We start from the raw sequence: 451,171 nt of genomic DNA, 5'->3' as shown, positions 1-451,171 counted from the left end.
CAGATGGACGTAATTGTACCAGATCCTGTTCCTCAACCCATGAAAGGGGCATCTGCTTCACAACAACACAAAAGGAGCCACCCATGAAGTGCAGTGTGGAGTGTTATGGTAGCTTCAGATTCTTTCAGCAATTGCTTCCTTCACATTCAAACCAGAGGAAAGAGCCAACTGCATAGTCTACTTCAACGTGTGGTTTACTCTTTCTACCATGCCATTTCCTTAGGGACTATGAAATGTCTACTCCCCAATTTCATGAGAAAAGGAGTTCATCTGTAAAGATTTGAACTCTCCTCCATTGTCAGTGACCAGAGAAGATTGGATCCCTTCACAATGGAAGGAATCCCATAGAAAATGTATAATATTACCTGTGTTTGGTTCCCTCATGAACTTATACAAGACCCATTTTGAGTGATAGCCCACCACGAACAGTGCAAACCTCATACCTTCACATAAGGAAAGCATAGGCCTGATAAAATCCATCCCCAATTTCTTTCAAGGAGAGTTTGGAAACTCCACAGGACACATTGACTGATTGTGTGTGTGCAGGGACCGCTCACTGAGACCTCCACATCTGTATCCATGCAAGGTCACCAGTAGTACAACCTCATCTTTGTTCCCGTCAACTCGCACGACCCTGATAAGGTAATGTGATAAGCTTAGTTCTCAAAGTCCCTACGGGAATGTGCAAGTTTCCTTTCAAAATTAACCCCTCTTTCCTTCCACTCTCAGCTCCTCTCTGATGGTGTACCCTCTTATTTCACTTGGAACCAAATCTTCTCTAGTTCATCCACGGATAATGATCTCCATAAGTTTCTCTGACATATTTCTTTGTCCGTGCGCTCCCCCCACTCCTGTTGTGTGAGGATGTTCTCTGCAGCCACCACGCAATCAACATACCAAATCACCAATTTATGCTCCACAGCCCAGCCATCAAACTGGGACAGCTTGACAGGAAATCTGTCCCTCCAGGGATGTATTTTAACTTGAAATTATATTCATATTTTATTCTTATTGTAGTGAAAGTATATTCATACAGCTTGTAAAGTAACCTTAGTAACCTAGGACTCGCATTCTCCAAACCTTTATCAGTCAACAATACTAGGGGCTTGTGATCCATAATCAATGTAATCTCCGTTACCCACAGATGGGTGGAAAAATTGCAAGCACTCCATACACAGGCCAAAGCCTCCCTTTTTATAGAGCTGTAATTCTTTTCTACCAATGGTAGACGGCAGGAGGCAAAGACAATAGTGTTCTTCTTTTCTTCCACAATTTGACTCAGCACATCCTCAAACCCCTAGCATCCATTGTGACTATGAATTGTACCTCATCTCTAAATGGTTGAAGGGCAGGAGCAGAAATTATTAATGATTTCAGTTGAGTAAATGTTGATGCTGTTTCTGACCCCAAATACATTTCTCATCTGACCTCTGTAATTTCCTCAAAGGCTCAGTTTGGACAGCAAGTTTCTGCATAACTCTTGAGTAGTATTTACACAGTTCCAGGAATGATTTTAGCTCTTTGTTAGCCATAGGTGATGGACTACTGTTCGATGGCATGTATAGCTGGAGATACACATGCGTTGCATAAGTTCGCCATCTAGTGTTGGGCTCGGAGTGTTACAAGTTGTTTTTCTTCTAAGAAGCTTTTTCAAGTCACGAGATCGAGTGACTCCTCCTCTCGGTGATAGTGTGCATTGGCATCGAGTCCTTTGTTAGATTGTTTTCTTTCTGCCATCTGGCTTGGATGTGTTCCCTCTCGCTCTGGTAGATCTCGGTTCGGTACTATCTGAACTTCTCTATCTTTACTTTAAACGTCGGTATCTTTTTCAAATGCGTTTTCCATACTACACTCGATCCGATTGTAGCATTGGGATCAGTTAAATGCCCTTATGGTGCCCACACCCTTCTCTGGCCTACTGCGTCACAGGCTCATGGATCGGACCCGTTTCGATTCTGCCCTCGGTGATACACCAAGTTCCCCTACACCAACCAACACTCTTTGTGCAACCGCTGCCCCTCTCTCGATCACAAGGAAAAAACCTGCGAGGGCTGCCAATCCTTCCGCTCCATTAAGACTCTGCGGGATCGAAGTGCTTGTCAGTTGGAGATGACATCAGAGTCGACCGAACAAACACCCTACATTTTTGGAGAGGAACAGGCGCAGACGTCAGTTTCCATCGCAGCCTCCGATTCCAACACTGACTCAGATGGGGAAAGCCAAGTTATTCCTGGGGCGTAGTACGTCAGTATGCCGGCCCCTTCCCATCACCAAAAACATTTTAAAGTCAGCACAAATGGTCTTGAGTCCACCACTGCTTGCCGGCCAGGGTCGGACCCGAAAGTTACATCTCGACAACCGGCCCTTGGGTTCGGTGTTGCAAAGTCGAGAATGCATTCGACTCAACAGACTGCCACACCTGTTTCGGGATCAAGTTGCAAAGTGGAGGCTTCCACTTCGGAACCGAAACGTATGCATACCGCCTCGGAGCCGAAGCATCCAAACTCCTCTTCGGAGCCTAAAAAACTCCCATCTGTTTCTGAGTCCCCTTTTTCGGCCCAATTAAAGCAGAAAGTCACCACGCTTTCGGAGCGCACAACTATGGGAAGTAAACAGGTTCTATCTGAGGAGGAGTCAACAGACATTAGGCCCATTCTTGAGGTCATGGACCATAAACAGTGGAAAATACAGATCCAAAAAGACACTGGAAAAAGTATTGCCTCTTCTCCTTCAATAACCAAAAGGAAACTGTCTTTCCAAGAAAGTTTGGAAGCTGGGCCTTCACCTGCAAAAATATTTAAACACAAGGAGAAACCAAAGGTAGTACAACAGCCTTCTCCACCACATTCTCCATTGCTTTCTGCTTCTCCACCACCTGATACTCCACCACCTTCACCTATACATTTTCTTCTCATGGTGATTATACGGATGATAATACTTATAATGTAGACCCATGGGATGTATATGATTCCGACCCTATCCCATCTATTGACCCTCATCTATATCCCACAAGGCCATCTCCACCAGAAGACACCACAGCCTATAATCAGGTGTTTGCTAGAGTAGCCACCTACCACAATGTGCAGCTGCACTCTGAACCCACAGAGGATGACTTTCTATTTAACACCCTATCCTCTACACTTGAGCAGCACCAATGTTTGCCAATGCTGCCAGCATGCTAAAACATGCTGATGACATTTTTAAGGAACCAGCAAAGGCTAGGGTACTCACACCGAGGGTGGACATAAAATATAAAGCTGCACCATCAGATCCACTCTTCATAACACAACAATTGCCACCTGATTCCATTCTTGTCAGTGCAGCTAGAAAGAGGCAAAACAGACCGTTCACAGGGGATGCTCCTCCCCCTGATAAAGAGAGCCGCAAATTCGATGCAGCAGGCAAAAGAGTGGCAACTCAGGCTGCAAATCAATGGAGAATTGCCAACTCACAAGCTCTCTTAGCCAGGTACAAAAGGGCCCATTGGGACGAAATGCATGAGTTCCTCCAATATCTCCCACCAGAACACCAAAAAAGGGCACTGCAGGTAGCAACAGAAGGACAGCTAAAGCCAACAATCAAATTAGATCTGCCCTAGATGCAGCTGACACCGCAGCTAGGGGTATAAATACTGGTGTCATGATAAGGAGGCATGCTTGGTTACGGTCCTCAGGATTCAAACCTGAGATACAGCAAGCGGTCCTTTAAATGCCTGTAAAGAAATGGCTCCCTGTTGCAGTTACCCCCCACTTTTTGCCTGATACTGATGCTGACTTGACTGAGAAGTGTGCTGGGACCCTGCTAACCAGGCCCCAGCACCAGTGTTCCTTCACCTAAAATGTACCATTGTATCCACAATTGGCACACCCTGGCATTCAGATAAGTCCCTTGTAACTGGTACTTCTAGTACCAAGGGCCCTGATGCCAAGAAAGGTCTCTAAGGGCTGCAGCATGTCTTATGCCACCCTAGAGACCCCTCACTCAGCACAGACACACTGCTTACAAGCCTGTGTGTGCTAGTGAGAACAAAATGAGTAAGTCGACATGGCACTCCCCTCAGGGTGCCATGCCAGCCTCTCACTGCCTATGCAGTATAGGTAAGACACCCCTCTAGCAGGCCTTACAGCCCTAAGGCAGGGTGCACTATACCATAGGTGAGGGTACCAGTGCATGAGCACTGTGCCCCTACAGTGTCTACACAAAACCTTAGACATTGTAAGTGCAGGGTAGCCATAAGAGTATATGGTCTGGGAGTCTGTTTTACACGAACTCCACAGCACCATAATGGCTACACTGAAAACTGGGAAGTTTGGTATCAAACTTCTCAGCACAATAAATGCACACTGATGCCAGTGTACATTTTATTGTAAAATACACCACAGAGGGCACCTTAGAGGTGCCCCCTGAAACTTAACCAACTATCTGTGTAGGCTGACTGGTTCCAGCAGCCTGCCACACTAGAGACATGTTGCTGGCCCCATGGGGAGAGTGCCTTTGTCACTCTGAGGCCAGTAACAAAGCCTGCACTGGGTGGAGATGCTAACACCTCCCCCAGGCAGGAGCTGTGACACCTGGCGGTGAGCCTCAAAGGCTCACCCCTTTGTCACAGCCCAGCAGGGCACTCCAGCTTAGTGGAGTTGCCCGCCCCCTCCGGCCACGGCCCCCACTTTTGGCAGCAAGGCTGGAGGGAACAAAGAAAGCAACAAGGAGGAGTCACTGGCCAGTCAGGACAGCCCCTAGGGTGTCCTGAGCTGAAGTGACTCCAACTTTTAGAAATCCTCCATCTTGCAGATGGAGGATTCCCCCAATAGGGTTAGGATTGTGACCCCCTCCCCTTGGGAGGAGGCACAAAGAGGGTGTACCCACCCTCAGGGCTAGTAGCCATTGGCTACTAACCCCCCAGACCTAAACACGCCCTTAAATTTAGTATTTAAGGGCTACCCTGAACCCTAGAAAATTAGATTCCTGCAACTACAAGAAGAAGGACTGCCTAGCTGAAACCCCTGCAGCGGAAGACCAGAAGACGACAACTGCCTTGGCTCCAGAAACTCACCGGCCTGTCTCCTGCCTTCCAAAGATCCTGCTCCAGCGACGCCTTCCAAAGGGACCAGCGACCTCGACATCCTCTGAGGACTGCCCCTGCTTCGAAAAGACAAGAAACTCCCGAGGACAGCGGACCTGCTCCAAGAAAAGCTGCAACTTTGTTTCCAGCAGCTTTAAAGAACCCTGCAAGCTCCCCGCAAGAAGCGTGAGACTTGCAACACTGCACCCGGCGACCCCGACTCGGCTGGTGGCGATCCAACACCTCAGGAGGGACCCCAGGACTACTCTGATACTGTGAGTACCAAAACCTGTCCCCCCTGAGCCCCCACAGCGCCGCCTGCAGAGGGAATCCCGAGGCTTCCCCTGACCGCGACTCTTTGAATCTAAAGTCCCGACGCCTGGGAGAGACCCTGCACCCGCAGCCCCCAGGACCTGAAGGACCGGACTTTCACTGGAGAAGCGACCCCCAGGAGTCCCTCTCCCTTGCCCAAGTGGAGGTTTCCCCGAGGAACCCCCCCCTTGCCTGCCTGCAGCGCTGAAGAGATCCCGAGATCTCTCATAGACTAACATTGCGAACCCGACGCTTGTTTCTACACTGCACCCGGCCGCCCCCGCGCCGCTGAGGGTGAAATTTCTGTGTGGACTTGTGTCCCCCCCGGTGCCCTACAAAACCCCCCTGGTCTGCCCTCCGAAGACGCGGGTACTTACCTGCAAGCAGACCGGAACCGGGGCACCCCCTTCTCTCCATTCTAGCCTATGTGTTTTGGGCACCACTTTGAACTCTGCACCTGACCGGCCCTGAGCTGCTGGTGTGGTGACTTTGGGGTTGCTCTGAACCCCCAACGGTGGGCTACCTTGGACCAAGAACTGAACCCTGTAAGTGTCTTACTTACCTGGTAAAACTAACAAATACTTACCTCCCCTAGGAACTGTGAAAATTGCACTAAGTGTCCACTTTTAAAACAGCTATTTGTGAATAACTTGAAAAGTATACATGCAATTTTGATGATTTGAAGTTCCTAAAGTACTTACCTGCAATACCTTTCGAATGAGCTATTACATGTAGAATTTGAACCTGTGGTTCTTAAAATAAACTAAGAAAAGATATTTTTCTATATAAAAACCTATTGGCTGGATTTGTCTCTGAGTGTGTGTACCTCATTTATTGTCTATGTGTATGTACAACAAATGCTTAACACTACTCCTTGGATAAGCCTACTGCTCGACCACACTACCACAAAATAGAGCATTAGTATTATCTATTTTTACCACTATTTTACCTCTAAGGGGAACCCTTGGACTCTGTGCATGCTATTCCTTACTTTGAAATAGCACATACAGAGCCAACTTCCTACATTGGTGGATCAGCGGTGGGGTACAAGACTTTGCATTTGCTGGACTACTCAGCCAATACCTGATCACACGACAAATTCCAAAATTGTCATTAGAAATTGATTTTTGCAATTTGAAAAGTTTTCTAAATTCTTAAAAGACCTGCTAGGGCCTTGTGTTAGATCCTGTTTAGCATTTCTTTTAGAGTTTAAAAGTTTGTAAAAGTTTGAATTAGATTCTAGAACCAGTTGTAGATTCTTAAAAAGTATTCCAACTTTTAGAAGCAAAATGTCTAGCACAGATGTGAATGTGGTGGAACTCGACACCACACCTTACCTCCATCTACAGATGAGAGAGCTAAGGTCACTCTGTAAACTAAAGAAAATAGCAATGGGCTCCAAACCTACCAAAGTACAGCTCCAGGAGCTTTTGGCAGAGTTTGAAAAAGCCAACCCCTCTGAGGATGGCAACACAGAGGATGAAGATAGTGACTTGGAGGAAAATTCCCCCCTACCAGTCCTATTTAGGGAGAACAGGGTCTCTCAAACCCTGACTCCAAAAATAGTAGTCAGAAATGCTGGCTCCCTCACAGGAGGGTCCAGCCTCTCTGAAATCACTGAAGGTAACTCCAGTGAAGAGGACATCCAGTTAGCCAGGATGGCCAAAAGATTGGCTTTGGAAAAACAGATCCTAGCCATAGAAAGGGAAAGACAAGAGATGGGCCTAGGACCCATCAATGGTGGCAGCAACATAAATAGGGTCAGAGATTCTCCTGACATGTTGAAAATCCCCAAAGGGATTGTAACAAAATATGAAGATGGTGATGACATCACCAAATGGTTCACAGCTTTTGAGAGGGCTTGTGTAACCAGAAAAGTGAACAAATCTCACTGGGGTGCTCTCCTTTGGGAAATGTTCACAGGAAAGTGTAGGGATAGACTCCTCACACTCTCTAAAAAAGATGCAGAATCTTATGACCTCATGAAGGGTACCCTGATTGAGGGCTTTGGATTCTCCACTGAGGAGTATAGAATTAGATTCAGGGGGGCTCAAAAATCCTCGAGCCAGACCTGGGTTGATTATGTTGACTACTCAGTGAAAACACTGGATGGTTGGGTAACTGGAAATGAAGTGTATGACTATGTTGGGCTTTATAATTTGTTTATGAAAGAACACATTTTAAGTAACTGCTTCAATGAAAAGTTGCATCAGTATCTGGTAGACCTAGGTCCAATTTCTCCCCAAGAATTGGGAAAGAAGGCAGACCACTGGGTCAAGACTAGGGTAACCAAAACTTCCACTGGGGGTGACCAAAAGAAAGGGGTTACAAAAACTCCCCAGGAGAAAGTGGGTGACACTAGAAACAAAGAAAAAGAGTCCTCTGTAGGCCCCCAAAAACCAGAACAGGTGGGTGGGCCCCAAGACACAACCCAAAACAAAGGTGGGTACCAGGGTAAGAACTGGGATGCCACTAAGGCATGGTGCCACAACTGTAAACAGTCTGGGCACCACACCAAGGACACTTCTTGTCCCAAAAACAAACCCCAGAACAAAATTCCAGGGGTAACCAGTGTAGCCATGGGAGATGACTCCTCAGATGAGGAGGTCTTCCTAGCCTTCAACTGGAAACAGGGCCCAACAGGTGAGTTGGAGATTCCAGAGGGAAGTAGACACTTCCACCACCTACTGGTGAATGGAATCCCAACCACTGCCCTGAGAGACACTTGTGCCAGTCACACTATTGTGCATGACAGGCTGGTGCTCTCAAACCAGTACATCCCAGGTGAGACTGCCAGGGTAAGAGTTAGCCTAGACAGGGTCACTAAGAGGCCTGTGGCTTTAGTGCCCATAGAAGTGGGTGGCACTCTTAGCTGGAGAAGGGTAGTAGTCAGTACAGACCTCCCCCTTGATTGTCTCCTTGGAAATGACTACCCAGAGGTTAGTCAGAGCCCAAGAGAGAACCTGGTCCAGTGCCAGTCCTCTCCCAAGGATTCTGGAAGTCCTGCCTCTGCAGTAAATGCAAGCAGGCCCCAGAAGAAGAAGAAAAGAAAACAGAGTAGGAAGGGTGGACAACCTTTAGCCAAGGTTACAGCAAGCCAAGGAGATTCTGCTCCAGTAGGGGAGAACTCCAAAAATGGCCCTGATAAAGTCCAACCTGACCCACAAGAAGTCCTGGCTAGTCAGGCAACTGTTAAACCTGAGTGGGTGGCTCCTCAGCTAACAGAAGAAAGAGTGGAAGGAGGGTGTTTACTACAAGATGTGGTAACCCCCCACTCCAATACAGCAGACAGGCAACCTGAACCCAAAGAAGCCTGTAACTTAGCCCCTTCCCTTTTAGGTGAAGAGCTAAAGGTGTGGTTCTGGGCACTGACAGCTGTCAGTGGCCTCTGCTGGGTGTTAGCCTTTATGGCTGCACTATCCTTAGCATGGTGGTCTGACCCCATGCCAAATGGCAAGTTAGGCCCCCTGACCCTATTGGTCATGGTGGGGTTACTCCAGCTCTGGGTAACCTCTCTGGGTAAGCTAGGGGTGACCCTGGCCAAGATAAGGTTAGCAGAGGTGGACACCTCTAAGACCAAAATAGAAAGAATGGGTGGAGACATTGAAGAGGCAGACAAGAGGCAATTCAGACTAGGTCCTATCACTGTGGAAGTGGGTCAGTTCCCCAAAGGGAATGACCTGAACAGAAGGATGTAAGGCAGAGTAGGCCCTGCAACTAACCAGCCTATTTCTCCTACTCTTCCTCGCCTGACAGACTAGGAAGACTCTCCCAGCTTGGGCTGAGTCTCCTGGCCTGTAGGCTGGGGGGGGCTTGTGTAAAGAAATGGCTCCCTGTTGCAGTTACCCCCCACTTTTTGCCTGATACTGATGCTGACTTGACTGAGAAGTGTGCTGGGACCCTGCTAACCAGGCCCCAGCACCAGTGTTCCTTCACCTAAAATGTACCATTGTATCCACAATTGGCACACCCTGGCATTCAGATAAGTCCCTTGTAACTGGTACTTCTAGTACCAAGGGCCCTGATGCCAAGAAAGGTCTCTAAGGGCTGCAGCATGTCTTATGCCACCCTAGAGACCCCTCACTCAGCACAGACACACTGCTTACAAGCCTGTGTGTGCTAGTGAGAACAAAATGAGTAAGTCGACATGGCACTCCCCTCAGGGTGCCATGCCAGCCTCTCACTGCCTATGCAGTATAGGTAAGACACCCCTCTAGCAGGCCTTACAGCCCTAAGGCAGGGTGCACTATACCATAGGTGAGGGTACCAGTGCATGAGCACTGTGCCCCTACAGTGTCTACACAAAACCTTAGACATTGTAAGTGCAGGGTAGCCATAAGAGTATATGGTCTGGGAGTCTGTTTTACACGAACTCCACAGCACCATAATGGCTACACTGAAAACTGGGAAGTTTGGTATCAAACTTCTCAGCACAATAAATGCACACTGATGCCAGTGTACATTTTATTGTAAAATACACCACAGAGGGCACCTTAGAGGTGCCCCCTGAAACTTAACCAACTATCTGTGTAGGCTGACTGGTTCCAGCAGCCTGCCACACTAGAGACATGTTGCTGGCCCCATGGGGAGAGTGCCTTTGTCACTCTGAGGCCAGTAACAAAGCCTGCACTGGGTGGAGATGCTAACACCTCCCCCAGGCAGGAGCTGTGACACCTGGCGGTGAGCCTCAAAGGCTCACCCCTTTGTCACAGCCCAGCAGGGCACTCCAGCTTAGTGGAGTTGCCCGCCCCCTCCGGCCACGGCCCCCACTTTTGGCAGCAAGGCTGGAGGGAACAAAGAAAGCAACAAGGAGGAGTCACTGGCCAGTCAGGACAGCCCCTAGGGTGTCCTGAGCTGAAGTGACTCCAACTTTTAGAAATCCTCCATCTTGCAGATGGAGGATTCCCCCAATAGGGTTAGGATTGTGACCCCCTCCCCTTGGGAGGAGGCACAAAGAGGGTGTACCCACCCTCAGGGCTAGTAGCCATTGGCTACTAACCCCCCAGACCTAAACACGCCCTTAAATTTAGTATTTAAGGGCTACCCTGAACCCTAGAAAATTAGATTCCTGCAACTACAAGAAGAAGGACTGCCTAGCTGAAACCCCTGCAGCGGAAGACCAGAAGACGACAACTGCCTTGGCTCCAGAAACTCACCGGCCTGTCTCCTGCCTTCCAAAGATCCTGCTCCAGCGACGCCTTCCAAAGGGACCAGCGACCTCGACATCCTCTGAGGACTGCCCCTGCTTCGAAAAGACAAGAAACTCCCGAGGACAGCGGACCTGCTCCAAGAAAAGCTGCAACTTTGTTTCCAGCAGCTTTAAAGAACCCTGCAAGCTCCCCGCAAGAAGCGTGAGACTTGCAACACTGCACCCGGCGACCCCGACTCGGCTGGTGGCGATCCAACACCTCAGGAGGGACCCCAGGACTACTCTGATACTGTGAGTACCAAAACCTGTCCCCCCTGAGCCCCCACAGCGCCGCCTGCAGAGGGAATCCCGAGGCTTCCCCTGACCGCGACTCTTTGAATCTAAAGTCCCGACGCCTGGGAGAGACCCTGCACCCGCAGCCCCCAGGACCTGAAGGACCGGACTTTCACTGGAGAAGCGACCCCCAGGAGTCCCTCTCCCTTGCCCAAGTGGAGGTTTCCCCGAGGAACCCCCCCCTTGCCTGCCTGCAGCGCTGAAGAGATCCCGAGATCTCTCATAGACTAACATTGCGAACCCGACGCTTGTTTCTACACTGCACCCGGCCGCCCCCGCGCCGCTGAGGGTGAAATTTCTGTGTGGACTTGTGTCCCCCCCGGTGCCCTACAAAACCCCCCTGGTCTGCCCTCCGAAGACGCGGGTACTTACCTGCAAGCAGACCGGAACCGGGGCACCCCCTTCTCTCCATTCTAGCCTATGTGTTTTGGGCACCACTTTGAACTCTGCACCTGACCGGCCCTGAGCTGCTGGTGTGGTGACTTTGGGGTTGCTCTGAACCCCCAACGGTGGGCTACCTTGGACCAAGAACTGAACCCTGTAAGTGTCTTACTTACCTGGTAAAACTAACAAATACTTACCTCCCCTAGGAACTGTGAAAATTGCACTAAGTGTCCACTTTTAAAACAGCTATTTGTGAATAACTTGAAAAGTATACATGCAATTTTGATGATTTGAAGTTCCTAAAGTACTTACCTGCAATACCTTTCGAATGAGCTATTACATGTAGAATTTGAACCTGTGGTTCTTAAAATAAACTAAGAAAAGATATTTTTCTATATAAAAACCTATTGGCTGGATTTGTCTCTGAGTGTGTGTACCTCATTTATTGTCTATGTGTATGTACAACAAATGCTTAACACTACTCCTTGGATAAGCCTACTGCTCGACCACACTACCACAAAATAGAGCATTAGTATTATCTATTTTTACCACTATTTTACCTCTAAGGGGAACCCTTGGACTCTGTGCATGCTATTCCTTACTTTGAAATAGCACATACAGAGCCAACTTCCTACAATGCCGTTTAACAAACAGCAGCTATTTGGACCAGAGGTGGATGCAAACATCGAAAAATTAAAAAAGGACTCATACATAGCAAAGGCCATGGGTGCCCCTTACACAACACCTGTTCGGGGCACTTTTCGCAAGCCATAACTCCGAGGTGGTTTTAAACCCCAAACATCAGAGGCCTCCACGTCCCAACAAAAGCAGAGACAACAATATTACCCTAGAGGGTCTTCCAGAGGACCTTATAGAGGGCACAACTTTAGAAGTAGGGGCAAGTCCACTGCCACAAGAGGTGCCTCCACCTCATCAAAGCAGTGACTTTTTCCTGCATCCCCACACAGCTCACATCTCCTGTGGGAGGAAGACTGCAACATTTCCACCATCAGTGGCACAACCTTACATCAGATCAGAGGGTGCTGTCAATTATCCACAATGATTATTGTCCTGGAACTCATCCCCACTCCACCAAATATTCCCCCTCGCTCACACAGGCTTAGTGTAGAACACCTCGTTCTGCTACAACATGAGGTGCAATCACTTCTACTCAGAGGTGCAATAGAGTTAGTACCTATAACTCAGCAACGGACAGAAATATATTCTCTATACTTCCTCATACCAAAGAAGGATGGCACTCTCAGACCAATCCTCGATCTCAGACCCCTCAATCAGTACATTCTCTCAGAGCATTTCCACACGCTCACTCTTCAGGTTGTCATACCTTTGCTAGAAAAACAAGACTACAAAACAGATCTAAAAGATGCCTACTTCCATATTCCCATACATCTAGCACACCGCAAATACTTAAGGTTTGTGATAGCGGGCAAGCACTACCAATTCAAAGTGCTACCCTTTGGAGTAACAACAGCATCAAGGGTATTTACCAAATGCCTAGCAGTGGTTGCAGCATACCTTAGGAGCCAACATATGCATGTCTTTCTCTGTCTGGACGACTGGCTCGTAAATGCCAGCACCGTTCAAAACTGTCAACAACACATTCAATACACAATCGATACCCTACACAAGCTAAGGTTCACAATCAGTTACCAGAAATCTCACCTACAACTAGTGCAAATACAACCATATCTGGGAACAATTCTGAACACTCAGTCAGCATTAGCTTACCCAAACCCACAAAGAATTCACGCGTTCCACAGTCTCATATCTCAGCTAGAATTCCAATCAAACTTACACAGTAAGGATTATTATGAAGCTATCGGGAATGATGGCATCATGCATAGCAATAGTACCCAATGCACGTCTAAACATGAGACCCCTACAACAGTGTCTTTAACAACAGTGGTCCCAGGCACAGGGCCAATTTCACAATATAGTGTTGTTGGACAGCCAGACTTACAACTCTCTGCAATGGTGGAATCACACCAACTTATCAAAAGGGCGGCCATTTCAGGACCCTGTGCCACAGGCCATAATCACCACCGATGCATCAATGACAGGTTGGGGAGCCCATCTCAACAATATTACTATACAGGGGGAATGGGACTCATCCTACTACATAAACCACTTGGAAACGCTAGCAGTGTTCTTAGCACTCAAGGCATTCCCGCCACAGATCACACACAAAACAGTGTTAATAAGGACAGACAACATGACAACAATATATTATTTGCAAAAACAGGGGGGGCACACTCATCCCAGTTGTCCCTTCTAGCACAGGCAATTTGGAAGTTGGCAATTCACAATCGCATTCACCTACTAGCCGAGTATATTCTAGGGATACACAACCAACTAGCGGACCTCTTAAGCAGGACGCAGCTACAAATACATGTATGGGAAATTCACCCACAAGTAATTCAACAGTACTTTCACATGTGGGGAACATCACACATAGACCTCTTCGCAACAATCGAAAATGCAAAATGCCCAAACTTCGTATCCAGGTACCTACCCCCTCGATCCAAGGGCAATGCTCTATGGATCAATTGTTCAGGGATATTTGCTTACGCTTTTCCCCCTCTCCCACTAATTCCGTTTCTGGTCAACAAGATCCATCACACTTACCTCACTATAATACTCATAGCTCCCACGTGGGCACGACAACCCTATTGGATCTATCTGTAGAACTATATCACAAGCTCCCAAACAGACCAGACCTATTGATTTAAAACAAAGGTCAGATCAGGCATCCCAGTCCCAGCATGTTCAACCTGGCGATTTGGCTCCTGAGGTCATAGAGGTTAGACTGCTACATCTTTCATCAGATTGTATGGACATTCTAAAGGAAGCACGTAAACCTACAACCAGGCAATGCTATGCAGCTAAATGGAAACGTTTTGTATATTACTGTCAACCCAAAAACATTGATCCACTTAAAGCATCAGTACAGGCTATTGTATGTTATGTTGAAAGTTTCACCTTGTGATAAGCTACTATCAAATCAAGTGTGGTAAAAATCTTGGCTTCTGGATTTTGAGAAGAGGATAGCAGTTCACCAAAATGTTCTTATTCAGGGACCTGAGATCAACACAGAGCCTGAGTTCTCCAGATTTATTTAGGGCTACTACTATCAGTTCAATGACTTTGTCCTTGTATAACTTGTCTAGGTGTCCTTGAATCTTCCTATCTTCCTGCAGTAATGAATCTTGAATCACTGTCGGATCCACCAAAGAGATGGGACAGTCCATATCAAGTCTCAACTCCACACCCAAATGTTCCTTGCTCCCTCCAGCCCAGAATGTTGTATCCTCTTTTTGCCACATACACCTTAGTATGAATCAATCTGTCTTTATATCTGAGATCTTCCTTAAAACAGCCCATCATGTTGATCTCCTGTCCTCCAACTCAACAGTGGGAATATCTGTTGTTGTCAGATCAATGTGACCCCATTATTTTGCAAATCATTCATCTGATATCATTGTGTTGGGGGAACCAGAATCCAATATGACAACAGTACTTGTCACTCACTATCACGCATACTGGATCACCCTTCTTCTTTTGACTAATCACAGACAAAACATTATATCAAAAGAACCGCTTTGCTTTCTGGATTCACGTTGTCCTGTTTGCAAGATTGGGATCTGGGTGTTCTACTACCTACACAATTGTTTGTGCGTTCCTTCAAATTCTAGCAAAATGACCAGCTATTTTGCACTTCATGCAGGTTTTCCCTCTGGCAGGGCACATCTTGGAAATAGCCATGTGATTCTTTTCTTGGATCTACCGCAGAAACATGCACCCATATTGGTGTTGGCATTTCTATCTGGTGTCCTTTTATCTCTACTGGCAATATGTTTGGGCATTGAAGATATCGCACCCACCCCTATTGAAGCATTTTTCTTTACTCTTCCCAATTCTTTAAACACCACGGCTGACCACTCAATCCCCCTTGCAATCTCTAGTGTTTCCTCCAGTGATGGGTTTCTGCAGCAGAGAATCCTTTCCTGTATAGTATATCATAGTAATTCACTATTAATTGGTCTCACAAGTTGAGGCTAATATTCTCCACTCTGCCAGGAATGGTTCAATAGCTTCATGGTGTAATGGCTTATCAGTGAAAAATCTGTGTCGCTTAACAGTTATGCTAAGGTCATCTTAGAAATGATTTTCCAATCGTTTTACTGCTTCTGTGAATGCATCCCATTTAGTAGCGGGAGGAGGGTCCAGTAACCATTCAACCTTCCAATTCCAGCCACAACAAGTGTGTTGTGTCAAGGGCCTTTAGTATAGAAGTCATTGCCCTATTGTGTTGTGCCATGGCCCTGTTGTGCGAGGGGAGGATCGCTGTCATATAGATTTATGCCACTGCTCTGACGTATGAGGGCCTTTGTCATATTGTGTTGTGTCATGGCCATGGTGTATGGGGGGTCATTGAGTTGAGCCACTGCTTTGGTGTATAGGGGGCCACTGCCATATTGTGTGGTGTTTTTGAGGGCCATTGTGTTGTGCCACTGCTCTGGTGTAAGGGAGCCGTTATGATATTGTGTAGTGCCATGTATTGTGTTGTGCCAGGACCCTGGTGATTTGGGATTTCAAAGGCCAGGTTTGAAATTTCAGGTCACACCATAATTGTCAGTTCCAAGCTGACACAAAGGTCACTGCAGGCAAACCTTTTTGATAAAAACAGATGCAATACTTTAGACAAGTCTTGGCACAAATACTGACAAAAGAAAATCAAGCAACAGAGGGGAAGTGGGTATCAGTGGGCTAAGAGCTAAGCTGGCATCAAGATTCCAGCACTGGAGGTTAAGCAGACATTAATGGGATAATGACTCATAGGGCATTGAGAGTCCAGGAGCAGAGTCTACGGATAATGCCTCATTGGGCATTGAGGGTCCAGCAGCAGAGTCTACACCAGCATTGAAGGGATAAAGGTTAATAGGGTTTTAGGGGCCCAGCACTAGATTAAGTGGACATGGAGGGGCTAAGGGGATCATAAAGTCTATGGCTAAGCTATGGGAATGGGTCAAACAGCTTACGGCTAAGCGGGAATGTAGGGTCTGCACCCAAGGCTAAGCGGGCATCAAGGGCTCTGTACTATAGGTTATGTGACCACCTAGAGGCCAGCACAAGAGGCACAGTGGGCATCAATGGGCTAAATACTGAGCAGCCATCGAGGGTCCAGCACCGGAGGTTACATGGACATTGAGGGTCCAGCACCAGTGGTTACATGGGCATTGAGGGTCCAGCACCAGTGGTTACATGGGCATTGAGGGTCCAATACAAGAGGTTACTTGGGATATGAGGGCCCAGCACCTGATGTTACATGGACATTGAGAGCCAGCACAAGAGGTTACATTGAAATTGAGGGTCCAGCGCCAGAGGTTACATGAACATTGAGGGTCCAGCGCCAGAGGTTACATGGACATTGAGGGTCCAGCGCCAGAGGTTACATGGACATTGAGGGTCCAGCGCCAGAGGTTACATGGACATTGAGGGGTCAGCACCAGAGGTTACATGGACATTGAGGGGCCAGTACCGGAGGTTACATGAGCATTGAGGGTCCAGCACCAGTGGTTACATGGGCATTGAGGGTCCAACACAAGAGGTTACTTGGGATATGAGGGCCCAGCACCTGATGTTACATGGACATTGAGGGTCCAGCACCAGCGGTTACATGAACATTGAGGGTCCAGTGCCAGAGGTTACATGAACATTGAGGGTCCAGCGCCAGAGGTTACATGAACATTGAGGGTCCAGCGCCAGAGGTTACATGAACATTGAGGGTCCAGCATCAGAGGTTACATTGAAATTGAGGGTCCAGCACCGGAGGTTACATGGGCATTGAGCATCCAGCGGTTACCTGGACGTTGAGGGTCCAGCACCAGCGGTTACATGAACATTGAGGGGCCAGAACTAGAGGTTACATTGAAATTGAGGGTCCAGCACCAGAGGTTACATGGACATTGAGGGGCCAGCACCAGCGGTTACATGGACATTGAGGGTCCAGCAGAAGCGGTTACATGAACATTGAGGGGCCAGCACCAGAGGTTACATTGAAATTGAGGGTCCAGCACCAGAGGTTACATGGACATTGAGGGGCCAGCACCAGCGGTTACATGGACATTGAGGGTCCAGCACCAGCGGTTACAGGAACATTGAGGGGCCAGCACTAGAGGTTACATGAACATTGAGGGTCCAGCACCAGCGGTTACATGGACATTGAGGGTCCAGCGCCAGAGGTTACATGGACATTGAGGGGCCAGCACCAGCGGTTACATGAACACTGAGGGGTCAGTACCAGAGGTTACATGGGCATTGAGGGTCCAGTACCAGCGGTTACATGGGCATTGAGAGCCAGCACGAGAAGTTACATGGACATTGAGAGCCAGCACAAGAGGTTATATGGACATTGAGGGGCCAGTACCAGAGGTTAAATGGACATTGAGGGGCCAGTACCAGAGTTTACATGCACATTGAGGGGCCAGCATGAAAGGTTACATGGACATTGAGTGTCCAGCACTAGAGGTGACATAGACATTGAGGGCCCTGTATCTGAGGTGGCATGGACATGGAGGATCCAGCACTAGAGGTGACATGGACATTGAGGGGCCAGCACGAGAGATTAAATGGGAATGAGGGTCCAGCACCAGCGGTTTTTTGGGCATTTGGGGTCCAGACAATGTTACATTGACATTGAGGGGCAGCACTAGAGGTTACATGGACATTGAGGGGCCACCACCAGAGGTTACATAACCATTGAGGGGACAGCACCAGAGGTTACATAACCATTGAGGGTCCAGCACGAGAGGTTACATGGATATTGAGGGGCCAGCCACACAGGTGACATTGAAATTGAGGATCAAGCACAGAGTTTACATGGACACTGAGGGCCCTGCACGAGAGGTTACATAGGTATTGAGGGTCCGGCACAAAAGATTACATGGACATTGAGGGGCGAGCTCCAGAGGTTACATAGGCAATGAGGGGCCAGTACCAGATGTTACATGGACATTGAGGGTCCAGCACCAGAGGTTACATGGACATTGCGGGTACATTACCAGAGGTTACATGGTCATTGAGGGTTCAGCACAAGAGGTTACCTGGGCATTGAGGGGTCAGCATCAGAGGTTACATGGGCATTGAGCGTCCAGAGCCAGCGGTTACCTGGATGTTGAGGGTCCAGCACCAGAGGTTACATGAACATTGAGGGGCCAGAACTAGAGGTTACATTGAAATTGAGGGTCCAGCACCAGAGGTTACATGGACATTGAGGGGCCAGCACCAGCGGTTACATGGACATTGAGGGTCCAGCAGAAGCGGTTACATGAACATTGAGGGGCCAGCACCAGAGGTTACATTGAAATTGAGGGTCCAGCACCAGAGGTTACATGGACATTGAGGGGCCAGCACCAGCGGTTACATGGACATTGAGGGTCCAGCACCAGCGGTTACAGGAACATTGAGGGGCCAGCACTAGAGGTTACATGAACATTGAGGGTCCAGCACCAGCGGTTACATGGACATTGAGGGTCCAGCGCCAGAGGTTACATGGACATTGAGGGGCCAGCACCAGCGGTTACATGAACACTGAGGGGTCAGTACCAGAGGTTACATGGGCATTGAGGGTCCAGTACCAGCGGTTACATGGGCATTGAGAGCCAGCACGAGAAGTTACATGGACATTGAGAGCCAGCACAAGAGGTTATATGGACATTGAGGGGCCAGTACCAGAGGTTAAATGGACATTGAGGGGCCAGTACCAGAGTTTACATGCACATTGAGGGGCCAGCATGAAAGGTTACATGGACATTGAGTGTCCAGCACTAGAGGTGACATAGACATTGAGGGCCCTGTATCTGAGGTGGCATGGACATGGAGGATCCAGCACTAGAGGTGACATGGACATTGAGGGGCCAGCACGAGAGATTAAATGGGAATGAGGGTCCAGCACCAGCGGTTTTTTGGGCATTTGGGGTCCAGACAATGTTACATTGACATTGAGGGGCAGCACTAGAGGTTACATGGACATTGAGGGGCCACCACCAGAGGTTACATAACCATTGAGGGGACAGCACCAGAGGTTACATAACCATTGAGGGTCCAGCACGAGAGGTTACATGGATATTGAGGGGCCAGCCACACAGGTGACATTGAAATTGAGGATCAAGCACAGAGTTTACATGGACACTGAGGGCCCTGCACGAGAGGTTACATAGGTATTGAGGGTCCGGCACAAAAGATTACATGGACATTGAGGGGCGAGCTCCAGAGGTTACATAGGCAATGAGGGGCCAGTACCAGATGTTACATGGACATTGAGGGTCCAGCACCAGAGGTTACATGGACATTGCGGGTACATTACCAGAGGTTACATGGTCATTGAGGGTTCAGCACAAGAGGTTACCTGGGCATTGAGGGGTCAGCATCAGAGGTTACATGGGCATTGAGCGTCCAGAGCCAGCGGTTACCTGGATGTTGAGGGTCCAGCACCAGAGGTTACATGAACATTGAGGGGCCAGCACCAGAGGTTACATGGACATTGAGGGTCCAGCACCAGAGGTTACATGGACATTGAGGGTCCAGCACCAGCGGTTACATGAAAATTGAGGGGCCAGCACTAGAGGTTACATGGACATTGAGGGTCCAGCACCAGAGGTTACATGGAAATTGAGGGTCCAGCACCAGAGGTTACACAGACATTGTGGGGCCAGCACTAGGGGTTACATGGACATTGAGGGGCCAGCACCAAGGGTTACATGGGCATTGAGGGTCCAGTACCAGCGGTTACATGGACATTGAGGGTCCAGCACCAGCGGATACATGGGCATTGAGGGTCCAGTACCAGCGCTTACATGGGCATTTAGTGTCCAGCGTCAGCGGTTACATGGGCATTGAGGGTCCAGCACCAGCGGTTACATGGACATTGAGGGTCCAGCGTCAGCGGTTACATGGGCATTGAAGGGACAGCACCAGAGGTTACATGGACATTGAGGGGCCAGCACCAGTGGTTACATGGGCATTGAGGGGCCAGCACCAGCGGTTACATGGGCATTGAGGGTCCAGCACCAGCGGTTACATGGGCATTGAGGGGCCAGTGCCAGCGGTTACATGGACATTGAGGGGCCAGCACCAGTGGTTACATGGGCATTGAGGGGCCAGCACGAGAGGTTACATGGACATTGAGAGCCAGCACAAGAGGTTACATGGACATTGAGGGGCCAGTACCTGAGCTAACATGGACATTGAGGGGCCAGTACTAGAGGTTACATGGACATTGAGGGGCCAGTACTAGAGGTTACATGGACTTTTAGGGGCCAGTACCAGAGGTTAAATGGACATTGAGGGGCCAGTACTAGAGGTTAAATGGACATTGAGGGGCCAGTACCAGAGTTTACATTCACATTGAGGGGCCAGCATGAAAGGTTACATGGACATTGAGTGTCCAGCTCTAGAAGTGACATAGACATTGAGGGCCCTGTATCTGAGGTGGCATGGACATGGAGGATCCAGCAATAGAGGTGACATGGACATTGAGGGGCCAGCACGAGAGATTAAATGGGAATGAGGGTCCAGCACCAGCGGTTTTTTGGGCCTTTGGGGTCCAGACAATGTTACATTGACATTGAGGGGCAGCACTAGAGGTTACATGGACATTGAGGGGCCACCACCAGAGGTTACATAACCATTGAGGGGACAGCACCAGAAGTTACATAACCATTGAGGGTCCAGCACGAGAGGTTACATGGATATTGAGGGGCCAGCACCAGAGGTTACATGGACATTGAGGGGCCAGAGGTTACATGGGCAAGGAGGTTCCAGCAAGAGAGTTTATATGGGCATTGAGGGTCCAGCCCCAGAGGTAACATGGACATTGAGGGGCGAGCACCAGAGGATACATAGCCATTGAGGCGACAGCACCAGAGGTTACATAACCATTGAGGGGACAGCATCGGAGGTTACATAACCATTGAGGGTCCAGCACGAGAGGTTACATGGATATTGAGGGGCCAGCAGCAGAGGTTACTTGGGCATTGAGGGTCCAGCCACACAGGTGACATTGAAATTGAGGATCAAGCACAGAGTTTACATGGACACTGAGGGCCCTGCACGAGAGGTTACATGGGCATTGAGGGTTCAGCACCAGAGGTTACCTGGATGTTGAGGGTCCAGCACCAGAGGTTACATGAACATTGAGGGGCCAGCACCAGAGGTTACATGGACATTGAGGGTCCAGCACCAGAGGTTACATGGACATTGAGGGGCCAGCACCAGCGGTTACATGGGCATTGAGGGTCCAGCACCAGCGATTACATGAGCATTGAGGGTCCAGTACCAGCGCTTACATTGGCATTGAGGGTCCAGCGTCAGCGGTTACATGGGCATTGAGGGTCCAGCGTCAGCGGTTACATGGGCATTGAGGGTCCAGCGTCAGCGGTTACAGGGGCATTGAGGGTCTAGTACCAGCGCTTACATGGGCATTGAAGGTCCAGCATCAGCGGTTACATGGGCATTTAGGGTCCAGCGTCAGCGGTTACATGGGCATTGAGGGTCCAGCACCAGAGGTTACATGGACATTGAGGGGCCAGCACTAGCGGTTACATGGACATTGAGAGCCAGCACAAGAGGTTACATGGACATTGAGGGTCCAGCACAAAAGGTTACATGGACATTGAGGGGCCAGTATCTGAGCTAACATGGACATTGCGGGGCCAGTACTAGAGGTTATATAGACATTGAGGGACCAGTACTAGAGGTTACATGGACATTGAGGGGCCAGTACTAGAGGTTACATGGACATTGAGGGGCCAGTACCAGAGTTTACATGCACATTGAGGGGCCAGCATGAAAGGTTACATGGACATTGAGGGGCCAGCACCAGTGGTTACATGGACATTGAGGGGCCAGCACCAGTGGTTACATGCACATTGAGGGGCCAGCACGAGAGGTTACATGGACATTGAGGGGCCAGTACTAGAGGTTACATGGACTTTGAGGGGCCAGTACCAGAGGTTAAATGGACATTGAGGGGCCAGTACCAGAGTTTACATGCACATTGAGGGGCCAGCACGAAAGGTTACATGGACATTGAGGGTCCAGCACTAGAGGTGACATAGACATTGAGGGCCCTGTATCTGAGGTGGCATGGACATCGAGGATTCAGCAATAGAGGTGACATGGACATTGAAGGTCTAGCATGAGAGATTATATGGGAATGAGGGTCCAGCACCAGCTGTTACATGGGTATTGAGGGGCGAGCACCAGAGGTTACAAAGACATTGAGGATCCAGCACACGTGCTTACATGGACATTGAGGGGCCAGCACCAGAGGTTACTTGGGCATTGAGGGTCCAGCCACACAGGTGACATTGAAATTGAGGGTCCAGCTCAGAGTTTACATGGACATTGAGGGGCAAGTACCAGAGGTTACATGGGCATCGAGGGTCAAGTACCAGAGGTTACATGGACATTGAGGGTCCAGAGGTTACATGGGAAATGAGGGGTCAGCACCAGAGGTTACATGGACATTGAGGGTCCAGCACCAGAGGTTACATGGACATTCAGGGTACATTACCAGAGGTTACATGGTCATTGAGGGTTCAGCACTAGAGGTTACCTGGGCATTGAGGGGTCAGCATCAGAGGTTACATGGGCATTGAGCGTCCAGCGCCAGCGGTTACCTGGATGTTGAGGGTCCAACACCAGAGGTTACATGAACATTGAGGGTCCGGCACAAAAGATTACATGGACATTGAGGGGCGAGCTCCAGAGGTTACATAGGCAATGAGGGGCCAGTACCAGATGTTACATGGACATTGAGGGTCCAGCACCAGAGGTTACATGGACATTGAGGGTACATTACCAGAGGTTACATGGTCATTAAGGGTTCAGCACTAGAGGTTACCTGGGCATTGAGGGGTTAGCATCAGAGGTTACATGGGCATTGAGCGTCCAGCGCCAGCGGTTACCTGGATGTTGAGGGTCCAGCACCAGAGGTTACATGAACATTGAGGGGGCAGCACCAGAGGTTACATGGACATTGAGGGTCCAGCACCAGAGGTTACATGAACATTGAGGGGCCAGCACTAGAGGTTACATGGACATTGAGGGTCCAGCACCAGAGGTTACATGGACATTGAGGGTCCAGCACCAGCGGTTACATGAAAATTGAGGGGCCAGCACTAGAGGTTACATGAACATTGAGGGGCCAGCACCAGGGGTTACATGGACATTGAGGGTCCAGCACCAGCGGTTACATGGGCATTGAGGGTCCAGCACCAGAGGTTACATGGACATGGAAATTGAGGGAGCAGCACCAGAGGTTACATGGACATTGAGGGTCCAGCACCAGAGGTTACATGAACATTGAGGGGCCAGCACTAGAGGTTACATGGACATTGAGGGTCCAGCACCAGAGGTTACATGGACATTGAGGGTCCAGCACCAGCGGTTACATGAAAATTGAGGGGCCAGCACTAGAGGTTACATGAACATTGAGGGGCCAGCACCAGGGGTTACATGGACATTGAGGGTCCAGCACCAGCGGTTACATGGGCATTGAGGGTCCAGCACCAGAGGATACATGGACATTGAGGGTCCAGCACCAGAGGTTACATGGAAATTGAGGGTCCAGCACCAGAGGTTACATAGACATTGAGGGTCCAGCACCAGAGCTTACATGGCAGTTGAGGGTCCAGCGCCAGAGGTTACATGGGCATTGAGGGTCCAGTACCAGCGGTTACATGGACATTGAGGGTCCAGCACCAGCGGATACATGGGCATTGAGGGTCCAGTACCAGCGCTTACATGGGCATTGAGGGTCCAGCGTCAGCGGTTACATGGGCATTGAGGGTCCAGCACCAGCGGTTACATGGACATTGAGGGTCCAGCGTCAGCGGTTACATGGGCATTGAGGGGACAGCACCAGAGGTTACATGGACATTGAGGGGCCAGCACCAGCGGTTACATGGGCATTGAGGGGCCAGCGCCAGCGGTTACATGGACATTGAGGGTCCAGCACCAGCGGTTACATGGACATTGAGGGGCCAGCACCAGTGGTTACATGGGCATTGAGGGGCCAGTGTCAGCAGTTACATGGGCATTGAGGGGCCAGCACGAGAGGTTACATGGACATTGAGGGGCCAGCACCAGTGGTTACATGGGCATTGAGGGGCCAGCACGAGAGGTTACATGGACATTGAGAGCCAGCACAAGAGGTTACATGGACATTGAGGGGCCAGTACCTGAGCTAACATGGACATTGAGGGGCCAGCACCAGTGGTTACATGGGCATTGAGGGGCCAGTGCCAGCGGTTACATGGGCATTGAGGGGCCAGCACGAGATGTTACATGGACATTGAGGGGCCAGCACCAGTGGTTACATGGACATTGAGGGGCCAGTACTAGAGGTTACATGGACTTTGAGGGGCCAGTACTAGAGGTTAAATGGACATTGAGGGGCCAGTACCAGAGTTTACATGCACATTGAGGGGCCAGCATGAAAGGTTACATGGACATTGAGTGTCCAGCACTAGAGGTGACATAGACATTGAGGGCCCTGTATCTGAGGTGGCATGGACATGGAGGATCCAGCAATAGAGGTGACATGGACATTGAGGGGCCAGCACGAGAGATTAAATGGGAATGAGGGTCCAGCACCAGCGGTTTTTTGGGCATTTGGGGTCCAGACAATGTTACATTGACATTGAGGGGCAGCACTAGAGGTTACATGGACATTGAGGGGCCACCACCAGAGGTTACATAACCATTGAGGGGACAGCACCAGAGGTTACATAACCATTAAGGGTCCAGCACGAGAGGTTACATGGATATTGAGGGGCCAGCACCAGAGGTTACATGGACATTGAGGGGCCAGAGGTTAAATGGGCAAGGAGGTTCCAGCAAGAGAGTTTATATGGGCATTGAGGGTCCAGCCCCAGAGGTAACATGGACATTGAGGGGCGAGCACCAGAGGATACATAACCATTGAGGGGACAGCATCGGAGGTTACATAACCATTGAGGGTCCTGCACGAGAGGTTACATGGATATTGAGGGGCCAGCAGCAGAGGTTACTTGGGCATTGAGGGTCCAGCCACACAGGTGACATTGAAATTGAGGATCAAGCACAGAGTTTACATGGACACTGAGGGCCCTGCACGAGAGGTTACATGGGCATTGAGCGTCCAGCGGTTACCTGGATGTTGAGGGTCCAGCACCAGAGGTTACATGAACATTGAGGGGCCAGCACCAGAGGTTACATGGGCATTGAGCGTCCAGCGGTTACCTGGATGTTGAGGGTCCAGCACCAGAGGTTACATGAACATTGAGGGGCCAGCACCAGAGGTTACATGGACATTGAGGGTCCAGCACCAGAGGTTACATGAACATTGAGGGGCCAGCACTAGAGGTTACATGGACATTGAGGGTCCAGCGCCAGAGGTTACATGGACATTGAGGGTCCAGTACCAGTGGTTACATGGACATTGACGGGACAGTACCAGCTGTTACATGGGCATTGAGGGTCCAGCACCAGCGGTTACATGGGCATTGAGGGTCCAGTACCAGCGCTTACATTGGCATTGAGGGTCCAGCGTCAGCGGTTACATGGGCATTGAGGGTCCAGCGTCAGCGGTTACATGGGCATTGAGGGTCCAGCGTCAGCGGTTACATGGGCATTTAGGGTCCAGCGTCAGCGGTTACATGGACATTGAGGGGCCAGCACTAGCGGTTACATGGACATTGAGGGTCCAGCACAAAAGGTTACATGGACATTGAGGGGCCAGCACAAAAGGTTACATGGACATTGAGGGGCCAGTATCTGAGCTAACATGGACATTGAGGGGCCAGTACTAGAGGTTATATAGACATTGAGGGACCAGTACTAGAGGTTACATGGACATTGAGGGGCCAGTACTAGAGGTTACATGGACATTGAGGGGCCAGTACCAGAGTTTACATGCACATTGAGGGGCCAGCACGAAAGGTTACATGGACATTGAGGGGCCAGTACTAGAGGTTACATGGACTTTGAGGGGCCAGTACCAGAGGTTAAATGGACATTGAGGGGCCAGTACCAGAGTTTACATGCACATTGAGGGGCCAGCACGAAAGGTTACATGGACATTGAGGGTCTAGCACTAGAGGTGACATAGACATTGAGGGCCCTGTATCTGAGGTGGCATGGACATTGAGGATCCAGCAATAGAGGTGACATGGACATTGAAGGTCCAGCATGAGAGATTATATGGGAATGAGGGTCCAGCACCAGCGGTTACATGGGTATTGAGGGGCGACCACCAGAGGTTACAAAGACATTGAGGATCCAGCACACGTGCTTACATGGACATTGAGGGGCCAGCACCAGAGGTTACTTGGGCATTGAGGGTCCAGCCACACAGGTGACATTGAAATTGAGGGTCCAGCTCAGAGTTTACATGGACATTGAGGGGCCAGTACCAGAGGTTACATGGGCATTGAGGGTCCAGTACCAGAGGTTACATGGACATTGAGGGTCCAGAGGTTACATGGGAAATGAGGGGCCAGCACCAGAGGTTACATGGGCATTGAGGGTCCAGTACCAGAAGTTACATGGGCATTGAGGGGCCACCACCAGAGGTTACATGGACATTGAGGGGCCAGAGGTTACGTGGGCAAGGAGGTTCCAGCAAGAGAGTTTATATGGGCATCGAGGGTCCAGCACGAGAGGTTATATAAGCATTGAGGGTGCAGCACCAGAGGTTACATGGACTTTGAGGGTCCTGCACAAGAGGATACATGGAGACTGAGGGGCCAGCACCAGAGTTTAAACAGGAATTGAAAAACTAACAGCTAGGTATAGGTGCCGCAGATATCGACAGGCTAAAGGCTCAGTGGGCATGCGACATCCAGCACCAGCGGTCACGCTGGAATCAAAGCGCTAAAGGTTAGTACGGCATTGATGGCCCGGCACCCAAGCCTAGGGGCCTGATTTAGGTCTTGGAGGAGGGGAATGCTCCATCACAAACCTGACGGATATCCCGTCTGCCATATCAAGATCCCATGATTTCCTATGGAGATCATTAAAAGGCGGAAGGGATGTCCGGGATACCATTTGTGACAGAGTATTCCCTCCGCCAAGATCTAAATCAGGCCCTTGGTGGGTGTTGAAGAGCTAAGAGTGCATTAAGTGCCCTGAAACGGAGGATGAGGGCACATTGATGCTTCAGCAGCAGCCTTAGCGGGCACCAAAGGGATAAAGGGTAAGCGAAGTGGCGTCAGCTATAGCATAGGAGGACATTAACAAGCTAAAGACTAAGTGGGCATCGAGTGTAGTGAAACAGAAGTTAAGTGTACATCGACCTTTCAACAGCAGTCTTAGCGGGCATCAAAGGGATAAAGGGTAAGTGAAGTGGCGTCAAGAGCCTAGTACTGCAGTATAATGGATTTCAACAGGCTAAAGGCTAAGTGGGTATCGAGCGTCCAGGAGTAGAGGTACAGTGGGCATTGAAGGGCTAAAGGCTAAGTGGGCATCGAGCGTCCAGGAGTCCAGGCACAGTGGGCATTGAAGGGCTAAAGGCTAAGTGGGCATCGAACGTCCAGGAGTAGAGGTACAGTGGGCATTGAAGGGCTAAAGGCTAAGTGGGCATCGAGCGTCCAGGAGTCCAGGCACAGTGGGCATTGAAGGGCTAAAGGCTAAGTGGGCATCGAACGTCCAGGAGTAGAGGTACAGTGGGCATTGAAGGGCTAAAGGCTAAGTGGGCATCGAGCGTCCAGGAGTCCAGGCACAGTGGGCATTGAAGGGCTAAAGGCTAAGTGGGCATTGAGGGTCCAGCACCAGAGGTTATACAGGTATCAAAGGTCTAAAAGCTAAGTGGACATCAAGGGTCCAACGCTTCAGGTGAAACAATCACTGCTTCAGCATCAGAGTCTCAGTGGACTTTGAAGGTCCAGGACTAGATCAACGATGGGCATCCAAGGCTCAGCTGCGGACACTAGGCTGATGTCAGTGGGGAAGAGTCACCTTGGATGAAGATGGTTCACAGAATGCACCAGTGTCTCAGTACTTGCAGTATGGAGTCTCCCAGAGGCCACAATGATACACATAAAAGGCACCCTAGACACAGTGGCTTGTCTCTTAAAGAGTTTGTAAAAGTTCAAACACATCACCCTAAATCTGATGAAACTACACTGGTTCCACCACCCGGGCAGTGTCTTGTTCAGGGCACCTGCATCACCTTCAAGGGCCATCAGTAGCAAAGCCCCAGCATACTTGGTAAACCAACTCTGGGACCAAAACATTAAAAAACAAGAAAAACAAAAGACAGGCCTTCTCCATGTATGTTCTCAGGATCTGGCACAGCCTGTTCACTGACAGAGAACTGCTCAGATGCTGCTGAAGGGCAGGAAGAAGCCGGAGAGCCATGTCTTCTGCGAGCATTACCATTCCACTGTTTACATCTAACCAGTCACTGACCCCCTCAACTGAGTGCATCATTCCTGGGCTCTTGCCAGTGTTTAGTGCTCTGCTGCTCTACAGCTACATTCGCATATCTATATATCTGCTTTTCCTATACCTGTGGCTATCCCTTAGCAAGCCATAGTGCTGTTTCCCTTTCTCTCCAATCAGGAGAGTTGATTGTGTACCTACTAAAGGTTCTGTTTCAATCAAGGTCTATGTGCTGTGTCACCGCTCACAGACTTTTTGAAAGATTGGGCCCTGTGTTTCATGGTTCGTATAATTCATCTTTACAAGACAGAATGTTGTATCCTCATTTCTATGCCATGCATTTTCTCTCTGGTTATATGTCCCCTGCTGCTCAGCCAGTGTGACTGTGAGGTAATAGAATGCTGCTGTGTGCATGGGTTGAGTGAGTATCACTTGGAATGCGTGGGCTGAGCAGCAAGGATGCTGCTCCCGGTCGCGCCCTTCTTCTACCTTCATAACTTCTACCTGTAACCTGAGACTCCTTCCTTGTGAATAAATCTTATCCTGTTTCACCAATACTTCTATTTACCCTGCATCCTCATTTACCACACAGAGACGATCCTACCTCGCAGATAGGAACCCTACCTCTGATATCTAAGCCAAGAGAGAAGGACCGGTCTCCTGTGGAAAGGACACAATAAACAGTCATCGTAGGAGGAGAGCTGAGAAACAATGTGTAGGCATTTTGGCCCTAATTATGTCTTTAGCGGTAAAAACCACCTCTCGCCGCGGCGACGACCGCCAAAAGACCGTCGCCGCAGCTACCATCCATCCGCCATAATATGACCCCAGCCGTATTTCTACCGCAAGAAGGGCAGAAATCCGGCTGTGGCTATACTTGCAGACGGTGGTAAGGTGGCCCTGCTACCACCAGCAGCACCACCCAGTAGAATGCCACCAGCCGTATTATGACAAATAATACGGCCTAGCGGTGTTCTGCTGGCCGTAGCAGTGCCCCGTCCCGTCCCCTGCCAGAAGACCCCCTGGATTCAGGTAAGTCAGGTTTCTGAGAGGGGGGGGTGTTGTGTGTATTGGGGGGGGGCATGTATATGTGTGTGTGTGCATGAATGCAAGTGTGTGTGTAGTGTTGGTTGCGTGCATGTATGCATGTGTGCGAATGTGTGTATGCATTGAAATGTGAATGCGTGTCAGTGTGAATGTGTGTACGGATGTGTGCGTGAATGAATGATTGTATGTGTGCATGTATGTCTGTATGAATGAGTGTGTATCTGCGTGTGTGTATGGGGAGGAGGTTGGAAGGGAGGGGGAGCGTAGGGAGTGTTGGGGGGTAGGGGGCCTCCTATTAAGACAAGGGAGGAATTCCCTGTCACTGATAGGGCCTACTGTCATGGTCTTCGTAGCGTTCATAACGCCACGAAAACCATGGCGGTAGGCAGGGTCATGATACCGCCGGCGGTACAATAGCAGCCGCCGGGCTGAAGATTCATATCTCCAGCCCGGTGGCTGCTACCGCCATGGCAGTCGGAGTGGTATATTGACGGGTTGGCTTTAGCCAACCTGCCTATGTCATAATGTGGCAGTAAGTACCGCCAGCCTGTTGGCGGTACTACCGCCACATTATCTCTGATCACCGGGGTCATAATTGACACCCTTTGTCTCTCAAACCATAAACCACAATCTCCTACATTATGGTTCACTTGGAAAAATACCCCACCAATCAAATATTTATATAGTGAACTGCAGACTGTTGGTGGTGGAGTTACCTTATCTGAGGGCACTGCCTTTGGGTAAGGAATCAACAAAAAGTCCTTTCTCAGGAATACTTCTAACTGCGGATTCCTCACATTTAGAATATTCACACATACCAGACTGGATCTGGTGTTTTTTTTAGCAGTGCTCCAACATGCAGGTAGTTGGCATGGTGCAACTCGGCGGTGTCTCCATACAACTCTGGAAGTGACAGACCAGAGGTGCACATAAGTACCACCACTGGGCACTGACTTCGGTTCCTTTTGTTCCATGCCTTCTGAGGCCGATCTGGAGTTCTGCACCCAACTTCATCTGTCTTCCGTCGATTTCAGATTTTTTGAAACTGTACTAGATAATAATGGACCCTCTAAGTATTATGGGCTTCAAGCCATGAAGAGACTGCAAGAAGCAGATGTCAGTCTTGGACATCCATGAGGCATTACTTTGCTGCATGTTGCACAACGAGTGTGCCATCATGCACTTAAAGGCAATCTGGGACTGGGAGGCAAAACTCTACACCAAGAAGAGGTTAGAATCGAATCTCCAAGTCACAAGGCCGCTGCCTTGAAAAGTCTACCTCTGCTTTCAAGTAAGTTGAAATTAAAGTCCATGCACAAGAATTAAAAGGCAAAACAGGACTCAACCACATCCCACCACTCAAAATCCATCAGGAAGGCAGGAGAGCGGCAAGATGAGAATCATACCTACTTGAAGTCCCCAGAATCGTAACCAATTCCGCAGCTGGTCCTGGTGCGCCTCCAAGTTTCCTGGGCTGCTGTCAACACCATAGCATACTGTAGTAATCACGCAGAGAGACTGGAACGTAAGATGTTTATTCAATGACTCCTCACAATCAACTGCCTCTACACACACACTCAACATTCTAAACCAAACTCCAGGGTGATCCAAGACTCAACATTCTAAGGTGAGTGGAACGTACTATTTAAACTGTAAAGACATTAAATATGTACATTTAAGGGGTTCAATATATCTCACTAATATGTATAAATATTTATATTTACATATTTACAACATTAAAATATGTAGTACTTTTACATTTATGCTTACAACACATACAGCAGCCTAAAAAGTGCTATGCTGCTGATTTTTGGTGTGATACCAGACCTCACTAGTGCCCCGTTGGGCACCACAGAGCTGCAGGGTCTCCAGTCAGATCCTCCCCTAATAGCATCTGCCCACTCGGTACCCATTAGAAGGCCTGTACCGACTCTGTTACTTACTTCCATCGGACAGCTATGTCCACACCTAGCTCCTGACCCAATACAATAGACCCATATTGCCACTCAGGACAGTGATAATGATAAAGATCGGGAAAGGCTTTTCCCCCTTGTGAGAAAACAGGGCTGATTACAGAGGCCCCCTAACTTTTTGCCTTCATTTTCCACTTTTTGCTGGTGTTTTCCTGACTCTGATGGTGCTCTGGGTACTGCTAACCAATCTCAGGGCCTGTGCTCTGTGTAAAATCAATATGCAAATTAAGCTAATTATAATTGGCTAAGTTAACCTACCTATAAGTCCCTAGTATATGGTAGGGCATGTAGGTTTAGGGACCACAGCATAGGCAGTGCACCCATAGGTGCACTGCTGAGGTGCCCAATGTCATTTTAAAGGCAGGCCTGCCTTGCTGGCTGCTTTTATTTTAAAGTTATATGAAAATTCGACTTTGGAATTAAAAGTAGTTCCAAAGTCTTAAACTACCTTATTTTTACATATAGGTGGTCACCCCTAAGGTATGCCCTGTGTGCCCCTAGGGCTGGATGCCATGTAACTATAAGCAGGGACCTTATAAAAGTAGTTTTAAAAGCCCTCGTGAGGTCAAAACAGCCAAATTTGTTTTCCCTCATTGTAGTGAATGGCCTTCATAGGCTAGAATGGGTAGACTTTATTTTAATTGTTAAAGTCCCCTTAAGTAATGGATACCAAGAGTTTGGTATCAAATTAATTGTTATAATAAATCCCACAACTTCCAGTTGTTGGATTTAATATAACTTGTTCAGGTAAAGAGTTTTAAACTTTACCTGAAAAGTTGCCAATTTCAGCCCTGCATTGTTTTTGCTGCTGTGTCCTGATTGGCCAGCCTCTGGCAGCCTGGCCAGGTTGCCTCGATGAGGTGTGAAGTGGCCTGGCTTCATACAAAGAGATGTGCCTGTGGGAGGGAATTTCCCCTCAGCAGATGGTGAGGCAGGAAGGGGGAGGGCTGCCAAACTGGTCTTCAAAGGCAGAGAAGGACATTTGGAGCACCCCAGCAACACCCCCACATCCTGCAACCCCAGACAATTAGGTGCCCCCTTGATTACATTAGTAGATGGCAGGAGAGGGGTGTGTTTATGATTTTTAGCCACACCAGTGGGTGGGCTCAGCCAGATGTAACCTCCAAAAATCAGATTCAGCCATGATGGATTTTTGAAGAATGTTGCCTCCTGGGATTGATTTTTGCCACACTTCCCAGGAAGTGGTCATCACAGGGGGAAGGACCCTGCGCCTGATTGGAGAATCTGGACCCCCCTGTTTTTCACCCAGGAGCAAGGATACAACTGGCAGACCTGCACCTACACCTCAGTTCCCTACCAGATCCCTAGCAGGAAGAACTACAGAAGAAGGACTGCCCTGCTGGTCCCCTGGCCTGCACCTGGAACCTGCACTCAGAAGGACTGCACCAGCTGCACACTTGGGCTTCACCACACAAAGGACTTTGCCTGGCTTCAACTGGTTCAAGGAGGGACTCCCTGTTTACTACAGGTGAAAAATTGCTAACCAGAGTCCCCTGCACCAACTCCTGAAGAAATCAACCAGCTGACCACTGCCCAGTGGCCAAAAAGGAGTTTGCGCCAGGTGCATAGTCCGCACCTCCCAAGGATCATCTCAGAGCTTCTGGACCCTTGGGGTGAGCTGTGGACCCCAAAAGAACCTTAAAAGAACATCTGGGAGAAGCGGCATAAGTTTGGAGAAGTTTGGCGTACTTTTGAAAAAAAGCTCCATAGAGGGACCGACCCGCTGCAGCAACTCTAGCCGGCTTGCCTCAACCGCGACCCGGTCTGATTTGCAGGTTCGTCCCGCTGAAGAAAATCTCTGAAAAAGAGACTAAGTCCAAAGGTAAAAAGTTGACCGGGACCTCCCAGCCAGCGTATCCGAGGAGGGCTCCAAGGACGTCGGATCAAAATCCAGGTTTACCCCGGTCGAAGGATTTTCACCTCGAAAAAACAGCTCAGTCCGAAGGTAAAAATCTCCACTGAGGATTCCCACGACGCGTATCCGGAGAAGGGTTCCAGGAGGTCGGATTGGACTGGCAGATTCGTCCCGCTGAAGAAAATCTTCAGAAAAGAGACTAAGTCCGAAGGTAAACGTTTGACCGGGGCTCCATCGCGGTCGGCCTTAAACTTTGACTTTGCCCCAGTCGATGTGCAACCAGATGACCCAAATGGCGCTTTTTCTTTCTAGGCGCTAAAAAACAATAATTCTTTAAAAATTCATATCTCTGGTTCCCCTTATCCGATTTTATTCGTTTTTGTGTAATTGTAAAGATACAAATATAATCTATTTTATGAATTGGTTTTGGATTTTTAAACTGTTTCCTGTGTTTTATTTAATTACTGTTTTGTGATATTTGAATGCTTTACACTCTGTCTCCTAAGTTAAGCCTTGTCGCTCGTTGCCAAGCTACCAAGGGTTGAGCTGGGTTTAATTTACTGAGACCTAACTGGACCTAAGTGGAGGTTAGTGGCCTATTGCTATGTGTAGGTACTTACCTGCCCTTACCAATAACCCATTTTCCAACACCCCTCCTCTTTATACTGACTGTATCTAGACCTGTGGAATGCCAGCGGGCAGGGTACATCTCCTGAAAGGGGACTTGACTCCCCACATAGGCCGCAGACAGAAGAAAGTGTCTTGTTTGCTGTGGTGGTTTGGAGGGCAGTTCAGACGCTAGAGCTGCAGTTGCCCACCGTTGAGGCAAAAGTGAATGTTCTGACTGAGATCCTCTGCCAGGGCTCACTTCATCAGAGCCACTGCTGACATTTAATGAAGACCTCACTGATGCCCTTATGGCCACATGGTAGAAAACATGTTCATGTCTGCCAATCAGTTGGCATGTGGTTTGGTGACTTCAACCAGCTTCCGGTGACCAAGCTTTTCTAAGTGAACGCCAAACACTTGAGAACCTTTACGTGCGATTCAAGGTGAGCCAAAAACACTTCCAGTTTACATGCTTCCTTTCAGTCTTACCTTGGCTGATTGGGTGCTCACAAAGATTGATGGCAGTGGTTCTCACCCCTGTTCAGAAATCGGGAGTACGCAGATCCAGATTCCACGATAAAAGATGGGCTTTCTACAGTCAGTCGTCTGATGTTGTTGCTATTCATTCCAATGAGCTGAAATCTGATCTGGGTGTATCAATTATTGGGACAATTCTGGACACAGCAACATTCAAGTCCGTTGCAGCAAGTCCAGGACATTTAAGATAAGATGCCGAGATATTTCAGAATGGGTTTCAGTGTGGATGGCTCTGAGGCTTCTATGTCTCCTGGCCTTGTGTATCCTCCTCATCCCGGAAGCCAGGTGGCAGAGCGGAACCTCATAATCCAATCGGTTCGGCATCAGGGAATCTCAGATCCCAACAGGTTCCACATCAGGGAATCTCAGATCCCAACAGGTTCAGCATCAGGGAATCTCAGATCCCAACAGGTTCAACATCGAGGAATCTCAGATCCCAACAGGTTCAACCTCAGGGAATCTCAGACCCCAACGGGTTCAGCATCAGGGAATCTCAGTTCCCAACAGGTTCAACATCAGGGAATCTCAGATGTCAACAGGTTCCACATCAGGGAATCTCAGATCCCAACAGGTTCAGCATCAGGGAATCTCAGATCCCAACAGGTTCAACATCAGGGAATCTCAGATCCCAACAGGTTCAGCATCCGAGAATCTCAGATCCCAACAGGTTCAACATCAGGGAATCTCAGACCCCAACAGGTTCAGCATCAGGGAATCTCAGTTCCCAACAGGTTCAACATCAGGGAATCTCAGATGCCAACAGGTTCCACATCAGGGAATCTCAGATCCCAACAGGTTCAACATCAAGGAATCTCAGATCCCAACAGGTTCAGCATCAGGGAATCTCAGATCCCAACAGGTTCAACATCAGGGAATCTCAGATCCCAACAGGTTCAGCATCCGGGAATCTCAGATCCCAACAGGTTCAACATCAGGGCAGCTTCTCCACTTCCATTCAGATCTCAAATTAGATGGTTCAGGACCTGCATTGGTAGCGAACAGAGTTCACAGTTGTGATAGATGCATCACTGTTAGGATAGGGAGTATCACTAAGGAAAGGTGGAAATCAAGGGTCTATGACAGAGATTCATCTGTATATCAACCTGCTGGAGCTTTGGCCCTCAAAGCCGTGCTGACATCTATCAGGGGACGGTAGGTGCAGTTCACACAAACAACAATATTGCCTTGTGGTACAGCAACAAGTAGGGCAGAGTAGGGTCATGGATTGGGTGCCAGGAGGCCTTACTTTGCTGGCAGCTGGATCACCAGAACATCTTCCTGGTGTCGCCAACCGCCTAGCAGGGTCCCTGAATGCATGACCACCCAAGTGTGGTGCAGGGCATCTTTGGAAATGGCCTGGTTGGATCTGCTTGCCACTTTTAAGATCGGGCATTTTTGAATTGCTGGAGTTTTGTGGAAGGCATTTGTTATGCACATTCTGCCGGGAATGAACAAGGGGCTCCTATGCATTTTCCTACCAATGTGTCTTCTGCAGATCAGAACGGAGTGGGCCCAATTCATTCTGTTTTACCCAAACTGGGCCAGGAGTGTGTGATATCCAGAACTTCTGAGCATTTACATGCTACCACTTAGATGACCTGTCTTAGCAACATGGCAGCATCCTGCATCCGAGTCTCCAAAACAAACACCTCCATGTAAGGATATTGACTGGCAGCAACTAACTGCATTTGATTTGCCAACTCCTTGGTGGATGTCATCCTTGCGGCCAGATGCCCTTACACAAAGTCCATCTATGCAGGGCACTAGGAAAAAGTATTGCCTGGTGTGGCATTCGAAATGCCAACCCTTACAGGCCAAACTTTCTGATGTTCTTTTTCTTGTTCTTTGATTGGCCCAGCAAAGTCTTGCATTATGGATGGTGAATGGTTATTTTTTCTACCATTTCTGCCTTTCAGTGTTTAGAGGACCAATCTTCCTTCTTTAGTTCTGATGCGTTTTATTAAAGGTTTGACCTACATGTTTCTCACCCAAACCATTTGTGATGCTTCATTGGACCTTAACCTGGTCTTGACATTTTTTTATGTGCAGGCCATAGAAGGCCATGCATAGATTCTTCGTAAGGCTCTTGACAACGAAAAGAAGTTTACTTTTTGCCATCACTGCAGGTGTTGTTGATACACCTGTCCCACGCCACTTTATTTCTTGACAAGCTGGTGCTAATGACTTGGGTGGCCTTCCTTCCTAAAGTTGTGCCACCCTTCCACGTTGGACAGTCAATCACTCTGTTAGTAGACTACGATGTAAGCCTTGGTACATACGTTCATGAAGCACCACTGCCTTGACAGCCAAGAAGGTGAATTTATCTGCTTGGCAGGACTTTCAGTCTGAATCCGCTTCCCAGACCCTCCAACTGGAATGGTATGTATTCTAATAGTGATGCGTCTGCTATTAGAAGTATCCATCAGAAGAACAAGTTACTTACCTTTGGAAATGCTCTTTCCAGTAGATACTTTATCTAACCACAGATTCCTCACTGCCCTCCTGCCTCCACGTTCTGTGACTGGCCTCTTTAACATTTAAAGATGTCTCATCTCAAACTAGAGATCAGCACACTGTTGCCAACAAATTGTTCAACTCTCCTTCTCTGGAGGCACAGAGTGAGACAGACGAATGAAAAGGACATCAACGTGAGCAGGGGCGGTGCTTATATGCCGCTCCACGTCACCTCCGGTGTATTACGTACTCACAACTGAGACACAGACCCAGCCAGGCATCTGGGGGTGTTCAGAAGGTGAGGATTCTGTGCTTAGAGTGACCACCACGAAGAACGCTGTAGTCGGTTTTGCCATTGTATCTCCTTATCCAGCAACTGCAGAAATCAGATTTCTGTTCAGTGTCTATGTTCACAGCCAGAAATGCTGGCACATTAGAGATACATACAAGAAAGGGAGACTCTCAACACTGTTGGAGAAATGAATAATGAAAGGAGTAATGTTGATATGCAAACGTAAAGATTAAAGGTTCTCAGCTTTATCTGACCGGCAGATGACTGGGGGCTAAATCCTGCAGCCAGGATGTTCCCTAAAGTCATCGGTGTTGATGTTCTCAAGGTGGGTACCGAGGGCTGGTGAATGACAGAAGCTGACAGGAGAGAGAGGCATAGATAGGGGAGTAATCCATCCTAAATCCTACAGGAAGATGCTATTTCCATGGTTTAAATACTCATTCTGAGAAGAACCAAAAGATTCCTCTCCTGCATGTTAACACATGGGAATAGTATCTGGGCAAATATTTCATCTCAGTGGTACCAGTTTAACAACCAAATACAGAACTAAAGAAGTGAAGCATGATCAGTTAACCTTTGCGAAGGGCGTTTCATTGCGTGCGAACACACCGTCGGATTTTTAGTAACTTTTGATTAGTTTGAGCTACGGACAAAATTGTTTTTATTGAAAGCTGCAGACCGTGTAGCAGATGATGGATTATGTGGCAAATCTATAATTATGTATAAAAAGCAGCAGCTGCACAAACGCATAATTCTAGTGGCCCTACATTTAGTGCATTCCTTACCTTGCCATTCCAGAGGCAGTTTTATAAGATAATATATAATTGCATTACATACTGAACAGGGTGTAAACAGGGATTCTATTTTATTTTGTACATTTTTTTAATTGTTTTACAACAACAGCAACATCTACAAAAACATGCAAAGAAGAGGCAGAAGTGAAAGAGGAGGGCCCCCCCATTCAGGTGAAGTTAAGAGTCATATTACATGTCTCACTGAGGACTGCAGGCACTTTACAGAGGAGATAGCAAAATTAGTTCAGACCATCATGTGCATTTAGAATGTACAGTCTCACAACTTGGGAGTGGGTGGGGCTAAAAAGTTGGACACGTTTGGGGTCTGGAGTGAGTTACGTGCTTTGGCAGTAAGGGGAATGGTGGTCGCAGCGATGGGGGGTGAACCTGGCCAGGGTCCCAAGTACACCACGTGTGGCAGGACATTGCCAGAGTACAACCAGTATAGGGGTGAGGTTTTCACGGCGCTACCAGTATGTGGGTTAGTACATCCGTGGTAGTGAGTGACACCCTGGGGGTGGGTGTCGTTTTTGGCCTCAATGATCGCTACAAAAGCATCGCAGTTCCCGCTTCCTGACGGTGCTACTCCTTCGTGTCGTAGGGAGCGCAGTGCACTCTCCTCCGCCCGCGCCCACTGTAGTAATGCCCAGAGCCATTTAGCAGTGCCCGGTGTTGTAGGTGCTTTCCAAAGCATCATGATTTGCCTCTTTAATAGTACAAATGCCAGGTCAATAAACCTGTCAACCTTTGGCCTTATGCTGGATTCCAGGGAGTCATTATTCAGGAGCGGGGGTCCGCGAGATTCCCATCAGTTCAGCCGCAGTGGGAGTTATCTCCCGCCAAATGCGGTGCAGAGGCGGGCAATCCCACACCATATGGTAAAACCCCGCTTCGGATAACTTGCACCGCGGGCATTCCGGTATAGATGTGAGGAACATACGCGTAATGCGTTGCGGGGATAAGTATGCGTGGTGTAGGTAGTTGAATTGGGTAAAACGAACTTTAGGGTTGCGTGATATTCCTTTGACTTCTTGAAGTGCTCGCTTCCGTACCTTCGGAGTTAATGGCTGTGGGAGGACTGCGCACCAGTGGCTCAGTGCTCCTTCCACGTGTGTTTAAGGGTGGATATAGTTGTGGATATAGTTTTCGTATAGTAGCGAGATAGCTCGTTTCTGGCCAGCCGCCGATAGCAGAACATGGAGGATGGAAGGGGTGCAAGCGGGGATGTGTGACAAAAGACATACAGCTACTCCGTCAGTAACACATAAAGAGGTTGGACCCAAAGCTAAAATAGCCGATGTTCAACTCACCAGTGTCTACCATAAGTCTGCTGTGCCAGTCCAGGTCTTGGTGCAGCGCTAGGAGTAGAAGTCAATGTTGTGAGAGGTGGGACAACAACACAGGGACTTAAAAGGGCTAACGTGTGAATATATCATAGTGTAACACAACATAAGTCAAGGTCAGGTTGACTACAGTTAAAAGCCATCACAAAACACATTGTAAAATACATCAGGGTCTAACAAACCAAGTGATGTAGAACCCCTATAGTTTGTTACTGACATTGTTAGCATAAAGACACACCTGTGTGTGGAGGTGGGTGGCATGGCAAGACTTGCCCTGTGGGTTACCCTTCTACACTTCTGCCCCAGCTGAAGCAACCACTGCACCTGAAAGAGTGGCTGTGTACAAAGAGAGGAAATAAAAGACATATAATAAAAACATCTGTGAATTTCTAGGGTGTGCGTCACAGAGTGTATGTGATGTGTGCCTGACAATGCAGGTGCGCTGGGAGGGTGGATATGGGTGAGTGATTGTAGTTTGCTTTTAGTGAGAGAGGAGTTTAGAATCTAATCTGACCGCAGTGTAGTGTTGCCTGTAAGAGGCAGCCCATATAGCAGGTGGGGTGCACTTTGGAGAGGAGGGGAGGCGAGGTGGAGGCAAGATCCAGGTGCTTCTCCAGGAAGAGCTTATGTCAGTGGAATCCTAGACAACTTTTTACCCACCTCTTCTTATCCTGCTGTTTTTTAATATTACCCCTGCAGCCTGGCTCTCCCCCCCCATGCATCAACAGAGTCTGAGATCTTCTGCCTTAGGCTGCCTTCTGTGCACTGCTGAGGGTGAATGGAGGCAGTCCGAGTCATTTTTTGTAATGTTTTACCACATGTTTTTCTACAAGAACTGTCTCCTCAGTGAAATGTATTTTCCTCTTGAGAAGTGGGTCTTCGTCCTTCAGGCAGAATATGATGGGAGCAGAAGCTAAAAGATAAGAGGAACAAGCATTTGCAATGCAACGGGTCTCGTGTTTGCTCAAGTAAGAGCTATTGGGGTTGTAAATTCCTAACTGGACTTTTCTTGCAACATTATTTGAAAATAAAAAGTAAAAGAGTTGACATAAGCAAGCCGATTCAAAGCGCCAAAGCCTCCATGAGCGTGAACGTGAAGGAGAGACACAAAAGGAAAAAGAAGTTTGCTTGCAATCAAAGTTATTGGCAAAAGTGCAATTATCCATGTGTTCCAGGTTCAATGGCCAAGGAGATAACAAAACCGCCCCAATGGGGGACAAACGTAAAGCATTTACCAACAAAAACAAAGGATTTTTTGAAAGGCAAGCCCATGAACGAGTGGCAGTGATGCGCATGCATTGGGCGTGGTTAAAAGCCCAGGTACATACTAACACGTCGGAAAAACAGCACTTGCACGGTGCTTTGCTCAAGCTGCAAAAGCAGATCCTGTAACTTAGGCAGTATTTATGTCGTGGAAGGGAATGGGCGTCACGTGTGCATGATTTGGTAAAGGGGTTTATAATCTAAGGTCTCCCTCGTGCATGCAGCAGCCTTCACCCCAGTTGCAGAGGCGTCCGCAAAAAGTCCCGAATGTAAACTACGGTCATTAAGTTACTAGAAGGAAGATTAGGGTCATATTTTACATTTATGCAGAATCAAACCCCTAAACCGAGGGTTGGGGCGTGTAAGTCTTCAATGTGAAGGACCGTTACACTCTCAAAGGTGAGCAGCCAAAAGTAAGTGACTGCAAAGTGTAAGAGTGAATTTACTCATGCAACTTTATCTTTGAGAACAGGCCCTGTACTGAGCAGTGTGTAATCTGATTGGCCAGGTGGTCCGGTGCTGGTACCATAGATTGGGGGGTTGTTCCTGCTCCATAAGGGGGTGTATGTATCCTCAAGGTTACTTGTGTTTTATGCCACATGCTTAGTGTAACTCTGATTCCAATAAGCTGTAAGGCGCTTTACAGAGAACATTTTGTATGTCAGCAGGAGCATCTCAAAGCTGAGGTTCAGTAACTGGAAAAGTATTTTATGCCCTGGCCTGGTTCAAATCATGCTCCATAAACCAGAATAGGAGGTGGTGGGCATGGCTTTAACTGAGCCAGGGGCTGGCGTGGCCAGAATCAGGCAAAAGCAAGAAACAGACTTTGAAACAGGGTCTCTATTTTCTGTTCTTGAGCACTCCCCAGGCTGTGGAAAAAAACAACTCTGTGCAGCTCCACAAGTCATGTGTGTGTTGATACAGAAGCAGGGTTGTTTTAATTTTTGGCCAGTGTGCGTTGTGCAACAGCTGGCCAGGGGGGAAAGGGAAGATCACAGCAGTGGAGACACTGAATGGCCTGCAAAGCTGCAGGGACACCAGACCACAAGCCAATGGCAGGTCTGCTCTGTGACCTTCAGTCCTGTTGCTGTGCTCTTGGAGAAAGCAGCTGTTGTTGTGCTGATTGCAGTGGCCCATGGTGCTCCAGTCTATCCTGACCCCTTCTCCTCAGCCTCGCTCCTTTCTCAGTCACGGCTTGTGTACTGAGAGAGTGTGTAGTGGCCGCTATCCAGCTCTGCAATCAAAGCGGTAAACGGAGACTGCCAGACTAATGGCCTGATTTAGAGTTTGGCGTAGGGGTCACTCCGTCACAAACATGACACATATCCCGTTTGCCATATTACGATTTCCATAAGATATAATGGGATTTATGTTTCAGTGGATGGGATATCTGTCACCGTTGTACTTGTGGCAGAGAACATTCTGATGGATTTATCTTCTGCAGATTCCTTATGTTATCAATATTCTCCAGGCATCAGACTGGGTCTGGACACTTTTCCCCAGCAATAGTACACTAACGTGGCCAGATGGCGCCGTGAAGCATCACCAGCAACTCTGACCGCTGGATGTGACGACACCAGGGAACAGTAGGCATCCGTTGTATCGCTGGCAACACTTCCTGTTTCTCACTGTTCACCCAAAGCTCTTCTCTGTGCTTCATCAGTAAAGTTCCTCAGCTTTTTGACAGCGACTAAGGCAGATAACTTCTCATAATATTTCAGAATTTAAAACCGGTCATAGATGCCGCAAGGAAATGCCCTTATCTGACCCATGACACCTGCGTGTGGTGCCTTGGCTCCAACCATGAGTCCACAACCTGTAATTCCTGTTCACTGATGCACCTGTAGGCCAAGGCCCATGGCATTATGCTGAAACATTCCTTTTCAGCTTCAGGTAAGTCCACCAACAGAGAATAGCCCCCAAAGATCTTCAACCAAAAAACACCATAAGAAAGAGAAATCCTTGAGGAAATGGTCCTGCTCCTGGGACCATTCAAAGTCCTAATGTAATTCCTCAACAGTGGGCTATTCCTCGTAGATGGAGCCTGTTCTCACATTGAAAATATCAAGTTGGAATTCCCAACTCTATCAGCCGACCCCGTCTCAGTCAAAACTGTCACGCTGGCTATTAAACAATTTTTCAAAACAATCTTGGTGCCCACTGGGCCACCCCAAGTCCTTTTGGTGTGGCAATTCCATTAGTTTGACCCTGACGCCTCCTGACTCAGCAACTCACAGGCTTTGGCATTGGTGCTGTCCAAGAAGTCCCTAATCACTCAACCTTACACATGACACTAACACAGACGTCATCCTCAGATATGCTTTTGGTACCGAACCTCAAAGGCAGATGAAATCATCAGTGAAAGAAAAACAAAAGGTTAAAGGCTGTTTTGATGACAAACCCTTAGCACATCATCATTCTAGGACACAGATATTTGCCCAGGTGAAATAATTATTTGAGTCTGACTCCAGTGTCTTTTCCATGGATGATAAAGGCTATCGCTGCACGGAAGGCTGATAACGTCCATCCCTCCCACAGCACTGATGCTGGCTTATATCTTGACTCACAAAATGCAACTGCCTTAGATACCTCTACAGAAGAAGATATCCTATGACCCCCTGTTCCTTCTTTGGATAAGGGGCCTGATTTAGGTCTTAGCGATTGGAAATAATCTGCCACAAATGTGATTGATATCCCACCTGCCATATTACGATCCTATTATCTCCTGTGGGAATCGTAATATGGCAGACAGGTTAATGAAGGAGTATTCCATCCGCTGAGATCTAAATCAGGCCCAAAGTTCTTACCATCAGACCTCTTCCTGAAGAGTATGGTGGTACAAACCTCTGCAGAATTGAACCCAAATGCCTTTCCTACAGTCCTGCTAGACAGAGCAGCTAAAAGGCTGGAGTTTGTGTCTAATGGTAACCACCTCCTGCACACGTCATGTGCTTTCTAGGCTGCTGTGCCCATGCCCTCTGGGAGGTGGCACAACTGATTTATCAGCGTCCTGGACCACATGAAAAAGTGCTTCTCCAATGTGGACGACAGTGGTTTGTACACTTCCAAACAAATCCTTTTGGGTGGCCTAGATCTGCAGACACTGTGGCTCCACCCATGGGTGTAGGAAAGTACCATCTTGCCTGGCATGTTACCCCCATTTTTCACTGTATATATGTTGTTTTAGTTGTATGTGTCACTGGGACCCTGGTAACCCAGGGCCCCAGTGCTCATAAGTGTGCCTGAATGTGTTACCTGTGTAGTGACTAACTGTCTCACTGAGGCTCTGCTAATCAGAACCTCAGTGGTTATGCTCTCTCATTTCTTTCCAAATTGTCACTGACAGGCTAGTGACCATTTTTACCAATTTACATTGGCTTACTGGAACACCCTTATAATTCCCTAGTATATGGTACTGAGGTACCCTGGGTATTAGGGTTCCAAGAGATCCCTATGGGCTGCAGCATTTCTTTTGCCACCCATAGGGAGCTCTGACAATTCTTACACAGGCCTGCCACTGCAGCCTGAGTGAAATAACGTCCACGTTATTTCACAGCCATTTTACACTGCACTTAAGTAACTTATAAGTCACCTATATGTCTAACCTTTACCTGGTAAAGGTTAGGTGCAAAGTTACTTAGTGTGAGGGCACCCTGGCACTAGCCAAGGTGCCCCCACATTGTTCAGAGCCAATTCCCTGAACTTTGTGAGTGCGGGGACACCATTACACGCGTGCACTACATATAGGTCACTACCTATATGTAGCTTCACAATGGTAACTCCGAATATGGCCATGTAACATGTCTATGATCATGGAATTGCCCCCTCTATGCCATCCTGGCATAGTGGGCACAATCCCATGATCCCAGTGGTCTGTAGCACAGACCCTGGTACTGCCAAACTGCCCTTCCTGGGGTTTCACTGCAGCTGCTGCTGCTGCCAACCCCTCAGACAGGCAGCTGCCCTCCTGTGGTCCAGCCAGGCCTGGCCCAGGATGGCAGAACAAAGAACTTCCTCTGAGAGAGGGTGTGACACCCTCTCCCTTTGGAAAATGGTGTGAAGGCAGGGGAGGAGTAGCCTCCCCCAGCCTCTGGAAATGCTTTGTTGGGCACAGATGTGCCCAATTCTGCATAAGCCAGTCTACACTGGTTCAGGGACCCCTTAGCCCCTGCTCTGGCGCGAAACTGGACAAAGGAAAGGGGAGTGACCACTCCCCTGACCTGCACCTCCCCTGGGAGGTGTCCAGAGCTCCTCCAGTGTGCTCCAGACCTCTGCCATCTTGGAAACAGAGGTGCTGCTGGCACACTGGACTGCTCTGAGTGGCCAGTGCCACCAGGTGACGTCAGAGACTCCTTGTGATAGGCTCCTTCAGGTGTTGCTAGCCTATCCTCTCTCCTAGGTAGCCAAACCCTCTTTTCTGGCTATTTAGGGTCTCTGTCTCTGGGGAAACTTTAGATAACGAATGCAAGAGCTCATCCGAGTTCCTCTGCATCTCCCTCTTCACCTTCTGATAAGGAATCGACTGCTGACTGCTCTGGAAGCCTGCAAACCTGCAACATAGTAGCAAAGACGACTACTGCAACTCTGTAACGCTGATCCTGCCGCCTTCTCGACTGTTTTCCTGCTTGTGCATGCTGTGGGGGTAGCCTGCCTCCTCTCTGCACCAGAAGCTCCGAAGAAATCTCCCGTGGGTCGACGGAATCTTCCCCCTGCAACCGCAGGCACCAAAAAGCTGCATTACCGGTCCCTTGGGTCTCCTCTCAGCACAACGAGCGAGGTCCCTCGAATCCAGCGACTCTGTCCAAGTGACCCCCACAGTCCAGTGACTCTTCAGTCCAAGTTTGGTGGAGGTAAGTCCTTGCCTCACCTCGCTGGGCTGCATTGCTGGGAACCGCGACTTTGCAGCTACTCCGGCCCCTGTGCACTTCCGGCGGAAATCCTTTGTGCACAGCCAAGCCTGGGTCCACGGCACTCTAACCTGCATTGCACGACTTTCTAAGTTGGTCTCCGGCGACGTGGGACTCCTTTGTGCAACTTCAGCGAGCACCGTTTCACGCATCCTCGTAGTGCCTGTTTCTGGCACTTCTCCGGGTGCTACCTGCTTCAGTGAGGGCTCTTTGTCTTGCTCGACGTCCCCTCTCTCTTCAGGTCCAATTTCCGACCTCCTGGTCCCTCCTGGGCCCCAGCAGCGTCCAAAAACGCCAAACGCACGATTTGCGACTAGCAAGGCTTGTTGGCGGCCTTTTGGCGGGAAAACACTTCTGCACGACTCTCCAAGGCAAGAGGGATCCGTCCACCAAAGGGGAAGTCTCTAGCCCTTTTCGTTCCTGCAGAAACCTCAGCTTCTTCTGTCCAGTAGAAGCTTCTTTGCACCCGCAGCTGGCATTTCCTGGGCATCTGCCCATCTCCGACTTGCTTGTGACTTTTGGACTTGGTCCCCTTGTTCCACAGGTACCCTAGATTGGAAATCCACAGTTGTTGCATTGCTGGTTTATGTCTTTCCTGCATTATTCCTCTAACACGACTTCTTTGTCCTTAGGGGAACTTTAGTGCACTTTGCACTCACTTTTCAGGGTCTTGGGGAGGGTTATTTTTCTAACTCTCACTATTTTCTAATAGTCCCAGCGACCCTCTACAAGGTCACATAGGTTTGGGGTCCATTCGTGGTTCGCATTCCACTTTTGGAGTATATGGTTTGTGTTGCCCCTATCCCTATGTTTCCCCATTGCATCCTATTGTAACTATACATTGTTTGCACTGTTTTCTAAGACTATACTGCATATTTTTGCTATTGTGTATATATATCTTGTGTATATTTCCTATCCTCTCACTGAGGGTACACTCTAAGATACTTTGGCATATTGTCATAAAAATAAAGTACCTTTATTTTTAGTATAACTGTGTATTGTGTTTTCTTATGATATTGTGCATATGACACTAAGTGGTACTGTAGTAGCTTCACACGTCTCCTAGTTCAGCCTAAGCTGCTCTGCTAAGCTACCATTATCTATCAGCCTAAGCTGCTAGACACCCTATACACTAATAAGGGATAACTGGGCCTGGTGCAAGGTGCAAGTACCCCTTGGTACTCACTACAAGCCAGTCCAGCCTCCTACATTGGTTGTGCAGTGGTGGGATAAGTGCTTTGAGACTACTTACCACTCTTGTCATTGTACTTTTCATAAGAGCAAAATATACAAAACAAGGTCAGTGTATATACACATAGCCAAAAAGTTTTGCATTTCCTCTTTTCACTCTTTTCTAAGTGCTGAAAAGTACTTCTAAACTTTCAAAAAGTTCTTAAAAGTTTAAAAAGTTTTTTTCTGTCTTTCCAAAAAGTTCTGAAAACTTTGTTCGCTTTTTCTATCACTTTAACTCTCTCTAAAAAATGTCTGGCACTGGCCAAAGTGTTGATCTGTCCAAACTTGCATATGACAACCTTAGCTGGAAAAGAGCAAGGAGTCTCTGTATAGAGAGAGGTTTGAGTGTAGGGAAGAATCCTTCCTTGGAACTGTTACTTAACATGCTTAGAGAACAGGATAAGGCCATAGGTGCCTCATCTGTTGAAAAAGTACCTAATAGTTCCCAATCTGATTCAGGGACTCCCCCAGGAAAAGATTCAGGAAAGAAACTTCCTAGCCTGCCCATTACTAGACAATCTAGCATAGATGGTAATGATGATGAGCCACACCATATAAATAGTGTTGTCTCACATCATAGCAAAAGCATTTATTCTCACCATACTGGTAGTAATGTTTCTGTTAACCAAGCTGTTAGGGTGGCTTCTGTAAGGGACAGGTCTCCTTCTGTTCATTCCCATCATAGCTCTGTTTCTAGGAATGTCCCTCCCACCAACCCTGATGACAGAATGTTAGAGAGGGAACTCAATAAGTTGAGGGTGGAACAAACCAGACTGAAGCTTAAAAAGCAACAGCTGGATTTGGATAGACAGTCTTTTGAATTAGAGAAGGAAAGACAGAAGTTGGGTTTAGATACCCATGGTGGCAGTAGCAGTATTCCCCATAGTCATCCTGCAAAAGAGCATGATTCCAGGAATCTGCACAAGATAGTTCCCCCTTATAAGGAGGGGGATGACATTAACAAGTGGTTTGCTGCACTTGAGAGGGCCTGTGTTGTACAGGATGTCCCTCAAAGGCAGTGGGCTGCTATCCTATGGCTATCATTTAGTGGAAAAGGTAGGGATAGGCTCCTTACTGTGAAAGAAAATGATGCTAATAATTTCCAAGTTCTTAAGAATGCACTCCTGGATGGTTATGGCTTAACCACTGAACAGTACAGGATAAAGTTCAGAGAGACCAAAAAGGAGTCTTCACAAGACTGGGTTGATTTCATTGACCATTCAGTGAAGGCCTTGGAGGGGTGGTTACATGGCAGTAAAGTTACTGATTATGACAGCCTGTATAACTTGATCCTGAGAGAGCATATTCTTAATAATTGTGTGTCTGATTTGTTGCACCAGTACTTGGTGGACTCTGATCTGACCTCTCCCCAAGAATTGGGAAAGAAGGCAGACAAATGGGTCAGAACAAGAGTGAACAGAAAAGTTCATACAGGGAGTGACAAAGATGGCAACAAAAAGAAGGATGGTAAGTCTTCTGACAAGGGTGGGGACAAATCTAAAAATGAGTCTTCATCAGGCCCACAAAAACACTCTGGTGGGGGTGGTGGGTCCAAATCCTCCTTTAATCAGAACAAGGAAAAGAAACCATGGTGCTATTTATGTAAAATAAAAGGCCATTGGACAACAGATCCCAGTTGTCCAAAGAAAGGCACCACAGCTCCTACCACTACAACCCCTACTGCTACACCTAGTGTCCCTACTAATAGCAGTGGTGGTGGGAACAAACCTACTAATAGCCAATCCAAGGGAGTAGCTGGGCTCACTTTTGGTAATTTAGTTGGGGTTGGTCTGATTAGGGAGACCACAGAGGCTACTTTAGTCTCTGAAGGGGCTATTGATTTAGCCACTTTGGTTGCTTGTCCCCATAACTTGGAGAAGTACAAGCAACTAACCCTAATAAATGGTGTTGAGGTCCAGGCCTACAGGGACACAGGTGCCAGTGTCACAATGGTGATTGAGAAACTGGTGCACCCTGAACAACACATACTTGGACACCAGTACCAAGTAACCGATGCTCACAACATAACACAAAGCCACCCCATGGCTGTTGTAAATCTCAACTGGGGGGGAGTAACTGGTCCAAAGAAAGTTGTGGTAGCTTCAGATTTACCTGTAGACTGTCTATTAGGGAATGATTTGGAGACATCAGCTTGGTCAGATGTGGAGTTGGAGGCCCATGCAGCAATGCTGGGCATCCCAGGGCATATTTTTGCTTTGACAAGGGCTCAGGCCAAAAAGCAAAAAGGACAGGGAAGATTGGATCCTGGAACAATGGGCCAAGTGCTCCCTAAAGCTAGGGCTAGTAGAAGCAAACCACTTCCTACTATCCCTCCCTCTACAGTGGATTCTAATTCTGAGGAAGAAGAATTCCCTCCCTGTGCAGAACCTACACCAGAGGAGCTGGAAGCAGACACTGCTGAGCTTTTGGGTGAAGGGGGGCCTGCCAGAGAGGAGCTGAGTGTGGCACAGCAAACCTGTCCCACATTAGAGGGTCTCAGACAGCAAGCTGTCAAACAGGCTAATGGGGATGTCAGTGACTCTCACAGAGTTTACTGGGAGGACAACCTCTTGTACACTGAGCATAGGGATCCTAAACCTGGAGCTGCCAGGAGATTAGTGATTCCTCAGGAGTACAGAAAGTTCCTCCTAACACTGGCACATGAAATTCCCCTAGCTGGGCACCTGGGTCAAATGAAAACTTGCGACAGATTGGTTCCATTGTTTCATTGGCCTAGGATGTCTGAGGACACAAAGGAATTTTGTAAGTCCTGTGAAACCTGTCAAGCCAGTGGCAAGACAGGTGGCACCCCAAAGGCACCCCTTATCCCACTGCCTGTGGTTGGGGTTCCCTTTGAAAGGGTAGGGGTTGACATAGTTGGCCCCCTTGACCCTCCTACTGCTTCAGGCAATAGGTTTATCTTGGTGGTAGTGGACCATGCCACAAGATACCCTGAAGCAATTCCTTTAAGGACCACTACAGCTCCTGCAGTGGCAAAGGCCCTCCTGGGAATATTTTCCAGGGTGGGCTTCCCAAAGGAAGTAGTATCAGACAGAGGAAGCAATTTCATGTCTGCATACTTAAAGGCCATGTGGAAGGAGTGTGGTGTAATGTACAAGTTCACAACACCCTATCATCCACAAACAAATGGACTGGTGGAGAGATTTAATAAAACTCTCAAAGGCATGATTATGGGTCTCCCTGAAAAACTCCGCAGGAGATGGGATATCCTTCTACCATGCCTCCTTTTTGCCTACAGGGAGGTACCCCAGAAAGGAGTGGGCTTCAGCCCCTTTGAACTTCTTTTTGGACACCCTGTTAGGGGTCCACTCACACTTGTAAAGGAGGGTTGGGAACAACCTTTAAAAGCTCCTAAGCAGGATATTGTGGATTATGTACTTGGCCTCAGATCAAGGATGGCTGAGTACATGAAAAAGGCCAGTAAAAACCTTCAGGCCAGCCAAGAGCTCCAGAAGCAATGGCATGATCAGAAGGCTGTTTTGGTTCAGTACCAACCAGGGCAGAAAGTGTGGGTCTTGGAGCCTGTGGCCCCAAGAGCACTCCAAGATAAATGGAGTGGACCCCACACAATTGTTGAAAAGAAGGGTGAAGTCACCTACTTGGTTGACTTAGGCACTGCCAGGAGTCCCCTTAGGGTGCTCCATGTCAACCGCCTGAAACCCTACTATGACAGGGCTGATCTCACCCTGCTCATGGCAACTGATGAGGGACAGGAAGAAGACAGTGATCCTCTACCTGATCTCTTCTCTTCCACAGAACAAGATGCTCTTGTGGAAGGTGTAGTTTTGGCAGATTGTCTTACTGCTGAGCAGAAAGACCATTGCATAAATCTCCTAGGACAATTTTCAGAACTCTTCTCTACTGTGCCAGGCACCACTTCTTGGTGTGAGCACACTATAGATACTGGAGACAGTTTACCTGTCAAAAGTAAGATCTATAGGCAGCCTGACCATGTCAGGGACTGCATAAAGCAAGAAGTTCAGAAAATGTTGGAACTAGGAGTGGTTGAGCACTCTGACAGTCCATGGGCTTCCCCTGTGGTACTGGTACCAAAACCCAATTCTAAAGATGGAAAGAAGGAAATGCGGTTTTGTGTAGACTATAGAGGTCTCAACTTGGTAACCAAAACTGATGCTCACCCTATACCCAGGGCAGATGAGCTTATAGATACACTGGCATCTGCCAAGTATCTAAGCACTTTTGATTTGACTGCAGGGTATTGGCAGATCAAATTATCAGAAGATGCTAAATCTAAGACTGCATTTTCTACCATTGGAGGACATTACCAGTTTACTGTAATGCCTTTTGGTTTGAAAAATGCACCTGCCACTTTTCAGAGGTTGGTGAACACAGTCCTGCAAGGGCTGGAAGCTTTCAGTGCAGCATATTTGGACGATATAGCTGTCTTTAGCTCCAGCTGGGATGATCACCTGGTCCACCTATGGAAAGTTTTGGAGGCCCTGCAAAAGGCAGGCCTCACTATCAAGGCTTCAAAGTGCCAGATAGGGCAGGGTAAGGTGGTCTATCTGGGACACCTTGTTGGTGGGGAACAGATTGCACCACTTCAGGGGAAAATCCAAACTATTATTGATTGGGTTCCCCCTACCACTCAGACTCAGGTGAGAGCCTTCCTAGGCCTCACTGGGTATTACAGGAGGTTCATTAAGAACTATGGCTCCATTGCAGCCCCTCTTAATGACCTCACATCCAAGAAAATGCCTAAAAAGGTATTATGGACAGCAAACTGTCAGAAAGCTTTTGAGGAGCTGAAGCAGGCCATGTGCTCTGCACCTGTCCTGAAAAGCCCTTGTTACTCTAAAAAATTCTATGTCCAAACTAATGCATCTGAATTAGGAGTAGGGGCAGTCCTATCACAACTTAATTCTGAGGGCCAGGATCAACCTGTTGCTTTTATTAGTAGAAGGTTGACCCCTAGAGAAAAGCGTTGGTCTGCCATTGAGAGGGAGGCCTTTGCTGTGGTCTGGGCTCTGAAGAAGTTGAGGCCATACCTGTTTGGCACTCACTTCATTGTTCAGACAGACCACAAACCTCTACTTTGGCTAAAACAAATGAAAGGTGAAAATCCTAAATTGTTGAGGTGGTCCATATCCCTACAGGGAATGGACTATACAGTGGAACATAGACCTGGGAGTAGCCACTCCAATGCAGATGGACTCTCCAGATATTTCCACTTAGACAATGAAGACTCATCAGGTCATGGCTAGTCTTATTGTCCTTCGTTTGGGGGGGGGTTGTGTAGGAAAGTACCATCTTGCCTGGCATGTTACCCCCATTTTTCACTGTATATATGTTGTTTTAGTTGTATGTGTCACTGGGACCCTGGTAACCCAGGGCCCCAGTGCTCATAAGTGTGCCTGAATGTGTTACCTGTGTAGTGACTAACTGTCTCACTGAGGCTCTGCTAATCAGAAACTCAGTGGTTATGCTCTCTCATTTCTTTCCAAATTGTCACTGACAGGCTAGTGACCATTTTTACCAATTTACATTGGCTTACTGGAACACCCTTATAATTCCCTAGTATATGGTACTGAGGTACCCAGGGTATTAGGGTTCCAAGAGATCCCTATGGGCTGCAGCATTTCTTTTGCCACCCATAGGGAGCTCTGACAATTCTTACACAGGCCTGCCACTGCAGCCTGAGTGAAATAACGTGCACGTTATTTCACAGCCATTTTACACTGCACTTAAGTAACTTATAAGTCACCTATATGTCTAACCTTTACCTGGTAAAGGTTAGGTGCAAAGTTACTTAGTGTGAGGGCACCCTGGCACTAGCCAAGGTGCCGCCACATTGTTCAGAGCCAATTCCCTGAACTTTGTGAGTGCGGGGACACCATTACACGCGTGCACTACATATAGGTCACTACCTATATGTAGCTTCACAATGGTAACTCCGAATATGGCCATGTAACATGTCTATGATCATGGAATTGCCCCCTCTATGCTATCCTGGCATAGTTGGCACAATCCCATGATCCCAGTGGTCTGTAGCACAGACCCTGGTACTGCCAAACTGCCCTTCCTGGGGTTTCACTGCAGCTGCTGCTGCTGCCAACCCCTCAGACAGGCAGCTGCCCTCCTGGGGTCCAGCCAGGCCTGGCCCAGGATGGCAGAACAAAGAACTTCCTCTGAGAGAGGGTGTGACACCCTCTCCCTTTGGAAAATGGTGTGAAGGCAGGGGAGGAGTAGCCTCCCCCAGCCTCTGGAAATGCTTTGTTGGGCACAGATGTGCCCAATTCTGCATAAGCCAGTCTACACCGGTTCAGGGACCCCTTAGCCCCTGCTCTGGCGCGAAACTGGACAAAGGAAAGGGGAGTGACCACTCCCCTGACCTGCACCTCCCCTGGGAGGTGTCCAGAGCTCCTCCAGTGTGCTCCAGACCTCTGCCATCTTGGAAACAGAGGTGCTGCTGGCACACTGGACTGCTCTGAGTGGCCAGTGCCACCAGGTGACGTCAGAGACTCCTTGTGATAGGCTCCTTCAGGTGTTGCTAGCCTATCCTCTCTCCTAGGTAGCCAAACCCTCTTTTCTGGCTATTTAGGGTCTCTGTCTCTGGGGAAACTTTAGATAACGTATGCAAGAGCTCATCCGAGTTCCTCTGCATCTCCCTCTTCACCTTCTGATAAGGAATCGACTGCTGACCGCGCTGGAAGCCTGCAAACCTGCAACATAGTAGCAAAGACGACTACTGCAACTCTGTAACGCTGATCCTGCCGCCTTCTCGACTGTTTTCCTGCTTGTGCATGCTGTGGGGGTAGTCTGCCTCCTCTCTGCACCAGAAGCTCCGAAGAAATCTCCCGTGGGTCGACGGAATCTTCCCCCTGCAACCGCAGGCACCAAAAAGCTGCATTACCGGTCCCTTGGGTCTCCTCTCAGCACGACGAGCGAGGTCCCTCGAATCCAGCGACTCTGTCCAAGTGACCCCCACAGTCCAGTGACTCTTCAGTCCAAGTTTGGTGGAGGTAAGTCCTTGCCTCACCTCGCTGGGCTGCATTGCTGGGAACCGCGACTTTGCAGCTACTCCGGCCCCTGTGCACTTCCGGCGGAAATCCTTTGTGCACAGCCAAGCCTGGGTCCACGGCACTCTAACCTGCATTGCACGACTTTCTAAGTTGGTCTCCGGCGACGTGGGACTCCTTTATGCAACTTCGGCGAGCACCGTTTCACGCATCCTCGTAGTGCCTGTTTCTGGCAGTTCTCCGGGTGCTACCTGCTTCAGTGAGGGCTCTTTGTCTTGCTCGACGTCCCCTCTCTCTTCAGGTCCAATTTGCGACCTCCTGGTCCCTCCTGGGCCCCAGCAGCGTCCAAAAACGCCAAACCGCTGCCCCAGGGAATCCTCCACGGCGGCGCTGCAAGCAGCGCCGCCATGGGGATTCCGACCCCCTTCCCGCCAGCCTGGTTCTGGCGGTGAGGCTGGCGGGAACGGGTGTCGTGGGGCCCCTGGGGCCCCCACATAGATTTTCAGTGTCTGCGTGGCAGACACTGAAAATCGCGACGGGTGCAACTGCACCCGTCGCACCCCTTCCACTCCGCCGGCTCCATTCGGAGCCGGCATCCTCATGGAAGGGGGTTTCCCGCTGGGCGGGCGGGCGGGCGGCCTTTTGGCGGTCGCCCGCCAGCCCAGCGGGAAACTCAGAATGACCGCCGCGGTCTTTTGGCCGCTGTACGGTCTTCTGGCGGTTTCCGCCAGGCCGGCGGCATCCACCGCCGGCGGGGGTCAGAATGACCCCCAAAGTGTTTACACAAACGTGCTGGCAGTTGTGACGGCTTCGCTACAGAGGTCAGGACTCCATCTAATCCAGTACTTGCATGGCTGGCTGCTGAAAATGGGATCTCTGCTGGTCAGAAAACATCTTAAGTGCACTATGACCCTTCTCCGTGACTTGGACTTAACGCTCCACACCCAGAAACTTCATCTCACACCCACGTAGAGGCTGACCTACATAGGGGCCTGTCTGAATATAAACTGCACGAAGGGTTTTCTCCTCCATAGAGGACTGTAAATATTCGGGTTATGATACAGATGATTCTGATTTAAAAAAAGAAAATCAGGATATAAACCAGTAATACATTATAGTCTTATATCTCGCTGCCGAGGGTTATACTGGTTTTTAGAGGTCCGGAACCTGAGGTCTGACATCAGAGTAACACCTCAAAATAAACGTGCTGGAGCTGTTGGCAGTACAGATTGCATCCAACATCATCGACTTTATTAACAGACTGGGTGGTGTGTGGTTATGGACCCGGCGCCGGGAGACGATTCATAAACCTCTTCTCCATTGCTTAGAACAGAAAGTGTTCTCAGTTTATAGGGCCATATGTACAAAACTTAGGGATTGCAATTTCCTAAATCGCAACTCCTAATGAACGAAAACGTATAAGCCTGAAATAGCGATTCCTAGTGAGTCACAAATCGAACTACCTCAAGAATATTAATGAGGTAGGTCGCAGTTTATGACCCATTAGGAATTGCAGCCATCACAGGGATGGTGGCCTGCTGGGCCCAGCAGACCACCATGTCTGTGATTGCTTTTAAATATAGATTATTTTTTTTAATGCATCCGGTTTTCCTTGCCAATTGCCGCCAACTTGTCATTTACCGCGTGTACGCTCTCTTTGATATCTTAAGATATCAAAGAGAGCGTACTCGCGGTAAACGACAAGATGCGTTAATCAGGAGCTAACATAAACCAGATGCTTAAGGGGTTAAGGAAAACCAGAAGGGAGAGTCTCTAATAGGAATCTACAGCCCTGACAAAGTCACGGGGTACACCCCCGCGAAACACGTGTTGGCGGCAATTGGCAAGTGACGATTGGAACTTATGGCTGAAACTCAAAATTCTAAGAATAAAAGACAAGAAAACTGACTTCAAATGGACTTTGTGTTTGATGTGTGCCTTATATATATTAATACAAATTGTGATTCAGTAGTGTGTTACCGACTCGCAATTTGTGCTTTGTACATGTGAAAAAGCATTTTTGCGGTAAGAAACCACCTGATCGGGCCAAATCTGACCACAAAAATGCTTTGTATATATGGGCCATATTTCATTCTTTTGCATTTATTGCGTTTGCTCTGCATTTGATCTCAGACCTTGGCCTATACTCTATTGTTCCAATGCATCTTGGTCACTGTAGTTGTTTATGTGTTATCATATTTTGCTTAATTTAGGTTGCAACTGATATTCCAGTTTAAAAAAAGTGACAACGTATTTGCAGAGGCATTCTTGTGGTAAAAAAACCTTTGACCTCATTCAACAAGAAATGCTGTTCTTGTGAGATACCACTTGTGGCTGGGGTGGAACAAATCTGGGAGTGTGGGCAGCAGATAGAAAACCATCAAGGAAATGAAGCAACACTCAGCGGCTCTAGAGTGCATGCGGCATGTTTAAACGTTATGCCTTTGTTCACTAAACATCCAGTAAGTAATCTTTAGCATGTCTTTCCTACAATGGGAAATGATGCTATTGCAAGACAACAAAGAACTGGTACGGTCAATAGCTCTGGCGTTGACGGCCACCCTTTTGCCACCTACTTTGTGTGCGGATGTGCTCCTTGTGAAAGAGCAGAAGGACGTCACTCACAGTGAATTTAGCCAATGACTAAAGTCAGCTGACCATGTGTCCCATGCTGTATGCTGATGAGGGCGGAACAATGTAAATGACACAACAACAGACCAATGGATGAAGAGGGCTGGCTGAAAGCTTCTGTAATTAAGAAAATTACATGTATCATTTTGGTAAAATCAAAAGGCCTTGGCTGATGCCACACCTAACAAGCACTGTCAATGCCTACAGACCTGGCTTTAAAGGAATGTTATACGGTAAGGTGAGGCATTAGAAGTAAATGCCATGGGAATAAATATGTATTTGTTTGGAAGCAATTAACTGTAGAATAATGTTGGTGTAAATTAAAAACTTGGGTGACCATTGCATTGTCAAGCAAGTTCTACAAATCCATGTAGGTTAATGCTTGCCCTCCTCCCATCTGTGCTACTGTCAGAGAAAAACAACATAACTTATCTAGTTTTCTAAGACACTTTAGTAGCATTTCAATGCCATGTGTCTTTCCCTGAGAGTTCAGGCAGCTGTATAAATAAACAAAATGATCTCAGCGGTGTTGAGGGAAAGCACTGTTTTGCGGAAGCATATCCTCTGCCCAATCAAAACATGTACTCCTGGCTTCCAGCCTATGGGTGGAGCCAAATCCCCTATCTAGTGATGATCACATAATTGTCTGACGAGAGCTGCGCTGTCAAGCCAGTCCATAAAAAGGCCGGCTCTAGTTACACATAGAAATTGCTTTATTGAGGTTTTTCAAGCCTTATATTGGTACTATTTTGCTGGCAACTGCCTAACCTCATAATTCAGTATTTTTGCATCATGGGGGCTTAAATTAACTGAAAATGGGTAATAGATGTAAAGTCGTTCCAAACAGGAGACCACAAAGCTTGTTTTCCCCAAAGCCCAAAAATACTTAAGGTGGCACTGAGAAGAAGGGAGAGATTGTACGCAAGGTGGGTGCGCGTCTGCCCGATGAGCTGGACAATACACTGAAGGAGGCGCTAGACCAGCTGTTCTTAACTCAGGGGGTCCACTACTGTCTTACAAAATAAAATTAATACATAAACATTAATAATGTATATACCAATAAAGAAGCAACATTGAATATGAGTACTTTCTCTATATTTGATTGTGAATTAAACTAAATAATTCAATATTTGAGCATTTGTGTGTTGTGTACTTGTTTTTGTATTTTTGTGTATTGTTTTACTATTCAAGTCCTAGAAACTGCTTAGGTCCTCAGCTTCCAATAATGACACAGCGGAGGGTCCCGGATTCCAGTAGTGATACAGTGGGAGTCCACAGAACTCAAACGATTAAGAAATGCTGCCCTAGATGATGATGAGAGAGAGGGAAGGTGGTCCTCACCCTACAAATGTAAACAATACAGAAGAAAAGAACTGAGAGACAAAATGACATGGGAGCCAGGAAAGAAAGAGCGGAAGCTTGGAAAGATGAATACCTGAGTTAGAGACGGATCCCACAAGAAAGAGATTCATTGAGCAATAGGAAGGGAGGAATATTATTTGAAAAGAACTTAACTGAAAGAAAACAACGTGGGAAGTATTGGGCTTTTTGTCCCTACGAAAGGTAGAAGTGGACATGTTATGTTGATGTCATCTAACCAGTGCCTTGAAGTGCATGTTACAGAGAACGTCAAGGGAAAGTCAAAACTTACCTCCAGATGGTAATATTGCAGGAAGGTAACAAGGTAGGATAACAACCAAGCGCCTGGATTAGCCGCGCCATACAAATCTAGACTGATCGATCGATTGAAAGACAATCACGCCATAGTGAATTTTGGTGAAGGAAATAGGATGGAGATGGGCATTGGCAAATGGCGTTTTGTATGGGAGTGTCATACATAAAAAGGAATGATATCTCGGAATTGGTAAAGAAAGTATGTATGTTGTATGTTTTAAGCAGGAACCTAGCCCAAAGGCAGTAGAGGTCTGAGTGTGGTCAAAGACAGCACAAAGTCACTGAGTGATGGCAGGGGGAGCCGGCTGTGGATGGTTAATGCACTGTGATGTAGTCTTCTTCAAAGAGGTGAGTTCAACTCTTCTCTAAGTTGGAGCAGTGTTGGGGAGGCCCTCTTGGATACAGGGGTTCTCTAGGTCCTGGGTGCATAGATAGAAAAGGCTTGGGGCAAATTTATCATAGTGTTGTGTTGCTTTTGTGTCATGCAAGGTAAAGCAGGGACAAAGTGACACTAAAGTCAGATTTACCACTCGAGGCCCCAGTGTGTGGCCTTGCAGTGCTCGGTAAATCTGGAGTAACGTAATGCAGCGTAAGGTGCTGCCTTGCATTGCTCTGCCCCAGGAAGGTGTTCCATGGGTGGAACATGACGTTCCCCCGCATCCACCCATGGATTTTGGCGCATTCCCAGTGTTACCATCAGTGGTAGACCTAGTAATGCGTCAAAATGCTACTCCTTCCCAGGAGAGGCGTAACGAGAAGAAGAAATATGTTTATTTCTCCTTGTTCTTTCCTTTTCTAAGTGTGCTGCATTCTGCAGCACACGTAGAAAGAGGAAAATGCCTCAGAGGATTGTTTTGTGCAGGAAGGTGTCCCTTCCAGCACAAAACAATCCTGCCTACAACGCAGGCGCCATCCCACCACGGTGCAAGGGTGCCTGCATTGGCGCAAGGCTGCTCATTGTGTGCCAGTGCACGGAGAGGACAGGAATGTGCTATATAAGGTTACATATGGTGCATTCCTGTCCTCTCCCCTTCACGCAGCCCAGCAAGGTGTCTGGCTATGTTGCATTGCATGAAAGTTTGATAAAACTGCGCCCTGCTGGACATTTGTTTTTATATTGTGCTTCAGACCACAATCCTGCCAATTCCATGTGCTGTAAATAAAAGGTCTAACTACAGACCAATTTAATGACATTCGATTTACTAACGTTGGAAGGATTCTAACCCATGACTAGCAGATCAGCAAAGACATGAATTTTGAGCACTGAAGTTGAAGCTCACCGAGACAGCTTGCTGGTTAGTGGCAAGAAAGATGAAAAGAAGAGATCTTGGAGTGCAAGGTGTGGTGCAAGTCAAGGAATGGGCCAACAACTGAATCATGAGGGACGCTGTAAAAGAAATGGGAGGATCCAAAAACATCCATATATACATACATACATGGGTGTTTGGTTGGTTCTCTACATATATTGGTGTTCTAGTGTTATTCACATTTTGGTTCCACGCACCACAGACAACAGCATGGAACTACGAGTCAGACCACTGCATTCTTTGGTTGTTTTTCCCGCGAGCGACCACATTTTTCCTCATCAGATGTGCAAAGCTGCCTGAAAAGAAGTGTGTTTCAGTGCCTGGACTGGTGTGTCTGGATTGCTGGTCCACTGTTTAATTTTTATATTTTTTTGCATATTACATATATATGAAAAACAACATATTAAAAAACATTGCATGCTTCCCTTGGCCAGACCTATTGGTTTTACCAGTGCTTGTTCTATTTAAATAATAGATGATATATATATATATATAAATCTGAGAAACTGTTCAGAGAGGTATATAGATGTATCTCTTCTGAGTATCCAGTATTGTGTAAAGCTGTAGCTGTCCTTCTAGCGGATGAGAGACCCAAAGTTAGGCTCAGTTTTATCTTTAAATAATCATTCTTCTATCACACCTCTGCTATGACAAATGATTTAGGTGCTATTCATGGTTTGTTTGTCAAAAGATTCAACAATGTCAATTGATTTGCCTTATGTGAACGGGTGAGGTTAGCACATATGTTACCCCTATATCAATGTTTGTAAGGTGGGGTTGAACGTTTGCTGTCAGGGACCTCTTCGGTGTAACAACTTGTCTATAGAAATAAGATATATGACCCTGATGTTAAGGGCTGTTTGATGCTGCTTCTCTAGCATTTGGCTTCATCTACCGTCATATGATTTATATTGTTTTACACAAGCGTATCTGGTCTGATTTGGTTTTATATGTTGTATCTCACCTGCTGCTACCACCAGAAATAATTGGAACCATAAAAATACACCCTTGAAAATCCTACATAGGCATCTACCTGAGTTCACCTAACTACTCAGTTGACTACCCCTCTATTAGAAGTCATACAGTTTGGAATCCACAAGGTCAAGAAGTACCAAAACCAATCTTCCAGTTGGTGGACTGCTGGAAGGTAGATCGCTCTCAAACCCTACCTGTGGCTATCACTACGCACCACCCTGTTAGGTTTATGACCTGCATGGATTTACTAACCCAAACTATTACCAAGATCATCAAGGTTTCTTTATGAGAAAGGCTGAAACTATGAGCAACACCAATCATCCGTGTATGCGTGGCACAACCGATCGACAAAATGTGATTGAATTTTGTAGGAAGTTGGCTCTGTATGTGCTATTTCAAAGTAAGGAATAGCATGCACAGAGTCCAAGGGTTCCCCTTAGAGGTAAAATAGTGGTAAAAAGAGATAATACTAATGCTCTATTTTGTGGTAGTGTGGTCGAGCAGTAGGCTTATCCAAGGAGTAGTGTTAAGCATTTGTTGTACATACACATAGACAATAAATGAGGTACACACACTCAGAGACAAATCCAGCCAATAGGTTTTTATATAGAAAAATATCTTTTCTTAGTTTATTTTAAGAACCACAGGTTCAAATTCTACATGTAATATCTCATTCGAAAGGTATTGCAGGTAAGTACTTTAGGAACTTCAAATCATCAAAATTGCATGTATACTTTTCAAGTTATTCACAAATAGCTGTTTTAAAAGTGGACACAGTGCAATTTTCACAGTTCCTAGGGGAGGTAAGTATTTGTTAGGTTAACCAGGTAAGTAAGACACTTACAGGGCTTAGTTCTTGGTCCAAGGTAGCCCACCGTTGGGGGTTCAGAGCAACCCCAAAGTCACCACACCAGCAGCTCAGGGCCGGTCAGGTGCAGAGTTCAAAGTGGTGCCCAAAACACATAGGCTAGAATGGAGAGAAGGGGGTGCCCCGGTTCCGGTCTGCTTGCAGGTAAGTACCCGCGTCTTCGGAGGGCAGACCAGGGGGGTTTTGTAGGGCACCGGGGGGGACACAAGCCCACACAGAAATTTCACCCTCAGCAGCGCGGGGGCGGCCGGGTGCAGTGTAGAAACAAGCGTCGGGTTCGCAGTGTTAGTCTATGAGAGATCTCGGGATCTCTTCAGCGCTGCAGGCAGGCAAGGGGGGGGTTCCTCGGGGAAACCTCCACTTGGGCAAGGGAGAGGGACTCCTGGGGGTCACTTCTCCAGTGAAAGTCCGGTCCTTCAGGTCCTGGGGGCTGCGGGTGCAGGGTCTCTCCCAGGCGTCGGGACTTTAGGTTCAAAGAGTCGCGGTCAGGGGAAGCCTCGGGATTCCCTCTGCAGGCGGCGCGGTGGGGGCTCAGGGGGGACAGGTTTTGGTACTCACAGTATCAGAGTAGTCCTGGGGTCCCGCCTGAGGTGTCGGATCTCCACCAGCCGAGTCGGGGTCGTCGGGTGCAGTGTTGCAAGTCTCACGCTTCTTGCGGGGAGCTTGCAGGGTTCTTTAAAGCTGCTGGAAACAAAGTTGCAGCTTTTCTTGGAGCAGGTCCGCTGTCCTCGGGAGTTTCTTGTCTTTTCGAAGCAGGGGCAGTCCTCAGAGGATGTCGAGGTCGCTGGTCCCTTTGGAAGGCGTCGCTGGAGCAGGATCTTTGGAAGGCAGGAGACAGGCCGGTGAGTTTCTGGAGCCAAGGCAGTTGTCGTCTTCTGGTCTTCCTCTGCAGGGGTTTTCAGCTAGGCAGTCCTTCTTCTTGTAGTTGCAGGAATCTAATTTTCTAGGGTTCAGGGTAGCCCTTAAATACTAAATTTAAGGGCGTGTTTAGGTCTGGGGGGTTAGTAGCCAATGGCTACTAGCCCTGAGGGTGGGTACACCCTCTTTGTGCCTCCTCCCAAGGGGAGGGGGTCACAATCCTAACCCTATTGGGGGAATCCTCCATCTGCAAGATGGAGGATTTCTAAAAGTTAGAGTCACTTCAGCTCAGGACACCTTAGGGGCTGTCCTGACTGGCCAGTGACTCCTCCTTGTTTTTCTCATTATCTTCTCCGGCCTTGCCGCCAAAAGTGGGGCCTGGCCGGAGGGGGCGGGCAACTCCACTAGCTGGAGTGTCCTGCTGGGTTGGCACAAAGGAGGTGAGCCTTTGAGGCTCACCGCCAGGTGTGACAATTCCTGCCTGGGGGAGGTGTTAGCATCTCCACCCAGTGCAGGCTTTGTTACTGGCCTCAGAGTGACAAAGGCACTCTCCCCATGGGGCCAGCAACATGTCTCGGTTTGTGGCAGGCTGCTAAAACTAGTCAGCCTACACAGATAGTCGGTTAAGTTTCAGGGGGCACCTCTAAGGTGCCCTCTGGGGTGTATTTTACAATAAAATGTACACTGGCATCAGTGTGCATTTATTGTGCTGAGAAGTTTGATACCAAACTTCCCAGTTTTCAGTGTAGCCATTATGGTGCTGTGGAGTTCGTGTTTGACAAACTCCCAGACCATATACTCTTATGGCTACCCTGCACTTACAATGTCTAAGGTTTTGTTTAGACACTGTAGGGGTACCATGCTCATGCACTGGTACCCTCACCTATGGTATAGTGCACCCTGCCTTAGGGCTGTAAGGCCTGCTAGAGGGGTGTCTTACCTATACTGCATAGGCAGTGAGAGGCTGGCTTGGCACCCTGAGGGGAGTGCCATGTCGACTTACTCGTTTTGTCCTCACTAGCACACACAAGCTGGCAAGCAGTGTGTCTGTGCTGAGTGAGAGGTCTCCAGGGTGGCATAAGACATGCTGCAGCCCTTAGAGACCTTCCTTGGCATCAGGGCCCTTGGTACTAGAAGTACCAGTTACAAGGGACTTATCTGGATGCCAGGGTCTGCCAATTGTGGATACAAAAGTACAGGTTAGGGAAAGAACACTGGTGCTGGGGCCTGGTTAGCAGGCCTCAGCACACTTTCAATTGTAAACATAGCATCAGCAAAGGCAAAAAGTCAGGGGGCAACCATGCCAAGGAGGCATTTCCTTACAAATTTGTTCTATGCCTATCATCTATTTGTCTGTTTAATATCAATCATGAATCACTGATGAAGTAATTCTTGATGACCTTGTGAATCTGCAAAAGTTCTGTCTTGCCAGCCCCTTCTAGCACTAGATCCTAAACAACACCTGAGATCATCATATGCGTGGCTCAGCACCATCTTCCAATTCCCAAATCTTATAGGATTGCTCGACATATTTAATTGGGAGCACTGCTCTCACACTCTCATTCCTTTACGAGACTTGTACAATCATCACACTAGACCTGAATGAACAGCTTTCTCTGCTGTGTGCTCTCTCAAATTGGTATTACAGGGGCCACTTTGCACCTGCAATCCCACGTGGGACTCGGCTCTCTTACTGTCTGGCTGCAAGTAAGAACTTCAAGTCTATCTAGTCTCCCTATTCAGTGTAGCTATGAACCTCCCTGCTCATTTTACTATGTATTAACTACTAGTTGATACGGTCTGTTCACTCAATATAGACTCCCAGAGCTGTCTAGTCTGCCCAATTCCCTGCTCATTTGAATCCAATCCCAAAAACGTACAATAGGTTACAAGCTGTTTGGCTAAACCCCTCACCCCCACCCACAAAAGCTTTAGAAAGTTGGTGGCTGATGGTTTAAATTAAGCACATTTACAAAGGTTTTGTGTCAGGTTTTAGTTATTTTTTAAAGACAGACTTGGCACAAAATCCTTTTTGGTATTTACAAAGCAACGCCAATGACTATTTGTGTTCCTTTGTTTAAACAAAAAGAGTAATGCAGCACTTGCTCTGTCTTGTGACTATTCTTTAGTGGTGCGTTCATTGGGTGGTGCATGGGCGTTCCCGTGCACCCACCCAGGAGTTTGATGCAGATGCACATCTACAAAGACTTGTAGACATGGATTTGCACCAAAATCCTGTGCATCCCTGAAGCTCGTGTAACAAGGGGAATATTTTTATTTCTCGGCGTTATTTCCACTGTGCATGTGTGCTGCATTCTACAGCACATGGACAAAGAGGAGTATCCTCAAAGGGCAGTTTCTGTGCGTGAAGGAAGAGCATCAGCACAAACACTTCCGACGAGAACGCAAACACCTTTGCACTGTGGTACAAGCATACCTGCGTTGGTGCTAGGCAGCTCAAAGTGGGCCAGCTCCTGGAGTAGATGTAGAAATGCTGCACAGCAACCCTGCGTGCTGAGCTGCAGTGTGCCACTTGTTAGTAAATCTGGCCCACTGTGTTTACCAGCAAACACTACCTTCACAATATTTGCAGGAAAGAATGTTAGTAAAGAAGGCAACTCTCTTTCTGCCATGGGCAGAATGCTTCAGACCCTGGGAATGTACACATAAGATGTTGATTTGATATGCTTAGACACTCACAGCTTGAAGTGCAACCCACTTTTCAAAAGATGTTGGCTGTAAACAACACAAAGTATAGAAAGTAAGAACACAATGTGCAGCAAAGACCAGATACACAAACTTAAAAAATACCCATGAAATACCCAGGTTAGCAGCAGAATCTATAATGGCAAAACAACTTGTGAAAATATCTACCAGCACTGCATGAAGAATATCTGAGCTACAACAAGTGGCATAACATTAGCCCCTGCGCCGCCGGGGTGCAGGGGACCCCCAAACTCCATGAGCCCCACTCACCACAGTACACTGACTGGGTCAGTGCATGCAGTCACTCACCGTGCACTGGCGGGGGGGCCCTGGCCTGGGAGCTCCTAACTTAGGGGTCCCTCAGTGTGCTTTGCAGGGGATCCCTTCAAGTTTCGTTATGCCACTGGCTACAACTCAAGTTTATGCAGTTTCACAGACGGTCTTGTATTGTAATCGTATTTATATAGCGCTTACTACCCCTGACGAGGCGTCAAAGCGCTTTTCGGTGAGTAGCACGCTACTCCGGAACCCAACAAGAATTAGTGATGGATTAGTATCGTTAAATAATGAGTACAGTTTTAGTATTATTCTGAGTTAATTTGAGCCGCGGATATGAGAGTTTGTTAGTTAGATTGACTGGAGTAATGGAGGGGTGGAGGAGGAAAGAAATCCAGAACTGTTAATTGGGAGTATATCCTTCATTTACTCAACCCAAAGGCTTGGGATGAGTAAAGGGGGGTGGAGGGGGAAGAGTATGTGGAAGGGTTAGGGAGAGCATAGTAGCAGGGTGAGATGAATGCAGGAGAATTTAGTAGGGTTGTGTGGGAGGTCACAGAGGTAGAGTGAGGTTTGGTGAGTTAGATGTGGAGGTGGAGGGAAGAGCTTAGGCAGAGATATTTAGGAGATGAAAGTGGTAGAAGGGATTTGGGATGAGTCAGAGTGAGAATGGAGGATAGTTTGATAGAGACATGACATAAGAGTGATGAGTAGATAAGTGTGATAAGATGAGAGCAGGAATTCATAGATATCTAGTATAACAACCCAACCAGGAGCCATGCAATGATCGACGAACATGCCAAGCACAGAAACAACATATACACACATATATATATATATATATATATACATATATATATATATATATATATATATATATATATACACACACACACACATGAATACACACACATATGCACATACAATACATAATTAGAATCATGGGTATAAAATACTTAGTCAGACAGATTTAAAGAGTGTGTGTGTGTATTTTATTGTTATGACATAGTAGCAATACATATTTTCCAAAGAAACTATAAATAAATAGGAATATACATATAATCTGAAAAAAATGTTTTTATCCACATAGGCATATGCAGTTCATAGTTGTTTGAAAAAGGTGGTTATGAAGGAAAGAGACAACTCTTGAGTAGTTTTCTGAAGACATGAAAGTTATCTGTGGCTCTTATAGTTGGGGGTAATGAATTCCATAGTTTGGCTGCTTGGACGAAGAAGGATGTACCACCTATAGTCTTTTTCTTGTATGGTGGTGTTCTAAGGCGGGGTGCCAATCTTGAGCAGAGGGTTCTTTGTTGGATGTATTTGGTAATTTTCTTTCTGATAAAAAGCGGTCCTGTTCCATGTATAGCTTTGTGGGTGATACAAAGCAGCTTGAAAGTGCATCTTCTGGCAATGGGTAACCAGTGTAGTGCTCTCAAGGCAGGGGAGATGTGGGCTTGCGGCTTTATATTTAGTAGTAGCCTGGCTGCGGAATTCTGGATACGTTGTAGTTTTTTCATAACAGATAGAGATGATCCATGGTAGAGGCTATTGGCATAATCCAGTTTGGATAGTACAAGCAAGATAGTAGCTTGCACCTTGTGTGGAAATCCGAGGTGGGGGAAGATGCGTCGTAAAGTCTTTAAGGTGATGAAGCTTGTGCGTGCTAATTTGTCTACTTGGGCATTCATAGTTAACTTGGAAGCCATGGTGATTCCTAGGTTTTTAACTTCCTTGGATAATTGAGGAGGTGGTCCGAGATCGTCAGGCCAGACGCACAGAGGGTCATCATTTTTCCAGTCACCACATATGAGTATTTCTGTTTTTGGAGGTATTTAGTTTGAGATGGCTCCAGGTCATCCACTGATCAACGGCTCTGAGGCAACTGAAGATTTGTGAGTTTTCAATGTTTTTGGGGCCTTCTAATTTAAGTAGTATTTGTGTGTCATCTGCATAGTTGTAGCATGTGAGATGGAAATCATTGATCAGTTCTGGTAAAGATATCATGTAGATGTTGAAAAGCAAAGGTGAGATGATTGACCCTTGGGGGACCCCTGCTTTTGTGAGGTAGGGTTCGGATGAGAAGGGGGGCGAGTGGATGATATTCGCTCTTTTTTGAAGATATGAAGTAATCCAGTCGAGAGCAATCCCTTGTATGCCGGCTTCGTGGAGTCTTTGAGTTAGGGTGTCATGGTCAACCGTATCAAAGGCAGCTGAGAAGTCCCAGAGAAGTAGTGCAGCAACTCCATTTCGGTCGACTGTGTTTTTAAGATCATCCCAGATTGCCATGAGTGCCGATTCAGTGCTTCTTCCTGGGCGGAATCCAGTTTGGAAGTCTGAAAGTATAGAATTGTCTTCAATGAATTGTGACATCTGGGCGAATGCTGCTCTTTCTATCAATTTGCCCAGGAAAGGTCCATTTATGATTGGTCTGTAGTTGTTGGGGTCTTGCGGGACTAGGTTTGTTTTCTTTAATAATGGTCGTATGTATGCCTTTTTCAGGTCTGCAGGAAAAGTTCCTGAAGTTAAAGAGTTGTTGATGATTCTTCTTACAGGTGTGGCAGCAGAAGTAGATAGCAGGATGTTCTTGAAGATTTTTGGTGGGCAAGGGTCAGAAGGGCAACCAGAAGGTCTGCTTGCTTTGACCAAATCCATAAATTCATCCTGGGATATTCGTTTGAAGGACTGTAGAGGTTGGGATGGTTTATTCTTAAAGGGTATTTTAGGAAAGGGGTTGGTGCTGATGGTTTTCTTCTGTTTTGAATAGTGATGCCATTGTGAGTGTGTTGATTCCTGAGCTAGGTGGCAGTATCATGCAATAGACCAGTGGTTCTTAATGTGTGGTCCAGGGACCCCTGGAGGTCATATCATAAATTAGGATAAGAAAAAAGTACATGTACATAAAAGCAACACTGACAATTTTGAAACGTGTAAATATGAAGAAATTTGATATTGGAAGCTAAAAATTAAGTTGAGGTCATGATGATGATTCATGCGAGCAGTGCAGGAGCACCAACAGAACCTAGGATGGGCGATTGGTGGTCTCAATTGCAGCGGTGGTTTGCGCCAAGAAGAAGAGATTGGATTAGGATCCCAAAAAGACAAAGGGGGTCATTCTGACCCTGGCGGTCTTGGACCGCCAGGGGGGTCATTCTGACCCTGGCGGTCTTGGACCGCCAGGGCCACGGATGACTGAAGCACCGGCAACAGGCTGGCGGTGCTTCATTGCCCATTCCGACCGCGGCTGTAAAGCCACGGTCGGAAAACCGGGTCCGGCGGTTTCCCGCCGGATTTCCACCGGTTGGGCGAATCCTCCATGGCGGCGCTGCAAGCAGCGCCGCCATGGAGATTCTGACCCCCTTCCCGCCAGCCTGTTTCTGGCGGTTTTTACCGCCAGGAACAGGCTGGCGGGAACGGGTGTCCTGGGGCCCCTGGGCATGCACTGGCACTGGCATGGGCAGTGCAGGGGCCCCCTAACAGGGCCCCAGCCTGCTTTTCACTGTCTGCATAGCAGACATTGAAAAGCGCGACGGGTGCAACTGCACCCGTCGCACACCTGCAACACCGCCGGCTCCATTCGGAGCCGGCTTCTGTGTTGCAGGCCCCTTTCCCGCTGGGCCGGCGGGCGCTACCTTAGGTAGCGCCCGCCGGCCCAGCGGGAAAGTTAGAATGGCCCCAGCAGTCTTTTGACCGCGGGTCGGCCGAATGGCGGTTCCCTCCAGGCGGGCGGCGACCGCCGCCCGCCGGGGTCAGAATGACCCCCAAAGTGACATGCCAGAGCTTAAAGATAAAACTACATTTTGAAAAGCTCCATCCTTCCAATTACAATTTTGGGTTTAACATATTTTCTGTTTGTGAATTAAATAAAACACTGCATAATATCTGTATTTGTTGCTGTGTTTTGTGAACTGTTTTGAGGTTCCAATTATGGACACTGCTTAGTCTGGGGTCCCCAGCGTCCAGTGGTGATTCAGTGGGGGTCTGCAGAAGAGAAAAGGTGAAGAATCCCCTGGCTCGGAGGAATGCTCAGTAGTGGCACAACAAACCTCTTGCAGAAAAACAAATACAAGCTGGTAATTTGCTTCTGAGCAGGAGAGGTCGAACTAAAGACGAAAATAATTTGAAAACACTTGTGGATAAACAGAAATAATCAGTGTGGGGAGATTAGAGTTGCTGACATAGTAGAGTCTTTGTTTTTCCGGATGTCAGGAAGTTGGCACAATGGATAAGGCCAAGTCCTAACAATTCTAATCAAACTAATTTGCATTTTAGGGGCAGAGCACTGAATCTTCTGAGCAGGAAGCTGGTACTCCAGGACAGTAAATATTTACACTTAGGGGCATCATTCTGAGCCCCGTGCACCGACGGATTATCACTTTTTGTGACGCTGTCTCGGCGCAGACTACATAATCATATCTACGAGGCCACACGAAGCCACTTTGCGCTGCTCTGAATGGCCTCATAGATATGAAGTACGGCGAGGCAGCGAAGTGTTGGCTTACTCTGCGCCAAGGTGGCTTTCCTTGGGCATTGAGGTGAGTTTTCCCACGGAACACCCATGGATTTTGACGCTGCCTCACAGTTACTTAATCACGTAGACTTAGGGATACGCCACAACATCACGACTGCGGAGGTGAGGCGTAATGAGGAGAAATATTTTTTATTCTCCTCGTTATTTTCCTCGTTCAATGCGTGCTGCATTCTGCAGCGCACATAGAAAGAGGAATATACCTCAGGGGGTGGTTTTGTGCAGGAAGGCGCCAAGAAAACGACCATGCATACAATGGAAGCAGCCTTGCACCGAAATGGCCACAGCGCAGGGGGAAAGAACAGGAATGCAACGTGTTGCATAGATATGGTGCATTCCTTCCCGTTCACTTTGGCGTAGGGCAGGGCAGCAAGGTGACCTGCTGTGCTGTCCTGCACCACAAATCCCATAAATATGCCCCCTAGTATGTTCTGTTCATGCCCCGTCCTCCTCCTAACCTTACTTCCTCCCTCCTTCCCTTTAAACCCTGGTTAAAGTCCTGATTCCCCTAGTGCTGGTGTCTCTGTCCTCGCAGCAGCCCAGCTCTCCTTCCCTCACTCCCTCGGCCTTACCTATGACTCCACACGTGTAAATCCTACGTGGGATTGTGAGTGGTCTCACTGATGAGACCGCAGCAGGCGGGTAGTCTCCCGTCTACATGGGCATTCCTGGCCACCTTTTGTGGATCTTGAGGTCTTTGCACAAAGACACATATGCAAACAGTAGATGGAACAGAGGTGGTTACCTTACATCTAGGATTCCCATAAAAAGAGGAGTTAGGCAAGGGTGCGTGCCCCCTTAACATTATTTAGTCAGTATATAAATGGCGCAGTGAAAAGGTTATCGCAGTTCAGGCATGATACGCCAAAAATCGCTGACGTTTCTGTTATACTTCTTATGTTCGTGGATGACACGCTTCTAAAATCCCTATGGGGTTACAATGCGAGCTGGATACTTTTGCAGCTTTTTGCCATGAAAGGGGATTAGAAATAAATCTGTCGAAGTCCAAGTTTATGGTAATTAACCCACATGGGTCTTTCAGAAGGAAGGTGACAATTTGCGATGTCCCACTTGAACAAGTCAAAAATGTGGACTATTTGGGGGTAAGGTTGGTGGATCATTTATATTGGGGACCGCAAATAGATAAAAGTAGGACAATTTTTTTCCAGAGGGCAAAGGCCTCAGGTTGGGAACCACAGTACGATGGTCCCTCTTCACCTACCTCAGGGTCTCTTGAACAGTGCTACAATATGAGTGTGAGTACGTTTTATAAAGCACGCAAATACCCAAGGGTGTCTTGGCGCTAGCGACTGAATTACAGGAAAATAAACTACTGGGCAATTCAACTACGAAAAAGGAGCGAAAAGCCATGTTTTCAGCTGTTTCCCAAATGTCATGAGATTAGATTGATTTCTGAGAAAAAAGGACAATGTGTCCCTCAGTTTGCAGGTGGTGCAGACAAAACTACGCCCACCCCCGAACCCTTTTTTTATTCTGGGGATTTGTACATAGTGCAATCCAGAAGATTTAAGTATTCTGGCTGGTTGATACCATTGAAATTTACCAGTTAGACCAGTAAATGTAGTTGTTGTAAAGCTGTGTAAATCTCTCTCCTTCCAAACCCCCCTCCCTGTCACCCCACACCTCTCCCGTTGCTGCCATCCTTTCCAGCGTCCCAGTCTCCTTTTCCTCCCCTCCCTTGCTGCTTGTTAGATACTTAAGGCTGGCGAGCAGAGACATCAGTGTTTCTTTGTTTCGGAATTAAATGAAAAAGAGACTTATAAAGCGTTCTAAACCCAGAGGTATCAAGGCGCTACATCTGAGAATTCTGGAACCTAACCAAGAAATACAAATAAACTGTGAGACTCGAAGTTCAAGCCAAGGGTGAAAAGAGACAGGTTTTTAAACGTTTTCGAAACGAGACGACCACTCCAACCTCAAGTCTCCTTCCTCACTCCCTGTTTAATCATTTCTTTCCCCTGCTCCCTCCTTTCTATCCCTTGCTCCTCTCTCCAGCCCCTTAGTGCTTTGAGTTCACCTTATGGGCATTTAAGAGCTGCAAAGGTGAGCACCACAACACCTGGGGACAGCCGCAGCCAGAACTAACCTCCCTTTGCACTGATGTATGTATGTAAGTATGTATGGAGGTATTTGTAGAGCGCATTCCGGCCCGGGGGCATCGAAGCGCTGATATACTAAGTTATTTACTTGAAACATAACTAGGTTTAGCTCACTCTTTGTATCTCACTCTTGGGCTTACAATGTCTCACTACAGCAGCAGAAAGGACAACAGCAGGTTTAGTCAGAAGGAAATTGTAATTTTCACCAAACACTCCTTTGTCTCCCCTTCTGGCACAGCAGTCCTCACTACTGCCTTCGTTTGTCCCACACAGAGCATCATCCCCTGGTCCTTTAAAACTCACCATTTCCTCCTCTGCCACTGATCCTTTCCCAGCCCTTCTTTGTCCCTCGTCCTACATCCACATTACAGTTCTTGGACTATCACTCACCTCCTTTGTCCCTCGTCCTACACCCGCATCCCAGTTCTTCAACGATCACTCACCTCCTTTGTCCCTCATCCTACGCCCACGTCCCAGTTCTTCAACGATCACTCACCCTCTTTGTCCCTTGTCCTACACCCACATTGCAGTTCTTCAACGATCACTCACCTCCCTTGTCCTACACCCACATTGAAGTCCTTCAACGATCACTCACCTCCTTTGTCCCTCATCCTACATCCACAACCCAGTTCTTCAACCATCACTCACCTTTGTCCCTAGTCCTACATCCACATTGCAGTTCTTCAACGATCACTCACCTCCCTTGTCCTACACCCACATCCCAGTTCTTCAACGATCACTCACCTCCTTTGTCGCTTGTACTACACCCACATTGCAGTTCTTCAACGATCACTCACCTCCCTTGTCCTACACCCACATCCCAGTTCTTCAACGATCACCCACCTCTTTGTCCCTCGCCCTACACCCACATTGCAGTTCTTGGACTATCACTCACCTCTTCTGTCTTCCTCCTACACCCACATTGTAGTTCTTCAACTATCACCCACCTCCTTTGTCCCTTGTTGTACACCCACATTGCAGTTCTTGGACTATCACTCACCTCCTTTGTCCCCGCCGTACACCCACACTGCAGTTTTTGGCCTATCACTCACCTCCTTTGTCCTCGTCGTACACCCACATTGCAGTTCTTTAACTATTGCTCACCTCCTTTTTCCCTTGTCCTACACCCACATTGCAGTTCTTCAACGATCACTCACCTCCTTTGTCCCTCATCCTACACCCACATTCCAGTTCTTCAACCATCACTCACGTCTTTTGTCCCTCGTCCTACACCCACATTGCAGTTCTTGGACTATCACTCACCTCCTTTGTCCTCGTCCTACACCCACATTGCAGTTCTTCAACAGTCACCCACCTCCTCCGTCCCTCACCCTACAGCCACATTGCAGTTCTTGGAATATCACTCACCTCCTTTGTTCTCGTCCTACACCCACATTGCAGTTCTTGGACTATCACTCGCCTCCTTTGTCCCTCGTCCTACACCCACATTGCAGTTCTTGGACTATCACTCACCTTCTTTGTCCCTAGTTCTACACCCACATTGCAGTTCTTCAATGGTCACTCACCTCCTTTTGTCCCTCGTCCTACACCCACATTGCAGTTCTTCAATGATCACTCACCTCCTTTGTCCCATGTCCTACACCCACATTGCAGTTCTTCAACGATCACTCACCTCCTTTGGTCCCTCGTCCTACACCCACATTGCAGTTCTTCGACAATCACCCACCTCCTTCATCCCTCGCCCTACACCCACATTGCAGTTCAACTATCACTCACCTCCTTTGTCCCTCGTCCTACACCCAAATTGCAGTTCTTGGACTATCACTCACCTCCTTTGTCCCTCGTCCTACACCCACATTGCAGTTCTTTAACTATCACTCACCTCCTTTGTCCCTCGTCCTACACCCACATTGCAGTTCTTGGACTATCACTCACCTCCTTTGTCCCTCGTCCTACACCCACATTGCAGTTCTATAACTATCACTCACCTCCTTTGTCCCTAGTTCTACACCCACATTGGAGCTATCACTCAGCTCCTTTGTCCCTCGTCCTACACCCACATTGCAGTTCTTTAACTATCAATCACCTCCTTTGTCCACGTCCTACACCCACATGGCAGTTCTTTAACTATCACTCACCTCCTTTGTCCCTCGTCCTACACCCACATTGCAGTTATTTAACTATCACTCACCTCCTTTGTCCCTCGTCCTACACCCACATTGCAGTTCTTGGACTATCACTCACCTCCTTTGTCCCTCGTCCCACACCCACATTGCAGTTCTTTAACTATCACTCACCTCCTTTGTCCCTCGTCCTACACCCACATTGCAGTTCTTGGACTATCACTCACGTCCTTTGTCCCTCGTCCTACACCCACATTGCAGTTCTTTAACTATCTGTAGGAAGTTGGCTCTGTATGTGCTATTTCAAAGTAAGGAATAGCATGCACAGAGTCCAAGGGTTCCCCTTAGAGGTAAAATAGTGGTAAAAAGAGATAATACTAATGCTCTATTTTGTGGTAGTGTGGTCGAGCAGTAGGCTTATCCAAGGAGTAGTGTTAAGCATTTGTTGTACATACACATAGACAATAAATGAGGTACACACACTCAGAGACAAATCCAGCCAATAGGTTTTTATATAGAAAAATATCTTTTCTTAGTTTATTTTAGGAACCACAGGTTCAAATTCTACATGTAATATCTCATTCGAAAGGTATTGCAGGTAAGTACTTTAGGAACTTCAAATCATCAAAATTGCATGTATACTTTTCAAGTTATTCGCAAATAGCTGTTTTAAAAGTGGATACTTAGTGCAATTTTCACAGTTCCTAGGGGAGGTAAGTATTTGTTAGGTTAACCAGGTAAGTAAGACACTTACAGGGCTTAGTTCTTGGTCCAAGGTAGCCCACCGTTGGGGGTTCAGAGCAACCCCAAAGTCACCACACCAGCAGCTCAGGGCCGGTCAGGTGCAGAGTTCAAAGTGGTGCCCAAAACACATAGGCTAGAACGGAGAGAAGGGGGGTGCCCCGGTTCCGGTCTGCTTGCAGGTAAGTACCCGCGTTTTCGGAGGGCAGACCAGGGGGGTTTTGTAGGGCACCGGGGGGGACACAAGTCCACACAGAAATTTCACCCTCAGCAGCGCGGGGGCGGCCGGGTGCAGTGTAGGAACAGGCGTCGGGTTCGCAATGTTAGTCTATGAGAGATCTCGGGATCTCTTCAGCGCTGCAGGCAGGCAAGGGGGGGATTCCTCGGGGAAACCTCCACTTGGGAAAGGGAGAGGGACTCCTGGGGGTCACTTCTCCAGTGAAAGTCCGGTCCTTCAGGTCCTGGGGGCTGCGGGTGCAGGGTCTCTCCCAGGCGTCGGGACTTTAGGTTCAAAGAGTCGCGGTCAGGGGAAGCCTCGGGATTCCCTCTGCAGGCGGCGCTGTGGGGGCTCAGGGGGGACAGGTTTTGGTACTCACAGTATCAGAGTAGTCCTGGGGTCCCTCCTGAGGTGTCGGTTCTCCACCAGCCGAGTCGGGGTCGCCGGGTGCAGTGTTGCAAGTCTCACGCTTCTTGCGGGGAGCTTGCAGGGTTCTTTAAAGCTGCTGGAAACAAAGTTGCAGCTTTTCTTGGAGCAGGTCCGCTGTCCTCGGGAGTTTCTTGTCTTTTCGAAGCAGGGGCAGTCCTCAGAGGATGTCGAGGTCGCTGGTCCCTTTGGAAGGCGTCGCTGGAGCAGGATCTTTGGAAGGCAGGAGACAGGCCGGTGAGTTTCTGGAGCCAAGGCAGTTGTCGTCTTCTGGTCTTCCGCTGCAGGGATTTTCAGCTAGGCAGTCCTTCTTCTTGTAGTTGCAGGAATCTAATTTTCTAGGGTTCAGGGCAGCCCTTAAATACTAAATTTAAGGGCGTGTTTAGGTCTGGGGGGTTAGTAGCCAATGGCTACTAGCCCTGAGGGTGGGTACACCCTTTTTGTGCCTCCTCCCAAGGGGAGGGGGTCACAATCCTAACCCTATTGGGGGAATCCTCCATCTGCAAGATGGAGGATTTCTAAAAGTTAGAGTCACCTCAGCTCAGGACACCTTAGGGGCTGTCCTGACTGGCCAGTGACTCCTCCTTGTTATTCTCATTATTTTCTCCGGCCTTGCCGCCAAAAGTGGGGCCTGGCCGGAGGGGGCGGGCAACTCCACTAGCTGGAGTGTCCTGCTGGGTTGGCACAAAGGAGGTGAGCCTTTGAGGCTCACCGCCAGGTGTGACAATTCCTGCCTGGGAGAGGTGTTAGCATCTCCACCCAGTGCAGGCTTTGTTACTGGCCTCAGAGTGACAAAGGCACTCTCCCCATGGGGCCAGCAACATGTCTCGGTTTGTGGCAGGCTGCTAAAACTAGTCAGCCTACACAGATAGTCGGTTAAGTTTCAGGGGGCACCTCTAAGGTGCCCTCTGTGGTGTATTTTACAATAAAATGTACACTGGCATCAGTGTGCATTTATTGTGCTGAGAAGTTTGATACCAAACTTCCCAGTTTTCAGTGTAGCCATTATGGGGCTGTGGAGTTCGTGTTTGACAAACTCCCAGACCATATACTCTTATGGCTACCCTGCACTTACAATGTCTAAGATTTTATTTAGACACTGTAGGGGTACCATGCTCATGCACTGGTACCCTCACCTATGGTATAGTGCACCCTGCCTTAGGGCTGTAAGGCCTGCTAGAGGGGTGTCTTACCTATACTGCATAGGCAGTGAGAGGCTGGCATGGCACCCTGAGGGGAGTGCCATGTCGACTTACTCGTTTTGTCCTCACTAGCACACACAAGCTGGCAAGCAGTGTGTCTGTGCTGAGTGAGAGGTCTCCAGGGTGGCATAAGACATGCTGCAGCCCTTAGAGACCTTCCTTGGCATCAGGGCCCTTGGTACTAGAAGTACCAGTTACAAGGGACTTATCTGGATGCCAGGGTCTGCCAATTGTGGATACAAAAGTACAGGTTAGGGAAAGAACACTGGTGCTGGGGCCTGGTTAGCAGGCCTCAGCACACTTTCAATTGTAAACATAGCATCAGCAAAGGCAAAAAGTCAGGGGGCAACCATGCCAAGGAGGCATTTCCTTACACTATCAATCACCTCCTTTGTCCCCGTCCTACACCCACATTGCAGTTCTTGGACTATCACTCACCTCCTTTGTCCCTCGTCCTACACCCACATTGCAGTTCTTGGACTATCACTCACCTCCTTTGTCCCTCGTCCTTCACCCATATTGCAGTTCTTGGACTATCACTCACCTCCTTTGTCCCTCGTCCTTCACCCATATTGCAGTTCTTGGACTATCACTTACCTCCTTTGTCCCTCGTCCTACACCCACATTGCAGTTCTTTAACTATCACTCACCTCCTTTGTCCCTCGTCCTCCACCCATATTGCAGTTCTTTAACTATCACTCACCTCCTTTGTCCCTCGTCCTCCACCCATATTGCAGTTCCTGGACTATCACTCACCTCCTTTGTCCCTCGTCCTACACCCACATTGCAGTTCTTGGACTATCACTCACCTCCTTTGTCCCTCGTCCTACACCCACATTGCAGTTCTTGGACTATCACTCACCTCCTTTGTCCCTAGTCCTACACCCACATTGCAGTTCTTTAACTATCACTCACCTCCTTTGTCCCTCGTCCTCCACCCATATTGCAGTTCTTGGACTATCACTCACCTCCTTTGTCCCTCGTCCTCCTACCATATTGCAGTTCTTAGACTATCACTCACCTCCTTTGTCCCTCGTCCTACACCCACATTGCAGTTCTTGGACTATCACTCACCTCCTTTGTCCCTCGTCCTACACCCACATTGCAGTTCTATAACTATCACTCACCTCCTTTGTCCCTAGTTCTACACCCACAATGGAGCTATCACTCAGCTCCTTTGTCCCTCGTCCTACACCCACATTGCAGTTCTTTAACTATCACTCACCTCCTTTGTCCCCGTCCTACACCCACATTGCAGTTCTTGGACTATTACTCACCTCCTTTGTCCTCGTCCTACACCCACATTGCAGTTCCTGGACTATCACTCACCTCCTTTGTCCTCGTCCTACACCCACATTGCAGTTCTTCAACTATCACTCACCTCCTTTGTCTCTAGTTCTACACCCACACTGGAGCTATCACTCACCTCCTTTGTCCCTCATCCTACGCCCACGTCCCAGTTCTTCAACGATCACTCATCCTCTTTGTTCCTTGTCCTACACCCACATTGCAGTTCTTAAATGATCACTCACCTCCTTTGTCCCTCGCGCTACACCCACATTGCAGTTCGACTATCACCCACCTTCTTTGTCCCTCGCGCTACACCCACATTGCCGTTCGACTATCACCCACCTTCTTTGTCCCTCGTCCTACACCCACATTGCAGTTCTTTAACTATCACTCACCTCCTTTGTCCCCGTCCTACACCCACATTGCAGTTCTTGGACTATTACTCACCTCCTTTGTCCTCGTCCTACACCCACATTGCAGTTCCTGGACTATCACTCACCTCCTTTGTCCCTCATCCTACACCCACATTGCAGTTCTTCAGCTATCACTCACCTCCTTTATCCCTAGTTCTACACCCACATTGGAGCTATCACTCACCTCCTTTGTCCCTCATCCTACGCCCACATCCCAGTTCTTCAACGATCACTCATCGTCTTTGTTCCTTGTCCTACACCCACATTGCAGTTCGACTATCACCCACCTCCTTTGTCCCTCGCGCTACACCCACATTGCAGTTCGACTATCACCCATCTCCTTTAGTAATTCACCTCTACTTGTTCTTCCTCCAGGACTTGCTCCTGCACACAGTAGTGTGCAGGAAGTTCTAGTGCAAGATGTCTTGGACATTTATGGGGCACGTGCGCCTCTTCGCCCCCATTATTTCCACTAGGTATGTTTGTGTTTTCACATTGGTGGCTCCCAAAGTGGGAATCTAGAGCAGCATTGGTTATTTTAGTTTCTGTAGTGTTAGCTAAAGTAGGGGTCTTCAAACTGGGCGAGGGGTGGGCTCCCTTAGGGGGCCTTAATTCACCCCAGAGGGGGGTGGGGCAGGCTCTGGCCGAGAGAAGCATTATGCTGATAACAGCGATTTTGTTTTAGGCTGAAAAAATGAGCAGCAGTAACCACTCTGTAATGGGCGATCACTAACATGTTTTATCATTTACATCCAAGATGGGAGTATGTGTCAAGAGGGAAGAGACTCTAACTACTCTTCAAATCCCCCTCCGCTTGTAATATTTACTCTGTGGATAGTTTTACACGTTAGTGAGTCCTGCCTGACCAGAATAGTATGTTTGGCATCATGTATTGCATTTTAAAAACAGTAACAGAACTTATCTGCAATGTTTAAATAAGCTAGACATATTTAAACAGTGCCAATTTAATGGAATAATTGTGAGAGATTCTTGGGGGTGGGGTGATACATTTTTTTCACTGGGGTGTGTGGGCACGGCAATAAAATGTTTGAAGACCACTGGCCTAAGGGCTGCAAAGAGCAGAACCAATCACAAAATTTCACTGGACAAGTGATGGTGGCAGATGGCCTCCAGGAACAGATTTACAGCATCGGACTGCTGACACCATACTCTGACTCCTAGAAGAAGGGCTAATACTTCAGGAGAACTTCATGTCACATAAGTAAACCGAACAATTGGCAGCGAATTGTTTTTTCCTGTTCTTTATGTCAATTGCATTAAGCATAATTCCCTTGCACAGTGCCAGCCAGTGCAGAGTGAGTGACTGCTGCTGCTGAGGGGCAGTGACGTAATGCAACTGGATGGAGCCTCCTCTGCAAAAATATGGAGGGGCCAGGGTGCTGTGCTGAGGGGGCCCCCTGGAACGCAGGGGTGCTGGGGCCTTTGTTACGCCACTGCTGAGGGGCCTCTTGGAGTTCGGGGTCCTCACCGCACCGTGGAGCACTGCAGGCGCTAATGTTATGCCAGTGAGAAGTAGAGAGAAGGAAAACACATGCAGTCTCATGAGCTTAACCAAAATGGAAAAAAAGTTCCCTAAAAATATGCAGCGGAAGGATAAAATCTAACAGTTCGGAGAAATGGTAAAGAGGCTGTGCTCCAGGAGAGACACTACACAGGAGGGACAAACTGAGACAAGGAAAGCCACACAAATAGAAGCAAGGAAATGGGAGTGACAATAAAACCAATAAATGCTGAACACTGTGCTGGCTGCAAGCCCCTGTAGGTTCTTGGTAAACCCACAATAGGTATTTTACAACCAGACAGCGTACTAGTCTCGACCTAAGAAGCGTCAATTCTGTGTTACATTATCTTACAATTGCACATGTATATGGAACGCAGCAAAATCCATCCCACAAACTAGCTTGGCTGAAAGGTGGAACGAGAGTGGGAGAGAGGCTCATATTTCACCACACTCACATATGTTACAAGTGGATATAGGTGGGTGCAGCGAGAGTGCCATGAGCCCTGAGCAATGCAAGGAAAATGGCGCCCGACCTCCAGCTTTGGTAGTACAGCACAGCCATAAATGGGGACCAGTGGGCCCCTCAGAGCCCTGGTGCCACTGCACCTGCTGTACTCTTGATAACTACATCCCCGGGCCTGCACACAGGCAGGCAGCCTTCCTGAAAACAAACTTTGTTTCTCTAAGGCACCCATGAGCACAGGCGGACGCTCATCTTCAAGTGCCATGTTGTTTCGAGAAGAGGCGATGTGAGTACAGAGGACCGCGCTGACCAGTAGAGAGAGATGCGGTGTCCACTGCGGCCGGGCTTTGGGAAGTGCCCTTCAGTAAGATCCTACATGCACGTGAGCATCACCCTGTGATCATCACGTGTGTGCATCACTGCCCATCTGTGTTTACTAAGGAAAGGATGCGCGTGGCAGTGATTGCCCCAACCAGGACTAGGGCCCTGATTTAGATTTCAGCAGACGGGTTACTCAGTCACAACGGTAACGAATATCTTGTCTGCCGAAATATGAATCCCATTATTTCCTATTGAACTTATATTTCGGCGGACGGAATAACCTTCACCGTTGTGACAGAGTAACCTGTCAGCCAAAATCTAACTCATGCCCCAGGTCTCCACTGTGGTAGGACACAGCCTAACAGTGCACTCTTGAACATAAGCTTCCATCGACCCCCTCCGTACCACAGCTGCTAGGTCCGTCTGCTAGGGTACAGCTTTGTACTCCTGCTAGTCAGTGCTTCTACCTGGGATCATTATTTCTGACAGTGACAGGAGGTGGTTTAAGTCTCATTCACTGGGTCTCTCTATGAAGCAATTCTTTAGTAGCTTTGTTTGAATAGCTCACAGTGCACACTGCGTCATCTTTAGGCACTCTTATCCAGATTTACTAAGGTTTTGCGTTGGGATTGCATCAGTTTTATGGCGCAGCCCCGATGCAAAATCTATTTTAGGATTACAAACCCACACAAAGCCAGATTTGTGTGGCTTTGTAAAAAACAATGTAACATGGCACATGTGTAACCTTGCGTCAACTACGCGGTATATCTGTGGTGTATGGGCACGCAACGACTTTTAAACATGGGTTTGTGCTAAAATAATGTGTCTGCCTGAGGCTGGCGTAACAAGGAAAATATCTATATTTTTCCTTTTTAGGTCAGGTGTGCAAGCTCTTTGACCTGTTGTAAGTATTGTGGGCTTTTAACTACGCCCAACTCGCCTCATAATGCTTTGCAGGGCCTTACTTTTACAAAACATTTTTGCTCATAACTCAGCCTAGGACAATGGGACCACCCTCAAAACATTCACCACAAATGTGCTCTTTCTGTCTACATCATCGCTGGGTCCCCACACAATGTTAATGGGGACTCCAAAATAATATCCCCTACTACCATTCATTGTTTAGGCTCTCTAATGGATGGAACTTTTGTTTTACAGCTGGGAAAAGTTATGTTTTATGGATCTTGTTTGTAATATTATTGCAATAGGCCTGCTAGCCTTGAAAATGTGTAAGGCACTACACCCTCTAGGGGCTACATATATGGTTACACTGCATTAGTTTTGACCATTCTTTTTTTCAAGTGGTTATGCTCTCTAAGGGTTGACTATATGGTTACATGACCATGTTTCTTACAAATGCAGTTTTTATTGTGGTGTCCTCTAGGGCCTGTTCCGAACATTGAAGTCAACGTACTATAATGTTCCTGGCACGGAAACACGTTCCATAAAGCTTTGCAGGGCATTACTTTTACACAACATTTTTGCTCATAACTCAGCCTGTGGTGGCCCAAGGACAATGGGAACACATCCAATCAATCAATCAATCATAGATTTGTATAGTGTGGCTAATCACCCGTAGGTAATCACCCACCCTCAGGGTAGGTCGCTCCCCTGCCCTCACAGCGCCACCAGACCCTCTGTGCCTGCCTTCTCACTGTGTCTGTGGTGTTGCCTGTACCCCGAGTGTCTGTGCTGTCGCCCGTTTGTGATCGCGCTCCCCTTCACTTTCTGTCCCCCTGAGTGTCTGTTTGGCCGTTTGTGACCACGCTCCCCTTCACTTTCTGTACCCCTGAGTGTCTGTTTGCCCGTTTGTGATCGCGCTCCCCTTTCTCTTCCGTGTATCCCGAGTGCCTGTTGTTCTAACTGCCCCCGCCGTCCCCCTCGTCCTCCGCCGCTTTTCCCTCCTTTTTCTCTCGTTTTTGTACCCTTTTTGGTACTTTTTGTTTTCCCAGGCCTCCTTGCCTTTCTCGAGGCCTACCGCCGCTTTTCCCGCTTTTTTCCCACCTACCCGCCCCCCTCCCGCCTCCCAGCTGACCCCGCCTCCCCGGCTACCCTTAAATGGCGGCCGCTGCGAGGCCGTGCAGCGGACGCGCGCAGCGGGCGTGCCAAAGGCAAGCCCGTCTGTGCCCGTCCGCACCTGGACCGCGCCCAGCGCCCGAACCCCTGGCCCCCGCAACCCCCACCTGATCTACGACTCCGCCACCCTTGCCATCCTCAACCCCGGCCGCACGCCGGACTGCTACCGCGCCACCCCGAAACGAACCCACGGACCCTTCACCTGCAGCAACTGCCGCTTCACCAGTCAACGGACTCACACCGCTCCCGTCAAAATCGACTCCCCCGGAAGCAATCTCCACTGCATCCTGGTCAACACCCGATCCGTCCACAGGCACGCCATCGAACTGTGGAACCTCATCAACTCAACGAACCCGGATATCACCTTCCTCACCGAGACCTGGATGAACCCCTCCTCGGCACCCGACATTGCCATAGCCATCCCTGATGGCTACAAAATCATCCGGAAAGACCGCACCAACCGCATCGGAGGAGGCATCGCCATCGCACACAAAAGCTCCATCCGTATCTCGACACACACCGACAACTCACTCCTCGACGCCGAACACCTCCACTTCGCGATCCACAGCGACCCCAAGACCACCCTCAGAGGCACCCTCATGTACAGACCACCAGGACCACGCACCAAGTTCAGCGAAGACATCGCAGACTTCGTCAACCCTCACGCACTCTCATCCACCGACTACATCCTCCTAGGAGACCTCAACTTTCACCTGGAGAACCACACCGACAACAACACCACTGCCTTACTGGACAACCTCACCAACCTGGGACTGAAACAGCTAGTCAACACCCCCACCCACTACGCCGGACATACGCTCGACCCCATCTTCTCCTCCAGCAAACACACCACCTTCAGCCACACCACCGAACTCACCTGGTCGGACCACAGCTGTGTCCACTTCAGCTTCAAGAAGACCACCGTGCATCACCACACCCAGCAACCACCAAGAAGACACTGGAACCGAATCACCACAGAACAGCTCGCATCAACCCTCTCCCAGAACCAACCCACTAGCACCACCGACCCCAACAAAGCCGCCTACAACCTCACGAGCTGGATCGCCGACTGCGCCAACCTCCTGGCCCCCCTTAAGACTCAAGCTAACACCAACAACCACAAGAAAAACTCCTGGTTCACCCCGACCTCAAGGACTCCAAGAAAGAATGCCGCACCCGCGAGAAGACGTGGCGCCTCAACCAGACCGAGGAGAACATGTCAGCTCTCAAGGACGCCACCCGCCAACACCACCAACACCTCCGCGCCGCACGAAAAACAGCCTACCAGAACAGACTCGACAACAACGCCCACAACAGCAAGGAACTATTTGGCATCGTCAAAGAGCTCTCCAACCCGGACGCAGAAAACAACTCCATCCCTCCCTCACAGGACCTCTGCGACTCCCTCGCTGCCTTCTTCCACCACAAGATCACCGACATATACGACAGCTTCACCACCACCAACACGAACCCCCCCTCGGAACCCGCCACCGACATCACCACCATCCTCACCTGGAGCCCAACCACCACCGAGGAAACCACCCGAGTCATGAACTCGATCCACTCTGGATCCCCTTCCGACCCCTGCCCGCACCACATCCACAACAAGGCCAACAACATCATCGCACCCCACCTCCGAGACGTCATCAACGCATCCATCACCTCCGCCACCTTCCCAGAGAGCTGGAAACACGCAGAGCTCAACGCCCTCTTAAAGAAACCCACAGCAGACCCCAACGAACTCAAAAACTACCGACCCATCTCTCTCCTACCGTTCCCCGCCAAAGTGATTGAGAAAATCATCAACGCTCAACTCACCACCGCCCTGGAATCCAACGACTCCCTCGACCCCACACAGTTCGGCTTCAGGGCTAACCACAGCACCGAAACCGCCCTCATCGCAGCCACGGACGACATCAGATCCCTGACCGACAAGGGAGAAACCGTGGCCCTCATACTCCTGGACCTCTCTGCAGCCTTCGACACGGTCTGCCACCGTACCCTGATACACCGCCTCAGCAACACCGGCATCAGAGGCAAGGCCCTGGAATGGATCGTCTCGTTCCTCTCCGGAAGAACTCAGAGAGTCCGCCTGCCCCCCTTCAGATCTACAGCCACGGAGATCATCTGCGGCGTACCCCAAGGATCCTCCCTCAGCCCCACTCTCTTCAACATCTACATGACCCCCCTGGCGAACATCGCATGCAAACACGGACTCGACCTCATATCCTACGCCGACGACACCCAGCTCATCTTATCCCTCACCAACAACCCCACCTCAGCAAGGACCAGACTACACGAAGGCATGAAGGAAGTAGCGAACTGGATGACAGACAGCCGGCTGAAACTGAACACAGATAAAACGGAGGTCCTCATCCTCGGCCCTACTCCCAACGCATGGGACGACTCCTGGTGGCCTCCCGCCCTAGGCAGCACTCCCCAACCCACCGACCACGCACGCAACCTCGGCTTCATCCTGGACTCATCCCTCTCCATGGCCAGACAGGTTAACTCGGTGACCTCAGCATGCTTCAACACCCTCCGCATGCTCCGCAAGATCTTCCGCTGGATCCCCACCGACACCAGGAAGACCGCCACTCACGCCCTCGTCACCAGTCGCTTGGACTACGGGAACACTCTGTACGCCGGCATCACCACCAAGCTGCAGAGGAAACTGCAACGGATCCAGAACGCTGCCGCACGACTCATCCTGGACATACCCCGCCACCACCACATCTCCGGACACCTGAGGAAACTTCATTGGCTCCCAGTCAACAAAAGAATCACCTTTAGACTCCTCTCCCACCCACACAAAGCCTTTCACAACCTCGGACCTAAACTCATCAACAACCGCGTCTCATTCTACACTCCTCCGTGCACTCTACGCTCAACCGGACAAGCCCTGGCAGCCGTACCCGCATCCGCAAAGCCACCGCCGGAGGGAGATCCTTCTCTTTCCTGGCAGCGAAGACCTGGAACTCTCTACCCAGCCACCTTCGCAGCATACCCGATCACCTCTCCTTCAGAAGGCAGCTCAAGACCTGGCTCTATGAGCACTGACCCCCCCCCCCCAGCGCCTTGAGACCCTTTAAGGGTGAGTAGCGCGCTTTATAAATGCGAATGATTGATTGATTGATTAGGTTCTCAAGGTGCTGTTTGCAGGCGTGCTGCTCAGTCAAAGAGCCAGGTCTTGAGGTCCTTCCTGAACTGCTTCAGTGATGCGGTCTACCTGAGCTTCAGAGGTAGCGTGTTCCATGTCGGGGCTGCTAGGTAGGAGAACGATCTTCCTCCTGCTGGGCTTTTCGTGATCTTGGGGATGACTACAAGGGCGAGCTGGGAGGAAAGCTCTTTCTGGAAATGGAAGTGTTTTAGTTATATGCAGGGCCACTGGAATTATATGGCAGGAAAAGATGAAATTATGAGGCAGCGTAGACCAGTTTATGTGGCAAGTAAAGTCCAGTTATGAATTTACAATGCCAATAGCTCTAACTCAAGCGAATGGAATAATTGTGAGAGATTCTTGGGGGTGGGGTGATAAAAAAAATTCACTGGGGTGTGTGGGCACGGCAATAAAATGTTTGAAGACCACTGGCCTAAGGCCTGCAAAGAGCAGAACCAATCACACAATTTCACTGGACGAGTGATGGTGGCAGATGGCCTCCAGGAACAGAGTTACAGCATGGGACTGCTGATACCATACTCTGACTCCTAGAAGAAGGGCTAATACTTCAGGAGAACTTCATGTCACATAAGTAAACCGAACAATTGGCAGCAAATTGTTTTTTCCTGTTCTTTATGTCAATTGCATTAAGCATAATTCCCTTGGACTATACTCTGAGAGTGCACTGGATTGTAAATCTGAACCCACTGCGTTGGGGGACCGTTGCCTCCTTGGTGACCAACCGCTCTAGGTTTCCCACTAGAAACAAACAGCTTTCAACCATTCGTTACAAATAACCATAGTCTCTAGGTCAGTACAGAATTATTTGTTGATGCAAAATAAACCTTAATACGAATACTGTAATATTGTTAAATCCTAGGAGAAGACCATTCATCTGAATTTTAGATCTGAAATATTCCCGCTCCCTGCGTGACCCCTACTTTCAGTTGCGTAAAAAAACTTGAAGGGGCCCCCTGCAAAGTACTTGGGGGGGGGGGGCAGTCAGGAGCTCTCAGGCCAGGGGTCCACCATCTGTGCACAGTGCCAGCCAGTGCAGAGTGAGTGACTGCTGCTGCTGAGGGGCAGTGACGTAATGCAACTGGATGGAGCCTCCTCTGCAAAAATATGGAGGGGCCCCGTCCGGACTCACTCAGGAGCTCCCTGGCCAGGGTGCTGTGCTGAGGGGGGCCCCTGGAACGCAGGGGTGCTGGGGCCTTTGTTACGCCACTGCTGAGGGGCCTCTTGGAGCTCGGGGTCCTCACCGCACTGTGGAGCACTGCAGGCGCTAATGTTATGCCAGTGACACCAGGGAGACTCATGGAGCGCATCAGGTGTAGGTGGGCATGTGGCGGAGCACAAGGGGAGAGAAGTAGAGAGCAGGAAAACACATGCAGTCTCATGAGCTTAACCAAAATGGAAAAAAGTTCCCTAAAAATATGCAGTGGAAGGATAAAATCTAACAGTTCGGAGAAATGGTAAAGAGGCTGTGCTCCAGGAGAGACACTACACAGGAGGGACAAACTGAGACAAGGAAAGCCACACAAATAGAAGCAAGGAAATGGGAGTGACAATAAAACCAATAAATGCTAAACACTGTGCTGGCTGCAAGCCCCTGTAGGTTCTTGGTAAACCCACAATAGGTATTTTACAACCAGACAGCGTACTAGTCTCGACCTAAGAAGCATAAATTCTGTGTTACATTATCTTACAATTGCACATGTATATGTAACGCAGCAAAATCCATCCCACAAACTAGCTTGGCTGAAAGGTGGAACGAGAGTGGGAGAGAGGCTCATATTTCACTACACTCACATATGTTACAAGTGCATATAGGCGGGTGCAGCGAGAGTGCCATGAGCCCTGAGCAAAGCAAGGACAATGGCGCCCGACCTCCAGCTTTGGTAGTACAGCACAGCCATAAATGGGGACCAGTGGGCCCCTCAGAGCCCTGGTGCCACTGCACCTGCTGTACTCTTGATAGCTACATCCCCGGGCCTGCACACAGGCAGGCAGCCTTCCTGAAAACAAACCTTTGTTTCTCTAAGGCACCCATGAGCACAGGCGGACGCTCATCTTCAAGTGGCATGTTGTTTCGAGAAGAGGCAAAGTGAGTACAGAGGACCGCGCTGACCAGTAGAGAGAGATGCGGTGTCCACTGCGGCCGGGCTTTGGGAAGTGCCCTTCAGTAAGGTCCTACATGCACGTGAGCATCACCCTGTGATCATCACGTGTGCATCACTGCCCATCTGTGTTTACTAAGGAAAGGATGCGCGTGGCAGTGATTGCCCCAACCAGGACTAGGGCCCTGATTTAGATTTCAGCAGACGGGTTACTCAGTCACAACGGTAACGAACATCTTGTCTGGCGAAATATGAATCCCATTATTCCCTATAGAACTTATATTTCGGCGGACGGAATAACCTTCACCGTTGTGACAGAGTAACCCGTCTGCTGAAATCTAACTCATGCCCCAGGTCTCCACTGTGGTAGGACACAGCCTAACAGTGCACTCTTGAACATAAGCTTCCATCGACCCCCTCCGTACCACAGCTGCTAGGTCCGTCTGCCAGGGTACAGCTTTGTACTCCTGCTAGTCAGTGCTTCTACCTGGGATCATTATTTCTGACAGTGACGGGAGGTGGTTTAAGTCTCATTCACTGGGTCTCTCTAGGAAGCAATTCTTTAGTAGCTTTGTTTGAACAGCACACAGTGCACACTGCGTCACCTTTAGGCACTCTTATCCAGATTTACTAAGGTTTTGCGTTGGGGTTGCATCAGTTTTATGGCGCAGCCCCGATGCTAAATCTATTTTAGGATTTACAAAGGCAGATTTGTGTGGCTTTGTAAAAAACAATGTAACATGGCACATATGTAACCTTGCGTCAACTAGGCGATATATCTGTGGTGTATGGGCACGCAATGACTTTTAAACATGGGTTTGTGCTAAAATAATGTGTCTGCCTGAGGCTGGCGTAACAAGGAAAATATCTATATTTTTCCTTTTTAGGTCAGGTGTGCAAGCTCTTTGACCTGTTGTAAGTATTGTGGGCTTTTAACTACGCCTGACTCGCCTCATAATGCTTTGCAGGGCCTTACTTTTACAAAACATTTTTGCTCATACCTCAGCCTAGGACAATGGGACCACCCTCAAAACATTCACCACAAATGTGCTCTTTCTGTCTACATCATCGCTGGGTCCCCACGCAATGTTAATGGGGACTCCAAAATAATAACCCCTACTACCATTCTTTGTTTAAGCTCTCTAATGGCTGGAAGTTTTGTTTTACAGCTGGGAAAAGTTATGTTTTATGGATCTTGTTTGTAATATTATTGCAATAGGCCTGCTAGCCTTGAAAATGTGTAAGGCACTACACCCTCTAGGGGCTACATATAGGGTTACACTGCATTAGTTTCAACCATTCCTTTTTTCATGTGGTTATGCTCTCTAAGGGTTGACTATATGGTTACATGACCATGTTTCTTACAAATGCAGTTTTTATTGTGGTGTCCTCTAGGGGCTGTTCTGAACATTGAAGTCAACGTACTATAATGTTCCTGGCACGGAAACACGTTCCATAAATCTTTGCAGGGCATTACTTTTACACAACATTTTTGCTCATAACTCAGCCTGTGGTGGCCCAAGGACAATGGTAACACCTCCAATCAATCAATCAATCATAGATTTGTATAGTGTGGCTAATCACCCGTAGGCTCTCAAGGTGCTGTTTGCAGGCGTGCTGCTCAGTCAAAGAGCCAGGTCTTGAGGTCCTTCCTGAACTGCTTCAGTGATGTGGTCTACCTGAGCTTCAGAGGTAGCGTGTTCCATGTCGGGGCCGCTAGGTAGGAGAAGGATCTTCCTCCATGCTGTGCTTTTCGTGATCTTGGGGATGACTACAAGGGCGAGCTGGGAGGAAAGCTCTTTCTGGAAATTGAAGTTTTTTAGTTATATGCAGGGCCACTGGAATTATATGGCAGGAAAAGATGAAATTATGAGGCAGCATAGACCAGTTTATGTGGCAAGTAAAGTCCAGTTATGAATTTACAATGCCAATAGCTCTAACTCAAGCAAATGAGAGACCTATTGCATGGCTAATGCTTGTCATCTCTTTAAATTTGTCCTGCATTATGCAGCACACTTGCAAAGAGGAACAAGCCACTAAGGGTTGTTTTGTGCAGCAAGGTATGCATTTGTGCACAAAAACTATCCTGACCACAACACAGACACCCTTGTGATATGACAAAGGGTGTCTGCATTGGCACTAGGCAGCACACTGTGGCCCAGCACTTGGAGAGAGCAGAATTGCACAGTATTTTTAAAAGTTTCGCACAATGCAGCTCAACAGATTCACTTGGTGTGCTGCTCTGCGTGAATTGTTTGTGAATATGCCGGTCTATGTGTTGTTGGCAACTGTAGAAAGTGGGCCACATGGAGATAAAGTGATTTACCCAAGGCCAGACATACTTTGGAAAACCAGTCATCCAACCCTCCCCATCTCATTGTTTTGATATGCTCAATTTGGGTCCCACATTTCTGAACACTCTGAGGTGGAACTTACCCCAAACACTCCTTTAGGAGGACTTCACTTATCACCCTCTGTTAAATGAGATTGTGGTGCATTTCCGATGGATAAATAACTTGTTGCCTGATTTACTTTATTTATTGCACACTTACAAAATACAGGTATGACAGTGGCCTCCTTTTAACAAACCCCATCCCATCTGATAGAGGAAAAAGTAAAGAGATCAGGGGCCATATTTATGGCCAAGTCATGCAGTGCAGCGCAGTAACTCACCTTGGTACGCTGTGTGAAGATACCAAGGAGTTTTGCCGCTCCTGTGTGACTTGTCAAGCCAGTGGCAAGATTGGTGGCACTCATAAGGCCCCCCTTAATCCCACTGCCAGTGATACCCTCTGAAAGGGTAGGGGTGGCTATTGTTGGCCCCCTGGACCCTCCAACAGCCTCTGGGAACAGGTGTATACTGGTGGTGGTTGACCATGCCACCAGGTACTCAGAAGCAATTCCTCTTAGGACCACTACAGCCCCTGCAGTGGCCAAGGCTCTCCTGGGAATCTTTTCCAGTTGGGGTTTTCTAAAGAGGTGGTATCAGACAGAGGTGCAAACTTCATGTCTGCATACCTGTAAGCCATGTAGAAGGAGTGTGAGGTGACATATAAGTTCCCCACTCCTTATCACCCACAAACAAATGGGTTAGTTGAGAAATTCAACAAAACCCTCAAAGGCATGATCATGGGACTCAGGAGGTGGGATGTCCTATTGCCTTGCATCCTCTTCACCTACAGAGAGGTTCCTCAAAAGGGTGTGGGCTACGGCCCCTTTGAGCCTTTGTTTTGACATCTTGTCAGGGGTCCACTTGCCCTTGTGAAGAAGGCTGAGAGCAACCTCTCAAGCTTCCCAAACAAGACACAGTGGATTATGTATTTGGCCTACGGTCCAGAATGGCTGAATACATCTTCAGGCTAGCCAAGAACTGCAGAAGCAGTGCCATGACCAGAAGGCTGTATTGACTGTTTACCAGCAAGGACAGAAAGTGTGGGCCCTGGAGCCTGTGGCTTCCAGGGCACACCACGATAAGTGGAGGGCCCCCACACTATTGTGGAGAGAAAAGGTGAGGTCACCTACCTGGTTGAACTAAGCACTCCCAAAAGCCCAGACGGGTGCTTCATGTGAATTGCCTAAAGCCTTACTATGACAGGGCTGACATGACGCTACTCATGGCCACTGGTGAAGGTCAGGAAGAAGAGAGTGACCCTCTCCCTGACCTCCTCTCCCGCAACACAGTAGATGGTTCAGTAGATGGACTTATTCTTGCTGACTGCCTCTCTGACCAACAGAAAGATGACTGCAAAAATCTTCTGGGTCAGTTCTCTGAAATGTTCTCCTTGACCTCTGGTCCAACCACATGGTGTGAACACACCATTGACACAGGTGACAGCCTGCCTATTAAAAGTAAAATATACAGGTAGCCTGATCATGTCAGGGAATGCATCAGAGCAGAATTGCAGAAGATGCTTGACCTAGGAATTATTGAGTCTTCAGACAGTCCTTGGGCTAGTCCTGTAGCCTTAATACCAAAACCCCACTCTTGGAATGACAAAAAAGAGATGAGGTTCTGTGTTGACTACAGATGCCTCAATACAGTTACAAAGACTGATGCTCATCCAATCCCCAGGGCAGATGAGCTGAAAGATACTCTGGCTGACAAGTATCTTAGCACTTGATTTAGCTGCTGGATACTGGTAGATCAAGTTATCAGAGGATGCCAAACCAAAACAGCATTCTCAACACCTAGTGGGCATTATCACTTCGCAGTGGTGGCCTTTGGGTTGAAAAATGCCCCTGCCACATTTCAAAGGTTGGTGAACTAAGTCCTCCAAGGCCTGAAAAGCTTTAGTGCAGATTATCTTGACGACACAGCTGTCTTTGGCTCCCCCTGGGAGGATCAACTGGTCCACCTTGGAAATGTATCAGAGGCTCTGCAAAAAGCTGGTCTCATTATCAAGGCATCAAAATGCCAGATAGGGCAAAGTGTTTTGTCTGGGCCACCGGGTAGGTGGAGGCCAGATACAGCCACTCCAGGGCAAAATCCAGATAATCTTGGATTGGGTTGCCCCTACTACTGATACCCAAATCAGAGCCTTCCTAAGCCTGACTGGGTACTATAGGAGGTTCATTAAGAACTATGGCTCCATTGTAGCACCCTTAAATGACCTCACATCCAAAAGGATGCCCAAAAAGGTTCTCTGGACAGCTAGCTGCCAGAAGGCCTTTAGTCATCTCAAACATGCCATGTGCTCTGCTCCCATAATAAGAAGCCCTGATTACTCCAAACGATTAATTGTACAAACAGATGCTTCTGAGGTAGGAAGAGGGGCAGTACCTTCTCAACTAAATGACGAGGGACAGGATCAACCAGTTGCTTTTATAAGGAGAAGGTTGACCCCCAAGGAAAAGTGTTGGCCAGCCATTGAGAGGGAGGCCTTTGCTGTGGTCTGGGCCCTGAAGAAGCTGAGGCCATATTTGTTTGGCACTCACTTCCTTGTTCAGACAGACCACAAGCCCCTCCAACGGCTTAAGCAAATGAAAGGTGAGAATCCCAAATTGCTGAAGTGATCCATTTCCCTACAGGGAATGCACTATACAGTAGAAGACATACCTAGAAGTAGTGGTAGTAATGGTAACGTAGAAGCACTTCCCACGTGTGTCCAGTAGTTGAAATAAAAAAGTACTTGTAGATTATGTGGTCAATTGCCTTACTACCTTGAGGCAAAAACAGTCTGTATCCCAAGAATATACAACATACAAATATCCAATAAAGACCACAGCACTCTGGTATGAGCACATAGAATGTAGATGATAGCTTCCAAGTTATAAAGATTTTGAACCAGTCCTTAAAGAAAACAATGATCTTCTTTGTTGCAAACTTGTGGTTTATTCATGTCAGCGATAGTCCTTTAAAGTTTATTCATTCATTAACAGCCGTCAGCAATAGTCCTTCATAGGTCATTCATTTATTAACAGTCAACACGTGTTTCGTCTAGAAGTGACCTTTTCAAGGTAGAAACGTAAAAAATGATGAGTCCATAGATAATGTAGGTCAGTCATATGTGAGAAAGCTGTGCAAGGCAAAAAATGAGCACTTCAGTCATTTCAAATAATCCCAAAAACTGTCTCCTCTACTGTGTCCCCAATGCGGATAAGTTCCAAAACGTCAACAGTATATAACAGAGATAGAAGTTCATGGGATCATGGTAAGTCCTATGTCTCAAGAAAATGACTGTTCTGTTGGCTCCCGGTGTCTTCCGGATGTGTATACCTAGGAGTAATCACTCCAATGTAGATGGACTCTCCAGATGTTTCCACTTAGACAATGAAGACTCAACTGGGCAAGGTTAGTCTTATTGTCCTTCATTCGGGGGTGGGTGTTGTGTAGGAAAGTACCCTGTTTTTGGCATGGTTACCACAACATTTTGCCTGCTATCAGTGTGCTTAGACTGTTTTCACAGGGCTCCTGTAAACCAGGACCCCAGTGATTGAGCTCTCTCCCTCCAAATTTGGTTACCCTGGACTTTGGTGCACTCCACAACTGGCATACTGCTGTCCCCTTATAAGTCCCTAGTATTTGGTACTTAGGTACCCAGGGCATTGGGACACCAGGGGTAGCCCATGTAAAATATGTCTGCAGGTTTGCCATTGCAGCCTGCGTGAAAAGTTGCATGCACCCTTTCACCACAGGTCACTATAACAGATCACTGTAGGCCGTTCTAGCCCAAAGGGTAGGGTGTGGGTCCCTATATGTGAGGGCACCCCTGCATGAGCAGAGGTGCCCCTATGAACTCCTGTTCCATTGCACTGGACGTTGTAAGTGCCGGGAAGCAATTTACCTGTGTACCGGACACAGGTCACTACCGGTGTCCACCTACATAATGGTAACTTCGAACCTGTGCTTGTTTGGTATCAAACATGTTGGAATCATACCCCAATACTGATGCCAGTATTGGTTGTATGATTCCATGCACTCTGGGGGCTCCTTAGAGCACCCCCCAGTATTGCTCCTACCAGTCTTCTGGGGTTTTGCAGACAGCCCACGCTGCTGCAGCCCCTCAGTTAGGTTTCTGCCATCCTGCTGCTTGACCAGCTCAGGCAGGTGAAGGCAGAACAAAGGATTTCCTGTGGGAGAGGGAGGCAACACCCTCTCCATTGGAAATAGGTGTTAAAAGGCTTGGGGAGGGGTAGCCTCTCCAAGCCACTGCTTTACTTTGAAGGGCACATTTGGTGCCCTCCTTGCATAAACTGGTTTGTCCCAGCACAGGGACCCCTGACCTGTGCTCTGGCGCAAAACTGGATAAAGGAAAGGGGAGTGACCACTCCCCTGTCCATCACCACTCCGGGGTGTTGCCCAGAGCGCCTCCAGGTGGCGACTCGATTCTGCCATCTCGAAAATAAGATGTGCAGATCCCCCTGGGGGCATCTGAGTGGCCAGGTCAGGCAGGTGATGTCAGTGACCCCCTCTGATAAGTGGTCACCGTGCACAGTGTCCAACCCCCGGTTTTAGGGCTATTTAGGGATTCCCTTGTGGGTGGGTCCCCAGATTCGGCGTGCAAGCCTCCACCAGGACTCCCCTGCATCGTCTACTTCTGCTCTTGGCCACTGGAATCGCAACTGGACGCTTCAGGAGCTGACAAGCCTGCAACTCTCCAGACGACCTCGCCTTTGCCATATTGTTTCCCAGGCTCCTTCCAGCAACTGCAACATTTCCCCAACTCTGCTTCCTCTTGGGCCGACAAGACTTCAGCTGCACTAGGAAGCAAGAAACAATCTCCCTTGGAGTGAAGGAGTCACTTCCCTGCATTTGCAGGCACCTACAGCAACAACGTCTGGCTGCATGGATCTGCCCTCCTCTGAAACTGCATGGATCCTGCATCACACGTGGTGGTCTGGATTGGTCCCCTTGATCCTCTCTGCCCGCTGTCCATCTTGGGAGATGGTGAGCCCTTGCCTCTCCTTGCAGGACAGTACCCCTGTGCACCACGACTCTTGCAGCAACCAAGGCTTGTTGTCTCCTGCTCCAAGGGATCTTCAGGCTCTGAGTAGCCCTGGTCTCCAGCACTTCATCCTTCCAAGGACCGTCTCCTCTATGCTGCTCCATCAACGTGGGACTCCTCTCCAATTGAGCTGATTGGGCATCACCGCAACATACTGTGCCTGCTGCCAGTGGGTTGCCTGTGGGGGCGGTGACTCCTTCTGCTGGCTCTCCCAACGGCTGAGGGTCAGGCTGGACTCCCCTCCAAGGGTCAAGTCCCCTGGACCTTGCTGCTCCTATTCAGCCTTGCAACTCTACTTTTGCCTCCTCTTGCATTTGCCAAGGCTTGTTGGTGGTTCTCCTAACCACTGACGGTCTGCAACCCGGTGACCGACATGGGATGTCATCTGCGTGGAACTTCTCTGTAGCTCCTGGACTCCACAGCTGATCTTCCTCTCTTTGTCGACCCGGATCTTCATCCACAGAAGGGAGGATAGTGGCTCCTGTCCCGACTGGACACTCCATTGTGGACTGGACTCTGTCCCCTTCATCTGCAGGTCCTCCTCTTCCAGAATCCACCTTTGGGTTCCACTGATTTGGTCCTGTTCTTGCACAATCCCTTTTTTAAGTCCTATTGTTAGTGCTTGGGACAACCAGGTAATTACATCTGCTCTCCTGGTCGCTGGGTACTCACCTCCTGGGGTCCTGTGTTCTCCCAGCTCCCATCTAATGACTACATATCCTTGGGTGGGGAGCTTCACTTCGCATTCCACTATTTTAGTATATGGTTTTCCCCGCCCCTAGGGCCCTCACTATTTGTCACTATTTCCTACCAATGCTTGTTGTTTCTTATGCCAATTCCTAATTATTACTGTGCCTCTATATATATATATATATATATATATATATATATATATATATATATATATATATATAGTGTGTACTTACCTCCAGTTGGGTGATAGCTTATAAGTAATCTAGTTCAGTGTTACTATGGTACCTTTATCTTTGCAACACTGTGTGGTTCTTTCAGGCGTGAGAAGCTGCTGTGTGACTGCTGTGTATTGCAAGTGCTTTACACTCCTCCTAGATAAGTCTTGACTGCTCATCCACAGCTGCCTCTGGAGAGCCCTGACTTCCTAGACACTGTCTTCATTCACTAATAGGTGTTGCCTGGACCTGGTATAAGGTGGCAACACTATAGGTGTCCACCACACCCCAGGCCAGTTTTCTACACTTATCATTCTTACTATAATATTCTTGCTTAATATTAATTAAATGTAATTGTGATTTGTTTGTTACACTGCATGCAACACGTATGCTGGAATCACCAATTCCGACCGTGGGGCAGAAGTGGAGCAGGAGCGAGGTCAGCGGAGCTCACTTCGCCTATGCTGTTGAGGACTGAGTCCTCTTTCTATTGCTCTTAGCGTGTGCGTGCGACAAGTCAGATCGGAATCTTACTTTTCCAATCGACGCGTCGCGCTCAAGTGTTATTGGCAAGGGTGTTGGCCTCATTTAATGCCCTACAGGGCTGCAATAATCGTTAGACGGCCAGGCCCGGGGAAATTTAAAGGTAAATTTAAATTAAATTGAAGCAAAGTGTTTCTGGCAGCAGGTGTCTCCCTCTGCACACATTGTTTCTGGCCAGGCAGTTGTATTACTGCCGTTTTACATCTGATTCGGCGTTTTCTCACCTCCTGCAGGGTTCCCCCCGACCGTGAACCTCCTCTTTAATCCTAGGTGAGCAATCATGGCATACTACGTCGATGAGGAGGACCAATTTCAGGATATTTCAGAAGTGCCTCTGGAGCACCAAATGGAGGAGAGATTAGTTTAGGCACTTGGTCACCATGTACAAGACTTTGTGAATTGGGCCCTGACAAAGGCCTTAAAACCATTCACTAAGTCCTTGACTAGCTTTGGTAAGAGACAGTCGCTGGGCGAAGCCAGTCCGTCAGTACATTCGCAGCAATACACTCCCATGAAGGCCCCCAACCTCCAATTGCAACGCTCAGGTTTTTCTTCATCAGCTGAGATTTTGGCTAAGATGGCAGCCTTTGTGGTGCGTGACCACAAATATGGGGGAATTAACTCTTGTGAGGCGGCCACTTTCCCATGCAACCACAGCCTCACGATGACTTCCATGAGCGTACTACTTCAACCTCTGAGTCAGAAGACTCGCAAAAAGACACTCCACCTCTAAAGAAGCAGCGCAAAGATCACCTGCCCCTAGTGGTCAAAATCTCCTCTTTACTCCATAAGACATCATTCATTCCCGATGCACAGAGTGGGTTCCCTGTGTGGAAGTGGCACATTATGTGTAGGACAGATTGCATAAGAGCATTGTAAAACATGTCCGCAACACACTGAGATCAGAGTGCCCACTCTTTTTACCTAGGCAGGGCGCTTCAGTGGCTGAGTGCTAGGCCATGGATACCAGGCTTCCAGAATTGCCAATCAAAGAGGCAGAGCTGGTTCGTATCCTTCGTCCACTTTCCTCCCAATCTGCTACAGAGGTGGTCGTGGACGCATCTACAGAAACTATTGCAGAAGTGGTACCGCTCCCAACGTCAATGTCGCAGGTAAGGCTTAATTCTTCTTCAGAAGTAGTGTTGGGGGGGCAGAATTCAATATTTCTTCAATGCATGGCGGAGTATTGCCCAAGATCTTTGGGTGATGCAGACATTTCAAGGGTTCCAACTGGAGTTTTATGCGTCCCCAATGAAAAGCTTTTCTCCCCACCCCCTTCTTTTTTCCCTCAAAGATCGATCCTTTGTAGAGGAGATCTTCATCATCGGGGTTTGTGAGCACAGTTTTCCTGGTTCAAAAGAAGGGGGAAGGTTAAACCTTAAGCACTTCAATTCCTGGATCGCGTGTCACCATTTCAAAATGGAAGGCATACACCTGCTCAGGGATCTCTTAAGAGACGGCGATTGGTTAGTTTGATGAGACCTCAAAGACGCCTACCTTTTAGTGCCCATTTTCACACCCCACAGGCAGTTTCTATAATTTCAGTGGGGTCATCGGTGGTTTGAGTGCAATGCCCTGCCCTTCCACCTGTCCTCAGTGCCATGGTGCTTCACCAAGCTATGGCGTCCGGTAGTTCAGCATCTAAGAGAAAGAGATGTGAGGCTTATTGTTTACCTAGAAGATAATCTGATAATGGGGCAGGAGAGGAAACAATCCTCTTTCACCTCAATTGGACATTCAATTGCTGCAAGACCTCGGATTTATCATCAACTCCGAAAAATCTGATATGACACCTTCTCACAATATTGAGTTCTTAGATTTTCAGATAGACTCAATCAAGGCCCAGTTGTTACTCCCTCTATCCAAACATCCTTTGATCAAGAAAGAGTTGAGGAAAGCCCTTAACTCTCCGACAATATCATTGAGGACATTAGCCAGGCTAGTGGGTCTGCTTGCATCCTCGATTCAGGCTATATTTCCAGGACCTCTGCATTACAGAGCCCTTCAGCATTTAAAAACCCTACACCTTCGGAAGGGCCTGCAATACTCGTAACAAGTATTGCTGTCGGAGGAATCCAAGACCAAGATTTCCTGGTGGCTCTCCCACATGGACGCATGGAACAGCAGAGCAATATTTAACTCAGTTCCACAAGTAACAGAGGGGCTGGGGAGCTCAATACAGCTCTGTGGAGACGGGGTGTCGTTGGTTCCTGAGCAAATTGTATTACAACATCAATTGCCTGGAACTTTTGGCTGGAGTGTATGCGATCAGATCTCTATTACCTCGCAAAGTTCAATGTTGTTATCTTCTCCAAATGGATAATGTGTCCGCAGTTAGGTATACAAATCGCCTGGGGAGGGGACCAGGCCTCGAGTGTTAGTGGAGTTTGCGAAGGATTTTTGGCATTATTGCCTGCAGCATCACATTTCGGTGATTGCGGAATATATTCCAGGCCACTCCAATGTGACAGCGGATTGGAATTTAAGCTTCTTACGGGATTCCAGCGATTGGGAGCTCAAGTGTTACACTAACGGTGGGGACGACGTGTTCTAGACTTATATACTTCCGGCTGACCATCCAACTTCTGACCTAGTTCAGTTGGAGCCGGACCCTCAGGCAGCGGGGACGGACGTGTCTCTGCACTCCTGGTCGGACGGTCTTCTGTATGTCGTTCCTCCATCTGTCATGCTTCCACAGGTTCTTTCCCAGTTACATCGACAAGTAGCGGACGTAATCTTGGTGACACCATATTGGAAGGTCCAGCCTGGATTCCTGTCAGTGATGGCACTATTGTGCGAACCTCCAGTGATCTTCTGATGGATCCTTTGTGACTTCTGCATCCTCTGATCCTGCAAGGCCAGCTTTCACTGATGGTGTGGAGGCTTTCAAGAGACACCTGCAAGTGCCAAGTTTTGGAATCAGCATTGTTTTTCTTAGCACCCCCTCTAATCATAAAGGACATGAGCAAGCCTGGCTAAAGAGGATATGTTGGTACAGTGAACAGAGTTTGGATCCCGTGGGATCGGAAATTCACATCATAACACATTTTCTTTCTGATTTAGCCTCTGAAGGCTTAGCCTACAGAACAATTAATAATGTTCTATTTTTACGGGTCACCCCCATATTCAGGGAATACCAGTGGGGGAACATCCATTAATTTGTAAGCTTCTTCGAGGCATTTGCTTGTTAAGCCCCCTCAACCAAAGTATTCCACCTTATGGGATGTCAATGTGGTCCGCCGATTTCTTAAGAGTTGGCCTTGTAAGGAAGACCTTTCAAGTACACAGCTTTCTGCAAAGCTAACAGTGTTGTTATGCCTACTCTCCTGTAGACAAGATTCGAACCTTGGATGTAGCAGGTAAAGTATTTACTCCCTCAGGAGTGCCATTCTCTATTTCAAGACACATTAAAACTGTTTCACATTGTATTGCTTACCTATCTTTTCCTCATTATACAAAGTTGTGTGTGGTTCAATGCATCAAAGTTTATGAAGATTGTACTGGTGAATTCAGGCAGAATGCTTCTGGTCAATTTCTTATTTCTTTAAAGAAGCCTTTCCACCTGGTTACTTTAGTGACTTTGGTTCGCTGGGTCTAATGGTTACTGGCTGAGGCAGGCATAGACTCCTTCCTATTTGGGGCTCATTCTACTAGAGCAGCTATGGCCTCTAAAGCTTTTTCCAGTGGCGCAAGATTGGAAGATATCATGGCAGAGGTGGACTGGTCTCCTGCTTTTACTTTTAAGGTGTTCTATCACAAGCCAATTGTGGACATGGTGTCTGAGGTGGTGAATCACCTTTAAACTAGCATAATCCGAAGCCTCTGGTCCTGCCATAGAATAAAAACATTTCTAGCTAACGCGCCAAGGATTTTAGATTCTATTAAGGACAGGGAGGCGAGGATTATCCCGCCCTATAAAATTGTGTGTTCTACATGTAATTTCATATGATTAATGCTCACCAGAGGTGTTCATTGATTGTGAAATTGCCCATCCCTATAGGAGTGTGGATATTAGCTCTTATTTTTGTTACCTCCGCCAGGGGCGTCCAATTCCTCTACTTGAACTTGAGGTTCAATGAGTGAATGAGTACTACAGGGAATCTACTTTGTCAGTTGCTGACACCTTCAAGGATCGAAGGGCTGTCGGTGTAATTGTTTTCAAGCTTTTCAAGTCGATATCTTCTTGTTATGAGTATATTGCAATGAAAGAGGATGGACTTTTGTGCAAGGAACTTATATAGCCTTGGGGAAAGGCTATGATTGGATGTGACTATACTTCATGGGATATGTAGTTTAAAGTTTTGCGTCATTTTATTGGCTGCTGTGTTGACAATAAAGAAAAGAGAAAGCATAATCCTCGTCTCCATGTCCCTAATAGAATCTAAAAATGTTGACGTGTTAGCTAGAAAACCTTTTATTCTGTTATAGTTATAATTTAAGTTAATTTGGACTGCGAGGGTGCTAAGAAAGAGGCAGTAAAGATGGTGCCTCCTGTATTTGAGGGGTCTACTGGGCCATGACTGGTGGGGTTGATCGGCAAAGCTGTCAAATGAGTATTAAAGAAGGAGTAGCATAATCAGAGCCCTCGTGTACTTAACAATATTGACATTTTTTGGCGAATGCTAGCAAATGTTTTATTCTCAGTTAAGTTTGATTCTCTGATTCAATTTTGATAACGTGCTCCAAATTTGCAATGCTGTTTGTCAACATAAGGATGAAGGGGCCGGCTTCATCCCAATAAGTTGACATACATATAGTAAGACCCGTATTTACTGTATTGTGAATTTTGATCTGTTAAACACCAAAGTTTGTAACATATTCTATGTCATGACCGGAGGCTTCGGATTATGCTTCTCCTTCTTTGCTGTGTATTAACACACAAACAAACAGCAGGGCAATGAAAAACAATTAAAGTAAAACTACATTTCCTAATGTTCATAATGACGACATATCTTCTGCATCCACGACATCCAACTGCTGCCTCTATATATATATACACCCCTCAGCGCTATGATCGCCCTCTTTCTTTACTGCTCGCGTTTTCAGATAAGTACATTTTATCATTATCCATTCTTTTATACAGGTTGTGCGTGCTATACGAAGTGCCACTTTAATTAACAGCACCCGACACGGGTGCAGAGAGACGACGCCCACTAGCTGGAGGACTATTCAGTCCTATTTTTAGCTCGTTGCCTGCACAGCAGGCTATTTTCCCTTGCCTGTAACAGGACACTGGTGAGTGCACGCCTATCTGCTTGGCAAGTCGAGCCTGCTGCCACGTCTGAGGCCATGAATGACACGGATTGCCTCATCAGCAGCTCTGAACATCTCCCCTATGCCTCTGCCAGGGCATGTTCAGGCCATACAGGTTTTCCCTGAGGTGCAGTCTATTATTACCATTCCACACTAACTTGCCAGTAATTCTACAGCTGGTAGCTGCAGTGGGTTAACTTTGCCTCCTCTCCTGTGGCCATTAGCTCTGGGGTTGCTCCCCCACTTACGACCAATTTTTGGAAGAAACCAAGACCGATCCTTTACCCATCCATCAGAATGGCAGAACAAAATATGCCCTTCAACCTGCTCCTTCACCAAGACGATGATCTTATACTGGCTGGTGACATTGTCCATGCCTTAGATGCATCTGTCACCCAGTCAGTAAACAGAGCGCTAGCTCTCGCTCTCCAGCCCATTGTCCGCCAGTTAAAGAGATACACCCTGTCAGTAACCCCTACGGCCCTGAACCCACCACCAACCCCCTCCCCACAAGATGATGATGCTCCACACACCTCTGACTGGCTGCATGCTGCAACTATGGCCCGCATCTCCTGTAGCTTGTCCTCAGAACACGCCTATTCAACGCCTACCCTTCCACCAGTTAATTTCCCCCCTCCTACTCCCTCCCTGACAAGGACACAGACGAATCTCTTTCCCACTTGTCCGATTCGGATGGCGACTTTCACCAGGCCCCCCAAAAACGCTGCAACAGCCTCCATGATTCTTCCGCCCTTTCTAGATCCTTACCCACTACAGGTCCATTCCGGGTCTATGAACCCTACAACATTATCCATCACCGTTCTTCTGACTAGTCACCCCTCCTGACAGTTGCAGAATACGCGTATGAAGATTACGCAAATCCTTTGACAGAGAGGTATGGAATCAACTACGATCAGAATGCCCACGCCCTGACATACCCCATAAAGTGGCAGATTCCCCAGAGCTGGATGCCAATCTTGCCACTTTTCTCAAGAGATCCTCCCAGGATTCCAAAAAGGGTATTGGCAGGTCCTGGAAGGTCTATCAAGACAAGCTCCTTGACCTCTCACGACCTTTGTGTAAGATTTTTGATATGGCTGTTGTGGCAAAACAGAACAACTCCCCATTCACCCTGACACGATGGCAGGCTGGGACCAATGTGCCCAATGCATTCTGGGGAATGCCAACTGCGTGCTATCGGTAGAGCGCAGACAGTCAGTACTTATGCGTATTGACCCAAAATTCACCGAACTGGCAAATGCAGAACCAGGCCCATTGGTGAATGGTATGTTATTTGGCGAGAAATTCATCAAGGACCTTGGGAAATTTGTCCACACATTTACAGCTTAGGACAAAGCCAAGAGCTCCATCCAAAAGGTCTTCAACCAACGCCTTTTTTCCAAGGCTGGCTGTTACAGAGGGGGAACTTCCAGCCGCGTTACCTCTTGCACCCCCCTCCCTTCTACCTCAACTGGAGGCCGTGGTTATACTGCCCCACCCTTGGACACCTTCTACCCCACCAGAGCGCGAGGTGTCTGACCTCGCTTCAACAGAAGCTCCTTCTGCATCCAATCCGGGTACAACCCCAGATTTAACGCTCAAGGTAAGTTTGATTTCTCCCACCTCAGTGTATTTGGGGGCAGGACACAAATGTTCTTGACCAACTAATCTTCTCTGACAATAGATACATGGGTGCTTGAGACCATTATGGGGTACAGGCTGGAGCTCTTTGGCGAGCTGCATCAGTCTTTAATCCCACCTCCTCTCCACTTTTCCCAACAAGATCCGATCTTCCTTTAGCAAGAAATAAAGCAACTGTTGCTGATGGGACCAATCTGTCCTTGCATTCCCGACCCCTATGGTTTCTGCAGCAATATCTAGTAGTAAACAAGAAGGGCGGCGGTTCCCGCTTGGTCATCAACTTGAAGGACTTCAACAGCTGGATCCTCTACCGTCGTTTCAAGATGGAGGGGATCCATCTCCTCAGAGATATTCTTCAGGAGGGCGACTGGATGGTCCACCTCGACCTAGAAGGCACATACCTTTAAATCCTGATTTGGTACCCGCATCAAAAAAGTCTCCAATTCAGATGGAAGGACCTATGGTTTCACTTCAAGGCTCTTCCCTTCGGGCTGTCCTCTGCTCCATGGTGCTTTACCAGGGTCATGCGCATGGTAGTGGAGAACCTACGGTCCAAAGGCATTTGCCTGATTGTATATCCTAATTATGGCCCAAGACTCACAGATTCTACTTTGTCACCTGAACTGGACCATCCAAGTCTGACAGAGGCTAGGCTTCATCATCGATACAGAGAAATTGTCTCTTTACCAATCCTGTTACATGGAATTTCTGAGATTCCAGATCATCTAACCCACCTCCCAGTTGTTACTTCCCTCTCAAAAATTGAAGGCAGTCCAGAAAGAGATCAGATCCATCCTTCACACGACCCAGTTCTTCCTCAGAGCTTTGGCCAGGATAGTGGAACTCCTGGTCTCTTTGATCCATGTAATCTTTCCGACCCCTATACACTACTGAGCACTACAACGCTTGAAGATACAATGGGGTCATTACAACCCTGGCGGACGGTGTTAAAGCGGCGGTAAGACCGCCAACAGGCTGGCGGTCTTTTTTTGAGTATTATGACCATGGCGGTTACCGCCATGGTCATCCGCCGCTTCACCGTTCCACCCGCCAGGGCGGAGACGACCGCTGGGCTGGAGACCTGGGTCTCCAGCCCGGCAGCCGTCACAATACCGCCGCCGGTATTTCGACCCGGCTCACCGCCACGGATTTCCAGCGGTAGGAACCGCCATGAAATCCATGGCGGTAAGCCCTATCAGTGCCAGGGAATTCCTTCCCTGGCACTGATAGAGGTCTCCCCTACAAACACACGCAACACACCCGCAAGCATACACGCACTCACACCCCCCTCTACATACACAGACGCACACCCCCATGCACCCACACAACACCCCTCCACCCCCCTCCCCTTACGGACGATCGACTTACCTTGTCCGTCGATCCTCCGGGAGGGGACGGGAGCCATGGGGGCTGCTCCGCCGACACCACACCGCCAACAGAACACCGTTGGGCCGAATCACAGGACGTGATTCGCTGGGCGGTGTTCTGTTGGCGTGGCGGTGGAAGTGGAGCAACCTCCACTTCCCCGCCGCCCGCCAGTATGGCTGTTGGCGGCTCTCCGTCGTAAAAAGGACGGAGAGCAGCCAACAGTCATAATACGCCAAGCGGCAAACCGCTACTACTGGCGGTCTTCCGCACGGCGGTCCCTCGGCGGTCTTGTTAAAAGACCGCTGAGGTTGTAATGACCACCAATATCTTCAAAGTGGCGTGAGTTACTCGGACCTCATTTCTCTGACTCCCGAGACCATGGTGGCTTGACCACATGTCCACCTGGAACGGCAGAGTCATTTTTTGCACACAGCCGGACATCGTGCTGGAATCAGATACCAGTCAATGGGGCTAGTGCGCTAGATGTTGCAATGTTCCCACTGGGAGAAGATGGTCGCAAGAGTCACGTTTGCACATAAACTGCTTGGAACTATTAGCTGTTTCCTTCACCGTTCAAGCTTTAGCCCCAGACTGTAAATGCTGCATCCTGCTGAGAATGGACAACATCTCAGCAGTCCGCTATATACAAACTATATAAACAAACTGTAGGGGGGAACTGTAGGGGGATGGCCTCTATGTAGTGTGCAAAGCTAGGCACACTGGGCAGGGGGTCCAGGCAACCACACGTTGGTTTACAGAGGTAAAACTAGATCACCTAATGCTCTAATTTTTAAGGTAGCTTGGTCGAGCGGTTAAGCAAATCTTGGAGAAGTACAACACATTTGTTGTACTCACAGTATCAATCATGCAACTCACACATTTTAAGGAATAACTCAAGACCAATTTATAAAAAATACTTCAGATTTTTATGTAATTTTTAAGACCAAGATTATCAAAATTGGTTAAGTACTTTTTGAGATATGGATTTTGTAAGTTTAATAAAAAAATAGGGCCTGATTACAACTTTGGAGGACGGTGTTAATCCGTCCCAAATGTGACGGATATACCACCTACCGTATTACAAGTTCCATAGGGTATAATGGACTCGTAATACGGTAGGTGGTATATCCGTCACATTTGGGACGGATTAACACCGTCCTCAAAAGTTGTAATCAGGCCCAGTCTTTTTGTGTGTAATTATGCATCATATGAATCAATGGAAAGGCACCTTTAAAAATACATATAAAATCGTACAGTTGGTTTACCAAGTTCTTCTTTTGCAGGTTAGTCGAGGTTGTTGGTGGGCACAAGGTGCCAGCTGGAGAAGGTTGGGCGGCTACCGGTTTCGGCGGGAGCAGCGGTGAAAGGTCTCTGGAGCTGGTGCAGGGCTACTGCAGGAGACCACTTGGAAAAGGACTGCAGAGGTAAGCTTAGAGGTGGTTCCTTGGGGTCCCCTTGGAGTGTCAAGGTCGCAAGAGGTGAAGGATCCTTAGGGCACAGCAGGTTCTTGATTGCAGCCGGGTGCAAGGCAAATCGGTGAGCCAGGAGCTGTGCACAAAAATGCCCTTTGGATCTGGAGGTAAGTCACTTTAAGGGTTGTTTGTAGGACAAAGTGGGCAGCCTGGCAGGAAGTTCGGGGTGTTCCTGAAGTCCCTTGACTGGGGCTTCCTCCTGGTCATTTTTCAGCCCCAGGCGGGCTGGTTTTCATTGTGTCAGATGCCAGCTGACCAGCACCCACGGTACTGGTACGGTTTGACCACTGGAGGGCGCAGTGCCACCAAACTTGGCACACTTGCAGGGTTTGCCCTCCTGGTTGTTGGTTGTGTTGTCAGGTCCAGCTGCGACTTCTGGTTCTGGAGTTAGCGGTCGGTCAGTGAAGTGACCCTGATTGGGTTGCTGGTTTCTTCTTTGTTGCAGACCAGTACCTCCACTCTGGAGGGACTTCTGAAGCGATTGTCAAAGCCTGGAGGTCCTTTGGGGTTCTTGAGGTCAGTCCAGTTGTTCAGCAGCAGCGATTGTTGGGTTCTGGGTGCTGCAGGCAGGATTTGGCACCTTTTCTTTGTGCAGCAGGTCCATAGTTCTTGTACCTTGGATCTTCATGGTGCTGGTCCTCTTTCTGTCCTTCAAATCTGATTACCTGGTCTAGGGATGCCCACTAAATCCTGAATTTAGTGGGCGTTTTAGGTGGAACCTGGTAGTGGCCAACAGGACACTTACGTTTGGGTGGCTACACCCACTATAGTGACCATGTCCTGTGGGAAGAGCCACTTCCCCATCCCCGATTGGCTATTTTGCTTCCATCTAAGATGGAGGAAAATGAAATTGAGTGCCCAACTCACAGGCAACACCTTAGGGGTGGTGCATGCCACTCCTCCTACCCTTTGTGTAGTTTCCTGCCAAAAGTGGGGATTTGCAAATGGGTTGACTATCTGCTGCTAGCTGCAGGCCTGGGGGTCGAGCTTCAAAGGCGGTAGGCCCTTTGAAGCTCACCGCCAGGGCAGTGCACATTTTTGAGAGAGGAGGTGTTAGCACAAACCAGAAAGACAGATCTATTCCCCAAGGTTTGTAGATTGGGTGTCTAGAGGTGGCAGGCTGGCTAGAACCAGCCATCAACCATGCCAGGGTAGTTAGCTTTGGCAGAGGGCACCTCTAAGGTGACCCCTGGGTATGTTTAGGGATAAATCCAATACTGGTACCAGTTTGGATTTACGATTTTGAGTTGTTTGATACCAAACATCCGAGGGATCAGAGTGGCCATCATGTATCTAGGAAACTTGTGTTAACCAATGTCCAGCACATGTATTAAAATGGCTGCTCTGTTCACTTACCATGTCCCAGGTTTGGACACAGTGGGGGCATATTGCTCGTGCAGATATGCCCTGACACATAAAATGGTACATCCTGCCTTAGGGCTGTAAGGCCTGCCAGAGGGGTGTCTTACCCATAGTATATGCAGTGTATGGTGGACAGGGCAAACAGGCAGTGTGCCATGTCGATTTGGTGTTTTAGGTTTGCACCAGTACTGGGGGCAGGTGGATACATGGCCCTACAGGGTGGCAATCAGTGCTGCTGCCCTCAGGGGCCTACCCACAGTACCCCATGCCCTGTGTACCTAAGTGCCTTTTACTGAGGACTTATAGTGGTAGATAAAGGTGTATCCAATTGCACCAATGCATCACAACAGTTTTAGGGAAAGAGCTCTGGCCCAGGTAACCTGGCTAGCAGGGGCCCTGGGCACTGCAATTTTTAGGCTACATCATACATCAGACAAAAAGTGGGGGCTAACTGTAGGAGGCTGGTCTGGCTTGTAGTGAGTACCAAGGGGTACTTACACCTTGCACCAAGCCCAGGTATCCCTTATTAGTGTATAGGGTGTCTAGCAGCTTAGGCTGAACTAGGAGACGAGTGAAGTTCCTACAGTACCACTAGTGTCATATGCACAATATCATAAGAAAACACAATACACAGATATACTAAAAATAAAGGTACTTTATTTTTATGACAATATGCCAAAGTATCTCAGTGAGTACCCTCAGTATGAGGATAGCAAATATACACAAGATATATGTACACAATACCAAAAATATGCAGTATAGTATTAGAAAACAGTGTAAACAATGTATAGTTACAATAGGATGCAATGGGGACACATAGGGATAGGGGCAACACAAACCATATACTCCAAAAGTGGAATGCGAACCACGAATGGACCCCAAACCTATGTGACCTTGTAGAGGGTCGCTGGGACTGTAAGAAAACTGTGAGGGTTAGAAAAATAGCCCACCCCAAGACCCTGAAAAGTGAGTGCAAAGTGCACTAAAGTTCCCCAAAGAGCACAGAAGTCGTGATAGGGGAATTCTGCAGGAAAGACCAAAACCAGCAATGGATTTCCAGACGAGGGTACCTGTGGAACAAGGGGACCAAGTCCAAAAGTCACGACCAAGTCGAGAGTGGGCAGATGCCCAGGAAATGCCAGCTGTGGGTGCAAAGAAGCTGCTACTAGGCAGTAGAAGCTGAGGATTCTGCAGGAACAACAAGGGCTAGAAACTTCCCCTTTGGAGGATGGATGTCCCACGCCGTGGAGAGTCGTGCAGAAGTGTTTTCCTGAAGAAAGACCGCAAACAAGCCTTGCTAGCCGCAAGTTGTGCGGTTAGGGTTTTTGGATGCTGCTGTGGCCCAGGAGGGACCAGGATGTCGCCAATTGCGTCAGGGGACAGAGGGGGCACCCAGCAAGACAAGGAGCTCTCTCAGAAGCAGGCAGTACCCGCAGAAGTGCCAGAACAGGCACTACAAAGAGGAGTGAAACGGTGTTCACCCGAAGTTGCACAAAGGAGTCCCACGCCGCCGGAGGACAACTCAGGAGGTCGTGCAGTGCAGGTTAGAGTGCCGTGGACCCAGGCTTGGCTGTGCACAAAGGATTCCCTCGGAAAGTGCACAGGAGCCGGAGTAGCTGCAAAAGACGTGGTTCCCAGCAATGTAGTCTGGCGTGGGGAGGCAAGGACTTACCTCCACCAAACTTGGACTGAAGAGTCACTGGACTGTGGGAGTCACTTGGACAGAATTGCTGGATTCAAGGGACCTCGCTCGTCGTGCTGAGAGGAGACCCAGGGGACCGGTGATGCAGTTCTTTGGTGCCTGCGGTTGCAGGGGGACGATTCCGTCGACCCACGGGAGATTTCTTCGGAGCTTCTAGTGCAGAGAGGAGGCAGACTACCCCCACAGCATGCACCACCAGGAAAGCAGTCGAGGAGGTGGCAGGATCAGCGTTACAGAGTTGCAGTAGTCGTCTTCGCTACTTTGTTGTAGTTTTGCAGGCTTCCAATGCGGTCAGCAGTCGATTCCTTGGCAGAAGGTGAAGAGAGAGATGCAGAGGAACTCTGATGAGCTCTTGCATTCGTTATCTAAGGAAATCCCCAAAGCAGAGACCCTAAATAGCCAGAAAAGAGGGTTTGGCTGAAGGAGCCTATCAGAAGGAGTCTCTGACGTCACCTGCTGGCCCTGGCCAATCAGAGCAGTCCAGTGTGCCAGCAGCACCTCTGTTTCCAAGATGGCAGAGGTCTGGAGCACACTGGAGGAGCTCTGGGCACCTCCCAGGGGAGGTGCAGGTCAGGGGAGTGGTCACTCCCCTTTCCTTTGTCCAGTTTCGTGCCAGAGCAGGGCTGAGGGGTGCCTGAACCGGTGTAGACTGGCTTATGCAGAAATGGGCACCATGTGTGCCCATGAAAGCATTTCCAGAGGCTGGGGGAGGCTACTCCTCCCCTGCCTTAACACCATTTTCCAAAGGGAGAGGGTGTAACACCCTCTCTCTGAGGAAGTCCTTTGTTCTGCCTTCCTGGGCCAAGCCTGGCTGGACCCCAGGAGGGCAGAAACCTGTCTGAGGGGTTGGCAGCAGCAGCTGCAGTGAAACCCCTGAAAAGGCAGTTTGGCAGTACCCTGGTCTGTGCTAGAGACCCGTGGGATCATGGGATTGTGCCAACAATGCCAGGATGGCATTGAGGGGGCAATTCCATGATCTTAGACATGTTACATGGCCATATTCGGAGTTACCATTGTGAAGCTACACATAGGTAGTGACCTATATGTAGTGCACACGTGTAATGGTGTCCCCGCACTCACAAAGTCCGGGGAATTGGCCCTGAACAATGTGGGGGCACCTTGGCTAGTGCCAGGGTGCCCACACACTAAGGGGGTCATGCCGCCCGCCGGGCGGAAACCGCCCAAACACCGCCCCGCAGTCAGATGACCGCGGGGGCATTCCGACTTTCCCGCTTGGCCGGCGGGCGATCTGCAAAAGATCGCCCGCCGGCCCAGCGGGAAAGCCCCAGCAAAGATGAAGCCGGCTCCGAACGGAGCCGGCGGATTTGCTGAGGTGCGACGGGTTCAGTGGCACCCGTCGCGATTTTCAGTGTCTGCCAAGCAGACACTGAAAATCTTGCTGGGGCCCTGTTAGGGGGCCCCTGCACTGCCCATGCCAGTGGCATGGGCAGTGCAGGGGCCCCCACGACACCCGTTCCCGCCAGCCTCTTGAACAGGCTGGCGGGAAGGGGGTCGGAATCCCCAGCGCCGCCATGGAGGATTCCTTTGGCCAGGGGAAAACCTGCGGGAATCCGCCGGTTTCCCTTTTCTGACCGCGGCTTTACCGCCGCAGTCAGAATTGGCCAGGAAGCACCGCCAGCCTGTTGGCGGTGCTTCCGTGGTCGTTGGCCCTGGCGGGGTCAATGACCGCCAGGGTCAGAATGACCCCCTAAGTAACTTAGCACCCAACCTTTACCAGGTAAACGTTAGACATATAGGTGACTTATAAGTTACTTAAGTGCAGTGTAAAATGGCTGTGAAATAACGTGGACGTTATTTCACTCAGGCTGTAGTGGCAGGCCTGTGTAAGAATTGTCAGAGCTCCCTATGGGTGCAAAAGAAATGCTGCAGCCCATAGGGATCTCCTGGAACCCCAATACCCTGGGTACCTCAGTACCATATACTAGGGAATTATAAGGGTGTTCCAGTATGCCAATGTAAATTGGTAAAATTGGTCACTAGCCTGTAAGTGACAATTTGAAAGAAATGAGAGAGCATAACCACTGAGGTTCTGATTAGCAGAGCCTCAGTGAGACAGTCATAACACAGGTAACACATACAGGGCACACTTATGAGCACTGGGGCCCTGGCTGGCAGGGTCACAGTGACATATACAACTAAAACAACATATATACAGTGAAATATGGGGGTAACATGCGAGGCAAGATGGTACTTTCCTACACTAACCATGTCAAAAAGAGGCCTTTTCTCACAGAAACAAAATCCCAAGTTGCAACGGAGATTGCAAAGACCTTTTGGCAATATTGCCTCCAACACCACATTTCGGTAACAACAGAGTATCTCCTGGGTCAGTGCAATGTGGTGGCAGACTGAAACTCAAGGTTCCTCAAAGATGTCAGCGAGTGGAAACTCAACCACTCAGTATTTCAAGCCCTACAGAATCAATGGGGTCATTTCCACATAGATCTAGTTGCCTCATGACAGACCCACCAATTACCCTGTTGGAGACCGAATCTGTGGGCCAGTGCCACAGAAGCATTCCTACAACATTAGAAGGCCCTTCGTTATGCATTTCCGCCATTCCTGATGATCCAGAGGGTCACAGCTCAAACCCTTCAACAAAGAGCGGAGCAGATTCTAGTCACTCCCCAGATGAGAGATCAACCTTGGTTCCTTGTCCTGTTGGAGATGTCTCTGGACTCTCCAGTCCATATTCCGTCATTTACGGATGTGCTGACAGACCCAAAGTGGAAGTCTGAGCCCCTTCTTCTTCAAGAAAACCTTCAGCTCATGGTTTGGTGCATTTTCAGACATGCTGGTTGATGCAAGACCTTTTGGACCAGGCCAAATTCATCTCCACATCCTGGTCAGAAAGCTACCCATAAATGATACGCCTCAGCCTGGCATAAGTTGTTGGGTTGGGGCGACCCACAGCGTTTGGATCCCCTGGGGGCACCTGTTACCTCTGTCATCAATTTCCTAGCTGAAATGGCGTCCAATTATATTAGGTAAAGCTTCATCAATAATTATCGGTCAGCCATCTCTGTAGGTCACTCCTTTGTGGAAGGTACGCCTATTGGGGAACATCCTCTGATCAGTAGGGTTATGAGAGTGATACGGTTATCCAATCCTCCTCTTCCAAAATATTCGGCCCTGTGGGGTATTAATATCATCCTCAAATTCCTCCAACGATGGCCGGATAATTCTGATTTGTCTCACTAACCGTTACCACCTAAACTGTCGATTTTATTATGCTTGGTCTCCTGCAGAATGGTGTCTGATGTCAAGGCTTTAGACCTTTCAGGTATAATCTATTCTCTACATGGAGTTACTTTTTCCTTGACTAGACGTACCAAGACCCTTTCTAAGCAAATTACCTATCCTACCTTCTCAGCGAATCCTAAATTGTGCATTGTTCAATGCATGAAAGAGTACGAGGATCGCACTAGAGAATTGCCCCAATCCATTTGAGGGTCAACTCCTAATTGCTCTCCAGCAGCCATTTCAGCCTGTATCTTTAGCCACTCTGGCTCATTGGGTGAAGGGGATTCTGTTGGAGGCAGACGTAGACACTTTTAGGTTTGGCGCACACTCCATAAGAGGAGCAATGGCATCTACGTCTTTCAACCTAGGATCTCACCTTCAAGATAGCATGAAGGCATCGGACTGTTCCGCTGATTCTACCTTTAAAATAGTCTACCACAAACTGATTATTGATGTGGCTTCCTTGGTTGTCCAACAGCGTTGAACAAGCATAATGCGAACCCTCAGGTCCTGATATATAATAATACTTTTTACAGCTAACGCGTCAAGAAGTTCCCATTCTATTAAGGACATGGAGGCGAGGATTATCCTCCCCTTACATCTCTCAGTACTAATAGAATGAATTACTGTGCAAAGTTGTTATATTCATTTGTAATGATTATTGTTGAATTGAAATGTTATGCCAGTGTTTTGGATGTTATGGTGCCTTTCTATCTTTTCCAGATACTGAACAAAATAACAGGTAGCGGAAGTTGGAAGCTCTGCTTTTGTCTCCAGATATTGGATCTTTGACAACATTGGATTGGTTTGTTCCACTGAAGTTTATGGTGGTTGTTGTACATTTGAAAAGACTTCCAGTGCCTGAAGATATTCACAAGCAGAATGAAGCCGTCAGGCAAAAAAAGTGAACCATCATAGCGCTGAGGGGTTTACATATAGAGGCAGAAGTTGGACGTGTCGTCATTACGAACGTTGGGAAATGTAGTTTTACTTTGTTTTTCATTGGCTGCTGTGTGTTAATAAACAACGAAGAAGGAGAAGCATGTCTCGCCTCAGTGTCTGTAACAGAATGAAAAATTTCCTAGCTATTGTGAAGATAACTTTCAATTCTATTAAGGACACGGAGGCGAGGATTATGCAGTCCTTTCTTCACTTTATTAATAACAGCAAGTTCAAAGTTCAAACACATCAAACTTCAACTCCCATGATGCCCACAAGAAAACCATGACAAGTAACCAATCCCCAGTCCATAACGATGCATATATAAATAACTGGCGGGCGCAGTCCTTCCTCTTCTTCACTGAAGAAAGTTAAGGAACTCGCGACTTCAATCTCCTTTAGAATCACCTCCTACAAGACAAGGAAGAGATCAGACGCAGCAACAGACCAATCTCAAAATAAAACTCCAAAGAGAGTGAACAATAGTAAGTAAAAATACATACATAAATATAACTGAGACACAGCCATAACAAAGCATAAGAAATACGTACGTATTCAAACAATACCAAGAAAATTACCATACACCTGCAAAGAGGGTTCCGATCACCAACTGGCAGCCCAATCCCGGGTGGGTAGTACTAACATAGTATATGGGTGGGATAATCCTTGCCTCCGTGCCCTTAATAGAATTGAAAGTTTCCTTCACGATAGCTAGGAAATGTTTCATTCTATAGCAGGACCGGAGGCGAGGATTATGCAGGTTCAAAGCTTACTTACCACCAACGAGGCGGCTTCATGGAGTGGATTAAAAGAAAACTTCTTAAAAACCGGGCAGTGAAGGGGCCAGAAGGCCAATCAGCCGAACTCATAATATCCTCCAAACGCCCAACGACCAGAATGGCCTTGGAAGCCATGGCCCCTCTAGTAGAATGAGCCCCAAAACTTCTAATGTCAATGCCAGATTCTGACATAACCCAAAGAACCCACCTAGCAATGGTAGGTGAAGACACTGCCTTAAACGGTTTCTTGACAGCGATCAAAAGCTGCCTCTCCCCAGGAGGTCTAACCTCCTCCGTGACCGCTTCATAGGTCCAAAGGCATCTCACCACGCATAACCTAGGATGAGAATCAAAACTGGGATAAGATACAAACCTGGTACCTGTCTTAGTCCGTCGGGAAACAGTGAATGTAACCCCGTCTGGGGGTGAAGACCCTGGCGGACACATCCAGAGACCGCACGTCGGAAACACGTTTGCAAGAGACCAGGCACAAAAGCATCGCCAATTTTGCGGAAAGTTGCTTCCTGGATAGGTAACAATTATCCGGCCAATCGGATAAAAAATTAAGAACCTGGTTCACGTCTCATAACCCCGAGTAACGAGGTTCGGGAGGACGGGACAAACGAACCCCTTTCAAGAGTTTACTCACCCAGGGGTGTTCCCCCACTGGAACATCACTGATGGTACTATGTCCCGCCGAAAACGCAGAACGAAAAGAATTAGTAGTACAATAAGACAGACCAGATGAAAAAAGTTCCGCCAAAAAATTGACTATAAATTCAATGGGGGCCCCCACGGGATCCACCTCTCTCTCCATACACCAACGGGCCCATCTGTTCCAAGCCGATCTATATTGCTTGATGGTACCTGGGGCCCATGCCTGTCTAATAAGGGCTGAAGCTTCCCGTGAAATGCAGACATTTTCCCAACGTCCCCTGAAATCCTCCATGCCATGAGATCGAGATGACCCTGAAGCACCAGAGGATGATGGCGACCCTGTGGGTCCTGGAGGACTCCCGGAACACAAGGGAGTCTGATAGGAGCCATCCAACACAACTCCAGAAGAGTGGGAAACCAAGGCTGAGCCTTCCAGATCGGAGAAATCAGTATCAGGGACGTCCGCTGGCGACGCACCTGAGCCACCACTCTGGGTATCAACAGGAACAGAGGGAACGCATAGCACTGATCGTTCGACCAATCCTGTAAGAAAGCATCCACTGCGCTCGCCCCCCCGATCGGGTTTCCAACTGAAATAAGTCGGAAGTTGAGCATTCCACCGGGATGCAAACAAATCCACAGAACAAGGACCCCAACGGTCCATCAGAGACCGAAATATCTCTGGATCCAGACGCCAATCGCTGGAATCCTTGAGGTACCAGGAATTCCAGTCCGCCAACTGATTTTGAGTTCCCGGGAGATATTCTGCTGTGACCGAAATCTGCCTCTGGAGGCAATAATTCCAGAAATCCTTCGCCAAGTCTGCTAAAACCTTTGATCGAGTGCCCCCCAGTCTGTTGATATACTGAACAGCTGATATATTGTCCATCCGAAGGAGGACACAACAGGAAATTCTGTCTTGTGTCAAAGAGCGGATCGCAAACGACCCTGCCAGAAGCTCCAGGCAGTTGATGTGGAGGTTCAACTCCTCCGAGGTCCACTGACCTCCCATGGAAATCTGACCACACCTGGCTCCCCAGCCCAACCTGCTGGCATCCGACTCGATCACCAAGTCGGGAAGAGAGACGAAAATGGCCTTGCCATTCCATGCCTCCATGTGGTCCAACCACCACTGCATCTCTAGACGAGCCTCTTAAGAGAGCTCTACCAGGGCTGAATAGGTATGCCCTTTCCAGAGATGAGAAGCCTTCAGGCGCTGCAGGGCCCTGTAATGAAGAGGACCCAGGAATATAGCCTGGATCGACGACAACAGGAGTCCCACAATCCTGGCAATCTGCCGGAGGGAGGGCCTGTCCCTGCGGAGCACCCTGGCAATCTCCTTCTTTATCTTGGAGATCTTGTGCCCCGGAAGACGCAGCGTTGCTGACATCGTGTCCACCACAAACCCCCAAAATGTTGTGGATTGAGACGGGCACAGAGAGGACTTCTCCGAATTGATCACGAAGCGCAGGTCCTGTAGTAATGCAATAGTCATGTTCGTGTAAGACAGTAATTGCGCTTTGGACTGGTCCATCAGAAGGATGTCGTCCAAGTAAATAATCAGTCTTGCGCCCTGAGTCCGTAAGAACTCGACTACCAGTCTCAGAAGTTTCGTGAAGCACCAAGGTGCTGACGAAAGGCCATGGGAAGGGACGTGAACTCGTAGACCTGACTCCGCCATTGAAACTGCAGAAACCCGCAGTGAGGGTGGTAAATGAGGACCGTAAGATACGCGTCCTTGAGATCCAAACGTATCAACCAATCCCCTTGACACAAAAGGTCCCTGAGAAGATGGATACCCTCCATCTTGAAATGACGATAAACCACCCATTCGTTGAACGCCCTGAGGTTTATCACTGGCCGAAACCCTTTGTATTTCTTCTTGATCAGGAAAATGTTGCTCAGAAACCCCCTCGGATGAAGGGAGGTCCGAACAATGGCTCCCTTGCCCAGAAGAAGTCGGACTTCCGAATCTATCAGCAGTGAATCCTGTACACTGAATCGAATGGGAGGACGACGAACCGGTTGAACAGGTGTCCCATAGAACTCTTTGCGAAAACCTGAGACCGTCTCTAGAACCCAAGGGTCGGACGTAAGCCGGGCCCAATTGTTTGCAAAGAGAGCAATCCTGCCTCCCAGCTCTAGAGGGGAAGAAAGAGGGGTGCTCACCTGTACTTCCCCCATGGGAATTGGAATTTCCCCCATTGGAAACGCGAGGAGCGTCCCCGGCCAGAACCCCTGTTGGGGAAGAAGGTCCCCTGACGGCCATCACTCCGGCCGTTGTTGCGCTTGCCTTGGGTCCTGGAGGGGCCTGACTGCTGAGAGCGGCGGAGGAGCAACCCCTTCCTCTTCCGGCCCCGCCAAAAATCTTGCGCATCGAGGATTGCGCCTTATCCAAAGCGGAGAAAGTAGATACGAATCGCTCAAGCTTCTTCACAAAGGGATCCCCGAAGAGATTGCCCTGGGCTATCGCACCAGCCTCAGATGTTGCCAGCTCCCCCAACTTAGGATCGATTTTTATCAGGAGAGAGCGCTGTCTCTCCGTGGAAATGGCACAATTGGCATTGCCTAATAGACAAACCGTCCTTTGTGCCCATCCAGCTTGTAGATCTGCCTGCAAGGGTTCCCCCGCAGCCTTGGCCGCATCCGCCAACTCAATAATCTTCGTTAATGGGCTCAACACATCCACCACTTTGTATTGGCACGACCGCCAAGAAGATCTATCCCCTTTTTGGGGTCATGCATGTACTTTGAAAAGAAAGTACATAATTTAGGGTCCAACGCAGGTGTTGCCGCCACCTTGTCCCCCAGCGTCGGCCGAGGACATTCCGCCCGCAAGCGGGCCAGGACCCCTTGCTCCAAGGGGTGTCGGATATTTTTAGCCACATAGGCTGCCACTTTAGGATTGGGGACACATTCAGAGGACCGAGGGTGATAAATGTCCTCAGGGTCAAACATGTCTGAATCCCAACCTTCTTCCTCCACACTAGAGGTGTTCGCAGATGGGCGCCAAGGCCTTCCCACGATGCGACCCTCATCCGATGAGCCCTCATCATCGGAGTCACCCCCCCGAATGGGGTGATCCCACGAAGGGATTTAGTGCCAGGGCAGCAGCACTGCCATGCTCTCCGGGTGAACCATCCTCCCGGCAGGGAACAGGGTCTAGCGTTCGCGCACTCTTGGCAAAGGCCTCCCGTAACCGGGCGAACCCCTCCAGGTGCCCCGCGTCACGCTTCCTAGAGGAAGAAGGGACTTTAGATGTACTGGCCCGAGGGTCCGAATTCCAGCTCGCTGAGTGGGACACCTTTTGCATGAGCTTGTCCACCCTATCCGGCAGGGGCGCTAAGGCTTTCGCCACAGCCTGCGAAACGAGTTTGTCCATCCCCTCAGGAAGGTTACGCTGAGGCGGCCAAACCTCCTCCGACCCCAAAGATGGGGCGTAAGCATGATCCAGAAAAGAATCCACTGAGGGGAAGAAGAATTAATCGTGCTCAAAGAACCCAACTCAGCACCAAAAAATACGGGAAGGACCCAGAGGAACCAGCAGTAAATCGCCACATACCCCACCCAGGGGCATCAATAAAGAGGGGTGAGAGCACCAATAGATAACACACAGCCTAAATTCAATGGGTAGCCCCCTTGCCGTGCTCCAAGAGTATTGTGACAGCACCAACTGTAAATGCGTGCTTAGAAACCACAGGAATGAGGTCCCAGAAGGGAAATCTGAATGCAGGAGGACCTGCACCTACCGCTATGCGGTGTCGGCAACGGCTGGGAGCCCAAGCGGCAAGCAACCCCGAGGGCGGGTGTTTGCCAGGCTCAGAAAACGATCGGGAACTCAGCGCGCGAAGCGCTGCCTTCCCAGATCAGGAGTGCGGTAAACGTCCCTAGCGGTGACAGGCCGTCACCGCACCACAGGCTCGGTCTAGAGCCTGCTGTGCGAGCTGTCAAAACCGTGAATGCGAGGAATGCAGCTGCGTTCCTCGTACCCGGTGCACACACCAAACAAAGCGCTGACAGAGAAAAGCGATCTACACACTAGCAAAATCTACAAGGAATAACGCTAAGCACAAAGGCAATCCTGATCCCCCGAAAGCGAGAAGGAGCGAGGACTTAACTGACAGCAGCAGTGAAGAAAGAGGAAGGACTGCGCCCGCCAGTTATGGACTGGGGATTGGTTACTTGTTGTCATGGTTTTCTTGTGGGCATCAATCATGGGAGTTGAAGCTTGATCTGTTTTTACTTTGAACTTGCTGTTATTAATAAAGTGAAGAAAGGACTGCATAATCTTCGCCTCTGGTCCTGCTAGAGAATTGAAAATTCTTGACGTGTGCGCTGAAAATTTTTTATTCCGCAGAAACTCGTAATAGCCGCGCATTATTGGACCTGATAAATGACATAACCTGTGATGTCACTAAATAGCAGCAGTAAACAGCAGCTAAGATCTTCTTAATCAAGTACCAGCCGTCCTCGTGCCTAAAAGAACAAAAAAAATGAATGCGAGGCTGTGTAAAATAACTGGTATTCATGAGAAGAGCAGAAATACTTTCGGGTCGAGTTCGCGGTGTAAAACTGCACAAAAAAAAAAGACAAAAACAAAAAAATCCACCCACGAGGGCTTCGTCTGAGCGGCCTCCGCAGCACAGAAGGTCTTTGTGCTGCTCCATCGCCGGTGATCTGCGACCGGAAGTGCGTGCTGACCGGAAGGGGTCTCTGAGGACCTCCTGACCGGAAGTGGTCTCCGAGGAGGGGGGAGGGGGGGGGGGGGCTCGCTTCCTTGATCAGAGGGCACGCGTCTGTGCCCTCCAGCTCCCTGGCTCCGTGACCCGGAAGTGCGCGGTCGCTGCCCCGGAAGTGGAGCCGCGGGAGCCGGCGCGGGCATAGACATAGAGAGAGGACTGGGCTGGCGCCGCTGCTGCAGCCGGCGGGGACGGGAGCGGAGACGGCGGCCGGAGACGCAGCGCAGACCCGGGCGGGGGCAGGAGAGACAGGCCTGAGAACGGGGGCGGACATATAGCGCAGGCCCGCGCGGCGGAGGAGCCCCCGGAGCAGCAGGACAGGCCCGGAGGGGGTGACTGTCAGAGGGGGACAGAGGCCGGGCCTGGGGGGCGTCCAGGGAGGCCCGGGGGACCGTCTGAGGGGGCAGAGCCTCGCCGAGCCGCCAGCGGGGAGTGACCGGGGCCTGTCTGGGCGGGCCTGGGAGGGGCAGCGGCCGGGGAGGAGTGAGGAAGGAAGGGGCGGCCCCCAGAGGAGGAGCAGAGCCGGCAGCGTGGGACACCAGAGGCGCTCGCGGAGCGGAGGCTGCAGCTACGGACCCGGGGCCGCTGCTGTGGGGCAGGTACGCTACCGGTCACAGGGATCACCCCGGCCCCCTCTCCCGCCGTCCCGGGGCTGCAGGTGTGGAGGAGCTACGTCCCCAGTCACAGGGATCCCCCCGGCCCTCTCTCCCGCCGTCCCGGGGCTGCTGCTGTGGGGCACATACATCTCCATACATACAGCTAGTCTCAGCTCCCGAGGCTGCAGGTGTGGGGCACATACATCTCCATACATACAGCTAGTCTCAGCTCCCGAGGCTGCAGGTGTGGGGCACATACATCTCCATACATACAGCTAGTCTCAGCTCCCGAGGCTGCAGGTGTGGGGCACATACATCTCCCTACATACAGCTAGTCTCCGCTCCCGGGGCTGCAGGTGTGGGGCACATACATCTCCCTACATACAGCTAGTCTCAGCTCCCGGGGCTGCAGGTGTGGGGCACATACATCTCCATACATACAGCTAGTCTCAGCTCCCGAGGCTGCAGGTGTGGGGCACATACATCTCCATACATACAGCTAGTCTCAGCTCCCGAGGCTGCAGGTGTGGGGCAGATGCACGACCAGTCACCGAGATCACCCACAGCCCCTGCGGCTGCAGGAGTGGGCAGCTCCGTTACCAGTCCCGGGACTGGGGTACCCAAGCCGTCCCGAGGCTGCAGCGTTCGGCACAGGCATTGCCTCCTTTGAGGGCCATCCCTTGGCACCAGTCCGCCTTCAAGGACTCTCCACTGGCAACCCCCAGGCATCCCAGTCATGCAATCCCCCCACTTAACGACTCTAACCTCTTACCAGCCCTAAACAAATAACCTACTCTAGTCCCCTCCTGTAACCCTTCTCTGGTGCCAGCCCCTTCCCTCAAAGACTCTACCATAACACCAGCCAAAAAAGGGGCCTCCCGGCACTAACTTCTTCAGGCGCCCCACGGCAGGAGCCCTCGCTCACTAAAGGATGCCTCTCGGCACACACGCCTGCGCCTCCCCCCAGCCAGTGCTGCGGGGCCTCATTGCATCTCTTCTTCCAGTACAGAATGTAATAATGCTTAAAATGATTGGACACTCGGTGATGGACGACCATCGTGTGTATTCATCTATACTAGGCATTCCTCCTTCAGCACAGGTGGACGTGTCCATGCACCCGTCTCTGGGGGTGCGCAGGTAGCCCCCCCCCCCCTTGCTTCTCTGGCACCACATTCATTTTAGAGCAGGGATTTAAGCTTCCCGTAGACTCCTCTCACCCGGTGGGGGGTAGACGGGTTCCCCTTCTTCTCTGCCCACGCTGCACATACCCACTTCTGGGTGCAGGGAGGCGGGCTTCACCCGTACCCCTTTTATATCTTAGCCCTCCTTGCAGCGGTTTCTTGGTCTTGTTTTACCTGCATCTAAGCACCTTGTATAAATCTTTCTTGGTCCATGGAAGTGCGCTGTGTCCTCTTTTCCTCTCCGTGAACGTAGCACAAAGGCTTCTGGTCCACGGGGTGGGCTCTGTTCTCCAGTTATTTGTGCTCCTTCACTTTATTTGCAAATCCTGTCTGTGATATCGCATGTAGTTTTTCAGTTGTGTAACACCTCCACTAAAGTGTGAATTCTGCGTTTGGGGAATGCTGTTGAAGTCTTGTAGATTTTTAGGTGGAATGACCTTGATCTCATTAGAGACAACTGGGACAACTCACCAAAATAAGGAGAAGTTGAGGTGTGGCATATACTCTTGAACCATCCGAGGTCGTTAGATTGTGAACGAATTCCCACCAGGGCTGTAATGTATACACTGGCTGATTGTGTGCAGGTAGGCAGTTTATACTGTTGGCTGCTTTTCCCTCCTGCAGAAGTTATCATTTCGGCTCCAGTCACCCATGCCATGGAGTAGCTGACTCCAGCTCTCTTCTGTGATCAATGGTGAGTTCTCGGTCCAGTGTGCTTACCTGCTTCCTCGTCTGTGACCTGCTCACTGCGCAGGCTGCACAGCTGTGAATTATTTACGCACACCCTTCCCTCGGTGCCTGTTGGCGAGGGGATGCTTGCTCCGGTGCGTGTTTTCTTTTTGGGGGGGCGGGGTGTTTATAGGAGTCAAGTATTTATTATAGACATAGAAAATCAGCTACAGTCCCTTTTTTCCCCAACCCCCTTGTGATTTCAAGTCCCTCTGTCTTGCATTTGCCCCTCCTTGGCTGGTGCATTTACCGGGGGCCTGAGTTGGTTTCGAGGTGAGGTTTGCCCTGTGCTTGTGTCTGGGCGTCTCAAACTTTCAGCTGTCCTGCAGATTTGTTTTCCGGCCGTGAATGCCTCACACCAAGGGCACTTGCAAACGTTTGCGATGGGTCCACAAAGTTACATCTGTGATGTAATGTAACCGAGGGCCGCAGTGAAGTCAGCAGGTTGAGGGTTGAGGGTAAGCTGGCTGTACGGAAAGCAAAGCATATACATCTAGTGTCTAATTGTGAAACCATAAACTTGGGGATAATTGCAGCTTCTCCACTTTACCAAATTGTGTGATCCTAGGCTAAAGTTTTATTTCACTTTCCTTGCTTTTTTTTCGTTATCACACATGGGGTCCTCGAAATACATGACTTCTGGATGTGCACAAAACCTTCTTGTGACTGTTTTAAAAGCTCTAATGTTCATGTATTATAGAAACTCAGGGTGAATGAGGTGAAACGGCTTTGCATGCTAATGAAATACTTCTTGAATTCTGAATAGGCTATCGCGCTTTTACACTTTTGCTGCAAATAGGTCTTTAAATTGATAGTGTTCCTAAAGTTTAGTTGTGCAGGGCAGCCTAGTTATTTCCTTTTCTTTAACTTCAATTCGCCTCAGATTAGTGCTTGCCTGTTTATTTAACATCTTTTTAGTGTCGAGTAAACAGCAGCCAAAAGTGCTGCTGTTAACCAAGTGGATGAATCTAAAGGTCAGGCTGGCCACGTGGCTGTGTTGTGTATCGCTGCCTTACACTGTCTCCTAGGACCGGGTATTCTGCACTGTTATCTCTGTAGTGGTTTTTTTGGTACTGTGTCACATTGCCAGTGTCCTGCAGCCTTGTTTCAAGTCCTTATGCTGTCACCTAGGGCCAGATATTATGCACCTTTTATCTCTCAGTTTGTAGTGTGTGTGTTTTTTTTGTTCTTTTTTTTACTGTGGCTCGTGGCCAGTGTCCTTCAACTTTGCCTCCAGGCCGTGGGTGTCTTGCACTGTCATCCAGGACTAGGTATTCTGCACCTTTACCTTTCGATTTGTAGTGGCTTTTTTTTGTACTGTGGCTCATTGCTAGTGTCCTGCAGCTCTATTTCGGAGTGAGTCCTACCATGGCATCTGCAGCTTTAGCTCCAGCTTTTGGTGTCTTGGATTGCAGCTTGCTGTCGGTTATGCTGCAGCCACATCCCAGGACTTTAGTTGTCTTGGACTCACCTGCTGCTTAAGACATGGTAACTTTACTTCGGTGCGTCTTGCACCTTCGGCTGTTGATGTGTGCTGCCGTGTTCGTGCGTCCTATTTCTTATTCACTATGATGTGAATCTTTTTTTGGACTACTAAGTGATCTTTTGAAATATTATTGTGAATAAACGATATGGCTCATCATTTCATCTTGGCCTGCCTTGTTCTGTCTTCGCATGGTCTTTTATCCTTTGCTGGTTAATTTTTGTACTGAAGTGCCCACATCTGCCAGTCTCCCCTGATCTCTTTGCGGTCTTTCACCTTGTGCTGGTTCATTTTTGTACTGAAGTGCCCACATCTGCCAGTCTCCCCTGATCTCTTTGCGGTCTTTCACCTTGTGCTGATTCATTGTCTGCCTGTGCTCCCTCCATCGGCCCTGCCAGTCACATCTCCAGGTACCTCACCTTCCGCTGGTTCATTCGTCCACAGCTTCCTTTCTTCACCTCTCTTGCTTCTTTCTTTGCCTCTCACCCCATCCTACTGTCTCCTGTGTTGAACTTTTCTCATCCATGTCCAGGAACTCGCGCTGTGCTTATTTCTGTCTCAAACACTGCACTCTTTCATTATTTGTCAGTGGTTGTAGTTTCTCACTGGGAATGTTCTGTGAGTCTGTGCACCAGCTGTCACCACTTCAATTCTGCCTTGGGTTCAGCTGCTCAGAGTGCCAGCAGGTCATTTGAACCAGTTCAGGGATTCATCTTTTGGTGTTTTCTTTTCCATTTTAGCTACTTGTACCTCTGCCTTATATGTAACTGCGACGCCTGCTGACCCCCTGTTTACATATCGATAACGTGGGCCACATCTACTCATGTGTGGTGATGCTTTATTGGCATTGTCAGTGCTCCGATTACTGTGTATATCTGCTAAGTACTGCAAAGGTAGGACCTGTTTCTTTTGTGTACTATCCCGGACCGTGGGTAGCCCCATGTCTTGTAGGACAGCAGTCCGTGGGTACCGCGTATTCTTCTTGTGTGCCAGGTACTTCTGTACCGTTATGACCTCATCATGTTTTAAAGAGTACCCGAGCAACTGTTGTACTTGGTTCTGTTGCTCAGTAACTGATCATATGGGACTCGGAGCACAAAAACACATGGTCTTATTGTCTGTGTTGCAAGAGCAAGTGAAGGACTTGGTCCTGTTTCAAATGATATCAGAGATTTATTGTATGGCGGACCAGAGCATGGGTTGCTTATGGTCGCATAAGATACTAGAGCACATTGGCTGCTGGTGCTATTCTGTAGGATACCCAAGGACGGATAGAACCTGGTCCTGTTGCACACAATAGTTTTGTTGTACATGCTTCTGTAGCATGCATTGCGCCTGGTTGCTTAAGGTACCTGAGCCTAGCAGATCTTGGTTCTATTGTGTAGGGTGCATGAAGATGTGCAGGGACAGGTTCTGATGTGAACACAGAACCAGAGTGTAGGAAGCACCAGGCTCCATGATACAGAGTAACAGCATAGCCTGCACCCTGTTCTGTTTGATTTGTTAAATGGAACCCCACTGTCTGGGTAGCACAGAGTCCTATTATGTCTGGTACCATGATAAGACATCCTTTCTATTATTATTCCTTGGCCAACTGCTTCAAAAGACGCAGAGAAACCATGTTATTCTGGGCTCGTGTTATTCCAAACAAAGCAACTCATTTTCATCCTTTTTTGGATGAGTTTCTCGCTCGTGGTGCTCGGTTCAAGAGCCCCTCTCTTCTCTCTTTGTGCTGCCGTTCGTGGCGACCCCCATCTCATCCTTTGGCTTCTCTACCCGTTGTTATGAAGCTGACAAACACATTTTCCTCTTTTCCCAACTTTTACTTCTGGCCTCCTATCCCTAAACAGTTGAATGCCTTGCTGTAACTTGACTCAGGATGGCTATGTCTCCCATGCGTAACTTCTCTCTGACTTAAATAATCTACTTTAATGCCCATTCTGTTCCTCTTTGCGCTAACCACTACACCTTCAGTTTGACACTTTACTTACTGGTCAGTCCATCACGATATGATCATGAAAGCCTTCATTACTCCTACAACAGAAAGGTGCCAAGTATTCAATACTAGCAAAACTTACCAACACACCCTCTCCCAGATGAGTTGCTCTGAAGTAGCTAGATCACAATAACCTTCCTTAATGTTTTTTGAATAAACGTTCTATACTTTCCTATAAGAACGTGATCTAGTCTTCACCAGCAGCATGAACACTTCCCACTACTGTCAGGAAACCGTCTGGCAGTCACTTCAAACAGTGTCTCGTACGAAGTTATTTTTTTTTTTTTTCAAGCCACACAAAATTTGTCTCTTTGGTACTAATTGGAAATGCGGAGAGTTAATTTCTCTTCCCAACCCCACACATCCTGTGCACATCCAGCCTAATTCTTACTTGTGTCACCTAAACCCCTATGTACTGTCTCAATAGCTCGTTTATTCCTGATACTTGGTCCCCACCTATCAAGACGACCTGTCAGATTACACTCTTGTCGCTTTAAAATGATCTTAAATTCCCACTTACTAAAATTAGAAAATGACGTCAAGTGGTTCTTTGCCATTCACCTGAACATTGTTACATCTTTCCAGTGTCCCCTAATGTTAAAATGTTGATATGCAAAATCAGTAATTTGATGTTTAACATTACAACTGTGTAAAGTCTGATTAGACAACTGCGCTGCCCACCACGCACCACCCAAAATAACGTTTGTGTACTTTCCCAGACTGGATATATTAAGTACTGTGGCTCTTAGACTGTACGTTTTGTTTTCAGTGTACGTTTTGTTTTCAGTTTATCACTTATTGATCACTAGAGCGAGGAAATCTGACTTCTTCTGGGGATATCTGAGGGAAAAAATTATAAAACGGTGTTAGGCTTCTCCTGTATTGCTCCTAAACTATGTAATTATTTAGGTTGAAAGTAATCGGGCCATCTGAAAGAGCCCTGTGATTGGCCATGGCATCTCTCTAGAGGCAGGGAATAGTAGGGACGGTCTGCACGTGTCACTGCCTTCTGAAGAGTTTGCAGTGTATGCCGCACGTCTTACGTTTAAGGTTGGCCGGCAGTCTTTCAGCGTCCATACAGAGACCATCATTTAGATTTGTTATAATACTTTTCCTTGGGCAGTAGGAGAATTGTGTGGAGTGAGCTTCCACCACTAATCAATAAGTCCTTTGTTATTATCTGTACAACAGGAAGCCATTGGATCACAATCCTGGTTGTCTTTAACACACGGTTGGAAGTATTCTGACCCCGCGCACTAACGCGTGCCCCTTCAATGTGCTTTCGCTTGTGTTACAGAGAAGTTCTTAATGGTTCTAAAGCTGAAAATGAAAGTGCTTGTTGTGGTGCCAATAAGCGGTCATTAAATATTGAAAATCCATCCCGAGTTGTGGTGACCTAACTGCCTGCTGCTACTGGGAGTATTTTTAAAGGCACGTAAAACGACGCGATAGCCCTGGGCGATAATGTATCTGTTTTATGTGTTTGCTCAATCTCTGTTAGCTTGGTGAGAATGTAAGTCAAACAATTAAATGTTTGATTTGCTTCGAACCCCTCCGAGGTGCACTCAGATGGAGGTGAACCACTGCGGTTGTAAGGCGGCATGTTTGAGTGACTGGGCACTCAGCCCCCCTAAGAATGCTTGTCTTAGGGGGGGCTTGGGAGCTACTGCAGCAGTGGACCCAGAAGGGAGTTCTCTGGAGAGATTCTCCGTCGCCTGCCTTTAGAGCTTTTACCAACTTCTGTCCCTCAGATATCTACCTGGGGCAGCATCGCCATTAAGTTCCTGGTCCAGCTGGGCAGCAGTGAGCAGGGCCGCTCGATAGCTCAAAACTGTGCAGTTCTTGTGAGTGGGTGGTGAGCTTTTTGGGGACTGGTGTCTCCCATTGGGCTCTGTGGACCTACATCTCTCTATAACCTCAGTTCATATTGCACACTTCTGTATGGCTTCTTTATTTTTACCATGGCTGTGTGTGCTTATTTTTTTAGCTCAGAGTTGGCATTGAGGAGAAGTCGAGTGCTTTACATAGAAACACTATCTACCACTGCATTCCTGTTTAGAGGGCATGGGTAGACGGGCAGTGTGTTACTATCAGGGTATCATTATTGTTAGATGCATGTAGTCATCACATTTATTAATGAAAATCACCAAATGTTTCTGGATTTAAAAAAAAAAAGTAATTGCCCATGGAGATAATCCTGAGGTCATCAGTTTTAAATCCTGGATCCAAGAAGGTGCCTTGTATATTGCTACTGAGACGAATCCTAACTTTTTCAAGAGCGTGTGATTCTCTGCATGTCCACTGTGCGTCGTGTACAGTTTATCATTACTTTTGTTCCTTATCTAGATCCAAACTGTGACAGAATGGTGTTGCCAGTCAGGGCTTGGATAGTGAACTCCTGCCATCTTGGCGTTGTCCACAAGTTTTAACCCCCAATCCCACTGGCTGTCAGATTTTGTTTTGTTAAAAACGAATCCGGGATTGAAAGGGACTTTGTAAAGGTCACTGTGGGCCGCCTTAACAGATGGTTGGGTGGTAACAACATGGAGAACTGTGTATATGGTAATGTCGAATGAGTGGTCTGGAGACCATGGCGCACATAGTGCCTGTTTCCACTTGATGCTTACAACTAAAGCAGAAATACTTGCGTTATGTACCACTAGAAGTTGGACTATAGGCTATTCAGGTCACATTTAAATTATTATTTGTGGACAATATTGGCATGTCCATCAGTGTGACTTGTAAATGTGCGCCTGTTGAAGGAAACGTGTAAATAGTGCTAATTTGAAAAAAATATGAAGACTACATAAACAGTACCTGGTTACCAGTTTAGAGAAAACGTGAGAAGTTCTTTAGCAGAAGATGACTATTTTAAACCCTTTTAGAGATTAATAAAATATTGTATTTTACTCACACTTGTATTTCTTGTTGGAATGGAACTTGATTTGGGAAAACATATTCATTTATGTTAAAATCGTAAATGCATAAATTGTCAAATCCCCCGATTTAATTTTGGATTGGAAGTATTTTAGTACTCGGCATATGGGATCAGGGTTTATCTCCTACGTTCCCTAATTTTATTATATCTCTTGCCTTTTATGAAACTCTAAATCAAGGACGTATCAGTAAATTGTACAGTAAGCGGGATTTGGTTCACCCCTCACTTATAACTGACAAGTGACAAAATGAGAAGATAAATTAAGGAAAAAGATGAGGGCAACAGTTCAAAACCATTCTCAAAGGAGTGAAGAATGAAGAGAACGATGGGTCAGCGTTGAGCACAACTGGCGAAGTTCTGATGGGGAGCATAAAAGGAGAAGAAGGCAGAGGCTAGGCTTGGGAAGTAACTATGGGATTACATTAAGGGGGAGGTCAGACGTATAATGCTATGCGTGTTATGCGAAAATGCAGTTGATGAAGAGGGTCAGAAGTGGCCCTTGGTAGTAGGAGTAAGCAGGACGTCAGAAAAGGGAAGCAACTCAGATTTTAGACCGATGCGTTTTAGTTCTTTGCATAATTGGAGTTGGTTTTTCGAGCATCTCAACATATCTGGTAATGAGTCTGAGATGATGGGAGCTGCACCAGAGCAGGATTGTGTGGCAGCTTTGCTAGAGTTGCACCTTTTTGGATCCAGGCTAAGATTATCTTTGCTTCTCAAGTTCTTAGTTCTGATCAAAAATTGAATACAGAGTCTTGGGTACGCTGGGTGTTGATAGTGAATGGCTTTTTATGTAATGCGCACACACTTACATTAAATTCTGTCTTCTCGCGGAATCTGGTGAAGTTCTTTCACACAGCCATAGAGGTCAAATCCTTTGGTCTCGGGTATCGTCCTAGCCACTGAGTGTGGCATGGTTGTCATAGCTGCCAGTGATGAGTTTGGATCACCTGCTAGAGTCGTCCCCATAGTCCAGACGCCATATTACAATAGCCTGAACTACAGTGTGGACGTGGAGGGCCCTTCTACTTTAAGTTCCATCCTGGTTCACTTGTGCAAAGGCCGGATAACCGCTGGCCCAGTCCTTGAAAAGCGATGGAAAGGGAGTGTGGTTCTCCCCTGCCCATTTGTAGTCCCAAAATGACGCCACATCGTAGAAGCCTCCAGACTCTGCCAACTTCACCAAAGGCTCTCTTTACATCTCAACCCAGACTGTAGAGCACAAGGAACGTGCTTTACGCCACCGATTAGGTCGAGCTTGAGACTGAAATTAATCGTCCGAGATATAACTTGAATAATCGTGATCAACAAACCCATTCCTTTAAAGACTTGGAAACCTTAACTTTACACACTTCTCTCGGCACTTGTGTTCCCCTCCTGTGACCTCCCTTTTCTTTTTCCCTTCCCAGTCCCTTTTAACCACACCCCCAATACACATTTTATTTTGTAACTTCTGTCACGAGCCACGCACCCTCCAACAATGCTCTCCGCCTGAAAACCACCTTAGGCACCTGGTATGTATATATAAAACATCTCTTAGGGACATTTTCTAAATAATGAACCTCGTGCCTAACCGGAATACATTTTGTTGCCTGTTTGCATTGCATTAATATTGTTACTCCAGCGCTGCTCGTTCCATACGTTTCAAAACAATCCCTTTACCAGGCTCTGATTATTTTTCACAGGCGAGCCTCCCTTTTCATTCTCGAATGAAGCATCTTTTCTGTAATGGTCGTCCCATTTATCTCTAGGAATTGCTTCTAGCACCTACTCCCTAACATTTGGAACTAAACCCTCTTCTGCACAGTCACTCATTCATTATCATTCTTGTAAAACAAAAACAAAAAATCCGCTTTTTCTCATCTCGCTCGGGTTATTCACGCTACATCCCTAGAGATAAACTCTTTTTTCCCCTCAAAGTGTCACCGCCTGCGAAATCACTGAATTTACCAAAGTGCTATACGGAATGTATTAAATCTAATTTGTGATCCACTCCAATCGCATCTTTGAGGGGACGTAAAAGCCGCCTCTACTCTTGAATGTGAGTCCTGGTGGTGCCGACCAAAACCACTGATCAGGTGCAGACGCCTCAGAAGAGGTAGCAACTGATTCTCAAAGGGAATGTAATCCTGTAGGAGATCTCATTGGTGAATCGTGTCAGACGCCCTCGATGTCTGGCGGGGCAGAGAACAACAAGCAGTAGACGAGGAGACCTCTGTCTGCGCCACCAAATGGTAAACATTAAAAATAAGGCCGCAGCACCTCTTCCTTTAAGGAACATGAACTACTTTAATTTAAAAAACATCACGTTTATGAATGCATGTGCAGGGAGTGGTGGTCTGCTGTTCCTTGTAGACCTCCTTTCCTGTGTTTGTGGCCAATCGTAGGGGAGAACATATAATATTAAACAGGTCATTCTGTGACTGAAGACTTTGTAATACGACCTAACAGACCATAGGCTGCATCCCAAAAATGGAGGCCGATCACAACATGTTGATGTACAATTTGGGATCACTTTTTGCAACTTGTTATACACCAGGCCCTTTAATACTGTACATCTTTTGAATAGCCCTGTACTTCTCTGCAGCGTCATGGGTATTCCCTCCGTGGTGCAAGGACTTGTCAGCGCTGAACCATTATTTCCAAATTTGAGCCTCTTTCCTCCTCATAAAAACGGTGTCAATTTTCCACAAACATAAATCTTTCTCTCAGAATGACTAGTCCGCATCAGTTAAGCATCCTTGACACACTCTTCTTTCCCAATTCACTCCTCACTTGAATCTTATCATCATGGTGCTAATGTACTTATCAAATCCCTCTAGCGCTAGTCCTTTGTTTTTATGAAATTTGATTTTTATAAAAGTGGCTAGACCTGTCAGAGTACATGGTTTCTGTGGCTCTCAAGGGCTGGCTCTTCGGCAGAGTTAGGGGCTACAATTAAAACATTACACTTTCTTACCCTGAATGCTGTCCCCATATATCTTGTGGTCCATGAAGTAGATTGCCACCATTTATTTTACTGAGGTCTGTTGTGAGTGTTTCATCTTCAGGAGATTATTCAAGCCCTGAAGGTGTAAGGGGTCTACTGCACAGCGCAATGCTAGTGCCTCTTCTGTGTCTGCTGGTGGAGGCCCTGCCAGGGTCTGATGTCTGCTGCATACATCCCTTTCACAGAGGTCTGTTAGTGCCTCTTCTGTGTCTGCTGGTGGAGGCCCTGCCAGGGTCTGATGTCTGCTGCATACATTCCTTTCACAGAGGTCTGTTAGTGCCTCTTCTGTGTCTGCTGGTGGAGGCCCTGCCAGGGTCTGATGTCTGCTGCATACATCCCTTTCACAGAGGTCTGTTAGTGCCTCTTCTGTGTCTGATGGTGGAAGCCCTGGCATGTTCCGGTTTCTGGCATCCCTTGAAAGGCCAGTGTGCAGCAGAGGTCTGTTAGTTCCTCTTCTGTGTCTTATGGTGGAAGCCCTGGCAGGTCCTGGTGTTTGCTGCACACAACAATCACTGCTATTTGGTCCTGTCTGGGAGCTGGCGGAAGCCATGACCAGTCCTGGTGTCTGTAAAAGTCCAGTGTGCAGCAGAGGTCTGTAGTGCCTCTTCCGTTTCAGCTGGTGGCAGCCATGCCAGGGTCTGGTGTCTGCTGCTAACTGCCCTTCCACGGAGGTCTGTTAGGGCCTCTACCGTGGCAGCCATGGCAGGATCTGCTCCTCACTGCCCTTCCACGGAGGTCTGTTAATGTGTCTTCTGTGGCAGCCGTGGCAGGGTCTGGTGCTCTCCCTCCTTCCACGGAGGCCTGTTAGGGCCTCTTCTCCTTGAGCTGATAGATGCCCTAAGATGTGCTTCATGAGTGGGTCATTAGCAGGTTATTCGAGGCGGATGCTGTCCTAATGGAAGGGAAGCCCTCCTCGAGCTCTGTAATGGATCTGGAAGCCTGTGTGTGTGCGCTCTGTAATGGGATCCCGGCACCCAGTAGCAGGCCTTACCCTTCCCTCTCCTAACACCAGGGTGTAAGGCTGCCTTTGGAGGTGACGTTTGGGCAGAGTTGCCATTGCTTGTGCCATGAGATTGGCAGCCGCAGCCTGGCCCCACCCTGCGGCTCTGAGATAACTTACAACGTGCATGTGAGGCGTGCCTACCGAAAGTAGGAGTCGCAGGTAACAGACATCATTAAACCCACTATACATTACCTTAGGGAACGGCCGGGGCCTTGTAAGTCTATCAGTAGTGAAACAGGTGGAGGACAGTAGTGGGGGGGGTGGTCGGGGAGACTGCAGTAGAGTACCCATGACACATGCTCACATGTTTATTTGACTTCTTTTGATTTAGGATTGGCTTTCAGCCCCTTCCTGCATTGTTTTGTCCCTCCTGGCAGGTGAGAGACTCGAACCTCTCTTCTGCCTTCCATTGACTGCTGCCTGACCCTTTCCCTGGCCTCGCACCATAAATTCTGAACTTCAGCCTTGGTGGTCCCAGCTGGGAGGGGGACCTCCATTCTAGCTGGTCTGTTGGTCCAGACCAGGTGACTCTACAGTTGGATCCATGATCCTCAGTGTACAATCCCCATCCCAGTAATTACTTAAATCACAGGCAGCTACAATGGCACTTAAACATTTAATGACACGACTGTCAACAGAACACAAATTGAAAATCTGGTGTTTAAAGTCAATATCTAATGGTGAAGTAAACACAACAAAACAACATACTGAGCCAGCTTTGAAACAGAAAAGAAAGGAATTGTTTTCACGAATGTAACGAAGGTGCAGAAACTTTGTAGAGTCTTAAACTCCAGGGAAACAATAGGTGAAGTAGGCTGCCCCCCACCCCCGTCCTATGCGGATGTGGGTTGAAGCAAACGGTTAGTGACAGTGTAACAGACCAATGGATGAAGCCCTCTTACGAAATGCCCCTCTTTGTATATTTATAGTTTTCAAAAAAACATATTCCGATGACTAGCTAAAGCTCTCTGAACCTCCAAACTTTAAACGGCTAATTAATGCTCAAGCCCTGCAGGCCATGAGATTTCCCCTACCCCACTCTGAATATTTTGTTCACTCCTATACAAATAAAAAGCATGACACAACTGAAAAGCTAGTTGTTTTTGTTTTAAAACTAGTAAGTTACATCAACGATATTTTTTAAAATGTGTTTTATTTTTTTTATTTAATTTTTTGTATTTTTGCAAGAATAAAGGGCCTACTTTAGGTGGCTACCTAATAAAAAATGAAAGAAAAATAAATATTGCCCCAGCCTGAACTATTGGCTTTTCCAGTACTTGTTTCACGTTCTAATCTCGGCCAGTAGTTCATCGGAATTCTGAGGTGAGCTATCCCCTTCACAGAAGAAATCCAACCTTCAACAACAGCTGTCTCACCATGTGGGTATCAGAAATGTAGCCCCAGCAGAGTCCATTTTTTGCCCTCACAGTGTCCCTGAGATATCGGAGGGATCTCCCAGCACATCAGAAAAATACTCCATTGAGTTTTGGCGTCAACTTCTCATAGTTTATTTAGAGAACTACCACCTCAAGTTATATCAAAAATATCCGTCAAAAGGGGTGGCAGACCTCCCAAAAATCAGGCTGTAGTGGACAGATTTGGAATGTTCCATTATAACACCTCTCTGCATCGGGGCTGGAGTCCGCTGCAATTCAGAGCCTGTTAAACCCCAGTCTCTGCACCTTAGAGCCGTCTCTATGCATCCAGCCCTGTATGCGTCCTCTACGCCTAGGACAGAAACTTCACCAGAAGCAGCAGTGAGGCTTCAAGGCCAGGAGAGACCACTAGGACTTAGTTTAAAAGTTATCAGAAGCAACCAACTGGAACCAAAACGTTCTGATCTAAAAGCATGTGGCTAGTGACAGCCATCTACACTTTCATGTCAGCCCAAGTCACTGCGGCTTGCAGGAAGATGTGTGCTCCACACAGGCGAATGCACACCGCTATGCTATGTGGAATTCTATGTAATAAGGATTTTCTGATACATGGCATGATTGCAATGTATGAATCGCTTACTATTTTATGTGGTGTACTTGTTACGCAGCACTCAAAATACTTACTACTTTTATCCTACTCACTGGAACTAATTAAGTAATGAAGGATGAAAAGGCTGTCTGGGTGGTGGGATTCGAACCTGTGACTTGCAGTAACTTCCACTTCTGCTGTCAGAATCCTGCCGCCTTGTCAGTCGCTCGTTGGCTGCATCCTTGTCTTTGAGTGTGTAAGGTCTGTTTGCGCTGTACAGAGAACACATACGCACATTCATACGTGCGCGTTGACTACAGATTGCTGCAAGCACAGTAGCCCCCTTAACTGCATTCGAGTGCTTTGCGCTACAAAGGTATCATTGGCCAAGCAGTAGGTTTCGCCTGTGCCAGAGCTGTCTGCTATGCTGCTGTATTTATGGCTGCTATATATCATTGCTAAAGGTCTGTGGTACAGGGGAGAGTGGAGTGGTGTAGCACAGAGGGGTAGGGAGTGTGTCATAAAGTGAACTAGCATAGAGAGTAGTGTGTCGTGGAGTGGCATAACATGGAGAAGTGTGTCGTGGAGTACTGTCTTAGACTGGACTGGAATGGTGTTGTGTTGTGTAGAGTGGAGTATGCTGGGCCTTTATGTTCCTAACATTTAAATGTCCGGGTCTGTAGTGGCTTTGCATATGGCGGCTCCTGGCGAGATGCACCGGGCTCTGCCTGGAGAGGGATGAATCGCAGGACTTCTCTGTGCCTTTGTAGTCTGCACTGCAGGACACTGAATCTGTATCTGAATAATTCAAGAGCCTGGTAAAAGGCTAAGTGGGCAGCTGTCTCTGGCGTTCCTAAGTAACATAGCAAGTTGTCAATTATATTACTAAGCGCTGTAAATGTCGTCCCACCGGGGGGAGTTGAAGCTGGTCTGCATGGTGCAAAGATCAGGCCTCTGCCACTGGGCTTCTCAACGCTTGGGATTCCCCATACCCTGCAATACTGGACTCAGAGCTGGAATCGCAGTTAAATTATTTGAGTTTATGGAAGAAAGGTGAGTTCAGAAGCACATGAATATAGTATTTATCACATGACTGCCATGCCTTCTCTGTGCTTGTGCTTTACCTGCTTAGTTTGTAGCTAAACACTCATTGATGAATTTACAGCAAATCTGGCATAAACGTGACCCTTCCCTCTGAGTCTCTTGTATATTTGTGCAGGTTGGTCCAGGGATTCATGTGTTACAGAGGGAGGGCCTCTCTTTAGCTGTGCTTACAGAATCCCTGGTACGGTTATAGAGGAAGGGCTCTGTCTAGCTGTGTGTGCAGAGTCCCCGTTACTGGTAGAGAGAGAGAGGGAGCCTCTTTCTAGCTGTGTGCGCAGAGTCCCCGTTACTGGTACATAGAGCTGTGCGTACCGAGTCCCTGTTACTAGTATAGAGAGAGAGCGAGAGTGCGCCTCTTTCTAGCTGTGTGCGCAGAGTCCCCGTTACTGGTACATCGAGCTGTGCGTACAGAGTACCCGTTACTAGTATAGAGAAAGAGAGCGAGAGTGCGCCTCTTTCTAGCTGTGTGCGCAGAGTCCCCGTTACTGGTACATAGAGCTGTGCGTACAGAGTACCCGTTACTAGTATAGAGAAAGAGCGAGAGTGCGCCTCTTTCCAGCTGTGTGCGCAGAGTCCCCGTTACTGGTACATAGAGCTGTGCGTACAGAGTACCCGTTACTAGTATAGAGAAAGAGCGAGAGGGAGCCTCTTTCTAGCTGTGTGCGCAGAGTCCCCGTTACTGGTACATAGAGCTGTGCATACAGAGTACCCGTTACTAGTATAGAGAAAGAGCGAGAGTGCGCCTCTTTCTAGCTGTGTGCGCAGAGTACCCGTTACTAGTATAGAGAAAGAGAGCGAGAGTGCGCCTCTTTCTAGCTGTGTGCGCAGAGTCCCTGTTACTGGTACATAGAGCTGTGCGTACCGAGTCCCCGTTACTAGTATAGAGAAAGAGCGAGAGTGCGCCTCTTTCTAGCTGTGTGCGCAGAGTCCCTGTTACTGGTATGTAGAGAGAGAGACTTTTTTAAGCTGTTCGTACAGAGTGCCTGTTATTGTTATCCGGGGCACTCTTTTTAGCTGTGCATACACAATCTCCGTTACTGTTATGGGGGAAGGGTTCAGTTTCTAGCTGTGCATACAGAACCCTCATTACATTTTATCTCTTTGCTACACCAAACACTCCTGGGTGTTTTTTAAACCAAACATGGCAACCGAGGGTTTTTCTGTATAGATCATCTTTTTTTAACTTTGGCGTAAATCTGTTATTGAGATACTACAAAGATATGGGGCCGAACCTACAGTTTTAATCTATCTGTACTTTTTATTTAAATGTTTGTGCCCTTGTATGTAGATGGGATTTATAGAGCGCATTCCAGCTCAGGATGAGCATTGAAGTGCTAGTCAAAGGGTGAGGGAAAAGGGAGCAGAGGCGCAATGCTAGAAGAGAAAAAATAGAAAAATAAGTCGGGGTGAAAAAGACATACATTAACGCGGGAAGAGATGAGTCTTGATCAATTTTTAAAAGCTCAAGTAATTAGATTCCTTTCTGATATGAATAGGGAGAGCATTCCAGTGTCTCGCAGCGGCCGCAGTGAAGGCTCCCTCCCCCCCCTTCCCCCATTTGCTTTCTGAGTACGTGGGGCCTGAATCCGAAAAGCTTCACAGGACCTTACATTTCTCCTGGGGCTGTACCAACAGAGATTAGTGACCAAATGTTGGGGCTCAGTACCATGTAGTGCTTTAGGAGTCAAGCACAATATTTTAAGTCACCCGTTGAGCTACTGGGAGCCAATGTAGATATTTAATGCTACCACTGGCCGGGGCAGAGCGTGGGAGCTTTAGGATGGATTTTGCGGCCATATTCTGGATCAGTTGGAGTTTTTTCATCGAGACACTGTCTAGATTAGATAAAAGGGCATTACAATAATCAAGCCTGGACGTGATCAAAGCCAGAGTGACTGTAACTTTCCACTCTTGTTTCAGATAGGGGAACATTTTCCTCAGCATTTTTAGTATCCGTAAGCATGTTGCAACAGTCTGGTTAACTTGAGCTTTAAAGGATAAATGATCATCGACGATGACCCCTAAGTTTCTGCTGGAGGTTGTGTGAGTAGAGAGAGAGCTCCACACTCAGCGGGCCACCAGCGAGCATTCCATCGCTCTATCCCAGATCCAAAACAGATAATTTCGGTTTTAGCCCCATTTAATTTCAACCAGTTGTTGCCCATCCAATTATTAATGGATAACATGCCGTTATTGCAGCGATCAGCCGTCTCCTCCCAATTCTTGTCCACAGGTACAATAAGCTGAGTGTCATCAGCGTAGGACGTTGGCAGAAATCCAAAAGATCGTATGAGGTTGGCCAGGGGAGACATATAAACATTAAATAGGGTAGGACTCGAAGAGCAGCCCTGAAGAGCCCTGCACGGAAGAAGATAGGCGGCTGATTTAAAATCACTACAACTGACTGTCGTCCATCTATCTATCAGAAATTATTCCAGCAGAGCTAATTCTTGGTCTCTAATGCCTGCCTGGAATAATCGAGTTAGTAAAATTTGGGGTGAGATGGTGTCAAAGGCTGGTGAGAGGTCAAGTAAGATCAAAATGACCCCTTTTCCACTGTCCACCATCTTACGTATGACGTCCGAGGATGTGATCAGAGCAGACTTGTAGGAAGTTGGCTCTGTATGTGCTATTTCAAAGTAAGGAATAGCATGCACAGAGTCCAAGGGTTCCCCTTAGAGGTAAAATAGTGGTAAAAATAGATAATACTAATGCTCTATTTTGTGGTAGTGTGGTCGAGCAGTAGGCTTATCCAAGGAGTAGTGTTAAGCATTTGTTGTACATACACATAGACAATAAATGAGGTACACACACTCAGAGACAAATCCAGCCAATAGGTTTTTGTATAGAAAAATATCTTTTCTTAGTTTATTTTAAGAACCACAGGTTCAAATTCTACATGTAATATCTCATTCGAAAGGTATTGCAGGTAAGTACTTTAAGAACTTCAAATCATCAAAATTGCATGTATACTTTTCAAGTTATTCACAAATAGCTGTTTTAAAAGTGGACACAGTGCAATTTTCACAGTTCCTAGGGGAGGTAAGTATTTGTTAGGTTAACCAGGTAAGTAAGACACTTACAGGGCTTAGTTCTTGGTCCAAGGTAGCCCACCGTTGGGGGTTCAAGGCAACCCCAAAGTCACCACACCAGCAGCTCAGGGCCAGTCAGGTGCAGAGTTCAAAGTGGTGCCCAAAACACATAGGCTAGAATGGAGAGAAGGGGGTGCCCCGGTTCCGGTCTGCTTGCAGGTAAGTACCCGCGTCTTCGGAGGGCAGACTAGGGGGGTTTTGTAGGGCACCGGGGGGGGACACAAGCCCACACAGAAATTTCACCCTCAGCGGCGCGGGGGCGGCCGGGTGCAGTGTAGAAACAAGCGTCGGGTTCGCAATGTTAGTCTATGAGAGATCTCGGGATCTCTTCAGCGCTGCAGGCAGGCAAGGGGGGGGTTCCTCGGGGAAACCTCCACTTGGTCAAGGGAGAGGGACTCCTGGGGGTCACTCCTCCAGTGAAAGTCCGGTCCTTCCGGTCCTGGGGGCTGCGGGTGCAGGGTCTCTCCCAGGTGTCGGGACTCGGGATTCAAAGAGTCGCGGTCAGGGGAAGCCTCGGGATTCCCTCTGCAGGCGGCGCTGTGGGGGCTCAGGGGGGACAGGTTTTGGTACTCACAGTATCAGAGTAGTCCTGGGGTCCCTCCTGAGGTGTTGGATCTCCACCAGCCGAGTCGGGGTCGCCGGGTGCAGTGTTGCAAGTCTCACGCTTCTTGCGGGGAGCTTGCAGGGTTCTTTAAAGCTGCTGGAAACAAAGTTGCAGCTTTTCTTGGAGCAGGTCCGCTGTCCTCGGGAGTTTCTTGTCTTTTCGAAGCAGGGGCAGTCCTCAGAGGATGTCGAGGTCGCTGGTCCCTTTGGAAGGCGTCGCTGGAGCAGGATCTTTGGAAGGCAGGAGACAGGCCGGTGAGTTTCTGGAGCCAAGGCAGTTGTCGTCTTCTGGTCTTCCTCTGCAGGGGTTTTTCAGCTAGGCAGTCCTTCTTCTTGTAGTTGCAGGAATCTAATTTTCTAGGGTTCAGGGTAGCCCTTAAATACTAAATTTAAGGGCGTGTTTAGGTCTGGGGGGTTAGTAGCCAATGGCTACTAGCCCTGAGGGTGGGTACACCCTCTTTGTGCCTCCTCCCAAGGGGAGGGGGTCACAATCCTAACCCTATTGGGGGAATCCTCCATCTGCAAGATGGAGGATTTCTAAAAGTTAGAGTCACTTCAGCTCAGGACACCTTAGGGGCTGTCCTGACTGGCCAGTGACTCCTCCTTGTTTTTCTCATTATTTTCTCCGGCCTTGCCGCCAAAAGTGGGGCCTGACCGGAGGGGGCGGGCAACTCCACTAGCTGGAGTGTCCTGCTGGGTTGGCACAAAGGAGGTGAGCCTTTGAGGCTCACCGCCAGGTGTGACAATTCCTGCCTGGGGGAGGTGTTAGCATCTCCACCCAGTGCAGGCTTTGTTACTGGCCTCAGAGTGACAAAGGCACTCTCCCCATGGGGCCAGCAACATGTCTCGGTTTGTGGCAGGCTGCTAAAACTAGTCAGCCTACACAGACAGTCGGTTAAGTTTCAGGGGGCACCTCTAAGGTGCCCTCTGGGGTGCATTTTATAATAAAATGTACACTGGCATCAGTGTGCATTTATTGTGCTGAGAAGTTTGATACCAAACTTCCCAGTTTTCAGTGTAGCCATTATGGTGCTGTGGAGTTCGTGTTTGACAAACTCCCAGACCATATACTCTTATGGCTACCCTGCACTTACAATGTCTAAGGTTTTGGTTAGACACTGTAGGGGTACCATGCTCATGCACTGGTACCCTCACCTATGGTATAGTGCACCCTGCCTTAGGGCTGTAAGGCCTGCTAGAGGGGTGTCTTACCTATACTGCATAGGTAGTGAGAGGCTGGCATGGCACCCTGAGGGGAGTGCCATGTCGACTTACTCGTTTGGTCCTCACTAGCACACACAAGCTGGCAGGCAGTGTGTCTGTGCTGAGTGAGAGGTCTCCAGGGTGGCATAAGACATGCTGCAGCCCTTAGAGACCTTCCTTGGCATCAGGGCCCTTGGTACTAGAAGTACCAGTTACAAGGGACTTATCTGGATGCCAGGGTCTGCCAATTGTGGATACAAAAGTACAGGTTAGGGAAAGAACACTGGTGCTGGGGCCTGGTTAGCAGGCCTCAGCACACTTTCAATTGTAAACATAGCATCAGCAAAGGCAAAAAGTCAGGGGGCAACCATGCCAAGGAGGCATTTCCTTACAAGACTCAATGCTGTGAGATTTTCGGAAGCCATGTTGTGAGGGATCTAATACTCCCTTCTGATCAGAAAATAGATTCATCTGTGATTGGCTGGGTGATGGTTCACAAACTAATACTGATAATTCCCAACCTGTTGATTTGGTGAAGATGACTAAATGTTTCACCTTTTTTGCTGCTATTATATTTGTGATCCTGCATGTCCAATTTGCGAAACGTTTGAGACCTCATGAGGGGGGGGGGGGGTTGGAAAGGTGATACTCGCTCACTCTCTGATTGGATGCTGTAGCTGGACTCGAGCTATTGTGGAGGCAGGTGGAAGTGTGGAAGCTGGGTAAGGGAGCAGGAGTAGAGATCGGTAAGTCAGTGGTGTAACAAAACTCGAGCCCCATCCCTCCCCACCCAGTATGCTGTGCTGAGGGGCCCCCAGAAGCTCAGGGTAGGGGGCGTCATGCCACTGGGATAAGTTCCACTTGCTGACTGGATTATACAGAAATGTGTTGTGTCCTCCTGGAAGCTGGCTTCTGGCACCTAGTCACCTCTGGCATCCCTGGACGCCTCCACATGGGTATCCTTGGCCTAATTCTGGGCAGGGATGTATAGCTCTTAGTGCAACCCTGTACTATTCTTCATTAATCAAATATTAGTATCTTGGGGATTTCTCAAAAGGAGGGGCGCACGCCTTGTATCTTAATTCCATCATTCTGGTTTTTTAGTAAGTTTGGGGGTGCGCTGCCTCACAAATGCTTAAAGCTGCCTTTTGCCTAAAGTGTTCCAATGACTGAAAAACGATGGTTTGGAATTTTACATCGAACGATTACCAGGGCTTTAGTCTATTTGCAAGCATTCCTCCCAGAATCCTTTGTGTGACTGTCGCACCACCCTAAGTGGTCAACGGTATGCCCAGACTTGGATGCTTTGCTCCCTGTGCCATAGGATCCAAGCGATACCTCCCGGAGTCCTAACTAGGCTGAAGCCGGTCTGTGGGTGAGTGTCCCTTCTGGAGGGGACCTCGCCTGGCAGTTCAGGGTGGGCTGGTCCGATAAGCAGACTGGTCACTACTGATGGGCCCCTGTCTAGAGTGGTCCGTGGTACCCCGATCAGCCCGTGGTTAGACTCTTTGCAAGCATTCCTCCCAGAATCCTTTGTGTGACTGTCGCACCACCCTAAGTGGTCCTCAGGAAGCCCAGACATGGATGTCTTGCTCACTGTGCCATAGGATCCAAGCGATACCTCCCTGAGTCCTAACTAGGCTGAAGCCGGTCTGTGGTTGAGTGTCCCTTCTGGGGGGGACCTCGCCTGGCAGTTCAGGGTGGGCTGGTCCCATAAGCAGACGGGTCAGTACTGATAGGTATGAGATGGGGGTCTGTCTAGTGGTACCCCGAGTGACCCGTGGTTAGACTCTTTGCAAGCATTCCTCCCAGAATCCTTTGTGTGACTGTCGCACCACCCTAAGTGGTCAACGGTATGCCCAGACATGGATGTCTTGCTCACTGTGCCATAGGATCCAAGCAATAACTCCCTGAGTCCTAACTAGGCTGAAGCCGGTCTGTGGTTGAGTGTCCCTTCTGGGGGGGACCTCGCCTGGCAGTTCAGGGTGGGCTGGTCCCATAAGCAGACGGGTCAGTACTGATAGGTATGAGATGGGGGTCTGTCTAGTGGTACCCCGAGTGACCCGTGGTTAGACTCTTTGCAAGCATTCCTCCCAGAATCCTTTGTGTGACTGTCGCACCACCCTAAGTGGTCAACGGTATGCCCAGACATGGATGTCTTGCTCACTGTGCCATAGGATCCAAGCGATACCCCCCTGAGTCCTAACTAGGCTGAAGCCGGTCTGTGGGTGAGTGTCCCTTCTGGAGGGGACCTCGCCTGGCAGTTCAGGGTGGGCTGGTCCGATAAGCAGATGGGTCCGTACTGATGAGCGTATGTCTAGTGGCACCCCGAGCGACCTGTGGTTAGACTCTTTGCAAGCATTCCTCCCAGAATCCTTTGTGTGATTGATGTACCACCCTAAGTTGTCAACGGTATGCCCAGGGATGCCTTGCTCACTGTGCCATAGGATCCAAGCGATACCTCCCCGAGTCCTACCTAGGCTGAAGGTGGTCTGTGGTGGATTGTCCCTTCTGGGGGGGGGGGGGGGGGCTCGCCTGGCAGTTCAGGGTGGGCTGTTCCCATCAGCAGACAGGTCACTACTGACCGGCATGAGATGGGCCCCTGTCTGGAGTGGCACAGTGGGTCTCGGTGGCACCCCGAGCGGCCCGTGGTTAGACTCTTTGCAAACATTCCTCCCAACACTTTTTCTGTGATTGACATTCCGTGCCCACGTCTCGTAGCGTTTGAACTCTTCTCTGGTAAATTTCTATCGTTTTTAGGTTTGGTCTCTTGGGAAACTCTTGTTCGACTTCTCCCCTCCGTGGCAGAACCTTCCCAAGTTTCTTCCCGCAGGTTTCTGGGTGTTGTGACGGGGCGCCGGGGGGCTCTTCCACCGCCGTGCCCTGGGGCCCGGTACCTCCGGACGAGGGCAGTGGGTGGGACTGCAAAGGGCCAGGTCTTCGTGTTGCGACCACTTCGGTGGTGACCCTCGTGTGAGGGAATAAAGTGCATTGATGAAGCGGCGCCATGGAAAGTCTCTGCTGCAGCATTTTATTACAAGAGAGCGATGTGTAGTAAAAAATAAAAACCCACAAGTGTGAAATATTGTGCATTTTAGTAGCACGAATCCCTCGCGTCATCCAAGAATGTTTCCCGACATTGAGATTGTGCGTAAGCACCCCCCCCCAAATGAATGAATTGCATTTGTTTTTCCTGCATCGCAGGCCCTCGTCTTCCTCCGTGGAAATCCATCATTAATGGAGGTGCCAAGAGGCCGGTCCTTAAAGCACTCCCACTCCTCCTGGTGCCCACCCCTGAAGCACAGGATGCCAGCCCCTGACCTCTGGCGCCCGACTCAAGGTCACGGGTCTCCTTGGTTACTCCAGCCCTTTGGGGGGCACCGTGAAAGCGCTGCTCTCTGAGCTGCCTGGCAGGACTCCCGGGGGGAGGGGCAGTCACCCCACTTTGTCATCTCAAAGAGGGGCTGCTGCTCGTGGGAGGAGAGGGCGTTGCTATAGGAACACAAAGCACATAATCCCAGCCGAGACCCCCGAGCTGCTGCCCTGCACCCCAATATATCGGGACTGGCTGCTGCTCTGTGGACTGCATGGCAGGGCACCGGGGGGCAGTCACCCCCACTCTGTCATCTCATAGACGGGCTGCTGCTTGTGGGAGGAGAGGGGGTGCCATAGGGACATGGGGCACATAGGGCGCACAGTGTCAGCCGAGATCCCCGATCTGCTGCCCTGCACCCCAATATACCAGGACTGGCTGCAGCTCGTGGGGGTGCTTTGGTCACACGTAGAAATACAGGACGCTTCCTGCCAGAAGAGAACCCCGAGCTGCTGCCCTGCACCCCAATATACAACTACTGGCTGCAGCCTGTGGGGAGGAGCGGTGGGGGGGGCATGGGCACACATGGAAACACAGGGCGCACAATGCCCGCCGAGAACCCCAGGCTGCTGTCATGCACCCCAATATACCAGAACAGGCTGCTGGTCGCGGGATGACAGGGGTACCACGTGGAAACACAGGGCACAGAGTGGCAGCTGAGATCCCCTAGCTGCTGCCCTGCACCCCCAAAATACCAGCACTGGAGCGAGGGTGTGTTTGGAATTTTTGTCACAAAAATGGTGTAATACAAAAGGATGCCTCTCGCTGAATGTGTTGAGGCCCCTCCGACTCCGTGTGTCACAGATACGGAAAGTCCTTGGGTGAATATGGTGGGTTCAATGAAGCCTGCCCCCCCCAAGGCCGGGGCGTGCGCTCCGACCCTGCTGTACCGGCTGAAATAGTCTGTAGGAATGTTTGCAATGGCGAGATCTGGCCATATCTTGTGGGGTTTTACACGTGGAGCCTGCAGCCCTTCCGTGGGTGCAGATAGACCGCCCCCGCACCTAAGGGGCGAGAGGGCACTGCGGATTACCATCCATGTTTTATGGCCGTAGATAACATGAGCTCGACCTTCAGGTAAGCCTGGGGTTGGGAAACGGTTGTAGATAACATTACTATCTGGGTGTTTTTTTTCTATTCTTCTTCCACCCCACCCAACACCTCCACACTACAGTTTAGAGTGCTTCCCACGTCCCCTGCCTTGTTTCTCGCTTTCAGGCCTCTGTGGAAGGGGCAAACATTTCACGTATGCCCACAGACTGCCTTCTTGGCACCAGCTCCACCTTGTAGTTTGGGGGGGGGGGTGGGGAGAGGACACTGTCTGCCTAAGAGGCCAACCACGTGGCCGCAAGCCTCTCACCCCGAGGTGTGCCAGGCAGGCCCACCATCAGTGGTGACCTGAACCTGGGCCCAGCGTGCCTTTCCAGCCTCCAAACTATAAATACAAATGGGCATGTTGACCAAGGGGGCAATACAGCCTGGCACCTCTGCACTGGACCAGGCAGGGTCTCTGGTACAGCATGGGGAGCACACAGACTCTGAGTGACGCCCTGTCTGTACCCCTACCCCTCTCGGATCACACCGCTAGGGTGTTCCTCAGTGATATTTTGGTGTGGTGTGGTGTGGTGTAGTGTTAGGCCCAAGGCATCTCCCAAAACAGTTTTTTTTTATGGCTGAGCAGTCAAAGCGCTCTGTCCCTGTTCTCTCTAGGGGCTTGTAACCACACCCATCAGTTTGGTTGGTTCGTGGGCTTGCCTCTTAAAATTCGCCTGATTTTACTAGTGAAAGGCATGCGTACGTCATGCCTTTTCCGGTGTTTAGTCCTCCTCCAGCGCCCCGGCCAACTACTGAAAACATGCAAGGCTCCATGGTTTCTGGGCTGCTTTTTTTCTGTTTTGTAGGTTGCGCGATCTCGCTGGGCAGTAGTCGCACGCTTTGCATGACATCGATCCTGTTATGTAGATGATTTTCTTTTGCAGATACTATTCACTGTGAGCTAACTTCTGTTTCCTTTTGTGTGTTTGCTTTGCGGCCGTCGGCTCGCTTATGTGAAACTGTTTCTTTTTATTTTCAGTTTGTTACAAGAAAAGTCCGGTTAGGAGTTTACAATGCTAATAGCTTTAACTCGAGCAAACGTGAGGCCCACTGCATTGTAAATGCATGTCTGATTTTTGCTGTGAGACCCCGTTCGAGGTGATTGGGGTGCCACAGGGAAAACAGTGTCTAAAGGTCTCATGAGTTTGCCCCTGAAATAACTGGGTTTTCAGTCTTGGCCAAGTACGACCCCTTCAGTATTTTACTCTTGGTGGTAGCAAAGTTGAGAATTCTCAGGGATTTGGAGGGTTGGGGACGGGGGGATGGAGAGTAAGAGTGTGGGAGTGTCAAGTTTCAAACTCACCAGTCCCTGCGCAGTGACCTAAGCGATTGTCCAACCCAGTGGCTTGTTTTGGTAAATTAATTACTTTCATGCACAAGTAATACTTCACAGGGCAGGCAACAGGTACAATTACATTGCTGGCACTTGACTCCACTTGGACTTGTTCCTCCTTCGGGGTTTCAAGTCTTTAGGGCAGGTATCAAGGCTCAGGTGCAGATTACCTCTTTGAACAGTTCCTGGGCTCAGTCATCTCGAACAGTGCCTGGGTTACAGTTCTCACCACAGTGGAGTTGTTTCAGTCCTTTCTAGGCAGCCAGCAGAGATCTTTAGCGCTTTTCCTTCTCGCTCCTTTAGGTAGTAGATGCTTTGCACGAACATTTTTCCCATTTCTCTGCAGTAGCATGGAAGGCGTGCAGGGCTGTGTTGTTGAGGGAGGACTCTGGCTGTCGACAAACCTGCTTCTGGGCCCAGATGAGATACAGGATTGGGCCATGGGACTCTGGTCACAGCAGCACATCTTGGGCACGATTCTTCGATCTGGAAGAATGTGGGTCAGCTGCATCCACTTTTACACATGCAGGCGGGGAGTGTGGATTTCTTGTCTGTCCTTGCAAAACAGGTTTGTGGTGGTTTTTCTTTCAAGTGTCTTCTCCATATACAGCCTTTGTGGAGTAATGTTTCTTACCACTGGGTAGTCTCCAGCTGGGCACACCCACAACAGTGGCACAAAGAGATGTGAGCTTTCTGCACCTGGCTTCAGACAACCACACTGGGCAGTGTTCAGGTAAAAGACAAAAGACTGGACTTGCCTAACAGGGTCCATTTCTCTTTAACGTCAGAGCCTGCAGTCTCACCCGTCCACCCCACCATCTACCGAATGGCAGTCCTACGGGAAGATTAATCCGCAGCTCCTATCACCTAAAAGGTATAGGTGTTTCCTCTGGCCCTACTTTAATGCCACATTCTCCTGCTGCTTGATCCATAGTCAGCAGTGCACTTCCACTGTCTGAGAAAGCAGCCTCGCCACCATCTTGTGCACAGGCTCGGGGCTATCAAAATGGAACCCACAGGCCTCCATTATTCTGGTTCACTCATACACATAGACCACATGCACACACACAACATGCACATAGGATGTTGGTGCTAGCGTCTAGGCTAACACTTAGAAGCGGAACTTCACACGTGTAGGTCGGTGGGACTCCAATGCAGTCAAAGTCTCCACGACATGAGACTTAACCTGAGATTTTCCAGGGGTAAAAGAAACCTGGTTCAGTGAGGCACATACATACCACATGGACAAACTGAGCCAGTGGGAGCTTGTGTACCGCCTATAAATAATGGACTAAAACAAACAAGCTAACCTCGAAAGGGAGGAGAAAAACAGCGTTGAGCTATGGGCAGCCGGATGCTTGTGAGATGCAAATACCTCTGATCACTTGCTTAACCTTTTTAACTCCAGGACTTGACAGTAAGTTTCTGGAAGTAATAGTACACTTCCTCGGGGAGACGAGGAAATAAATTGACTGAGGAAGGATTTGCAGTGCATAGGTAAGAATGGCTCTGAGTGGCAGCATTCTGGTCTTGCACAATGTCAACTGACCCAGGAAAGTAGTCCTTTGGTACAATTTTACAAACATTGGCAAAGGCAAACGTTGGCAGCAGATCCCGAATCTGTTGGCTTTGTCAGTGCAATGCCACAGGACTGTAAAGGACGGGCACATTTTATGGGCATGCAGGCCATGCTGAAACCTACTCTTACCAGGAGGTGGTCTACTCCCGCCTGTTTTATTCTTTTAGTCTCCTTGGAAATTAGGAACTGTGTTTTTGCTTTTGTATTGCGAGTTGTGCGTCAGCCATTTTTAAGTGTTTATAAAATAGGTTATGGTGGTTTTCCTGAAACAGGTAATTTAAAAAAATATATATATTATTGGCCTATCATCCCATACTGTGAAGAAGCAATTAGATATTTATTTCATCTGCACAATACACAATGTCATGTTATAAAGGTCATCATAGACCATGTTTGTGGACAGTACTGAGAAGTTTGAGATTGATTACAGCTGTTTCATGCTGTTTAGACAGTAGTTGTGTACCGCCTTGCGGAGGCAGCCTGTTTCTTTTTTCAGGGCAGGACACTGGTTGGAGTGGTTAAGGAATAAAATCTGGGGTACGAAACGTGTGCCCACACAAGGTTACTGTAGTCTGAGATAAGGGGGCTGCGTCGCACTGCACCATTAATTTCGCCCACATCATCAGTGAATGAAGAAAAGCAAAGTGACTTTGATTGACAAAAAAAAACCTTCTCGTTTTGCAGATTTGGGTAGCAGCGCTGTCACCCTTGTTGTATAGCAGTGTAGAAATGGACCTGCTTCTGTAGAGACCTGAAACACATGTTCGAAGGTAGGCGGCTCCCAGGTACCACCTTAGGAGCTCCCTCTAACTGCTCCCTTTGCAGGAGGTATGATGAGAATTGCAAAGAATGGCTTGGAGACACTAGCAGGCTTGTGGGTTTCTTGAGAGGAATTCATCAGGCTCCCAATAGTTTGGGTGGTGGATTTTTGCAATTTCTGTTGATTTAAGCATGAGTAACTCGTGTGCCCAAAGTTGTGTTGTGCAGATCAGTTCCTTGTTGTGACTGCAAGATTTTTTCCTCTGTAGTGTGTGGACGCTCGTTTCATAAAGAAAGAACTGTGAAGAGTGTGTGGTAACAAAGCTTGTAGCCCTGATGTCAGTAACAGCTGCTCCAAAGTGCTATTGCGTGACAACTTTTCAGGCTATAACCGAAGTAATGAGGCTTCAAAACTACATACAAGACTTTTGACATTATGACTCAAAAGTCAGTGTACCCCTCAACCAAACTATTTCATCCCAAAGCAACAATGTCCATAAGGAGCTTGAATATCAAATAGCAGGGGGTGGTGGGGGGAGTGGGGTGGTGGATCTGCTAGTATGGAAGCAGTTGGAGAAGGAAGGTAGCTATTGCAGTGCACTTACTGTTGCAAGAGGAGCCATTATGTTTTAAAGGCTGCTGTTAGAGCGGATATGCTTGTGGAGTAAGTAGGCGTAATGTAGACTGAGCTGCCTCCATCTTAGGAGCGGGCTAACCTATGCGCAACTTCCGAGCGTACAGCGAAGGGTGCAGTCACACAGCACGAATATGCAGCTTTGTACCTTGTAGACCCTTGACCTCCCCATGACGCACATGAGAAAAGGGCATGATGGTTGAGCTATTTTATGCACCATTGTTGCAGATGATCTCAAGACGGTTGTAAACTGAGGAGCCTTGGGGGCTTCTGGTTGGTGACAGCGAAGACCCAGTTGAAGAGATCTCTCTTTGGGTCAGTCTTAGGATGGTGGGGTACCTAGGAGTCTTGTGGGCTTCTGGTCTGTGACCCCAAAGACCCAATTGCAGTGATTCTTCTTTGCGCCAATCTCAAGATGATGGTGAAGAGAGGAAACTTGACTAGGTGTAGGAAGTTGGCTCTGTATGTGCTATTTCAAAGTAAGGAATAGCATGCACAGAGTCCAAGGGTTCCCCTTAGAGGTAAAATAGTGGTAAAAATAGATAATACTAATGCTCTATTTTGTGGTAGTGTGGTCGAGCAGTAGGCTTATCCAAGGAGTAGTGTTAAGCATTTGTTGTACATACACATAGACAATAAATGAGGTGTACACACTCAGAGACAAATCCAGCCAATAGGTTTTTGTATAGAAAAATATCTTTTCTTAGTTTATTTTAAGAACCACAGGTTCAAATTTAACATGTAATATCTTGTTTGAAAGGTATTGCAGGTAAGTACATTAGGAACTTTGAATCATTTCAATTCCATGTATACTTTTCAAGTTATTGACAAATAGCTACTTTAAAAGTGGACACTTAGTGCAATTTTCACAGTTCCTGGGGGAGGTAAGTTTTTGTTAGTTTTACCAGGTAAGTACGACACTTACAGGGTTCAGTTCTTGGTCCAAGGTAGCCCACCGTTGGGGGTTCAGAGCAACCCCAAAGTCACCACACCAGCAGCTCAGGGCCGGTCAGGTGCAGAGTTCAAAGTGGTGCCCAAAACACATAGGCTAGAATGGAGAGAAGGGGGTGCCCCGGTTCCGGTCTGCTTGCAGGTAAGTACCCGCGTCTTCGGAGGGCAGACCAGGGGGGTTTTGTAGGGCACCGGGGGGGACACAAGCCCACACAGAAATTTCACCCTCAGCAGCGCGGGGGCGGCCGGGTGCAGTGTAGAAACCAGCGTCGGGTTCGCAATGTTAGTCTATGAGAGATCTCGGGATCTCTTCAGCGCTGCAGGCAGGCAAGGGGGGGGTTCCTCGGGGAAACCTCCACTTGGGCAAGGGAGAGGGACTCCTGGGGGTCACTTCTCCAGTGAAAGTCCGGTCCTTCAGGTCCTGGGGGCTGCGGGTGCAGGGTCTCTCCCAGGCGTCGGGACTTTGGATTCAAAGAGTCGCGGTCAGGGGAAGCCTCGGGATTCCCTCTGCAGGCGGCGCTGTGGGTGCTCAGGGGGGACAGGTTTTGGTACTCACAGTATCAGTGTAGTCCTGGGGTCCCTCCTGAGGTGTTGGATCTCCACCAGCCGAGTCGGGGTCGCCGGGTGCAGTGTTGCAAGTCTCACGCTTCTTGCGGGGAGCTTGCAGGGTTCTTTCAAGGCTGCTGGAAACAAAGGTGCAGCCTTTCTTGGAGCAGGTCCGCTGTCCTCGGGAGTTTCTTGTCTTTTCGAAGCAGGGGCAGTCCTCAGAGGATGTCGAGGTCGCTGGTCCCTTTGGAAGGCGTCGCTGGAGCAGGATCTTTGGAAGGCAGGAGACAGGCCGGTGAGTTTCTGGAGCCAAGGCAGTTGTCGTCTTCTGATCTTCCTCTGCAGGGGTTTTCAGCTAGGCAGTCCTTCTTCTTGTAGTTGCAGGAATCTAATCTTCTAGGGTTCAGGGTAGCCCTTAAATACTAAATTTAAGGGCGTGTTTAGGTCTGGGGGGTTAGTAGCCAATGGCTACTAGCCCTGAGGGTGGGTACACCCTCTTTGTGCCTCCTCCCAAGGGGAGGGGGTCACAATCCTAACCCTATTGGGGGAATCCTCCATCTGCAAGATGGAGGATTTCTAAAAGTTAGAGTCACTTCAGCTCAGGACACCTTAGGGGCTGTCCTGACTGGCCAGTGACTCCTCCTTGTTGCTTTCTTTGTTCCCTCCAGCCTTGCCGCCAAAAGTGGGGGCCGTGGCCGGAGGGGGCGGGCAACTCCACTAAGCTGGAGTGCCCTGCTGGGCTGTGACAAAGGGGTGAGCCTTTGAGGCTCACCGCCAGGTGTTACAGCTCCTGCCTGGGGGAGGTGTTAGCATCTCCACCCAGTGCAGGCTTTGTTACTGGCCTCAGAGTGACAAAGGCACTCTCCCCATGGGGCCAGCAACATGTCTCTGGTGTGGCAGGCTGCTGGAACTAGTCAGCCTACACAGACAGTCGGTTAAGTTTCAGGGGGCACCTCTAAGGTGCCCTCTGTGGTGTATTTTACAATAAAATGTACACTGGCATCAGTGTGCATTTATTGTGCTGAGAAGTTTGATACCAAACTTCCCAGTTTTCAGTGTAGCCATTATGGTGCTGTGGAGTTCGTGTTTGACAGACTCCCAGACCATATACTCTTATGGCTACCCTGCACTTACAATGTCTAAGGTTTTGTTTAGACACTGTAGGGGTACCATGCTCATGCACTGGTACCCTCACCTATGGTATAGTGCACCCTGCCTTAGGGCTGTAAGGCCTGCTAGAGGGGTGTCTTACCTATACTGCATAGGCAGTGAGAGGCTGGCATGGCACCCTGAGGGGAGTGCCATGTCAACTTACTCGTTTTGTCCTTACTAGCACACACAAGCTGGCAAGCAGTGTGTCTGTGCTGAGTGAGAGGTCTCCAGGGTGGCATAAGACATGCTGCAGCCCTTAGAGACCTTCCTTGGCATCAGGGCCCTTGGTACTAGAAGTACCAGTTACAAGGGACTTATCTGGATGCCAGGGTCTGCCAATTGTGGATACAATGGTACATTTTAGGTGAAAGAACACTGGTGCTGGGGCCTGGTTAGCAGGGTCCCAGCACACTTCAGTCAAGTCAGCATCAGTATCAGGCAAAAAGTGGGGGGTAACTGCAACAGGGAGCCATTTCTTTACACTAGGTTACACTGGGAAGACCTAAAGCCCCTTTCTGCATGAAAACAGGCTACCTGGATCCTACCATGCTGGGGTAGAGGTGCGGGTGGAGGGTTAACTAGAGTTAACAAGCATTTGCAATCAATGGGTCTCACATTTGCTTTAGTTAGAGCTATTAGTGTTATAAATTCCTAACTAGACTTTTCTTGCCACTTAAATTGAAAATGAAAAGAAAACAGTTGACATAAGTGAGCCGATTCAAAGCGCCATGGCCGCTGTGAGCGCGGAGAGACACAAAAAGAAAAAAGTTCGCTCGCAGTCAAACATATTGGCAAATGTGCAATTATCCATGTAACAGGGGCAGTCTGAAGGCAGTAATTAAACCACCCCAAGGAGGGACAAACGTAAAGCATTTACCAATGATAGCGTAGGATTTTTGAAATGCAAACCCACGCACGAATGAAAGTGATGGGGAGAGTAGGGGGCTTGGTTAAAAGCCCACAATTCTTACAACAGGTCAAAGCGCTTGTGCGCTCGACCTAAATACCTTCCCAGCTCATATTCTTCGTATAGGAGACTGCTGTGTGGTCCAGGACTTTGGAGAGAGGCTTTGCTCACGGCTCTGTGCAGACCCTCGCTCACCATCTGTGCACAGGGCTGCTCCACTCCTGGTTCCTGGGCTGGGCTCTCTCCCTCTCAGGTTTCGTCCTTGTCTCACATAACCAGAGGGATCTCTGAGGATGTAATGTCACCCCATGCAGGAGCCAGGGGCCGAGGTAAATCCGTCCAGTGTGTGCTCTGCCGGCAGTGACCTCGCTCTAGGGTCTCTTCTGTCTCACCCCAGTACCTGCTCACCGAGATGCTGGGGTCCAGCGGCAGAAACTCAAAAGTGCAACTTCGGTATGTGGTGAAAGTGAACAAGCACTGAGATGGGACTGAGTGAACACTGAGGGCGCTCAGTGAAGACACCAAAGGGACCAAATACTCACTTAAGCATTTTTGAGAGTAAATTCACTGAGTAATGGAGGCTGCACGACTGACACCAAAGAGGCTGATGTCTTCATTGTGAGGCCTAAGTTCTCCTTGGTGTCTGTCCTGTGGCCTCCATTACTCTCTCTTCGGTGTTTTTGCGAGTAAATTCACTATTTGGTCACTTTGGTGTCTTCATTGTGTGCCCTTAGCAGTCAAATGTACTCTTGAGACCAAAGCAGCCGAGCACTGGAGGGCTTAGTGAAGACACCACAATGATCAAGGACCAAAATTGTTGCGACACTTGACTCGTCACTCGGGAGACAGTAGACTCCAAGGTGACTGAGGACAGATTTCCCAAACTGAGACTGAGTGTGGTGGTCACCCTGTCGCACCAAAGCGGCTGAATGTAGGTTGTCACATAACATCATAGCTGGGACCCAGTGCTGCTGAAGTGTTTTGTGAGATCTCTAAGATTCTGTGTGTTAACTTTTTCCGGCGTTTGGTACCCCAAGCTGGCGGTCGGACAGGCAGAGCTGTAATGTGCTCGCTACACTTATAAGTTAATAGATGGTTTCCTCTTGTTGCCTTTGTTTTCTTTTGGATGTATGACTTGTACATCTTGCTTGAAAGCTGTTGGTAAGTACAATCCTGATAAATCTTCAAGAGAACTGAGGGTGAATATCTTTCTCGTGAGATGGTTTTATGAAACACCAGATGTAGGGCTGGTTCGTTCCTGTTTGTGGCTGATGTCATCTTGTCCACTTTCCACCCCTTGTGCCCATTCAGGTGTTGGGTCCACACTGGCCACGTTAGGTGCCCTTGGGTCTTAACAATCCATATGGGGAGTCCTTTCCCCTTGGAGGTGGCTTGATTTTTCTTTTGGTAGAACATACAGGGAGGTCTTTCTTCTTGAAGGTGGGCTTTGTATAAGGTAGCACCAGATACTCTTTGGAGCAGCGTGCGCTGGGGGATCAGACGGGTTGCTGAAGAAAAAGCCGACGTTTTGTGTTTGGCTTTATGACTGTGACAGAATGTTTCTGCTAGCCTAAAATGTCAATAGTCCTTCAAGTTTTATATTTAATTTGCATCCCATTTGCGCATTCTTAGCGAATGTGTGCCTGAGAGATAAGAGAGTTTGGGGAAGGTGGCAGAAAAGCCATTCACTTATGCTCAGTCATAATATATCCACATTCCTGTGGTATTTAGGCTTAAATGCTTATTGTGTTCACAACAGAAGAGTGCAATGGTCAGGCTTAGTGGGGAAAGAATTGCTAAGCCAAAGGAGTTTTTTTTTTTTTTTTTTTTTACACACCATGCACAGCACACCTCCAGCTGCCCATTGATGCAGGGGTCAACTTACAAAAACCACTGAGGTGCACAGGCAATACAGATGTGTACAGACACCTGCAGCTTGTGTATGTGACCTGCTGCCAGCTGGCCTCGTGCCATGCACAGCACCTCCAGACACCTGCAGCTTGTGTATGTGACCTGCTGCCAGCTGGCCTCGTGCCATGCACAGCACACCTACAGACACCTGCAGCTTGTGTATGTGACCTGCTGCCAGCTGGCCTCGTGCCATGCACAGCACCTGCAGCTTGTGTATGTGACCTGCTGCCAGCTGGCCTCGTGCCATGCACAGCACCTACAGACACCTGCAGCTTGTGTATGTGACCTGCTGCCAGCTGGCCTCGTGCCATGCACAGCACCTACAGACACCTGCAGCTTGTGTATGTGACCTGCTGCCAGTTGGCCTCGTGCCATGCACAGCACACCTACAGACACCTGCAGCTTGTGTATGTGACATGCTGCCAGCTGGCCTCGTGCCATGCACAGCACCTACAGACACCTGCAGCTTGTGTATGTGACATGCTGCCAGCTGGCCTCGTGCCAGCCAGCTGGCCTCATGCCATGCACAGCACACCTACAGACACCTGCAGCTTGTGTATGTGACATGCTGCCAGCTGGCCTCGTGCCATGCACAGCACACCTACAGACACCTGCAGCTTGTGTATGTGACATGCCGCCAGCTGGCCTCGTGCCATGCACAGCACCTACAGACACCTGCAGCTTGTGTATGTGACCTGCCGCCAGCTGGCCTCGTGCCATGCACAGCACCTACAGACACCTGCAGCTTGTGTATGTGACCTGCCGCCAGCTGGCCTCGTGCCATGCACAGCACCTACAGACACCTGCAGCTTGTGTATGTGACCTGCCGCCAGCTGGCCTCGTGCCATGCACAGCACCTACAGACACCTGCAGCTTGTGTATGTGACCTGCCGCCAGCTGGCCTCGTGCCATGCACAGCACCTACAGACACCTGCAGCTTGTGTATGTGACCTGCCGCCAGCTGGCCTCGTGCCATGCACAGCACCTACAGACACCTGCAGCTTGTGTATGTGACCTGCCGCCAGCTGGCCTCGTGCCATGCACAGCACCTACAGACACCTGCAGCTTGTGTATGTGACCTGCCGCCAGCTGGCCTCGTGCCATGCATAGCACCTACAGACACCTGCAGCTTGTGTATGTGACATGCTGCCAGCTGGCCTCAAGCCATGCACAGCACCGCACCTACAGACACCTGCAGCTTGTGTATGTGACCTGCTGCCAGCTGGCCTCGTGCCATGCACAGCACCTACAGACACCTGCAGCTTGTGTATGTGACCTGCTGCCAGCTGGCCTCGTGCCATGCACAGCACCTACAGACACCTGCAGCTTGTGTATGTGACCTGCTGCCAGCTGGCCTCGTGCCATGCACAGCACACCTACAGACACCTGCAGCTTGTGTATGTGACATGCCGCCAGCTGGCCTCGTGCCATGCACAGCACCGCACCTACAGACCCCTGCAGCTTGTGTATGCGACCTGCTGCCAGCTGGCCTCGAGCCATGCACAGCACCGCACCTACAGACCCCTGCAGCTTGTGTATGCGACCTGCTGCCAGCTGGCCTCGTGCCATGCACAGCACCGCACCTACAGACCCCTGCAGCTTGTGTATGTGACATGCCGCCAGCTGGCCTCGTGCCATGCACAGCACCGCACCTACAGACCCCTGCAGCTTGTGTATGCGACCTGCCGCCAGCTGGCCTCGTGCCATGCACAGCACCGCACCTACAGACCCCTGCAGCTTGTGTATGCGACCTGCCGCCAGCTGGCCTCGAGCCATGCACAGCACCGCACCTACAGACCCCTGCAGCTTGTGTATGCGACCTGCTGCCAGCTGGCCTCGTGCCATGCACAGCACACCTACAGACACCTGCAGCTTGTGTATGTGACCTGCTGCCAGCTGGCCTCGTGCCATGCACAGCACACCTACAGACACCTGCAGCTTGTGTATGTGACATGCCGCCAGCTGGCCTCGTGCCTTGCACAGCACCTACAGACACCTGCAGCTTGTGTATGTGACCTGCTGCCAGCTGGCCTCGTGCCATGCACAGCACCTACAGACACCTGCAGCTTGTGTATGTGACCTGCTGCCAGCTGGCCTCGTGCCATGCACAGCACACCTACAGACACCTGCAGCTTGTGTATGTGACATGCCACCAGCTGGCCTCGTGCCTTGCACAGCACCTACAGACACCTGCAGCTTGTGTATGTGACCTGCTGCCAGCTGGCCTCGTGCCATGCACAGCACCTACAGACCCCTGCAGCTTGTGTATGCGACCTGCTGCCAGCTGGCCTCGTGCCATGCACAGCACACCTCCAGACACCTGCAGCTTGTGTATGTGACCTGCCAGCTGGCCTCGTGCCATGCACAGCACCTACAGACCCCTGCAGCTTGTGTATGCGACCTGCTGCCAGCTGGCCTCGTGCCATGCACAGCACACCTCCAGACACCTGCAGCTTGTGTATGTGACCTGCCAGCTGGCCTCGTGCCATGCGCAGCATCTACAGACACCTGCAGCTTGTGTATGTGACCTGCCGCCATCTGGCCTCGTGCCATGCACAGCACCTACAGACCCCTGCAGCTTGTGTATGTGACATGCTGCCAGCTGGCCTCGTGCCATGCACAGCACACGTCCAGCAGCCCATTGATGCAGGGGTCAACTTACAAATACCACTAAGGTGCACAGGCAATACACATGTGTACAGACACCTGCAGCTTGTGTATGTGACCTGCTGCCAGCTGGCCTCGTGCCATGCACAGCACCTACAGACCCCTTCAGCTTGTGTATGTGACCTGCTGCCAGCTGGCCTCGTGCCATGCACAGCACACCTACAGACACCTGCAGCTTGTGTATGTGACCTGCTGCCAGCTGGCCTCGTGCCTTGCACAGCACCTACAGACACCTGCAGCTTGTGTATGTGACCTGCTGCCAGCTGGCCTCATGCCATGCACAGCACCTACAGACCCCTGCAGCTTGTGTATGCGACCTGCTGCCAGCTGGCCTCGTGCCATGCACAGCACACCTACAGACACCTGCAGCTTGTGTATGTGACCTGCTGCCAGCTGGCCTCGTGCCATGCACAGCACACCTACAGACACCTGCAGCTTGTGTATGTGACATGCCGCCAGCTGGCCTCGTGCCTTGCACAGCACCTACAGACACCTGCAGCTTGTGTATGTGACCTGCTGCCAGCTGGCCTCGTGCCATGCACAGCACCTACAGACCCCTGCAGCTTGTGTATGCGACCTGCTGCCAGCTGGCCTCGTGCCATGCACAGCACACCTCCAGACACCTGCAGCTTGTGTATGTGACCTGCCAGCTGGCCTCGTGCCATGCACAGCACCTACAGACCCCTGCAGCTTGTGTATGCGACCTGCTGCCAGCTGGCCTCGTGCCATGCACAGCACACCTCCAGACACCTGCAGCTTGTGTATGGGACCTGCCAGCTGGCCTCGTGCCATGCACAGCACCGCACCTGCAGCTTGTGTATGTGGCATGCTGCCAGCTGGCCTCGTGCCATGCACAGCACACCTACAGACACCTGCAGCTTGTGTATGTAACATGCTGCCAGCTGGCCTCGTGCCATGCACAGCACACCTACAGACACCTGCTGCTTGTGTATGTGACATGCCGCCAGCTGGCCTTGTGCCATGCACAGCACCTACAGACACCTGCAGCTTGTGTATGTGACCTGCTGCCAGCTGGCCTTGTGCCATGCATAGCACCTCCAGACACCTGCAGCTTGTGTATGTGACATGCTGCCAGCTGGCCTCGTGCCATGCACAGCACCGCACCTACAGACACCTGCAGCTTGTGTATGTGACCTGCCGCCAGCTGGCCTCGTGCCATGCACAGCACCTACAGACACCTGCAGCTTGTGTATGTGACCTGCCGCCAGCTGGCCTCGTGCCATGCACAGCACCTACAGACACCTGCAGCTTGTGTATGTGACCTGCCAGCTGGCCTCGTGCCATGCGCAGCATCTACAGACACCTGCAGCTTGTGTATGCGACCTGCTGCCAGCTGGCCTCAAGCCATGCACAGCACCTACAGACCCCTGCAGCTTGTGTATGTGACCTGCTGCCAGCTGGCCTCGTGCCATGCACAGCACCTACAGACCCCTGCAGCTTGTGTATGCGACATGCTGCCAGCTGGCCTCGTGCCATGCACAGCACCGCACCTACAGACACCTGCAGCTTGTGTATGTGACCTGCTGCCAGCTGGCCTCGTGCCATGCACAGCACCTACAGACACCTGCAGCTTGTGTATGTGACCTGCTGCCAGCTGGCCTCGTGCCATGCACAGCACCTACAGACACCTGCAGCTTGTGTATGTGACATGCTGCCAGCTGGCCTCGTGCCATGCAGAGCACCTACAGACACCTGCAGCTTGTGTATGTGACCTGCTGCCAGCTGGCCTCGTGCCATGTACAGCACACCTACAGACACCTGCAGCTTGTGTATGTGACCTGCTGCCAGCTGGCCTCGTGCCATGCACAGCACCTACAGACACCTGCAGCTTGTGTATGTGACCTGCTGCCAGCTGGCCTCGTGCCATGCACAGCACCTACAGACACCTGCAGCTTGTGTATGTGACATGCTGCCAGCTGGCCTCGTGCCATGCACAGCACCTACAGACACCTGCAGCTTGTGTATGTGACCTGCTGCCAGCTGGCCTCGTGCCATGCACAGCACCTACAGACACCTGCAGCTTGTGTATGCGACCTGCTGCCAGCTGGCCTCGTGCCATGCACAGCACCGCACCTACAGACCCCTGCAGCTTGTGTATGTGACATGCCGCCAGCTGGCCTCGTGCCATGCACAGCACTTCAGCTGGAGTTCATATTTGAATAGTAAAAGCAAGACTGCTAGCCACACGGTGCAAGTTAGGTAGCCGAGAGAGCAGGCTGAGTATTTCAAAGTGGCCACATCTGGGGTGCAGGACTGAAAAATGAAGCCATTAGGTTTTTAATGAGAAGTATCAAGTTTCATTTTTGACAGAAGCACTTTGTGATCTTGGCACTTTCACTTCCTTTATTACCTAGTTTCAAAGGAACTAAGAATTTTGCAGTAAAGTAGATGGTAATACAAACATACAGCGGTTTTAAATGTTTTCGCTCCTGCATTGTTCCTCTTTTTCGAATGAGATCTCCCATGCACGTCCATAATTTAGGTTGATTAGGATATATAGAGTGCACCCAGTACAATTGATAGTGCCAGCCTATTGTAGGCTGTGAAACCACTAGAACAGTACTGGAGGGAGTCATCCGAGTAGCAACAAAGGACCTGCACGTTGTATGTACTGTTAAACCTCTAGGACAGTACTGGAGGGAGTCCACCCAGTAACAACAGAGCACGTTGGAGGTACTGTTAAACCTCTAGGATGGTACTGAAGGGAGCCCACTCAGGAGCAACTGAGAAACTGCGTGTTGGAGGTACTGTTAAACCAACAAACACACAAGTTGATGGATGAATGCTTGAAATTGGCTTGGTGAGTATCCCAACCCATCATTCTCTTGCTTGCGGTGCTAATTCAGTTTGCACCAAGCCATACGCAAATCAGTCTTGACCTTGCTCTCCATAGGAACAGTCCAACCTAAACTGCCAGTCCCTCTATAAATCGGAACACTAGCAACCCAGAACCGGTACAGCCCCTATGAGGGCTTATCAGCCAGGCATAGCCTGGTTCCATTGGCACAGTGAGCACTGGATTCACGTCTGCACATGCCCTTGCCACTTAGGGTGGTACATCAAACAACATACACGGTTGCGTCTGTTTTGAGATGGGACGGTGGGCAAAAGAAGGATCGGCTTGAATGCTACGATGAGCAATTGTCAGTCGTTGGACTTATTGCTAGCATCCTTCTGTCACCTTTTGTGTGTTTGATGTACCACCCGAAGTGGCCAAGGGTATATCTAGATGTGAGTCCCTCGCTCACTGTGCCAATAGAACCAAGCTACATCCAAGTGAAGAGCCCTGATCAAGGCAAAACTGTTCTTTGGTTTCTTGTATTCTGGTTTGGAAAGGACCTGGCTTGGCAGTTTGGGCTGGCTGCTGCTTTTGGAGCAGGGTCAGGTCTGGTCTGCATATGGATGAGTCATTTGATGAGGCATGGTGGACAAAACAACAATGGAACAGAATGCTACCTCAAGCGATTGCCAGTGGTTACCTATTGCAAGCACCCTCCCTTCCCCCTGTGTGTTTGAGGTACTGTTAACCACCAGGGCAGCAAGTGTGTAGAATTCAGGCACTCTGCGCTGCTCTTGCTGATTTTTAGCGCCAGGAGCTTGTTCCACGATGTAAAATCAGTGCAAATGACACCACACATCATGCCAGAGGGCGCTGCTTCTTTCTGCTGATTGAGTAGATTGTCTACTTGAGTGGCAGCTTTTTCAGCGTAGACTAATCTCACCAGGAAGTGTTCTACCACCCAAAAATCGAGCCAGGGGATGCAAATTCTCGCTTGCCAATTTAACGTTTGGGAAACATGCACAAAAAAAAACTGCGTCACGTTGTTTGTAATTTTGCCGGAACTCCGTGCTCCAAGTGTGCACCAGCTCTGTTGGCAGAGCAGGATTTTTCACCTACCCTTAATTAGCATGAGGGTCAGAAACTAATCTACCACAAAGAAACAGGAGTGACTGCATGGAGTGTTCCTGGAGAGCACCAGACTAATGCTAGTAGTGGACAGTCACTCATAAACCCAGACTAACTACTAACCATGTGGTCCAGAGCAGCATACTGCTCGGCATAAAGCGCTTCAATATCTTGTCGGGACTTGTGAGCACTACTTAAGTACAAATACAAGTAAAAGGCATAATTAGTGCCATATCCTCATCATACCGTTAACCTAAACGCAAGAGGGTCTGTTTTCCTGTCTGTGGTGTTCGTTATATTCACCTACCCTCTTATCACTCTTCCTTGCGAGACTGCTACGTCTTACTGCATCCGGTCCTTCTACTGACCGGGGTCTCCTCTAAGAGTGGCTGTGGTCTTGCTGTTTTCTGGCTCAGGGAGTCTGTGTGTCTTGTTGACTGGAGACCTCCAGGTCCTCCTCCTTCTATCCCTCAGCCACCAGAGGTCCACTTTGCTGCTAACACGCTTCAGGTCTTCCTCCTTGTTATTGAGTATCAACCTGCTTCCCCTATGTGACAGTCCTGTGATCTCATCAGTCGATTTGACCCTGTGGGACCTTAGTGGTTGAATATGTTTGGGAAGCCGCCCTGGTTTCGTCCTGGACTGTGGGGCAATGTCAACTTCAGCTCTTCCTTGTACTGTAAGGGCCATTTCTGTCAGAGCAACTGGGCATTGGAGCTCTGAATTCATAAGTGTTTCCTGTCTGCTATCTTGGGTATGCCCCCACACGCTTCTGTACACTTCATTGCCTGTACTTGCTGTCCCACAGTTTGGGTCTCCCACCCTTCTTTTATCCCAGCCACCTATTCTGCCTCCTCTCAGCAGAGCAGTTACTCTCCATACCTCACTATATGAACTATCTTCATAGGGCACTTTGTTGCCCTGATGTGAAGTTACATGGGTGCCCTGTGGGTGAAATGTTAGGTGCAGGCCACGCAAGCGCCATCTGTCTGACGGGTAGTGCAAGCAAGGCCAGAGTCCAATCATCAGAGGACTGTTCTGCTCCCTATGCTTCTAGGCGTTCACTAGCCTTCCACTACCATCCAGCTGAACACATCCTGTGACTGATATAATCCGATCTATCCCTCCGGATCCCTTGCCTCTTCGGAGTGCTCTTCAAGGGGACTGCATTAACGTGTTGTGGAGCTCAGGCCATCCTTGCTCTGTCTGAGCACATTTTATTTGAATACCAATAATTAATGTGCTGTTTGAGGTGGCTGACATTTAGATTACTTTCTGATCCCGTGAATCCAATGTAAACAAAATGTTGAGTCTTCGACCGCTGTGTGAAAGGCATGGTGTGCTTCTTCTAGGAAAGCCTGGCATGTGGTGGGCTTGGGACCACATGCTGAGGTATCTGGCTGCTTCGACCATTGGCCATGAACAGTAGTGTGGTGCTTATTGCCTCACTGAGGCAGCCACTAGTGTGATCCATTGTGACCATGTGCTGTGAACAGGTTCCCCGGGCAGTGAACGACACCCAAGGGCCAAGGGTGCCAGCTACAGGGGCAAATGGAGGATTCGAGTGAGGGCTGTCAGCACACAATGTATGGATTAAGCTTTTTTATAAAATGGGTTAGAGGCACAAATCTCAGTTCCCCTGCAAAGGCTTCCATACCTTCTCTTCAAGAAAGAGACCCAACTTGTCTCTCTTGGAGCTTAGATGATAGCCGAGAAAAGGCAAAAGGGACTTCTATGGAAAACTTGGTCCATACCTTGGAAGGATCTCTTGGAAAATTTATTCTCAAGAAGTTAACTCGTATGACTGACCTTTAGACATGAATTACTCTTTCTGTACATTTGAGTGACAATCTAGATTTCTAAATGTGAATTACAGATGAAGCAAAAAAATTATCTGTTATTCCAATATATAAACGCATATTTCAAACTTTACATAGGAGCACACATTCAGTGTGGGAGAGAAATTACAAAGTGCATGTAATTATACGCAAACAGTTCAAAATCACTTGAAAAAAGGCTGGTTATTTGGTATTTTTGTTCTCTTGTTAAAAATAGTGTAATACAATATCATTGTTTTTGCCACAGAATATTTCAAGTCCAGATTGTCAGTTTCTGTTATAAGTGTATTCAAATCCATGATCAGGACAGACAGACGTTGGCCTGACTGTAATTATATCTGTATTTTTAACACCTCTTGGGGAAAGTGCTTTCACATGCTTCGCAAACACTTGGTGCATTCGTTTATGAAGCTGCAGGGCTTCCACGTAGTCCATACCAAGCAGCCACCAGGGGTGTTGAATTTAATAAAACTATCTACTTGACCATGGGACAGGTTGCTTTTTAAATCTACTTGCCCTGTTTAAAAAAAAAAAAAAAATAATAATAATACTGTTTCCTTTTGTGCACATTTTTATTTTGTAAGAAAAGAATCGTCGCTCTTGCTTACAAGCTTTTGCAAACGTGCATCTCATCAGGTTCTTCTTGGAGCATTATACTTTGCCTCATATTGTTAAACTTTTCAAACGTGTGTACTTTTTTTTTATTTTATTTTTTTTTTTTTTAAAACTGGAACCACGGTCAGTATTGCAGTGTGACCCTACAACGTTTATTCACAGCACTCACCCCAATAATGAGTGTTTTTTTTTTTTTTTTTTTTTTTAATGAACCATAAATACAAGTTCGAACAGCATTAACATATGGACACACATTACCTCAACGGCAGACAGTTCCTTTCCCTATAAACTGGCAGCCAAAGGGTTTGCGCTGCAGGGGGTTGGGCCTATATGTCCCAAGGACAAAATAAACATGAAAACTTGTTGCCCTTGACCCCAAATAATATGTCCCGGGCGTTGGGTGATAGGAATTCCACATCTGAGCTACACACTTTCTATGAAGGCTTCTGATCTAATTGAGTTTTGTACAAAAAAAATGTGTGAAGGACCCTGCTGAATGTAAATATTATTTGATGCTAAGGCAGATGCTAAGATTCTTTTCCCTTTGTACAGCGGCCATGGCTCTTCATGTTGTTCCGATGATTGTTTAAGTGAATATGAGTAGCTCCCATCCTGGAAGTAGGAGAGGCCTCCAGGAGCACATTGTGATGCACCACTGATTGACATTACTTTTTAGAAACAGAACTTTGTGCCTGTAATATACTTAATTCAAGCAATATTGGAGCATAAAAGAAGTGATCTTACATAGAATGACCCTGTTATTGTATGCTCAGTTGTTGCTTGAATTGAATTCACTTTGGAGAGTGGAGAGAGGCTGAGGACCCTGTATCTGAAGACCCCGTTTCTAAAAAAGACCGTGGCAGCATGCCGCTTACCTATCAAAAGTGAACCTCCATAGTCACATTTTGGGGTGAAAGTCACGTTTTTAGAAGATGGCAAAGTCTGTATTAGTAACAAATGCATTTGTGTGATCGTTGCAGTGACACAAACAAATTAATAACAATTTGCATTATGCTTAATTACTGGTAGTGTTTCTGCTCTGAATACTCAATTTGAGGTCTTACCCGATAAGTGCTAAGGATTGAAGCATCATAGTCAAGACTTTAAAGTTGCTTCATTAGCACTGGTGAGTTGCTGGTACTGTTAAGGTTGAGTAATTATATATTTTTTGGGTGGAGGCTTTAATATGATTTCTAGACACAGCTCTACATGAGTCTAATAGAAGTAGGTCAGAGAACACTAATGGAGTTAAGATAGTTAATTATGTTGGGTGTTGTTGATATGTGGCGTTTAGCCCATTTGAAGCAAAGTAATCTCCTTATTTGGTAATAGCTGTGACTAGATGAATATTTTTCAAACCTAGTTATTGTGGGTCTGACGACATAGATGGGTCACATATTGGATCATGCAGTGCAGGGTGCACTATTAAAAGCAAAACCTGGAGGTTTCGCGCAGCACTGCTGAATGATCAGGTCTTCGTGAGACGAATGAGTGAAGATTTGCTAAATTAACGTTCAGTGGAGGACAGTTTTTCAAATTATGCAGCTCTTGCGTTCCATCGAAGGGGCAAACCGTTTACTAGAACTCCAAAGAAAGAAGCCCAAGATTGTACATTTACAGATTAAATTGACCGATTTTATTTAGGCAAAGTCCAGAAGAAGTGGATATAATTAAATGCACCAATTCTAGGGTGACTCAAAAACATGAATTGAGAAAGAGGCCCATTTTACTTTTCAGCTTTCAAGGAATAGGTAAACTGAGATTAATAAATCAGCTAGTTAGATGTTGGCTGTTCAGGATGAACATTGTAAATGAGTGGTTGCTTCAGATCAGAGAATCCATGTGGTGCTCAGTAATTACCATAGGCATCAGCTGAGTCTTTTATGGACGCAGGAAATCACATTACATATCTGTAGTATAAAAGTGGGAAATCTCTCTTTTGTGGGGGCGTTCAATTGGATTTTCAGACTTCCCAGGCTGACTGTTTCCCTCACCTCATAGTGAAGGTTTAAGTCCGTTCTATGCCCTTAAGTGGCGCATTGCCTATATACCTGTTTCCAAATGTGATAGCGATAGTGCCAAAATGTTTATTGTAGACCTAGTGTGCTCTAATAGCGCCATTAGTAGGCATGGTCAACAATTGACCATTCTCATTTAATGTTCAAATGATTGCTGCTGGCTACGGGAGCTGGTTGGCCATGTCGAGCATCGTATGGTTTTGTGAGAGCAATGCAGTTCTTGCCTGGAGCCTTTAAAAGAATTGACTTGGTCCTTGGGTGAAGCATTCCTAGAATGCGATAGATCTCCACCGCTAATGAACTTTGTAATGCTTTTAAGAAATCCTTCAATAAACCATTCAGTCATTCGTTCATTCACTAATGAACTTCAACCCAGCTGCCGCTGTTCCCTAGACCAGGGAGCTTGCTTATCCGCTGGCTTGATCTTGGCAAAGGAGGGCGAGTCCGTGGTGCAGACAATTAAGAAAAGGCACAGTATTTGTCCTTTTTAATGGAAAATTATTTGAATGAAGACTGGGTGTAGAGGCTTGTGGTACCAAAGAGCTAGCGTTTGGTGACCAATAGTGCCACCTTCCTTCTTTTCTCCTCTGTATTGTTTGGCTGGAGCTCCTTTACTGGTTTTTCTTTTTCAATTCAGCATATTTAAATTTTTATTTGTTAGTGTGTTTCCATTTGTTTTAGTCTGTTTTTCATTGTCTATAATGTTGAGATGAATAATCTTTGCCTAGTTGTGATAAACTTTTAGTTTCCCTAGGAGTTTGTGACTCTTAGTTTATGCATCTGTAATTCATTGAATAAAATTGATGTCTGTATTCTACAAAGTATCTGACATGGGAAGCTATACTGCTTTAGGAAAAGTTTTCCTTGGTGAAAAATGTGATTGCTTTCTGGAACAAGCATTTGCAAAGCGAATAATTCTTGCCTTTGTGACCTGTTGGCTTTGCCAATGGTTTTAGCCATGGTGGGCAGCAAAAGCTGTTTTTTTTTTTTTTTTTTTTGGACTGCTTGCAGGAGAGAGTGGATGCTACGGGAACTGAAACAAAAGGGAGGACTTGGGAGCAAAATGAGAAGGGTGGGACACAGAAGCAACATAGGGGAGGGGACACAAACCCTCTCAAGACTAGTCATCCCTGGTTCAGGGTTTTTTCGTCATTGGCATTGTGAATATGAAACCACATGGCAGGGTTCAGCGCTCATTTCTTAACTGCGCTTTTGCTGATTGTGCTGATATATTACCAACTACTACTCATCCTTGACTCTGCTGTTGTTGGGGTCAGGGTAGAGTGGCAGCTCTGAGAGTGCTTGTCCTGGGGTGGCTGGGTAAGCCAACTGGGTTGTGAACATAGTAGCCAGCAGGGATGTCCTATGGTCAAGGAAGAAGCTTTTGGTAAACTGGTCCTGAGAAGGTGTGCACCTTCTAAACCACTGAGTCACCCTGCTTCAGGTGACAGCACTTAAATAGGTTTACAGAGCTTTGGAGGGAATAGGAGACCTAGTGGTGGATATTTGACTGAAGATGCTCCCATTGGTGTCCTACGGTGGGCCCTGGCGCCACCATACCCTGGATGGGTTGATTTGGGCTGGTGGACCATTGAAGTAGATTCTCATGAGGGGACATAGTGAAAGTGGTGGGCACGGGGTGATGCAGTGAGACTGGATTACACAATGAGGTGGAGGCATATCAGTTATGCAGAGACCCAAATGGACACCATGAGACAGACACCCAGTGGGATGTAGTAAGACAGCATGTGATGTTGGAGTGCAGTAAGGGTGGGAGTGGGGCTAATGAAGTGATAGTGACATTCGTGGAGACTGCGAGGGGTGAAGACGGTAACATGAATGGGACACAGATATAAGGGCACCAATACACACAGGAGGTGCCTGAAGTGCAGATGGTAGGAAATAGAGAGCTTAGGGGACAGGCTTGATGAAAGGATGTTGGTAGAATTAATTTGTGTAGGAAGTTGGCTCTGTATGCACTATTTCAAAGTAAGGAATAGTATGCACAGAGTCCAAGGGTTCCCCTTAGAGGTAAGATAGTGGCAAAAAGAGATAATACTAATGCTCTATTTTGTGGTAGTGTGGTTGAGCAGTAGGCTTATCAAAGGAGTAGTGTTAAGCATTTTTTTGTACATACACACAGGCAATAAATGAGGAACACACACTCAGAGACAAATCCAGCCAATAGGTTTTGTTATAGAAAAATATCTTTTCTTAGTTTATTTTAAGAACCACAGGTTCAAATTCTACATGTAATATCTCATTTGAAAGGTATTGCAGGTAAGTACTTTAGGAACTTTGAATCATTACATTAGCATGTATACTTTTTACATAAAACACAATAAGCTGTTTTAAAAGTGGACACAGTGCAATTTTCACAGTTCCTGGGGAGGTAAGTTTTTGTTAGTTTTTGTCAGGTAAGTAAATCACTTACAAGTCTCAGGTTTGGGTCCAAGGTAGCCCACCGTTGGGGGTTCAGAGCAACCCCAAAGTTACCACACCAGCAGCTCAGGGCCGGTCAGGTGCAGAGGTCAAAGAGGTGCCCAAAACGCATAGGTTTCAATGGAGAGAAGGGGGGTGCCCCGGTTCCGGTCTGCCAGCAGGTAAGTACCCGCGTCTTCGGAGGGCAGACCAGGGGGGTTTTGTAGGGCACCGGGGGGGACACAAGTCCACACAAAAGGTACACCCTCAGCGGCACTGGGGTGGCCGGGTGCAGTGTAGAAACAAGCGTCGGGTTTTCAAGGGATCTCTTCAGCGTTGCAGGCAGGCAAGGGGGGGGCTCCTCGGGGTAGCCACCACCTGGGCAAGGGAGAGGGCCTCCTGGGGGTCACTCCTGCACAGGAGTTCCGTTTCTTTAGGTGCTGGGGGCTGCGGGTGCAGGGTCTTTTCCAGCCGTCGGGAAATGGAGTTCAGGCAGTCGCGGTCAGGGGGAGCCTCGGGATTCCCTCTGCAGGCGTCACTGTGGGGGCTCAGGGGGGACAACTTTGGTTACTCACGGACTCTGAGTCGCCGGAGGGTCCTCCCTGAGGTGTTGGTTCTCCACCAGTCGAGTCTGGGTCGCCGGGTGCAGTGTTGCAAGTCTCACGCTTCTTGCGGGGAGTTGCAGGGATCTTTAAATCTGCTCCTTGAAACAAAGTCGCAGTTCTTTTTGGAGCAGTGCCGCTGTCCTCGGGAGTTTCTTGGTCTCTTGGAAGCAGGACAGTCCTCTGAGGATTCAGAGGTCGCTGGTCCTGGAGAAAGCGTCGCTGGAGCAGGCTTCTTTAGAAGGCAGGAGACAGGCCGGTAGGACTGGGGCCAATGCAGTTGGTGTCTTCTTTCTTCTTCTGCAGGGGTTTTCAGCTCAGCAGTCTTCTTCTTCGGTAAGTTGCAGGAATCTAAATTCTTAGGTTCAGGGAAGCCCTTAAATACTAAATTTAAGGGCGTGTTTAGGTCTGGGGGGTTAGTAGCCAATGGCTACTAGCCCCGAGGGTGAGTACACCCTCTTTGTGCCTCCTCCCAAGGGGAGGGGGTCACATCCCTAATCTTATTGGGGGAATCCTCCATCTGCAAGATGGAGGATTTCTAAAAGTCAGAGTCACCTCAGCTCAGGACACCTTAGGGGCTGTCCTGACTGGCCAGTGACTCCTCCTTGTTTTTCTCATTATTTTCTCCGGCCTTGCCGCCAAAAGTGGGGGCCGGGGCCAGAGGGGGCGGGCAACTCCACTAGCTGGAGTGTCCTGCGGTGCTGGCACAAAGGGGTGAGCCTTTGAGGCTCACCGCCAGGTGTGACGGCTCCTGCCTGGGGGAGGTGTTAGCATCTCCACCCAGTGCAGGCTTTGTTACTGGCCTCAGAGTGACAAAGGCACTCTCCCCATGGGGCCAGCAACATGTCTCTAGTGTGGCAGGCTGCTGGAACCAGTCAGCCTACACAGATAGTTGGTTAAGGTTTCAGGGGGCACCTCTAAGGTGCCCTCTGGGGTGTATTTTACAATAAAATGTACACTGGTATCAGTGTGCATTTATTGTGCTGAGAAGTTTGATACCAAACTTCCCAGTTTTCAGTGTAGCCATTATGGTGCTGTGGAGTTCGTGTTTGACAGACTCCCAGACCATATACTCTTATGGCTACCCTGCACTTACAATGTCTAAGGTATTGCTTTAGACACTGTAGGGGCACAGTGCTCATGCACTGGTGCCCTCACCTATGGTATAGTGCACCCTGCCTTAGGGCTTGTAAGGCCTGCTAGAGGGGTGACTTATCTATACCTGCATAGGCAGTGAGAGGCTGGCATGGCACCCTGAGGGGAGTGCCATGTCGACTTACTCGTTTTGTTCTCACCAGCACACACAAGCTGGCAAGCAGGGTGTCTGTGCTGAGTGAGGGGTCTCCAGGGTGGCATAAGATATGCTGCAGCCCTTAGAGACCTTCCTTGGCATCAGGGGTACCATTTACAAGGGACTTATCTGGATGCCAGGGTGTGCCAATTGTGGATACAAAAGTACGAGTTTAGGGAAAGAACACTGGTGCTGGGGCCTGGTTAGCAGGCCTTAGCACACTTTCAATTCAAAACATAGCATCAGCAAAGGCAAAAAGTCAGGGGGTAACCATGCCAAGGAGGCATTTCCTTACAATTTGTATTTTACAATTTTTATTTTTTTATTTACAGGATTACAAACCTATAATCACAAATCTATAGACCTATGTAAAAACAAATGCATAAAAATTGATTTTCTGATACAGCTTGCTTCCATTGCCTGATGCTGATCTTCTTTTGCAGGGATGTGCGATGTCCTTCAGTGAGACACACTTGCAGCCCTAAACTCCTCCAGAAGGCTATCTCCCACCAAAGAGGTATGAGCATCTCTCCTTACTGCCATATTTTGGAAGTCTGTTTAGCTTTTGACCCTCTTTCCAAAAGGCTTAAATGTTGAGGATGAGTTGCAACTTGATTCCCTGTTCTCCACCCATCAGTCTCCTTGTGTTGCTTAGAGAAAGGTTGTTTTGTGGTGCTTTTGGTATGGGTGTGCAGTGGTGGAGTTGCATTTCTACGCAAGTTCTGATTTCTCAGTTTATTCTGGACCTCTCCAGAAGTTTACTCTTCCTTTGCTCTCCCTGCAAAAGAGTGTTATGTGCAGAGTGTTGTATGTGCAATTTCATCCGTCTGCTTGTGGTGCTTTAAAGTCCCCTTATTCCATTTTTAAAGTAAAGATACCCTCTGCAAAGTAAGAGGTGAAGGAGTGGTAGCTCTGAGTTAATATAACTAGCTATTTTCTTGCTGCCCATGCACGTTCATCTCTACTTATATTTTGCTCCATTTCTTATGCTTGCAATCTCAAGGTTTGCCTCTGCAGGAGTCCAGATAATCTTTAATACATGTAAGGCCTCGCACATGCGTATATGTATTTTACAGGAGCATTGAGTGCAGGGAATACTGACAACCCCTACACATCGCAAACCATACCATGTCTAGCGATATGCACCATCCATTAAATACTTTCTACTTGCCTTTTTTACCTAGCCCAAGCTGCTCAGTCCTTCAAGTTCATCCTTCCTTCAAACTGAACAAACCTTGGCAAACACTACTGGTAAATGTAGCAACAGCACTGCCTTCTTTACTGCAGTGCCTGGTCGCAGTGAAGGAGCCCGTGTTGCTAAATCTTCCATCTTCCAGACCTGCTTGTCTGCTAGCCCTACACCAAGCCCATGGCTTGGCTGAATCCGCTAAAGAGGAAAGCAGCAAGATTGTAAAATCATTACCACGGACCGTTTGTCCCGGGATTGTCTTCTTGCTCTACATTAGCTAAGCATTTCCCTCTACCCTTACTTACGAACACTGATTATACATGTGCCATGACATAGGCCTGTCCCATGACTGCCTGTCTTTTTAGAACGGGAGTGGCGCTCAAAATGCTAACCTGATAGCTGCCTTTACCAGGAGTTAAGCAGTGCGATCGTGGTGGTGGCAGCATAGTGTAGTGATCAGTCAGCGTTTACAGGTCCTTCTTGCCTGCCTCACTGGAGTGAGGCCTACAGATTAACTCATTCAAAAATTACTCTGCCATGTGCTTAACTCCCCCTTGGCTTTCATCAGTTTGGTGTATAGTGTTGAGCAGTGCATGTGTGATACACGTGTGCTGGGTGTATGTGTGCTTGTGAATGGTACAGTAAGTGGCAGACTCTTGGTTCCATTTTGGGAGCCCAGGGCTGACTGGAGGAACATGAATCAGCTGAGTCCCCCAGACAGATTTGTGTATTGCTGCTTTTTTGTAAGCTGGGTGGGACACACGAGGGAGAGCCAGTACGTTTCAAAGGGCGCTCTTCCTCTCGGACATAGAGCGGTCACTGGGAAGGTGTCAGGCACATTTCAGGAAGGAAATGGGCCTGATAATAGAATCAGAAAGAGCAAGCTGAAGCCCTGGAGTAAACATTTGATAAGTATAGCATTGTGGCTGACATCCACGTGTAATCCTATAAATACTCCCATGGCCGGTGTTGAGAAGCTATTGGATTTGGAGTTCTCCCTGCTGTGACTGATTGCTTTCTGGAAGAAAGAGGGCAGCGCAATGGGCACTTCAAAGAAGCAGACCCCCAGCATAAAGTTTAAAGATTCAGACTCCGAATCACATTTGGTTTCTGGAAATAGACTATAAGACCTTTAGACCCAAAAAACGATTAACTGTCAAGCAGCCAGTCGGGCTGTGTGATGAGGAGAAGCTCTGCAAGACTTGCACCTGTGACCAGGAATTGGGGCCAAGGCCTGATAGCCTCCCTGCTGAGTGAGGGGACACCACCCACGGAATTCAGTTTCACCTGCCCTGAGCCTGGAGCATTCGCACCTTCCTGCTTGCAAAGACCATTGTGCCCTGGGCGGAATAGGAGAGATTGGAGGGAGCAAGGTCTAGTGGGGAATCCTTTCAAGTGGATTCGCTTTGTGAGGAGATGGCTGCAGTACCGATCAGGTCATTCTGTGTGCACTGAAAGTCAATGACCCTCGTATGCCAGAGGAGGGCCACCTTGAAGAGTGCCATAAATGTCACTCTGCTGAGCAGGGCCATCGCCCGTGTGCAGCGAGGAACTGGTGACCTCGTATGCCAGGAGGTGCTGCCCTAAAGAGATTGCCACACTGAGGGGGCCGTAGCTTGTGTGCAGTGAAAACTTGATCACCCCGTATACCATGAGGGTCTGCTATTAAATTGCCATACAGAGTAGGCCCTTACCTGTGTGCCATAGTGAGTCAGCGACTGCCTATGGGACTCCTGAGATCAGATTAGTGGGTCTTCACCTGAATAGCACTTGCAGTGAATGGGGAATAACCACTACCATTAGAGCTAGGAGGGAGTGGGACTCAGGGAACCGTGTAATAAACACTAGAGCCCTGACTCCATGTGACTGCACGACTGGAAAGTTGTTTGTGAATCCTGTATTTCCCTTTGTGGGGTAGCTATAAAATAAAATACTACTACTTTTTATTATTATTATTGTTATTAAATGCGAGTTTTTGGTGGGATAATCATTTAGTGCTGCTTTTTGCATGTATTTTGAGTTGTGAGCCTGTGTTCATGCCCCTGTGTCTATCCCCTCGCCGCCCTCTGAAGCCTAGAAATGCTAAGCCCGCACCACTACTGAGACTCGGAAGGCCCAGTTGCTCAGGATACATAGTAGTCCGGGCCCTGGGACATTGTGAGTAAAAGGCCTCAAGCCCCCCCACGCCTGGGCCCATTATCTCCTGCTTGTCCCGTGGACCCCTGACCTGGAATATGATCCCATCTGAAGAAACCTGCAGCTGACAACTGGATACCCATCCCTGCCCTTTCCAGAATTGCTAAAGTAGATGAAGCTGGAGCCCCTGCAGAACCCTCCGTTTATTTGAAGCAAATAACTCCCATCAGTTACTTCCGGACCCGACTTAAAGCCCCAGAGAGATTTTGAAACTGCCCTATTGATTTATCAGGGATTCACTCTTCTCTGCCTGGGTAGAAAGTCCTGGATCCTCCTATATCTGCTTCTTATGCACTTGACCTCCGCAAACTCCTTTCTTGACGGAAGACCATGTTTTTGCTTAGCGGTGTTGTACTTCAGTTGTTCAATCATTCTCAGCTGACGGTGCCGTGTGAAACTCAGTCCTTGCGCATTCTGGTCCTTGCGCATTCTGGTCCTTGCGCATTCTGGTCCTTGCGCATTCTGGTCCTTGCGCATTCTGGTCCTTGCGCATTCTGGTCCAGGCTCTCATTTAACTCGTCATAAGATTCCTTCATCTCGCCAGCTCTCTTGGGCACATCTGACTCCTCACCTGTCCTCAGTAACTACAGCGGTGCGCCCCACGTGTGCTGACCAAACTCTAAAGCACCTTAGGGTCTTGATAGAACCAGAAAAAGACAGAGAAGGGCAGAGCTGCCTCGAACACGTGCTGAGATGGATGGCAAACAGTCTGGTATGACACTGACTCCAAACAAACCTAGGATCCTTCTCATTGGTTCCAGAGAACAACAATCTGCCCATAATCTAGCTTTACTGCTTAACCTTTAGTGCGTAATTTGGACCATGGAGACCCTTGTGGCAATAAACTGTGCTTTTTCCACTGAGGTAAACTGACCCTAATGTGTTCTTCCTCGGTCACCCCTGCTTGAATCTCCCCTTCTGGCACACTGCTGAACGACAGACGTAATAGCTGTGGCCTGTCGTGCAGTGGCTCAGAGGCTCTCAAACTGGGCTTCAGTAAACTACAAAGGGTGCAAAGTTTAGGCAGTCGAATCCTCTTCAGCTTTAAGGTTTCCAGTCATATCACCTCTGCGTTAAAATCACTGCACTTCCCGGCCATCTCCGTCTCTCAATTCAGGCCAAGATTAAATCTGCATTGGGGGCAGAACTCTGCACCAGCAAGGCTCCCCCACTCTGGAAGTCATCACAGCACATTTATCATGAAACCGGCATCCTTGTGCAAGCCGCTGAAGACCCACGTCTGTCACCAAGTATTTGTGTCCTAATGACTATTAATCTGAATATGTTCCACCCTGATTTCCCCCATCCTCTTCTCACCCACCTCAACTCACTTACTCGCCCCCCTCTCCCTTTACCCTGTCTCCTCCCACCTCACCCTGCCTTATCCGCCACCTACCCGCCTCACCCCCTGATCCTCCCCCGACCCACTTCACCTCCAACCCCCTGTCTTTAAAACAAAAAATAATAATAATAATATTTTACTTTTTTTTTAGTGCTCTGCCGCATGCTTTGGAGTGTAGAATAAAAGCAACTAAATATACACGAATCTCTCTGAAGTAATGGAAAGTGGACCTGCTCTTCTCTATTTTGAAGCATTATAATGAGCTCCCTCTTTTGTTAGCAGCTGCCTGTGTACTGCGCTTACTGCTGCATTGCCTTTTGCTTGAACTGGTGTCTTCTTCCATTGTGGACTGTACCCTAAAGAGCCAGAGATCTGTGCTCTCTACTGTAGTATTGTGCTCCCCACCTCTGTGGACTTCATTTCCTTCCCTCTGTTTGGGCTTTCCCACTACTCTGCTGTCTTTACCACCAGTGCTCTGTGCTCTGTGCACCCTGGTATAGCGCTCTGTATCCCGGTATAGCGCTCTGTATCCCGGTATAGCGCTCTGTATCCCGGTATAGCGCTCTGTATCCCGGTATAGCGCTCTGTATCCCGGTATAGCGCTCTGTCTGCTTGTGTTCTCTTCAGTCACCAGGATAACACACCTGTTGTCTAGTATTTCTAGTGCCTTGTGTTTGCTGTTCCCCAGCCTTCCTTGCTGTTACTTGTCTTCCATCTGTGCACTCTGTATCCTGGTATAGCGCTCTGTCGGCTTGTGTTCTCTTCAGTCACCAGGATCACACACCTGTTGTCTAGTATTTCTAGTTCCTTGTGATTGCTGTTCCCCAGCCTTCCTTGCTGTTACTTGTCTTCCATCTGTGCACTCTGTATCCTGGTATAGCGCTCTGTCGGCTTGTGTTCTCTTCAGTCACCAGGATCACACACCTGTTGTCTAGTATTTCTAGTTCCTTGTGATTGCTGTTCCCCAGCCTTCCTTGCTGTTACTTGTCTTCCATCTGTGCACTCTGTATCCTGGTATACCGCTCTGTCGGCTTGTGTTCTCTTCAGTCACCAGGATCACACACCTGTTGTCTAGTATTTCTAGTTCCTTGTGTTTGCTGTTCCCCAGCCTTCCTTGCTGTTACTTGTCTTCCATCTGTGCACTCTGTATCCTGGTATAGCGCTCTGTCGGCTTGTGTTCTCTTCAGTCACCAGGATCACACACCTGTTGTCTAGTATTTCTAGTGCCTTGTGTTTGCTGTTCCCTGGCACTCTGCTGTTCCTCAGCCTTCCTCGCTGTTACTTGTCTTCCATCTGTGCACTCTGTATCCTGGTATAGCGCTCTGTCGGCTTGTGTTCTCTTCAGTCACCAGGATCACACACCTGTTGTCTAGTATTTCTAGTTCCTTGTGATTGCTGTTCCCCAGCCTTCCTTGCTGTTACTTGTCTTCCATCTGTGCACTCTGTATCCTGGTATACCGCTCTGTCGGCTTGTGTTCTCTTCAGTCACCAGGATCACACACCTGTTGTCTAGTATTTCTAGTTCCTTGTGTTTGCTGTTCCCCAGCCTTCCTTGCTGTTACTTGTCTTCCATCTGTGCACTCTGTATCCTGGTATAGCGCTCTGTCGGCTTGTGTTCTCTTCAGTCACCAGGATCACACACCTGTTGTCTAGTATTTCTAGTGCCTTGTGTTTGCTGTTCCCTGGCACTCTGCTGTTCCTCAGCCTTCCTCGCTGTTACTTTCCATCTGTGCACTCTGTATCCTGGTATAGCGCTCTGTCTGCTTGTGTTCGCTTCAGTAACCAATGTCACACACCTGTTCTCCTGTATCTCTAGCACCCTGGGTTTGCTATTTTCTTCAGCCCCGGTTTTCCTCCCGTCTGTGCTCTCTGAATCTTGGGGCAGCGCTTTGGCACGGTACTTCCTCCCTCGGTGGGCTTCTGTCTCTCTTTACTGACCATATTGATAAGTGGGCCTTCCAAGGCTGTAACATGCTCAATCCCAGTAAGCTGATTATGGGATTAGAGCTGGTTACAGTGACGTGTGATGTTCGTGACCGGACTGCCTCGCTTCATTTTCCAAGCGGTATCATTTTCTGTCGTCTGATTAGCTGCTGTCCGTCCAGCTCATTCTTATTTTTTATTTTTTTTTGTTTATTGGGGTCCAGACCGTTTTGAGTCCCTTACTGTTTCCTGGCTTAATCCCGTGCAACAGGGCGAACTTCAGCCTCTGACAGTTCCTCCCCCTCTGCTGAGGTGGCACTTTTCCCAAAAGCCCTTCTGGGGCTTTTCTCATAATCCCGCTTTGCTTTGTGGAATGTGCAAGGCTTATTGGGACGGCAAGGAGCTAGGGTCCAGTTTCTGCCGTTGGACCATTTTGTTCCCATCTCATCATGTTGACGAACCAGTCAGCGGTGTGCTTGTTCTCTGGGGTCTGTGCCACTCTCTTTGGCCTGGCACTCGCTTACTACCTGTACTGGTGAGTAGAGCCTCAAACCTTCTTGGACCTTTGCTACACAGACTGCGTTACTCCCTGCTTTAATTTACCTGCTTGCTGATCGTCTGTATAACATATACCCTGTGTTGCTGATGAGTAGTGGCCACCTTCTCCTAAGGGGTGGGAGGTGGCATATCCTGATATTGCTGCTGCGTTACTTTCACTAATGTGTAGTGCGAAGTTAGTCTCTTACTACCTGTAGGGCGGAGTGTATCCTGAGGTGACCTTGCTTTTCTGGCGAGTAGAGACCACCACCTCTTGGAAGTGGGTGGTGAAGAGGGAACCTTGTATTCCTGGATTGCAGTTATGCTACCTTCACTGGTGAATAGAGCCTTGGATGCTTGTGTATTTCAAGATTGTCCCACTGCATGTGTACTGGTGGCTTGTGCTGCAGTGTGTGTGTGTGTGTGTGTGTGTGAACCCCAGAACTGCAAAGGGACTTGTTTAGGCAGATGATGTTTTACTACCTGTTTGGATGAATAGTTTCTGGCACACTTAGAATCTCATACAGAAGACCCATAGACTACTTTCAGCCTGTAGTAGTGAGTAGCGTTGGCCTGTATTAGTGAGTACCATCAGTTAATTCCTTGATGCCGGGAGTACTTGGAGGAGGGATGTTTGCAATGGGTAGTAGAGTTGGGAATCCTACTTGTAAGTGTGACGTCTGTGTATCCCAGTATGATCTTTAGGGGTGTGTAGAACTGCACCTCCTCCACACGCCTCTAAGGAGAGTTGTACAGGGAGACCTCCATTTATTGTCTGCTTTGTAGATTAGGCTGAGGGTGCACATGCATGTGAAGCCCTTGGTGCCTGTGGTGGAGCATGGCTTGCAGACACTGATGGTTTGGTGTTGTGTATGCAACAATTGATCTGTAACAACACCCCCATGCTCCATCCCACCCTCTAAAGGATGATAGTTACTTTTCTGTCTCGTATGTCTGTTTTATCTAATTTAGGAAAGACCAGAATTTTGCAGCAGAGGGATAACATCAGAAACTGACTCGGGGTGGAGATTGGAGATTGGGGATTGGGAATCAATCAACAGAAGGATATAAACTGGGTCTCTGTATAATTTATATTTATCTTCGTCTTTGAACATGAGGCTTCATTGATCATCCCAATTCCATAAGGTGTTGTGGCAAAACCAGGCCATCTTATCCGCAGAGTTCAGGGCAGGAGGTTTCAAGCGATGTGAAGTGAAAGCAATTTGGTTTCTGCTTTGACCTGCTGGAAAGCTGGCTGTGGTACTGATGTCCTCAGGTATTTCAAGTAGCCAAGCATGGGAATATGATTTCATGTAAATGTAGTTAAAATCCTGTAATATATATTCACTCTGCATCTCGTTACTCCTCCAAATCTAGCAGGAGTTAGTAACTATGGCTAATGTGTTTGGGCTGAACTTTGTATAGCTTGTGTCGCTCTAATCCAGTGATACGCACTTGAACAAGGCGTCCAAGACTTGCAGGAATGGCTTCCCTGATTCTTTAAGTTGTGTGTGCAGTCTAGTACAGCAGCATGCAGAAAGACTGGAAGGCCAAGATTGTACCTTTACCATTCACCTGCCTCACTTGCCTTCTGCGTGGCACAAAGTTTAATGTGTCCTACTGCACCACTGGTGGAGTTGGTCAATACACCCTAAATAGTTTGATTTGCTGAATAAGATGAGCATTTATTGTAATTACTGAACAGTAAATGTGCTAAGGATCCCAAAACAAAACCTCCTTCCTTATGCTTCTCTGATCAGAAAGAACCAAGCTGTGACTCCCTTTCCCCAGAGACTGATGATAATGTTATCAAACCTTTTCTGCGACAGTCAATAAGAGCCTGTTTAGACAAGAAGCCAGAAGTCCTTTTTCTCCAGCACTACACAGTCAGTCAAACTCCTGGTTTCAATGTCTGGGGACAGAATTAAGTTTCTCCTCTGCTGGTGGATAGGGCAGTTGCTTTCCTCAGCCTTAAGGAAGACTACTAATGGCTGCTCATAGGAACCGGGTGGAAGTTCATGACCTTTCTGATATTCCGTTCTGCCTTAGTATTTCAGGCAGCGGCTGGATGGAAAGGAGCATAGTATGCGCTCTGGATGCAACGGGCATTGTAGGAAGTTGGCTCTGTATGTGCTATTTCAAAGTAAGGAATAGCATGCACAGAGTCCAAGGGTTCCCCTTAGAGGTAAAATAGTGGTAAAAAGAGATAATACTAATGCTCTATTTTGTGGTAGTGTGGTCGAGCAGTAGGCTTATCCAAGGAGTAGTGTTAAGCATTTGTTGTACATACACATAGACAATAAATGAGGTACACACACTCGGAGAAAAATCCAGCCAATAGGTTTTGTATAGAAAAATATATTTTCTTAGTTTATTTTAAGAACCACAGGTTCAAATTTAACATGTAATATCTTGTTTGAAAGGTATTGCAGGTAAGTACATTAGGAACTTTGAATCATTTCAATTGCATGTATACTTTTCAAGTTATTCACAAATAGCTACTTTAAAAGTGGACACAGTGCAATTTTCACAGTTCCTGGGGGAGGTAAGTTTTTGTTAGTTTTACCAGGTAAGTAAGACACTTACAGGGTTCAGTTCTTGGTCCAAGGTAGCCCACCGTTGGGGGTTCAGAGCAACCCCAAAGTCACCACACCAGCAGCTCAGGGCCGGTCAGGTGCAGAGTTCCAAGTGGTGCCCAAAACGCATAGGCTGCAATGGAGAGAAGGGGGTGCCCCGGTTCCGGTCTGCCAGCAGGTAAGTACCCGCGTCTTCGGAGGGCAGACCAGGGGGGTTTTGTAGGGCACCGGGGGGGACACAAGCCCACACAGAAATTTCACCCTCAGCGGCGCGGGGGCGGCCGGGTGCAGTGTTAGAACAAGCGTCGGGTTCGCAATGGAAGTCAATGAGAGATCAAGGGATCTCTTCAGCGCTGCAGGCAGGCAAGGGGGGGCTTCCTCGGGGAAACCTCCACTTGGGCAAGGGAGAGGGACTCCTGGGGGTCACTTCTGCAGTGAAAGTCCGGTCCTGGGGGCTGCGGGTGCAGGGTCTTTTCCAGGCGTCGGGACTTAGGTTTCAGAGAGTCGCGGTCAGGGGAAGCCTCGGGATTCCCTCTGCAGGCGGCGCTGTGGGGGCTCAGGGGGGACAGGTTTTGGTACTCACAGTCGTAGAGTAGTCCGGGGGTCCTCCCTGAGGTGTTGGTTCTCCACCAGCCGAGTCGGGGTCGCCGGGTGCAGTGTTGCAAGTCTCACGCTTCTTGCGGGGAGTTGCAGGGTTCTTTAAAGCTGCTTCTTGAAACAAAGTTGCAGTCTTTTTGAAGCAGGTCCGCTGTCCTCAGGAGTTTCTTGTCGTCGTCGAAGCAGGGCAGTCCTCAGAGGATGCAGAGGTCGCTGGTCCCTTTGGAAGGCGTCGCTGGAGCAGAGTTCTTTGGAAAGCAGGAGACAGGCCGGTGAGTTTCTGGAGCCAAGGCAGTTGTTGTCTTCTGGTCTTCCTCTGCAGGGGTTTTCAGCTAGGCAGTCCTTCTTCTTGTTGTTGCAGGAATCTAATTTTCTAGGGTTCAGGGTAGCCCTTAAATACTAAATTTAAGGGCGTGTTTAGGTCTGGGGGGTTAGTAGCCAATGGCTACTAGCCCTGAGGGTGGGTACACCCTCTTTGTGCCTCCTCCCAAGGGGAGGGGGTCACAATCCTAACCCTATTGGGGGAATCCTCCATCTGCAAGATAGAGGATTTCTAAAAGTTAGTCACCTCAGCTCAGGACACCTTAGGGGCTGTCCTGACTGGCCAGTGACTCCTCCTTGTTGCTTTCTTTGTTCCCTCCAGCCTTGCCGCCAAAAGTCGGGGCCGTGGCCGGAGGGGGCGGGCAACTCCACTAAGCTGGAGTGCCCTGCTGGGCTGTGACAAAGGGGTGAGCCTTTGAGGCTCACTGCCAGGTGTTACAGCTCCTGCCTGGGGGAGGTGTTAGCATCTCCACCCAGTGCAGGCTTTGTTACTGGCCTCAGAGTGACAAAGGCACTCTCCCCATGGGGCCAGCAACATGTCTCTAGTGTGGCAGGCTGCTGGAACTAGTCAGCCTACACAGACAGTCGGTTAAGTTTCAGGGGGCACCTCTAAGGTGCCCTCTGGGGTGTATTTTGCAATAAAATGTACACTGGCATCAGTGTGCATTTATTGTGCTGAGAAGTTTGATACCAAACTTCCCAGTTTTCAGTGTAGCCATTATGGTGCTGTGGAGTTCGTGTTTGACAAACTCCCAGACCATATACTCTTATGGCTACCCTGCACTTACAATGTCTAAGGTTTTGCTTAGACACTGTAGGGGCACAGTGCTCATGCACTGGTACCCTCACCTATGGTATAGTGCACCCTGCCTTGGGGCTGTAAGGCCTGCTAGAGGGGTGTCTTACCTATACTGCATAGGCAGTGAGAGGCTGGCATGGCACCCTGAGGGGAGTGCCATGTCGACTTACTCATTTTGTTCTCACTAGCACACACAGGCTTGTAAGCAGTGTGTCTGTGCTGAGTGAGGGGTCTCTAGGGTGGCATAATACATGCTGCAGCCCTTAGAGACCTTCCCTGGCATCAGGGCCCTTGGTACCAGAGGTACCAGTTACAAGGGACTTATCTGGATGCCAGGGTGTGCCAATTGTGGAAACAATGGTACATTTTAGGTGAAAGAACACTGGTGCTGGGGCCTGGTTAGCAGGGTCCCAGCACACTTCTCAGTCAAGTCAGCATCAGTATCAGGCAAAAAGTGGGGGGTAACTGCAACAGGGAGCCATTTCTTTACAGGCATGATCACAGACAAATGGCAAACTCTGATTTAGTAACCTCCCCCTGCACACACTGAACCAACATCCAACCATTTATGTTGCAAAAGTGTATCTTAATGATGCCTAGAGTAATTGGGCCCTCCCCATCACAGGCCTTCAAGCATGGCAGAACTGCCATGAAACAATTACTGGTTACTTCTATCTAAGAATAGGCGTTTATCTTTTTCAGATTTAGGTTAAAGCACCCATTACTATTACGTTCAGCGACCTGAAGGGAGAAGCTGCTCCAGCAGGGCTCAAAAATCTGTCCTCTCGCTATGGCGAGTCATATTTGATCAGGTCCAGCTATTTTTAGGACTTACTGGCTCTGATGAGTTGACAAAGAACAAGTGTTTCTGTTCTGTCAAAGTGGAGGGGGCAATAAAAAAAAATGCCTTTAACTCTTGTCCTTATGTCACATTTGCTCTCTGTTCACAGACAGAGGTCAAAAGTCAGTTTGTCTTAAAATTAAGTTTCCTTCTGACTGCAGAGTTCAAGGACTTTGCAAGGTGAACTGTGTGACCTGCTCCTTAGAGTGTAAACTAAAATGGTATAGGGTGGCCGATATTTCCTTACACACAACATTTAAATGACTAAGTCAATTGTGCCAACATTTTAAAATATATTTCAATAGTTGTGAAAGCCCATTTTTTGTATTTCTCTGTGATAAAATATTTTTTTAATAGAATGAAAAATCAGAGTACTTTACATGTTAATTTGCAAAGGATGTTTTCTGAAACCCAGTTTTCACAGATTAATACACTATATAGTTTTGTCAGTAAAGCTGCAAGTTAGTGGAGAGGTTTTTGGACATTTCTTGTGAATGTACTGTCTGGGTTACAGTATGTTATCACATTATGGTTTAGTAATATTTTTAGTAATATATTTAGTAATGTTTATTATAAGTGAGTGTTTAAACAAACTGAGAAACTCTCCTGCCCTGATGGCAATGTTGTTAAACTAAACGCCAGTCATGGGTCATGTGTTCCCTAAATGTGGGGCTAGATTCTTGTGATACATGCATCAAACTTTAGTCTATTTAATCAAACAAGATTTTTTATTTGTACTGCAGAAATGCTGAGCACGCATATTTGAAGGTTCAATCATATGTGAGAATGAAGAAAAAGGCAACTCTGAAAGCTATTTACCTAGGATCACACAATTTGAGACCCGTTTACAGGTTAAGTACGTTACAGTTAACAATGGTCAGCGTGCACATCTAGTAACTTTTGTTTATGAATTTTCAAGGCCTGTCCAGCTAAGCGTCGGGGAGAAGGACCACCCTGAAGAACACTGACTAGCAAACAAAAGTCCTGCAAGAAGCTAATTAGCTTTTGAAGTCTACTTTTATAGTCGGCTGTGAGGTGGTGTTTGGTCTCAACTAGAACCAGGCCCGTGTGGGCCACCAGGTATGCACATCGGTGGATTGCTGAACTCTGTGCATATCCACCACGGTATGAAAGAATGTTGAAGGCCCTGAGAGGGCACTGGGTGTCACGTATGTTAAGCCCAACATTAAACATTCATCAATAGAAATGCAACACTCTGGCCTTGACTTCACCTTTACTTTTGTTATTGAAGAGTTGTTGTCTTATTTGCAGTGCCACGGGCCACAGAGCCTACTGATATTACTTCTTATTGTCCTTTCTTTTCTGCCCTATTTAGTGCAAAAGGTAAATGAGGGTGGTGGGATTTGTCAATGGCCCAGTCTTCCTGGTCGCAACTCTCTCTAAAGATGATGCACAACACCCCCTTCTTCCCCTCCCAGCTGTTGGGCCGTGATTTTCAGGGTTTAACAAGTGGGATCTGTTACCCAGTGGGTGTGCATATTGGGGATAGCTTTACATGAGCTGGTGCCCATATTCTGTCTTCAAAGCCATATAATAGATCTTTAAGAAGTTAACAGGCCAATTGTGTGATCCTAGATATTCTTGCTTATGTACAATGTTTGGCAGTACCTTCTTGTCATTTATAAAATGGCTTTAGGATTTTTTAATCTAAATCTCCTTTGATGCTTAATGACCTTCAGGTCAAATTAATTTAATTTCCGTTGAGTAATTCCATAACAATTGTTTTTAAAAATATATTTTTCTCAAAATGTCTAGGTTTAGGCACCTACAAATAAAATGTTTAACAGTTTTAAAAAGAACTATTCCACATTGTAGAAAGTGTTGTTGTAATAGTACAGTCCCTTCTTCCTTACTTTAATCATCATTCATAATGTTCTGGTAAGCCTGCAAACTCCTATCTTCATTAGCAATAAATGTTCCTGAAGGCCAACTGATCACTTCTTGTTCCTGAAGGCCAACTGATCACTTCTTGTTCCCAGGCCAAGGACTTACACTTGCTATCAAATAACTTCTTTCCTGTTCCCAGGCCAAGGACTGAGTAGGCTTTCAAATAAATTCAACACACTACTTTTCCCCTGATGTAAACGACTCGCATTGTTGATCCAGGCGATAGTCAACAATGCCATATCACATACATCTCCAACTGAATCATTAGTTTTAGTTGCAACTAGAGTTTAGAACAAAGAAGTAAGAACGGTCTTACCTTTCACCCCACGTGCATTATCAATCCCGCCTAACCTCCAGGAGCAAAGTAAGCAGGCATACGGGTCAGGTCTTTTCCAAGTTTCTGCTCCTAGAGGGAGCAGGTTTGCTGGGACCAGTCTGCTTTTGTTGGCAAATGCCTTTGCTTCAGACAAATTATGTTCCTTTTCTAATGGCTCTGTTTCTAGCAGACTAGGTCGGTGAAAGCTTAGTATTGATGTGTTCTAGTCATTCTTTGCACTTCTGTGACTTAGTGGCTCCCTGTATTAGTAATACTAAGGTGGTACCATTTCTTCATCTCGACCTACTAACCAGAACTGTACTGTTATTAAATGATTGTCTTAAGTCACTTTTTCCTATTCACCCTTTTGTGAGTGATCCTTACCCCTCTGCCCACCCTGGCTTTCTGAGATGGTGATGAAGTTTCTATCCAGTACATCTGAGGAATTGCAGGGCCTTGGACCTTAACATGTATGTGAGTGTAGGAAGTTGGCTCTGTATATACTATTTCAGAGTAAGAAATAGTGTGCACAGAGTCCAAGGGTTCGCCTTAGAGGTAAGATAGTGGCAAAAGTAGATAATTCTAATACTCTATTTTGTGGTAGTGTGGTCGAGCAGTAGGATTATCAGAGGGTAGTGTTAAGCATTTGTTGTACACACACACAGGCAATAAATGAGGAACACACACTCAAAGACTTACTCCAGGCCAAACGGTTTTTATATTGAAAAACATATTTTCTTAGTTTTTTTTTAAGAACCACAAGTTCAAGATTTGCAGTAAACACTTTAAATGCAAGGTACTTCACTTAGATACTTTAGGAGCGTTGAATAAAATCAATATCATATACAGTCTTTGTAAAAATGGCAATAAGCTATTTTCAAAGTGGACACAATGCAAAAATCAACAGTTCCTGGGGGAGGTAAGTAAAGGTTAGATTAGGAGGTAAGTAAAACACTTACAAGTCTCAGTTCTGGGGCATAAGCTGCTCACCATTGGGGGTTCAAGGCAACCCCAAAGTTACCACACCAGCAGCTCAGGGCCGGTCAGGTGCAGAGGTCAAAGTGGTGCCCAAAGCACATAGGCGCCTATGGAGAACAGGGGTGCTCCGGTTCCAGTCTGCCAGCAGGTAAGTACCTGCGTCCTCGGGGGGCAGACCAGGGGGTTTTTGTAGAGCACTGGAGGGGGACACAAGTAGGCACACAAAACACACCCTGTGTATCTGAACTTAAAAGGGAGATCTTTGTCAAACTCTAGGTCATGTGTCTTCTGGCAGGGTTGAGGGGGGGGGGGGTCCTAAAGTATTTAAAATTTTGATGGGGGATGCGTGTGGGATTGACAGGGCCCATTAATAGAGTTTCAGTGTTGGGTCCCACTATTTTGTCCCTTGACCATCCTGATATTTGACCTTTCTTGAGCTACCACTTTTTTCCTGCTCCCTCTGGCAGCCTGTAGTCTTTTACCTTACTCCTCAGCCCTCACTCTTTTCACCTCTCCCATTACCCTTACACCTCTTGTAGGAAGTTGGCTCTGTATGTGCTATTTCAAAGTAAGGAATAGCCTGCACAGAGTCCAAGGGTTCCCCTTAGAGGTAAAATAGTGGTAAAAAGAGATAATACTAATGCTCTATTTTGTGGTAGTGTGGTCGAGCAGTAGGCTTATCCAAGGAGTAGTGTTAAGCATTTGTTGTACATACACATAGACAATAAATGAGGTACACACACTCAGAGACAAATCCAGCCAATAGGTTTTGTATAGAAAAATATATTTTCTTAGTTTATTTTAAGAACCACAGGTTCAAATTTAACATGTAATATCTTGTTTGAAAGGTATTGCAGGTAAGTACATTAGGAACTTTGAATCATTTCAATTGCATGTATACTTTTCAAGTTATTCACAAATAGCTATTTAAAAAGTGGACACAGTGCAATTTTCACAGTTCCTGGGGGAGGTAAGTTTTTGTTAGTTTTACCAGGTAAGTAAGACACTTCCAGGGTTCAGTTCTTGGTCCAAGGTAGCCCACCGTTGGGGGTTCAGAGCAACCCCAAAGTCACCACACCAGCAGCTCAGGGCCGGTCAGGTGCAGAGTTCAAAGTGGTGCCCAAAACGCATAGGCTTCAATGGAGAGAAGGGGGTGCCCCGGTCTGCTTGCAGGTAAGTACCCGCGTCTTCGGAGGGCAGACCAGGGGGGTTTTGTAGGGCACCGGGGGGGGACACAAGCCCACACAGAAATTTCACCCTCAGCGGCGCGGGGGCGGCCGGGTGCAGTGTTAGAACAAGCGTCGGGTTCGCAATGGAAGTCAATGAGAGATCAAGGGATCTCTTCAGCGCTGCAGGCAGGCAAGGGGGGGCTTCCTCAGGGAAACCTCCACTTGGGCAAGGGAGAGGGACTCCTGGGGGTCACTTCTGCAGTGAAAGTCCAGTCCTTCAGGTCCTGGGGGCTGCGGGTGCAGGGTCTTTTCCAGGCGTCGGGACTTAGGTTTCAGAGAGTCGCGGTCAGGGGAAGCCTCGGGATTCCCTCTGCAGGCGGCGCTGTGGGGGCTCAGGGGGGACAGGTTTTGGTACTCACAGTTGTAGAGTAGTCCGGGGGTCCTCCCTGAGGTGTTGGTTCTCCACCAGCCGAGTCGGGGTCGCCGGGTGCAGTGTTGCAAGTCTCACGCTTCTTGCGGGGAGTTGCAGGGTTCTTTAAAGCTGCTTCTTTGGATAAAGTTGCAGTCTTTTTGGAGCAGGTCCGCTGTCCTCAGGAGTTTCTTGTCGAAGCAGGGCAGTCCTCAGAGGATTCAGAGGTCGCTGGTCCCTTTGGAAGGCGTCGCTGGAGCAGAGTTCTTTGGAAGGCAGGAGACAGGCCGGTGAGTTTCTGGAGCCAAGGCAGTTGTTGTCTTCTGGTCTTCCTCTGCAGGGGTTTTCAGCTAGGCAGTCCTTCTTGTTGTTGTTGCAGGAATCTAATTTTCTAGGGTTCAGGGTAGCCCTTAAATACTAAATTTAAGGGCGTGTTTAGGTCTGGGGGGGTTAGTAGCCAATGGCTACTAGCCCTGAGGGTGGGTACACCCTCTTTGTGCCTCCTCCCAAGGGGAGGGGGGTCACAATCCTAACCCTATTGGGGGAATCCTCCATCTGCAAGATGGAGGATTTCTAAAAGTTAGTCACCTCAGCTCAGGACACCTTAGGGGCTGTCCTGACTGGCCAGTGACTCCTCCTTGTTATTCTCATTATTTTCTCCGGCCTTGCCGCCAAAAGTGGGGGCCGGGGCCGGAGGGGGCGGGCAACTCCACTAGCTGGAGTGTCCTGCGGTGCTGTGACCAAGGGGTGAGCCTTTGAGGCTCACCGCCAGGTGTTACAGCTCCTGCCTGTGGGAGGTGTTAGCATCTCCACCCAGTGCAGGCTTTGTTACTGGCCTCAGAGTGACAAAGGCACTCTCCCCATGAGGCCAGCCACATGTCTCTAGTGTGGCAGGCTGCTGGAACCAGTCAGCCTACACAGATAGTCGGTTAAGTTTCAGGGGGCACCTCTAAGGTGCCCTCTGTAGTGTATTTTACAATAAAATGTACACTGGCATCAGTGTGCATTTATTGTGCTGAGAAGTTTGATACCAAACTTCCCAGTTTTCAGTGTAGCCATTATGGTGCTGTGGAGTTCGTGTTTGACAAACTCCCAGACCATATACTCTTATGGCTACCCTGCACTTACAATGTCTAAGGTTTTGCTTAGACCCTGTAGGGGTACAGTGCTCATGCACTGGTACCCTCACCTATGGTATAGTGCACCCTGCCTTGGGGCTGTAAGGCCTGCTAGAGGGGTGTCTTACCTATACTGCATAGGCAGTGAGAGGCTGGCATGGCACCCTGAGGGGAGTGCCATGTCGACTTACTCATTTTGTTCTCACTAGCACACACAGGCTTGTAAGCAGTGTGTCTGTGCTGAGTGAGGGGTCTCTAGGGTGGCACAATACATGCTGCAGCCCTTAGAGACCTTCCCTGGCATCAGGGCCCTTGGTACCAGAGGTACCAGTTACAAGGGACTTACATGGATGCCAGGGTGTGCCAATTGTGGAATCAAAAGTACAGGTTAGGGAAAGAACACTGGTGCTGGGGCCTGGTTAGCAGGCCTCAGCACACTTTCAATTCAAAACATAGCATCAGCAAAGGCAAAAAGTCAGGGGGTAACCATGCCAAGGAGGCATTTCCTTACACAACCAACCCCCCCCCCCCCCCCCCCCCCCCCCAAACGAAAGAGGATGAGACTAACCTTTCCCAAGAGAGTCTTCATTTTCTAAGTGGAAGAACCTGGAAAGGCCATCTGCATTGGCATGGGCAGTCCCAGGTCTGTGTTCCACTATAAAGTCCATTCCCTGTAGGGAGATGGACCACCTCAACAGTTTAGGATTTTCACCTTTCATTTGCATCAGCCACTTGAGAGGTCTGTGGTCAGTTTGAACTAGGAAGTGAGTCCCAAAGAGGTATGGTCTCAGCTTCTTCAGGGACCAAACCACAGCAAAGGCCTCCCTCTCAATGGCACTCCAACGCTGCTCCCTGGGGAGTAACCTCCTGCTAATGAAAGCAACAGGCTGGTCAAGGCCATCATCATTTGTTTGGGACAGAACTGCCCCTATCCCATGTTCAGAGGCATCAGTCTGCACAATGAACTGCTTAGAATAATCTGGAGCTTTTAGAACTGGTGCTGAGCACATTGCTTGTTTCAGGGTGTCAAAGGCCTGTTGGCATTCCACAGTCCAGTTCACTTTCTTGGGCATTTTCTTGGAGGTGAGTTCAGTGAGGGCTGTCACAATGGATCCATATCCCTTCACAAACCTCCTGTAATACCCAGTTAAGCCAAGGAATGCCCTGACTTGAGTCTGGGTTTTTGGAGCTACCCAGTCCAGAATAGTCTGGATCTTGGGTTGGAGTGGCTGAACTTGGCCTCCACCTACAAGGTGGCCCAAGTAAACCACAGTTCCCTGCCCTATCTGGCATTTGGATGCCTTGATAGAGAGGCCTGCAGATTGCAGAGCCTTCAAAACCTTCTTCAGGTGGACCAGGTGATCCTGCCAGGTGGAGCTAAAGACAGCAATATCATCAAGATAAGCTGTGCTAAAGGACTCCAAGCCAGCAAGGACTTGATTCACCAACCTTTGGAAGGTGGCAGGGGCATTCTTTAAACCAAAGGGCATAACAGTAAACTGATAATGCCCATCAGGTGTGGAGAATGCTGTTTTCTCTTTTGCTCCAGGTGCCATTTTTATTTGCCAGTACCCTGCTGTCAAGTCAAAGGTACTTAAGAATTTGGCAGCACCTAATTTGTCTATGAGCTCATCAGCTCTTGGAATTGGATGAGCATCTGTCTTGGTGACAGAATTGAGCCCTCTGTAGTCCACACAAAACCTCATCTCTTTCTTTCCATCTTTGGTGTGAGGTTTGGGGACTAAGACCACTGGGCTAGCCCAGGGGCTGTCAGAGCGCTCAATTACTCCCAATTCCAGCATCTTGTGGACTTCCACCTTGATGCTTTCCTTAACATGGTCAGATTGTCTAAAGATTTTGTTCTTGACAGGCATGCTGTCTCCTGTGTCCACATCATGGGTACACAGGTGTGTCTGACCAGGGGTTAAGGAGAAGAGTTCAGGAAACTGTTGTAGGACTCTCCTACAATCAGCTTGCTGTTGGCCAGAGAGGGTGTCTGAGTAGATCACTCCATCTACTGTACCATCTTTTGGGTCTGATGACAGAAGATCAGGGAGAGGTTCACTCTCTGCCTCCTGATCCTCATCTGTTACCATCAACAGATTGACATCAGCCCTGTCGTGGAAGAGCTTAAGGCGGTTTACATGGATCACCCTCTTGGGGCTCCTGCTTGTGCCCAGGTCCACCAAGTAGGTGACCTGACTCTTCCTCTCTAGTACTGGGTAAGGGCCACTCCATTTGTCCTGGAGTGCCCTGGGAGCCACAGGCTCCAGAACCCAGACTTTCTGCCCTGGTTGGAACTCAACCAGTGCAGCCTTTTGGTCATACCAAAACTTCTGGAGCTGTTGGCTGGCCTCAAGGTTTTTGGTTGCCTTTTCCATGTACTCTGCCATTCTAGAGCGAAGGCCAAGTACATAGTCCACTATGTCCTGTTTAGGCTCATGGAGAGGTCTCTCCCAGCCTTCTTTAACAAGGGCAAGTGGTCCCCTTACAGGATGACCAAACAGAAGTTCAAAGGGTGAGAATCCTACTCCCTTCTGTGGCACCTCTCTGTAAGCGAAAAGCAGGCATGGCAAGAGGACATCCCATCTCCTTTTGAGTTTTTCTGGGAGCCCCATGATCATGCCTTTTAATGTCTTGTTGAATCTCTCAACCAAGCCATTAGTTTGTGGATGGTATGGTGTAGTGAATTTATAAGTCACTCCACACTCATTCCACATGTGCTTTAGGTATGCTGACATGGAGTTGGTACCTCTGTCAGACACCACCTCCTTAGGGAAACCCACTCTGGTAAAGATACCAATGAGGGCCTTGGCTACTGCAGGGGCAGTAGTCGACCTAAGGGGAATAGCTTCAGGATACCTGGTAGCATGATCCACTACTACCAGGATATACATATTTCCTGAGGCTGTGGGAGGTTCTAGTGGACCAACTATGTCCACACCCACTCTTTCAAAGGGAACCCCCACCACTGGAAGTGGAATGAGGGGGGCCTTTGGATGCCCACCTGTCTTACCACTGGCTTGACAGGTGGGGCAGGAGAGGCAAAACTCCTTAACCATGTTGGACATATTGGGCCAGTAGAAGTGGTTGACTAACCTCTCCCACGTCTTGGTTTGTCCCAAATGTCCAGCAAGGGGAATGTCATGGGCCAATGTTAGGATGAACTCTCTGAACAGCTGAGGCACTACCACTCTCCTAGTGGCACCAGGTTTGGGGTCTCTGGCCTCAGTGTACAGGAGTCCATCTTCCCAATAGACCCTATGCGTTCCATTTTTCTTGCCTTTGGACTCTTCAGCAGCTTGCTGCCTAAGGCCTTCAAGAGAGGGACAGGTTTCTTGTCCCTTACACAGCTCCTCCCTTGAGGGTCCCCCTGGGCCTAAGAGCTCAACCTGATAAGGTTCAAGCTCCAAAGGCTCAGTTCCCTCAGAGGGCAGAACTTCTTCCTGAGAAGAGAGGTTCCCTTTCTTTTGCTGTGTTGCAGTTGGTCTCCCAACTGACTTTCCTGTTCTCTTGGTAGGCTGGGCCATTCTTCCAGACTCCAGCTCTACTTGTTCACCCTGTGCCTTGCACTGTGCTCTTGTTTTCACACACACCAGTTCAGGGATACCCAGCATTGCTGCATGGGTTTTTAGCTCTACCTCAGCCCATGCTGAGGACTCCAGGTCATTTCCAAGCAGACAGTCCACTGGGATATTTGAGGAGACCACCACCTGTTTCAGGCCATTGACCCCTCCCCATTCTAAAGTAACCATTGCCATGGGATGTACTTTTCTCTGATTGTCAGCGTTGGTGACTGTGTAAGTTTTTCCAGTCAGGTATTGGCCAGGGGAAACCAGTTTCTCTGTCACCATGGTGACACTGGCACCTGTATCCCTCAGGCCCTCTATTCTAGTCCCATTAATTAAGAGTTGCTGTCTGTATTTTTGCATGTTAGGCGGCCAGACAGCTAGTGTGGCTAAATCCACCCCACCCTCAGAAACTAGAGTAGCTTCAGTGTGGACCCTGATTTGCTCTGGGCACACTGTTGATCCCACTTGGAGACTAGCCATACCAGTGTTACCTGGATGGGAGTTTGGAGTGGAACCTTTCTTGGGACAGGCCTTGTCTCCAGTTTGGTGTCCATGCTGTTTACAGCTATGACACCAGGCCTTTTTGGGATCAAAGTTTTTACCCTTGTACCCATTGTTTTGTGAAGAGGCTCTGGGCCCACCCTCCTGTGCAGGTTTTTGGGGGCCTGTAGAAGACTCTTTACTATTTTTAGTTTTGGTTGTCTCATCACCCTTCCCCTGGGGAGTCTTTGTGACCCCTTTCTTTTGGTCACCCCCTGTTGAAGTCTTGGACACCCTTGTCTTGACCCAATGGTCCGCCTTCTTTCCCAATTCTTGGGGAGAAATTGGTCCTAGGTCTACCAGATGCTGATGCAGTTTATCATTGAAACAATTACTTAACAGGTGTTCTTTCACAAATAAATTGTACAGCCCATCATAATTACTTACACCACTGCCTTGAATCCAACCATCTAGTGTTTTCACTGAGTAGTCAACAAAGTCAACCCAGGTCTGGCTCGAGGATTTTTGAGCCCCCCTGAACCTAATCCTGTACTCCTCAGTGGAGAATCCAAAGCCCTCAATCAGGGTACCCTTCATGAGGTCATAAGATTCTGCATCTTGTCCAGAGAGTGTGAGGAGTCTATCCCTACACTTTCCTGTGAACATTTCCCAAAGGAGAGCACCCCAGTGAGATCTGTTCACTTTTCTGGTTACACAAGCCCTCTCAAAAGCTGTGAACCATTTGGTGATGTCATCACCATCTTCATATTTAGTTACAATCCCTTTAGGGATTTTCAACATGTCAGGAGAATCTCTGACCCTATTTATGTTGCTGCCACCATTGATGGGTCCTAGGCCCATCTCTTGTCTTTCCCTCTCTATGGCTAGGATCTGTCTTTCCAAAGCCAATCTTTTGGCCATCCTGGCTAACTGGATGTCCTCTTCACTGGGGTTATCCTCAGTGATTTCAGAGGTGTTGGTCTCTCCTGTGAGGGAACCCGCATCTCTGACTATTATTTTTGGAGTCAGGGTTTGAGGGACCCTGTTCTCCCTAGATAGGACTGGTAGGGGGGAATTGTCCTCCAAGTCACTATCCTCTTCCTCTGAGTTGCCACCCTCAGAGGGGTTGGCCTTTTCAAACTCTGCCAAAAGCTCCTGGAGCTGTATTTTGGTAGGTTTGGGGCCCATTGCTATTTTCTTTATTTTACAGAGTGACCTTAGCTCCCTCATCTTAAGATGGAGGTAAGGTGTGGTGTCGAGTTCCACCACAGTCACATCTGTGCTAGACATTTTGCTTCTAAAAGTTGGAATACTTTTTAAGAATCTACAACTGGTTCTAGAATCTAATTCAAACTTTTACAAACTTTTAAACTCTAAAAGAAATGCTAAACAGGATCTAACACAAGGCCCTAGCAGGTCTTTTAAGAATTTAGAAAAATTTCAAATTGCAAAAATGAATTTCTAATGACAATTTTGGAATTTGTCGTGTGATCAGGTATTGGCTGAGTAGTCCAGCAAATGCAAAGTCTTGTACCCCACCGCTGATCCACCAATGTAGGAAGTTGGCTCTGTATGCACTATTTCAAAGTAAGGAATAGTATGCACAGAGTCCAAGGGTTCCCCTTAGAGGTAAGATAGTGGCAAAAAGAGATAATACTAATGCTCTATTTTGTGGTAGTGTGGTCGAGCAGTAGGCTTATCCAAGGAGTAGTGTTAAGCATTTGTTGTACATACACAAGACAATAAATGAGGTACACACACTCAGAGACAAATCCAGCCAATAGGTTTTTATATAGAAAAATATCTTTTCTTAGTTTATTTTAAGAACCACAGGTTCAAATTCCACATGTAATATCTCATTCGAAAGGTATTGCAGGTAAGTACTTTAGGAACTTCAAATCATAAAAATTGCATGTATACTTTACAAGTTATTGACAAATAGCTGTTTTAAAAGTGGACACTTAGTGCAATTTTCACAGTTCCTGGGGGAGGTAAGTTTTTGTTAGTTTTACCAGGTAAGTAAGACACTTACAGGGTTCAGTTCTTGGTCCAAGGTAGCCCACCGTTGGGGGTTCAGAGCAACCCCAAAGTCACCACACCAGCAGCTCAGGGCCGGTCAGGTGCAGAGTTCAAAGTGGTGCCCAAAACACATAGGCTAGAATGGAGAGAAGGGGGTGCCCCGGTTCCGGTCTGCTTGCAGGTAAGTACCCGTGTCTTCGGAGGGCAGACCAGAGGGGTTTTGTAGGGCACCGGGGGGGACACAAGCCCACACAGAAATTTCACCCTCAGCAGCGCGGGGGCGGCCGGGTGCAGTGTAGAAACAAGCGTCGGGTTTGTAACGGAAGTCAATGGGAGATCTAGGGATCTCTTTAGCGCTGCAGGCAGGCAAGGGGGGGGTTCCTCGGGGAAACCTCCACTTGGTCAAGGGAGAGGGACTCCTGGGGGTCACTCCTCCAGTGAAAGTCCGGTCCTTCAGGTCCTGGGGGCTGCGGGTGCAGGGTCTCTCCCAGGCGTCGGGACTTTAGGTTCAAAGAGTCGCGGTCAGGGGAAGCCTCGGGATTCCCTCTGCAGGCGGCGCTGTGGGGGCTCAGGGGGGACAGGTTTTTGTACTCACAGTCTTAGAGTAGTCCTGGGGTCCTGCCTGAGGTGTTGGATCGCCACCAGCCGAGTCGGGGTCGCCGGGTGCAGTGTTGCAAGTCTCACGCTTCTTGCGGGGAGCTTGCAGGGTTCTTTGGAGCTGCTGGAAACAAAGTTGCAGCTTTTCTTGGAGCAGGTCCGCTGTCTTCGGGAGTTTCTTGTCTTTTCGAAGCAGGGGCAGTCCTCAGAGGATGTCGAGGTCGCTGGTCCCTTTTGGAAGGCGTCGCTGGAGCAGGATCTTTGGAAGGCAGGAGACAGGCCGGTGAGTTTCTGGAGCCAAGGCAGTTGTCGTCTTCTGGTCTTCCGCTGCAGGGGTTTTCAGCTAGGCAGTCCTTCTTCTTGTAGTTACAGGAATCTAATTTTCTAGGGTTCAGGGTAGCCCTTAAATACTAAATTTAAGGGCGTGTTTAGGTCTGGGGGGTTAGTAGCCAATGGCTACTAGTCCTGAGGGTGGGTACACCCTCTTTGTGCCTCCTCCCAAGGGGAGGGGGTCACAATCCTAACCCTATTGGGGGAATCCTCCATCTGCAAGATGGAGGATTTCTAAAAGTTAGAGTCACTTCAGCTCAGGACACCTTAGGGGCTGTCCTGACTGGCCAGTGACTCCTCCTTGTTTTTCTCATTATTTTCTCCGGCCTTGCCGCCAAAAGTGGGGCCTGGCCGGAGGGGGCGGGCAACTCCACTAGCTGGAGTGTCCTGCTGGGTTGGCACAAAGGAGGTGAGCCTTTGAGGCTCACCGCCAGGTGTGACAATTCCTGCCTGGGGGAGGTGTTAGCATCTCCACCCAGTGCAGGCTTTGTTACTGGCCTCAGAGTGACAAAGGCACTCTCCCCATGGGGCCAGCAACATGTCTCGGTTTGTGGCAGGCTGCTAAAACTAGTCAGCCTACACAGATAGTCGGTTAAGTTTCAGGGGGCACCTCTAAGGTGCCCTCTGTGGTGTATTTTACAATAAAATGTACACTGGCATCAGTGTGCATTTATTGTGCTGAGAAGTTTGATACCAAACTTCCCAGTTTTCAGTGTAGCCATTATGGTGCTGTGGAGTTCGTGTTTGACAGACTCCCAGACCATATACTCTTATGGCTACCCTGCACTTACAATGTCTAAGGTTTTGTTTAGACACTGTAGGGGTACCATGCTCATGCACTGGTACCCTCACCTATGGTATAGTGCACCCTGCCTTAGGGCTGTAAGGCCTGCTAGAGGGGTGTCTTACCTATACTGCATAGGCAGTGAGAGGCTGGCATGGCACCCTGAGGGGAGTGCCATGTCGACTTACTCGTTTTGTCCTCACTAGCACACACAAGCTGGTAAGCAGTGTGTCTGTGCTGAGTGAGAGGTCTCCAGGGTGGCATAAGACATGCTGCAGCCCTTAGAGACCTTCCTTGGCATCAGGGCCCTTGGTACTAGAAGTACCAGTTACAAGGGACTTATCTGGATGCCAGGGTCTGCCAATTGTGGATACAAAAGTACAGGTTAGGGAAAGAACACTGGTGCTGGGGCCTGGTTAGCAGGCCTCAGCACACTTTCAATTGTAAACATAGCTTCAGCAAAGGCAAAAAGTCAGGGGGCAACCATGCCAAGGAGGCATTTCCTTACACTTCTCCATTCAGGAGTCGGACTCAGACGAGCTTGATCCAGAAGAAACGCCGAAAACCGTGAGTAAGACGTCGAAACATAAAACTCACGAGAAGACCACAAAAGCCCAGGGGACGCCACCGCCAACAGGCCATGGCTTAACCCGAAAAATAGGTGACCGATCATCGGCACCGAAAAAGGGCACGCTTGTGTCGAAGTCATCCGACTCCGGTTGAGATACAGGCACACAGCAATCTCGGACCCGAGACAGCGGCTCCGAGCAAGTTCAGCACCGAGACAGTGGCACTGAAATGAGTCTGCACCGAGACACCACGACGCCAAAAATAAAGAAGGTTTCGTCGGAGCCCAAAAAGCGACCGAAAAGGTTTTAATTCCGAAACATCCAGCCTCGGAACCGAAAACAGGTTCCTACACAGAGGAACAGGGATTGTCCTCTCAAATGCAAGGACATAAGTTCGGACAAGAACTTGAATCAATGGAGCCAGACTACACTCAAAGGAGGCTCCACATTCAAAAAGACACAGGGAAGATAAGCACTCTTCCCCCAATTAAAATGAAAAGAAGACTTGCCTTTCAAGAAAAGGACAAGCAGCCACAGGCAAAGGTGGCAAGACAAACAACTTCCACCACCATCTCCACCACCATCAATGCACACATCGCTGGTAGCCACTCCACCACTGATGCAATCCCCGACTCATACTGCAATGAGTCAAGTTGATCCTGACGCATGGGACCTTTATGATGCTCCAGTATCAGATAACAGCCCAGACTGTTACCCTGCGAGGCCGTCGCCACCTGAAGACAGTACATCCTACACTCAGGTGGTCTCAAGGGCAGCTGCTTTTCATAACATCACCTTGCATGCAGAACCAATGGAGGATGACTTTTTGTTTAATACACTATCCTCCACTCATAGCCAATACCAAAGCTTACCTATGCTCCCTGGAATGCTAAAACACTCCAAACAAGTATTTCAGGATCCTGTGAAAGGCAGGGCCATAACTCCAAGGGTGGAGAAAAAGTAAAAGCCACCGCCAACAGACCCTGTTTATATTACGTGCAATTAACACCAGACTCTGTGGTTGTTGGGGCAGCTCGCAAGAGAGCAAACTCTCGTACCTCAGGAGACGCTCCACCTCCAGACAAGGAGAGTCGCAAATTCGACGCTGCGGGGAAAAGGGTTGCAGCACAAGCAGCAAACCAATGGCGCATTGCCAACTCACAAGCACTTCTGGCAAGATACGATAGAGCTCATTGGGACGAAATGCAGAATTTCATAGAACACTTACCCAAAGAGTTCCAGAAAAGGGCACAACAAGTGGTGGAGGAGGGACAAAGTATCTCAAATAATCAGATACGGTCAGCAATGGATGCAGCAGATACAGCTGCAAGGACCGTAAATACTGCAGTAACAATAGGGAGACACGCATGGTTGCGTACGTCAGGATTCAAGCCGGAAATACAACAAGCCGTGCTGAATATGCCTTTTAATGAACAGCAGTTGTTTGGGCCGGAGGTGGACACTGCTATTGAGAAACTTAAAAAAGACACTGATACGGCAAAAGCCATGGGCACACTCTACTCCCCACAGATCAGAGGCACATTTCGCAAGAGACAATTTATGGAGGGGGTTTCGAGGTCAACCTACAGAAGCCACAACCTCGCAAGCAAGGCCCACTTATCAAAGCCAATATCAGCGGGGAAGTTTTCGGGGGCAATATAGAGGGGGACAATTCCAAAAGAATAGAGGGAAGTTCCAAAGCCCCAAAACTCCTCAAAACAAGCAGTGACTTCCAAGTCACACATCCCCAACACATAACACCTGTGGGGGGGGGGAGACTAAGCAATTTTTACAAACATTGGGAGGAGATCACAACAGACACTTGGGTACTGGCAATTATCCAGCATGGTTATTGCATAGAATTTCTCAACTTCCCTCCAAACGTCCCACCGAAAACACACAATATGTCAAAACAACACATGGATCTTCTAGGACTAGAGGTCCAGGCATTGCTACAGAAAGGAGCAATAGAATTAGTACCAATCCAACAGAAAGGAACAGGAGTTTACTCTCTGTACTTTCTCATACCCAAAAAGGGCAAAACACTAAGACCTATATTAGATCTAAGAACATTAAATACCTACATAAAATCAGACCTCTTTCACATGGTGACATTACAAGACGTAATCCCACTGCTCAAACAACAAGACCACATGACAACACTAGACCTCAAGGATGCATATTTCCATATACCAATACATCCTTCACACAGAAAGTACCTAAGATTTGTATTCCAAAGGGTACACTACCAATTCAAAGTGTTGCCATTCGGAATAACTACTGCGCCAAGAGTCTTTACAAAATGCCTGTTAGTAGTAGCTGCGCATATCAGAAGGCAGCAAATACATGTGTTCCCGTACCTAGACGATTGGTTAATCAAAACCAACACACTAAAACGGTGTTCACAACACACAAAGTACGTCATAGAAACCCTACACAAACTAGGTTTCTCAATCAACTACACAGTCACACCTTCAGCCGTGTCAAACACAGCAATACTTAGGGGCAACAATCGACACAGCAAGAGCGATTGCCAAGCCAAGTCCACAAAGAGTATAAGCATTTCACAATGTAATACAAGTCATGTATCCAAACCAAAGGATACAAGTCAAAATAGTAATGAAACTACTAGGCATGATGTCCTCATGCATAGCCATTGTCCCAAACGCAAGATTGCACATGCGGCCCTTACAACAGTGCCTAGCATCACAATGGTCACAGGCACAGGGTCAACTTCTAGATCTAGTGTTGATAGACCGCCAAACATACACCTCGCTTCAATGGTGGAACAATATAAATTTAAACCAAGGGCGGCCTTTTCAAGACCCAGTGCCTCAATCGTAATAACTACAGATGCCTCCATGATAGGGTGGGGAGCACACCTCAATCAACACAGCATTCAGGGACAATGGAACACTCAGCAAAAACAGTTTCACATCAGTCACCTAGAACTATTGGCAGTATTTCTAGCGTTAAAAGCTTTTCAACCAAGAATAAGCCACAAACACATTCTTGTCAAAACAGACAACATGACAACGATGTATTACCTAAACAAACAGGGAGGGACACACTCAACACAGTTGTGTCTCCTGACACAGAAAATATGGCATTGGGCGATACACAACCACATTCGCCTATTAGCACAGTTTATTCCAGGAATTCAGAATCAATTAGCAGACAATCTCTCTCGGGATCACCAACAAATCCACGATTGGGAGATTCACCCCCAAGTACTACATAAGTACTTCCAAAGTTGGGGGACACCACAAATAGACCTATTTGCAACAAAAGAAAATGCAAAATGCCAAAGCTTCGCATCCAGGTACCAACAAGATCAGTCTCTGGGCAATGCATTATGTATGAGTTGGTCAGGGATATTTGCATACGCTTTTCCCCCTCTCCCACTCCATATCTAGTAAACAAGTTGAGTCAAAACAAACTCAAACTCATACTCATAGCACCAACTTGGGCAAGACGACCTTGGCACACAACACTTCTAGACCTCTCAGTAGTACCTCATGTCAAACTACCAAACAGACCAGATCTGTTAACTCAACACAATCAGCAGATCAGACACCCCAAACCAGCATCGCTGAATCTAGCAATTTGGCTCCTGAGGTCTTAGAGTTCGGACACTTAGACCTTACACAAGAATGTATGGAAGTCATAAAACAAGCTTGGAAACCAACCACTAGACATTGCTATGCAAATAAGTGGAAAAGTTTCGTTTATTATTGCCATAATAATCAAATTCAACCTTTACATGCATCTGCTAAAGACATCGTAAGCTACTTGCTACATTTGCAAAAGTCAAAACTAGCTTTTTCATCCATTAAGATGCATCTTACCGCAATTTCAGCTTACCTGCAAATTACCCACTCAACTTCATTGTTTAGTATACCAGTCATTAAAGCCTTTATGGAAGCCCTAAAAAGAATTATACCACCAAGAACACCACCAGTCCCTTCATGGAACCTCAACATTGTCTTAACACGACTCATGGGGCCACCTTTTGAGCCCATGCACTCATGTGAAATGCAATATTTAACATGGAAAGTTGCATTTCTAATTGCCATCACATCTCTAAGAAGAGTAAGTGAAATCCAAGTATTTACCATACAAGAACCATTTATTCAAATACACAATCATAAAGTAGTTCTTCGAACAAATCCAAAATTCTTACCAAAAGTCATATCACCGTTCCACTTTAATCAAACAGTAGAACTACCAGTGTTCTTCCCACAACCAGATTCTGTAGCTGAGAGAGCACTACATACGTTAGACATCAAAAGAGCGTTAATGTACTACATTGACAGAACCAAACATTCGGAAAACAAAACCATTATTTGTTGCTTTCCAAAAACCTCATTCAGGAAATCCAATTTCCAAACAAGGAATTGCTAGATGGATAGTTAAATGCATTCAAACCTGTTATCTCAAAGCAAAGAGACAACTGCCTATTACACCAAAGGCACACTCAACTAGAAAGAAGGGTGCTACCATGGCCTTTCTAGGAAACATTCCAATGACTGAGATATGTAAGGCAGCCACATGGTCTACGCCTCATATGTTTACCGAACACTATTGCGTGGATGTGTTAACAGCACAACAAGCCACAGTAGGCCAGGCAGTACTACGAACTTTGTTTCAAACAACTTCAACTCCTACAGGCTGAACCACCGCTTTTGGGGAGATAACTGCTTACTAGTCTATGCAAAGCATGTGTATCTGCAGCTACACATGCCATCGAACGGAAAATGTCACTTACCCAGTGTACATCTGTTCGTGACATGAGACAGTGCAGATTCACATGCGCCCACCCGCCTCCCCAGGAGTCTGTAGCCGTTTCGAAGTTGATCTTGAACATTTGTAAATATATCACCTTAAACTACATTATGTACATACATGTTTACTCCATTGCATGGGCACTATTACTGTAATACACAACTCCTACCTCACCCTCTGCGGGGAAAACAATCTAAGATGGAGTCGATGCCCATGCGCAGTGGAGCCGAAATGGGAGGAGTCCCTCGATCTCGTGACTCAAAGACTTCTTCGAAGAAAACAACTTGTAACACTCCGAGCCCAACACTAGATGGTGGGATGTGCAAAGCATGTGAATCTGCAGCGTCTCATGCCACGAACAGATGTACACTGGGTAAGTGAAATTTTCACTCTCTCTCTCTATATATATATATATATATATATATATATATATATATATATAGTCACAATGCAAAGCAGATAAGAATAAAAAATGCATCACCATGAGGCATGGGTAAATCTGCATCATCTCCTTCCTTATCAGCATCAGACCGCCAGAATCGATTGAGGAGAGGGAGAGAGCGCAATTATCTTCACGGGATGGATATGACATCCCAGCGTCCTGAGCATGTCCCAGATCGGAGTCATTCCATCTGGTCTCGGCCTCTTATATACTTTAAACAAACCAGAGAGGAGAATTCTAGAAACCCCCTCCCACTCCGTAAGTTTATTATTAAAAAAATGCTGGCTACTTCAGGGCAGTTTTGAAAAGAACACGTTGGAACTGGCCAAGATCCCAAGATTCCCTCTCTCAAAACAAAACCGTTCCCTGCCGTACCATAAACATCATCATAGTACATTCTTCTAGCCTAAGCCCTTGGTGAGAGAGAACACGCAAACATGCAGAATTAAAACATGAGCAGAAATGACATTGTAGAACGTGGGCATTCAAATCAAATCATTAGCATTTATAAAGCGCGCTACTCACCCGTGCGGGTCTCAAGGCGCTAGGGACAAAGGGGGTGGTTATCGCTGCTCGAACAGCCAGGTCTTTAGGAGTCTCCGGAAAGCGGAGTGGTCCTGGGTGGTCCTGAGGCTGGTGGGGAGGGAGTTCCAGGTCTTGGCCGCCAGGAAGGAGAAAGATCTCCCACCCGCCGTGGAGCGTCGGATGCGAGGGACGGCGGCGAGTGTGAGGCCAGAGGAGCGGAGGGGGCGGGTGGGGATGTAGAAGTTGAGGCGTCTGAGGTATTCCGGTCCCTTGTCGTGGAGGGCTTTGTGTGCGTGGGTGAGAAGTCGGAAGGTGATCCTTTTGCTGACTGGGAGCCAATGCAGGTGTCTCAGGTGTGCGGAGATGTGGCTGCTGCGGGGTACGTCGAGGATGAGGCGGGCCGAGGCGTTTTGAATGCGTTGTAGGCGATTTTGGAGTTTGGCTGTGGTCCCGGCGTAGAGGGTGTTGCCGTAGTCCAGGCGGCTCGTGACGAGGGCTTGGGTCACGGTTTTTCTGGTGTCGGCGGGGATCCAGCGGAAGATCTTGCGGAGGGTGAGGAAGCAGGCGGAGGACACGGCGTTGACTTGCTTGGTCATGGTGAGAAGAGGGTCCAAGATGAAGCCGAGGTTGCGGGCGTGGTCTGCGGGGATCGGTGCGGTGCCGAGGGCCTTGGGCCACCAGGAGTCGTCCCAGGCGGACGGGGTGTTGCCGAGGATGAGGACTTCAGTTTTTTCAGAGTTCAGCTTTAGGCGGCTGAGCCTCATCCAATCTGCGACGTCCTTCATACCCTCTTGTAGGTTGGTCTTGGCGCTGGCGGGGTCCTTCGTGAGGGAGAGTATAAGTTGGGTGTCGTCGGCGTAGGAGGTGATGATGATGATGTCGTGCTTGCGTACGATGTTGGCGAGGGGGCTCATGTAGACATTGAAGAGTGTCGGGCTGAGTGATGAGCCTTGAGGTACGCCGCAGATGATCTCAGTGGGTTCTGAGCGAAACGGAGGGAGGTAGACTCTTTGGGAGCGGTTTGCGAGGAAGGAGGCGATCCAGTCCAGGGCCTGGTCTTGGATCCCGGTGGAGCAGAGGCGGGTGATTAGGGTGCGGTGACAGACGGTGTCAAAGGCAGCCGAGAGGTCGAGAAGAATGAGGGCGACTGTTTCACCGTTGTCCATCAGGGTTCTGATGTCGTCTGTGACTGAGATGAGGGCGGTTTCAGTGCTGTGGTTTGTTCGGAATCCGGTCTGTGAGGGGTCGAGCAGGTTGTTGTCTTCCAGGAAGGTGGTCAGCTGTTTGTTGACTGTCTTCTCTATTACTTTGGCTGGGAAAGGCAGAAGGGAGATGGGGCGGAAGTTTTTCACAAATCACAGTTTTTGACAAATCCGTACAGCTTTTAACATGGTGGTGGCTAATGCTAAAAAAAAGTCATTAGACAAAAATAAAGTTGGTGGTCACTAATGTGATGATGTGCTGCTGGGCTAAGTGCAACGTGGAGTCAGTGATCAAAACACAAATATCATTACACTCTACTCTTTCGACCAATGACTCGTGTACTCTATAGTCCTAAAATCAACTTCTTTTTTTTTTTTCCTTTGAAAACATTACAATTAAATTAGGTATGCATTGTACACAGCAACACAATGAAATGACAAGAGCAATCACTATAAAGCTATAGGAGTGTTATTAACTTATTGATTGTTCAGGTATTATGGACAGCTAAACCAGGCACACCTACAATAGAAAGACTTAAGCTTATATAAATAATTGAATCAGTCTTCACATAATTGAATAGTGTTTCTAGGATAACAAGTCTGTATAGAGTTAGATGGAAACATCATGAGTGCTAATCATGTAAAGGTACATGGTCCACCTATAATGTTTGCTGGAATGTAGGCAAAAGTGAGGTTCCCACATGAGAATAGTCAGCCAAATGGCAATTTAAACATGTTTAGTGTGGCTGGCACCAGTCACCAGGTGACAACAAGCCATGTGGTTGATTCCATTAAAAATGCAAACAGGTTGATAGGACATCCATGGTACTCTGCATTATTCCCATGCAGGACTTTGATCTGTGACGCACAACTTGCGCCAAATGGATCCATATGTGTTGCCCTTCAAAAGCACCGGGGGTGTTACACAACGTGATCGATGAATCAGGTTGAAGTTGGGGGTGTTGGGTCCCTCCTGACTGCACACACTCGACAGGAGACCACGTAGCACACTCATGGCCAGAGGCAAGCTGTAGTATGATCTGTAAAAGAAACAAGCATGATCTTTCTTGCACATAACGTTTGTCAGCTGGGATGTGCTCCCATTGTCCCTTTCTTAGTTTCATGATGAGCAGGACATTATTAGGGCCCTTGGCTATAATTTCTGCAGGTTCTGGAGGGCCATTTGGGGATTCCACCCGCACCTTTACACTAGGGTTTTGTCATTTGAACCAAAACCTCCCTCGCCACATACTGTCAGAAAGGCTGGTGCAGTCCCCTTCCTCACCAATCCTCCATACACTGAATTTATGACAAGTTGGGCAATTTTGTAAGCAACGCAGGTCAAGACCTGCAGATTCTGCTGTGGCTCTGTAAGGAGATGAAGCTCCAGGTTTTATTTCCCAGTACACAATGGTGTTGGTGGCCACATGTTGTTGTATCTGTAAAGCTGGAGTTAACATTCTCATCAGGGCAATTTCGGCATTTGTCAATTGTAGGAAGTTGGCTCTGTATGCACTATTTCAAAGTAAGGAATAGTATGCACAGAGTCCAAGGGTTCCCCTTAGAGGTAAGATAGTGGCAAAAAAGAGATAATACTAATGCTCTATTTTGTGGTAGTGTGGTCGAGCAGTAGGCTTATCAAAGGAGTAGTGTTAAGCATTTGTTGTACATACACACAGGCAATAAATGAGGAACACACACTCAGAGACAAATCCAGCCAATAGGTTTTGTTATAGAAACATTTATTTTCTTAATTTATTTTAAGAACCACAGGTTCAAATTCTACATGTAATATCTCATTTGAAAGGTATTGCAGGTAAGTACTTTAGGAACTTTGAATAATTACAGTAGCATATATACTTTTTACATAAAACACAATAAGCTGTTTTAAAAGTGGACACAGTGCAATTTTCACAGTTCCTGGGGGAGGTAAAGTATTGTTAGGTTTCACAGGTAAGTAAGTGTAAGGAAATGCCTCCTTGGCATGGTTACCCCCTGACTTTTTGCCTTTGCTGATGCTATGTTTTGAATTGAAAGTGTGCTGAGGCCTGCTAACCAGGCCCCAGCACCAGTGTTCTTTCCCTAACCTGTACTTTTGATTCCACAATTGGCACACCCTGGCATCCAGAGAAGTCCCTTGTAACTGGTACCTCTGGTACCAAGGGCCCTGATGCCAGGGAAGGTCTCTAAGGGCTGCAGCATGCCTTATGCCACCCTAGAGACCCCTCACTCAGCACAGACACACTGCTTACCAGGTTGTGTGTGCTAGTGAGAACAAAATGAGTAAGTCGACATGGCACTCCCCTCAGGGTGCCATGCCAGCCTCTCACTGCCTATGCAGTATAGGTAAGACACCCCTCTAGCAGGCCTTACAGCCCTAAGGCAGGGTGCACTATACCATAGGTGAGGGCACCAGTGTACGAGCACTGTGCCCCTACAGTGTCTAAACAAAACCTTAGACATTGTAAGTGCAGGGTAGCCATAAGAGTATATGGTCTGGGAGTCTGTTTTACCCGAACTCCACAGCACCATAATGGCTACACTGAAAACTGGGAAGTTTGGTATCAAACTTCTCAGCACAATAAATGCACACTGATGCCAGTGTACATTTTATTGTAAAATACACCCCAGAGGGCACCTTAGAGGTGCCCCCTGAAACCTAACCGACTATCTGTGTAGGCTGACTGGTTCCAGCAGCCTGCCACACTAGAGACATGTTGCTGGCCCCATGGGGAGAGTGCCTTTGTCACTCTGAGGCCAGTAACAAAGCCTGCACTGGGTGGAGATGCTAACACCTCCCCCAGGCAGGAGCTGTAACACCTGGCGGTGAGCCTCAAAGGCTCACCCCTTTGTCACAGCACCGCAGGACACTCCAGCTTAGTGGAGTTGCCCGCCCCCTCCGGCCACGGCCCCCACTTTTGGTGGCAAGGCTGGAGGAAACCAAGAGAACAACAAGGAGGAGTCACTGGCCAGTCAGGACAGCCCCTAAGGTGTCCTGAGCTGAGGTGACTCTGACTTTTAGAAATCCTCCATCTTGCAGATGGAGGATTCCCCCAATAGGATTAGGGATGTGACCCCCTCCCCTTGGGAGGAGGCACAAAGAGGGTGTACCCACCCTCGGGGCTAGTAGCCATTGGCTACTAACCCCCCAGACCTAAACACGCCCTTAAATTTAGTATTTAAGGGCTCCCCTGAACCTAGAAAAACAGATTCCTGCAAATAACAAGAAGAAGGACTGCTGAGCTGACAAACCCCTGCAGAGGAAGAACAGAAGACACCAACTGCCTTGGCCCCAGACTTACCGGCCTGTCTCCTGCCTTCCAAAGAAACCTGCTCCAGCGACGCTTTCCAAGGGACCAGTGACCTCTGAATCCTCTGAGGACTGCCCTGCTTCGAAAAAGACAAGAAACTCCCGAGGACAGCGGCACTGCTCCAAAAGAACTGCAACTTTGTTACAAGGAGCAGATTTAAAGACCCCTGCAACTCCCCGCAAGAAGCGTGAGACTTGCAACACTGCACCTGGCGACCCCGACTCGACTGGTGGAGAACAAACAACTCAGGGAGGACCCTCCGGCGACTCTACGACTGTGAGTAACCAAAGTTGTCCCCCCTGAGCCCCCACAGCGACCCCTGCAGAGGGAATCCCCAGGCTCTCCCTGACCGCGACTGCCTGAACTCCATTTCCCGACGGCTGGAAAAGACCCTGCACCCGCAGCCCCCAGCACCTAAAGGAACGGAACTCCTGTGCAGGAGTGACCCCCAGGAGGCCCTCTCCCTTGCCCAGGTGGTGGCTACCCCGAGGAGCCCCCCCCCTTGCCTGCCTGCGACGCTGAAGAGATCCCTTGATCTCTCATTTACTTCCATTGAAAACCCGACGCGTGTTTGCACACTGCACCCGGCCGCCCCCGCGCTGCTGAGGGTGTACTTTTTGTGCTGATTTGTGTGTTCCCCCCCCCCCCCGGTGCCCTACAAAACCCCCCTGGTCTGCCCTCCGAAGACGCAGGTACTTACCTACTGGCAGACTGGAACCGGGGCACCCCCTTATCTCCATTGAAGCCTATGTGTTTTGGGCACCTCTTTGACCTTTGCACCTGACCGGCCCTGAGCTGCTGGTGTGATAACTTTGGGGTTGCTCTGAACCCCCCACAGTGGGCTACCTTGGACCCAAACCTAAGACTTGTAAGTGATTTACTTACCTGACAAAACTAACAAAAACTTACCTCCCCCAGGAACTGTGAAAATTGCAGTGTCCACTTTTAAAACAGCTTATTGTGTTTTATGTAAAAAGTATACATGCTAAAGTAATGATTCAAAGTTCCTAGAGTACTTACCTGCAATACCTTTCAAATGAGATATTACATGTACAATTTGAACCTGTGGTTCTTAAAATAAACTAAGAAAAGATATTTTTCTATAACAAAACCTATTGGCTGGATTTGTCTCTGAGTGTGTGTACCTCATTTATTGTCTATGCGTATGTACAACAAATGCTTAACACAACTCCTTGGATAAGCCTACTGCTTGACCACACTACCACAAAATAGAGCATTAGTATTATCTCTTTTTGCCACTATCTTACCTCTAAGGGGAACCCTTGGACTCTGTGCATGCTATTCCTTACTTTGAAATAGCACATACAGAGCCAACTTCCTACAGTAAGTCACTTACAGGTTTCAGTTTTGGGTCTAAGGTAGCCCACCGTTGGGGGGGTTCAGAGCAACCCCAAAGTTACCACACCAGCAGCTCAGGGCCGGTCAGGTGCAGAGGTCAAAGAGGTGCCCAAAACACATAGGCTTCAATGGAGAGAAGGGGGTGCCCCAGTTCCAGTCTGCCAGCAGGTAAGTACCCGCGTCTTCGGAGGGCAGACCAGGGGGGTTTTGTAGGGCATCAGGGGGGACACAAGTCAGCACAAAAGGTACACCCTCAGCAGCGCGGGGGCGGCCGGGTGCAGTGTGCAAACACGCGTCAGGTTTACAATGGTTTTCAATGAGAGATCAAGGGATCTCTTCAGCGTTGCAGGCAGGCAAGGGGGGGGGGAGGCTCCTCAGGGTAGCCACCACCTGGGCAAGGGAGAGGGCCTCCTGGGGGTCACTCCTGCACAGGAGTTCCGTTCCTTTAGGTGCTGGGGGCTCCGGGTGCAGGGTCTTTTCCAGCCGTTGGGAAATGGAGTTCAGGCAGTCGCGGTCAGGGGGAGCCTCGGGATTCCCTCTGCAGGCGTCGCTGTGGGGGCTCAGGGGGGACAACTTTGGTTACTCACGGTCTCGGAGTCGCCGGAGGGTCCTCCCTGAGGTGTTGGTTCTCCACCAGTTGAGTCGGGGTCGCCGGGTGCAGTGTTGAAAGTCTCACGCTTCTTGCAGGGAGTTGCAGGGGTCTTTAAATCTGCTCCTTTGAAACAAAGTTGCAGTTCTTTTGGAGCAGTGCCGCTGTCCTTGGGAGTTTCTTGTCTTTCTTGAAGCAGGGCAGTCCTCAGAGGATTCAGAGGTCGCTGGTCTCTTGGAAAGCGTCGCTGGAGCAGGTTTCTTTGGAAGGCAGGAGACAGGCCGGTAAGTCTGGGGCCAAAGCAGTTGATGTCTTCTGTTCTTCCTCTGCAGGGGTTTTTCAGCTCAGCAGTCTTCTTCTTCTTGTAGTTTCAGGAATCTAAAGTTTTAGGTTCAGGGAAGCCCTTAAATACTAAATTTAAGGGCGTGTTTAGGTCTGGGGGGTTAGTAGCCAATGGCTACTAGCCCTGAGGGTGGGTACACCCTCTTTGTGCCTCCTCCCAAGGGGAGGGGGTCACATCCCTAATCCTATTGGGGAATCCTCCATCTGCAAGATGGAGGATTTCTAAAAGTTAGTCACTTCAGCTCAGGACACCTTAGGGGCTGTCCTGACTAGCCAGTGACTCCTCCTTGTTCTCATTATTTTCTCCGGCCTTGCCGCCAAAAGTGGGGGCCGTGGCCGGAGGGGGCGGGCAACTCCACTAGCTGGAGTGTCCTGCGGTGCTGGCACAAAGGGGTGAGCCTTTGAGGCTCACCGCTAGGTGGGACAGCTCCTGCGTGGGGGAGGTGTTAGCATCTCCACCCAGTGCAGGCTTTGTTACTGGCCTCAGAGTGACAAAGGCACTCTCCCCATGGGGCCAGCAACATGTCTCTAGTGTGGCAGGCTGCTGGAACCAGTCAGCCTACACAGATAGTCGGTTAAGGTTTCAGGGGACACCTCTAAGGTGCCCTCTGGGGTGTGTTTTACAATAAAATGTACACTGGCATCAGTGTGCATTTATTGTGCTGAGAAGTTTGATACCAAACTTCACAGTTTTCAGTGTAGCCATTATGGTGCTGTGGAGTTCGTGTAAAACAGACTCCCAGACCATATACTCTTATGGCTACCCTGCACTTACAATGTCTAAGGTTTTGCTTAGACACTGTAGGGGCATAGTGCTCATGCACTGGTGCCCTCATCTATGGTATAGCGCACCCTGCCTTAGGGCTGTAAGGCCTGCTAGAGGGGTGACTTATCTATACTTCATAGGCAGTGTGAGGCTGGCATGGCACCCTGAGGGTGTCTCAGCACACTTTCAAATCAAAACTTAGCATCAGCAAATGCATAAAGTCAGGGGGTAACCGTGCCAAGGAGGCATTTCCTTACAGTAACCGTGCCAAGGAGGCATTTCCTTACAGTAACCGTGCCAAGGAGGCATTTCCTTACAGTAACCGTGCCAAGGAGGCCTTTCCTTACAGTAACCGTGCCAAGGAGGCCTTTCCTTACAGAGACTTTCAAGGGATAATGTATTTCTAGGGGTTTAAAGAGCGCATCGTTCATTTCAATTTGGCTCCTTGTCTGAGCTCCATGCTGACATCTCCCTCATTCATTCATACATTCATTCTGTCAGAGGGATTGCACCACCTCCTGACACTACTGCTTTTCCCTGACTCCCCAGTGGTAACAGGGGCTGCAGTGATGATGCATCTCTGAAACCTTAAATTCTATCTGCGGGTCCCACATATCATTACCATCTGACTGCTTCTTTGTCTCAAAGACACTCGGATATGGGATGATAATAAAACTACCCAACCCTACAGATCCCGCCCCGTCTCTCTGCCTACAACCATTGCAGCTCAGCCCCTCGTCTATACACACAATCTCAGATTGGACAACACAGTGCAGTTACCTGCTAAGCAGCCTGTATCATATGAAATAAAACAGAGACTGCAGAGCTCTTCAAAGCTAATAGCATACTGAAAACCATCAATCTGTGCATCTGTCTCTTGCACTTCATCCAATCCACTGCTAAGCGCTGTGCGTCCCATGAAACGATAACTGCATATCTGCGATCATCACACACGGCATGGAAACACTTCCCACATGGGATCAAAACAAACACATCCTATCAACCACACATTCTATGTGGTGGTGTGTGCTGCTCGTGTAGACAAACGCTTCATAGCTCCACATAGAGAGAAAAGCACTATATGTAAGTGCTGCAATACAATACCAAACAGAGCAGTGTGGGTGCTGACACAGTAATAGGTTAGCAACTCTGCCCAGAAGCACTGGTACTGTCCGAATAACAGTAGAGCCCCTAGTACTGTTTTATAGAAGCAAGTCCTCCTTCCTGCAAAACACTGGTACTCTCCTAGTAACAGGGTAGTGACTGAGATGTACCATGAATGTATTGTTAAATACATAGTGTTTCTCTCGCATAGTGGTGGTACATTTGTTAAAAATACAACAACCCCACTGCGGAGTGCACAACTTTTACATTAGAATGCTAGTATCTCTGCAGAGAAAACCCTTTACTGAATGTACCAATGTATCAACTCAGCAGAGAAGCACTCGTACTATGGAGGTAAAGCACAGCACCTCTGGAGAAGATCTCCAATATGGTACAGTCCCATCCAAAGTATGGTAGCATTCTGTTGAGTGCTGGTACTCTACCATTAAAAGTATAGCAGCCATGCTGAGGACAGCTGGTACTCTTCCATTAAATGTATAGCAGCCATGCTGAGGAGTGCTGGTACTCTACCATTAAATGTATAGGAGCCATGCTGAGGAGTGCTGGTACTCTTCCATTAAATGTATAGGAGCCATGCTGAGGACAGCTGGTACTCTTCCATTAAATGTATAGCAGCCATGGTGAGGGCAGGTACTCTTCCATTAAATGTTTAGGACCCATGGTGAGGGCAGGTACTCTTCCATTAAATGTATAGGAGCCATGCTGAGGACAGCTGGTATTCTTCCATTAAATGTATAGGAGCCATGCTGAGGAGTGCGGGTACTCTCCCATTAAATGTATAGGAGCCATGCTGAGGAGTGGAGGTACTCTCCCATTAAATGTATAGGAGCCATGCTCAGGAGTGCAGCTACTCTACCATTAAATGTATAGAACCCATGGTGAGGGCAGGGACTCTTCCATTAAATGTATAGCAGCCTTGCTGAGGACAGCTGGTACTCTTCCATTAAATGTATAGCAGCCATGCTGAGGAGTGCTGGTACTCTTCCATTGAAAGTATGCCAGCCGTGGTGAGGGCAGGTACTCTTCCATTGAAAGTATGGCAGCCATGCTGAGGAGTGCTGGTACTCTTCCATTGAAAGTATGCCAGCCATGGTGAGGGCAGGTACTCTTCCATTGAAAGTATGGCAGCCATGCCGAGGACAGCTGTTACTCTTCCATTAAAATCCTCAATTTACCGTGGGTGCAGCAGGAAGAAGCTTGTATCGCTGCTCGCAGGACTGGTAAGGAACTGCCCCCCCCTCATCTTCTCCATGGACTGACTGACACTGTCGCTCTCCGCCTGTCTCTCTCACCACCTACGTCTGTCTGTCTCTTTCCATCTGTCTGTGTCTTTGTCTCTCCCCACACCTCTCTCCCTCTCTGTCGCCCGCTCGCTCTCACTTCCCCCACCTGTCTGTCTCTCGCCCTCTCTCTCCCTCCAGTGATCCTTCCAATTCATAGCTAAGAGCTTTGTCTCATTCGCGGTGTTCTGCACTGGCCCTTTATCACTGTATTGATGAAAGACAGGCATTTTTCATGCCAACTCCGGGCTATTTATAGGTTAGGTGGCCTCTGTATGGGCCAAACAGCCATTAACCGATTAATGACGATGGCGTCCTGTGCTTCCTTTAGGCCCAAGTCCAGCTACAGACAGTATCACACCCGCATGGGGCTTGGCTTTGTGCGAAACCTGAATTAAGCCTCTAAGCAAAGCCTTGGACTTTCTTTACTTTTTATTTTTTGTGCCATAGAAGGAGCCTCTTACTTCTCTGGAGTATCTTATCATGGTGCAAACACCAAGGCTACCAGACCCACTTTACAATATGAACAACGCCTGACCTCTCAGTGTGGCTGGGAATCTGAAAAAGGGCATTCTAAGCCTACTCTGCAGTATCTCTGCTCGGCTTGGGGTTGCAGATGGGCACGGGTGAAGCAGAAGAGTGCATGATGAACTGTCAGGCTCCACATAATTCTTCTTCTTCTTTCTCAAGCTCAAAACAAAATCTCTTTCCATGGCTGGCTGTTACAGTGCTGTGGGCCATACCTAACATGTTCTGTTTGTTTTGTGAAGGTCTTTAAATTCTTGAAAAGACAAAGCTATTAGTGTGTCAGTAGTTGTTCACACCCACATTTCCCATTCTATTTTTTATGTTATACTGATGGTACCGTCTCTACCTGCCGCTGGGAGCAAGAGGCCTGCTGTTTTGTAAAACTTTGAAATGGGAGAAAATTAAAATGAAGAGTCAACTTCATCATTATTGTAACTTCATTGAAAAGTTTCTCCTATTTAAAAGCCTTCAGAAACGTTTTGTTCACAGCTTCAATAGTGAGGTAACGTGGACTTTTATTGAAGAGTTAAATACCTTGGTGTTTGAGATGTTCATATCTGTGCCCCAGTTCCAGCCTGGTTGGTAGAGCTGACTGAGCACTGCTCATTATTGGGCCATGTTATCAGCAGCCTGATGATGATGTAAAATAAACGCAGCCTTCCCTTATCTTTAAAAGGAATTTATGATCTTGTGCTTCATTAAAAATGAAATCAAGGCTGTGAGTTATCTGAAGGTGTCTGGAAGCTAACAGTAGTTCGCGATCGACTGGTTGGAGACATGTGTTCTTGTGGGACATGGCCACAAGCTGGGGCTGAAGAGCTCCACAAAGGTGGACACCTTATACGCAGTTCCTGCTGGATCACGTTTCCTGCTGTGGAGAAGAACTTACCGGGAGCAGCTGGAGTCGCCTTTGGCCCTGCGACGATGCAGTTTTATCAGATCCGCTGGGCAGGTCGGTCCCTGACCTCTGTCCTCAGGGCAAAAAGTTGGCAAAATGATTCCAAGTCCCAGGCTTCCGGAAACCCCAGGAGGGGTACAGTTTGACACCAGCCAAGGATCCAGGACCTTGTGAAGAGTACTTGGGGGGGGTCAAGAATCACTCCAGCAGCAGGGTCTTGCACAGCTCCCGTTGGAACTCTTCTGCTGGGAATGCCTGAAAAATGCCTCTTCAAGATTGTTGTCAATCCACTTCTTTATCCTGGGCACACGAGGGTGAGCGAGTCTAGGCTTCAAGGCTCTTAGGTCACAGACAGTAGGTTCAGTCCTCTTCTTTTCTTCCACATGTAAATAAGTAATCTAAGGAGGGTACTGGAAGTGCCATATTTATGACCAGTGCCAGCCTTAGGGTGGGGAAACTCCTGTTCTACTCCTAACCAATAGGGTAAAGGTTCAGGGGTGCACCTATCCATTTTTGCAGCACTTCCTGCGTGTTTTACTGTACAGTGGCTCACAGTGCCCTTCTCCACCTAAAACCAACATCGCAGATCCTTTTTCCCCTGTGCAGAGCTCCCTGTGCCCACCTAGGGATGTGGTTAATATGCTGGACAAACTTGCCCATGTAGGTATTTCAAACCAATACTCGGAGCAGCACCTCTCACTAGAATTGATGCCTGGCTGGCTAGCAGGACAATAGAGGCAGCAGGGTGAGGTGTGAGCTACATCTACCTGTGACCGGAAAAGCATCATTTGAAAATTATTAATTTGCTGGGCATAGCCTGCCGGGTTAAGGTGAGCTTCTCTCCCTTTGTCTCGGCTCTGGGAGCCGCTTCACACCTATTCAAGAAGCCATTCAGCTCTTGTGTGTCAGTGAATACTGGCAGAAAGGCACGTTTTCCTCAGAGGGGTAAATAATAACTTTCAAAAATTGTAATTTTCAAAATAGTAATAAAATCCAACTTGACCATTGTGTTTGCTTTTTGAATTACTATTAAAATACGTCTTGCAGTCATATTTCTAGCTTCTCCCAAACTGAAATTAAGCACTACATGTTGTTGAAGTGTAACCCAGTGTTTCCCTGTGGGAGGGCCAGCCTTCCCACTGCAAAAAACTACTTTGGATGTTTTTCACTGGCAGGATAGGTACACAATTAAGTATACATGTCCTGTGTTTTAAATGCCATGCACCCTTCCCTATGGACGTTTAGGGCTTGTATTAGGGGTAACTTAAAAGTATTCAAAATTAACGTTTAGGCCTGGCAAACGTTTATTTTGGCAGGTTGGTCAAAATGGACCAAACAATAGATGCGTGTCTCCAGCAGTCTTCATATAAACCTTTAAAGGTTAATCAAGCTTATCATATAGATCAGTATATTACAATTACTAGTGCACTGGGCCACCTGGAGTACTTCGATAATTCAATTCAAGACATTGCAGGATTGTTGATGGCTGCACAAAAATATACCTGACACTGAAAACGTTGGACATCGAGCAGTGGGGCTGATGATAAAATAATTTCCTCACTTTGTAAGGGAAAGGATCAGGCTTATTGTGCTCTCTCTCTATTTCTGAAGCATATTGTGCCTGTCTGTTTCTAAGCAATGGCATTCTTAATTAAAATGTCTTAATGTGTTGAATCGAATGTTTACATATTTGGGACAAACATTCTTTCACTAAATGAACAGCACGTAACATCTTTGGTATCTAAAACAACACGTTGAGCATTTGTTTTGTTTATCTTTATCTTAAAAACATACTCTGTACTGTATTAAATCTTCAATCCGTTGCTTCATCAGTATTAACTTCACTTGTGTAACCCATTATGGGCTTGTCAAGGTCAACTAGAGTAAATACCCTCAATTTCATAAGGCTACAAATGTTTTCTACAGTCTTATCGTCTCATTTCTTTCAGTGTCAAACACTATGTAACTGTGCTAGCAAATCCCTCAAACATGTTTGGGTTTTTCATTTAGACCCTGAGCAACATTGAGTCAGATTTTGTTGTGCCTCTTGCAGGAGTAACATCCTCATTAGAGAGTCTGAGGATGTTACTCCTGCAAGAGGCACAACAGAGCCTCTTGCAGGAGTAACCTCAGTTTTTGTACTTCTCTGAATATCCTGCTCAGTATGTTGCCTCTCAATGAAAAGATTACGCAGTGGGGCCAGTCATACGCTCTGACTAATCTATGTTCAGTAATTTTGCTACTTACTGGTTTTGTAGTTTGTCCTGTTTTTTGGAATTGCAGTTAATATGTTCACCTAATGCGGGATTCTGCAAAGTCGGACCTGGAGAGCCGGGTCCATGCCAGATTTTTAGCATATCCACATTTAGAAAAATGTAGATTTCTGAAACATCTTTTTTCTAAATGTGGATATGCTAAAAACCTGGCATGGACCCGGCTCTCCAGGACCGACTTTGCAGAACCCTGAAATGGAATACATATCCCATTTGCCTCTAGTTATCTTATTACTTTTAAACATGCAAACACTACCATTGAGACAACAGAAAATACCTCATATCTTAACCCCCCAACTTTGTATGCTAGCGTGTGGGTTTGAATTGTTGGAAAACCTGAGGGTACCGGGTCGTACCTTTTTCTTTGGTTCCTTCAATAAGCAGTTAGTGGCGAGCCAAGCTTTTGTCGGTTTTTACCGTTCAGAATAGACCAATGGGTTTGATCGGTTATTTCTTCCTATGTTTAGGTGGTAGGAGTATTTTACTACCATAATATTTGGGCCTCCTTCTGTATTCCCTCACCAGTTATCTTCAATAGCCTCTGAAATAAGTTTGACTGTAGCTCTACTGCATAGGTGTTATAATTGCTTAAAAGGGGGCAATTGGTCAAATTATAAATTTCTGTTTAGTACTCCAGGATGATTTAATCAAAAGTGCAACAAAGGATTTCTAACCAAGGGCTTTATAAAAAGATCACTGTATGTCCTACCACATCATGTCTTAATCATAACATCGAGAAGCACAATTCCAGATCTGTTGTGGTGTATTTCAGAATCTCTACATGTGTGCTAAGCCATTAACATGACATGTTCTTTATCTGTCAAATACATGCAAATTAATGAATTGTATTATGTTTATTGGCTTAGCACACATGTAGAGAATCTGAAATACACCACAACAGATATGAAATTGTTTCTCAGTGTAGCAGCACCACAATCAAATTTTTGCAAAATGTTGTGCCACTTGATTGAGGACAGAACTCTCTTGAAAGTCGTTAACATACCAGATTGCCAGTCTGTGGGTGAAAGTTGCTTCCATGCTACCTGAGTGTTTCTGAAGATAAAAGTTTCTCGAAAATGAAAAGTTCTTAACCGGTGCTTATTCTGCTAGTTTGAGTAGAAAAAATACTGGGTCTCAACACTGTTTCTTCTCAAGGTTCTCTTGAAGCATCGCAAGATTGAGTAACTAAGTTACATTAGTGGTTCCAAACATAGTATGAAGTGACACTTGTGTATAGTTGAGTATTTCATATGCATTAGCTTTGTGTTGTCAGATTGAAATCTTTGATGTTGGAGCCCAAATGTGCGACCTTATGTCTTCTGATATAGTCCAGCCAATGCCTATTCCCATAAGGTTGCTTAGTGTATCACGTGAGCGGGTGATGCCCCTCTTAGAGGAACCTTGAGTCATCAGTTGTTCCATAGGTGTTTTATCTGCTACCCCTGGCCATTGAGTATGACCGATGAATAATCTGATTTAGTCTGGTATTGTTGCGTATACTGCGCTTGCCTACAAGGGAGGGAGGCCTAGGGGGCCTAGATTTCAAGCTCTACTGCCTCGCAATTCAACTGATTGGGTGGTCCTGAAAAATGTAAGATTGTTAGGAGTGGGGTTCGAAGAGAGACTGTTGGGTGAGGTACTGGTGGTTGTTGGACGCAGAGAAGACTCACAAAAAAACTATGCCTTACCTATACTCCTTTGCGAAGCATCTTCATTTCAGTAGTGACGAGGAGGGGATAAAGGAAATCGGATATTGTAGCTGGAAGTTGAGTGAGGGTTAAGAAGTTAGATAATGTACACAGAGTCCAAATTTTCTGTCGCTGTACAAAGTACAGGTGTTGGCAAGTGTGGTACAAACCTGCGATGGAAAGATGTGGAATAAATACATGATTGCTGTTGTTCTAGCGGGGGCTCGTCTGGCAGGTCAGGATGGACTGTACCCCTGAGACGACTACTTTCTACTTTTACTACAAAACAAAATCACTTTACTGTTGGATTAAGGATGTTTATCTTTATTGGCAATTTCTGAGAATTACAGTAGCACCAACACTTGGAACAGCTCATACTGCATGCCTTCACACTTAAAAAAAAAAAAAAAAAAAAAAAAACATCTTTAACAATGTTGTAAGACAAGCTCCGTGTTACTTTTATTAATGTCTAATGCATGTTGAAGAGAATACGATTAAAAATAATATTCTGTCATGTTATAAGACGTGCCCAGAAACCTTTAAATAAAATGATCACATCAGATCAGTGACTGTGAGACAAGTTGTTCTGTGAATACATCCGCACTATAATTGAGAGAGGCTATGTGATGGTGGATGGCTAGAAAGATGAAAAATTGCATTTCTAAAGCATATCCCGATCGGTCTCTGCACAAGAGTAAGTAGCCTTCACCCTGTGACAGCAGAAGTACGATACTGCTGACGTTAGTGTGGCCGATTGTCATTTGTCCCTAATCCATGACAACAGCTTTACCCTTTCTAACCAGACATACCGGCTGTGTGCAGACCACTGTTTAGCTTCAAAATACTGAAGTTATCTAGAAGGCTTTTGCTGAGAAGATTTAGTTGAGGACTTTTCTAACAAAGCATGTTTCGGGAACTAACACTTGAATTGGTTTACCACTGATGTGTGACATAGTGGATATTTGTATTTTGTGAACCACAAATTAAATCCACAGGTGGAAGGAATCAAGATGGTTGCGGGTGACGGATGCTCAAACACACAGGGGCTCTGACAAATGGCTCAAATCCAGATATCTTAGCCTTGTTTGTAAGAAGTCCTAGTTTATAAGACACACCGCAGTGGAGTGTTGCGGATTCCTCTTTAGATGGACGAATATTTTACTAGATCGGTCTCCCACGGCCTCCATCTGTCGGACTATACTCAGACTGAGGCCTGATGGACGGCCCGCCTGGCATCCCTCACTAGAATAGATGGCTTCATTACTGAGCACTTTGTGTAAAGCGGAGCCGATAGGATTGCATTTGGATATGTGTTGTCGGAGTGGTGCCTTTTAGATCCCCTATTACATGCCCTCATCTCTGTGCCTTTACCCTTGAGATGTGCAAAATTAATTGTGCCTGCTTGAATTGTGACATTCTATATACAAAAAGAGCACATGCTTCATGAGTAGCACCCCCTTGCCACACTCCTACTTTTCCACTGACTGAATCTGTCTTGAGAATGAAACTTCTCTGGTGATTTTTAACCCAGAACATGATTTCAAAGTGTAAGGAAATGCCTCCTTGGCATGGTTACCCCCTGACTTTTTGCGTTTGCTGATGCCAAGTTGTGATTGAAAGTGTGCTGGGACCCTGCTAACCAGGCCCCAGCACCAGTGTTATTTCCTTAAACTGTACCTTTGCTTCCACAATTTGCACATCTCTGGCACTCAGATAAGTCTCTTGTAACTGGTACCCCTGGTACCAAGGGCCCTGATGCCATGGAAGGTCTCTAAGGACTGCGGCTTGTCTTATGCCACCCTGGAGACCCCTCACTCAGCACATATCCACTGCCTCACAGCTTGTGTGTGCTGGTGGGGAGAAAATTACTAAGTTGACATGGCACTCCCCTCAGAGGTGGGCTGCCTATGCCCCAGGACTGAGACTTGTGAAGTGTTTTACTTACCTCCTAATCTAACCTTTACTTCCCTCCACCAGGAACTGTTGATTTTTGCACAGTGTCCACTTTGAAAATAGCTTATTGCCATTTTTACAAAGACTGTACATGATATTGTTTCCATTCAAAGTTCCTAAAGAATCTAAGTGAAGTACCTTACATTTAAAGTGTTTGATGTAAATCTTGAACCTGTGGTCCTTAAAAATAAACTAAGAAAATATATTTTTCAATATAAAAATCTATTGGCCTGGAGTAAGTCTTTGAGTGTGTGTTCCTCATTCATTGCCTGTGTGTGTACAACAAATGCTTAACACTACCCTCTAATAAGCCTACTGCTCGACCACACTACCACAAATAGAGCATTAGAATTATCTACTTTTGCCACTATCTTACCTCTAAGGGGAACCCTTGGACTCTGTGCACACTGTTTCTTACTTTGAAATAGTATATACAGAGCCATCTTCCTTCAGTGAGGCTTCCCATATTTAGTCAAATTAAACTGCAGGCTCCACTCCTCCACTCTGTGATCCAGCGCTGTCAATTCCTTTGTCTCCACCATGCTGCCACAATCCCCTTCTTTATCCAAAGTCTCCACCACATTACTAGATTGCAACTTTTATATGTGGAACTACTACGGTATCTGATAATCTTCGAATCTCTGACATTTTGTCTTGCTTAATGAAAACATTTTGCTTTCATTTGTCTTTCACCGTCCAAGAATTTCTTTCCAGCAACACAATATGAATTTCTCCTATTGTTCCTTCTAATCATGACTCCGTTTCGAAAACAACCTGGTGTAACCTATTCCATTATTCCTAGCTGAAGTACTTAGGAGGTGGGTCTGCTTTGAACACTATTGTTTTCAAAATGAATACTTAGTATACTCGGGACGCTTAGTCAGGCGCATCAAGGGGGTGCCAAGAGGCACTAACTGGTACAGCTGTTTGCTGTCTTCACGTCAGACTGCAGTTACATGAAAAGATCCAAATAGGAGCATTTTAACGGCAGCAACTTTGATATGCTCTAATGGAATTGGAAATACAGTGGCTGCTGGCCCCAAAGATGCCCTCCATTGCCATGTATTAGCTCTAGTTAGCGAAGTAACCAATAGAGCGATTAAATGAACCATAATTGATCTGAGACATTCCTTTTCACTTTAGCTGGCTGCATGTACTTACACATGGGTGGCTTAATCTTTGACCCAAGTATAAGCTAGTGGCAGGATCAACCAGGTAGTCTCAAGGAGGCAGAAAGTAGTGTGGCAGTCCTGGAGCAACCTTTACACCTCTGCGAGTCTGCAGAATCCTGCAGGGCCTGGGTGGGCAAGGTGCTGTCCAGTACTCTCCAGAGACCAAGGGAATGGGCAGGCCGAGGTGTAGCTGAGCAAGATGTAAGAGTTCTGGTTTTGCCACCAGAGTGGATGATGGGGTCTGCATAAAGCAATTGTGCTGACTTGCCGCCAAATGGGTAGGGTGAAGCAAGGCAACAATATGGCATACCGGGCCTGGACCACCAAGCAGCGGCCAGGTGGAAGGTGAAATTAAACCAACGGGGGTTCAATCAACTACATTATTGGTGTGGAGTCGGTAAAAGGGGGAGCAGGCACAGCAGCAGAGAGCAATAAAGAGAATAATCCAAAACAGGGGAAATTACTAGAAAAGTGGCATGTTCATGTGGTTAAATGATTGGAATAAATTGTAATTGTATGTTCGATGGCATCTGTCGCTGTAGATACGCATGTTCTGCAATAGCTCGCCATCTGGTGTTGGGCCGGAGTGTTACAAGTTGTTTTTCTTCGAAGAAGTCTTTCGAGTCACGGGACCGAGTGACTCCTCCTTTTGTCTCCATTGCGCATGGGCGTCGACTCCATCTTCGATTGTTTTTTTTCCGCCATCGGGTTCGGACGTGTTCCTGTCGCTCCGAGTTTCGGAACGGAAAATTAGCTAATTTCGGAAGATTTTCGTCGGTATTGTTGCGTTCAGGATCGGCGTACTTAGATTCCACACCGCATCGAAGATCGAAGAGCTCCGGTGCCCTTCGGGGTAGTTTTTCGATCCCCCGTCGGGGCCTGGTCGGCCCGACCGCGTGCTGAAGAACGCCGATGGAACGGACCCCGTTCCGTTTCTGCCCCAAATGCCACAATAAATACCCCTACACAGACCAACACTTGGTCTGCAACCTGTGCCTGTCACCTGAGCACAGTGAAGACACCTGTGAGGCCTGTCGTGCGTTCCGGTCCCGAAAGACACTCAGAGACCGTCGAGCCAGAAGACTTCAGATGGCGTCCGCACCGACAGCCCAACGGGAGTTCCAGGAACAGGAAGAGGAAGGTACCTTCTCGATCCAAGACTCAGACTCCGAAGGATTCGACGATACACAAACCGTGAGTAAGACGTCGAAAACCACACAGAGAAACATTTACAAGGCCCAGGGGACGCCACTGCCATCCGGCCATGGCTCCACCCATAAATTCGGTGACCGACCGTCGGCACCGAAAAAGGCCCAAACAGTGCCGAGGTCGTCCGACTCCAGTCGAGACACCGGCACGCAGCCTTCTCGGGACCGAGAAAGTGCTGGAGACAAGCCCCGACACCGAGATGCCGGTGTGGACACGGCTCGACGCCGAGACAGCGGCACCGAAGCAGATCGACGCCGAGAGGTTTCGGCCCCGAAAAAGAAAAAAGTCACCTCGGAGCCGAAAAAACACGCAGACAGGGTTTCGATGCCGAAACAAACTGCAAGCGACCCAGCTTCAGGCTCTTATACAGAAGAGCACTCGCTAACCTCCCAAATGCAAAAGCATAGGTTTGAGGAAGAGCTACAAGCAACTGATGTGGACCATACGCAAAAGCGTATCTTCATACAGCAGGGGACAGGAAAAATAAGCACCCTTCCCCCCATTAGGAGAAAGAGAAGGTTGGAGTTCCAGACTGAACAGACACCACAACCAAAAGTGGTGAAAAGAGTTACCCCACCACCCTCTCCTCCGACCGTGATTAACGTCTCACCAGCACAAACTCCATCACACTCCCCAGCTCACACCACCATGAGCCAGGGTGACCAAGATCAGGACGCATGGGACCTATACGACGCCCCAGTGTCAGATAACAGTCCGGAGGCATACCCTACGAAGCCATCTCCACCAGAAGACAGCACCGCGTATTCCCAAGTGGTGGCTAGAGCAGCACAATTTCACAACGTAAGCCTCCACTCAGAACAGGTCGAGGATGATTTTTTATTCAACACACTCTCCTCCACCCACAGCTCATACCAAAGCCTGCCTATGCTCCCTGGTATGCTCCGGCACGCAAAAGACATCTTTAAGGAGCCGGTCAAAAGTAGGGCGATCACACCAAGGGTGGAAAAAAAGTATAAGGCGCCTCCTACAGACCCGGTTTTCATCACTACACAGCTGCCACCAGACTCTGTCGTTGTAGGAGCAGCTAGGAAAAGGGCCAACTCTCACACATCTGGAGATGCACCACCCCCAGATAAAGAAAGCCGCAAGTTCGATGCAGCTGGTAAAAGAGTCGCAGCACAAGCTGCAAACCAGTGGCGCATCGTGAACTCTCAGGCACTACTTGCGCGCTATGACAGAGCCCACTGGGACGAGATGCAACATCTCATTGAACATCTGCCCAAGGACTTACAAAATAGGGCAAAACAAGTGGTTGAGGAGGGACAGACCATTTCCAACAACCAGATCCGCTCCTCCATGGACGCTGCAGATACAGCTGCACGGACAATTAATACATCTGTAACTATCAGAAGGCATGCATGGCTCCGAACGTCTGGATTTAAACCAGAGATTCAACAAGCAGTTCTCAATATGCCTTTTAATGAAAAAGAACTGTTCGGTCCAGAAGTGGACACAGCGATTGAGAAACTCAAAAAAAGATACGGACACTACCAAAGCCATGGGCGCACTCTACTCCCCGCAGAGCAGAGGGAATTACAGCACATTCCGTAAAACGCCCTTTCGAGGGGGCTTTCGGGGTCAGAGCACACAAGCCAGCACCTCACAAGCAACACCGTCCAGTTACCAGGGACAGTATAGAGGAGGTTTTCGGGGACAATATAGAGGAGGGCAATTCCCTAGAAATAGAGGAAGATTTCAGAGCCCCAAAACCCCTACTACTAAACAGTGACTCACATGTCACTCACCCCCTCCACACAACACCAGTGGGGGGAAGAATAGGTCATTATTACAAAGCATGGGAGGAAATCACTACAGACACTTGGGTTCTAGCAATTATCCAACATGGTTATTGCATAGAATTTCTACAATTCCCTCCAAACATACCACCAAAAGCACAAAATTTAACAACACACCATTCCAATCTCCTGGAGATAGAAGTGCAGGCACTATTGCAAAAGAATGCAATCGAATTAGTGCCAAACACACAAATAAACACAGGAGTTTACTCACTGTACTTTCTGATACCAAAGAAGGACAAAACGCTGAGACCAATCCTAGACCTCAGAGTAGTGAACACTTTCATCAAATCAGACCACTTCCACATGGTCACACTACAAGAAGTATTGCCATTGCTAAAACTACACGACTACATGGCAACTTTAGACCTCAAGGATGCTTATTTCCATATACCAATACACCCATCGCACAGGAAATACCTAAGGTTTGTATTCAAAGGAATACATTACCAATTCAAGGTACTGCCTTTCGGATTAACAACCGCACCAAGAGTCTTTACCAAATGTCTAGCGGTAGTCGCTGCACACATAAGAAGGCAGCAAATACATGTCTTCCCATATTTGGACGACTGGCTAATCAAGGCCCATTCGTTCATAGAGTGCTCAAATCACACAAATCAGATCATACAAACCCTCTTCAAACTCGGGTTCACCGTCAACTTTACAAAATCAAACATTCTGCCGCGCAAGGTACAACAATACCTAGGAGCCATAATAGACACATCAAAGGGAGTAGCCACTCCAAGTCCACAAAGAATTCTAAATTTCAACACCATCATACAACGCATGTATCCAACACAAAAGATACAAGCAAAGATGGTATTACAACTCCTAGGCATGATGTCTTCATGCATAGCCATTGTCCCAAACGCAAGACTGCACATGAGGCCCTTACAACAATGCCTAGCATCACAGTGGTCTCAAGCACAGGGTCACCTTCTAGATCTGGTGTTAATAGACCGCCAAACTTACCTCTCGCTTCTGTGGTGGAACAACATAAATTTAAACAAGGGGCGGCCTTTCCAAGACCCAGTGCCACAATACGTAATAACAGATGCTTCCATGACAGGGTGGGAAGCACACCTCGATCAACACAGCATACAAGGGCAATGGAACGTACAGCAAACAAAACTGCATATCAATCACCTAGAACTTCTAGCAGTTTTTCAAGCACTAAAAGCTTTCCAACCAATAATAGTTCACAAATACATTCTCGTCAAAACAGACAACATGACAACAATGTATTATCTAAACAAGCAGGGGGGGACGCACTCCACGCAGTTAAGCCTGCTAGCACAAAAGATTTGGCGTTGGGCCAATTCACAACCAAATTCGCCTAATAGCACAATTTATACCAGGGATCCAAAATCAACTCGCAGACAATCTCTCTCGAGATCACCAACAGGTCCACGAATGGGAAATTCACCCCCAAATTCTGAACACTTATTTCAAACTCTGGGGAACACCTCAGATAGACTTGTTTGCGACAAGGGAGAACGCAAAATGCCAAAACTTCGCATCCAGATACCCACACGAACAATCCCAAGGCAATGCCCTATGGATGAACTGGTCAGGGATATTTGCTTACACTTTTCCTCCTCTCCCTCTCCTTCCTTACCTGGTAAACAAACTCAGTCAAAGCAAACTCAAACTCATATTGATAGCACCAACTTGGGCAAGGCAACCCTGGTACACAACGCTGCTAGACCTATCAGTGGTACCCTGCATCAAATTGCCCAACAGGCCAGATCTGTTGACACAGCACAACCAAAAGATCAGACACCCAGATCCAGCATCGCTGAATCTAGCAATCTGGCTCCTGAAATCCTAGAATTCGGGCACTTACAACTTACCCAAGAATGTATGGAAGTCATAAAACAAGCCAGAAAGCCATCCACCAGGCACTGCTATGCAAGTAAATGGAAGAGGTTTGTTTGCTACTGCCATATTAATCAAATACAACCATTACACACAACTCCAGAATATGTAGTGGGTTACTTGCTTCACTTACAAAAATCTAACCTGGCTTTCTCTTCCATTAAAATACACCTTGCAGCAATATCTGCATACCTGCAGACTACCTATTCAACTTCCCTATATAAGATACCAGTCATTAAAGCATTCATGGAGGGCCTTAGGAGAATTATACCACCAAGAACACCACCTGTTCCTTCATGGAACCTAAATGTTGTCCTAACTAGACTTATGGGTCCACCTTTTGAACCCATGCACTCCTGCGACATACAGTTCCTAACCTGGAAGGTGGCATTTCTCATCGCCATTACTTCCCTAAGAAGAGTAAGCGAGATTCAGGCGTTTACAATACAGGAACCTTTTATACAACTACACAAAAATAAAGTCGTCCTAAGGACCAATCCTAAATTTTTGCCAAAGGTTATTTCACCGTTCCATCTAAATCAAACAGTGGAACTTCCAGTGTTTTTTCCACAGCCAGATACCGTAGCTGAAAGGGCACTACATACATTAGATGTCAAAAGAGCATTAATGTATTACATTGACAGAACAAAAAACATCAGAAAGACTAAACTATTTATTGCATTTCAAAAACCTCATGCAGGAAACCCAATATCAAAACAAGGTATAGCCAGATGGATAGTTAAATGCATCCAAATCTGCTACCTTAAAGCTAAACAACAGCTGCCCATTACACCAAGGGCACACTCAACCAGAAAGAAAGGTGCTACCATGGCCTTTCTAGGAAACATCCCAATGCAAGAAATATGTAAGGCAGCCACATGGTCTACGCCTCACACATTCACCAAGCACTACTGTGTAGACGTGTTATCCGCACAACAAGCCACAGTAGGTCAAGCCGTATTAAGAACATTATTTCAGACTACTTCCACTCCTACAGGCTGATCCACCGCTTTTGGGGAAATAACTGCTTACTAGTCTATGCAGAACATGCGTATCTACAGCGACAGATGCCATCGAACTGAAAATGTCACTTACCCAGTGTACATCTGTTCGTGGCATCAGTCGCAGTAGATTCGCATGTGCCCACCCGCCTCCCCGGGAGCCTGTAGCAGTTTGGAAGTTACCTTCAATTATTTATATATGTATCATCTCAACCTTAAATAGGTGCATACTTAGTCACTCCATTGCATGGGCACTATTACTACAATTCAACTCCTACCTCACCCTCCGCGGGGAAAAACAATCGAAGATGGAGTCGACGCCCATGCGCAATGGAGACAAAAGGAGGAGTCACTCGGTCCCGTGACTCGAAAGACTTCTTCGAAGAAAAACAACTTGTAACACTCCGGCCCAACACCAGATGGTGAGCTATTGCAGAACATGCGAATCTACTGCAACTGATGCCACGAACAGATGTACACTGGGTAAGTGACATTTTCATTATATAGCGTTTACTACCCCTGATGAGGCATTGGACCACTTTTCGGTGAGTAGCACGCTACTCCGGAACCCAAAAGGATTAGTGGTGGATTAGTATAGGGAAATATGGGTACAGTATTAGTATGAGCTGATTTGAGCAGAGGATATGTGGGTTTGTTAGCAGGTTTGAATAGAATAATGGAGGGAAGAATCCAGAAGTGTTAATTGAGAGTTTATATTAATAGGATGAGGCTTGGGATGAGTAAGAGATGGAGCGGGGAAGAGTTTGTGGAAAGGGGTTAGGGAGATCATAGTACTAGAAGGGGTTTTGGATGAGTTAAAGGTGAGATAAGTGATGGAGATTTTAGTAGGGTTGTTTGGGAGATCATAGTAAACCTAGGTTTGGGGTGAGCCAGGAGTGGTAGAGGAGAGAAGAGTTTAGGCAGGGTTATTTAGGAGAATGGGTTTGGGATGAGCCCGAGTGGGGATGGAGGGTAGATTGTTAGAGGTATAGGGTGATGGGTAGACAGATTAAAGCTTACGAGAGATTTTTTTTTTTTTTTTTTTTTTCCCCCTCTTGTACAGTAGGACTAAAGTAATAGATCCATACTTACATAGTAATGGAATATATGTGTAATGAATGTAATAATGGATATAATATTTTGAGATTTAAAGTTGTGTTGCATAAACACTTTCAAGATTAGCAATATTTGAGGTTAATTTACTTGTGTACTTTTCTAACCTTTGTCTTTCCTCAGTTTTCAGTATCAAAATGCTTGCTGATAAAATAGTTACGATAAAATTTGCTCATTGTAAATAAGGCATTAAGGAAAAGAAGAATCTTCCTGGTGAACATTTTTTGTCCCAAGTACGTTACCAGTAGTCGGTGTAAAACCTTTTGTTAGTCCCAAATGAAGGCGCGCCACATGGGGTAGAGTACTGCTTGGAGTTATTGGACCTAAATGTGGAAAACAACGTGTCCGCTCTGACAAAGAAAAACTAACCTAATTCAAGAAGCGTTTAGAAATCTGGCTTTTAAAAACCAAAACAACTGGAAGTTGCCCCTTTATTGCAGCAAGTGCTTCTATAGCGCCAAGATAGCTCATAAGGCAGAAGCTGCGCTGAGGTACCCATTATACATAGATAGCCCTGTGGACACACCTTTTGTTTGCCCTCAGCTTCCAACACCTGCTGCGAGCCTCCAGCTTTTAAGGCATCTTGATGCATGCCCTCAACCTGCAGCCCTTCTGACACCCCAGTGCACACCTTGTTAATGGTAATTACCCTTAAAACATTGTACAGCACGTCTGCTCATTTCCTCTGACAGCCCTTCTGTTCCACACCCTGATGCACACCCTATGGTTGTATGGGCCTTTCTTTTCTGGCATGTAGTGGCACACGCTCTTCAGAATCATCAGTCACCTCTACACATCTCAGCATATTTCTGTGTGTTGCTCAATGGGTCGTCTGGGCACAGTTTTATCAAGAGCCTGGCCCAGTCTTTAAGTTTCTGCTGCTGAATAGAGGCCTTACTGCCCGGGCAGTAGTATACAGAAACGAGCTCAGTCTGGACACCAATACTGTGTACTGCTGCTGAGATCAGACTGGGCACTGTCTGGATACTGCTGCTGAGGGTGGTTCTCGATACTGCTGCTCTGCACAGCCCAGGCTGTGTTATGTATATGGTTACTAAGGGCACTCTCAATACGGTTTTCATATTGCTACTAAGGTTTGGCCTCAGTCTGTTGATTTCTGCTACTGAAAGGTGTTGTACACTGGTGTCTATGGTCTGAGCATGCAGTGAGTACAGTTTTGGATACCTTCAAGGAACCGTTCTCCATGACTCTCCCTTCTCTCCCTCTCCAGGACGGTGATTCTAAGTGACGGGCCCTGCAAGCGGCACTGAGGCCTCACCATGGGCCTTCTTGCCTACTTAAAGACTCAGTCCGTTGTACACCTCCTCATCGGCTTCGTCTTCGTGGTGAGCGGGCTGATCATCAACTTCATCCAGCTATGCACACTGCTCATCTGGCCAGTGAACCGGCATCTGTACCGGCGCCTGAACTGCCGGCTCGCCTACTCCCTCTGGAGCCGTAAGTACACACTTTGTTAGGTGGGGTGGTGGGAAGCAGATATCGGAGGTGGGCGAGGTGGTGCCATCTCCAGCACTGGTTCTCTCATAGACTCACATGCTTGAATTATTCCTAACCATCAATCTGGGAGAACCTCTATAATTTTCAATCAGCAGTATTCCCCAAACAAGACCCAAAGGCCCAAGTAACTACCACGTAAGTAGGCAACCAGCCTCAAAGTGTAACCTAAACATCAACAAGTATGAAGGAAGCCCTCCACACCAAACTTCTAGAGGCGTTACTTTAGATTTCTACCACGTCATGTGGGAGGGACTCCTTCGAAGATCATCTGTCTTATCTTCAGAATTAGATTTCCCTCACATTTGCTGGAAAGTTTCCATCTGTTTTTGCATCTTCTCTTGGTGTTAGCAGCCTTTAGACTTTGGTGCAGTGAAAAGTGTTTGTCGACATGGGAAATTCTCAGAGGAATGCTCCAGTCAGAGCCTGCAACTGCTGTGGGAAGAGCTTTACAAGGAAGTTCAAATAGATTACATATATTGCCTTTGTCCAAAACATAAGGCTAAAGGTTGTATTGTCTGCAGTAATTTTCTGAGAAATCCCTTAATAATTGTGACTTCAAAGTGACTTCAGTGGGGGGTTTCCAGTGGTGATCCTTCTTTAGGAATGTAGTCTTCTTACTCTGGCCTTTTGATGAAAGAAAAAACTTAGTTACAATTAAGATAAGGCCCTAAGAACTGGGCCTTCAGCTGAGGTGTTGACATCCAACTCTAAGGAACCTACACTTAAGGGCCCTCAAAGTCAGACAAGAAGCTTGATAGATGCACCAATTCTGCCACGGTTCTTTCCCTCACTCCTCTTGTGCTTTTAGACTCCTTCACTGACTGCGCTGTTAAGATCACCCTGCAGACCCCCCCCAACTACAACTGCGTCCGTGACACTGTTGACGAATACATTAATGCTGAACCCATTGACGACAAATATACTGGGAACGAAGACACAGTTGATGAAGAATACAACAGTGAGCGGACAATCAATAGCTGTAACATTGAAGACAGGATCGTCTGACTGCTTCCCCTTTAGTAACCCTTGTGAAAGTGGCCATGGCTTGAGGGAAAGAGGCCCTATCATTCATTCTACCATCTGATGTCTCTTCCAGCAAAGTGACTTTACTGCTTCCAAAACATTCTTGGCGGTGGTGGAGTCACAGAAATGAGGGCTCTTTTGATTCTGTGACCAGTCAGACACAACTTCATGTCAAGTGTTGAGACAGGGAAGAAGGTGAGGTCATGGATGACCAACCTCAAGCGCAAGATGTCCATGAGATGAGGAAGAATAGATGCAGGGGGCTGTGCTCATCCACACACGGACCACTGTTAAGATATGTAGTACCTAGACCAACATTACCAGCCATCATTTCCTGTGGACTACATCAATGAACGCGACTGCATTATGTCAGACTACTACTCCGCCATCTTCAGTCCCACAACCCATAATGTTTCCACACTTTGCTCATGATCAGTGGAATTAAGACTGATTCAGTGTATGGTGACGAGGGGGGTGAAGCTATGGATGATCAGGCTGGTCATCAAGCCGCATAGGATGACTGTTGCTCCCACTTGTGGGGATCTCTCCTAACCCCACGCTGGTTCTTCGCCGAGTGACTTTGCAATCTTTCATGCATTGGCTAAAAGGGCATCCATGCACGTTCAGCTTACAGTGACGGTTTCAGAAACAGGTTGCTTTTAGAGAGCCTTCAAAGAAAGTGGTAAAATTCAGTAACACAACATTGATCATGTCTGGCAAGAGAAGTAAAATTGTGCAGTTGCCACCATCGGTACTGGCTATCTTGCCAAGAATCAATTGCAAAAAAGTGCCTGATAACCTCCCCTTTGTCTTCTAGGCCAAGGGGTGCAAGATAGCATTTCAGGGGGTGCGACAAAGAGAAAATGTGTACTGTATACATAATAGTAATCTGGCGAGAACAGGTGCTGGTACATCTGTCTGCTGCTAGGGTCGCTCACACTGCACCGTCACCAACACACACGCTTGAATGAGAAGCAGGAACCAAGAAGTCATTGAATTTTATGTTCACAATTGGGATTGATTTACTGTTTACAGTTATTAATAATTGCTTGATTTATATTTGCATTTTGAGTAAAAAGCGTATTTGTTTGAGTTCAGTTTGTTCATCCTCAGTTCTGAATGTGATTCAATACGTAGTTCAAAAAATAGAATGTGGCTATTCATTTTTAAATGTGATATCACTTTTGTAGGGGGTGCGGTCATTAATCAAACATTTCCTAGGGGTGCAGGCATAGAAAAGTTTGGGAACCCCTGTTCTCGGCCAATCAAAGGTAAACTCTGTGGTCTTGCAAGCAACTGAAGAGAAAATGATGTAATCCTTCATCCCTGTGTATTTCTGCACTGGATCGTGAATGAAGATGGATGAACTATTTTGGCAAGAGTGTCCATTCTGGGTGCTACAGTATTAAGTCAGCAAATGCATTGTCCATGGTCGGCAAATGTCACCACACATCTCTCTACGCAGATCTCGTACCTGTCCAGAAAGAAGAGGCCAAGGAAGTCTTGAGAGCGAGGACTTTGGTAGCTGTGATCGATTCTTTGATGGATGTTGTTATTGCGTGCTTTTGTCAAATGGCAGGATCTGAGGTCCCAAAACGTCATGGGTGGCTGAGGTGTACTATTTTTCTATCGAGAGTTCCAGAATACTATTCTGTATATGCCCTTTGAATCTTGGGTGTTATGTAGATGTCTGATAGACGAGGTACTACAGGCGTTTAAAGCAGATCCAGAGGAGACCTGCAATACTGGCATCATTAATCCTGTTTGTGGGGCCAGAGACAAAAGGAGGAGTCACTCGGTCCCGTGACTCGAAAGACTTCTTCGAAGAAAAACAACTTGTAACACTCCGGCCCAACACCAGATGGCGAGCTATGCAAAACATGCGAATCTACAGCGACTGATGCCACGAACAGATGTACACTGGGTAAGTGACATTTTCATTTTGGGTCCCAGTACCACTGGTGCTGCAGAAGGCATCGAGCCGGATTCCATGGCCCACATCACCTTCTCCACCTCAGACTACAGACGAACGAAAGGTTGTACCTTGGAACAATATTATGGAGCTAGTTCCAAAGCCAACAATGTAGCATTGAGGTTGGTCTATGCCAAAGGTATCCTCTAAATCATAACTAGGTCCACACAGAGTTGGTGCTCCAAAGAGATGGCTAACCTACCCTGCTGGAAGTCCTGAAATTTCACCAGGAAACTGAAAGTTGTATAGGTCAGCAATGGACTCCGATGAAAAAGAACCATACTCCTTGGGAGGCTTCCTTCTTTCTTAATGTTCTCTAGGAGAAGATTAAGAGGATTTTTATGCTACTTTTGCTTCTTGCAACTTCGCTCTCATTAGTGACCCTGACAAATGTCAGAAATGATCTCGGCCTCTCGTTCTGTAGTGGCCTCAATGTGCATCCAAGATCCGAGCACACGCACAACAGTGTCATAAACATTTCTCAAGCAGCAGAGGCACTTGAAACGAAGGTCTGTCACATAAAAATGTCGGCAGCCCTTGGAGTGAGGCCATTACAGAATTTTGTTAAAAAAAAACAGGAAGGCAATTCTTAATGAGAAAACTTTGCTGCTGCGGGTGTGCATCTGTTAAGCTCAAACAAGCACTTCTGTCATCTGTGCTCTTGACTCATTGGTGAGCCTATGACTTCACCACCCGTCAAGCCTTGCGGATCTGCAGATGAGGCACAACACCACCGTCTAAGACTGGTAATTAAGACGACTTCATATTTCCAGATTCAGTCTGGCTTCTGGAGATGTTTCACATAAGGATCTGCGAAAAGATCCATATCCATTGCAAAGAATGTTACCAAAGGTAAGTAGGTTGTTCTTTTTTTGCCACCATGCCTTTTTATCTCCCCGCCCACCTTTGGATTAATTCTTTCACCACTCTTGCATCTAAGGCCAACATCAACTATACTAAACCCCTTGGTATCTTTTTTTCTTTCTTTCAGTAAGAGGCTTAAGTTTCACCCACAGATCAACAGTATGTCCAAGACTGTCCAATTGCAGCTTATTCTTCATGCACATTTAAAGGGCTACATCTTATAAGAAGCTTTTTAAGGTAACAGTTAATGAGTGCAGGATTCTATAGTTGCCGAGATACCTAAAGTCCACTTTGTCCCCCTTGAGCCTGCCCTGATTCTGCAGCCACCTCTAGTCTCAGGCAGACATCACTTGGTCCACAACATCTCATCTGCATCACCCTGCTTATGCACTATGGATTGATAAAACGTGTATTTACAAATTGCCATCATCTGTAGAGACTCCATCCAATGCACCACCTCCTCGGACGGTACCACCATAGCCATGAAACGCATGCACTTCAAACTCAAGATCAAAGAAAGGAAAACCATCATGGGAAGCCTCCTGTGCCTCCCACCAGGACCACAGACCAGCTTCACAGGTCTCATTGCAGACCTCATTGCCCCCCTTGCTATCGATTCCAAGGCATGCATGCTCCTCTGTGACCTCAGTTTCCACCTAGGCAACCTCACGGATTCAAACTCCATAGACTACTTGAATGCCTAGACAATAGTGGACTGGCACAACTCCTCCACAACCCCACGCACGCTGTGTGACAGACGCGCTTGACCCCATCTTCACCACCAGTGACAGAATTGCATTCAGTCGTACCACCCAGCTCCCCCTGAAGGACCACTCCGCTGTACACTTCAGCATCACCACTTCAGTCAGACTGGACCAATGTGCTCACATCCAACCAGGTGGAACCCACCAGCAGCCTGGACCTCCGCATCAGAAGTGTCAGTGCATGGATCAGACTGCGGCAACACCCTTGCACTAGCCAAGCACACTTAACACCGAAGACTCAACAAGCAAGCAAAATGGTACACTGAAGACCTGAGGAACTCCTAACACCACTGCTAACAAATAGACAGGAGATAAAGCACTAGTGAAGACACCACTGATAGGACCTAATCCGAAAATGCACTCACCCACTACCATCACCAACTAAGGGAAACCGGGGAAAAAGCCCTTGCAGCAAGAATCAAATCCAACCCCCAACAGCAGTAAGCAACAAGGAACTCTTTGTGATTGTCAAGGAAATCTCCTACCCTTAAGCCACAGCAAACAACATCATCCCCTTGCAAAAACTCTGCAACATCATTGCGATTTCTTCCATGATAAGATAACCAAGATCTATAGAAGCTTCAACCCAAACTGTCAAACTTAATCAACCACCCCACCAACACAACCACCACCACCTGCTTGACAGACACCCACTTGACCGAATGGAGCCAACTCAGCCAGCAGGACACAACCACCATCATGAAGACCGTTCAAACAGGGGACCCCACCAACCCCTGCGCCAACCACATCTTCAACCTCCGCAGACCCGAGAACAGCCCCTAGCTCACGATCTTCATAGTCATCAGCGCCTCAGTCGTCACCGCCATCGCTCCAGAAAGCTGGAAACACACATAGTTGAGGTAGGCCGATGGTCTCTTTAGGACGCCGTTGACCTATTTAAAAAACTATTGATCCATCTCCCTACGATCTTTCCCAGAAAAGGTCATGGAGAAAGCAATCAACCAGCAACTCGCTAAGCACGTAGAACACCAACAACCCCTGGACTGCTAAAAAAAAAAAAACATGTTTTGTAGAAATCACACCCAAAACTGCCCTCATCAGACAACATTTGCGCCATACTTAACTGGGAGGAGACAGCCGCATTCATCCTCCTCGACCTCTCTGTAGCTTTCAGCACTCTCACACCAGATGCACATTTGAATCCAAGGAACAGCTCCCCAAGTGGATGATCACCTCCTTTCCCACAGAAAGAACACAACGAGTACATGTCCCATCCTTGACCTCTGAACCCAAGAAAGTCATCTGCAGAATAACACAGGGAACGTCTCTCCGCCACCACTCTTTCGAATACCTATCTGACTCCTCTAGCCAGTATTGACAGATCTCACTGGCTCAACATCATCTCCTACGCCGAAGACACGCAACTCATTCTCTCCCTCTCGGAAAACCCCACGAACACCAGGAGCATCTTCCACAACTTCATGATCAACACCGCAGACTGTATGAAGGAGTAATGCCTGAAGCTAAACAGACAAGATGGAGGTGCAGATCTTCAGTAGCAAGAACTCACCATGTGCCTACTCCCAGTTGCCCTCTCAGCTTGGCCCCACACTGACTCTAACTGAGCACCTCCGAAAACAAAAACTGTCCATGGTATCACAAATCAGTACCGTCACATCCTCCTGTTCCCACCTACGCGTGCTATGCAACATCTTCAAGTGGCTCCCCCTGGGACTCAAGGCGTGCCATCACCCAGGCCTTGTCAAAAGCAGACTGGACTACGGCAACTCAATCTATGTAGGAATACCAGCCCATGTCCTCCAAAAACTCCAGCCCATCCAAAATGTGGCAGCCAGACTTATCCTTGACCTCCCTTACTGCACTTGCATCACCCCCTACCTTAGGCAGCTGCCCTGGCTTATGCTAAAAAAAACAATGCCAGTTCAAGCTCACACACTCTTTTGAAGGCACTGCACAAAACTGGACCCTCCTATCTCAACCACCACCTCCTCTTCCACCAACCCTCCAGGCAACTTTGCTCATCCCTCTCTCTCTCGCCCATGCAGCCCGCACACTCGGAAGCCGATCCTTCTACCACCTCGCAGTGAAGTCCTGGTACAGCCGCCCTCTCTACCCCAGGACCTCCACGTCGCTTCTGGGATTCTAAAAGAAGCTGAAGAGCGGTCTCTTCGACTAGCACCCCAGTACCTCCATCACCCACTGCCAGGCTCTGACATCACTCCCTAGTGCCTGGATACCCTCACAGGTGAAAAACAGCGCTCTGCAAATCCACTGACCACAACCGTGCCTGCTTGGTTCATATAATCCTACATGCTCCTTGAGCCTTGCTGGGAGGGCTCTTCCATCAGTCACGTTCTGACACTTTTTGTGAAACTGATGGGTTTTAAGTACTGCTTTGTAACAACATCTTTCTGATGTTGCGTCCCAGAATCAAGAGCATTCATTATCCCGAACTCAGGGTATCAAATTCACATGCAGCTATCAAGAAAGACCTGCAGTATCTCTTGTTTGACAGATATCTCTTACGGATGCCCTTTTAATGCCCAACCATCATTCTGTGGCTGATAATGGGTTAGCTTCTCTTCTGGTTACTCTGCACAGGCAGATTTTATTTTCCGTGTACATGTTTTTCTGTCCAAACATAAGATGTACTCTCCAATTATACCCTGTAGATATTTTACATTTTTGTATATGCCTCTTTCAGACTGAATTTAATGTGTATGTACTCTGACTCCTGCCAAGTGCTCAGTCATAAAGTGAACCAGGCTCCAGGGAATAAGAAAAAAAATGCAAACTCCTTCCCCGCTGTCTTTGTCTGGCTTAATAGTGTAGCAGTCAGCAAGAAGTATTGCTACCAAGTCTTTAAAATATATGTAGTGCTACTGGCTGATATGTCATTCTGCTTCCTGTAAGTGCATTGAATGAAGAGGGAGTAATTTAAATCTGAAAAATACCCTCAAACAGCGTTCTATTTCATTGAGTTTTCACTATTTGCTCCTGTAGATCACATGCTTCAAGCACACCTGCCACATAGTGTGGTGTGTGGACCTTCTAAGTTTATTATTTTTTGTAAGCAGAGGTTTTGACTTTGAGGGTGACACATGATCACTCCCTAAAACTAACAATGCGTGGCATAGATTCCACCTTAGATTTGTTTCCGCTGTTTGTTCTGGACATACCTTTCGGGGCTCCAATACCGTCTTGATACAGAAGCACACTTATTTGCAACTAAAATTGCTTCCCAAAAGGCAAAAGGGCACTGCACAGCCCCAACCTCTTCAGAGCTAGATTGATGATATTGAGGCCTAGTCGTTTAAGTATTGTAAGCAGAAGTCACCCCTCCACTTCTGCCTTAAATCTCTTAGTGTCTGTGTCCATACCAACATGGCGCCTGCAAACGCCATCTACTAAAAGTCCACAAAGAGTCAAATTGTTTTACCTGCCGAGTATTTAAAACTAAAAAAACATTCACTTTGGATGCGAGTGCTGGTGGACGCCGTACAGAATGTAACCCCGGAGCTCAGCTGATCCATCAGCTGCAGTCGGCATCCAAAATCCTGGGAGAACAAGGGAAGGCGCGTCCACAGTACCTTTCCTCAAATAATTCTGTGTTGGAAAAAATGTCCCTCACTTGGGACCCAGACTGCACCTAGGATTTCACCATCCACACCTCCTGAGGATCTTCTCTCTGGAGTTTGACCTTGAGCAGACCCTTTATTCCAGAGTGAATATTGGCCTCATGAGAGAACCATACTTCCAATCCCAAGCTATCACAAATTCTCAGCAGTTGTCACTGACCACTGGTCACAGTAATAATGGCCTCAGAGAAGCATTGACACCAGCCTGTCCAGCAATAACATCCTGAGACAGTATTTTGGCACAGAGATGCTGACAGATATGCTCTGGAACCGAGGTCAACTCAGAGCCCTACTTTGAAACCAGACTCTATACTGAGTGACCCCGAACCATCCGAAGACCAGGGAGAACAGCCTGATATTAGGCAGAGGAAGATCTACATCCACCTAATCACAGGCCCCCCACAGCCTGCACCACCCGGTCATCCCAATGCAAATAGAAGGAGGCTCTCTTCTTGAAAAGGCCATTTAGAAACGGTTTAGTTTCTTTTAAATTACAAAGAAACACAGGCACATGGAGAGTCGCTACCTCCACCTCTCGCGGATTCTTACCCAGAACCTACCATGATCTGCCCAGGCCATCATCGTGTAACTTTATTTGCTTTTGTATCGAATCACACAACTGTACAAAATGTTAGCATTTCATTATAGAAATCCGTAGAAATGCAGCTCTGTTTTCAAGAGCCTGGGAAACCGCATGCCAAATTTACAGTACCTCATCAAGAAAGTGCTTAAAAATAATCTGGAGGTAAATAGCAGCATTCTGACCTAAAGCAGAAGACTGGTATTAAAATTTGACTAATATCTTGAGCTAAAAACGACAGCCAAGAACCAAGAGAGAAAGACAGATTTTTGGTCTAGATAAAAGCTGAAGAAATAAAAAGGCAGGTCTGACCTGTCTAAAGTCCTTGGTTAACAAGAGGCCTTAAAGATTTGTGGAGAAGCGTATTGAATCTGGGGCAGATAAGAATGACGTGTATTAGTTAGCAAACTTCTGTGCAAATACAACTAGCCACAGAGTTCACATGCTGAAAACAAAAACCATCAAAATACTCCTATAATTACTTGCAATATAGCCTTGCTGCTGCTCTCCAACCAGGACATGAACAGCGTTAGTGTGGAGAGGACCTCTGTCGGATCCAGCACCAGCTATGACAACAATAGGAAATACCAACATTTGGATGAATGTGTTTGCTTCTTCAGGCTTCTTCAGGATCTTGCAAACCGAACGGGCGGGATAGTTGAAAATGACACTTTGTTTTATAGCTTATATTAAATAACTTCATGAAAATAACGCACTGTAACTCCCTAAGAGAAAATTCCAAACATTGCTAATCGTTTATCCCAGAAAGTTTATTAAGTGCTGCTGAGTTAAGCATTAGGGTCTTAAATGGCACTTTGAGTTTGAGTTGGTCGTTCAAGGTTTAGCCAACTGAGAGGTGACAAAACTGTATGGCTTTCACCTTTAAAGCCACTGTCCTAAATATACCCTGCGCTTTGCAGAAAATAGAGCTCTACCTTTCTTGGATTATGCAAGTATCCTAGTATTCCTCGAAAGGTAAAAACCTTTAGCCATGTCTCTTTTTAATTACCCACTTTCTCATAATAGTTTGGTAAAATGTAGCAACTTGTTAGGAAGGAGAACCTTATTGTAGTCACCATATGTCATGTTGCTGAAAAGGCTTTTAATTCATTGCGTTGTCTGGAGACTTAATGAGAAATGTGGTTAGTTAAAGGCTTGCTTTTGGGTGAAGTATTTATTAACTGTCTAAGGGTGAGCCGTTTGAGATCTTAAGATAGTCACGTTGACCTAGCAATGCTGCAACTGTCCAAGCTTTTTTGCGCTAAATAAGGTGCCATTTAGTAGTAGAATTAAACTGTTTAAAAAACGGTTGTTTAAAACCCATTAGATGAAAACAAAGATTTATGCAGACAGTCCTGTTTACGTTGCGGATTGGTAGACCGCGCGGTCATGATTGGAAGCCTTGGCCTCATTTTGCAGGGTCATTTCAGCTATTAATGCAATGATGGCAAAACTAGTACATCCCGAAATCTTACCTAATTCCATTTAACTTGTTCTCTCCAGAATCTGAACTACCATAATTTACTCCCTTGATAAAATCTAGTCAAAGCTGAAAAGCTAATTGGCCTTAATTTTAAATCAAACTTGTACTAATAGTTGCAGTCATTAGAAGTGTGAATCTTGTTAAAATGACTGAACTTCCTAAAGCCTTCCACTTATATAGGATGTTACATGTCCATATCCAAGACACATTTTTAAGAAACTGATTTTGAAGGTCTTTCAGACTAAGCCTTGGCAAGTGAGCACAGTATACCAAAAGGGAGAGTTTTCAGGTTGTTTGCAGACTTGCACGGATTGTGAGAAGAACCAGTTGGTGAATGGTCCCAATTTAACATATATATTCTACAATGTTCCTCGCAGACCTAGCGCAAGACTTTACAGTTACTAGTAAAAAATACTCTACATCTTCAAAAACCAAGCATATATCAGCATCAAGAGGATAATTTGACATAAACAAATGTGTACTTTAATCCTTAAGTATAGATTGAAGCCATTATAAAACTTAACTTTGTATATGTCATGTCCTGGATAAAGTCTTCCAAGAGTTTCTGTATTTGCTACTTCTCCTCCAGCTAAACACTGGAACAATGTATTAAATATGTTTTCTCATTCTAGAGAGCAAAGCTAAACCAACTCCATGAATTCCTTTTGGATATAAGTACAATGCGTTGTCCAGCGATATTCCTTTATTGCAGTTGATCTGGTGGTGGCCCACGTGATAATTGTCTAATACTGGACTAGAGTGCGCCCACGGTCAGCAGAGGCGTAGTACTCTGAGTTACTCGCATGCCTGTAACTGAATCAGTCTGCATCCACTTTCAGTAAAGCTGTCCTTCCCGTTACTTACGTGCCTGTACCTGCATTACTCATCTGTGCATCAAGATCCGTGCAAGTCTACCTTCAGTAGATGTGTGCATTACTCACATGTTATAAAGTTCTGTTATGAAGTGAATTTTGTCAGATCTGAGCACTTTTCTGTCTGCTCCCCTACAAAAGTTCTATATGGTTGACTTCTAATGTGTATGTCTGATGTTGTTTTGTATTTTATATTTTTTATGGACATTAGTGAGGCTTGCTGTTAAACAAGTACTCTATCTTCTTTCCAGTATCTTTTTTCTCCTCCCCTTTCTTCCATTGGCATTATATTTTGTTTTTATTTTGTTTTAATGTTCTCACTTGTTTGCCCCCTGCATCACTTGTGGCTGTTACTTCATGGTGTTTTCTCCTCCCTGCCCCTAGAGCTGGTGATGCTGCTGGAATGGTGGTCAAGCACAGAGTGCACCCTCTTCTCGGACCAAGAAACCATAGATCACTTTGGGAAGGAACACGCCATTATCATCCTCAACCACAACTTCGAGATTGACTTTCTGTGTGGCTGGACCATGTGTGAGCGCTTCGGTGTGCTAGGGGTGAGTGCGGCCCAGTTCTATAAGCTGCTTTCTGTTTATTATCGCGCATTGGTGGGTATCTTGATGTTAAGGCCAGAGTCCCTAAATTTGATCATAGTGTAAATTAATCGAACTGACAGAACAGACAGAGTGACAAAAACCCATTGGCACCTAAAATCTAAGAAATCCTAATTTTAACAACACTTTCTAAATTGCACCCCCGAGACCAGTGTTACACCATGCTTATGCAATATAAGAGTGTGGTGTCAGGAGAACAGAAAATACCAACTGAAATAATGGTCCTATTATTGCAGTTCGTTGGAGAGATTTGATAGTCGGAAACAGTGTGCAGAACATACATTGGAGCTTTCTTGGAAACAAGGTGGCTAAAAAGATTTATTCACAGCTCCACTGTGACTCCATGGATTTTTTTTTTATTTTTTTTTTTATCATCCATCAGTAGAGAAAGTGCAATCGGAAGTGGCATACATGGAGTATTGTAGTCTTATGTATGTTTGTGACTGGTCCAGGGTGCACTGGGTGCCGTGTTTATACGGCGCACAAATCAATAATCCACTTGGAAAGGGCAACATTTTGGAATGAGTAGAGGTGTCCCAAATGTCTGCAGGAGTAGAAATGCACCGCAGTTCTGATGAATACTTCTAACCACAGATTGCTGGCCTTTAACGTATCTCCACGCGCCAGACTGGATCTGCAGAATTTCAACAGCTGTGCTGCTGGTGCCGGCAGGTGGCATTGTGCGCGTCCTCTGTGCCATGGATATGGTGTATAAGAGATGCATATAAGAGCCACCCCTGCGTGGTGAGGTCAGTACCTTCATTTCCATGGCTTGTGTGAGGCTCCAGAGTTCTGCTTCCAGCCTTAGAACTTCCAAACTTTGCACAGTGTGCTAGGGATTCATGTCTCCACTGAAACAGCTGGGTCAAACTGAAGCAAAGCAGAGGTCAGTCATGGGCTTGCACAAGGTGTGCCTTTGGTACGTGGGTTCCAGTCATGACTAAGTCAAGTGACGAGTGTGACTTCATGAACCTGGAGGCGATCTGGGATTGGGAGGTAAAGCTCTAAACTGCCAAACACAAGAGGTCACATCAAAGCACGTCTTGCTCCTACGCCAGGTCATGTTCCCGAGGCCTTCCCACCACTTCCACCAAAGTCTTAAGGCATGCCAAAGTCTAAAAAAATAAAAAGTCAAAGCAGAATCATCCCTGTTCTGTCACTCTGCCTCGAAAGAGAAGGCTCAAGGGTGTCAAGACGTACATTGCGCTTCCTCTAAGTTTCCAGTTTTGGAACAGATTCCTCAGTTGGTCCAAAGGCACCCAGACTTCTCTGGGCTCTTTACCTCGCAGCAGATAGCGGACTTCAAGGAGGCCATGCTGCACATCTTTGGTGCAGTTCCGGACCCTTCTCCAGTACCTTCTGGGCGCAGGGGTCTCCAGTCTGGTTACCGCGGACACAAGCTCAGCCCATATATACACGTTATTTACTGGCCTTGTACATGCATGCTCTGTGGGACATGGCCAGCGAGATCTTGCTAGCATTCCCAGAGGACCTCCGAGCTTCTCTGACAGACAGTACATGGTGGACAGGCTGAGACAAAGTTTGTCATCCACATAAGTCTAGATACTACTGTCTGGTTTGGCAGGCACGTAGGCACCAGTGTCTACTTTGAAGACATGCAGGAATGAAGTTGACCGGATTTTCTGATAATGTGCAGGTGTTCCAATGAATTTGCCCTTTGAAGGGCCCAGACACTTGTGGGTGTGGGGGGGTGGGGAGCAGTGTCTGCAGTTGGATCTAGACCTCTAAGCTACTGTACCTTCTTGGGGTTACTGTCGCCAGCGAAAGATTCATTTTCAGTTCAATAAATTGAGAAGCTATTCCAAGGGGCTAGCCTACAGTCAACATCATCCTTCCCAACCGGTGGTATAGCCGACCAGCCTAGTCGCCGATGTGACTCCTGCAGACACCACACAGGGCAGCGGGGTCAACAGTCCTTTAATTCCGGTTCCCCCACTGCAGTAGCTACTGAGTTCCTCTAGTTAGCCTTCAAGGGCTTATGTTGGGCCAGTCAGACCTACTCCCAGTAAATTTCTTTCTCCAGAAGGACACATTTAAAATGCTCTTGCTAACTCTGATCCTCTCTGTTCTGGACCCAGGAGACTGAATGGTGTCCTTGGACTTGCAGTACATGTATTGAATTTTACATTAAACTTGCTCTGCTTCACTTCGGTCTTATGTCAGCCCCTCGGGTGTTCACAAAAGCAGTGGCTGCTGTTGGTACTTGTCTGGAGTTGGCTGCTAAGGTGTTATTAACTAATCAGGCCTCAATCCCCTCTTCCCGAGTTCTGCTAAAGCACTGTTAAGGAAAGGGACTCTGCAACTTTGAGGCCGTGTTGCAGATCCACGTTTACTCCCTATGGCCTGGCCATCCTACCTCCCGTCCCTTTTCAGGGACCAGCCCTATTGCACATGAACTCCCTACTGGAAACCCCGACTTACCCCGGTGATCTCTCAACCGGCCATTGGCAACTGAAACAATTGTTAGTGCAGCGGTCACCGAACTTTTCAGTAAAAGGACCACTTCGTATATTTTACAAATATTTGCAGCCAAAAAAAAAAAAACTGTTTTTTTATAAATTAATGAATACAATTTAAAGGAATGAATAAAGTTTCACTTGGATCTTTTTTGTAATCTTCATGATATGTTTTTTCACAAAAGAGAAATGTAACAATTACAAAGGAACAATGCTGTGCCTAAACCGAGAAATTATATATAATGAATAAAAATGTCAAACATTAGCAAATGCTCTGACAAAATAATCAATTACTTACCTATAGTTAAGAAAAACAGGCTAATCTTTTTTTAATTAACTTAAAATACTGAATTTACAAACTGAAATGAAATTAGAATTTTTCCAGTTTTGTGGCACATAATGAGAAAAATAAACAACAGAGGAAAGTACTTAAGTAAAACAAATCAAAAGTTCAAAATAAGCTTGAACCAAGCAAAAATAAATTTAGTATACACCTTTCTACTCAATTCAGAAAATTTGAGTTTTCTGCAGGGTTAATTATCTGCTCTAGAAACTTGCATTTTCCAACAATCTGTCATATATAACATTGCTGGTCCAACATTTACAATAGAGAAGATTCAAGAGGCTCTGCTGCCACCTACAGACTGCCAAAGGAATTGGATATATATTTCCCTTTGATCATTGGAATCCGAAAACAGGACGATGGATAAAATCTTGTTGAGGGCCAGATATGGTCCACGGGCCGTAGTTTGGAGACCCCTGCTTTAGTGGGATGTATTTTTCCATGTAAGGTTGGTATATTTCTCGGTTTATTTATTTTAGTACTTTATGAGGTAAATCAGCTGCTCTGACTCAGACCCCATTAAGTTCCCCTACACCTCTAGCACCCAGTGATACTGCAAAATAAGAGCACAGACAGACATTTCTTATCCTATGTCAACGTAGATAAATAGTATTACACATTTGCCCCTGGGACTGGCTGCAAGTAAATTAACAGTTGTAAACACAAGAGGCCTACCACAGCCCCAAAACATCCTAGAATACTTTTAAATATATATATTTTTTTAACATAAATGCTATGAACGTTTGGGGCCCTGGTGTTAGCTCTGGTGTTCCGTGTATGCTTAATTCTAACCTTTTTAACTTCATAGGATTTTGCCCAACCACATCTGATTGCATAGCCCTTGCTACATGTTATCTTGAAAAATGTATTTAAAAATAAAAAAATTTAACATGCCTTCAACTGATAAAGCTCTCCTATTTTGTGAATCAACGGGAAAGGCTTTCTCTTAGTGCGAAACATCTTCTCTCATGTTCTATTAGATGTCTAGCGCACACAGCTGAAACGTGCCATTGAATGTGGCCTCTTTACTCTTTATTATCATTTCACATTGTTTCATGGTTTTTAATCTTTAATTCCTGCATGGGCTTTTTCCTGTACTAATTAATGGTGATTAGCAGCAGTTGTTCAAGGCATTTTTTGGCAAACTTAAATTTGCCAATTCTCGTACTATACTTGTGTATGTGAAATAACCACCTCACCAGGCCTTACTGCCGGAGTACCCATCACTTCCCCCTGATTAACACTGTTAATTGAGAGCTCAATGTTAAAATCTAGTGGCAAATGTGTAAGTAGTATAAACATATTAGGAAGTTGAATCTGTTAAGCGGTCCCATTTCGCTTGCTTGCAAGTCTGATACTATTACCATTCAAATCACTGACTCACATTTGCAATGTGCTTTTCTTTGCTACACCCACCTCTTGCCCCTACCACTTCCTAAAACCAGACTCACCTGTTAGACGTTTCTACCCTCATAGTTACCTTCCCACTGGGAGTAATTTGGTTAGCCAATCAGAGGGCAGAAGTCCTGGAACAGCAAGGCACGAGTAGTTAATGGTGCGTGCTATGCTTGATACTGCCTAAGGGCCCAAAGACGAGGTGTAGGAAAATGCCTCTCATGGCATGGTTACCCCCTAACTTTTTTCATTTTGTTGATGCTGGTTATGATTGAAAGGGTGCTGTGACCCTGCTAACCAGGCCCACGCACCAGTGTTCTTTCCCTAAACTGTATCTTTGTTCCCACATTAGGCACAGCCCTGGCACACAGATAAGCCCCTTGTAAATGGTACCCCTGGTACCAAGGGCCCTGTGGCCAGGGAAGGTCTATAAGGGCTGCAGCATATCTTATGCCACCCTGGGGACCCCTCACTCGGCACAGACACACTGCTTGCCAGCTTGTGTGTGCTGGTGAGGACAAAACGAGTAAGTCGACATGGCACTCCCCTCAGGGTGCCATGCCCTCACCCTACTGTCTGTGGCATCAAATCAAATCATTTACATTTATAAAGCGCGCTACTCAGCCGTGCGGGTCTCAAGGCGCTAGGGGAAGGGGGGGTTACCGCTGCTCGAACAGCCAGGTCTTCAGGAGTCTCCGGAAAGCGGAGTGGTCCTGGGTGGTCCTGAGGCTGGTGGGGAGGGAGTTCCAGGTCTTGGCCGCCAGGAAGGAGAAAGATCTCCCACCAGCCGTGGAGCGGCGGAGGCGAGGGACGGCAGCGAGTGCGAGGCCAGAGGAGCGTAGGAGGCGGGTGGGGACGTAGAAGCTGGGGCGTCTGTTGAGGTATTCCGGTCCCTTGTTGTGGAGGGCTTTGTGTGCGTGGGTGAGAAGTCGGAAGGTGATCCTTTTGCTGACTGGGAGCCAATGCAGGTGTCTCAGGTGTGCGGAGATGTGGCTGTTGCGGGGTACGTCGAGGATGAGGCGGGCCGAGGCGTTTTGAATGCGTTGCAGGCGATTTTGGAGTTTGGCTGTGGTCCCGGCGTAGAGGGTGTTGCCGTAGTCCAGGCGGCTCGTGACAAGGGCGTGGGTCACTGTTTTTCTGGTGTCGGCGGGGATCCAGCGGAAGATCTTGCGGAGCATGCGGAGGGTGAGGAAGCAGGCGGAGGACACGACGTTGACTTGCTTGGTCATGGTGAGAAGAGGGTCCAAGATGAAGCCGAGGTTGCAGGCGTGGTCTGTGGGGGTCGGTGCGGTGCCGAGGGCCGTGGGCCACCAGGAGTCGTCCCAGGCGGATGGGGTGTTGCCGAGGATGAGGACTTCAGTTTTTTCAGAGTTCAGCTTTAGGCGGCTGAGCCTCATCCAGTCTGCGACGTCCTTCATACCTTCTTGTAGGTTGGTCTTGGCACTGGCGGGGTCCTTGGTGAGGGAGAGTAAGTTGGGTGTCGTCGGCGTAGGAGGTGATGATGATATCGTGCTTGCGTACGATGTTGGCGAGGGGGCTCATGTAGACATTGAAGAGTGTCTGGCTGAGTGATGAGCCTTGAGGTACGCCGCAGATGATCTCGGTGGGTTCTGAGCGAAACGGAGGGAGGTAAACTCTTTGGGAACGGTTTGCGAGGAAAGAGGCGATCCAGTCCAGGGCCTGGCCTTGGATCCCGGTGGAGCGGAGGCGGGTGATTAGGGTGCGGTGACAGACTGTGTCAAAGGCAGCCGAGAGGTCGAGGAGAATGAGGGCGACTGTTTCACCGTTGTCCATCAGGGTTCTGATGTCGTCTGTGACTGAGATGAGGGCGGTTTCTGTGCTGGGGTTGGTTCGGAATCCGGTTTGTGAAGGGTCGAGCAGGTTGTTGTCCATAGGTAAGTCACCCCTCCAGCAGGCCTTACAGCGCTAAGGAAGGGTGCACTATACCACAGGTTGAGGGCATAGACACTGTAGGGGCATATTGCTCATGCAGCTAAGTCTATTCTTAGACATTGTAAGTGCAGGGTGGCCATATTGAATATATATGTACTGGGAGTTTGTCAAAAACGAACTCCACAGCTCCATAATGGCTGCACTGAATACTGGGAAGTTTGGTATTAAACTTCTTAGCACAATAAATGCACACTGATGCCAGTGTGGGATTTATTGAAAAATGCACACACAGTGCATCTTAGAGATGCCCCCTGTATACCAGTCCAAATGCTAGTGTTAGGCTGACCAGTTCCTGCCAGCCTGCCACATCCAGACGGGTTTTTGGCCACATGGGGTAAGTGCATTAGTCACTCTGGCCAGGAACAAAGCCTGTACTGGTTGGAGGTGCTTCTCACCTCCCCCTGCAGGAACTGTAACACTTGGTGATGAGCCTCAAAGGTTCAAGCCTGGTGTCACAGCGCCCCAGGGCACTCCAGCTAGCGGAGATGCCCTCCATTCCGGACAGAACCCCCACTTTTGGCGGCAAGTCTGGAAGAGATAATGAGAAAAACAAGGAGGAGTCACCCACCAGTCAGGACAGCCCCTAAGGTGTCCTGAGCTGACGTGACCCCTGCCTTAAGAAATCCTCCATCTTGTTTTGGAGGATTCCCCCAATAGGAATAGGGATGTGCCTCCCTCCCCACAGTGAGGAGGCACAAAGGGTGTAGCCACCCTCAAGGACAGTAGCCATTGGCTACTGCCCCCAGACCTAAACACACCCCTAAAGTTAGTATTAAGGGGCGACCCTGAACCCAGGAAATCAGATTCCTGCAACCTGAAGAAAGGACTGCTGACCTGAAAGCCCCGCAGAGACGACGGAGACAACAACTGACTTGGCACCAGCCCTTCCTGCCTGTCTCCAGACTCAAAGAACCTGCACAGCGACGCATCCAGCGACCTCTGAGGACTCGGAGGACTAACCTGCACCTAAAGGACCAAGAACCTCCCGAGAACAGCGGCTCTGTTCATAAACAGCAAAAAGAAACCAACTTTAAAGAGACTCTCGCCTTACTCCGGAAACGTGAGTCTTCACTCTGCACCCGATGCCCCTGGCTCAAGTTCAGGAGAACCAACACCACAGAGAGGACCCCCAGGTGACTCCAATGATGTATACCCCCTGTGTTGACCTCCCTGCACCCTTACAGCGATGCCTGCAGAGAGGATCCCTCTGACCATGACTGCCTGGTAACGAAGCAACCCGACACCTGGGCCAAGTACTGCACCGCAGCTCCCAGGACTGAGAGTAACCACCTGTAAGGAAATGCCTCCTTGGCATGGTTACCCCCTAACTTTTTGCCTTTGCTGATGCCAAGTTATGATTTGAAAGTGTGCTGAGGCCTGCTAACCAGGCACCAGCGCCAGTGTTCTTTCCCTAACCTGTACCTTTGTCTCCACAATTGGCACACCCTGGCATCCAGGTAAGTCCCTTGTAACTGGTACCCCTGGTACCAAGGGCCCTGATGCCAGGGAAGATCTCTAAGGGCTGCAGCATGTCTTATGCCACCCTGGGGACCCCTCACTCGGCACAGACACACTGCTTGCCAGCTTGTGTGTGCTAGTGAGGACAAAACAAGTAAGTCGACATGGCACTCCCCTCAGGGTGCCATGCCAACCTCACACTGCCTATGGCATAGATAAGTCACCCCTCTAGCAGGCCTTACAGCCCTAAGGCAGGGTGCACTATACCACAGGTGAGGGCACAGGTGCATGAGCACTATGCCCCCACAGTGTCTAAGCAAAACCTTAGACATTGTAAGTGCAGGGTAGCCCTAAGAGTATATGGTCTGGGAGTCTGTCAAAAACGAACTCCACAGCACCATAATGGCTACACTGAAAACTGGGAAGTTTGGTATCAAACTTCTCAGCACAATAAATGCACACTGATGCCAGTGTACATTTTATTGTGAAATACACCCCAGAGGGCATCTCCGAGATGCCCCCTGAAAACACACCTGACTTCCAGTGTGGGCTGACTAGTTTTGCCAGCCTGCCACACACCAGACATGTTGCTGGCCACATGGGGAGAGTGCCTTTGTCACTCTGTGGCTAGTAACAAAGCCTGTACTGGGTGAAGGTGCTTCTCACCTTCCCTTGCAGGAACTGTAACACCTGGCGGTGAGCCTCAAAGGCTCACCCCCTTTGTTACAGCGCCACAAGGCATCCCAGCTAGTGGAGATGCCTGCCCCCTCCGACCACGGCCCCACTTTTGGCGGCAAGGCCGGAGGAGATAATGAGAAAAACAAGGGGGAGTCACTGGCCAGTCAGGACAACCCCTAAGGTGTCCTGAGCTGAGGTGACTCTGGCTTTTAGAAATCCGCCATCTTGCAGATGGAGGATTCCCCCAATAGGATGAGGGTGTAGCCACCCTCAGGGCTAGTAGCCATTGGCTACTAACCCCCCAGACCTAAACAACCCCCTAAATTGAGTATTTAGGGGCCCCCAGAACCTAGGAAGATAGATTCCTGCAAACCTAAAGAAGAAGGACTGCAGACCTGAAGCCCTGCAGAGAAGACGGAGACACCAACTGCTTTGGCCCCAGCCCTACCGGCCTGTCTCCCCACTTCAAGAAAAAACTGCAACAGCGACGCGTCCCCCAGGGTCTAGCGACCTCTGAAGCCTCAGAGGACTACCCTGCATCTAAAAGGACCAAGAACTCCCAAGGACAGCGGCCCCGTTCCAAAGAAACTGCAACTTTGCAACAAAGAAGCAACTTTCAAAGATCACACGTTTCCCGCCGGAAGCGTGAGACTTTCCACTCTGCACCCGATGCCCCCGGCTCGACCTGCGGAGAACCAACACTACAGGGAGGACTCCCTGGCGACTGGGAGCCCGTGAGTACCCAGAGTTGACCCCCCTGAGCCCCCACAGCGACGCCTGCAGAGGGAATCCAGAGGCTTCCCCTGACCGCGACTGCCTGCTTCACAGAACCCAACGCCTGGTAAAGACTCTGCACCCGCAGCCCCCAGGACCTGAAGGATCTGACCTCCAGTGCAGAAGCGACCCTCCAGGTGGCTCTCTCCCATGCCCAGGTGGTGGCTACCCCGAGGAGACCCACCCCCTTGCCTGCCTGCTTCGCTGAAGAGACCCCTGGGTCTCCCATTGAAACCTATTGCAAACCCGATGCCTGTTTGCACTCTACACCCGGCTTCCCCTCTGCCGCTGAGGGTGTACTTTTTGTGATGACTGGATTCCCCCTCCGGTGCCCTACAAAACCCCCCTGGTCTGCCCTCCGAAGTCGCGGGTACTTACCTGCTGGCAGACTGGAATCAGGGCATCCCCTTCTCCATTGAAGCCTATGCGTTTTGGGCATCACGTTGACCTCTGCACCTGACTGGCCCTGAGATGCTGGTGCGGTAACTTTGGGGTTGCCCTGAACCCCCAGCGATGGGCTACCTTGGACCCAACTTTGAACCCTGTAGGTGTTATACTTACATGCAAAACTAACCAAAACTTACCTCCCCCAGGAACTGTTGAAAATTGCACTGTCAAGTTTTAAAATAGCTTATTGCCATTTTTGCTAAAACTGTACATTATATTGTGTTGATTCAAAGTTCCTAAGATACCTGAGTGAAATACCTTTCATTTGAAGTTTTACTTGTAAATCTTGAACCTGTGGTTCTTAAAATAAACTAAGAAAATATATTTTTCTATATAAAAACCTATTGGCCTGGAATTGTCTGTGTGTTCCTCATTTATTGCCTGTGTGTGTACAACAAATGCTTACTACCCTCTGATAAGCCTACTGCTCGACCACACTACCACAAAATAGAGCATTAGAATGCCACTATCTTAACTCTAAGGGGAACCCTTGGACTCTGTGCATGCTATTTCTTACTTTGAAATAGTGCATACAGAGCCTAATTCCTACACCACCTACCAGTGCAGGAGTGACCAGAAGGCGGCCCTTAACCTAGCTCAGTCGGTGGCTGACCCGAGAAGCCCCCGTACCTTGCCTGCATCAGCAGCGAGACCCCCCCCCCCCGGTCCCTCCATTGTTTTCAATGACAAACCAGACACCTAATTTGCACACTAAATATTTCTTACCTCCCCCAGGAACTGTTGATTTTTGCACTGTCCACTTTTAAAATAGCTTATTGCTATTTTTTGCCAAAACTGTGTATACTTCTGTTTTAATTCAAAGTTCCATACTTACCTGTGTGAAATACCTTATAATTTATGTACAATAAATGCTTAACACTACCTTCTGATGAGCCTACTGCTCGACCACACTAACAGAAAATAGAGCATTAGTATTATCTCATTTCTAACTCCGTGCATACTATCTCTCACTTTAAGATAGTATTTACAGAACCAACTTCCTACACGAGGCCTCTCTGGAATCTGTGTACATCCCTGGAACAACTTGGATCTCTTGGTACTTTTCAAGCCTGCGTCCTCAAGGTGACACTGGCCCTGAGCACTGCAGCATTATCAGCCTCATGTCAACCCTTGTACGCAGCAGAGCAGGCTTGATTAATGCGTGTCCTGTTGTTCCAGCTCAACACTTTTTGGTTCTTTGTCAGTGTCACCTTTTTAGTAGGGAGCCCTGCCCTCCCAGTTTAAAATAGTTATTTAGAACATCCATGCAGAATCCTCCGAGCCCAGTGGTCCTCTGGCCTATATCGTACTTGCATTCTTGGATAAGATCACAGAGACTGGGCACATCTGAGAGGTGAGTTCTGCGAGACACCACCTTTGGCCCAAAGTTCAGAACAGCGCTAACTTTTTTTTTAATCATCCTAGACATCCTTCAGATGCCGGTGATTCTATAGTTTCTTCATTTTTCAGGGTGTGTGATTTATATTCAGTAGCATACAGCTTACTCTGATGCTGGGCTGCACAAATGATGGCAGAGTTTGGTAAACCACTGACGCTTGGGTCTGCTTTCAGAGAGTTCTCTAGTGACCCATGTAGAGGCACGTTGAGCCCCTCTTTCTTTAATATATCCTCTGCCCACCACCCCTCCCCCCCAGTAGTTTGATTGTATTTTCCTGCCTGTCCTGTTCCTCCTGCTCCTATAATATCAATCCCTAAATGAAATTAAATTCCCGCAGACCACGGGTTCATGATTCCTCATTACATGTTAGAAGTTCATTAGGTGCATTATGATGTTGGTGAGCGGGAAAATCTCGATCTCCTTTAAAACAAATCTGAAAGACCGCTTAGTTTACTTTACATCTGTCCACCCTGCTGGCCAAGTGTTGGCCATGGTTCATGGACTCTGACATCTTGGCGTTGTAAAGTTACTGACCATCTGTAAGGAAATGCCTCCTTGGCATGGTTACCCCCTGACTTTTTGCCTTTGCTGATGCTATGTTTTGAATTGAAAGTGTGCTGAGGCCTGCTAACCAGGCCCCAGCACCAGTGTTCTTTCCCTAACCTGTACTTTTGATTCCACAATTGGCACAACCTGGCATCCAGATAAGTCCCTTGTAACTGGTACTCCTGGTACCAAGGGCCCTGATGCCAGGGAAGGTCTCTAAGGGCTGCAGCATGTATTATGCCACCCTAGAGACCCCTCACCCAGCACAGACACACTGCTTACCAGCTTGTGTGTGCTAGTGAGAACAAAATGAGTAAGTCGACATGGCACTCCCCTCAGGGTGCCATGCCAGCCTCTCACTGCCTATGCAGTATAGGTAAGACACCCCTCTAGCAGGCCTTACAGCCCTAAGGCAGGGTGCACTATACCATAGGTGAGGGTACCAGTGCATGAGCACTGTGCCCCTACAGTGTCTAAGCAAAACCTTAGACATTGTAAGTGCAGGGTAGCCATAAGAGTATATGGTCTGGGAGTCTGTTTTACACGAACTCCACAGCACCATAATGGCTACACTGAAAACTGGGAAGTTTGGTATCAAACTTCTCAGCACAATAAATGCACACTGATGCCAGTGTACATTTTATTGTAAAATACACCACAGAGGGCACCTTAGAGGTGCCCCCTGAAACTTAACCGACTATCTGTGTAGGCTGACTGGTTCCAGCAGCCTGCCACACTAGAGACATGTTGCTGGCCTCATGGGGAGAGTGCCTTTGTCACTCTGAGGCCAGTAACAAAGCCTGCACTGGGTGGAGATGCTAACACCTCCCCCAGGCAGGAACTGTAACACCTGGCGGTGAGCCTCAAAGGCTCACCCCTTTGTCACAGCACCGCAGGACACTCCAGCTAGTGGAGTTGCCCGCCCCCTCCGGCCCCAGCCCCCACTTTTGGCGGCAAGGCCGGAGAAAATAATGAGAATAACAAGGAGGAGTCACTGGCCAGTCTGGACAGCCCCTAAGGTGTCCTGAGCTGAGGTGACTCTAACTTGTAGAAATCCTCCATCTTGCAGATGGAGGATTCCCCCAATAGGATTAGGGATGTGACCCCCTCCCCTTGGGAGGAGGCACAAAGAGGGTGTACTCACCCTCAGGGCTAGTAGCCATTGGCTACTAACCCCCCAGACCTAAACACGCCCTTAAATTTAGTATTTAAGGGCTCTCCCTGAACCTAGAAATCCGATTCCTGCAACAACACGAAGAAGGACTGCCTAGCTGAAAACCCCTGCAGAGGAAGACCAGAAGACCCCAACTGCCTTGGCTCCAGAAACTCACCGGCCTGTCTCCTGCCTTCCAAAGAACTCTGCTCCAGCGACGCCTTCCAAAGGGACCAGCGACCTCTGCATCCTCTGAGGACTGCCCTGCTTCGACGACGACAAGAAACTCCCGAGGACAGCGGACCTGCTCCAAAAAGACTGCAACTTTATCCAAAGGAGCAGCTTTAAAGAACCCTGCAATCTCCCCGCAAGAAGCGTGAGACTTGCAACACTGCACCCGGCGACCCCGACTCGGCTGGTGGAGAACCAACACCTCAGGGAGGACCCCCGGACTACTCTACGACTGTGAGTACCAAAACCTGTCCCCCCTGAGCCCCCACAGCGCCGCCTGCAGAGGGAATCCCGAGGCTTCCCCTGACCGCGACTCTCTGAAACCTAAGTCCCGACGCCTGGAAAAGACCATGCACCCGCAGCCCCCAGGACCTGAAGGACCGGACTTTCACTGCAGAAGTGACCCCCAGGAGTCCCTCTCCCTTGCCCAAGTGGAGGTTTCCCCGAGGAAGCCCCCCCTTGCCTGCCTGCAGCGCTGAAGAGATCCCTTGATCTCTCATTGACTTCCATTGCGAACCCGACGCTTGTTCTAACACTGCACCCGGCCGCCCCCGCGCCGCTGAGGGTGAAATTTCTGTGTGGGCTTGTGTCCCCCCCGGTGCCCTACAAAACCCCCCTGGTCTGCCCTCCGAAGACGCGGGTACTTACCTGCTGGCAGACTGGAACCGGGGCACCCCCTTCTCTCCATTGGAGCCTATGCGTTTTGGGCACCACTTTGAACTCTGCACCTGACCGGCCCTGAGCTGCTGGTGCGGTAACTTTGGGGTTGCTCTGAACCCCCAACGGTGGGCTACCTTGGACCAAGAACTGAACCCTGTAAGTGTCGTACTTACCTGGTAAAACTAACAAAAACTTACCTCCCCCAGGAACTGTGAAAATTGCACTGTGTCCACTTTTTAAATAGCTATTTGTGAATAACTTGAAAAGTATACATGCAATTGAAATGATTCAAAGTTCCTAATGTACTTACCTGCAATACCTTTCAAGCAACATATTACATGTTAAATTTGAACCTGTGGTTCTTAAAATAAACTAAGAAGATATTTTTCTATACAAAACCTATTGGCTGGATTTGTCTCGGAGTGTGTGTACCTCATTTATTGTCTATGTGTATGTACAACAAATGCTTAACACTACTCCTTGGATAAGCCTACTGCTCGACCACACTACCACAAAATAGAGCATTAGTATTATCTCTTTTTACCACTATTTTACCTCTAAGGGGAACCCTTGGACTCTGTGCAGGCTATTCCTTACTTTGAAATAGCACATACAGAGCCAACTTCCTACATTGGTGGCAGCGGTGGGATACAAGACTTTGCATTTGCTGGACTACTCAGCCAATACCTGATCACACGACAAATTCCAAAATTGTCATTAGAAATTGATTTTTGCAATTTGAAAAGTTTTCTAAATTCTTTAAAGTCCTGCTAGGGCCTTGTGTTAGTCCCTGTTAGCATTTCTTTTAGAGTTTAAAAGTTTGGTAAAAGTTTGAATTAGAACCTAGAACTAGTTTTAGATTCTTAAAAAGTATTCCAACTTTTAGAAACATAATGTCTAGTGCAGAGATGAATGTGGTGGAACTCGACACCACACCTTACCTCCATCTTAAGATGAGGGAGCTAAGGTCACTCTGTAAAATAAAGAAAATAGTAATGGGCCCCAGACCTTCCAAACTACAGCTCCAGGAGCTGTTGGCAGAGTTTGAAAAGGCCAACCCCTCTGAGGATGGCAACACAGAGGATGAAGATAGTGACTTGGAGGAAAATTCCCCCCTACCAGTCCTATTTAGGGAGAACAGGGCCTCTCAAGCCCGGACTCCACAAATAATAGTCAGAGATGCTGGTTCCCTCACAGGAGGGGCCAACCACTCTGAAATCACTGAGGATAACTCCAGTGAAGAGGACATCCAGTTAGCCAGGATGGCCAAAAGATTGGCTTTGGAAAGACAGATCCTAGCCATAGAAAGGGAAAGACAAGAGATGGGCCTAGGACCCATCAATGGTGGCAGCAACATAAATAGGGTCAGAGATTCTCCTGATATGTTGAAAATCCCTAAAGGGATTGTAACTAAATATGAAGATGGTGATGACATCACCAAATGGTTCACAGCTTTTGAGAGGGCTTGTGTAACCAGAAAAGTGAACAAATCTCACTGGGGTGCTCTCCTTTGGGAAATGTTCACAGGAAAGTGTAGGGATAGACTCCTCACACTCTCTGGAAAAGATGCAGAATCTTATGACCTCATGAAGGGTACCCTGATTGAGGGCTTTGGATTATCCACTGAGGAGTATAGGATTAGATTCAGGGGGGCTCAAAAATCCTCGAGCCAGACCTGGGTTGACTTTGTAGACTACTCAGTAAAAAGACTAGATGGTTGGATTCAAGGCAGTGGTGTAAGTAATTATGATGGGCTGTACAATTTATTTGTGAAAGAACACCTGTTAAGTAATTGTTTCAATGACAAACTGCATCAGCATGTGGTGGATCTAGGACCAATTTCTCCCCAAGAATTGGGAAAGAAGGCGGACCATTGGGTCAAGACTAGGGTGTCCAAAACTTCCACAGGGGGTGACCAAAAGAAAGGGGTCACAAAACCTCCCCAGGGGAAAGGTGGTGAGACAGCCAAAAATAAAAATAGTAAAGAGTCTTCTACAGGCCCCCAAAAACCTGCACAGGAGGGTGGGCCCAGAGCCTCTTCACAAAACAATCCTGGGTACAAGGGTAAAAACTTTGATCCCAAAAAGGCCTGGTGTCGAAACTGTAGTCAGTCTGGACACCAAACTGGAGACAAGGCCTGTCCAAAGAAAGATACCACTTCTAACTCCCATCCAGCTAAAACTGGAATGGCCAGTCTCCAAGTGGGATCAACAGTGTGCCCAGAGCAAATCAGGTGTCACACTGAAGCTACATTAGTCTCTGAGGGTGGGGTGGATTTAGCCACACTGGCTGCCTGGCCCCCTAACATGCAAAAATACAGGCAGCAGCTCTTAATTAATGGGACAAGTGTAGAGGGCCTGAGGGATACAGGTGCCAGTGTCACTATGGTGACAGAGAAACTGGTTTCCCCTGGCCAATACCTGACTGGACAAACTTATCCAGTCACCAACGCTGACAATCAGACTAAAGTACATCCCATGGCAATGGTAACTTTAGAGTGGGGAGGGGTCAATGGCCTGAAACAGGTGGTGGTCTCCTCAAATATCCCAGTAGACTGTTTGCTTGGAAATGACCTGGAGTCCTCAGCATGGGCTGAGGTAGAACTGAAAACCCATGCAGCCATGCTGGGTATCCCTGAACTGGTGTGTGTCAAGACTAGGGCACAGTGCAAGGCACAGGGTGAAAAAGTAGAGCTGGAGTCTGGAAAAATGGCCCAGCCTACCAAGAGACAAGGAAAGTCAGCTGGGAAACCAGCTGCAACACAACACCAAAAAGAGAACCTCTCTTCTCAGGAAGAAGTTCTGCCCTCTGAGGGAACTGAGCCTATGGAGCTGGAACCTTATCAGGTTGAGCTCTTGGGCCCAGGGAGACCCTCAAGGGAAGAGTTGTGTAAGGGACAAGAAACCTGTCCCTCTCTTGAAGGCCTTAGGCAGCAAGCTGCTGAAGAGTCCAAAGGCAAGAAAAATGGAACACATAGGGTCTATTGGGAAGATGGACTCCTGTACACTGAGGCAAGAGATCCCAAACCTGGTGCCACTAGGAGAGTGCTAGTGCCTCAGGGTTTCAGAGAGTTTATTCTGACCTTAGCCCATGATATTCCCCTTGCTGGGCATTTGGGACAAACCAAGACGTGGGAGAGGTTAGTCAACCACTTCTACTGGCCCAAAATGTCCCAGAAGGTTAAGGAGTTTTGCCTCTCCTGCCCCACCTGTCAAGCCAGTGGTAAGACAGGTGGGCATCCAAAGGCCCCCCTCATTCCACTTCCAGTGGTGGGGGTCCCCTTTGAAAGAGAGGGTGTGGACATAGTTGGTCCACTAGAACCTCCCACAGCCTCAGGGAATATGTACATCCTAGTAGTAGTGGATCATGCTACTAGGTATCCTGAAGCTATTCCCCTTAGGTCGACTACTGCCCCTGCAGTAGCCAAGGCCCTCATTGGTATCTTTACCAGAGTGGGTTTCCCTAAGGAGGTGGTGTCTGACAGAGGTACCAACTTCATGTCAGCATACCTAAAACACATGTGGAATGAGTGTGGAGTGACTTACAAATTCACTACACCATATCATCCACAAACTAATGGCCTTGTTGAGAGATTCAACAAGACATTAAAGGGCATGATCATGGGGCTCCCAGAAAAACTCAAAAGGAGATGGGATGTCCTCCTGCCATGTCTGCTTTTCGCTTACAGAGAGGTGCCTCAGAAGGGAGTAGGATTCTCACCCTTTGAACTTCTGTTTGGCCACCCTGTAAGGGGACCACTTGCTCTTGTTAAAGAAGGCTGGGAGAGACCTCTTCATGAGCCTAAACAAGACATAGTGGACTATGTACTTGGCCTTCGCTCAAGGATGGCAGAGTACATGGAAAAGGCAAGTAAAAACCTTGAGGCCAGCCAACAACTCCAGAAGTTGTGGTATGACCAAAAGGCTGCACTGGTTGAATTTCAACCAGGGCAGAAAGTCTGGGTTCTGGAGCCTGTGGCTCCCAGGGCACTCCAGGACAAATGGAGTGGCCCTTACCCAGTACTAGAAAGGAAGAGTCAGGTCACCTACCTGGTAGACCTGGGCACAAGCAGGAGCCCCAAGAGGGTGATCCATGTGAACCGCCTTAAGCTCTTCCATGACAGGGCTGATGTAAATCTGTTGATGGTAACAGATGAGGACCAGGAAGCTGAGAGTGAACCTCTCCCTGATCTCCTCTCATCAGACCCTAAAGATGGCTCAGTAGATGGAGTGATCTACTCAGACACCCTCTCTAGCCAACAGCAGTCTGACTGCAGGAAGGTCCTGCAGCAGTTTGCTGAACTCTTTTCCCTAACCCCTGGTCAGACACACCTGTGTACCCATGATATGGACACAGGAGACAGCATGCCTGTCAAAAACAAAATATTTAGACAGTCTGACCAAGTTAAGGAAAGCATCAAGGTGGAAGTCCACAAGATGCTGGAATTGGGAGTAATTGAGTACTCTGACAGCCCCTGGGCTATCCCAGTGGTCTTAGTCCCCAAACCTCACACCAAAGAAGGAAAGAGAGAGATGAGGTTTTGTGTGGACTACAGAGGTCTCAACTCTGTCACAAAGACAGATGCTCATCCCATTCCTAGAGCTGATGAGCTAATAGACAAATTAGGGGCTGCCAAATTCTTAAGTACCTTTGACTTAACAGCAGGGTACTGGCAAATCAAAATGGCCCCTGGAGCAAAAGAAAAGACAGCATTCTCCACACCTGATGGGCATTATCAGTTCACTGTTATGCCCTTTGGTTTAAAGAATGCCCCTGCCACCTTCCAAAGGTTGGTGAATCAAGTCCTTGCTGGGCTGGAATCCTTTAGTGCAGCTTATCTTGATGATATTGCTGTCTTCAGCTCCACCTGGCAGGATCACCTGGTCCACCTGAAGAAGGTTTTGAAGGCTCTGCAATCTGCAGGCCTCTCTATCAAGGCATCCAAATGCCAGATAGGGCAGGGAACTGTGGTTTACTTGGGACACCTTGTAGGTGGAGGCCAAGTTCAGCCACTCCAGCCTAAGATCCAGACTATTCTGGACTGGGCAGCTCCAAAAACCCAGACTCAAGTCAGGGCATTCCTTGGCTTGACTGGGTACTACAAGGAGGTTTGTGAAGGGATATGGATCCATTGTGACAGCCCTCACAGAACTCACCTCCAAGAAAATGCCCAAGAAAGTAAACTGGACTGTAGAATGCCAACAGGCCTTTGACACCCTGAAACAAGCTATGTGCACAGCACCAGTTCTAAAAGCTCCAGATTACTCCAAGCAGTTCATTGTGCAAACAGATGCCTCTGAACATGGGATAGGGGCAGTTTTGTCCCAAACAAATGATGATGGCCTTGACCAGCCTGTTGCTTTCATTAGCAGGAGGTTACTCCCCAGGGAGCAGCGTTGGAGTGCCATTGAGAGGGAGGCCTTTGCTGTGGTTTGGTCCCTGAAGAAGCTGAGACCATACCTCTTTGGTACTCACTTCCTAGTTCAGACTGACCACAGACCTCTCAGATGGCTGATGCAAATGAAAGGTGAAAATCCAAAACTGTTGAGGTGGTCCATCTCCCTACAGGGAATGGACTTTATAGTGGAACACAGACCTGGGACTGCCCATGCCAATGCAGATGGCCTTTCCAGGTTCTTCCACTTAGAAAATGAAGACTCTCTTGGGAAAGGTTAGTCTCATCCTCTTTCGTTTGGGGGGGGGTTGTGTAAGGAAATGCCTCCTTGGCATGGTTACCCCCTGACTTTTTGCCTTTGCTGATGCTATGTTTTGAATTGAAAGTGTGCTGAGGCCTGCTAACCAGGCCCCAGCACCAGTGTTCTTTCCCTAACCTGTACTTTTGATTCCACAATTGGCACACCCTGGCATCCAGATAAGTCCCTTGTAACTGGTACCCCTGGTACCAAGGGCCCTGATGCCAGGGAAGGTCTCTAAGGGCTGCAGCATGTATTATGCCACCCTAGAGACCCCTCACCCAGCACAGACACATTGCTTACCAGCTTGTGTGTGCTAGTGAGAACAAAACGAGTAAGTCGACATGGCACTCCCCTCAGGGTGCCATGCCAGCCTCTCACTGCCTATGCAGTATAGGTAAGACACCCCTCTAGCAGGCCTTACAGCCCTAAGGCAGGGTGCACTATACCATAGGTGAGGGTACCAGTGCATGAGCACTGTGCCCCTACAGTGTCTAAGCAAAACCTTAGACATTGTAAGTGCAGGGTAGCCATAAGAGTATATGGTCTGGGAGTCTGTTTTACACGAACTCCACAGCACTATAATGGCTACACTGAAAACTGGGAAGTTTGGTATCAAACTTCTCAGCACAATAAATGCACACTGATGCCAGTGTACATTTTATTGTAAAATACTCCCCAGAGGGCACCTTAGAGGTGCCCCCTGAAACTTAACCGACTATCTGTGTAGGCTGACTGGTTCCAGCAGCCTGCCACACTAGAGACATGTTGCTGGCCTCATGGGGAGAGTGCCTTTGTCACTCTGAGGCCAGTAACAAAGCCTGCACTGGGTGGAGATGCTAACACCTCCCCCAGGCAGGAGCTGTAACACCTGGCGGTGAGCCTCAAAGGCTCACCCCTTTGTCACAGCACCGCAGGGCACTCCAGCTTAGTGGAGTTGCCCGCCCCCTCCGGCCACGGCCCCCACTTTTGGCGGCAAGGCCGGAGAAAATAATGAGAATAACAAGGATGAGTCACTGGCCAGTCAGGACAGCCCCTAAGGTGTCCTGAGCTGAGGTGACTCTAACTTTTAGAAATCCTCCATCTTGCAGATGGAGGATTCCCCCAATAGGATTAGGGATGTGACCCCCTCCCCTTGGGAGGAGGCACAAAGAGGGTGTACTCACCCTCAGGGCTAGTAGCCATTGGCTACTAACCCCCCAGACCTAAACACGCCCTTAAATTTAGTATTTAAGGGCTCTCCCTGAACCTAGAAATCAGATTCCTGCAACAACACGAAGAAGGACTGCCTAGCTGAAAACCCCTGCAGAGGAAGACCAGAAGACCCCAACTGCCTTGGCTCCAGAAACTCACCGGCCTGTCTCCTGCCTTCCAAAGAACTCTGCTCCAGTGACGCCTTCCAAAGGGACCAGCGACCTCTGCATCCTCTGAGGACTGCCCTGCTTCGACGACGACAAGAAACTCCCGAGGACAGCGGACCTGCTCCAAAAAGACTGCAACTTTATCCAAAGGAGCAGCTTTAAAGAACCCTGCAATCTCCCCGCAAGAAGCGTGAGACTTGCAACACTGCACCCGGCGACCCCGACTCGGCTGGTGGAGAACCAACACCTCAGGGAGGACCCCCGGACTACTCTACGACTGTGAGTACCAAAACCTGTCCCCCCTGAGCCCCCACAGCGCCGCCTGGAAAAGACCCTGCACCCGCGGCCCCCAGGACCTGAAGGACCGGACTTTCACTGCAGAAGTGACCCCCAGGAGTCCCTCTCCCTTGCCCAAGTGGAGGTTTCCCCGAGGAAGCCCCCCCTTTCCTGCCTGCAGCGCTGAAGAGATCCCTTGATCTCTCATTGACTTCCATTGCGAACCCGACGCTTGTTCTAACACTGCACCCGGCCGCCCCCGCGCCGCTGAGGGTGAAATTTCTGTGTGGGCTTGTGTCCCCCCCGGTGCCCTACAAAACCCCCCTGGTCTGCCCTCCGAAGACGCGGGTACTTACCTGCTGGCAGACTGGAACCGGGGCACCCCCTTCTCTCCATTGGAGCCTATGCGTTTTGGGCACCACTTTGAACTCTGCACCTGACCGGCCCTGAGCTGCTGGTGTGGTAACTTTGGGGTTGCTCTGAACCCCCAACGGTGGGCTACCTTGGACCAAGAACTGAACCCTGTAAGTGTCGTACTTACCTGGTAAAACTAACAAAAAGTTACCTCCCCCAGGAACTGTGAAAATTGCACTAAGTGTCCACTTTTGAAATAGCTGTAAGGAAATGCCTCCTTGGCATGGTTGCCCCCTGACTTTTTGCCTTTGCTGATGCTATGTTTACAATTGAAAGTGTGCTGAGGCCTGCTAACCAGGCCCCAGCACCAGTGTTCTTTCCCTAACCTGTACTTTTGTATCCACAATTGGCAGACCCTGGCACCCAGATAAGTCCCTTGTAACTGGTACTTCTAGTACCAAGGGCCCTGATGCCAAGGAAGGTCTCTAAGGGCTGCAGCATGTCTTATGCCACCCTGGAGACCTCTCACTCAGCACAGACACACTGCTTGCCAGCTTGTGTGTGCTAGTGAGGACAAAACGAGTAAGTCGACATGGCACTCCCCTCAGGGTGCCATGCCAGCCTCTCACTGCCTATGCAGTATAGGTAAGCCACCCCTCTAGCAGGCCTTACAGCCCTAAGGCAGGGTGCACTATACCATAGGTGAGGGTACCAGTGCATGAGCATGGTACCCCTACAGTGTCTAAACAAAACCTTAGACATTGTAAGTGCAGGGTAGCCATAAGAGTATATGGTCTGAGAGTCTGTCAAACACGAACTCCACAGCACCATAATGGCTACACTGAAAACTGGGGAGTTTGGTATCAAACTTCTCAGCACAATAAATGCACACTGATGCCAGTGTACATTTTATTGTAAAATACACCACAGAGGGCACCTTAGAGGTGCCCCCTGAAACTTAACCGACTGTCTGTGTAGGCTGACTAGTTCCAGCAGCCTGCCACACCAGAGACATGTTGCTGGCCCCATGGGGAGAGTGCCTTTGTCACTCTGAGGCCAGTAACAAAGCCTGCACTGGGTGGAGATGCTAACACCTCCCCCAGGCAGGAGCTGTAACACCTGGCGGTGAGCCTCAAAGGCTCACCCCTTTGTCACAGCCCAGCAGGGCACTCCAGCTTAGTGGAGTTGCCCGCCCCCTCCGGCCACGGCCCCCACTTTTGGCGGCAAGGCTGGAGGGAACAAAGAAAGCAACAAGGAGGAGTCACTGGCCAGTCAGGACAGCCCCTAAGGTGTCCTGAGCTGAGGTGACTCTAACTTTTAGAAATCCTCCATCTTGCAGATGGAGGATTCCCCCAATAGGGTTAGGATTGTGACCCCCTCCCCTTGGGAGGAGGCACAAAGAGGGTGTACCCACCCTCAGGGCTAGTAGCCATTGGCTACTAACCCCCCAGACCTAAACACGCCCTTAAATTTAGTATTTAAGGGCTACCCTGAACCCTAGAAAATTAGATTCCTGCAACTACAAGAAGAAGGACTGCCCAGCTGAAAACCCCTGCAGCGGAAGACCAGAAGACAACTGCCTTGGCTCCAGAAACTCACCGGCCTGTCTCCTGCCTTCCAAAGATCCTGCTCCAGCGACGCCTTCCAAAGGGACCAGCGACCTCGACATCCTCTGAGGACTGCCCCTGCTTCGAAAAGACAAGAAACTCCCGAGGACAGCGGACCTGCTCCAAGAAAAGCTGCAACTTTGTTTCCAGCAACTTTAAAGAACCCTGCAAGCTCCCCGCAAGAAGCGTGAGACTTGCAACACTGCACCCGGCGACCCCGACTCGGCTGGTGGCGATCCAACACCTCAGGAGGGACCCCAGGACTACTCTGATACTGTGAGTACTAAAACCTGTCCCCCCTGAGCCCCCACAGCGCCGCCTGCAGAGGGAATCCCGAGGCTTCCCCTGACCGCGACTCTTTGAACCTAAAGTCCCGACGCCTGGGAGAGACCCTGCACCCGCAGCCCCCAGGACCCGAAGGACCGGACTTTCACTGGAGAAGTGACCCCCAGGAGTCCCTCTCCCTTGCCCAAGTGGAGGTTTCCCCGAGGAATCCCCCCCTTGCCTGCCTGCAGCGCTGAAGAGATCCCGAGATCTCTCATAGACTAACATTGCAAACCCGACGCTTGTGTCTACACTGCACCCGGCCGCCCCCGCGCCGCTGAGGGTGAAATTTCTGTGTGGGCTTGTGTCCCCCCCGGTGCCCTACAAAACCCCCCTGGTCTGCCCTCCGAAGACGCGGGTACTTACCTGCAAGCAGACCGGAACCGGGGCACCCCCTTCTCTCCATTCTAGCCTATGCGTTTTGGGCACCACTTTGAACTCTGCACCTGACCGGCCCTGAGCTGCTGGTGTGGTGACTTTGGGGTTGCTCTGAACCCCCAACGGTGGGCTACCTTGGACCAAGAACTAAGCCCTGTAAGTGTCTTACTTACCTGGTTAACCTAACAAATACTTACCTCCCCTAGGAACTGTGAAAATTGCACTAAGTGTCCACTTTTAAAACAGCTATTTGTCAATAACTTGAAATGTATACATGCAATTTTGATGATTTGAAGTTCCTAAAGTACTTACCTGCAATACCTTTCGAATGAGATATTACATGTAGAATTTGAACCTGTGGTTCTTAAAATAAACTAAGAAAATATATTTTTCTATATAAAAACCTATTGGCTGGATTTGTCTCTGAGTGTGTGTACCTCATTTATTGTCTATGTGTATGTACAACAAATGCTTAACACTACTCCTTGGATAAGCCTACTGCTCGACCCCACTACCACAAAATAGAGCATTAGTATTATCTATTGTTCGATGGCATCTGTCGCTGTAGATACACATGGTATGCATGAGCTCGCCATCTGGTGTTGGGTCGGAGTGTTACAAGTTGTTTTTCTTCGAAGAAGTGTTTTCGAGTCACAGGACCGAGTGACTCCTCCTTCTGTGCTCATTGCGCATGGGCGTCGACTCCATCTTCGATTGTTTTCTTTCCGCCATCGGGTTCGGACGTGTTCCTGTCGCTCCGGGTTTCGGAACGGAAAGATAGCTGAAAACTGAAGATTTTCGACGGTATCGTTGCGATCCGGTTCGAGATAGACACATACGACGACGCGTTGAACATCGAAGCGCTTCGGTGCCCTTCGGGGTAGATTTCGGCACCCCGTCGGGGCCTAGTCGGCCCGACCGCGTGGAGAACAACGCCGATGGAACGGACCCCGTTTCGATTCTGCCCCGAATGCCACAACAAATATCCTTATACGGACCTACACTCGGTCTGTAACCTGTGCCTGTCACCCGAGCACAGCGAAGAATCCTGTGAGGCCTGTCGGGCGTTCCGGTCCCGAAAAACTCTGCGCGACCGTCGAGCGAGGAGACTGCAGATGGCGTCCACGCCAAAGGAGCGTCGACAGTTCGAGACAGAAGAGGAACAGGAGGAATCCTTTTCCATCCAGGATTCAGACTCCGACGAGCTAGACTCTACAAAAACTGTGAGTAAGACGTCGAGATCAGAACTTAAAAAAGGAAAGAAGGCCCAGGGGACGCCACTGCCAACCGGCCATGGCTCCACCCAAATTCTCGGTGACCAACAATCGGCACCGAAAAAGGCCCATTCAGTGTCGAGATCGTCCGACTTCGGTCGAGACACCGGCACGCAGCCTCCTCGGGACCGAGAGAGAGTGCTAAACAGAAGCATCGACACCGAGAGTTCGGTGTCGACACGGATCGACGCCGAGACAGTGGCGCCGAAGACCATAGAGGCCAAGAATTTTCGGCACAGAAAAAGAGGAAGGTTACCTCGGAGCCGAAAAAACAATCAACAGGGTTTTCGGAGCCGAAAAAAGCGACATCAGACCCTGTTTCAGGCTCCTATACTGAAGAGCATTCTATGTCTTCACAAATGAAGAAACATAGATTTGAACAAGAACTGCAATCCACTGACGTGGATCACACGCAAAAGCGTATCTTTATTCAGCAGGGGACTGGGAAGATCAGTACCCTTCCACCTGTCAAACGAAAGAGAACGCTTCAGTTTACTCCTCAGCAACAAACAGCACAAAAGGTAACACCTCCTCCCTCGCCTCCACCTGTAACTCCGGCTTTGCCAACTTACACCCCGTCACATTCGCCAGCTCACACCGCCATGAGCCACGATGACCAAGATCAGGATGCGTGGGACTTGTACGACGCACCAGTGTCTGATAACAGCCCAGACACATACCCAACTAGGCCATCACCACCGGAAGACAGCACAGCCTACTCACAAGTGGTGGCTAGAGCAGCACTATTCCATAATGTGGAACTACACTCGGAACAAGTAGAGGATGATTTTTTATTTAACACCCTCTCTTCAACCCACAGCTCCTACCAAAGCCTGCCGATGCTCCCAGGCATGCTACGCCATGCAAAGGACATTTTCAAGGAGCCAGTTAAAAGTAGGGCAGTGACGCCTAGGGTGGACAAAAAGTATAAGGCGCCTCCTACGGACCCTGTATTCATCACCTCTCAGTTGCCACCAGATTCTGTGGTGGTAGGGGCTGCCACAAAACGGGCAAATTCACACACTTCTGGGGATGCACCTCCCCCAGATAAAGAAAGCAGGAAGTTCGATGCAGCCGGGAAGAGGGTTGCTGTCCAAGCAGCAAACCAGTGGCGCATCGCAAATTCACAAGCGCTGCTAGCGCGATACGACAGAGCCCACTGGGATGAGATGCAGCATCTCATTGAACATCTCCCAAAAGATCTGCAAAAAAGAGCAAAACAGGTTGTTGAGGAGGGTCAAAACATTTCCAACAATCAAATACGCTCCTCCATGGATGCAGCAGACACGGCCGCAAGGACCATTAATACGTCGGTTACCATCCGTAGGCACGCATGGCTCAGAACGTCTGGATTCAAGCCAGAAATTCAGCAGGCAGTGCTTAACATGCCAGTAAACGAAAAACTTCTGTTCGGTCCGGAGGTCGACACAGCCATAGAAAAGCTCAAGAAGGACACTGACACTGCCAAGGCCATGGGCGCACTCTACTCCCCGCAGAGCAGAGGATCTTATAACACCTTCCGCAAAACACCTTTTAGAGGAGGGTTTCGGGGTCAGGCCACACAAGCTAGCACCTCACAGTCCGCACCGCCCACCTACCAGGGACAGTACAGGGGAGGTTTTCGGGGCCAGTATAGAGGGGGGCAATTCCCTAGGAATAGAGGAAGATTTCAAAGCCCCAAACCACTACCAACAAGCAGTGACTCACACGTCACTCACCCCTCCCACACAACACCAGTGGGGGGGAGGATACGTCAATATTACGAAGCATGGGACAAAATAACTACAGACACATGGGTCCTAGCAATTATCCAACATGGTTATTGCATAGAATTCCTGCAATTCCCTCCAGACATACCACCAAAATCACAAAATTTATCAAAATACCATTCACAGCTTCTAGAGATAGAAGTTCAAGCACTACTGCAAAAAAATGCAATAGAATTAGTACCAAGCACACAAATAAACACAGGAGTTTATTCACTGTACTTCTTGATACCAAAAAAGGACGAAACACTGAGACCAATTCTAGACCTCAGAGTAGTAAACACATTCATCAAATCAGACCACTTTCACATGGTCACACTACAAGAAGTGTTACCATTGCTCAAAAAACACAACTACATGACAACCCTAGACCTCAAGGACGCATATTTCCATATACCAATACATCAATCACACAGGAAATATCTAAGGTTTGTATTCAAAGGAATACATTACCAATTCAAAGTATTGCCTTTTGGTTTAACAACCGCTCCAAGAGTATTCACAAAATGCCTAGCAGTAGTCGCTGCACACATCAGAAGGCAGCAAATACATGTGTTCCCGTATCTAGACGACTGGCTAATCAAAACCAGTTCGCTCACACAATGCTCAAACCACACAAATCAAGTCATACAAACCCTCTACAAACTAGGGTTCACCGTCAACTTTGCAAAATCAAACATTCTGCCAAGCAAAGTACAGCAATATCTAGGAGCCATAATAGACACGACAAAAGGAGTAGCAACGCCAACTCCACAAAGGATCCACAATTTCAACAGAGTCATTCAACACATGTCTCCAAACCAAACAATACAAGCAAGAACAATACTACAGCTCCTAGGCATGATGTCCTCATGCATAGCCATTGTCCCAAACGCAAGACTGCACATGAGGCCCTTACAACAGTGCCTAGCCTCACAGTGGTCTCAAGCACAGGGTCACCTTCTAGATCTGGTGTTGCTAGACCGCCAAACTTACCTCTCGCTTCTATGGTGGAACAGTATAAATTTAAACATAGGGCGGCCTTTCCAAGACCCAGTGCCACAGTACGTAATAACAACAGATGCTTCCATGACAGGGTGGGGAGCACATCTCAATCAACACAACATAAGAGGACAATGGAACATACATCAAACAAAACTGCATATAAATCATCTAGAATTATTAGCAGTTTTTCAAGCACTAAAAGCTTTCCAACCAATCATAACCCACAAATACATCCTTGTCAAAACAGACAACATGACAACGATGTATTATCTAAACAAACAAGGAGGAACACATTCAACGCAGTTAAGCTTGTTAGCTCAAAAAATATGGAAGTGGGCAATCCACCATCAAATTGGTCTAATAGCACAGTTTATTCCGGGGATCCAGAATCAGCTGGCAGACAATCTCTCTCGAGATCACCAGCAAGTCCACGAATGGGAAATCCACCCACAGATTCTGAACACCTACTTCACACTCTGGGGAACACCACAAATAGACTTATTTGCAACAAAAGAGAACGCAAAATGCCAAAACTTCGCGTCCAGATACCCACACAAGCAATCCCAAGGCAATGCCCTATGGATGAACTGGTCAGGAATATTTGCTTACGCTTTTCCTCCTCTCCCTCTCCTTCCTTACCTAGTAAACAAATTGAGTCAAAACAAACTCAAACTCATTTTAATAGCACCAACTTGGGCAAGACAACCCTGGTACACAACACTGCTAGATCTGTCTGTAGTACCACACATCAAACTGCCCAACAAACCAGATCTGTTAACGCAACACAACCAACAGATCAGACACCCGGACCCAGCATCGCTGAATCTAGCAATCTGGCTCCTGAAATCCTAGAATTCGGACACTTACAACTTAGCCAAGAGTGTATGGAAGTCATAAAGCAGGCCAGAAGGCCATCCACTAGACACTGCTACGCAAGTAAGTGGAAAAGATTTGTTTGGTACTGCCATCATAATCAGATACAACCACTAGACGCAACTCCAAAACATATAGTAAATTACTTGCTCCATTTACAAAAAGCAAAGCTAGCCTTCTCTTCTATTAAAATACACCTTGCAGCAATATCTGCATACCTGCAAACTACCTATTCAACTTCCTTGTATAAAATACCAGTTATCAAAGCATTCATAGAAGGGCTTAAAAGAATTATACCACCAAGAACACCACCTGTTCCTTCATGGAACCTAAACGTGGTTCTAACAAGACTCATGGGCCCACCTTTCGAACCCATGCACTCTTGCGGAATACAATTCCTAACCTGGAAAGTTGCCTTTCTCATCGCCATTACATCTCTAAGAAGAGTAAGTGAAATTCAAGCGTTCACAACACAAGAGCCTTTTATACAAATACATAAAAATAAGGTCGTCCTACGACCTAATCCAAAATTTTTACCAAAAGTTATTTCACCATTCCATCTAAATCAAACGGTAGAACTACCAGTTTTTTTCCCACAGCCAGATTCTGTGGCTGAAAGAGCACTACATACATTAGATGTCAAAAGAGCATTAATGTACTACATTGACAGAACAAAAAACATCAGAAAAACTAAACAGCTATTTATTGCATTCCAAAAACCTCATGTAGGTAACCCAATATCAAAACAAGGTATAGCCAGATGGATAGTTAAATGCATCCAAATCTGCTACCTTAAAGCAAAAAGACAACTGCCCATTACTCCCAGGGCACATTCAACAAGGAAAAAAGGTGCTTCAATGGCCTTTTTAGGAAACATCCCAATGCAGGAAATATGTAAGGCAGCCACTTGGTCTACGCCTCACACATTCACCAAACACTACTGTATAGATGTGCTATCCGCACAACAAGCTACAGTAGGTCAAGCTGTATTAAGAACTCTATTTCAGACAACTTATACTCCTACAGGCTAAACCACCGCTTATGGGGAACTAACTGCTTACTAGTCTATGCATACCATGTGTATCTACAGCGACAGATGCCATCGAACTGAAAATGTCACTTACCCAGTGTACATCTGTTCGTGGCATCAGTCGCTGAGATTCACATGGACCCACCCACCTCCCCGGAAGCCTGTAGCAGTTCAGAAGTTACCTTCAATTTTGTACATTTGTATATATATTATTTAATCCTTTAATAGGTACATACTTACATTTTTCATTGCGCGGGCACTATTACTATAGTACAACTCCTACCTCACCCTCTGCGGGGAAAACAATCGAAGATGGAGTCGACGCCCATGCGCAATGAGCACAGAAGGAGGAGTCACTCGGTCCTGTGACTCAAACACTTCTTCGAAGAAAAACAACTTGTAACACTCCGACCCAACACCAGATGGCGAGCTCATGCATACCATGTGAATCTCAGCGACTGATGCCACGAACAGATGTACACTGGGTAAGTGACATTTTCATTTTGCCACTATCTTACCTCTAAGGGGAACCCTTGGACTCTGTGCATACTATTCCTTACTTTGAAATAGTGCATACAGAGCCAACTTCCTACATTGGTGGATCAGCGGTGGGGTACAAGACTTTGCATTTGCTGGACTACTCAGCCAATACCTGATCACACGACAAATTCCAAAATTGTCATTAGAAATTCATTTTTGCAATTTGAAATTGTTCTAAATTCTTAAAAGTCCTGCTAGGGCCTTGTGTGTTAAGTCCCTGTTTAGCATTGTCTTTTTAGAGTTTAAAAGTTTGTTAAAAGTTTGAATTAGATTCTAGAAACAGTTTTAGATTCTTAAAAAAGTATTCCAACTCTTAGCAGAATAATGTCTGATACAGAGATGCAGGTGGTGGAACTAGACACCACACCGTACCTCCATCTTAAGATGAGGGAGCTAAGGTCTCTCTGTAATATCAAAAAAATAACCATTGGCTCCAGACCTACCAAAATTCAGCTCCAGGAGCTGTTGGCAGAGTTTGAAAAAGCCAACCCCTCTGATGATGACATCACAGAGGAAGAAATTAGTGACTTGGAGGCCAATGTCCCTCCTCCAGTCCTAAATAGGGAGAACAGGACCCCTCAAGTCCTGTCTCCAACTGTGTTAGTCAGAAATAGTGAGTCCCTCACAGGAGGGTCCCACATTTCTGAAATCACTGAGGATGCTCTCAGTGAAGATGACCTCCTGTTAGCCAGGATGGCCAAAAGATTGGCTTTAGAGAGACAGCTCCTAGCCATAGAAAGGGAAAGACAAGAGATGGGCCTAGGACCCATCAATGGTGGCAGCAATATAAATAGGGTCAGAGATTCTCCTGACATGTTAAAAATCCCCAAAGGGATTGTGACAAAATTTGAAGATGGTGATGACATCACCAAGTGGTTCACAGCTTTTGAGAGGGCTTGTGTAACCAGAAAAGTGAACAGATCTCACTGGGGTGCTCTCCTTTGGGAAATGTTCACTGGAAAGTGTAGGGATAGACTCCTCACACTCTCTGGAAAAGATGCAGAATCTTATGACCTCATGAAGGGTACCCTGATTGAGGGCTTTGGATTCTCCACTGAGGAGTACAGGATTAGGTTCAGGGGGGCTCAAAAATCCTCGAGCCAGACCTGGGTTGACTTTGTTGACTACTCAGTGAAAACACTAGATGGTTGGATTCAAGGCAGTGGTGTAAGTAATTATGATGGGCTGTACAATTTATTTGTGAAAGAACACCTATTGAGTAATTGTTTCAATGATAAACTGCATCAGCATCTGGTAGACCTAGGACCAATTTCTCCCCAAGAATTGGGAAAGAAGGCGGACCATTGGGTCAAGACAAGGGTGTCCAAGACTTCAACAGGGGGTGACCAAAAGAAAGGGGTCACAAAGACTCCCCAGGGGAAGGGTGATGAGACAACCAAAACTAAAAATAGTAAAGAGTCTTCTACAGGCCCCCAAAAACCTGCACAGGAGGGTGGGCCCAGAACCTCTTCACAAAACAATGGGTACAAGGGTAAAAACTTTGATCCCAAAAAGGCCTGGTGTCATAGCTGTAAACAGCATGGACACATAACTGGAGACAAGGCCTGTCCCAAGAAAGGTTCCACTCCAAACTCCCATCCAGGTAACACTGGTATGGCTAGTCTCCAAGTGGGATCAACAGTGTGCCCAGAGCAAATCAGGGTCCACACTGAAGCTACTCTAGTTTCTGAGGGTGGGGTGGATTTAGCCACACTAGCTGTCTGGCCGCCTAACATGCAAAAATACAGACAGCAACTCTTAATTAATGGGACTAGAATAGAGGGCCTGAGGGATACAGGTGCCAGTGTCACCATGGTGACAGAGAAACTGGTTTCCCCTGGCCAATACCTGACTGGAAAAACTTACACAGTCACCAACGCTGACAATCAGAGAAAAGTACATCCCATGGCAATGGTTACTTTAGAATGGGGAGGGGTCAATGGCCTGAAACAGGTGGTGGTCTCCTCAAATATCCCAGTGGACTGTCTGCTTGGAAATGACCTGGAGTCCTCAGCATGGGCTGAGGTAGAACTAAAAACCCATGCAGCAATGCTGGGTATCCCTGAACTGGTGTGTGTGAAAACAAGAGCACAGTGCAAGGCACAGGGTGAACAAGTAGAGCTGGAGTCTGGAAGAATGGCCCAGCCTACCAAGAGAACAGGAAAGTCAGTTGGGAAACCAACTACCACACAGCAAAAGAAAGGGAACCTCTCTTCTCAGGAAGAAGTTCTGCCCTCTGAGGGAACTGAGCCTTTGGAGCTTGAACCTTATCAGGTTGAGCTCTTAGGCCCAGGGGGACCCTCAAGGGAGGAGCTGTGTAAGGGACAAGAAACCTGTCCCTCTCTTGAAGGCCTTAGGCAGCAAGCTGCTGAAGAGTCCAAAGGCAAGAAAAATGGAACGCATAGGGTCTATTGGGAAGATGGACTCCTGTACACTGAGGCCAGAGACCCCAAACCTGGTGCCACTAGGAGAGTGGTAGTGCCTCAGCTGTTCAGGAAGTTCATCCTAACATTGGCCCATGACATTCCCCTTGCTGGACATTTGGGACAAACCAAGACGTGGGAGAGGTTAGTCAACCACTTCTACTGGCCCAATATGTCCAACATGGTTAAGGAGTTTTGCCTCTCCTGCCCCACCTGTCAAGCCAGTGGTAAGACAGGTGGGCATCCAAAGGCCCCCCTCATTCCACTTCCAGTGGTGGGGGTTCCCTTTGAAAGAGTGGGTGTGGACATAGTTGGTCCACTAGAACCTCCCACAGCCTCAGGAAATATGTATATCCTGGTAGTAGTGGATCATGCTACCAGGTATCCTGAAGCTATTCCCCTTAGGTCGACTACTGCCCCTGCAGTAGCCAAGGCCCTCATTGGTATCTTTACCAGAGTGGGTTTCCCTAAGGAGGTGGTGTCCGACAGAGGTACCAACTTCATGTCAGCATACCTAAAGCACATGTGGAATGAGTGTGGAGTGACTTATAAATTCACTACACCATACCATCCCCAAACTAATGGCTTGGTTGAGAGATTCAACAAGACATTAAAAGGCATGATCATGGGGCTCCCAGAAAAACTCAAAAGGAGATGGGATGTCCTCTTACCATGTCTGCTTTTCGCTTACAGAGAGGTGCCACAGAAGGGAGTAGGATTCTCACCCTTTGAACTTCTGTTTGGTCATCCTGTAAGGGGACCACTTGCCCTTGTTAAAGAAGGCTGGGAGAGACCTCTCCATGAGCCTAAACAGGACATAGTGGACTATGTACTTGGCCTTCGCTCTAGAATGGCAGAGTACATGGAAAAGGCAACCAAAAACCTTGAGGCCAGCCAACAGCTCCAGAAGTTTTGGTATGACCAAAAGGCTGCACTGGTTGAGTTCCAACCAGGGCAGAAAGTCTGGGTTCTGGAGCCTGTGGCTCCCAGGGCACTCCAGGACAAATGGAGTGGCCCTTACCCAGTACTAGAAAGGAAGAGTCAGGTCACCTACCTGGTGGACCTGGGCACAAGCAGGAGCCCCAAGAGGGTGATCCATGTAAACCGCCTTAAGCTCTTCCACGACAGGGCTGATGTCAATCTGTTGATGGTAACAGATGAGGATCAGGAGGCAGAGAGTGAACCTCTCCCTGATCTTCTGTCATCAGACCCAAAAGATGGCACAGTAGATGGAGTGATCTACTCAGACACCCTCTCTGGCCAACAGCAAGCTGATTGTAGGAGAGTCCTACAACAGTTTCCTGAACTCTTCTCCTTAACCCCTGGTCAGACACACCTGTGTACCCATGATGTGGACACAGGAGACAGCATGCCTGTCAAGAGCAAAATCTTTAGACAATCTGACCATGTTAAGGAAAGCATCAAGGTGGAAGTCCACAAGATGCTGGAATTGGGAGTAATTGAGCGCTCTGACAGCCCCTGGGCTAGCCCAGTGGTCTTAGTCCCCAAACCTCACACCAAAGATGGAAAGAAAGAGATGAGGTTTTGTGTGGACTACAGAGGGCTCAATTCTGTCACCAAGACAGATGCCCATCCAATTCCAAGAGCTGATGAGCTCATTGACAAATTAGGTGCTGCCAAATTCCTAAGTACCTTTGACTTGACAGCAGGGTACTGGCAAATAAAAATGGCACCTGGAGCAAAAGAGAAAACAGCATTCTCCACACCTGATGGGCATTATCAGTTTACTGTTATGCCCTTTGGTTTAAAGAATGCCCCTGCCACCTTCCAAAGGTTGGTGAATCAAGTCCTTGCTGGCTTGGAGTCCTTTAGCACAGCTTATCTTGATGATATTGCTGTCTTTAGCTCCACCTGGCAGGATCACCTGGTCCACCTGAGGAAGGTTTTGAAGGCTCTGCAATCTGCAGGCCTCTCTATCAAGGCATCCAAATGCCAGATAGGGCAGGGAACTGTGGTTTACTTGGGACACCTGGTAGGTGGAGGCCAAGTTCAGCCACTCCAACCCAAGATCCAGACTATTCTGGACTGGGTAGCTCCAAAAACCCAGACTCAAGTCAGGGCATTCCTTGGCTTGACTGGGTATTACAGGAGGTTTGTGAAGGGATATGGATCCATTGTGACAGCCCTCACTGAACTCACCTCCAAGAAAATGCCCAAGAAAGTGAACTGGACTGTGGAATGCCAACAGGCCTTTGACACCCTGAAACAAGCAATGTGCTCAGCACCAGTTCTCAAAGCTCCAGATTATTCTAAGCAGTTCATTGTGCAGACTGATGCCTCTGAACATGGGATAGGGGCAGTTTTGTCCCAAACAAATGATGATGGCCTTGACCAGCCTGTTGCTTTCATTAGCAGGAGGTTACTCCCCAGGGAGCAGCGTTGGAGTGCCATTGAGAGGGAGGCCTTTGCTGTGGTTTGGTCCCTGAAGAAGCTGAGACCATACTTCTTTGGGACTCACTTCCTAGTTCAAACTGACCACAGACCTCTCAAATGGCTGATGCAAATGAAAGGTGAAAATCCTAAACTGTTGAGGTGGTCCATCTCCCTACAGGGAATGGACTTTATAGTGGAACACAGACCTGGGACTGCCCATGCCAATGCAGATGGCCTTTCCAGGTTCTTCCACTTAGAAAATGAAGACTCTCTTGGGAAAGGTTAGTCTCATCCTCTTTCGTTTGGGGGGTGGTTGTGTAAGGAAATGCCTCCTTGGCATGGTTGCCCCCTGACTTTTTGCCTTTGCTGATGCTATGTTTACAATTGAAAGTGTGCTGAGGCCTGCTAACCAGGCCCCAGCACCAGTGTTCTTTCCCTAACCTGTACTTTTGTATCCACAATTGGCAGACCCTGGCATCCAGATAAGTCCCTTGTAACTGGTACTTCTAGTACCAAGGGCCCTGATGCCAAGGAAGGTCTCTAAGGGCTGCAGCATGTCTTATGCCACCCTGGAGACCTCTCACTCAGCACAGACACACTGCTTGCCAGCTTGTGTGTGCTAGTGAGGACAAAACGAGTAAGTCGACATGGCACTCCCCTCAGGGTGCCATGCCAGCCTCTCACTGCCTATGCAGTATAGGTAAGCCACCCCTCTAGCAGGCCTTACAGCCCTAAGGCAGGGTGCACTATACCATAGGTGAGGGTACCAGTGCATGAGCATGGTACCCCTACAGTGTCTAAACAAAACCTTAGACATTGTAAGTGCAGGGTAGCCATAAGAGTATATGGTCTGAGAGTCTGTCAAACACGAACTCCACAGCACCATAATGGCTACACTGAAAACTGGGGAGTTTGGTATCAAACTTCTCAGCACAATAAATGCACACTGATGCCAGTGTACATTTTATTGTAAAATACACCACAGAGGGCACCTTAGAGGTGCCCCTGAAACTTAACCGACTGTCTGTGTAGGCTGACTAGTTCCAGCAGCCTGCCACACCAGAGACATGTTGCTGGCCCCATGGGGAGAGTGCCTTTGTCACTCTGAGGCCAGTAACAAAGCCTGCACTGGGTGGAGATGCTAACACCTCCCCCAGGCAGGAGCTGTAACACCTGGCGGTGAGCCTCAAAGGCTCACCCCTTTGTCACAGCCCAGCAGGGCACTCCAGCTTAGTGGAGTTGCCCGCCCCCTCCGGCCACGGCCCCCACTTTTGGCGGCAAGGCTGGAGGGAACAAAGAAAGCAACAAGGAGGAGTCACTGGCCAGTCAGGACAGCCCCTAAGGTGTCCTGAGCTGAGGTGACTCTAACTTTTAGAAATCCTCCATCTTGCAGATGGAGGATTCCCCCAATAGGGTTAGGATTGTGACCCCCTCCCCTTGGGAGGAGGCACAAAGAGGGTGTACCCACCCTCAGGGCTAGTAGCCATTGGCTACTAACCCCCCAGACCTAAACACGCCCTTAAACTTAGTATTTAAGGGCTACCCTGAACCCTAGAAAATTAGATTCCTGCAACTACAAGAAGGACTGCCCAGCTGAAAACCCCTGCAGCGGAAGACCAGAAGACGACAACTGCCTTGGCTCCAGAAACTCACCGGCCTGTCTCCTGCCTTCCAAAGATCCTGCTCCAGCGACGCCTTCCAAAGGGACCAGCGACCTCGACATCCTCTGAGGACTGCCCCTGCTTCGAAAAGACAAGAAACTCCCGAGGACAGCGGACCTGCTCCAAGAAAAGCTGCAACTTTGTTTCCAGCAACTTTAAAGAACCCTGCAAGCTCCCCGCAAGAAGCGTGAGACTTGCAACACTGCACCCGGCGACCCCGACTCGGCTGGTGGCGATCCAACACCTCAGGAGGGACCCCAGGACTACTCTGATACTGTGAGTACTAAAACCTGTCCCCCCTGAGCCCCCACAGCGCCGCCTGCAGAGGGAATCCCGAGGCTTCCCCTGACCGCGACTCTTTGAACCTAAAGTCCCGACGCCTGGGAGAGACCCTGCACCCGCAGCCCCCAGGACCCGAAGGACCGGACTTTCACTGGAGAAGTGACCCCCAGGAGTCCCTCTCCCTTGCCCAAGTGGAGGTTTCCCCGAGGAATCCCCCCCTTGCCTGCCTGCAGCGCTGAAGAGATCCCGAGATCTCTCATAGACTAACATTGCAAACCCGACGCTTGTGTCTACACTGCACCCGGCCGCCCCCGCGCCGCTGAGGGTGAAATTTCTGTGTGGGCTTGTGTCCCCCCCGGTGCCCTACAAAACCCCCCTGGTCTGCCCTCCGAAGACGCGGGTACTTACCTGCAAGCAGACCGGAACCGGGGCACCCCCTTCTCTCCATTCTAGCCTATGCGTTTTGGGCACCACTTTGAACTCTGCACCTGACCGGCCCTGAGCTGCTGGTGTGGTGACTTTGGGGTTGCTCTGAACCCCCAACGGTGGGCTACCTTGGACCAAGAACTAAGCCCTGTAAGTGTCTTACTTACCTGGTTAACCTAACAAATACTTACCTCCCCTAGGAACTGTGAAAATTGCACTAAGTGTCCACTTTTAAAACAGCTATTTGTCAATAACTTGAAATGTATACATGCAATTTTGATGATTTGAAGTTCCTAAAGTACTTACCTGCAATACCTTTCGAATGAGATATTACATGTAGAATTTGAACCTGTGGTTCTTAAAATAAACTAAGAAAAGATATTTTTCTATATAAAAACCTATTGGCTGGATTTGTCTCTGAGTGTGTGTACCTCATTTATTGTCTGTGTATGTACAACAAATGCTTAACACTACTCCTTGGATAAGCCTACTGCTCGACCACACTACCACAAAATAGAGCATTAGTATTATCTATTTTTTGCCACTATCTTACCTCTAAGGGGAACCCTTGGACTCTGTGCATACTATTCCTTACTTTGAAATAGTGCATACAGAGCCAACTTCCTACAATAGCTATTTGTGAATAACTTGAAAAGTATACATGCAATTGAAATGATTCAAAGTTCCTAATGTACTTACCTGCAATACCTTTCAAGCAAGATATTACATGTTAAATTTGAACCTGTGGTTCTTAAAATAAACTTAGAAAAGATATTTTTCTATACAAAACCTATTGGCTGGATTTGTCTCTGAGTGTGTGTACCTCATTTATTGTCTATGTGTATGTACAACAAATGCTTAACACTACTCCTTGGATAAGCCTACTGCTCGACCACACTACCACAAAATAGAGCATTAGTATTATCTCTTTTTACCACTATTTTACCTCGAAGGGGAACCCTTGGACTCTGTGCATGCTATTCCTTACTTTGAAATAGCACATACAGAGCCAACTTCCTACACCATCGAAAGAGTGGTTCTTCCTTGGATCTCTTCTTCTAGAAGCTGTTTTCCAAATCTTGGTTGAAACAAATCTCTGACAGATCCTTACTGAAAGCAGAAATTGTCAACCTACAGACACGGGTAAGTTTGAATGTGTTTCTGACCGGCACATTCTGGGTTTAAGGAGTACATTAGGCATTAGCTTACTGTAAGAGGCCCAGGTTCAGACTACAATTCCACCTCATTGCGAGTTGACCGTTTCACCCTGAGGTGCCCAAACTCTGAAATAATCTCCCAACCAAATCCTTGTGAGGCTTGCACTGGGCTCTGGCTTGGGTTTTCCCAATGCCCCTAAACTGGCACCGCATTTCCTTGTGCAAACAGCCAAAGTTGGGCAATGCCTCCATTTTTTAGGTGAGTGCCGAACCACATAGGAGGGCTCATTCCTGACTTAGCTACCTAAGTCTTAAGAAGGCAGCAACGTTCTTTTCCTTCAGGGGACCTCCATTGATAATTCTAAGCACAGAATTGTCGTCCGTCTCCCCCCCCCCCCCCCCCATGCACAAGATCTTTGAGCACTTTAAAGAAGAAAACAAATTACTGATTTTCTCTGCCTTTTGTAGAAAAACCAACACTTCTCAATTAATAACAAATTAGCAGCCTTTTAAAAGGAAAGTTTGGCCAGTTTGTTTTCTTTAAAAACTAACCATTTAAAAATAAAGATGTCACCAAACAGGGTGACGTGGAAACTCCTCTATCACAAACCTTATTTTATAGCAATCAAGGGAACAAGCTATGTCAGTGTAGACATATACGCTACAGCCATTTAAGGCCGGGAAACCGGTACTGCAGTTTTAAGGAATCCAACCCTTCAGTATCCCATTATGCCCTCACAGTGGCAGTTTTGCCCTTTTGTCTGGTCCTGGTGACAAGATCCTGGGACACTGAGCTTGGCCTATTTTGACTTTTCCTCTTGGAGCTTTTGCCAAACTGTTTTCTTGTCTTTTCCAGAAAATGCTTTGTACTTTCCAGAAAATGTCATCACTTTTTGTGAAGTGTCCTTCTTTTGGCAGAAAAAAGGCAGTCTGATCCTCATGATTTTGTACAATTTGTACCAGCTTTCCTCTCCAGAGTATAATCACGTATGCTCCTTGTCAGGAGGAACTACTAGAGGAAGTGATTAGACTTTGTAGAGAAGAAAGCGGGGCACCTCGGCAACGGTTATGAAAACTGTTAGTACTATTGCACTGCTGGGCTGACGCAACTGGTCCTTCGGCAGCAGCAGAAGACATCGGAGGATTTTCGGAGATCCTAATTGAGGGAATAATTTTCTCAACTCAAAAGCTTCTGATCTAGCTGTACAAGGATGATGCCACGGCCTAGAATTGAGGCAATGATCCCGCTTGGTCTTACAGGCCTCAAGCCAAAGGCTCAACAGAGGATCCTAAAATTCCCCTTTTCAGGAAATACTGTTTGGTTCCTATGCGGATGAAGAGATGAATTGCATGAAGATGGTGATGTACATATGGGCTGTAGCCGTTGAACGAAGAGAAGATTATAAGAAGTATTGATACAAGCCCTACAACTGCTGCTGTTTCCTCCATGGCCTCTGACGCAACATCAGCAACAAAGTTAGTTGTATGAACAATAAAGGTGCAAATCAAATGGCGAAGATGTTTGGCAGCAGTGGAAAGCCCCCAGAAGGTGACAAACAAGGAGTTCTTCCTCTTCTCTTACCTACTTTCGTGGGGGAAGAATTTCAGATCACCTGGAAGAGCTGGTGAAGATCTCAAAAGAAGAAATGGGTGCTGAATTTTGTACAAAATGGGTAGTCTCTCAGAACCAATCTAGATCTCAAGGCTCCAAATAAGTGGATTTGAAAAGAGAAATATATGGAGTCATCACTCAAATCTACTGTGAGCTCCATCTTTCAAGATTGTGCAACATATATCTTCAGGACACCTGATTTCATATTCCTGTTAGGACGGAAATGTCTCCTACATGGTGTACACTAGTTTTCCCCTACCCAGAGATCCAAACTTAAGTATCTGGTATTCTGGTTTTTAGTCTGGCCCCAGTCTCGCACTGTTCTAGTGTGTGAATCTGTGGCTGTGGCCAGGCCTTTTTATCTGTTATGCAAGTGGAGGCCTAAAAGTGGAGCCCTACTGGGCAAATTATGTAAAGTTCTGCTGCCACTAGCTAACCCAGGTCCTAGCGCTAACATCATAGTGCATGTTTGTGTGTAGCCTTCGTGGTGTATACCTGTGTGTATGGGTGAACCAGAGTAATAGAGGCCTTTGGGTTCCATTTTGGAAGTCCCTTGGCTGTTTGAGTGTTGACCGTACTGAGAAGAAGAGGGAAGGAGAGTGGCAACCCCTCATGAGGTGTTAACATCCATGGTGACGCAGCTGGTCCCGGAGTCGAGGATCTGGCTGTCCAGAGACTTGGGAAAGAGGGACCAGATTTCTTCCGGATTGAAGAGATGACTATCTTTCCAAAGGCAGCTGCTTCGTGGCTATGCCAAAGTGTGGCTGAGTGACCTGCTCTGCTGTGACCCTGCAGGTGGCTTGTACACTGGCAATGTCCTGAAGTGTGCCCAAGTGAACCGCACCAACACATTCACAGGCATTCGCCCTTCCAAAGGAAGTAGTAGCATCTTGCTTTTGAGTGCATTAAACCACTTTCTTTTTTTCTAAAAGACAAGGATTGGATTGCACGTTTATTGCTCTTCTTACCAGCCTGTGACTGCTCGCCATTGCTACCACAGAGTCCGTTGCTGAAGTGGATGTACTTGAACCAGTTCCACAGCCATAGTAGGACAGTCACTCGGACATCAGAGGCAAATGAACCCAGCCCCACAGCTGAGGGCCAGTAGCCCCTTTTTGGCCCATAGCCCCTCTGGGTTTTAACACCTATATAAAAGAAACACCCAAAGGTGATTTTGTTTTTTTGTTTTGGTGGAGGTTCCGTGTTCATAACAAGTGCTACCAATACAAGGCTTTTCTCTTCTCTTTGACCTCAAGCCAGGACAAAAAGCTTCTACAGACTGCATGGTGCCGGTGGGGCGTACATCCTCAAAGACAAAAAATATTAGTCTACCCATATCTGTAATCTCAGCTCTGAATCTCCTAGGTTTGCATTTGTCAGGAAAAGTCAACATCCTACGCAGTCCATACATTACCCGCACACTAAAGGCCAGTGGGTATCCTTTGGAGATACTCTCAGTCTAAAGTGCCACAATCTTCTATGGAGTGTTTACCCTAAAGTACGGAAGATTGTATCTCTATTGGTTCACTTACATTTTACATCTTTGTGGTTTCCCATGCTCATTCTTCTCATGAAGCTATTGTAATTCTGTAGGACCACTGGTGCCAAAATTCCATTGGAGCATGACTTGGCATCTCCCCTCATGCATTCCAGTATTTTTAATGGTACCAAACACAGAATCTCCTATGTGGTATGGACGTCCATCATGATGCCCCATCTCGGACAGTTGACTGATCCCTCAGCACGTGAGACCCTCACGGTTGCTAGCTGCGCTTTACAAATCCCTGATTCATTGATTGTAAAAGATGCCTCCTTAACCTGTTGGGGTGCATCCATGGACCATTTACAGATTCAGGATACTTGGTCACGCAAGGAAATGTCATGCCACATCTCTTGGAAGTGAGAGCTATACACGCCGCCCTCAAGGCATTCCATCCTACCTTCAGGACAGAGACTGGTCTTGTTCAGACAGGAAGTATAACGATTATGCACTACCTCAACAAGCAAGAAGCGACATGCTTGGGTACTGTCACAGTGAGCTCAGTTGATCTGGAAGTGGCTATTAAGCAGGAATCTGAGGACTACTGTGGGGTTCAAAGGGTGCACACAAAGGTGGTGGAGGTCTTCCAAGAAAACCAGAAGTGAAATTTAAATATTGCTGTTCTGCAAAAAAACCCTCTTCCACAACTGGTGTTTTCTTCAGTTAGACTTCTTAGTCCACTCAGACTACAACAAATGCCCAGATCATGAATCCAGGTACTACCAACCAAGAACTAAGAGGATTGTCCTCTGTATTGACTGGTTAGGGAGATGTCCCTACACATTTCCCTTATTTTGCCCTGTCCTGCTAAAATGATTGTAAAAACACCGGAGTGGCCCCAGAAAACGCAGTCACCGACCCTTTCACCTGTTGGAATGCCCAGTGTCTCCAGGAAAAAAGCTGTAGCAAACTTACAACTTATTGAAAGGGCTAATCCCAACAAGCTCTTCTGATTTCCAGATGATCGTTTTAACTCTGAATCTTCGGGGTTTACTTGTTAATGAGGAAAAAACTGAGATTCCTTAAGGCTGGAGTCTGTTTTCTGGCTTTACATGGTACCACCTTTCATGGCTCATTTGCCCTAGCTTTTTGCTTCTTTTCCTTAAAAGGTTTGTGAGATTTTTTTTTACTGCCACTTCTTTTATTTGGTGACTTCTATATTTTTAAAAAGGGCTGTTTTAAAATAATTGGGATTTCCAAATATTGCCTTAAATAAGGCTGCTAGTTTGTTTTTAATTTAGAACTTTTAGTTTTTCTAACAAAAAGCAGAGAAAATGAATTATTTTTTTTACATGCTCTAAGATCTTGTGCATGGGTGGGCCAGATTTATTGCCCATGATTTCACTCCAGCGATTCAGAAGAGAGCTAAATACCTGGATGTTCGAATGATTCCCCCACGCAGCAGCATACAGCCCCAGCGCCTCTAGACCCTCGCGGGTGATTTGTCGCGCTCTATAAATGTTTGTTTGATAGGAGATAGCCCTGAAGTAGAACTAGGACTACTGTTCCTTCTAGTGGGGAGTGAGACGAAATGCCTGCTCCTGTGCTCTGCAGTGGCAAGCTGTTCTCAGTAAAGTGTATTACCGGTCAAGTTACCTTCACCTCGCGTGCGGGGTCATGAATTTCACAAAGCTCATTAGCAGTCGCATGCACAGATTAGACATGGCTGGAGATCTGCTCCTAACTCGCGCCTCGTTTCAGTGAACTTCGCGTTTTGTACTTCAGTCTCCGTCAAAGCAGTCACTTAAGAAGTCACTGTTTAATCCTTGTTTAGACTGTCGTATCCACTTTTGTTACAAGGAAATATTTATGAATTTGTCATTTCATGTTGTCATATCTTATAACACCTTTCAAATCACTCCAAAATGTGTTGTGTGTTCTATTATTCTGGCTCTCAGAATAATTCCAAGTGTCCCCCGCAAATAGCAAAGATCTGGGGACCTTGGAATGCATACCGTTTTATTTACTGTCAAACAGATTTATAAAAATACCAAGTGTCTTGAGTAGGTCCATTGAAATGAAGAGGGACACATCTTATTCAACCCAGCCATTTGGACGCTCAAGAAGTGATCTTCCTATGCTTGGGATATTCTGGCTAATGGAACAGGTCTTCGTAGACTTGGCCAGTGGAATGCGCTGGAACTTGTTAATCTGGACCCGTTGAGTGGAGCACAGAGTACTAGAACTAATCAAACGTCTACATTTCTACTCATTATGTACACAGAAACAGTTCTTCCTAGGAACAGCTAGCTTAACGCCTAAGGGCAAATGTAACGAGGCCCAGCAATGAAATACCAAAATCAGATCTTCTGAGATTCCCTACAGTTGGTCAGTTCTTCCCTGACCTGGACACTTGAACGCACATCAACAAGGCTCACAGATTCAAGACAGCTCTTAAGAGTAATCGCCTTCTCACGTGTGTAAAGTGTTATTTGTGGGTCATTAGCATGGCCATGCTAGTTTGTGCCCCGAGTGTAGTCTTTTCTAACATTCCTCTGTAAACTGCACGTCATACTTTGCCCTCAGCACTCATAGGTCCCTGCTGCGCCTCCTGGGCAGAAATGTTAAGGTGGCTGTGGGGACTCCACTGCCCTGTCTTACAAATGGCATTGGAGACCTTGTCTGGACCTTCTGTCCTAATTCTCGTTCAACAGCTAGAAATTGAGGCAATATTTGCAAAGAGAACCTTCTAATCCCTGCTGTTAGAGTAGAGCGCCACACATTGGACCTTTGAGTTACTTTCAGGACCATTACGTGGGGGCAATATTCTAACCCTGGGCTAGTAAAGATTCAGTTCAAAAGAACTCCATAATGGTGGAAAAATAGCAAGGGGCATCATGCAGCAGAGGGCTAAGTTGCAAAATAACTTCTTGTACATGTGACAGTTTTGAGGGGGAAGAAGAGCCTGTCCTGCTATTGCAGTATTTTCTGGGGAAAATAAAAGCCTTTTGTGCACTCTTGTGGAAGCTTTTCGGTTAGTAGTCCTTCTGGATATTGCTTTACTATGCTGTGTTCATAGCTGAATTACAGTGGTTTGTAAAGATTTATAGAACAGATATTTAAGAAATAAGGCATCACAGTTTGTAGGAAGTTGGCTCTGTATGTGCGATTTCAAAGTAAGGAATAGCATGCACAGAGTCCAAGGGTTCCCCTTAGAGGTAAAATAGTGGTAAAAAGAGATAATACTAATGCTCTATTTTGTGGTAGTGTGGTCGAGCAGTAGGCTTATCCAAGGAGTAGTGTTAAGCATTTGTTGTACATACACATAGACAATAAATGAGGTACACACACTCAGAGACAAATCCAGCCAATAGGTTTTGTATAGAAAAATACCTTTTCTTAGTTTATTTTAGGAACCACAGGTTCAAATTTAACATGTAATATCTTGTTTGAAAGGTATTGCAGGTAAGTACATTAGGAACTTTGAATCATTTCCATTGCATGTATACTTTTCAAGTTATTCACAAATAGCTATTTTAAAAGTGGACACCGTGCAATTTTCACAGTTCCTGGGGGAGGTAAGTTTTTGTTAGTTTTACCAGGTAAGTAGGACACTTACAGGGTTCAGTTCTTGGTCCAAGGTAGCCCACCGTTGGGGGTTCAGAGCAACCCCAAAGTTACCACACCAGCAGCTCAGGGCCGGTCAGGTGCAGAGTTCAAAGTGGTGCCCAAAACGCATAGGCTCCAATGGAGAGAAGGGGGTGCCCCGGTTCCAGTCTGCCAGCAGGTAAGTACCCGCGTCTTCGGAGGGCAGACCAGGGGGGTTTTGTAGGGCACCGGGGGGGACACAAGCCCACACAGAAATTTCACCCTCAGCGGCGCGGGGGCGGCCGGGTGCAGTGTTAGAACAAGCGTCGGGTTCGCAATGGAAGTCAAGGAGAGATCAAGGGATCTCTTCAGCGCTGCAGGCAGGCAAGGGGGGGGCTTCCTCGGGGAAACCTCCACTTGGGCAAGGGAGAGGGACTCTTGGGGGTCACTTCTGCAGTGAAAGTCCGGTCCTTCAGGTCCTGGGGGCTGCGGGTGCAGGGTCTTTTCCAGGCGTCGGGACTTAGGTTTCAGAGAGTCGCGGTCAGGGGAAGCCTCGGGATTCCCTCTGCAGGCGGCGCTGTGGGGGCTCAGGGGGGACAGGTTTTGGTACTCACAGTCGTAGAGTAGTCCGGGGGTCCTCCCTGAGGTGTTGGTTCTCCACCAGCCGAGTCGGGGTCGCTGGGTGCAGTGTTGCAAGTCTCACGCTTCTTGCGGGGAGATTGCAGGGTTCTTTAAAGCTGCTCCTTTGGATAAAGTTGCAGTCTTTTTGGAGCAGGTCCGCTGTCCTCGGGAGTTTCTTGTCGTCGTCGAAGCAGGGCAGTCCTCAGAGGATTCAGAGGTCGCTGGTCCCTTTGGAAGGCGTCGCTGGAGCAGAGTTCTTTGGAAGGCAGGAGACAGGCCGGTGAGTTTCTGGAGCCAAGGCAGTTGTTGTCTTCTGGTCTTCCTCTGCAGGGGTTTTCAGCTAGGCAGTCCTTCTTCTTGTTGTTGCAGGAATCTAATTTTTCTAGGGTTCAGGGTAGCCCTTAAATACTAAATTTAAGGGCGTGTTTAGGTCTGGGGGGTTAGTAGCCAATGGCTACTAGCCCTGAGGGTGAGTACACCCTCTTTGTGCCTCCTCCCAAGGGGAGGGGGTCACAATCCTAACCCTATTGGGGGAATCCTCCATCTGCAAGATGGAGGATTTCTAAAAGTTAGTCACCTCAGCTCAGGACACCTTAGGGGCTGTCCTGACTGGCCAGTGACTCCTCCTTGTTGTTCTCATTATTTTCTCCGACCTTGCCGCCAAAAGTGGGGGCCGGGGCCGGAGGGGGCGGGCAACTCCACTAGCTGGAGTGTCCTGCGGTGCTGTGACAAAGGGGTGAGCCTTTGAGGCTCACCGCCAGGTGTTACAGCTCCTGCCTGGGGGAGGTGTTGGCATCTCCACCCAGTGCAGGCTTTGTTACTGGCCTCAGAGTGACAAAGGCACTCTCCCCATGGGGCCAGCAACATGTCTCTAGTGTGGCAGGCTGCTGGAACCAGTCAGCCTACACAGATAGTCGGTTAAGTTTCAGGGGGCACCTCTAAGGTGCCCTCTGTGGTGTATTTTACAATAAAATGTACACTGGCATCAGTGTGTGTAAGGAAATGCCTCCTTGGCATGGTTGCCCCCTGACTTTTTGCCTTTGCTGATGCTATGTTTACAATTGAAAGTGTGCTGAGGCCTGCTAACCAGGCCCCAGCACCAGTGTTCTTTCCCTAACCTGTACTTTTGTATCCACAATTGGCAGACCCTGGCATCCAGATAAGTCCCTTGTAACTGGTACGTCTAGTACCAAGGGCCCTGATGCCAAGGAAGGTCTCTAAGGGCTGCAGCATGTCTTATGCCACCCTGGAGACCTCTCACTCAGCACAGACACCCTGCTTGCCAGCTTGTGTGTACTAGTGAGGACAAAACGAGTAAGTCGACATGGCACTCCCCTCAGGGTGCCATGCCAGCCTCTCACTGCCTATGCAGTATAGGTAAGACACCCCTCTAGCAGGCCTTACAGCCCTAAGGCAGGGTGCACTATACCATGGGTGAGGGTACCAGTGCATGAGCATGGTACCCCTACAGTGTCTAAACAAACCCTTAGACATTGTAAGTGCAGGGTAGCCATAAGAGTATATGGTCTGGGAGTCTGTCAAACACGAACTCCACAGCACCATAATGGCTACACTGAAAACTGGGAAGTTTGGTATCAAACTTCTCAGCACAATAAATGCACACTGATGCCAGTGTACATTTTATTGAAAAATACACCACGGAGGGCACCTTAGAGGTGCCCCCTGAAACTTAACCGACTATCTGTGTAGGCTGACTAGTTTTAGCAGCCTGCCACAAACCGAGACATGTTGCTGGCCCCATGGGGAGAGTGCCTTTGTCACTCTGAGGCCAGTAACAAAGCCTGCACTGGGTGGAGATGCTAACACCTCTCCCAGGCAGGAATTGTCACACCTGGCGGTGAGCCTCAAAGGCTCACCTCCTTTGTGCCAACCCAGCAGGACACTCCAGCTAGTGGAGTTGCCCGCCCCCTCCGGCCAGGCCCCACTTTTGGCGGCAAGGCCGGAGAAAATAATGAGAAAAACAAGGAGGAGTCACTGGCCAGTCAGGACAGCCCCTAAGGTGTCCTGAGCTGAGGTGACTCTGACTTTTAGAAATCCTCCATCTTGCAGATGGAGGATTCCCCCAATAGGGTTAGGATTGTGACCCCCTCCCCTTGGGAGGAGGCACAAAGAGGGTGTACCCACCCTCAGGGCTAGTAGCCATTGGCTACTAACCCCCCAGACCTAAACACGCCCTTAAATTTAGTATTTAAGGGCTACCCTGAACCCTAGAAAATTAGATTCCTGCAACTACAAGAAGAAGGACTGCCCAGCTGAAAACCCCTGCAGCGGAAGACCAGAAGACGACAACTGCCTTGGCTCCAGAAACTCACCGGCCTGTCTCCTGCCTTCCAAAGATCCTGCTCCAGCGACGCCTTCCAAAGGGACCAGCGACCTCGACATCCTCTGAGGACTGCCCCTGCTTCGAAAAGACAAGAAACTCCCGAGGACAGCGGACCTGCTCCAAGAAAAGCTGCAACTTTGTTTCCAGCAGCTTTAAAGAACCCTGCAAGCTCCCCGCAAGAAGCGTGAGACTTGCAACACTGCACCCGGCGACCCCGACTCGGCTGGTGGAGATCCGACGCCTCAGGAGGGACCCCAGGACTACTCTGATACTGTGAGTACCAAAACCTGTCCCCCCTGAGCCCCCACAGCGCCGCCTGCAGAGGGAATCCCGAGGCTTCCCCTGACCGCGACTCCTTGAACCTAAAGTCCCGACGCCTGGGAGAGACCCTGCATCCGCAGCCCCCAGGACCCGAAGGACCGGACTTTCACTGGAGAAGTGACCCCCAGGAGTCCCTCTCCCTTACCCAAGTGGAGGTTTCCCCGAGGAATCCCCCCCTTGCCTGCCTGCAGCGCTGAAGAGATCCCGAGATCTCTCATAGACTAACATTACAAACCCGACGCTTGTTTCTACACTGCACCCGGCCGCCCCCGCGCTGCTGAGGGTGAAATTTCTGTGTGGGCTTGTGTCCCCCCCGGTGCCCTACAAAACCCCCCTGGTCTGCCCTCCGAAGACGCGGGTACTTACCTGCAAGCAGACCGGAACCGGGGCACCCCCTTCTCTCCATTCTAGCCTATGTGTTTTGGGCACCACTTTGAACTCTGCACCTGACCGGCCCTGAGCTGCTGGTGTGGTGACTTTGGGGTTGCTCTGAACCCCCAACGGTGGGCTACCTTGGACCAAGAACTAAGCCCTGTAAGTGTCTTACTTACCTGGTTAACCTAACCAATACTTACCTCCCCTAGGAACTGTGAAAATTGCACTAAGTGTCTACTTTTAAAACAGCTATTTGTGAATAACTTGAAAAGTATACCTGCAATTTTGATGATTTGAAGTTCCTAAAGTACTTACCTGCAATACCTTTCGAATGAGATATTACATGTAGAATTTGAACCTGTGGTTCTTAAAATAAACTAAGAAAATATATTTTTCTATATAAAAACCTATTGGCTGGATTTGTCTCTGAGTGTGTGTACCTCATTTATTGTCTATGTGTATGTACAACAGATGCTTAACACTACTCCTTGGATAAGCCTACTGCTCGACCACACTACCACAAAATAGAGCATTAGTATTATCTATTTTTACCACTATTTTACCTCTAAGGGGAACCCTTGGACTCTGTGCATGCTATTCCTTACTTTGAAATAGCACATACAGAGCCAACTTCCTACAGTGTGCATTTATTGTGCTGAGAAGTTTGATACCAAACTTCCCAGTTTTCAGTGTAGCCATTATGGTGCTGTGGAGTTCGTGTAAAACAGACTCCCAGACCATATACTCTTATGGCTACCCTGCACTTACAATGTCTAAGGTTTTGCTTAGACACTGTAGGGGTACAGTGCTCATGCACTGGTACCCTCACCTATGGTATAGTGCACCCTGCCTTGGGGCTGTAAGGCCTGCTAGAGGGGTGTCTTACCTATACTGCATAGGCAGTGAGAGGCTGGCATGGCACCCTGAGGGGAGTGCCATGTCGACTTACTCATTTTGTTCTCACTAGCACACACAGGCTTGTAAGCACTGTGTCTGTGCTGAGTGAGGGGTCTCTAGGGTGGCACAATACATGCTGCAGCCCTTAGAGACCTTCCCTGGCATCAGGGCCCTTGGTACCAGAGGTACCAGTTACAAGGGACTTATCTGGATGCCAGGGTGTGCCAATTGTGGAATCAAAAGTACAGGTTAGGGAAAGAACACTGGTGCTGGGGCCTGGTTAGCAGGCCTCAGCACACTTTCAATTCAAAACATAGCATCAGCAAAGGCAAAAAGTCAGGGGGTAACCATGCCAAGGAGGCATTTCCTTACACAACCCCCCCCCCCCCCCCCCCCACCCCCCCAAACGAAAGAGGATGAGACTAACCTTTCCCAAGAGAGTCTTCATTTTCTAAGTGGAAGAACCTGGAAAGGCCATCTGCGTTGGCATTGGCAGTCCCAGGTCTGTGTTCCACTATAAAGTCCATTCCCTGTAGGGAGATGGACCACCTCAACAGTTTTGGATTTTCACCTTTCATTTGCATCAGCCATTTGAGAGGTCTGTGGTCAGTTTGAACTAGGAAGTGAGTCCCAAAGAGGTATGGTCTCAGCTTCTTCAGGGACCAAACCACAGCAAAGGCCTCCCTCTCAATGGCACTCCAACGCTGCTCCCTGGGGAGTAACCTCCTGCTAATGAAAGCAACAGGCTGGTCAAGGCCATCATCATTTGTTTGGGACAAAACTGCCCCTATCCCATGTTCAGAGGGCATCTGTCTGCACAATGAACTGCTTAGAATAATCTGGAGCTTTTAGAACTGGTGCTGAGCACATTGCTTGTTTCAGGGTGTCAAAGGCCTGTTGGCATTCCACAGTCCAGTTCACTTTCTTGGGCATTTTCTTGGAGGTGAGTTCAGTGAGGGCTGTCACAATGGATCCATATCCCTTCACAAACCTCCTGTAATACCCAGTCAAGCCAAGGAATGCCCTGACTTGAGTCTGGGTTTTTGGAGCTACCCAGTCCAGAATAGTCTGGATCTTGGGTTGGAGTGGCTGAACTTGGCCTCCACCTACAAGGTGGCCCAAGTAAACCACAGTTCCCTGCCCTATCTGGCATTTGGATGCCTTGATAGAGAGGCCTGCAGATTGCAGAGCCTTCAAAACCTTCTTCAGGTGGACCAGGTGATCCTGCCAGGTGGAGCTAAAGACAGCAATATCATCAAGATAAGCTGTGCTAAAGGACTCCAAACCAGCAAGGACTTGATTCACCAACCTTTGGAAGGTGGCAGGGGCATTCTTTAAACCAAAGGGCATAACAGTAAACTGATAATGCCCATCAGGTGTGGAGAATGCTGTTTTCTCTTTTGCTCCAGGTGCCATTTTTATTTGCCAGTACCCTGCTGTCAGGTCAAAGGTACTTAAGAATTTGGCAGCACCTAATTTGTCTATGAGCTCATCAGCTCTAGGAATTGGATGGGCGTCTGTCTTGGTGACAGAGTTCAGCCCTCTGTAGTCCACACAAAACCTCATCTCTTTCTTTCCATCTTTGGTGTGAGGTTTGGGGACTAAGACCACTGGGCTAGCCCAGGGGCTGTCAGAGCGCTCAATTACTCCCAATTCCAGCATCTTGTGGACTTCCACCTTGATGCTTTACTTAACATGGTCAGACTGTCTAAAAATTTTGTTTTTGACAGGCATGCTGTCTCCTGTGTCCACATCATGGGTACACAGGTGTGTCTGACCAGGGGTTAGGGAGAAGAGTTCAGGAAACTGTTGTAGGACTCTCCTACAATCAGCTTGCTGTTGGCCAGAGAGGGTGTCTGAGTAGATCACTCCATCCACTGAGCCATCTTTTGGGTCTGATGACAGAAGATCAGGGAGAGGTTCACTCTCTGCCTCCTGATCCTCATCTGTTACCATCAACAGATTTACATCAGCCCTGTCATGGAAGAGCTTAAGGCGGTTCACATGGATCACCCTCTTGGGGCTCCTGCTTGTGCCCAGGTCCACCAGGTAGGTGACCTGACTCTTCCTTTCTAGCACTGGGTAAGGGCCACTCCATTTGTCCTGAAGTGCCCTGGGAGCCACAGGCTCCAGAACCCAGACTTTCTGCCCTGGTTGGAACTCAACCAGTGCAGCCTTTTGGTCATACCAAAACTTCTGGAGCTGTTGGCTGGCCTCAAGGTTTTTGCTTGCCTTTTCCATGTACTCTGCCATTCTAGAGCGAAGGCCAAGTACATACTCCACTATGTCCTGTTTAGGCTCATGAAGAGGTCTCTCCCAGCCTTCTTTAACAAGAGCAAGGGGTCCCCTTACAGGGTGGCCAAACAGAAGTTCAAAGGGTGAGAATCCTACTCCCTTCTGTGGCACCTCTCTGTAAGCGAAAAGCAGACATGGCAAGAGGACATCCCATCTCCTTTTGAGCTTTTCTGGGAGCCCCATGATCATGCCTTTTAATGTCTTGTTGAATCTCTCAACTAAGCCATTAGTTTGGGGATGGTATGGTGTAGTGAATTTGTAAGTCACCCCACACTCATTCCACATGTGTTTTAGGTATGCTGACATGAAGTTGGTACCTCTGTCAGACACCACCTCCTTAGGGAAACCCACTCTGGTAAAGATACCAATGAGGGCCTTGGCTACTGCAGGGGCAGTAGTCGACCTAAGGGGAATAGCTTCAGGATACCTAGTAGCATGATCCACTACTACTAGGATGTACATATTTCCTGAGGCTGTGGGAGGTTCTAGTGGACCAACTATGTCCACACCCACTCTTTCAAAGGGGACCCCCACCACTGGAAGTGGAATGAGGGGGGCCTTTGGGTGCCCACCTGTCTTACCACTGGATTGACAGGTGGGGCAGGAGAGGCAAAACTCCTTAACCTTGTGGGACATATTGGGCCAGTAGAAGTGGTTGACTAACCTCTCCCACGTCTTGGTTTGTCCCAAATGCCCAGCAAGGGGAATATCATGGGCTAAGGTCAGAATAAACTCTCTGAACGACTGAGGCACTACCACTCTCCTAGTGGCACCAGGTTTGGGGTCTCTGGCCTCAGTGTACAGGAGTCCATCTTCCCAATAGACCCTATGTGTTCCATTTTTCTTGCCCTTGGACTCTTCAGCAGCTTGCTGCCTAAGGCCTTCAAGAGAGGGACAGGTTTCTTGTCCCTTACACAGCTCCTCCCTTGAGGGTCCCCCTGGGCCTAAGAGCTCAACCTGATAAGGTTCAAGCTCCAAAGGCTCAGTTCCCTCAGAGGGCAGAACTTCTTCCTGAGAAGAGAGGGTCTCTTTTTCTGACTGTGTTGCAGTTGGTTTCCCAACTAACTTTCCTTTTCTCTTGGTAGGCTGGGCCTTTCTTCCAGACTCCAGCTCTACTTTTTCACCCTGTGCCTTGCATTGTGCTCTTGTTTTTACACACACCAGTTCAGGGATACCCAGCATGGCTGCATGGGTTTTTAGTTCTACCTCAGCCCATGCTGAGGACTCCAGGTCATTTCCAAGCAGACAGTCTACTGGGATGTTTGAGGAGACCACCACCTGTTTCAGGCCATTGACCCCTCCCCATTCTAAAGTTACCATTGCCATGGGATGTGCTTTAGTCTGATTGTCAGCGTTGGTGACTGTATAAGTTTTTCCAGTCATGTATTGGCCAGGGGAAACCAGTTTCTCTGTCACCATGGTGACACTGGCACCTGTATCCCTCAGGCCCTCTACACTTGTCCCATTAATAAAGAGCTGCTGCCTGTATTTTTGCATGTTAGGCGGCCAGGCAGCTAGTGTGGCTAAATCCACCCCACCCTCAGACACTAGAGTAGCTTCAGTGTGGACCCTGATTTGCTCTGGGCACACTGTTGATCCCACTTGGAGACTAGCCATTCCAGTGTTACCTGGATTGGAGTTTGGAGTGGAACCTTTCTTGGGACAGGCCTTGTCTCCAGTTTGGTGTCCAGGCTGATTACAGCTACGACACCAGGCCTTTTTGGGATCAAAGTTTTTACCCTTGTACCCAGGATTGTTTTGTGAAGAGGCTCTGGGCCCACCCTCCTGTGCAGGTTTTTGGGGGCCTGTAGAAGACTCTTTACTATTTTTATTTTTGGCTGTCTCACCACCTTTCCCCTGGGGAGGTTTTGTGACCCCTTTCTTTTGGTCACCCCCTGTGGAAGTTATGGACACCCTAGTCTTGACCCAATGGTCCGCCTTCTTTCCCAATTCTTGGGGAGAAATTGGTCCTAGGTCTACCAGATGCTGATGCAGTTTGTCATTGAAACAATTACTTAACAGGTGTTCTTTCACAAATAAATTGTACAGCCCATCATAATTACTTACACCACTGCCTTGAATCCAACCATCTAGTGTTTTTACTGAGTAGTCTTCAAAGTCAACCCAGGTCTGGCTCGAGGATTTTTGAGCCCCCCTGAATCTAATCCTATACTCCTCAGTGGAGAATCCAAAGCCCTCAATCAGGGTACCCTTCATGAGGTCATAAGATTCTGCATCTTTTCCAGAGAGTGTGAGGAGTCTATCCCTACACTTTCCAGTGAACATTTCCCAAAGGAGAGCACCCCAGTGAGATTTGTTCACTTTTCTGGTTACACAAGCCCTCTCAAAAGCTGTGAACCATTTGGTGATGTCATCACCATCTTCATATTTAGTTACAATCCCTTTGGGGATTTTCAACATGTCAGGAGAATCTCTGACCCTAGTTATGTTGCTGCCACCATTGATGGGTCCTAGGCCCATCTCTTGTCTTTCCCTTTCTATGGCTAGGATCTGTTTTTCCAAAGCCAATCTTTTGGCCATCCTGGCTAACTGGATGTCCTCTTCACTGGAGTTATCCTCAGTGATTTCAGAGTTGTTGGTCCCTCCTGTGAGGGAACCAGCATCTCTGAGTATTATTTGTGGAGTCAGGGCTTGAGAGGCCCTGTTCTCCCTAAATAGGACTGGTAGGGGGGAATTTTCCTCCAAGTCACTATCTTCATCCTCTGTGTTGCCATCCTCAGAGGGGTTGGCCTTTTCAAACTCTGCCAACAGCTCCTGGAGCTGTACTTTGGTAGGTTTGGGGCCCATTGCTATTTTCTTTAGTTTACAGAGTGACCTTAGCTCTCTCATCTGTAGATGAAGGTAAGGTGTGGTGTCGAGTTCCACCACATTCACATCTGTGCTAGACATTATGCTTCTAAAAGTTGGAATACTTTTTAAGAATCTAAAACTAGTTCTAGAATCTAATTCAAACTTTTACAAACTTTTAAACTCTAAAAGAAATGCTAAACAGGATCTAACACAAGGCCCTAGCAGGTCTTTTAAGAATTTAGAAAACTTTTCAAATTGCAAAAATCAATTTCTAATGACAATTTTGGAATTTGTCGTGTGATCAGGTATTGGCTGAGTAGTCCAGCAAATGCAAAGTCTTGTACCCCACCGCTGATCCACCAATGTAGGAAGTTGGCTCTGTATGTGCTATTTCAAAGTAAGGAATAGCATGCACAGAGTCCAAGGGTTCCCCTTAGAGGTAAAATAGTGGTAAAAAGAGATAATACTAATGCTCTATTTTGTGGTAGTGTGGTCGAGCAGTAGGCTTATCCAAGGAGTAGTGTTAAGCATTTGTTGTACATACACATAGACAATAAATGAGGTACACACACTCAGAGACAAATCCAGCCAATAGGTTTTGTATAGAAAAATATCTTTTCTTAGTTTATTTTAGGAACCACAGGTTCAAATTTAACATGTAATATCTTGTTTGAAAGGTATTGCAGGTAAGTACATTAGGAACTTTGAATCATTTCAATTGCATGTATACTTTTCAAGTTATTCACAAATAGCTATTTTAAAAGTGGACACTTAGTGCAATTTTCACAGTTCCTGGGGGAGGTACGTTTTTGTTAAAGTAGGACACTTACAGGGTTCAGTTCTTGGTCCAAGGTAGCCCACCGTTGGGGGTTCAGAGCAACCCCAAAGTTACCACACCAGCAGCTCAGGGCCGGTCAGGTGCAGAGTTCAAAGTGGTGCCCAAAACGCATAGGCTCCAATGGAGAGAAGGGGTGCCCCGGTTCCAGTCTGCCAGCAGGTAAGTACCCGTGTCTTCGGAGGGCAGACCAGGGGGGTTTTGTAGGGCACCGGGGGGGACACAAGCCCACACAGAAATTTCACCCTCAGCGGCGCGGGGGCGGCCGGGTGCAGTGTTAGAACAAGCGTCGGGTTCGCAATGGAAGTCAATGAGAGATCAAGGGATCTCTTCAGCGCTGCAGGCAGGCAAGGGGGGGCTTCCTCGGGGAAACCTCCACTTGGGCAAGGGAGAGGGACTCTTGGGGGTCACTTCTGCAGTGAAAGTCCAGTCCTTCAGGTCCTGGGGGCTGCGGGTGCAGGGTCTTTTCCAGGCGTCGGGACTTAGGTTTCAGAGAGTCGCGGTCAGGGGAAGCCTCGGGATTCCCTCTGCAGGCGGCGCTGTGGGGGCTCAGGGGGGACAGGTTTTGGTACTCACAGTCGTAGAGTAGTCCGGGGGTCCTCCCTGAGGTGTTGGTTCTCCACCAGCCGAGTCGGGGTCGCCGGGTGCAGTGTTGCAAGTCTCACGCTTCTTGCGGGGAGATTGCAGGGTTCTTTAAAGCTGCTCCTTTGGATAAAGTTGCAGTCTTTTTGGAGCAGGTCCGCTGTCCTCGGGAGTTTCTTGTCGTCGTCGAAGCAGGGCAGTCCTCAGAGGATTCAAAGGTCGCTGGTCCCTTTGGAAGGCGTCGCTGGAGCAGAGTTCTTTGGAAGGCAGGAGACAGGCCGGTGAGTTTCTGGAGCCAAGGCAGTTGTTGTCTTCTGGTCTTCCTCTGCAGGGGTTTTCAGCTAGGCAGTCCTTCTTGTTGTTGCAGGAATCTAATTTTCTAGGGTTCAGGGTAGCCCTTAAATACTAAATTTAAGGGCGTGTTTAGGTCTGGGGGGTTAGTAGCCAATGGCTACTAGCCCTGAGGGTGAGTACACCCTCTTTGTGCCTCCTCCCAAGGGGAGGGGGTCGCAATCCTAACCCTATTGGGGGAATCCTCCATCTGCAAGATGGAGGATTTCTAAAAGTTAGTCACCTCAGCTCAGGACACCTTAGGGGCTGTCCTGACTGGCCAGTGACTCCTCCTTGTTATTCTCATTATTTTCTCCGGCCTTGCCGCCAAAAGTGGGGGCCGGGGCCGGAGGGGGCGGGCAACTCCACTAGCTGGAGTGTCCTGCGGTGCTGTGACAAAGGGGTGAGCCTTTGAGGCTCACCGCCTGGTGTTACAGCTCCTGCCTGGGGGAGATGTTAGCATCTCCACCCAGTGCAGGATTTGTTACTGGCCTCAGAGTGACAAAGGCACTCTCCCCATGGGGCCAGCAACATGTCTCTAGTGTGGCAGGCTGCTGGAACCAGTCAGCCTACACAGATAGTCGGTTAAGTTTCAGGGGGCACCTCTAAAGTGCCCTCTGTGGTGTATTTTACAATAAAATGTACACTGGCATCAGTGTACATTTATTGTGCTGAGAAGTTTGATACCAAACTTTCCAGTTTTCAGTGTAGCCATTATGGTGCTGTGGAGTTCGTGTTTGACAGACTCCCAGACCATATACTCTTATGGCTACCCTGCACTTACAATGTCTAAGGTTTTGCTTAGACACTGTAGGGGCACAGTGCTCATGCACTGGTGCCCTCACCTATGGTATAGTGCACCCTGCCTTAGGGCTGTAAGGCCTGCTAGAGGGGTGTCTTACCTATACTGCATAGGCAGTGAGAGGCTGGCATGGCACCCTGAGGGGAGTGCCATGTCGACTTACTCATTTTGTTCTCACTAGCACACACAGGCTTGTAAGCAGTGTGTCTGTGCTGAGTGAGGGGTCTCTAGGGTGGCACAATACATGCTGCAGCCCTTAGAGACCTTCCCTGGCATCAGGGCCCTTGGTACCAGAGGTACCAGTTACAAGGGACTTATCTGGATGCCAGGGTGTGCCAATTGTGGAATCAAAAGTACAGGTTAGGGAAAGAACACTGGTGCTGGGGCCTGGTTAGCAGGCCTCAGCACACTTTCAATTCAAAACATAGCATCAGCAAAGGCAAAAAGTCAGGGGGTAACCATGCCAAGGAGGCATTTCCTTACACAGTTTGAGAACTACAATGTTTCCTAATGTCAGTGGTTCCCAACTTGTGGTCCGGGGACCACTGAGGTCCGCAAAGCCTCCTCTGAGGTCCACGACTGCTTACAAAACTAAATAATAACAGATTAATAAAGTGTAAATAAAGTATCTGAATGGAGGAAGCTGGCTCTTTATATAGTGACTCAAAAAGAAGTACACTGCAAAGATTCCAGGCAAGCCCCCCAAAGGAATCACAGAAGCACAAATTATATCCCAAATGCTCTATTGTGGTAGTGTGGCTGAGCACTTACGCATATCAGAGGGTAGTGCTAAGCATGTAAAGGTAGTAAGCGAGACACACTCAATAAAGAAATTCAACACCAACTTTAAAAAATAACACATACTTTTAGATTAAATTTAGATACCAAGATCACCAGAATCGGGTGAATTATTAATTTTTACAGTTTTCAAAAGTTGACAGTGCAATTATTTAATGCGGTGATGTTATCCTATGCGGGGAAAAACATGTACTGCATTTGGGCACTAAACAGCAACTTATGGGACTGTACTCCAGGACTTAAAGTGAGTATGTGGCAAGGTCCAAGGCCACACCAAGTCACCTCAGGAGGCTCTGGGGGTCCGGTTGCAGGGGTTTGTTATGGCGTTGGGTGTCCCATTCACTTCAGTGGGGAACTGTCTGGTCTGGAAGATGCTAGCAGGAACTGGGGAGCCAGTCCTGGGGAACCCACAGGAGGGCTTGACCCTGAAGGTCCTCTGGCACGTCGGGACACTGTTGGTCCATTTCTCCTTGGGACGTGGGGCTTGGGTGCAGTGGTGTATTTTGGCGTCTGATCCGGTGCTGTAGTTACTCGCAGTTGGAGGGGGCCTGAAGAAAGAGGCTGCAGGCAGCGACTGGAAGTGCAGTCCGGCCAAACCCAAAGGTGGGCTCGGCTCTAGAGGGTCTCAGGACCCCGTGGGCACGGAGGACTCCCTCTGACTCGGTATATGGGTCTCGGGTGCAGACGTGCTTTGAGGCATCGGGTTGCTATTGTCAGGGACTTGCTCTGGGTCTTGGTGACCTGGTGAAGAGGAGAAACGGGGCAGTAGGGCCACTCTTGTGAATGGCCTTTTGGATCCTGAGGTCCCTCGATTGTAGATCTGCTTTGGTGCTGTTGGAATCTGGATTGGACCACCAACAAGCCTTGGTTGCTGCAAAGGGTCCATTACCCCAGGGACACCTTGCAGGAAGCCTCCCTCGCCGTGACGCTTTGGGTGGTGTCAGTCTCAAGACTTCGGTGAAGTGGAGGGGCTGACCTCCTGGGCTCCAGCAGTCAGTCTTCTCCTGTCTCGTTGATCCCTCGGAGGACCCAGTGGCCAGTGGAGCAGAATACTGGACGTTGCCTGCAGAGGGAAGCAGCTCCTCTGGTACAAGGGAGATTCTCTGGCGATTGGTGAAGCACTGGTATCTCTCCCAGTTTCTCGGAGTCTGCACAGCGGCAGTACGAGTCTGTTTCTCCACGAGGGTAGGATGCAGCAGGAAGGCTGGCAGAGTTGGTGCCAAGTAAAGTCGTGCTGGTCAGTTCTCGGGTCAACAGCCTTCTTTATCCACTCCTATTGTATCCGTTGAAATATGAACTCCCCAGAATACTCAATTTAGGAGTGTTAAGGGGAGTGAGAGGTAGTAGCCAATGGGCTTTTTACCCCTGTGGTCACTACACCCCCAGATGACCACTTCCTTTGGGAAGTGGGCATCACCCTATCCTAGAGTTCCTAATTCCACTACATACAAGATGGTGGGATTCCTCATTTTATGTTCACTTCAGGCAGGTCACCCTAGAGGTGTGTTAAGCCTGCAAGTGCAACACACCTTCTGCGTAGCTAATTTTCCTACCTGTTCAGACGCCAAATGGGCCCTGATCAGGGGGGGTCGGCATCTCTCTTCTGAAGCCAGATTTGCATACTGAAGACGGTTGGTTCTTTGAAGACCCCTGCCTAGGAAATTAGATTTGCAGTTCATCTTGTTTGGAGGAGCAGGATTTGTTCCGACCCCTCAACAGCAAGGCTCTCACCCTTTGGGGTCAAACTTGTCTCTGGTGGCTGATTGGATAAAACCAGTCAGTCTGCACACCAGTAGTTGGTAGGTTTTCTGGGGGCACCTCTAAGGTGCTCTCTAAGTGCATGTACTAATAAATCCATCACTGGCATCAGTGTGGGTTTATTAATACGAGGTGTTTGATACTAAATACCGTAGGTTTCGGTGAAACCTTTATGTAGTTGGGGAACTCATTTTGACCAGTGCATACCTTAAGGTGGCTTCCCTGTTCACTTGAAAGGTCAGTAATTGAACTGACCAGCACAGGGGCATATCTGCTCATGCGACTGTCCTCACATGTAATATAATGCACCCTGCCTTAGGGGTGCCTTACAAAAATGACATGCAGTGCTCGGGGACATGTTATGGTTTCACTTTCTGGAGCATCTTGTCAATCATCCTGCACTAGTAGTCTGTACAAGTTTGGTGCTGGGTCCCTTAGAGTAGCACAAGTTATCCTACAGCTTTTAGGGGACCCTTTTAAGTTCCGATGCCCTAGGTACCAGAGGTACCATTTACTACGTACTTACTGAGGTGCTAAAGGCATGGCCACTTGGGGATCAAGTGACCAGGTGTCTTATTTTTGGGGATGGAACTCTGCCACTGACGCCCTGGTTAGCTGGAACCCATTGCACTTCAAAGTGGCATCAAAAGCCAGGCAAAAGGTGGAGCTGGCTACTGCGACCATTACCAGGTTTCCTACAGTAAATGTACAATTTAACATTTAAAAATGTACTCTAAATGTCAAAGAATTTGAAATTGGAGACTACAGGTTAAATTAGTATCCTCAGATTGATTCATGGGAGCAGCGCGGGTGCATCAAACAGGATACATTATGGACGATCTGTGGCTTCAACTGAAATTAGAAAAGCTCCAACCTTCCTATTTTTTTTAGGTTTTTTTAATATTTGTTTGCAAATTAAATTAAATGTGTTATATGTGGTTGAATACTTGTTTCTGTGTTTTTTGTGTGTATTGTTTTGCGGTTCAAATCATCAACAATGTTTAGGCCGGGGTCCCCGGCTAACAGTAATGACTCAGTGGGGTGGGGGTCCTTGAGTTCCAGTAATGATTCAGTGGGGATCCCGGGGGTCCAGTAATGATAAAGTGGGGGTCCACAGAAGTCAAAAGTTTGGGAATCAATGCCTTGGGTGATATGGCTAGCCATGTACATTTGAGGTCCAACGCTGTGCAGAATTTGTGTAAAGAGCTGGTCTGAGACTAGCAATTTGATTTTCTGTGGCGATCAGCTTGGCTTCTTCACCCAGTGGGACATTTACTGCAGACTCAATAGATACATCTTAGGTACTGCAGAGGTCCCTCAAGTTCAGATGGAAACAGCAAGGTTCTGGGAGATTAGAGAGGCAAAGGGTGGATAGTTTAAAATGAACCTCAGAGGCAGGAAGAAACCTGCAAAGAACCTCAACCTAGTTGCAATAGAGAGAAAATCCTACGTGGGCAGTTTAGGACCCTACAAAAGAGGTAGGACACTACTCTGTATTACCGAACGAGATAAGATATACTGTCAGTGGGCAGTATTGAAACGGGATGTGAGCAAACAAGGTTTGCGTCTGTCGAGCTGAAAACTATTTGGTCAAATCATAGTCAAACAAGGTTATGGAGTGTTCTATGTGGAGCTCTACAAGAGCAAAACCACACCCTGATATGAGAATGTCATACCTAGCTTCAGCAGTGATCCCCGTACGCAGCCCTGAAACTAGAGAAGAATTTAAGGCAACCATATCAAGAGGAGGTATGGCCTGCAGTAAGAGGCCTCAAGATTGCAGAAGCCCAGGCACCAATTATTTTTCAGCAAGCTTCTTACAAAATCTTTGCAGCCTCACTGCTGCACACTCTTATAGAAGTCCTTAATGAGGTGCCACACAAGGGGGCCCCAACCCTGGCCATGATAGAGGCCTCCGTCTCTCCAGTACTCATGCCAAGTAAAGCCCCAGTGGCATGTGCCTCCTATGGGCCATTGTTGCTGCTCAAAGTTATTGCCCAAGATCCTGATGGTGAAGCTCTGGCCCCGCATCACCATCCAGTACATCCAGACAAGGCAGCGTTTATCCATGGAAAGAATGCAGGAGGTAATACAACAATCTTATCAACATTGAGAGAAAAGGCAGTAGGGAGGCAGTCCTCCCGTCACAACACAGTACAAGCCTTTGACAGGGTGGACTGAGCCTTTCTAGAGGACCCTCTGAAAAGGACGGGTCTAGCAGAAAAGTTCTTTAGATATTGGTGGGCATCTGGCCTCCACACCCCTCTACCAATCAGTCAGAGAGACTCTGATAAAACCCACATCTCAGAGTGTGGGGAAAGGGAGGCCCGCTCTCCTCATTACTCTTTACACAGAAACAGGACCCAGCACACATCAAACTGGGCAGTTGGTTACAGATTATACCTGGATCTTAGTTTTGGAATCGGATGGGTAAGTGTCACCATTGCTACCAAGTTTACAAAATTGGGATTCTAGGGTGTAGGAAGTTGGCTCTGTATGTGCTATTTCAAAGTAAGGAATAGCATGCACAGAGTCCAAGGGTTCCCCTTAGAGGTAAAATAGTGGTAAAAGAGAATACTAATGCTCTATTTTGTGGTAGTGTGGTCGAGCAGTAGGCTTATCCAAGGAGTAGTGTTAAGCATTTGTTGTACATACACATAGACAATAAATGAGGTACACACACTCCGAGACAAATCCAGCCAATAGGTTTTGTTATAGAAAAATATCTTTTCTTAGTTTATTTTAAGAACCACAGGTTCATATTTTACATGTAATAGCTCTTTTGAAAGGTATTGCAGGTAAGTACTCTAGGAACTTTGAATCATTACTTTAGCATGTATACTTATCACATAAAACACGATAAGCTGTTTTAAAAGTGGACACAGTGCAATTTTCACAGTTCCTGGGGGAGGTAAGTTATTGTTAGTTTCAACAGGTAAGTAAGGCACTTACAGGTTTCAGTTTTTGGTCCAAGGTAGCCCACCGTTGGGGGTTCAGAGCAACCCCAAAGTTATCACACCAGCAGCTCAGGGCAGGTCAGGTGCAAAGGTCAAAGAGGTGCCCAAAATACATAGGCTATAATGGAGAGAAGGGGGTGCCCCGGTTCCAGTCTGCCAGCAGGTAAGTACCCGCGTCTTCGGAGGGCAGACCAGGGGGGTTTTGTAGGGCACCGGGGGGGACACAAGCCCACACAGAAATTTCACCCTCGGCGGCGCGGGGGCGGCCGGGTGCAGTGTGCAAACACGCGTCGGGTTTCCTTCAGGTTTCAATGGGAGACCAAGGGGTCTCTTCAGCGATGCAGGCAAGGGGGGGGCTCCCCGGGGTAGCCACCACCTGGACAAGGGAGAGGGCCTCCTGGGGGTCACTCCGGCACAGAAGTTCCATTTCTTTAGGGGCTGGGGGCTGCGGGTGCAGGGTCTTTTCCAGCCGTCGGGAAATGGAGTTCAGACAGTCGCGGTCAGGGGGAGCCTGGGGATTCCCTCTGCAGGCATCGCTGTGGGGGCTCAGGGGGGACAACTTTGGTTACTCAGTCGTAGAGTCGCCGGAGGGTCCTCCCTGAGTTGGTTGTTCTCCACCAGTCGAGTCTGGGTCGCCGGGTGCAGTGTTGCAAGTCTCACGCTTCTTGAGGGGAATTGCAGGGGTCTTTAAATCTGCTCCTTGTAACAAAGTTGCAGTTCTTTTGGAGCAGTGCCGCTGTCCTCAGGAGTTTCTTGTCTTTTTCGAAGCAGGGCAGTCCTCAGAGGATTCAGAGGTCGCTGGTCTCTTGGAAAGCGTCGCTGGAGCAGGTTCTTTGGAAGGCAGGAGACAGGCCGGTAAGTCTGGGGCCAAGGCAGTTGGTGTCTTCTGGTCTTCCTCTGCAGGGGTTTGTCAGCTCGGCAGTCCTTCTTGTAGTTGCAGGAATCTCACTCTTTAGGTTCAGGGAAGCCCTTAAATACTAAATTTAAGGGTGTGTTTAGGTCTGGGGGGTTAGTAGCCAATGGCTACTAGCCCTGAGGGTGGGTACACCCTCTTTGTGCCTCCTCCCAAGGGGAGGGGGTCACATCCCTAATCCTATTGGGGGAATCCTCCATCTGCAAGATGGAGGATTTCTAAAAGTTAGTCACCTCAGCTCAGGACACCTTAGGGGCTGTCCTGACTGGCCAGTGACTCCTCCTTGTTATTCTCAGTTCGATGGCATCTGTCGCTGTAGATACGCATGTTCTGCAATAGCTCGCCATCTGGTGTTGGGCCGGAGTGTTACAAGTTGTTTTTCTTCGAAGAAGTCTTTCGAGTCACGGGACCGAGTGACTCCTCCTTTTGTCTCCATTGCGCATGGGCGTCGACTCCATCTTCGATTGTTTTTTTTCCGCCATCGGGTTCGGACGTGTTCCTGTCGCTCCGAGTTTCGGAACGGAAAATTAGCTAATTTCGGAAGATTTTCGTCTGTATTGTTGCGTTCGGGATCGGCGTACTTAGATTCCACACCGCATCGAAGATCGGAGAGCTCCGGTGCCCTTCGGGGTAGTTTTTTCGATCCTCCGTCGGGGCCTGGTCGGCCTGACCGCGTGCTGAAGAACGCCGATGGAACGGACCCCGTTCCGTTTCTGCCCCAAATGCCACAATAAATACCCCTACACAGACCAACACTTGGTCTGCAACCTGTGCCTGTCACCTGAGCACAGCGAAGACACCTGCGAGGCCTGTCGTGCGTTCCGGTCCCGAAAAACACTCCGAGACCGTCGAGCCAGAAGACTTCAGATGGCGTCCACGCCGACAGCCCAACGGGAGTTCGAGGAACAAGAAGAGGAAGGTACCTTCTCGATCCAAGACTCCGACTCCGAAGGATTCGACGATACACAAACCGTGAGTAAGACGTCGAAATCCACTCAAAGGAACATTTACAAGGCCCAGGGGACGCCACTGCCACCAGGCCATGGCTCGACCCATAAAATCGGTGACCGACCGTCGGCACCGAAAAAGGCCCAAACAGTGCCGAGATCGTCCGACTCCGGTCGAGACACCGGCACGCAGCCTTCTCGGGACCGAGAAAGTGCTGGAGACAAGCCTCGACACCGAGATGCCGGTGTGGACACGGCTCGACGCCGAGACAGCGGCACCGAAACAGATCGACGCCGAGAGGTTTCGGCCCCGAAAAGGAAAAAAGTCACCTCGGAGCCGAAAAAACACGCAGACAAAGTTTCGATGCCGAAACAGACTGCAAGCGACCCAGCTTCAGGCTCTTATACAGAAGAGCACTCGCTAACCTCCCAAATGCAGAAGCATAGGTTTGAGGAAGAGCTACAAGCAACTGATGTAGACCATACGCAAAAGCGTATCTTCATTCAGCAGGGGACAGGAAAAATAAGCACCCTTCCCCCCCATTAGGAGAAAGAGAAGGTTGGAGTTCCAGACGGAACAAACACCACAACCAAAAGTGGTGAAAAGAGTTACACCACCACCCTCTCCTCCGCCCGTGATTAACGTTTCACCAGCACAAACTCCATCACACTCCCCAGCTCACACCACCATGAGCCAGGGTGACCAAGATCAGGACGCATGGGACCTATACGACGCCCCAGTGTCAGATAACAGTCCGGAGGCATACCCTACAAAGCCATCTCCACCAGAAGACAGCACTGCGTACTCTCAAGTGGTGGCTAGAGCAGCACAATTTCACCACGTAAGCCTCCACTCAGAACAGGTCGAGGATGATTTCTTATTCAACACACTCTCCTCCACCCACAGCTCATACCAAAGCCTGCCTATGCTCCCTGGTATGCTCCGGCACGCAAAAGACATCTTTAAGGAGCCGGTCAAAAGTAGGGCAATCACACCAAGGGTGGAAAAAAAGTATAAGCCGCCTCCTACGGACCCGGTTTTCATCACTACACAGCTGCCACCAGACTCTGTTGTTGTAGGAGCAGCTAGGAAAAGGGCCAACTCTCACACATCTGGAGATGCACCACCCCCAGATAAAGAAAGCCGCAAGTTCGATGCAGCTGGTAAAAGAGTCGCAGCACAAGCTGCAAACCAGTGGCGCATCGCGAACTCCCAGGCACTACTTGCGCGCTATGACAGAGCCCACTGGGACGAGATGCAACATCTCATTAAACATCTGCCCAAGGACTTACAAAATAGGGCAAAACAAGTGGTTGAAGAGGGACAGACCATCTCCAACAACCAGATACGCTCCTCCATGGACGCTGCAGATACAGCTGCACGGACAATTAATACATCTGTAACTATCAGAAGGCATGCATGGCTCCGAACGTCTGGATTTAAACCAGAGATTCAACAAGCAGTTCTCAATATGCCTTTTAATGAAAAAGAACTGTTCGGTCCAGAAGTGGACACAGCGAGTGAGAAACTCAAAAAAGATACAGACACTGCCAAAGCCATGGGCGCACTCTACTCCCCGCAGAGCAGAGGGAATTACAGCACATTCCGTAAAACGCCCTTTCGAGGGGGGTTTCGGGGTCAAAGCACACAAGCCAGCACCTCACAAGCCACACCGTCCAGTTACCAGGGACAGTATAGAGGAGGTTTTCGGGGACAATATAGAGGAGGGCAATTCCCTAGAAATAGAGGGAGATTTCAAAGCCCCAAAACCCCTACTACTAAACAGTGACTCACATGTCACTCACCCCCTCCACACAACACCAGTGGGGGGAAGAATAGGTCATTATTACAAAGCATGGGAGAAAATCACTACAGACACTTGGGTTCTAGCAATTATCCAACATGGTTATTGCATAGAATTTCTACAATTCCCTCCAAACATACCACCAAAAGCACAAAATCTAACAACACACCATTCCAATCTCCTGGAGATAGAAGTGCAGGCACTATTGCAAAAGAATGCAATCGAATTAGTGCCAAACACACAAATAAACACAGGAGTTTACTCAATGTACTTTCTGATACCAAAGAAGGACAAAACACTGAGACCAATCCTAGACCTCAGAGTAGTGAACACTTTCATCAAATCAGACCACTTCCACATGGTCACACTACAAGAAGTATTGCCATTGCTAAAACTACACGACTACATGGCAACTTTAGACCTCAAGGATGCTTATTTCCATATACCAATACACCCATCGCACAGGAAATACCTAAGGTTTGTATTCAAAGGAATACATTACCAATTCAAGGTACTGCCTTTCGGATTAACAACCGCACCAAGAGTCTTTACCAAATGTCTAGCGGTAGTCGCTGCACACATAAGAAGGCAGCAAATACATGTGTTCCCATATTTGGACGACTGGCTAATCAAGGCCCATTCGTTCATACAGTGCTCAAATCACACAAATCAGATCATACAAACCCTCTTCAAACTCGGGTTCACCGTCAACTTTACAAAATCCAACATTCTGCCGCGCAAGGTACAACAATACCTAGGAGCCATAATAGACACATCAAAGGGAGTAGCCACTCCAAGTCCACAAAGAATTCTAAATTTCAACACCATCATACAACGCATGTATCCAACACAAAAGATACAGGCAAAGATGGTATTACAACTCCTAGGCATGATGTCTTCATGCATAGCCATTGTCCCAAACGCAAGACTGCACATGAGGCCCTTACAACAATGCCTAGCATCACAGTGGTCTCAAGCACAGGGTCACCTTCTAGATCTGGTGTTAATAGACCGCCAAACTTACCTCTCGCTTCTGTGGTAGAACAACATAAATTTAAACAAGGGGCGGCCTTTCCAAGACCCAGTGCCACAATACGTAATAACAGATGCTTCCATGACAGGGTGGGGAGCACACCTCGATCAACACAGCATACAAGGACAATGGAACGTACATCAAACAAAACTGCATATCAATCACCTAGAACTTCTAGCAGTTTTTCAAGCACTAAAAGCCTTCCAACCAATAATAGTTCACAAATACATTCTCGTCAAAACAGACAACATGACAACAATGTATTATCTAAACAAGCAGGGGGGGACGCACTCCACGCAGTTAAGCCTGCTAGCACAAAAAATTTGGCATTGGGCAATTCACAACCAAATTCGCCTAATAGCACAGTTTATACCAGGGATCCAAAATCAACTCGCAGACAATCTCTCTCGAGATCATCAACAGGTCCACGAATGGGAAATTCACCCCCAAATTCTGAACACTTATTTCAAACTCTGGGGAACACCTCAGATAGACTTGTTTGCGACAAGGGAGAACGCAAAATGCCAAAACTTCGCATCCAGATACCCACACAAACAATCCCAAGGCAATGCCCTATGGATGAACTGGTCAGGGATATTTGCTTACGCTTTTCCTCCTCTCCCTCTCCTTCCTTACCTGGTAAACAAACTCAGTCAAAGCAAACTCAAACTCATATTGATAGCACCAACTTGGGCAAGGCAACCCTGGTACACAACGCTGCTAGACCTATCAGTGGTACCCTGCATCAAATTGCCCAACAGGCCAGATCTGTTGACACAGCACAACCAAAAGATCAGACACCCAGATCCAGCATCGCTGAATCTAGCAATCTGGCTCCTGAAATCCTAGAATTCGGGCACTTACAACTTACCCAAGAATGTATGGAAGTCATAAAACAGGCCAGAAGGCCATCCACCAGGCACTGTTATGCAAGTAAATGGAAGAGGTTTGTTTGCTACTGCCATATTAATCAAATACAACCATTACACACAACTCCAGAACATGTAGTGGGTTACTTGCTTCACTTACAAAAATCTAACCTAGCTTTCTCTTCCATTAAAATACACCTTGCAGCAATTTCTGCATACCTGCAGACTACCTATTCAACTTCCCTATATAAGATACCAGTCATTAAAGCATTCATGGAGGGCCTTAGGAGAATTATACCACCAAGAACACTACCTGTTCCTTCATGGAACCTAAATGTTGTCCTAACTAGACTTATGGGTCCACCTTTTGAACCCATGCACTCCTGCAACATACAGTTCCTAACCTGGAAGGTGGCATTTCTCATCGCCATTACTTCCCTAAGAAGAGTAAGCGAGATTCAGGCGTTTACAATACAGGAACCTTTTATACAACTACACAAAAATAAAGTCGTCTTAAGGACCAATCCTAAATTTTTGCCAAAGGTTATTTCACCGTTCCATCTAAATCAAACAGTGGAACTTCCAGTGTTCTTTCCACAGCCAGATACCGTAGCTGAAAGGGCGCTACATACATTAGATGTCAAAAGAGCATTGATGTATTACATTGACAGAACAAAAAACATCAGAAAGACTAAACAACTCTTTATTGCATTTCAAAAACCTCATGCAGGAAACCCAATTTCAAAACAAGGTATAGCCAGATGGATAGTTAAATGCATCCAAATCTGCTACCTTAAAGCTAAACGACAGCTGCCCATTACACCAAGGGCACACTCAACCAGAAAGAAAGGTGCTACCATGGCCTTTCTAGGAAACATCCCAATGCAAGAAATATGTAAGGCAGCCACATGGTCTACGCCTCACACATTCACCAAGCACTACTGTGTAGACGTGTTATCCGCACAACAAGCCACAGTAGGTCAAGCTGTATTAAGAACATTATTTCAGACTACTTCCACTCCTACAGGCTGATCCACCGCTTTTGGGGAAATAACTGCTTACTAGTCTATGCAGAACATGCGTATCTACAGCGACAGATGCCATCGAACTGAAAATGTCACTTACCCAGTGTACATCTGTTCGTGGCATCAGTCGCAGTAGATTCGCATGTGCCCACCCGCCTCCCCGGGAGCCTGTAGCAGTTTGGAAGTTACCTTCAATTATTTATATATGTATCATCTCAACCTTAAATAGGTGCATACTTAGTCACTCCATTGCATGGGCACTATTACTACAATTCAACTCCTACCTCACCCTCTGCGGGGAAAAACAATCTAAGATGGGGTCGACGCCCATGCGCAATGGAGACAAAAGGAGGAGTCACTCGGTCCCGTGACTCGAAAGACTTCTTCGAAGAAAAACAACTTGTAACACTCCGGCCCAACACCAGATGGCGAGCTATTGCAGAACATGCGAATCTACTGCGACTGATGCCACGAACAGATGTACACTGGGTAAGTGACATTTTCATTATTTTCTCCGGCCTTGCCGCCAAAAGTGGGGGCCGGGGCCGGAGGGGGCGGGCAACTCCACTAGCTGGAGTGTCCTGCGGGGCTGTGACAAAGGGGTGAGCCTTTGAGGCTCACCGCCAGGTGTTACAGCTCCTGCCTGGGGGAGGTGTTAGCATCTCCACCCAGTGCAGGCTCTGTTACTGGCCTCAGAGTGATAAAGGCACTCTCCCCATGGGGCCAGCAACATGTCTCTAGTGTGGCAGGCTGCTGGAACCAGTCAGCCTACACAGATAGTCGGTTAAGTTTCAGGGGGCACCTCTAAGGTGCCCTCTGTGGTGTATTTTACAATAAAATGTACACTGGCATCAGTGTGCATTTATTGTGCTGAGAAGTTTGATACCAAACTTCCCAGTTTTCAGTGTAGCCATTATGGTGCTGTGGAGTTCGTGTAAAACAGACTCCCAGACCATATACTCTTATGGCTACCCTGCACTTACAATGTCTAAGGTTTTGCTTAGACACTGTAGGGGCACAGTGCTCATGCACTGGTACCCTCACCTATGGTATAGTGCACCCTGCCTTAGGGCTGTAAGGCCTGCTAGAGGGGTGTCTTACCTATACTGCATAGGCAGTGAGAGGCTGGCATGGCACCCTGAGGGGAGTGCCATGTCGACTTACTCATTTTGTTCTCACTAGCACACACAAGCTGGTAAGCAGTGTGTCTGTGCTGAGTGAGGGGTCTCTTAGGGTGGCATAATACATGCTGCAGCCCTTAGAGACCTTCCCTGGCATCAGGGCCCTTGGTACCAGAGGTACCAGTTACAAGGGACTTATCTGGATGCCAAGGTGTGCCAATTGTGGAATCAAAAGTACAGGTTAGGGAAAGAACACTGGTGCTGGGGCCTGGTTAGCAGGCCTCAGCACACTTTCAATTCAAAACATAGCATCAGCAAAGGCAAAAAGTCAGGGGGTAACCATGCCAAGGAGGCATTTCCTTACATAGGGCTTCAAAATGTAACTCTGCAACGATGAGACAAAGTCACTGGCATCTGTATACCGGTGGTCCAATGCAGCGATTGGCTATCTATTTAGGTGTATAGCTAGTGGGTACCATCTTAGAGCTCCTGAGGATGATGAGATTGGATCTTGGCAGCTGGAAACACACAGTGCTATATGGTGGAGGATGCATTGCAGTAGTCCATCTTTCCTAAAATTCTCTGCATCTTCCAGGCCACCCCCCCATGCATCTGACAAGAGGAGATACGAAAACTGCAATTACTTGCCTGCAGTATAATTGGCAGAGCGGAAAGGGGAGAATACGAGATAGGCAATGCTTTCAGAGATTTAGGTAAAAAGTTCTGGGAATCCCTAACTTGTGGTGCTTTTATCAAGCAACACAACTCATATTCCTGATGGAGGGTGTAAAGAAATGGCTCCCTGTTGCAGTTACCCCCCACTTTTTGCCTGATACTGACTTGACTGAGAAGTGTGCTGGGACCCTGCTAACCACGCCCCAGCACCAGTGTTCTTTCACCTAAAATGTACCATTGTTTCCACAATTGGCACAACCCTGGCACCTAGGTAAGTCCCTTGTAACTGGTACCCCTGGTACCAAGGGCCCTGATGCCAGGGAAGGTCTCTAAGGGCTCCAGCATGTCTTATGCCACCCTAGGGACCCCTCACTCAGCACAGACACACTGCTTGCCAGCTTGTGTGTGCTGGTGGGGAGAAAATGACTAAGTCGACATGGCACTCCCCTCAGGGTGCCATGCCAACCTCCCACTGCCTGTGGCATAGGTAAGTCACCCCTCTAGTAGGCCTTACAGCCCTAAGGCAGGGTGCACTATACCACAGGTGAGGGCATATGTGCATGAGCACTATGCCCCTACAGTGTCTAAGCAAAACCTTGGACATTGTAAGTGCAGGGTGGCCATAAGAGTATATGGTCTGGGAGTCTGTCAAAAACGAACTCCACAGCTCCATAATGGCTACACTGAATACTGGGAAGTTTAGTATCAAACTTCTGAGAATAATAAACCCACACTGATGCCAGTGTTGGATTTATTAAAAAATGCACACAGAGGGCATCTTAGAGATACCCCCTGTATTTTACCCAATTGTTCAGTGCAGGACTGACTGGTCTGTGCCAGCCTGCTGCTGAGAGACGAGTTTCTGACCCCATGCGGTGAGAGCCTTTGTGCTCTCTGAGGACAGAAACAAAGCCTGCTCTGGGTGGAGGTGCTTCACAACTCCCCCCTGCCGGAACTGTAACACCTAGCAGTGAGCTTCAAAGGCTCAAGCTTCGTGTTACAATGCCCCAGGGCACTCCAGCTAGTGGAGATGCCCGCCCCCTGGACACAGCCCCCACTTTTGGCGGCAAGTCCAGGAGAGATAATGAGAAAAACAAGGAGTCGTCACTGGCCAGTCAGGACAGCCCCTTAGGTGTCCTGAGCTGAGGTGACTCTGACTTTTAGAAATCCTCCATCTTGTAGAAGGAGGATTCCCCCAATAGGGATAGGAATGTGACCCCCTCCCCTTGGAAGGAGGCACAAAGAGGGTGTACCCACCCTCAGGGCTAGTAGCCATTGGCTACTAACCCCCCAGACCTAAACACGCCCTTAAATTTAGTATTTAAGGGCTTCCCTGAACCTAAGAATTTAGATTCCTGCAACTTACCGAAGAAGAAGACTGCTGAGCTGAAAACCCCTGCAGAAGAAGAAAGAAGACACCAACTTCTTTGGCCCCAGTCCTACCGGCCTGTCTCCTGCCGTCTAAAGAAACCTGCTCCAGCGACACTTTCTCAAGGACCAGCGACCTCTGAATCCTCAGAGGACTGCCCTGCTTCAAGAGGAACAAGAAACTCCTGAGGACAGCGGACCTGCTCCAAAAAGACTGCAACTTTGTTACAGAGAAGCAGATTTAAAGACTCCTGCAATCCCCGCAAGAAGCGTGAGACTTGCAACCCTGCACCCGGCGACCCCGACTGGTGGAGAACCAACACCTCAGGTAGGACCCTCCGGCGACTCCAAAACTGTGAGTAACCAAAGTTGTCCCCCCTGAGCCCCCACAGCGACGCCTGCAGAGGGAATCCCCAGGCTCCCCCTGACCGCGACTGCCTGACTCTAAAAACCCGACGGCTGGAAAACACCCTGCACCCGCAGCCCCCAGCACCTGAAGGATCGGAACTTCAGTGCAGGAGTGACCCCCAGGAGGCCCTCTCCCTTGCCCAGGTGGTGGCTACCCCGAGGAGCCCCCCACTTGCCTGCCTGCATCGCTGAAGAGACCCCTTGGTCTCCCATTGATTTACTTTGGAAACCCGACGCATATTTGCACACTGCACCCGGCCGCCCCAGTGCCGCTGGGGGTGTACTTTTTGTGTGAGCTTGTGTCCCCCCCTGGTGCCCTACAAAACCCCCCTGGTCTGCCCTCCGAAGACGCGGGTACTTACCTGCTGGCAGACTGGAACCGGGGCACCCCCTTCTCTCCATTGAAGCCTATGTGTTTTGGGCACCCCTTTGAACTCTGCACCTGACCGGCCCTGAGCTGCTGGTGTGGTAACTTTGGGGTTGCTCTGAACCCCCAACGGTGGGCTACCTTGGACCCCAATCTTAACCCTGTAGGTGGTTTACTTACCTGCAAAACATATACATGCTAATGTAATGATTCAAAGTTCCTAAAGTACTTACCTGCAATACCTTTCAAATGAGATATTACATGTAGAATTTGAACCTGTGGTTCTTAAAATAAACTAAGAAAATATATTTTTCTATAACAAAACCTATTGGCTGGATTTGTCTCTGAGTGTGTGTTCCTCATTTATTGCCTGTGTGTGTACAACAAATGCTTAACACTACTCCTTGGATAAACCTACTGCTCGACCACACTACCACAAAATAGAGCATTGGTATTATCTCTTTTTGCCACTATCTTACCTCTAAGGGGAACCCTTGGACTCTGTGCATACTATTCCTTACTTTGAAATAGCACATACAGAGCCAACTTCCTACAGAGGGAGATTGATAGACTCTGGTGGATGATTGAACACACTGTCCGGAAGGCTTTATGGGAAGTACCCGGGCTGCAGAGAAAACATTGAGATGCCAAACTTTACATCTCTCTGATCATGAAAGCACTGATGTGGCCCTGCGACTAAAACGGGGACTGCAAGAGGCTTGCCGTCATTCCTAACCCTGCTTACTCCTGTATGGGACACCAACGTCAATGATAATAGCTTTTGAATAACTCCAGACCTGTTTCAGAAAGATATAGTGACGCCCTTCCTGCAGGCAAAGAAGGATGTCAGGCTTTGAGAATGAACAATTCAGATGCCAAGAAGTGTGGCATTGGGTTTGGACTCTGTAGGAAGTTGGCTCTGTATGTGCTATTTCAAAGTAAGGAATAGCATGCACAGAGTCCAAGGGTTCCCCTTAGAGGTAAATCCTCAGAGGATTCAGAGGTCGCTGGTCCCTTTGGAAGGCGTCGCTGGAGCAGAATTCTTTGGAAGGCAGGAGACAGGCCGGTGAATTTCTGGAGCCAAGGCAGTTGTTGTCTTCTGGTCTTCCTCTGCAGGGGTTTTCAGCTAGGCAGTCCTTCTTCTTGTTGTTGCAGGAATCTAATTTTCTAGGGTTCAGGGTAGCCCTTAAATACTAAATTTAAGGGCGTGTTTAGGTCTGGGGGGTTAGTAGCCAATGGCTACTAGCCCTGAGGGTGGGTACACCCTCTTTGTGCCTCCTCCCAAGGGGAGGGGGTCACAATCCTAACCCTATTGGGGGAATCCTCCATCTGCAAGATGGAGGATTTCTAAAAGTCAGAGTCACCTCAGCTCAGGACACCTTAGGGGCTGTCCTGACTGGCCAGTGACTACTCCTTGTTATTCTCATTATTTTCTCCGGCCTTACCGCCAAAAGTGGGGGCCGGGGCCGGAGGGGGCGGGCAACTCCACTAGCTGGAGTGTCCTGCGGTGCTGTGACAAAGGGGTGAGCCTTTGAGGCTCACCGCCAGGTGTTACAGCTCCTGCCTGGGGGAGGTGTTAGCATCTCCACCCAGTGCAGGCTTTGTTACTGGCCTCAGAGTGACAAAGGCACTCTCCCCATGGGGCCAGCAACATGTCTCTAGTGTGGCAGGCTGCTGGAACCAGTCAGCCTACACAGATAGTCGGTTAAGTTTCAGGGGGCACCTCTAAGGTGCCCTCTGTGGTGTATTTTACAATAAAATGTACACTGGCATCAGTGTGCATTTATTGTGCTGAGAAGTTTGATACCAAACTTCCCAGTTTTCAGTGTAGCCATTATGGTGCTGTGGAGTTCGTGTAAAACAGACTCCCAGACCATATACTCTTATGGCTACCCTGCACTTACAATGTCTAAGGTTTTGCTTAGACACTGTAGGGGCACAGTGCTCATGCACTGGTACCCTCACCTATGGTATAGTGCACCCTGCCTTCGGGCTGTAAGGCCTGCTAGAGGGGTGTCTTACCTATACTGAATAGGCAGTGAGAGGCTGGCATGGCACCCTGAGGGGAGTGCCATGTCGACTTACTCATTTTGTTCTCACTAGCACACACAAGCTGGTAAGCAGTGTGTCTGTGCTGAGTGAGGGGTCTCTAGGGTGGCATAATACATGCTGCAGCCCTTAGAGACCTTCCCTGGCATCAGGGCCCTTGGTACCAGAGGTACCAGTTACAAGGGACTTATCTGGGTGCCAGGGTGTGCCAATTGTGGAATCAAAAGTACAGGTTAGGGAAAGAACACTGGTGCTGGGGCCTGGTTAGCAGGCCTCAGCACACTTTCAATTCAAAACATAGCATCAGCAAAGGCAAAAAGTCAGGGGGTAACCATGCCAAGGAGGCATTTCCTTACAGACTCTGTTTAAAAGTTGAGCTACCAGTCCACGAATGCCCTTTTAAAATGATCCTTATCCACCATGTACAGTCATCTCACTAGACCAGAGGGGGAAACGTCCTCCCTCTGAAAGTGTCTGGGGAAAAAATATACAATACAGGTAGAAAAAGACCAGGGAGAAGACATTGTAAGAGCAAGCAACTTTGCATCTAGTGCGAGTGGCCTTGTCACACTGTTAAAAATCTTACACAGATGATAACCAATCAGATATATTAGACTAAACCAGATCAGAAAGTTGCAAGGGACTCAGGAGATTTGAGTACATTAACACATTTCCTCTGGGCCTTCCCCAAGATTCAGTGTTTTTCGGAGCGCGTCTGGACAGCTGTGAGTCGAGAAAATTACAGTCTCAAAGTGTTCACGCTACGCATCCTGAGAGAATCAATAAATCGACTACACATAGGGAGGCAAGTTCATATCCCATCTACTACTAGCAGCAAGAGTGGGGACACATGACTTCAAAAGGTATGTTGAATGCTAGCAAAGGAGAAGCTGTCTCAGATAGCAGACAACGGCGGGAGGGCTTTTCAAACGCAGTGGGAGCATCTAGCCATCCAAATGGCGCAAGACTAAGGAACTGAAGAGCCCGCCACACTTCAGAATGCTGAGCTTTTTGTGAGGGAATAAGTATATTTTGAACCCCACACTCGGCTGCAAAACTGAGTGGCGCTGGATGGTGACTGATAATATAAAGAGACTTCAAGTGAAAGAGTATTAGTTACGTAGCACTCATATTTGGTAAGATTGAGTCTCCATTTGTGGATAGTTTAGGAAGGAAGTAGAGTGATAAGGTGGAGGGAGATTTGAGGGTACTATTTCTCTTATATCTGAGGTTTTTCCCCCTCTTAAATCCAATAAAGAATATTGAAACGTAAACTCCGATAGTTGCCCAGGCAGATGCTAAACTGCTCTGCTCCTTTTCCTATCTCAATATCTGGGGTGAGGCAGGTTCCGTTTGCAATCTTGCTCTCCTCTGGTTTTTCTTCTTGGAATTAAGTACAGAAGCTGCAATTAGGGTTTTCACTGATGTTATTCCATAAAATGGGCTTTCCTTTTCAGGAAGACTGTGAGCTGCACACTGAACTCTTATAAAGCAGCACCTGGTGCATTGATACACATGGGCTTCAAAGTCTTGAACCTGTCAACAAAGGGCTTTCTGAAATGGAATTATATCTTCACACCCCAGTGTTCCCACAAAACGATCTTGTGGCACTGTTTTGGGTAACGTCTGCATCATCCCAAGGTCGGCCAGTGGGAACAGATAACCTCACAGAGCCAGGGTTCTGACTCATCAATTACTAGATACACCAGGATTTCTGTGTAGAGGCTATTGGGAAGGTTGGATTTTACACACATTTTTCATTTAAAAATAAATATCTGGACTGTCTCATGTATCTGGTTTTCAATATGATGCCTGTTCTGAGCTCACGTCTGTTGTGCCACCACCTTCCACCCTTGTTGTAATTGTACTCTCTCTGTTACTGCTGAAGGCTGAATGATGCTTTGGTATCTCACTATAAAGAACAAGCAGTGTATTGCTTGGTACTGCCTGCAGCTGACTTCCTACCTGGTTTATCTTGACCAGTGTCCTCGGATTCCTCATGTCTGACATTGTGCTTTCCACGGTGCTCTTTGTGCTGGTCTGGCTGGCTGCGCCTCATTGCCTGGTGGAGATTTGTGCACTACAGTCTACTAATCGCAAAGTTACCTGGGGCACTGCTGTCTAGGTTGTTCCATAATTTCTGCAAAGTTTGATGATTCTTGATCTAGTCTGCTGTGCTCGGTGGACCAAACTAGTTAGAGGAGCTCTGTTCACCCACCTTCTCAGTAACCAAGAGTTTGAGTCTGTGGGCACAGCACTCCACTGTGTGCTCTTTATGCATGCCCCATCTATAATTGCTGTTCTCAGAACTTCTGCGTTTTATATATCAACGCTCTTCTCTTCTCCCCAGAGTTCGAAGGTGTTGGCCAAGAAAGAGCTCCTGAAGGTGCCCCTAATTGGCTGGACCTGGTACTTCCTGGAGATTGTTTTCTGCAAACGGAAGTGGGAAGAAGATCGGGACACTGTTGTGGAAGGCCTGAGGAACCTTGCAGACTATCCTGAATACATGTGGGTGAGTGTTGCCCTTGAGGAGGGAGTGCTGGTCACCTTTATTGCTAATTAATGCTTGAGCCCTACTGTAATGGTAATCTTTTTGGCATTCTGTATGTGGTTCCTCCAATCTGTGTAATTCCTAATCCAGGTGTGACTTTCTTTCGTCTTTGTAATTTCATAAATATCTACATTTTGCAGCTATTGCACATGCTTCCTTGCTCCTGGAGGACTTGAAGACCCTTCTCCGGCACAAGTGTGCTTACATATGCTTTAAAATGGAGCACTTGTGCCTGGAGCAGATGTGGGTTTAGGGCTGGTGCAGACATGAACTCGCACATCTTCAAGTTCAACGCATGCTTGTATGTCCTTGTGGGTGATGCAGGCATGGTGACCTGTGTTTGGGCCTACAGCACAATCATGCTTGAGTCCTTAAGCTTGCTGCAGCCATGGGCTAGTGTGTTTTTGTTGTTGATGCATAGTGTGTTGTATCCTAGTTGACTATCCAGTCACAAGTGTTTCCATATTCTGGTTGTCAGACTGGTCAGTACAGCTGTAACTTGGCTTTACTGTGGTTTGCTGATGACTTCATAATCAAGGTTAAGATGGATTGTCTTATTTAAATCCCCATTTAAGTCGCTTATAACTTAGAGTATGTTGCAGCGTGTAGTCTTACAAAGACTGAGTTGTGTGTTGGTTGCTTGGTGCTGTGTTCTGTGCGCCTGGTGCTGCTATGATCTCTGGTATGTTTTGGTGCCACAGCGCTGCCCCTTGCTCTCACGGGATCCCTGTTCTGCGTTCGGAGTTGGTTGGCTTTCTGTCGTGTACAGGTTCACTCCTGAGTTGCCTCTGACACGTGCAGCAGTAATTCCTCACTATGTGTTATTTGTTTCTTTAGTTTCTGTTGTACTGTGAAGGAACTCGTTTCACAGAAACAAAACATCACATCAGCATGGAGGTGGCAGAGTCCAAAGGATTGCCGAAGTTAAAGCATCACCTGCTGCCCCGAACCAAAGGCTTCACCACCGCCGTCCACTGTCTCCGGGGAACTGGTGAGCTGCGCTTCAGTGTTCAGCTGCTCTGTTTTTCAACTCTAATTGCTCATAGTTGCTTCAGCCAGGGCCAAATATGACCAGTCCACTCATGCGCACGGTCTGTTCGGAGGCACCCACGCCACGAGAAGCTAATCCCATCAGTCGGTCAAATGCATGGTCTAGCAGGCAGCACATCTACTGCCATGGGCCGAGCGGACCAAACTTAAGAACATGGAACAAGGGCTTTGTCCTGCTCTGTCGGACTCTAGGCCTGTGAACGTAGACCTTAGAACATAGAAAATGCAGCAGCCAGGCTTCTTATTCAATTACCAAAATATTCTTCTGCAAAACCGGCTATCTCGACTCTTCATTGGCTCCCTATGAAGGAGCGGATCCACTTTAAATCACTCTGCATTGTTCACAGGGCCCTACACGGTAGGGGTCCAATCTTCTTTAGAAAACTGATTTTCCTCTATACTTCATCTAGGAGCCTGCGGTCATCCTCTCTGCGGAATGTTTATATTTTCCGGTCCAAGAGAGCCTGGGGAAGTAATTCCTTCTCCAGTAAGGCTGTCCGTCTCTGGAATGCTCTTCCCTCTGAGCTCCGCCATGAATTCTCAGAGCGACTCTTCAGGAAAAAAACTTAAAACCATTCTTTTCTGCGACTAACTCACTCCTCTTCCTTCCGTACGTAGCTCCTGCTGTTAGCGCTGGGATGCCCTTGGGTAACTCCCCGCTTTATAAATCTACTAAACTAAACTTAACAGGGTGAGCCAGTCAGACCCAGCCTGTAATAAGGCCGTGCAAGTCTTTTTCCTAACGTGGGCTTGTACAAACCTCTTGTTGGATTGCAGCCCCACAGGACCTATGTTGATCAGCGTACGACAGGACGGGCCTAGACTAGTAGGGCAAGACCGACAGGACATTTTACCACCGAGGTCTATGCCGAGCCGACTACAACACAAATGGACACACCTCACAGCTACCTTGTAGAGACAATGCAAAGCGTAGTTTCACCATCTTAGACCGAATTACCTCATTTCTACCAATCTACAATTCTTATTCTTAACACTGAAAAATCCTATCATGCCTTGACCTACGTCTGTAGATGGTCAATATTAAGTCTAGAAAGCAGTGCCTGTCGCAGCTGTCTCGTGATAGACTATACCACTGTTACAGGTGTAGCGACCTGAAGACAGCATGCTGTTACAGTCCTCATATGCCAGCTCCCAATGGCAATCCCTTGTTGGAGCAGACCCAAAAGATGGGCCATGTTCGGATCGGCTTGGAGCCAAATGAATAAATACTTACGGTGTTGCACAGGCCTGCTGTTGCGTGCCCGACAGTACGGCGTGCAATACAGGCTTTGATGCATGTCAACACGGTCCATGATTGTGTGCTGAATTTTATGAAGTTAATATAATATGATAATTTTGCATTCTGCTAAATAGTCATGAAGGCTGTGGCTTTGAAGATTTCTGCATATTGACCTAGTAAAGATAAAGTAACAAACGGCTAATGCTTCTGTGCTTCTACTGAAAGCATTGTTTTTGGATTGGACTTGTAAGCAACAGGTGTGCGTTGCGAGTAGACAGGCCCCCGTGTGCGCCCTAGAAATACTAAGGGAGGAGAGGTATAAAAACTGAAGACGCCTCATCAGGGGTAGTAAGCGCTATATAAAATATTTTATAATACAATATGCAGATCAGTCTTCACCCTGCTCCCAATGGGAACCGTCCAGCCCGTACTGCCAGGCTAGGTGCCCCCTGAATAGGAACACAAGCAACACAAGAATTGTTTTGCCAGTATTGGGGTTCGCCAGTCAGGTGTCTCTTGGTTCCAGTAATACAGTGAGCACGGATTATGCAAGTTCGGAGCAGACCCCCTTATCTTTAACCTGAAAGGGATGTTTAGACAGGTTTCAGATTGCTAGCACCCATTTACTCATGCAAGCATAACTCCAAGGACGCAGTAAGAAATCACTGTCCTTTTTCCTCTTTCAGCTAAGGACAGTTTCCTGACAAAATATCCATCTCGAAGAGGTATACAACAATGCATAAAGTAGAAGCTACCGTTGTGATTATTTAAATAAACTGGAAGTGTACAGTATCAGATCCACAATCAATGACGTGGCATTACTGGGACTTGAGTGAGAGTCTCTAAAGTGAGTGAAGACATAAGTGGAGAAAATGCAAAATATTTTTTCAGTGTCCAAGACACACTATTTGGTCTTCTGTTTACTTGGATCTCGGAGTGGTGAGATTTGTCAAACTGACAGGGCCACAAAGATCAGAATGATGAAGTGGCCTTAAGCAGGACAGGAGGATCTTCAGTCGGTTGTGAAAGGCATCACACCTCACAATGTGAATCTTTCTCAGCTAGTCTAGAGTGTGTTTGGAAGAGCCCTGAGACTCCGACAACAAGAAGTGAGGCAAGTGGGGTGTGCCTGAGGTCAGTTTGTTACTTCATAAAAGAAAGCCTTTGCGGAAGTCTTCATTTGTGGCTGCCTTCAAGAAAAACACATTCTCATGGCCCGGCTCTGCAAATGCGTAGAAAGGAAATGCCGAACTTGAAACTGAAAGTGACCCCTTCTGTGTTGCATCAAACAACTTTCAAATGGGGACAATATTTGCACACATAAGCAGCTAGATTTTTTTGAATGAAATGGAAAAAAAATCAGGGTTAGAGACGAGGCCGTTTTGATTATTTGTTTTCTGGGGTCTTTGGTTTCACTGGGACTGTCTCTGCCATGGGTTTAAATCCACTGTTCGAACATTTGCTGGCCCCAGGACAAGAGATGCATGCGGTAGTCAGACTGCAATCTTTGCAAACTCTGGCGACAGCCTGGGTTCCGAAGCTGCAATGGGGGCTGGTTAAAGATGGCAGTGAAAAGGAGCTCTATAAGAAAGTGAGATAGATGTGGAGAGGTCTGCTGCTGCGTGGCACTGGCAAAAACATCTATATGGCAGGAGCCTGGGGCGGAGGGATGGAGTTAAGAGGTGGGTGGGTGGGATCGAGATTGAAGTGGTTTTCTTTTCTTCTCCTTGAATGTTGACCATGTATTATGTTGGAATCTTAATAAAAAGACCTTGAAGCATAAAAGTAAACCATTTTTTTTTTTTAAATGGGGGTCTATCTGTGTTTCTTGTTTGGATTGTCCATGTCCTTTTGAAATATGTATTGAGGTTTGTGTTCTACAGCCAACCTTCAGTCTTGCTATCAGCAGGACCTCTTGGCTCACTAACCCTTGTCTGTCTCGACAGTCTCTGCTGTATATGACGTGACCTTGAACTTCAGAGGCAACAAGAACCCATCTCTGCTGGGAATCCTCTATGGCAAGAACTATGAAGCGGACATGTGTGTCAGGTGAGGGAATCTTGGGCCTTCGGATTTGCTTGAGTTAAGTCTCTTGTACAGTCTTCAGGAAAACAAAAATCAAAAACTGTATTGATTGGACATATTCAGCTGTCTACCAACCTCTGAGCAAAGGTTACTGCAGGGCAAGGAGGGAGTGGTGCCCTGAGGGACATTGAGCAAGCGCAGTCTGCTCCCAGAGAGCAGATAACTCAGCGGGCTGTTCGTTGTCAACATGTAAGCCAAAGAAATGTAAAATTTTTATTAAAGGCAACTGCTTGCCAGGAAGGTAGCATTGCCATTACACTGATCCGCTCCTTCGCAGCAGGACCCCTCACCAGAGCCTGCTTGTCATTTTGTTTCTCAACTTTTATATTGCGCGAACACCATCCAAGGGTCCTGGAGCGCTTCACAAGAGCATCAGTAACTTTACACACAGACACATTCAGCTACCCTTAGGCCACTGGTTGTAAAAAAAGACTGCCACCCCGGGACGGGTAATTCCCACAGTTTAAATTCCTCTGCTGAAGATGTGCGTTACATGTTAATCTGCAAAGGCTTTAGAGCCGTACTGGCTTTAACTGACCTAATCACTCAAAGCTTTGTGATGCCAAAGATTTCTTGTTTTTGAATGGTAGAGCAAAGAGTTAGCAACTGGGCTATGAAGTGTATGCTTTTAATTGTAAATGTATTTAGAACGCGCTTACTACACCTGGCGGTGTTGAATGGACAGTAATATATTAAAAATAATAATAAATCCATTACGTTCACTCTGGGTATTACTACAATTTATCATTTGGAAGCACCATTTTATCTTAATTGTTTTGCGCATTTTGTAGCAGTCTATATTATACTGTGTACTGCAAGTTTAAAACAATGAATTACATATTCACAGTGAATTATTTCACAGGCTGTGACTTCATAGCACTCGAAAGTCATTTTTCTCCGCTGCACCAACCAAGACTTAATTCTGTGATTGAAAAAGCCTGTAGATTTCACGTACGCGCAGTCTATTGGCTTTGCCAATGCTTTTTTCAACGACCTGATGAGATTTTTTTTGACAAGGAGCATCTAAGGGCAACTATGTGCTTTGTCTCCACACTTGTATATAAACAACATTCCTGAAGTCTGATTGAGAGTTGAAGCGACTGGAGATGCATTGTCGCAGCCACAAGGACCTGGATTTTTAACGTGATTCCACCCTTTAGGCTCTGCCAGAAGTCAGTGTAACATGTTCATTTGGAATCTAGTTAGCAGAAATCTATGGTCCCTGTTAATAAAAAAAAATATTAAGGTATGGTGCAACTAGCGGAGTAGTTTTACGGAGGATATACCCCATATCATTGGCTTAATTGATTCTGAGGTCTCCCTTTCAGATTGTCTCACAGCCATATTAGCTTTTTCACCCAGCCTGCATCACTTTCTATGATCTTCTCAGGGGCATTAAAAGGTTCCAGATGCCCCAAAGTTGCAGGTGTGGTCTTGATGTGCTTCTGCATGGGATAGAGAGAGCCCTCTCCAGCCCCAGACAACCCAATAGAGTGTGGTTCATTCCTACTTCTTGTTTCAGCCACTCTGCTGGCCGCCTTAATAAAAGATAGAGGTATTTGGTCAGACAAGTACGTACAAGTACAAGCCTAGCTCCTGGTGGCTTAGGTAGGAAGGGATAGACTTAGACTTCAAAGGGGAACAAGTCTCTGCAGCATCAGACAAAACGCCCAAGAAAGGGATTCAACCTTCGATTTCTCTGCCTTGTCCATAAAAGTTAAAAGACCTGGTAGATCTTGGGCCAGCCACCATCACATTAAACTGTAAATTAAGTCTTCAATTCCAATGACACCATAAGGTAACACAATTAACAATCTGGCTTTAGAGCCCAGTGGCAGTTCTAGATAACAGCAACGAGTTGTCTGCATATAATAATGCTGTAACCACGCAGCTTCCCACCCGAGGAAAATCAATATTATTTGAAAGAAGAGCTGATTCAAAGGTATTAATACACAATGTGAACAAAAAAGCAAGCCTCCCTGCTGCCGCATTTGATAGCAACGCCTCGGAGGAAGAACAGCCCGCAAGGTATCTCATCACTACAGACCTATTGGAGTGCAAATCTCTGAAAAAATGTCAAGGGACAATAATATATTCCACAGTATTGCTCGGTTAACACACTCAAATGATGAGGTGAGGTTCATAAAGGACGTGTGGATGTCCCACAGAGTCAATTAAGAAAATAGGCTGGTAACAGTGGAGTTACTGTGATAAAGGGATTGCCTCTTTTACAGGAACGTTCGTAGTTTGGACCAACAAAGGGGCCCATAGAACTGGATCAGAAGCGTAAAGGTCTAGAGTATTGGTTCCCAACCTTTGGTCCGGGGACCCTTGGGGGGTCCGCAAAGCCTCCTCAGGGGATTCGCGACTACTCAGAAAATGAAATAATATTCACAGATTAGTTCCCCAGCTTTCAGTAATGACTCCGTTGGGTTGAGGGAGGTTAGAGGGGTCCCCGGATTCCAATAATGATCCAGTGGGGATCCCTGGGTTCCAGTAATAATAAAGTGGTGGTCCACAGAAGTCAAAAGTTTGGGAACCACTGGTCTAGAGGGATCCCATCAGGGCCTGGTACCTTGTCGACAGATAGCCACTGGATTGCTTCGGTTACTTTTTCCAATGGCAGTCAGATGTTTGAGATGCCATCAGGCTTGGACACGCTCGCAGCAGAAGACGCTGAATCTGGTTCATCTTAGATCCCAGCAGAATGTGTTATCCAGGAGGTAGGAGAAATGTGAACCTAGAGAGTCCACCTGCGATTGTGCAAATAGGGGACAATTTTCCACCTTCCAGAATATGGTCATATTGTGCAGCTGACTCGCTAGATCATGGGTACTCACAAACTTTTTCTCGGGGGCCAAAATTGCAGTATGGTTTGCGGCCGAGGGCCGCACTGAAGTGACAGCGGGGGGCGGGGCTTAGAGGGGGCGGGGCTTAGAGGGGGCGGGGCTTAGAGGGGGCGGGGCTTAGAGGGGGCGGGGCTTAGAGGGGGAACAACCACCCCACCCCCTTTTTCAAAACAATGCCCCTACCCCAGTAACACACACAGCGCGCACACATACAGCGCCATCTGCTCTCACCCCTACCCCAGTAACACACACAGCGCGCACACATACAGCGCCATCTGCTCTCACCCCTACCCCAGTAACACACACAGCGCGCACACATACAGCGCCATCTGCTCTCACCCCTACCCCAGTAACACACACAGCGCGCACACACAGCGCCATCTGCTCTCACCCCTACCCCAGTAACACACACAGCGCCATCTGCTCTCACCCCTACCCCAGTAACACACACTGCGCCATCTGCACACAGCGCCATCTGCTCCCACCCCTTCCCCAGTAACACACACAGCGCCATCTGCACACAGCGCCATCTGCTCTCACCCCTACCCCAGTAACACACAGCGCCATCTGCTCTCACCCCTACCCCAGTAACACACACTGCGCCATCTGCACACAGCGCCATCTGCTCCCACCCCTGCCCCCGTTAACACACACAGCGCCATCTGGACACAGCGCCATCTGCTCTCACCCCTACCCCAGTAACACACACTGCGCCATCTGCACACAGCGCCATCTGCTCCCACCCCTACCCAGTAACACACACAGCGCCATCTGCACACAGCGCCATCTGCTCTCACCCCTACCCCAGTAACACACACTGTGCCATCTGCACACAGCGCCATCTGCTCTCACCCCACCCCAGTAACACACACACACACACACAGCGCGCACACACAGCGCCATCTGCTCTCACCCCTACCCCAGTAACACACACAGCGCGCACACACAGCGCCATCTGCTCTCACACCTACCCCAGTAACACACACAGCGCGCACACATACAGCGCCATCTGCTCTCACCCCTACCCCAGTAACACACACAGCGCGCGCACACACAGCGCCATCTGCTCTCACCCCTACCCCAGTAACACACACACACAGCGCACACACACAGCGCAATCTGCTCTCACGCCTACCCCAGTAACACACACTACATTAAAAACAAATAAATAAATAACCAAAGATCCTTACCTGACTCAAAGCACTGTAAAGATGCCACAAATGTGGAACAGCAGGCAGGCAGGCAGGCAGGCGGGCAGCAGACGTGGAGCCGGTGACAGGAAGCAGACGACCAAAGCCCCATAAAAGTTAGCTGCAAGCGCTGACTTTTATGGGGCTTTGGCTTCCAGGATCGTCAGGGCAACGCCATAAACGATGGCCGCTGTATGTAAACATAGAGGAGGGCTGTGGGAGCATGCTCCCGCGGCCCTCTTCTATGTTTACATACTGCTGCCATTATGATGTGCCGTTTGGTGTGCGTCTCGCGGGCCGCCAAGCTAGGTCCGTGGGGCCGCTGGCGGCCCGCGGGCCGTACTTTGAGTACCGTTGCGCTAGATGAAGCTCATCCTAAGGGACTAAAGCTGGGGGCCTTTCAAAGTGTCACCTAACATGTGCTTGTGACAGGGCAAGCCCCTTTGAAGTTAATTAAGTTCCTGGGCCCACCCTAGCTTGTTTTTCTGCAAGGGGAGAAAGACACCTCCCCACTCCCAGGCCATTGTCTCTGCTCTGGGAGCAGATTTCACATCTTATTCAGGCTAAACATGGGCTGGGAAGTTGCTTGAGAGCTAATGCAAATTAGTTTCCAGCAGTTTCAGACCGGGTATAGATAACTTTTTAAAAGTTACATTGCCAGTATATAAAGATCCAATTGTAGTATGATATTGGCTTATTATGCAATATAACAATAAGGTTTTGAATGGAGTTTGTAGCTGGTACTTGTGGAAAGTTATAGATTAACTTGTATATTCTACACTTTGAGGTTTTTTTTTCGTATGTGACAGCTACAGCCTGATCCATGACCATGTCACTTTTGGGCCTAGTCACTGGGGCAAATTGTCGTTCTAATGTCACTCATGTTCCGCTCTGATACATTACGCACCCTACCTTGTGCGCTGAGGAGGTGACATTTAATAATGAATATCAGTTTTTACTGCCTGTCTGGAGGAGGATTTTGACAAGTCTGTGCAGCAGGGTTCAAGCTGCTGGTATCTTGCTACACAGGGTAGGCCTAGAGCTATGTTTTTATAGCCACTGTAGTGGAGGCAAGTGTTCGGCTGTTGGTGCTGCAGTCCACAAGTGGCATTGAACTTTCCATGCTGTGGCTGTATTTCTGTACCATATACTATAGCCTTGTTGGAAAGTTAAATGTGCAAATCCGGTTCTAAGCAATGTCAAAATGTTTTAGAGGACAGAGCACATATCCTTAGCAGTGGATAACAGTATCTCAGTATTGGAGTTCAAGATTACTGGCAGGTGAGTCCAGATGTTATAGTTACGGTAGCACATAGTAAAATCTCTCATCGTGCAGTTTATGCTTTAGCTCATGTTTTGTCCATATGAGTGGAGCTGCAGATCACCATGGCTCCTAAGCAGAAGCTCTCCATCTGTTGATTCTTCCATGCACTTCTGTCAACCGAGCCTTCACTGTGTGTCACTTGGCTATGGCAGCAGCATTATACTCCGGGAGGTGCAGCTCCTCATTCTCCAGAGTGCTTGCTGTTCCTTATTGTCCACCAAGATGCCCCTGGCCAGTCCCAGCCAGGACTGTCTGTCGTCTTTAGGAACCTCACCAGTTGGGTCAGAAGGCACCCGTGGGCCATTGATCTCAGACCGAAATGCTGTATGGTCGAAATCTGATGAGCTGGTGGAAAGAGGCCTGGGGAAAAGGTGTTAAACCACCTTTCATGTTTTTTTGATGAGTTGATGAATGATGAGGGCAAATCTTTGTGTTTGGGTCAAAGATTCTGTCCGCAAAATAAAAGCAATGTGGAGAGGTTGGGAGTTTGATAAGTGATGCAGTAAGCTTTGTTACAGCTTCACCTTGTTTTGCATAGACAAAATGAGATCTGGTAGGTCAGAAAATCAGGTTTTTAAACCTTTAAAATGTAAAAGGATAGTGTTTGTAGAACGTGTTGCTGTAGATACACATGGTTCGCATGCTCCTGCCAACTAGTACTGGGTGAACACGCTTGCACATTGTTTTTGTTGACTTTTCAGGGGAGTGTGTTACGGGGAAAAACCTCTCCAGTTTTGTCCTAAATGCGATAATAGATATTCATGCCCTGATCAGGGTCTGTAATTTCTGCCTGTCTCTGGAGCAAGAGAAGACTGATCAGCTCGCAAGGTCTTCAAGATTAAAAATTAAAAAATATATATATATTCGCTGTCACAGAGTATACTATTAAGCCCTTCAAAGAATGCATCTTTAAGACCAACCTGACAAATCAGAACTTTTCTGTCCTGGTGACCTCAAGGGTGCGGAGTACGACAAACTGGAGCTGTTGTGTATCCACCCGGTGCAGGGAGATTGAAGCGCCAAAGTTACATACTCCGGCACATCAGAAGGCGAGGCGGAGAAACTCATTACAGCACATCCTAGGGCCCTAGGACAAAAACAACTCCTGGGCCTCTAAACTTTGAATGTCACTCGAGGATCAGCCTGCGTGGGATCACTGTCAAAACACTCATGCTTTAAGGCAAAGTACCTCTCCTCAAATCAAATCAAATCATTAACATTTATAAAGCGCGCTACTCACCCGTGCGGGTCTCAAGGCGCTAGGGGGGAAAGGGGGGGTTATCGCTGCTCGAACAGCCAAGTCTTTAGGAGTCTCCGGAAAGCGGAGTGGTCCTGGGTGGTTCTGAGGCTGGTGGGGAGGGAGTTCCAGGTCTTGGCCGCCAGGAAGGAGAAAGATCTCCCACCCGCCGTGGAGCGGCGGGTGCGAGGGACGGCAGCAAGTGCGAGGCCAGCGGAGCGGAGGGGGCGGGTGGGGACGTAGAAGCTGAGGCGTCTGTTGAGGTATTCCGGTCCCTTGTTGTGGAGGGCTTTGTGTGCGTGGGTGAGAAGACGGAAGGTGATCCTTTTGCTGACTGGGAGCCAATGCAGGTGTCTCAGGTGTGCGGAGATGTGGCTGTTGCGGGGTACGTCGAGGATGAGGCGGGCCGAGGCGTTTTGGATGCGTTGCAGGCGGTTTTGGAGTTTGGCGGTGGTCCCGGCGTAGAGGGTGTTGCCGTAGTCCAGGCGACTCGTGACAAGGGCGTGGGTCACGGTTTTTCTGGTGTCGGCGGGGATCCAGCAGAAGATCTTGCGGAGCATGCTGAGAGTGAGGAAGCAGGCAGAGGACACGGTGTTGACTTGCTTGGTCATGGTGAGAAGAGGGTCCAAGATGAAGCCGAGGTTGCGGGCGTGGTCTGCGGGGGTCGGTGCGGTGCCGAGGGCCGTGGGCCACCAGGAGTCGTCCCAGGCGGACGGGGTGTTGCCGAGGATGAGGACTTCCGTTTTTTCAGAGTTCAGCTTTAGGCGGCTGAGCCTCATCCAATCTGCGACGTCCTTCATACCCTCTTGTAGGTTGGTCTTGGCGCTGGCGGGGTCCTTGGTGAGGGAGAGTACAAGTTGGGTGTCGTCGGCGTAGGAGGTGATGATGATGTCGTGCTTGCGTACGATGTCGGCGAGGGGGCTCATGTAGACATTGAAGAGTGTCGGGCTGAGCGATGAGCCTTGAGGTACGCCGCAGATGATCTTGGTGGGTTCTGAGCGAAACGGAGGGAGGTAAACTCTTTGGGAGCGGTTAGCGAGGAAGGAGGCGATCCAGTCCAGGGCCTGGCCTTGGATCCCGGTGGAGCGTAGGCGGGTGATTAGGGTGCGGTGACAGACGGTGTCAAAGGCAGCCGAGAGGTCGAGGAGAATGAGGGCGACTGTTTCACCGTTGTCCATCAGGGTTCTGATGTCGTCTGTGACTGAGATGAGGGCGGTTTCCGTGCTGTGGTTGGTTCGGAATCCGGTTTGTGAAGGGTCGAGCAGGTTGTTGTCTTCCAGGAAGGTGGTCAGCTGTTTGTTGACGGTCTTTTCTATTACCTTGGCTGGGAAAGGTAGAAGAGAGATGGGGCGGAAGTTTTTCAGGTCGCTTGGGTCAGCCGTAGGTTTCTTTAGTAGGGCGTTGACTTCAGCGTGCTTCCAGCATTCGGGGAAGGTAGCAGAAGAAAAAGAAGAGTTGATGACGGTCTGGAGGTGCGGGGCGATGATGTCGTCGGCTTTGTTAAAGATGAAGTGCGGGCAGGGGTCCGAAGGGGCGCCGGAGTGGATAGAGTTCATGATGGATTTGGTTTCTTCCGTGTTGATGTGGGTCCAGTTGTTGAGGGTGATGTCCGGGGAAGCGGGTTCAGTGGTGTATGGTTGGGTCTGGTGTCCGAAGCTGTCGTGGAGGTCGCTGATCTTGCGATGGAAGAAAGTGGCGAGGGATTCGCACAAATCCTGTGAGGGCGTGACGGCGCTGGCGCTGGGGTTGGAGAACTCTTTGACGATGCTGAAGAGTTCTCTGCTGTTGTGGCTGTTTTTGTCTAGTCTGTCGGTGAAAAAGTTCCTTTTGGCAGTGCGGATCAGGTGGTGGTGTTCGCGTGTAGCGTTCTTGAGGGCGGTCATGTTGTCAGCGGTGTGGTCCTTGCGCCAGGCCTTCTCAAGGGCACGACAAGTTTTCTTTGATTCTTTGAGGGTGTCAGAGAACCAGAGAGGTTTTTTGGTGTTGGTCTGTCGATGCGTGCGTTTGAGGGGAGCAAGGTTGTCAGCGCAGTTGGAGATCCAGTTTGTTAGGGAGTTGGGCTTCGAGCCCTGAGGCAAGCCAAAGGAGTACCCAACCTCCATTTATGGGTTCTGATCCCTTGATCTCTCAACCCTTGATATACTCATTTGGATCCAGTAAAGCATTCTGCAAAGGGCAGAGAGCCTCTGCATCCATCTACACCGGCTAGATACCCCTGTGAAACCACTCTTATATTCAAAATCTGCACCAAAGCCAGTCTTGAAATGGGCCTTGAGACAGGCCTGGACAGAGAAATCGTACTCAAGCAAATTGCCCCTCACCATCAAGCTCCCAGAGGTATCTGATGTTAGATAGCAAAACATTTTCATCCATTCCTCTATTAGATCAGCCCTAAAGGAAGAGATTCACACACCAAAGATACGTGCAGAAAATGAGCTACAAACCTCTCCAAATCCCCAAGAAGAGTAGGGACAAGGCCACTAGTCCATCAGCACAGTTCATTCCCCAGGACCCAGTCGCACCACCACCACCACCACCACCTCCTCCTCCTCCTCCTTCACCACAGCGATCACTTCCTTGAGACCACACTAGTTCGGATCAGAGCAACCCTCACCACCCAAATAACCCATTCCATGACCCTCTGCCACCAGGAGACTGGGTGATCCTTTAGAGGATTATCACATAGACCCACACGAGGATGAAGACCTGGGGTCGATCTGTATGCATTTCAACACGAGGCAAACAGTCTTGATGCTGGTGATTGCTGTTTTTCCTTTGCTTTTTTCAAGGTTGGGCATCATATTGTTGGGTTACTTAGCAACGACCCTCTCTAAAACCAAAAAGCCTGACCAAGTGCAGTACTGAAAGAGTCAAAGACCCAGTCAAGGTAAGAGTAGTCAAACTGGGGCTTTTAAAAAAAAAAAAAAGACTGTTCCAAACAACCCTGTGTACATCATGGGCACATAGCAAGGAAAAGAGCCCCAGCCAAGGTAACAGATGATGCCCCTCGTCTAAACAAGGAGAGTAGGAGGGTTGACTTGGTTGTAGGGTCACTAACTCTGTTGAACCACTCTCTAGATAAGACTTATCGCTAGTAAGCAGTTAGAGTTGTTCAAGCATCTCTCTGAGGGATATCTGAGATAGAGATAAGAAATTGTCGCAGAGAGGAAAATAGTTACCACTAATATTCTGTGTGCTCTGGCCTTCGCCGACAGCACTTCCAGGGAAATAAATACCAGTATATAATTCAACATCACACGTGGCTTGGAGTATCTGGTTTCAGTCCTGAGTTTGCACAGCACCTCATGAGTGGCATCTCTATTGGCCTCAAGTCTACAGTATGCTCAAGGACACTGCAGGGGCCTTAGGTTATCTGCAGACCAAAACACCCTGGACTGCCTTTTACGAATAGTAGGCAAGAAGAGATGCCAGGGTGTCTACACAAATGCAGGGGTATTAGCATACCAGGCCTTTGAAGAAAGCCAAGGACACAGATCCTTCATCAGCGGTGACTGCTGTGGAAACAGCAGATGGAAGGGAAGATGGGGCTCTGGTAAGGATCCGTTTACCTCCAAACAGCGACTCTCCAATCATCCCTAATTATCACACTACATCCTTCGGGGAGATTAAGGTTGCTCCTTTTGCAATGTAATGAAATGTCCTCAGAGCAAGTGGGTCCCCTCTGCGGTATAGCAGGGTTGCTGCCTAGAGTTCCACTTGTCACCACACAATAAGTTAAGGCTATTGCAGGAGGAATTACAGGCACTCCTTACCACATGACTTTCAGCTGGTGCCCACACGCTGATGGGTCCCAAGGAGTCTGCTCCCTGTACTTTCTCTTCTCCAAAAGAATGCAACTCCACGGCTCAGCCTAGACCGCTGGCCACTAAATCAGTATGTCCTGTTGGCTCATTTCAAAATGATCTCCATGCAGGACTTCACATGGGATGGTGCACAGGAAATCACACGGCCTTTCGGAATCACAACAGCACCAATGTTATTTAACAAATGTCTTTGTGAAAGTAGTTACACATTTGCGCATCAATGCAATCATGTTTTCCCTTATCTGGACCATTGGCTGTTAAAGCTCAGCAGCAGAAACAGAATAACACAAACTGGGGCAGCAGTGTCCCTGTTAGACAAACTAGACCATAGTCAGTCCCTCAGAATCCCATCTCTATAGACCGCAGATTCAAGCTTTTCTTGAGACTGTGACAGTTGGGATGATGGCTACACGCGTCAACTGCAGGAGTGTCTAACATGCTAATGTTATCAAGCAGGGAGTCAATGGGTGTGGGTCAATCAATCAATCAAACAATTTATAGAGCGCGCTACTCACCCGTGAGGGTTTCAAGACGCTGGGGTGGGAGGGAGAGAGGGAGAGGTGGATTACTGTTCGAACAGCCACGTCTTGAGGTTCTTTCTGAAGAGCAGGAGGTTCTGAGTCTTGCAGAGGTTGATGGTGAGGGAGTTCCAGGCCTTAGGGGTGAGGTAGGAGAAGGAGCTACCTCGGTGGTGGTGGGTTGGATGCGGGGGACTGTGGCAAAAGCGAGGTCGGCGGAGCAGAGGTGGCGAGTGGGAGTGTGGAAGTTCACTCTTTCGTTGAGGTAGGTTGGTCCTGCGTTGTGGAGGGATTTGTGTGTGTGGATGAGGATTTTGAAGGTGATCCTCTTGTCGATCGGAAGCCAGTGAAGGGACCTGAGGTGTGGGGGAGATGTGTTCATGGCGTGGGAGGTCCAGGATGAGGCGGGTGGCTGTGTTCTGGATCCTCTGGAGTTTGCGTTTGAGTTTGAGTGTGGTGCCGGCATAGAGGGTGTTACCGTAGTTTAGCCTGCTGCTGATGAGTGCGTGGGTGATGGTCTTTCTGGTCTCTATGAGTATCCATTTGAAGGTTTTTTGCAGTATGCAGAGTGTGTTGAAGCAGGAGGAGGTGATGGCGTTGATTTGCTGGGTCATGGAGAGGGAGGGGTCCAGGATGATGCCGAGGTTACGTGCGTGGTTTGAGGGTGTTGGGGGGGGGCCTAGGGAGGTGGGCCACCAGGAGTCATCCCATATGGTTTTGTTGGGGCCAAAAATGATGACTTCAGTTTTGTTGGAGTTGAGCTTGAGGTGGTTAGCTGTCATCCATGTTGCGGTGTCCAGGAGTCCAGGGTGGAGGTTGGTTTTGGCGGTGGTGGGTTTTCGGGTGAGGGAGATGATGAGCTGGGTGTCGTCTGCGCAGGATATGATGGTGATTCCTTGTGGTCAGAGGATGTTAGCGAGCGGGGTCATGTAAATGTTGAAAAGGGTGGGGCTGAGGGAGGACCATCCGGGGACTCCGCAGGGGATTTTGGTGGCTGTGGAGTGGAAGGGAGGGAGGCGGACTTTCTGGGTTCTTTCGGTGAGGAAGGTCAGCCAGTCTAGGGCCTTGTGTCGAATACCTGCGTTGTGGAGGCGTGTGCGGAGTGTTTGATGGCAGACAGTGTCGAAGGCAGCGGAGAGGTCCAGGAGGATGAGTGTGATGGTCTCGCCTTTGTCGACTCTGGTTCTGATATCATCCGTGCATGCGATGAGGGCTGTGGTTCTTGCGGAACCCAGACTGGGAGGCGTTGTGTGTTGCTTTCCTCTAGGAAGTGAGACAGGCGGGTGTTCACTAGTTTTTCAGCGACCTTCTTGGCGGGGAAGGGGAGGAGTGAAATTGGGCAGTAGTTGGTGAGGTCATCAGGGTCTGCTTTGGGTTTTTTCAGGAGAGGTGATTTCTGCGTGCTTCCGGGGGTGGTGGTGGTGGTCGGGGGGGGAGGGGGAGTGTCCAGGACCCCATACACTTTCCTGTGGTGGAACGACAAAACATTTCTGGACCCTGAGCTGCAGGTGACCATTACCATGGGCCCCTCACTCATGGGGTGAGAAGCACATCTCACAACCTGGACACAAAAATACAGGGTTTACCATATTAACTTCCTGGAGCTGACCACAGTCCTTCTGATAAAAGTTTTTAACTCCCATTTGAGGCAACACCGTCCTTGTAGAGACAGCTATCATGAGTGGCATGTATTACATCCCAAAGCAAGAGTGGACGTGCCCGATCTGTCAGCACTAGCTCAGAATATATATGGCAGGGTCATTCTGCTTCTAGCAGAGCATCCTTCTTAGGTGGGCAACCATGTTATAGACCTGTTCCACAGGACACATCAACAAGGTCACGAGCCGGAGATGAAACCCTATGTACTTCACAAGTAGTTTCTGAAATCGACCCTACCCACAACCGAGCTAATCATCACTGAGCAAAATGCCCGGACGTTGTCTCCCGGTACCCACGTTGTCTCCCGGTACCCACGGTCTATGGGCAGTGCACTTTGAATGAAATGGTCATTATGCTTTTGCTTCACAGCTTTTGATCATATATGTTGTCAGAAAAATGAGGCATGAGGAACTTTTATGACCGTCGTTCTGGTGGCATCGACTTGAAAAAGACAATCTTGGTGTATGATGATACTGGAAATGTCAGTATGTCAACACAGAAATCTACCGGTCAGAACAAAAATCCCCCGTTTGCATCAAGGTCAGCTCAGACATCTCGACCTCAGGCATATGAATCTGGCACCTGAAGCCCTAAATTTTGCTTACCTTGAGCTTCCTGGGAAGTGTATGCAAATCCGGTGTGAGGCACACAAACCCCCACTACCCAAGGCTTTTTTGTGGCAGAATGGAAAGATTTGTCTACTGCTGCCTACAATAGCAAATACCCCCCCTCAGAGCATCCTTTCAAGACATTTGCTACTTTCTGAAGGCAGAATTACCATGCATTTCTGTTCATTTACACATAGCTGCAGGGATCTTCACATGCAGAGAAATTTGTCTTCTTTGCTTTCATGGGGGGTCCTCAAGAATGAATCCTCCAAGAACTCCAGTGCCAGTCTGAAATCTAAATCTAATTTCAACAAGACTGATGGGACCGCCTTCTGATCCACTTCACTCTAGTGGAATACAATTGTTGTCTCACAAGTCTATCACCTCAGTGAGGAGAGTCACTTTAGCGGTGGGGGAGCATTTCATATAGGAACCCTGATAGGGTTGTTTTGAGAACAAGCCCAAAGTTTTGTTTCCACAGGCGGTTTCCCCATTTTCATATAAGCCAAACAATCGAGTTTCCCGTTAACCGCCCATAAACAGACCCACAAAGAACATTACACACACGAAGTGTCAAGAGGCCGAAGGTGTGCTACATTGACCGGATTAAATCCATCTGTAAAACAAAACAACTCTTGTTTTTGCAAAACATCACATAGGAAGCCCCATTTCCAAGGCTTGGTATTGCTAGTTGGATGGTTAGATGTACACAAACATGCTTAGTGTTACCTGTGTGTAGTACCATGAGCGTATTCCCTTGAAAGAAGGGAGCATCTTAGGAAACATCCCTGTAGCAGATTTGTAAGGTTGCTACCTGGGCACCCCACCCACATGTTCCTAAGACTCTGTTTGGCTCCACTAGTCTGTTAGGAGGCTTTAGTTGGCCAGTCAGGTTTAAGTACTATGTTCCACACATCTGCATCCTGCGATTGGTAACCACCTCATAGGGGTATTACTGCTTTACATTCTAGGCGGAGAATGTGTATCTACAACACCACATGCTACAAACTGAAAAAGATACCCTGTAATCGTCAGTTTGTAGCTTAAAGGGCTGTAAATTGACTTGCCTCATTCTTGGAAGAGAGGCATGATCCTTGATGCTTTTCATTTTTCGGCCTTCACAGTCCAAAATACATATATCCTGTCTTAGCTCAGTACACCTCACTGACACATTTCGCCCGCAGGGGAAAAACAATCTGAGCTGCAGTCTTTGTCCTGGTGCATTGTGGGCTAAGTGCGGAGTAACAAAGCATCTTGTGACAGAGATTTTCTTTGAACAAAATCAACTTGCAGATGTCCGCACTCAATACTAGGTGGTGGGAGTCTGTGGAGCATGGGAATCACCAGCCCTACACGCTACCAACAGATGGCTACAGGATAGGGAACATGTTCCTTTCTTTTGTGCTATTGTAGTAGCCTGCTACTTCCTGTAGGAAGTTGGCTCTGTATGTGCTATTTCAAAGTAAGGAATAGCATGCACAGAGTCCAAGGGTTCCCCTTAGAGGTAAAATAGTGGTAAAAATAGATAATACTAATGCTCTATTTTGTGGTAGTGTGGTCGAGCAGTAGGCTTATCCAAGGAGTCGTGTTAAGCATTTGTTGTACATACACAGACAATAAATGAGGTACACACACTCGGAGACAAATCCAGCCAATAGGTTTTTATATAGAAAAATATCTTTTCTTAGTTTATTTTAAGAACCACAGGTTCAAATTCTACATGTAATATCTCATTCGAAAGGTATTGCAGGTAAGTACTTTAGGAACTTCAAATCATCAAAATTGCATGTATACTTTTCAAGTTATTCACAAATAGCTGTTTTAAAAGTGGACACAGTGCAATTTTCACAGTTCCTAGGGGAGGTAAGTATTTGTTAGGTTAACCAGGTAAGTAAGACACTTACAGGGCTTAGTTCTTGGTCCAAGGTAGCCCACCGTTGGGGGTTCAGAGCAACCCCAAAGTCACCACACCAGCAGCTCAGGGCCGGTCAGGTGCAGAGTTCAAAGTAGTGCCCAAAACACATAGGCTAGAATGGAGAGAAGGGGGTGCCCCGGTTCCGGTCTGCTTGCAGGTAAGTACCCGCGTCTTCGGAGGGCAGACCAGGGGGGTTTTGTAGGGCACCGGGGGGGACACAAGCCCACACAGAAATTTCACCCTCAGCAGCGCGGGGGCGGCCGGGTGCAGTGTAGAAACAAGCGTCGGGTTCGCAATGTTAGTCTATGAGAGATCTCGGGATCTCTTCAGCGCTGCAGGCAGGCAAGGGGGGGTTCCTCGGGGAAACCTCCACTTGGGCAAGGGAGAGGGACTCCTGGGGGTCACTTCTCCAGTGAAAGTCCGGTCCTTCAGGTCCTGGGGGCTGCGGGTGCAGGGTCTCTCCCAGGCGTCGGGACTTTGGATTCAAAGAGTCGCGGTCAGGGGAAGCCTCGGGATTCCCTCTGCAGGCGGCGCTGTGGGGGCTCAGGGGGGACAGGTTTTGGTACTCACAGTATCAGAGTAGTCCTGGGGTCCCTCCTGAGGTGTTGGATCTCCACCAGCCGAGTCGGGGTCGCCGGGTGCAGTGTTGCAAGTCTCACGCTTCTTGCGGGGAGCTTGTAGGGTTCTTTCAAGGCTGCTGGAAACAAGGTTGCAGCCTTTCTTGGAGCAGGTCCGCTGTCCTCGGGAGTTTCTTGTCTTTTCGAAGCAGGGGCAGTCCTCAGAGGATGTCGAGGTCGCTGGTCCCTTTGGAAGGCGTCGCTGGAGCAGGATCTTTGGAAGGCAGGAGACAGGCCGGTGAGTTTCTGGAGCCAAGGCAGTTGTCGTCTTCTGGTCTTCCGCTGCAGGGGTTTTCAGCTAGGCAGTCCTTCTTCTTGTAGTTGCAGGAATCTAATTTTCTAGGGTTCAGGGTAGCCCTTAAATACTAAATTTAAGGGCGTGTTTAGGTCTGGGGGGTTAGTAGCCAATGGCTACTAGCCCTGAGGGTGGGTACACCCTCTTTGTGCCTCCTCCCAAGGGGAGGGGGTCACAATCCTAACCCTGTTGGGGGAATCCTCCATCTGCAAGATGGAGGATTTCTAAAAGTTAGAGTCACTTCAGCTCAGGACACCTTAGGGGCTGTCCTGACTGGCCAGTGACTCCTCCTTGTTTTTCTCATTATTTTCTCCGGCCTTGCCGCCAAAAGTGGGGCCTGGCCGGAGGGGGCGGGCAACTCCACTAGCTGGAGTGTCCTGCTGGGTTGGCACAAAGGAGGTGAGCCTTTGAGGCTCACCGCCAGGTGTGACAATTCCTGCCTGGGGGAGGTGTTAGCATCTCCACCCAGTGCAGGCTTTGTTACTGGCCTCAGAGTGACAAAGGCACTCTCCCCATGGGGCCAGCAACATGTCTCGGTTTGTGGCAGGCTGCTAAAACTAGTCAGCCTACACAGATAGTCGGTTAAGTTTCAGGGGGCACCTCTAAGGTGCCCTCTGTGGTGTATTTTACAATAAAATGTACACTGGCATCAGTGTGCATTTATTGTGTTGAGAAGTTTGATACCAAACTTCCCAGTTTTCAGTGTAGCCATTATGGTGCTGTGGAGTTCGTGTTTGACAGACTCCCAGACCATATACTCTTATGGCTACCCTGCACTTACAATGTCTAAGGTTTTGTTTAGACACTGTAGGGGTACCATGCTCATGCACTGGTACCCTCACCTATGGTATAGTGCACCCTGCCTTAGGGCTGTAAGGCCTGCTAGAGGGGTGGCTTACCTATACTGCATAGGCAGTGAGAGGCTGGCATGGCACCCTGAGGGGAGTGCCATGTCGACTTACTCGTTTTGTCCTCACTAGCACACACAAGCTGGCAAGCAGTGTGTCTGTGCTGAGTGAGAGGTCTCCAGGGTGGCATAAGACATGCTGCAGCCCTTAGAGACCTTCCTTGGCATCAGGGCCCTTGGTACTAGAAGTACCAGTTACAAGGGACTTATCTGGATGCCAGGGTCTGCCAATTGTGGATACAAAAGTACAGGTTAGGGAAAGAACACTGGTGCTGGGGCCTGGTTAGCAGGCCTCAGCACACTTTCAATTGTAAACATAGCATCAGCAAAGGCAAAAAGTCAGGGAGCAACCATGCCAAGGAGGCATTTCCTTACACAACCCCCCCCCAAACGAAAGAGGATGAGACTAACCTTTCCCAAGAGAGTCTTCATTTTCTAAGTGGAAGAACCTGGAAAGGCCATCTGCATTGGCATGGGCAGTCCCAGGTCTGTGTTCCACTATAAAGTCCATTCCCTGTAGGGAGATGGACCACCTCAACAGTTTAGGATTTTCACCTTTCATTTGCATCAGCCATTTGAGAGGTCTGTGGTCAGTTTGAACTAGGAAGTGAGTCCCAAAGAGGTATGGTCTCAGCTTCTTCAGGGACCAAACCACAGCAAAGGCCTCCCTCTCAATGGCACTCCAACGCTGCTCCCTGGGGAGTAACCTCCTGCTAATGAAAGCAACAGGCTGGTCAAGGCCATCATCATTTGTTTGGGACAAAACTGCCCCTATCCCATGTTCAGAGGCATCAGTCTGCACAATGAACTGCTTAGAATAATCTGGAGCTTTTAGAACTGGTGCTGAGCACATTGCTTGTTTCAGGGTGTCAAAGGCCTGTTGGCATTCCACAGTCCAGTTCACTTTCTTGGGCATTTTCTTGGAGGTGAGTTCAGTGAGGGCTGTCACAATGGATCCATATCCCTTCACAAACCTCCTGTAATACCCAGTCAAGCCAAGGAATGCCCTGACTTGAGTCTGGGTTTTTGGAGCTCCCCAGTCCAGAATAGTCTGGATCTTGGGTTGGAGTGGCTGAACTTGGCCTCCACCTACAAGGTGGCCCAAGTAAACCACAGTTCCCTGCCCTATCTGGCATTTGGATGCCTTGATAGAGAGGCCTGCAGATTGCAGAGCCTTCAAAACCTTCTTCAGGTGGACCAGGTGATCCTGCCAGGTGGAGCTAAAGACAGCAATATCATCAAGATAAGCTGTGCTAAAGGACTCCAAGCCAGCAAGGACTTGATTCACCAACCTTTGGAAGGTGGCAGGGGCATTCTTTAAACCAAAGGGCATAACAGTAAACTGATAATGCCCATCAGGTGTGGAGAATGCTGTCTTTTCTTTTGCTCCAGGTGCCATTTTTATTTGCCAGTACCCTGCTGTCAAGTCAAAGGTACTTAGAAATTTGGCAGCACCTAATTTATCAATGAGCTCATCAGCTCTTGGAATTGGATGGGCATCTGTTTTGGTGACAGAATTGAGCCCTCTGTAGTCCACACAAAACCTCATCTCTTTCTTTCCATCTTTGGTGTGAGGTTTGGGGACTAAGACCACTGGGCTAGCCCAGGGGCTGTCAGAGCGCTCAATTACTCCCAATTCCAGCATCTTGTGGACTTCCACCTTGATGCTTTCCTTAACATGGTCAGACTGTCTAAAGATTTTGTTCTTGACAGGCATGCTGTCTCCTGTGTCCACATCATGGGTACACAGGTGTGTCTGACCAGGGGTTAAGGAGAAGAGTTCAGGAAACTGTTGTAGGACTCTCCTACAATCAGCTTGCTGTTGGCCAGAGAGGGTGTCTGAGTAGATCACTCCATCTACTGTGCCATCTTTTGGGTCTGATGACAGAAGATCAGGGAGAGGTTCACTCTCTGCCTCCTGATCCTCATCTGTTACCATCAACAGATTGACATCAGCCCTGTCATGGAAGAGCTTAAGGCGGTTCACATGGATCACCCTCTTGGGGCTCCTGCTTGTGCCCAGGTCCACCAGGTAGGTGACCTGACTCTTCCTTTCTAGTACTGGGTAAGGGCCACTCCATTTGTCCTGGAGTGCCCTGGGAGCCACAGGCTCCAGAACCCAGACTTTCTGCCCTGGTTGGAACTCAACCAGTGCAGCCTTTTGGTCATACCAAAACTTCTGGAGCTGTTGGCTGGCCTCAAGGTTTTTGGTTGCCTTTTCCATGTACTCTGCCATTCTAGAGCGAAGGCCAAGTACATAGTCCACTATGTCCTGTTTAGGCTCATGGAGAGGTCTCTCCCAGCCTTCTTTAACAAGGGCAAGTGGTCCCCTTACAGGATGACCAAACAGAAGTTCAAAGGGTGAGAATCCTACTCCCTTCTGTGGCACCTCTCTGTAAGCGAAAAGCAGGCATGGCAAGAGGACATCCCATCTCCTTTTGAGTTTTTCTGGGAGCCCCATGATCATGCCCTTTAATGTCTTGTTGAATCTCTCATCTAAGCCATTAGTTTGTGGATGGTATGGTGTAGTGAATTTATAAGTCACCCCACACTCATTCCACATGTGCTTTAGGTATGCTGACATGAAGTTGGTACCTCTGTCAGACACCACCTCCTTAGGGAAACCCACTCTGGTAAAGATACCAATGAGGGCCTTGGCTACTGCAGGGGCAGTAGTCGACCTAAGGGGAATAGCTTCAGGATACCTGGTAGCATGATCCACTACTACCAGGATATACATATTTCCTGAGGCTGTGGGAGGTTCCAGTGGACCAACTATGTCCACACCCACTCTTTCAAAGGGAACCCCCACCACTGGAAGTGGAATGAGGGGGGCCTTTGGATGTCCACCTGTCTTACCACTGGCTTGACAGGTGGGGCAGGAGAGGCAAAACTCCTTAACCATGTTGGACATATTGGGCCAGTAGAAGTGGTTGACTAACCTCTCCCACGTCTTGGTTTGTCCCAAATGTCCAGCAAGGGGAATGTCATGGGCCAATGTTAGGATGAACTCTCTGAACAGCTGAGGCACTACCACTCTCCTAGTGGCACCAGGTTTGGGGTCTCTGGCCTCAGTGTACAGGAGTCCATCCTCCCAATAGACCCTATGGGTTCCAGTTTTCTTGCCCTTGGACTCTTCAGCAGCTTGCTGCCTAAGGCCTTCAAGAGAGGGACAGGTTTCTTGTCCCTTACACAGCTCCTCCCTTGAGGGTCCCCCTGGGCCTAAGAGCTCAACCTGATAAGGTTCAAGCTCCAAAGGCTCAGTTCCCTCAGAGGGCAGAACTTCTTCCTGAGAAGAGAGGTTCCCTTTCTTTTGCTGTGTTGCAGTTGGTTTCCCAACTGACTTTCCTGTTCTCTTGGTAGGCTGGGCCATTTTTCCAGACTCCAGCTCTACTTGTTCACCCTGTGCCTTGCATTGTGCTCTTGTTTTCACACACACCAGTTCAGGGATACCCAGCATTGCTGCATGGGTTTTTAGTTCTACCTCAGCCCATGCTGAGGACTCCAGGTCATTTCCAAGCAGACAGTCCACTGGGATATTTGAGGAGACCACCACCTGTTTCAGGCCATTGACCCCTCCCCATTCTAAAGTAACCATTGCCATGGGATGTACTTTTCTCTGATTGTCAGCGTTGGTGACTGTGTAAGTTTTTCCAGTCAGGTATTGGCCAGGGGAAACCAGTTTCTCTGTCACCATGGTGACACTGGCACCTGTATCCCTCAGGCCCTCTATTCTAGTCCCATTAATTAAGAGTTGCTGTCTGTATTTTTGCATGTTAGGCGGCCAGACAGCTAGTGTGGCTAAATCCACCCCACCCTCAGAAACTAGAATAGCTTCAGTGTGAACCCTGATTTGCTCTGGGCACACTGTTGATCCCACTTGGAGACTAGCCATACCAGTGTTACCTGGATGGGAGTTTGGAGTGGAACCTTTCTTGGGACAGGCCTTGTCTCCAGTTTGGTGTCCATGCTGTTTACAGCTATGACACCAGGCCTTTTTGGGATCAAAGTTTTTACCCTTGTACCCATTGTTTTGTGAAGAGGCTCTGGGCCCACCCTCCTGTGCAGGTTTTTGGGGGCCTGTAGAAGACTCTTTACTATTTTTAGTTTTGGTTGTCTCATCACCCTTCCCCTGGGGAGTCTTTGTGACCCCTTTCTTTTGGTCACCCCCTGTTGAAGTCTTGGACACCCTTGTCTTGACCCAATGGTCCGCCTTCTTTCCCAATTCTTGGGGAGAAATTGGTCCTAGGTCTACCAGATGCTGATGCAGTTTATCATTGAAACAATTACTTAACAGGTGTTCTTTCACAAATAAATTGTACAGCCCATCATAATTACTTACACCACTGCCTTGAATCCAACCATCTAGTGTTTTCACTGAGTAGTCAACAAAGTCAACCCAGGTCTGGCTCGAGGATTTTTGAGCCCCCCTGAACCTAATCCTGTACTCCTCAGTGGAGAATCCAAAGCCCTCAATCAGGGTACCCTTCATGAGGTCATAAGATTCTGCATCTTTTCCAGAGAGTGTGAGGAGTCTATCCCTACACTTTCCAGTGAACATTTCCCAAAGGAGAGCACCCCAGTGAGACCTGTTCACTTTTCTGGTTACACAAGCCCTCTCAAAAGCTGTGAACCATTTGGTGATGTCATCACCATCTTCAAATTTTGTCACAATCCCTTTGGGGATTTTTAACATGTCAGGAGAATCTCTGACCCTATTTATATTGCTGCCACCATTGATGGGTCCTAGGCCCATCTCTTGTCTTTCCCTTTCTATGGCTAGGAGCTGTCTCTCTAAAGCCAATCTTTTGGCCATCCTGGCTAACAGGAGGTCATCTTCACTGAGAGCATCCTCAGTGATTTCAGAAATGTGGGACCCTCCTGTGAGGGACTCACTATTTCTGACTAACACAGTTGGAGACAGGACTTGAGGGGTCCTGTTCTCCCTATTTAGGACTGGAGGAGGGACATTGGCCTCCAAGTCACTAATTTCTTCCTCTGTGAGGTCATCATCAGAGGGGTTGGCTTTTTCAAACTCTGCCAACAGCTCCTGGAGCTGAATTTTGGTAGGTCTGGAGCCAATGGTTATTTTTTTGATATTACAGAGAGACCTTAGCTCCCTCATCTTAAGATGGAGGTAAGGTGTGGTGTCGAGTTCCACCACATTCATCTCTGTATCAGACATTATTTTGCTAAGAGTTGGAAGACTTTTTAAAGAATCTAAAACTGTTTCTAGAATCTAATTTCAAACTTTTAACAAACTTTTAAACTCTAAAAGACAATGCTAAACAGGGACTTAACACACAAGGCCCTAGCAGGACTTTTAAGAATTTAGAAAAATTTCAAATTGCAAAAATGAATTTCTAATGACAATTTTGGAATTTGTCGTGTGATCAGGTATTGGCTGAGTAGTCCAGCAAATGCAAAGTCTTGTACCCCACCGCTGATCCACCAATGTAGGAAGTTGGCTCTGTATGTGCTATTTCAAAGTAAGGAATAGCATGCACAGAGTCCAAGGGTTCCCCTTAGAGGTAAAATAGTGGTAAAAATAGATAATACTAATGCTCTATTTTGTGGTAGTGTGGTCGAGCAGTAGGCTTATCCAAGGAGTCGTGTTAAGCATTTGTTGTACATACACAGACAATAAATGAGGTACACACACTCAGAGACAAATCCAGCCAATAGGTTTTTATATAGAAAAATATATTTTCTTAGTTTATTTTAAGAACCACAGGTTCAAATTCTACATGTAATATCTCATTCGAAAGGTATTGCAGGTAAGTACTTTAGGAACTTCAAATCATCAAAATTGCATGTATACTTTTCAAGTTATTCACAAATAGCTGTTTTAAAAGTGGACACAGTGCAATTTTCACAGTTCCTAGGGGAGGTAAGTATTTGTTAGGTTAACCAGGTAAGTAAGACACTTACAGGGCTTAGTTCTTGGTCCAAGGTAGCCCACCGTTGGGGGTTCAGAGCAACCCCAAAGTCACCACACCAGCAGCTCAGGGCCGGTCAGGTGCAGAGTTCAAAGTAGTGCCCAAAACACATAGGCTAGAATGGAGAGAAGGGGGTGCCCCGGTTCCGGTCTGCTTGCAGGTAAGTACCCGCGTCTTCAGAGGGCAGACCAGGGGGGTTTTGTAGGGCACCGGGGGGGACACAAGCCCACACAGAAATTTCACCCTCAGCAGCGCGGGGGCGGCCGGGTGCAGTGTAGAAACAAGCGTCGGGTTCGCAATGTTAGTCTATGAGAGATCTCGGGATCTCTTCAGCGCTGCAGGCAGGCAAGGGGGGGGTTCCTCGGGGAAACCTCCACTTGGGCAAGGGAGAGGGACTCCTGGGGGTCACTTCTCCAGTGAAAGTCCGGTCCTTCAGGTCCTGGGGGCTGCGGGTGCAGGGTCTCTCCCAGGCGTCGGGACTTTGGATTCAAAGAGTCGCGGTCAGGGGAAGCCTCGGGATTCCCTCTGCAGGCGGCGCTGTGGGGGCTCAGGGGGGACAGGTTTTGGTACTCACAGTATCAGAGTAGTCCTGGGGTCCCTCCTGAGGTGTTGGATCTCCACCAGCCGAGTCGGGGTCGCCGGGTGCAGTGTTGCAAGTCTCACGCTTCTTGCGGGGAGCTTGTAGGGTTCTTTCAAGGCTGCTGGAAACAAGGTTGCAGCCTTTCTTGGAGCAGGTCCGCTGTCCTCGGGAGTTTCTTGTCTTTTCGAAGCAGGGGCAGTCCTCAGAGGATGTCGAGGTCGCTGGTCCCTTTGGAAGGCGTCGCTGGAGCAGGATCTTTGGAAGGCAGGAGACAGGCCGGTGAGTTTCTGGAGCCAAGGCAGTTTGTCGTCTTCTGGTCTTCCGCTGCAGGGGTTTTCAGCTAGGCAGTCCTTCTTCTTGTAGTTGCAGGAATCTAATTTTCTAGGGTTCAGGGTAGCCCTTAAATACTAAATTTAAGGGCGTGTTTAGGTCTGGGGGGTTAGTAGCCAATGGCTACTAGCCCTGAGGGTGGGTACACCCTCTTTGTGCCTCCTCCCAAGGGGAGGGGGTCACAATCCTAACCCTGTTGGGGGAATCCTCCATCTGCAAGATGGAGGATTTCTAAAAGTTAGAGTCACTTCAGCTCAGGACACCTTAGGGGCTGTCCTGACTGGCCAGTGACTCCTCCTTGTTTTTCTCATTATTTTCTCCGGCCTTGCCGCCAAAAGTGGGGCCTGGCCGGAGGGGGCGGGCAACTCCACTAGCTGGAGTGTCCTGCTGGGTTGGCACAAAGGAGGTGAGCCTTTGAGGCTCACCGCCAGGTGTGATAATTCCTGCCTGGGGGAGGTGTTAGCATCTCCACCCAGTGCAGGCTTTGTTACTGGCCTCAGAGTGACAAAGGCACTCTCCCCATGGGGCCAGCAACATGTCTCGGTTTGTGGCAGGCTGCTAAAACTAGTCAGCCTACACAGATAGTCGGTTAAGTTTCAGGGGGCACCTCTAAGGTGCCCTCTGTGGTGTATTTTACAATAAAATGTACACTGGCATCAGTGTGCATTTATTGTGCTGAGAAGTTTGATACCAAACTTCCCAGTTTTCAGTGTAGCCATTATGGTGCTGTGGAGTTCGTGTTTGACAGACTCCCAGACCATATACTCTTATGGCTACCCTGCACTTACAATGTCTAAGGTTTTGTTTAGACACTGTAGGGGTACCATGCTCATGCACTGGTACCCTCACCTATGGTATAGTGCACCCTGCCTTAGGGCTGTAAGGCCTGCTAGAGGGGTGGCTTACCTATACTGCATAGGCAGTGAGAGGCTGGCATGGCACCCTGAGGGGAGTGCCATGTCGACTTACTCGTTTTGTCCTCACTAGCACACACAAGCTGGCAAGCAGTGTGTCTGTGCTGAGTGAGAGGTCTCCAGGGTGGCATAAGACATGCTGCAGCCCTTAGAGACCTTCCTTGGCATCAGGGCCCTTGGTACTAGAAGTACCAGTTACAAGGGACTTATCTGGATGCCAGGGTCTGCCAATTGTGGATACAAAAGTACAGGTTAGGGAAAGAACACTGGTGCTGGGGCCTGGTTAGCAGGCCTCAGCACACTTTCAATTGTAAACATAGCATCAGCAAAGGCAAAAAGTCAGGGAGCAACCATGCCAAGGAGGCATTTCCTTACACTTCCCTTTTCCTGCAAAGAATTATTCTCGGATTTTCATAGAGATGAATTTGTCCTTGGGATTCTTCGATCCTGTCTGCCAACGGTTCATTTAGATCTGAGTGAAGTGGGATGTTCCAAGTTTTTCTAAAATTGGGTTGTGAAAGGTCTCCTCACAGCCTGGATAACAGAATGTGGCTGTGTGGTCCTTCCTCTTAGTTACCTGTGGTAGCCCTAACCCAGACAACCAGATTTGAGATACTTTGCTATAAGATGTATCTTGTTGCTATAGAACAGCTCCCATGAGCAAAGATATCCTCACAGGTAGATCATAAGTCAGCATTGCCTAGTTAGCAAAATGGCATGAATGGGGGGGGACCCTTGAGGCCTTACCATCACAGGTTTTCAATGTTAAGTATCCCACTCAAGTTTGAGAGTTCAGGGAGAGTACTTAAGATTGTTCCCCTCAATAATCCAGGGCCAGTGTTGTGGTATAGCTGATGCATTGTCTAACTGACTTTAAAAAACACTTTTGCTAAGTGTTAGCTAGTATACCTGGTGTAACAGATTGGACATGATCAGGAGAGCTCTTGCAGCTGAGTTTTGGGTGCATTGGAGCTTGGAGACAAAGTTGACCGCATTTCCAGAAGTTGATCCTTGGTTGCACAAAGCTATTCCCAGCCATGAGATGATCGGATAAAGATACGATGGAACAATCCTGCTCGGCTCCATTGGTGATAAAGGCAGGATTTCAGAGTGGTAGATTCCTGGTGTATTAGGGGGGCCCTCTGTGTTTTCCATCATACCCTGTATTCTCACCACCTGTACTGGTTTTGGAAACAGGCATCCTCTGCGTGATGCGGGCATTCTGCAAGAGAAGTAGGCAAAGGAGAAGAATCTGGAGAGTTGGGCTGAGAGGTACAAAGCGTTCCACTGGTTGTGGGATTCAGTAAGTTTATATCCATCCATCCTCTGACCACCTCTAATGCATGGGTAACACCTTACAGCACCAATGATGATCTCTGTAAACTGAGGATGATCTGGGTGTTGTCTGCTTGCATTGAGAATGTGAGCTGAAACCTGTCAGGTGTTGTCAGAGTGAAAGAAGGTAGATTAAAAAGTAACCAGGCATTCCCTAAGACACTGGCTTCTTGTCAGACATAGTGGCTCCAGTCATTCTGCATCAATCTAAGTCGGACCCACGGAATACGTGATTGACTGTTTAAATCGCATCTGATCGATATAATGAAATCATTGCACCAACACCCCAGTATGGACCACCATCATTACATTACCAGCAGCCGAGGTAATAACGACCTCGGGCTCCGTCCGGGACAGAATCCTGACTGATATTAGTCTAACATTCCAAAGGTTTAATTACAGTTTGCGAGTGACTAATTGCTACTTTCTCCAGTAATTTCCCAGGACAAAGCAACAAAGATATTGGTAGGACGATGCCAATGGTTTCTACCCCATAATAGGCAAAGTAAAAGCTGGCAGTTTTGATGCCAGTTTTATTTCCTTTTATTTTGTACTTAATAGTGGAATCCTTATTTGCGATGTTTGCTTCTTTAATATAGATTCAGAGTTTTTCTATAGAGCCATGGTTTGTCTATTATTTTTAACCCCAGTTTAGAGTTGACATCTCACAAGTTTTCTCTCTATCCCTTACCTTATCCTCAATTCAGGAGGTTTCCTTTGGAAGAGATTCCTGAAGATGAGAAGGAGGCAGCCTCCTGGCTTCACAAACTGTATCAAGAGAAGGTAAGAAAAGCCTGCTTTAACTTCTCAGTTCACATATGCTTTCCTACTCCAGAGGGAGTTGGGTTGAAGCCAGAAGATTTTTACTTATGGAGGAAACATTCTGACCCCACTTCCTAGATGATGGAATCTAGCCAGTGTGAATCTAGAATAATTCATTAGTTTAGTTTGCAGCATGAATCTGTTGTATATTTACTTGATGTCTAATGTGCCATCTAGTGCTTGATCGAAATAATGGATTTGTTTTCTTTGTTGGTATCGGCACTACGAGTGTCTGTAGTAAGACGTCTCTGACGTCAGCAATACCCCACAATACATCAAACGACCCAGTGAAAGATTAAAATTGTCAAGGAAGATGACAAAAGACTGGAGAATAACTTGAGAGTGGTGTACAGTTTGAGAAGGACACTTTTTCAGGATAATGCTTCCATCAGATTGTCAAGAGAATATATGTCAGTTGTAGCAATCAAGGTTTATGGTAATTAAAACGTCTCCCTTTCAGTTTTGTCAAAGTTGCAACTGTTGGTTTCCTTGGGTTGTCAAAAGGCCAAGTGTATAACCGGTCTTTACCGCAGGAGCATGAATTGTGGAAGATTCAAGCCTAGGACGTTAGAAACCTGGAGAGTGAAATGCTGGGCTCTTCAGAGGGTATATTGGCAGATACAAGATCAGCTGAATACTATTACTGGAGTCCTACATGGTTCCCAAATTGGACAGGTCAATTTTACACAAATGACCAAACACAGACAGGTCAGTGATTACTTCCATGGTTCTGATGGATGGGCAGTGTTTCGACTGGGTCCTCCTTGTGAACCTTTTCTTTGGGGTACTGGGGCAGTCATTGGTTACAGGGCAGAATCCTATGTAGTGCAAACTCCAGTATCTAACTCTAGTTAGATAACCAAGTTACATCCTTTGCACTCTCGACTCTGTGATGGTAGCAATGTATGGTGGTTTATAGTTCAGAAAAAATGTATTTACTGGTGAGTAATTAAAGTACTAAAACAGGTATATACCTAAGGTTGCTCACTCCAAGAAAGAACCTCAAATGTTATTTTAGACTCTGTGCTGGGCATCTGCTAACACTTGCCCTGTGGCTGATTGCATAATGTGCTGATTTTTTTGTGCATCAATTCTGGGATGTTCAAGAGCGCTTGTGACATCAGCTTTTACAGAAACCTTTTGTACTGACAAATGCTAAGGTGGTATGAGTGTGGGAACTGTGAACCCATCTCTCATCCTGCACCAGCTCTTGCTGTCACTCTGGTAATGTGCTAAGGAGAAGTCACTGGTGCTCCCTTAAAGTCTTGGGGATTTGGAGGGGGGATTTTTAGGCTTTTTTGCAATAGTAAAAGCAACTGTACAAACATAACTATACAGATATGGCATCTGTACATCAGCCAACTAGAAGGTTGACACGCTTGGTTTTAGTGTAGTCTTAAAACCCAGCATCCAATCACGAGTGTCTGTTAAGGATCACAGTTGAAAATAAGTTTACAGCCTAACTGTTTATTATTGTTTTGTGTTTAGTAAATTAATTTTATTATCTAAACTTTATTACAATTATTAAAATGATCGGCTGGACTAATGAACTAGAATTCACTAAATTTGTTCAAGGTGCTTTTTACCTATATCTTAAAATCCACTGGTCACAGAAGTTACTGGTGGGTTAGGTCAGACTGCATCTATAAATTACTTATTGATAACCCCCACCTATCCATCAGAACCATGGACGGGTTTGTCAATCTTGCATGTCATCTGAATGGGTTTCTAGAGACATGCAGGTGACATTCAGGCCTAATAAACCTGTCCTTGGAAACCTGTGTGATTACTCTTTTTGTTTTCCTTTACCCTGTGTTTTTACTTCTGTGAATTAGACAAACATACATCCCTGCCAGCCAGGTGCCAAGAGACCTTGAAAATTATACCCCAGTCTGAGTGAGAGTAGCTGCTGCCCTCAGCCCAAGATATGCATCGCCTGGTGGTGGTTGTGGTGGCAGCTTGATTACGATTCATTCACTGTTGGGAAATTGCCCACTGGCTCTTTCAAGTAGTCTTTACAGTACCCATAATTGAGATGCCTTTCCTTATCTTGTCTATGCCACATATTAAGGAGATATATTGTACGTATGTGTGTTGTGTGGTTAACATTTGAATTAGAGAATGGTGGGGTACATTTGGACTTTGTGTGCTGCACACAGGAGATCTCCTTTGTGTTTGAGTTAGTGAATTCCAACTTGGACATCCCAGTCTAAACCTATACCTTCCCATCCCACTCGCTAAAATGTGTGTACCCGGTTGGTGGGGGAGTTCTTTAAGCTTTGTCCTTTCTCCCAGTCTAGGCGTACCCTGCAACTCCTCCCCTTTCTTCTGAGCCCCATCTCTGACTTCTGCCCACGGGTGGTTGGAGGGATGTCTCCAGGACATGCCCTCTGTCTGTGTAGGCGTTCCCTCCCAAGCTGAACCTCTTCTCCTCCCCTTTGAGTCCCCCCTCTCTGAACTCTGCATATCAGCTGGGTGTATGTCCTTTGACCGATTTTAGACTTCTCCTGCCAGGGGGAAACGCCGCTCATTTGTTTTCCTCCTCTCTGAACTGTGCATGTCTGGTGGATGTGGGAGGTCTCAAGGCAATGCCATTTGTCCGAGTATAGGTGTCTCTTTCTTGGGTGAAACTTCCTTCGTGTAAAGTGCTTGCCTGCAGTGGTAACGGACTAAACAAAAAGGCATGAAGCAGGCTGTACAATTAGGAATACACACAACCAAAATTGAGGAAATGATAATATTTTATTAAACTGCTCCTGCTGCATTCCAACCGAGTAAACAAACCTCTAATGTGGTACTGATGAGGCCCGTGTGAACAAAGAGCAGCCGAGATGGAGTTCCTCTAACAAGAAAGCGGCATCCTGTGTTAATGTCCATGACCTCTCCATTCAGTTAAAAAAAAAAGAACATAACCAAAAAGACTGAAGACTTCTCCTTTTTCTCCTATTCTGACTTCCTCATACTGGCTGGATGCAGGAAGTCTCTAACCATGCCCTGGGTACCTGTGTAGATGACCCCTGCCTGAGTGGAAAACCCTCCCCCTTCCCATTCCCTCCCTTTGCAACAGAGGTAGATTCAGGCCTCGGTCTGAAGCCAATATGCATTACACATGAACCAATCAGAACTTAGCTCGGAGGGTCCCCACCTTGAAGAGGGTGAGGGGCTTGCATGTCTCAGTAATCTGGAGAGCTATGCTGGGGGGAGCTTAGATTCATGGTAGGGTCACCCTAGCCAGACTAGTCAAAGGATAGAGACCAGATGAAGCACAGTCCACTGGTACTCTAGTGTGGGGGTGGGCACAAGGACAGCCTTGTCCGATGAAAAGCATTTGTTATGTAAACAGCAGCCACACCCACTACATCTTCTGGGCACAGTGTCTGAGTGACTTCTCCAGTTTCTACAGGAGACCTTCATGACTGACAGTAGTCAAAACGCAAGGAAACTATGGGCGGTTTGAAAGAAGTTCTGAGTGTCACATGCAAGACCAGAATGGGATTCTGGAACATACGGACTATGTATGACACAGGAAAGCTGGCTGAAGTAACATCTGAGATGAGGCGCTATAGTCTACAGATCCTGGGATAAGTAAAAGTCTGGGCACAGGAATTGACAGAATGAAAACCACCACAGAAGAGACAGCACTGCACTCAGAAAGGGATGATTTCCAGCATTGTGAAGAAGTAGCCCTCATCCTGAGCAAGAGGAAAGAAAATTGCCTAATTTAGTGAAAGCCATAGAACAGCAGACTCAATGGCAGCCAGGTTAAAAGCCAGACACACAAACACCACCATTATCCAGTGGTATGATCCAAGAAATAACACCAAGAAATCAGGCAAGGGCATATGTACCAATAGATGCAAGCCGACCTTAAAGCAGTGTCGAACCATGACCTGAAGATTGTGATTGGAGACTGGAATGCTAAGTGGGAAATGGCAAAACGAACCATGACAGAGCTATGGGAAAGGAAGGTTATGGAACAATGAATGGCAATGGAGAAAGACTTAGAACTTTAGTGCCACAAATAACCAGATCGTAGGGGGAGCTCTTTCAGCACCTCGATATTCACAAACTAACTTGGTGCTCTCCCAGTGGCAGAGACCGAAAACGAATTGACCACCTGATAAGCAGCATCTGGAGACTCTAACTGCAAGAAGCCAGAGCGAGGACAGGAGCGGATGTCAGCAATGATCACAATCTAGTGATTGCTGTTGTCAAACAGATGGTCAGAAAAACAGAACACAATGTCAGGGCGACACCAATGTGGCAAAATTATGTGGCCCCGAGAACGAAAAGGCATTTGTCTTATGAATCGAAAACCGGTTCCAGCTCCTGGCAAACCCATAAGATCAGTCTGAGCCAGCTGCAAATGCAGTCAACAGGCAATGGGAACCGGTTTCGTCAATATATGTGAAGAGCAGTGAAACATTCCTGGGGACCAAGACAAGAAAGAGTAAAAAATGAATAAGATGAGACACAGAGAAAGCTATTGAAGACCGGAGGGCAGAAAAAAACTCATGAAGGCCAAATCTGAGAGGCTGAAGAAGTACAAGCAACAGTACAAAGTAAACAGAGCAGTCAACAGAATAGCAAGAGCAGGCAAGGAGGTGTACATGGATAACCGTTCCAGCCAAGCGGAGGAGGCAGCCATTAGAGGAGATCAGGAAGATAGCGGTAAATCCCGTGCAATATACAACACCCCTATCATGGACCAGCAAAGCAGACTGCTCACAACATAGAAAAAGAGCAGGGCGCACGCTGGGCCTAGCACTTCAAAAATGTCTAACAGGCCACTTCCAACAAGCAAAACTGACTTAAGAAGCATAGACAGTCTTGGATGTGGAAACCACAGAAAAAAAATTGTCAATGCCTAAAAGGTCCTGAGCAACACACCTAAATGCTGAAATTGTCATGGAAGACACAAACATTAGTCTAGCTCCTCCAACCATTGTTTATATCAATTTGGGAGAGTACGAAAGTACCAGATGACTGTATCATCGTCAAGATGCCAACTGTATCAACGGCATGAAATTACCATTCTCTCAATCCAGAGTAAAATCCTGCCAAAGATCATTATTCAGCACATTTCTGATGCCACGGAAAAGCGGTTAAGAAAAGACCAGGATGAGTTCTGCAAGGGCAGCGGATGCGTTGATCAGTGTCTGTCTTATACTCTACTCAACTTCATAGAGCAGTGCATGGAGTGGTATAGATAGCTGTAAATCAGTTTAATTGGTCTTGGGAAAGCCTTTGACAGTATCCACGTGACAGCCTCTGATGTATACTGAGAGCCTATGGCATACCGCAACAGATAGTTCTCTTCAAGAGCTTCTATGTTGATTTTACCTCTAAAGCAGATGATGGAGAGTTTAGCTTCGAAAGCTAGACCGGTTTGAGACTGGGATGGATGATGTTAATAAACGTCACCAACCTGTCCGTCTTCCTCACCAATAACCTGAGAAGACTCTTGAGCATTTTCTGGCCGTAAACCTTCTCCAAAGAACTTCTCACCAGATGCTTGTATGGGAGCATAGACACGTTGAGTATGAGAAAAAGATGGAGATGGATAGGACACATCATTAAAAAAAACAAGACTCCATCACAAGAAAAGCTCTTTTAGACCCCAGAAGAGAAACGGAAGGGAAGTAGGCCAACTGCGCAAACAGAAATGAAGACCCCGAACCACAGCTGGGGAACTGTACAGAAACTTGCCGTAGAAGGACAGAAATAGAGGTCATTTATTGCTGCCCTACATGCCTGTCTGCATAACTGACAGCTGTTAAGACAGCAAACACTGGTTTCAGAAGCCCGCACAATCTGGCCACGACAAGAAGAGGGACCGCCCAGAGCTGTTAGCCAAGGAGACGAGTTACAGGTGCCAGGCAGAGTGACTTTATCACCCATTAACACAACGCAATACCTTGTTTACTATCAGAACTGAATCGGAGACTCCAGACAGATGGAGATCACCCAGAAGTCATAAGATCACCGCAGCCCAACTGCACAGGAGGAACCAGTAAATGGCAAAACTTCATATGAGTTGTGGAGATGCAGCATTGCATTTTGGCAATGAAAGTGGTGTGCATCACTGTAAAGAAATGGCTCCCTGTTGCAGTTACCCCCCACTTTTTGCTTGATACTGATACTGATGCTGACTTGACTGAGAAGTGTGCTGGGACCCTGCTAACCAGGCCCCAGCACCAGTGTTCTTTCACCTAAAATGTACCATTGTTTCCACATTTGGAACAACCCTGGCATCTAGGTAAGTCCCTTGTAACTGGTACCCCTGGTACCAAGGGCCCTGATGCCAGGGAAGGTCTTTAAGGGCTGCAGCATGTCTTATGCCACCCTAGGGACCCCTCACTCAGCACAGACACACTGCTTGCCAGCTTGTGTGTGCTGGTGGGGAGAAAATGACTAAGTCGACATGGCACTCCCCTCAGGGTGCCATGCCAACCTCCCACTACCTGTGGCATAGGTAAGTCACCCCTCTAGTAGGCCTTACAGCCCTAAGGCAGGGTGCACTATACCACAGGTGGGGGCATATGTGCATGAGCACTATGCCCCTACAGTGTCTAAGCAAAACCTTAGACATTGTAAGTGCAGGGTAGCCATAAGAGTATATGGGCTGGGAGTCTGTCAAAAACGAACTCCACAGCTCCATAATTGCTACACTGAATACTGGGAAGTTTAGTATCAAACTTCTCAGAATAATAAACCCACACTGATGCCAGTGTTGGATTTATTAAAAAAATGCACACAGAGGGCATCTTAGAGATACCCCCTGTATTTTACCCAATTGTTCAGTGCAGGACTGACTGGTCTGTGCCAGCCAGCTGCTGAGAGACGAGTTTCTGACCCCATGCGGTGAGAGCCTTTGTGCTCTCTGAGGACAGAAACAAAGCCTGCTCTGGGTGGAGGTGCTTCACACCTCCCCCCTGCAGGAACTGTAACACCTAGCAGTGAGCTTCAAAGGCTCAAGCTTCGTGTTACAATGCCCCAGGGCACTCCAGCTAGTAGAGATGCCCGCCTCCTGGACCCAGCCCCCACTTTTGGCGGCAAGTCCAGGAGAGATAATGAGAAAAACAAGGAGGAGTCACTGGCCAGTCAGGACAGCCCCTAAGGTGTCCTGAGCTGAGGTGACTCTGACTTTTAGAAATCCTCCATCTTGTAGAAGGAGGATTACCCCAATAGGGATAGGAATGTGACCCCCTCCCCTTGGGAGGAGGCACAAAGAGGGTGTACCCACCCTCAGGGCTAGTAGCCATTGGCTACTAACTCCCCAGACCTAAACACGCCCTTAAATTTAGTATTTAAGGGCTCCCCTGAACCTAAGAATTTAGATTCCTGCAACTTACCTGAAGAAGGACTGCTGAGCTGAAAAACTCCTGCAGAGGAAGAACAGAAGACACCAACTGCTTTGGCTCCAGACTTACCGGCCTGTCTCCTGCCTTCCAAAGAAACCTGCTCCAGCGACGCTTTCCAAGGGACCAGCGACCTCTGAATCCTCTGAGGACTGCCCAGCTTCAAGAAAGACTAGAAACTCCCGAGGACAGCGGCACTGCTCCAAGAGAACTGCAACTTTGTTACAAGGAGCAGATTTAAAGACCCCTGCAACTCCCCGCAAGAAGCGTGAGACTTGCAACACTGCACCCGGCGACCCAGACTCGACTGGTGAAGAACAACCAACTCAGGGAGGACCCTCTGGCGACTCTACGACTGTGAGTAACCAAAGTTGTCCCCCCCTGAGCCCCCACAGCGACGCCTGCAGAGGGAATCCCCAGGCTCCCCCTGACCGCGACTGTCTGAACTCCATTTCCCGACGGCTGGAAAAGACCCTGCACCCGCAGCCCCCAGCCCCTAAAGAAACTGAACTTCTGTGCAGGAGTGACCCCCAGGAGGCCCTCTCCCTTGCCCAGGTGGTGGCTACCCCGAGAAGCCCCCCCCCCTTGCCTGCCTGCATCGCTGAAGAGACCCCTTGGTCTCCCATTGAAAACTAAAGGAAACCCGACGATTGTTTGCACACTGCACCCGGCCGCCCCCGCTCTGCTGAGGGTGTACTTTGTGTGGACTTGTGTCCCCCCCCCGGTGCCCTACAAAACCCCCCTGGTCTGCCCTCCGAAGACGCGGGTACTTACCTGCTGGCAGACTGGAACCGGGGCACCCCCTTCTCTCCATTGAAGCCTATGTGTTTTGGGCACCTCTTTGACCTTTGCACCTGACCGGCCCTGAGCTGCTGGTGTGATAACTTTGGGGTTGCTCTGAACCCCCAACGGTGGGCTACCTTGGACCAAAAACTGAAACCTGTAAGTGACTTACTTACCTGTTAAAACTAACATTACTTTACCTCCCCTAGGAACTGTGAAAATTGCACTGTGTCCACTTTTAAAACAGCTTATTGTGTTTTATGACAAAAGTATACATGCTAATGTAATGATTTAAAGTTCCTAAAGTACTTACCTGCAATACCTTTCACATGAGATATTACATGTAGAATTTGAACCTGTGGTTCTTAAAATAAACTAAGAAAATATATTTTTCTATAACAAAACCTATTGGCTGGATTTGTCTCTGAGTGTGTGTTCCTCATTTATTGCCTGTGTGTATGTACAACAAATGCTTAACACTACTCCTTTGATAAGCCTACTACTCGACCACACTACCACAAAATAGAGCATTAGTATTATCTCTTTTTGCCACTATCTTACCTCTAAGGGGAACCCTTGGACTCTGTGCATGCTATTCCTTACTTTGAAATAGCACATACAGAGCCAACTTCCTACATTGCACAGGAGGAACCAGTAAATGGCAAAACTTCATATGAGTTGTGGAGATGCAGCATTGCATTTTGGCAATGAAAGTGGTGTGCATCACCTTTGCAGATCCATGCTTTAACCCCGTGCAGCCTCTATCCATGCCTATAGAGCCCCATTGGGACCAGAAGGTTGTTACCCTGAACACCAGGAACAAGGCGTTTTCTTGCTGGATACTGGGTAGCATCTTGTGTGGGCATTGTTGTTTACCACTGACTGAGAGCCAATTAAAACAAATTCCTTCTGTGCTCAATACGCACTTCACCCTCTCAGAGTAGAGAGCAGCAGTTGAGGTTTACTCAGGAGGTGGAGGGGTTAGGTCCAGGACAACACAATAAATAACAGCCAGTAACCTCAATGTTGCTTTACAGTGCTTTACACAAAAAGGTCCTTGGGTCCACTCTAGCATTGAAGGGGTTGAGTAAAAATGTCACCCCAGAAATGTGAAACTGACGCCCACCGCCTCGACCATGAGGACCCAACCCAGCAGAGAGTTTGTAATGCTCTTGGGATTAGAAATGACCATGGTTCCAGCCGCTGGTGCCCAATGTAGGAAGTTGGCTCTGTATGTGCTATTTCAAAGTAAGGAATAGCATGCACAGAGTCCAAGGGTTCCCCTTAGAGGTAAAATAGTGGTAAAAAGAGATAATACTAATGCTCTATTTTGTGGTAGTGTGGTCGAGCAGTAGGCTTATCCAAGGAGTAGTGTTAAGCATTGGTTGTACATACACATAGACAATAAATGAGGTACACACACTGACAAATCCAGCCAATAGGTTTTGTTATAGAAAAATATCTTTTCTTAGTTTATTTTAAGAACCACAGGTTCAAATTTAACATGTAATATCTTGTTTGAAAGGTATTGCAGGTAAGTACATTAGGAACTTTGAATCATTTCAATTGTATGTATACTTTTCAAGTTATTCACAAATAGCTATTTTAAAAGTGGACACTTAGTGCAATTTTCACAGTTCCTGGGGGAGGTAAGTTTTTGTTAGTTTTACCAGGTAAGTAAGACACTTACAGGGTTCAGTTCTTGGTCCAAGGTAGCCCACCGTTGGGGGTTCAGAGCAACCCCAAAGTCACCACACCAGCAGCTCAGGGCCGGTCAGGTGCAGAGTTCAAAGTGGTGCCCAAAACGCATAGGCTGCAATGGAGAGAAGGGGGTGCCCCGGTTCCGGTCTGCTTGCAGGTAAGTACCCGCGTCTTCGGAGGGCAGACCAGGGGGGTTTTGTAGGGCACCGGGAGGGACACAAGCCCACACAGAAATTTCACCCTCAGCGGCGCGGGGGCAGCCGGGTGCAGTGTTGGAACAAGCGTCGGGTTCGCAATGGAAGTCAATGAGAGATCAAGGGATCTCCTCAGCGCTGCAGGCAGGCAAGGGGGGGCTTCCTCGGGGAAACCTCCACTTGGGCAAGGGAGAGGGACTCCTGGGGGTCACTTCTGCAGTGAAAGTCCGGTCCTTCAGGTCCTGGGGGCTGCGGGTGCAGGGTCTTTTCCAGGCGTCGGGACTTAGGTTTCAGAGAGTCGCGGTCAGGGGAAGCCTCGGGATTCCCTCTGCAGGCGGCGCTGTGGGGGCTCAGGGGGGACAGGTTTTGGTACTCACAGTCGTAGAGTAGTCCGGGGGTCCTCCCTGAGGTGTTGGTTCTCCACCAGCCGAGTCGGGGTCGCCGGGTGCAGTGTTGCAAGTCTCACGCTTCTTGCGGGGAGTTGCAGGGTTCTTTAAAGCTGCTTCTTGAAACAAAGTTGCAGTCTTTTTGGAGCAGGTCCGCTGTCCTCGGGAGTTTCTTGTCGTCGTCGAAGCAGGGCAGTCCTCAGAGGATTCAGAGGTCGCTGGTCCCTTTGGAAGGCGTCGCTGGAGCAGAGTTCTTTGGAAGGCAGGAGACAGGCCGGTGAGTTTCTGGAGCCAAGGCAGTTGTTGTCTTCTGGTCTTCCTCTGCAGGGGTTTTCAGCTGGGCAGTCCTTCTTCTTGTTGTTGCAGGAATCTAATTTTCTAGGGTTCAGGGTAGCCCTTAAATACTAAATTTAAGGGCGTGTTTAGGTCTGGGGGGTTAGTAGCCAATGGCTACTAGCCCTGAGGGTGGGTACACCCTCTTTGTGCCTCCTCCCAAGGGGAGGGCGGTCACAATCCTAACCCTATTGGGGGAATCCTCCATCTGCAAGATGGAGGATTTCTAAAAGTTAGTCACCTCAGCTCAGGACACCTTAGGGGCTGTCCTGACTGGCCAGTGACTCCTCCTTGTTATTCTCATTATTTTCTCCGGCCTTGCCGCCAAAAGTGGGGGCCGGGGCCGGAGGGGGCGGGCAACTCCACTAGCTGGAGTGTCCTGCGGTGCTGTGACAAAGGGGTGAGCCTTTGAGGCTCACCGCCAGGTGTTACAGCTCCTGCCTGGGGGAGGTGTTAGCATCTCCACCCAGTGCAGGCTTTGTTACTGGCCTCAGAGTGACAAAGGCACTCTCCCCATGGGGCCAGCAACATGTCTCTAGTGTGGCAGGCTGCTGGAACTAGTCAGCCCACACAGACAGTCGGTTAAGTTTCAGGGGGCACCTCTAAGGTGCCCTCTGGGGTGTATTTTGCAATAAAATGTACACTGGCATCAGTGTGCATTTATTGTGCTGAGAAGTTTGATACCAAACTTCCCAGTTTTCAGTGTAGCCATTATGGTGCTGTGGAGTTCGTGTTTGACAAACTCCCAGACCATATACTCTTATGGCTACCCTGCACTTACAATGTCTAAGGTTTTGTTTAGACACTGTAGGGGTACCATGCTCATGCACTGGTACCCTCACCTATGGTATAGTGCACCCTGCCTTAGGGCTGTAAGGCCTGCTAGAGGGGTGACTGACCTATACTTGCATAGGCAGTGAGAGGCTGGCATGGCACCCTGAGGGGAGTGCCATGTCGACTTACTCGTTTTGTTCTCACTAGCACATACAAGCTGGTAAGCAGTGTGTCTGTGCTGAGTGAGAGGTCTCCAGGGTGGCATAAGACATGCTGCAGCCCTTAGAGACCTTCCTTGGCATCAGGGCCCTTGGTACTAGAAGTACCAGTTACAAGGGACTTATCTGGATGCCAGGGTCTGCCAATTGTGGATACAAAAGTACAGGTTAGGGAAAGAACACTGGTGCTGGGGCCTGGTTAGCAGGCCTCAGCACACTTTCAATTGTAAACATAGCATCAGCAAAGGCAAAAAGTCAGGGGGCAACCATGCCAAGGAGGCATTTCCTTACACCCAATAAGGGGCAAAGTCTAACACCCACACTACTTGTTCAACTCCTGCCCAGCGGTTCTGTCTGGAAGGTAGCAGATGACTTGTGAGCTACTTCTCCCTAGATGAGTCCTCTGGGGCCCTTTTCCTTTAGAGACTTGTACGTAGGAATCTACTACTTTTGGTCGAGCTTTCTTCCAGTGGCACCCAAGAGACGCAGTCATGATTTCACTATTTTAGAGATGGGTACTAGCTGTGTCTTCAACCATCTCTCTGAAACTATAAGGACTAGCACTATAGTTCAAATGGTTGTGCAGTCAACCTACTTTCTCCAACCAGCAGAACTGAACCTTATGGATGATGGTACCAGAAGGCTTCTAACCTGTTAGTCAGCTTATACTTGGAGTTGTGAGCCTCTGCATCCAAATATCTGGTCAGTGGAGGTAGTTTGGTTGTATCCTTATACCGAAGAACACAGAACAGGGCCACGCATGTGCCTTTCATTGTTGGTTATGTGACTCTGGCACAGTTTCCAATGACCTCCACATTGTGAATTCTGATATTTCTGATTCTTGGTGGTACTAGGGCACATGTGACATCTCTGTGCTGTGGGGGCTCCCAAGCTGTGGAGCCTGCTCTGTTCTGACACAGCCCCTTCCTGACTCCCATAGGGCAACCCTTAATCCCTCTTTCTGGCCAAGCAAATTCACTTGTTTGAAATGGGACTGCACTAGAGGCGAATAAGGTGCATATGTGTATTCTGAAGGCCCATAAGGCAATATAAAAGTTCCGGGAACTTCTGAGATGCCACTCACTCTTCAGTATTTTCCAGGCCCCTGTGAGCTTCTTCATGAGCTCCTCACAGATTCCTGGAAGATGTTAAACAGCGTCGAACCGGAGCACTTAAAGTTCCATTCCATCCCAGAGGCAACATGAGCCCTTCATTGATTTTGTATTTGGCTAAATGTACATGGATCAATGTTTCCAATGTAATATTTATAGAGTGATGCTGAAATAAGATATAGAAGGCATCTACTGCAAAACATCAGTAGTCGTTGCTTGGTCTAGACGTTCGCAGCAAGAAACATATAAACTTCGTAACACAGTGTTCCTGGCTTCTTTAAGGGCAGACTTTCCTAATCCTATACATGGTGACAGGGTTGCATTGTGCAGAAGGTTTCCACATTGAAGCTGTGCTTAATTTGAACCAGTGGTTTCCGGTGCTTGACACCAGCACTTAATTCTTAGCACCAGCGCTTGTGGCAGCATGCCACATGGTGGCGCTGTCTGCCAAATTTGGGTAGGAGCACAACAGCTGTTTATTAATTAATTGAAAAAACACATTAACAATCCCTAAAGTGCGCCACCAAAGCCTTCCGTATAGCTTTGGGGGCTTTGAGTATGAATTGCCGCACTTGTAGGAATGTGATGGTCAGTAGTTGTGCAGGTCCTGTGATTGCAGCTTGCACGTCCTCCTGACGAGGGCCTGGCACTTATTGTTCAAGTTAACCGCTGCAGTGAAGATGGTTTACCTCGCTTTCCATACTGGAGTCGGTGTTATCTTACTCCTACCTATGAGGCTGGTGGTTTTAGTTTGGTTAGAATGCCCTGGCTAGGAGCTTTCTGGCTGCTGCCTCCTGGTTAAAAAGCATCTGGCTTCCATGTACACAGCCAATAGCCACATCCCAACCAGAGTCCCCCTTCGCCTTGTTTAACAGTTCACGGTTCAAAGACCATTTGTAGGTTCAGTAAATGCCAGTTTTTCAGATCCCTTTTACCGTCACCAAAAAGAAGAATGCATTATACGTTATGCGTTGCTGCCAACAAACTTCTAGGATTAATGTGGAAGACGAACTGAGCGAGTCCAAAGCCCAGGAACTGGCAACTTGTGCAGCCTTCAGGAGCACGGGCAGCAGAAAACACTTGCACTGTAGGAACCGAGTCACCTTTGGAGATTGGGGCTAATGACTTGTGCTTGACCAGGCAAGTTAGGGAGCAGCCTACATATGCTTGCCAGGGTCCACCTCTACTAAAGTTGGCAGCCGGGATAACGACTGCCGTGCTGTGTAAACCATTTCCGGCTCATAGTCAGTGGTCAAGCAAACTGTGGGCCAGGGGTTGATGTTTCTTCTCTTGACTCATCAGTGTTCCCTGTAAAGTTTACGGCTTTTTTTCTGATGGTGAACTGATGTGCCTTTAGCATTGAACTGCCTTCTAGCATAGAGGGTGCAGCCCAAAAGCAGGATTGCTGCCACGTGCATGATGTTTTATCAGACGCACCAAACGTGATGGGTGAATGCTTAGAGTAAGTCTAACCACTGCCACTGCTCCGGTAGCATTCCAACTCGATCATTCTTTTGTCCACAATACCTCCTCAGACCAGACCCATCCATATGCAAATCAGTCTTGGTTATGCTCCAATAGGAACAGTCCAGCCGGAACTGCCAAGCCCTCTTAACCAGAACAGAAACAACCCAGGACCTGTATCAGCCCGATTATGGCTCTTCCATTGCGTGTTGCTTGGTTTCAGTGGTACATTTGTTTTATAGCTTTTTTATTTTTTAATATATCTTATTTTGTCAAGTAGGCCTGCCGTTTGTGCACTTACACCCAGTTACATTTATTCAGCTTAGGTTTATTTGTCTAGCATAGGCTGCATTTGTGGTGCTGTTTTATTTTCTTTAGCTAGTTCTTCCATCTAGGAAAGCATTGCCTTTCTAGCAAGCCATTCTTTTCACTTTGTGCTTTCCTCAAGGCTGCAGCCAGAAAGAGTTGCCGGCAAAGTGGTACGCTGTGCCTCCAACATTCACAGAAACATGCACATCCTTACGTGGGGACATTTTCTCAGAACGTCAGTTCTTTTATTATAAAGACTTCTCTGTCCAATACACATTAGAGGGAGATTCCAGCCAGATGACCATGACTGAATGCCGATTGCTGACTACCTTTGCTACGGCTCCTTGCTTAGACTGCCGGATCCCCTGCCTACATGGGGACAGTGTCTTTCTAGACAGGCTTCCTTGTCAGGTATGGGGGAAGATGACTTCCCAGGGGGGAAACGTGAAGGGCGGATTAGGGCTTATCATGCTGTGCTCCAACATAGCTTAGGTGGGAACCACATATATTATGCATAGTGACAGTATGGTAGGACTGTTCTTGTGTTTCATTCTTCTTCTCACCTATTTGCTTCTAGTGTGTTTTATCATCCTGGTTATTGCAATTCTTGCCATTTTATCTAAGATACAGGAAATTCAATAACCCTTATTGAGCCATTCTCTGCCTTGCATATGTGAGACTAATGTAACTGAGAGAAAAGGATGAGATCTGATCGACCACCATTCCCCTGAGGAGTCATTTCTGTCATGCGCCTGGTTGCTACAATCATCCCTGCTCTTCGGCAGAGATAAGGTGCTGCTAGTTAGCCGGAAAACCCGGATTAGGCCGACAGTTGTCAAATGGTGTGGGATTGGACTCAGTTCCCCACAATTCAGGTGATTCTACCTCCCGAATCCAGTATCCTCATTAGGATAATGAGCCTGCGCGCCACAGTGAGCACTGGACCCTTGTCTGGGAACACTCGTGGCCACTTGGGGCGGTACATCAAACACGCAAAGATGATGGGAGGAGTACTTGCAATAACCATTTAAATCGCTTGGATAGCATTCAGACTTTTTTTTTTAACCCACCATGCGTCCACAGATTAGACCCAGCCATATCCCGATCACTGCTGGTCCTTCCTGAGCTGTCAAACCACATCTTTTCTGAACTAGAACATAAGCAACCCGAGTCGGTCACGTTTACTGTGTTTGATGTATTACGGCATTGGTGTGTGTGTGTGTGTTCTCCCGGCCTGCTTCCTTGCTTGACATGTCTCTGTAGTCCATTGCAGCATATGGCACAGCTTAGTTTCAAGTTTGATATTACTTGTGATGTTCACCATTTTGGAGTAGTTTATATTGTTTGACTTTTTTGTCTCTATCCCTCCCCAGGATGCCTTGCAAGACAAATACTTTGAAGAAGGCACGTTCCCTGGCACTAAGATCAAGCCCGCCCGCAGGCTGTGGTCGCTTCTGAACTTCCTTTTCTGGGCAACCGTCCTCCTCTCGCCGCTCTTTGCCTCAGGTTTTGAAGTGTTTGCCAGTGGCTCCCCACTTCTCATCCTTGCGTTCTTGGGGTTTGTAGGAGCAGGTAAGGAAGGAGGGCTTTACAGCGAGCGGGCCGTGAGATCTGTGGAGGGTGGCACTTAGGCAGCCCTCCCGTGGACTGTATCCTTGCACTGCCACTGGTGAACAAGATTTATGCTGTTGGCGGGTCTGTGGGTGGGGACCGGTGTGAGGGTGCAGATGGCTGTGGTGGACTTGCTCCCTGTGCTGTAACTGGGCTGCAAGTGAAGGATCCTTGTATTGCTGCCACAAGTAGTTCGTGTATGTATGTGTGTGTGTGTGTGTACATGTTGTATCTTCTGCTGTACCAGAAATGACGACTTTGTAAATGAAGCTGCTGTACTGTGTTTGCTGTATATTAGTGACCATGCTGTATGTGTGTGTTTGAAAGTAAGCTTTCAATGTCCTTTTACCAGCATTCAGTTGTAAAAAAAAAAAAAAATATTGGTACCCAGTCCCTTTGATTGGCAAGGTTTGTAGTGCTGTCATTTTACAAAGGTGAATGCAGCGGTTGGAGTCTACTGTGTTTTGCAGGCCTCCATCTCTGCATTTGCAGCCGGTGACTTGGATTCACAGAAACAAATCCTACCTCATGAATGTTAATGGCAGAAGATTTCTGCAAACCTGGTGATCAAGCTTTTTGTGCTGTGCTGGATTAATAGTTCAGGCAGACCTCGAAGAATTGAGTGTCACATTGCAGACACTGCCTAATTACAGCAAGGCGAGACCAGCCTAGTGGGTTGGGGGGGCGGGAATGATAATCTCGAAGACTGTGCATCCTAAGTCATAAGCGTTAGCTTTTCTGTACTTTTCCAGTTCCCTGGTTTTTGTAGCCTAACTTGCCACTTTAGGGAACTATTTTACGGTGCTCCGGAAATACCTTTTTAGGGAATTCAGTGCTAATAATAGCAGGCATTGCAGGTGTTCCATGAGGCGGGGCATATGCATAATCAAGGCAGAGGTGGCAATCAATTCTAGTGACCATCAAATACAGGATACAATTTGTGGCCCTCCTGGAAAAAATATTTCACTTCAAGTTCACTGGAATGTTTCTTTTAACTCTCAGAAATCAGGGCTGTGAACATTCATCTAGAACATTTTGTGAAGGTCCAGTGTAAATTCTGGAAATTATTTTGGGCTTGCTCATCTACGCCACATACCCTGTGGTGGAGGTTAAAATATTCCATCCTTGCATCCTCAGAGTTGAAGAACAGGCTCCAAGAAATGCCATTAAGAGAGCAGTTTCCAATCCCACACTAATTCATGAGGCTTTGGCAGAACTGTTAAACAGGTTTGTCACCAGACTCTACTTCCTCATATATAGCACTGTAGCGCTTCACTGCACAAGCACTATGTGGCTTTTCCACACTGTGCGCTCTGCAGTCGTATGAGACATCTCATTTCATCTTCACAGGGAGGTGTTGTTGCCTCCTCCGGGGGGAACGCATCGTTATCTAAACAGCGGTAGGCACTTGCAACAAGACCCTAATTTATAACTTCTGCAATTCTTAATGTTTAACAAGATTTTCTTCCTCTACATTTGTGTTGTAGGCATCCACTTGCATTGCTGTTCTGTTCCCAAGTTCAGTTCTCTGTTGTCCTCCACTTATATTCATGCTCTACAAATACCCATACAGACGTGCACATGCGCACATATAAACATGCACAAAACCACAGAAAAATTATGGACAAGTGCAGCTTCCCAAGAATCGTAAAGAGACCGACACGGGGTTCCTGCCCCAAGATGTGGGTACCTGAGTTGAAAACCAGGGGCTGAAAAGCCATGCCCATCTTGACCAGAGAAGGAAGGGAACCATAGGAGATGAAATCTTGTGATGAAGTGTTTGACCTATAGTAGTAGGAATTTGTGCTAAGGAACTGAATTATTTGATGATTTGTAAAACAGAGAGTAAGAAAATGGCTGAGTTGTGATACCTGCTGCCAGCAGACGTGTGAAAGGCAGATCAGTGTGGCATTTTATGGGTGCTGTTTCTCTGTAAGATGCAGCTTCACACTCAGTCTTCCAGTCCTGTGAACAAAACGTGTTACAGCAAAGTTTTGTCTATAGAAATTGTAAAGAAATGGCTCCCTGTTGCAGTTACCCCCCACTTTTTGCCTGATACTGATGCTGACTTGACTGAGAAGTGTGCTGGGACCCTGATAACCAGGCCCCAGCACCAGTGTTCCTTCACCTAAAATGTACCATTGTATCCACAATTGGCACACCCTGGCATTCAGATAAGTCCCTTGTAACTGGTACTTCTAGTACCAAGGGCCCTGATGCCAAGGAAGGTCTCTAAGGGCTGCAGCATGTCTTATGCCACCCTAGAGACCCCTCACTCAGCACAGACACACTGCTTACAAGCCTGTGTGTGCTAGTGAGAACAAAATGAGTAAGTCGACATGGCACTCCCCTCAGGGTACCATGCCAGCCTCTCACTGCCTATGCAGTATAGGTAAGACACCCCTCTAGCAGGCCTTACAGCCCTAAGGCAGGGTGCACTATACCATAGGTGAGGGTACCAGTGCATGAGCATGGTACCCCTACAGTGTCTAAACAAAACCTTAGACATTGTAAGTGCAGGGTAGCCATAAGAGTATATGGTCTGGGAGTCTGTCAAACACGAACTCCACAGCACCATAATGGCTACACTGAAAACTGGGAAGTTTGGTATCAAACTCCTCAGCACAATAAATGCACACTGATGCCAGTGTACATTTTATTGTAAAATACACCCCAGAGGGCACCTTAGAGGTACCCCCTGAAACTTAACCGACTATCTGTGTAGGCTGACTAGTTTTAGCAGCCTGCCACAAACCGAGACATGTTGCTGGCCCCATGGGGAGAGTGCCTTTGTCACTCTGAGGCCAGTAACAAAGCCTGCACTGGGTGGAGATGCTAACACCTCCCCCAGGCAGGAATTGTCACACCTGGCGGTGAGCCTCAAAGGCTCACCTCCTTTGTGCCAACCCAGCAGGACACTCCAGCTAGTGGAGTTGCCCGCCCCCTCCGGCCAGGCCCCACTTTTGGCGGCAAGGCCGGAGAAGATAATGAGAAAAACAAGGAGGAGTCACTGACCAGTCAGGACAGCCCCTAAGGTGTCCTGAGCTGAGGTGACTCTAACTTTTAGAAATCCTCCATCTTGCAGATGGAGGATTCCCCCAATAGGGTTAGGATTGTGACCCCCTCCCCTTGGGAGGAGGCACAAAGAGGGTGTACCCACCCTCAGGGCTAGTAGCCATTGGCTACTAACCCCCCAGACCTAAACACGCCCTTAAATTTAGTATTTAAGGGCTACCCTGAACCCTAGAAAATTAGATTCCTGCAACTACAAGAAGAAGGACTGTGTAAGGAAATGCCTCCTTGGCATGGTTACCCCCTGACTTTTTGCCTTTGCTGATGCTATGTTTACAATTGAAAGTGTGCTGAGGCCTGCTAACCAGGCCCCAGCACCAGTGTTCTTTCCATAACCTGTACTTTTGTATCCACAATTGGCAGACCCTGGCATCCAGATAAGTCCCTTGTAACTGGTACTTCTAGTACCAAGGGCCCTGATGCCAAGGAAGGTCTCTAAGGGCTGCAGCATGTCTTATGCCACCCTGGAGACCCCTCACTCAGCACAGACACACTGCTTGCCAGCTTGTGTGTGCTAGTGAGGACAAAACGAGTAAGTCGACATGGCACTCCCCTCAGGGTGCCATGCCAGCCTCTCACTGCCTATGCAGTATAGGTAAGACACCCCTCTAGCAGGCCTTACAGCCCTAAGGCAGGGTGCACTATACCATAGGTGAGGGTACCAGTGCATGAGCATGGTACCCCTACAGTGTCTAAACAAAACCTTAGACATTGTAAGTGCAGGGTAGCCATAAGAGTATATGGTCTGGGAGTCTGTCAAACACGAACTCCACAGCACCATAATGGCTACACTGAAAACTGGGAAGTTTGGTATCAAACTTCTCAGCACAATAAATGCACACTGATGCCAGTGTACATTTTATTGTAAAATACACCCCAGAGGGCACCTTAGAGGTGCCCCCTGAAACTTAACCGACTATCTGTGTAGGCTGACTAGTTTTAGCAGCCTGCCACAAACCGAGACATGTTGCTGGCCCCATGGGGAGAGTGCCTTTGTCACTCTGAGGCCAGTAACAAAGCCTGCACTGGGTGGAGATGCTAACACCTCCCCCAGGCAGGAATTGTCACACCTGGCGGTGAGCCTCAAAGGCTCACCTCCTTTGTGCCAACCCAGCAGGACACTCCAGCTAGTGGAGTTGCCCGCCCCCTCCGGCCAGGCCCCACTTTTGGCGGCAAGGCCGGAGAAAATAATGAGAAAAACAAGGAGGAGTCTCTGGCCAGTCAGGACAGCCCCTAAGGTGTCCTGAGCTGAGGTGACTCTAACTTTTAGAAATCCTCCATCTTGCAGATGGAGGATTCCCCCAATAGGGTTAGGATTGTGACCCCCTCCCCTTGGGAGGAGGCACAAAGAGGGTGTACCCACCCTCAGGGCTAGTAGCCATTGGCTACTAACCCCCCAGACCTAAACACGCCCTTAAATTTAGTATTTAAGGGCTACCCTGAACCCTAGAAAATTAGATTCCTGCAACTACGAGAAGAAGGACTGCCTAGCTGAAAAACCCCTGCAGAGGAAGACCAGAAGACGACAACTGCCTTGGCTCCAGAAACTCACCGGCCTGTCTCCTGCCTTCCAAAGATCCTGCTCCAGCGACGCCTTCCGAAGGGACCAGCGACCTCGACATCCTCTGAGGACTGCCCCTGCTTCGAAAAGACAAGAAACTCCCGAGGACAGCGGACCTGCTCCAAGAAAAGCTGCAACTTTGTTTCCAGCAGCTTTAAAGAACCCTGCAAGCTCCCCGCAAGAAGCGTGAGACTTGCAACACTGCACCCGGCGACCCCGACTCGGCTGGTGGCGATCCAACACCTCAGGAGGGACCCCAGGACTACTCTGATACTGTGAGTACCAAAACCTGTCCCCCCTGAGCCCCCACAGCGCCGCCTGCAGAGGGAATCCCGAGGCTTCCCCTGACCGCGACTCTTTGAACCTAAAGTCCCGACGCCTGGGAGAGACCCTGCACCCGCAGCCCCCAGGACCTGAAGGACCGGACTTTCACTGGAGAAGTGACCCCCAGGAGTCCCTCTCCCTTGCCCAAGTGGAGGTTTCCCCGAGGAATCCCCCCCTTGCCTGCCTGCAGCGCTGAAGAGATCCCGAGATCTCTCATAGACTAACATTGCGAACCCGACGCTTGTTTCCTACACTGCACCCGGCCGCCCCCGCGCCGCTGAGGGTGAAATTTCTGTGTGGACTTGTGTCCCCCCCGGTGCCCTACAAAACCCCCCTGGTCTGCCCTCCGAAGACGCGGGTACTTACCTGCAAGCAGACCGGAACCGGGGCACCCCCTTCTCTCCATTCTAGCCTATGTGTTTTGGGCACCACTTTGAACTCTGCACCTGACCGGCCCTGAGCTGCTGGTGTGGTGACTTTGGGGTTGCTCTGAACCCCCAACGGTGGGCTACCTTGGACCAAGAACTGAACCCTGTAAGTGTCTTACTTACCTGGTAAAACTAACAAATACTTACCTCCCCTAGGAACTGTGAAAATTGCACTAAGTGTCCACTTTTAAAACAGCTATTTGTCAATAACTTGAAAAGTATACATGCAATTTTGATGATTTGAAGTTCCTAAAGTACTTACCTGCAATACCTTTCGAATGAGCTATTACATGTAGAATTTGAACCTGTGGTTCTTAAAATAAACTAAGAAAATATATTTTTCTATATAAAAACCTATTGGCTGGATTTGTCTCTGAGTGTGTGTACCTCATTTATTGTCTATGTGTATGTACAACAAATGCTTAACACTACTCCTTGGATAAGCCTACTGCTCGACCACACTACCACAAAATAGAGCATTAGTATTATCTATTTTTACCACTATTTTACCTCTAAGGGGAACCCTTGGACTCTGTGCATGCTATTCCTTACTTTGAAATAGCACATACAGAGCCAACTTCCTACATTGGTGGATCAGCGGTGGGGTACAAGACTTTGCATTTGCTGGACTACTCAGCCAATACCTGATCACACGACAAATTCCAAAATTGTCATTAGAAATTGATTTTTGCAATTTGAAAAGTTTTCTAAATTCTTAAAAGACCTGCTAGGGCCTTGTGTTAGATCCTGTTTAGCATTTCTTTTAGAGTTTAAAAGTTTGTTAAAAGTTTGAATTAGATTCTAGAATCAGTTTTAGTTTCTTAAAAAGTATTCCAACTTTTAGAAGCATAATGTCTAGCACAGATGTGAATGTGGTGGAACTCGACACCACACCTTACCTCCATCTACAGATGAGAGAGCTAAGGTCACTCTGTAAACTAAAGAAAATAACAATGGGCCCCAAACCTACCAAAATACAGCTCCAGGAGCTTTTGGCAGAGTTTGAAAAGGCCAACCCCTCTGAGGGTGGCAACTCAGAGGAAGAGGATAGTGACTTGGAGGACAATTCCCCCCTACCAGTCCTATCTAGGGAGAACAGGGTCCCTCAAACCCTGACTCCTAAAATAATAGTCAGAGATGCTGGTTCCCTCACAGGAGAGACCAACACCTCTGAAATCACTGAGGATAGCCCCAGTGAAGAGGACATCCAGTTAGCCAGGATGGCCAAAAGATTGGCTTTGGAAAGACAGATCCTAGCCATAGAGAGGGAAAGACAAGAGATGGGCCTAGGACCCATCAATGGTGGCAGCAACATAAATAGGGTCAGAGATTCTCCTGACATGTTGAAAATCCCCAAAGGGATTGTAACTAAATATGAAGATGGTGATGACATCACCAAATGGTTCACAGCTTTTGAGAGGGCTTGTGTAACCAGAAAAGTGAACAGATCTCACTGGGGTGCTCTCCTTTGGGAAATGTTCACAGGAAAGTGTAGGGATAGACTCCTCACACTCTCTGGACAAGATGCAGAATCTTATGACCTCATGAAGGGTACCCTGATTGAGGGCTTTGGATTCTCCACTGAGGAGTACAGGATTAGGTTCAGGGGGGCTCAAAAATCCTCGAGCCAGACCTGGGTTGACTTTGTTGACTACTCAGTGAAAACACTAGATGGTTGGATTCAAGGCAGTGGTGTAAGTAATTATGATGGGCTGTACAATTTATTTGTGAAAGAACACCTGTTAAGTAATTGTTTCAATGATAAACTGCATCAGCATCTGGTAGACCTAGGACCAATTTCTCCCCAAGAATTGGGAAAGAAGGCGGACCATTGGGTCAAGACAAGGGTGTCCAAGACTTCAACAGGGGGTGACCAAAAGAAAGGGGTCACAAAGACTCCCCAGCAGAAGGGTGATGAGACAACCAAAATTAAAAATAGTAAAGAGTCTTCTACAGGCCCCCAAAAACCTGCACAGGAGGGTGGGCCCAGAGCCTCTTCACAAAACAATGGGTACAAGGGTAAAAACTTTGATCCCAAAAAGGCCTGGTGTCATAGCTGTAAACAGCATGGACACCAAACTGGAGACAAGGCCTGTCCCAAGAAAGGTTCCACTCCAAACTCCCATCCAGGTAACACTGGTATGGCTAGTCTCCAAGTGGGATCAACAGTGTGCCCAGAGCAAATCAGGGTCCACACTGAAGCTACTCTAGTTTCTGAGGGTGGGGTGGATTTAGCCACACTAGCTGTCTGGCCGCCTAACATGCAAAAATACAGACAGCAACTCTTAATTAATGGGACTAGAATAGAGGGCCTGAGGGATACAGGTGCCAGTGTCACCATGGTGACAGAGAAACTGGTTTCCCCTGGCCAATACCTGACTGGAAAAACTTACACAGTCACCAACGCTGACAATCAGAGAAAAGTACATCCCATGGCAATGGTTACTTTAGAATGGGGAGGGGTCAACGGCCTGAAACAGGTGGTGGTCTCCTCAAATATCCCAGTGGACTGTCTGCTTGGAAATGACCTGGAGTCCTCAGCATGGGCTGAGGTAGAGCTAAAAACCCATGCAGCAATGCTGGGTATCCCTGAACTGGTGTGTGTGAAAACAAGAGCACAATGCAAGGCACAGGGTGAACAAGTAGAGCTGGAGTCTGGAAGAATGGCCCAGCCTACCAAGAGGAAAGGAAAGTCAGTTGGGAAACCAACTGCAACACAGCAAAAGAAAGGGAACCTCTCTTCTCAGGAAGAAGTTCTGCCCTCTGAGGGAACTGAGCCTTTGGAGCTTGAACCTTATCAGGTTGAGCTCTTAGGCCCAGGGGGACCCTCAAGGGAGGAGCTGTATAAGGGACAAGAAACCTGTCCCTCTCTTGAAGGCCTTAGGCAGCAAGCTGCTGAAGAGTCCAAAGGCAAGAAAAATGGAACACATAGGGTCTATTGGGAAGATGGGCTCCTGTACACTGAGGCCAGAGACCCCAAACCTGGTGCCACTAGGAGAGTGGTAGTGCCTCAGCTGTTCAGAGAGTTCATCCTAACATTGGCCCATGACATTCCCCTTGCTGGACATTTGGGACAAACCAAGACGTGGGAGAGGTTAGTCAACCACTTCTACTGGCCCAATATGTCCAACATGGTTAAGGAGTTTTGCCTCTCCTGCCCCACCTGTCAAGCCAGTGGTAAGACAGGTGGGCATCCAAAGGCCCCCCTCATTCCACTTCCAGTGGTGGGGGTGCCCTTTGAAAGAGTGGGTGTGGACATAGTTGGTCCACTGGAACCTCCCACAGCCTCAGGAAATATGTATATCCTGGTAGTAGTGGATCATGCTACCAGGTATCCTGAAGCTATTCCCCTTAGGTCGACTACTGCCCCTGCAGTAGCCAAGGCCCTCATTGGTATCTTTACCAGAGTGGGTTTCCCTAAGGAGGTGGTGTCTGACAGAGGTACCAACTTCATGTCAGCATACCTAAAGCACATGTGGAATGAGTGTGGAGTGACTTATAAATTCACTACACCTTACCATCCACAAACTAATGGCTTAGTTGAGAGATTCAACAAGACATTAAAGGGCATGATCATGGGGCTCCCAGAAAAACTCAAAAGGAGATGGGATGTCCTCCTGCCATGTCTGCTTTTCGCTTACAGGGAGGTACCACAGAAGGGAGTAGGGTTCTCACCCTTTGAACTTCTGTTTGGTCATCCTGTAAGGGGACCACTTGCCCTTGTTAAAGAAGGCTGGGAGAGACCTCTCCATGAGCCTAAACAGGACATAGTGGACTATGTACTTGGCCTTCGCTCTAGAATGGCAGAGTACATGGAAAAGGCAACCAAAAACCTTGAGGCCAGCCAACAACTCCAGAAGTTTTGGTATGACCAAAAGGCTGCACTGGTTGAGTTCCAACCAGGGCAGAAAGTCTGGGTTCTGGAGCCTGTGGCTCCCAGGGCACTCCAGGACAAATGGAGTGGCCCTTACCCAGTACTAGAAAGGAAGAGTCAGGTCACCTACCTGGTGGACCTGGGCACAAGCAGGAGCCCCAAGAGGGTGATCCATGTAAACCGCCTTAAGCTCTTCCACGACAGGGCTGATGTCAATCTGTTGATGGTAACAGATGAGGATCAGGAGGCAGAGAGTGAACCTCTCCCTGATCTTCTGTCATCAGACCCAAAAGATGGCACAGTAGATGGAGTGATCTACTCAGACACCCTCTCTGGCCAACAGCAAGCTGATTGTAGGAGAGTCCTACAACAGTTTCCTGAACTCTTCTCCTTAACCCCTGGTCAGACACACCTGTGTACCCATGATGTGGACACAGGAGACAGCATGCCTGTCAAGAACAAAATCTTTAGACAATCTGACCATGTTAAGGAAAGCATCAAGGTGGAAGTCCACAAGATGCTGGAATTGGGAGTAATTGAGCGCTCTGACAGCCCCTGGGCTAGCCCAGTGGTCTTAGTCCCCAAACCTCACACCAAAGATGGAAAGAAAGAGATGAGGTTTTGTGTGGACTACAGAGGGCTCAATTCTGTCACCAAGACAGATGCCCATCCAATTCCAAGAGCTGATGAGCTCATTGATAAATTAGGTGCTGCCAAATTTCTAAGTACCTTTGACTTGACAGCAGGGTACTGGCAAATAAAAATGGCACCTGGAGCAAAAGAAAAGACAGCATTCTCCACACCTGATGGGCATTATCAGTTTACTGTTATGCCCTTTGGTTTAAAGAATGCCCCTGCCACCTTCCAAAGGTTGGTGAATCAAGTCCTTGCTGGCTTGGAGTCCTTTAGCACAGCTTATCTTGATGATATTGCTGTCTTTAGCTCCACCTGGCAGGATCACCTGGTCCACCTGAAGAAGGTTTTGAAGGCTCTGCAATCTGCAGGCCTCTCTATCAAGGCATCCAAATGCCAGATAGGGCAGGGAACTGTGGTTTACTTGGGACACCTTGTAGGTGGAGGCCAAGTTCAGCCACTCCAACCCAAGATCCAGACCATTCTGGACTGGGTAGCTCCAAAAACCCAGACTCAAGTCAGGGCATTCCTTGGCTTGACTGGGTACTACAGGAGGTTTGTGAAGGGATATGGATCCATTGTGACAGCCCTCACTGAGCTCACCTCCAAGAAAATGCCCAAGAAAGTGAACTGGACTGTGGACTGCCAACAGGCCTTTGACACCCTGAAACAAGCAATGTGCTCAGCACCAGTTCTCAAAGCTCCAGATTATTCTAAGCAGTTCATTGTGCAGACTGATGCCTCTGAACATGGGATAGGGGCAGTTTTGTCCCAAACAAATGATGATGGCCTTGACCAGCCTGTTGCTTTCATTAGCAGGAGGTTACTCCCCAGGGAGCAGCGTTGGAGTGCCATTGAGAGGGAGGCCTTTGCTGTGGTTTGGTCCCTGAAGAAGCTGAGACCATACCTCTTTGGGACTCACTTCCTAGTTCAAACTGACCACAGACCTCTCAAATGGCTGATGCAAATGAAAGGTGAAAATCCTAAACTGTTGAGGTGGTCCATCTCCCTACAGGGAATGGACTTTATAGTGGAACACAGACCTGGGACTGCCCATGCCAATGCAGATGGCCTTTCCAGGTTCTTCCACTTAGAAAATGAAGACTCTCTTGGGAAAGGTTAGTCTCATCCTCTTTCGTTTGGGGGGGGGTTGTGTAAGGAAATGCCTCCTTGGCATGGTTACCCCCTGACTTTTTGCCTTTGCTGATGCTATGTTTACAATTGAAAGTGTGCTGAGGCCTGCTAACCAGGCCCCAGCACCAGTGTTCTTTCCCTAACCTGTACTTTTGTATCCGCAATTGGCAGACCCTGGCATCCAGATAAGTCCCTTGTAACTGGTACTTCTAGTACCAAGGGCCCTGATGCCAAGGAAGGTCTCTAAGGGCTGCAGCATGTCTTATGCCACCCTGGAGACCCCTCACTCAGCACAGACACACTGCTTGCCAGCTTGTGTGTGCTAGTGAGGACAAAACGAGTAAGTCGACATGGCACTCCCCTCAGGGTGCCATGCCAGCCTCTCACTGCCTATGCAGTATAGGTAAGACACCCCTCTAGCAGGCCTTACAGCCCTAAGGCAGGGTGCACTATACCATAGGTGAGGGTACCAGTGCATGAGCATGGTACCCCTACAGTGTCTAAACAAAACCTTAGACATTGTAAGTGCAGGGTAGCCATAAGAGTATATGGTCTGGGAGTCTGTCAAACACGAACTCCACAGCACCATAATGGCTACACTGAAAACTGGGAAGTTTGGTATCAAACTTCTCAGCACAATAAATGCACACTGATGCCAGTGTACATTTTATTGTAAAATACACCCCAGAGGGCACCTTAGAGGTGCCCCCTGAAACTTAACCGACTATCTGTGTAGGCTGACTAGTTTTAGCAGCCTGCCACAAACCGAGACATGTTGCTGGCCCCATGGGGAGAGTGCCTTTGTCACTCTGAGGCCAGTAACAAAGCCTGCACTGGGTGGAGATGCTAACACCTCCCCCAGGCAGGAATTGTCACACCTGGCGGTGAGCCTCAAAGGCTCACCTCCTTTGTGCCAACCCAGCAGGACACTCCAGCTAGTGGAGTTGCCCGCCCCCTCCGGCCAGGCCCCACTTTTGGCGGCAAGGCCGGAGAAAATAATGAGAAAAACAAGGAGGAGTCTCTGGCCAGTCAGGACAGCCCCTAAGGTGTCCTGAGCTGAGGTGACTCTAACTTTTAGAAATCCTCCATCTTGCAGATGGAGGATTCCCCCAATAGGGTTAGGATTGTGACCCCCTCCCCTTGGGAGGAGGCACAAAGAGGGTGTACCCACCCTCAGGGCTAGTAGCCATTGGCTACTAACCCCCCAGACCTAAACACGCCCTTAAATTTAGTATTTAAGGGCTACCCTGAACCCTAGAAAATTAGATTCCTGCAACTACGAGAAGAAGGACTGCCTAGCTGAAAAACCCCTGCAGAGGAAGACCAGAAGACGACAACTGCCTTGGCTCCAGAAACTCACCGGCCTGTCTCCTGCCTTCCAAAGATCCTGCTCCAGCGACGCCTTCCGAAGGGACCAGCGACCTCGACATCCTCTGAGGACTGCCCCTGCTTCGAAAAGACAAGAAACTCCCAAAGACAGCGGACCTGCTCCAAGAAAAGCTGCAACTTTGTTTCCAGCAGCTTTAAAGAACCCTGCAAGCTCCCCGCAAGAAGCGTGAGACTTGCAACACTGCACCCGGCGACCCCGACTCGGCTGGTGGCGATCCAACACCTCAGGAGGGACCCCAGGACTACTCTGATACTGTGAGTACCAAAACCTGTCCCCCCTGAGCCCCCACAGCGCCGCCTGCAGAGGGAATCCCGAGGCTTCCCCTGACCGCGACTCTTTGAACCTAAAGTCCCGACGCCTGGGAGAGACCCTGCACCCGCAGCCCCCAGGACCTGAAGGACCGGACTTTCACTGGAGAAGTGACCCCCAGGAGTCCCTCTCCCTTGCCCAAGTGGAGGTTTCCCCGAGGAATCCCCCCCTTGCCTGCCTGCAGCGCTGAAGAGATCCCGAGATCTCTCATAGACTAACATTGCGAACCCGACGCTTGTTTCCTACACTGCACCCGGCCGCCCCCGCGCCGCTGAGGGTGAAATTTCTGTGTGGACTTGTGTCCCCCCCGGTGCCCTACAAAACCCCCCTGGTCTGCCCTCCGAAGACGCGGGTACTTACCTGCAAGCAGACCGGAACCGGGGCACCCCCTTCTCTCCATTCTAGCCTATGTGTTTTGGGCACCACTTTGAACTCTGCACCTGACCGGCCCTGAGCTGCTGGTGTGGTGACTTTGGGGTTGCTCTGAACCCCCAACGGTGGGCTACCTTGGACCAAGAACTGAACCCTGTAAGTGTCTTACTTACCTGGTAAAACTAACAAATACTTACCTCCCCTAGGAACTGTGAAAATTGCACTAAGTGTCCACTTTTAAAACAGCTATTTGTCAATAACTTGAAAAGTATACATGCAATTTTGATGATTTGAAGTTCCTAAAGTACTTACCTGCAATACCTTTCGAATGAGCTATTACATGTAGAATTTGAACCTGTGGTTCTTAAAATAAACTAAGAAAATATATTTTTCTATATAAAAACCTATTGGCTGGATTTGTCTCTGAGTGTGTGTACCTCATTTATTGTCTATGTGTATGTACAACAAATGCTTAACACTACTCCTTGGATAAGCCTACTGCTCGACCACACTACCACAAAATAGAGCATTAGTATTATCTATTTTTACCACTATTTTACCTCTAAGGGGAACCCTTGGACTCTGTGCATGCTATTCCTTACTTTGAAATAGCACATACAGAGCCAACTTCCTACAGACTGCCTAGCTGAAAACCCCTGCAGAGGAAGACCAGAAGACGACAACTGCCTTGGCTCCAGAAACTCACCGGCCTGTCTCCTGCCTTCCAAAGATCCTGCTCCAGCGACGCCTTCCAAAGGGACCAGCGACCTCGACATCCTCTGAGGACTGCCCCTGCTTCGAAAAGACAAGAAACTCCCGAGGACAGCGGACCTGCTCCAAGAAAAGCTGCAACTTTGTTTCCAGCAGCTTTAAAGAACCCTGCAAGCTCCCCGCAAGAAGCGTGAGACTTGCAACACTGCACCCGGCGACCCCGACTCGGCTGGTGGCGATCCAACACCTCAGGAGGGACCCCAGGACTACTCTGATACTGTGAGTACCAAAACCTGTCCCCCCTGAGCCCCCACAGCGCCGCCTGCAGAGGGAATCCCGAGGCTTCCCCTGACCGCGACTCTTTGAACCTAAAGTCCCGACGCCTGGGAGAGACCCTGCACCCGCAGCCCCCAGGACCTGAAGGACCGGACTTTCACTGGAGAAGTGACCCCCAGGAGTCCCTCTCCCTTGCCCAAGTGGAGGTTTCCCCGAGGAATCGCCCCCTTGCCTGCCTGCAGCGCTGAAGCGATCCCGAGATCTCTCATAGACTAACATTGCGAACCCGACGCTTGTTTCTACACTGCACCCGGCCGCGCCGCTGAGGGTGAAATTTCTGTGTGGACCTGTGTCCCCCCCGGTGCCCTACAAAACCCCCCTGGTCTGCCCTCCGAAGACGCGGGTACTTACCTGCAAGCAGACCGGAACCGGGGCACCCCCTTCTCTCCATTCTAGCCTATGTGTTTTGGGCACCACTTGGAACTCTGCACCTGACCGGCCCTGAGCTGCTGGTGTGGTGACTTTGGGGTTGCTCTGAACCCCCAACGGTGGGCTACCTTGGACCAAGAACTGAACCCTGTAAGTGTCCTACTTACCCGGTAAAACTAACAAAAACTTACCTCCCCCAGGAACTGTGAAAATTGCACTAAGTGTCCACTTTTAAAACAGCTATTTGTCAATAACTTGAAAAGTATACATGCAATTTTGATGATTTGAAGTTCCTAAAGTACTTACCTGCAATACCTTTCGAATGAGCTATTACATGTAAAATTTGAACCTGTGGTTCTTAAAATAAACTAAGAAAAGATATTTTTCTATATAAAAACCTATTGGCTGGATTTGTCTCTGAGTGTGTGTACCTCATTTATTGTCTATGTGTATGTACAACAAATGCTTAACACTACTCCTTGGATAAGCCTACTGCTCGACCACACTACCACAAAATAGAGCATTAGTATTATCTATTTTTACCACTATTTTACCTCTAAGGGGAACCCTTGGACTCTGTGCATGCTATTCCTTACTTTGAAATAGCACATACAGAGCCAACTTCCTACAGAAATCATATGTTTTTATTTAAGGCATAGCAGGGGAGTATTGGAGAGAGTTGTAAGAGTCATATTTACAGGGGGCAGTCCCAAGAAATGTAGGCAGTAGGCTTCCTTTGGTTGAACCCACATTCAGAGCTGTTCTAAGATTTAAGAAGGTGATTTCCTTTCCCCAGGTCGTGATATAATCTCACTGCTCAAGGATTACCAGTGCCTTAGAAGAGCTAACCTACAGGTGCAGTGGTGATTACTGTTCAGGATCTACCAGACTTGATGACCTCATTGCAGTTTGAGGAGCACTGGGTAATCTCACTATAGGGGCGCTGATAGTACAGCCCTGACTCAGGGGCTGTAGGAAGCTGGCTCTCCATATGGTGCACCAAAATGAAGTACACCGTGCAGAGTCCAGTGGATCCCCAGTAGTAAAAGTAGATGGGTCTGATGCTCTATTTGTGGTAGTGTGGGTGAGTAGTTAGGCTTATCAAGGAGTCGTGTTAAGCATTTGTTGTACTCAGAGGCAATAAATGAGACACACTCGAAGAATAAATCTGAGACCAATTTAGAAAAATAGCACTTGCTTTTATACAGATTTTGAACCAAAGAACTTCGTTTTAAGGTAAGTATGTTTTTAAGCTAAAATTCTTCTGTTTCAAAAGTCGACAAAGTGCAATTTTCAGAGTTCTCAATGTTATCCTATAGAGGAAAGCAAGATTCAGCAAACACACGGTTAACAATGACTTACGAGGTCAATCTCCTAGAGTTAAGGTAAGTACTGGGCACTGATCACGGCCATGCCAGCAGGTCACTCCGGGTGGCACTGGGATGGCTGGGTGCAGAGGTGCAGCAAGGCATGGCGTGCCCAATGATTTTCAGTGGGAGACAGTCCTCATGAAGACCGGCTTCAGGCTCTGACTAGGAAGCCAGTTTAAGACTTTGGGTGCTCGGAGACATGGGTGCACCTTTGGTCCTTTTTTCCAGGGCCCAGGGCAACGGATGCAGGGTTATCCTTGGGGGAGCACTCCTGGTTGGGGGGGGGGGGGGTGCTGCAGGCATCATCGCAGAGTCCAGCAGGGGTGGACCCAGGATGGACTCTACTTCAGAGGAGCCAGGAGACGTCATTGGCACAGATTTCGTTGGGGGCGACTGTTGCTGTGGTTGCTGAATATGTCTGGTTTTCTCTCACCACACGGCTGCAGTAGAGGGGGGCTTGCGGGCTGAGGCTGCAGGCGACTTGGTGGAATCCAAGAGGGGTGAAACCTGAGTGGACTTGGACTCTAGGCTGCTGGGGAACTTGGCTGGCACCGTTGGTTGGCTTCACCTTTGGTCGTGGACGTCTGGTGCAGAGGTCACTTTAGGTGTCGGGTCTTTGCTGTTTCAGGGGCTGCAGAGGCCTTGCTTGAAACTTTGTTGCAGAGCAGTTCTGCTGCTCATGGGAGTCTGAGTCTTTTGAGAAGGCAGGCAGTCCTCCTGGGTTTCTTGGTGGTTCAGCTACAGGACGAGTCGTCTTTGGGCAAAAATCTGTTGAGGTCAGCAGGCATGGCTGGTAGTCAGCTGCTGCTTCTTTTCCTCTTTTGCGGGGGTGCAACTCTTTGTCCTTGCTTTGTAGGTTGTCGGAATCGGAGTTCTGAGATTCAGGAGTGCTGCCGTAATACTCAATTTAGAGGCATTACAGGGAGTGCCAGAGTTGGTAGCCAGTGGGCTGACCACCTTTAGGGTCTCTGCACCCCTTCTATGACCACTTCCGCTGCTTAAATGGAGAAAAAAGTTTTAGTTTGTAAGAATTGCCACTACAAGCTTTCTCAAAAGGAAATGCACCCAGTCTGCAATCTTTGTCTCCCTGTTGATCATCAGAGTGAGGACTGCAACGCTTGCACGGCATTTACACCAAAAACTCTTGAGGGTAAGGAAGTAACAGAGAAATGCTCGCCACAGCAGCATGCAGAACCAGCAGACAACAGCATCTTTGAAGTTCGACGTTGAGGAGCAGGTGATGACGAAGAAGAAGAGATGAGATAAGAGTGCCTTCGGGCACGAAAAAATCATCCAAGTCAAAGAAATCAGACTCGCAGACATCAAGGGAAGCTGCTGCGATGAAATACACGCTGCCAGCAGGCACTCCCTGAGAGGAGGAGTTCACGGATCCTGTAAGGAAATGCCTCCTTGGCATGGTTACCCCCTGACTTTTTGCCTTTGCTGATGCTATGTTTTGAATTGAAAGTGTGCTGAGGCCTGCTAACCAGGCCCCAGCACCAGTGTTCTTTCCCTAACCTGTACTTTTGATTCCACAATTGGCACACTCTGGCATCCAGATAAGTCCCTTTTGGCAGCAAGGCTGGAGGAAACAAAGAAAACAGCAAGGAGGAGTCACTGGCCAGTCAGGACAGCCCCTACGGTGTCCTGAGCTGAAGTGACTCTAACTTTTAGAAATCCTCCATCTTGCAGATGGAGGATTCCCCCAATAGGATTAGGGATGTGACCCCCCTCCCCTTGGGAGGAGGCACAAAGAGGGTGTACTCACCCTCAGGGCTAGTAGCCATTGGCTACTAACCCCCCAGACCTAAACACGCCCTTAAATTTAGTATTTAAGGGCTTCCCTGAACCTAAGAATTTAGATTCCTGCAACTTACCTGAAGAAGAAGGACTGCTGAGCTGAAAAACCCCTGCAGAGGAAGAACAGAAGACACCAACTGCTTTGGCTCCAGACTTACCGGCCTGTCTCCTGCCTTCCAAAGAAACCTGCTCCAGCGACGCTTTCCAAGGGACCACCGACCTCTGAATCCTCTGAGGACTGCCCAGCTTCAAGAAAGACTAGAAACTCCCGAGGACAGCAGCACTGCTCCAAGAGAACTGCAACTTTGTTACAAGGAGCAGATTTAAAGACCCCTGCAACTCCCCGCAAGAAGCGTGAGACTTGCAACACTGCACCCGGCGACCCGGACTGGTGAAGAACAACCAACTCAGGGAGGACCCTCCGGCGACTCTACGACTGTGAGTAACCAAAGTTGTCCCCCCTGAGCCCCCACAGCGACGCCTGCAGAGGGAATCCCCAGGCTCCCCCTGACCGCGACTGTCTGAACTCCATTTCCCGACGGCTGGAAAAGACCCTGCACCCGCAGCCCCCAGCCCCTAAAGAAACTGAACTTCTGTGCAGGAGTGACCCCCAGGAGGCCCTCTCCCTTGCCAAGGTGGTGGCTACCCCGAGGAGCCCCCCCCTTCCCTGCCTGCATCGCTGAAGAGACCCCTTGGTCTCCCATTGAAAGCTAAAGGAAACCAGACGCTTGTTTGCACACTGCACCCGGCCGCCCCCGCGCTGCTGAGGGTGTACTTTCTGTGTGGACTTGTGTCCCCCCCCCTCCCCCGGTGCCCTACAAAACCCCCCTGGTCTGCCCTCCGAAGACGCGGGGACTTACCTGCTGGCAGACTGGAACGGGGGCACCCCCTTCTCTCCATTGAAGCCTATGTGTTTTGGGCACCTCTTTGACCTTTGCACCTGACCGGCCCTGAGCTGCTGGTGTGATAACTTTGGGGTTGCTCTGAACCCCCAACGGTGGGCTACCTTGGACCAAAAACTGAAACTTGTAAGTGACTTACTTACCTGGTAAAACTAACAAAAACTTACCTCCCCCAGGAACTGTGAAAATTGCACTGTGTCCACTTTTAAAATAGCTATTTGTGAATAACTTGAAAAGTATACATGCAATTGAAATGATTCAAAGTTCCTAATGTACTTACCTGCAATACCTTTCAAACAAGATATTACATGTTAAATTTGAACCTGTGGTTCTTAAAATAAACTAAGAAAAGATATGTTCGATGGCATCTGTCGCTGTAGATACGCATGTTCTGCAATAGCTCGCCATCTGGTGTTGGGCCGGAGTGTTACAAGTTGTTTTTCTTCGAAGAAGTCTTTCGAGTCACGGGACCGAGTGACTCCTCCTTTTGTCTCCATTGCGCATGGGCGTCGACTCCATCTTCGATTGTTTTTTTTCCGCCATCGGGTTCGGACGTGTTCCTGTCGCTCCGAGTTTCGGAACGGAAAAAATAGTTAATTTCGGAAGATTTTCGTCGGTATTGTTGCGTTCGGGATCGGCGTACTTAGATTCCACACCGCATCGAAGATCGAAGAGCTCCGGTGCCCTTCGGGGTAGTTTTTCGATCCTCCGTCGGGGGCCTGGTCGGCCCGACCGCGTGCTGAAGAACGCCGATGGAACGGACCCCGTTCCGTTTCTGCCCCAAATGCCACAATAAATACCCCTACACAGACCAACACTTGGTCTGCAACCTGTGCCTGTCACCTGAGCACAGCGAAGACACCTGCGAGGCCTGTCGTGCGTTCCGGTCCCGAAAAACACTCCGAGACCGTCGAGCCAGAAGACTTCAAATGGCGTCCGCACCGACAGCCCAACGGGAGTTCGAGGAACAAGAAGAGGAAGGTACCTTCTCGATCCAAGACTCAGACTCCGAAGGATTCGACGATACACAAACCGTGAGTAAGACGTCGAAAACCACACAAAGAAACATTTACAAGGCCCAGGGGACGCCACTGCCACCAGGCCATGGCTCGACCCATAAATTCGGTGACCGACCGTCGGCACCGAAAAAGGCCCAAACAGTGCCGAGATCGTCCGACTCCGGTCGAGACACCGGCACGCAGCCTTCTCGGGACCGAGAAAGTGCTGGAGACAAGCCTCGACACCGAGATGCCGGTGTGGACACGTCTCGACGCCGAGACAGCGGCACCGAAACAGATCGACGCCGAGAGGTTTCGGCCCCGAAAAGGAAAAAAGTCACCTCGGAGCCGAAAAAACACGCAGACAAAGTTTCGATGCCGAAACAAACTGCAAGCGACCCAGCTTCAGGCTCTTATACAGAAGAGCACTCGCTAACCTCCCAAATGCAAAAGCATAGGTTTGAGGAAGAGCTACAAGCAACTGATGTGGACCATACGCAAAAGCGTATCTTCATTCAGCAGGGATCAGGAAAAATAAGCACCCTTCCCCCCATTAGGAGAAAGAGAAGGTTGGAGTTCCAGACGGAACAAGCACCACAACCAAAAGTGGTGAAAAGAGTTACACCACCACCCTCTCCTCCGCCCGTGATTAACGTTTCACCAGCACAAACGCCATCACACTCCCCAGCTCACACCACCATAAGCCAGGGTGACCAAGATCAGGACGCATGGGACCTATACGACGCCCCAGTGTCAGATAACAGCCCAGAGGCATACCCTACAAAACCATCTCCACCAGAAGACAGCACCGCGTACTCTCAGGTGGTGGCTAGAGCAGCACAATTTCACAACGTAAGCCTCCACTCAGAACAGGTCGAGGATGATTTCTTGTTCAACACACTCTCCTCCACCCACAGCTCCTACCAAAGCCTGCCTATGCTCCCTGGTATGCTCCGGCACGCAAAAGACATATTTAAGGACCCGGTCAAAAGTAGGGCAATCACACCAAGGGTGGAAAAAAAGTATAAGCCGCCTCCTACGGACCCGGTTTTCATCACAACACAGCTGCCACCAGACTCTGTTGTTGTAGGAGCAGCTAGGAAAAGGGCCAACTCTCACACATCTGGAGATGCACCACCCCCAGATAAAGAAAGCCGCAAGTTCGATGCAGCTGGTAAGAGAGTCGCAGCACAAGCTGCAAACCAGTGGCGCATCGCGAACTCCCAGGCACTACTTGCGCGCTATGACAGAGCCCACTGGGACGAGATGCAACATCTCATTGAACATCTGCCCAAAGACTTCCAAAATAGGGCAAAACAAGTGGTTGAGGAGGGACAGACCATCTCCAACAACCAGATACGTTCCTCCATGGACGCTGCAGATACAGCTGCACGGACAATTAATACATCTGTAACTATCAGAAGGCATGCATGGCTCCGAACGTCTGGATTTAAACCAGAGATTCAACAAGCAGTTCTCAATATGCCTTTTAATGAAAAAGAACTGTTCGGTCCAGAAGTGGACACAGCGATTGAGAAACTCAAAAAAGATACAGACACTGCCAAAGCCATGGGCGCACTCTACTCCCCGCAGAGCAGAGGGAATTACAGCACATTCCGTAAAACGCCCTTTCGAGGGGGGTTTCGGGGTCAAAGCACACAAGCCAGCACCTCACAAGCAACACCGTCCACTTACCAGGGACAGTATAGAGGAGGTTTTCGGGGACAGTATAGAGGAGGGCAATTCCCTAGAAATAGAGGGAGATTTCAAAGCCCCAAAACCCCTACTACTAAACAATGACTCACATGTCACTCACCCCCTCCACACAACACCAGTGGGGGGAAGAATAGGTCATTATTACAAAGCATGGGAGGAAATCACTACAGACACTTGGGTTCTAGCAATTATCCAACATGGTTATTGCATAGAATTTCTACAATTCCCTCCAAACATACCACCAAAAGCACAAAATTTAACAACACACCATTCCAATCTCCTGGAGATAGAAGTGCAGGCACTATTGCAAAAGAATGCAATCGAATTAGTGCCAAACACACAAATAAACACAGGAGTTTACTCACTGTACTTTCTGATACCAAAGAAGGACAAAACGCTGAGACCAATCCTAGACCTCAGAGTAGTGAACACTTTCATCAAATCAGACCACTTCCACATGGTCACACTACAAGAAGTATTGCCATTGCTAAAACTGCATGACTACATGGCAACTTTAGACCTCAAGGATGCTTATTTCCATATACCAATACACCCATCGCACAGGAAATACCTAAGGTTTGTATTCAAAGGAATACATTACCAATTCAAGGTACTGCCTTTCGGATTAACAACCGCACCAAGAGTCTTTACCAAATGTCTAGCAGTGGTCGCAGCACACATAAGAAGGCAGCAAATACATGTGTTCCCATATCTAGACGACTGGCTAATCAAGGCCCATTCGTTAATACAGTGCTCAAATCACACAAATCATATCATACAAACCCTCTTCAAACTAGGGTTCACCGTCAATTTCACAAAATCCAAAATTCTGCCACGCAAGGTACAACAATACCTGGGAGCCATAATAGACACATCAAAAGGAGTAGCCACTCCAAGTCCACAAAGAATTCAAAATTTCAACACCATCATACAACGCATGTATCCAACACAAAAGATACAGGCAAAGATGGTATTACAACTCCTAGGCATGATGTCATCATGCATAGCCATTGTCCCAAACGCAAGACTGCACATGAGGCCCTTACAACAATGCCTAGCATCACAGTGGTCTCAAGCACAGGGTCACCTTCTAGATCTGGTGTTAATAGACCGCCAAACTTACCTCTCGCTTCTGTGGTGGAACAACATAAATTTAAACAAGGGGCGGCCTTTCCAAGACCCAGTGCCACAATACGTAATAACAACAGATGCTTCCATGACAGGGTGGGGAGCACACCTCAATCAACACAGCATACAAGGACAATGGAACGTACATCAAACAAAACTGCATATCAATCACCTAGAACTTCTAGCAGTTTTTCAAGCACTAAAAGCTTTCCAACCAATAATAGTTCACAAATACATTCTCGTCAAAACAGACAACATGACAACAATGTATTATCTAAACAAGCAGGGAGGGACGCACTCCACGCAGTTAAGCCTGCTAGCACAAAAAATTTGGCATTGGGCAATTCACAACCAAATTCGCCTAATTGCACAGTTTATACCAGGGATACAAAATCAACTCGCAGACAATCTCTCTCGAGATCACCAACAGGTCCACGAATGGGAAATTCACCCCCAAATACTGAACACTTATTTCAAACTCTGGGGAACACCTCAGATAGACTTGTTTGCGACAAGGGAGAACGCAAAATGCCAAAACTTCGCATCCAGATACCCACACAAACAATCCCAAGGCAATGCCCTATGGATGAACTGGTCAGGGATATTTGCTTACGCTTTTCCTCCTCTCCCTCTCCTTCCTTACCTGGTAAACAAACTCAGTCAAAGCAAACTCAAACTCATATTGATAGCACCAACTTGGGCAAGGCAACCCTGGTACACAACGCTGCTAGACCTATCAGTGGTACCCTGCATCAAATTGCCCAACAGGCCAGATCTGTTGACACAGCACAACCAAAAGATCAGACACCCAGATCCAGCATTGCTGAATCTAGCAATCTGGCTCCTGAAATCCTAGAATTCGGACACTTACAACTTACCCAAGAATGTATGGAAGTCATAAAACAAGCAAGAAGGCCATCCACCAGGCACTGCTATGCAAGTAAATGGAAGAGGTTTGTTTGCTACTGCCATATTAATCAAATACAACCATTACACACAACTCCAGAACATGTAGTGGGTTACTTGCTTCACTTACAAAAATCTAACCTAGCTTTCTCTTCCATTAAGATTCACCTTGCAGCAATATCTGCATACCTGCAGACTACCTATTCAACTTCCCTATATAAAATACCAGTCATTAAAGCATTCATGGAGGGCCTTAGGAGAATTATACCACCAAGAACACTACCTGTTCCTTCATGGAACCTAAATGTTGTCCTAACTAGACTTATGGGTCCACCTTTTGAACCCATGCACTCCTGCGACATACAGTTCCTAACCTGGAAGGTGGCATTTCTCATCGCCATTACTTCCCTGAGAAGAGTAAGCGAGATTCAGGCGTTTACTATACAGGAACCTTTTATACAACTACACAAAAATAAAGTCGTCCTAAGGACCAATCCTAAATTTTTGCCAAAGGTTATTTCACCGTTCCATCTCAATCAAACAGTGGAACTTCCAGTGTTCTTTCCACAGCCAGATACCGTAGCTGAAAGGGCACTACATACATTAGATGTCAAAAGAGCATTAATGTATTACATTGACAGAACAAAGAACATCAGAAAGACTAAACAACTCTTTATTGCATTTCAAAAACCTCATGCAGGAAACCCAATTTCAAAACAAGGTATAGCCAGATGGATAGTTAAATGCATCCAAATCTGCTACCTTAAAGCTAAACGACAGCTGCCCATTACACCAAGGGCACACTCAACCAGAAAGAAAGGTGCTACCATGGCCTTTCTAGGAAACATCCCAATGCAAGAAATATGTAAGGCAGCCACATGGTCTACGCCTCACACATTCACCAAGCACTACTGTGTAGACGTGTTATCCGCACAACAAGCCACAGTAGGTCAAGCTGTATTAAGGACATTATTTCAGACTACTTCCACTCCTACAGGCTGATCCACCGCTTTTGGGGAAATAACTGCTTACTAGTCTATTGCAGAACATGCGTATCTACAGCGACAGATGCCATCGAACTGAAAATGTCACTTACCCAGTGTACATCTGTTCGTGGCATCAGTCGCAGTAGATTCGCATGTGCCCACCCGCCTCCCCGGGAGCCTGTAGCAGTTTGGAAGTTACCTTCAATTATTTATATATGTATCATCTCAACCTTAAATAGGTGCATACTTAGTCACTCCATTGCATGGGCACTATTACTACAATTCAACTCCTACCTCACCCTCTGCGGGGAAAAACAATCGAAGATGGAGTCGACGCCCATGCGCAATGGAGACAAAAGGAGGAGTCACTCGGTCCCGTGACTCGAAAGACTTCTTCGAAGAAAAACAACTTGTAACACTCCGGCCCAACACCAGATGGCGAGCTATTGCAGAACATGCGAATCTACTGCGACTGATGCCACGAACAGATGTACACTGGGTAAGTGACATTTTCATTTTCTATACAAAACCTATTGGCTGGATTTGTCTCTGAGTGTGTGTACCTCATTTATTGTCTGTGTATGTACAACAAATGCTTAACACTACTCCTTGGATAAGCCTACTGCTCGACCACACTACCACAAAATAGAGCATTAGTATTATCTCTTTTTACCACTATTTTACCTCTAAGGGGAACCCTTGGACTCTGTGCATGCTATTCCTTACTTTGAAATAGCACATACAGAGCCAACTTCCTACACTATTCCTTACTTTGAAATAGCACATACAGAGCCAACTTCCTACAGATCCCTTGAGAGGGAATCAGGTGGAGGAAAGACTCCCAAACAAGCACTTCAGGGACAAAGGGGTCTAGGAATTGGAGCCCCCACTGACTTGTGAGCCTCAAGAAGAGGAGGAAGAACCCTTCTATGAGAAGAGGAAGACCAGCTCATGGAAAGCTCCCATGGTTCGGAAGCGGAGTACTCCGATCAATGGCAGGAGTTAGAAACGGACTCCCCAGGGAAAGGAGTAGACTATTATCCATTGAGGCCTTCATCTCCTGATGACATAGGCATGTACAATCACGTCATCAAACAGACTGCTGATATATTTGGGGTTCAGTTGGAAGAAGAAAAAGCCCAATCCAGTTTTTTTTTGGAAACCTAATACCAACTCAGGCAAGAAATCAGTTTCTGCCGATGCTCCCTAGTGTTCTGGACCAGGGAAGAGAAACATTTCAGGAGCCTGCCACTTGCAGAGGAAGAGCTGAGAAAAAAATATAAGAATTAAACAAAGGATCCAGCTTATATTAAAAGGTCAGTACCAGCAGACTGTCATTGTCTCAACTGCAAGGAAAAGAGCCAATGTACCAACAACAGTGGGTCCCCCCCTCCTAAAAAGGAAAGCGTGAAGATGGCTCATAGGAAGGAAAGTGGAATGCAGTGCGGCTAACCAGTGGTGCATAGCCAACTCCAGCGCTCTCTTGATTCGCCATATACCCTGGCATCGGGAGGAAATTGGAGAGCTAATGAACCACCTCCCAGACCAGTGCAGAAAGAGGGCTGCACACTTGGTGGATAATGGCAAAAACATTGCCAATACATGTCTGAAGTCAGATCTCGACTCGGCTGATAGATGCAGCCGTCAGATGGTGATAACCCTCAAAAGCCACTCACGGCTAAGAATCTCAGGTTTCAAACCAGAGGTACAGGTCAACATCCTCAATAGCCCATTCAGTGGTGAACAACTTTTTGGCAGCTCAGTGGATGAGAAGCTGAACCAATTAAAGAAAGACAATGCAACAGCAAAATTGATGGGCGGCCTGCAGTTTCTGGGAGGAATGCGTAGGGGAACAACACCATCACACAGACCCGTCGGAAGGGGGAAGCTTTCAGACAGGAAACACACCCCAAAGTTTTCATGGAACCAATAAGACAACAGGATCCCAACAAGGATGACAGAGCCAAGAACAGGACAGTCAGCCCTTTTGTGGGAGGCGCAGAGGAAGGGGTCAACCCCACAAGGGACGATAAAACCCCACACACAAATGACTCAGCACAAACCGGAAGCATTTGACAAATACCATCTGTAGGAAGTTGGCTCTGTATGCACCATTTCAAAGTAAGGAATAGTATGCACAGAGTCCAAGGGTTCCCCTTAGAGGTAAGATAGTGGCAAAAAGAGATAATTCTAATGCTCTATTTTGTGGTAGTGTGGTCGAGCAGTAGGCTTATCAAAGGAGTAGTGTTAAGCATTTGTTGGACATACACATAGACAATAAATGAGGTACACACACTCAAAGACAAATCCAGCCAATAGGTTTTGTTATAGAAAAATATCTTTTCTTAGTTTATTTTAAGAACCACAGGTTCAAATTTAACATGTAATATCTTGTTTGAAAGGTATTGCAGGTAAGTACATTAGGAACTTTGAATCATTTCAATTGCATGTATACTTTTCAAGTTATTGACAAATAGCTACCTTAAAAGTGGACACTTAGTGCAATTTTCACAGTTCCTGGGGGAGGTAAGTTTTTGTTAGTTTTACCAGGTGTAGGAAGTTGGCTCTGTATGTGCTATTTCAAAGTAAGGAATAGCATGCACAGAGTCCAAGGGTTCCCCTTAGAGGTAAAATAGTGGTAAAAAGAGATAATACTAATGCTCTATTTTGTGGTAGTGTGGTCGAGCAGTAGGCTTATCCAAGGAGTAGTGTTAAGCATTTGTTGTACATACACATAGACAATAAATGAGGTACACACACTCAGAGACAAATCCAGCCAATAGGTTTTTATATAGAAAAATATCTTTTCTTAGTTTATTTTAAGAACCACAGGTTCAAATTCTACATGTAATATCTCATTCGAAAGGTATTGCAGGTAAGTACTTTAGGAACTTCAAATCATCAAAATTGCATGTATACTTTTCAAGTTATTCACAAATAGCTGTTTTAAAAGTGGACACTTAGTGCAATTTTCACAGTTCCTAGGGGAGGTAAGTATTTGTTAGGTTAACCAGGTAAGTAAGACACTTACAGGGCTTAGTTCTTGGTCCAAGGTAGCCCACCGTTGGGGGTTCAGAGCAACCCCAAAGTCACCACACCAGCAGCTCAGGGCCGGTCAGGTGCAGAGTTCAAAGTGGTGCCCAAAACACATAGGCTAGAATGGAGAGAAGGGGGTGCCCCGGTTCCGGTCTGCTTGCAGGTAAGTACCCGCGTCTTCGGAGGGCAGACCAGGGGGGTTTTGTAGGGCACCGGGGGGGACACAAGCCCACACAGAAATTTCACCCTCAGCGGCGCGGGGGCGGCCGGGTGCAGTGTAGAAACAAGCGTCGGGTTCGCAATGTTAGTCTATGAGAGATCTCGGGATCTCTTCAGCGCTGCAGGCAGGCAAGGGGGGGGTTCCTCGGGGAAACCTCCACTTGGGCAAGGGAGAGGGACTCCTGGGGGTCACTTCTCCAGTGAAAGTCCGGTCCTTCAGGTCCTGGGGGCTGCGGGTGCAGTTCTCTCCCAGGTGTCGGGACTTAGGATTCAAAGAGTCGCGGTCAGGGGAAGCCTCGGGATTCCCTCTGCAGGCGGCGCTGTGGGGGCTCAGGGGGGACAGGTTTTTGTACTCACAGTCTTAGAGTAGTCCTGGGGTCCCTCCTGAGGTGTTGGATCGCCACCAGCCGAGTCGGGGTCGCCGGGTGCAGTGTTGCAAGTCTCACGCTTCTTGCGGGGAGCTTGCAGGGTTCTTTAAAGCTGCTGGAAACAAAGTTGCAGCTTTTCTTGGAGCAGGTCCGCTGTCCTCTGGAGTTTCTTGTCTTTTCGAAGCAGGGGCAATCCTCAGAGGATGTCGAGGTCGCTGGTCCCTTTGGAAGGGCGTCGCTGGAGCAGGATCTTTGGAAGGCAGGAGACAGGCCGGTGAGTTTCTGGAGCCAAGGCAGTTGTCGTCTTCTGGTCTTCCGCTGCAGGGGTTTTCAGCTAGGCAGTCCTTCTTCTTGTAGTTGCAGGAATCTAATCTTCTAGGGTTCAGGGTAGCCCTTAAATACTAAATTTAAGGGCGTGTTTAGGTCTGGGGGGTTAGTAGCCAATGGCTACTAGCCCTGAGGGTGGGTACACCCTCTTTGTGCCTCCTCCCAAGGGGAGGGGGTCACAATCCTAACCCTATTGGGGGAATCCTCCATCTGCAAGATGGAGGATTTCTAAAAGTTAGTCACTTCAGCTCAGGACACCTTAGGGGCTGTCCTGACTGGCCAGTGACTCCTCCTTGTTTTTCTCATTATTTTCTCCGGCCTTGCCGCCAAAAGTGGGGCCTGGCCGGAGGGGGCGGGCAACTCCACTAGCTGGAGTGTCCTGCTGGGTTGGCACAAAGGAGGTGAGCCTTTGAGGCTCACCGCCAGGTGTGACAATTCCTGCCTGGGGGAGGTGTTAGCATCTCCACCCAGTGCAGGCTTTGTTACTGGCCTCAGAGTGACAAAGGCACTCTCCCCATGGGGCCAGCAACATGTCTCGGTTTGTGGCAGGCTGCTAAAACTAGTCAGCCTACACAGATAGTCGGTTAAGTTTCAGGGGGCACCTCTAAGGTGCCCTCTGGGGTGTATTTTACAATAAAATGTACACTGGCATCAGTGTGCATTTATTGTGCTGAGAAGTTTGATACCAAACTTCCCAGTTTTCAGTGTAGCCATTATGGTGCTGTGGAGTTCGTGTTTGACAAACTCCCAGACCATATACTCTTATGGCTACCCTGCACTTACAATGTCTAAGGTTTTGTTTAGACACTGTAGGGGTACCATGCTCATGCACTGGTACCCTCACCTATGGTATAGTGCACCCTGCCTTAGGGCTGTAAGGCCTGCTAGAGGGGTGTCTTACCTATACTGCATAGGCAGTGAGAGGCTGGCATGTCACCCTGAGGGGAGTGCCATGTCGACTTACTCGTTTTGTCCTCACTAGCACACACAAGCTGGCAAGCAGTGTGTCTGTGCTGAGTGAGAGGTCTCCAGGGTGGCATAAGACATGCTGCAGCCCTTAGAGACCTTCCTTGGCATCAGGGCCCTTGGTACTAGAAGTACCAGTTACAAGGGACTTATCTGGATGCCAGGGTCTGCCAATTGTGGATACAAAAGTACAGGTTAGGGAAAGAACACTGGTGCTGGGGCCTGGTTAGCAGGCCTCAGCACACTTTCAATCGTAAACATAGCATCAGCAAAGGCAAAAAGTCAGGGGGCAACCATGCCAAGGAGGCATTTCCTTACACCAGGTAAGTAAGACACTTACAGGGTTCAGTTCTTGGTCCAAGGTAGCCCACCGTTGGGGGTTCAGAGCAACCCCAAAGTCACCACACCAGCAGCTCAGGGCCGGTCAGGTGCAGAGTTCAAAGTGGTGCCCAAAACGCATAGGCTAGAATGGAGAGAAGGGGGTGCCCCGGTTCCGGTCTGCTTGCTGGTAAGTACCCGCGTCTTCGGAGGGCAGACAAGTGGTGTCAAGAGCAGCTGCATTTCATAATGTCAGCCTTCATTCAGAACCCATTGAAGACGACTTTCTTTTTAATACACTGTCGTCCACACGCAGCCAATATCAGAGTCTTCCTATGCTACCCGGAATGCTAAAACACTCCAAACAAGTGTTTGAGGAGCCTGTTAAAGGGAGAGCCATTACTCCAAGAGTAGATAAAAAATATAAACCGCCACCAACAGACCCAGTGTACATTACACAACAGCTAACACCAGACTCTGTTGTAGTGGGGGCAGCGTGCAAAAGAGTCAACTCTCATACTTCAGGAGATGCACCACCTCCAGATAAAGAAAGTCGAAAATTCAATGCTGCAGGCAAAAGGGTGGCGGCACAGGCAGCAAACCAGTGGCGTATTGCAAATTCGCAAGCTTTACTAGCCAGATATGATAGGGCCCATTGGGATGAGATGCAACACCTTATTGAACATTTACCCAAGGAGTACCAAAAGAGAGCGGAGCAAGTAGTAGGAGAGGGTATCTCAAATAATCAGATACGGTCAGCAATGGATGCTGCAGACACAGCTGCTAGAACTGTCAACACAGCTGTAACAATAAGGAGACATGCATGGCTGCGTACATCAGGATTTAAACCAGAGATACAGCAAGCTGTGCTGAATATGCCATTCAACGGACAGCAGTTGTTTGGGCCGGAGGTGGACAGTGCGATCGAAAAACTTAAAAAAGACACTGACACGGCCAAAGCCATGGGCGTGCTCTACTCCCCACAGAGCAGAGGCACATTTCGAAAGACACAATTTCGAGGGGGGTTTCGAGGGCAAACCACAGAAGCCACAGCCTCACAAACAAAGCCCATTACCAGAGCCAGTATCAGCGGGGAGGTTTTCGGGGACAATATAGAGGGGGACAATTTGAAAGGAACAGAGGAAAGTTGGAAAGTTCCAAAGTCCCAAAACTCCTCCAAACAAACAGTGACTTCAAGGTCACAAGTCCCCAACACATAACACCTGTGGGGGGGAGACTAACCAAGTTTTACAAACATTGGGAGGAAATAACAACAGACACTTGGGTCTTAGCAATTATCCAGTATGGTTATTGCATAGAATTTCTCAAATTCCCTCCAAACATTCCACCGAAAACACACAATATGTCAAAACAACATATAAATCTTCTAGGATTAGAAGTTCAAGCATTACTGCAAAAAGAAGCAATAGAGTTAGTACCAAAACAAGAACTAAACACAGGAGTTTACTCACTGTACTTTCTGATACCCAAAAAAGACAAAACTCTAAGACCTATACTAGATCTCAGAATATTAAATACATACATCAAATCAGACCATTTTCACATGGTTACATTACAAGAAGTAATCCCACTGCTCAAACAACAAGACTACATGTCAACACTGGATCTAAAGGATGCATATTTCCATATACCAATACATCCTTCACACAGGAAGTACCTAAGGTTTGTATTCCAAGGGATACATTACCAGTTCAAAGTGTTGCCATTTGGAATAACAACTGCGCCAAGAGTTTTTACAAAATGTCTAGCAGTAGTAGCTGCACATATCAGAAGGCAGCAAATACATGTGTTCCCGTACCTAGACGATTGGTTAATCAAAACCAACACGCAAAAACAGTGTTCACAACACACAAATTACGTCATACAAACCCTACACAAACTAGGTTTCTCAATCAATTGCTCAAAGTCACACCTTCTGCCGTGTCAAACACAGCAATACCTAGGAGCAACAATCAACACAGTAAAAGGAATTGCCACTCCAAGTCCACAAAGAGTACAAACATTCCAAAATGTCATACAAGCCATGTATCCAAACCAAAAGATACAGGTCAAATTAGTAATGAAACTCCTAGGCATGATGTCCTCATGCATAGCCATTGTCCCAAACGCAAGGTTGCACATGCGGCCCTTACAACAGTGCCTAGCATCACAGTGGTCACAGGCACAGTGTCAACATCTAGATCTGGTGTTGATAGACCGCCAAACATACATCTCGCTTCGATGGTGGAACAGTATAAATTTAAACCAAGGCGGCCTTTCCAAGACCCAGTGCCACAATGCGTAATAACGACAGATGCATCCATGACAGGGTGGGGAGCACACCTCAATCAGCACAGCATCCAAGGACAATGGGACATTCACCAAAAACAGTTTCATATAAACCACTTAGAACTGTTAGCAGTGTTTCTAGCTCTGAAAGCATTTCAACCCATAATAACCCACAAATACACTCTTGTCAAAACAGACAACATGACAACAATGTATTACCTAAACAAACAGGGAGGAACACACTCGACACAGTTGTGTCTCCTAACACAAAAAATATGGCATTGGGCAATTCACAACCACATTCGCCTAATAGCACAGTTTATTCCAGGGATCCAGAACCAGCTAGCAGACAGTCTCTCTCGGGATCACCAACAGATCCACGAATGGGAAATTCACCCCCAAATACTGAACACTTACTTCAGAATGTGGGGAACGCCACAAATAGATCTATTTGCAACAAAAGAAAACTCAAAATGCCAAAACTTTGCATCCAGGTACCCACAATATCAGTCTCAGGGCAATGCACTATGGATGAACTGGTCAGGGATATTTGCGTACGCTTTTCCCCCTCTCCCACTTCTTCCATATCTACTAAACAAGTTGAGTCAAAACAAACTCAAACTCATACTAATAGCACCAACATGGGCAAGGCAACCTTGGTACACAACACTACTAGACCTTTCAGTAGTACCTCATATCAAACTGCCAAACAGACCAGATCTGTTAACACAACACAAACAACAGATCAGACATCCAAATCCAGCATTGCTGAATCTAGCAATTTGGCTCCTGAAATTCTAGAATTCGGGCACTTAGACCTCACACAGGAATGTATGGAGGTCATAAAACAGGCTAGAAAACCTACCACTAGACACTGTTATGCAAATAAGTGGAAAAGATTTGTTTATTACTGCCATAATAATCAAATTCAACCTTTACACGCATCTGCAAAAGAAATAGTAGGATACTTACTACATTTGCAAAAATCTAACCTAGCTTTCTCTTCCATTAAAATACATCTTACGGCAATTTCTGCTTACCTACAAATTACGCACTCAATTTCATTGTTTAGGATACCAGTCATAAAGGCGTTTATGGAAGGCCTAAAGAGAATTATACCACCAAGAACACCACCAGTTCCTTCATGGAACCTCAACATTGTCCTAACACGACTCATGGGTCCACCTTTTGAGCCCATGCACTCTTGTGAAATGCAATACTTAACGTGGAAAGTTGCATTTTTAATTTCCATCACATCTCTAAGAGTGAGTGAAATTCAAGCATTTACCATTCAAGAACCATTTATTCAAATACACAAAAATAAAGTTGTTCTACGGACCAATCCTAAATTTTTACCAAAAGTAATCTCACCGTTCCACTTAAATCAAACAGTAGAATTACCAGTGTTCTTCCCACAGCCAGATTCTGTAGCCGAAAGAGCACTACATACATTAGACATCAAAAGAGCACTAATGTACTACATCGACAGAACAAAACTAATTCGAAAGACAAAACAACTATTTATCGCCTTTCAAAAACCTCATACAGGAAATCCAATTTCAAAACAAGGCATTGCTAGATGGATAGTTAAGTGCATTCAAACCTGCTATCTTAAAGCTAAAAGAGAACTGCCTATTACACCAAAGGCACACTCAACCAGAAAGAAAGGTGCTACCATGGCCTTTCTAGGAAATATTCCAATGAACGAAATATGTAAGGCAGCAACATGGTCTACGCCTCATACATTTACCAAGCACTACTGTGTAGATGTGCTAACTGCACAACAAGCAACAGTAGGTCAAGCTGTATTAAGAACATTATTTCAAACTACTTCAACTCCTACAGGCTGATCCACCGCTTTATGGGGAGAGAACTGCTTACTAGTCTATGCACAGCATGTGTATCTGCAGCTACACATGCCATCGAACGGAAAATGTCACTTACCCAGTGTACATCTGTTCGTGGCATTAGTCGCTGCAGATTCACATGCGCCCACCCGCCTCCCCGGGAGCCTGTAGCCGTTTAGAAGTAGATCTTAAACATTTGTACATTTGTAAATATATTACTTAAAACTTTATTATGTACATACGCATTCACTCCATTGCATGGGCACTATTACTAGCATACACAACTCCTACCTCGCCCTCTGCGGGCAAAAACAATCTAAGATGGAGTCGACGCCCATGCGCAATGGAGTCGAAATGGGAGGAGTCCCTCGGTCTCGTGACTCGAAAAGACTTCTTCGAAGAAAAACAACTTGTAACACTCCGAGCCCAACACCAGATGGCGGGATGTGCACAGCATGTGAATCTGCAGCGACTAATGCCACAAACAGATGTACACTGGGTAAGTGACATTTTCCATATATGTGTGTATGTATATATATTTTTATACAGCAGTCCGGTCTTAAAGTGTAAGCTTGAAGTGTACATATAATATTACACATTTTTTACAAATTACATTTGTAAAAACAATGTAAAATGCCTCCATTGAAGGCCTCACAAGGACGGGCATGGTGCAGGTTTTCTACTCCGAGTGGTTTCAGAGTGTAATCAGCCCCAGAAACCCTTGCCTACACTGCTAACCTGCGAGATTCCATGTAACAAAATGTCTGCCTATAGGTTTTAAGACACTGCAGTACTGCACTATCCATTATTAAAGATGTAACTGCTTTAACATATGGTTTTCATAAGAATCGTTCAAGCGTAGCCACAAAAGTGAGCGTTGTGAAAAGATTATGGCGGTAAAGTAGTGAACTTAAAGGGCCTACACAACAAAATAGTGCATTGGAGATACGTGAGATAAAGATGTTGTTGCATCTTCAAGAAAGCCTATTTGCATCCTTGTCTTTACTTTATGAACAAAAGAAGCTGTGAATGCTGCAACATGCTATCATGATGGGAACGTGAAACTAATCGACGTAAGAGGGTGATTAGTGAACAGTGTGTTTGGCAGTCTAGGGCTTGCACCTTCTAATAAAAAAAAAATTAATCAGCAACTAAGTTATCTTATCAGCAAAGTGAGTAAATGAAGAAACACACACTGGCTGTCAATTGCAAGCAACAGGTTATGTAGCATTTACAATGTAATAAAAGGACAAGTCAACACTCAATCATCAAAACCTAATGAGAGCATGAATAGGACAAGGTAGCAATCCACAGATTGCCATAGGCTTGATGGGCCGCCCAGCCAAGGAATGCGCAGCCATAAAGAACACATGAAGTCCAGCGGTTAAAGTGCACCTACCCAAAGTGCACTCTGTCATCATACCTTTTTTTTTTTTTTATTCTACTCTGTTGAAGAACTGATGACTGGAGCTAAAGCTCTCTGTAGCCAAACATTAAATTAAATCTTTTGTGGCTAATGAAATTGTGGTTTATCTGCAGTGGACATTGGCTCGCTGTGTTCCAAGTAAAATCTGAACACATGTGCTGAAGTCCAACTTCAGGCATAGCTGCAGTTTTTCAACACATTCAATCAACCGCTGCTGTCTTGTGTGTTCTTTATCCTGGCTTTGACTATAGAGACGGTTTGTTGCATTTGTGTGGCCAGTAAGTGCCCATTGGGTGAGCTCTAATGGCAGTCCAGCAGGTGGATCTAAAAAACTAGGTCTAGTTGCACGTTACTGATTATAGGGAGTGTCCGGTACAAGGCCTGTGTCTTTAGGGCGGCAGTAGTCTTACTTCTCTTGAAGGAATCAGCCAGTGTAGTTGTGGCCAGTGAGTAGTTTGCAATTCCGGCTGTCAGAGGGTTGAGTAACTGCTTATTTATTTATTTATTTGTTGCAGGTATTTATATAGCGTGGGACCTCACCACATTGGCATCGGAGCACTTTACAAAGAACAGTGAGATACAATAGTGAGATTCATAGAGCACAAGAAACCTCCCAACAGGGACCAGTGAAACAGACACAGCATTGCAGCTGAGTACGGAGAGAGGAGAATTAGGGTTAACGAGGGAAGTAGGCTTTAAAAAGGTAAGTCTTAAGCAGACAGAGAAGGTTAGGCACTTTTCGAACATCCTACAGGAGGATGGAGTTCCAAAGTCTAGGGGCTAGCCTTGCAACACCTGTTTTATACTTTTATTATTAATAGGAGAGTGGTCCAGGCTGAGTTATGTTTTATTCCTTACAAGAGTGGATGGTCCATTGTGGATAGGAGCAGCTCTTACATAGTGGAGTGCATTGAAAGTGATGCAGTGGATCTTGAAAGTAATGAGTATCAAGGGGAGCCGATGAGAGTTTTAATCAGATATATAGTGGAGTCTTAAAAAGAGAGCAGCTAACTGTAATCTTCCAGCTCCTGGAGGGTACTTCCTCCATTGGTTTGCTATTTTAATTCTCCCCTTCTTACCATCTCCTTTCTCCCTCCTTGTTTTCATCACCTCCATGTAATCATCTGTTAGATGGCATCTGTCGCTGTAGATACACATGTTCTGCATAGCTCGCTATCTGGTGTTGGGTCGGAGTGTTACAAGTTGTTTTTCTTCGAAGAAGTCTTTCGAGTCACGGGACCGAGTGACTCCTCCTTTTGTCTCCATTGCGCATGGGCGTCGACTCCATCTTCGATTGTTTTCTTTCCGCCATCGGGTTCGGACGTGTTCCTGTCGCTCCGAGTTTCGGAACGGAAAGTTAGTAGATTTTCGTCGGTATTGTTGCGTTCGGGATCGGCGTAGTTAGATTCAACACCGCATCGAGGATCGACGCGCTCCGGTGCCCTTCGGGGTAGTTTTCGAGCCCCCGTCGGGGCCTGGTCGGCCCGACCGCGTGTCCAACACCGCCGATGGAACGGACCCCGTTCCGTTTTTGTCCCAAATGCCACAACAAATACCCGTATACAGACCAACATTTGGTCTGTAACCTGTGCCTGTCACCTGAGCACAGTGAAGAGACTTGCGAAGCCTGTAGCGCGTTCCGGTCCCGAAAGAAACTCCGTGACCGTCGAGCCAGGAGACTTCAGATGGTGTCCACGCCGACAGCGCACCGAGAGTTCGAGGAACGAGAGGAAGAAGAAACCATTTCGATCCACGAATCGGACTCCGAGGAATTCGACGATCAAAGAACCGTGAGTAAGACGTCGAAAACAACACATAAAAAAAGTGACAAGGCCCAGGGGACTCCACTGCCACCAGGCCATGGCTCCACCCATAAGTTCGGTGACCGACCATCGGCACCGAAAAAGGCCAAAACAGTGCCGAGATCGTCCGACTCCGGTCAAGACACCGGCACTCAGCCTTCTCGGGATCGAGAAAGTGCTGGAGAGAAGCAACGACACCGAGATAGCGGTGTAGAAACGGCTCAACGCCGAGACAGCGGCACCGACGAAGATCGACGCCGAGAGGTTTCGACTCCTAAAAAGAAAAAAGCCACCTCAGAGCCGAAAAAAGATACAGGCAGGGTTTCGGTGCCGAAACAACCCGTAACCGACCCAGGTCCAGGCTCTTATACAGAGGAGCAATCACTGTCCTCTCAGATGCGAAAGCATAGGTTTGAGGAAGAGCTGCAATCCACCGAAGTGGACCATACGCAAAACGGATTTTTATACAGCAGGGAACAGGAAGAATAAGCACCCTTCCCCCTATTAGGAGAAAAAGGAGACTGGAGTTTCAAACAGAACAGGCGCCACAAACAAAGATGGTGAAAAAGGTGACTCCGCCACCCTCTCCTCCACCTGTACTTAACGTCTCACCAGCGCAAACTCCGTCACATTCCCCGGCTCACACCACCATGAGCCAAGGTGACCAGGATCAAGACGCTTGGGACTTATATGACGCCCCAGTGTCGGACAACAGTCCGGAGGCATATCCAACAAAGCCCTCACCACCTGAAGACAGCACAGCATATTCTCAAGTGGTGGCTAGAGCAGCACAGTTCCACAACGTAAACCTCCACTCAGAACAAGTCGAGGATGACTTTTTATTCAACACCCTCTCCTCCACCCACAGCTCCTACCAAAGCCTGCCTATGCTGCCAGGTATGCTTCGGCACGCAAAGGAAATCTTCAAGGAGCCGGTCAGAAGTAGGGCAATAACGCCAAGGGTGGACAAGAAATATAAAGCACCTCCTACAGACCCTGTTTTCATCACCACACAGCTGCCACCAGATTCCGTTGTAGTGGGAGCAGCTCGGAAGAGAGCCAACTCCCACACATCTGGGGACGCACCACCCCCAGATAGAGAGCCGCAAGTTCGATGCAGCTGGGAAAAGAGTCGCAGTACAAGCTGCAAACCAGTGGCGCATCGCTAACTCTCAAGCACTACTTGCGCGCTATGACAGAGCCCATTGGGATGAGATGCAACACCTCATCGAGCATCTACCCAAGGAACTTCAAAAAAGGGCAAAGCAGGTGGTTGAGGAAGGACAGAACATATCTAATAACCAGATACGATCTTCTATGGACGCAGCAGACACAGCTGCAAGAACAATTAATACATCTGTGACCATTAGAAGGCACGCATGGCTAAGAACGTCTGGGTTCAAACCAGAGATACAGCAGGCAGTGCTCAATATGCCATTCAACGAAAAACAACTGTTCGGACCAGAAGTGGACACGGCAATCGAAAAACTTAAAAAAGACACTGACACTGCTAAGGCCATGGGCGCACTCTACTCCCCGCAGAGCAGAGGAACCTACAGCACCTTCCGCAAGACACCCTTTAGAGGGGGGTTTCGGGGTCAGGCCACACAAGCCAGCACCTCGCAGGCAACACCGTCCAGCTACCAGGGACAGTACAGGGGAGGCTTTCGGGGCCAATACAGAGGAGGGCAATTCCCTAGGAATAGAGGGAAATTTCAAAGCCCCAAAACCCCTACAACCAAGCAGTGACTCAGATGTCACTCACCCCCTCCACACAACACCAGTGGGGGGAAGAATAGGTCATTATTACAAAGCATGGGAGGAAATAACTACAGACACTTGGGTCTTAGCAATTATCCAACATGGTTATTGCATAGAATTCCTACAATTCCCTCCAAACATACCACCAAAAGCACAGAATATATCAAAACAACATTCCGAGCTTCTAGAGATAGAAGTTCAAGCACTATTGCAAAAGAATGCAATCGAATTAGTACCAAACACACAAACAAACACAGGAGTCTATTCACTGTACTTCTTAATACCAAAAAAGGACAAAACACTGAGACCAATCCTAGACCTCAGAATACTAAACACCTACATCAAATCAGACCACTTTCACATGGTCACGCTACAAGAGGTGTTACCATTGCTAAAACTACAGGACTACATGACAACCTTAGACCTCAAGGACGCGTATTTCCATATACCAATACATCCATCTCACAGAAAATACCTACGGTTCGTATTCAAAGGAATACATTACCAATTCAAAGTATTGCCTTTTGGTTTAACAACCGCACCAAGAGTCTTTACAAAATGTCTAGCAGTAGTGGCTGCACACATCAGAAGGCAACAAATACATGTATTCCCGTATCTAGACGATTGGCTAATCAAAACCAATTCACTAACAAAGTGCTTACAACACACAAATCAAATCATACAAACCCTCTACAAACTAGGTTTCACCGTCAACTTTGCAAAATCCAACATTTTGCCGTGCAAAGTACAACAATACCTGGGAGCCATAATAGACACAACAAAAGGAGTAGCCACTCCAAGTCCACAAACAATTCAAAATTTCAACAAGATCATACAACGCATGTATCCAACACAAACCATACAAGCAAAGATTATATTACAACTCCTAGGCATGATGTCTTCATGCATAGCCATTGTCCCGAACGCAAGACTACACATGAGGCCCTTACAACAGTGCCTAGCATCACAATGGTCACAATCACAGGGTCACCTTCTAGATCTGGTGTTGATAGACCGCCAAACTTACCTCTCGCTTCTATGGTGGAACAGTATAAATTTAAACAAAGGGCGGCCATTCCAAGACCCAGTGCCACAATACGTAATAACAGATGCTTCCATGACAGGGTGGGGAGCACACCTCGATCAACACAGCATACAAGGACAATGGAACGTACACCAAACAAAACTGCACATAAATCACCTAGAAATGCTAGCAGTTTTTCACGCATTGCGGGCTTTCCAACCAATTATAACTCACAAATACATTCTTGTCAAAACAGACAACATGACAACTATGTATTATCTAAACAAACAGGGGGGGACACACTCAACGCAGATGAGTCTTCTAGCACAGAAAATATGGCGATGGGCAATTCACAACCACATTCGCCTAATAGCGCAGTTCATTCCAGGGATCCAGAATCAACTTGCAGACAATCTCTCTCGAGATAACCAACAAGTCCACGAATGGGAAATTCACCCCCAAGTTCTAAACACTTAATTCAGACTCTGGGGAACACCTCAAATAGACTTGTTTGCAACAAGAGAGAACGCAAAATGCCAAAACTTCGCATCCAGATACCCACACAGGCAGTCCCAAGGCAATGCCCTATGGATGAACTGGTCAGGGATATTTGCCTACGCTTTTCCTCCTCTCCCTCTCCTTCCTTATCTGGTAAACAAATTGAGTCAAAACAAACTCAAACTCATTTTAATAGCACCAACTTGGGCAAGGCAACCCTGGTACACAACACTGCTAGACCTATCAGTAGTACCCCACATCAAATTGCCCAACAGGCCGGATCTGTTAACACAACACAACCAACAGATCAGACATCCAGATCCAGCATCGCTGAATCTAGCAATCTGGCTCCTGAAAACCTAGAATTCGGACACTTACAACTTACCCAAGAATGTATGGAAGTCATAAAGCAAGCCAGAAGGCCGTCCACTAGGCACTGCTATGCAAGTAAATGGAAGAGGTTTGTCTGTTACTGCCATCATAATCAGATCCTACCTATACACGCAACTCCAAAGGATGTAGTGGGTTACTTGCTTCACTTACAGAAATCTAGCCTAGCCTTCTCTTCCATTAAAATACACCTTGCGGCAATATCTGCATACCTGCAGACTACCTATTCAACTTCCCTGTATAGGATACCAGTCATTAAAGCATTCATGGAAGGGCTTAAAAGAATTATACCACCAAGAACACCACCTGTTCCTTCATGGAACTTAAATGTTGTCTTAACAAGACTCATGGGTCCACCTTTTGAACCCATGCACTCTTGCGAAATACAGTTCCTCACCTGGAAGGTTGCATTTCTCATCGCCATTACATCTCTAAGAAGAGTAAGCGAAATTCAGGCATTTACAATACAAGAACCTTTTATACAACTACACAAAAATAAAGTCGTCCTAAGGACTAATCCTAAATTTTTACCAAAGGTTATTTCACTGTTCCACCTAAATCAAACAGTGGAACTACCAGTGTTCTTCCCACAGCCAGATTCCGTAGCTGAGAGGGCACTACATACATTCGATGTCAAAAGAGCATTAATGTACTACATTGACAGAACGAAGAACATCAGAAAGACTAAACAACTATTTATTGCATTCCAAAAACCTCATGCAGGAAACCCAATATCAAAACAAGGTATAGCCAGATGGATAGTTAAATGCAACCAAATCTGCTACCTTAAAGCAAAACGACAACTGCCCATTACACTAAGGGCACACTCAACCAGAAAAAAAGGTGCTACCATGGCCTTTCTAGGAAACATCCCAATGCAAGAAATATGTAAGGCAGCCACATGGTCTACGCCACACACGTTCACCAAGCACTACTGTGTAGACGTGCTATCCGCACAGCAAGCCACAGTAGGTCAAGCCGTGTTAAGAACGTTATTTCAAACCACTTCCATTCCTACAGGCTGAGCCACTGCTTTTGGGGAGATAACTGCTTACTAGTCTATGCAGAACATGCGTATCTACAGCGACAGGTGCCATCGAACTGAAAATGTCACTTACCCAGTGTACATCTGTTCGTGGCATCAGTCGCTGGAGATTCACATGTGCCCACCCACCTCCCCGGGAGCCTGTAGCAATTCGGAAGTTAGCTTCAACTTTGTATATTTGTATATATATTATTTTAGCCTTAAATAGGTACATACTTAGTCACTCCATTGCATGGGCACTATTACTACAACACAACTCCTACCTCACCCTCTGCGGGGAAAACAATCGAAGATGGAGTCGACGCCCATGCGCAATGGAGACAAAAGGAGGAGTCACTCGGTCCCGTGACTCGAAAGACTTCTTCGAAGAAAAACAACTTGTAACACTCCGACCCAACACCAGATGGCGATCTATGCAGAACATGTGAATCTCCAGCGACTGATGCCACAAACAGATGTACACTGGGTAAGTGACATTTTCATTCTCTTATTGCCACATCTAAGTATTTCATCTGTCTCATGTTCTTTCTGTCTTTTTTTCCTTTCGACCATCCTTCACACAGATCTCTTTCCTGACATCAGACCATATCAAGTTCTGTAATGATTCACTTAACTTTTCTCCAGCATTTGTGGCTACTCCTATGATTTTGTTTTTTAGAGATGTTTTATGTTTCCAGTTTTTGTAAAACCTGCGTCTACAGCTTCTTAGGGCTCACCCAGATACTGTTTTTAGCTCGTAAGACCTGTTGAGCGCAGTACCAATACCTAGAGTCTTTGGGTCAGCCTATTGTTCATGATTGGTTGGCTTTCTTGTCTCTTATTTGCTTGTTTATTACTGTGTGGATTTTCTTTGTCGTCTTGTGTTTGTCTTCCTCTGGAGCATGGCTTCAATGCGATCCTTTGATTGGATGACCATTATTTTTCCATGGCTGACATTGGGCGGGCTACTTTTTTCTTTCAGCACTCCATGGGCGCGCATGTGTTTTCTTACTTTCTCTACTTTGTGCTGCTCTTCGCCCTTCTTCTACTCCCTCTTGCCTTCTGCGTCCCTCAACCCTCTTCCCACTAGGATTTTTTAAATATATATATTACCACTTCCCTTCCATTTCCTTTGCCGCCCTCCTCAGTGCCGTTGCTGTTCTCTGCAAAGCAACAATAATTTGCTCACCACTCGCTCCCTGTCCCTCCATGTGTATATTTCTTTATTTTTACTTTTTAATGGGCTTAGCAACTGTAATGTGTACCAGGTCCCTCCTAATGTGCCACATACCCTTGTCTTATTGTCCATTTTAGCATCTGCCAGCTTGGAACTGCCAATTAAAAAATAAATGGTAGCCACAGCTTCATTCCATATGCGCACAAATGCGTCCTCGCTCTTTCACGTCATGCTGGCACTGGCCATTATGGGTTTTTTTGCCTTTGTTTTTTTTTGTTTTTTTCTCTTTTTGCCCAAGCTGTTCAGTCTGCAGTATATACCAAGTGTGCAAAAAATGCATGGGGTAGGCCTAACCAGCTGACTTGAAATGGCACTTTGTCTCTTAGCTCTTTACCTGCAATGAAAATTCTTCTGCAAATAATTTTCAAGCTTTCTGAAGAGGCCAGCCAGGACCTTTTAGCAATGTTGACCTATTGCATATTGGAGAATGTGCAGTTCCTTACCTGTTTCGGTTACTGAGGCAAAGATCGTGGATGCTCCTCAACACCTAGCTGTCCCAGATGCAGACGCTGTGTGAGTTCCTTCACGCGAGCTGTCACCAGTGTAGATTGTGATCAGTCCTCGACCCTAGCAGCGAGTCTGAACACTGCTCAGTGCTTTCTACCTCTTGTTCATGAGTAACATTCAATAAGGATAGTGTTTTATTGAAACACCTTTTTATAATGTATGATTTCCATGCCTTCCAAGTAGGGTCTTCTGGTCTTTTTTCAGTGCTATTGTTTGCCTCGGGTTGTGGTCATAAGCCTTTAACCCTCGAAAGTATCCGGAATCACCTATAGAAGGTTGTTGTGGTTTGGTTCTCATTGAGTGTTGCCTTTTTGCATGGTTGTTGGTACAAGGTTCAGATAAAGGGCTGAATTCAATGTGACAGAAAACAGCATACATGTCCCTTCCAAAATTCAAATACCTAAGAACAGTTATAGGATGTAATACCACACTCCAAGTCGTTACAACATACGGATGATCTGCTCCCTGGGTTAACCGTTAAAAAAGACCCAGTAACGTTAACTTAATGTGCACGCATATAGCACCCCATGAACAGTAAGAGTGAAACATACAAGTCAAAAATATTTCCAAATTGTATTTCAAAATAAAACAGAAGTTATTTTTCGCAGTCAAAGCATTGTTTTTTTTTTTTTCTCTTGTGGAAATTGTGGTGAGCACAGCCAGTGCGTTTTGTCCCGTAAAAACTGGGACTTCAGGACTGAGACAAATACATAAAATGTAACACTGTATATGTTAAAAACATTTTTCCAATAGCCACAATACAATACAATACAATACAAAACAAAACTAATGCTTGTCATACAGAAAGTTTGAAAAAAATAGACTTACAAAAATGTACAATTCATCTTAGGGCGTACAACTTTCATAACACTGATAAAAAATTTTTTACCCAATTTTAAACCAGTCATGCGGTATGTATAATTCTGTTGTATAATAAATAAGTAATGTGAATAGTTTATACTTCATATTCATATCTCAAATGGCACCCTTCTTCTGTAAACGACACATCAAAATGCATTTCCTTAATATATTGTCACACTTCTAACTTGACAACCTAAGAGATAATCATATGTCTCAATATTAAGCTCTCTAAGAGGCAAAAGCTCACATTTAGAATAATCATAAATTCCATAAATACAATAGTTTAAAAAAAGTCTTACCATAACTAAAAACTTAAATTGCACCTTGAACACAATATCCTATTTAATAGGCACTCACATTCCATAATGGTTTTAAATCCTATGTGAGATATAATAAAGACAGCATCGTGAACTCTCAGTTCATACAATTAATACTATTTATAGTATTATTAATAGGAAGTACCCATTTGAACTTAGCTGACAACCCACAATAAACTTGGCAAAATCTATGAATAGTAATTTTTCACCTAATTCTATTTCTCCAAAAACAGTGTTTTGATGTAGTCTTGTGTGTATATATATTTTCAAAAATATTCATATAATCTCAGCAGTCCCGTGTAAATAAATGAAATCATTGAAATCCCAACTATTCTATTGTAGAATTATTCAATATGAAGCTGGTATTTGAACCATAATTACTACTGTATACGGAGTTCACAAATTCATTATTAAAAAAAGCCGTATAAGAACAGAAAGTGCAAAGTAAATTATTAAAGCATGAGCTCTAGCTACAAAATGAACTCATTCGAATCAAACAGATGCTCAAACATGTCATTGTCCAAATTGTATTAATGGTATCAAGACAAGTTATCGAACGGTGTCTCCAGTGGTGCAACAAATCTGAATATAATGCTTGTTCTTTGCACTAAGACGAGTTTTTAAAGGTTGCTATTCCAACATTAACTTTAACAATCGCACGAGTATTCCCATACCTGAAACGTCTGTTAGGTACCACATCGTAACTTCCTGGTTGCGTGTCAAATGAGTGCCATGACTTAATTCCCCCAGCTTTATAAGGGACGACCTGGAAGTAATTTCTACGTACCAGATGCTTTGAACTCTTATTCCAAAGTATCCGTTTACTATGGCGACCATCTTAACACAGGTTACAATAGGCAAACAAATAAAGCCATGGAAATAGATAACTCATGCCAACTCCAAATTTGAGTAACAATCCAGTAACCGATTCTGCAACCATCAGCTAACTCGAATATACATTAAATTACCAAATTATTTCAAAAGAAGGGCGGCCGCAGTGGCACCTATTCCAAATTCACAATGGAGCTGTGGCCATCTTGAAAAAGAAAAAACAAACTCATTCCTTCCAAAGAAACGTAATAAGGGCCGAACACCTTTCCCGTGAGAAGGATTTTTAGCCAGTAGTCCAACTGTGGCAAAAATGTACCCTAAAACATTAACTCAAATCGTACTGATAATATTAAAAAGAGAATCATTGTATATTTCCCAAGAATTCAACTATAATAGGAAATCTGAACCAAAGTACGTAACCGGATATTTATCAGCCCATGCAACTACCACTAATTGCATTAAACACACAACATTGAGAGGGATTATGTTCAGATGTCATTAGATCCTATCAGGCACATATGGTTTTTAGAACCCTAATACCATGTACTCATTTTATATGCATTCAAGACAAATCACATAGATTATAAAAAAAAAAAAATTATGAATACCGAAATGATTCCCTATCCCTCAATGCACGTTCATGTGATATTACTGGGTACGAGGCATGTTTTTCAACATGCCCTCACATGTTCCATAATTCACAACCCTTGCTCTCTAGCTGTGATGCCAAAATAAATCTTATCAGAACCACAGATGATCACTAACATACTTGGTTTGACAGTTTATTACATGATAATTTTATGGTCCTGATTGGTACTATATTTAAAAGAAGAAACCTTAATACCCAATGTACAAGCAGGCCCTTTTGTACAGGTGTAGAAGCTGAACACTTACCTGTGTACATTGTTTGTTCTTTCCAAAACCTGGCGTTCTTTGTGAGTTTTGCTGGCAGCCCCCTGCCTCGCCCAGCAGTGTTTCATGGAATACTGAGGCGATGGGCCTCAGAGCAGATGGGCAGGCTAGCAGTCCGACTGTACCTTACGGCTGTGCTACTGCCTTGCTCCTAAACATTAGCCATCGAATAATAGTCTTTGAACAAGGTTGGAAGGTGCTTTGGGTTTGAGACGCTATGAAAGAGAAGGAACGCAGGTGTTTGTAGAGTAGGTTTGCAGAAGATGTGAGGTCTGGGAACATAGAAAGAGGCATGTGATTGGTCTATGTACCTCTGGGGCTGCTGTCCTGTATTTTAAGAACCTTCCCTAATCAGGAGTTGCTAAGCGTTTTGGTTAACAAAGCAAATTCTTTTCTGTAAATAAGGCATACTTGAGTGATACTTTGTACATATGAGCTATTATCGCAACCACATGTCTACGTGTATATTCCAACGTGTCTCTTTTTCTTTCCAGCATCCTTTGCAATTCGTAGATTAATCGGAGTGACTGAGATCGAAAGAGGTTCCAGCTACGGAAACAGAGAAATGAAAAATAAATAGCCCCTTTGTCCTGGAGCTGATCTCGATGTCTAAACGTAGACTTTCCTATCCAATTAACTTGATGACAGACTCTTAGACTCTTTTCTTAATGACTAATAGAATCATGTAACAGAAGAAGGTGGAACCGTGCTCGAGCCGGGCAGAAAGATGTCTGAAGTACACTGAACAAGCTGCAAGGGTGTACACTTTTGCCATTGGCCGCCATGTGAAGTCAAGAGCCATCCCAAGGCTGGGGCAGGAATAAGACACAACTTAGGACTTGAAAGGGTACACATTAAAAACTGAGTTTTTTAGCACTATGATGGAGGGCTTGAGGTCCAGTGTCTACAGCTGTCGCCGAAAGAATGCCTTTGAATTATCAGTCCTTTTCCCTTGAAGCGTTGAGACCTTACAGCAGAACTGGGGTACCTTAGCTCTTGGTGTGGACGTGCTGAAGTGCTGACCTCTGATGCTCAAGTTGACAAAGTTGTGTGGTTCTTTCTGTATTTCCTTGCTGCAAGCAGTCATGAATTCTCTCTGAAGGCTTCAAAATACTTTCATTGCACATTTCTCGTTCCTCCACCCTCGACACAGTGAAGGCTAATAATGTGAATTGAAGGTTCTCACCCTAAAAGCACAGAGACCTGAATGTCTAAGGCTTAACAAACATGCAGTGCTGCTCCCTGGCTTGTGGTCTTCTTGCAGCAGCTGAGGTACCTCTACACAAGCAGCATCTCCTGAGTGCTTCTACTGCTGCTACGCGCCTGTTACCTGTAAATCTGTACCTCGCTGACTCTGCCTTTCACATGCTCTCGGAAGGAAATGTGTACAGAAGGATGTTTCTGGTTCCTCTTTGGTTCATATTTAGTCCTGCCTGAGTCATCTCACCTGTAGTGTGCCAGCATGACTGCCACCTCACTGCGTTTCACCAAATGTGGCAGTCGCGGTCCTTTCTGCGTGCACTTCACGCGGCTATGATCAGGCCAGTAGCTCCACTAGCTGTGTCCTTGACGGTTTACCTCATTAACTTTGAGTTTGGTTTTGTCCTTCCATTCCTTGTCAAAGCAGTCCTTTCTGTATAATCTACTAGTGTAAAAGTCACACCAAGCAGAGACATACCTGCTCTCAAGTTATAAACCAACCCAAGCAGTCACATAATAGCTGCATGATACACAGAGGCAGAGCCTCCCTTTCAACAGGTGTGCCTCAGTAAGCCTGCTTGTGAGAAGTCTGTGCTTGATGTAACCCCACCAACCCTTCCTTTGTACAGTCTAGATGGGTGTCTTCTGCCCAGCCTAGCAAGGAACAGTTTGTGCATTGTCCCATACATATGTGACAAGGTGTCCCACAGCTTAGGTCACCAACCTTAAGTCAGGCCAGACAAACATGCTACGTATACCAATAGTGTACCGCAGAAATTGGGGCTGTGGGCACTGTATATTCACAATGCGTCCAATGAACCTGGCTCTGAACAGCCCACACACAGAGTGCCCCTTTAGAAACCCTAGCAAGGAACTGTGGTTTTATTCTAGACTCCTAGTGTGCAACAGTTTACACGAAGCATGCCATAATAGTGTAGTCTCAAAATGTACAATCTCCCCTCCCACTGCAAAAGAAAATCCTGATTGGGAACAAGCACCATTCCCAACTCCTCCCCCCGTCTAGTCTGGGTAAGAGCATAGTATATCCATAGTGTGCCGCGCGCATTCTGCCCCACTACAACACGCATCTTCCGAATTCGCCATAGCTCACCCCATGAACCTTTACTGTGAACAGCCTGTGGCCAGTGTCACGAAGCTTACGATAAGCCACTACATGCATTTTGTGTGCTCCTGCGCCTCCATCTTACGGTCCCCCCTTTCCCCTCAAAGCTTACTTCATGAAGTCTGTAGCCACACTTTACCTCTTGTTTGGCTTGGAGTAGACTTCGTAGGTGTGATGCAGAAAAAGCATCTACAAGCAGTATTCTTCTTCTCCCCAACATGTCTAAAAAAAAAAAAAAAATCCAAATGTACTTCAGAGCTGTCTTTGCGCGTTTTAGTTTTTATGCTACCAACCTGTTCTCATCGCTGAACTCACAGCTGAACCTAGCAAGGATCTTTTTCATGAACTCCTGTTGCAAACAAGGCTATGGACATGTCTGTCGCCCTTTAGTTTTGCTAGCACTGGCTGGCACTCTGTCCCTTTAAGCCAGACTAGTATTGGTTCAGTTCCCTGCACCCCACAGTCTTACTCTGGTCAGTCTTTCCTCTGATGGTGTCCCGCTAACCTCGCTAAGATATTCTATGGTAAGGATCAGTTGTTTTCACCAAACTCTTCAACCATCTGACAAATGTTCTATACCCGGCCGACCCTGCAAATAGCAGACCGTGTCCTCCGTGTGTCGGGCGCCTCATTGCTTTGTCTTGTCAGCCCTGGCTAAGTCTTGTGAGTTAGGATTTCTGCATTTCAATCATGTACTACCTTTTAACACCTCACAGTAGTTTATGATGGACTTTGAGGCTCAGTGTTTTCCTATGTTTGCATTTTTTTTTTTACAAATAATATTGTTTTTGTACACATCATGAGGTTACAATTAACTTTCTTGCCCTGTATGCATATTAATTTATAAAGGGCTGTAGATATGTAAGTGCTGTATAAATAAATAGGCATAGACATTGCGTGAGCTCAAATAAGCCAGTTTACTTGTTGAGCACATCTTTTCAGACTTGCACCAGCTCTGAGGTTTCTGTCTTGCTCCTGCAGGAGGGCCTCCTACATGCCTCTACTGGTCCGGAGACCGCGACGTTGAGTAGTCTTGGTTTCCAAAGATTGCATGCATGAGGCAGTGACTCAATGTTGTAGGTTCGCCGCCCTACTCTTAAGATCATGTTCATCATTCAAAGAAAAGAAGACTATAAAATAATGAAAAAAACCTTGAGCGTTGCTTTATTTGTATGTTGGCAGTTATCAAGTGCGACTTTTCGTTAACCAAGGACGCGCCCCTCAGTAGTTGCTGACAAGATGGTGAGTGAAAGCTGACGTTTTTTCAGCCCTCCTAAAACACTAATATTGATTTTATTAGATCGATTTCAAAAGCCGGAAGATGGTCTCACAGTGCGAATGAATGAATGCATGATGTGTATTGGTAGAGCGCAACTGTCCCTCGAAAGAGAGCGTCCTGGTGCTTTATCAGAAACTACTGCAAGTGCCTGAGAGAATAAGGTAATTGATTAAATTAACAAAGTACAAAATGAGCCTGAGGCTTGGAAGAGCCAAGTTTTGAGTTCTATTTTGAAAGCTGCTTCGGATCCAATGGATCGGGTACTGCTAGGATGCAGGTCCCATGCTTTGGAACCTAGTGCTTCAAATGACTTATCACCTCGAGAGTTCAGTCGGAAAGAGGGTGGTTTCAGAAAGTTCTCAGACGAGGCTCGTAGAGTTCATTGGGGCAAACAGTGGCACAACCAATCCATAAAGGTCTTTAGGTCCAGGGCATTTAAAAGCTCTATAACCAACCAGAAAGTTCCACTAAGAGGGATATTGGTGGTAGTATGGCATTTGATAGGCAGTCAAGCATGCTTCCGTTCCCAGGGCCCAGTGGAGGCAGCATGAAATGCAGTGCCACATCCTTCGAAACTGTTGTTTCAAACATCCCTTCTTGCTGCCTCGGGGAGGAAGGAGTTTGGAAGGGGGCCTAGAGTGACTAGGTCCCATCCGCTATGTTTCCATTGGCCCCCATACCATACCATACGGGTGATGTCCTCCCAACCCTGCCTGGAAGGAAGCTATGTCGGGGACAAACACTGCCTACCAGAGAGAGCCCACTTCTTGTTTTACCCTATCCCTTCCCCAAAGTGAGCATGTACGTGAAACCTAGAGTAGGTTGTATAAGCTTTATTAGAGGCCAATGTAGTGCAAAGCGTCAAAATGTCACAACAATAATGTGAAGAGGCAACATTTTATACATAACTCCCCTTCATACTGGCTCCTTGCTAAAGTCTACCATCGAAAGGGATTCAGTACAACATAATGGCATACTTGTTAATTGCATGTAAAATCCCCTGTGCCCCGAAGGCCAGGCCCTGTTTGAGAATACAACTTATCTGCTGTTCTTTTTGGTGGGGGTAACGAGCACTCTGAAGGAGCTGAAGACCAGTATTTGTCTGGCTTCTCAGCGCTACCATGAGACTCATTCATACCTAGAATTGTCCACATAAGAAGCCATTAGGCAAAAACACTACACCCTATACGAACTAAAAGCTCACTATAATATTACATAAAACATGCATGATATAATATGGTAATCAGCATAAATGCAATACATGCAAACATGAGTTGCTAAAATTAATCTGCGCTGTAAGCCCTGGCAAACGGTGCGTAGATGCACGATATGGTGGGCACCTATTCAAACAATGCATAAACACAAACTTGAGATGGAGAATAGCGAGATCATAAGAACACCCAGGAAATCTATTTCACCTGCAAAGAAAAGAAAACAATTCTATAGTTTGGCTGTCAAAACGCTAAGTGTTTCAGTAAAAGTGAACAGATGCGCAGACCGGACATTTGAAGTTAGGAATCGGAAAGAGACTTCCAGCCGCATATTCCTTTCAGTTATCTGCAGACCTAAGACTGGATTCATAAATGTTTTGCGACTGAAGTGGCATGCACGGTGCTTACTTTTCTTTCCGTGCCAGTCAGTGCAGATACGGAGAAGAGCTTTCCCCAGTCTTTTTTTTTTTTTTTTTTACTTTTTGTCGACCAATCTTTTGAGACTTTGTCTCCTGGTGTGGCAGGGTTGCCCCGAAGGAAGGCTGAATTCAAGCCCTGTGGCGCATGTCACATACAAATGTCGGTGATGGGCTCACACCTCATCTGTCTTTGGTGCCTTGAGCACGACCACAACACCAAGACCTGTGCTGATTGTTGCACAATGCACCCCAATGCCTTGCGAGAGTGGTCCCTCATAGCTCCTTGCTGCTTGAACGTGTGATGTTGTGATGGTCTCAATCCCGGTTGAGAAGAAGATCCCAGAAACGACTGTGCAGCCATTGCAAGCACTCGTCATCAGACTAAATTGTCCCGGCGTTCGGGTAAGTCCCACAAACAGAAGAAGAGCAAAAAGTCCAAGGTCTTCGAGTTTGCCCCACCCCCTGAAGTCATCTGCCGAGGGAGTGTCTGCATTTGAGACATGGCTCCGTGGTTGAGCCTGTGCCTGGGCCGTCTGTTCCTCCCTGAGTTTCCAGAAGCCAGAGTGACCTTGTACAACTTTGTGAATCTTACGAGGCCATGCACTTCATCTTTAGGCTGCCTGTCTCTGCTGTAAGGCCTTCATGCCCCACGGGCTCCGGAGGGGCTCCTACTGGTCTTCCACTGGTGGGTTCGACCTGGTACAAGTCAGGCCCCGGGATCTGCTGGCGCAGTTCCCATACTCATCCCCGACTCCGATATGGAGCCGGATGGGTGTCATCCAGTGCCAACTGGGGGCAGACTACTCGGGTCTGGGCTAGGACTTGGGGGTGATTGGGAGGGGCCACTGGGCCCTGATGAATACTAGCCCCTAGACATCAGAGGACACCAAGTGTGATAGTCTGGCGGATGCCACTGGACTAGATACCTCCCCAGATACTGGCTTAGTTTCTCCTCCTACCATTGCTAGGGAGGAAGGAGTGTCATTCACTATGGTGGTGAGGAAAAGTGGCTGTCAAGGCAAATGTCTTGACTGAGGTGTTTCAGCTTGTAGTCACCACATTAAAACCGTTTTTCCCATTTAACAAAGCCTTCATGGACTTCCTACTCTGGGCCTGGCCCAAGCCCTGCACAGGAGCTCCAGTGAATAGGTTGATTGCCTGCCACCATCACCTTGCACTGGGGACCCCAGATCCCCACAAAACACCCCACCCCGGAGAGCTTAGTGGTCGAAGCCTCTGTTTCCAAATTAAATCATGGCACATTCCCTACCACTCCCTCGTACAGGGAATCCAAGAGGCTAGGATACCTTGGGGAAGATGTTGTTCTCTTCAACCAGCCTGGCACTGCGGTCGGTGAACACAGCATGTCTTTTGGGCCAATACTCTCACTTACTCTGGGACTCTGTTTTGGGCCCATACACCCACATCCTTTAGGATTCAGTTGCGCAGATGCTGCCTATGGTCTCGTAGGAGGCCCGAGGCTTACTCTCGCAAGCTATTGCAAACCGGAAAGATGCAGCCAAGTTCACCATACCATGTAGGCTCGTTACGAGCAACTAGCATGGTAGAGCAGTTTTATCATCAGTGGCCTTACAGTGCCATGCCTGGCTGAGGGCGACTGGCTCTTCTGGGAATGTCCAGGTATCACTCATGGACATGCCCTTTGATGGCTTCTGTCTTTTCGGAGACTCCGTGCTGGAGCACTTCAAGGACAGCAGGGCTGCAGCCAGGTCCGTGGGCCATGGAACAGGCTTCCAGCTGTGTTTCCAACTGCCCAGCCACCATGGCCAGTAGACTTATCAGTCTTTGCATGGCTGAGGATGAAGCACCCACAGGCCTTGTGGGTCAGGTAGCCAGATGTTGGGCCAGGCCACCACTTTCCCGGCTGCAGCAGCCTTCAAGCTCCTTTAGTTTGCCCTCGAACCATCATTGGCACCCAGTGGGAGGCAGAATATGTCGTCATGTGCTCTACTGGAGGTCAATAACATCCAACAGATGGGTTCTCCAGATTGTCCAGAGGGGCTATTCTCTCCTCTTTGTGAATTCCCCTCCATCCATGCCACTTACTCGTGGCAGGCAGACGGAGGACCACATCTCCTTATGCTCCCATGAAGTGCAGGCTCTCTAGGCCAAGGGAGCCATAGTGTACCGGCATCAGAAGTAGGTCGTGGTTGTTATTCCCGCTGCTTTCTGGTGCCCAAAAAGGAGAGAAGCCTTAGTTCTATACTAGACTTGCACCCTCAGTTTCTTCTTGAAAAAGGAGAAATTTAGAATGCTCACGCTCAGTCAAGTTCTGTCTGCCCTGGACCTGGGAGACTGGATTGTAGTATTGGGCTCACAGGACACATACTTGCATAATTTAGTCTTGCCTGCCCACAGATGTTACCTGTGGTTCATAGTGGGACACGAGCTCCTTCAATTTGCTGTGCTCTCTTTTGGCCTTACCAGCACCCGTTCAGTGTTCACCAAGGGGATGTTGGTGGTTTCAGCTCATCTGCAGAGATTGTGGATTCCAGTATTCCCCTATCTTGACGACTAGCTGTTGAAGGCAGGCTTGCCCTGGGGAGTCGTCAACAGCAGATCTCCTCCAATCGCAGGGGTTCACTATTAACGTGCCAAAATTATATCTGATCCCGTCTCAGATGTTTCTTTTCATCAGAGCTGTTCTGGACACTGGAGCTTCGGGCTTATCCTCTTCCACGGAGAGTCCAAGATATTCAGGCTATGACACTAATGTTTCAGCCTCTACCCTAGATATCAGTGGGACTAACTCTGAGGATGGGCCTCGTGGCCTCCTGCATCTTGCTTGTGATGCATGCCTGTTGGCATACGCGGACTCTGCACTTGGACCTGAATTTCCATTGGGTGCAGCTTCAGAAGAAATCTCACCAACATGGTCCATATCTCCGAGAGCACTGCAAAAGATCTGCAGTGGTGGCTGATGAACTGTAATGGGGTCAATAGCAGACCCCTCATCCAGATCTGAGGGCAGTGACAGACAAGTCACTCCTGGGCTGGGATGGCCATCCAGGAGAGGTGGAGATCAGAGGACTCTGATCTCCGGCTGAATTCTGACTCCACATCAACCTGTTGGTTGCAAGCAATTTGATTGTCATTGAAAGCCTTTCTACCTTCCATTAAGGGAAGGCTAGTGCATGTGTTCACGGACAACATTACCGCCATGTGGTACTGAAACATACAGGGCGTGTGGGGTCATGGGCTCTGTCGAGAGGCCCTGCTTCTCTTGACATGGGTGGAAGGTCACAGCATTTCCCTGATGGTTCAACACTTGGTGGGCTCTCTGAATGTCAACGTGGATGAACTCAGCCTAAGATGCCTAGTGGATCACGAGTGTTGCCTCCAGCTGGAGGTGGTGTAAGGTCTCTTTCAGCAGTGAGAAGAGCCTTGGTTAGATCTGTTCACCGCCGCTGAAAACATGCAATATCAGTGGTTCTGTGTGCTCAAGTTTCTAAGGCGGCTCTCTCGGCGACTGTTCTAGTCCAGAGTGGAGCTCAAGCCTCCTGTATGGGTTTCTGCCAATACCACTCCTGTCCAGCGAGCTCAAGAAGATCAGTAATGGCTGGGCCCAAGTAATTCTTGTGGCTCCAAACTGGGCTCTGAGAGTGTGGAATCCTGAGCATGTCCATCGGTCCTCCAATCAGGCTGCACTTTCGGAAGGATCTCCTGTTGCAGCTGCAGGGTAAGGTTCTCCACCCAACTCTGTCAACGCTCTGTCTTCATGCGTTAAGGTTGAGCTACAACAGTTGACAGCTTTTGACCTTCCACCCAAAGTCTATAATGTCATTTTGGCAGCTTGGCATCCCTCCACCAAGACAACACGGTGTACAGACAGATTGACCCTATATCCGCCCCATTTTCCCAAGTTCCTTTGTTCTTAACTGGCCCAGCAGGGCAATGCATTGGACACTTTGAAGCGTTATTTATCTGCTATTTCAACGTTTCTTTGGCTGCCTGATCAGCCTTCCCTTTTAAAGTCCCCTTTTGTAAATAGGTTCCTTGAAGGTATTCAGCACGAGTTTCCTCCAGCTCCCTTAGCTATGCCTCAATTGGACCTCAGTTTTGGTTCTTACATTTCTAATGTGCGCTCCCTTTGAGCTGCTTTACAACTGCCTTCGTAGGGTCCTCACCATCAAGACGGCCTTTCTAATGGCAATTACATCTCCCCAAAGGATTAATGAACTGAAGGCGCTATAGTCTCAACCTCCGTACATTTCTTTTTACCCAGACAAACTTGTCCTCCGGGCTTGAGCATCCTTCTTGCTGAAGGTAATCATGCAGTTCCACATAGGATAGTCCATCACGCTGCCTATATTTAACGCTCCACCTCATCTGTGTGAAGAAGAGACACAACTTACTGGGCCCAAAAAGAGTGTTGTCATCTACCTTAACCGTACACAACTGTTCCTGGTGGATGATCAGATCCTCATTGGCTATGCCAAGAAAGGGAAAGCAATGCAGAAAAAACCCTCTCTTGATGCTCTGCATTAAGATCTACTATGCTTTGGCCAAGGAGCACTCCCTCAAAGGGCTTGTGTTCTCATTCCACCAGAGCAAGGGCTACGACCACTACGTTAGCACATGGAGTTCTGGTCCTGGACTTCTGTCATGCTGCAATGTGAGCTTCGTTACACACATTTACCAAGTACTACTGCTTGGACAATGGGGTCCGTCAGGATGGGCACTTTGCCCGTTTGGGCCTACAGGACTTTCTAACCTAAATCTGGTTTGCGGACCCACCCCTGGGGCGGTATTGCTTGGTTATCAATTTTAAGGTAAGGAATCTCCCTCTAGAAATCTCAACACATGAATGAGTTACTTACCTCTGGTAACGCCTTATCTGGTAGAGACTCAATCTAGCTGCAGGTTCCTTACCGATCCACCCGTCCTCCCCGCAAACTGATTTTTTGGGCATAGGGCTGTTCCCCTTTTCAAAGCCCTAGTTTCACACACCAGTGGTCAATGTTCTTCATGGCTCCACGCTTCTGGTGTGGAAAGTCTAAAAAGGAAACTGTTGTCCGCGCGCTGGGGTGGTGCATATTAAAGCACTGCACATGTCACTTCCAACGTGGACGACGCAGACATTGCCACACAGTCAAACGATTCTTCAGGCATGCATGGGTACTGCTCACAAAACTTCCGGATCCAGTCTGACGCCTTGGGATAATTCTAAGGTAAGGAATCTGTGTCTAGATAGTCTCTACTAGATGAGGTGTTACCAAAGATAAGTGGCTTGTTCATTTGGGCTTTTGTTAAAACGTGAGCAGTGGAATCCTACAGAATAGTTCAAATTCAGTAACAGACCATACCCGTTCTCCTCTCTAGTTGGAGTGGCAGGCAGAAAGTACACATTTGTTGCTTCTTCTGAGCACTTGTCTTACTGGATCTAAATAAAAGCTAGAGTTGTTGGTTTTACCTATGTTGCTAGCAACCTAAATTATGCGGTAAATACCATGCGGTTCTAGATCTGTATATGCTCACATACCCCTGACACACTGAGTCTGAATAAAAACATTCAGGGAATTAAGAAAAAAATCCTTGTGCCGTAAAAGTACCATTCTTTGCACAAACCTTTAGACCAAGGTCCCAGAGATATACATGTGTCACTGTGTTCACAAGTTGGCAAGTTTGATTGTAATTAAATCGTCGTCACGGATTTCTTTAGGTGACGTCTTTCAGCTGTCTGTATGACACTGCTCAGAGTGTGATATCCTAAGCAAGCACAAGGCTAGAATTTACGCCTGTCTGCAGTGCAAAGTCTCAATGGCAGAGTCAAGAACTGGAAACAGGAGTTGGTATTTTTGGAGGCGTAGGAGCAGGAGAATAATGGAAGTTGGCTGTGTCAGCTAGTTGTCTTCTTGTTACTTGCAGCAAAGCCAGATTTCCAAATCTGGCTACTTTACCAGTGTGAAGGAATCCTTGGACATGTGGTCTTCCTATAAAATGGCGCCATGAGTGAAGTTCACCGGTGCTCCTCTGGCACACAAGGTTTTTACAACTTATTTCAGAGCACACTTGTCCCTCATTACAGCCCCCATCAGAGTAAAACTTAGTTCTGTTAAATAAAGCTGTCTTGGCACCATTCCATTTTTATCATGTGGAACACTGCAGGATGGCAAAGTATCCTTATCCAGACTTCAGCAGCAGTACGAGTGTGCCAGGTAAGTTTTGAGATCAAAGTCTAAGGGACATTCACTGTTGGGAGTGGAATTGCCAGGTTTGTGACTGGTTGAGCTGCCAGGTCATGCTTCGGGAGTGGAGGTTAGCTTCTGCACGACACCATTTCTGTTGCATCTGATTTCTTTTTTTTGTTGTTAATTTTTTTTTTTATTGGTACACCTTTAAAAGAAATACATTATTAGAAGAAACATTTCAACCAGGCAGTGTGTTGCGTGACCCAGGTACATAATCTAACCTTCACATATCCCATTATAAAGGTTTATTGCATTAAGTACATTATTTGAATGTGAACACTTCCTATAAAAAGGTCTGCAAACACCAATGTAGGAAAGCCCCTCTTTTTGGCATGGTTACCCCCCCCCCCACTTTGTGCCCACTGGCAGTATGCTTTGACTGTTTTCACTGGGATCCTGCTAACCAGGACCCCAGTGAATGTGCTCTCTCCCTCTAAATTTGGTTGCTTAGGACTTTGCACACCCCACAATTGGCATACTGGTGGCCCCATAAAAGTCCCTAGTATAGGGTACTTACTTACCCAGGGCATTGGGAAACCAGGGGTTTCCTATGGGCTGCAGCATTTATTGTGCCACCCATGGGAGCTCATTCAAAATGTGTCTACACGCCTGCCATTGCAGCCTGCGTAAAAAGGTGCATGCGCCCTTTCACCCCAGGTCACTGCAACAGGTCATTGTAAGTCACCCCTACGGAAAGCCCTCCTAGCTCAGAGGGCAGGTTGCATGTATCTGTGTGTGAGGGCACCCCTACATGAGCAGAAGTGCCCCTACGAACTCCAGCTCCATTACACTGGACTTTGTAAGTGTGGGGAAGCCATGTTACTGATGTACTGGGCACAGGTCCCTACCTGTGTCCAACTACATAATGGTGACAACGAACCTGGACATGTTTGATATCAAACATGTCGGAATCATACCACAATACTATTGCCAGTATTGGTTGTATGATTCCATGCACTCTGGGGGCCCCTAAGAGGACCCCCGGCATTGCTCCTTCCAGTCTTCTGGGCTGCCCGTGCTGTTGCCACCCTTCAGAAAGGTTCGTGCCCTCCTGCTGCATAACCAGCTCAAGCAGAGGAAGGCAGAACAAAGGATTTTCTGTGGGAGAGGGAGGCAACACCCTCTCCCTTTGGAAATAAGTGTTACAGGGCTTGGGAGGGGTAGTTTCCTCCAAGCCACCAGTATGCTTTGAAGGGCACATTTGGTGCCCTTCTTGCATAAACCGGTTTGCACCAGTCCAGGGACCCCTGGTCCCTGCTTTGGTGCCCCCCTGTCCATCACCACCCCAGGGGTGGTGCCAAGAGCTCCTCCAGGTGGCCACTTGATTCTGCCATCTTAAATCCAAGTTGTATCTTGGCTGCAACCTTGTGCATGCATGAAACACTGTTGGTAGGACAGTGTCTGCACACATAGCATACTGTTCTCTCAGCAAATCATTGAGTTGTGTTAGCAAGAAAATTACCTCTCTGAAATGTCAGGTGTGAGTACCTTATCCTGTCCCAATGTTACCCTTGTATTCTCATGGATGCTGCTTACCTCTGATGCCTCTTATTTGAATGCCCTACTGGTGTTGGAGTGGATCTGGAAACATTTACCATAGAAGTACCTGACTGTCCTCGCCCTCCACCTGAAGTGATAACAGTCATATAAGGCGTCATGTAATGCGTTGATGCTGCTTCTGTTATACTGTACACTTCAAATGATTTTTTCCTTTTCCTGAGCAGCATCTCAACAAAACACTAATTCATTGATCATGTTGACACCATCAACACCGTGTTTTAGGCTCTCTTTTTCATGTCAGAAACATGCCTAATTCAGATCGACACTCCAGTGTATTTATTGTCTTGGGCTTTGACAGGACTCCAGCAAGTGAGCTCTGAGCACACTAAGGCGATTAAGAAGCGGGAGGCCGAGCTCTTTCTAGTGTGAGCATGCTGAAATGAGCCTTGCGGCTTCTACTTGTCTCCTCAGGAACTGGACATATGCAAGAATAAATCTTCCAGACTTAAAAGAAGCCCACTGCAAGTATCTAGATTCCTCCTCGAGGAGACTTTTTCCTTCAAGAGTAATCCCAGAGCCAGCTGTACCATGGTGCGACACGCCTTTATGAACCCATGCTTTCAGAGCTTCTCACTCCTTCTGCGGCACAGGTTTCTGCATCCAGGGAAACCATGGAGGTGATTAAGGATTATTTCCTCACCCTCTTGTGTTTGCCTCCTGCATCAAGGCTGTTTTGGGATTTTCATTAACCAGACTCCTGACTGCTCCAGCCCTGGCATCAGGTGACCCAGTCTAGAGCCAGTCCACACCGCACTGGCATCTCTGACTAAACTGGCCAAGTGTGATTGCCACAGAGCCAGCCGATCTGCCCCTGGCTCACGCAGTGGCACTGCAGATGACACCAGTGATGGTGCTTGTGGATCCAGCTTCTTTAGAAGTACCCACGTACTTTACTTTGACCACAGCTAAGAAGGGAGTGACAACCTTGGAGGACCATTCCCTGGTAGAGAACCCTCCCAGATCTGAGAAGTCCACCCACGTGCCAGCCTTACTTAGATCTGCTTCGGATGCCAGCTTCGTGCTTACCTTATACAGAGTAGTGAAGCAGATAATTTACTGCTGACCCAATACCCTGATGTTGGCTTTTACCCAGACTTAGAAACTCTTGGTGAATCATACACCATGCTGGAGGCTGTCATTGCTAATACTAGGGATTCTCCTAAGGAAGAATTTGCTTTGTTCGTCACATAAAGACTGTAGATTTGTCACCTTTTGAAAACTCCCAGGTGTCGGAACTCGATCTGGAAAATCTTTAGCAGTACCCCTGTGTTGTTCCATGCCACATGTACCACGCCCCCCATGTGCGCTTACAACAGTGCCTTTCTGCGCCATCAGACACCGGTCCAGAGGTATGCATTGTCTCATTGAGACGTTTATATTGTTCTAAATTCTACGTGTGCAAGGGAATGTCACCACTTAAACCGACAGGGCTCAAACCTTATGGGAAATGTTGCAAACACGCCTGTGACTGAGCCACATGTGGTTTGCCTGCTCGTGCCTTTATGCTCCTCAAGGTTATTTGAGATCAGAAAGCTAAGCTCTTTGTGGCCAAGCACCACAAGGTTCTTTGCCTCGATTGGTCAGGGTCTAAATGTAGTTCTTGATCCCACTTTCAATGATTCCGATGACTGGTCTTCACCCCCTTAGTCCTCGGGGAAAATCCAAAAAGAAGCAGAAGGCTAAGCAGGACTCCACCCCATCCCACCACTGTCTCTCCCTCAAGAAATTGCAAAGGCTTCATTGTGTCTCTAGGTCGGTCTACTTCTATTCTACTTCTAGTCTATTTTAACCGATGTCCCACTGCAATGGAATTTCCGAGCCCGTCTGCCACTCCACAGCAAATCAAAGAATGTCCCAATGCCATGCTGTGCTTTTTTAACAGGTTACCCGCCCCCTCTGATGCACCCGTGGGCCCGAAGGAGACAAGTGGCCTCCCATCTGGGCTTCTGCCAGTGGATCCGCCTTCGGCCCCAGTTGGGCCTTTGTATCCACTATGGGCTTCAGAGTGATTTGGGTACCAGTTCCCTTCCTGACACCGCAACCCATGCTTAAAGTGATCCACAGACACTGATGCCAGCAGTGTCTACACCGGGGTTAGATGCTAAGGCAGGGCCGTCTGACCAAGGCCGTGTGCTTCATTATATGAGTACCAACTCCTTTATCACCCTTCTCATTCTAAGCTGGTGCATCTTCGTTCCAGAAGGGCTGATGTCCTTCCTGAGTCATTCAGTATGGGTTCTGATAATGGGGGGCCATGATGCTGAGGATGAGATTGCTCAGCCTGATCAAGAGGAAGACTGGTATGAGGACCTCCAGGATGCCAGTGGTCTGGATACCACACCAGACACAGGTGTAGTTTCTCCCCCAGGGCCTGACATAGACACCACCTTCTTCACGTTGGTCATGGAAAGGGCGGCAGAGGCCCATTATTGTCACCTTCCCCCTCAGCAGTGTAAAACCTATGTTCAGACGGAGGTGTTTCAGCCTAGCCAATTGAGTTTATGGCCCCTTCTCCCATTCAGCATATACCTTTTGGCTATCTTGGCAAAACCTTGTTCAGTCCACCTATGCATCACCAGACACCATCACCCTGCTCCTGCATCCCAGCCTTTCTCAATCCGCACCCTACCCCTCAAAGCCTTGTGATGCAGGCTTCATCCAGCAGAGTGATCTGTGAGAGACCATGACCTTATCTGCCCTGCTTACCTGATACCTTGACCGCAGATTCCACAAAGCTCCCGGAGGAACTTTGGTGACGGCTAAAAGAAACACCACGTTGGAGAGGGGCTAACTTGCCAACCAGATAAAACATCAAATGTGACAGACTACCTTTTGTAGAGTAGAGGGGGAGGAGCGAAGGCAGAGACAAGGATGCCATATGTGGAGGAATGGCTGTTAAGAAAGAGGAGAGACGTTGACTCAGACAAGGGAAGAGATGCCAGTTAGGAGGACAGGCAAGATGCGGACACAGGAGAATCGCAACAGTTGATCTGGGATGCTGAAGAGGGGCAAAGAGAGAACTGCAGAGAGGTCCCATGAAGCAAGGAAGATGACACAAGTAGCAGACCTTTTGGAGAAGATAGAAGACGAGGAGAGCTGGACGGAGGAGGGGTGGTCGCCTCCAGCCCATGCAGACACCTGCCACAACTCTGGAGAGTTATGGCTACAGCGTTAGGTGAACGGGAGGGGTGGAGGTTGGGTGCAGTAATAACAAAAGGGGGCAAATATTGGACGGGCAGCACCTTCACAAACAATGGGAGAGGGCAGGAATCCCCAAAGAGGGAGATTACTCTGTTGCTGCCAGACCTAGGAGGGGCTAAGGGCATTTGGAGGCGAATACAGCCAGACAAAGGTTGATCTAGGGCTCCTGGGTGAAGGAAGGCCGACCCCACGAAGGGGAAAATTCAACAATGGACCAGCAAACTTTGACTGAAACACCCTGAAAGAGTTACAAGGGCTTCCCCTATGTGTACACGATATACACTGGTGATGGAGATGGGAACGCATTGAATTGGCTAATAAGATCACGGTTGGGCCTAGGGTAAGGGAAGCAGAGCTCCTCGCCATAAGTTGACTACTCCCTACAATGTTTATAAATCACTTAACTGTTTTCTCCAGTTTCTTGAGGCGTACTGGTGGAAGCCATCACCCAGGACCTAGACTGAAGAGCAGGAGAGAGGTTACTACCTCTGTGATGTTATCCCTGTGGAGAGACTACCCAGGAGAACTGTTAACTGGAAAAAAACCTGGTTATAATACATATACCTGTCCAGAGTAAAGCTAATAAGCCATCATATGTGTAGGAAGTTGGCTCTGTATGCACTATTTCAAAGTAAGGAATAGTATGCACAGAGTCCAAGAGTTCCCCTTAGAGGTAAGATAGTGGCAAAAAGAGATAATACTAATGCTCTATTTTGTGGTAGTGTGGTCGAGCAGTAGGCTTATCAAAGGAGTAGTGTTAAGCATTTGTTGTACATACACAGGCAATAAATGAGGAACACACACTCAAAGACAATTCCAGGCCAATAGGTTTTTGTATAGAAAAATATATTTTCTTAGTTTATTTTAAGAACCACAGGTTCAAATTTGACATGTAATACTTCAAATGAAAGGTATTGCAGGTAGGTACTGTAGGAACTTTGAATAATCAAAATAGCATACACAGTTTTCATATAAATCACATATAGCTATTTTAAAAGTAGACACTGCAATTTTCACAGTTCCTAGGGGGAGTAAGAGTTAGTTAGTTTTTGTAGGTAAGTAAACCACCTACGGGGTTCAAGTTTGGGTCCAAGGTAGCCCAATGTTGGGGGTTCAGAGCAACCCCAAAGTTACACACCAGCAGCTCAGGGCCTGTCAGGTGCAGAGTTCAAAGTGGTGTCCAAAACGCATAGGCTTCAATGGAGAAGGGGGTGCCCCGGTTCCAGTCTGCCAGCAGGTAACTACCCGCGTCTTTGGAGGGCAGACCAGGGGGGTTTTGTAGGGCACCGGGGGGGACACAAGTTAGCACAGAAAGTACACCCTCAGCAACACGGGGGCGGCCGGGTGCAGTGTGCAAACACACGTCGGGTTTCCAATGGCAATCAATGGGAGACCAAGTGGTCTCTTCAGCGATGCAGGCAGGCAAGGGGGGGGGCTCCTTGGGGTAGCTACCACCTGGGCAAGGGAGAGGGCCTCCTGGGGGTCACTCCTGCACTGGAGTTCCGATTTTTCAGGTCCTGGGGGCTGTGGGTGCAGAGTCTTTACCATGCGTTGGGATCTGGGAAGCAGGCAGTCGCGGTCAGGGGGAGCCTCGGGATTCCCTCTGCAGGCGTCGCTGTGGGGGATCAGGAGGGGCAACTCTGGCTACTCACAGTCTCGTAGTCACTGGGGAATCCTCCCTGAAGTGTTGTTTCTCCACAAGTCGAGCCGGGGGCGTCGGGTGCAGAGTAGCAAGTCTCACGCTTCCGGCGGGAAACGCAGTTGTCTTGAAGCTGCTTCTTTGGAAACAAAGTTGCAGTCTTGGGTGAACAGAGCCGCTGCCCTCAGGAGTTTCTTGGTCCTTCTAGAGCAGGGCAGTCCTCTGAGGATTCAGAGGTCGCTGGTCCTGGGGAAAGTGTCACTGGAGCAGTGTCTTTAGAAGTGGGGAGACAGGCCGGTAGAGCTGGGGCCAAAGCAGTTGGTGTCACCGTCTTCTCTGCAGGGTTTTTCAGCTTAGCAGTCCTCTTCTTCTTAGGTTGCAGAAATCTGAGTTCCTAGGTTCAGGGGAGCCCCTAAATACTGAATTTAGGGGTATGTTTAGGTCTGGGGGGTTAGTAGCCAATGGCTACTAGCCCTGAGGGTGGGTACACCCTCTTTGTGCCTCCTCCCTGAGGGGAGGGGGCACATCCCTAATCCTATTGGGGGAATCCTCCATCTGCAAGATGGAGGATTTCTAAAAGTCAGTCACCTCAGCTCAGGACACCTTAGGGGCTGTCCTGACTGGCCAGTGACTCCTCCTTGTTTTTCTCATTATCTCTCCTGGACTTGCCGCCAAAAGTGGGGGCTGTGTCCAGGGGGCGGGCATCTCCACTAGCTGGAGTGCCCTATGGCATTGTAACACGAAGCCTGAGCCTTTGAGGCTCAATGCTAGGTGTTACAGTTCCTGCAGGGGGGAGGTGTGAAGCACCTCCACCCAGAGCAGGCTTTTGTTTCTGTCCTCAGAGAGCACAAAGGCCCTCACCACATGGGGTCAGAAACTCGTCTCTCAGCAGCAGGCTGGCACAGACCAGTCAGTCCTGCACTGAACAATTGGGTAAAATACAGGGGGCATCTCTAAGATGCACTCTGTGTGCATTTTTTTTTTATAAATCCAGCACTGGCATCAGTGTGGGTTTATTATTCTGAGAAGTTTGATACCAAACTTCCCAGTATTCAGTGTAGCCATTATGGAGCTGTGGAGTTCGTTTTTGACAGACCCCCAGACCATATACTCTTATGGCTACCCTGCACTTACAATGTCTAAGGTTTTGCTTAGACACTGTAGGGGCATAGTGCTCATGCACCTATGCCCTCACCTGTGGTATAGTGCACCCTGCCTTAGGGCTGTAAGGCCTGTTAGAGGCGTGACTTACCTATGCCATAGGCAGTGTGAGGTTGGCATGGCACCCTGAGGGGAGTGCCATGTCGACTTAGTCATTTTCTCCCCACCAGCACACACAAGCTGGCAAGCAGTGTGGCTGTGCTGAGTGAGGGGTCCCTAGGGTGGGATAAGACATGCTGCAGCCCTTAGAGACCTTCCCTGGCACCAGGGCCCTTGGTACCAGGGGTACCAGTTACAAGGGACTTACCTGGGTGCCAGGGTTGTGCCAATTGTGGAGACAATGGTACATTTTAGGTGAAAGAACACTGGTGCTGGGGCCTGGTTAGCAGGGCCCCAGCACACTTCTCAGTCAAGTCAGCATCCGTAACAGGCAAAAAGTGGGGGGTAACTGCAACAGGGAGCCATTTCCTTCCACCTCTATCTTCTCAAACTTCTCTGGGTTACGGAACATGATTGCATGCACTGGTTGTTCCCACAGCAGTTTCCATGGCTAATCTGTGTTGCTTTACCCATGTTTTGCACAAGAGGATGTCATGAGGATAAAGATTGCTCAAGATAGACCTTTTCTAACATTTCATCTTTGATACCGGTTTCTGGTTATCCGTCATGCCCTTTAATTAATAGAAGAAAGCACTAGGAGTTTTATTAGGTCATTCTTTGATCTGTCTTAACCTGGTCCAGTAGGTTTCACTGTCTACCACTAATCGTTCCAATACACTTTTTTTTTTATATATCGGAATAGGGGGTTGTCCTCCCTGGGTTTGAGGCCAGTTAAACAGTCTGCAGGTCTCCACGTAACAACGGACCCAGATACTGTCCCAAACGATCTCCCTGCCAGGCAGCAGCTTGAGGTAAACTTTCACAGTTTTTAAAATAAATAAAATCGGGATCTTTCCCTCCAACACTCTTCTGTAGGACTACTGAAGGTAGGGCAGTATGGCCCCTTTGTTGACCCAATACACCGGCCAACTTGCTGACTGTGGCATCTTGGGTTTGGGCCACCATGCCAATTTGATCAGCTTAATTCTGGATAGCCTTATGGAAGGTTGGCAGTCAGGCTACCTCATGTCCAAGCAAGGGCCCTCACTCTAGTCAGGGTAAGTCACACACACAATCCAAATTATCCTGTGCCCACCCTCTGGTTGCTTGGCACTGAGCAGTCAGGCTTAACTTAGAAGGCAATGTGTAAAGTATTTCAGCAATAAATCATGCAACACCACAAAAATACACCACACAGTGTTCAGAAAAATATATAAGATTTGCCTGATAAATGCAGGTCAAAACGATCAAAATGCAATAAGTATATGTTGAGATAGCACTGTAAAAATTATATAAAGTGTCTTTCGTCTCTTAAAACCAATAAATGTCGGGGCGTGGCTTCGGGCGTCAAGATGGCGGTCGCACTCTGAGAGTGCTCTGGACCCCTCCGTCATCCGCCCGTAGTTAGAGTGGTCTGACCGAGTTGAGGACGTCGTCTTGACGATCCTTGCGACCCCTGGACCCCTGGGAATCTCCGGCGGCGAGTAACTTCATGAGAGCGGCCCCGTTCCCGAGCCGCGCCCGATCCGTCCGATCCGTCCCTGGAAACAAAATGGCGGCCGGGGCTGATTTCCGCGGCTGAGTCGGGGCCGAACCGACGATCCCGCCCGATGCGGTCGAGCTGGAGCGGAGGTGTGGCGGGGTGAGGAAAGAACCCTGGAGGGAGCTGAGGCTGCGCTCCAAACGTGGTCCCCGCGGCATGCAGGAGCAGTGCTGCTGCATCTAGGGGGAGAGAGCGCTGTGTGGGTGGCGCTGCGGCCGTGCGCCGGCTCGGGGGCATCGGCCGAGGAGAGCTGAGAGGCTGCGCTGCACCCAGGGGAGACCCTGCGGGCCGGGGCTGGAGCGGCGGAGGGGCGTTTGCGGAGAGGGACTTCCTGGTGTCGTGAGTGATGACAGAGGTGTGCTGAGGGTCCGCGGAATGTGGAGACACCGGGATGGGACGAGGCCTCTCTGAGGATACTGACACGTCCGAATAACCAAAATTGAACGGAAAGACTTGGGGCCACCCTCTCCGGGTTCCCGTTCTGAACGGGCCCACCGCGGACCGCTGCCGCGCCGAGAAACACACCGTGATCCGGCCCACCGAAGGGCATAGGCCTTGAGTGACTTCATGGCGCCGCGGGTGCAGCGTGATCAGCCCTGGGGCCGGTCGAGGCCCTACTGAAGGTAACGGCACGAAGTGACAACAGGGTGGGGGAGGGGAGAGGAGTTAGGGAAGAGGATGCCCTACCCCCCCTTACCATTTAATACCTAATGGCGGTTAGCGGCTGGGTCGGGATGGAGCCGGACCCATCGTGGAGCCACCGGATGCCAAAGGTGGAGAAGACCACAACTTGGGCCTGAACACCTCTCCCCACGCCCTCTTTATAACTGTGGTAACTACAAACGCGCAGGGGACCTAGGCTGGACTTGAAAGACCGCAAGAAGTGAGCTACCTGACTCCTGTTTCCGATATTGCGATGGGGAGAGACAAGGCGAACAAACAACCCCCACCCTCCCAGCAAAAGATTGACCAGTTCACGACGCCGGCGGGCCAGCGAGGAGAGGGAGACACAGCCAGCGGAGGCCCCGCACCAGACGGAGTGAGTGCCATTCTTCAAGCCATTCAATCATCACAGTCTGCGGTAGAGACTAAGATCGGGGAAGTGCGAGAAGACGTGGGTCTTGTCCGACAGGACCTCAGAAACGCAGTGAACCGGATCACTGAGGTTGAAACTAGAGTCTCCCAGACTGAAAACGACCTAGCCGACCTCAGAAGTAAAGTGGCCCAGCTGCAGACCCGAACCGGCGAGCTTCACCGCCGTGCGGAAGATGCAGAAAACCGGTCAAGACGCAATAACCTGCGTTTCATCGGACTCCCAGAGGGCATAGAAGATGGTGGTGCATCTGAGTTCCTAGAGAAGTGGATTAAAACCTGGATGCCAGAGCAGTCCCTTTCGCCCTGGTTCGCGATCGAAAGAGCACACAGGGCATTGGCTCCGCGCCCCCCTCCAGGCGGCCCAAAACGTCCAATGATTGCGCGCTTCTTCAACTTCAAAGATAGAGACAATATCCTTAAAGAGGCTAGGAGGTTGGAAGATCTTCAATGGGAGAACCATAAAATCCTAATTTTTCCAGACTATACCCGTGAGGTCCAGACCCGCCGACGGTCGTACGAACACGTTAAGCAGAAACTTAGAGCGATGCAACTTTCATACATGCTCCTCTTCCCCGCGCGGCTCAAGGTCCTCCTGGCCGGGCGAGCGCATTTTTTTGAAACACCTGAAGAGGCTTGGGACTGGCTGACGGAGGAGGGTGTCGGAGCCCGAGGGGGGCCCTCGGGACACTCGGAGAGGGCCCCTCGGGTTGGTCCCCTCGCCCCGGGAGGTCCCCGGAGGAGCCGGAGGCGCACCAGATCCCAGAGAGGGAGACCGAAAGACACAAACACCTTGGAAAATAATGAGGAAATCCGAGACTTTGGCTCACAAACAGAGAGGGAACCCGCGGAACCCTCGGGGCCTCAGACCCCAAACCAATCAATAGATGACAACAACTTGAGCCAGTCCCCGGCCCTTGGTTAATATGACGCATTTGACACCCACTGATGGGAGTCCAAAAGACTTGGGATGTCAGACTTACCTATGCAGACCTTACAAGGGTCACTATAGAAGGCGCCAAGCCTCCCTAATATATGACACCCGAGACTTGGCAGGCTTTCTCTAATTGTAATTGATCCGACTATATGGAGGGGTCCACCACTCCACCCCAAGGACAGTCCTGCTGGCTGTCTGGTTTTGGTTGGGTATTTGGGCGACAGATGCTTCCGGGGTGGGAGTATGGGGAGGGGGGTGGTTGGGGGGTGGGGTTTTTGAAGTTAGTTTAGATAGGAATAGGAATAAGTTGGTTAGGTCTCTTATTATTTCTTTGTTATGTTTGGAATGGTCGCCCCTGGGTCCACAGCCTGACACTCAGCCCTATGTAACACCTACGCAACTCATGCCTGGCACTCACTAACCCAGGTCCTTTCCTGGAACGTAAATGGCCTGTTGGACAAGATCAAGAGGTCAGCAGTATTTAACACTCTCCGCAGGTACTCCCCCTCAGTGGTCCTCTTGCAGGAAACTCACCTCCTTGGGACTAGGTGCCCCATGCTCATGCGGGGAGGATATGACAGAGTATACCACGCGGGCTTCTCCAGGGGCTCTAGAGGGGTAGCCATTTTACTTCATCGCTCTCTGCCTGTGGTGATCACAGCCACGCAGGTCGACCCACAGGGCAGATTTGTTGTGGCCACGGGGACTCTTCATGGAACACCGATAAACTTTATATCTGCATATGCCCCCCCGACGAGACTTGATGCCTTCTTGCACTCACTCCGCCGAGTGGTTGTGGGACTGCCCCAGGGGACCACCCTGTTGGGAGGGGACTTCAACGCGGTTCTTGATCCCGATTTGGATGTATCCGGCGAGATCAAGGCCAGTAGATTAGCCAGGGCTTCGGCTCTGACTGGTTGGACCGAGAGCCTTGGCCTTTGCGAGGTATGGAGAACCTGGCACCCTAGGGATCGTCGGTACACCCACACGTCGGCCGCCCACCAGACGCAATCCAGAATAGATCTGGTATTCATGTCCGCTCTGGACCTCTCAAGCGTCACAGGGACAGAGATACTTCCCCGGGGAGTTTCAGACCACGCACCGGTGCGGGTCCGCCTAGGTGGAGCAGATCCCTCCAGACGCCCGGTATGGCGCCTAAACGCATGGTACCTTCAAGACAAAGACTACACCCAGGAGATCAGAAATCAACTAACCCAATATTTTGATCTGAACCTGGGGTCGGTCCGGTCCCCGGGAACATTATGGGCCGCCTGTAAGGCTACCCTTAGAGGGCATGCCAAGCACCTTCTCCGCACCCGCGAGCGAGACAGGAACTCCCAGATCTCTGACCTGGAGGCTAGGGCCCTGAGACTGGAACACCAACAAACGACCTCTTCGTCTGCCACTGCCCTGAGGCAGCTGACTATGGTCAGAGAAGAAATTAAACACATAATGCTAGACTCGGCTAGGTGCATGTGGAGAGCTTCGGTAGCCCGTATATATGGCTGGGGGGATAAAAATGGGAAGCTCCTGCACTGGCTGGCGGCTCGCCCTCTGGCCGGCAGGGTTATACCTGAGATTTTAGAACCCTCGGGCTCCCTCTCCAGGACACCTGCTGAAATTGCACAGAGCTTCGCCTCGTACTATGCCCGCCTCTATGCAATGCACCCCCGCCCTGCCATTGAGAAAGAGACCCTCTTTTGAATGACGTCACTCTCCCCAGGATCTCCCTGGAGGCAAGAGATAGACTGGATGAAACTATTAGCCTCGCAGAGATAACCAGTGCAATTTCCGGCTTGGCATCGGGCAAAACTCCAGGCCCTGACGGACTCCCGGCAGAGCTATATAACAAATGCAGTGATATACTGGGTCCCCACTTACTCAATATGTATGGAGAAGCCGAGAAACTAGGCCGATTCCCCACCGAGATTGACCAAGCTACGATAGTTGTGATACCAAAAACCCAACCCCCATCGCAGCATTGTTCGGCATACCGACCCATCTCACTTCTGAATATTGAGATCAAAGTGCTTTCCTTGACCCTGGCCTCTAGATTGAAAGAGATAATGCCCACACTAGTGCACCCTGATCAATGTGGCTTTATGCCCACTCGTAGCACCAGGCACTGCATTAGGCGGCTGCATGTGGCTCTGGCACATCGCAGGACTCTGTCACACACACCCTTGGCATTACTCTTACTGGACTTTGAAAAAGCCTTTGATACAGTGGATTGGTCCTACCTTGAATTGGTCCTGCAGAAAAATGGACTCGGCCCCAAATTCCGAGGCCTAGTGAGACTCCTGTATTCCAAACCGACAGCTCGAGTCCGGGTGAATGGAGTGGTCTCTGACCTGTTCCCTATTGGCCGCGGAACCCGGCAGGGTTGCCCGCTATCCCCATTGCTCTTCGCATTAATGATAGAGCCTCTTGCGATACTGCTGCGAGGAGATCCCCTGATCGAAGGCTGGTCTTGGCCCGCTTGCGCAGAGGACCGTGTGGCGCTATACGCAGATGATGTCCTCCTATATCTCTCCAACCCGGCTAAAAGTGGCCCCCGCGTGCTAGAGATCCTGAGCCTTTTCGCAGAAGCCTCGGGGTTGATCCTGAATCCCGCCAAGTCCCTGTTGGTCCCCCTACACCGCTCCGGAGACTGTGTGGACTGGCAGCGGAATATTCCAGTGCAAAGAAACAGCTTTAAATACCTGGGAATATTTATTTCACTTCTCCCTGAGTTGACATGGGAACTTAATGTTACACCGTTAACCAGGAAAATTAGAAGCGATCTCCTACACTGGAGGACACTCCCTCTTAACCTGCTTGGTAGAATAGCGCTCTACAAGATGATGATCCTCCCTAGGCTCCTCTATCTCCTGCAAAATTTTCCCCATCCCATTCCTAGGAAATGGTTTGGGGAAATGGACTCATTGGCACGCCAATTTATATGGAGCGGAGCCCGCTCACGGTTAGCACTCAAAACCTGCCAGAGAGATGTGTATGATGGAGGTTTGGGCATGTCTAATATCCATTTCTACCACCTCGCGTCACAAATACTTGTAATTAATGACTGGATGGGGGGTGGGTGGACAGATCCGGCATACCGACTGGAGCTCCAAACGATGGGATACCCACGGATTTGGGACACCCTTTATGGAGGTCCGATCTCTCGAGACATCCCGGACGTGACCAAGGTGGTTCTGCAGGGATGGCGGACGGCTCAAAAATCGACAGGGTGGTGGGGCCGTCTTACCCAACAGACCCCATTGTGGCAGGGGAGGCAATTGGTGGAGGTGACGGGCCTGGAGGGGTTTCAGAATTGGGATAACATTGGCATCTCCACACTAGGCGATGTCTGGAATGGGTCACACATACAATCCTTCGAAGATCTCCAGAAAAACTTTTCATTAAATAAGACACAGTTCCACAGATACCTCCAGCTCCGACATGCCTTATCAGTACATATCCGAGTGGGAGAAACCATACCCGAGTGCAGCCCCATGGAGGCCAAGGCACTGATGGGGAGCTTGGGCAAGGGGGGTGTTTCCCAGATATATCGCACCCTGGTCTCCGGCACCTCGGGTTCCCTGGGGGTGCTTCGCCAGAGATGGGAGGGGTGGGTGGGGCCCCATGGAAGAGGTGGAATGGAGTGAGGCGCTAATGGCCCCGCGTGCCCTGGCGATTGCTACCCGTCTTAGACTGATACAAACGTATTTTTTGCACACAGCATACCTCACACCCGACAAACTACACAGAGCGGGCCTCCGCCCCACTGCAGAGTGCCCCCGCTGCAGAAATCCCACAGCCGACTTCTTTCACATGGTATGGACCTGCCCGGCCATGGTAGCCTATTGGGGAGCTGTCTTGGGGGAGGTTTCTGAGGTGTTGCAGGAGAATATAGAAAGAGAGCCTTTGCCCCTCCTTCTTGGGAGCATGGGTGACACCGAACTAAGGAGACCGGATCGAATCTTCCTCGGGGTGGCGTGCTTAGTGGCTAAGAGGGATATAGTGGCAAACTGGAAGGCCAAGAGTGCCCCATCACTGGCTAAATGGAGACGGGGAGTGGATTGGTGCGCACAGAGTGAAAAACTTGTATATGAGGCTAGAGGATGTCCGGATAAATACAATAGGATATGGGGGAAATGGGAGACCGCAATAGGCACCTGAACAATATGTCATCTCTAATATTAGTGCTGTCTGGGATCACAGGTTCGACCAATGTTGGATGCCCGTTGGCATCGTGTTTTGATGTTTGTATCATGGTTTTCTTTCTTTTGCAAAAATCAATAAAAGTTCTTTATAAAAAAAAACAAAAAAAAAACAATAAATGTCTCTTTCAAGAACAAAGTACCTGGTTTGCGTTCAAAATCTCCGCAAAGAACCGCAGAGAAGGAGACGCGCTGGAAAACAGGGAGGTGTACCCTGATTTCTAGGGCAGCACATGGCGATGCGTCGTTTAGTTCTCATGCAGGGAAGACTTTGCGTTGATTTCCGACGTTGTCTTGGATCCTCTTTGGGTTGCGGGTTTTCGGACGTCCCAGGGATGATGCGTGGATTCCCAGCGCTGATGGGATGAAGTCACAGGGGCTGACTCTATCTGGTGGGCATTGCGTGGAAATTTCTACCGCACAATAGGCGCTGCATTGATTCTTCTCTGGAAGTTGGGCTGCGTCGTTCCGGCTCAGCTGTGTGTCGATCTATTGGGCCATGTGTTGAATTTCCATTCACTACGCTAGTGCTTCATCGATCTTCTCGTTGCAAAGTTGGGCTGCGTCATTCCGGTTCGGCGTGTGGTGAATTGTTCACTGCGATGCAGGCTGTGCATCAATTTTCACCGCACAAGGAGTCCTTCTTGCAGAGATTAAGTCTTTTTGGTCCGGAGACTTCAGGGTACAGGAGGCAAGCTATATCTAAGCCCATGGAGAGCACTTCTCACCACAGCCAGGCAGCAGGGCAACAGCAAGGCAGCAGTGCTTCACAAAAAGCAGTCAGGTGCTGCCTTTTGGCAGCTAGGCAGTTCTTGGCAGGATGCAGGTTCTGGTTCTGGTTCTCTTCTCTAGGAAGTGTCTGAGTTGGTAGGGGTAGAGGCCCTGTTTAAATACCCAAATGTGTCTTTGAAGTGGGGGAGACTTCAAAGAGTGGCTTAGAAGTGCACAAGGTCCCATTTCAGTTCAAACCTGCCTGCCAGGGTCCAAGTAGGGGGTTTGGTAGTCCTTTGTTTGAGGGTAGGCTACTGTCCTTTGACATGTAAGTGTGAGGCCCTCCATCCTCAGCCCAGGAAGACCCATTCAAAATGCAGATGTATGCAAGTGAGGCTGAGCATCCCATGTTTGGTATTTGTCTGAGTGAATGCACAAGGGAGCTGTCAACTGAACCCAGCCAGAAGTGGATTGTAAGGCACAGAAGGATTTAAGTGCAGAGAAATGCTCACTTTCTAAAAGTAGCAATTCTAAAATAGTAATATTAAATCCAACTTCACCAGTCAGCAGTATTTTAGCCATACTAAATATGACCTTCCTACTCCTTTCAGATCAGCAGCTACCACTCATACAACATTTGAGGGTAGCTGCAGTGTTAGCCTATGAAAGGAGCAGACCTCACAGCAGTGTAAAAAACAAATTTAGGAGTTTTACGCTACCAGGACATGTAAACTATACAAGTACCTGTCCTGACTTTTGCCTACACAACACGCTGCCCTATGGGTTACCTCGGGCATACCTTAGGGGTGATTTATATGTTGAAAAAGGGGCGTTTTAGGCTTGGCAAGTACTTTTAAATGCCACGTCGAACTGGCAGTGAAACTTCACACACCGGCCTTGCAATGACAGGCCTGAGACATGGTTAAGAAGTTACTTAAGGGGGTGGCTGTTACAAGCCGTACACCGGATATTCAAGAAGATGTTGGAAGCGGACTTTGCGGTGCATTCCTCAGCTTTTATTGAAGATTTAAAGGTAAGTTCTTCGAGAGGGAAGCATCCCAACCTCCATCTCACACAGCAGACGCCAACCGTCTCCCACTCGTCCACTCTAGAATCTCCCAACAATGTTGTACACCAACATTCTTACTCCACGCACCACCATTCCAAGAAACACCTGAATATAACACCTCTCCCTTCCTTAATGAACAAGGCAGACACAAAACCAAAAAAACTTTTCACATCAGATCCTAGTCCTTGAGATGCGAAGGAAACTTTACAGTTCTGTTTGATCTTCTCACCCTCAAACTTCTGGACGAATCATCAGTAACATCCTTGGATCTCCTCAGATCTGTGACCTTCGAGGAATTACCGAAGTCATTCCTATGCAACCCATCTTTATCCAGGACACTGTGATCACCACGATACTTGACAACTCTATTTAGATTCCAGATTCTATCGTCATCCGTTTTTATGGCATTGGTAAATAGTTTCACAACTTTCATCGGACCAGACAGTTTCTTTTTCATGAGGGGGTTCTTGATAAGAATCCAATCATCAACATTAATCACAGTTTTCTTCACCGCGTTAGTTTTATCAAAATTAAGTTTACTCTTCTCTTTCTTCACTCGCTCCTTATTCATCCAACTCTCACTCAGTACTACTCTACCAGCAAGAAGATTATTGACCCAGTTGGGTTCCAAAATTGTGTTACCACGCCTACCCCGAAACAGGGCAAAAGGTGTCTGACCTGTAGTTGAGTGTGGAGTGTGTCTATACACAGTAACCTTTTTCAATACCTCCTCCCTCCAATCCAATCGACACACTTAAGCAATTAAAATAGTTTCCTTGATGACCCGATTGAATCGTTCTACCATGCCAATGCATTCGGGATGGTACAAAGCACACAGTTTGTTTGATTCCACATCCACTCAAAAAATCATTCATTTCTCTGGAAACCAACTGCACACCATTATCCGTGAGCAGAGTAGAGGGTATGCCTTCTCTAAATATCAATTCTTTCATGAAACCTATCATTTTACTAGTCTCAATGCTCTTAGTAAAATGTACCTCAGTCCACCTGGAAAACATGTCGATAACCACAATCACGTATTCAGCCATATTATTACTACAATAAATGGGCCCCAAAATGTCTAAAGCAATATCTTCCCACTGACCTTTAGGCGCATCCCTTGTCACCAAAGGTTGAACTTTGGGTTTCATAACTTTCTCACTAACAGCACACTGTAGGGAATCTCTCACATCTCTCTGACTGAATAGCCATACCCAGCCACCAGTAGGAGGAAAGTAATCTCTCTTTAGTCTTCGAGATGCCCATATGACTGTTGTGAGCTTGATTTATCAAATGACCTCTCACTTTTGAGGGAGGAACCAATCTCGCACCCCTTAGCAGGAGATCATGATCAACCGCTAATTCGTTCCTTACATTCCAAAAAACCCCTACTCTCACTACTACCCTGATTTTTCCTTTTCCACCCATCTCGTAGCAACTTGATGACTTCTGCCAATACTAAATCAGCCAAGGTTTCCTCATGCCATTTTGCTTCCGGGATTATTTCGAAATCCATCTCACACGCCCAATCAAAACACTCATACCATCATCCAAACACTCATCTTCTTGGATCTTAGATTCTGAAGGAACTAACCTTGATAACACATCGGCCGACAGATTGCAAGATTCAGGAACATATTCTACAACAAAATCATAATCCTGTAGTCCCACAATCCATGAGGTGATCCTACCAGACACAGCTTCAATACCTTTAGAATAAAATACTTCACATAACGGCTTGTGATCTTTCCTCACAATGAATGAGCCTCCCCATAAAAACTTCTTCAATTTCTTAATGGCCCAGAAAACAGCAAGAGCCTCCCTCTTAATAACGGAGTACTTGGTTTCAGCACCTTTCAAACTCCTAGATATGAACGCAATGGTGTTATCAGGATCCAGACCTCCTTGTTGTAGAACTGCTCCTAAGCCTTTCCCACTGGCATCAGTAGTCAAAATAGAACGTACAATTGGATTGAAATTTTTCAATGCGGGTGCCCTAGAGAGAGAGACTTTCAGATCACAAAATTCTTTCTCACATTCATCATTCCAATGAAATTCAACTCCTTTATTTAATAAACCTCTCATATTAAAACAAGAACTGGCAAAATTGCTGACAAACTTGCTGTAATACTCAGCCATGCCTTCAAATCGCATTAATTCCTCTTTCGACGTAGGAGATAAGCATTGAATGGAATCAACTAGTTCTTTCTTGGGCAACACTCCCTCACCAGAAATGGTGTGTCCTAAATAATCGATAGTGTTCACACCGAACGTGCACTTTTCAGCTTTTATAGTCAAACCACACTCTGCCATTTTTCCTAGAACCTCTTTAAGTCTTGTCATATGTTCAATAACATCTCTACCATAAACCAGGATATCGTCCTGATATACAAACACACACCACAAATCCCCTTCAAAATATGCTCCATTAATTCCTGAAAAACAGAGGCAGCAGAAATCAGTCCAAAAGGTAGTCGTACAAATCTAAAAGTACCATACCGGGGTAATAAGAGCTGTATAGTTTCTATATGATTCATCTAATTCAACTTGGTGATAAGCTGAAGTGAGGTCAATTGTAGAAAACACTCTAGCTCCAGAAACCATAGAAAGTAACTCAGAAATATTGGGAAGCGGGTACCTATCAACCACAACACATTTGTTGAGCTTGCAAAGGTTCACACACAGTCTAATCTTGCCATTAGCTTTCTTTGCAATAACAATAGGAGCTAACCACTCTGTACCTTCCACCTCTTCGATCACCCCTTGATCTTTTAGTTTTGCTAGCTCAGCCTGTAGGTCACCCCTTACGGAGAAAGGAACGTTCAGAACTTTACTGCAGAAGGGAACAGACCCAGGAAGCAACTTAATCTTGTGGGAATATCCTTTCGCATAACCTATTTTGTCACTGAAGAGACCACTGAAGTCACGATGAAGAGACGTCACCAAATGAGAACTTGCCAAGGAGTTTCCCACTTCTCTAACACATAGCTGCTCTTTAAGAATTATAGGGGGAGAACTGTTAGGATCAAGCATGACACCCAAATCCTTTTGATGCCACCAACTAATTATGCTGTCCCCCTTTTTTTGAAACATAGATTTTGGCAGAGACATAACGTTGACTATATTCAAGTAAGCCTAGAAAGTATCCGTGTAACTCTATCGGTTCTCCACCATATGCACATGGTCTGATATCAGGTATTTTGTATTTTGCCTTTTAGATGCTCCTGATAAAATTGATTAGAAACTATTGTGATCTTGGTACCAGAATCAAAGAGCATCAAGGTCTTTGACCCTTCGACTAAAACATAATCTAAAGGGCCTTTGGCGCCACTGTCCGATACTTGTAAAACAATTTGACCACACTGGAAATCAACACCATCCTTACTTTCTTCCATGTGATTATCAACAGAGTTCACTGACTGTTTAGATTTCCGTTGATTACACACAGAAGAAAAATGACCCTTCTTGCAGAACGAACAATAATTGTTAATAGCTGGACACACCCTGTCGTTTGCAAAGTGTCCTTCTTTACCACACCTTTAGCATCTTTTCTTCTTGGCGAGGTTCTGGGGAAATCCTCTACTGGTATCATTAAGACTTTTGGACTTACTGTCATTTACCACAGAAACCTCATTAGAACTGTGCTTTCTCATGACTTCAACACACTTCAGGGAGTGTTCAATTCTTTTCGCAAGGGAAATCACCTCATCTAGATGGGGATCGTCCAACAACCACAACTCATCACGTACTTTGTCAATTTTACATCCTTGCATAAATTGATCATGAATATGTTCGTCAAGAGATGGACCAAACTTGCAAGAGGAGGCCAAACGTCTCAAGTCAGTAACATAGTTTTCAACAGTTTCCCCTTCATACTGTAGTCTTTTACCGAAATAATACCTTTCTAATATGGTGCTAACCTTAGGTAAGTAATGATGGTCTAGTTTCCTAATACAAATTTCCTATTCATTTAGATTGATAGCCTCACTTTCAGGGATGGCAGGAAGGTGATCAAACACCTCTTGACCTTCTGTACCTAGACAGTGTAGCAATAAGGCTGTTCTCCTCTCAGTACTAAGTGCTGTACTACAAACTCTGGCATATCTCTAAAAAACCTTCTTCCATTTGCCCCACTTGATGGGAGGATCACCTGGAGTGGAGAGAAAGAAAGGAGGAGCAGCCACATTCTGCATAATTAGGAAAATGACATAAAGATGACCTCAAAATGATAAAATAAAATGATCCACAACAACGAGAGAAGAAAACAAACAAAAAAAAAAGTACACAGAAATGTCTCAAGTCTTTGTTTGAAAGTGAGAACGCACAACAGCAAATGTCTTTTCGCAGTAGGTAAATGCGTGCCTGTCGCAGTAAAGGATAACAACAGGCTGAGGTAAATGAAGTACAAAGTTGGAACAACTCCCAAAGTCAATAGAACGTGAGAAATGTTGAACACCTTGAAATTAGGGTCTGTGGAAACACAGACGTGAAAGTGACTCTGCCTGAAACTGTGGCAGCGAGCAGAGAGTGTGGAGATTCTCACGAACAGAAGTGAGTTGGAGCAGAGCGCGTGTTGACGCGATGGTTGTCTTGGAATTGGGACGCTCAGAACAGGAGCAGCACGCTGGAGCGAAGCACGTGTAGACGCGATGGTTTCCTTAGCAACAGGACGCTGGAGGGCAGGAGCAGTGTGCTGGAACGGAGCGTGTGCAGGCGTGGAGGTTGCCCCGGAAACAGAAAGGCTCGAGTCTGAAGGTTGGCGCTTGAGCCGGCGAAACAGAGGCTGTTGAAATGAATATAGAAATGAGAGAAAGCGCTCCAAACGCCAGTCAAAGGCTACTCACAAAGGAGTCCAAGAGAAGTGCACACTGGAGGCAACACAGAACGGAGCCAGGATGCTTCCCAACGACGCGTAGGAAAGTCCCTCGTCGCCAGTGTTACAACCCATACACCGGATATTCAAAAGGACGCTGGTCAGCTTTTATTGAAGATTAAAGGTAAGTTCTTCGGGAGGGAAGCATCCTAACCTCCATCTCACACAGCAAACTCCAACCGTCTCCCACTCGTCCACTCTAGAATCTCCCAACAATGTTGTACACCAACATTCTTACTCCTCGCACCACCATTCCAAGAAACCCCTGAATATAACCGTGGCACAATCAGTGCTGCAGGCCCACTAGTAGCGTTTAATCTATAGGCCCTGGGCACATATGGTGCACTTTACTAGGGACTTGTAAGTAAATTAAATAATCCATTTGCGTATGATCCAGTGTTATCATGTTTAAAGGGAGAGAGCATATGCACTTTAGCACTGGTTAGCAGTGGTAAAGTGCGCAGAGTCTTAAAACCAGCAAAAACAGTATCTATAAAGTGGAGGGAGGCAGGCAGAAAGTTAGGGGTGACCACCCTAAAGCTGTTAGATCTAACACTAACCAATTAATTAGGAATAAAAACTACCCAAAACATTGTTCACCATGAAGCATTAGAGCATATTTCACAGATTGATGCTTCAGAATATTTAGTAGTAGTCGACAAGCAGCATAATGTATGCCTGCCCCTTCAATACATCCCCCAGATGCTCAATCCATATCAATTCCCACTTTTTGAAACCCCGTAAGGCCCTTACTTCTAACAGCATTTCGCTATGCCAGAGCGGGGTTAGCTCAGTTAATCTCCCCTTCCACCCAAGAAATGCATTAGCCTCTCTCCATATCCTGATTACTGACTGGGTGTGGTGTGGAAGTGCTCTCTCCTAATGTGCATCACCTAATAGCGACTCTGGACCCCCCCCCCCCTTGCCCATCACGTCCCTATGCATCCTACACGCCGGGTCCTCTTGATCTGCATAAATCCATTTGTTAATTATCAGAAAGTGTGCCGCCCAATAGTATTTTCTGACATTGGGAATCGCCTACCCCCATCTTCTACACCGTTCTGTAGCCTGGCCAGGTTGAACCTGGGCATCCCTCCCCCCCTTCCAGAGCAAGCCCCGAACCTCTCCCTCAAGCTTCTGAAAGACCTCACAAGGGACCTTATAGGGCATGTTCTGCAGTATGTACAAAAAACAGGGCAGGGTGATCATTTTATACAAAGCCGTCCGCCCCATCAAGTTCAATGGGAGCCCTCTCCAATGGGCGTCAACTCTCCTGAATCGCTCCACCTGTGGGTTCATGTTTCTCTGCTGGAACTTCTTAGGGTCGCGCGTGATGTGAATTGCCAAATAGTTGAAGCCCTTGGTAGTAACCGGCGCTGCGTAGTCTCGCAGCAGGCTGGGCATTGCTCCAGACAGCGGGAACACAACTGACGTGGACCAATTAATGGTGTATCCCAAGTGGTCTCCGAAAATGCCCAAAATCTACATTAGCCTATCGATTGTTGAACATGGGTGCGTCGCATATAGCAGAATGTATGCATATAACGATATATGCTCCTCCCATCCACCGTTAGCCTGAATCCCCTTTACCAGTAGGTCACAGCGGATCCATGCCGCTGGTGGCTCCAGGGCCAGGGCAAAAAGCATGGGAGACAGTGGGCAGCCCTGTCTGGTGCCCCTCCGTAATCCAAAACTCCTAAACACTGCTCCGCTCACCCGTATTCTGGCCCTCAGCGTGCAGTACAGGAGCCTCACCCAGGCACAGAAACCGGTCCCAAAGCCCATTCTTTCCTGGGTGGTAAACAAATAATTCCACTCCAGGGAGTCAAAAGCCATTCTTGCATCTAATGCCATTACTACAGCCTGTTCCGCTGTCTCATCCCCTGTCATATGGAGCACACTTATATGGCATGAAGCCTGACTGGTCTGGATGGATAAGGGAGATGATGATGATCCCCCGAAGTCTAGTCGCCAGGTCTCTGGTCAATACTATGACTTCCACATTCAGTAATGAGATTGGTCGATAGGAGCTACACTCCGTCAGAGTTTTGCCCTCCTTGTGGAGAACCACTATGTCAGATCTTCCAACAGGCACTCTTTGTCATAGGATCCTTTTTAGCATAGCTAGCATTGGTTGGTCTACCATACCGGCCAATACTTTATATAATTTTATCGGGAGACCGTTGGGACCAGGCGCCTTCCCCGACTGCAGTCCCCACAGGGCTGCCTCCAGCTCCGCCTCGGGTACCTCCCTCTCTTCCCCCGGGGAGTTGCCTCCGGGGACATCCTTTAATAAGTGAGCACAATCCTCCACTGTCATCCTTGGTTCAGAGCGATATACAGCCTCGTAGTATGTTGCAAACGTGTCGGCAATGCCCGAACTCAAGAATTGCTACACTCCCTCCCTGGAAGTAATATCACGTACCCACGAGCGTTCCCTATCGCTACACTACAACAAGGAAAATAATCTACTTGCCTTCTCCCCCCACATCATAAAATCTATGTTGCGTTGCCAATGTGTACTTCCGCGCCAAGTTCTCTGCCCGAGCTCGGAAATCCTGTTGGCGCAGCTGCAATCTATGGCGGTCAGCCGGATCCCCAGACTCTAAAGCCACAGCCTCCAGACGAATTATGTTGCCTTCCATTACTACACATTCCTATCGTTCCTCTTTCTTTCGTGCCCGAGATATGGCCTGTACCTGCTCCCCTGTAGCTGTCCTACGGGCCTCCCATAGAATGTCCTGAGACGAAACCGAGCCCCGGCTTTCATTAAATTAGAGTTCCACACCTTCCTTAAGCTTCTCCGGGACCTCCCTGTCTCGCAGGTACCAAGCATCCAAACTTTGCAGGAGCGTGAAGTCTTGGGAAGAGCCCCCTCAGCAGGACCTCCACCAGGGAATGGTCAGAGATGCCCCTGGCATGGTGGACTGCGGGTCCAAACATCGGGGTTTGTGTATTCAGGGTGAATATATAATCTCTACGAGAGAAGCTCCCATGAGCCGCCGAGTAGTATGTATATTGACGCTTTAAGAGATTAACTTCTCGCCACAGGTCCACCAGCCCAAAAGCTCTAGCAAATTGAGGCAGCGGACCCTCCCCCTCTCGGGCGCTCCCACCCTAATTTTACATCCATGTGCAAATTCATATCCTCCCCCCCTCAGCCCCCCCCATTAGAAGAGTGCCCTGTGGGAGGTGCATCAACCAGTGTCCCACCTTGGCAAAGGCATCACCATGCAGTCTCGGCAGACATATAGGAAGCAGAGATTAAGGCACCTGCCCTCCCGAGTGCCCAGCAATGCCACAAAATGCCCCGCTGCATCATGCCGCTCTCAATGTGAGATGAAAGCCACTGTTTCTTTAATCAGGACTCCCACACCCCTGGAATCCGTGGTATAACCTGCATGTGCCCGCAATACGTAACTAAACCTATCCATTGCCTTGTAAAAATTCCATTTTAGATGCATTTCCTGCATCGGGACAACATCCAGGGAATGCCTCTTCAAATATTGCAAGACTAGCGTACGCTTCACTGCACTGCCCAGTCCATTCACATTCCACAACCAGACCATCATGTGTTTATTCCCAATATTCGACATGAGTGTTGGCCTAAACTGAGTGATATCTCCATCTCCCACCATTTTCTGGCTCTCCGCCGTTCAACAGTCTGTGCAGTGTATCCCTATTCCAAAAGTCCCTCCTCTGAATCAAACATGAACTAGCATATAACAAAGTATCAAAACATATACCCCCAAAAAACATCCCTACTAACTCCCCCTCCCCTCCCCTCCCCTGCTATGTGAGGTTGGACCAACCCACCTCCCCAACTTGCAGAGTGCCTGTTGCCCCAAACCTAACATTATGCAATGAGGGTGAGCCTTCGCCTACTCAACAGGGCCTGGATCTTGTTCACAATATCAGTCAATTCGTCCCCCACCCCCAACGCCTGCAGCAAACAACCAAGCCTACTTAAAGACTGCTGAGCTGTGTACCTCCAGCAGAACTTTCATCCCCATGCCCCCGCCCCTTGGATAAGTTACCCCAGGTGAGCAGTTTGTATGCTGTCTGCTGCTGGGTTCCATCATCCCCCCCCCCCTTCATGATCCGGCTCACTGTCCCAGCGGGATGTGGTGTGTGTAATGCTTTCCATTCGTGTTCATAGGACCTCTGTTATCCATGTCTGTGGGTTGGGCCAATGTCCTCCTGCAAGGGTTTTTCGTGCCCACGACCTTCTAGCCCTCAAACCATTTCCATGCCTTCTCCGGAGATGCAAAGTACCATGACTTTCTATCCGCTAGCACACGCAACTCAGCAGGAAATAGCA

At 48.0% G+C, this 451,171-nt stretch overlaps 1 protein-coding gene across 3 annotated transcripts; it reads left to right on the top strand.

The window, feature by feature from the left end:
- Positions 1-120,110: 120,110 nt before the first annotated feature.
- AGPAT3 (1-acylglycerol-3-phosphate O-acyltransferase 3) lies at positions 120,111-416,413 on the top strand. 3 transcript variants are annotated; one of them, XM_069202941.1, is made up of 11 exons: positions 120,111-120,666; positions 149,014-149,099; positions 171,013-171,086; positions 229,627-229,853; positions 241,476-241,645; positions 319,356-319,517; positions 320,394-320,547; positions 323,793-323,895; positions 350,680-350,755; positions 366,803-367,001; positions 413,814-416,413. In XM_069202941.1, the coding sequence occupies exons 4-11, from the start codon at positions 229,676-229,678 to the stop codon at positions 413,897-413,899; spliced, it is 1,128 nt and encodes a 375-aa protein (XP_069059042.1). In that variant the 5' UTR covers positions 120,111-120,666; positions 149,014-149,099; positions 171,013-171,086; positions 229,627-229,675; the 3' UTR covers positions 413,900-416,413. The 3 variants fall into 3 exon arrangements, with proteins under 3 accessions (XP_069059042.1, XP_069059041.1, XP_069059043.1); XM_069202940.1 differs by lacking the exon at positions 149,014-149,099; XM_069202942.1 differs by lacking the exons at positions 120,111-120,666; positions 149,014-149,099; positions 171,013-171,086 and adding an exon at positions 177,633-177,754.
- Positions 416,414-451,171: the final 34,758 nt, after the last annotated feature.

The sequence above is a fragment of the Pleurodeles waltl genome, chromosome 8 (genome assembly GCF_031143425.1).
Source record: "Pleurodeles waltl isolate 20211129_DDA chromosome 8, aPleWal1.hap1.20221129, whole genome shotgun sequence".
Lineage (NCBI taxonomy): Eukaryota > Metazoa > Chordata > Amphibia > Caudata > Salamandridae > Pleurodeles > Pleurodeles waltl.
The sequence above is the reverse complement of the archived record's forward strand: the minus strand, read 5'-3'. Positions and strand labels throughout refer to the sequence as shown.

What these genes read in the sequence shown, in the direction of transcription:
- AGPAT3 (XM_069202940.1), top strand. Translation starts at nt 229,676, where the DNA reads ATGGGCCTTCTTGCCTACTTAAAGACTCAGTCCGTTGTACACCTCCTC. An exon ending in CGCCTACTCCCTCTGGAGCC is followed by an intron (nt 229,854 to 241,475) that starts GTAAGTACACAC and finishes CCCTGCCCCTAG; the next exon opens with AGCTGGTGATGCTGCTGGAA. An exon ending in GAAGCGGACATGTGTGTCAG is followed by an intron (nt 323,896 to 350,679) that starts GTGAGGGAATCT and finishes TCCTCAATTCAG; the next exon opens with GAGGTTTCCTTTGGAAGAGA.